We start from the raw sequence: 576716 nt of genomic DNA, 5'->3' as shown, positions 1-576716 counted from the left end.
GCCACTGCTCTTTGCCCTGGTGCTGGAGCCACTGGTAGCGTGGATTAGGTGAGAGCCAATGATACGGGGACTCAAGTGGAGGACCGCATCTCCCTATATGCGGATGATGTATTGTTGTATATGGCCTGCCCCAGGCGCTCTGTTAGACCTGTCAGCCCTAGGGTGGTCTTTCCCTATTTTTTCACTCTTGCCTTATTTTTCCCACCTACCTTTTGTAGGCCTTAGGTCTCTGGGCACCTTCCCATTGTTTCCCAATGTTAAGGTGCAGGTGGTCTCTTCCCCTAACATGGCTGCCACTGACCCCTGCTACTGCAGCACGGTCTTTGTAGACGCACTCTAGTAGCCAGGAGCTGGCTGGAACCCTTAAACAATGTTGCAATGCCAGCCTGCCCATAGCTAGAATGAGGGAAGCTCCTGGAACCTTCTAGAACAGGGGAGGTGACACCAACTGCCACTGCCAACTGCCAACTGTCACTATATAAGGAAAGGGAGGGAAACTTTCCAGTCAGAGTAGTTGGGGCATCACTGACCTGGGGGACCCTACGCAGGAGACTTAGGCGGTAGGGCCTAGTCAGGAACCTATACCACTGGGGGTGACAGGGTTTAGGCGCTGACCACCAAGCTGTGTGAGGAACACTGAACTAGCCCTCTGATCTGGCCCGGCAGGAGGGGAACCCAGGGACCACCTGAAGTGACCTGCTGTCAAGCCTTCAACTCAAACCCCCCCTCTCAAAAAACCAAGGAACTACAACCAAAGGGCGTCAGAACCAACAGGCGCCAAGAAGAAGCTTTCCTGCCCTAACCAGGAATCTTGGGGGATCAACCAGGTACTGGACTGCCTGCCAAGCGCTCTTCCCTCTCTGCGCCAACCCCCCCCTGACTGAACTGCCGGCCTGCCTCATCCGCACTGCTTTCCTGCTCTGCCTGAGCTGTTAGCCAGCCTAAACCTGAAGTGACTTGGGCTACCTGAGAAGTGCTCTCCCCCCCCCCCCCCCCTCAGCGCTAGAACGCTGACCTGCCTGATAGCTACGACTGCTATTTTGCCTGCATTATCTATCCAGCGCTCGTCAACTGTGCCTCCCCTCCCCCCCCGGGAAGAGCTGTGAGGCCAGAGCCCCTTTCTGTCACGAAGCGCTAGAGTTGAGACTGCCCCCTCAGCGCTGGAAAGGCTGAGCGCGCTGCGAAACTCACTGTCGCAGCCCGGCACTCCCTGGGCCAGTGCCGCCTTCATCACCCCCTCGGCGGCCCTCGGGACCAGGAGACGGCAGCCGCCACATTCCACAAGGCCGCTCCGGGCCCAAAGCCGTTGCCTCCCCTGTCACATGGTGGGGGGACGCCTGCCGCGTCACCAGCCGCGCCCCCTTGACCACTGCCGGCGGTCGATTGTGAGGCCTACACGCCCCCGCAGGCTGCTCTGCAACCGGCAGCTGCGGGCGCGCCTCCTCCCTGTCTCCTACGATTGGTCCTGGGCCCAGTGAGACTCTGTAGGCCTGGGACCCGGGGCAGATCCAGCAGCAGCACTCGAAGAGAGCGAGAGATCCACTCATGCTTGCTGCACCCGCGGGGCCTCGTGAAGCCCGGCTGCACCTCGTGACTGCCCCCCACAGTGCCAGACCACCGGAGAGCTCCCGAAGGAGCCTGAGCCCTCCTACACCAGTTGACCCACCGCAAGGGCCCCGGAGGGCCGAAGATAGAAGGTAACCCCCAGGGGAGGAGGGCGGAAGGCCGGAGAAGGCCCCGAGTTCGCCCCTCCCCCGGGGAACATCGTGGTTGGGCCCTGTTGGCCTTAGATGACTCTGGGAGGGGGAGAAGTTCCTGCAAGACTGCCAGGCCTCTGAACTGGGCCGAGACATTAGTTAACCCCTGCCTGGGTTCCAGTTGAATGCCAGCTAGTGTAGGCCCTGATGATTGGGTTATTGTGGTATAAGGAAGTGCGTTTGCTGAATACAGGGGTATCTGTGCCTTAATGAAATGCCCAGTTCTCTCGCCTAATGAGCTGATGCCCAATCTTCACTGGGATGTCCATTAATACCAAATGAAATGTTTTACTCCTACTTAATGGATGGTTAACTCTTGTCCAAGGCAAAGTTCCTGGATGCTTTTAGTCACTAAATGAGATGGTTACTTACATAAAGAAATGGTTATTGATGCTTGATGCAAGTGTAGCGGGGAACACTTACCGGCTGAAGGGGTGACCCCTGCTGTGGACTGGTGGGACTCTGACCGGACTGCCCCTCCCTCTTTTCCCTCAAACCAGGACGAGTGGAGATCAGACGACCAGTCGCTGTGGAAAGACCTTCCAGAGGAGCGTCAAGACGGGCCCTTTAACTGGGCGTATGTACAAGAGGAAGAAACACCCCCGAATGACGTGTATAGCGCTGGATTGGTACATAGCCAGGAAACCCTGAGGACGGCGTGTGACGTCAACGGGAGAGAGAGTTTTATGGAGAATCGAGTGTCGGGAGGAGAGGAAGAAGAAGCGCGGCAGGGAGAGGAGTCGAGTGAGGAAGAGCGTCCGAAGGAAGAAGCGGTAGGAGAAGGAGACAAGCTGCAGGAGGAAGTCCCTAAGCCAGGAGGCCACCGTCCCCGTGAATCACCCAGCCAAACTCACCAGGGAGTGTGGCTACACCAGGTACGGCAGCGCGTCTCAGGCTGGCTTGCGAGGAGGGGAGGTGCCTCGCAGGAGTGAGAAAGCGGGTTGCATAGTTGGCCGGTTGCAGCGCTTTGTAAATACGCTGCGTACATAGTTGGCCGGTTGCAGCATTCTGCTATTGCTCTGTGTGCCCTGCCCTAACTTATCCTGAGTCCCTACACCTTCTACCCCCCACGTTCTCCCTCACCTATTGTAACTAGCATTGTAAATACCGAATCACGGTGCCCTAAACACCCCCGGGGTCCACAGGTGAAATGCATAACAAGGTCAAAACCTAAACTGGTGCTCATTTCTCCCCATGCATGTCCCACGGTGGAGTAACCGATGAGGAGGAGTGGGCAGCTGAGGACCCCAAGAAAGAAGATAGAAGATCCCAAGCAGTCACAAGAGGAGTCAACCCGGCGATATTAGCCAGAGAAAGACTGTCCCAAAGAAAAAAGAAAACCTTCATAAAAATAAAACTCTACGTTCTGAGGAAATAGAAATTTTACGTGGCCAGTGTGTCCCCTACATGCACCCTATGTATGTACATATACCCCATGTATGTCCATGTCACCATGCAATTCCCTTCTCATGCCTGTAGTAATAATGCCCCTGCATTTCCGTCCAATGTTAGCATGTCAGTTACCAGGCCCTCCATGAAAGAAACGTTAATTCCGTACTGAGGCCTATGTTGCCAATGCATTTACATGGTGCACGTTTAAAAGTCGAGATGAACTCGTTTTTGTGGCTCAGCCGAGCCAGGACCCGAATTCAGGCTCCATGCCTCCTGACACTCTGAAAGCTGCAGTTTAGCTATGTATCCCTGACCTCTCACATACTTCCTGCTCAGCCGAGAGGTGCCCAGCTCGGCCTGCCAAGACAGTATTTTGCCTACAGTTATCTGCTCTGCTCCACAGAAACACATTCCTGCTTAATGAAAAGGGTAAACATATTCCGCCTGCAGAAGATAGGGCCTAGCCTTTCTGTCTCCATTCAAGTGATTTACAGAACCCGCATCCATAGAAAGCCCATGGCCCCCGCAATGCACAAAGAAATATATGCATACACTAGCATTTAGTGATGAGCAGCCTTTGCTCGAGCGACCTTTAAGTCAGATAATACATCCTCCAAACTCAAGATATCAGATAAACACCAGAAGTGCAGGTCGTCCTGACATCCAAGACTTCTCTACTAGCACGAAAGTCAGCTCCCCCCAGCTCCCCCCAGTTACACGTCAATTCAACGTCATGACCAAGTTTGCGCGCACAAGTAGGGTAAAGGTGCCTGCTGACCATGCAGACCCCCTCCATGTATCCACCCACCTATGACACATCTATGACTCATCAAGTGAACACCCTGGTGTACGCCTTCTTACACGCCCTTTTTCTCGACCATGTGCTCTTATCTCTCTTTCACTTGCTCCGCCTGGAGCGCTCCGCCTTCTCTATGCAAGTTAATGTATGTTTTAACTATAAATAATGCACTTTGTGAATAAAGATCAGATGACGATCCTTCCTGATCCCTAGTGGTGATGGAACCCGATTCTCCCTTAACTCGAGTTACTGAATTAAAGCCCTTTTGAATCGGACACCACGGACTCTGCTTCTCATTATATGCATGATCCTTGTTAATGTATAGAAATTCCGACAGGGTAATTATTTTATTTACCACATAATCTGGCGCCCGAACAGGGACAAGTCCCCTTCCCCACGCGCCGGAGATGTAGGTCCAGCCCCCTGCCCCCTTCTACAGCCGTGACGGACTTCAAGTGTACACGACAGCGGGACTTCCTGCCTACTCCCTCAGGCCCACGGAGGAGACGGAGACTGCGACCAGGCATCCACACGAGGCGGTGAGGATTGCGGACCATCCCAACCAGAGCCCAAGCCGAGAGAGCAAGGTCCGAGGTATCCCGAGGCCCACCTGTTCCGAGGCGCATGCGCAGCAGCAGTAGCAGCAGCAGTATCGAGTATTCCGAGGCCTTCAAGTTCTGCTTCCCGGTGAGTACCGTTATTGGGAACGCATAGAGACGGGTTCATTTATTTGAGCCCGGTAAAGACGTGTCTGGGTACACAGATACGGTAGAGACGTGTCCATTTCGGTGGACGCGGTAAAGTTGTGTCTCTTCACGAGACCGGTATGGTTGTACTGTTTTGCAGTACATAAAGTAAACAGTTTTCCAGGATCATGTTTTTTTTTCTATGTACTAGTTAGGATGTATCTGTTTTTAATGTTTTAATGTTGTAGTGTGAATGGTTGTTTTCAGTCTATTCTTGTGTATATTGTGTATTCGTTAAAGGTAGTTCCAACATGCCACTGTTTTCGAAATTACGTCAGATAGGGACCAGGAAAGGGATACTCGAAGAGTCAGTTCCCGTCCCGCCTAGAGACACACCTGGTCATTTTATGTACCAGAAACATGGGCTAGATGCCATACTGTTTTTAGACTTATGGGTAGATTACACGAAGGATCTAGAAGAGAAGTATAGATGGCCTGCCTCAGGAACATGGGATGCTGAATGCATCATGAAAGTAGAGGAAGCGCTATGGAAAAAGAAATCTAGACAGTCCCAGAAAGATGCCATTGAGTTATGGCGTAAAGAAGCGCATAGGAGAAAAGAGAAAGAATTCCACAAAGCAGAGAGAAATAAAGAGGCAGCAGAAATAGCCAGAGAAAAAGAACTAAAGGAAGAGGGGGAACGGGTCAAGGCAGAACAAGTAGATAGAGAAAGAAATGCCCTTATCAAAGGCATGTATCCCGTCCTCGCTGAAGGACTAGCTAAAGTGACCCCCTCAGAAGTACCTAGTAATTTGCCGCCACCACTAATACCGACTAAAGTACGTAGACATAAACAGACAGAAGCTGAGGCTTTTATTTCCTCCTATTTAGAGGAGCCCGCTCCGGATTATGTAAACGCAGTATTCCCTCCTCCTGTCCCTTCTGTCAAAAATCCTTTTTTTCCTCCGCCCCCAACACAGGATCAGCTTACACAACTGCGGCCTCCAGTGACCGTGAAAGACGACTTAGGCCAAGGGGCAGTGGGAGGGGGGCCCACAAACACGCCACAAACACCGCCAACAAACCGAACACTGCAAGAGTTAGGACTACAACGAACGCCACAAACGACATCATCACCCTATAAGCATAATGTAATGATTTCACATTGTATATACGATCCAGTACCAGGTATGGGTGCAATGCTCGTGTACTCACTACGACTAAGACGCGCTGCAGAGTATCTGATTACATTACCAGGCATGAAGGAAAAATTAGACAAAATATACGATTTCATTAGAACGGGGGAGGGACCCGAGAGTATAGAAGAGGCCATGGAACAAAGAAAGGTGGAGGTTCAACGCACAATTTTACGTTTTTTGATTAACTGTCTGATCAGGGAACAAGACCAGCCAGACAAAGGAGTAACTAGAGGTATGACTGATTGGAGTGACAACATAGCTGCCGGTAAACATGATACAGTGGGAAAGACAGAATGCATGTACAAGAAAATACGAAAAGAGATTCTAAACTTACACAGGAAAGAGTCTGACGAGAATGAGGATTCAGCATCAGACGATACTGAGCACGAAACAGAGGAAGTGGATAAAATGAATTACGTAGGCAAAGCACGGCAGTTTGACAGGCCCAAGTGCCTCGATTACCGCAAAAAGGGACCTCCTATCAAAGAAAGGTATTCTCTGGAACATCTATTCCAAGCTACTGAGAACGCACTGAAAAGACGAGTAGAGTGAGATAGACCCCACACTGTACACAAACAAGAATTAGCCCGGTCAGCCGTTCAATGGGTGTCTAACTCTAATATATATAATGGTGACGTAGTGGCTCAGACCTTCTTGAGCCTTCCCCAGAACGAACAGCGTTTAGCTGGTATTTACATGGTTCAACATCTGATCACGTTGTACGAGAGTCAATGTGCTGATCCCGGTCCCTTGTATAAATTACTGGACGATATACTTCTAGAGAGATGGATAGGCTTAGGCACCGAATTAATTAATGTCATTCTGGACCAACGACATAAGTACTTGACTTTTCTGACCACATGCATGATTCCTGCCCCACACCACGACAGAAAGGGCTTTCATATAGACAGACAGAACCCTCTACGAGAGGTACATCCCGTCGAAAAATGCAAACAATGAGCTTCAACGAGTATATGTTTACACACCCTTGACGAAAATAGAAATACTGGAAATGAAAAAGATGCTGCCCTGCCATGATAAAGACCCGGGGGGGTTCCACCGTGAATTAAAAGACATTCTCCACATAGGGGATTACACGTACGCTGACATCATTAAATTATTGAAAGTACTGTTACCTGCCGGCATTTACGAAAAGCTTAAAGAAAAGACTGGGAGGTGGGAGAGAAAAAGATAAATTGGACAGAATTGGAAACAGAGGATAAAGGCCGAGACCCTGGTGTTGGTCTTGGGGACAAAGCTAAAGAACTACCTGAACTCTTGATACAGGTCCTGCCAAGATTATTAGTTACTAAAAAGGAAGATTGGGATGCTATTTCAGCCTGTAAACAGAAACAAGACGAAGACACCAGTGATTTTTATTCTAGATTCGAGAAATGTTTTACTATTAATAGTGGCCTTAAGCCAAGTAGTGAATCATATCCACATCTTTTTGTGAGCAAACTAGTGGAAAATTCCTTACCCCCGATCAAGAATAGAGTACTGAAGGTTGAGAGTACCTGGCAAGCAAATAGCCCTTCCCAAATGTTGCAAATGTTACAATACCACCAGAACAGAATTAGAGAGGAACAGGAACATGAAAAGAGACGCATGAAAGATACGAAAATGAAAGTGCTAGTTGCACAATCAGTACCAGCTAATGGGAATAAAAAGGGCACGGCACCTGTTAAAGGGAACTGTAATTATTGCAAGAAACCAGGTCACTATGTAAATGAATGTGCTGTCCTGAAACACAATATAGCTACAGGCAAGACAAAAGAAAGACCACATCCTCCTAGACAGAATAGCACCCCATAAAACACGCAACCCCCACAGAACACACAAAAGACAGTAGCTCTACCCCAACCAGTAGCTGCCACACAACATGTCACGCAACAAATGTACCAGTACGCACAGTCAGACTATCCAGAATATCAACAGTACTCATGAAACAGCCTAGAGAGGGAGGTTGGCTTGCCCCTTACTGAAGTTCCTGTAGATCAAGAGGGTCCCTATGTACATAGTCGTGTATTGGGAAAAGACAGAAAATTTTTGATTGACACAGGGGCAAGCAGAACTACCATCAGTCATGACGAGGTTCCAGGGGCACCCCTCTCAGGCTCACAGAATATTTCCCTGGGATTTTCAGGAAAGCCTATTGTTAACGAAGTGTCAAAGCCAGTTTCCTTAGGAGTCGGTCCATTGTCCCGTACTACAGACTTGTTACTTACTAAGTCATGTCCAGAAAATTTGCTTGGTATAAAGACATTGAAAGAACTAGGAGCAGTTATTTGCTGTTCTCCGGAAGGAGTGCGATTGTTTTTACGTGATTTTAAAGGACATTATGTGTTGAAAGATTTTGATCCCAGACTCCAGAATGTACCACAGCATTTATGGGCACAAGGTCCGACTGACGTAGGTTACATGCACATTACGCCACACCGTGTCACTCTCAAACCAGGAGTAGTACTGCCACGAATCCGACAATACAAGTTACCACCTGATGCCGTAGTAGCATTACTGAAAATTGTTGACGAACTCATTGCACAAGGAGTGGTAGTAGAAACTGACTCAAATGTATGTAATTCACCTGTCATCCCTATTCTTAAACGAACAGACCCTAATGCACCACCTGTCTACAGACTAGTGATTGACCTCCGAGAACTGAACAAATGTATAATTCCCCAATACCCAGTGGTCCCAGACATTTCTTCATTACTGACTGCAATTGATTCCGAAGCGACGTTCTTCACTGTAATTGATCTAAAGAACGCCTTCTTCAGTGTCCCAATCCATCCAGAGAGCCAATACCTCTTCGGATTCTGTTTAAATGGAGGCAGCTTTAAATTTGCGAGAGCTCCTCAAGGTTTCACAGAAAGTCCTAGTATTTACAGCCAAGCATTGAAAAGACAACTAGACAGTATTCACATGCCTGCCAACACCGCACTGCTCCAATATGTAGACGATATCCTGATCACAGCACGAACAGAAATAGACTGCGAACATGCATCACTGACAGTCTTATACTTTCTGGCAGACAAGGGGCACAAAGTGTCCCCTTCGAAGTTGCAATTCTGTGCACAGCAAGTGGTGTACCTTGGACACTTGCTGTCCAAGATGGGTAGACAGCTGACACAAGACCGTATTCAGTTAATTGCCAATCTTTCACAGCCCAAGACACAAAAGGAAGTACGGGCCTTCATTGGTCTCACTTCTTACTGCAGACAATGGATTCCCCAGTATGCATATCTAGCCAAACCACTCATACAGCTAACAACACAGGAGGCAGCGTCTTCGACTGTCCTCCCTTGGACACAGGAACATACACTTGCATTTGAAGAATTGAAAAAAGCCTTATGTCAAGCACCAGTTTTAGCGACTCCTTGTTACAGCAAGCCTTTTACGCTTTTTGTCACTGAACGAGATGGAACAGCATTGTCTGTCCTTACACAAGACCAAGCAGGAAAACACAAGCCTTGTGCTTATTTTTCTAGTACATTGGATCCAGTGGCCCAGGCTCTGCCTGCGTGCCTGAAATCAGTTGCAGCAACAGCCCTAGCAATAAGACAGAGTGATTCCATAGTGTTAGGACACCCCCTGACAGTGCAGGTTCCACATTCCGTGGAAGTTCTCTTGAACAGGACACAGACACAACATCTGACCGTAGCGAGACTGACAGGATATGAACTGACATTATTTCAGCCACACATAGAGATCAGACGATGCAACATTTTGAACACTGCTACACTCTTGCCCTCAAGCACAGCAGACACTGCACCACATGACTGTGTGGAAGTAATTAATACAGTGACGAAGCCAAGACAAGACTTGACAGACATTGCATTGCCAGACCCTGACCTGACACTATATGTGGACGGTTCATGCATGAGAACAAGCACAGGAGAGTTAGTGGCTGCATATGCTGTGACCACTGACACTGCAGTCATAGAGACACAAAGAATAGATACATTGTCAGCACAAGCAGCAGAGCTCATCGCTCTGACACAAGCCTGTATACGAGCCAAGAACATGAAAGTAAACATATATACAGATTGACAGTACGCTTTCAGAGTCGTTCATGACTTCGGAGTGTTATGGCAGGAGAGAGGTTTCCTGACCTCTCATGGGGCCAAAATTCAGCATGGTCCCCTTATTCAGGCTCTGCTATAAGCAATACACTTGCCTACAGCCATAGCCATCATGAAATGCAAAGCACATACAAAAGCCACTGACACCATTTCACAGGGTAACGACCTGGCAGATCGAACAGCAAAACTTACAGCCCAGACTCCAACAGAGATTCCAACAGACACGACAAAGACAAAAGTACCATCACTGACAAACAGCATGACAGTCAGGGATCCCTCACAAGATGTTCTCGACATACAGACACATGCCACTCCAGACGAAATAAAGAAATGGACTGAACAAGGAGGGGTCCAGACTGACCAGGGTTGGATGACAAAAGGCAAAGCTACATGGTTTCTTCCTGACTCCATGGTTCAAGTCATCATAAACACAGCACATAGTCCAGCACACTTAGGAGAAAAGGCTATGCTAGACAGTTTACAGAATATTTGGTTCAACAAGCACCTGCGTGCAGCAGCAAAACAGAAAGTACGTACCTGCATGATCTGTTGCCAGTTCAATCCAGGCAAAGGCATTCCAGTGGAACAAGGTGGATTTCATCCTCCTGACCACCCTTTTGAAGTCCTCCAGATGGATTATATCCAGATGGACAGATGTAGGGGATACAAATATGTCCTAGTAGTTGTATGTGCACTATCTAGATGGACAGAAGCGTACCCAGTCCCAGATTACACTGCTGTGACCACTGCCAGGCAGTTGGTTCGTGAGTTTTTTCCACGTTATGGATTGCCCCGTGTCGTGTACTCAGATAACGGTCAGCCATTCTCCTCTGAATTAATGAAACAAGTATCTCTTCTGTTAGGGTACCAGTGGAAGTTCCATTGTGTACGACACCCAGAGGCCGCCGGACTTGTAGAGCGGCATAACCAAACACTTAAGACAAAATTAGCGAAAGTCTGTGCAGAAAAAGGCGTGGATTGGATGGTAGCCTTGCCGGTTGCCCTCTTTTACATGCGTATGGTAGCCCATTCCAGAACAGGACTGTCCCCTTACGAGGTGGTTTTTGGTAGACCGCCAAATATGTGGGGTACGCCTATGCCAAAGAAAATTACCGATGTTGACAGTAATATGCTGACAGATTACCTGGCTTCCTTGATGTCTGCACTCCTCTCTTGTCGTTCACAGGTTGCAGCCGCCTTCCCCGACAACACCCAAGTTAAAGAACACACCATCGTTCCTGGAGACATAGTTCAGGTCCGGAATTTTGATCGTTCAAGCCCTCTCGAGCCCCGCTGGCGAACACCGAAATTAGTGCTGCTTACCACGAGGACTGCCGTCAAGGTCGAGGGACGTAAGGGCTGGATTCATGCCCAACACATCAAGAAATTCCATGGACATACCGGAACTGTGATCGAAACTAAGGACTGCCCCGAAACCAGTGACTCAAAGCCCCCTTTGCTAGAAAAGACTCCGCAACAGGAGTATAGGTCAAAGTTACGGTCTAGTAAGTCAGACAGCGTTTAATTGTTTAAGTCCACCCTGTGGTGAATCGGTTAGACAGTTTCCTGACATGTATAAGATCGTAGACCAGAATAGCAGACAGAGAGATAAGAAAGAAAAATACTGCAAGACCTTACGCAGCAGATGTATAGTAACTCTGATTATTATGTTTCTTCTAAGTATATCGATTATATGTATCAGCTTGACGCTACATGTTTTCTTTCCTCCTATTGCTTCACATATGCATTCTTCCTTCAATGACACTATAGAGCACACATTCAGTGATCTGCCACCCCATGAACTGTCATATCGACTAGCACTACGCAACAATACTTTTATTCGAATGTTGCACCATTCTCATCAGGCCAGCAATGTAACGAATTGCTGGGTATGTGGCCGACTCCCACCTTATCAGAAAACGAAGGGAGTTCTGCCCCTCTTTCCTTTCCCGTTCTCGCACAATGGTTCGTGCGGAGCATGGTTTGCTTTAATGTTATCACAAGACAGAAAGTTCACAGATTCCCAGAGTGAATGGATCTGGGGAGATTTAAATAAAGTAATGAATGAGGCATGTTTCCCAGACGAAGATGGTCTTCCCCAGAGAAAAGGGACCGATCTAGAAAATGAAGTGTACGAACAAGGAAATGCTTCCCTTAATTTTATGATTCTGAATGTCCAGTCCGAGAAAAATACAGGTCCACCGTTCATAACAGTCTTACCAGTAAAAGGTGAATTATGCCTTAGAAAGAAAGGATCAGTGCATCTTGGACACAGTGATTGTAATACTGTAGTCGAGTTCAATGATAAAGGAAAGTCTACTTTCAAAGCTTCCCGCCATTCCTATTTCATTTGCGGTCAGACAGCCTATGTACGTCTGCCCTTAGACTGGAGTGGGACGTGTTATATAGCGTTCCTGCTACCACCCGTCTTTCTAGCCCCATCCCATTATCATCAAGATTCACGACTAGTACATGTTAGACACAAGAGGGAGACCGATTCCCCAGTTGTTGATCAGACTGAGACAGCTTTGGAGCAATATACAGATTTCAATAAAGGATTCTTTTTCCTCCGATTAGAACAACGCGATCAGTTGTACATTTTTCTTCATAGGTCCCGTCCAAAACAGTAAACTCATACGCAGGTTAACAAGAACTTTGGAAGCAGTAGTGAATGAGACTACTTCTGCTCTAGCTAACTTGACCGAGGAGCAGTCTGCTATGAGACTTGTTGTTCTTCAGAATCGCCTTGTTCTTGACGTCATCCTGGCAGATAGGGGCGGGGCTTGTAGAGTGATCGGCTCCAGTTGCTGCGTGTTTATTCCTAATAACGCACCATCCGTGTACGCAGCAATAACAAGACTCCATAAGATAGCTCACGAGATACACCAAAACCCAGGCACATGGACTTGGTCCGGTTGGCTCTGGAGTGTAATATCAGCATGGGATGGAAAGTGTTGTCATTCCTAGGGATGATACTGCTTATTATATTCAGTTGCTGTCTCTGTCTGCAATGTGGCCCAGCGATTTGCGGCTTGTGTGCCACTGCCTGTATTCCCCATCCACCTATACAAAAGAAAAAAGACGAGCAAATGATGCTGTATGATCAGATATATGGTATCATGAATATCGATGTGTCCTGAAGGGCACAGTAGGAGACAAGGAGGGAATGAGGAAATAGAAATTTTACGTGGCCAGTGTGTCCCCTACATGCACCCTATGTATGTACATATACCCCATGTATGTCCATGTCACCATGCAATTCCCTTCTCATGCCTGTAGTAATAATGCCCCTGCATCTCCGTCCAATGTTAGCATGTCAGTTACCAGGCCCTCCATGAAAGAAACGTTAATTCCGTACTGAGGCCTATGTTGCCATTGCATTTACATGGTGCACGTTTAAAAGTCGAGATGAACTCGTTTTTGTGGCTCAGCCGAGCCAGGACCCGAATTCAGGCTCCATGCCTCCTGACACTCTGAAAGCTGCAGTTTAGCTATGTATCCCTGACCTCTCACATACTTCCTGCTCAGCCGAGAGGTGCCCAGCTCGGCCTGCCAAGACAGTATTTTGCCTACAGTTATCTGCTCTGCTCCACAGAAACACATTCCTGCTTAATGAAAAGGGTAAACATATTCCGCCTGCAGAAGATAGGGCCTAGCCTTTCTGTCTCCATTCAAGTGATTTACAGAACCCGCATCCATAGAAGGCCCATGGCCCCCGCAATGCACAAAGAAATATATGCATACACTAGCATTTAGTGATGAGCAGCCTTTGCTCGAGCGACCTTTAAGTCAGATAATACATCCTCCAAACTCAAGATATCAGATAAACACCAGAAGTGCAGGTCGTCCTGACATCCAAGACTCCTCTACTAGCACGAAAGTCAGCTCCCCCCAGCTTCCCCCAGTTACACGTCAATTCCACGTCATGACCAAGTTTGCTCGCACAAGTAGGGTAAAGGTGCCTGCTGACCATGCAGACCCCCTCCATGTATCCACCCACCTATGACACATCTATGACTCATCAAGTGAACACCCACGTGTACGCCTTCTTACACGCCCTTTTTCTCGCCCATGTGCTCTTATCTCTCTTTCACTTGCTCCGCCTGGAGCGCTCCGCCTTCTCTATGCAAGTTAATGTATGTTTTAACTATAAATAATGCACTTTGTGAATAAAGATCAGATGACGATCCTTCCTGATCCCTAGTGGTGATGGAACCCGATTCTCCCTTAACTCGAGTTACTGAATTAAAACCCTTTTGAATCGGACACCACGGACTCTGCCTCTCATTATATGCATGATCCTTGTTAATGTATAGAAATTCCGACAGGGTAATTATTTTATTTACCACAGTTCCAAGATCTGGTCGCCGTGCCCTTACTTCACCTCCAACACCCCCGCAACAAGTGGTGTCAGAAGTGGGATTCTCCCCTGTCATCTCGTCACCAGAGATGGACCAACTAATACAACACATGATTAAATGGCAGGAGAAGCTGGAGTGGGCAGTCGAACGCCAGATGACCTCCGCACAAGAAGACCTAGAATTGTTTAAGAATGCCATGGCAGCCCAGATAGATGGCTTACAAAAAGCAATAAAAGAACCAGGAACACCTGATTTAGCAAACAGAAGAGCCCCAGTACCACACCCGTCTGGGATTGCCCTACAGAAATATACGCCCGGGGAAGATCCCGATGCCTTCCTGACCAACTTTGAAAGAGCGGCAAGGACTTGTGGTTGGCCGGAGGACAATTGGCCATTTTTTCTTGCCCCATTGGTAACAGGGGAGGCCCAGGCGGCCTATCAGGTGGCCAACAATAACGGGGTCACTCCTTATCAAGAGATCAAAACGATAATTCTGGACCATTTAGGACTTAATTCGGAAGCCTATATAGTCAGGTTCAGAAAAGAGAGTGGAACACCTGGAGAAAATCCCAAAACTTTGTATTTTCATTTGAAAGCTGCTGCAGATAAATGGATCAAACCAGAGCAAAAGAATAAACAAGAAATCATGGAATGTATATATTTGGAGAAGTTTATGGAGGCTCTTCCGTACGGGACTCAAAGGTGGCAAAGACAACATTCCGGTTTGACCCCAGCCCAAGCCATAGAAATGGCTGCTAACTATTCCAGAGCCCAACCAAGAACTTTTCAGTGGGACACCGAAAAACCCAAACAGACGCCAGGACAAAAAACTGAGAGAAAATACAAACCAATACATGAACTCATGAAGATCAGACCCACAGAAGTCAAGCTTCCCATAATGAAGGGGCCCCAGTGTTTCGATTGCGGGAAATGGAGCCAATTTGCGCGTTTATGTCCCCGACGAAAACAGACGGAAGAGCCAATGGAGGTTGGATATCTCCCCAAGACAGTGATGTATACCGCAGAAATGGGTCCCTCCTTTTACATACGTTTTTTGCTTAATAACAGACCTGTTAATGCACTGCTAGATTCAGGATGTAGGCAATCCGTTGTACAAAGATCATTGTTACGTCCCAAACCGCTCCTCCCTAATACTGAGGTACACATAAGGTGCGTCCATGGGGATGTCAAACCGTACCCCATAGCAAGAATCTCCATACACCCCGAAGGGAGAGTACCTTGTACAATGAGGGTAGGAGTAATAGAGTCTCTGCCAGAGGATCTTATCATAGGGGTAGACAATCCTGACTTCTTGTCCTTATTCCGAGCAGAGGTATGGGAGGGAAATAAAATGTCCAACCCCAAATCAGCCCTAATAACAGCAGAACCATGGGTCTTGGACCGAAACTTTAAGTTCGCCCAGTCTAACGATGCCACACTTTTTAATGCCTGGGAGTTGGCCCATCTAACCCAAAATAAACCTGAGACTCCATACTACAGATTCCTAATTATTAAATGAGCTATTGTATCGGGAGGGGAAAGAAGGAGAACCTAAGCAATTACTAGTTCCTACATCTTTTAGAGAACAGGTCCTCTTCTATGCCCACACTCATCAAACCGCAGGGCATCTGGGGTCAGAAAACACTATACAAAACATGCTCAAATGGTTTTACTGGCCTGGCATAAATAAGGAAGCCACCGACTATTGTAGAACCTGTGAGGTTTGCCAGAAAAAGAACCTATATAAACCCCCTGCAGTACCCCTACAACCTCTACCGATCATTAGCAACCCATTTGAAAGAGTGGGAATGGATATAATCGGGCCCCTACCCAAAACAGCTAAAGGGAATACATATGCTCTGGTGATTGTTGACAATACAACCAGGTTTCCGGAGGCCTTTGCACTCTGTGCACCTACCACCAAAAATATAGTTGACAAGTTTCTAGAACTCTTTTCAAGAGTGGGGTTTCCCAAAGAGATCTTAACAGATCAGGGAACCCACTTTGTTTCACGACTGATGAAAGAAGTGTGTACGATGTTAGGTCTAACTCAGATACGTACGTCTGCTTAGTATCCCCAGACAGATGGTCTGGTGGAACGTTACAACCGTACACTGAAAACCATATTAAGGAAAATGTTGGCTATAGAGCATGAAGATTGGGACTTACTGTTGCCTCTTGCTCTTTACGTACTGAGAGCTCAAGTCCAAAGTCGCACGGGATACTCTGCCTTTCAATTATTGTACAGAAGGCAGCCCCGGTAGCTCCTTGAGATTACAAGGGAAGCCTGGGAGAAAGAGGAAGTGAATGCCTCCAGAACCCTATTAGAATACACTCTGCAGTTGAAAAGTAAGTTAGGGAAACTAAGGGACCTAGCGCACTCTAACCTTGAAAGAAGTCAACAATGCCAAAAGCTCCATTATGATAAAGGGAAGAGATGGAGAAAATTGGTAGTAGGAGACTGGGCCCTAGTGTTGTTACCCTCTTCTACCCAGAAGTTTCAAAGTGAATGGATGGGTCCTTATCTAGTAATAGAGATGCTAGGCAATACCACCTATAGACTACAAATATCACCCACAAGAAAACAATGTTTTCATATAAACCTCCTGAAGAAATGGTTAGGTCCCATCCCAAAAAACAATCAGTTTGGGTTACCTACTGCACCAAAGACCAACACCCTGGAACAGCTACCTGTAAACAAAGAGCTGTCTCCACAAATGAAAATAGAGCCGACTACAATGTTACAACCCTTTGCGAAAATATTCTCAGACACTCCTGGGCGAACCACCTTAGTCGAGCATAAAATAGAGACCGAACCAGGAAAACATATTAAAATACGGCCATATAGAATACCAGAAGCCTGACGTCAGAATGTAAAAAGGGATGTACAAGAGATGTTGCGCCTGGGGGTCATACGTCCATCTTGGAGTAGCTGGTCTTCTCCTATTGTCATGGTTCCGGAGCCAGATGGATCCACCAGGTTTTGCATGGACTTTCGAGCCCTAAACGCAATATCATCTTTTGATGCTTACCCCATTCCCAGGGTGGATGAGTTGGTGGAAAGGATTGGGGAGGCACACTACATAACCACTCTGGACCTGACCAAACGCTATTGGCAGGTACCCCTTCGAGAAGATCGGTGTAAAACTGCCTTTGTCACTGACGAGGGCTTGTTTGAATTCAATGTGCTCCCTTTTGGGCTCCAGGGAGCCCCAGCTACTTTCCAACGTCTAATGAACGAAGTGTTGCAACCCTATAAAGACTTCTGCTCCGTCTATTTGGACGATATAGTCATTTTCAGCAACTCATGGCAGTAGCATTTACAACACTTCAGCGCAGTACTCCTAGCATTAGAGACAGCAGGGCTACATGTGAACGCCAAGAAGTCGAAAGCTGCCTGTTCCACGGTCAAATACTTGAGTTTTATGCTGGGGAATGGGGTTATTGCCCCTCAAGATGAAAAGGTGAAAGCTATTCTAGGTACTCGCTTCCCTACTACGAAGAAAGAGTTGCGTGCATTCCTCTGGTTAATAGGATACTACCGGAGATTTATCCCTAATTTTGCAGAAGCGGCCAGCCCTCTTACTAATCTTCTAAAGAAAAAGATACACCCTCACCACTTACTTCAACCCCCTGAAACATCAAAACAGGCCTTTGAGGAACTAAAAGAAGCTATTACTACTAGTCCCATTCTTATAGCACCCCATTTCAAAAACACCTTCTTTCTAGCTACAGATGCATCAAACACAGGAATAGGGGCTGTATTGTCACAGATAGGATCAGACAATCTTGAACACCCGATCCTTTTTATCAGTCGAAAGTTACACCCCAGAGAAATGAAATATCCAACAGTAGAACGAGAAGGTCTGGCCATAAGGTGGGCAGTAGAGAAACTCAAATACTATCTGGAAGGTAGAACCTTTGTTCTGTATACTGATCATGCTCCACTACAGTGGATGTACAGGAACAAGTCCCTCAACCCCCGTATAGTCAGGTGGTTTTTGTTTCTCCAGCCCCTTTCCTTTGTCGTGAAACACAAAAAAAGGAAAGAACATGGAAAAGCAGACTTTCTTTCTTGGTCTTGTTTTCTCCCTGATCGGGAGGAACCAATGGGGGGGGGAGTGTAGCGGGGAACACTTACCGGCTGAAGGGGTGACCCCTGCTGTGGACTGGTGGGACTCTGACCGGACTGCCCCTCCCTCTTTTCCCTCAAACCAGGACGAGTGGAGATCAGACGACCAGTTGCTGTGGAAAGACCTTCCAGAGGAGCGTCAAGACGGGCCCTTTAACTTGGAGTATGTACAGGAGGAAGACACACCCCGAAATGACGTGTACAGCGCAGGATTGGTACATATCCAGGAAACCCCGAGGCTGGCGTGTGACATCAACGGGAGAGCGAGTTTCATGGAGAATCGAGTGTCGGGAGGAGAGGAAGAAGAAGCGCGGCAGGGAGAGGAGTCGAGAGAGGAAGAGCATACAAAGGAAGAAGCGGTAGGAGAAGGAGACAAGCTGCAGGAGGAAGTCCCTGAACCAGGGGGCCACCATCCCCGTGAATCCCCCAGCCACACTTTGCCAGGGAGTGTGGCTTCACCAGGTACTGCACCGCGTCTCAGGCTGGCTTGGGAGGAGGGGAGGTGCCTCGCAGGAGTGAGAAAGCGGGCTGCATAGTTGGCCGGTTGCAGCGCTTTGCAAATACGCTGCGTACATATTTGGCAGGTTGTATCGTTCTGCTATTGCTCTGTGTGCCCTGCCCTAACATATCCTGAGTCCCTACACCTTCTACCCCCCACGTTCCCCCTCACCTATTGTAACTAGCATTGTAAATACAAGAATCACGGTGCCCTAAACACCCCCGGGGTCCCCAGGTGAAATGCATAACAAGGTCAAAACCTAAACTGGTGCTCATTTCTCCCCATGCATGTCCCATGGTGGAGTAACCGAGGAGGAGGAGTGGGCAGCTGAGGACCCCAAGAAAGAAGATACCAAGCAGTCACAAGAGGATTTAACCCAGCAATATTAGCCCGAGAAAGACCGTCCCAAAGAAAAAAGAAAACCTTCATAAAAACTACGTTCCAAGATCTTGTCTCCGTGCCCTTACTTCACCCCCACCACCCCCGCAACAGCAACGTTAATTGAATGTCTTTATAAAGAATTCCTTGCAGGTGCTGATTAGGAGCAAGGTTGTTGCCAAGCCCATGGTTATCTAATATTTAATATTCATTTATTTAAGTATTTATTGCCAAGTGATGAAACACATGTGCTTTTAAGGGAAACTAATAAGTTATTGCTACTGTGAATTTTTGATTGCCCTGATTCTAATCTTATATAAAAGCTTATTAATTTGAATCAAATGTAACTGGTGTGGTCTAAGTCCTTGCGTGCACTTATTGTCTCAGTGGATGCGTGTGCTGTGTAGTCGCTTAACACCTGAGCTTTTGGGTGCCTACCTGCTCGTACCAAGCTACCCTGGGAAACTGGTGACCCCAGTTCCTACATGCTCCATACTGATTATCCTAAATATCTGCACGCGTTTAGTGCTGGCATCAGGATACACCATAAACTGGTCCAAAATCTGTCTTATACGTACTACATAGCCCCCCACCGCAACTCCGTGAAAACTGCCTGCACCAGGTCATGGACAGCACATTTAAATATTTAGGCATATACATAACAGCCAATCCAGACGACTTCTTTACAAGAAATCTGATGCCTCCGTTAGAGCGCCTAAAGGGAGAAGCAGCACACTGGGGATCATTGCCGCTGACGCTGCTGGGAAAGGCAGTGCTTTTTAAAATGATGGCACTTCCTCGATTTCTGTATGCGTTGGAAAACACACCGCTCCCAGTAACTCCAAGCTACTTCAAAACGATAGCAGCCCAAGTTTCCAACCTGTTGTGGGGTAATAAACCGGCACACATAGAGCAGACACAATTTGACTCGTGGATGGTACAATGGTGGGATAGCACTCCCAAACATACAATTGTACTATTGGGCGGCGCAACTAAAGGTAATCAACCAGTGGATACATGCCCCACAGGTAGACCCTGCATATAAAGCAGGTTTTTATTCGGAACCGGAAATATGCTCTCTGCTCTTTACAACAAGGGGCAAACTCCTGCGCTAATAGGGCCCACAAAGCACACAGTCACCATATGGCATGCTGCACAGGCTAAAATGGGCTGGCAAGGGGTTATGACCCAACTCACTCCACTTTGGGACACTAAGCGGCTGGGAAGGCTCAGGAATAGCAAGGGCTTTGGGCAGTGGGACGCAATAGGCATATCCACGGTGGGGGATATGTGGACTAAGGGGGAAGTAGTTACATTTGTGCGTCTCCAGCAACAATATGAACTGGCACCCTCCGAAATCTTTCGATACATGCAGATAAAACACGCACTGACAGCGGCCATACCACCTGGTACTGAGGTACCTGAGGCCTCTCCCTTGGAAGACAGGTTACTGATAGACTGTATGCATAAGTGGGCTGCATCATTCACTTACCGGAAGTTAGTTAATAAACTTCCAGACCCCACAACGCCACTCAGGGATAAATGGTCCCGCAACGTCGGCGACCTTGATGACACAGAATGGCAGGAGGCATTGGCCTCACCCCGGGAGGTGGGCATACCCTCACGACTCAGACTAGTGCAGCTTAAAGTCCTCTATCGCACCTACTACACTAAGCCCACCCTGTGAAAGATGGGGAAAACATCACATCCATATTGCCTCAGGAGCTGTAGGGAGGAGGGTACTTTTTACCATACCATACAAAAATCTCTGACTACTGGAAAAAAGTAATGAGAGCAATATTGCAGACAGAGGGGGTGTCGTTGGTACCGGAGCCTAAGAGGTGTTTGTTAAATATATGAGAGCCAAATTACTTTCCTCATCTGGCCCAGGAGTGGGCCACGCTGGGGATAATGGTTGCTGAACGCAATATTGTGCAAAAGTGGTGGGCGGCAAAGGTGCTGTCTCTGGCCGCATGGTGCAAGGACATGGACAAGGCTATGGTGGCCGAGAGAACAGTGTTCATTAATCGTGGATGTCCCCGGTAATGGAGCAAGATATGGGGAGCGTGGAATAAATTCAGGGGAGACATTTGTGAACCACCGCCGGAACAGAGGGAGGAAATTTCCCTTTATTTTTTTGATTTCTTGGAGCAGTTTTTACTTTATTTTTTGTGTTTTGTTTTAGGTTTAAAGTATTTTATTGAAGCAGGGTGGGGTAGGACACAAGGGGGCAGGGAACAAATGAACCACAGGAACCGCACATCAGTTCGCATTATACAGCAAGTACAACAATGCAGTCACAATTTTGCAAGGGGCTCCATCCGACTCGGGAGCATAGCTTTCGCACCTGTGGGCACGTACAGACAACGAGGGGGGGAGGGGGAGGGGAGAAAGGGAGGGAGGGACGGGATGGGGGAAGGAAAGAAAGTCAGGAAGGGAGGGACAAAGGAGAGAACGAATGAAAGAAAAGTGGGGTAAGGAAAAAATGGGGGGGAAGGGAAGGGAAGAGAGGAAGGGGGGGGGTGAAGGGAGGAGAAACAACCCCGCTCCAAAAACCTACCCAACCAAACAAAACCCCCAACTACCGTATCCCAACCCACCCCCTGTACTGTGCCAATGTCTACAGTCTCCACTACTGCGAACTCTCCATGAATCTCTGCTATACAATACCGACCCCACCCAATCAAGCAGGCGGGTCTGGTGGCGGCGTCAGCCTCAACAACCGAAGGTATCTAGGGCAGGTGATCTCTCGAAACTCGGAACATAACAGGCAGTGAAAGGGCTCCCACAATTCCTCAAACGTATCAGTGTCCCCCAGAGCTACTAAGGACATCTTCTCCATTCCAAGAACGTGCCATAATCTGTGTAGCCAACCAACTACAGAGGGAAGTGTTGTGGTGCGCCAGTGTATGAGAATATTCTGCACCGCTGACCCCAGCGCAATCGCTATCTGTCTACCTCTCTTAGACCTAAGGGGGTACATCAGCCCATTCGGCAGCCCCAGCAGGACATAGGCCGGGAATCTAGGCAGTTCTATCCCAAAGCATTTGTCCACCTCGCCCAAGACCTCTTCCCAGTAAGGAGCCAGCAGGGGGCATTCCCATAGAATGTGTGTTAGTGTACCAGTGTTGCCACAGTTGCGCCAGCACGTCCCTGGTATTGCCCTGTCCATCTCGTGCAGTTTCTCCGGAGTACGGTACCAGTAGGTCGAGATTTTAGTGAAGGTCTCTGTAAGACCGTTGTGGTAAGCCGAATGGCGTGCGCGGAAGGAGATGTGTTCCCATTCTTTATGGCTCAGCTCGCGCCCGAGCTCTCGCTCCCAACGTTCCCAGACCGGGGTTGTGAATATGAAAGGAGAGGGGCTGCAGCATTCTATACAGGTCTGAAATCAGTTTAGCGTCCGACGTGCGAGTAATTAACCAATGCTCATACGCCGTAATTTCCCGGTGTGCCGCGTCGCGCACTTGGGGTTGTGATGCCCAGTGGCGCGCCTGCATGTATCGCATGCGCTCCGTTTCCGGGAGGCCATAATCCCGTCTCAAGTCCTGGAAGGAGACAACCCCCTCAGGGGAGTACAAGTGATACAGAGTGCAGCAGCGGGCCACCCGCCAGCGCTCATAGGCACCCGGTTCCATCCCAGGGCCAAAGTACGGGTTGCCAATGAGCGGCGTGAAGGGAGAGGGGAAGGTGGTTAGCTCGCATCTGGCAGCCACCGAGTCCCACGTCTGGAGCGGGACCCGCGTTACCAAGGACGCATAAAGATTGGGGGGGCGATGGGCCCGCCTCAAGAATGGCACTTCCTGCAGCGTCCTACCCGCCACCGCCTGATCCTGGAACAGCCAATGCTTATCAGACTCCCACCGGTTCCATTCAACGAGATAGCGGAGCTGAGCGGCCTGGAAATATTTCCGCAAGTCCGGTATCCCCAGCCCTCCGGATTCCGGTGACAGCATAGCGATGCCTCTCTTGATCCTCGGCCTGCGGCCCTGCCACACGAACCGTGCAATGGCAGTCTGAGTCTCCGCAAGCCACCCCGCGGGGGGCTGGAGCGGTAACGCTCTGAAGAGGTAAAGCACCTGAGGCAGGAGGGTCATCTTCACCGCGGCCACCCTACCCAGTAGCGACAGCGTGCCCTTATCCCACCGGCCCAGTTCCTCCCTGATTTTCGCGCCCAGAGCCGCGTAATTGGCCGTGACCATCTCCGGGAGGGAGGGCGCCAACAGGATCCCCAAGTACGGGATCCGGTCCCTGGACCAGCTCAGAGGGTAAAGCCTCTGCAGTTCCACCCTAGTGGCAGCAGTAAGCGAGATGTCCAGGGCGGCTGACTTACCCAGGTTCACCTTGAAACCCGCCACGTCAGCGAATAAGTTCAGTTCCTCCACACAGGCCGGCAGCGATCTCCGCGGGTCATCCAGCGTCAGAATGACATCATCCGCGTACAGGCTAATCGCATGACGGAACCCACCCATCTGGACGCCGATAATGTCAGGGTTCTGCCTAACCCTCTGGGCAAATGGCTCCATGTACAGGGCAAAGAGCAAGGGGGAGAGCGGGCACCCCTGTCTCGTGCCCCGCTCAATGGGGAAGGGTCGAGAGCTGCCGCCGTTCACCCGGACCACCGCAGATGGGAACCGGTAACAGTTGAAGATCAAATGACGGAACCTCTCCCCTATCCCGAATTTGCTCAGGACTTTTTCCAGGTAGGGCCAGTGCACCCTGTCAAAAGCCTTCTCCGCGTCGATGGACAGGAGCATCCTCTCCCCAGGGATCCTGGAAGCCTTCTCGAGAATGTGCGTCACCCTTTTCGTGTTATCTACCGTTTGCCTACCGGGCACGAAGCCCGCTTGGTCCGAGTCAACCATGCCGGGGAGGTGCAGCGCCAGGCGTGCGGCTAATATACTGGTGAACACCTTCAAATCAGTGTTCAGCAGCGAAATGGGACGGTAGTACCCACAAGCGGCCCTATCCTTGCCCGGCTTCGGAATCACTGAAACCGTGGCCTGGAGAAACTCGGGGGGGATAGCTCCCGGCTCTGCGAAGCAGTTAAAGAGGCGAGTCAGCAGAGGCGCCAGCTCCTGACAGAAGGTTTTGTAGAACAGCGGGATAAAGCCATCCGGACCCGGGGCCTAGCCCAGTTTGAGCCGGGATATCGCCGTGACCACCTCCTCGATACGTATGTCACGCTCCAGATACTGAGCCTGATCCTGTGTCAGCGACGGGAGCGGGACCGAGTCCAGATAGTCCACCTCAGCCTGGGCCGAAGGGGCCTCCCCGGAGTAGAGGTCAGCATAAAAGCCGCGAAAGACATCTGCTATCTGCTCATCGGTCGTGACTCTACCTCCGGCCGGGTCCAATAGCTCCTTCACTCGGTGCTGCTGGTGCTGCACCCTAAGTTTGTTAGCTAGGAGCCGCCCACACCGATCGCCCCCTGTGTAATATTTGTGTTTCAGGCGAAGCATCGCATACTCCGCCCGGTCCGTGTCGAGGGCCGCCAGGAGCTTCTGCGCCGCCTTCAGCTGTCTCCACACCCTGGGGGCCCCTGTCCTATGATGAACCTGCTCCAGCTCCCTCACCTGCCGGGTGAGCTCATCCCTCTTGAGTTGTCGGTCCCTATTCTCGGCCGAGGAAATCGCGATAAATTCGCCCCGGAGCACGGCCTTGAGGGCTGCCCACTGTGTCGCACGAGAAGTATCCCCATTATCGTTCACAGTCTGAAAAGCCAAAATGGCCGCCCGGATCTGATCCACCACCGACCGCCTGTGCAAAAGCGTGTCTCGGAGCCTCCAGACCCCTCTCGGCCGAGCCACCGGCGGAAGAGTGAAAACGCCCTCCACCGGAGCGTGGTCAGAAAGAGAGAGGACCCCCATGTCCGCACTCGAAGCCAAAAGGAGCATTGGGCCCGACACAAGGAGATGGTCTAAGCGCGCATAAGATCTATGGGCGTGTGAGAAATAAGAGTATGCGCGGGTGGTGGGGTGGAGGCGGCGCCACATGTCGTGCAAGTCCAGCTCCTCAAGTCGAGTTCGAATCGAGCCCGAAAGCTCACCCAACTGATGGCGCCGCTGCACAGACCTGTCCAGTGCCGCGTCGAAAACCAGGTTCAAATCACCCCCCAACACTATGTGCCTATCAGAGGTGGATGCAACGTCGTCCAAAGCCCTGTGCAAGAATTGATCCTGATGATCATTGGGGCAATAGACGGTGCCAACAGTCAGTGCCAATCCCCCCATCTTAATCTTGTATACTAGAAGTCTCCCTTTCTGTTCTGCTACCTTGCACACGACCTCCCCCCTGAACCCCCTAGAAAACAAGATGGCCACCCCCGCCGTCTTGGAGGTGCCAGAGGAGAACAGCTGCGTGGGGAACTTAGGGGTACGCATCCGCGAGCAATCCTTAGCCAGCAAATGGGTCTCCTGCAACAGGCAGATATCCGCTTGTGAGTTCTCCAGCAAGGATAACACTGCCCGCCGCTTAACCGGATTGTTCAGCCCTTTCACATTGATAGTAAGCACCTTAAGAGCCATCAAGGAGGGAGTTCAAGGAGCACACATCAAGAAGCAAAGCCCCGCAATCAAACACTGAAGGCACCATTCGAGGCCTCAAAACAGAGCAACTTTGAATCACCCACTGGCACAGTACAGTCCCCGTACCCCAACACCCCACAACTAGAAACCCCCCCCCTGCCCCTACACAACCAAATCTACACCACCCCCCGCTACTGGTCCCCCCTCTAGGTCCCAAAATCAAACCATCCGCCCGCCTGTCCCAACCCCATACCCCGCTTCCCAAGCTTTCCAAAAAAGACATTGTCCCAGTCCGGCCCGAAACGGGCAAGGCCGTGGTAAGTCAATCTTGTGGACGTCCAGCCACCAACACCAGCACTCGCCCTTCCTCCCAGCACACCCCCCGGATCCCCGCACCTGCAACAAGAATGAGCTAGAGTAGACTCCCCCCGGAGTGAGTTCAGGCCGTCAAGGCCACTTCGCCGTTCGTCGCCACTCTGGAGGCCTCCTGGATGGCAGCCGCCATGTCCGCCCGGATTGCGGGCGAGCCCGGACGCTCCGCCGGAGGAGAAGCCCCCCCCCCAGCTTGTCGCCATCCGTCACGAGTGCTGCGCCTCCGCCGTGGGGCCGGGGTATCTGTGTCCGATGCTGTGAGGCCCAACACCGCGCAGACATCCTGGAGGGACCGAAGCTGATGCAAGACACCGTTCCACCTAAAGATCAGACGGAAGGGGTGTCCCCAGGAGTACTGTGTCTCGTGCTCTCGGAGGAAGTCCGTGGCGATCTTGAAGGATTTCCTCTTCTGTAGCGTGACTGTGGATAAGTCCTGAAACAGGGTCACAGGGTGGTCCCGGAATCGGAAGGGTTGCTGCCCTCGTGCCTCACGGAGGATCCGCTCCTTCAAGGGAAAGTTCGGGAGGAAGGCCAGAATGTCCGGAGCGGGCGCCGTAGCTCTGCGGGGGCGACCCACCCGGTGTGCCCGGTCTATGCGAATCCGAAAGTCCTCCGACTCCCCCAGGATCGCCCGGAAGAGGGCCACCAGATATGCAGTCACGTCCTCACCCTCCTCACCAGACGGCACACCGCGGACCCGTATGTTGTTTCGCCTGGACCGATTTTCAAGGTCCTCGGCGTGGGCCTGTAACTCAATCTGTTGCTCCCGCAGCCGTAGGACTTCCTGCTGCAGATGGGTGATCTCCTCATCTCTGGAGTGACCCGCTTCTTCCACTGTGTTCACACGGTCCCCCAGGGAGTCCATCTCTCTCCTTACTTCGCGGACCTCCCCGGCCACCTCATTCTTGAGCGCTTGAAAGTCCTCCCGGAGGGAGCTAAACAGCGATTCGAGAAACGATCTCGTCACCGGGGGCTCTCTACCATCCGCCCCTCTGGTCGGCGCCGGGGAGGTCGCAGCAGGTTGGGCTCCTCCGCTGCGTAGGGAGCCCCGTCCCAGCATTTCCGGCAAGGTCCGGTCGCCCCGTCGCTGTCCCCTGGCATTTGACATTGTAGCTCAATAAAGGACGCTGAGGCTCACTGTCCAGCGAAGAAAGCAGCTATATGCCATCCGAGAGCAGCCCACACAGAGAGCACCGGGAGGCCCGGCCGAGCTTCACAAAATGGCCGCTCAGTCAAGTCGAGGGGCCAACGCCCAAGATGGAGATCCCCTCTCCTTCTCCGATCTGAGAGCCAAAAATCCGGCCAGTGGGCAGAGTCACAGTGCAACGTTCGCCGAGGTCCACGGCTTCAGGGAAAGATCTTCCCCGGGAGACTCGTTCTTCAGTCCCACACAGACAACCAGCCGAAGCGATCTCCTCCAGCGGGCCTCCTCAAGCCACGGGCTGGCGTAGTGGGCGATGCCGACTCCGCCTCCGCTCTGCACCTCCGCTCCGTTCCGCTCCGTACAGCCGCCGTCGGACAACTCCAAGCCGTTCGCGAAGCCGCTGCCTACTCCCACTCCAACAGCTCATGCACCGCTGCGGGCTTCACCTCCCGGAGGCCAGTCGCTCCGTCGCGCGCCGAGGGTCGGGAGACTCGCGGTCTCGGGCTCACACTCGGGCCGTTCAGCGGGGTCCGACCCAGGCCGCACCGGTCAGAATCTCATCCCCGACGGCGCAAACCAGGCTCAGCAGGCTCTCCACACCTCCACCGTAAGCACCAGGCGCAGTTGCCGCTTGATCCGGGGGGGAATCAGCGGTTACAAGCGGTGCAGGAATTCAGGGGTCCGGGAGCTCTCGGCAAGTGCGACCGCTCAGCCCGCCATCTTGGCCACGCCCCCTTGTGTTTTGTTTTAATGGTTTCCAATAACTGTGAAAAACTTCTGTGGATTTAATTTGAACATTGCATTTTTGGTGGGTTTCTTGCTTTTTATTTTTGATAGTTGTGGATTGGATTTTTGGAAAGTGGAGGTGGATCAAAAACGTCACCAACATAACTGTAAGTATGATTTGTTTGATTTATTTCTGAGTAGGAAATATTTTTTTTAAATATGTATATGTATTTTGCTTTTACTGCAATGTAATTGTTTTCTTTTGGATGTTTTAATTCGTGAGCTTCTTTGTTTATTTTTTAAATTGTATCGGTTTGGTTTTCCAATGAATATTTTTAAATAAATATTAGAATGGATTATTTTTATTATCAGTCTTATTGTGTACTTCATTTAGTATATTTTTGTGATAGACTTAATTATAAAAATAATCATTTAGGCCCTGATTACGACCTTGGCGGTTGGTCAGCCAGGACGCAGTGTCGTTAGTCGGGAGAATGCCGCCAAGCTGATGGAATCCTGATTTCCGCATTTGCAGTTAACAGCCTGTCTGGCGGTGTGCCGGCAGCGGTGTTGGTGCAGCGGCATGTTTCGGCTCACAGAGAGAGCCTGAAGTCAATGACGCCGCATTGCAGTGCCTGCACTATCGTGTTCACACTGTTGTCATGCACTACGTCATGCATGGCAAGGGTGTGCACGACTGCAGGCATGGAGGACACAACATGTGCCAATAGGCTAAAACACCCAGGGGCCCTGTTTTGGGACCCTTCCCTGCCTTTCCACAGACCTTTACATGAAAATGTTGACCTGCCGTATCCTCCACCATTGCAGGATCCAAGATCCTGGTGATGGCGGCGGTCTTGTGGTGGTCCGACCACCATGCTTGTAATCAGGAAGTCAGACCGCCAAGGAGACAGCAGTCAGACCACAACCAAAGCAGCAGTCTTGGGACCGACATACTCATAATCAGCTACATAGTACTTATTTAACCCGTTCCGTGCTCGTGACGGAACCACTCAGTCACGACCTACGGGCGCGCTGTGTTAATGACGGAGTGGTTCCGTCACGCCGCGGCCGCTCCGCTTACGCTGCATCAATTCTGCGTCTGCCCGGCTGAATGAATGAGTGGGCGGGGCCGTGACGGAACCACTCCGTCATGAGCACAGCTTGTCCGTGGCTCGTGACAGGGTGGTTCCGTCACAAGCATGGCGGCGCCGCATGACCCCCCCTCCACCCCAGCGCCACGGCAGAATTACCGTCGTGGCCAAGGGGTTAAAATTGGTATTATAGTGATGTTAGGTTTTTTTTTTTATTTTTTAAAACCTTTATTTTCAAATAGTGCACACAGCTATTCAGCCTTACATCCCGGAGGCTAGGCAGCAGATTGGAATGTAGTAAATCAGAGTGCAAGAAACAGTATGTCAGAACGAATGAAGGTTAAGTTTTTAGGTCTCGCGACCTATCGATGTGCGCAAGCGGAGCGAGAATTCAAGTGGCAAAAACATCCTGAAACCAAAGGGCTTTCAGCCCCGCGGTTTTCATGCAGTTCCCGTGTACATGCACGCGCATCGCATGCAAGCCCAGCCCAGTCCTCCCCTAGCAGCACTCCTCCCACACCAGCAACTCCCCCCTCCCACACCAGCACCTCCCCTCTCTCGCATTCACGCCATCAGGCTTCTCCTCCCCTAGCAGCACTCCTCCCACACCAGCAACTCCCCCCTCCCACACCAGCACCTCCCCTCTCTCGCATTCACGCCCACCCACCAGGCTCTCCCGCCCCCATCAGGCTCCCCTCCCAATCCGCCTGCCTCCCCTCGCGCATTCACGCCCCCCCACCAGGCTCTCCCGCCCCCATCCGGCTTCCCTCGTAATCTGCCTGCCTCCCCTCGCTCGCATTCCCTCCCCAGGCTCTCCCGCCTTGGAAAATAAACGTGTAAACTTTACTTTTTCTTCGGTGAACGGCACTGATTACCACTCATTTTCACTACTTAAAATGAAAATCTGTACCCCGCTCCTGTACACTGCGCCTGAGAAATAATTCCAGTTTCAAGCCAAGTCCATTAGTCATAGATCACTGTACGTCAAGGCCTCTAATATGCTTACAAAGAGCACAACACTGGTGTATAGGAGTGAAAGCGCCATTCGTAGGCTCTCCTGCCCCATCCGGCTTCCCTCCGGCCATTTGCCACACTCCTTGCCTCTGTCTTGCCTCCCCCTCCATTCTCCTCCCCTCGCTCGCATTCCCGCCCCCCACCAGGCTCTCCTGCCCCCATCCGGCTTCCCTCCGGCCACAGCCCTGGCACTCAGGTACACCCTAAGAAATGCATGAATCTATTTGCATTACTGTTTTTCCGGACAAATGTCTATATTCCAGCGAAAACATACCAAGTCTAAATCATAATGTACATCATAATTGTTGTTCTGCTGATCCATTAAAATAACTTATAATAGAAAGATACTCGCATTCATTTGTGCAATGCTTTTCATGATCAGCTGTGAAAGTCTTCTGCGATGCTATCTCACTGTGATACCATTAAATATTTTAGTCAGGACTCCAGTGCAAGCCAGACCCGTTGGCCTGGGCATCATCATTATTATTATTTAAGAGTGTTTTTTTTTTAATCATCCAGCTTTTATACCTCACTGGAGATAAAGATGCTAAATCCTACAGTGAAGAATACTCTTCTACCTTGTTGTGATCTGCCTCCGTTGTGCACTGCATATTTCTTAAGTGACTGGTGTGACTGGTGTGTCTGTTGATGCACATCTGTGGGCTGTCTGCTTGCAGTGTTCATGCTTACAGTGCTGCGGAAAATAAAGCTCGATTTTAAGAACAGTTAGTTAAAGCGTCTAAACCCGTTCCCAATATCCACTAAGCTGCAAAAACTAATTTTCTTTTACATAATTGTCTCGTTTGCTATTGTGGCGCAGATAGCCGTTTGCCGTTGACAGTTACGTTCCCAAGTGGATTTAAGAAGTAATTCGTGGCCCCAGGCTTACATTTGTTTTCCCCACACAACATTTCTGCAGGCACACCATTTTTTTCCCTCCTTGTTTTGTTTGAGGTCACCACAGGAGCCCACGGAGCTTCAAAGTGAGCGCTCTCACCTTCCGGATTGGTGTTGAGCCCTCCCCCACCCTCCGAGCACGAATGCAACGTTTCCCTCAACCCACCCTTCCCCGTGCATAGAGTGCGCAGCCATCCATGTCCTTACCTAGAAGAGGGGAAACTTTTAAGCCCTTTCTGTGGCATCATTGACTAGCTTGCAACACGCACTCATTAAGCTGGACAGGACGCTTTGCAATCAAACTTTTTTAGATGAATATTTATTTTATTGATAAAGTACCCTGAGCAAAGTTGTATTTCCTATCTATCACTCTATTACTGCATTTGCAGCTTTTATCTCTCCTCCTCTGCGAGCTTTCCAATCGTTCCTGCCCCCCCCCTCCCCCATTTAATTTGTTTCCTGTCTCTTCATTGCTTGCCCGTCCCCCAAACCCTGTGCCTTGCTACGGTTTTCAGACTGCCGATTCTGCTGTGAAACCACTGTTTTGCCCTGCCTGTGTTTATGCTGCATGAGTTGTTTCTAACCCTGCAACAACCTTAATTGCTGGGTGTTATATACAAGGGTATGGTCGGTGCTTAGGGGCTACATGTCTGTGGCCAGCTCACCATGATTAAAAAAAAAAATATTCATTAAAAGGGAAATCACCCACGCAAGCCCACTATCACCCAAGCAACACCACACTCACCCACGCAACGCCACTCACCCAAGCAACCCCACTCATCCACGCAACCCCACTCATCCACGCAACCCCACTCATCCACGCAACGCCACTCATCCACGCAACCCCACTCATCCACGCAACGCCACTCATCCATGCAACGCCACTCACACATGCAACGCCACTCACCCACGCAACGCCACTCACACACGCAACGCCACTCACCCACGCAACGCCACTCACACATGCAACGCCACTCACACATGCAACGCCACTCACACATGCAACGCCACTCACACACGCAACGCCACTCACACACGCAACGCCACTCACACACGCAACGCCAATCACACACGCAACGCCACTCACACACGCAACGCCACTCACACATGCAACGCCACTCACACATGCAATGCCACTCACACATGCAACGCCAGTCACACATGCAACGCCACTCACACACGCAACGCCACTCACACACGCAACGCCACTCACACACGCAACGCCACTCACACACGCAACGCCAATCACACACGCAACGCCACTCACACACGCAACGCCACTCACACATGCAACACCACTCACGTTGCCAATAGGTCTCGCAGTAGGAAAGTTGGAACCATTACAATTGCAAATAACAATGCCTTTTATTTTTTTTTCATTTTAAAAACATAAAGGGCTTTGTCATTTACAAAACCAATAGCTCCAACTTTCCTACTGCGAGACCTATTGGCAACGCCAGTGCTTGTTAAGTTTTTTGTCACAAAGGAGAAAGAAGGAAAGATACAGAAAGAGGCGCCGAAACGGGCGCTAAGAAAGAAGGCAATGAAACCAATGTACAGTGAGGCATAATCAAGGAGTCGGTTAAGCACCATGACCACAGTGATAATCAGTACAATAGAGATACTAAGAACGGTGGGAGAGGGAAACACAGGATAACAAAGATATCAAACCGTCAGTTGGAATCATAGGCTATGGGGACAAGTGTTCTTCCTGTGGAGCGGGTTCTGGAGGTACGCAAATGTCACCCCTGTACTCATTCCAAGCCCCCCATATTTTCTGCCATTTCTTGGGTTTACCCCTGGCGACATATACAGTCTTTTCCCGGAACATACACCAATCCATATTGGCCTTCCACTGTACCACCTTCGGGGCTGTTGTTGCTCCCCACATCTGTGCGATGTCCCATTTCGCAACTATGTTCCCAAGGTCACCCATTGGGTCTGGGCAATGTTATGATCAGTCGGGCCCCAGATATTCAAGAGGCATCTTCGGGCCTCCGCATGCACTTCCACCCCGGTCACCTCGCTCATAATCATGTGCACTCGCCTCCAATAGGAAGCTATCACATTGCATTCCCAAATGATGTGCATGAAGGTGGCGAGAGCACCACAACCACGCCTACAGAGGCCATCAGCAGAGTGTCCCATGTGTATAAGTCTGGGGCCAGTGACATAGACTCTGTGCAAGATCTTCAGCTGCACCAACCGAAGACAGGAGGAAATAGCGACCTCCTTGGGGGATGACACAGCACACTGCCAGTCTTCGTCGTCAATCTCTATCCCGTCCCGCACCCACTGATCTCTCACCCTCAGGAGGAGGTCTGTGCGAACATTGATCAGCTTCTTATATGTCAAGGAGATGGCACTGTCCGGCATGTGGCCATCCAGTACCCTATCCTCCAAGGGAGAACTGTCGGGAGTCACCTCACCCTCTGGCATGGCGGACAATAGTGCATGTCTCAGCTGAGCGTACCGGAAATATTCCGTCTCACCCAGCCGAAACTCTGTCTGTAGTTGGGCAAAAGACTTTACCTCCCCTCGCAACAGCATGTCCTCCACCCTGGAAATGCCAATCAAGTCCCACTTGTCAAAGCCTTTAGTGTGCCATAGTCTACCCAGTATGTCTGAATCAAAAAGTGGGGTCACCTTTGTAAGCCTGTCTTTCCACCCCTGTGCCTTTGTGATCGCTCTCCAGATGTGTACAGCAGTTTTCGTTGGTCCAGATATCCGCCTGTCAAGAGACCTCGTGTACAGTGCCCTATGATATTTCCCGCCACCCAGAAGCCACCGATCCATGGCGTACCCCGGATTATCCACTGGTCCATATAGGCCATGATTAATGGCTGCCAACTGGGAGGCCCAGTAGTATCTTCGCACGTCAGGCAGCACTATCCCCCCATCATACCACGGGAGCGTAAGCTTCGTGATAGCAATGCGGGCCGACCATCCCAAAGTAGGGCGCGTTGTAAGCTCTCAATCTCACCAAAGTATCGGGCCGGGACCGGGTCCTGAGTATTTTGCAGGGCGTAAAGGAATCTGGGCAAGGACATCATCTTGAACAGCGCCGCGCCCCCAAGAAGAGAAAGCGGAAGTTTACGCCATCCCTCCACGTCTCGCCGGAGGCGGAGAAGAGGGGGAAGCAAATTATTCTCATAGCGCGCTTTAGGGTCAGTGGAGATATAAATCCCCAAGTATTTGAATCCCCGTCTCGCCATCTGTATACCGCAGCCTCTCGGGAGGCGAGGCGTCCCCCCTTTCAGAACGTACAAATGCTACTTCGACCAGTTAATAACCAAGCCGGAGTACTGACCAAAAAGTCGTAGCACGTCGCAGGCCACAATGAGAGACTTGCAAGGGGAGGTGAGATACAGAAGGATGTCATCTGCATATAACGACACCCGGTCCTCGAAATCAGGGGACCATCGGATGCCATGTAAGTCAGGGTGGTTGCGTAGCCAGGCCGCCAATGGTTCGAGTGCAAGTGCAAACAAGAGGGGCGACAGAGGACAACCCTGTCTGGTGCCCCTCTGAAGAACAAAGGGTGCCGAAACTCGACCATTGACCGCTACATTCGCCAACGGACCGGCGTATAGAAGTTTGACCCACCCTACGAATTCCGGACCGAAGCCGAGCTTCGCCAACACTGCCCACAGGTAACTCCATTCAAGGGAGTCAAAAGCCATTGTGGCATCCAACGACACCAGGACAGCCGGCTCCTCAAGCATGTGGGCCCTAGCCAGGGCTCCGTGAAGTCTCAGAAGGTTAAGAGCAGTGTTGGGGTGTGGAATAAAGCCCGATTGGTCCGGGTGCACTAAGTCGCCGATGATGCCAATCAGTCGGTTGGCGAGCATTTTGGCCAGAATCTTAGGCTCCGCGTTTAACAGAGAAATGGGACGGTATGACCGGCACAAATCTCTTGGCTTCCCTTCCTTATGGATAACCACAATGGTGGCCAACCTCTGGTCATGGGGAAGCATGCCTGCCTCCCGCGCCTCCAGGAACATGTTCCGCAAGTGCGGGGAAACTACTTCCGGTTTGATTTTATAAAGTTCCACAGGAATACCATTGGGGCCAGGCGCCTTGCCAGACCGTAGGGAGCGAATGGCGAGGGCAACCTCGTCCGCCGTAATGTCCCTGTCCAGATCGTCACGATCTGCCTCCGACAGGCACGGGAGATCAATTTCTGCCAGGAGAGCGCACGAGTCGGCCTCAGACCAGTCCGAGACCGAAGAGTAAATGCCCCAAAAGTAGTCAGAGAACGACTCAACGATTGCCCTCGGGTCAGTGACCAGCAAGCCGTCATCCCCCAACACATCTGGGACTACTCGACTGGCTCTCTCCTTCTTATCAAGCCAAGCTAGGAGCTTGCCCGCCTTGTCACCGACGTCATAAATCCGACCCTGTTGTTCTCTACCCATGACGATAGCAGCGTCGGTGGCAAGATCGCGGTATTCCAATTGCTTAAGAGAGAGGGTGTGGAGCAGCTCGGGTATGGGGCCCGCCTCCAATTGAGAGTCCAACTCCAGGATCTCAGCCTCAATGCGCACCATGTCGGCGTCTCTGTTTCTGCGGACGTCCGCTATGAGGGCAAAGGCCTCACCTCGCAAGACCGCCTTAAACGCCTCCCATAAGGTGGCGGCTGATGTAACCGACCCAACATTCTCAGTGAAGTAGAGCTCAATAGCCTTGGCCAAGAGTCCACGCGTCTTTGGATTCCGAAAGTACCACGGGTTGACCACCACAGGCCGCTCGGCAACCACGATGTTGAAATCGAAGGACACCCACACCGGGGAATGGTCCGAGATGCCCCTCGCCAATAGGCGGGCCTCCGAGATCGCCAGCGCGTGGGCAGCCAAGGCAAGGACATAATCTATTCTCGAGAGGCTACCATGTGCTCCAGAATGAAACGAGTATTGGCTTTGGGTGGGATGCAGGAGTCTCCAGCAGTCGACCAACCCCATAGTATCAAGGAAATCGGGCAGCCACAATTGTGAACTACGGAGGTCTCTAGGCGGATGTCTGTCCAAGGTCCCGGAGCAGACCGAATTAAAGTCACCTCCCACAATAAGCAACCCCGCAGGCAGGTTCAAAATGGCGCTTCCAAGGTCCTGAAAAGTGTTGTTTTGCAGCCCCGGGGGAACATAAACCGAAACCAGAATCAAGGCATGCCCCTCCCACCGCCCTGCAACGGCAGCATACCGCCCCCTCTCGTCCACGGTAGTGGAGTCAATCTCGAAAGGGAGAGACGTGCGCACCATAACACCCGCCCCCCGGGACCCCGAAGAGAACCCTGAATGTGCCACCATCTTGAAACCTTTCCTATTGAGAGCCCGGCACGTATTCCCCACCAAGTGTGTCTCCTGTAACAGAACAACATCAGGTATATGTCTTTTGAACAGTTGCAATACTACCCCTCTCTTAATACGATCACCCAAGCCATTAACATTCCAACACAGGACTTTCAATTTCCTACACCCCATCGTTGTACCACAAGCCTTCACCGACCCCAAAAGACCCCACCAATGCATTAAACGAATCAGAGCATACAGTACATTGCCTAAGAGAAGGGAGAAAGAAACAAAGAAAACACACGAAACCAGCCCTCACACCACCCCCCACCCTGCACCCCTGCAGTAGACTAAACTACAAGAAGACCCTAGAGGAGAAAGGAGATCACGTAGTCCCCCCCCTGCCACCCTCCATGGAAGAAAAAGGATAGACCCAATAAAGTGCAACAGCTTGGCATTATGGGTCATAGTCAACAGGCACACCAACCGACAAAGTTAGTGTGATAAGTACTACTCCTGATGATGGAGGCCTCCAGAGGCACCTTCGGAATGTTCCTCCTGTTCCTCGCGTCGGTGCGGCAAAGTGTCCATCCAGTCACTCGCAGTCTCGGGCATGTCGAAAAACAGAGCGCGGCCATCACGTTCAATGCGCAGTTTAGCGGGAAACATCATGGAGTATTTCAGCCCCAAGTCTCTGAGGCGCCGCTTCACTCCAGCAAAACTTTTGCGCTGTCTCTGAACAGCCCTAGTAAAGTCCGGGTAAAAGTTAACATCCGCGTTCTGGAACTTGAGGGGCCCATGTCGCCTCGAAGCCTGGAGGATCGCATCTCGATCTCTAAAGTTGAATAGGCGGGCGATGATGGGTCTCGGTGCAACGCCCGCCTTCGGAGGACCACCCGGTATTCTATGGGCCCGCTCGACCGAAAAGAAGTGGCTGAGGCCCGCCGGGGCCAGATGAGTCTTGATCAGGTCCTCGACAAAGAGGTCGGCGGCCGAATCCTCCGCACCCTCCGGTACCCCAATAATGCGCACATTCTGCCACCTGGCACGTCCCTCAAAGTCCTCCAGCCGCCTTGAGAACAGGTCATTGACCGACCGCAGATTACGGACCTCCGTTTGCAGGTCCGAGACATCGGTCGTGAGACTGGCAGTTTTAATATCAAGCGATTTCACTCTATCGTTTGTTTTGCCAAGGTCGGCCCTAATCAAGTTGAGGTCGATCGCCAGGGTGTCCACTTTGTGCATCAGGACCTCGTGCTGTTTGTGCATCTCTGTTCTGATGCCAGCGATAGCCCCCATGATGTCATGGAGCGTGGGCTCCGACCCATCGGGCGAGCCCGCACGTAGAGAGTCTTTAGATTGAGCGGCAACAGTTGGCGAGGTCCTTTGCTGGGCGCACCGGTCGATCTTGTTGGTCTGAGGTTGGACCGTCTTCCTGCTGGCCCGGTTCGCCGTTCTATCAGAATCACCCCTGCCAGTCATGTTGGATCTAGGCAGAACAAAGGGTATTACTCCGGTGTCACTTCAAGCACTCAAGCGAGTGCGGAGCGTAGCCACCACAATTGTCCAGTCAGCACCAGGCCACTCCGCGACTACGTTCGCTCCGCCAGCCGAAACAGGAGGCGCTCACTCAGCATATCGATCATGCCCTGCGCCATCGCAGCCGTCGGCCATCTCCGGGACAATGGTGCGCCCCTGGCACCGGATTTCGACACGACGTAACTTCGTCAGGGAGTGTCGGATTCGGAAACGGAAAGTGGATCCCGTGTCCACGACCATTCGCCAATTAGAATCCACCACCGTGGATCAGGATTTCTTCCAGGATTTATGCGGAGGGTCGGAGGGTCTCCGGAGCTCCGAGCTTACGCGGCCATCTTGCTTGCCCGCGAAGCTCCTCCCCCCAGTGATGTTAGGTTTTGTTCCAGTTTAGTTGTTAATATATTGGTAGGTAGTTTATAATAGTGATTGAGCTATTATTTCCATGTAGTCTACTCCTTTGTTATTTACAAACAGGCTGACATTGAAGTGTTGTACTTCATACACATCTTTGGTTATTTTAGGTTTCATTTGGGTTACTCACTGTTCTATTCTTACTTTTTTGTAGATTTGTTAATTTTGACTTCTATGAATTTGCAGAGTGTTAATTGGGTTCTTCCTATTGTGGCTTGGAAGGCATTGTGCCATCCTTCCACTGTATTGTTGGTTTTGGTTTGTTGAGCCGTGGTGCTGTTGTAGACATTCCACCAAGGTATTTGAAAGTTGGCTTGGCGTCTGTGTCCAGAGAAGTGCAGTCTACCAACTCAAGTGTTTTCGAAGTAGTCCATTAGCTGACTTAGTTATTGGTAATTTCTTTGATAAAATTGGAATTATATTAGCATGTTGCAGTGGTTAGCTACATCTGTTACAGGTAAATGTGCTAGATCTATTAACTTTTTAATTTCAAAAGCAAACTGCAAAAAGCAAACTGGCAGTTTGTTGCATATTCTCAGTGCATATTCTCTAGTGCAGATGTTTGTACCTGTTTCCAAATTATTTTGTTGAAGTGGTAATGGCAGCTTTGCATGGTTGTGCATGTGACTAGTTTAGGTACTGATTGTATTATTGCCTATTCAAAATCTATCATCATTTTCTGTGGGGAGTAGGTGTACATTTTTTACTTTAATGTACTTTGATGTTGTTTAAATAAGTTGCAGTTTGTTTTTTAGGCAACGTTGCATAAATAAAGAGTATGTTAGTGTTATGATACCCACCATGTAAGATCAATACCTGTGTGACTGGTGGAGGGTAAATTTTAAAAGTTCCATTCATCATCCATAGTTCACATTGACTTTGTCTTAGGAGGTTATTTTCCGTTGTAAATATGATTATTTTTCTGACGCTATTAAGGTTGTCATGCAGGAGGAAGGGTTCTTAGTTATGTGCAGTGCTTAGGTGTTCTGGGATCTGTATGTCTTAAAATTTTCTAGGGGCAGTAGGGATTGACTTATGGCTTTTTAGTAGGTTACAGTAGTTGTTTTAAAGTAGGAATTGCTGGTAGCCGACCTGTAATGTGCTTGGATTCTTTAGGGAGTATGTCTCTTGGAAACTAGTGCTTACCTCTTTTAAATCTTGATGTAAGTGCCTTAATTCTGTCTCTAATATAATTGGGGTGTGGTTGTGTTCTCTTACGGTAATTACAATATATTTTCCATTTCAGCCCTCCATAACAACACTGGCATGATATTTAGTGCATTTTTAATTCACGTTCGCAGTGCTTGTGCTTTCCTGGCTCTATGTTTACCTCATGTATGAAAGCAATTGTTTGCGTTTCTGTGATGTGATATGCGGCTCTTTCTGGCATTCTGTATGAAAGTAGCATCATTTAAGAAGCATTGGAAATGCAATAGGTCTCGCATTAGGAAAGTTTGAGATATTGGTAGTGTAAATGACACTTTTTTTATTTATGTGTTGGTTTTGAAAGTAGCAAAACTAATAGCTTTGTCAGTTACAATGTCAATAGTTTTAACTTTTGCAAATGTGACACCTATAGCATTTGTAATGCAATGTGTGTTGTATTTACGTGACTTAGATGTATTGATATTACAAATAACAATGGCTTTTAATTTTGTAAATAATTAATACTTAAATAAAAGTTATTGTAATTTATAATGGCAATAGCTTAAACGTTTGTAAATAACTTTTGTGAAGATTATGTTCAGTGTATTTTATTGTGACGAAAATCCAAGAACATTGCATTTGCACCTAAACACACACAGAGCCACACACATATAGATGTGGTGGTGGTGGATCTGGGGGATATGGTGGTGGTGGATGTGGTGGTGGATGTGGTGGTGGTGATGGTGGATGTGGGGGTGGATGTGGTGGTGGTGGAGGTGGTGGATGTGGTGGTGATGTGGTGGATGTGGTGGTGATGTGGTGGATGTGGTGGTGGTGGATGTGGTGATGTGGTGGTGGTTGTGGATGTGGTGGTGGTGGTTGTGGATTTGGTGGTGGTGGATGCGGTGGAAGTGGTGGATGTGGTGGTGGTGGATGCGGTGGAAGTGGTGGATGCGGTGGAAGTGGATGCGGTGGTGGATGTGGTGGTGGATGCGGTGGATGTGGTGGTGGTGGAAGTGGTGGTGGTGGTGGATGCGGTGGTGGTGGAAGTGGTGGTGGATGTGGTGGTGGTGGATGTGGTGGTGGTGGTGGTGGATGTGGTGGTGGTGGATGTGGTGGTGGTGGATGTGGTGGTGGATGTGGCGGTGGATGTCATGGTGGATGTGGAGGTGATGGTGGATGTGGAGGTGATGGTGGATGTGGATGTGGTGGTGGATGTGATGGTGGATGTGATGGTGGATGTGGTGGTGATGGTGGATGTGATGGTGGACGTGATGGTGATGGTGGATGTGATGGTGGATGTGATGGTGGATGTGGTGGTGATGGTGGATGTGGTGGTGGATGCGGTGGATGTGGTGGTGGATGTGGTGGTGGATGTGGTGGATGCGATGGATGTGGTGGACGGGGTGGTGGTTGTATTGGATGTGGTGGTGGATGTAGTGGTGGTGGGTGTGGTGGTGGTGGTGGATGCGGTGGTGGTGGATGCGGTGGTGGTGGATGTGGTGGTGGTGGATGTCATGGTGGATGTGGAGGTGATGGTGGATGTGGTGGTGGTGGTGGAGGTGATGGTGGCTGTGGTGGTGGTGGTGGATGTGATGGTGGATGTGGTGATGATGGTGGATGTGGTAGTGGATGCGGTGGTGGTGGATGTGGTGGATGTGGTGGTGGATGCGGTGGTGGATGCGGTGGTGGTGGTGGATGCGGTGGTGGTGGTGGATGGGGTGGTGGATGTGGTGGTGGATGTGGTGGTGGATGTATTGGTGGTGGTGGTGGATGCGGTGGTGGTGGTGGATGCGGTGGTGGTGGAAGTGGTGGTGGATGTGGTGGTGGTGGTGGATGTGGCGGTGGTGGATGTGATGGTGGTGGATGTGGTGAATGTGGTGGTGGATGTGGCGGTTGATGTCATGGTGGATGTGGAGGTGATGGTGGATGTGGTGGTGGTTGTGGTGGATGTGGTGGTGGATGTAGTGGTGGTGGGAGTGGTGGTGGTGGTGGATGCGGTGGTGGTGATGGATGCGGTGGTGTTGGATGTGGTGGTGGTGGATGTGGCGGTGGATGTCATGGTTGATGTGGAGGTGATGGTGGATGTGGTGGTGGTGGTGGATGTGGTGGTGATGGTGGATGTGGTGGTGGATGCGGTGGTGGTGGTGGATGAGGTGGTGGTGGTGGTGGTGGATGGGGTGGTGGTGGATGGGGTGGTGGATGTAGTGGTGGTGGTGGTGGATGTGGTGGTGGAGGTGGATGTAGTGGTGGTGGAAGTGGTGGTGGATGTGGTGGTGGTGGATGTGGTGGTGCTGGTGGATGTGGCGGTGGTGGATGTGATGGTGGTGGATGTGGCGGTGGATGTTATGGTGGATGTGGAGGTGATGGTGGATGTGGTGGTGGATGTGGTGGTGGTGGTGGATGTGATGGTGGATGTGGTGGTGATGGTGGATGTGGTGGTGATGGTGGATGTGGTGGTGATGGTGGATGTGGTGGTGGATGCGGTGGCTGTGGTGGATGCGGTGGTGGCTGTGGTGGATGCGGTGGTGGATGCGGTGGTGGTGGTAGTGTTGGATGGGGTGGTGGTTGTAGTGGATGTGGTGGTGGATGTATGTTAGACGGACCGGGAGGGTCGGCCGAGATTACGGGGAGAGGTCTCCAGGGAGAGCCGTCTCCAACGACTGTACAGATAAGTAACTTCCCCCCCCACAGACGGACACCACACAAGATTGAAGGTTAACGAGACTTTATATGCACTTCTTAGGTTACGTTGATATAATACAAGGAGGTCTGGACTCAGGGGTCCCCTCGGTTCTGATCTCTGGTTGAGGAAAAGGGTAGCGGGACAGTCTTAGTTACCAATGAGTTCAATAGCTCTCAATCCTCGAGCTCGGTGTGGTTGCTGGTCGGGCCGTGGAGGAGCCAAGCAGGTCCCGAGATGGATGAAGGGTGGTCGGCGGGCCGTGGAGAAGCCAAGCAGGTCCCGATATGGATGAAGGATGGTCGACGGGCCGTGGAGAAGCCAAGCAGGTCCCGATGCAGATGACAGTTACAACGGTCCGCGGCCTCGCCAGCAGATCCGGACGACGGTGAAGGATGAAGGTTACGACGGCTGTGGCAGCGCCAACAGGCAGGATGATGGTGCACAGGACAGAGCTACGGCAGCGCCAGTAGTCCGTCCAGGATGAGTTCTTCTTTCGTCTCTCGACTCCAAGATACAACTGCCTTCCTGTTCTGGAGCTGCCCCAGTTATAGGGCTGGCGTGCTTTGATGTCCGGACCCTCGCACTTGGAGGTCGGGAGGTCCGGGATGAGGGAGTCCAGACACCCAGCAGGGGGGTGGAGCCAGCGCCCGGGGAGGCGATGGGCGAGCGGCACTTGGCGGGGGAGAGCCATCGGCACCTCTTTCTCCCATTGACTTGCCAAGTAGCCCGCTCACCTCCTGGGTGGAGGGTGGTGCCGGAATGTCTGAGGCCGGGCGAGGCCCGGGGTGGAGGTCGATCGGGGGCCAGGCGGCCTCGTGGCGAAGTGTCCAAGATGGCGGCCCGGGCTGGGCGCGTGGGTCGGCCGTGGATCGGACCCACGAGGTTATCATGCTCGAGGGCAGGTGTCCCTGAGGGGACGTAGGACGTGCAATGGTGGTGTGTGGTGCTTGTATGACTGGCTCGGGCTTGGTCGAGCCGGGGGAGAGTGGCCCGTCATGTGGCCTGTCCAACATGCGTCCCCCCCAGCTGAAGGCGGGGAGAGTTACCCATCCTCTTGGGGACTCTCTTCGTCGAGGCGGAAAAACCGGGACAGGCCATCCGCGTTGGCGTGGTCAGACCCAGGCCGGTGTTCAACGGTAAAGTCCATACCTTGCAAGGAGATGGACCAGCGTAGCAGTTTTGGGTTTTCCCCCCGCATATGCATCAACCACTGCAGGGGTCGGTGGTCAGTCTGCACCCGGAAGTGGGTGCCAAAAAGGTAGGGTCGGAGCTTCTTGAGGGCCCATACCACAGCGAAGGCTTCCCTCTCTATGGTGCTCCAGCGTTGCTCCCGTGGTAGGAGTCTCCGGCTGATGAAGGCCACCGGTTGATCAAGGCCTTCGGTGTTCACCTGGGACAGGACCGCCCCAATGCCCTGGTCGGAGGCATCCGTCTGGACGACGAACTCCCGGCTGTAGTCTGGGGCCTGGAGTACAGGAGCGGAACACATGGCGGCCTTTAGCTGTTCGAAGGCCGCTTGACACTCTGGGGTCCAGTTCACCTTCTTGGGCTGATTTTTCGACGTGAGTTCGGTGAGAGGCCCCACGATGGTACCATAGTCTTTCACGAACCTTCGGTAGTAGCCCGTGAGGCCCAGGAAGGCTCGCACCTCAGTTTGAGTGTTAGGGGGTTGCCAGTTCTGGATGGCAGCAATTTTCAGTTGAAGAGGGGCCACTAGACCGCTTCCCACTTGGTGTCCGAGGTAGGTTACTGACCCTTGTCCAATTTGACATTTGCTGGCCTTGATCGTGAGGCCAGCTCGCTGAAGGGCTTGCAACACTGCTTGGAGGTGGTGGAGGTGCTCGGTCCAGTGGTGGCTGTACACAGCGATGTCGTCCAGGTAGGCGGCGCTGAACTCTTCGAGCCCCGCCAGGACCTGATTGACGAGCCGTTGGAACGTCGCTGGGGCATTTTTCATGCCGAAGGGCATGACCGTGAAGTGATAGTGGCCATCGGGGGTGGAGAAGGCAGAACGTTCTTGTGCTCGGGGTGTGAGGCCGATCTGCCAATATCCTGCCGTTAGATCGAAGATGCTGAGGTAGCGGGCAGCGCCCATTCGGTCGACCAGTTCATCTGCCCGGGGGATGGGGTGTGCGTCCGTTCTGGTGACTTCATTCAGGCCCCGGTAGTCGACACAGAACCGGAGTTCGGGTGTGGTTCCGGGGGCGGCTGCTTTGGGGACCAGTACGACCGGGCTGGCCCATGGACTGTCGGAGGGCTCGATGACCCCGAGCGTGAGCATCTTAGTTACTTCCGCCTGGATGCAGGCCCGTACCCGATCAGGTACGCGGTAGGCCCGGTGGCGGATAGGAGGGCTGTCTCCGGTGTCCACATCGTGCACACACCAGGAAGTGACACCTGGGGTGAGGGAGAACAGGCTGGCAAACCGTGATAGGAGGGCTTGGCACTCTTGGCGTTGTTCCTGGGAGAGGGTCTCCGAGAGTCGGACCCCATCCACGGAGCCGTCTTGCTCCTGGGTCCGCAAGAGGTCAGGGAGAGGCTCGGAGTCGTCCTCAACCCCGTTGTCTGTGGCCATCAAGAGGCTGAGTTCTGTTCGTGCAAAGTGGGGTTTCAGTCTGTTGGTGTGGAGGACTCGGAGCGGATTCCGGGCGGACTCCATATCGATCAGATAGGTGGCGGGTCCCTTGCGCTCGATTACTTTGAAGGGTCCCGTCCATTTGTCTTGGAGAGCGCACGGTTCTGTGGGGGACATTACCCAGACCTGTTGCCCCGGCTCGAATTCAATAGATGAGGCGTTCTGGTCATACCATCTCTTCATGTCCTCTTGACTGGCCTCTAGGTTGGCTTTCGCTAGGTCTCTGAACCGCTGGGACTGGTTGCGGAGGGTGAGGAGGTATCGGAAGACATCTGGAGGACTCTTGGCCGGAGGCAACTCCCAGCCTTCTTTGATCAGGCTGAGTGGCCCCCGTACTGGGTGCCCATAGAGCAGCTCGAATGGGCTGAAGCCTAGGGACTTCTGTGGGACCTCCCGGTAGGCGAAGAGGAGGCACGGCAGCAGCACGTCCCACTGGCGACGGAGGGGTTCTTCCAATCCCCCGATCATCCCTTTTAGAGTGCGATTGAACCGCTCAACAAGTCCGTTTCCTTGGGGGTGATAGGGGGTCGTGAAGCGGTAGGTGACCCCACACTGTTGCCAGAGGGACTTCATGTATTTGGAAATAAAGTTCGTGCCTCTGTCACTGACGACTTCTCGGGGGAACCCCACACGGGAGAAGATCCCCATCAGGGCCCTGCCGACCACTGGGGCTGTGACGGTCCGGAGAGGAATAGCCTCAGGGTAGCGGGTGGCGTGGTCCACTAGTACTAGGATGAAGCGATGGCCTTGTCTTGTACGTGGGTCTAGGGGTCCCACAATGTCTATTCCGACCCTCTCAAATGGGGTCGTGACTACGGGAAAGGGTTGCAGGGGGGCCTTTAATTTGCGGCCGCTCTTCCCACTGGCTTGGCACGTGGGGCAAGATCGGCAATGCTGGTGCACATCGTTTCTCATTTTTGGCCAGAAGAAGTGGGTCACTAGGCGGCTGTAGGTTTTATCTTGTCCCAGGTGCCCTGCCAGGGGGACATCGTGGGCCAGATTTAGCAGGAAGTCTCTAAAGCGGAGTGGCACCACTAGTACTCGGTTGGCCCCCAGCTCGGCGATTCGTTGCTCGCTGTACAGTAGGTCATTGTCCCAGTAGACCCAATGAGTTCCGGAGGTATCCCCTGCGCTTTGGGCGAGCGCTTGTTGTCGGAGTCCCTCAAGGGAGGGACAGGTCTTCTGCTCCTGACGAAATTGTTCTTGTGTGGGCCCCCCTTCTTGAGCCCACTGGTCGAGATTAGCAAGGTCGGAAGGTTGAGCAGGTTCGAGGGGGATGCCCTGGTCGGGGGTCTCGGCGGGGGCGACCGGAGGCGGAGGCGCCGGCCATTCTGGTTCTTCCGGGTGATGGTTGGCACGGGCGGCCATAGACCGGGTGGTGACGCACGCCCAGTCTGGGACGCCCAACATCCCCAAGTGTTCTTTTCGCTCCACGGCTGCCCACGGGGAGCTTTCCAGGTCATTTCCGAGGAGGCAGTCCACGGGGGCGTCGTCTCGGACCGTTACTTTCAACATGCCGGAGACCCCTCCCCACTCAAAGAGGACGCAGGCCATCCGACACAGACTCTCCGAGTTGTCGGCTGATCGTACAGGGCAGAGAATGTTCGGTAGATATTGTTCTGGGGTCACCAGATGACAGCGGACGGCTGTCACACTGGCCCCGGTGTCTCGAAGGGCTTCGGCCCGTTGTCCATTGATGCTCACCCATTGGCTGTACTTCTGGGTGTTAGCGGGTAGGGGGACCCGCGGGACCATGTCTCTTCCCCCTAAGCACGCGAGAGTCATGGCGGCTGGCTCCCACCCTTGATACTCTTGCTCGTCTGTTTCTGGTTCCTCGGAGATCTGTTCTTCCCCTAGTGCCGCGGCGGCCACCTGGCGGGGTCTTGGGCTCGGATACTGCGGGCAGCTTGGGTCATTTGCATAGTGGCCTACTCGTTGGCATCGGTGACATGTAACATTGGCTCTGTATCCCGGTCGCGCCGGGGTGCTGCCCCGGTTGGCCGGGGGGGTGGTGCTGGTAGTGGGGGCGGCCGGAGTGTTGTCTCTTCCTCGTCCTTGGCCCCCTCCTCCTCCTCTGGATCGGTGGTGACCATTGTTGTTCCTGTTCTGCTCGTAGGACCCAATCCGGCCCACTCGGGTGATCTCCCACCGGTCAGCTTCGGCTGCGAGCTGCCGGGGATCGGTTAACTTGCTGTCGAGGAGGTGTTGGCGTAGTTCAATGAAGCAGTTGTTGGACAGATGCTCCCATACCATCAGATTGAACAACTGCTCGTAGGTCGTGACGTTGTTCCCTCTGATCCAGCCTTCGAAGGCTCGGCTGAAGTACGTTACATAGTCCACCCAAGTTGTACCTGGAATGCGTGTGCAGTCTCGGAACCTCTGACGGTACATCTCGGGCGTGAGGCCATAGCGAGTGAGGAGGGCCGCTTTCATATGGTCGTAGGAGGTCATCTGGTGGTCTGGGAGCTGTAACAGAGTATCGCGGCCCTCATTGAGGAATTTGCCCCATAGGCCGGCTCCCCAGTCGGCTCTATCGATCCGGTGCGCAGTCATCGCGATTTCATATGCCTTAAACCATTGCTGGATGTCGTCTTCTCGAAAATATTCTCGGACCACATCCTTGGGGATGTGCACTTTTTTGTCCGTGGTCCCGGGGGTGGACGGTCTGTCGGGCACCCCTAATTCTTTATTCTGTTTGCGCAGGTTGATCTCGGCTAGGTTCCGCTCGTGCTCGTACGTTAGCCTTTTTTCCTCGAGCTCCCTTTGCCTCTGTTTCTCCTCTCTTTCTTCTCGGAGGCGAAGGTGCTCTAAGTTTATTTTTTGCTCGGCCAATTTGAGTTCTATGTCCATCTTGAGTCGGGCCATTTCAAGTTCGTGTAGTCGGGCTTTTTCTCTTTCTTGGATCTCGTCTTGCGAGAGACCCGTTCTTTGCTCTTCAGGGGCCGTGTTGGTCTTTTTCGCGGTGCTTTGCTCCGGGGCTTCGACATCCCCGGTCTCTGCCCAAGATTCTAGGGCATGCTTAAAATCGTCCTTGGTACTTAGTCCGGTGGTAGCGATACCTAGTTCGATGCAGAACTGCTTTAGTTCACGATGGCTGTATTCCTCTAGCTTTTCCATTTGGAACTTCTCAGTTGATCCGCTCTCTTTAGTCGACATTGTTGTTCGTTGTGGGGTGAGCTACTCTCTGTACGTTATGCGGTGATTCGGATCGCGCCGCTGGCCACCAATGTTAGACGGACCGGGAGGGTCGGCCGAGATTACGGGGAGAGGTCTCCAGGGAGAGCCGTCTCCAACGACTGTACAGATAAGTAACTTCCCCCCCCACAGACGGACACCACACAAGATTGAAGGTTAACGAGACTTTATATGCACTTCTTAGGTTACGTTGATATAATACAAGGAGGTCTGGACTCAGGGGTCCCCTCGGTTCTGATCTCTGGTTGAGGAAAAGGGTAGCGGGACAGTCTTAGTTACCAATGAGTTCAATAGCTCTCAATCCTCGAGCTCGGTGTGGTTGCTGGTCGGGCCGTGGAGGAGCCAAGCAGGTCCCGAGATGGATGAAGGGTGGTCGGCGGGCCGTGGAGAAGCCAAGCAGGTCCCGATATGGATGAAGGATGGTCGACGGGCCGTGGAGAAGCCAAGCAGGTCCCGATGCAGATGACAGTTACAACGGTCCGCGGCCTCGCCAGCAGATCCGGACGACGGTGAAGGATGAAGGTTACGACGGCTGTGGCAGCGCCAACAGGCAGGATGATGGTGCACAGGACAGAGCTACGGCAGCGCCAGTAGTCCGTCCAGGATGAGTTCTTCTTTCGTCTCTCGACTCCAAGATACAACTGCCTTCCTGTTCTGGAGCTGCCCCAGTTATAGGGCTGGCGTGCTTTGATGTCCGGACCCTCGCACTTGGAGGTCGGGAGGTCCGGGATGAGGGAGTCCAGACACCCAGCAGGGGGGTGGAGCCAGCGCCCGGGGAGGCGATGGGCGAGCGGCACTTGGCGGGGGAGAGCCATCGGCACCTCTTTCTCCCATTGACTTGCCAAGTAGCCCGCTCACCTCCTGGGTGGAGGGTGGTGCCGGAATGTCTGAGGCCGGGCGAGGCCCGGGGTGGAGGTCGATCGGGGGCCAGGCGGCCTCGTGGCGAAGTGTCCAAGATGGCGGCCCGGGCTGGGCGCGTGGGTCGGCCGTGGATCGGACCCACGAGGTTATCATGCTCGAGGGCAGGTGTCCCTGAGGGGACGTAGGACGTGCAATGGTGGTGTGTGGTGCTTGTATGACTGGCTCGGGCTTGGTCGAGCCGGGGGAGAGTGGCCCGTCATGTGGCCTGTCCAACAATGTAGTGGTGATGGGTGTGGTGGTGGTGGTGGATGCGGTGGTGGTGGATGTGGTAGATGTCATGGTGGATGTGGAGGTGCTGGTGGATGTGGTGGTGGTGGATGCGGTGGTGATGGTGGATGTGGTGGTGGATGTGGTGGTGGATGCGGTGGTGGTGGATGCGGTGGATGTGGTGATGCGTGGAGCCGTACGACAAAGCTAAACACTAAAGACATACCTCCAGGAGATCTGTCACAGACATCTGTTTGTAACAGTTTCTACAAGTCTTAAACCCTGTGGGTTTAGGTGGGAACATGTTTTCTGGCACAAAGGAGGCATTTTATGCAAAAAGCCCATTAATAATGAAGAAAAAAGTTTGGGAGTGAGCTCCCCATCCGCGACCAACGTCACAGAAAAAAGGTACAGACATCAGCAAGAAGGGTGGTGCATATATGCATCTCCAATGTCACTTCAGCAGCAGGACAAAGTTGATGTAGAGGCTCACACCGCCACACTCTCGCAAAACATGAAAATTCTCAGGAGCCAGTCTGGCACCTGGGGGTATTCTGAATGTGGTGGTGGATGTGGCGGTGGATGTCATGGTGGATGTGGAGGTGATGGTGGATGTGGAGGTGATGGTGGATGTGGTGGTGGTGGTGGATGTGGTGGTGGTGGTGGATGTGGTGGTGGTGGTTGTGGTGGATGTGGTGGTGGATGTAGCGGTGGTGGGAGTGGTGGTGGTGGTGGATGCGGTGGTGGTGATGGATGCTGTGGTGGTGATGGATGCGGTGGTGTTGGATGTGGTGGCGGTGGATGTCATGGTGGATGTGGAGGTGATGGTGGATGTGGAGGTGATGGTGGATGTGGTGGTGGTGGTGAATGTGGTGGTGGTGAATGTGGTGGTGATGGTGGATGTGGTGGTGGATGCGGTGGTGGTGGTGGATGAGGTGGTGGTGGTGGTGGTGGATGGGGTGGTGGTGGATGGTGTGGTGGATGTAGTGGTGGTGGTGGTGGATGTGGTGGTGGGTGCAGTGGTGGTGGATGCGGTGGTGGTGGAAGTGGTGGTGGATGTGGTGGTGCTGGTGGATGTGGCGGTGGTGGATGTGATGGTGGTGGATGTGGCGGTGGATGTTATGGTGGATGTGGAGGTGAAGGTGGATGTGGAGGTGATGGTGGATGTGGTGGTGATTGTGGATGTGGTGGTGGATGCGGTGGTGGATGCGGTGGATGTGGTGGATGCGGTGGCTGTGGTGGATGCGGTGGTAGATGCGGTGGTGGTGGTAGTGTTGGATGGGGTGGTGGTTGTAGTGGATGTGGTGGTGGATGTAGTGGTGATGGGTGTGGTGGTGGTGGATGCGGTGGTGGTGGATGTGGTGGATGTCATGGTGGATGTGGAGGTGATGGTGGATGTGGTGATGGTGGATGTGGTGGTGATGGTGGATGTGGTGATGGATGCGGTGGTGGTGGATGCGGTGGATGTGGTGATGCGTGGAGCCGTACGACAAAGCTAAACACTAAAGACATACCTCCAGGAGATCTGTCACAGACATCTGTTTGTAACAGTTTCTACAAGTCTTAAACCCTGTGGGTTTAGGTGGGAACATGTTTTCTGGCACAAAGGAGGCATTTTATGCAAAAAGCCCATTAATAATGAAGAAAAAAGTTTGGGAGTGAGCTCCCCATCCGCGACCAACATCACAGAAAAAAGGTAAAGACATCAGCAAGAAGGGTGGTGCTTATATGCATCTCAAAACTCACTTCAGCAGCAGGACAAAGTTGATGTAGAGGCTCACACCGCCACACTCTCGCAAAACATGAAAATTCTCAGGAGCCAGTCTGGCACCTGGGGGTATTCTGAATGTGGTGGTGGATGTGGCGGTGGATGTCATGGTGGATGTGGAGGTGATGGTGGATGTGGAGGTGATGGTGGATGTGGTGGTGGTGGTGGATGGGGTGGTGGTTGTGGTGGATGTGGTGGTGGATGTAGTGGTGGTGGGAGTGGTGGTGGTGGTGGATGCGGTGGTGGTGATGGATGCGGTGGTGTTGGATGTGGTGGTGGTGGATGTGGCAGTGGATGTCATGGTGGATGTGGAGGTGATGGTGGATGTGGTGGTGGTGGTGGATGTGGTGGTGATGGTGGATGCGGTGGTGGATGCGGTGGTGGTGGTGGATGCGGTGGTGGTGGTGGTGGATGGGGTGGTGCTGGATGGGGTGGTGGATGTAGTGGTGGTGGTGGTGGATGTGGTGGTGGTGGTGGATGCAGTGGTGGTGGAAGTGGTGGTGGATGTGGTGGTGGTGGATGTGGTGGTGGTGAAAGTGGTGGTGGATGTGGTGGTGCTGGTGGATGTGGCGGTGGTGGATGTGATGGTGGTGGATGTGGCGGTGGATGTTATGGTGGATGTGGAGGTGATGGTAGATGTGGTGGTGGATGTGGTGTCATATGGATACTTCATTACATATATTGCGTTAAGTTAGCATGAGTGTATTACATGTTTAAACAGCCGTTTTGCCTTCGGCTTCAGTTTTGCACACGACACGTACTTGTTGTTGTAGCTTTCACCCTAGAAGCGGTGAGGTGTTTTATTTGAGAATAATATGTTATTCCTATGCTATCAGCTTTGCCTCGTACACTTGGTACAACTGTCTGCACACTGAGAGCTGCACACTCTAAGATTAACCTAACACAAGGTTGCTGGGAAGTCTGATCCTCGCACCACATTAGACATTAGACATAACACAGATAATGTTGATGCCAACATTTTGGGCTCTACGCGGGTTTAAGATAGAGTTACACGGAATGAACGCAGACACTTGATGCTGCGCATGGAGAGAGCTGGTAGCTGTTGATGTGAACTGCTCCTACTGACATTGAGAGGTATGGGGCCGCCCTGCTAAAGCCCGAATGAGACCTTCTTAGATATAAAATAATATACTAGATAGGGTGCGCGAAATATAGGTGATATCGATTCTATAGGTTTTGCATTATAACATGCTAGCACCTTTTGCTTACTATGGATTAGTGACTATGCTGCTAACTCTGATTTTTATAATCTGCATTTTGGTATTATACAAGATACTGCGTTTGAGAACTTTGCATTGAATAATAAATATTTCAAACTTGCACTTGTGTTCTTTGACTCCCAGTTTTGGTTTGAAATGATTATATAACGAAAGAGTGTTCATGTGTTCCACGACTCCTGAGGTATTCTAAAGATCATGTTCTGGTTTGTCTAAGACATGGTTCATTCCATAATGATCCATGAGACACTGTAGCTAGCTAGGTAAGGAGATTCCTGACACTGAGATGAGTTTTGGATCATCCTAACTCACTAAGGTTCTAGATCTCTATGCACAGTTCTGTGGGAGAACGGAAACCCTGCTACATGGCGCCCAACGGATTGGTTGGCCGTATTTCATGACACTCGAGTAGTATATCATTCAAACCTTAACACCTTCATTCCCGTTTCCGGTATACGGTGGTGTCGGAAAAACCTACCTATTTTTGAAATAGGTCTTTTCAAGCTTGAATTCTACTTTAAACGGTTTCTTTGAATTACTACCCAGTTGTGCTATAAATTGTTCTTTGTCTCTTTTCGCTTCCTTTGCTCCCATGGCCGTGGAAATTGCGCAGCATAGCCGCATCGCGGTTCGCGACCACTTGCGGACATACAATGTCCCTGTGGACGGCTTGGCTGTGGTTCTAGTGGTGAGTGCGGAACATGCGTACCCGTACGAATTATTTTATTCCTGGGTAACATTTCCGGCTGTGGACGCTAATTCGGGCGTCTTCCATTCATACACTGCCTCGGCAGTACCGGTGGCTTATGCTCCGTACAGGGCACTGGAAGTACCTATAGACGCTTGGCAGCACGGAGTTTGGTTTGGTGGCGCCCTACCCCATTCTTTGAACGCTACGAGGTTAGGTCCTTTGTCCATTCCGGGCACAAATTGGCCCGCCTTGGGTGGATTTACTCCTCATCCTAATCGCGCCACTTGTAACGTAGGTGACCTGAGGCGTCTTCATGAGGTCTCGGTTGGCGTGATTAGGGCGCTTGTTCATTACATTAGTCGTAATATTCAAGGCGCAGCTCCCGCAGGTGCGCAGCTTCGAGCAGAACAGGCTGGTTTGAAAATCAGTCCTGTCTTGGTGAATTCCGTTATGGGCAGAAAGCCAGATAGTACGGATGAATTTCCTTACTGGCTTGCCGAGAAATTCGACCAGTTAGAGGCTGTGTTTCCTAATACGACTCCGAGTGAAAAACACCGGATTCTTACGCTTAGTTACCGGAAGGAAATAGCCCCGGAACTTGCTGACTGTGAGACATGGGGTAAGACATTTGCAGCGGTTTACTCGAGGTGCTTTGGCACACCATCGGTTTCGAACCTGTCTGTGATCCTCAAACGTGTTCAGGATGATCACGGACCTGAGTCGGCGGTTGAGTTGGGTATGCGCCTGAACGGTTCATTTGAGACAGTTTGCGGTATTATCCTTGCCAATGTAAAAGGGGATGCAGTGAACTTTCAGGTGGCCAATGGTCTGGCGTTAGTACCCGATGCCGAGAAACCCCGTCAGCTGGCAAGAATTATTGTGGCGGCTTATAAAACGGTTGGCCGCAATTCTAAGGGTGCGAAGGTTTTTCTTGAAAAAGAAAAGAAGCAGCCCCAGGGGCAGTCTTCGGAAACAAGTAGACAGCCCAAGTCCAAAAAACAAACTTGGCCCAAAAAGCAGAATAAGGGTAAGCAACAACAACAACAGACACAGGTCTCTAGTCCGGCACCTTCACTACCTGCGCAGTCAGAGCGTGTTTATGAATTGCGCGATCGCGCTACGATTAAATCGCCTGAAAGATATCAGGCATCTGACCAACGCTCTCCTCGTTCCTTTCAGGACTCATCGGCTCCGTCAACCGGTGGTGGAGGGGGCGGCAGGGGCAGGGGTGGTCAGCAAGGACGTGGCCAGCCCCGCACGCGAAGTGAAGGGGACCAGCGGGACGACTCTACGCCAAAGAGACCGCAGTTTGCCAAGAAGAAAGTCGCTGCCTTAACGGCGCATCGATATGCCCCAGATAGTGAGAACGCGGCTTCGGAATCTGACGTGGGCTCTGACCTTGCTGGACAGCGCGGCGGAGATTACCATAGTGAGAGAGGCCCTCCGTCCACTGTTGAGGGTGACAGCGACTGACACTTATGTTGTAATCGAAACGGCTGATACACATGTTGCTCCCCCTGAAAGGCTTTTTGAAATTGTCCTGTTAATCGAAGGTGACATGCAGCGAACTGTAAAAGGGGTGTTTTGGGAAAATCTTTCAGATACGTATGACATTTTGCTTTCGGAGGCTGACTGGCCCCCACCTTTTGTTCTCGCAGCTCCGCGAGGGGAGGAGGTAATCCTCCCCAGTTTCGCGCACACTGTCTCGAGAGTGGAAGCGCTGCATTTTGCAGAAGAGTGGGCTCTGGCGCTTGCGCCGGCTGTGTACCGGAATCAGTGTGGCTGGGATAAATTGTCCCCTAGCCATGAGATTCCTTTACGGTCACAGCCTCAGCCACAACCCCAGTACCCCATACGACGTGAAGCTAAAGCTTCGGTCGCGGCTATCCTTGAACAATTGGAATATCAAGGTGTAATTGAAACATGTGTGTCACCAATGAATAATCCCCTTTTTACTGTTAACAAGCCGGACGGCTCTTATCGTCTAGTTTTGGATTACCGGCATTTGAACTCGCATTGCCGTAACTGTGCGGTACAGAATACTCACGGCTCTGCCCTAGTGAATAGTCTTGAGCGTAAACGGTTCAAAACCACGCTTGACATTTCCAATGGTTTTTATGCACATAGATTAGATGGTCTAAGTTCCCAATGGACCAGTTTTACGTGCGGCGGCGTACAAAAAATGTTTAAACGACTCCCAATCTATACTACTATTATAAAGAGAGAACTGTGTCCTTTGAGCCAGGTAAACTCGAAAAGTACACCACCAATCCAAACACCCAAGGCATCTTTGGAAACCTCAGGGCAAGCAGAAGGACATAGGCTATATAAAAATAAAAAATATACGTTCTTTAAAAAATTTAGGAATACAAAAAAGTAGTCCCTTGCAAGTAGCGCCGGTCGCAACGTGCGTGATGACATCAGGGAGCGCAGGGAGGAGCGGCGTTCAGGAGCTCATTCTGTCTCCCTGTGAATTGCTGAGCGGATCTACTTATAAATCCATGCCTTCATTTTGTGTTGCGGTGGGTGGGGGGCCTCTGACTGGGCTGGATTTGGTCATGTGTGGCTGCAACAGGTGGGGCAGCAGCATGCGTGTGTAACCTTTTTTAAATTCCGCCGCCACGTCGCCAGCCGCCTTATCATCAGGAAGCACACACGCACCGGAAATGGCAGTCCAGCACTATTATTTAAAGCCGGAGCGTGTCATGAAGTGTGCAGCACCAGATCTCGGGTAGGTATTTCTGCAATCAATGTCCCGTTTTATTGGCAGACACAACTTTTCTGAATAAAAAAGCAGACACTTTTCATGTAGCAGAGATGCTTTCTCCGCATCAGTGTTTAGTTACGGCAGTTCACTTCATGATTTAGAGTGACCCCAACTTTCACCCCTCGACGGTTGAGCTTTACCCGGAATCCCAGCAGGCCCCACATGTTGCAGACCTCACTCTACAACTTCTCCACATTGCCTGCTGTGCCCCGGAAACTTGCTCGGTTCAGAACTTCTGTCTCTGAGAGGGCGCACTCTATCCCTCACATACATTGTCACTGCTGCTGTGTCTCCCTTAATGAGGAGAGACCGCTTGACCAGATAGGATGTTTAGAGCTGTAAGGCAGCCAGGGAGCAGCTAACAGATTTGCAGCCATTGCCATGCCTTGCTGGCCAAGCCCTTTTTACTTTGCATTATAGGGGTTTTATTCCTTTAGCCCTTAGACATTGTTAAATGTATTCCGTGTGCATGCTCTCTCTTCCCTCTCCCGCTATTACACTCAGGTACGGCCCGGCTCATTTACTATCATTTCGCAGACCAGGCCCAGTAATATTTACAGAGTACACTGCGCTGTGGTATCTATGTCCATTCACAGATGATTATCTGTTGATTTCTATGCCCTGGTGGGGTGCTTGGAGGTGTGCTGGTTCTGGGTGCACGGATGCATATGTGTTTCATTGTAGTCCTGCATTGGTGCCCGCTTGACTGTTTGCACGCACATTAGGCAGCAGCACGTCTATGTGTAGATGTGGGCATTTTTGTTGTTGGTCTGTGTTCATGCATTAAATGCTTTCAACCATCCTGCTCCTCGCACAGGGTTACTATCCTCTTACACATTATTCCGCCCTCACGTGCCCCTCTATGTTTCACACAGGACGTTCCCTCCACTTCTCTCTGCCCGCCGCCTCCCTGCATTGACGTGGGCATTAGCACCGAGGGCACAGATGATAGGGTGCCTGTGCATAGCGCGCTAGCAGAGCAGATATGAAGCGATGACAGCACAGTCTACACAATAAGACGGAGCCAGCACAGCAGGGAGCAACCATTACAGAGGCCAGAGCTCGGAGCTTTGCTGAGTAACAGCAGCGCACATAGACATCACTCTAAGAGAGGATCTGTACATCACAGGCAGCAGCTGAGCATGACGGGCAAAAACATTAACGTAGGAAAGTAAAGTCACATACAGCATGCATGCAGAAATAAATGCACTAAGACCATTGCGTGTACACAGGACATACATGAAAAGAAACATAGACTCCCATGGACTCACAAATGAAATGGAGCCGTGTCTGTACACCGAGACAGCAAAGCAGCTGTAAATGCCACTTGCACCAATTCAACTCACAGGCAGGCACAAATTGGCAGCAGATGCAGGCACACATACAGTCTGCACCCGTAGAAATACTGCATACAAGCGCACATACATACACAAAAAGCGCCACCGACATTAGGGTGTTGTGGTGGGGGGAGAGAAAAACGATGGGTGAAACAATTTATTTTTTGCATTGTTGAGAGGAAGGGGTAAACTGCTAGAGACAGTAGAGAGAAATCAAGAGACAGACACAGAGAGTGAAAGAGGGTGCAAAGAAGAGAAAGGCAGACCTAAAGACATAGGGGTGTAGCTAGAGATAAAACGACAGAATACAGGCCTAGAAAGAGAGAAATACAGATACTTAGAGATAAAGTCAATGGAAAGCAAAGAGAAAAGAGACACAGAACGCGCCTGTAGACCACAATGTCATGCCTGGTGTGTAATGGAACTAAACTGGGTGTAATTGATAACATAAGAGAGAGAATAGATAGATAAATAATGCAAGAGAGATGAAGCAAAATTTAAAGAAAGATGTAGAGTCAGAATGAGAGAGAGGAGAGAGACAGAGAGTGTGTGGGAGACAGAAGTAATGGATTGTTAGAGAGAACGAGAGAGGGGGGTGAAACAGAGAGAGATGGAGCTAAGCAGAGCCAGAATGTGAGAGTGTGGCAGAAAGAAAGAGGGGTATAACAATTTGTTGAGCTAGAGCGAGAAGAAGAGGGACATGGGAAGTAAGACAGATAAAGGTCTGAGCATACATACAGTTATCTTCCATACTACTATTATAAAGAGAGAACTGTGTCCTTTGAGCCAGGTAAACTCGAAAAGTACACCACCAATCCAAACACCCAAGGCATATTTGGAAACCTCAGGGCAAGCAGAAGGACATAGGCTATATAAAAATAAAAAATATACGTTTGTTAAAAAATTTAGGAATAAAAAAAAAGTAGTCCCTTGCAAGTAGCGCCGGCCGCGACGTGCGTGATGACATCCGGAGCGCGGGGAGGAGCGGCGATCAGGAGCAAGAGGAGCTGCGGACAGGGGGGGAGGAGCGGCGAGCTGGGGACAAGCGGTGAGGAGCGCCGGAGCAGTGGAGTGGTAAACTCAGCAGCGCGGGGAGGAGTGGCGGCTGAGGTAAGTGATGCAGCCGCGGGTGCGCACTGAGGGACGGGCGTGGGCCATGAGTGCTCGCAAGCCTTTTACTCAAAGTCGGGACGTCGGGGGAAACAGCGGACAAGAGTCGCGGGTGCGCGCCGAGGGATGGGCGGCGGGACGGGCGGGGGCCATGAGTGCTCTGAAGCCTTTTCCTCAAAGTCGGGACGTCGGGGGGAACAGCGGACACGAGCGTGGGCAGAAGCGGCCAGGACCAACAAAACCGGAGCAAGGAAACACTGTAAGTACGCTCTGCTGCTCCCGGCCACTCTGCTGCGCCTCTCCTGCTGTGATGCTGCCCCCAGCCACCTTCTGCCCCGGGCAACGCCGGGGCGGGCTGCTAGTGGGATATAAGAATAGTCCTGGAGTGTTTTCCGCCCGCATTGTCTCTCTTTTGGAGCGTTTCGATCCAGTTGCATGTTCGTATGTGGATGATATTTATCTCACAGACGACGAGCTTTGGGTGCATCTGTGTCGAGTAAACAGCATAATTTGTAACTTTGCAGACATGGGTTACAAATTTAACTTTGCAAAATCACACATTGCGGAGTACACAGTGTTGTTTCTAGGTTATGAACTTAACCATGAAGGAAAGGGGTTGGCACCTCACTTCCTGGAGAAGTGTGCGCAGTTGCGCTCTCCGACAACGCTGAAAAAATTACAGTCTTTACTGGGTTTTTTGAATTTCGGGAGAACATACATTCCGGAATATGCCCAGCGTATCAAGCCTTTATATGCCTTGGTACAACCATCTTTTTCCAAATCATGCTGGCTGCCTGAGCATTCAGCCATTCTGCAGTCCTTGCAGGCTGATTTGCTAACTTCTGACTACTTACAGACTCGTGATAACCAGACCAACCTGGTGATAAGAATTATACCTGGGACGGTGGGTTTCACGTACCTGACTTTTAATGAAGGGGATACTGTACCTATTGCTTACAAGTCACACTTGTACACTTCGGCTGAACTGCGTTTTTCCACTGTGGAGAAAGTTTTAACGGCTGTGCAGATGGCAATTCTTAAGGAACGTGCCCTGTCGCAGGGAAAGCGCATGTTGGTTGTCACCCCGTGTCCAGCCTTGGAGGCGGTCACGAAAGCCAGTGTACCAAATTCTAAAGCTTTGCACCCTCGGTGGATTCAGTGGGCTACATCCTTGACATCTCAGGATGTCACGTTTATATTTGACGCCGCTTTACGGTCGCAGGAGTATTTACAGTATGAATTTGTTCATCCTGCTCCTTTAGCAATGAGACCGTTGGAGGATTTCCACTGTATCATTTACACGGATGGTTCGGCGCAGGTTGCGCATGGCTCTAAACATGCCTACGTTTCCGCTTGCGCCATTGTGGTCGGTGCCATGGTGAACGATGAGTTCAAGTCCAGTGTTGTGCACACGCAGACGCTAGGGGACTGCACCGCACAGTTGGCAGAGCTTCGTGCTCTTATGCTTGCATTGGAGTACGCTGATCCTTGTGTGACGACTTTAATCGTAAGTGATTCTTACTACTGTGTCCAGTCTTACAATGAGAACTTGTTTTTTTGGATTCAGAATGATTTTCGTGATTCCAAGGGTAGCACAATAAAACATAAAATGATCTGGGTCCGAGTGGCGGAACTTAAAGAGAAACTGCCGCTCGTGTTTGTGATTCATACTCTCGGCCACCAGCGCGTGGGAGTCCACGCTGTTGGCAACTCGCTTGCTGATGAAGCAGCGAAGTCAGCGGTATCAAAATACTTAGTTGCAGCGGTCACGAGGTCCAAAAGCAAAATAGATGATGACATCTTGGCGGCTGTTGCTGCCACAGCGAAGGGAGGTAAATATCCTGCGGGGTTCCCTTCGAAGTACACATACCACTTAAGTCCCGATAAGGTTCCTTATGTGAAAATTCCTGAAGTTGGAGAGCGTTTAGTTCCCAACTCGGATCGCAGAGCTTCTCTGATTACAGCGGCTCATGAAGGTGTGGCGTCTGCGCATGCGGGCGTCTCAGCCACTGTATCTCAGCTACAACAGAGGTTCTGGTGGCGGGGACTGTACAAACAGACGCGCGATTATGTCCTTATGTGTGACATTTGTCAGCAGATTAAGCCTTCTACTGCCGCGCGTCCGCCTCAGACACAGTTGTGCATCTCTAATAAACCGCTTGGTTGCGTTTATTTGGATCACTGCGGTCCTTTTTCTTCTGATACTGCTTGTAAATACATCTTAGTAGCAGTTGACTCATGCACACGCTTTGTGTGGGTATGGCCGCATCGAAGCGCTGATTTGCGAACTGTCATTAAGGATTTGCGTGTCTTTGTGGGAATCTTTGCTTGTGGTACTTTCCATTCGGACCAGGGTCCGGCTTTCGCCTCTAAGGCGTATAAGGATGCTATGGTTTCGTTGGGAGTACAGGTGAAGTTTTCAAGTCCCTACAGGCCTGAGGGCAATTCTGTAGTAGAGAGAATGAACCGCGACTTAAAGCAATCTTTGACAGCACGTGTTATAGGCACTGGTAGAAACTGGCTGACCCACCTCTATGGCGTGCAGCGTGCGCTTAATAATCTCCCTAGAAGGTCTCTGGGTGGGCGGACCCCATACGAAATGCTCTTTGGTATCAAGATGTACGTCCCTGACCTTGATGGTGCAGACTGCCAGGCCCAGGCCGCGGCCTTTGACGTAGATGAACATTGCAATGTTTTACAGGATCTACAAAAGACCAGAGACAGTCTTGCAAAGGAACACTTGCCCTCCACGTCGGATGATGCGTTGCAGATCCCGGTAGTTGGCTGGCTACCCCAAGTTGGAGAACTGGTTCGAGAGAAGATCGATAACAAGAAAGAGTTTGGTCCCTCATTTAGAACGCCGGTTCGAGTCCTTGGAGTGAAGGGCACAAGAACAGTCATTTTACCACCACTTCCAGGTCGTAAAGAAAACAGATTTATTTCTATTTGACAATGTCAAGATACACAGGGTGGCCGATTCTTCATAGTATGACACCGGCTACATCCTGTCCTTCCATGGTGAGGAACTCTGTGCTGGCTATTACATCTGGTGCAGATCAGGAGGTGTCCCTCGAGATGCCTGCTTTATCCAGTCCTTTATTAAATACAATTCCTCTTGCCAACCTTGATGAGCGGACATATGCAGATCCTGCTGATTTATCTATGTCTGATCTAAATGCTCGTTTGGCCAACCAGTCCAGATTCTCTTTTGACTCTGTTTCGGAACTTTCAAAGAAACCATCGACTATTGCAAAATATGCCACGTTATTTAAAAAACATTTTTTAATTCCCCCTTGGACCTACGTTTGGCTGATACTATTTTCATTTTATCTTTTTATGTCAATTGGTTTTGTGTTTTATTTTTTCCGCTTGATTGATGGCCATTATGTGAAAGAAAGAACAGGAATTCGGTACCTTAATGGAACATTGGCCCCTCTATCCTCCTCACATTCAGCATACAGGCTAAGGAGAGACTTGAAAACAGTACAAATTACTGCTTGGCCTGTCCTTGATGGGATTGTGTGGGATGCAGTTAGGTTTCAGATACATGGCCCCACAGAAGTTATTAATGTTCCTAATGTGCTTAGAGTAAACATGGGAGATGTGGTTAAGCAAAATATTCATTCTGATGACTGGGATCTTCAGGCTGTAGAAGCATTGTTCTCTGATTTAAAATATTATTCGGCCTTTGATGCTGAGGATTTGTACTTAGATTCTGTCAATTATGGTGATTTGTTTTGTTATCAACATTATGGGAATCATTTCTTACACAAGACAAGTTCCAGGAGGGTTCCTGTGAATTACACTCAGTGGGAACATTGCCCTGCTCCTTTGCAGGGGAGCTCAAGTACGTTTCTGGGAAAATACTCTTATTTTACAGACTTTAATCAGTCAAATCCTGAGTCGTTTTATTTTAAAATAAACCAGAAATTCATGCCCAAAGTCAGACTTACTGATACAAAATTGCTGTATTCAAAGTCTTTTCTAGAAAGGTTATCTGTAGATGGCTATGAGTTATGGAAGGATACTGTTGACCTTAAATCGGTTTGGGGTACCAAAGATTGGCAGGTACAAGGCACTGAGGCTTTGCATCGTGCATGTCTCATCCCGAATCACATGTTGTTTTTAAATTCAACTATTTCCCAAACAACATGTTTTGGATTGGCTACATCTAAAAAATTAAATACCCCTACTATCCCTGATTTGGAAGAATATTCCGGTTGGAGTAATTTCAGTACATCGTCCATCAGTGAGATACAAGCACTCTTGCAGAACTCCTCCTTTAATGTTTCCCATTTCGACCCGGAGGGGTGGCTCTTGTGGCAAAGAAGCTCTGATGCTTGCCAACGTCGTTTTTTGGGTTTGTCTGAAGGGTTTACGCACATCAGGCCAGATCCCAGGTTTGAAACAGATCACACTGTTACTACTTATTCAGTAGGAAAATTGTGTCAGAACTGGTTACAACATTCCACTTTGGCTGCAGTTAAACTGCATCTGTCCCAGTTGAATGAAAATATAGACCTAAATGATTTTATAAAAGGCCCAGCTAGGGGTAGATCTAAACGCTTTCTTTATGCTATATACAATGAGATTTGGAAATTTTCACAAGTTGAGGCAGCAAAACGCCTGAGAGCTATTGATCAAGCAAATTTGGAAAAAGTGCTTGCAGTGGTCGATAACAGTATTAACATGCTTTCGTCCAGAATTTACACATTGGATAATATTGTTTCTTCTGTTGTTGATATTGTACATGATGAAGTGTCCACGTTATACCATGGTCAAAATCAATTGCGTTCTGTAATGCAGTTTGCATGGACGCTACAGACTCTTAAGGCTGGTCGAGTTCCCTGGACCTCATTGAACGTTTCATCCCTTTTTGCACCTTTTAATCTTACTGAGAAACAGCGCATGCTTTCAATGCGTGATGCTTCATTTTCTATGCTACATATTGAAAAACTAGAGTCATTGCCTTTCTCTGTTGCTGAAACCACTACTGCCACATGGCTTATTCATGGATTAATTACATTACCATTCCCTTTATATAAATTTACTAACTGTATGCGTTATATTGCTATAGGACGATATGAACCGCTAGGCAATGCATTCCTACCATGTGGTGGTGGATGTGGTGGTGATGGTGGATGTGGTGGTGATGGTGGATGTGGTGGTGATGGTGGATGTGGTGGTGGATGCGGTGGATGTGGTGGTGGATGCGGTGGATGTGGTGGATGCGGTGGCTGTGGTGGATGCGGTGGTGGATGCGGTGGTGGTGGTAGTGTTGGATGGGGTGGTGGTTGTAGTGGATGTGGTGGTGGATGTAGTGGTGATGGGTGTGGTGGTGGTGGTGGATGCGGTGGTGGTGGATGTCATGGTGGATGTGGAGGTGATGGTGGATGTGGTGGTGGTGGATGTGATGGTGGATGTGGTGGTGATAGTGGATGTGGTGGTGGATGCGGTGGTGGTGGATGCGGTGGATGTGGTGATGCGTGGAGCCGTACGACAAAGCTAAACACTAAAGACATACCTCCAGGAGATCTGTCACAGACATCTGTTTGTAACAGTTTCTACAAGTCTTAAACCCTGTGGGTTTAGGTGGGAACATGTTTTCTGGCACAAAGGAGACATTTTATGCAAAAAGCCCATTAATAATGAAGAAAAAAGTTTGGGAGTGAGCTCCCCATCCGCGACCAACGTCACAGAAAAAAGGTACAGACATCAGCAAGAAGGGTGGTGCTTATATGCATCTCCAATGTCACTTCAGCAGCAGGACAAAGTTGATGTAGAGGCTCACACCGCCACACTCTCGCAAAACATGAAAATTCTCAGGAGCCAGTATGGCACCTGGGGGTATTCACAAGGTGAGGAGTGTGCGGTAGAAGTATCTTTCAGTCAGCCATACAAAAACAATTACTTGAAACTGAATTTTTTTTTGATTGTATAGTAAGAAAAAGTGTAGGATACGAAAAAAAATGCACTTCCTATATACCCACAAGGTAAAGTCCCGAACCGATCAACATAGGACTGGATTACGGATATGAAAAAGGCTCGAACTGGGACATTTACACACCTATGCTCATCATGCAAAGCCCCAGCCTCAGACACCTTGCATGTAAGAAGCAGACACACAGCTGATGCTACACTCGGCTGTGCCACTGGTCCGCAGGAGTAATCCCTTGCTAATGACCCCCTTCACGACAGGCACTGCCCTGAGCTACTGACAGGTTTGCACTCAAATACCACTCTGTGCTCGAGAGCTTCACGCTTTCCAGGAGTATGGGACTAACTCCTTCCCTTACTCGCTTTAGAGAGCATTTGCGATACAAATACCAGTATAATATATTGATTTCAGTGTTAATTTGATGTATTTGCCACTTTGATGTGGCACACAACAACACAAGATTAGCGCTGAACATTTCTTCAATTAGACTGGGAGCACCAAAGATGTATGAGTTAAAAGACTGTGTATAAAAAATATACAAATGCGAACAAAAATATAGGGCACGTCAATGCCCAAGAGAAAAACAGTAATTTCACATCACTCTTGTGAGGTTATTTAATTGTCGAATATCTAAAATCATAACAGTCCAAAACTATATTTTGAGTGCGAAAAAACAAAATCGTGATCTTTTGGCACACAGTTGAACAGGGGCCCCTGAAAGTTCAAGCTCAGGTAACCAGATGGGTTAACAATATGATTGCAGCTATGTGGAGGGCGAGTACTTATTTTTGTGGAAGCACACAATTTCTGCCCAATGAAACATGTACTCCTGACTCCCAACATGTGGATGGAGCACAGTCCTTCTCCTGGTGATTCTCACATAATTGTCTGGCGACAGCTGCTCTATCAAGCCAGACCATTAAAAACCTCCAGGTTAAAGGGACTTCCAGTTTAGGAGCTTCCCAGGTTAAAATCTTCTGTGATCACCAACCTTCCTTCTTAAGAGCCTTCCAGCTTAACAGCATCAACGATTACGAGCCTCCCGTGCTAATGTACAGCACTGATGCTGCTTGTATTTTAAGGCGAAAACGTAATTGGGAATAATACAACTCTACAGAACTGCATGTTCAGAATGCATTGGGAGGCTGGCACAAACATGTCAGCAGTTTGCGAATCACACCCTTGAAAACTAAGCAGTGTTCTTTCCTGTGTAATAGACTTGTGAATAAAAGACACACTCCGTAAAAGGTTAACTTAAAAAAGAAAAAAATGTATGAAATCTTCATTCTGAGTAGAAAGCTTGCAGATGTAAGTAATTGCATAGATTGTTCCTGCTTCGCTACTTTGGATGAGAGGTAAATGTTTATTGCTATGGTGTGAAAATTATCTGACACTACAGAATTTTTTTCCGGTGAAGGTGAGGGCAAACAGGGCAATTTTACCAGCATGGATGAAAGTTGAAAATTAAGTACTTCACAGCACCTAGCTGGAAAAAAATATCTTCATATCCTACTACAAATTTTTTGAAAGGGAGGCAAGAATGACACTTTAAAATTAAGCAGACATTTAACTTTCTAATCAGAGCTTTCCAGTCTCCATGATCCATGCACGAGTAGCTGTTCCTGTGAATATGTTTACCACAGGATTCTGGGACATCGAGCCCTGGTTACATAATGGGATAAAACAGGACTACAAATCCCAGGATGCAAAGCAAACACCTGCACTGGATGGGGTACTTGGGACTCTTGAGAGCTCAGTTTATTTGATCACATCTCATATTACTGTTTGCAATGCCTTGAGGAGAAAAACTTCATTCGCGAACTTATCTTTCCCTCAAGGGGCCGATCACAGGCAGCCGGTGGAATGGAAACCTGCTGAAGATTTAGTTAACTCTGCATTGCTATCTGTTTCAAAGTTACCCATGTATGTACGTATGTGAACCTATCCGCAAGGCAGTGGAGCAAGTCTTCCCTACATTTAGTGAGAAATGTGCCAAAGTCCAAAGAAGAGCTATGAAAAAAGTGATTTAGAGAAGAGTGATTTATAGAAAGTGCTTGTTTGCGAATTTACAGGAGTACATTGCAAAGGGAGCGGAGGAGGCGGATCGATAGAGCTCGCCCCTGTGGGATCTGAAAGAAAATATACGAGACAGGTACACCGTCTTGAATAAATGAGGTTTTCAGAACCCCTGAACCACGAGATAAAGAGGACCCGTGGTTTCAGGAGACAAGAGTGCGTTGTAAAGCATAAAACCATCACTGAGCAGGGACAATGACTGGACAGGAGTTTATTTAGTGTTGTTCGTTTTAGTGTGCGGAACAAGAGCTAATAGACGAACAAACTACAACATGGGAGGGATAGGGGATGTTTTCACGCATCCATGACTAACCGGGACAGAATCAGCACGAGGTCAGGGGAGGGGATGTGCAACAGTGTCGGCTAGCAGCCAGGCTTTACAAACGAGCAAGGAAGAGGCAGAAGATGCTCTGGACAGACCATGAAAGGATTCGCAAACATTATGCCTGGGGACTAGAATTGCTTCGCTGAACTGAGAGAACAGCACGCTTCCAGGATTGTCACATTGAGCACTCTGGAGGCTCTCGGCAAACCCGCAGCCACAACATCACCAGGCTAAAGACAAAGCAGCACAGAAAACAAGAAAAGTAAAAAAAAACAAGGAGAGACACGAGAGTGAAAGTACGATGAGAAATGCGACACGGCGGGCAGGGGAGGGGGCGGAGTGGGGAGAGCGGCATGAGGGTGTGAAGCAGCAGGGGCCTGAGACGCGGCCGCCTTTGATGTGGTAATGCGAGCCAAGCGGCTGGTGGCATTGTGCACGCGCTTTCACATGCACTGGAAGAAATTGCCTGGGAATCGCCTGATCTCGGTAAGCTCTGGTTAAGTGCCTATATATCGAGCTCCCGCTCTCAATGCGCATGCGCATTGAGATAGGTCGCTCGACCTAAAAAAATGAATAACTGTTTTCTAACTTTTACTTTGTTTGCTAATATAATTAAATAAATGCTTTAACATTTTTACTTTTTATACTTACAGATGTGGTGTTCCTTTGAGTTGCACTTGTTTTTCTATAAGCATGGGCGAATTTTGCGAATCTCGCGTTCGTGAATTTTGCGGATTTGCGAACTCACAATCCGCAAAATCCGCGAATTCTCGCGAATTTGCGGATTTTTTTTTTGTGTTCGCGCGGGTTTCTGCCAGTTACCGAGGGTTTTGTACAATTTCGCAAACGCAAACTTACCTGTCGGGGCGCAAAATTTGCGAACTTGTTGTTTCTACGTGTCCAGCCATTTTGGTACACTCTTCTTCATCACTGCCACCCTCTGTCACCACTGCCACTCTCTGACTACTCATGCCACCCTCTGGCCCACCCATGCCACCCTCTGTTTCATCACAGCACCCTCTGGTTGTCCAGTGTACATTATTGTGGCAAAGCAAAGCACACCTTCCCTGCCTCAAGTGACCTGAATTAATTTGGGGCTGATTAATGTGTCACAGAATATTTTTTTAGTTGGCACCTGCTTCCTTAGTGCTTCCTGATTAGTGATCTTTTGCACTTGCTAAGTGCTTTCATTGTTGCAAAATTAGTTACAACACCTGCCCTGCCCCAACTGACAATAATGAATTAGGGGCTGATTAATGTGTCACTGGATTTGAACTTCCAGCCTGGCTCCTGCTTGTCTCCCTTAGCTGTAATTCAGGACCTTTGTGGCATATGTGTAAGTATCCTGAGGGTCAGAGCAGGGTCACATAATAGTTGCAAGTAGGCAACTGAACTCTGGAGGGGCCCCTCAGGAAGCACTACAGGAAATGGCTACTAATGATGAGCTTGAACTTTTGAACCTGGTAAGTAGTTTCAGTTTTGCTAAGATCGTATTTCTGCAATTTAGCGCTTATTCGCGGGGCGCGAAGTTGAACTGGGAAGCCGCGAACTCACGCGAACAGTGCGAGCAAGCCATAAAATCCGCTGCTCGCGGATTTGCGGATTTTGCGGGAAATTCGCGAATCTCGCGGATTGCGAATTTACCGAAAATCCGCAAAATCCGCGAGCGGAACGGATTTTCCGCCCATACTTAGTTTTCTTCCATTCCTTTTTGATGTCCTCCGGATTTGAGTCAGGTGGCTTCCTTTTCCGTTGGTGAGAAAATGTTTGTTTTCAGTACATGTTAAAAATATAGGTTTGGTTAGATTTGGTAGGTGGTGGGGTTTTAGTTTTTTGATTAACCTATAGGAGTTGTGTTACTTTTACAACTGTGTTCATTTTACTTACTTTGAAAGTGTCTTTGTCCACATTTATGAGTGTGGAGTTAGATTTTTCATTGTGAAGTGTTTCGTGCTTCAAGCTGGGTCTGGTGGCTAAGTTGACTAATGCCTCCACTGTAGGAGCCTGTGTTTGACCTCAGGTTCAAATCCTGGTAGGTTCATCAGCCTTTCATCCTTCTGAGGTTGACACAATCAGTACCATTGAGTTGGGTAACAATAAACATCTATTATTCAGCGCCAAGATGCCATTCTGGGTGAACGTACGCTTTACAAATACACAAGTTAGGTTATGTTTTCGTTGAAGTGTTTCTTTAGCATCGAAGGATTAATACACATGATGAAAGAGAGTTCAGTAATTTATTTAGAAATTTGTATTTTAAAATGATGTCAGCTTACATTGTAGTTCATTTTATTTAATTTTAAATTTACTTTTCTGCCTTCTGGCTTTTCTTTATGCAGTACGTCAGAGTGTTGTTTTCTTGCAGTTTCTAAGATTTCCTGCATAGAATAGTGAGGTTTTGTGCTCTTTCTATAGTGTTTACTTCATTATGTTTTATTTTTAATGGTTATTGTGTTTCATGGTAAATTTATTAGCTATTTGTATGTAGTTAGAAATCTATTTACCAGGTATTACCTTTGTTGGTGGACTTTAATTAGTGTATCTGTTTTATTTTTAAGTATGTGCATTTGTTGAATTGTTGTTTTAATAATATATTTTAAATGTTACATTTTTTTTTTTTATTTTCATGTGTTTTGCAACATTTATTTTCTTGCACTAGTGTTTGTTTTTAAAAAAAAGTGTTTATTTATAATAGTAAATGTATGGTCATTACATAGGGTTGTCTATGTGAATAATATTAGGTTTGTTATTTTAATATTTATTTATTTGAAAAAATAGCTTATGATGCAAAATATAAATTTTTCCCTTATGTTTAGCAATATTATTATAGTCGATATTGTGTTTTGATTTTTTAAATATTTTGTATTTATTTGAATAGACAATATTTTGTGTTTTGATATTTGTGTTAAATTTAGATGTTTTTGACAGCGATATTATCATAAATATTTGTGTTATTAAAGGTTACATATAGGATGGCAATAGTTTTGTAATCAATATTATTTTGTCGACATTTTTGCGAGTCGATAATGTTTTCTACGATATTCTATCATTGAACCAATGCACAGCAAAGGGGGCAGGATCATGCTAGAAGTTAGGAAGGTATGCAGAAATGGGGGGAGGAGCAGGCTATGAGTAATGATGAATGTGTGTAGCAGTGAGGGCTAGAGAATACTAGGAGTAATGGTCAACATATGCAGGAATTCGGGCAGAAGCAATTTAGCATTAACACAACCCTGAAGCTGCGTATTAATGAAAGCAGGAGCATGCTGTGAGTGAAAGTGAAGGTGTGCAAGATTCAGAGCAGGAGCATGCGAGGGTATTGTTGAAGGTGTGCTGGAAACAGATAAGGAGCATGATAGGAGTAATAATGAAGGTGTGCATACATTTTGAAGGCACCGCGCTAGGAGAAATAGTAAATTAGTGTAGGAATTGTGGCAGGAGCATTCAAAGAGTAATTGCGACGGTGTGCAGGAAAAAGGACAAGAGCATGCTAGGAGTAATGGTAAAGGTGTGCAGGAATAAACACACGAGCATGCTAGGATTAATGGTAAAGGTGTGCAGGAAAAAGGACAAGAGCATGCTAGGAGTAATGGTAAAGGTGTGCAGGAATAAACACACGAGCATGCTAGGATTAATGGTAAAGGTGTGCAGGAAAAAGAACAAGAGCATGCTAGGAGTAATGGTAAAGGTGTGCAGGAAAAAGAACAAGAGCATGCTAGGATTAATGGTAAAGGTGTGCAGGAATAAACACACGAGCATGCTAGGAGTAATGGTAAAGGTGTGCAGGAATAAACACAAGAGCATGCTAGGATTAATGGTAAAGGTGTGCAGGAATAAACACACGAGCATGCTAGGAGTAATGGTAAAGGTGTGCAGGAATAAACACAAGAGCATGCTAGGATTAATGGTAAAGGTGTGCAGGAATAAACACACGAGCATGCTCGGGGTAATGTTGAAGGTGTGCAGGAATAAACACAAGAGCATGCTGGGATTAATGTTGAAGGTGTGCAGGAAAAAGGACAAGAGCATGCTAGGAGTAATGGTAAAGGTGTGCAGGAAAAACAACAAGAGCATGCTAGGAGTAATGGTGAAGGTGTGCAGGAATAAACACAAGAGCATGCTAGGATTAATGGTAAAGGTGTGCAGGAATAAACACACGAGCATGCTAGGAGTAATGTTAAAGGTGTGCAGGAATAAACACAAGAGCATGCTAGGAGTAATGTTAAAGGTGTGCAGGAATAAACACAAGAGCATGCTAGGAGTAATGGTGAAGGTGTGCAGGAAAAGGGACAAGAGCATGCTAGGAGTAATGGTGAAGGTGTGCAGGAATAAACACAAGAGCATGCTAGGATTAATGGTAAAGGTGTGCAGGAATAAACACACGAGCATGCTAGGAGTAATGGTGAAGGTGTGCAGGAATAAACACGAGAGCATGCTAGGAGTAATGGTAAAGGTGTGCAGGAATAAACACACGAGCATGCTAGGAGTAATGGTAAAGGTGTGCAGGAATAAACACAAGAGCATGCTAGGAGTAATGGTAAAGGTGTGCCGGAATAAACACAAGAGCATGCTAGGAGTAATGGTAAAGGTGTGCAGGAATAAACACAAGAGCATGCTAGGAGTAATGGTAAAGGTGTGCCGGAATAAACACAAGAGCATGCTAGGAGTAATGGTGAAGGTGTGCAGGAATAAACACGAGAGCATGCTAGGAGTAATGGTAAAGGTGTGCAGGAATAAACACACGAGCATGCTAGGAGTAATGGTGAAGGTGTGCAGGAATAAACACGAGAGCATGCTAGGAGTAATGGTAAAGGTGTGCAGGAATAAACACACGAGCATGCTAGGATTAATGGTAAAGGTGTGCAGGAATAAACACACGAGCATGCTAGGAGTAATGGTAAAGGTGTGCAGGAATAAACACAAGAGCATGCTAGGATTAATGGTAAAGGTGTGCAGGAAGAAACACAAGAGCATGCTAGGATTAATGGTAAAGGTGTGCAGGAATAAACACAAGAGCATGCTAGAAGTAATGGTGAAGGTGTGCAGGAATAAACACGAGAGCATGCTAGGAGTAATGGTAAAGGTGTGCAGGAAGAAACACAAGAGCATGCTAGGAGTAATGGTAAAGGTGTGCAGGAAGAAACACAAGAGCATGCTAGGATTAATGGTAAAGGTGTGCAGGAATAAACACAAGAGCATGCTAGGAGTAATGGTGAAGGTGTGCAGGAATAAACACGAGAGCATGCTAGGAGTAATGGTAAAGGTGTGCCGGAATAAACACAAGAGCATGCTAGGATTAATGGTAAAGGTGTGCAGGAATAAACACACGAGCATGCTAGGATTAATGGTAAAGGTGTGCAGGAATAAACACAAGAGCATGCTAGGAGTAATGGTAAAGGTGTGCAGGAAAAAGGACAAGAGCATGCTAGGAGTAATGGTAAAGGTGTGCAGCAATAAACACACGAGCATGCTAGGATTAATAGTAAAGGTGTGCAGGAATAAACACACGAGCATGCAAGGAGTAATGGTGAAGGTGTGCAGGAATAAACACAAGAGCATGCTGGGATTAATGGTGACGGTGTGCAGGAATAAACACAAGAGCATGCTAGGAGTAATGGTGACGGTGTGCAGGAATAAACACAAGAGCTTGCTAGGATTAATGGTAAAGGTGTGCAGGAATAAACACAAGAGCATGCTAGGAGTAATGGTAAAGGTGTGCAGGAATAAACACAAGAGCATGCTAGGAGTAATGGTAAAGGTGTGCAGGAATAAACACAAGAGCATGCTAGGATTAATGGTAAAGGTGTGCAGGAATAAACACAAGAGCATGCTAGGAGTAATGGTGAAGGTGTGCAGGAATAAACACACGAGCATGCTAGGAGTAATGGTAAAGGTGTGCAGGAAAAACAACAAGAGCATGCTAGGAGTAATGGTAAAGGTGTGCAGGAACAAACACAAGAGCATGCTAGGAGTAATGTTGAAGGTGTGCAGGAAAAAGGACAAGAGCATGCTAGGAGTAATGGTAAAGGTGTGCAGGAAAAACAACAAGAGCATGCTAGGAGTAATGTTAAAGGTGTGCAGGAATAAACACAAGAGCATGCTAGGAGTAATGGTAAAGGTGTGCAGGAATAAACACACGAGCATGCTAGGAGTAATGGTGAAGGTGTGCAGGAATAAACACGAGAGCATGCTAGGAGTAATGGTAAAGGTGTGCAGGAAGAAACACAAGAGCATGCTAGGATTAATGGTAAAGGTGTGCAGGAAGAAACACAAGAGCATGCTAGGATTAATGGTAAAGGTGTGCAGGAAAAAGGACAAGAGCATGCTAGGAGTAATGGTGAAGGTGTGCAGGAATAAACACAAGAGCATGCTAGGAGTAATGGTAAAGGTGTGCAGGAATAAACACACGAGCATGCTAGGAGTAATGGTGAAGGTGTGCAGGAATAAACACAAGAGCATGCTAGGAGTAATGGTAAAGGTGTGCAGGAAAAGGGACAAGAGCATGCTAGGAGTAATGGTAAAGGTGTGCAGGAATAAACACAAGAGCATGCTAGGAGTAATGGTAAAGGTGTGCAGGAATAAACACACGAGCATGCTAGGAGTAATGGTGAAGGTGTGCAGGAATAAACACGAGAGCATGCTAGGAGTAATGGTAAAGGTGTGCAGGAAGAAACACAAGAGCATGCTAGGATTAATGGTAAAGGTGTGCAGGAAGAAACACAAGAGCATGCTAGGATTAATGGTAAAGGTGTGCAGGAATAAACACAAGAGCATGCTAGGAGTAATGGTAAAGGTGTGCAGGAAAAAGGACAAGAGCATGCTAGGAGTAATGGTAAAGGTGTGCAGGAATAAACACACGAGCATGCTAGGATTAATGGTAAAGGTGTGCAGGAATAAACACACGAGCATGCAAGGAGTAATGGTGACGGTGTGCAGGAATAAACACAAGAGCTTGCTAGGATTAATGGTAAAGGTGTGCAGGAATAAACACAAGAGCATGCTAGGATTAATGGTAAAGGTGTGCAGGAATAAACACAAGAGCATGCTAGGAGTAATGGTAAAGGTGTGCAGGAATAAACACAAGAGCATGCTAGGAGTAATGGTAAAGGTGTGCAGGAATAAACACAAGAGCATGCTAGGAGTAATGGTAAAGGTGTGCAGGAATAAACACAAGAGCATGCTAGGAGTAATGGTGAAGGTGTGCAGGAATAAACACACGAGCATGCTAGGAGTAATGGTGAAGGTGTGCAGGAATAAACACAAGAGCATGCTAGGATTAATGGTAAAGGTGTGCAGGAAAAAGGACAAGAGCATGCTAGGAGTAATGGTGAAGGTGTGCAGGAATAAACACAAGAGCATGCTAGGAGTAATGGTAAAGGTGTGCAGGAAAAGGGACAAGAGCATGCTAGGAGTAATGGTAAAGGTGTGCAGGAATAAACACAAGAGCATGCTAGGAGTAATGGTAAAGGTGTGCAGGAATAAACACACGAGCATGCTAGGAGTAATGGTGAAGGTGTGCAGGAATAAACACGAGAGCATGCTAGGAGTAATGGTAAAGGTGTGCAGGAAGAAACACAAGAGCATGCTAGGATTAATGGTAAAGGTGTGCAGGAAGAAACACAAGAGCATGCTAGGATTAATGGTAAAGGTGTGCAGGAATAAACACAAGAGCATGCTAGGAGTAATGGTAAAGGTGTGCAGGAAAAAGGACAAGAGCATGCTAGGAGTAATGGTAAAGGTGTGCAGGAATAAACACACGAGCATGCTAGGATTAATGGTAAAGGTGTGCAGGAATAAACACACGAGCATGCAAGGAGTAATGGTGAAGGTGTGCAGGAATAAACACACGAGCATGCTAGGAGTAATGGTAAAGGTGTGCAGGAAAAACAACAAGAGCATGCTAGGAGTAATGGTAAAGGTGTGCAGGAACAAACACAAGAGCATGCTAGGAGTAATGTTGAAGGTGTGCAGGAAAAAGGACAAGAGCATGCTAGGAGTAATGGTAAAGGTGTGCAGGAAAAACAACAAGAGCATGCTAGGAGTAATGTTAAAGGTGTGCAGGAATAAACACAAGAGCATGCTAGGAGTAATGGTAAAGGTGTGCAGGAATAAACACACGAGCATGCTAGGAGTAATGGTGAAGGTGTGCAGGAATAAACACGAGAGCATGCTAGGAGTAATGGTAAAGGTGTGCAGGAAGAAACACAAGAGCATGCTAGGATTAATGGTAAAGGTGTGCAGGAAGAAACACAAGAGCATGCTAGGATTAATGGTAAAGGTGTGCAGGAAAAAGGACAAGAGCATGCTAGGAGTAATGGTGAAGGTGTGCAGGAATAAACACAAGAGCATGCTAGGAGTAATGGTAAAGGTGTGCAGGAATAAACACACGAGCATGCTAGGAGTAATGGTGAAGGTGTGCAGGAATAAACACGAGAGCATGCTAGGAGTAATGGTAAAGGTGTGCAGGAAAAGGGACAAGAGCATGCTAGGAGTAATGGTAAAGGTGTGCAGGAATAAACACAAGAGCATGCTAGGAGTAATGGTAAAGGTGTGCAGGAATAAACACACGAGCATGCTAGGAGTAATGGTGAAGGTGTGCAGGAATAAACACGAGAGCATGCTAGGAGTAATGGTAAAGGTGTGCAGGAAGAAACACAAGAGCATGCTAGGATTAATGGTAAAGGTGTGCAGGAAGAAACACAAGAACATGCTAGGATTAATGGTAAAGGTGTGCAGGAATAAACACAAGAGCATGCTAGGAGTAATGGTAAAGGTGTGCAGGAAAAAGGACAAGAGCATGCTAGGAGTAATGGTAAAGGTGTGCAGGAATAAACACACGAGCATGCTAGGATTAATGGTAAAGGTGTGCAGGAATAAACACACGAGCATGCAAGGAGTAATGGTGAAGGTGTGCAGGAATAAACACAAGAGCATGCTGGGATTAATGGTGACGGTGTGCAGGAATAAACACAAGAGCTTGCTAGGATTAATGGTAAAGGTGTGCAGGAATAAACACAAGAGCATGCTAGGATTAATGGTAAAGGTGTGCAGGAATAAACACAAGAGCATGCTAGGAGTAATGGTAAAGGTGTGCAGGAATAAACACAAGAGCATGCTAGGAGTAATGGTAAAGGTGTGCAGGAATAAACACAAGAGCATGCTAGGAGTAATGGTAAAGGTGTGCAGGAATAAACACAAGAGCATGCTAGGAGTAATGGTGAAGGTGTGCAGGAATAAACACACGAGCATGCTAGGAGTAATGGTGAAGGTGTGCAGGAATAAACACAAGAGCATGCTAGGATTAATGGTAAAGGTGTGCAGGAAAAAGGACAAGAGCATGCTAGGAGTAATGGTGAAGGTGTGCAGGAATAAACACAAGAGCATGCTAGGAGTAATGGTAAAGGTGTGCAGGAATAAACACAGGAGCATGCTAGGAGTAATGGTAAAGGTGTGCAGGAATAAACACAAGAGCATGCTAGGATTAATGGTAAAGGTGTGCAGGAATAAACACAAGAGCATGCTAGGAGTAATGGTGAAGGTGTGCAGGAATAAACACACGAGCATGCTAGGAGTAATGGTAAAGGTGTGCAGGTATAAACACAAGAGCATGCAAGGAGTAATGGTAAAGGTGTGCAGGAATAAACACAAGAGCATGCTAGGAGTAATGGTGAAGGCGTGCAGGAAAAAGGACAAGAGCATGCTAGGAGTAATGGTGAAGGTGTGCAGGAAACACAAGAGCATGCTAGGAGTAATGTTGAAGGTGTGCAGGAAAACACAAGAGCATGCTAGGAGTAATAGCGACGGTGTGCAGGAAAAAGGACAAGAGCATGCTAGGAGTAATGGTGAAGGTGTGCAGGAAACACAAGAGCATGCTAGGAGTAATGGTGAAGGTGTGCAGGAAAACACAAGAGCATGCTAGGAGTAATGGTAAAGGTGTGCCGGAATAAACACAAGAGCATGCTAGGAGTAATGGTAAAGGTGTGCCGGAATAAACACAAGAGCATGCTAGGATTAATGGTAAAGGTGTGCAGGAAAAAGGCCAAGAGCATGCTAGGAGTAATGGTGAAGGTGTGCAGGAATAAACACAAGAGCATGCTAGGAGTAATGGTAAAGGTGTGCCGGAATAAACACAAGAGCATGCTAGGATTAATGGTAAAGGTGTGCAGGAAAAAGGACAAGAGCATGCTAGGAGTAATGGTGAAGGTGTGCAGGAATAAACACACGAGCATGCTAGGATTAATGGTAAAGGTGTGCAGGAATAAACACACGAGCATGCAAGGAGTAATGGTGAAGGCTGTGCAGGAATAAACACAAGAGCATGCTTGGAGTAATGTTAACGGTGTGCAGGAATAAACACAAGAGCATGCTAGGAGTAATGGTGAAGGTGTACAGGAATAAACACAAGAGCATGCTAGGATTAATGGTAAAGGTGTACAGGAATAAACACAAGAGCATGCTAGGAGTAATGGTGAAGGTGTGCCGGAATAAACACAAGAGCATGCTAGGATTAATGGTAAAGGTGTGCAGGAAAAAGGACAAGAGCATGCCAGGAGTAATGGTGAAGGTGTGCAGGAATAAACACAAGAGCATGCTAGGAGTAATGGTAAAGGTGTGCAGGAATAAACACAAGAGCATGCTAGGAGTAATGGTAAAGGTGTGCAGGAATAAACACAAGAGCATGCTAGGATTAATGGTAAAGGTGTGCAGGAATAAAAACAAGAGCATGCTAGGAGTAATGGTAAAGGTGTGCAGGAATAAACACAAGAGCATGCTAGGATTAATGGTAAAGGTGTGCAGGAATAAACACAAGAGCATGCTAGGAGTAATGGTAAAGGTGTGCAGGAATAAACACAAGAGCATGCTAGGAGTAATGGTAAAGGTGTGCAGGAATAAACACACGAGCATGCTAGGAGTAATGGTGAAGGTGTGCAGGAATAAACACGAGAGCATGCTAGGAGTAATGGTAAAGGTGTGCAGGAAAAGGGACAAGAGCATGCTAGGAGTAATGGTAAAGGTGTGCAGGAATAAACACAAGAGCATGCTAGGAGTAATGGTAAAGGTGTGCAGGAATAAACACACGAGCATGCTAGGAGTAATGGTGAAGGTGTGCAGGAATAAACACGAGAGCATGCTAGGAGTAATGGTAAAGGTGTGCAGGAAGAAACACAAGAGCATGCTAGGATTAATGGTAAAGGTGTGCAGGAAGAAACACAAGAGCATGCTAGGATTAATGGTAAAGGTGTGCAGGAATAAACACAAGAGCATGCTAGGAGTAATGGTAAAGGTGTGCAGGAAAAAGGACAAGAGCATGCTAGGAGTAATGGTAAAGGTGTGCAGGAATAAACACACAAGCATGCTAGGATTAATGGTAAAGGTGTGCAGGAATAAACACACGAGCATGCAAGGAGTAATGGTGAAGGTGTGCAGGAATAAACACAAGAGCATGCTGGGATTAATGGTGACGGTGTGCAGGAATAAACACAAGAGCTTGCTAGGATTAATGGTAAAGGTGTGCAGGAATAAACACAAGAGCATGCTAGGATTAATGGTAAAGGTGTGCAGGAATAAACACAAGAGCATGCTAGGAGTAATGGTAAAGGTGTGCAGGAATAAACACAAGAGCATGCTAGGAGTAATGGTAAAGGTGTGCAGGAATAAACACAAGAGCATGCTAGGAGTAATGGTAAAGGTGTGCAGGAATAAACACAAGAGCATGCTAGGAGTAATGGTGAAGGTGTGCAGGAATAAACACACGAGCATGCTAGGAGTAATGGTGAAGGTGTGCAGGAATAAACACAAGAGCATGCTAGGATTAATGGTAAAGGTGTGCAGGAAAAAGGACAAGAGCATGCTAGGAGTAATGGTGAAGGTGTGCAGGAATAAACACAAGAGCATGCTAGGAGTAATGGTAAAGGTGTGCAGGAATAAACACAGGAGCATGCTAGGAGTAATGGTAAAGGTGTGCAGGAATAAACACAAGAGCATGCTAGGATTAATGGTAAAGGTGTGCAGGAATAAACACAAGAGCATGCTAGGAGTAATGGTGAAGGTGTGCAGGAATAAACACACGAGCATGCTAGGAGTAATGGTAAAGGTGTGCAGGTATAAACACAAGAGCATGCAAGGAGTAATGGTAAAGGTGTGCAGGAATAAACACAAGAGCATGCTAGGAGTAATGGTGAAGGCGTGCAGGAAAAAGGACAAGAGCATGCTAGGAGTAATGGTGAAGGTGTGCAGGAAACACAAGAGCATGCTAGGAGTAATGTTGAAGGTGTGCAGGAAAACACAAGAGCATGCTAGGAGTAATAGCGACGGTGTGCAGGAAAAAGGACAAGAGCATGCTAGGAGTAATGGTGAAGGTGTGCAGGAAACACAAGAGCATGCTAGGAGTAATGGTGAAGGTGTGCAGGAAAACACAAGAGCATGCTAGGAGTAATGGTAAAGGTGTGCCGGAATAAACACAAGAGCATGCTAGGAGTAATGGTAAAGGTGTGCCGGAATAAACACAAGAGCATGCTAGGATTAATGGTAAAGGTGTGCAGGAAAAAGGACAAGAGCATGCTAGGAGTAATGGTGAAGGTGTGCATGAATAAACACAAGAGCATGCTAGGAGTAATGGTAAAGGTGTGCCGGAATAAACACAAGAGCATGCTAGGATTAATGGTAAAGGTGTGCAGGAAAAAGGACAAGAGCATGCTAGGAGTAATGGTGAAGGTGTGCAGGAATAAACACACGAGCATGCTAGGATTAATGGTAAAGGTGTGCAGGAATAAACACACGAGCATGCAAGGAGTAATGGTGAAGGCTGTGCAGGAATAAACACAAGAGAATGCTTGGAGTAATGTTAACGGTGTGCAGGAATAAACACAAGAGCATGCTAGGAGTAATGGTGAAGGTGTGCAGGAATAAACACAAGAGCTTGCTAGGATTAATGGTAAAGGTGTACAGGAATAAACACAAGAGCATGCTAGGAGTAATGGTGAAGGTGTGCCGGAATAAACACAAGAGCATGCTAGGATTAATGGTAAAGGTGTGCAGGAATAAACACAAGAGCATGCTAGGAGTAATGGTAAAGGTGTGCCGGAATAAACACAAGAGCATGCTAGGATTAATGGTAAAGGTGTGCAGGAAAAAGGACAAGAGCATGCTAGGAGTAATGGTGAAGGTGTGCAGGAATAAACACAAGAGCATGCTAGGAGTAATGGTAAAGGTGTGCAGGAATAAACACAAGAGCATGCTAGGAGTAATGGTAAAGGTGTGCAGGAATAAACACAAGAGCATGCTAGGATTAATGGTAAAGGTGTGCAGGAATAAAAACAAGAGCATGCTAGGAGTAATGGTAAAGGTGTGCAGGAATAAACACAAGAGCATGCTAGGATTAATGGTAAAGGTGTGCAGGAATAAACACAAGAGCATGCTAGGAGTAATGGTAAAGGTGTGCAGGAATAAACACAAGAGCATGCTAGGAGTAATGGTGAAGGCGTGCAGGAAAAAGGACAAGAGCATGCTAGGAGTAATGGTGAAGGTGTGCAGGAATAAACACACGAGCATGCTAGGAGTAATGGTAAAGGTGTGCAGGTATAAACACAAGAGCATGCTAGGAGTAATGGTGAAGGTGTGCAGGAAAAAGGACAAGAGCATGCTAGGAGTAATGGTGAAGGTGTGCAGGAATAAACACACGAGCATGCTAGGAGTAATGGTAAAGGTGTGCAGGTATAAACACAAGAGCATGCTAGGAGTAATGGTGAAGGTGTGCAGGAATAAACACACGAGCATGCTAGGAGTAATGGTAAAGGTGTGCAGGTATAAACACAAGAGCATGCTAGGAGTAATGGTAAAGGTGTGCAGGAATAAACACAAGAGCATGCTAGGAGTAATGGTGAAGGTGTGCAGGAAAAAGGACAAGAGCATGCTAGGAGTAATGGTGAAGGTGTGCAGGAAACACAAGAGCATGCTAGGGGTAATGTTGAAGGTGTGCAGGAAAACACAAGAGCATGCTAGGAGTAATAGCGACTGTGTGCAGGAAAAAGGACAAGAGCATGCTAGGAGTAATGGTGAAGGTGTGCAGGAATTGGGGCAGCATAATTTAAAGTTTAACGGTTATATCCTAAAGCACTTGTAATAAGGTAGACAGGATCAATCAAATTCTTGACGGTGTACACATCCACCAAACCCTAAATCTTATAGGTTTTAGGCTTTTATGTCTAAACCTTTGCATCCAACCGTTTGTTGTGAACCTGGTAACCTTTACACAAACTACCTGAAAGAAATGTATCCTGCTTGTTTGTCACTCACAACCAAAACCAGGTGCCCTATTACAATGTCGGGTGGAGTTTCCTTCGCCTGACATCGTCTCGGTCAAGGGACCGACCGACACCCGGTCGGCGGTCCCGACCTACTAATTAGGATGCAACCCTATACTTTACAATAGGAGCATGTGTTCTGTCCGGAATGCATACTCTCATTGTAAAATAGGAGGTGCAGTTCATCGCTGCTCCCTATGGCTGACAGGACTCTAATACCCCTTGCATAAAGACTCATACAGATACCTTCCTTGACATTCCTGAAGCCACTGAGAGTGACATTATATCACTATTAAATAACATGAAAACTGTCTCCCCCCTTGATCTGCTCCCTGCCAGATTGACGACCAACCTGAGCATGATACTATGCCCAATCATCCATAAAATTTTGGATCTTTCTTTTAAAGAAGGAAAACTCCCTCAGCAATGGAAAGAGGCAGTAGTGAATCCTATACGTAAAAACTCAACCTCACCTTGGACGGAACTCTCAAATCTCCGCCCCATCTCTCTTCTGCCCCTCCTGAGCAAACTGGCTGAGAAACATGTCAACACCCATGTTTCCAGTTTCATAGAAGCGACAGGGGGCCTGGACCAATCACAATCTGGGTTCATGCCCAACTACAGCACCGAATCAGCACTCCTCTCCGTGACCGATAACATCAAAATGTCACAGGATAGAGGAGGTTCGATGATTCTGGTGCTGTTAGACCTGTCGGCCGCTTTTGATACTGTGTCTCACAAAATACTTCTGGGCCGTTTGCAGGGAGTGGGCATTGGAGGACAGGCCCTGTCCTGGTTAGAGATCTTCCTCTCCGGGCGATCACAATCTGTCAGCTTGGGCCCCTATCACTCCACCTCAAGGGTGCTCACGAAGGGGGTGCCACAGGGCTCATGCCTAAGCCCCACATTGTTTAATGTGTACGTGGCCCCCCTTGCTGAAATTGTGAGGAAGTATGGATTCACGCCGGTGTCCTACGCCGACGACACCCAACTTCTCTACCCTTTCCACTCCCTCAACTCTAATGTTAGGGAAAATTTTGCTGAAGGAATGAGGGCAGTTTCTAATTGGATGGCTTCCAACTGCCTCCAATGCAATGTCGGGAAGTCGGAGGTAATGCTCTTTGGGAAAGCTACTATACTCTGGTCCCCCGACTGGTGGCCTCTGGACCTAGGACCAGTGCCCTCCCCAAAATTGACTGTTAAAAACCTGGGTGTGAAGTTAGACCAAAATCTAACTTTAAAGGAGCACGCAAATGTGATCGCTGGAGCATGTTTCCGCACCATTGGCCTGCTGAGGCGAGTTTTTCCTCTCTTGTCTGATATGTATAGAAAGACTCTTGTACAGGCCCTGGTGATAAGTCGATTAGACTACTGTAACGGGCTCCTGATATTAGCCAATGAGGATGCCATAAACCGGCTACAGGTGGTCCAGAATACAGCGGCAAGACTGATTCTGAACGGTCCCACAAGAACCCCTTCCAGGCCCCTATTGAGAGAACTCCACTGGCTTCCAATACGGCAACGTATTAAGTTTAAAATCTGTTGTACCGTTCACAAGTGTCTTTTTGGAAATGGCCCCAAATACCTGGCCCAAAAGTTACAACTCTATAAACCAGATCGCTCTCTGCGTTCAAGCAATCAACTGCTATTAAAACCCCCACTTATTAAGAAGACCAGACAAGGCGGCCGCGCCCTTTCCCTCGTGGGGCCGACCCTGTGGAATAACTTGCCCTTTAGTCTCAGACAAATCTCCAACCATCTATCCTTCAGGAAAATGCTTAAAACTAACCTGTTCCTAGAAGAATAATTGGCCTTAGTTTATTTACTAAGACTTTAGCTCATCTGCAAAGGTACACCCTTCACTATCCTGGCGAGCAAAGCGCGGAGATACCCCGGTTGGGGTCGATTCTGGCGCGATATAAGAAACTAAATAAACTAAATAAATAAAATCTCAAGGTGCCTGCCATGGGGTGCAGGAATAAACTGGGGGGCACCTTAGGTGCCCCCACAGCATCCAACCAGAGAACGTGCACCCATGGGGGCACTGCTGGGGGCCCCCAAAGTGGAGTTCGGACAGCCTTTCTGTGTCCGAAACCCGACATCGTAATCCCAAATGGGAAAAGAACCGCCCTTGGGATTACTGCCAACATTACCACTGGTGGACGAGCTCTCCGAGCCTGTCGGAAGCCAGTCAGAATGACCGGTCAGATTCCTTTCGGACTGCCTCTATTGCAATGAGGCAGGCGGAAAGGAATCCGACCGGCAAATTACGATGCTGTCGGAAAAGGGTCCGACCGACAGTCGTGCCTTTTCCGACAGCATCGCAATCAGCCCCCAGGTCTCAGTGAAATATTTTTTAAAGAAACCAAAGTGTTACCTAAATGTTCTGGTGCAAAGGGCTCTGAAATTGAGTGGGTTTAGTCCACACTATAAGAAAGTGGAAAAATAAAAAACACCAGTTCAAGGACTATTGTGTCACACTTCACTTTCACAAGGTTCCTTGTATCAAACCTAATCTGTAAACAGTCCAGTGTTTCACACCCACGAGCACACAATGCTTGATATCACTCCTCATCTGCACATAATCATTGTACAGCACAGTTCATGGTTACACAACTCACCTGCACACAGATCAAAGCATTACATCTCATTTGCACACAGTCCATGGTATGACACAGTCCATATCACACCTAGTCTACACACTGTTGATTGTATCACAACTCATCTTCATACAGTCCACAGTATTACTCACAAACGCGCACAGTGGGTTTATATCACAGCACATCTTCTCTCAGTCCATAGTATCTCCACAAACACACAGTTTATCACCAATTATCAAACCACCTCTTATCACACCACTTTTGCAAAAGGTTAACACTGCTCCATGTTGGTGGTGTGGTTCACTATCACCTGAAGTAAGTTCAGCCTGCTGAATTACCTCACCTGTGCCTCCAGAAGTAAAAGGATGGGCCATGAAATTCTTAGGGAAAGGTTTTCTTGGTCTGAGGAGACTGTGCCCTTTTTTAATGGCCTGGGTATAGCTCTCAATTATATTTTGGTTAGGCTGCAGAGAGCAGTTTTTATTAAAACCTTTATTTTTTGCATTTCCCATAACAAAGAAAGGTAACATCCAGTGCATACTGTCCCTTGCAGTTTACATTTAGTATTCCTGCAAATGAAAGAAAAATCACTGCAAAGTAAACAATATCACGCATACCTGTCTCCAAACTAACCTGACTTGTACATTCATTAAGTCCACGCTTGGGGGCCACAACTCAGATATTCATACTTCCCGTACACCCTGATCTGAGTCAGAGTCTGAGGCCCCATATTCATTAAACTCATCCAGTATCAGCCTCCAGGCTGCCACCGCTTATCCAGAGCTGTGCTCCTTTCACTAGGCTCACCGTCTGGCAAGACCGCATCGTCGCCATCACGCCCCCTCACTGCTGTGTATCCTGACACTGTTCAAACACATTACGTATCTTCCATCATACGATGACCGCCAACTGCCTTGAAGGATTTCGCTACCAAGCGACCTGTGTTCCACAACTCGCTGCTTATTGGGCAAATTCCCTGCGTAAGCCTTTAACCTCAGCCCCAGCGACCTTACTTGGTCCTGGTACTAATCCTAGTACGGCTTTCCCTCTCAATCGAGGCGTAATAATTTCCCCAGGCAAATCAATTGTTTTTACAGTCCTGATGATGATCCTTAACTATTTGAGCAATGGATTGAAATGTCGACTTTTTTAAGTGGACATACATGTAACCATTGTGTATCAATTTGCATGCTGCACTCTGGAGAACACTGTTCCCTACTACAAGCACCTACTTTTTGTATTCCAATTATTGTTTTGATTGTAACAAAATAAAAATCCTGGTCCGGCTGGACAGGTTAAATATATAGTCCCTATTGTGTTCTATATCAAAAATTGTTTATATCTCTAATTAAGCTCAGGACCTCTGTTCAAGTCAAATAATCTACACCCATGGGCCTCTGCTACCTTTTGGGTCCCCCTTGTTTTTCAAAAAAACTTGAGCACAATCGCTGGATTGCAGGGGTTTGTTAAAACCTCCACAAAGCTCGTCTTACGGGGAGGGCCTTCCTAGTGCCCTATTACCTCAACTCTATTTCTGATCTATCTATACACTGAGAAATGTCAGCTCATGCACCTTTGTATACAGCAGATTATATTAAACAACTATGTTCAGGTCCCTCTCTCCTCTCTGATAACCCAAATGCACCCACCTCAACTGATCCTTCTCTACCTGAACAACTAGAGAAATTAAAGAAAAAACAAGTCCGACTTCAGTTAATGGTATTAATGTTAACGGACTATCTAAAGGCAGATGTTATCCCCCTAGGCCTACAAGTCCGAAACATACCAGGAATCTACAGATAACCCTAAATATACTGCTAACTTCAGGTACATTGGAACAACCTGCTCCCGGCATTGGCTAGCACTTGGCATAGACATAACAACGGAGACATTAAAATCCCTTGAACTCGAAATTGAAGATATATTGAAACAGAAAAACGACTCTGATCCTACCGCTGAATGTAAAAAATTATTAGAGCAGGTAGAGAAAACTGTATCGGACTTTTATCGGATTGAGCAAAATAAAAAAGCAAATAAAATCAAGAAAGATATCAAAGGATACAACATTGAGAACACCTACCCTTATCTCAAGAAAGATTTTTACACCAACAGGGTTTATTCCAGTCCCCAAAACAGTAGACCTTGGGGTCGCTATAACAGGTGCCAGAACCTAGTAGGTTTTTCTGACACGTCAGCGGAGTCCTCCGATAACTCAGATCCAGACGAAGGTGCCAGTAACTCGAGATGTGGTGGAGGAGCCCAGTCCCATTTTTTAGGCAGAGGCCAACAAAATACTCCACAGAGAGGCAGGGTAAAGTAACCACAAAGATGGGTCAACCCCCCAGGGGAGCGCAAAACACGGAACAACTTCTATCAGTGGTAGTTCCCAATGAGATCCCAGACATTGCAGACGTTGTCTCCCTCGAGCGCACAACAGAAATGATTCCCATTTTCAATCTTTCTAAGCATAATTTACTGAACCCTGAATTAGAACTCCTCAAAAAAGGTTTATCCTTTGTTCCAACAATTCGACCAAACTTTATGGAACTACAAACTGAGTTATTGAGATTCTTCAGGCTAATCCGCCTCAAAGCTTTTTTCCAATTACACCCGTCTCCCACCATCAACTCGAGTACACCTTTCCGTCCACCCTCCACGTTTTTGCCATCTGCTGGCATGATCCCCTCTGAAATTGTCACATTTGAAAAATTAGTACAAAAGGACCTTCAGAGCTTGGTAAAGAAAAAACTCTTCATTCCCTACAATATCTCCCGCCAAGAGAAGGATGCCATAAGTACTCTTAAAAATGAGCCTTCCTTAATAATAAAAAGTGCCGACAAGGGAGGTGGGATTGTCCTTCAGGACATTGATTCCTACAAAGAAGAAATCCTGCGCCAAGTAGCAAATACAGATCACTACCAAAGGCTACCAGGGAACCCCACCAAAGACATTCAGGAGACCATACTCAGACTAACGTCTGATGCTTGCACCGAAGGGTACTTGAGCAAAAAGGAGTTTATTTTCCTTAATGAAAAAACCCCACGTCTACCAGTTATATACACTCTCCCTAAAGTGCATAAAAACACCGATAATCCCCCAGGCAGACCAATTGTCTCTGCCTGTGGATCAGTTCTTTAACCACTGGGCGCTTTTGTGGATTTCTTCATCAAAGAGTTTGCACCAGGCACCTTATGTTATGTAAGAAACACTATGTCTATGATAAACCTAGTTGAGCACTGTCCCTATGATCCATCAATTAATACACTATGCACGATGGATGTAGAGTCGTTGTATACCAACATCCCCAATACAGCGGCTCTACTGGTCATTCAAAAAAGACTAGACTCTCGCCCACCCCCACACAGAATACCCACTCTCTTCATTCTACAACTACTCGAGCTATGCCTAACTAGGAACTTCTTCATCTTTGATAATGTCTATTATCAACAGATCAAGGGTACTTCCATGGGGGCAATTTTTGCCCCTAACCTAGCTATTCTTTTCATGGATGAACTCGAGACAAATTTGATTTTGTCAGAAGGTAACCCCTTCTATTCAGGGATTGGTCTGTGGCGTCGATATATTGACAACATTTTTCTAATATGGAACCTTGACACCAACGCATTAAACCAGTTCTTACACTGGCTTAATAATTATTGTGCAGATCTCAAATTCACACTTGCGCATGACAAAGCAGAAATAGCGTTCCTAGACCTCACAGTTTATCGTAATGAAGGTGAACTTCTCACACGCCTCTTCAGAAAGCCGACAGAGCGTAACACGTTCCTCAGCTATGACAGCAATCACCCTAGGGCACTAAAAGATTCCTTGCCTTATTCCCAATTCTTGCGGAAAAAAGGCGCAATTGTTCCTGCAAAACAGATTACTTCAGGGAGGCTAATATTCTTTCTGACAAACTTAAAAACCGTGGTTATCCGAGGAGGCTAGTAAAAACAGCGTCCAAAAGGGCGTGGTACTGCCCAAGAGAGGCCTTGTTGACACCCAAAGTACGTGGCAAATCAGAGAGGATAGCTTGCATCACTACTTTCTCGCCGGTGTCACACAAAATCAGGAAATCTATCCTAAAACATTGGCCCATAATTAATGCTGGCTCCATTAATCTAGAAAGACCCCTATTTGCTTTCCGCAAGAGTAAAAATCTTAAGGACCACTTGGTGAGAGCGGCTCTACCGGCTCCCACACCCAGATCTACCTTTGAGTCCAATTGGAATTTGCCACCGCTACTGGGACATAAAAAGTGCGGGGTTGTAATGTGTGTGGTTATGCAATTGTGACGCGCAATTTCAGTTACAATGATGTCACTGTCGAATTGAAATCTTTTTCCAATTGTAATACCAACAATGTTATCTACACAATATTGTGCCCTTGCCCCAAAATGTATGTAGGTCAGACGACTCAGAAAGCAAAAACCAGAATCTGCCAACATAGGAGTCGCATTAGGTGCAGGACTCCCAATGCACCATTGGTCGAACATTTTACTGAAAAGAATCACACCGAGGACGACATTCGCTGGACAATCTTAAAAGTAGTCAAATTGCCACAAAGGGGTGGTAACCTGGTTCAACTCCTGAATCGGGAGGAACTAAAAAGCATAATCCAATTTGACACCATACGGACCGGCCTGAACAGGAGTGAGGACTGGACTACCTTGCTCTAATCTGCAACACTCAAATGACCGCACCTGAATGAACATTTTGGATTACCGATGTGCCCTGGTTCCACTCTCTGGGCAGACATCAGAAACTGTTTACTTACCCCTGCCATAATCATCCCATTATGTAAATGTTTGTTCGGCCCTCCATGTGAACCTTAAGTTGTTTATAGAAGGTCACCAAAAGTTGTACTTTACCTGCGCCGTATTTTAAATGCACAATTCCTGTTTTTAAGATCCAGTCACCTCCGTAATTTACTACTCCAAGATGGCCCCCACAGTTGCATGCTCATGCTCCACCCACTCCCATAGACATGAGACCTATGTCTGTGGTCACATGACTGCCATTTTCATGGCTTATCCACAGAGCTGTGCTCCTTTCACTAGGCTCACCGGCTGGCAAGACCGTAAAAAAAAAAAGAGGGCTTATCCACAGAGCTGTGCTCCTTTCACTAGGCTCACCGGCTGGCAAGACCGCATCGTCGCCATCACGCCCCCTCACTGCTGTGTATCCTGACACTGTTCAAACACATTGCGTATCTTCCATCATATGAAGACCGCCAACTGCCTTGAAGGATTTCCCTACCAAGCGACCTGAGTTCCACAACTCGCTGCTTATTGGGCAAATTCCCTGCGTAAGCCTTTAACCTCAGCCCCAGCGACCTTACTTGGTCCTGGTACTAATTCTATTACGGCTTTCCGTCTCAATCAAGGCATAATAATTTCCCCAGGCAAATCAATTGTTTTTACAGTCCTGATGATGATCCTTAACTATTTGAGCAATGGATCGAAACGTCGACTTTTTTAAGTGGACATACATGTAACCATTGTGTATCAATTTGCATGCTCCACTCTGGAGAACACTGTTTACACGGATTTAAAAGTGTCCAGTTTGCTCTTTTTCCTTGCCTGTGAATTTTCTGCTCTAACTCTTGCTTCTATTTTCTGTCTCTCTCACTAGTATGGTACAGGATTGTGCCCTACTACAAGCACCTACTTTTTGTATTCCAATTTTTGTTTTGATTGTAACAAAATAAAAATCCTGGTCCGGCTGGACAGGTTAAATATATAGTCCCTATTGTGTTCTATATCAAAAATTGTTTATATCTCTAATTAAGCTCAGGACCTCTGTTCACGTCAAATAATCTACACCCATGGTCCTCCGCTACCTTTTGGGTCCCCCTTGTTTTTCAAAAAAAAAAAAGCCACCGCCTCAGCAGCAGGTTATTTGTCAGTGCGGGTGAGGGGTATATGCCGTTCCTCTGCAACCCCAACTCTAGGCCATCTCTAACCCACATGTCTACGCTCGGCACCCGGGATCCCATGCAACCTATGGCTACTCGCACCTGGGATCCCATGCAACCTATGGCTACTCGCACCCTGGATCCCATCCAACCTATGGCTACTCGCACCCTGGATCCCATCCAACCTGTGGCTACTCGCACCCAGGATCCCATCCAACCTATGGCTACTCGCACCCGGGATCCCATCCAACCTATGGCTACTCGCACCCGTGATCCCATCCAACCTATGGCAACTCACACTCGGGATCCCATCCAACCTGTGACTACTCACACCTGGGATCCCATCCAACCTATGGCTACTCGCACCCGTGATCCCATCCAACGTATGGCATTCGCACCCGGGATCCCATCCAACCTATGGCAACTCACACTCGGGATCCCATCCAACCTGTGGCTACTCACACCCTGGATCCCAACTAACCTATGGCTACTCGCACACGGGATCCCATCCAACCTATGGCTACTCGCACCCTGGATCCCATCCAACCTGTGGCTACTCGCACTCGGGATCCCATCCAACCTATGGCTACTCCCACCCGGGATCCCATCCAACCTATGGCTACTCGCACTCAGGATCCCATCCAACCTCTGGCTACTCGCACTCGGGATCCCATCCAACCTATGGCTACTCGCACCCAGGATCCCAACTAACCTATGGCTACTCGCACACGGGATCCCATCCAACCTATGGCTACTCGCACCCTGGATCCCATCCAACCTGTGGCTACTCGCACTCGGGATCCCATCCAACCTATGGCTACTCGCACCCGGGATCCCATCCAACCTATGGCTACTCGCACTCAGGATCCCATCCAACCTCTGGCTACTCGCACTCGGGATCCCATCCAACCTATGGCTACTCGCACCCAGGATCCCAACTAACCTATGGCTACTCGCACACGGGATCCCATCCAACCTATGGCTACTCGCACCCTGGATCCCATCCAACCTGTGGCTACTCGCACTCGGGATCCCATCCAACCTATGGCTACTCGCACCCGGGATCCCATCCAACCTATGGCTACTCGCACCCGGGATCCCATCCAACTTATGGCAACTATGTGCTTAGCCAGGAGCAGTGCGAGCTGCAGACATTGTACGAGGTCTTGCATCCCCTGGCCATCTTTACTATTCCCAATAGGTATGCCCCAAGTGTACAGGGGGTGCTGATACCCGTGGCCCCTCAGTACTAGGCACCACCTCACTTCAGAAGCCTTGTACCTCTGCACATTGCCAGACCAGATGCAAAAAGGTAGCATTCTCCTTTCCGACACGCATACATTTTACTACCCTATTGGGGTCTATTTTATGAAGCAGGGAAGGGGTCATATAGGTGAGGTGTAAAAAATTGTAATGTAATACCTTAAACCTGTTGTTACAGGAAACCGCCCTTACAAGGCAACATCCTGATCCGAATCCTCGAGGGGTGTCCCTAAGCCCACCTTCCATGCCGCTTTCCCCCGATAAGGTGCTTTTGGTCATATCTGCCTTGAGGGCCTATAGAAGAGTGTGTTGAGGTGTCTGCCCTCTCCCCATCTAATCAGGCTGCCCAGTATCTCAGAGGACAGTACAGCCGCCGGGTGGGAGCGCCACATCTCTTAAGCCGTGTTTTCTTGCTTTGCATAATGGAGGAAGTGTCCCTGCCCCAAATTAAAAGTGTCATGTGCCTCCTGGAAAGTGATGAAAACTTCTCCTGGGTATAGGTCACCTGCTAGGAGGCACCCCCTCCCTCCATCTGTCCATAGACGAATCCTACTCTATAGACCGAAAAGGCTCAATGTCCCAGAACTGCAACTCCCTGTCAAAGGTGGCCCTAGGTAGCACCTTCTTTACTACTGTATGCCATACCTGTGCTGTGTGCTGTACAAGGCAGAGAGCTGGCACATCGGGGCGCCCACCCCTTATCAGTAGGCGCGCCAGTGTATCCTCCCCAATCATGCCCTGCAGCTACCTCTTTTCCCAATGATCAGTTTCCATCAGCCATCGGGCTGCATGCTGTCAGTGTGCTGCGAAATAGTAAAGTTGCATGTGTGGGAGCAACAAACCTCCCATCTACATTCCTCTTTTTAGGAGCAACAAGGTTACCTGCTGTGCTTCCTCGCCCATACCAGAGAGATCAGCAAACTATCAAGTTGCCGGAAAAAAAGTCTGCTCTAACAGGGAACAGTTAGTTCTGGACCAGGTGTAAACATCACAGAAGAAAGACCATCTTAGCGATAGCCACCGGTCCCATACCTGACAAGGGTAGCGTTCTCTAGAACTCAATCGACCCGGTCCGGCCCCTAACACGGTATCCACATTCAGGCGCCGGCATCTTGTGCCTGACCATCAACGCCTGGTAACGAAAACTCTCCCATCGGGGCCCAAGTACGGTCACTGTTAGCAGGGCCGTTTCTAGGTGTTTTGCCACCTAGGCGAGAATTGAAAAATGCCGCCCCCCTCCCTTTTACTGCCATCACTCTCTCCCCCTGTCATCCATGCTAGAGATGCACACCCTCTACTGCCGGACCCTTCTATGTTACTCTCATTTACTATCAGGAAACACGATCACAACAGTCAGTCCTGAAAACGACCTCAACGAAAGGCCCAGGCCAGACCGTTACGGTAGCCATACACTCACAGAACTATGTACACGGATGCCCAATAGAGGCTTGTCTTTAAATATCACAGAGGCTTCAAGTGCACCTCGATTTTAAAACCAGGAACAACAAAAATAGTAGCTTGCATTGCTCACTCACCCAGTACCTGTCCTCAGTACCCCTCAGTGAACACAGTCTTCAATGCTCCCTCGGTCAGTACCTGCCCTTAGTACTCCTTAGTGTACACAGTCTTCAGGGTCACTTGGTCAGTACCTGTCCTCTGTACCCCTAACTCAACACAGTCTTCAATGCTCAATTGGTCTGTATCGGTCCTGAGAGACCCTCTGAGTACAAATTGTCAGTGCCAGTCCTTAATACCCCTCCTTATTCTCAGTGCCAGTCCTTGTGCGCCTCTCCTCCCACGGTTCTTTCTCTAAACCCCTCGCGTCTCCTTCTGCACGTTTCCCTCAGCTCTTCTCACGCCCCAGTTTGCAGTTGTTCCTCTGCACTTCTCCCCTCTCTCTCCCTTTGGTCCTCCTCTGCAACTCTCCTCTCTGAACTCCCCAGTCTTATCACCTCCTCTCCCAGGTCCTCTCTCCTCAAACTCAGCAGTGAATTGTTGCAGGACGAGCAGTGGGAGGGGAGAGAAGTTGGAAAAAAGGGGGAGGGTTGTTTGTTGTTTCTGGAACTAGACTGAGTGGTGTTGAGGAGCTGGTGTCATTGATTTATTCAGTGAGGCGTCTGTTGATGATTTCTCTAATGCACAGGCCACGAATGGCAGCAGTCTGCAGTTGGTGAGCACTGAAGGGTCCGGTGAGAGTTTCTTCAGCAATGAGCAGACAGTTGTGTGTTTCCAAGCATCTGGGAAGGTCGCGGAAGAGGTGGAGGCATTCAGAGTTGGTGTTACAATGGATCGGATAGTTTGCAGTCATCTGGAGTAGGCATGGTGAGGGCGGGGGACCGATGGAACCCAAGTAGATGGTTTCTTTTCTGGAGGTTAACATGTTACACAAGTTACTTACCTATGGTAATAATCTCTGGTGGATAGTCCGTGTTGTTGCGCTAGACTGTAGCGCTGCGCTGTGCCCCCCCTCCGCCTCCATTTTGTTTGTTGTTGTCCTCGTGTGCCCGCCCCGCCTCCCAGCTGTGACGCCCTCCCACAGTGTAGAAAGTGCGCTCCACTCCCTGCGTGCTTCGTGACTCGCTCCTCGCCTACCAGCTGAGTGGTCGCTCCCAGTGTCTCTCGCAGGCACCTGGTTTGCACGCGCTGCATTGAAGCTTTGTATTTAAATAAGCGCCTCTTCATTTGCCTGCATATCGCCTGCTGCATTAATTATTTATTCACTAGCGCTGCCTGTCTGAACTGCTTTGTGTCACTCCGCCTGCATTATTCACGATTCCGTAGCGCTGACTTGCCTGAGCTGCTCTTGCTGTGTAGTTTAATTGATCTGCTGGAGAATATTGCCGCTTTGACTAATTAGCGCTTCATTGTTCACTTCCACGCTGTTTTCATTCGTGTTGTTGCGCTAGACTGTAGCGCTGCGCTGTGCCCCCCCCTCCGCCTCCATTTTGTTTGTTGTTGTCCTCGTGTGCCCGCCCCGCCTCCCAGCTGTGACGCCCTCCCACAGTGTAGAAAGTGCGCTCCACTCCCTGCGTGCTTCGTGACTCGCTCCTCGCCTACCAGCTGAGTGGTCGCTCCCAGTGTCTCTCGCAGGCACCTGGTTTGCACGCGCTGCATTGAAGCTTTGTATTTAAATAAGCGCCTCTTCATTTGCCTGCATATCGCCTGCTGCATTAATTATTTATTCACTAGCGCTGCCTGTCTGAACTGCTTTGTGTCACTCCGCCTGCATTATTCACGATTCCGTAGCGCTGACTTGCCTGAGCTGCTCTTGCTGTGTAGTTTAATTGATCTGCTGGAGAATATTGCCGCTTTGACTAATTAGCGCTTCATTGTTCACTTCCACGCTGTTTTCATTCGTGTTGTTGCGCTAGACTGTAGCGCTGCGCTGTGCCCCCCCCTCCGCCTCCATTTTGTTTGTTGTTGTCCTCGTGTGCCCGCCCCGCCTCCCAGCTGTGACGCCCTCCCACAGTGTAGAAAGTGCGCTCCACTCCCTGCGTGCTTCGTGACTCGCTCCTCGCCTACCAGCTGAGTGGTCGCTCCCAGTGTCTCTCGCAGGCACCTGGTTTGCACGCGCTGCATTGAAGCTTTGTATTTAAATAAGCGCCTCTTCATTTGCCTGCATATCGCCTGCTGCATTAATTATTTATTCACTAGCGCTGCCTGTCTGAACTGCTTTGTGTCACTCCGCCTGCATTATTCACGATTCCGTAGCGCTGACTTGCCTGAGCTGCTCTTGCTGTGTAGTTTAATTGATCTGCTGGAGAATATTGCCGCTTTGACTAATTAGCGCTTCATTGTTCACTTCCACGCTGTTTTCATTCGTGTTGTTGCGCTAGACTGTAGCGCTGCGCTGTGCCCCCCCCTCCGCCTCCATTTTGTCTGTTGTTGTCCTCGTGTGCCCGCCCCGCCTCCCAGCTGTGACGCCCTCGCCCCTCCCCCTCCACTATCCACATATGACAGTAGTTCCCGCGCGCAATGTTCACGCGCAGCGTCCGCGCCCAATCCGCGCCGAAGGTGCGCCAAAGGTAAGCCCGTGTACGCCCGTCCGCGCCTGGACCGCGCCCAGTGCCAGACCCCCTGCCCCTCGCGCTCCCCAGCCCCCCCGCATTACCTATGATGCCGCCACCCTCCTAGCCCTTAACCCCGGTCGCGCCCCCAACTGCGTCCAAGCCGCTCCTGGACGCACCCATGGACCTTTCTCCTGCTTCTCCTGCAAATTCAGCGGCACCGACAACATCTCCGCTACGACCACACCACAGATTCCCGACCCCAACCACCTAGAATGCATCCTTCTCAACACCCGCTCGGTCCACAGACACGCCATTGACCTCTGGAACTTACTTGACACCATCTCTCCTGACGTCGCCTTCCTAACGGAAACATGGATGAACGCTTCCTCCGCCCCTGACATCGCCATCGCTATCCCTGAAGACTATAAGATCACACGCAAGGACCGCACCGACCACACAGGAGGTGGAATCGCTATCGTCCATAAGAAATCCATCCGCATCTCAACCAGCTCCGACACCAACCTCGCTAACTCCGAACACCTTCACTTCCAGATCCACATCGACCCCAAGACCACACTCAGAGGCACCCTCCTCTACAGACCACCAGGACCCCGCGCAAAATTCAGTGAAGACATCACGGACTTCGTCACTCCACACGCACTCCCCTCCAAAGACTACATGCTTCTGGGAGACCTCAACTTCCACCTTGAAAAGATCAACGACCGCAACACCGCCACCCTCTTAGACAACCTCGCCAACCTCGGACTTAAACAACTGGTCACTTCCCCCACCCACATCGCAGGTCACACTCTCGACCCCATCTTCACCTCCAGCAATCATGTCTCCTTCAGCCATACTACGGATCTCCTCTGGACTGACCACAGCTGCGTTCACTTCACCTACAACAAGCCGAAACCCATCATCCACCTCCAACCAACTCTACAAAGAAACTGGAACAAAATCACCACAGAGCAGATCTCCACATCACTCCTTCAATCCTCCCCAGCCCTCTCTTCTAACGCCAACGAAGCCGCCTCCAACCTCACCCTTTGGTTATCCAACACTGCCGACACGTTAGCACCTCTGAAAAAACGTCAACACAAACTTGGCATCAAAAAGGCCTCATGGTTCAACGACGACCTCAAGAAATCCAAGAAACTGTGCCGCTCCCTTGAAAAGGCCTGGAAAAAAGACCCATCCACCAGCAACAAGGTCGCCTTCAAAAGCGCCATCCGTACTCACCACCAACTGATCCGAAAAGCCAAGAAAACAGCATTCAAAGATCGACTTGACAACAACGCCCACAACAGCAAGGAACTTTTCAACATCGTCAAGGAATTTTCCAACCCCTCGGCCAACTCCAACGACATCACCCCCTCTCAAACCCTCTGCGATTCCCTAGCCTCTTTTTTCCACAACAAGATTGCTGACATCCACAACAGCTTCGACAACCAACCCGGAAGCCAACCCACCCTACCATCAGCTGACCACCCTCCCCCTGTTAACACCCTTAACGCCTGGAACCCTATCTCCACTGAGGACACCATCCGCCTGATGAATTCCATCCACTCAGGATCCCCCACAGACCCATGTCCTCACCACATCTTCAACAAAGCAGACTCCGTCATAGCACCGCACCTCCGAGACGTCATCAACTGCTCCTTCAACTCCGCTACCTTCCCAGAAGATTGGAAACACGCTGAACTCACCGCCCTTCTGAAAAAACCAACAGCAGACCCCACCGAACTCAAAAACTACCGCCCCATCTCGCTTCTTCCATTCCCGGCCAAAGTCATCGAGAAAGCTGTCAACAACCAGCTCGCCGCCTTCCTCGAAGCCAACAAATCACTCGACCCTTCACAATCTGGCTTCCGAGCCAAACACAGCACTGAGACCGCCCTCATCGCAGCAACAGACGACATTCGAACTCTACTGGACAATGGAGACACAGTCGCCCTCATCCTCCTCGACCTCTCTGCAGCCTTCGACACAGTCTGCCACAGCACCCTTTTACAACGCCTCAGAAACATCAGAATCCAAGGAAAGGCACTGGAATGGATCACCTCGTTCCTCACCGGAAGAACCCAAAGAGTCCGCCTCCCACCATTCAAGTCCGAGGCATCTGAAATCATCTGCGGCGTACCACAAGGATCATCACTCAGTCCCACCCTCTTCAACGTATACATGAGCCCCCTCGCGGCCATCGCCCGCCAACACAACCTCAACATCATCTCCTACGCGGATGACACTCAACTGATCCTTTCTCTCACCAATGACCCCAGTACCGCTAAAACTAACCTACACGAAGGAATGAAAGAAGTCGCCGATTGGATGAAACAAAGCCGTCTGAAACTGAACTCAGACAAAACAGAAGTCCTCATCTTAGGTAAATCCCCCTCTGCCTGGGACGACTCCTGGTGGCCGGAAGCCCTCGGAAATGCACCCATCCCGACAGACCACGCACGGAACCTTGGCGTCATCCTGGACTCTTCACTCTCAATGAACAGACAAGTCAGCGCCGTATCCTCTTCCTGCTTTAACATTCTTCGCATGCTCAGAAAAACTTTTCGCTGGATCCCCTCCGAAACAAGGAAAACAGTCACCCACGCTCTAGTCACGAGCCGACTGGACTACGGAAACACCCTCTACGCTGGTACCACCGCTAAACTCCAGAAGAAACTACAACAAATTCAAAACGCCTCAGCCAGGCTCATATTAGACATCCCACGCAACGAACACATCTCTGGTCACCTTAAAGACCTCCACTGGCTACCCGTCAATAAGAGGATCACTTTCCGACTCCTCACCCACGCACACAAATCACTCTACGACATCGGACCAGATTGCCTCAACTCTCGACTATCCTTCTACACCCCCTCCCGCCAACTTCGCTCTTCCAGCCAAGCCTTCGCCACTGTACCTCGCATCAACAAAACCACCATGGGAGGCAGATCCTTCTCATACCTGGCTGCCAAAACATGGAACTCACTTCCCGCCTACCTTCGCCTCACCCAGAATCACCTAGCGTTCAGAAAGCAGCTTAAAACGTGGATATTTGACAAATAATCCACCCCCCTTCCTAAGCGCCTTGAAACCCTCTGGGTATGTAGTGCGCTATATAAATGTTATGACTTGACTTGACTTGACTTGACTCACCTTAGAACACTTCCCAGACACCAGACTGGCTCAGGAAATTTTGTCTCTAGTATTACCCCTGCATTCCACTAAGTGGCACTGTGTGGCTCTGCACAGACTCCGTACCACCCCAGAAGTGACAGAGCAGCATAATGTCACCACCCATGTATGCTGATGTCCGTTTCTTACTTATCTATTTCCATGCCCTCAGACACCGAGTGTGGATAACTGGCAGTATCAATGTGCAGATTCCTAACTTGGGATCTTTTTCAATTGACTTTAAAAAGGGGCCACTCCACATAATAGGGAAGTAAATGGGCAGTGATGGATATGAAGTTAGAATGAGTACCTAGCAGGAAGAGCACTCAGAAAGGGAGGCAACTTACTCTTCTGATGGATATTTCTAACTGCAGATTCATCGTCTTGGAATAGATACCAAAGCAGCACTTCCCCAAGCGGAGGGCCCGAAGAATGGACTCAAACCATAATGTCCTTCCCAGCAGACCAGGCAGTCAAGCAAGTAGTGATTCATGAACGTATGCACCCACATCGCAGCCTGGCAGATGTCAAGGACAGCCACTCACACACCACCACTTCTGGCGGCAGATCAAAAAGTCACCAGCTCTCACTCAATCTCCACACATTGAGGTGTTGTGATAGGTTCGGTGGAGGAATTGCTGAAACGGAGGTCCTCCTGAAGCAGCACCCTAATCGGAGCTCATGCCTAGAAGCTCATGGTACCACAATTTCCTGGCCCAATCCAGAGCCGCTAAAATAACTTTGGCTTGGTCGTTCCTCATCTTTTTTCAGAACTGAGATAGGATGGGAGAAGCAGAGGCAGGAATGCATGTCATAGGAAGTGTTCTCATGGAAACTAATGTGCAAAACACTGCATGGATCAGAATGTTGGCGAATTACAAAAATCAACATCACCAAATGGTCAGACTTCCACACCAGCATCTTGAGAAGAATCTTGCACATTTTCAGGCTGCGAAACATTTACAAGCAGGATCTGTTCACCAGATGCAAGCAAGAGAGCACGGGCACTCATTATGAGAAGAGGCTGCAGATGGATTGGACACATCAACAGAAGAGAATAAGACTACATTACAAGAAACATTCTCCACTGGTGCACAAAAAGCAAACGGAAGAGAGTCGAGCCAAAGAGAACCTGGAAGCGAACTGTGGAAACAGAAATGAAGGCCCGGACTCACACCTGGGGCACATTACAGAAACCTGCTCAAAACAAACTGCAGTGGAGGTCCTTCTTTGTTGCTCTACAGAACAGGTAACAGTAGTAAGAAGACTATCATAATAGTAGTAAGTAGGACTATCATAATAGTAGTAAGTAGGACTATCATCATCTCTGGATGGTGGTAAGATTAGTCAGTCAGTAAGTCAGTCAGTCAGTCAAAAAAAAAAAAAAAAAAAAAAGATTATGGCACCTCCGATGGTGAATCTACCCAAGTAAAGGCACTGGATCAGTAAGGATCGATAGTGATTAAATGCTCTTTTGTAATTTCATACTGCAACAACAGTCAGGATCGGCAGAAGTTGGTTCAGTATCAGATATTTGAATCTGCACCTGTTCCTCCACTGGCACCAGTAACACCATCACCGAAAGAGGGACATGTGCAGGTTGTAGTGTAGCGGGAATTCCGTTCTACAGAACTGTGCAGCGAGATTCGGAACCTCAGTGAATTAGGATGGCCCAACACTCACCTCAGTACCAAAAATCCCCTTACCGAGCTAGCTACAGTGTCTCATTGGTCATAACAAACTCCCAATGTTTAGACAAACCAGAACATGAACTTAGATTACCTCAGGTATCGTGGAACACATGAACACTCTTTCGCCATATAATCATTTCAAACCAGAACGTGGAGTAAATGAGGACACGTGCATATTTGAAATATTTATTTACTAATGCAGGGTTCTCAAACGCAGTATCTTATATAATACAAGCAAACATATTATAAGCAACAAAGTTATCAGCATAGTTATCAGTCCATAAAAGGCGAATGGTGACAGCATACTAAGATGCTGTAATGAATAGGATTTAACAAAACCTATTTCTCACCCTCCCTATTTAGCATAGTATATTTATATCTATGAAGGTCTCATTTGGGTTTTAGCAGGGCGGGCGAATACCTCAAAATCTCAATGGTAGAGGATCACATCATCTTCCACCAGCTCTCTGCATGGGAAGCACCATCAAGTGTGTTACGTGTGTTTTCAGCAAAAGCCATATAAAACCCGCTTAGAGCCAGATTTTGGCAGCAGCATGTGTGTTATGTCTAGGAAGGTGCGAAGATCAGACCTCACAACAACCACTGTGTCGAGTTATCCTTGGAGACTTCAGCACTCACTGTGCAGACAGTGTACCAAGCAAAGCTGATATCAGAGCAATAACATATTATTTCTCAAGTAAATAACAACGCTCTTCTGGGTTGAAAGCTAAAATAACAATTATGTGTCGTGTGCAAAATGAAGCAAAAGGAAAAATGGCGTTCAAACATTTAATAAGCTCATGCTAACTTAACACAGTATATAGAAACAAAGTAGCTATATGGCACCCCCCCCAATGATCCGAGCACGGTCAAAACTAAGGTAAGGTAAGACCTGAATAGGGGCATAACATGAAAGCAGAGTTCAATAATAATGAGCGAAGGTAATTTTCAAAAGCAGATATGATGGCCGTACAGCGGCCAAATAAAAAAGGTCTAAACTTTTCAGTTCAAGGCCCACTTTCATATAAGACAAAAGGCATGGCGTGTAGAAAAAACTGTTTATACGCAAAAAGTACCCAAAAAAAAAAATGCAATCTGGAACGTGCAAATAGCAAAAGTTCCGAAGGCCTCTCAGGATAGGACTGAATATGCAAAATACGCAGCTATAGCCTCCAGCATGAAATCACTGTCATCATCCGAAAACAGTTCAGCCATCCAATCAAGTAGCAGGAAAGAACTTACGTGCTCCTCCAGCAATGGATCCTGTGGCATCATCAGAGGACAACAAGGTGGGTTCTCAAGAAAGCTCTGTGCCAAGAACTCATGCGCTGCCGCGAGTATGTCCCAATGACCCATTAGTCCATGTATTGCTGCTGTTAGACGGCGACCCGGAGGGTCGGCCGAGTACAGGGGGAGAGGCCTCCGGTGAGGGCCGTCTCCGGCGATCGTACAGACAAGTAACTTCCCCCCCCCCCCAAGGATGGACACCACACAAGGATGAGTTCAACACACTTTATATAAGAATCTTGCGGCAAGGTGATAAACGATACAGTGGGGTCAGGACACGAGGATCCTCCCAATTCTAGTCTCTGTAGGGGAAAGGAGTAGCGGGACAGTCTTAGTACCGGTCCGGTACAGGTGCGGCAAGAGGGAAGCTCACAATCCTCGTGCTTGGGGGTCCGCAAAGATGGGCTGCGGCAGCGCCAGCAGGCTAGGACGATGGTTCACAGCGAGGAGGGCCGCGGCAGCGCCAGCAGGCTACGAAGATGGAACGAGGAGATGAGGGCTGCGGCAGCGTCAGCAGGCTAGGACGATGGTTCACAGCGAGGAGGGCCGCGGCAGCGCCAGCAGGCTAGGACGATTGTTCACAACGAGGAGGGTCGCGGCAGCGCCAGCAGGCTACGAAGATGGTGCACAATGAGAAAGGCCGCGGCAGCGCCAGCAGGCCAAGACGATGGTTCACGTTGAAGAGGGCCGCGGCAGCGCCAGCAGGCTTCGGAGATGGTTCACAAGAAAGGGCCGCGGCAGCGCCAGCAGGCCTTCAAGGATGAATTCCTCACGGTGTCTCTCGACTCCAAGATAGAACTGCCTTCCTGCTCTGGAGCTGCCCCAGTTATAGGTCTGGTCTCCTTTGATGTCCGGACCCTCGCACTTGGAGGTCGGGAGGTCCGGGATGAGGGAGTCCAGACACCCAGCAGGGGGGTGGAGCCAGCGCCCGGGGAGGCCGGGGGCGATCGACACCTGGCGGAGGGGAGCCATTGACACTCCTTCTCCCATTGACCTGCCAAGTGGTCTCTTCACCCCCTGGGTGGATGGTGGTGCCTCGATGTCGGGGCCTGGCCAGGCCCAGGGTTGGGGTCGAGCCGAGGCCACGCGGCCTTGTTATGTGGTGTCCAAAGATGGCGGCTGGGCAGGGGCAGTGGTGCTGACGGGGGCCCGGGCCAGCCGATACTGGGGTGTTAAGGGGCAGGAGTTCCGTTGTGGACGGGTCGTGGGTTGCCCCGGCGGGTTGCCGGGATGGTTATTGTCGGGGATACAGGGAGAGCAGGGGTCCGGTCCCAGTCATGCGGGGAGGGAGCGGGCCTTCCCCGAGGCCTGTCCAACATGCGTCCCCCCCAGCTGAAGGCTGGGAGAGTCACCCATCCTCTTGAGTACTCTCCTCGCCGAGGCGGAAGAAGCGTGACAGGCCGTCTGCGTTGGCGTGGTCCTGGCCTGGACGATGCTCCACAGTGAAATCCATCCCTTGCAGGGAGATGGACCATCGCAATAGTTTTGGGTTCTCTCCCCGCATCTGCATCAGCCATTGCAGGGGTCTGTGATCTGTTTGCACTCGGAAGTGGGTACCGAAGAGATAGGGCCGGAGCTTCTTGAGGGCCCATACCACGGCGAAGGCCTCGTGCTCGATGGTGCTCCAGCGCTGTTCTCGGGCCAGCAGGCGTCGGCTGATGAAGGCCACTGGCTGATCGACTCCCTCGGTGTTGAGTTGAGAGAGGACGGCCCCAATGCCATGATCTGAGGCGTCCGTCTGCACTATGAATTCCCGGCTGTAGTCGGGGGCCTGGAGCACGGGGGCGGTGCACATGGCGGCCTTCAATTTCTCAAAGGCCGCTTGACAGTCCGGAGTCCAGTTGACTGTTTTGGGGTTTTTCTTGGATGTGAGTTCTGTGAGGGGCCCCACAATGCTGCCATAGTCCTTTACAAACCGCCGGTAGTACCCGGTGAGCCCCAGGAAGGCTCGGACCTCGGTTTGGGTGACAGGTGGTTGCCAGGCCTGGATGGCAGCGATCTTGAGCTGGGGGGGGGCCACCAGACCGCTCCCCACTTGGTGTCCCAGGTAGGTCACGGACCCTTGGCCAATCTGGCATTTGCTGGCTTTGATGGTGAGCCCGGCCTGCCGGAGGGCGTGCAGGACCTCCCGGAGGTGGTGGAGGTGGTCTGCCCAGTGGCGACTGTATACAGCAATGTCGTCTAGATAGGCGGCGCTGAATTCTTCAAGGCCCGCCAGTACCTGGTTCACAAGTCTCTGGAAGGTAGCTGGGGCGTTTTCCATGCCGAATGGCATCACCTTGAAGTGGTAGTGGCCATCCGGGGTAGAGAAGGCGGATCGCTCTTGGGCCCCGGGGGTGAGGCCGATCTGCCAGTAGCCCGCTGTTAGATCGAAGATGCTCAGGTAGCGGGCGGCCCCCATGGGGTCAATCAGCTCATCCGCCCGGGGGATGGGGTGAGCGTCGGTTCTGGTAACGGCGTTCAGGTCCCGATAGTCCACACAGAACCGGAGCTCGGGGGCAACGCCCAGGGCGGCAGCCTTGGGGACCAGTACGACTGGGCTGGCCCAGGGGCTGTCAGACGGCTCGATCACTCCTAGAGCCAGCATTTTGGAGACTTCGTTCTGGATGCAGGCGCGCACTCGATCCGGCACTCGGTACGCCCTGTGTCGAATAGGGAGGCTATCCCCGGTGTCCACGTCGTGAAGGCACCAGGGGGTGACCCCGGGGATGAGGGAAAACAGGTCTACGAATTGTAGCAGGAGATCTCGACAGTCTTGGCGTTGCTCTGGGGATAAGGCATCGGAGAGTCTGACCCCTTCCACTGAGCCGTCCTGCTCGAGTGTCCTCAGCAGGTCAGGAAGGGGCTCGGAGTCTTCTTCCGTCCCACTATCGGTAGCCATCAGGAGGCTGAGTTCTGAGCGTACGAAGTGGGGTTTGAGTCTGTTGGCGTGGAGGACCCGTAGGGGGTTCCGGGGTGACTCCATGTCGATCAGGTAGGTGACGGGACCCTTGCGCTCTATCACCTTGAAGGGCCCTGTCCATTTGTCCTGTAGGGCGCAGGGTTCAACCGGGGACATCACCCAGACTTGTTGTCCCGGCTCGAACTCGATGGAGGAGGCATGCTGATCATACCATCTCTTCATGTCCTCCTGACTGGCTTCAAGGTTGGCCTTGGCGAGTTCCCTGAATCACCGGGTCTGGTTGCGGAGGGTCAGGAGATACTTGTATACATCCGGAGGAGTCTTCTGGGGGGCCACCTCCCATCCTTCTTTGACCAGGCTGAGAGGACCCCGGACGGGGTGTCCATACAGGAGTTCGAATGGGCTGAAGCCCAGGGATTTCTGGGGGACTTCTCGGTAGGCGAACAGGAGGCACGGGAGCAGCACATCCCATTGGCGACGTAGTGGTTCTTCTAGGCCCATGATCATCCCCTTGAGGGTGCGGTTAAACCGCTCGACCAGTCCATTTCCTTGCGGGTGATAGGGGGTCGTGAATTTGTAGGTGACCCCGCACTGTTGCCAGAGAGACTTCATGTATTTAGAGATAAAGTTCGTGCCCCTGTCGCTGACGACTTCCCGGGGGAAGCCCACCCGAGAGAAGATCCCCATCAGGGCTCTGCCTACCACGGGCGCCGTCACGGTCCGAAGAGGGATGGCCTTGGGGTAGCGGGTGGCGTGGTCCACCAGGACCAGGATGAACCTGTGCCCTTGTGCTGTTCGGGGGTCCAGGGGCCCCACAATGTCTATTCCCACCCGTTCAAACGGGGTGGTGACGATGGGGAAAGGCTGCAGGGGTGCTTTGAGTTTTCGGCCGCTCTTCCTGCTGGCCTGGCAGGTTGGGCAGGCCCGGCAGTGGTTGGATACATCATTCCGCATTTTGGGCCAGTAGAAGTGGGTCACCAGGCGGCTGTACGTTTTGTCTTGCCCCAGGTGTCCGGCAAGGGGCACATCGTGTGCTAGGTTCAAGAGGAAGTCTCTGAAGCGGAGGGGAACCACCAGCACCCGGCTGGCCGCCAGCTCAGCAATCCTTTGCTCACTGTAGAGCAGGTCATTGTCCCAATAAATCCAGTGAGCCCCCGAGGTGTCTCCTGCGCTCTGGGCGAGGGCTTGCTGCCGGCGTCCCTCGAGGGAAGGACATGTTCTCTGCTCCTGTTGGAATTGTTCCTGGGTGGAGCCACCCTCTTGACGCCACTGGGCCAGTTCGGGAAGGTCCCGGAGCCGATCGAGTCCTTCTTCGCTGTGTTCTGGAGAACTGGCTTCCAGGGTGGCTCCCTCTTGGACGATCGGGGGAGGAGACTCTGGCCATTCGGGTTCTTCGGGACTGGGGATGGCGCGGGCGGCCATGGACCGGGTCGTTACGCAGACCCATTCAGGGAGGCCCAGCATCCCCAGGTGCTCTCTTCTCTCGACGGCTGACCAGGGAGAACTTTCGAGGTCGTTCCCCAGGAGGCAGTCCACGGGGGCATCATCGCGGACAGTCACTTTCCGCATTCCGGATACTCCTCCCCACTCGAAGGGGACGCAGGCCATCCGACATAGGCTTTCTGAGTTGTCGGCCGACCGTACGGGGCAAAGGATATTTGGCAAGATCTGGTCCGGGGTCACCAGATGGCAGCGGACTGCGGTCACACTGGCCCCGGTGTCGCGGAGGGCTTCAGCCCGGTGCCCTTTAATGTTGACCCACTGGCTGTACTTCTGCGTGTTGGCGTGAAGGGGTGCCCGCGGGATCAGGTCTCTCTCCCCTAGGCAGACCAGGGACATGGCGGCTGGTTCCCACTCGGGCTGGTCTGGCTCGTACTCTTCAGTGTCTTCTTGGGTTTGCTCTTCTCCCAGGGCGGCGGCAGCGACCTAGCGGGGCATAGGGCTCTGGTTCTTCGGGCAGTTGGGATCATCGGCGTAGTGGCCGGGTCGCTGGCATCGGTGGCAGGTAACGTTGGCGCGGAAACCTGGTCGCATCGGGAGGCTCCCCCTGCCGGCCGGGGGTGGGGTGTTGCTGGCGGGAGCCACCGGGACGGTGTCTCTGCCCCCGACCCTGGCCTCCTCCCCCCCCTCGGGGGCGATGGAGCCCTTGGGTGGCTCTGTTCTGTTCGCTGGGCCTGTTTCGGGGAACTCGGGTGCTTTCCCATCGGTCAGCCTCGACGGCGAGTTGCCGAGGTTCAGTCAGTTTACTGTCAAGGAGGTGCTGCCTGAGCTCGACGAAGCAGTTGTTAGAAAGGTGCTCCCATACAATAAGGTCAAAGAGTTGCTCGTAAGTGATCACCTTGCTGCCCTTGATCCACCCCTCGAAGGCTCGGCTAAAGAAGTTCACGTACTCCACCCAAGTCGTACCCGGGATCCATTTGCAGTCGCGGAACCTCTGGCGGTACATCTCGGGTGTGAGGAGGGAGGCTTTCATGTGGTCGTAGGATGTCATCTGATGGTCCGGGAGTTGCAGCAGGGCATCTCGCCCTTCGTTGACAAACCTCCCCCATAACCCGGCTCCCCAGTCGCTCCGGGGAATCCTGTGGGAGGTCATGGCTACTTCGTAGGCTTTGAACCATTGCTGGATATCATCGTTCCGGTAATATTCTCTGACGACATCCTTGGGGATGTGGACCTTGGGGTCCGTAGTGACAGGGGGGCTCGGGTGACCGGGGACCCCGAGATCTTTGTTCTGCCTCCGAATCTCTAGTTCCTTCAGGTTGCGCTCATGCTCGTAGGCTAGCTTTTTCTCTTCTAACTCTCTCTGCCTTTGTTTCTCTTCTCGCTCCTCTCGGAGCCGTAAGTGTTCCAAAGTTATTTTTTGTTCCGTCAATTTGAGTTCTCCATCTAAGCGAAGTCGAGCCAGTTCCAATTCGTGGAGCCTGCTCTTCTCTCGTTCTCGGTCCTCCTCTGGTGAGAGACCCGGTCTTCTTTCTTCTGTCGGCGCGGTGCTTGTTTCGGTTGTCTCGAGGCTTTGGTTTTGGGGTACAGCCATACCCGTCTCTGCCCAAGATTCCAGGGCATGTTTGAAGTCCTCTTTCGTGCTCAGTCCTGTGGTAGCAATGCCCAGTTCTATGCAGAATTGTTTTAGTTCTCTGTGGCTGTATTCTTCTAGTTTTTCCATCTGGAATTTTTCTGTTGTTCCGCTCTCTTTTGTTGTCATGGTGGTTGTGTGTCGTGGGGTGAGTTACTCTCTGTACGATTATGCGTTGGCTCGGATCGCGCCGCTGGCCACCAATGTTAGACGGCGACCCGGAGGGTCGGCCGAGTACAGGGGGAGAGGCCTCCGGTGAGGGCCGTCTCCGGCGATCGTACAGACAAGTAACTTCCCCCCCCCCCACAGATGGACAACACACAAGGATGAGTTCAACACACTTTATATAAGAATCTTGAGGCAAGGTGATAAATGATAAAGTGGGGTCAGGACACGAGGATCCTCCCAATTCTAGTCTCTGTAGGGGAAAGGAGTAGCGGGACAGTCTTAGTACCGGTCCGGTACAGGTGCGGCAAGAGGGAAGCTCACAATCCTCGAGCTTGGGGGTCCGCAAAGATGGGCCGCGGCAGCGCCAGCAGGCTAGGACGATGGTTCACAGCGAGGAGGGCCGCGGCAGCGCCAGCAGGCTAGGACGATTGTTCACAACGAGGAGGGCCGCGGCAGCGCTAGTAGGCTACGAAGATGGTGCACGATGAGAAAGGCCGCGGCAGCGCCAGCAGGCCAAGACGATGGTTCACATTGAAGAGGGCCGCGGCAGCGCCAGCAGGCTTCAGAGATGGTTCACAAGAAAGGGCCGCGGCAGCGCCAGCAGGCCTTCAAGGATGAGTTCCTCACGGTGTCTCTCGACTCCAAGATACAACTGCCTTCCTGCTCTGGAGCTGCCCCAGTTATCGGTCTGGTCTCCTTTGATGTCCGGACCCTCGCACTTGGAGGTCGGGAGGTCCGGGATGAGGGAGTCCAGACACCCAGCAGGGGGGTGAGGCCAGCGCCCGGGGAGGCCGGGGGCGATCGACACCTGGCGGAGGGGAGCCATTGACACTCCTTCTCCCATTGACCTGCCAAGTGGTCTCTTCACCCCCTGGGTGGATGGTGGTGCCTCGATGTCGGGGCCTGGCCAGGCCCAGGGTTGGGGTCGAGCCGAGGCCACGCGGCCTTGTTATGTGGTGTCCAAAGATGGCGGCTGGGCCGGGGCAGTGGTGCTGACGGGGGCCCGGGCCAGCAGATACTGGGGTGTTCAGGGGCTGGAGTTCCGTTGTGGACAGGTCGTGGGTTGCCCCGGCGGGTTGCCGGGATGGTTCTTGTCGGGGATACAGGGAGAGCAGGGGTCCGGTCCCCGTCATGCGGGGAGGGAGCGGGCCTTCCCCGAGGCCTGTCCAACAGCTGCCAAGGCCATAATCCTGTCGCCAGAACAAACCAACTCGTGAGCAACTACGGGGCTCATCAGATGATTAAAATCGACGTCAGGAGACACTGTCATGCAGAGACACAAATCAAGGGCCCAGTCGAAATCGCAGCTCAGGCATTGAAACACAGGCTGGACACATGTGAAATAGGAAAACCGAAACAATAATCCAAATGCCGTGCTTAAAGTCGCAAGTGGCAGTGTGCCATAATAATCAAGCATCCGGTTGCGAAATAGTGGCAGAAGGTGCTCCGCGGCTTCGAACGCAGGATGGGCATCCATGTTTAATAAAACAAAGTATCACCAAAACACCTGCAGCCAATGCTAGTAAAACAGGGAAGCCACCAAACAGGCTTGAAAATATAGAATGAAAGAAGGCAGGGACGACTCCAAATATTTTCTCAAATGAAGTCACGAGACCACTGCTAACTATTTAAAAAAAGTGTGCGAGGCCAGAAGTGGAGGAGGCATTAAAGATTTGATAAACCAGCTCGCTGAAATGTAACAGCAAATCAGGATTTAAAAGCGCCTGCACCTCTGTGCGCGTGGTAGCTATGTGAAGAACAAATGTTTCTCGGGCCGAACTCAGGGCCACCTCTTTTTGAGACAAAAGGGCTCTTATTCTACTCATACCATTGAACTCTGCCTTCAAGGTTGGGATGCGCGGCCAGATGGAAACATCTGAATTCCCATGTGTAGGAGGATACAGAATGTTTTTGCAACAGACAACACATTCTGGTACAGTTACCACATAAGCGATACCTTTAATTAGCCCATAACATTCCTCGTTATTCAACAGTAAATAACTACCGTTCGCCAGTAATGTGAAAGTTGGAACGATTGCGGGAACCGGAGTGCCTTTCAAAACACAGGCTAAATTAGGCCGGTCCTGATTGCAAGAACCATGCAACTGGATGTGCCTGCATATCAATGAATGGTCAGGAGACTCTGTGCATTCCTCCCCATTAAGATACACTTCTTTCTCGTCTTTCAGGCACCTATAAGTGAATAGAAGCGACCATGCCTCATGGAGGAATGAGCTACCCAATGGTTCATATCTCCCTATTGCAATATATCGCATACAATTAGTAAACTTGTACAAGGCAAATGGTAATGTGATTAAACCGTGGATAAGCCACGTTGCAGCAGTGGCTTCAGCTACAGAGAACGGTAAAGATTCCAACTTCTCAATGTGCAACATGGAAAAGGATGCATCACGCATTGAAAGCATGCGCTGTTCGTCTGTCAAATTAAATGGGGCAAAGAGGGAGGACACGTTCATGTAATTCCAAGGCACTCTACCAGCCTTAAGCGTCTGCAGGGTCCACGCAAATTGCATAATAGAACGCAATTGATTTTGACCATGGTATAACACAGACACTTCATCATGTACAATATCAACAACAGAAGATACAATATTATTCAACGTGTAAATGCGGGAAGAAAGCATGTTAATACTGTTATCAACAACTGCAAGCACCTTTTCCAAATTAGCTTGATCAATTGCCCTTAGGCGCTTAGCAGCCTAAACTTGTGAAGTTTTCCAGATTTCATTGTAAATCGCATAAATCCATCTTTTAGATCTACCACTAGCTAGGCCCTTTATGAAATCATTTAAATCCACATCATCAGTTAGCTTGGATAGATGTAATTTAACTGCAGCCAAAGTAGAATGCTGAAGCCAATTCTGACACAACTTGCCTACTGAGTAAGTGGTGACAGTATGGTCAGTATCAAAACGTGGATCAGGCCTGACCTGTGTAAAACCTTCAGCTAGACCCAGAAAGCGACGTTGGCAAGAATCAGAACTTCTGTGCCACAGCAGCCAACCCTTCGGATCCAAACTGGATATATTAAAGGATGAATTGTGCAACAGTGTTTGCAATTCTCGAATGGAAAACTGTGTAAAATTATTCCAACTGGAATATTCTTCCAAATCAGGGATAGTAGGGGTATTTAATTTTTTTGAAGTAGCCAATCCAAAGCATGTTGTCTGGAAAATGGTAGAATTTAAAAACAACATATGATTTGGGATGAGACATGCACGGTGCAAAGCCTCAACGCCTTGTACCTGCCAATTTTTAGAACCCCAAACCGATTTAAGGTCAATGGTTTCCTTCCATAACTCGTAGCCTTCTACAGCTAATTTGTCTAGAAAGGACTTCGAATACTACAATTTAGTATCAGTAAGTCTATCTTTGGACATGGACTTCTGTGTCATTTTAAAATAAAATGACTAAGGACTTGATTGATTAAAGTCGGTAAAATAACTGTACTTTCTCAAAAATGTACTAGAGCTGCCTTGTAATGGAGCTGGGCAATGTTCCCACTGTGTGTAATTTACAGTACCCCTTTTGGAACTCGTTTTATGCAGAAAATGGTTACCAATATGTTGAAAGCAAAATAATTCACCATAATTAGCAGACTCTGAATATAACTCTTCAGCATCAAAGGCAACATAATATTTCAAATCAGAGAATAATGATTCTACGGCCTGAATATCCCAATCATCAGAACGTATGTTTTGTTTCACCACATCCCCCATGTTCACTCTGAGCACATTAGAGACATTAACCACTTCAGTAGGGCCATGGATTTGAAATTTAACCGCATCCCACACAATCTCATCAAGAACAGGCCAAGCAGTGATGTTAACAAAATTCAAGTCTCTCTTCAGTCTGTGTGCTGAATGTGACGAGGAAAGGGGGGCCAAAGTTCCATTAAGATGCCGAATGCATGTTCTCTCCTCGACATAGTGTCCATCGATAAGGCGAAAAAAATAAAACACAAAACCAATTGACATAAAAAGGTAAATTGAAAAAAGTACCAGCCAAATATATGTCCAAGTGGGAATCAAAAAATGTTTTTTAAATAAAGATGCATAAACCGCACAAGGTAAGGGATTTTTCGAAGTCACTGAAACAGAGTCAAAGGAGAATCTTGATTCTGTGGCCAAACGTAATTGTAAATCAGGCATCGATAAATCAGCAGGATAGGTGTAATCTAGGTCATCAATGTTATTAACGGGAAAAGTACTTAATAAAGGATTGGAAACAGCAGGCATCTCGAGGGCCACTTCTGGCTCAGCATTAGAAGTAGTGGCCAAAAACGAATTTCTCACAATCGAAGGACAGGAGACCGCCGGTGTCATACTATGAAGAATCGGCCACCCTGTGTATCTTGACATTGTCAACTGAGATAAACCTGTTTTCCTTACGACCAGGAAGTGGTGGTAAAATGACTGTTCTTGTGCCCTTCACTCCAAGAACGGGAACCGGTGCTCGATAGGAAGGACCAAATTCTTTCTTGTTATCGATCTTCTCTCGAACCAGCTCTCCAACTTTGGGTAGCCAGCCAACTACCGGGATCTGCAACGCATAATCCGATGTGGAGGGCAAATGTTCCTTTGCAAGACTGTCTCTGGTCTTTTGTAGATCCTATAAAACATTGCAATGTTCATCTACGTCAAAGGCCGTGGCTTGGGCCACGCAGTCTAGACCGTCGAGGTCAGGGACATACATCTTGATACCAAAGAGCATTTCGTACGGGGTCCGCCCACCCAGAGACCTTCTAGGGAGATTATTAAGAGCACGCTGCACGCCATTGAGTTGGGCCAACCAGTTTCTGCCAGTGCCTATAACTCGTGCTGTCAAAGATTGCTTTAAGTCACGGTTCATTCGTTCCACTACACTATTACCCTCAGGTCTGTATGGAGACGAAAACTTGACTTGGACCCCCAACAAAATCATAGCATCCTTATACGCCTTAGAGGCGAAAGCCGGACCCTGATCCGAATGGAAGGTACCACAGGCAAAAATCCCTACAAAGACACGCAAATCTCTTATGACAGTCCGTGAATCAGCGCTGCGATAGGGCCAGACCCACACAAAGCGTGTGCATGAATCAACTGCTACTAAGATATACTTATACGCAGTATCAGAAGAAAAAGGACCGCAGTGAGCTAAATAAACGCAACCCAGTGGTTTATTAGATATGTACAACTGTGTCTGAGGCGGACGCGCAGCAGTCGAAGGCTTAATCTGCTGGCAAATGTCACATTGAAGGACATAATCGGGCGTCTGTTTGTACAGTCCCCGCCACCAGAAACGTTGTTGTAGCTGAGTTACAGTGGCCGAAACACCCGCATGCGCAGACGCCACACCTTCATGCGCCGCTGTAATCAACGTAGCCCTGCGATCCAGGTTGGGAATCAACCGTTCCCCAACTTCAGGAATTTTCACATAAGGAACCTTATCGGGACTTAAGTGGTATGTGTACAACGAAGGGAACCCCGTAGGATATTTACCTCCCTTCTCAGTGGCAGCTACAGCCGCCAAGATGTCATCATCTATTTTACTTTGGGACCGTGTAACTGCTGCAACTAAATATTTTGATACTGCTGATTTCGCCGCTTCATCAGCAAGCGAGTTACCGACAGCGTGAACTCCAACATGCTGATGACCGAGATTATGAATCACAAACACAAGTGGCAACTGCTCCTTAAGCTCAGCCACTCGGACCCAGATAATTTTATGTTTTATTGTGCTACCCTTGGAATCACGAAAGTCATTCTGAATCCAAAAGAACAAGTTCTCATTGTAAGACTGGACACAGTAGTAAGAATCACTTACAATCAAAGTTGTCACACTAGGATCAGCGAACTCCAAAGCGAGCATCAGAGCACGAAGCTCTGCTAACTGTGCGGTGCAGCCCCCTAGAGTCTGCGTGTGCACGACACTGGACTTGAACTCATCGTTCACCATGGCACCGACCAATATGGCGCATGCGGAAACGTAGGCATGTTTAGAGCCATGCGCAACCTGCGCCGAACCATCAGTGTAAATGATGCAATGGAAATCCTCCAGAGGTCGCATTGCTAAAGGAGCCGGATGAACGAATTCATACTGTAAGTACTCCTGCGACCGTAATGAGGCGTCAAAAATAAACGTGACATCCTAGGACGTCAAGGATGCAGCCCATTGAATCCACCGAGGGTGCAAAGCTTTGGAATTTGGTACACTGGCTTTCGTAACTGCCTCCAAGGCAGGACACGGGGTAACAACCAACATGCGTTTTCCCTGTGACAGGGCACGTTCCTTGAGAATTGCCATCTGCACCGCCGTTAAAACTTTCTCCACAGTGGAAAATCGCATTTCAGCCGAAGTGTACAAGTGTGACTTGTAAGCAATAGGTACTGTGTCTCCCTCATTAAAAGTTAGGTACGTGAAACCCACCGTCCCAGGGATAATTCTTATCACCAGGTTGGTCTGGTTATCACGAGTCAGTAAGAATTTAGAAGCGAGCAGATCAGCTTGCAAAGACTGTAGTATAGCTGAATGCTCAGGCAGCCAGCATGATTTGGTAAAAGATGGTTGTATCAAAGCATACAAAGGCTTGATACGCTGGGCATATTCCGGAATGTAAGTCCTCCCGAAATTGAAGAAGCCCAGTAAAGATTGTAATTTTTTCAGTGTCGTCGGAGCGCACAGTTGTGCGCATTTCTCCAGGAAGTGAAGAGCCAAACCATTTCCTTCATTGTTGAGCTCGTAGCCCAGAAACAACACTGTGTACTCTGCAATGTGCGATTTTGCAAAGTTAAACTTGTAACCCATATTTGCAAAGGTACAAATAATTCCGTTAACTCGACACAGATGCTCCCAAAGTTCGTCGTCTGTGAGATATATATCATCCACATACGAACAAGCATCCGGGTCGATTCTTTCCAAAAGAGAGACTATGCAGGCAGTAAAAATCCCAGGACTATTCTAATAGCCCATAGGCAAACGCAGAAATTGTTTTTAGACCCGCCGCAAGTAAAGGAGGTCCATTGGGAACTTAGACCATTCAATCTATGGGCATAAAAACCATTGGAAATGTCAAGCGTGGTTTTAAACCGCTTACGCACAAGACTATTTACTAGGGCAGAGCCGTGAGTATTCTGTACTGCACAGTTACGGCAATGCGAGTTTAAATGCCGGTAATCCAACACCAAACGATATGTTTACAGTAAAAAAGAGGGTTATTCATTGGTGACTCACATGTTTCAATTACATCGTGATATTCCAATTGTTCAAGGATTGCCGCGACGGAAGCCTTGGCTTCACGTCGTATGGGATATTGAGGTTGAAGCTGCGGCTGAGACAGTAAAGGAATTTTGTGGCTCGGGGACAATTTATCCCAACCACATTGATTGCGGTACACAGCCGGCGCTAGAGCCAGAGCCCACTCTTCTGCAAAATGCAACGCATCCTCTTTCGAGACTGTGTTCGCGAAACTGGGGAGGATAACCTCCTACCCTTGCGGAGCAGCGAGAGCAAAAGTTGGGGGCCAGTCAGCCTCCGAAAGTAAAATATCATATGTAGACAAAAGATTTTCCCAAAATACCCCTTTTATGGTTCGCTGTATATCACCTTCGATCAACAGGACAATTTCAAAAAGTCTATCAGGGGGAGCAACTCTTGTATCAGCTATCAGCTGTTTCGATCACAACATATATATCAGTCACTGTCACCTTCAGTAGTGGACGCAGGTCCTCTCTCACTATGGTAATCTCTGCCACACTGTCCAGCAAGGTCAGAGCCCATGTCAGATTCCGAAGCCGCGTTCTCACTATCTGTGGCATATCGATGCGCTGTCAAGGCCGCGACTTTCTTCTTGGCAGACTGCGGTCTCTTCGGTGTCGAGCTTTCCTGCCTTTCTGCACCGTTTTTCGGGCGGGGCTGGTCACATCCTTGTTGGCCACCCCGACCCCTGCCACCCCCTCCACCACCGGTCGTCGAGACCAATGAGTCCTGAAAGGAACGAGGAGAGCGTTGTTCAGAAGCCTGAAATCGATCAGGAGATTTAATCATCGCGCAAGTCATAAACAGGTTCAAATTGAGCAGGTAACAGAGACGCAGGACGAGAAACCTGTGTTTGTTGTTGTGGCTGTTGCTTTTCCTGTTTCTGTTTTTTAGGCCAATTCTGTTTCTTGGACTTGGGCTGAACTTCCGTTTACGAACTTGACCCTGGGGTTGCTTTTACCTCTTGACAGAAAAAGGCTTAAGACCCTTACTATTGCGACCCACGGTTTTATAAGCCTCCACAATAATTTTCGCTAACTGACGGGTTTCTCGGCATCGGGAAGCGCCGCCAACGCATTTGCAACCTGAAAGTTTTGCCTTTATGCCTTCGGGCTTAGTAGCACATTTATAAATCTCATTTCATTTCATTCATGGTATCAACAGCTGATAGGAACTTCTATGGACAATAGCACAGCCCCAGTGTATGCCAATATATTCATGAAAGCATATGAAAAACACAACATTTATGCAGACCCACGATGGATGAACAATTTTAAATTGTTTGTACGCTATATAGATGATATATTCATCATATGGAAAAGCACGGGACAACAACTAGAAGAAGCATTAATAAACCTGAACACTACGGATGAGAGAATTCAACGGACTTGGGAGTTGTCCTCAGATACAATTACCTTTCTAGATGTACGAGTGAACTTACGAAATGGCAGGATTGAAACTGAAATGTTTCGGAAAAGCACTGATAGGAATAATACCCTTCATTACTATAGCTTTCACCAAGAACCACTGAAACGAAATTTACCACTATCACAAATGATGCGAGTGAAGAGAATCACTTCTGATGAAAACAAGGCAAAAGAAAAAATCTCTGAAATGGGTTAAAGGTTTCAGGAAAGAGGTTACCCAGAAACATTGATCAAAGAGGCAGAACAAAAAGCTAACAATGTTTTAAGAAAGGATCTACTAAAAACCCGGAACAGACTACAAGAAAACAAAATAACGATAGTATCTAAATACTCTACAGCTAGCATGAATTTAAAAAAAATTATTCTCAGTCATTGGAACATTCTTAAAGCTGAACCGGATTTTAAAAACCCGTTTGATAATCCACCTACTTTTGCCTTCACAAGGAGTAAAAACTTTGGTGAACTATTGAAAAGAAAAATTGATCCACCAAAAACCTATCGAGGAACCCGCCCTTGCTTACAATGTGGGAACTGCAACAATATAATCAGAGGTAACTACCTAACTCACCCTATGAAAGGTCACAAAATAAGACTTAAAGTTAATGCCACCTGTGATACAGCGAACTTGATTTACATGTTGAAAGGCCCGTGTGGCAAGTTTTACGTTGGAAAATCGGAATGGAAGATCAAGACAAGGGTCACTGAGCACAAATCCAACATTAGAACTAGGAATGCCAAATCATCTATAGCTACTCATTTTATGGAAGCCCACCACAACATTTCTCAGCTACAATTTTTGGTACTTGAAGTCGTGGAGAAACATGAAGGAAGAGACAATAATCGCTTTCTATTACAGAGAGAAAACAGTTGGATGTACCTATTGAACTCTCAGAAACCTTTTGGACTCAATGATCGCACAGAGTTTATGTGCTATTTATAATCATATATACTGATAAGTGCCTTGTGGCAATATTGCCTTGTACCTGATGCGTGAAGACAGAAGGTCCTTCTGACACGCAAGTATCATTTTTGTTTTATGCATAGGAATTTATGTTTTGAATTCATGTTTGTGTATTATATATTTTTTCATTGAAACATATTTAGTTTCAGTTGATCAAAACTTTATTGTAACCGCATAACATTTACATTGTTACATTCCGCCATTAGTAGCGATAACACGCTATGATTGGCTGACTCCGAGTCACGTGATCGGCAGTTCAGCCAATCACGGCACTCCGTACATAACTTTGAGAGTATGACATTGCTACATTACGTTCAATTGGTATGATAAACTGGTTAGCAAGAATCATTCAGACACCGATCGAGCAAAAATTACGGAAGAGACGCTGCCGCGTTCTCGCAGTAAGTTGAAGGATTTTATCAGCATTACGATTGTGGATGACAATGTTAACTCTATACAGAGGTATCGTCTAACTTTGAGACACTTTATTTCCGCTCGCCAATTTTACCGCTTTTTACTACAATGTTTAGAACAACACGTAAGTGTTAACGTTTTTGTTTGCACTTCACTTTTCACAAATATGTCACGTTTGATACGCATGCCAAAGTCACCAATGGATTAGAGCATGTTTTTTTATCTCCATTTTTTTATATATATGTAAACATTTATTGAGCACACCATATTCAATATGATGCTATTCTGCTTTGCTTTTTAATCTTATGGTCCCCGAAGAAGGTCATCACTGCCCGAAATGCATTGGACTAAAGGATATGTTGTTATAAAAATCTAAAACGAACACGTGAGAATCATTCACAGACATACTTATGAATAAAATAAGTCTGACTAAGACTAAATGAGTACAAGCTTTATGATTGATAACTGTTAAAAAATCTGGAGGCTTCCAGATAATCTAGAGTGGAGCGCCAGGGGATGCTTCCATTGTTCCATTGGAATCACTACTACGATTATATCTACAGGCGCCACTGACAGGAGACGCCACCCAGGCAGCACCCTCAAACGTTTAAAAATCTTTTTGAACTTTTTGAACAATTTATCTTTAAACATTAAAGCTGTGCACTTCTCCTTTCCATGCCATTACAGCATTGACCATGACGGGACTGAGTTTCAAAACACCCTGTCCGGCCGGAAGTGCCGCACCCCCCGGGGCTCCACCCGGAAGATTACGGCCCATGTAATGCACTAAGGCTCTATTCACGGCAGTCGCGACTACATGTAGTCGACGAAGTTCAGCCAAGTTACAATTGCTGTGTAGAGGATGAGGAGTAAATCCAGCCAAAACAGGCCAACTTGCCCCTGGAATGGACAAAGGACCTAATCTCGGAGCGGTCAAAGAATGGGGTAGGGCGCCACCAAACCAAACTCGATGCTGCCAAACATCAATAGGAACTTCCCGTGCCCTGTATGGAGTATATTCATTCGGTACAGCCGTGGGAGTGTACGTGTGGAACACACCAGAATTCGCGTCCACCTCTGGAAATGTCACCCAAGAATAAAACAGTTTGTAAGGGTAAGCAGCATCCGCACTCACCACCATGATCACAGCCAAGCCTTCCAAAGGTACATTGTACATCCGCAAATGATCTCGCACCGCAATGCGACTATGCTGCGAAATGTCCACGGCAGACATGATAGCACAGGAAATACGAAAAACAAAGTAAACTTTGACCAGATCTCCACATCGCTTCTTCAAAACCCCCCTGCCTATTCATCGAACCCTAACCAAGCAGCCATCAACCTCACACAATGGCTAACCCACAGCGCCGACAACCTAGCACCCTTGAAAAAACGTCGAACCAGGGGGCGTTTTTGCTGCCTAGCTTGATTTAACGATGACCTTAAGAAATCCAAGAAACTCTGCCGTTCCCTTGAGAAAGCCTGGAAAAAAGACCCAAACACTAGCACTAGAGACGCCTTGAAAAACGCCACCCGTAAACACCACCAACTGATCCGGTCAGCCAAGAAATCCACATTCAAAGACCGACTAGACGACAACGCCCACAACAGCAAGGAACTATTCAACATCGTCAAAGAGTTTACCAACCCCATTGCCAACTCCAACGACATCACTCCCTCTCAAATCCTTTGCGACTCCCTAGCTTCATTCTTCCACAACAAAATCGCCGACATCCATAACAGCTTTGACAACCAACCCGGAGACCAACCCACCCAACCTACCTCCGAACCTAAACCCCCCTTGAACAACCTTTATGACTGGAACCCAATCTTCACTGAGGACACCATTCGCCTGATGAACTCCATCCACTCAGGATCCCCCACAGACCCATGACCCCACCACATCTTCAACAAAGCAGACTCCATCATCGCACCCCACCTCCGAGACGTCATCAACTGCTCACTCAACTCCGCCACCTTCCCGGAAAGCTGGAAACACGCAGAACTCAGCGCCCTTCTGAAAAAACCCACAGCAGACCCCACCGAACTCAAAAACTACCGCCCCATCTCGCTCCTACCATTCCCAGCCAAAGTCATTGAGAAAGCCGTCAACAACCAGCTCGCCGCCTTCCTCGAAACCAACAAATCCCTCGACTCCTCACAGTCCGGCTTCCGAGCCAAACAAAGCACCGAAACCGCCCTCATCGAAGCAACAGACGACATTCGAACACTACTGGACAACGGAGACACAGTCACCCTCATCCTCCTTGACCTCTCCGCAGCCTTCGACACAGTCTGTCATAGCACCATTATACAACGCCTCAACAACATCGGAATCCAAGGAAAAGCACTGGACTGGATCACCTCATCCTTGCCGGAAGAACTCAGAGAGTCCGCCTCCCACCGTTTAAGTCAGAGGCCACCGAAGTCATCTGCGGCGTGCCACAAGGATCATCACTCAGTCCTACCCTCTTCAACGTATACATGAGCCCCCTCGCGGCCATCGCACGCCAACACAACCTCAACATCATCTCCTACGCTGATGACACTCAACTGATCCTCTCACTCACCAAAGACCCTACCACCGCCAAAACTAACCTACATGAAGGGATGCAAGAAGTAGCCGAATGGATGAAGCACAGCCGTCTAAAACTGAACTCGGACAAGACAGAAGTCCTCATCTTAGGTACTTCCCCTTCCGCCTGGGACGACTCTTGGTGGCCAGCGGCCCTAGGAAAAGCACCCATCCCAACGGACCACGCACGGAACCTGGGCGCCATCCTGGACTCCTCACTCTCGATGACCAGACAAGTCAACGCCGTTTCATCATCATGCTTCAACATTCTTCGCATGCTCAAAAAAACATTTCGCTGGATCCCCACCGAAACTAGAAAAACGGTCACCCACGCACTGGTTACAAGCCGCCTGGACTACGGAAACGCCCTGTACGCCGGTACCACCGCAAAACTTCAGAAAAAACTCCAACGCATCCAAAACGCTTCAGCTAGACTCATACTAGACATTCCGCGCAAAGACCATATTTCCGGTCACCTGAAAGACCTCCACTGGCTCCCCGTCAATAAGAGGATAACGTTCCGCCTCCTCACCCACGCACACAAAGTCCTATACAAACTTGGACCCGAATGCCTCAACACGCGACTATCCTTTTACACCCCCTCCCGCCAGCTACGTTCTTCCAACCAAGCCCTCGCTGCTGTTCCACGCATCAACAAAACCACCATGGGGGGAAGATCCTTCTCCAACTTAGCGGCTAAAACCTGGAACTCCATTCCCATTCACCTCCGCCTTACTCAAAACCACCTAGCCTTCAGAAAACAGCTTAAAACCTGGATATTCGACAAGTAATTCTCCACCCTTCCTCTACCGCCTTGAGACCCTCTGCGTATGTAGTGCGCTATATAAATCACTTGACTTGACTTGACTTTGTAGCTCAACTGGGTAGTAATTCAAGGAAACCGTTTTAGTAAGATTCAAGCTTGAAAATACCTATTTCAAAAATAGGTAGGTTTGTTCCGACACCACCGTTTTCCGGAAATGACAGTGAAGGGGTTAAGTATTGAATGATATACTACTAGAGTGTCATGATATAAGGCCAACAACGTATGGGGGCCATGTAGCAGGAATTCCGTTCTCCTACAGAACTGTGCATAGAGATTCGGAACCTCAGTGAATTAGGATGGCCCAAAACTCACCTCAGTACCCAAAATCCCCTTACCGAGCTAGCTACAGTGTCTCATTGGTCATAACAAACTCCCAATGTTTAGACAAACCAGAACATGAACTTAGATTACCTCAGGTATCGTGGAACACATGAACACTCTTTCGCCATATAATAATTTCAAACCAGAACGTGGAGTAAATGAGGACACGTGCATATTTGAAATATTTATTTACTAATGCAGGGTTCTCAAACGCAGTATCTTCTATAATACAAGCAAACATATTATAAGCAACAAAGTTATCAGCATAGTTACTAGTCCATAAAAGGCGAACGGTGACAGCATAGTAAGATGCTGAAATGAATAGGATTTAACAAAACCTATTTCTCACCCTCCCTATTTAGCATAGTATATTTATATCTATGAAGGTCTCATTTGGGTTTTAGCAGGGCGGGCCCATACCTAAAAATCTCAGTGGCAGAGGATCACATCATCTTCCACCAGCTCTCTGCATGGGAAGCACCATCAAGTGTGTTACGTGTGTTTTCAGCAAAAGCAATATAAAACCCGCTTAGAGCCAGATTTTGGCAGCAGCATGTGTGTTATGTCTAGGAAGGTGCGAAGATCAGACCTCACAACAACACTGTGTCGAGTTATTCTTGGAGACTTCAGCACTCACTGTGCAGACAGTGTACCAAGCAAAGCTGATATCAGAGCAATAACATTATTTCTCAAGTAAATCATGACGCTCTTCTGGGTTGAAAGCTAAAATAACAATTATGTGTTGTGTGCAAACTGAAGCAAAAGGAAAAATGGCGTTAAACATTTAATAAGCTCATGCTAACTTAACACAGTATATAGAAACGAAGTAGCTATATGACAGTAGAGCCAGGGTGGAAGTCTGTAGAGAAGTTGGTAAGAGCCCTAACAGATTCAAGGGGGTCAGATGAGGCAGCGGATAGATCAACTGGCGGCAACCCGCAACCCAACTAGGGGCTGTGGTTCCTTGGGGCCCAAAGGCATGCCTTGAGAGCATGAACACCACCAAGTATTTGCAACATGGCCTTCTAAAAGCTATCCATTTGCTGCAATGGTGCAGATGGTCCGGGAAACACTGGGCACACGGATCAATCACTGAATCTGTTCCACAACTGTAGATTTGGAGGGCGATGGACTGTCGTTATGATGCCCTCTTACCTTCTCCTTGGATAAAGGGGTGGGCTAGAGTTCCGCTTGCCTTTTTTGTGCTTGAACTTAGATTTCAACTTACCGGAGGACTTTGACAACAAAGTTGACTTCTTGAGGGAACAGCCTTGTGAGTGAATCTGTGCTCTCAACTTGAGTAGGATGGCACTTACCACAATGCCAGAGATTACATCTGTTTGGCAATGTACCTTTCAACCTCTCAGTCTCTGATCACCTTAGGTGCATGAGGGCACACTTGCACCAAAACTTCGAGTCATGTCCTAAGCCCGAGCACCAGAGAGACACCTCATGTGGATTTGTGATCAACACTTGTCTTATACAGTTGCGGCACAGCTAAAAACCTGTAGTATTAGAATAGGACCTCGTTTCCTATCAATTTTTTTTACTGATATGTTAAAGGCTGACTAAATTGTGAGCTAAGCTTTGGATCTGTGTCATAAGGCGTAGAAAGAAAGCAACTGATGCCAACTCTCAGGGGTGGGGCTTACACGCAGCTCCATTCCTACGCTTTGTGGTACTTTGACGTCAATGTGGAACCTAGTGGTGTGCAGGAGCATTGCTAGAGAAAAGGGTTTCAGATCTAGAGAGGCACCTGAGAAGTATTCCAAGGGTACGCTAGGTAGGAGATTGTCCCCTTCACAGTCAGCATCCACATCTGCTGGGTATTAAAATGCAGAAATAGCTGACACAAGAATGTTAAATAAATAAACGCACAAAGATATAACTGTTATTATAGTTGCAAATTCAACTGCGATATTCCACCTTGCAGACCTGGGATCTAGCTCCAATCTAGAAAATCCTACTTTGTCCTTGTCCTCCGGGAGAAGAGAAGGCAAGCATTATTTCATTGTTTTACAGTACTATACCCAAGACCCTTTTCATTGTCTACCAGAGCATCTCCACAGGGTGAGGGTGCCCATGGCCAGATAAGGAAAATTTCTTTTAAATATATAGAGAGAGCGTGCATCTTTTATGAAGATGCCCCAGAAGTAGATTAAAAAGTTCTAAGTGTAGAAAAACACTTTGATACCCTGGTAATAAGGGAACATCTGTTCAAGATAGTCGGGTCCATGAGAATCGCCAAAAAAGAAAAGGTGGAGTACAAATAGTACTGACAAAAAGGGAATATGACTGAAAGGTATCCACCAAGCTGGAGCACAACAAAATTGACAAAACATTGCTGTTAACCTCCCACTCTCCTTTTATACTGTGGAAAGAACAAGAAATCCAATGGCCCGTTAGATTCTCATCTGCAGCCATCTCAACGGGACTGGAGGTGATTTGGAAGATCTGTCATGGAGATGAAGGAAACTAACACAGGTGCTTCAGACTTGCGTGAGCCGGAGACCTGTGAGTATTATCAGGAGAAAATAATGATTCGTTCTAACAAACAAGTTACTTACCTTTGATAATACTTTTTATGGTGGCTACTCTAACCCCAATTTGCTGACCTTATACATATTCCCCAGGTGTCAGACAGGATCTGGATTCTTTTTAAGCAGTACCCCTGTGAGCCATTAAGTGAAATTTTGCAGCTGTGCTCTAACACTCTGGATAGGCAGTTACATACCCAACTGCATATAAGCACTACTCATGAATGCGGAGCTTCGTTAATTTCTAAGCCGTCCATGCACCAGATGCAAAGCTCAACAGAAAATTGGCTTTGATCATTATGCAGAACGCTATGCTTGGGACATTTTTAGGCACAAGGGAGTCCAGTTTGCAGAACGGGAAGGAAGGGTTGGGAATCTGCAGTTAAATAGAGTATCTACCAGATATATAATTGTTGAAGAGAAGTAACTCGTTCTTCTAATAAATACGTCTTACAACAAATTCTTCACCTTTTGAATAAACACCAATGCACTACCTTCCAGGTGGTGGGTCAATGAGTAAGACAAAATCAAACAGTCCTGCAGAATAGAGCAGAGACCCTGAAGCACTCATCCCCCTGCAGAGCCACAATACCTCAGATTGAGCACAAGTGTAAATAAAGGGAAAAAAACAAGGTATAAAAGTGGTGAGCCTTAATGGGGAGGAGGGAGGGCCACTTGTGAATCTATGAAAGATATCAAAACTGGAGAAACAGTATACAGGCAACTTATTTTTGCTCCAGTATTTTATCGCTCATAGATTCACATGCTTAAATCAGACTAGAACGCAGTAACAAGGTAAGAATGGAGGTGGGTAAAGCAAACCATCCCACCATGATGTAATGCAGCAAGGAGAAACTAATTAGCATGCATTTACGACAAGACCTGAAAAGACATAATGTGTCAAAACCAGTAGTGAAGCCATCCAGATTTGGAGTACCCATTTGGAGTACCGGGTATTTTAGAACCCGGCGGTGCCAGGGAACACACCTGAAAACTCAGAGTCCTTCCTGTTTCAGACTACAGAAACACAGGGTCTTCTAGGTGAAGTCAAAGATCGTATTTATTGGCTGCAACCAGTAACAGATATCCTAGAAGTACAACAGCATGTATGTTCTCAGGAGACCACTCAAAATTACAAAACCAGACTTCTCCTTTTATACAAAATAATATGCTTCAGGCAAATATTCCTTATTTTACAGTTGACCATTCACATATTTTCATTACAAAGAAAAAGCAGAGTCATGATGACAAGTCCACATTTCAGTTCATCCAGCCCTTAACTGATTACCCGGCAAGGCCCAGTATTTTCATCAGATATCGACGGACCCCCAATAAAATCGGGCACCTTCTCCTCGTAAAACAAGTCATAAAGCCAGGAACAGGTGTGTGTAAGATTAGGCATGGTTTGTATGCGATGAAAGCTTTATGATATGTTGTGCCTTGATACAAATCTTGTTCGGCCACTGGGAAGAAGACCTGGCCGAACAGGTTTGGCTTCGGGCAGTGGAGTCAGCTTGCCCAGGTCACAGAGGAGTCAGCAAAGGTGTACGTGTCCTTCGGAATCGGTTTTGGCTTTAGTCATTTGGCTATGTGAGGGCAATCACAAAATGGATGCCATTTCACAAAATGGAACCCGAAGGTTCGGAGCGAAAACTCAGATTTCAGGGTGATTTCGTCACTCGAACATGACGGAAATGCTTGTGCATAGTACTCGAACCATTACCGGTCTGCTGATACCAAAATCGTCATGATACGAGAATGTTTATGACACGAGTCCAGAATTTTCAGTACCACAGACCCTCCTTTTGCCCTTAATTAGGCAATAACCTATACTCATGCTAATCTGAGTCCAGGCCTGTATTCATAAAGTCATTGAGATGTTGCTGTAGCATCATCCTATTACTTAGCTTGTTTCTTGATACAGGTTTCCTTACACACGATGTAGCACAGAGGCCACATATTGCAGGAGCACACTGTACACACAGACAGAACAGGAAAAGAATGGCTAAGACCATCCCAATGACTATCAGAATTTTCCATCCCCAGGCAGATATCAGTTCCCAGAACCACCCCATCAATGACCAGTCTCCTTCATCCACGTGAATGGATTCAGAGATCTTATGCAGTTTGGAGATGGCCTGATATACTGTTGGAGCGTTGTCTGGGATAAAGATGCAGCAACTTGATTGGATCACTTTACATACCCCACCTCGGTCTGCAAGTATGACATCTAAGGCGACCCTGCTCTGAAGAGTCATAAGGCGGTCCGACTGGAGCTCAGCAGTCAAATTACTAAGGGCACTGGCAGTTTCAACAATAGTGGATTCAACCACCCTCGTCAATTGGCGAATGTTCCTGCTGTTCACCATAGGCCGCCAAAACGGCAGAAAACCTTTTGCGAAGTCTCCAAATTCTTGTCCCGCAGTGTCGTCTTTACTCACGACACCTCTAACTGTCTTTTGCCTTATGGTAATCTGCCGCGGCCATGTAAGTGGGAGGCAACAGGAACGAAATGAAACATGTGCCCGAGAAGTCAGGGGGCAACCATGTATACGCTCTATCGTGGCAGATGAAGTAGGTACCCTTAGCTGCTAGGAATGAAGGGGAGGTCTGAGACGAAAAAACATACGTTTCAGTACAGACACTCTTCCCTAACTGAGCTCTGGAGTTCTTGCCATTTCCCTGCAGACATAGGTGACCCTGATGGGGTACAATCCAGATTGGGGAGGATCTCTTTGCTCGCCTGTTTTCACTCAAGGTATTTCCATACTCTGTTACGTTCCACCTACTGTAAGCCTGCAACTCATCTCGGGGAATCGTGTTATACGAGTCAATATCTCTGCTCATGTTTGTGATTCCCACCACTAATGCCTTGTTGCTCGAGTTACTTCTCGTGGAACGTGGGGGGTATGGTTCGATGGCAAATATGAACATCGTCTGGAATGCCCACAAAGAACTGTAGTAGCTGAATGGCAAGACAAAATATGGGAAACCTTTATCTGTCGTATGTGGCATAAGACCGCACACCCAACAATTAGTTGTGTTCATTACTAATTGGTGTTGGTGTAAAAGCTGAACGAATGAATTATTGACAAACTCCAATCTTCTAGCAGACTCGTGTTCAGGCAGGGGGTGAAAAACATGCGAGGAAACAGGAGAAGGAGGTGTGGGCTGTGTAGTGGGTGCGAATGTCACTTGAAAAGTGAATAAAACATATCCTATTAAAAACGTCATTACACCAAGCAACATGAAAATACAAAATATCAAAGATCTTTTCTTTGTCATCAATATACACATTTTATCTTTAAAGTTAATTCGTTTGGCAGGTCTCTCCATCTCGGAAAACTCCATCCTCTCTAATTTGCTGCCCGCGGTGGTAGGGTGTTTCTGCTAAAGAGTGCTTCTGTCAGTCCAGGGCAACTCCCTTAGACCGACCAGAACTGTTGACCTAACGTCTTCAGCTGCACTCCAAAGACTTGGGCAACAGCAACCCTAGCAGCAGAACCGGATGGCGGTTCGAAAAACAAAAAATGAGCAAGTTTCTCAGATGAGAGAGCTGCACAATCAAAAAGTAAAAAGAAATATTTTTATTTGTCCATAGTCATAGGTATCGGTCTCAAATTGTAACGGTCTCTTCCAGGTGCTGTCTGGTCTTGGAATAAGAGTTCAGGCTCTGTAGTGTTTAATCGAATTGACGGAGGCACAGCCTCTTGTAAAATATTGTCGCTTTCCTGTTCAGAAATTGTTCCTTTTACACGTGCATCACTAAAAGGTAGGAAACGAGGCACAGTCTCAGTTTCAGAGTCAGCGATCCCCTCCTGGACCCGCCTGTGGTACGGAAGAGGCAGTGGGACCTTCTTACAATGAATGCCGTGGATCCAGTGTTTCTTTCCTTCCACTCGAACAGCTGATCTTGTTGAGAGAAGGACTAGATGGGGGCCGGTCCAGCGGGGCTCATCATTCTTCGTCCACTGAAAATTCTTTATTAGCACATAGGATCGATAGGATGCCCTGGAGCTTCAGTAGCTTGAGGTAGAGCGTTGTGAACCTGTTGGTGTAAAACACGCAATTTAGCCGTCAATTCGTACAGGTAATCAAGCAGTACATGGTGTTCGATTTCGCTAAACCTGGCTGGCCTTGGCACTCCCCATATGTTGGCCGGGCGGCCGAACACAATTTCATAGGGACTGAGTCCCACTCTCGAGTGCACAGTCATTCTTGTTGATAGGAGTGCCACGGGCAGGGCATCAGGTCATTTAAGACCAGTGCTCGCTTGCATTTTGGCCAATTTGAGCTTCAAAGTGCCATTATAGAACTCTACTAGTCCAGCTGATTGGGGGTGATTTGCAGCGTGGAACTTTTGCTGAATGCCTAGCCCCTCACACACTTTCTTCATCACTCAACCCACAAATTCACTCCCATTATCACTCCAGACCATTCTCAGCATTCCAAATCTGGGGAAGAATTCTTTGACAAGGGCTTTAGCTGTGGAAAAGGCAGTATGTCCTTCAGGGGATATGCTTCTATCCATCTTGAAAAAGCGCAAACAACGACGAGTACATATTTCAGATTGTTGCACCTTTCCATGTGGATGAAATCTAGCTGCAAAACCTCGAACGGATACGTAGGAGGAGCAAAATGACCAGCTGGAGTTGGGGTTCCCCTACCAGGATTGTATTTCAGACACACCATATAGTTCTTGACTACATTCTCTGCACACTTAGGAATTCTAGTGTTCTGCCATACTGGAGCCAACAACTTGCAAATCCCTTTCACACTGATGTGTGCCATTCCATGAGCCATTGTCACCACTGCAAGCACATACGCATTGGGTAACAACCAACGCATACCAACGTCACCAACCCATCTTGCAGGGCCTGCAACATACATTCGACTCATTACATTCCTTGCAGTTTCTTTCGCAACTTCATCCGCAAACGCATTTCCGCGACCAACATCATCAGTAACCTTTTTGTGTGCACTGCATTTCACAATCGCAACTTGGAACGGCAAGGCCAGTGTCAGTCAGTCAGTCAGGATATCTTTATTCGACTTATTACAAGTCATACAAAGAAACATAGACAATAAACAATGAAACATAACATAGGATACATTTGCCCATACATACATAGCCCAGCATTTTCATAAAAGCATTAAAACTACAGATAAAAGTTAAATACTATACAAATGTTAAGACTATACAAATTCATTCATAAGAGACAAAAGTAATTCTGATAAAAAACCCTTAAAAATTTCTAAGGCGAGTTTTGACCGACAGCTTTTGCCCTAGCTGCGGCAACTAAAAAATTCGCGATGCAAAAGGTAGTGCGGGGATTTGACAAAAGCTGTAAATAAAGCAAGGCTGGACGAACCTGAGTGAAGCCCGCTTCTTTAAGGACAGGGAGTAGGTATTTTTTCCTCTGCTCATGAAAAAAGCTGCAAAACATGACGAAGTGCAGTGTGTCCTGCACCGAGAAGTCGTCGCATCTACAGGGTGGGGCTTCAACTGGCTTCTGCCATCCCTTATATGAACCAAGATGGTAGTGTATCAGGTTGAACCTGAACTTGGTTAGCAGAAACCTATGGTAGGGAACGGTTACAAAAATAAGATAAGGTGCAATTGAAGGGGCGCTAACCAAAAGGTTATGAGACCTAACTGATGGCTTCAATAATTCTGCAACCTCACGATGCGCTTCCTTCCTATCCATAAATGCCTTTTTTATGTGACCTATATCTTCAACCCTGATTTTGTCTGGGCATAGAAAGAGCTCAGGGCGGCCCAGGTCGGTAAAAGATTTAATTAGGTAGGCCATCCATGGGATACTACTATGTTTATCTAAAGATAAAACATCCTTCAAGATTGTATGGTTTAGTGGGAGGTCTTCGTTTAACCACAATTTCAACCATAGAATCAGGGGTGCTAAGCTCAGTAGATCTGACAAATACGGTAGGCCCACCTCTCGATGGATTGAGTAGGTTGGGGTAGACTGAGGTACAGATAGAAGGGATCTAATAAATCTGTTTTCCGCTCTCTGGATAGGGTCAAGATTAGCGTAGCCCCACAAAGGAGAACCGTAAAGTGCGATAGCCACTGGCTTGCTCTTATAGATCTTTAGAAGGGCTTCCATGGGCCGGGCTCCCAGCTTGCCTGCAAAACCAAGGATCGCTGAGGAGGATCTAATTACCGCCAACTTTTTGGCTCTTATCTGTGGTCCCCATGTTCCCTTTTGATCAAATAAAACACCCAAGTAGGGGAATGTCGTTACCATTGAGACGGGGACCCCACTACAAAAGAAAGATTTGTGCCTTTTTTTGGTGCACTCGCGCCCCATTACCATAGTGTGTGATTTTGATACATTCACCTTCAAATCCAAATTATTCATAAAAATGCCTAATGCGTCCAACAGAGTCTGGAGGCCAACACCAGTTCGAGCAATCAGCACGGCGTCGTCAGCGTACAGGAGTGCCGGAATTTGCACATCCCCTGTACGTGGGACGTCCGCATTCAGGCCTCGCAGATGTGCCCCCAAGCCGTTGATGTAGATTGTAAAAAGCGTGGGGGCTAAGATGCAGCCTTGACGTACCCCCTTTAAGGATTTAAATAATGGGGTACATCTACCATTGTTTGACACTCGGACTGCTGCGAAGAGCTCCTGATGCATAGTGGCCATGAACGAGACCAAGGCTTCTTCGATGCCCAGCTCCAACAGGATCACCCACAATTTTGATCTATCTACAAGATCGAACGCCGATGAAAGGTCCATAAAGGCAAGAAACACAGACCCCTCCTTGGCTACAGTATACTTGGAAATGAGGAGATGCAAGTTAGTACATTGTTCAATGGTACCCTTTCTCTCTCTAAAACCGTATTGCAAGTCAGATAGGCCTCCACGGTCCTCGATGTTCTCCCTCAGTCTGGCTAACAGAACTCTGCCCAATATTTTTATGGTCGAGTCCAGTAGGGATATGGGCCTGTAGAAAGCGGGGTCGTCCCTGCGCCCTTTGTTCTTGAAGATGGGGACGATCGTGGATATGGCCCATGAGGCAGGCGCCGGGTTGCCGTTCACTGCATTAAACAAATTTGCCATAACCTCGGCCCATAGCTTGGGAGAGAACATGAAGAAGTCAGCCGGGACTCCATCCGGACCAGGTGCCTTGTGTTTGGTGGTTGCCAGGAGTGCTTTTTCCACTTCTTGAGAGTTGAAGATAATGGGGTGTACGTTTTTACTAGACAGCTGACCCCTGTTTCTGCCTTCGTCATCATCTCCCCCATATACATTTTTGAAAAAGGACAACCATGTTTCGTCAGCGATCACACAGTCCATGGGTGCGTTGTTATCTTCCGCAAATAGGGGCTGCCTCAAGATCTCCCAAAATCTCCTACTGTCCTTTAGTACAGCCGCGGAAAGGAGATTATCCCAGGTTTCGCGTTTGATTGCGTCTTTGCGGTTTTTTGTGGCCGCTTTGTAGATCTTCCTTTTTCTAGAGATTTCAGCTCTATCCCTGGGTGGCAAGGCCAGTGACTCGAGAAGCTCATTCACCAACTGACCATGCTGGATCTTAGCACCATGCGAAGTCAGGAAACCACGTTCACGCCACAAACGTCCAAAACTATGAGCAACACCGAAGGCATACTGACTGTCAGTGTATACATTCACTCGTTTTCCTTTCGCCAACACGCACGCTCTTGTCAATGTGATCAGTTCTGCTGCTTGTGCTGAGTTATGTGGGATACGTGCAGTTTCAACAATCGTATGCAAAGTCGTAACAGCATATGCCGCAGTCGTATCACCGTTCGGTAACTTGAAACATGAACCATCAACCCACAAAGTACCATCACATTCTGGAAGAGGAGTGTCCTTGAGATCTATCCTTCCTTTTGTTTCTTCCTCAGTTCTAAAGAAACAGTCGTGCTGCTTTTCAGCATTCTCCGTCTCAACTGGTATCGGCAACAACGTAGCTGGGTTTAATGAGTTGCATCTTTTAATGTGGACATGACTTGCTAACAAGGTTAACTCATAACCTGACAATCGAGCACTGGTTAAGTGCTGTGTCTTGGTTCTATTTAACAAAGTGTCCACCGCATGTGGAACCATTACGATCAGCGTGTTATTCATCACTAACCCAGCAGACTGTCAGATAGAAACAGCTGCTGCCGCAGTGGCTCTCAAGCAACTCGGCAACGCCTTAGCTACCGGATCTAAAGTCGATGAAAAATACGCGCATGGACGCTGTTAGTCCCCAAAAGACTGTCAATACTGACAATGCACAACCTTCTTTCTCATGGACATACAATGTAAAGGGCTTACTGTAGTTGGAGGTACCCAACACAGGAGCCGAACACAATGCATCACGCAATTCGGAAAAACTTTTCTGACATTCTTCAGACCATGGGATGGGATTCTGTGTGTCTTTACAAGTCAATGCCACCAAAGGTTTGGCCAATAATGAGAAATTCGGTATCCATTGCCTACAATATGATGTAATGCCCAAGAACGCACTCACTTCTCTCTATGTCCTTGGCACACTCAGTTTTGCAATTGCCTGTATTCTTTCTGGGGTCAGTTTCCTTCCCTCCTTCGATAAGAGGTGACCTAGGTAGGTCACTTCTTGTCGACAATATTGCAACTTCGAGAGAGAGACTTTGTGATGCAAATCAGACAAATGACGCAACAACGACAAGGTAGCTTCTTTACAACTCTCCTCAGTATCCGCGGCAACTAACAAATCATCGACGTACTGAATAAGGGTAGCGCCGTCAGGTAAAACAATCGTATCAAGCTGTGTTTTCAAAGCTTGGCTATATATTGATGGACTTTCGCAGTAGCCTTGAGGAGTGCGTTTGAAGCGGAAGCTTCGGCCTCCTAAACTGAAACCAAACATATCCCTGCTCTCCTCGGCAATCGGGATGCTGAAGAAAGCATTCTTCAGGTCAATCACTGAGAACCAAGTGGCTGAAGCTGGAATCATAGTCAATAGGGCAGTGATATCAGGGACAACTGGAAACTGTGGCACAACGATCTTATTCACCTCTCTAAGATCAATCACAAACCTTTAAACAGGTGGTTGGGAAAGATCAGTGCGCTTCAAAACAGGCAGAACAGGACTATTACAAACGTTGCCTCTTGTCTCTTCAATCACATCTTTGTCAATCAGGTCATAGATGATCGCTAATAATGCCTTTTCACCTTTGCTAGATATTTTGTACTGGGGAATGCGCGGCATTCTAACATTGGCTTTCAATGTCACAACATATGGCAATATTTCCAAAAGACCCACATCATTAGGACCAGTAGCCCAAAGAATATCCGGAAGAGAAGACAATTCTGTCGGAAGTCTATCCTTCGACAAATACATTGGAGAAACCACTTTCTTACCCAGTGTAAGTTGTACTCCCGAAGGAGAACAGTACAAAGTCGCATATAATCTTTTTAATAGATCCAATCCCAACAAATTTTCGCCACAACCTGTTGTAAGAATAAGGGGTGCTTCCAATTCAGAAGGTCCAACAGAAAGAGACATAGGACTAGAAATCTGGTTCCTAACCAGGGCGCCAGAAAAACCTACTGAAACATTCATTTCGCCAGACAAAGGTGCGCCAGGGAGTTTTGAGTGCATAATAGAACTCTTTGTAGCACCAGTATCCAACAGAAAAGGCTCTGACACACCTGATGTAATCAACTCAACATAAGGTCCATTCTGATCTACTGGAACTGAAACAACTCCCTCTCTTTGTCCATGGCTGTTCTAGCAATCATTACCTTCCATATTCTCATCCTCTGCATAGTAGTCATCAGCATAGTACTGAGTCGCCCTACCAGATGCGTTATTCTGCTGGTCAAAGCTATTCATTGAATTCTGTGGCGGAAACGAACGTGCGTTTTGCGGGAACGCACCGCGTCCCCTACCTCTAGGCGTTTGTTGAACACCGCGACCTTGTACACCAGAAACGCCAATCGTACGCTGCAACAAAACCGAACAACTATTCTTAAAATGGCCCTCCTCTTTACAATACGCACACTGATTGGGTCCATACGGTAAACGCTGTTGAGAAGACTCGTTTCTTTGCGAGTTTCTCGAATATTGCTGATGCTGCTGATAATCGCGCTGATTATTACTACGGGGTGGATAAGCTTGTTGTAGAAGAACTTTAGTTTTTAATTCCTTAGTCTTTTTATCCGCTTTCTCTAACTCATCTTTGCGCCTATTTTAATAGTATTGGGCCGTAGCTAAAATCTGTGCTGACGTGGAAACAGCCCAAGCACTCTCGGAATCCTTCAACTTAGCACACAACTCGGGAAGTAAATTATGCACAAATTTGTCGACGAACAATCTCTGGCCACCTTCAGTAGCCATATCCTGACCGCTATGATCTACAAAAGTCTCTTCAAACCGCGTGAAAATGTCGGACACCGCTTCGTCTTTCTTCTGCTTACATGCAGACAACTTGTCCCAATTGACACGTAGTTCAGGCATTAGAGTCTTCATGTAAGTGATAATTCTACCAGGGAGTTCCGCTATTAAAGGCTCGGGTTTAGCACCACCAACTTGTCTGTTATCTACAGCAGCGATATTGACCCATGTATCACCTAACTCCTGATCGTGATCGGCGTGGCAAATCTTCCCCCATAAAGGCTGTGGAACCACGTTCCCGAACAACATGTCTATATCGGCTAAGTTCATAATGCATGAGCTTACAGTCTGTGATAATTCCTTATAATACCCTGCAGGATTTTTACGGGGGTCAGGTAACGTCTGTTTGAGAGCCAAAACCTCTGTTCGTTTCCATGGAACGTGTACCCAAACACGCTGAAAGTGAGCCGGTACAACTGGTGGATTATTACCCGGACCAGCGGCCACTTCATCCTTCCATACCGGCGGAACCTCTCTCATGGGATACTGTCGCGCCTTTTTCCTATCATCACGCCCAAATAGTGACCGAGAAGTTCCTTCCTCACTCCGATACGACAACAATGTCGCAACCGCCCTCTCAACATCGGGACCTACGATCATCCCCTCTGAAAATTCGAACCGCACACGGCACAACTTAGGCAGATCGTATTCCAGATCATTTTCCTTCAGATCCTCACAGAGAAAAGCACACATTTGCTCAAAAACATATCTCTGCTTCGCTGCTTCCCATTGACGGAAGGCTTTTGCAATAGACTGTACATCATATCTTATAGGATCGACAACCCATTTATGCGCCAAACAATTCAGTAATACTCTCTTGATAGTCAGGCAGCTGGCTCTGCAACTGTCTTCGTTCTGCGTTAGGAGTCGTACTAGGCGACCCAAAGAAAGGTGAGAGAAGACCAGTAACAGTGTTGGCCATTCTCTGTCGAACAGAAGGAGAAACTGACGGAAGGACAGGAGAAAAGACCGGGTGAGGCAAGGCAGAGGCGGAGGCAGTAGCAGAGGGAGTATTAGGAGAAGGAGTCAGGACAATAGGCAGAGTCGTAGAGAGCACAGGTGGAGCAGGTGTGCTCGGTGACCCTTGAGGAGGCTGCACCAGAAGATTAGGAGCCACCGCAAGTGGAGCTGGTGGCTGTGGCAGAACTAGGGGCTGTACGGCTGGGTGTTGTAACAAAAGGTTGCGGAGGTGCTGTAGCACTCCGTGCATAGGGGGATGGTGAATTTAATACGTGTGACATTAAAAGATCCCTCTCAGATTCTCGTGAATCTGGGTGGAGAGGTGGCAAGACTGGATAACATTTATCGATAGCCATTCTACGTTGCCTGTGCAACTGCTCGTTCGCCTGTTCCTCCTTGTTCTCTCTAAACTGCGTAGCGGCTTGCATTATCGAGATACCCCTTTCTCTCTTATTTTTCTTGGCTAATTACATTTCTTTCTGTTTGGCCTCCTTTCGCCATAAGCGGAAAGAGTCAAACATTGCCGGCCGGGCTTTCTTCTTAAAAAGTTTTACCTCTAGATTATCTAAAATCTCTGTGTCAAAACTACCATATTGGGGCCATTTTAAAACACCATCCTTTCTGGTGTATCGGATCCATACTTCGTTATAAGTGATAGGGGCTACGCCATGTTTCACATATTATTCATAGGTCTGAGTTCCAATCGGAGAAACCGCACAAGAGTCCTCCAACCGGGAATTCCTATTACAACCAAGACAAAACAAATTTCCAAGTCTGCTAAGACCAGGCATCTTCGCTCTCTAGTCTAGTTTCAAACTTCAAAGGATTATCGAATACGATAGTCTTGTGAATACACGAGTCCTTCGGCTTTGGCACTTGCAAGTTCCAAACAAAGTGAGCCCGAAGGATACCAAAAATTAAGAACCAAACTAAGGACTGGGAGACGCTCCACTTATACTTAACTGAGGTATCGATGACGTCACCAGAAGACTCGTCTATCGTTTCGCTCTACCAATCATCACGGGTCCAAAACAGGGCGATAGTCAGGGCAGCAGTCCTTCGTAGCCGTTGGGACGCGGGGAACCTCGCAGCAAAGACTTTCGGACCACGTCGACATACATGGGTCGATGAAGGGGTTGGCCGTCCTCCGGAATTTTCACACGAAGCTCCTCACGAACCTCACCAACATTGGGCGCTAACTGGAGTACCGGGTATTTTAGGTTTAAAGTATTTTATTGAAGCAGGGTAAGATAGGAAACAACAGGGCAAGAAAAAGATAAACCACAGGAGCCGCACATTCAATGCGTACAATACAGTAGATACAGCAAAGCAGTTACATCTCTTCAATAGGCACCATTCGACTCAGGAACACAGCTTGTGCGCCTGTGGTCACAAACAAATAACGGGGGAAGGGGGGGGGGGGAGGGGGGATGGAAAGAGGAATAGGGGGAGGGGAGAGGAAGAAAAAAGAAAGAGGGGGGGAAAGAAAAGGGGGGGGAAAGGGGAAGGGTGGGGAATCATCCCCGCTCCAAAAACCTACCTAACCATCAAAACCCCCCAAACTACCACACCCCAACCCACCCCCTGTACTGTGCCATAACCGTCTGCTTTCCCCTCATAGCGACCCACCAGTAATCCCCGCTATGCAAGGCCAACCCCGATCAATCAGACAGGCGGATCCGGTGGCGGCGTCAGCCGTAACAACCTAAGATATCTAGGACAGGTGATCTCCCGAAACTCAGAACACAACAGACTATGGAAGGGCGCCCACAGTTCCTCAAAAGCATCAGTATCCCCCAGGGCCACTAAGGACATCTTTTCCATGCCAAGGACATGCCACAATCTATGCAGCCAGCCGACAACAGTGGGGAGTGTGGTGGAGCGCCAGTGTATGAGAATGTTTTGCACCGCTGACCCCAGAGCAATCGCAATCTGTCTGCCCCTCCTAGACCTGAGGGGATACATCAACCCATTCGGTAAACCCAGTAAAACATAGGCAGGGAACCTCGGCAGCTCTATCTCAAAACATTTGTCCACCTCACCCAGGACCTCCTCCCAGTAAGAAGCCAAAAGGGGGCATTCCCACAGTATGTGTGTAAGCGTGCCATTATTGCCACAGTTGCGCCAGCATGTCCCTGGTATTGCCCTATCCATCTCATGTAACTTCTCCGGAGTGCGGTACCAGTAGGTCGAGATTTTGGTGAAGGTCTCCGTGAGCCCCGTGTGATAGGCCGAGTGGCGTGAGCGGTAGGAGATATGGTCCCATTCCGTGTGACTCAACACTCGTCCGAGCTCCCGTTCCCATCGCTCCCGACCGGGATTGTGAATATGAAAGGGGGGGGGCTGCAACATTTTATACAAATCTGAGATCAGTTTAGCGTCCGATGTGCGGGTGATTAACCAACGCTCGTACACCGTGATCTCCCGATCTGCCGTATCGCGCACTTGGGGTTGCAATGCCCAGTGGCGCGCCTGCATATATCTCATACGCTCCGCCTCTGGGAGGCCGTAGTCCCGCTGCAAGTCCTGGAAGGGGACGACCCCCTCAGGGCCGTATAGATGATACGAAGTGCAGCAGCGTGCCGCCCGCCAGCGATCGTAAGCACCGTGCTCCGTGCCGGGACCGAAGTCCGGATTGCCAATGAGCGGCGTAAAGGGAGAGGGAAAAGTGGTAAGCTCATTCCTAACAGCCACTGAGTCCCACGCCCGAAGCGGGACACGCGTCACGAAAGATGCGTAAAGGTTAGGGGGTCGATGAGCCCGCTTCAAGAATGGGACCTCCTGTAATGTCCTGCCCGCCACCGCTTGATCCTGGAACAGCCAGTGTTTGTCTGACTCCCACCGGCTCCATTCCACCAGATAGCGGAGTTGGGCGGCCTGGAAATATTTCCGTAAGTCCGGTATCCCCAGCCCCCCAGATTCGGGCGCCAGCGTCGCGATGCTCCTCTTGATCCGCGGTCTACGGCCCTGCCACACGAACCGTGCAATGGCCGCTTGGGTCTCCGCGAGCCACCCTGTGGGGGGCTGGAGCGGCAACGCCCTAAACAGGTATAGCACCTGAGGCAGGAGGGTCATCTTCACTGCGGCCACCCTACCTAGCAACGACAACGTGCCCTTATCCCACCGACCTAGTTCCTCTCTGATTTTCGTGCTCAAAGCCGCATAATTGGCCGTGACCATCGCCGGGAGGGAGGGCGCCAACAGGATCCCTAAATACGGAATCCGGTCCTTGGACCAGCTCAGAGGGTAAAGTCTCTGTAGTTCCGCTCTGGTGGCACTAGCGAGCGAAATGTCGAGGGCGGCTGATTTCCCGAGGTTCACCTTAAAGCCCGCCACCTCGGCAAAGAGGTCCAATTCTGCAATGCAAGCCGGCAGTGACCTCCGCGGGTCATCGAGCGTCAGAATGACGTCATCTGCGTACAGGCTAACCGCATGATGAAATTCGCCCATCTTGACTCCAACGATGTCGGGGTTCTGCCGAACCCTTTGAGCAAACGGCTCCATGTAAAGGGCAAAGAGCAAAGGAGACAGTGGGCACCCCTGTTGCGTACCCCGTTCTATGGCAAAGGGCCGGGAGCTACCTCCGTTCACTCGGACCACCGCGGACGGGGACCGGTAGCAGTTGAAAATCAGATGACGGAACTTCTCGCCTATCCCGAACTTGCCCAAGACCTTCTCTAGGTAGGGCCAGTGCACCCTGTCGAAAGCCTTCTACGCGTCTATGGAGAGGAGCATCCTTTCCCCGGGGATCCTGAGGCCTTCTCAAGAATATGAGTCACCCTCTTTGTGTTTCCACTGTTTGCCTGCCAGGCACGAAGCCCGCTTGATCCGAGTCAACCATGCCCGGGAGATGAAGTGCCAGGCGTGCTGCTAATATACTGGTGAACACTTTCAAGTCCGTGTTCAGCAACGAGATAGGACGGTAGGATCCACAGGCGGTCCTGTCCTTGCCCGGTTTCGGAATCACTGAGACCGTGGCCTGAAGAAATTCGGGGGGAATGGCACCCGGCTCCGCGAAGGTGTTGAAAAGGCGGGTCAGCAAAGGCGCCAGCTCCTGACAGAAGGTCTTATAAAACAGAGGGATAAAGCCATCCGGTCCCGGGGCCTTGCCCGGTTTGAGCCGGGATATCGCCGTGACCACCTCCTCGATACGGATTTCTCGTTCCAGATACTGAGCCTGATCCGGCGTTAACGACGGGAACGGTACCGACTCTAGATATTCCGCCTCCGCTTGGGCGGAGGGGGCCTCACCAGTGTAGAGGTCTGCGTAGAATCTACGGAAGACGTCCGCTATTTGCTCATCTGCCATGACAGAACCTCCGGTCGGGTCAGCCAGCTCCTTCACTCGGTGCTGTTGGTGCTGCACCCTAAGCTTGTTGGCCAAGAGCCGCCCGCATCTATCGCCGCCGGTGTAATACTTGTGCTTCAGACGAAGCATCGCGTACTCCGCCCGGTCCGTGTCCAGGGCCGCCAAGAGTTTCCTGGCAGCTTTCAGCTGTCTCCAGACCCTGGGGGCCCCCGTTCTATGATGAACCTGCTCCAGCTCCCGCACCTGCCGGGTGAGCTCATCCCTCTTGAGCTGTCGATCCTTGTTCTCCGCCGAGGAGATAGCTATGAATTCGCCCCGGAGCACAGCCTTCAGGGCCGCCCACTGCGTCGCGCGAGAGGTATCGTCATTATCATTCACGCGTTGGAAGTCCACAATGGCCGTGCGGATCTGGTCCACTGTCGACCGTCTGTGCAATAGCGTGTCCCGAAGCCGCCAGACCCCTCTCGGCCGAGCCACCGGGGGCAGATTGAAAGTACCCTCCTCCGGCGCGTGGTCGGAAAGAGAGAGGACCCCCATATCAGCGTTCGAGGCTAAAGCGAGCATCGGACCCGACACAAGTAGATGGTCCAGTCGCGCATAGGACTTGTGTGCATGTGAAAAGTAGGAGTACGCGCGGGTAGTGGGGTGGAGGTGGCGCCACATGTCATGCAAGTCCAGCTCCTCAAGTCGAGTGCGAATTGAGCCCGAGAGCTCACCCAACTGGTGGCGCCGCTGCACAGACCTGTCCATAGCCGCGTCGAAAACTAGATTCAAATCTCCCCCCAGCACTATATGCCTATCAGAGGTGGACGCTACATCTTCCAGTGCCCTGTGCAAAAATTGATCCTGGTGGTCATTGGGGCCGTAGATAGAGCCGACAGTCAGTACTAAACCCCCCACCCTGATCCTATATGCCAAAAGCCTCCCTTTCTGCTCCGCCACTTTGTGTAAGATCTCCCCCCTGAACCCCTTAGAGAACAGGAGCGCCACCCCTGCCGTTTTAGAGGCGCTAGAGGAGAAAAGCTGCGTAGGGAATTTGGGGGTACGCATTCTGGAACAATCTTTAGCCAGCAGATGGGTCTCTTGCAGCAGGTAAACATCGGCCTGGGAGTTCTCCAACAGAGACAATACCGCCCGCCTTTTAACCGGATTATTCAACCCTTTCACATTTAGAGTGACCACTTTAAGAGCCATCAAGGAGGGGAATCATTGGAGCACACACAGATAGGCAAAGCCCAGCAAGCAAACATAGAGGCCATCTCACGAAGCCTCAACGCACAGCAACCACGGATATCTCTATGGCACAGTACAATCCCCAGACCCCAACACCCCACAACTAGAAGAACCCCCCCCTCCCCTTGGAACCCCAAACGCTCGAATCCGTACCACCCCCAACTACCAACCCCCTCACTAGCCCCCAAACTCAGAACATCCCCCTGCCGTTCCCGTTCCCAAACTTTGCAAAGAAGACATTGTCCCAGTCCGGTCCGTATCGGACAAGGCCGTGGAAAGTCAGTCTAGTGGACGTCCAGCCACCACCTCCTGCACTCGCCATCCTGCCCCACCCTCCCCCAGAACCCCCGCACCTGCAATAAGAAAAGGCTAGTGCAGACTCCCCCCGGAGTAAATTCAGGCCGTCAGGGCCACTTCGCCAGTCGCCGCCACTCTGGAGCTGTCTCTGGAGGCCTCCTGGATGGCAGCCGCCATGTCCGCCCGAATCGTTGGTGATCCCGGTCGCTCCGGCGTTGGGGAGCGCCTTCCCCCCGCTTGCTGCCAGCCGTCTCGAGTGCTTCGCCTGCGGCGGGGCGCCGGGGTGTCCGTATCAGAGGCAGTGAGGCCCAACACCGCGCAAACGTCCTGGAGGGACCGGAGCTGGTGCAGTGTCCCGTTCCACCTAAAAATCAGGCGGAAAGGGTGTCCCCAAGAGTACTGCGTCCCCTGCTCCCGGAGGAAGTCCGTGGCGATTTTGAAGGATTTTCTCTTCTGCAGCGTGACTGTAGATAAATCCTGATACAGGGCCACCGGGTGGTCTCGGAATCGGAAAGGCTGCTGTCTCCGCGCCTCACGGAGGATCCGCTCCTTCAGGGGGAAGTCCGGCAAGAAGGCCAGGATGTCCGGGGGGGGGGTGCTGTGGCTCTGCGGGGGCAACCCACCCGGTGCGCCCTGTCGATGCGGACCTGAAAGTCTTCCGACTCCCCTAAAATTGCACGGAAGAGGCCCTCCAAGTATGCCGTCACGTTCTCACCCTCCTCGCCGGACGGAACGCCACGGACCCTGATGTTATTCCGCCTGGATCGATTTTCGAGGTCCTCGGCGTGGGCCTGCAGCTCAATCTGCTGTTCCCGCAGCCGCAGGACCTCCTGCTGCAGATGGGTGATCTCCTCGTCTCTGGAGTGACCAGCCTCCTCCACGGTGTTGACCCGCTCCCCCAGGGAGTCCACCTCTCTCCGTACCTCGCGGACCTCCCCGGCCACCTCTTGCTTCAACGTTTGAAAGTCCTCCCGCAAGGAGCTGAAGAGCGACTCGAGGAATGATCGTGTCACCGGGGGTTCTCCGCCTTCAGCGCCCCTGGTCGGGGCCGGGGAGGTCGTGGTGGGTTGATTCCCTCCGCTACGCAGGGCACCGCGCCCCAACATGTCCGGCAAAGTCCGATCACCCCTTCTTTGTCCCCTAGCGTTCGACATCTTGGCTGCACAGGAGGCGTCGGTGGACGACGCTCGACAAAAGAGATCAACAGGGCCAGAGCAGCTACACACCGGTCAGGGAACACCGCCACACAGAGATCCCGAGCAGGGCCGAGCAGCCGGGCCGGAGTCCACAAAATGGCCGCCCGTTACTATCAATAGGCCAACGCCCAAGGAGTGAGGCCTACCCTCGTCTCAAGTCCAGTGGCGAGAAACACAGCCGGAGGGCAAACTCGCGGGGCAGGGGCCGCCGGGGCCGGCAATCCTGGGGGAATATCTGCCCTGGGGGCACAACTCCACTCCTCCACAACCAGTGTCGGACCGTAGCGGCCTCACGGGGCGAGCACCCTCAAGCCTCGGACCTGCGTAGCAACTCGATGCCGGCTCCGCCTCCGTCTTTCTCCTCCGTGCAGCTCCGCTCTCATCAACCACCTTCGGTCAGCTCCGCTCGCGAAGTCCCCTTCGACTCCTACTCCGACACCACGGCACAGGTGCTTCAGCGGGCCATTCACAGGCGGCAGGGCACACCGTCAGGATCCCAGGCCCGGAGGTCTCGCGGCTCCCGGCTCACACACAGGCCGCCCAGCGGGCTCCGCCCCAAGCTGTTTCGGTCTGAATCGCACCTCCGAAGGGGCAATCAAGGCTCAACGATCGCTCCGCACCGCCACCGGGGTCTCCAGGCTCAATCACAGCATGATCCGGGGGGGAATCAGCGGTTACGAGCGGTGCAGGGTTTCAGGGGCCCGGGAGCTCTCGGCAAGTGCGACCTCTCAGCCCGCCATCTTGGCCACGCCCCCAGTACCGGGTATTTTAGAACCCGGCGGTGCCAGGGAACACACCTGAAAACTAAGAGTCCTTCCTGTTTCAGACTACAGAAACACAGGGTCTTCTAGGTGAGGTCAAAGATCGTATTTATTGGCTGCAACCAGTAACAGGTATCCTAGAAGTACAACAGCATGTATGTTCTCAGGAGACTACTCAAAATTACAAAACCAGACTTCTCCTTTTATACAAAATAATATGCTTCAGGCAAACATTCCTTATTTTACAGTTGACCATTCACATATTTTCATTACAAAGAAAAAGCAGAGTCATGATGACAAGTCCACATTTCAGTTCATCCAGCCCATAATTGATTACCCGGCAAGACCCAGTATTTTCATCAGATATCGACGGACCCCCAATAAAATCGGGCACCTCCTCCTCGTAAAACAAGTTATAAAGCAAAGAACAGGGACAGGTGTGTGTAAGATTAGGCATGGTTTGTGTGCGATGAAAGGTTTATGATATGTTGTGCCTTGATACAAATCTCGTTCGGCCACTGGGAAGAAGACCTGGCCGAACAGGTTTGGCTTCGGGCAGTGGAGTCAGCTTGCCCAGGTCACAGAGGAGTCATCAAAGGTGTACGTGTCCTTCTGACTCGGTTTTGGCTTTAGTCATTTGGCTATGTGAGGGCAATCACAAAATGGAGCCCGAATGTTCGGAACGAAAACTCCGATTTCAGGGTGATTTCGTCACTCGAACATGACGGAAATCCTTGTGCATAGTACTCGAACCATTACCGGTCTGCCGATACCAAAATCGTCATGATACGAGAATGTTTATGACACGAGTCCAGAATTTTCAGTACCACACATTGATGAAAAACCTGCATTAGCTGCCACGGACTTAGTTCCTACTCATGGCACTGTTTGTCAGTTCTGCTTAACCCCTTCAGTGCTCATGACGAGATCAGCTTGTCATGAGGCACGGTGCTCGTGTGCTCATGACGAGCTCACCCATTTCTATTATGGTCCAGCACAGCAGGGGAATATCTTAAGCAGCCAAGGTGTTAAGGAATCCACCCATTTGTTCTTTACCACTGCAACATGCTCCACCTTCAGGATGATATTGATGGCAATCAATCATTCCCCGATTTGCTGAGCTTCAGCTGACTATCTGCAATAGTGTTCCTCCTTTAAACATCGTTGGAGTGTTGTCTGTTCTCACCAAGACTGGAAAATTGCAGAGCATGGGAAGGAAAGCCTGGAGGCTTAGCAAAACTGCCTTTAGATCCAGCAGATGTGTGACGTTTCCTGAGCAGTCCATTTTCCATGAGCCTCCAAGCCTTGCAAATTAGCTCCAGAGCCTTCCAGGAAGGAAGGAGTCTGAGGTCATATCTGTGGGGCTGCACAGGAATGAATGAGAGATGGCTGTATTCATCCACCAAGACATCGCCAATCTCATCGTTGAGGTAATGGAAATAGTGTCCATAGAAGTGCCATGGTACTGGACCCACTGATCGTCTAATTCTTGCAACGGTCGCAGGCGAAGACAACAGTTTGGTATCAATGGGCTGCAAGATTACATCATCCCAAACACTGACGTGTACTTCTGGACAGAAGTGAACCAGCTTGCTGAGAAGGAAGCAGTTATTGACTTGAGGCAATGAATCCTCACCACTGCTCGGAAAGCCTTGAAGACCTTTGTATCCTGGATTGCCCCCAGAAAAACAGCTGCCCTGAAGGGTTTAGATATGATTTTCATCTGTTCAGCTTGAGGCCTAGAGTGCTGAATAGCCTCAGCCAGGCCCAAGATGATTTTCTTGCAGAGTGAGACGTGGGTCCTTTTTTGAGCCAGTTGTCCAGGTACGGTAATGCTTGCTGCCTTGTTCTCCGCAGGAAGGCCGCCACTGGGGGTATGCATTTGGTGAAGACCCTCTAGGCCGAACATAGTCCGAAAGGAAACCCTTTGAATTGGTAATAACACCCTGCCACCTCAAACAGCAGGAATTTTCTATGCTTCACGTGACTGGGAATAAGGAAATGCACATCTAGATGATCCAGCAACGCCATGTAATACCCAGTATCCACAAGCTGCAAGATCTCCTATGAGGAGAGCATCCTGAAAGGTTGTTTCTTGATGAATTTTGTTTAATAGCCTCAAGTCCATTCTTTTTGATGGGGAAGAAGTTGGAGTAGAACCCAGTGTTGCGTTGACAGATCAGGACTTCCTCCATCACATCCTTGGAGGGAAGAAAACAAATTTTCTCCTTGGGCATTGATAGAGGTTGATGCAATATTCGAAATGGTGGAAAATTAGGAGGCTTTTGAACAAATTCTAGGAGGTGACAGTGCTGGATTACCTCCAACACCCATTTACCGGAAGACATGCTCTTCCATCAACTGTAAAATTTGGAGAGGAGCTTTCCGAATTGAGGTGGGACGGAGGTAACTGGTGCCTGTGATGCATCACTGCCGCCTAGACATGTACTGTGACTTTCCTCCAGCCGGAAGACGTCTTCATTATCGTTGTCTAGCACAAGAGGACGCTGATGTCATCCTGTATGGCTGCTGGGATGTATATGGCAAGCAAAAACCTTGCTGGGAATAAGGCTGGTACCTATTTTGTTGGTATAGTAATCTGGATGTAAATTGTCCTCGCCCTTTGCCCCCTCAAAGGGACTGAAAGCATAATTTGTGTGCCGTGCCCATGGAGCAAGCAGTGTCAGATTTTATAGACTGCAAAGGATCATCCACACAATTCCCCCAAAAAGATTTTCTCTATCACATGGCAGGTCAAGGATCTTGGCCTGCACTTTTGGGTCGAACAATGTTGCCTTTTGCCAACATTGCTGACATAAAAACAGCGGCTCCTGCCATCTGGTGAAAGGCTATAGATGAAATGTCCATGTTCACATCAATGATCTGTGGGAGATAATCAAAAAATGCTGACATATCAGACCACATCTGATGGTCTTATCTCCCCCTTATATAGCCAGCGCATTAAACACCTAATCGATGTTGTTGCCATGGCTGAGAAACGCTTGACTATATTATCTAATCTTCTACCTTCCTTATATAGAGAGGCAGAGCAAGAATGTTGTTGTGCTGCCTGAAATTAACATTCAGGGTGCGGTTGACCTATAAGGCAAGTTGGTAGGTATGTAAGACGCTTTATACTTATTGTCCAGTTTCAGAACAGCAGCAGCCACTCAAGCCGGTGTCTCATTAGCTTCAACCCCTCTAGCCAGATGTACTCTATTATGGGGATGGATCTCACGAAGCGCCGAGCCAAATCTTTCTAGTCATAAAAGTTGCAATCAGTTTGTTAGGCCACAAGAGGCAAGTCAAAGCGCTTGGACGTTCGCGGAGCTTGTGAAAGCCTCAAATATCAGCTGGAGGAGAGTCCACTGGGGTAGGTGAAGCAGATAATGGCGATACGGTCCACCCATTCCAGGCGATACCCTGGTGCGTCATAAGGAATTTCACCTTCTTCAGGCTATTGATCCCCAACGCTAATGGAAACGGTATGATTAATAGTACACTCACTTTTGCTTTGGTCTTATAGGGCTCTTTGAAAGATACCGCCTCAAGAATGCACAAACGTTTCGGAGTAAGCTCTGTCGGGGCATTAGCCTCACAAAATCTTCTATAGTAATCATCAAGCGAAAATCAGTGACTAACGATATAGGGACAGTCTCAGTGCCCCCTTAGCTGACATGCTGTTCTTCAGGCTCATTGTAAGCGCAGTGTTCCTGAAAGGTGTCATTCTTGAGCTGCCTTCTGGTGCCTTTCCCGTAAAGAAAAGTCCCCTTATCGATATTGAGAAGCACTCTGATCGGCATCCTCATCATTGGTCTCGTGACACTTGATATTAAGTTGTGTAGGGCTGTATGCAGGGCCAAAGAGACCCACATCACCCGATTCCTGCATCTCCAGCAGGTTCTCTGGAGGTAACTGAGGCCCTTAGAAATGTCATGAGAAATAGGCGTTGGAATACCATAAGCATAGATTAAAGCAGTCTTTTACAGCAGTCAATGAGTGTGAGAAAGTGCCATCTTTTTTGCATTAATGTGCCCCCACTTTTTTTCTGACTGCTGATGTGCTTTGACTGAGTGTGCCCTTGGCTCCTGCCAACCAGGTACCCAGGGCCTTTGTTCCTTCCCTAAAACTGTGTTGAAACTAAAACCCAATTGGCATCTCTGGCCACCTGTCAGCCCCTAGTAAATGGTACTCAGGGCATGGTGACCAGAGAAGACCCCTAAGGACTGCAGCACTTATTGTGCCACCTTTAGGGGCCCTGTACCCTGGCACCCACACAGTCTTTGCAGGCTGAGTGCCTAAGTACAGAACTAAACAAAGAGTTGACATGGCACACATCCCTGTGTAAATAGAATATGGATCCTGTGACACAAGATACATTCCAACCTTGCACTCCTTTACTTTTTCATAGGTGATTAATCCACAAATTCAAATCACTTCATAATTTCATGTTTCGTTTATTGGTAACGAAGATTTTTTTGATTTCTTCAAATCTTTCCCATGAATATTTTACTTGATATTGAACAATTCATCATTTGCCCAATGCATTTCAAGCATATAGCCCTTCATCAGGGGACTTCTTTATATCTTTAATCTTTATCAGCGTTCTCTGTGTGCAAGAGTTTGCCAGAATTCGTCCTTTCCTCGCTACCGTCGGCGTGCGACGCTCAAAAAATCTTCGTTACCAATAAACAAAACATGAAATTATGAAGTGATTTGAATTTGTGGATTAATCACCGATGAAAAAGTAAAGGAGTGCAAGGTTGGAATGTATCTCGTGTCACAGGATCCATATTCTATTTTCACTATTATATCAATCCAGCAGCTCAGTAGGATTGCCATCCTATGCACCACCGAAATAGAGGAAAACTCACATAACCAAAACTGAGTACATACTTTTAGTGTGGCACCAAACTCCAATTGGTTAGAAACACATCCCTGTGTGCCATGCTCACAGACCCACTGCCCAGGCATACATCAGTCACCCCTCTAGCTGGTTCCCCTATGCCAGTGGTGTGGATACAGGTGCATGAGCCCTGTGCCCCTACAGTAAGTGCAGTGATGTCATTAAGAGTATATGGTGCTGGGAGGTCGACATTTCGGACTCCACAACACCATGAAGGCTACATTGGGGACAGACAAGTTTGGTATCAAACTTCTCAGCACATTAAATCCACACTGATGCCAGTGTGGGATTTAATGAAAAATGCACCACAGAGGAAATCTTAGAGATGCCCCCTGAAACCCAACCACAATCCACGTCTGCTGTGAGGCAACCTAGGCAGCCTCTCAGTCCAGACATGTTGCTGGGCCCCTAGGTGGAGAATCCCTCTGTAAGCTTCTCCAGACAATTTGCTGTACCCAGCAACTGGCCCCCACCAGTCTTGACCCCCACTCTGATGGGGAAAAACTATGCCAGGAGCCAGGAAGAGGGATGTGCCAGCCTGTGCCAACCCCACCCCTTAGGTGGGGGAGACCAGGTGAAGCACGACCCCGGGCTCCGGCCATCCTAAAGATGGGGAGCCCTGCCCAATCACAGCAAGGATCCTGCCCTCTCCCACAGGAGGGGAGCAGGCTAGGGGGTTTACCCACCTCAGGACATAAACCTATTGGTCCATGCCCTTGCCCTACCTGTAACGCCCCTAAATTCAGTATTTAGGGGCTCCTTGAACCTTTCTTCCTCAGATCCCGATAAGAAAAGAAGAAAGAAGATCAAGAAGAAGACGACCCACCGTGCAGCTGCTAACAGGACAATAACAACTGACTTGGCCCAAGCCTTACCGGCCTGTCAATCCTGGAACCTGCTCCTGCCTAATCCCAGCGACTCCTGCGGACAGCAACCTTGGGACACCCAGAGGACCTGCCTGCCTTGACCCTCTCGAAGATTGAACTCCCATCAGCAGAGGCTCTGCTGCAAAAACACCCCTGGTGCTAGCCAGGTAACTCCGGACCAGCCCACTCTGCACCCGCCGAGCCCGGCCCATACCAAAGTGATCCAGGACCACGAGGATGTCCCCCCGGCAGCTGGGACCTCCAGTGCCCAAAGACCCCCCCTCCCCCCAACTGAGGGTATGCTTTTCCGACACCCAAAGATACCACTGCACCCAGCGCCCTGCAACTCCCTACACCTTCCTTTGGGGTACCTACCTGTCCTCCAAGATCCCAACTTACTTCTCAAAGTGGTGGTCACCCCTGAAGAGTCTCCATCCCCGAGCCTGCAGCCTTTGTTCAGCTATTACCTGTCCCATTGAATAACAGAGCGCCGGACGGCTCAAAAGCACCCTGCACCCAGCCGCTCGAGCGCCCCTGGCCGTGCCACCTTAGCCCTATCCTACTTTCCCATTTGCCCTGAGCAAGTGACCAGGAGCCCAGGTCCCACAGCCGCGTGGCCTGCTGCCAGCAGCCACCAACCAGAGGCCTCCTACCCCTCATTGGATAACATTGGGCCTATCTACCTCTGCACCCGGCCGCCCCTGTGCCGCTGAGGGTGAATCAACTGTACCTACCCGACCCTAGGGGACCCCATAGTCTATGCCCAGAACCTTAACTTCACCAGCCAAGTACTCACCTGGAAACCGGTAACTCACTTACCTGCCATTGGATAACATTGACTGGCTTGACTCGAAAAATCTTCTCAGTGTGAAGTATTGGAAACTTAAAATATTCATATAAAATCATCAGAATTCCGAAGTACTCACCTGTGATCAGGGGAGAAGCCAGAACTGTACCTTGTCGCCCAGTACTGAACCTTAAAAGTTATCCTTACCAAGTTTACTAGTAATCTGTATTTTCTCCATAGTAATCCATGGTCTGCTCTTCTATGAAATTTCTTCCAAGTGTCTACTTTTGAAAACTTGAAATATTCTTTAAAAAAAACTCATACGAAATACTGAAAGAAAATTACTTACCTGTTTTAAGTTGAGACCCCAGTGCTGGACCTAGGAGCCCAGTACTGGATTACAAAAGTAACAAGATCGTACTTTGGGGGGCGTGGCCAACCGGGCAGCGAGATGGCCGCTCTATGAGTGAGCTCCGCCGGCTGCACACAATAATCCTTAATAATCCTGCTCCATGATCTCTAGGGGCCCTGTTCTGCACACTGGTCGACGGCGGACACCCAGCTGATCCTTCGTCTGAAATTTGAAGTGCGCCGAGAGACGAAGCTGTGGTCTTGAGCGATCTGGCCGGGTTGCGCGACCTCTGAGGCCCACTGCTGCGGAGCCTGCGCCGGGAGTCACTGTCAACTACAGCCCGGGGATCGGAAGGCCTCCTGGTGCCCACTGAGTGGAGTTGCGCAGGTCCCCATACGGACACGGCGCTTATCAGGACTACACCGGTGAGTCACCGCTACACCGGGGGGCGATTTGCAGCTCGGCTGGCCCTGCACGTGCGAGTGATCGGGTGCTGGGCTCCCGAAGGCGGATATCGGCGGCGGAGCCGCCATTTTACTTGGAAAATTGGTGCTCGGCGGGAGGCGGCACACGGACTCGGCCCGAGGGCCAGGGCCTGGGTTTAACCCCTACACTCGCCCAGAAAACAGTACAGGGCAGCCCTGTAGGGAAGAGCGTCTGCCTACTTGAGCCCCACACGCTAGAACACTGGGGCTTCTGCTGGAGTCTTAGATCTGCACGGCAAGGAACTGTGAGTAACTACATCGGCGGCACTATCCTAGCGCCTACGGCCACCCACTGGCTGGCGGGGTTCCTCTGATCCTCCACAGCGCTCTTGTGCATGCTGCTCCCGGGCGGCACCGGCGCGCTAAGTCTTTGGCGGACCCGCCATTTTGAGATAGCGCTGCGCGCTGGGTTGCCCTTTTGCTGCACTTCGGTCCTCCCTGCTAACCTGAGCCGCCCTACGAGACCACACGGACGTGAACAGTGCGAACTGTATGTGCTGTGCTCACTTGGCCCCCCAAGCTCGGCTAGTGCAAGTGGGTTGCCCTGTTGGACATTGCGGATAGGCCCACGCGGCCTTCCGAATTGGGCGCCCCGCTACGTGACACTCCTAGATCCAAGATGGGAGGGAAGAATGACGTGCGACAACCCAGGCTCAATTTTGAACAGAAGCGTCAGGCTAAGCAAAACGCGGCTGATCAGGATAAAGATGAGTCTTCCTCGCAAGGAGCTGCCGCAGACATGGACTTCGGTGCACTAATGATGGAAGTCAGATCGAGCCTGAAAAGCATAGACACCAAATTGGATGCCATGTCCTCGCAGTTGGAATCGGTTAAGACCAAGGTGGACGCCCACGAAACTAGGTTGGACTGCCTGGAAAATAGGCACACTGAGTGCTGTGAGTTCCAACAACACACCAAACAACACATCACCAAATTGAGAGGGAATTGGAGTCCCTGCGCGCTAAGACGGACGATTTAGAAGCACGTTCCCGGAGATCAAACATTCGCATCACGGGAATTCCGGAAACGGCGAACACTGGCAAGATGGAGGTGTTTGTGGCGGACCTCCTGCACGAACTCTTTGATCCGGACCTCTCACAGGTATTTACGGTCGAAAGGGCGCATAGATCGCTTGGAAAGAAGCCGCCGGTGGGCACACCGCCACAACCTATTCTTGCTAAACTTCTAAATTTCCAGGACAGAGACCTCATCCTACGCCTTGCTAGGGAGAAGGGTAAGATCACCCACAAAGGGAATAATATCTCCTTCTACCCTGACTTTACCCCCCTGGTTCAGGCTGCCCGAAAGGAATTCATGCCGGCCAAGAGACTGTTACTGGAAGCGGGGGTCCAATACTCGCTCTTGTATCCGGCAAAACTGAAGGTAGTGCATGAGGGCACCACGCACTTCTTTACAGATGCACAATCGGCGCTAAAGTTTGCAAAACACCTTTGCGGTCCCAGGGCGAGACGGAAATCGCCGAGATTGGGGGATGAATCTGAACAGCTCAGTGATAATGATTAAGTATGTTGTTGTTATGCACACTGTGATATCATCTATTTGAATCTCTCCCATTTTCCTTCAATGATCCGCTCCCCCCTGTACTTTCTGTTGCATTGCTTGCCTTGATTTGGATTGGGGGTGAGAACTGAGGGGCGGCACTATTACGTATGTGAAACTGCTGGTTCGCAATACATTCCCTATGTTCTGCTGGGATGGCGGTGATCGACCCTGCGACGGGGTAAGATTTTGAGTTGTGGAGGTTCCCATTTGAGTGCAGCCACCCTGCGTAAACAGGGGTGTATGCTGGGTGCACCACGCCCCCATGGGGTGTCTCCCACTGTTTCTGTTTCTAGTTTGCCAACGCACTATGCGTGTCTTTGAGAGGGATTTGTCACAACTTGATTGGGGGGTTGGTGAGGGGGGGGGGGGGGAGTTGGGGTGTTTGATAATTACTGAGAGTTGGTGCGAAAGAGGATGCTATATAACGAATACTATGTACGTGATATTGCTGTGCTTACACTGGGTTGGATTGTCCGGGGACACTGCGACAGGCAAGGGACCGGGCCTTGTGGATTTGAAAGAGATACGAAATGGGGGCGTTAAGTTGTGGACATGGAACATTAGGGGTCTTGGGGACTACAAAAAGGCTAGGCTGATGCATGGGATGCTTGTTAGACATAATGTGAATATATGTTTTATACAGGAGACGCACATCAACTCCACTCCTTCGCCTAGATTAAAACACTCTAGATGGTCACAAGTGTACTCTGCTATCTATTTCAACTACGCTAGAGGTGTGGCGATACTTATCCGCAGAGGCCTAGACTGGAGGGAACATGCCATTATACTAGATAAGGAGGGGAGATACGTCATTGCACATGGCTCACTACAAGGCAGGCCGCTGGTGCTAGCGGCTATTTACGGCCCGAATGTAGATGACCCAGAATTTTTTCGAAATGTTTGGGCTCAGATCATGCTGCTGGATTGCTCACAGATTGTTTTGGGGGGAGATTTCAATGTGGTACTTAATGATGAATAGGATCGCAGAGGCGCGGGCAGACCCACACATGCTAGAGCTCGCCAGGCGATTCTTGATGTAATGGATGAGGGTCTGTTGTCGGATGTGTGGAGATCGAGACATCCTGAGGACACTGCAGGAACATGCATAACGAGCCACCATGCGGCCTGGTCCCGCCTGGACTATTGGCTTGTGTCTCCTGACGTGGCATCGTGGGCGGTAGAGGTGGCCATACAGGCCAGATCACTCTCAGACCATGCCCCCTGCCTGCTGGAGTTGAGGGTACCCGATGCCCCTAAGAGAGCATTTTCCTGGCGCCTGCCCCCCCCCCCCATGCACTCACTGACTCTGCCTTCACTGAAGAAATTAGGACAGACATTGTGAAATACTTTGAAGAAAACGAGGGCTCGGCCTCCACCGAGGCTATAGTATGGGACGCATTCAAGGCAGTAATTCGATGCCAGTGTATCGCTAGACAGGCCGGGGTGTTGCGGGCTATACGTCATACTCTGACCCAGCTTGAACGAGGACCCCTCACCAGAATTAGCAGGCCAGATGAAATCCAAACTGATCACCTTTAACGAGGAAGCACAGCGGGAGGTTAAATTCCTGGGAAAACAGTCAGAGGCCCGCAGGTACGGGTAAGGGCAGAGGCCGAGCAGAACCCTGGCAAGACTGATTTCTCCTCGCTCACAATCACACTACATACACGCCATCAAGAACAGCGAGGGGACACTTGTTGTGGGTCAGGAAGCTGTGCTTGACACATTTGCCGAGTTTTACAAGTCCCTATACACCACTAGACAGCCCACGATCCCAGCTTCCCTGGAAAGCTTCCTAGACTCTTTTTTTTAAATATATTTTTATTGCAGAGTTATAAACCACAGGATACAATTAATCAGCCAGTTCACTCGTGACATCCCCCCGTTCAATAAAAAAACCCAAATCGTACACAGCCATTCAGCCCGCATCCCGGAGGCCGGGCGGCATATCACTCCATTCAATAGGAAAACATCACGGTGCACGTCCCATAGGGACCATGGTTGAAATATCGTTTTACGTATCTGCTTTTACCCCCCCACCCTCAACATCGCTCCCGTCAGCCATCCCAGTGGTAATCAGTGGTACCGCCCATGTCGGGACCTGCCCCAGGCGCTATGGTTCTGTCATGCCTGGCCGCTCCCCCCAGCCACTCCGCACTCCACACAGTACCCACCATCCTAGTAGATTCAAGGTGCCCTGGCGGGCTACCATCTAATGGCTTCCGACCCACCCCAAACTCCCATTAACCAACCCCCCCAAAGCCCCCCCCCCCCCTGGCAACTGCTATGGTGTATGCCTCGTCCTGTCGGGTTGGATGGATCCACTACAGTGCGGGTTATAATACTTTTGTGTTCGCCCCGCGGTGTCCACCGGCTTAATTCTCACCATCCTCATCCTCTACCAAAGAATCACGCAAGGCATGCACCACCAACTCCCATGCATGCGCCACATCCAATGCCTTCTCATTCCCCATCTTGACAGCCTGCTTCATCCGGAGCACACTCTCGCAGTCAGACCACCGCAGCAATTCATTCTTTCATCTACGCAGTGAGGGTCCCCCCCTGGACTTCCAATGCCACGATATTTCCCTCTGCGCCAATATCAGACCCAGGTCAATGAATTTGCTCGTCACCTTGGTGTGTTTGGTGTGCGGGAACCAGAGCAGCAGGCACGCCGCCATATCGAATTCCACCTCCCTATCAGTCACTTCGTTCAGGAGTTCCCCTACCTCCGCCCAATAGGCCCCCAAGTGCGAGCACCCCCAAAACAAATGATCCATGTCCGCTCCCAGAGACGAACACCGTGGGCATCGGGCATCCGGCACCTGGAAGTACCGTTGTAATTTATCAGGAGTTAAGTAGGCCCTATGAAGCACATAGAAATGTACTTGCTGAAAGCGCGCATTTCTCGTGCCCTTCCACGTGCGCCGCAGGATGTGGCCCCATGCCGTATCCGGTATGGGCCGGCCCGCGCTCTCCTCCCATTTAGTCTTGAGCCCTTGGAGCGGTTCCAGTACCTCATTCAGCATCCTATTATGGAGGCACGTCACAGCTTTGAACGTACCTGCCGCCATCACCACATACTGGCACGCCATAGTCGTTGTCGGTTCCATGAGCCTCCCTTTCCAGTGCTTCTGTATGGCAACCACCACCGCCGCGTGTAGGAGGAACCCCCCGTCGGGCAGCCCAAACTGGTCCCGGAGCGCTTCGAACGATGCCAAAGCCCCATCTATGTATAGGTCGCCTACTACCTGCAGTCCCGCCTCTTCCCAATCCAGCAATGGGGACCAATCTCCCCCGTGCGGCAAGGCCGTCAGCATGCCGATCGGGATCTCCGGTGCATAAGGCCACGTCGCCTTCGCTCTCCGAAGGCTCCTCTGCCAGCACAGCCGGAGCGTCCGCTCCTCCATGGTGAGGGCCCGGAACTCGAGCCTCTGTTGCATGATAATGTAGGACAGCACGTGGCGTTGTATCCCCCGATCCCGGTCCTCCTCTGGACCCCGAAACACCCTAGCCACGTTCTGTGTAAGGACCTGCAACTGCGCCGCTAGATAATACAGCTCGAAATCGGGCACAGCCATGCCCCCTTCTATCTTGGGGCGAAGTAGCGTGCTCAGGGCCACTCTACGGCGGCCATGCCCCCATAGGAAGCCAATAATCATTGACCTCAGGTCTCTAAAGACCCCCTGAGGAATCCAGACAGGCAGCGTCCGGAAATAATAGAGGAAGCGGGGGAGCGCCACCATTTTTAAAAGTGCGATCCTACCCAGAACCGTCAGCGGGAGGGTCGACCAGAAAGACAAGCTGCCCCTCAGTGCCCGGACACATCGACCAATGTTGCCCTCCAATAGGTCTGCAGTTGCGTGGTAGATGCGAACTCCCAGATAGGTGAAACAAGATGGTTCCCATACCACGCCCAAATCGCCGCCGGGGTCTGGCGATCCCGCTCGCAGCGGAAACACATAAGTCTTCGCCCAATTGACCTTAAGGCCCGACAGCCGGCCAAACTCCGACAACAGATCCATCGCTCCGTCCAATGCCCGCGTGGTGTCAGCGAGGTACAGGAGCAAGTCATCCGCATATAGCGATATATAATGCCACTGCCCGCCGCTGGCTATCCCAGCGTACCTGTCACCCGACCTCGCATGGACCGCCAAGGGTTCCATCGCCAGAGCAAACAATAGGGGGGACAGAGAACATCCCTGTCGCGTGCCCCTGCCCACCGGGTACGCCGCAGACACCAGGCCGCCCAAACGCACTCTCGCCGTCGCCGAGGTATATAAGACCCTCGTCCACCTGCGGAACCCCTCGCCCATGCCAAATCTCTCTAACACTCCATCCAGGAAAGACCATTCCAAGCTATCAAAGGCCTTCTCGATGTCTACGGACAGGACCGCCGGAGCTCCCTCCCCGTCCAAGATGGCGTCCATTATTCCCACTAGGCGGCGAATATTCAGCGCCGTGCTCCTCGTGGGTATAAACCCGGCCTGGTCCCTGTGTACCAAGCCCGTCATGTGTGGGGCCAGCCTGGTGGCTAGGATTCGGCTCAGAATCTTGTAATCCACCGTCAACATGGATAGCGGGCGATAGGACCTTACATCCGTTGCATCCCGGCCAGGCTTTAGGAGCGGTACAATCAAGGCCTCTCGCATGGACCCAGGCAATTCCCCAGCCTCAAAAGCTTCCGTATACACCACCAGCAGCCTGGGAGCCAAGCTGTCCACATACTGTTGATAAAATTCAATCGGCAGTCCGTCCACCCCGGGCGTTTTGTTACGGGCCATATGTTTGATGGCCACCCGTATTTCTGTGAGCGTGATCGGGCTACCCAGCTCCCTCGCGTCCTCCTCGTCCAGGACCGGAAGCTGCCTCTCCCCCAGGTATTCCGCAATGTCCTGAGCCCCCACTCCCAGCTGACTCTGGTACAATTCCTCATAATACCCACTAAAACGTTCCAATACCGCTGCCTGGGAGTACACCATCTCCCCCCGCGCATTACTAATGCTGAGGATCGGGCAGCCCCGAAGTTCCGGATTAGCTAGTCTGGCCAAGAGGGTGCCCACCTTGTCCCTTTCCGCATGTGCCCTGATGATATACTGCCTGTAGTCATAGCACCTTAAACGTTCCGTCTCGGTGGCAACCACTTCCTTCGCTTCCAATAACTGGGTCTGCAAATCTGGCCTAGCCGGCCTGCGGCGCTCCAAGTCCCTCAATGTCTCTTCCGCTTTCATGAGTGCGTTCAACACAGTCGTGCGAGCATTCGAAAACCTACCCAAACACACCCCTCTCACCACCACTTTCATTGCATCCCATTCAGTGGACCTACTCGTGGCCGTGCCCTCATTCACTCCGAAATAGCTATCAATGCCTTGCTGAACCGCGTCGCTGAACACAGAATCCTCAAGCGTCTCCGGCCGAAGCCGCCATGTTGGTATCACTGAGCACTCCCGCTGCCACTGAATGTGTACCAATAGGGGGTTATGATCTGAGATAGTCCTAGCCAGGTACTCCGCATGGGAAATCAATGGGGCTAGGGATCCATCGCAGAGCACCGAATCAATCCTGACATGCAGATCATGGAGAGCAGAGTAAAAGGAATAATCCCTGGCTTCCCTGTGCCGCTCCCTCCAGACATCCAGCAACCCCCATCTATCCTGCCCGTCCTTCCTGTGCGCGGCCAACCTGCGCACCGGGGAGTCCACCAGGGGGGGATGGGACCTATCCAGAGCCACATCCGTGATCGAATTGAAGTCCCCCCCTAACACTATCGGGCCCGCCAGGAAAGAGGCCAAGGACCCCGAGAGGCCATCAAAGTATCGAGCTTGATCAGTGTTCGGCGCATATACACAGCAGAAAACCACATCCCGTCCATATAACCTCCCCTCCACCGCCACAAACCGGCCATCTGGATCCACGACTCGATTCAGCACTTGAAAGGGTATCCCCGCCCTCACCCAGATCAACACCCCCCTGGCATACGCTGAGTAAGTGGTGCCGAACACCTGGCCCCGCAATCTTTTCTGCAAAGCAGCGCACTCTTTTTTGGTGAGATGAGTCTCCTGTAGCATAGCGATCTGAACCCCCCTGCGCACTAGGTATGCATGGACTTTGTGACGTTTCACCATAGTTCGCAGCCCCCGGACATTCCACGTCAGGCATTTCAAATTAGGTAATGTCCCCATTCCAGCTTCGTACAGTCCGATTCAAATAACGAAGGTTCATAGCCCCCCCAATGCAGTTGCCCCCCCCCCCCGAACATACCCAGAACAGAAAAACTCCCCAAACCCCACTCCCCAGGACAGAGCACTCAAACCCAATGTCCGCCCCCATCCAAACCTTGAACCAACTTCTCACACTCTTACCCTGTGGTCTCCACCACAGTCGGCCTTAAGGGCCCAAGGGGGGTGAGCTACCGCCGACCCCAGCTAGCGGAGCCTGCACCCCGCGCCTTCATCCCCTACTAAGCACACAGCCCCCCCACCCGGCATCCCGCCCTCCATCAACAGGATACCACCCTACCATGAAGTCTCGATCTAGTCCCAATACAGTTTCAGCCGCAAAATATGCCATCCGATGTCTGTGGGGTCACTATCGGCCCCTTCGAGCTTTCCGCCTCTGAGAGTTCCTCTCCCGTCCTGCTGCCTTCCCCGCCTGAGTCCGATTCAGCCAGTTCACTAGTCTGTTGCGACCCCGTAATGGCCGCCGTCGCTGCGAGTGCATCCCTCTTCTCCGCCGCCATTTGAGCCTCCCGTTTCTCCCGCTGGCGCCTGTTGTGGGATCTGATGCGCTGCGATTGCCTCACCCGGGGCTGCTTGGGTTGGTCTCGCCTACTTTTATGCGATCTGTCCGTCCCCGCTCTATACGACTCCAGCCATTGCCAAACGTCATCCGGAGTCTGAAAAAAGTGCGTAGTGCCATCCATTATGATCCGCAGCTTAGCCGGGTAGAGCAAAGAGTACTGGATGCCTTCCTCCCTGAGCTCCTTCTTCACCGCTAGGAACGATGCCCTGTTCTTCTGGACCGCTTGAGTGTAGTCCGGGAAGATCGTGACCTTACTGTTCTCCACCTCATAAGGGCCGACATCCTGGCCCGCTGGATGAGGAGATCCCGGTCCTTGTAGTGGAGGAGCCGCACCACCATCGGTCGGGGGGGGGGGCGGCCAAGCCCCGGCGGGCGAGCAGGTACCCGGTGAGCTCGCTCCAGAGTGAAAAAAGGAGTAAGCCCCTCCGGCGCTACCACAGTGCGGAACCAGTTCTCCATATAGGCCACCGCATCCTCCCCCTCAATCCGTTCCGGCAGGCCTACGACCCGCACGTTGTTCCGTCTATTGCGGCCTTCGGCATTCTCCGCCCGTCGCTCCAGCGAGTCCAACCGGGCCAATATGTCCGTGATCCTGTGCTCCGCGGTCACCACCGATGGCTTCAGGTCCAGCAACAGTTGGTCATGGTCCTTGACCCTATCCGCCAGCTTCGCGTGATCCGCGCGTAGCAGCCCCAGGCCCGTGGCCACTTGGGTGATGTCTTGGTGCAATGCCTCCTTGGTCGAGGTGATCGCATCGAGTATGGCATCCAAACGCCGGTTCAGCCGCTGTTCTTGGCCCAGCTCCGGGGAGGGAATCTCGCCCAGCCGAGTTGATGTTGCCGGGTCCCCCTCAGCGCGTTCCTCAGCCATCGGCCCTCCGGTCGCCGCCATTCCAGGGTGCTGCGTCACAGGTCCAGGAGCCCGTTTTGTGTCGGCGCTCGTAGTTCAGTGCCAGCCCCCTGGTACCGGGCAGTGCAATGTCGCCACCGATGCCCTCAGGAGCAATGACCAGCTTGATGAACTCCGTTCAGCTGACCCCCTCGGAAGCCTAGGGGGGGAAGGATGAGTCTTAGGGCGGCGGTCAGCGAGGGTCCCCAAGGTCCGGGCGGGGCAAGTCAGCGTCCCCTGGTCTCAGGACACAGCACCGCCGATCCTAGTGCCTCGATCAGCCGATCGCAGGATCTCTTGCCAGTCGGCGACAACTTGGCTCAGGGCTGAAGTTCGGGGCCGTCCGACCTCCTCGCCATTTTCTTCGCACCCTCGGCAACACCTCGGCCGCCTCTTCGACTCGGTCTCCTCGGGGCCAGCAGTCGCCCAGCGACTCTCCGATCGTGCCCGGCTGTCCCCTTACACTTCAGAGGGCAGGAGCGTCGTCTCCGGGTCGCCTAGGGTACCGAAAACAGGAGAATTAGCGGGATTCCGCGCGGAGCTGCGAGCTCACGCCGCCATCCCGATCGGCGTCCAAGCCACGCCCCCAAAGCTTCCTAGACTCCATTGCCATTGTTTGGTTCAATGATCTCCACCGCCGTTTTATGGATGTCCCTGTCACTGTCCAGGACATAACCCAGGTAATTAAGAGCATGCCTGCGAACAAAGCCCCGGGCCCGGATGGACTGACAATGGCTTTTTACAAGTCATATGCCGAAGAGCTAGCCCCCAAACTCCACTCTGTCTTTGCTGCGGCCCTGGAGTTGGAGTCCCTACCGGACTCGATGCGCGAGGCCTTAATCATAACCTTGCTGAAACCAGACAAAGACTGCCAGGTCCTCGACTCATACCGACCCCTTTCCCTGATAAATGTTGACGTTAAGATCTATGCAAAAATCATTGCGGACAGACTGCAGCCCTTGTTGCCGATGGTGGCACTTCCAGATCAGTCGGGGTTTATACCTGGCCGAGCCACGTCACACAATCTCAGGACAATATTTTCCATTTTGCACTACTTACATCCCTCCATACAGGCCGCAGTTATCTTCTTGGACGCCACTAAAGCGTTTGATTCGCTTGAATGGCCCTACCTATTCAGGATTCTTGGAAGGATGGGCTTCAGCCTAAACTTCATAAATTTGATCAGGTTGCTGTACGATGCACCCAGAGCACGAGTCAGCGTAAATGGGCTCATATCCCAGCCATTTGCCATATCTCGCGGGACCAGGCAGGGATGTCCTTTATCCCCGCTGCTCTTTGCTATAGCCATGGAGCCCCTTGCGGCCAGAGATCGACAGCATCATACTGCAAGAGGGATAGGCTTCAGTTCCCGAAGTTTGCTGACCTCCCTGTATGCGGATGACGTCACGCTGTACGTTATCAACCCTGATGTGAACTTGAACCCCCTGCTACAAGAATTTGTCCGCTTTGAGGGCCTGGCCGGTGTGTCCATCAACTGGTCCAAATCTGTCGCTTTTCCATTAACTGACACCACCCGGGAGTCACCATCTGACTACCACCTGTGCTGGGAAACAGACGCAGTCAAATACCTGGGGATTTGGATAAGCCGCGATATACAGGAGCTATGGACTCTGAATTTTGCCAGAGCAGTGGACTGGCTGGAGGGAAAGGTGGAAATCTGGAATAAACTCCCCCTGTCTCTAGTCGCGGCAATAGCACTAGCAAAGATGGTGGTCGTCCCCAAATTTTTGTACCCGTTTGTAAATATTCCGATTCCCTTGATGGCACACTTTCCTGCGCGTGTGCGGTCGCTACTGCTGGCGCTTGTATGGGCTGGTGGCAAAGCGAGAACATCTTGGGCGTTGCTAACACTCCCACTGCGTCAGGGCGGCCTGGGAGCTCCTGACATGAAACTGTACTCACTATGTGCGCAAGTGCAATTTTTGCACTTTTGGGCTTTTCCCACTCCCTACCAACCGCACGTTGCGGTGGCGTTGGCCGCAGTGGCCCCGTCGCCGCTGAGTGTAGCGCTATATGGCAAGGTGTCTCGTCCATCGAAAGACGTGGACACTGTAGACATGCTCCGCTGGTCATGGCGCGAACTGTGAAACAGGGCGAAACTTCCCCTGCTATACGCACCAGCCATTCCTCTACGAGGGAACCCAATGATGTCCTGCTTGCGTGATGGGGGTAGCGTTATTACACTTCGGGGGCAAACTCTACACACTTTTGCTGACCTCTACCCGAACGGTACCTTCAGGGAACTGGGTCTGCGCGCGGAGGGACAACCCGAGTCATTCTCGGACCTATTCCTGTATCATTTACTTAAGGAATCCTGTAAAGCACTGTGGCCTCAGTTCCCAGAGGAACCACCGCAGCTCCTTGCCCTTCAAAACTTACTTTCGAGACCCTCTCCTAAGAAGCTTGTGTCTCGGTTGTACAACTGCATGCAAGATCAATTCCCCATTACTGTGCCTTCTTCTATGCATGCCAGGAATGCTGACCTGGAGGCACCCCTGTCGGAGGAGCAGTGGGAGTTCTGCTGCAGACAACTTACGGCGTTATCGCCCAATTACAGGTTGAGGTTAGTGCACTTCAAATATTTACATAGGTACTATCGCACACCAATGTCGCTACATCGCATGGGTCTCAGAGATGATTCTACATGCTGGAAGTGCGGCTGCGAGAATGCATCTTTCTTGCATGTGGCATGGGGCTGCCCTAAACTAGAGGAGTATTGGTCCAGCACTTTCACTGCCATCAATCAAATACTGCACAGAACCGATTCGCCGTCCCCGCTCCTGGGACTGCTGGGATGTGTTCAGGACACATTACCCAAACATAGGAAGTTACATGCGTTACTGCTCCTTTATGCCAAGAGACAGGTGGCGGTGCACTGGGGTCGTCGAGCATTGCCTACATTTGATGCATGGGTAAAGGATGTGACATACGGCAACACACAGCTCGAGCGCTATTGGGAAACGATGCCCACCGCTTCTCGGCCTAGGGACATCTGGGAGCCTTTCGTGCAGTGGTCGCGGGAGCGCGCAGTCTCCCCTGACTATGCAATCGCCGACGGGAGAGGTCTCTGACGATATGGGTTGACATCCTTTGTAATGTAATTGTGATCTCCTGCAGTGATAAGATCTGAGCATGACTGTGCTCCATGGGTGCACATTGGGGGAGGCAGAGCCCTGCTTGTGTCTTTATGCCTGTGACTCTACATGCTTTGCTGTATCTCTCCCATGGCCTGGTGGCCCCCATGTGTGATTTTGCTCCCCCCCCTTCTTTCAAACTGTTATGGACTACCTGTCTGTCGTGGTTCCTGCGCATCTGCAGTGCGACACCTTGCCTGGAAGCACGAATCCTTCCGTTCCAGAGACACTATGCCCGTTTGATGCTCCTCCTCTGCACCAGAGTTGGTTTTGTTGTTGTTTTGGTGGGGGGGGGGTGAAAAAGGGTTTGAAGGCAATGGTTGATCCGCACTGTTGGCTCTTTGAACTGTAGTGCCTATATACCTGTACTGTTGCTTCGTTGCTTCCCTTCCTTCGATGGTACGTTATATGTCTATTAACCCCAAAAATGTAAGACACATTGATTTACTACTGTTGCACATGCTTACTGTCTACATATCTACACCATGAATAATGATAATGCACTGTACACTGTATGTTAGTATACCTTGACCATGGTACAATTTGTTCTAATAGTGGCCAGCCTCAGGGTTGTTGGCACGACGCTGTGTAACTCTATAAGTCTCCAATAAACGTCTTACACCAAAAAAAAAAAAAAAAACAAGATCGTACTTTACCTGCAACCTGAATTTTCTCCCATTGGATAACAGTGCCAGATTTCTCCTGAAAAGTTTCTAAGTGTGAACTTTTAAACAAAGCTTTATATTCCTGAAAAATCACTGCAATAACAAACGTTTTTACTAAATTGTTTTCAGCTTAGACCCCCGGGACTGAATCTAAGATCCAGCCCTGGAACTACCAAAGTAATCTACAAAGTAATCAACTGTGTTTATATTGGAAAACCCATTGAGCTCAATGCTAAATTGTGTGTAGAATTGTGTTGCCTACTGCAACCCCTGTACCTATTGTTTACAAAGTTTATTGCCTTTCTGCAAAGTACTTATCTGAGAACTCTTATATTGAGAACAGTATATTTTGATACCTGTTGATTCTAAAAATAAAACTATATCTTTGATATAAAAACAATTGGCCTGGAGTTCAGTCTGAGTGTGTGAAACCTTTTGCTGACTGAGTGTGTACAACAAATGCTTTACACTGTCCTCTGGTACTGCCTTACTGCTAGACCAAGCTACCACTTTAGAGAATAAAGTCACACCTGGCTTTAACCTCCGTTATACCTCTGGGGTGTGTGGACTCTACACACACTGTACCTTATTCTGGTCCAATATATATAGAGCCACTTTCTCACATTGGTGTATCAGCGGTGGGATACAAACTTGCATTTGTTGGACTACTTGGTTACCATCTGATCACACGACAGAACTCATAAATTGCCTTTAGAATTCTGAAATTGTTTTTTTCAAAAATACTAAAAGTCTGGTAGGGCCTTGCTTAAGTCCCATTAGAATTTTTGAAAAATAAAAGTAACTATAGGGTAGAGGGTTAGAACTTTCAGGTTAGATTGTCTCAACACCCTCCCGATCACTAGCCGCAAAGAAACCATCTATACCAGTTTCCGCAAATCTCTAAAGACCTGGTTGTTTAACCAGTAATGTCTCACCATGATTCCTCTGTATTCTGCTTGGCCCAGGCGCCGGGAAACCCTTTTTGGGTAGCTGTTGTGCCCTACGAATTCAATAAATAAATAATAATAAAATAACAGAACCCAGCTATTAGTGGAGATAATATGGACCTGGTTGAGGAGCTCAACCTCACACCTTACTTGCACTTGAATTTCAAGGAATTGAGGTCCTTATGCAAAATTAAAAATGTAGTCATGGGCCTGCATCCAACCAAACAAGGGCTCCAGGAGCTCCTGGCCGAGTATGCAAAAGGTCACCCCTCTTACTCTTAACAGGGTGACAACAGGATAGAGAAGGATGAAGATGATAAAACCACCCCCCCCCCCCCCTCTAGGTAGGTAGGGATCTCTGTACTCTTATCTCCAAGAGTCAACTTCTGGGAGCCTAGGGACCACACAGGTGAACTAGGCCCCAGAGGACACATTGGGGAGAGCCCCAATGAAGAGTACAACTTTTTAGCAAAGTTGGCCAAGAGATTAGACCTAGATCCAGACTCCTGGCTCTGGAGAAAGAAAGGAAAGAGATGGGCTTAGCCCCCCATCTCTGGTGGCAGCAATACCAATAATAAGGACAAAGAGCAATCTTATGATCCTAAAATCCCCAAAAGGGATTGTCCCTAAATTTGAGGAAGGTGATGATATCACCAAGTGGTTCACAGCCTATGAGAGGGCTTGTGACATCAAAAGACTGCTGAAACCTCTCTGGGGGCACTCCTGTGGGAACTGTTCTCTGGTAACTGCAGAGACAGGCCTCTGACCCTTTCTGGGCCAGATGCAGGGTCTTATGACCTCTGAAGAGTACAGAATTAGGTTCAGGGGGGCTCACAAAACCCAGACCCAATCATGGATAGATTTTGTGGACTACTCAGTGAAGACACTGGATGTTGGTTAACTGGACACAATGTGCATGATTTTACTGGACTTTATAATTTGTTCATGAAGAAACACATTTTGAGTAATTGCACAAATGAAAAGTTGCATCAGCATTTGGTAGACGTAGGTCTAATTTCTCCACAAGATTGGGAAAGAAGGCAGACCATTGGGTGAAGACTAGGGTGACAAGGACAGCCACTGGGGGTGACCAGAAGGTGGTTACAAAACCTCCCCAGGGGAAAGGTGGTGAGAATCTCAAAGATCAAAAGTTTGAGTCTTCCATGGGCCCCAAAAGCTTGTGCAGGTGGGTGGGTCCCAAACTACTCCCTATGTGCCTCAGCCCTATAGGGAGAGGAACTTTGATCCCAACAAGGCCTATAGTAACAACTGTAAAATGTTGGGACATATAACTGTAGACAAAAACGGCCCCTACAATAAAGCCCCTAAGGCACCCACTACAGCTACTCCAAGGACAGTGAATCTACAGATGGGATCAGAGGAGTACCCAGAGAAAATCTGGAAATACACTCAAGCTAGTCTTTCTCCTTGGGGGAAATGGAGTTTGCCACTCCACTGTAGCTGGTTGGCCACCCAAATGTAAAACATATTTGCAATACCCCTCTATTAATGAAATGAGAGTAGAAGCCCTGAGGGATACAGGTGCCAGTATCACTATGGTGAAGGAAATGCTGGTTTCCCCAGAGCGATACCCAGTCACCAATGCTGACAGCATTACCACCAGACGCCCTATGGCTATGGTGACAGTAGGTTGGGGGAGGTAACTGGCCTGAAACTGGTAGTGGTCTCTCCACAATTGCCAGCTGTCTGCTTGGAAATTACCTGGAAACCTCAGCCTGGGCTGAGGTTGAGCAAGTAACCCATGCAGCCATGCTGGGTATCCCTAGACTGGTGTGTGTGCGCAAACCAGAGCACAGAGCAAAGTAGGTTTGAAGCCTGACAGTAGGGCCCAACCAAGGGAAAAAGCCAGAAGATTGGCAACCAGCTTCTGCTTAGCAAGACTCACAGGACCCCTATCCTCAGGGAGAGGACTTAGAAACCCTAGAGGGAACTGAGCCAATGGAGCTTGAGCCTTACCAGGTTGGACTCCTGGGCCCAGGGGGGGCCACTAGGGAAGAGCTGTGCCAGTGTCAGCGAGACTGCCCCACTCTTGAAAGCCTGAAGCAGCAAGCTGTTTCAGAAGCACAGGGAGATGTTAGTGGTACCCACAGAGCTTATTGGGAAGAGGGATTACTGTATGCTGAGGCAAGAAACCCACATCCTGGAGCTACTAGGAGGGTGGTAGTGCCACAGAAGTACAGGGAGTTACTCCTAACTTTAGCTCAAGACATCCCCTTAGCTGGACATCTGGTGCAGACCAAAACCTGGGAAAGGCTAGTTAGCCACTTCTACTGGCCCCAAATGAACCAAAAGGTGAAGGAGTTTGTGAGCTCCTGCGTTACCCTCTGGCCATTGGCAAGACAGGTGGCAAACCAAAGGCCCCCCTGATACCACTACCAGTGGTGGGGGGACACCATTGAAAGGGAAGGTGTGGACATTGATGGTCCACTTGAACCTCTCACAGCCTCAGGGAACAAATTCATTCTAGTAGTAGTGGATCATGCTACTAGGTACCCTGAAGCAATTTCCCTCAGGGTTACTACAGCTCCTGCAGTAACCAAGGCCCTCCTGGGTATCGTCACCAGGGTAGGGTTCCCTAAGGAGGTGGTTTCAGACAGAGGTTCCAACTTCATGTCTGCTTACCTGAAACACATGTGAAAGGAGTGTGGTGTGCAGTACAAGTTTACTACCCCATACCACCCACAAACCAATGGCCTTGTCGAGAGATTCAACAAGACATTAAAAGGTATGATCATGAGACTCCCTGAAAAACTCAAAAAGAGATGGGATGTCCTGTTGCCATGCCTGCTTTTCGCTTACAGGGAAGTGCCACAGAAAGGAGTGGGGTTTTCACCCTTTGAACTTCTGTTTGGTCATCCTGTAAGGGGACCACTTTGTCTAGTGAAAGAGGGTTGGGAGAGGCCTCTCCAAGAACCCAAGCAAGACATTGTGGACTTGGCCTAAGGTCCCAAATGGCTGAGTACATGGACAAGGCATCCAAGAATCTTGAGGCCAGCCGGGAGCTTCAGAAGCACTGGCATGACCAAAAAGCTGCCATGGTTGAATTTCAACCTGGACAACAGGTGTGGGTTTTGGAGCCAGTGGCACCCAAGACTCTCCAAGACAAATTGAGTGGCCCTTACCCTATCCTGGAGAAAAAGAGGGAGGTCACTTACTTAGTGGACCTAGGCACCAGCAGGACACCCAAAAGGGTTATCCATGTGAACCGCCTTAAACTTTACAATGACAGGGCTGACCCCACCCTGCTGATGAGGACTGAAGAAGGAACAGGAAGCAGAGTGTGAACCGCTCCCTGACCTCCTCTCTTCCAGCCCAAAAGATGGGTCAGTGGATGGAGTGGTCTTTTCAGACACCCTCTCTCCCCAACAGCAGACTGACTGCAAGCAAGTCTTGCAACAGTTTGCTAGCATCTTTTCCTTGACCCCTGGTCTGACCAGCTAGTGTATCCATGTTGTGGACACTGGTGACAGTAACCCTGTCAAAAACAAAATCTATCAACAATCAGACCGAGTCAAGGAAAGCATCAGAGCTGAAATCAGCAAGATGCTGGAGCTAGTGGTGATTAAACCCGCAGAGAGCCCCAGGGCTAGCCCAGTGGTTCTGGTGCCCAAACCTCATCAACGGGGTGGAAAGAGAGAGCTGAGGTTCTGTGTGGACTACAGAGGACTCAACTCTTTCACCAAGAGAGATGCTCACCCCATTCCAAGAACAGATGAGTTGATAGACAAACTAGAGGCAGCCAAATTCCTCAGTACTTTTGACTTCAGGGTACTGGCAGATTGGCATGGCCCCAGGAGCCAAAGAGAAAACCGCATCCTCCACCCCTGATGGGCACTATCAGTTTACTGTAATGCCTTTTGGGTTAAAGAATCCCCTGCCACCTTTCAGAGGTTGGTGAACCAAGTCCTGACTGGATTGGAGTCCTTTAGTGCAGCTTATCTTGATGATATTGCTGTCTTTAGGTCCTCCTGGCAGGATCACCTGATCCACCTTGGGAAGGTTCTACAAGCCCTGCATTCTACAGGACTGACTATCAACGCATCCAAATGCCAGATAGGGCAGGGCACTGTGGTGTACTTGGGCCACCTTGATGGTGGAGGCCAGGTTCAACCCTTACAGCCCAAGATCCAGAGTATCATGGACTGGGCAGCTCCAACAACCCTGACCCAAGTCAGGGCATTCCCTGGCTTGATTGGATATTACAGGAAGTTTGTGAAGGGATATGGGTCCATTGTGACTCCCCTCACAGAACTCACATCCAATAAAATGCCCAAGAAAGTAAACTGGACTGTTTGCTTCTTTCAGGGTGTCAAAAGCCTTTTGGCAGCTATGTGCTCAGCACCCATTCTAAACGCACCAGACTACTCCAAGCAGTTCATAGTGCAGACTGATGCCTCAGAGCTGGGGATAGGAGCAGTCCTCTCCCAGATCAATGAGGAAGGCCAAGACCAACCTGTTGCTTTTATAAGCAGGAGGCTACTCCCCATAGAGCAGCGTTGGAGTGCCACTGAGAGGGAGGCCTTTGCTGTGGTTTGGTCCCTGAAGAAGTTGAGGCACTACTTGTTTGGAACTCACTTCATGGTTCAAACTGACCACAGATGGCTAATGCAGATGAAAGGGGAAAATACAAAACTATTGAGATGGTCCATCTCCCTACAGGGAATGGACTATGAAGTGGAAGATCGACCAGGGACTGCCCATGCCAATGCAGATGGACTTTCCAGGTTCTTCCACTTGGACAATGAAGACTCCCTAGAGCACGGTTAGACTCATCACCTTTCGTTCAGGAGGTGTGGTGGGGGGGGGGGGGGGGTGGGGGGGGGGGGGGAGAAGTACCATCTTTCTTGCATTAGTATGCCCCCACTTTTTTCTGACTGCTGATGTGCTTAGACTGAGTGTGCCCTGGGCTCCTGCCAACCAGGTACCCATTGCCTGTGTTCCTTCCCTAAAACTGTGTTCAAAACTAAAACCCAATTGGCATCTCTGGCCACCTGTCAGCCCCTAATAACAGGTACCCTAGGTACCCCGGGCATGGTGACCAGAGAAGACCCCTAAGGACTGCAGCACTTATTGTGCCACCTTAGGGGCCCTGTACCCTGGCACCCACACACTGCCTTTGCAGGCTGAGTGCCTAAGTACAGTACTAAACAAAGAGTCAACATGGCACACATCCCTGTGTTGATTAATTATGCTGTGTGGGGCGTCATTACACAACAAACCAAGCCACACAGCGAAAATGTCAAATTGCAGCTCCACACCATATGCTTGCGACTAGGGAGGGTTTTGGGTGTTGCTTTGTGGTTTAAAAATTGACTGTTATATGGGGAAGGTAACATTGTCACAGAAAAAGATGTCGGAATTAAAGTGTTCAGCAGTGTTTGACAGGTACGTGAAAATTAGCGATTGAGGTGTTTGTAAGATGCTATGAGCAAGAGGGTTGCAAAGAGGTTAATGTGTGAGAATAGGGGGAGTTTAAAGAATGGGAATGAGCAAGGTTCGATGCGCGTGAGGTTAGGAGAAGGTTAAGTTGGGCAGGTAATCATGACTGAGGGTGAATGCAGTGTGAGTGTGATGGATTTTCTGGCTGAATGGAGTATGCGTGCGGAGCGAAGTTTGAAAGGTTAAGGAAGAAGGGTGAGATTTGTGAGTTTCTAGTCGCAAGCATATGGTGTGGAGCGAAAGGATGAATGCAGTGTGAGTGAAGAGAGCAAGTTGGCATTCAGAGTATGAAAGTGAGGGACAGATGGAAAGACAGAGGATGATGGTTGACATAAAGGAGTGTTTAAGTTGAAAGGTGGTATTGTGAGAATAGGCGGGGAGATGGGATGGTTCACCCCATCGCCGCGGGGCTAATTCCCCTGCGGTGCGGGGGCCATGCGCGGCGCCGTGGTGCTGAGGAAGAGCTCTGCTCGTCATGCAGCACGGTGGCGCTAAGCTGATGACAAGCTGAGCTCATCATGGCCACGCTCGCTCAATGGAACACCCAGCACAGCGGGGTAATTACCCACACGTGGGCGTTCCACAGAGGCCATGACGAGCTCAGCTCGTCATCAGCACAGCGCCACCGTGCTGCATGACAAGCTGAGCTCATCATCAGCATGGAAAAGGTAAAATTATCGAGTGGGTGAGAAGGCATTTAATTAATTTCGACACTTGGGGAAGAAACTTTCATGATTGAATTAAAGATATTATTTTAATGACTATTGGTAACATGAATAACAGATTATTATATACGTTATAATTAGGACAATTAAGTAATGGTGATTTTTTGATATTTGCAGTTACCCCTGAAGAAGAGCTTGTGAAGCTTGAAATGCATTGGGTTATTAATAAAGAACACTTATGGTTGTATCATGCGTTTCTATCGTGTTCTTGAGAGGTCTGGATGGGCACATCTTGAGCATTTGAAGCTGGGAAAGCGCATGTTACCGTACATGTTGATTAAACTATGGAAAAGAATTTGTGAAAAAAACTGAGTAAAACTGAATAAGTGGAGTAAAAGTAATAAAGTACTTTGAAAATTAACGCAATTTGACATTTTCGCTGTGCAACTTGATTTGGGGTGTAATGACGCCCCACACATCCCCACCGGGGCAAGGCACAAGCACAGTCAGCACGCACACTTTGACGATTTCTGAAAAAATATGGATGAATTTGGACTACAACGGTGTGCATCATATCACCGTTTTGATGTACACATCCCTGTGTGCCATGCCCACAAACCTGGCATACATCAGTCACCCCTCTAGCTGGGTGCCATATGCCAGTGTGGGCACAGGTGCATGAGCCCTGTGCCCCTACAGTACCAGGGCCATTCCTGGGCACTGTAAGTGCAGTGATGTCATTAAGAGTATATGGTGCTGGGAGGTCGGCATTACGAACTCCACAAAACCATAATGGCTACACTGAAGACTGACAAGTTTGGTATCAAACTTCTCATCACATTAAATCCACACTGATGCCAATGTGGGGATTTCATGAAAAATGCACCACAGAGGGCATCTTAGAGATGCCCCCTGAAACCTAACCACAATCCACGTCTGGACGAGACGCTGCCACACAACAGACATGTTGTTGGACCCCTGGGTGGAGAGCCCCCCGCTCTCCTGGGCCTGCAACAATGCACATCCTGAGCGAGGTGCTAGGTCTCCTCCCCCAGGATGGGGGGGGGGACGCTTCAAAGGCCTGCCGCCTCTGTGAGCTTCTCCAGACCATTTGCTGTACCCAGCAACTGGCCCCACCAGTCCTGACCCCCACTCTGGCGGGAAAAACTGTCAGGAAGGGGGGTGTGCCAGCCTGTGCCAACCCCCAACCCCTCAGGTGGTGGGAACTAGGTGAAGCACGACCCCGGGCTCCGGCCATCTTGAAGATGGGGAGCCCTGCCCAATCACAGTTAGGCTCCTGCCCCACTCCCACAGGAGGAGCAGGCTAGGGGGTGTACCCACCCCAGGACAGGGACCTATTGGTCCTGGCCCTTGCCCTACCTGTAACTCCCCTAAACTCAGTATTTAGGGGCTCCCTGAACCGTCCTTCCTCAGATCCCGATAAGAAAAGAAGAGCAAGAAGACCCACCGCACAGCTTCTAACAGGACGACAACAACTGACTTGGCCCCAGCCCTACCGGCCTGTCGATCCTGGAACCTGCTCCTGCCTAACCCCGGCGACTCCTGCGTGCAGCAACCTTGGGACACCCAGAGGACCTGCCTGCCTTGACCCTCTCGAAGATGACTCCCATCAGCAGAGGCTCTGCTGCATCAACACCCCTGGTGCTAGCCAGGAAACTCCGGACCAGCCCACTCTGCACCCGTCGAGCCCGGCCCGTGCCAGAGTGATCCAAGACCACAAGGACGTCCCCCAGGCGGCTGGGACCTGAAGTCCAGTGCCCAAAGACCTTCCTCGACGACCCAGACGCCTGCAGACTCATAACCAGGGCCCCCTCTCCAACCACAACCAGCTGAGGGTAAGCACCTTCCTTTGGGGTACCTACCTGTGCTCAATGATCCCAACTTACCTCTCGAAGTGGTGGTCGCCCCTGAAGAGTCTCCGTTCCCGAGCCTGCAGCCTTTGTTAATTTATTACCTGTTCCATTGAATAACATTGAGCGCCCAATGGCTCAAAAGCACCCTGCACCCGAGCGCCGCTGGCCGTGCCACCTTTGCCCTATCTTACTTCCCCATTTGCCCTGAGCAAGTGACTAGGAGCCCAGCTGCCACAGCCGCGTGGCCTGCTAGCCAGCAGCCACCAACCGGAGGCCCCCTGCCCCTCATTGGATAACATTGGGCCTATCTACCTCTGCACCCGGCCGCCCCTGTGCCGCTGAGGGTGAATCAACTGTACCTACCCGACCCTGGGGGACCCCTGAGTCTATGCCCAGATCCTTAACTTCACCAGTCGAGTCGAGTACTCACCTGGAAACCGGTAACTTACTTACGCGGATAATGCTGACTGGCTTGACTCGTAAAATCTCCTAAGTGTGGAGTTCTGGAAACTTAAAATATTCATATTAAATCATCCGAATTATGAAGTACTCACCTGTGACCAGGGGAGAAGCCAGTACTGTACTTTGACACCCAGTACTGAACCGCAAAAGTAATCCTTACCGGGTTTACTAGTAATCTGAATTTTCTCCGTAGGAATACATGGTCTGCTTTTCTATGAAATTTCTTCTAAGTGTCTACTTTTGAAAACTTGAAATATTCTTTAAAAATCATACGAAATACTGAAACGAAATTACTTACATGTTTTAAGTTGGGACCCCAGTGCTGGACCTAGGAGCCCAGTACTGGATTACAAAAGTAATGAGATCGTACTTTACCTGCAACCTGAATTTTCTCCCATTGGATAACATTGCCAGATTTCTGCTGAAAAGTTTTAAAGTGTGAACTTTTAAAATAGCTTTATATTCCTGAAAAAATCACTGCAATAACTAAAACGTTTTTACTAAATTGTTTTCAGCTTAGACCCCAGGACGGAATCTAGGATCCAGTCCTGGAACTACCAAAGTGACCTACAAAGTAATCAACTGTGTTTATATAGGAAACCCATTGAGCTCAATGCTTAATTGTGTGTAGAATTGTGTTGCCTACTGCAACTCCTGTACCTATTGTTTACAAAGTTTATTGCCTTTCTGCAAAGTACTAGTCTGAGACCTCTCATAATGAGAACAGAATATTTTGATATCTGTTGGTTGTAAAAATAAAACAACCATATCTTTGATATAAAAACAATTGGCCTGGAGTTCAGTCTGAGTGTGTGAAACCTTTTACTGAACGAGTGTGTACAACAAATGCTTTTCACTGTCCTCTAGTACTGCCTTACTGCTCGACCAAGCTACCACTTTAGAGAGTACGGTCACACCAGGCTTTAACCTCTGTTATACCTTTGGGGTTTGTGGACTCTATACACACTGTACCTTATTCTGGTCCAGTATATATAGAGCCATTTTCTCACAATGAGGTCATTGACAGGCCTGCTGACTGGGTCATAGACGTTATCCCAGATGTAATCGTTGACACGAGTGGCTGGGGGCCACTATTGACGGACGACAAAGTCATCATCAGTATTTTCTTCTATGATGAACAAGTGGTAATCAGCGTACTAGTAGTCGGTGTGGTAGACGTCACCGTAGTCACTGGCACTAAAGTGATACCTGCGTCAACACTTTCCTCACTGACCACGCGACTGCCAATGGATCATTCGACAGATGGATTTTATTCACACTGTTCCTCGAAAGGTGTTACAGGAACAGGTGAAGAGGAAGTTCCTATGAGAGAGAGAAGGTTCCACAGGTTTCTTACTTTTAGAATTCTCAACACTGGTTTACTTGTGTGATTTTCCCCTCTTTGTGTCTCTATCAGATGTTGAAGAGCCCTAATTTTTATGTTTCTTTGTGGAAGAGGGTTAATTTTCTTCACACCAACACTCAGAGCTTTCTTCATTTGGAGCCAGAGAAGAAGCCTGGCTTTACGGTCTGAGGGTTTCGGTGCAAAAGATGCGACGGTACTTGCACTCTTTAGGCTTGTGGTAAGAGTAAAGGCAGTAGACATTCCTTGTGATGGTCATCAGAAAAGTCCTGATTTCCCAATGGATTTACAAGGCATGAACAGCCTTTTCTTTTTTTTTCATCCCTCCGACATGGCCAAAACAGGTAAATAATCACAAATAAATGTACCTCAGAAGCTGCTTAATGGTCCAGAAATAATTTGAAGAGCTGACAGATCAAAAGTTGAAAGAAGTAACACCGTGACTGAGCAGAGCTCAGGAAGAATCCCTAACATATGTAACATATGTTACCGTGGGACACCCACCATTACGACATGGAAGATTCAAGCATGTGAATCTATAAAAGATACAATACTGGAGAAATACTGGAGAAGAGGGGGTCCCCTGCTAACCCAACACTCACCACTGCAGGTCTTCTGCAGTCTCCTCTGAAATCTAGACTTGACCAGGGAGGTCTACCTGATGCTGTGCCCACTGGGACTTCAAATCCTACTGAATAGCCTGCATATTTATTTATCGAAAGTTTTCTATAGCACATACAAGTCCTAAGTGGGTATCAGAGCGCTTTACATACGAGTTACGGAAGACATTGGTAGATCGTTGTAGGAGAAAAGTAGAGATATATACACCAGTTACGAAATGACATATTAGAAGGAGACATTGAGGCCGTAGCAATGCCAGGTAGCGGATTAATTGGCTATACAAGACAGGAGACAAGGAGAAAAGCTTCTAGTTCAGTGCTCATCAGTAGAGCTTTCACTTCCCCTTTGAAGTGTTGAGGGAATCACTCTAGTTTCCTAAGTTAGGGAGTTCCAGATTCTCAGGGCAATACCAGAGAATGTAAAATTGTAGGCTTTCATTTTTTATTTCTTCAGCTTGAGCTCCTTGGGGAACAGCAGCCACCCGATAGTTCGAGCTTATTTGCCAGGTACTGACGAGTGTTGAAGTGTAGTGCTCTATGGGTCATACAAGCAATTTATAATTGAATGCTTGACTCAAACAAAAGCCAGCGGAGGGATTTCAGGGGCAGAGAAATGTGGTTAGTTTTCCTGGAAACAGTGAGGAGTCTAGTCGCAGCATTCAGTGATGCTCTGAGGTGGGGGGGGGGTGTAAATCTGAGTCTCAGTAGCCCGCACAGTCTGGCTTTGCCGTATTCTAGACTTTTTTTTTTACATTTCTTTATTGGCATTTAAGGAACTTACATCCAGCAACAGACACATCTGATATCTGCATACAATTATTAAAATTCTCAAACAAATCACAAGCACTTGTTACACAACAGTACAGTAGACATCTATCCGTTCCACTACACCACCTTGTATTTTACTGCTAGCATAATCAAATAGGAACCCAACTACCCAGTCTCAGTAGCCCGCACAGTCTGGCTTTGCCGTATTCTAGACTTTTTTTTTTACATTTCTTTATTGGCATTTAAGGAACTTACATCCAGCAACAGACACATCTGATATCTGCATACAATTATTAAAATTCTCAAACAAATCACAAGCACTTGTTACACAACAGTACAGTAGACATCTATCCGTTCCACTACACCACCTTGTATTTTACTGCTAGCATAATCAAATAGGAACCCAACTACCCAGAACTCACCCCCACCCAACCTCAAGTTGTCAGCGTCACTTTCCCTCATACATTATCCAAAGGTTTTTAGGTCTGGACACTCACTATATGGATACCGCAGCGTCTAGTGAGGTATAATGCGTCAATGTCAGTCATGTGGGGGATTTCATATAGGGAATGAGAACGTCGGAGCTTGCAGGTCTTTTATATCCGCCAGCATGGATGTCCATGCCTGCAGATCATCCTCCAATTTCTCATCGCGTCATTCTGACTGCTTCTGCTCCGCCAACTCACCCAAATCTTTCAACCACAGTTCAATCTTTAGAGGAGCAGTGCCCATCCACGATATAGCGATACATCGTTTGTCCAATGTTAACCCCAGCATCACAAACCTCCTGCTTAGTTTCTTTTGCTTCGGATCGGGCAAAAGACCCAGCAGCACCTCCAGTATACCTTTGGGCAGTGATCATCCAGTCGCCTCCTGTATTTTCTCCAGAACCGAGGTCCAGTACTGAGACAGCATGGGGCATGTCCACACCATGTGAATAAAGTCAGATGCAACAGCCCCGCATCTAGGGCAGCTATCAGGTCTGGTCAGGAAGGTTCTACTAAGTGTTTTGGGGGTGAGGTATGTCTGGGCCGTATTCTAGTCTTGAGATGACTAGCACTTGCACCGCAGATTTGAAGTCATCTTGGGGAAGGTAGGGTTTGAGTTCTCTTAGGATGCTCAGTTGGAAGTTCGCTCCTTTGGTAGATGCTCTGAAGTGATCTTGCATGTTTAGGTTCTTATCCAGCACAATTCCCAGTGATTTCGTTGAATCAATGTGTGGTGTGCAGTTAAGAGTGGAGAGGTTTTTCAGATATTTCTGAACAATGGGGGTTTGCCTTGGGGGTGAAATGAGGAGGAATTCGGTTTTAAGGGCGTTTGTGTGCTTGACCAATAGGACACAGGGGGCCATCAGTAAGATGTGTCATCAGTGAATTACAGGACAGAGGCTGAAACATCGGGATCATAACCTGAATGTGCTGACCTTCCCATTCTGGGGAGGTGAAGCGAAACTGAACAATGTCCAAAATAGCTCTGATAAAAAGGGGAAGCACCTGTGGATGAGTCAGGTGTGACTTTGGCACATTGCTAGTGAACCCATTGAAATGGATGTTTGCCGTAATCTGGAGGTGGGCAACTGCCTGTGGAAAAAAGTGTCCTATTGGTCCAGCACCGTCATCCACTTTCTAGGATTAAGGGCAGACAAGACCTGAGCATCTGGAATTTGTTCCTTCTGTAGATAGGAAATGAGGGGGGAAAAGGTCTAAAATAGGACAAAGGTCTCCATACTTCAGCATCTAAAGTAACTGGAGTAGCAACCAAAGCCTACTCCTAATGCCAGTACACACTATGGCTTCCTTGGCACATCCTGCTGCGCGAGGAACAAATGGTCTTCAGTCAGCCTTTCTGAGAGTGGTGAAAGGTGTGACGGGTGGCAAGGAACGGTAGGGTAACCCCACTGGGCAATCAGTAAGACTAACTTGTAGTTATCAACTGCAACCCTAGCAGAAAGTATCAGGTGCTGCCTCCGACAGAGTGGCCGTGATCACGAAAGGACCCACTAAAGAGGTTTTGAGGCTACAACATGGGAAGGGTTGGAAGCCTTGCTGCATGCTATCCTTGCTGTCCTCGTAGTCTGTGGATGCCGCAGTCTCAGCCATTAAATGGCAGGGCAGAGAGGCCCAAGGAGTCCTCATTGACCGCACCACCCTTAAGCAATTAATGGCAGAATCTGCTTTCTCACCAAAACTCTAACAGCAAATTGACAGCATGTCCAATAACGTGGATCGAATGTTCTTGGAGAAAACCATGGATGTCATCCCAGCATGTCTCCTGAGAGCCAACACTTGTGCAGACTGCTCTGCCTGGGCAATCCATGGTGTCCTAGCCACAGAAGGTGAATTCACTGCACTGCAACCATCTTGAAGAGCCTGCATGAAAAGGGGAGCAAGTCGTCAGGGACACTTAGCCAGACTTGTGCTACAGAGTCCCAAAAGCCATGGGAATGACACCCTCAGGGGCAGGTGGGATTAACTGAAAGTAGTGACAAACTGGTTTTGATGTGCTTTGATTCCTGTCTGGTTGTGGGGTGGGAAATGCACTGGGGTTGACTCTGTTCATAGAAGTCTGTACATCTAGGCTTTCCGGCGTGGGATGCTGAGTCGGCAAGTTCTGGTTACTCGGGGGTGGGTGGAAGCACCGTGCTATTTACAGGTTCACCGGAGGTTGGGCACATGATTTTTGTCCAAGCCCTGTGAATGGTGTCTGTAAGGTCTTCTTTGAAGAGAGGCACTGGCTCATTATTTGTTTACCTGGGCTGACATTTGTCTTCCCCTCCATTGTGGGTATCTGAAGGTCGAGAACCTCTGCTGCCCTTTGCACGACCATGGTGAAGGATGTACCTTACTTCCATGGCAGGGCCCAAAGAAGAAACTAGCCTACCGGAATCCTGATGGTCCTATTACCAATTGCCATCATTGTATGGTTGGGCAAATTTACCCCCAGCAACATAGGAATCGTTGTCCGCACCTGTTCTACATAAAGTATGGAGGTTTGAGCCCTTCCTGGTTTCAGAGTCTGAAAGGCTGAGCCCTAATGAGATCAGGGCACAGTCTGTCGAAGAAGCATGGACTAACAGTTGGAAAGCTCAATAGGTTACACTTAATCAAGGTTCCAGGGTCTGGCGTGGGACCAGGATTCGAGTTGGCATTGAAGCCAGTGTGGAACCTGTAGTGGGTCAAGCTGATGCAGAGGGCGGGGTCCTAAGTGGAGTTTCCCCTGGCTCTGGGGGGCATGCCAGAGGGAGCAGGTAACGTGCCAAAGAGCTGAAGAATAGCTGCACCAAATTCTTCAATTTGCTATGTTGTCACCAATGGCCCCGGAAATTCAAGTGGACTCAGAACAAGAGTCGGAATCCCCACCAAAGGGAAAAGGCTCCAGGAGCAAGACTGAAGTATGTTGACGAAGGTGCAGACTCTGCAGTCCATCAAGTTGCGTTTCGACCCTAGGTATCACAGGCAAACCTAGATTTTATGGGGGAGGAGGGGTGTCAGTCGCGGACATTTGCTTGCAACAGTCCCTACAAGGTTTAAACCCTGCAGTCCTGGAAGGTGATATTTTCTATTACATACTGGATTTTTTTTTTTTTATGTAAGTTCTATTGAAGAGATGAGGGGTAGTCCCTGGTCCGCATCTTGTGGTGCGGCAAGAAAGGACATCAGTCTGCACAAGTGGTGCCTAAAAGTGGTTCTGCTTGTCACTTCCATAGCGAACGGAAGCTTTTTCTTAGTTTACCCATGGATTCTGATAGTAATTAGTGTATGCTATTTTCGTACTGCAACTACAATTAATAAAAAATAATTATATATTAAAAAAACACTGACATGGGCCCCAAGCTGCCAACTCCCCCAACTGGCTGGCATGGTGAGAAAGAGGCCACAGCAAAGAGGTTGGTAATTGCTGACCCACAGTGAGTATGCAGCAAAGCACACAGCAGTACGGAAGAAACTTGGCTGGTGCCAAGCACCGATAAAGGCAGATCAGCTATAAAGGCAGATCAGCTATAAAGGCAGATCAGCTGTGAAGGCAGAGGTCGTTATACAGCCTGTAGCTGGTGACATGCAATGTTCTGTGTTGCAAACCTGGGCCACAAATCTGTAGTGTGCCTGCAAGATGCGAATGATATATAAAACACCTATAAAAACCATGGTTTGTCGGTCTTCCTTTCTCAATAATTCCCAAATTGACAGTACACTGCAATGGGACCAAAATATCAAAAGCTAAAAAAGGATATTGCCACCTCTTACAACCTACGGAGGTTGGTGAAGATTAGTTTAAGTGTTGCACACAATTCCCCAATATTAGTCTTGGAGGTTGGGGACACAGCACCTATCTCTCCCTGGCAGCTGGGTTGTCTAGTGGAACACAACTAGCCTTGCTGCTCTTCGCCGCACCTTCCTCAAGCTTATTTACGACTACATCTTCCTGCTTTGAACGTGAACGCCCCTCACCCTTCTGCCTTTCTCCTCCAACCCACATTACAAGCAGATATCACTTTACTGTCTACATTGGTCAGCTGTACTTTGTTGCCTAACTTTTTATCTCCGCTCCTTTCCACACAAGGAGTATCCAATATTGGTAAACTTCAAGGAATATTTAGACAGATGGTGTCAGCAGATACCCCACAGCAGCAGGAAATGGTCTAGTATCAGACAATGGACCAAAACATCAGGAAATCCATGGAAGTTACCAAATGAGAATTTATGGTACTTTCCTCCTCTCCATGGGATCCTGTTTTATTTCTGGTTGCATCAATCAATGCAGCATTCTTTTTTGTTTTTGGCTTCACTGCTAGCTTTAAAAAAGCCACTGAGACCGGCATGGAGACAGATATCACAGTCAGACGGCTCAGACAAGGATGTTGCGCTCTTGATTACCATAACAGGCTAAGGGGCAGCAGACCCTACAGTAGAGCAAGCTAAAAAGCATCAACTTAGTCAGCTGAAGCCCTAGGAAGGGGATCATACCTGTAAGAACGCCTGTAAAGTAGGAATTGGCTCAGAAGAGGACGAATTTGCACTCCTTTGCCACTCTTGTGTGAGAAGGGAAAGGGGCAGTATTCTTCTTTATGCTTTAAGAGATGCGAGGAGACCAGTTCCAGGAATGGAAGTGAGTCTGCTCCCTGGACTTTGCATCCCTGAAAGCGGACATCATTAACTTGGTCTCCCTCTCTTGGCTAGTATTAGGGTGCAGTTGTCATAGGGATCCATAAGTCACAGAAGCTAACCACAGGAGCAACAAGGTTTTAAATCACAAAGATTTGAGAAATTTGTCCAAAAATAAAAACCTTGACAAATCAATCTGCAGTAACAATAATTCAACAAACATACCATTAGAACATAAGTCAAGCAAGAATGCATGGCAAAGCTCACAGTTCCTCTATCGCGTCCCATAAACATCTCTATATTAGTAAGCAGAATTAATGGAGTCACATTTTTGAAAAAAGTATATTTTTAATACAGCAGCAATATATAGATGTTAGACATACTAGTTTAATGTTCTGCTTTAAACCAAACATTTGAAGTAATCCTCAGCTTGCAAGTATCTCAACTGAACTTGCTTTTGATATCTGGAAAATAGAAATCAGCCAATGAGGGTGAATGCGGGGAAAAACTGGCACGACTTAACCTCTCCTAGTGCTACTTAATTGCAAGAAAGACCTGGAAATTTCAAAAGGGAATGAGAATGCTCATTGTGGCCTTTACCTTAAATCCCCATTCCTCCAACATGCCAGGATAATTCAATACAAAAAACAAAGGTACTACTACAGTCTTGATTTAAAAGGAGCATCCAATACAGTAAGGCACTGGCAGATGCTTCATGCACCGTTTGTCAATTTAGTAACTGCAGATCCCTGCCATCATCTTCCTGCCCCTGGTGTCAAAGCAAGTACCCGGGTAGCTTGGTACTTCTGTTTTGGCGCCTAGCAAACCTATAGTTAAAATGGGGACCTATTCATGTTTCAAACTGGTGCCAAAATCCCCTACTATATCTGCTATGACTTTGCCAGTCTTTGCAGTCGCCATAAAACTATTTGATTTTTATTTTGTACTTTGCTGTTACAAATGAATGGTAAAGTGAACACTTACACAAGGGTAGATTTAGACTTTAAAGTGCCATAATTTCCTTGAATAAAATCTCAGTATGCCAGATAAGCTTTGAAAGGATGAGAGTAAGGTGTTGTTCCAGATCCATTTCTTTCTGTGTGACTCCGTTATCACAACAAACAGTCGAGCTCCAGACAGGCCAAGATGGAAACCTCAACTAGCTGAAAATTACCAACTGAAGACTAAGCAAAAATAACTATAAATAAGGATCACTTCTATACCTGTTGCAAAACATTACTCATCCCACAACTAAGTGGAATTATCTTTTTAAAGGCTGAAAATCTACACATTTGGTTGGCATTTTTCGCTTTCCTTCTACATTTTAATTTTGAGTTCAATGTCAGAATGAGTTATCTAGTACATGCTCACTGAGCAAGTACCTAATGTAAACAATGCAGGGCTCAGTGGGCCAGGCAGACCGCTGCAACACCACCAATCAGGGTTTTTTGGAATTGACTGCACAACTAGCAACTGCTATAGTTTTATCCATATAATCCCAAGGTAAAGCTCAAGAGAATCCAAGAGAGTTGAAACACAAGAGTTTCTAAACTAACATTAGTTTGGACCAGTATCCCATAATATGGGACAAATTAAAGCCAGTCAATTTCACATTCAAACAAATATCTGGATCAAAAATCCAAAGAAAAATCAATGCATAATCTTTAAATACAATCTTAATTTACAATCTTAAAATAATAAAAAAAAGTCATATTTTAAGGGACTGAAGGTGACTTCAAAAAAAATCAACAAGGCCTACTTAAACTGTGCAAATGATGAACACATTTTGAATATGCTTGATAGTCCAGCTCAAACGTGATTCACATCCCAGCCCATATCAGCAGAAAAACACCAGAGAACACTGAAAAAAAACTTGTAATACAAGGATTGTACATTATAATTCTCCATTTGAAGATCACAAGTTGTGGCAGGATAATTTGAATAAACCGTTTCTATCAATGGCTTTTTAAAATCAGTTGTCAATGGACGAAGAATAAGAACTGCTTTAGCAGCGTACCAAATAAAAATAGAGCTACAACAAGGGGTATCTAGAATGACGTGAACAAACTAACAGCATCTGGTGTCCACTGGTGAGTTGGAGAGCATTTCCTTCAAAGCATCAATAATCTGTGTCAGGCTGGATGGGTGAGGAATAGAAATATCTACTAGGGTAGATGCAACACTGCGCATGTAATTCTCAAGCAGGGAGTGGAGCTGCACAAATGAGGGAGCGTCATAGACCTGAGCAAACATCAGGCACAGGCGACTTGTTAAACAATAGACACCTGTTGTGGTCGGTTCTTGAAATCTGAATAATAAGCAAGCATGCATAAAACTTGCCTAGGAGTGGCTAAAGTGCTACTATGAAGACATCTCGGGTGACATTTCCAGAGCGATTTGAACCTATACTTTGACTAAGTATTGTCAACTAAACAATTTAGCTGTCAACTCTAGAACGGACCACAAACGCTCACATTTTCAAAGTTTACAATTCAAGCTATAACCTAGCCCCGGATTCACAGCCAAAACTGCAGGCAAAGCGTCCCTCTGTACCCATCATCCTTGATGAGGAAAACAAACGAGCCTCACTTTTACAGATGCACCAAAAACAGCAAAATAAATCAGAACACCTTAGAAAGAGATCAATTGTATAAAAAAACAATATTAATAAATAAATAAAAATAAGACCTTTGGGAGGAAGCTGACCTATTTGCTCGTTTTTGGGCTAAATTCTTCACACAAAGATTACGAATTTGAAGTAATAACAGGCTTTGATTACTTGCTTGATTCCATCGCTCTGAAACACCGAAAACGTGTCTAGTGATGTTATATAAATAAAAAAAGACTGGTCCAAAGGCTGCCAGATCCAATAACTTATTTTCCCGATGCCAGAAACTGAGGTTTCAGTGAAGTCAATAAATCTTCTCTGGGAAAAGAGACAATACTGCAGGAATCGGAAGACAATGTTGCCATGTGCTTGGAGGATTGACAGGTCAACCAGACAAAAAGGCTCATCCACCAATCAGGCCCCCGGCTTAGAGTAGGCAACAAAAGAACACAAGATCCACCAACTAAGCAAACTCAGTCTGTCAGCTATCTAGTTGAAGTAGAGGGCTGTAGATTTGCATCAAACAGAATTGCTCAAATGCCAACTGAATGCATTTCTAATAAACCCCAACCAATTAGCAAGAGGAAGTTGGAAAACAGAAACTAAGTAAGAATGGAAAATTAGGAAAGATTCCACACAGTGCAAAAGCACCCAAACATTAGACCACAGGCTGCTCTTTTAAAATGGAGAAAACAAAAGAGCTTCATATAAACTCATGGAGATTCAGGAGAACAAAGGAGACGTCAGGCAACAAATACAGGAAATTGTTAATGCACAGGAAAAAACAATCTAGGTATCTATTTAATTAAGTCAAAGTCTTTAAGCCATGAAGCAGAGGAGTTAGTTCCGCAGATGCAGATATTTCTAAGGAAGAACAGCTCTGGTCTATGAATATGAATGTGGATAACAGTCTGGCTTATCAGTTTGGATTTAGGTTAACAGGAAACCTCAAGAAAGTTAGCCATCATGGCAGAGAGAGGGGTCATATGGACCAAGCAAAAACGAACAGCAATGTAAACTAACAAAAAACGAACCTCGGCCTTTGGTAGGCATACCCTTTCTCCTAAATGTCGCAAGGGAAAGGCCATACGTCTGTGACCCAATGAAAGCTTAGGCTAACAAAGAGGAAACCCCATCACATTCTGGTTCTGTGGGAGGCCAAATCTGTGATAAAGGTTTTCTTGCAATACTTGCTCGGACAGTATGGCCAGAGAACTGCACATTATGATTGCGCAGATCCACAATCAAAACTGTGGATTCCAGAACCAAGGAGCTTTCATGGCCATTACTTAAAAGCCTTTAGCACCTTAAATCAGCAATCACTTTTTCCAGAAAACACCACTAACTCGCATGACAAACCTTAAAAACAGGATAACACCACCCCATTGGCCCCTAAGACCCTGCTGATTTATACAACACAGAAAAAGACAATAACTTGGGCAAACTATGTCCCTCGAAACACTTCCCTCCATTACGGCACAAAAAAGCAATCGCCCATCTTTCACAGATACCCTTTGTAAAACTTCTATCTGCATTTCTGCTCTGCAAAGCAACTCCGCCTCCATGCTACCCCTCGATCTCACAAAATGCACCTTCCCCTGCAGAAGTGTTCATACATGAACACACCCGCTATCACTTTTTCACCAACTTTACTTCTTGTACAACATTGTCAACCTACACTTACAATCTTTGTGCACATCTGAATATCAAATTAAAATCTGCAGTTCTGTGGCTTCAAAAACTTGGCGAAGCTGTCTGTGGTTGTAGTTGCAAGTTATTTAAGGCTTGAGTTGGGAGTGTAAAGTTTGATCTCTAGTTATCAACTGTATGTCCAGTGTATTAACATCTTTGTGCCCGTGGTTTTGTGCAGCAACCTGGAGGTGTGTGTAGTTTGTGTTCCAGTATTCAAATATTGAGGTTTGTGTGTAAGTTGTGCACAGAGCGGTGCTCTTATTTGCATCTGCCAAAGGAATTGTGTAGAGGTTGTGGATTTCATTCTTGTGTCTAAGGTTGTGGGAACAATGCACATCTGCACTGCTGTGTCCTTGGATCAAAGCACACTGAATTTGTATGTGAGGCACCAGGGTTGAGTGTAGGCTGTGTTCTGTACTCTGCATATTGCTGAATGGGTTTTTGCGTTTTGATATGAATTCGCATGACTGACTATGAATGAACAGTCACTGATGTATTTGCACTATTATCTATGTAGTCAATGATGTGTGAGAAATTGTGTAAGGGTTCAGGCATATATGCAAGTAGTGTGCGAGTATTTGTGCAACTGTTCAGTGCAGGCTGTGATACAATTGTATATTCACATGTCTAAGGGAAACACTTGTGCTAAACAAAGTGCAGGCTAATGTGAAATATAGGAACTGAAATAAAACAAGAAAAAAGTGAGGGGAAGCAGTTGAATGACTAACACCGCAATTTGAATCCAGTCCTTACGTCCCATGCCTCACCTCCTCCCCCAGGTAAATCTCAGAAGCATAGATTACAGAATAGAAGCAAAACAAGTCATTCTTATGGAATCAAGTCACTTAACCACTCATGTTAGAGTACCGCCTCAGATGTCAGAGAAGGGCGCAACTCATGCCAGGATACCAAAGAGGATCGATCCCGTGCCAGTGAAGAATGCGTAGATAACAGACCAGACTGCAGTAAGTGCCCAGCACACTGGTGCTCTTGAAATGTGTCATTTGTATGGAAGGTGGACTGCTAGGGGTATGGACGCGGTTTACATGGAAGAAACTACAGAAACAGAAAAGAATGCCTACTTTGCCTCCCTGGGCCCCTCCCCAGTTATTTTTCACCATCCCAGGTAGATAATCTAGAGCTTTAAATAACAACTAAATACAGAATATACCCCAAGAAAAACAAACATCTGTACAATGGAAATAAAAAAATAAGTAGATGCAGGTTGCCCCTTGCTAACTGAGCCAACAACCAGGCTCTAGAACGTGAACTTTGACAATGCCCACCAGGCGGAGGGTGTGCAGAAATCTCTTTCGAGACAGATGTCCATTCCTTCGAAGCTGCTGCCAACTCCTGTTCATTCGTAAGCCCCCTTGTTCACACCACAAGTCTACCTGGTGGCGGCCTGCCAAGCAAGCTGTGAACATGTTCTGAAGCCAGGCACAACCAGTGTAAAACGAGATGCAGCCAGGCAAGACTTGTGGATTTAGGAATAATACTGATTGTTAAACTCCTTTTAATACAATGGCAGACTGACAGGGTAGGGGGCAGGTGTGGTTTTCGTCTCATGTGCTCGTGTTGCCTGATGGCACATCGCATGCTCGCGAGCTCCTGCATGACTCTGTCCGACGGAGGACAATCTCATTCCAACAGGATCATGGGCAACCAAGCATCTCTGGCGACCTCTGGTCTGACGGCGGGGCTTGCTAGGACGACACAGTGACTGCCCCAATGCTTCCATTCCGTGCGTAGTGGAACTTGTTGAATGCATCTTCAAGTAAACAGGCCAGTCTATTCTGATCCGCCTGTGGGAAAAACAAGAGGGGCACGGTTATTATCATATACATAGCACTCAATGGGTTTCAGAGAACAGCACAATGTCAATGTGAAACCAACAACATCATGGATTGAATGCACAACTCTCCCAGAAATACTGGACCTAGGGGAGGGAATGGTGAACATAGGGGATACATCTGCCATTAAGGGGTATGCAGATGAAAAATACCAATAGCTCCACCAGTGTAGGGCCCACTGACAACAGGTCTTTTGTAACTTCATTTTACCTGGAAGTCACAGTCCTGACACCTTACGCTTGAAAAATACAACGGAATCAGCAAGACGCCACACATTACTAACCTGTAATAACTGGTTTAAGCTGGGAGTATCCAAACATCTAGAATTCCGATACAAAATCGGTCCCCAGACTTTCTGTAACATAAGAGTAATCTACATTCCCTCCCCTCCTTCGGATTTCTTTTGTCTCAAGCTTTAACCTGATAAACCTTTAAATCTAGTTACGCCCTTGTAAGTGCCAAAGGGGATGTGCGACTCCCTTTTGCTAGTGTCCTTGTGACGTTATTTGAGTCATAAATAGCCTTCATCGGTGCATGTCAGTTTCTCCCCTATTTTTTACGAGACGGATGGATGAGAATGACATATCGGGAGTTATATACATTTATATGTATAGATTAGGACCTTGTTAGGAGGATTTTTCTAGCAAGCAGTCCTTTGCAGGGTGTGTGTTTTGGTGCAGAACAAAGCGAAGAGTCAATATGGCACATATCCCTGTGTCAAAAAACAAGGTTGGTGGAGGGTCTAAGGGAAAAATTATTTAAAGACCAAAGGACAGACAAACCCCTTATTCACAGTATAACAATACAAAAGGACTGTCAATGGTCTGTACAACTAATGGGGGCAAAGAAAAATGTGACTGACTCTGTGTCTACCTATAAAGTGTGTACAACAAAAAGGAAATGAATCCCATCAGCCCACCCATATGGCAGAGCTTCATCATCTGGGATAGAACCAAAGATGGTTCGGTTAAGGAGCCACACACCTGTTGGAATTATGTGCTTCTCCAAACCCAAGGAACCACCAGTGATGGATCATACCAAAAGTCAAATCAGTTTGGAATGGTGTGGGATGTTAAATTGCAGTGAGAAAAAAGTGTGCAAAAAGAATCAAAAAGTGAGATGTAAAATTGGCGACCATGATTTAAGGAGAACTTTATTAGGGAAAATCATGGTGTCAATATTAAAATAAGTGAGACAGTTTGACACAATAACTGTCTATTAAGGATGTTATTTGGTCAACATGTTTCAGCCATTGTAGGAAAGTGTACTCGGCTTTCGTCAGGACCTCTTGAACAACACTGCAATTAAGCTTGACCTAAGCTTAGTGAGAAAAGCAAAAATTAACACAAATTAATGATACAAAACATCCTATCGTCCATTGGATTTTCCAGACGGGGGATGTCTGTTTCATAAGGTATTTAGGATTCTTTCCTAAAAAGGAGGATACACAACAAGGGACAACAAATAGGTAGAACACAGACACACATTTCTATTATTTTTGCGCCATATGTTTCTTTATGCCAATAGGTCATTCTTTTTGTTGTACACACTTTATAGGTAGACACAGAGTGTCACATTTTTCTTTGCCCCAATTAGTTGTACAGACAATTGACAGTCCTTTTGTATTGTTACACATCCCCGTGTGCCATGCCTACAAACCACTGCCCTGGCATAGATCAGTCACCCCTATAGCTGGGTGCACTATACCAGTGGGGAAGCTACAGGTGCATGCGCCCTGTACCCCTACAGTGTCTAAGTCCCTTCTTAGACATTGTAAGTGCAGTGCTGCCATTAAGAGTATATGGAGCTGGGGAGTTTGTCATTACGAACTACACAGCACCATAATGGCTACACTGAAAACTGATTAGATAGGTATCAAACCTCTCAGCACATTAAACCCATACTGATGGCAGTGTGGGATTTAATGAAAATTGCACTCAGAAACTAACCTACCATTAGTGTCCCACCACCAGAAATGTTTCTGGACCACTGGGTCGAGTGCTTGCTGCTCTTGGGGGGCCTGAAACAACGCAAATCCTGGGACAAGCTGCTAAGTCTCCTCCCCCAGGATGTACAGGGTCCACAAAGGGGCAGCTTCAAAGGCTTTCCGCCTTTGTGAGCTTTGCTTTCTAATGGCAGTTATTTTAAATAACCACGACTAATGCGGCTTACGGCAGGAGTCCCGTATATAGTAAGTTTCTCAACACGTTACATGTTGCAGCAATGTCCGGTTTCCACTCCCGCATGGGACTGTAGATAGTTCTCTTTGGACTTCCTTTCCAACTTTGAAAACAGATTTCAACAAGGTAAGCAGACTCAAAGCGCTATTGTTTCAACAAGAAGTCGCTCACACATCAGCTCGAGAGACCTTCGAAATACAGGTGGCGAGAACCACAAGTGAGATACACTCGCTGCTACACACGAGTCTCCCATTCCATTTTGGAGATTTAATACATCAAATATTTGATGCTTCTGATCCAGAGGGCTTGCCCACTTTTTTATTAAACTTGTGGGATCGGGGGCGTGGCCAAGATGGCGGGGTGAGCGGACGCTTCCTCCCGTAGCTCCTCCGGCCCAGCTCCGCTTGAGCCCCGATTTCTGCGCTTCTCTCCCCCCGCGGCTGCATCGCGGGTGAGAGGACTGTGCCGGAGTTCGTGGGGCACATTTTGGTGCCATTTTGGCTTCTGTGGCCCCGGGGGAAGTTCCCGAGAAGTTCATTCTGAGATCGCTCCGAGGAGTGGAGCCCGGGTCGCCCCGAGGAGAAGAGCTTGGAGGCGGAGCGTAGTGCGGCGCTGTCCGCACGCCTCGGCTGGCCCGAGTGCTGAACAGCGGAAAGCCTGTGATCCCGGGGGAGCGGACTAGACGGACTCCGCGGAGTGAGGTGGCTCCCTGGCCGGTGCCCTGGCGGAGGGCACCATTGCTGGACGACGGACCTTAGCCCTGCACCGGCGGTTCCCCCCCCTACCCAGGGCCTCGAAGGGTGACGACTTGCGAACTCCGCGCCTGGAGGCGCTGGATGGCGGAGTTCGAGCAGTGCCCGAGCCGGACAAATCAACTGGTGGTGGAGGAGGGCATTGGTTTCATGCTCTCCGGACCCGTTACCATTTGAGACTCGCCCATGGACTTGCTGGCCCGGGCTGCCTTCTTGGGTCCCACCCTCCCGCCATCTTGTCTTTGTGTGGCTGAGCCCAGTGATCCCTGCCCGCGTCCTTCTCGCACGGGAGCCTCGGCTGGTTCTGGCACCAACTCATCTGCTGCCCTTCCTGGGTGCACGAAGCAGGAGGCCTACACTTCGGACGTTGCTGCCTGTCCTACTGGCCCGGGGGCCGTCTTGCCCAGGCCCGGACCGCCATTTTGTCGCCTGTGACGCACTGCCCTTGTCTTCGGCGAAGGCCTCACATCTGGTGCCCACGAGCGGCGGAGCTCGCCTACAGCAACTGACCCTGGGCTTTGCCGAGCCCCAAGATGACTGGAAGACGAGGCGCAGCGCGAGGAGACCGCACTTTGCCGGAAATGCTCGGCAGGTCCCAGCAACTACGCGACAGGACGCAGCCGTCCCCGGGGGCCTCCCGGGCATCAACGGACGCAACTGTGGGCGAGCCGCCGGTCACGCGGTCCTTCATGGAGGACCTATTCAGCTCCCTCAAGGAGGACTTTCAAACTCTTAAGACCGAGGTGGCTGGAGAGGTCCGGGAGGTGCGCAGGGAGGTCGAGGGCCTGGGCGAGCGGGTCGATGCTGTGGAGACGGCGGCTCAACGCCGCGATGAGGAGATAACCCACCTCCAGCAGGATGTCCTCCGCCTCCGGGAGCAATGTGTTGAGCTCCAGGCCCACTCGGAGGACCTCGAGAACAGGTCCAGGCGGAACAACATCCGGGTGCGGGGTGTTTCATCCGCGGATGAAGGTGCGGACCTGGTGGCTTACCTGCAGGACCTGTTCCGCGACATCTTGGGGGAAGGAGCGGACTTCCCAATCCGCATTGACAGGGCACATAGGGTGGGCCGCCAACGCCAGTCATCGGCACCCCCGCCTGATATCCTGGCATTCTTGCCGGATTTCCCCCTAAAGGAGCGCATCATGACGGAGGCCCGCAGGAAGCAGCCACTGACCTTCCGAGATAGACCTGTGGCGCTCTATCAGGACCTGTCCGCCATCACACTACAGAAGCGCAGGTCCTTCCGCATCGCTACGGACTTTCTGCGAGAGCACGAGACAGCCTATTCCTGGGGTCACCCCTTCCGTCTTATCTTTCGATGGAATGGGGTGCTGCATCAGCTTCGCTCCTTACAGGATGTCTGCGGAGTGCTGGGTCTTACTGCTACGGAGGAGGAAGGGGCTACACCCGCATGGAGGCGCCCCGAGCGGCGGGGCCGACGGAGGTCGAGAAGGCGCCCATCGTCAGCACCGGCGAGTCGTCCAGACTCGCCCACCATCAGATCTGAAATGGCGGAGGCCCTGAGGACTGCGGCCAGGAACTTGCCTGAATCTACTGGTGTGGCCTTAACGGCCTAATTTTTCTCCGGGGGGAGAGGCTCTTAGCTTTGACGATGCTGGGCTGGGGGCTGGGGGGGCGAGGGGGGTGGTGTGTGGCTGGACGTCCACTTGACTGTTTTCTGCAGACTCGCCCATTTGGGCCGGACTGAGACTATGGGGTGTTGTTCTCTGCTTTTTGTTTTGGCTGGTTGCCATAAGGGGGTTTTGGGGGGGGTTTCACTGTTGGTTTGTTGTGGGGGGGGTCCCGTCCGAAATTGTCCAAACGTGTACGATGCCGCTTTTGGCCTTCCCTGCACCCCTACCCCGCGCGCCCCCTCCGCTGATCCCCCGCCTGCGGCATAGCGCGTTGTTTCCCCGGAGGCGATGCCACCCCTGAAAGTTGTGACCCTTAATGTTAAGGGTCTGAATAACCCCGTGAAACGTAGGGCGATCCTTTCCCTGTTGGAGGGGTCGCAGGCGGATATCTGCCTCCTGCAGGAGACCCATTTACTTTCCAGGGATTGCCATAGGTTGCGCTCTGCTAAGTTCCCCACGCAACTCTTTTCCTCTGCTGCGACTAAGACCGCTGGGGTGGCCATTCTCCTAGCCAGCTCCTTTAGGGGGGAGGTGTTGTATAAACATGCTGAGCAGAAGGGGAGACTTTTAGTGTATCGCATGCGCTTGGGTGGTGTTGCCTTTACGGTTGGTTCGGTTTACAGCCCAAACGACCACCAGGATCGTTTCCTGGAATCGGTGTTGGTGGACGTTACTGCCTCGCCCGATCGCCATATCATCTTGGGGGGAGACCTGAATATGGTCTTCGACTCCACTTTAGATAGGTCAGCCCAGCGCTTCCCGCAGACAGGGGAGCTTTCTAAGGCGGTACAGGACCAGATTGCGGAGTTGGACCTGCATGACCTCTGGCGCACCATGCACCCCACCGATAGGGACTACTCCTATTTCTCCCACGCACACCGCACTTATTCGCGGTTGGATTATCTTTTGGTGAGCGGCCCGCTTCGCTCGGCCGCCATGGCGGCGGACATCGGGGTCTTGTCCCTGTCCGATCATGCGCCGGTTTCCGGAGTCTTTGCGTGGCCGGCGGCCACCCCTTCCAGAGGGATGTGGCGGCTCCGAGACACGCTTCTCCATAAGAAATCGGTAGTGAAGCGGGTGGAGGAGGTCATCCAGGACTACTTGACCCACAATAACAACTCTGACACGTCCCTGGCTACGCAGTGGGCTGCTTTGAAAACAGTCGTCAGAGGAGAGTTTATCTCCATTTCCTCGGCGGAAAACAGGGAACGCCAGCGCAAGAGGGAGGAACTGACAGCGCAGGTTAGGGAGCTTGAGCAGGTCCACCGCCGTACGGGGGCTCCTCGTGTTTGGAAGCAACTGAAGGCGGCACGGAAACTCCTCTCTGCGTTGGATCTGGATCGGGCGGAGTACGCAGCGCTGCTCCTGAAACATGCCTTTTACACCGGCGGGGACAGGTGCGGTAAGCTCCTGGCCCATAGGCTCAGGGCCGCGCAGCAACGCAATGTGGTGAAGGAGCTGGTGGGAGTGGGTGGGATCCCGGTTTCCGGTGACGCGGAGGTGGCAGATACCTTTCGTTCCTTTTACGAGGCACTGTACGCTTCAGAGCCTTCCCCACCGGGAGAGGCTGAGGCCTATTTGGATTCCGTGACCCTCCCGGCCTTGGACCCCTCCCAGGCGGACCACCTGGAGAGGGACATTCACGTGGAGGAGGTCATCTCCGCGATCGCGCGGCTGAAGCATGGTAAAGCCCCGGGTCGGATGGCTACACGGCCTTGTTCTACAAGACCTTCTGTCCCACTGTTGCTCCTCTCCTGGCCCGCTTGTTCAATTCCTTCTCCGAACCGGGTGCCATTCCACCGGACCTCCTCTCGGCGACTGTGTCGGTTATCCCCAAGCCGGGGAAGGACCGGACCTTGTGCGGCTCGTACCGGCCCATTTCGCTCCTAAATGTGGACCTCAAGCTTTATACCGGAATCTTGGCGGCCAGACTGGGTCTACACCTACCAGGTTTGGTGGAGGCGGATCAGGCCGGTTTTGTACCCGGTAGGCAGACGGTCGACAACACGAAGAGGGTGACGCACGTGCTGGAAAAGGCCTCACGCGTCCCGGGGGAGCGGATGCTTCTATCGGTCGTCGCGGAGAAGGCCTTTGATAGGGTTCATTGGCCATATCTCGAGCTGGTTCTTGGGAAACTGGGGATCGGCGAGAAGTTCCGCACTATGGTCTTTAACTGCTACAGGCGACCGTCCGCGTCAGTGTGTGTCAATGGACACAGCTCCGGCAGCTTCGCCATTGAGCGAGGCACGAGACAGGGTTGCCCCCTCTCGCCGCTCCTCTTTGCCCTTTATATGGAGCCGTTTGCGCAGAGGATCCGCGACAACCCGGACGCTATTGGGGTGAAGATGGGGCAATACACACACACTGTCAGCTTATACGCGGACGATGTCTTGCTGACCCTAGATGACCCCAGGCGGTCACTCCCTGCCTGCGTCCAGGAGCTGAACGCTTTTGGCCGCGTCGCGGGCTTTAAAATGAACATGGCCAAGTCGGCTGCGCTGGATGTGTCGCTTTCTGCCGACACCAGGCGGGACCTTCAAAGTCTCTTCCCTATGCAGTGGTCCTCCTCCACGGTGGCTTACCTGGGCATTTTGCTTGCCCCCTCCCTGCCTGCTATGGTCGCAGCTAACTATTCCTCTCTGGGCAAAAAGATCAAGGAGGAACTCGGCCGATGGAACAAGGGCCTACTTTCGTGGCTAGGCCGTATTGCGGCGGTGAAGATGACAATACTACCCCAGATCCTGTATCTTTTTCGCGCTCTGCCTCTTCAGCCCCCCGTGGGTTGGATACGGCAGGCGCAGGCAGACATCTTCCGCTTTGTGTGGCAGGGCCGTAAACCTCGGATGAAGCGGGTCCTCTCCATGCTTGCCCCGGAGGTGGGAGGTCTCGGAGTCCCGGACCTCCGGAAGTACTTCCAGGCGGCGCAGCTCCGGTACCTGGTGGAGTGGAGCCGGTGGGAATCGGACAAACACTGGCTCTTTCAAGACCAGGCAGTTGCAGGCCGTACCCTCCAGGAGGTCCCGTTCCTGCGGCGCATCCATCGACCACCTAATCTCTACGCTTCCTTTATCACCCGGGTCCCGCTAAGAGTGTGGGACGCAGTGTGAGAGCTTCGGGAGCTCACCACTTTTCCATCGCCGTTCACTCCCATTGCTGGCAACCCGTACTTCACCCCGGGTCTGGAGCCGGGGGCCTTTTCCCACTGGGTGAGCGCGGGATATAGGGCGCTTTTCCAGATCTACGGGCCGGAGGGCGTGCTCCCCTTCCAGCAGCTCCGACAGGAGTTTGGCCTGACGGAGGGGGACAGACTGCGTTACATGCAAGTCCGCCACTGGGCTCTTCAACCCCCAGTGCGTGACGTCGCCGCCCGTTCGATTACGCCCTTTGAGCGATGGTTGGTAACCCGGGCCTCGGACGCCAAACTCATCACTGATTTGTATAAGTTTCTCCAACCCCAGTCGTTTCATTACCATAACCCAGGGAGGGAGCGATGGCACAGGGAACTGGGCAGGACCCTGAGCCACAAGGAGTGGGACAAGATTGCATATCGGGCGAGGCACTCTGCGTACCACACTGGGCTGACGGAAACCTTCACTAAAGTGTCCACCTATTGGTACTACACCCCGGAGCGGCTCTACGAGATGCGCAAAATAGGCGATAAGGGTTGCTGGCGCGGCTGCGGACAGGAGGGTACCCTCACGCACATTCTCTGGGAGTGCCCGGTGCTGTCGGCCTACTGGAAGGAAGTCTTAGATGAGGTGGACAGGCATTTTGAGATCGAGCTTCCGCGCTTCCCCGCGTATGTCTTGCTTGGCCTCCCCAATGATTTGATGTACCCGCTGAAATCCCGCAGGGGCAGGCAGATTGCGATTGCGCTAGGCTCCGCCGTCCAGAATATACTGGTACTTTGGCGCACCCCCACTGCCCCCTCTATCACTGGTTGGTTGCATAGGCTCTGGCAGGTACTGGGCATGGAGAAGATATCGCTAACGGTGGCTGGGAATGTTGACCAGATTGAGGAGCTCTGGCATCCCTTTTTGGCACTGCTGTCCACGGAATTTCGCGAGCTTACGTGTCCACGGTACCTGCGCCTCCTTAGGCTGACGCCGCCGGCGCCAGCGGCGGAGTGAATGTGCGGATTGGGGGCCGAGGGCTGGGGGTGGGAAGTGGAGTTATATGCTTCTAATGCTGACTTTCGGACGGGGATGTTGGGGTATTGTTTTCTCTTCTTTCTTTCCTTGCTTTTCTTTCTCCTTCCCTTCTGGGGTCGAGGGGCTGGTGGAACGGTATGCTTCTCTTTCACTGTGTCGCGGAGTGTTCTTTTGGCTTGACCTTGCCTAGGGAGTGGGGGCCTACAGGGGGATCGTACACAATGCCTTATTGCCTATGTCTTTGCCTTGTTACCCTCTGGGGCACCCTGTCTCCCTCTTTTCCTTCTGACTCGCTGCAACGTTTTGCTTCTTGTATTGTATGTTTACCTGACTTCCTGCTCCCCTCCCCGTGTTCTTTTTTATGCCTTAATAAAATACTTTAAACCTAAACTTGTGGGATCCAGCCTGGTTTCTTTCTTTCAGACTATTTTTGGAGTAACACCGGCCTTTATCCACTCTATTAATTCCAGCACCTTTGGAGGGTTTACCCTTATGCTCCTGTTGATTTGTGGCAAGATGGTTCTCCTCTCATTTCTTCGCAATGGGTGCTCGATCTGTGGTGCTGCCAAACCCGGTCCAGTTGCAACTAACTTGATCTGATGAGGCAGATTTTTGCTTCTATGCCAGTGACGTCCTTTGCCATGGACTATTGGCTGGCCCTCCGTTATGCCTACTTCAACTGCGTGCAACCTGTGTTCCACTGCCTCCGGTACCCTTTTCAATGGGCCCTGGATGACTGCCTCTCCAATACCACACACACTGCCCTGCGATCTGTTATTGGTACCTATGAAGGCCCATGACCAGGAATGTACCATGGGTAGGCATTTGTTGTGCGATCCTTTGCTTGGACCAACGGCAGACTGGAGTACCTGTGCCAGTGCGCAGGGCCTCATAGCTCAGTTTCATCGAAGTAGACACCGGTTGCCCTGAGATGCGCCTAACAGCCTCTGGATATGAGGAGCATGTGTGCTCTTTCGATCTTCTCAATTGGATGGCATACCTTTCTACAATGGAATGAACAGACAACATTCTGGAGTTCATGGCATTACACTTTTCTCGCAACTTTTTTTGTCTGTGAAGACTAATTATGAATGAATGGGCTTTTGAGTGCCCAATTGGCAAATTTTTATTTTTCTCTTCGAAATTTTTTATTTTGCAATGACTATTTTTATTTGGGGGGGGGGGGGGCTTCATATGTGTCCCAATTGGACTACGACTGAGATGCTTTGCCTCTAATTTTTGTCTTTGCATATGGCTAATGCCTTGGCCAAGGGGAGGGTGTCACGTTGGTCATAGCAACATTGTAGTTTTTCACTAAGTTAGCAGGAGCACATCGCAGCTTGCCTGCTGCTTTTGCGCACGTTACTACATGCATTTATTTTTGCAATATTTCAATGAAGAAATTCTTTATTTGGTTTTTTACAACCATAAAATAAAAAAATTACAATGCAAGTGGAGAAGTGTGGCTCAGGGGTTAGAGGCGGCAGACCCGGAAGCTGAGATCGGTCCTGGACCAGGGTTCAATTCCCCGCCTCGGCGGGTCTGGGGCTAAAAATTCCACGGACTCGATAATTCTCGCTCCGGTGCCTTCTCGACTCAGGGGTTCACACTCTGCGACTCTGGGCAATAGCTTGCTTAATCTCCACAACGGCCCCTCGCGGCGGGATGTCTGACTTTCACCTTGTGGATACCCTGCTGGGGCTATCACACAGGGGAATATCAGGACGGGTTCCCTAAGCAAGCGCCGGGACACCCCACTGCGGGTAGCTGTGCGCTATATAAGCTCAAAATACATACAAGTCAAAATACAATTTCACGTTAAAATACATCATATCTGGATATGTACTCCTTAATAACCATGTTCACAAGTTCACAATAAAGTGCATCATTATGTCTGGATATGTACAAGATTTTCCAACTCATTAGTAACCATATTCACAGGTTCAATGTCCGCTTTTTTAAGTCTGTCAATCAAGGTAAAAAAACTTTACCCCTCGACAAATTAAAATATTTTATGATCCCATTGAGGCAAGATGGCCGCCGTGGCTTTGTAGAGGATAGTCGCTAATTTCCTCTCTCTCGCCGGTGGTTTGGATGGACTGGATGGATCGGAATTGAGAAAACGGGGATGTGGGGCCTGGATGACTTTCTGACTCGTGTAACGGCAGGGGTGTTCAGTACCAGTTTGCTTAAAAACCTAGTGGTTAAAGTGGTTAAAGCAAAGGTAAATTTGCTCAGCCGTTTGACAAGAATAACAGAGTCATCCTATAAAACAGCCTGCAAAATGTCGCATCGAGGCAAGCCAGACAAGGAGAAGGATAAGACTGCATTGGCAATAGCATCAGCATCGGCTGGAACGATTAAAGGTTCGGCAAAGGAAGGCGCGATTCCCAAAGTGCTAACTGCAACTGCTGCCATGGCCAGAAAGCAGACGGAACAACTCAGCCGCTCCGCTAAGAGCGCGTTACTAAAGAAGAAGGAGAGACAAGAAAAGAAGATTGAAGCAAAGCCGGAGAAAACGGAGACCCGGGTTGCAGCCAGCAAGTTAGCGAAGGAGACTAACAGAGTCTGAAGGAAAACCCCATCGCGTACAGACAGTGCGCCAAGCAACCTTACCGGAGTCCTTCTCAGCTAAAGTGCTCCCACCGACTCAGCTACAGATCCCCGACCGGACTCTTCACGGAGAATCGAGTGGATTTCCTCCGGGAGAGCAAAGGGAAGCGGAGCTGCAGCGGCTGTCAGCGGAGCAGAGCGCAGACGTCGGAGAAGCAGCAGACCGCGAGGACGCCAGCGTCAGTATCCTGGTTGCTGGGCAACCGCTGAACGCTGCAGGAGAAGGTAGCCAGCAAACGCCATGGCTTGCAGCGGTGGAGAATCCAGGAGAGGAGGAAGGTCTGCAATCCGACCCGAAAGGTAATGTTTTGGAGAGGCTGGAAAGACAAAATAATTTCCAAATGCTTGACGCTTTGCTGAATGTGGAAATAGAGCTGGATAAAAAAGTCTCTAAGCACCTAAACCCGAGCTGGGGAAGCAGAGGAGAGTTACAAAACTTTGGGCAGGAACAGAGGGCTGACAAAGGAGGCATAGTTGACAGAACTATGAGGGGAGGCCCCCCTGAATTCTTCTCAGTAAATGAGGGCTCTGACTCCTCAGAGGCAAGTGAACTAGAAAATGATGATGAGGGGACTACCACGGACCAGTCTTCAGGCTCAGGTACAAGTAATGATTCCCGGAACCTAATGACAAGGAAGAAGAAAAAACCTGGGGCTAGAAGAGATGGTAAGGGGTCCAGAACCAGTATGAATAAAAAACTTTCATGGGACTACTCAGCTACATCGGAAACTTACCAAGAAAAAGACCAGATTGAGGGTGGAATGGAGGAAGGGGCAAAAAATCAAAACGTAACTCTGGAAATGTTATTCGGGACTTTAAAACAGATGCAAGCTGAGGCTAGAGTAGAAAGCCGAAGAGCAAAAAGAGACACAAAAAAAACTACAAGCCTCTATTAGAAAAGTAAATAGAAAGCAGGAAGAGGTTGAAGTAAGAGTAACACAAGTCGAGGAAAGGACTAGCAAAGCTGAAGACGAGATAACGGACTGGAAAACTTTTAAGATGGAGCAAGAAAAGGTAGTAGAAGACCTGCAATGAAAGTTAGAAGATTTTGAGAATCGCCAGAGGCGCAATAATGTAAGACTTTTGGGACTTGAGGAAGGACGGGAGGGGCAAGATCCTAGAGGGTATGTAATCAAAATCTTAACAGAAGCCTTCCCAGAATCAAAATGGCAGTGGGAGCTAGAGGTACAAAGGGCCCACAGATACCCTTTGTTTGTAAAAAGAAACCGGGGGGGGGGGGGGGCAGGAGAGCACCTTGCCAAGGGCAATGTTGGTCTTTTTAGGTAATTTCCTAGCGAGACAGGAAATAATTGATAAAGCAAGACCTGAATCTAGAAAGACTGCAGATGGAAACACATTTTTTGCCCGCCCAGATTTCTGCCATGTTACCGTCGAAAGAAGGTGGAAGCTAAGGCAGATGATAGTCCCTTTCCAAAAACAAGGAGCAGAAGCTTATTTATTGTTCCCCGCGAGATTGAAAGTCATTAAGAAAGGGTATACAAAGATGTTTACATCAGAAATAAAAGCAGGAGAATACCTCGCTGAGATTACAGAGTTGGACAAAAGAAAGGAAGGTGGAGCTAGAGGGCCTCAAAAAACCCCATCAGATAACCCACAAAAAAACCCATAGAAAGAAAATTAAGCTATAATTTGGTAAAGCATGGTTAAAATTGTGAAGAGAAATTTTTGAGGATTCAAGATGAGAGAGAGTAGCGACTCTACAGACTATAGGGGCCACACATAGGTCAGGATTGACCTATTTGCCTGTACCAAGGGAGGGGGAGGGGTTCCTTTGGGGTGGGATGCGGTGGGGAAAAGGGGGGGGGGGGGAGTAGGGGGTGGGGAGACTTGCACTTAGGTGGTGGGCACAAGCAGAATGCACAGATGAGAGTAGTGAACGACTTGGAAGATAAGCTAAATTATTATGTGGTAAAAAATGTATCTGTTAAGAAAATAACGAAGCAGTTTGAGAATCACAGGTATAGGTGTAAGCAGAAAATGGGAAAGAATAAGTACTACAATGACTTGTAGGATAGTCTCAATGAATATTTGTGGCTTAAACGAGTTGAACAAAAGGCTTAAAACAGCTGCCCTGCTAAAATCATTTAACCCCGATCTGGTGTGTCTTCAGGAAACGCATATCGAAGGAACAAAGGCGTATTTGCTAGAGCAGCTTGGCTTTAAGGTATTAGCAAAAACCAGTCAAACTACAAAGACGAGAGGAGTAGCTATCTTAGGTAAGCGGTTTGACATACAGGTTAAAAGAAAAAAGGAGGATCAGTGGGGGAGATGGGTCATAGCAGAACTAATATTTAGGGGAGAAATAATTACGGTTGTGTCGGTTTATGGTTCCACAGGGGATGACCCAGATATCTTTCAATATTTAGATATAGAACTGGCACAATGGCCAGAGCCTATCATATTATGTGGGGACTTAAACCTACATGATGAAGATAGTAGTTTTTTAGACCCAGCTAGGAAATACTCAGGGAGGAAAAAAAGGACATACAGAGCAGTTGCAGATATGGTAGCGCACAACTCGTTGGAAGATCCTTGGTTAAGATATCACCCCAATCTGGATGGGAGTACGTTTTTCTCAGCCCCACATCAGAGAATGGCTAGGTTAGATTATTTTCTAGTTTCGAGAGATTTAATGGATAGGGTTAGGATTGATAGGGAGCCTAGGATTATTTCAGACCATAAGAAATGCGTTACTTACCTGTAACAGCAGTTATCCAGTATTGGTGTCTTTCATAGATTCACATGCCTGAATCATTCCCCGTCGTCGGGAAGGGAGCCTCCGGTAAATAAAAAAGTAATGTCCATAGACATACATAGAGAGAAAGGGTCTAAGGGCCTCCCCTTAGTAGCCTTTCCTTGTCCTTATGTAAAAAGGACCAAACTCTCACAGTCAGCCAATCAGCTCCGACCTCCCTCTAGAACCTTCCTGGGAGGAGCCTCAGTCCCTCAGATTTTCGTACGCACCCAGCTAGGTTGGCATAATATAGTCCGAGAGGGAAGTGAGTCCTTCCAGGGGAGGCGGGAGGGTTGCATGTGAATCTATGAAAGACACCAATACTGGATAACTGCTGTTACAGGTAAGTAACGCATTTCTTATCCAGTATTAGGGGTGTCTTTCATAGATTCACATGCCTGAATCAGAATAGCTAGCAATCATAGTAGCACATTTGTTAAGTAGAGTTGCTCTGCCGTCATGTTAGATAATGCATATAATATCATACAACAAGGAGACAGCATAGATAGAACATCATCAGAGCAAGAATGTGCATACCTGGAAGGCGGGATGTAGGAAGGCTCACCTTACTGAAAGAGATGGCGAAGCACCGCCTGGCCCACTGCCGCATCCTTCTGGAGTTCGATATCCAGGCATTAGTGTCTTGAGAAAGTATGCGGTGACTTCCAGGTCGCCGCTCTGCAGATATCCAGGATCGGCACTCCAGCAAACAGTGCTGCTGACGTGGACATTGCCCTGGTGGAATGAGCAGAGACATGATCATTCAAAGGCCGGCCGGCCTTGTCGTGGCAGAATGAAATCGCAGAGGAGATCCATCTGGAGATGCTTTGCTTCGTGAGAGGCAAGCCCATTCGTGGTCTGCTGTATGCCACGAACAGTTGTGAAGATTTCCTGAGAGCCTTAGTCTTGTCCAGGTAGAACTTTAGGCATCTCATAAGGTCCAAAGAAGGCAGCGACCTCTCCGCTGCTGTAGAAGGGTTGGCAAAGAAGGACTTCAGGACTATTGGTTCGTTGAGATGAAAGTCCGAAGGTACCTTTGGAATGAACTTAGGGTTTGGTCGTAGTATCACCCTGTCATGTCTGAATTGCATATATGGTTCCTGAATGGACAAGGCTTGCAGCTCGCTAACCCTTCTGGCAGATGTTAGAGCGAGCAAGAGCGCCGTCTTCCATGAGATGTGTTTAAGAGATGCCCGATGAATGGGCTCAAACGGGTGACACATGAGTTGGTTAAGTACCAGATTAAGCTGCCATGTAGGAGGTACTTTCCGAGGCCTCGGAAAGGATCTGCATAGTCCCTTGAGGAATTGCTTGACTAGCCGACTTGACCACAGAAAAGGTCTTGTGACAGTCCTGGTGAACCTCGAGATAGCCGCCAGGTGAACTTTGATGGACGCATGCGCCAGTCCCGACTGAGCCAAATGCAGGAGGTATGGTAATATCTGTTCAGGGGTGATGGTGAGGGGCCGTAGGCCCTGGTCGGAACACCAAATGCAGAACCTCTTCCATTTGAGAGTGTAGGTTTTGTTCGTACTGTCTGCCCTTGCTTTGGCTAATACATCCCTGCAGTCTTGTGGGATATTCAGGCCACCGAACTCTCTGTGCTCAGGAGCCAGGCTGATAATTTGAGCGATTGGAGGTTCGGGTGCTGCACTTGCCCGTTGGACACCTTCAGGAGGTTCGGGTGTTTCAGGCGGATCGGTGATCTGATGGAGAGTCTAAGCAGATCCGAGAACCAGTGTTGCCTCGGCCAGAACGGGGCAATTAGGATCAGGGTACAGGGTTCCACCTTCATCTTCCTGAGGAGCTGTGGGATCATCGGGAATGGAGGAAAAGCGTATGCAAAGGCGTTGAACCATCCGATGGAAAATGCATTTCCTAGTGATCCTTGTTGGGGATGCCAACTTGCGTAGCTTGGGCATTTGGCGTTCCTCTTGGTGGCAAAGAGGTCGATGTTCGGGACTCCCCATTGAGAGAAGATGTGAGTCAGAGCGCTGTCTGAAAGTTCCCACTCGTGGGAGAGGGATTTTTGCCTGCTCAGGGCGTCCGCGATGGTATTGTCCTTTCCTGGGACATATTCCGCTTTGAGCGGGATTCCTTGCAGCACTAGCCAGTTCCAGATCTTTTGCGATTCGCGTGAGAGAGAGAGAGCGAACGCGTTCCCCCCTGTTTGTTGAGATAGTGCATCGTCGTGGTGTTGTCTGTCCTGACGAGCACCGGGGAGTTCTGGATGCGTGGCAAGAAGGCTTGGAGAGCCAGATACACGGCTCTTAGCTCCAAAAGGTTTATATGGAGCTATTGCTCCTGAGTGTCCCATTTGCCGCTGATCTGAAGGTCCTGGAGAACAGCGCCCCATCCCTCTAGGGAGGCGTCTGTTATCACCAGCGGTGATGCTGGAAGGAGAAACGGTAAGCCCACAGTTAGATTCTGGCGACGTTTCCACCATTGCAGAGCTGTGGACATTTTTGGTGTGATCCGAATAATGTCTTCGAAGGAACCAGTGCTTTGAGTCCATTGGCTCGTGAGTGCCTCCTGCAAGGGCCGCATTCTGAGTCTGCAGTGCGGGATGAGGAGTATGCAGGAAGACATCATCCCCAGGAGGGAGGTGTAAGTCCGAACTTTCAGGTGCGTTTTTGCTGCCACAGCCGTGGCCAGGGATAAGATCTTGTCTGTCCTCTCTTTCGAGGGGAAGGCTCTTGTGCACTCTGTGTCCAATGTGGCCCCTAGGAAGGTAATTTTCGTTGCAGGGACCATGCAGGATTTTTTGAGATTGAGCGTCAATCCCAGATTCTGAAAGAGATTGGTGCAGGCGTTGGAGGATGTGACTGCGTCTCCAGGTGAGGGTGCTTTCACCAGCCAGTCGTCTAGGTAGGGGAAGACCTGGTGGCCCAGTTGACGCAGGAAGGCTGCCACTGGCGCAAGGCATTTAGTGAAAATCCGCGGCGCGGACTTGAGGCCGAATGGCAGGACTTTGAACTGATAGTGACGGCCCGCCACCTCGAATCTCAGGAATTTCCGGTGATTTCTGAGGATGGGGATGTGGTAGTAGGCATCCTGGAGATCTAATGATGTCATGAAATCTCCTTTCTCTAGAATGCCCAGAATTTCTTGAATCGTCACCATCCTGAACGATTGGCTCCGTAGGAAGGTGTTGAGCGCCCGGAGATCCAGGATGGGCCTGCACTTGTTCTCTTTTTGCTGTACAAGAAAGAAGTGGGAGTAAAATCCTTTCCCCTGTGAGGATGCCGGTACCCTTTCGATTGCTCCTTTCCGTAGCATTGTCGAAAGCTCCTTGAGAAGCAGGTGCGGGTGTTTGTGTGTCCGTCTGCGTGGAGGGGTATTGGGAGGGATGGAGGTGAATTCGAGAGAATGGCCGAATCGAATAATTTGAAGAACCCACCGGTCCGTGGTGATGTACTGCCAATTGGTGAGGAAATGGGTCAGCTTTCCTCCAATTTGAAAGGATGGAGAGGGTGTTTGGACTGGCTGGAGTAGTCGGTCACTGGCGGCCGCCAGCGTCCCTCTTGGTATTTTTACCTCTGTAGCTAGATCTTCCAAACGAAGACTGGCGGCCTTGTTGTTGTTTGTTTTGGTATTGGCCTTTGTGATTGTATGAAAACGAGGACCTGTTCTGATAGGAGCCTCGATAGGAGGACTGACCTCTGGACCTGTTGCCCCGAAAGGACTGGTTTCTGGACTGCAGAGTGCCCAGTGCCCTTGCCGTGTCTGTGTCCTTCTTAATGGCCTGCAGTGCCTCGTCGATTTATTCTCCAAAGAGGTGCTGCCCGTCGAAGGGCATGTCCAGAAACTTTGCTTGTACTTCCTGGCGGAATGATGTCGCTCTCAGCCATCCTTGGCGTCGCAGGACTGCAGCTCTCGCGAGTTGACGGAAGCCTGTCATGGCTGCGTCGATAGCACAGTCAATGAGTTCCGCTGCAGAAGATTGACCTTCCACCAGGAGCGCTTTCACCTCACCCTGGACTGCGTCAGGTAGTTCCTTCACGTAAGGGGCAATGTCCTCCCAGAGCTGGCGATTGTAACGTCCCAACAAGGCAATGGAGTTGGCCACCTTGATGGACATGTCCGATGTGGATGTGAAACGTTTTCCAATCGTGTCAAGTTTCCTGCCCTCCTTGTCCGGGGGAGCGGACAGTGGTGAGGAAGGGTTGCGGGAGTGTTTCTGGGCCGCCTGCGTCACCACCGAGTCTGGTTTGGGGTGACCATTGAGGCAAGCCGCCGCAGTAAGTGGAGCTCTGTATTTCTTGTCTAGGCGTGGGACCACCGCCGGTACAGAAGCAGGTGTTGGCATTCATTTCTTTCCTTGTTCCCACAAAAATTCTATAATTGGAATAGCCTTTGCGGACTTTTGAGTCTGTTCCTTAAAGTCGTGCAAGAAACAGTCTGTTTCTGTTGATTCCACCGCCATGTGGAATCTCTTCACTGCTCTCTCCACAAGCTTGTGGAAGCCGGCAATGTCCACAGGCGGGGAGTCCGCTTGACGTGGTTGTGGTGAAGCTGGGGATGATGCTATATATTCATCCTCTTCATCCTGGTCTGAGTGGTCCGAGTGTACCTCCTGGACCTCTCCTTCCCCTAGTTCCTCCTCCTCCTCATCATCGTCCGAAGAGACCACCACCTGAGGCTGGATGTCATGGTGGGTTTGAGGGTGATGCGGAGTTTGTTGTGGTGCGGACACTGGTACTTGGACTGTAGGTGTCTGATTCCCCTTGTCCTCATGCGCATGACTCCTAGGCGCCTGACCGCCTCTGTCCGCCTCTGGAAAGCGTTGCTTGTAGTCTTGATGTAAATAATTAATTTACTCTCTTAATTTCTATGCAGGTAAGTACTTAATCAATAATAACTCAATCGAAATGAAGGAAAACAGAGTCCGTGGTGTAAGAGTTTCTAAGGGTTTTATTCCTCATAAAGGAATCAGGATATCATGTTCTGACCACCACACAGGATGTCAGAAGGGATAGATGAGCGCGCCGTCGTTTATTGACAATACATAGCTTATATACTTGATTTACATCATAATGTTCAATGTAAGAGGCGTAACAGCTGAGAGAAGACAAGATAACAGTATACACGTGGTGCTAGTACATCATCAAGAGGCGTAAACTAGGCGTGTGTGCTAGAAACGTCACTGATAGGTGACGCAAGTGGGTGGCACCAAGGGGTGGTGCTAACAGAATGTTGCAATGTCAGCGGAAATCGGAAGCTTGGATGCGCGCGCAGCTGCATGACGTGTGATAGACGGGGTGCAGGGGACTTGACATTTACACTGGCGGAAAGAGACAGAAGTCTGGCATGTCAGATCAACTTGTGCTTCTATCATATCCGATATCTGATGTTTAGGAACTAAGCTATCTGGGCAGAAAGGTCTCTAGAGCAGAAGCTATTCTATACTTGCTGTGAGTGCGTGTATAAGCGCCTGAGTGTCTGTATGAGAAGCGTGGGGGCATGGGGCCTTCCATGGAAGCATGGCAACAGAGGCTATGAATTACTTGCATAAAGACAGGTCGGCCCTTTAGCCCTGTAGCTGAGGAAGGATGTTTACTGAAGCTAGCAGGCCGGAATGTATCTTCGGGGAGGAAAACAGATAACTCGAAGGTTATAGTCAATCTTGGCAGGCAGCAGGCTGAGCTGAGCACGGAGGGCCGCGCTAGAAGTAAGTCAGAGTTCACGGGTACGGGGGCTGCTTGGGCAGAGGCCCTCGCAGTCAGAAGCCAGAAAAGAGGCTCGGTGGCAGAGATTCAGGGCCTACTTTCAGCCAGGCTGAAAAACGTAGGAGTACACTTCAAAAAGACGTTGGCATAGCATACTTAGGAACGGACCATCAAACCCATTCATGGTGGGTCTGAAAGAGGACAAGTTAACGTTGGACGCAAATGTATTTGCGTCTTCATAGCTGGTACAGGAGGGAAGTTACATGCACTTTTAACTCGTACATGGAGTCGGTGGGGTACTCGCTAGGGAACACAACATGACCATAAAATTTATATTACCTCATTCCCTCCTTGTTCCCTACGGACCCTTCATGATATATCGATCCTCATAAATCGATCAGTTTGTTCTTGTAACATTATATGTTCGTCTTTCTTTCTTTGACTGTTTGAGAGGCAACTGGAATGCTCAATGCAGGATGTGGCACACAGTCCACATATCGCTGGCCCACACTGCAGGCACAGGCAACAACTGAATACTATAACAAGGCCAATGCCTAGGAACGATAAGATCTTCCATCCCCAAGCTGTCAACGTAGTCCAGAACCAACCGGACCAAGTCCAGGTGCCTGGATTCTGATGTATCTGATTTGCAATTTTATGTAAACGGGTGATAGCTTGATAGACAGATGGTGCGTTTTGTGGAATGAAAACACAGCAACTTGACCCGATGACCTTACAGGCTCCACCTCTATCTGCCAAGATGACGTCAATCACAAGACGATTTTGAAGGACAACAGTCCGTATAGCAGACTGCTCCTCTGTTAGGTTACCTAGAGCGGAGGCAGTTTCGTTCACTACTGCTTCAAGTGTTCTCGTTAATCTGCGTATTAATTTACTGTTTTGGACAGGTCCTAGGAAGAAAAAGAATCCTTTATTGAAATCAGTGTACTGTTCCCATGCCGTTTCTGTGTAGTCGACAAGGGGAATATCTCTTTTGGGTCTATTCGGTGCTAGATTCGTATTTCTATGGTAATCAGGAGGAGCTAGGAAAACAGGTGGCAGAAGGAAGGCAATGTAACAGGTACCATCCCAATCTGGAGGCAAACGTATGTATGCGGTATGACCACAAACAAAGTAGGAATGACTGATAGCTTTAAAGGACGATTTACCATGGTCACTGAACTCGACCACAGTAGTGCATTTACTATGACCTACGTGTACTGAACCTTTCTTGCTAACACATAATTCACCTGTGACTGGTAGTACTAACATATGGGGCAGAACTGGAGCAGTTTCAGATTCAACAGTGAGGATCATAAGGCTAATTGTGTAATTACCTAATCCATATACTTCATTTTCTAGATCAGTTCCTATTCGAGTGGGAAGTCCTTCTTGATCAGGATAACAGACGTTGAGCAGGACTAAGTTCAAGTTTCCCCAAACCCAGCCCCCATCGAAAACAGCAATATCAGGATCTAAAGAATTAATTATTTTAAACCATGCTCCACAGGAGCCATTGTGAGTGAATGGGTACGGAAAGAGAGGCAGAGCTCCCTTGTAATTCTGGTAGGGAGGGAGTCGGCCACATATCCAACAGTCTGTAGCATTATTTGTCTGATGGGAATGGTGTAACATACTAATGAATGTATTGTTGCGCAGCGCAAGTCTGTAAGAGAGTTCATGTGCAGGAAGTTCACTAAAAGTGTGTTCAGCAGAGACATTGTAAGCAGATTGTTCACGCCTGAAAATAGGCCAGTACATAGGAAGCAGAATGCTGGCAATAATAATTAGAATACTCAGAATAAACATGATTATTAGTGTCACTATGCAGTGACTACGAAGTGATTTGCAATATGTTCTTCTCTTTTCCTCTCTCTCTCTAACTCGATCTAGGGGATACATGTCAGAAACTATTTAACCGATTCACCTAAGGGAGGACTTAAACAATTAAACTGTCTGACTTGCTAGATCGAAGCTTCATTCGGTAAAGTTCTTGAGGAGTCTTTTCTCTTTTAGGCACAGTAACGTCTTGTGCTTCAACACAGTCTTTGGTGGGGGTGGACGAGTCAGAGTCCTGTTTCAGTCCGTTTTTTAGTTCATTGCATAGTTTGATGTGACTCGTGTGGACCCACCCCTTTCTCCCCTCGATTTTCACGGCGGTCCTAGTGGTAAGCAGAACGGTCTTTGGAGACTTCCAGCGGGGCTCCAGCGGACTTTTCCGGTCGAAATTCCGGACGACTACCAGGTCACCTGGGCGGACCTCATGCGCCTTTACATCGGTGTTGTCAGGGAAGGCTGCGGCAACCTGTGAACGACATGATTGGAGTGCAGACATCAAGGAGGCAAGGTAATCTGTCAACATGTTACAATCAATATCAGTGATCTTTTTCGGAACGGGCGTCCCCCACATATTCGGCGGTCTGCCAAAGACCACTTCGTACGGGGATAGCCCTGATCTCGAGTGGGCGACCATCCTTATGTAGAATAGTGCCACGGGCAGGGCGACTATCCAGTCGACCCCTTTTTCCTGACAGATCTTGGCAAGACGGATTTTTAGTGTCTGATTATGCCTTTCTACAAGGCCAGCTGCTTCGGGATGTCGGACACAGTGGAACCTCCACTGATATCCTAGCAAGAGGGAAACTTGTCTCATCAGCTCGGACGAGAACGGCTGTCCGTTGTCTGAATACACGACACGGGGCAAACCGTACCGTGGGAAGAATTCACGAACCAACTGTCTGGCAGTGGTCGGAGCAGTGTAGTCTGGGACTGGGTATGCTTCGGTCCAGCGGGACAGAGCACAAACAATTACAAGGACATACTTAAATCCTCTACAGCTATTCATCTGGATATAATCCATCTGGAGGACTTCAAAAGGGTGATCGGGAGGATGAAATCCACCTTGCTCAACAGGGACGCTTTTACCTGGATTGAACTGACAACAGATCATGCAAGTACGCACTTTCTGTTTTGCTGCTGCTCGTAAGTGTTTGTTGTACCAGAGATTCTGTAAACTGTCTAACATGGCTTTCTCTCCAAGATGGGCAGGACTATGTGCTGTATTTATCATGACTTGAACCATTGAGTCGGGGAGAAACCATATAGATTTTCCCTTCGTCACCCAACCTTGATCTGTCTGAATCCCTCCTAGTTCAGTCCATTTCTTTATCTCCTCTGGAGTAGCATGTGTCTGGATATCAATTACATCTAGGGCGGGATCTCTAACTGCCATACACTGGGTCTGGACTATTGTCTTTGTCACATCAGTAGTCTGGGTGTAAGTCAATGCTGTATGTTTTGCTGTCTGGTCTGCCAGGTCGTTACCCTGGGAAACAGAATCTGTGACTTTAGTATGTGCCTTACACTTCATGACTGATATGCCCGAGGGCAAATGTATTGCTTCTAACAGTGCTTGAATGAGGGGGCCATGTTGTATCTTGGCCCCATGGGAAGTCAGAAAACCTCGTTCTTGCCAGAGGACTCCGAAGTCGTGTACAACTCCGAAGGCATAGCGGGAATCTGTGTATATGTTAACATTTCTGTTCTTGGCTAGAATACAGGCTCGAGTCAGAGCGATGAGCTCTGCTGCTTGAGCAGACAGGGTGTCAATACGATGTGTTTCTTTAATTTCAGTTTCAGTGGTCACGGCGTACGCGGCCACTAATTCTCCTGTACTTGTTCTCATGCATGAACCGTCCACATAAAGTGTCAGGTCTGGATTTGTCAATGGGACATCTGTTAAGTCTCGTCTAGGCTTAGTTACTGCATTAATTATTTCTATACAATCATGCGGAGCTGGATCTGTCATAACTGTAGGTAACAGTGTTGCGGGGTTCAGGATGCTGCAACGTCTGATTTCTATGTGTGGCTGGAATAGTGTTAATTCATAACCTGTCAGTCGTGCTATAGTTAAGTGTTGAGTCTGGGTTCTGTTTAACAAAACCTCTACAGAATGTGGTACTTGAACTGTTAACTGATGACCTAAAACAATTGAATCACTTTGTCTTATTGCTAACGCTGTTGCTGCTACTGACTTTAAGCACGCAGGGAGTGCTTGAGCTACTGAATCCAATGTACTAGAAAAATAAGCACAAGGCTTATGTGAACCTGCTTGATCTTGAGTGAGGACAGATAACGCTGTGCCATCACGTTCTGTAACAAAAAGTGTAAACGGTTTGCTGTAACATGGTGTCGCTAAAACTGGTGCTTGGCATAAAACTTTCTTTAATTCTTCAAAAGCTTGTGTGTGTTCCTGAGTCCAAGGGAGGACAGTCGAAGTCGCTGCCTCCTGTGTCGTTAACTGGATGAGTGGTTTAGCTAGAAATGCATACTGGGGAATCCATTGTCTGCAGTACGAGGTGAGGCCTATGAAGGCCCGCACTTCCTTTTGTGTCTTGGGTTGCGGCATGTTCACAATTAACTGAATGCGATCGGGAGTGAGCTGTCTCCCCACTTTGGACAGTAAGTGACCCAAGTACACAACTTGCTGAACACAGAATTGTAGCTTCGAAGGAGACACCTTGTGTCCCTTGTCGGCCAGGAAATGTAAAACTGTCAGTGATGCTTTTTCACATTCGGGCTCACTTCGTGCGGTGATCAGCAGATCATCGACGTATTGTAGTAAAGCGGTGTTAACTGGCATTTGAATACAATCTAGTTGTCTTTTCAGTGCTTGACTATAGATGCTGGGGCTTTCTGTGAATCCTTGAGGTGCGCGCGAAAATTTGAAACTGCGTCCATTTAAACAGAATCCGAAGAGATATTGGCTCTCGGGATCAATAGGCACGCTGAAGAAGGCGTTCTTGAGATCAATTACAGTAAAGAACGTTGCTTCTGAATCAATAGCAGTCAATAGAGATGATATATCGGGGACCACAGGATACTGTGGGATAATGCATTTATTCAATTCTCGAAGATCAATCACCAGCCGATATACTGGCGGTGCATTGGGATCAGTACGTTTAAGAATCGGAATGATGGGTGAGTTACAGATATTGGAGTCGGTCTCGACGACCACTCCTTGGGCAATGAGCTCTTCAATGATTTTCAGTAAAGCCGCTACAGCATCGGGTGGTAACTTGTATTGTCTGATTCTGGGTAATACAACACCTGCCTTGAGGGTAACGCGGTATGGTGTAATGTGCATACATCCTACATCAGTTGGGCCTTTTGCCCACAAGTAATCAGGTACATTTTTCAATCTGACGTCAAACTCACGAAGGACGTAATGACCCTTGAAATCCCGCAGAAAGAGTCTAACTCCCTCCGGGGAGCAGCATATTATAGCCCCTAGAGCCTTCAGTGTTTTAATTCCTAACAGATTTTCCGGACATGATTTTGTTAGTAACAGGTCTGTAACGCGTGATAATGGACCCACAGCCAGGGGAACTGGTTCTGAGACTTCATTTACAATAGGTTGTCCTGAAAAACCAAGGGAAACATTTTGTGAGCCTGAGAGGGGTGCCCCTGGAACTTCGTCATGACTTATTGTAGTGCGACTTGCCCCTGTGTCAATTAAAAACTTTCTATCTTTCCCCAATACTTGACTGTGTACATAAGGACCTTCTTGATCTACAGGAATCTCGATAAGAGGCAAGCCACCTTCCCTCTCTAGGCTGTTTCATGTATATCGGGAATATTCGGGGTAAGCAGACTGGGCATACTGGTACATCTGTTGTGAGACTTGCTGAGTTGCAGCAATGGGCTGTGGCTGTGGTACTGCTACGGTCTGTGCTGTCTGTGCGGATGCATGCATGGGCTGTGTATTCTGTGTAGACTGATGCTGGTTATGGTCTTGTCTAGGCGGATGCGGTCTCTCTTTAGTTTTACCTGTCGCTATGTTATGTTTCAGAACTGCACATTCGTGTACGTAGTGACCTGGCTGCTTGCAATAATTGCATGTCCCTTTAACAGGAGCTGCAGCGTGACTTGTCTGGGTCGTACCTTTCCTGTGACTGTCGGATGGGACCGTCTGGGCTACTAACATTTTCATTTTCGTGTCTTTCATGCGCTTCTGTTCCTGATCTTGTTCTTCCCTAATTCTATTCTGGTGATATTGTAACATTTGTAACATCTGGGATGGCGTATTTGCTTGCCATGTACTCTCGACTTTATACACTCTATTTTTAACTAACGGTAGGGAATTCTCGACTAACTTTGATACAAAAAGATGTGGGTACGACTCGCTACTTGGCTGGAGGCCACTATTGATAATAAAACATTTCTCGAATCTTGAATAAAAGTCGCTAGTATCTTCATCATGTTTCTGTTTACAGGACGAGATTGCATCCCAATCCTCCTTTCTAGTTGTCAATAATCTGGGCAGGACCTGTACTATTAAACCTGGTAATGCTTTAGTTTTGTCCCCAAGGCCTAACCCTGGAACCCGTTTCTTTTCTTCATCCTCTATTTCTGCCCAGGCAATCTTTGCGTCTCCCACCTCCCAGTCCTTTTCCTTTAATTTCTCGAATATACCCGTAGGCAATAATACTTTCAACATTTTCATGATATCATCATATGTGTAGTCCCCCATCAGTAACATGTCTTTGAGCTCTCTATGAAAACCTGCAGGGTCTTTATCATGGCACGGTACTAATTTCTTCATTTCTAACAGTTCTAATTTAGTTAGAGGCGTGTGTACATACACGCGTTTCAAAATTTTATCCTCACCCATAACAGGGTGCACTTCTCGCAAGGGGTTCTGACTTTCAATACCACCCCCGCACTGCATATGGTACATTTTCCTTTCTGGAGGTGGGGCGGGAACATATTCAGGACTTACAAAGGTGTCATATCTGCGTCGTTGTTCTAGAATTATTTGAACTAATTTAGTGCTTAGGCCTCTCCATCTATCCATCAGTAGTGCTTCTAGTGTCTCATGTAAGGGACCTGGATCGGAATAATGTTTTCTGTATTTGATGAGAAGGTGCTGAATCATATATACCCCTGCTAATTTCTGTTCGTCGGGGGAGAGGTTCAGAAATGTCTGTGCTACGGTGTCATCATTATATATGTCTGCATTTTCGGCCCATGATACCGCTGATCGGGCTAATTCTTGTTCATCCATAGAATTGAGTACATGGTACCCAACTCGATCTCGAAGCCGTTTATCAGTTTCCTGGAACTGATGTTCAGCAGAATTCGGATTCGTTAAGGCAGAGAAGAAAACTCTCTTGCTTTCTGGACGGATACCCTTCCTAAGATAAGTTCCCTTACCTACATATGCTATAGTGCTTGTAGTCGGTTCTAGTTCTTCAGATTCTTCTTCCTCCTCGGAGGGAGCCTTTTCTTTCTCTTTCTCGTGTACTGCTATCACTGCTTTCTTAATCTTTTTATACATGGCCTCTATGCAATTTTGTCTGTCATGTTTTCCATCGGCTATATTTTGACCCCACTTGTTCAATGCATCCAATTCACTCTGCTCTGTTCCGGGCCTGTCTCGTTCTCTTATTAGACAATTTATGAAAAATCGTAGTATCAGTGCTTGCATGGTAACTTTCTGTTTCTCCAGGGCATCCTTAATACTGTCGGGGTCCTTTCCCGTTTGAACGAACTCATATATTCTATCTAGGTGCTCCTTCATTCCTGCATAACATAACAAACTATCAGTAGCAGATCTTAACCGTAAAGACGCTAATATCATTAAGTCGTCCTGTCCAGGTTCTGGATCATATCTACAAACTGACATATTTTCTTTTAGTGCATCAAGACGGGATGAATTAGAAGAACGGGGGGATCTGTGCGTAAAAGGACTCTGCATACCTCTGAGATTTAATCTGTGAGTCGGTGGCGGGGTCTGGAGACCCGCGGTCGCACCTCCTGAAGCGGAAACTTGGGCATTATCTCTGTGTGTAGTCAGTATCTGAATTTGTCTTTTAGTAGGATCTGATTGAAGTGGTTTCGGCAGATCAGTTTTAGGTGAGGGAAGTGGCGGAGCTGGCGGAACGGGACTAGTCTTTTTCGGTGTCGGCTGAGAGTGATCTTGGGGGGCAGTACCACCCCCGGCCCTGTCAGTAGGCAGGGCACGAACAGGCAGATTGGTGTAAGCTGGCGCTACATCTTCGAGATATGAATTTAGGAATATGTCTTTAGTAGTCTTATGCATTACTTTAGTTGGAACTAATGGTGACGGCAAATTTTTCGGTATTTCTGAAATGGCGTCAGGGGTACCATCGGCCAAAAGATACATGTTGTTCACTTTGCCATTTAGGATACGATCTATTTGTTCTACTTTTACTCGAATTCCCTCAGTAACTAATTCGTTTTCTTGGGCCTTTTCTGATTCTTTAAGCCTGTCTTCTCTACGGAGTGCTCTATCAGCACGCTTACGTGATTCCTTACGCCAAAATTCTATGGCGTCTTTCTGAGATTGTCTAGCTTTCTTTTTCCGTAATATTTCTTCTACCTTTATGATGCACTCGGCATCCCATGTTCCGTTAACTGGCCATCGGTATCTTTCCTCTAGGTGCTTGGTATAATCTGTCCATAACTCTAGATACAAGATGGCGTCTATGCCATGCTTATTATACATGAAATTACCTGGAGTGTCCCTAGGGGGGATTGGAATCTCTTCCTCTAACATCCCTTTCCTAGTTCCTATCTGCTTTAATTTGTTAAAAAACGGCATTGTGCCTACTTGATACTGAAATGCTTGATCCTTTATACTTAATTTCGCCTGTAACTATTTAAACAAAAAAACACTATAATACACAAGAACAATCACATTCATACCACGACATTAATCACATGAAACATTTAAAGACATAGCTAACTTCCCCCTACTCTGAATGTACCGCTCAACGATACAGATACACTGCTGTAACAGTGCAGAAATTCGGAATACTTTATATACTGCTAAACAGTACAGATACACTGCCTAAAAACAGTGCAGACCGGACTTGCGTACCCAAACCCGTCTAGATACGACCCAGCAATGGTACTCACCGGGAAGCACGGAAAACAGAAGGCCTCGGAAAACTCGACTGGACTCGACTCGGAACTTCGGAAAACTTCGGAAAACTTCGGAAAACTTCGGAAAACTTCGGAAAACTGGTGGGCCTCTTCACACCTCGGACCTTGCTTCCTTCGGCTGGGCTCTGGTCGGGATCCTCCGCACTCCTCACCGCCTCGTCTGGGCACTGATCGCAGTCTTCGTCACCTCCGTGTGTCAGAGGGGGATGCAGGAAATCCTGCCAGTACACGTGTTGTCCGTCTAACTGATGGCAGGGGACACGGATTGCAACGCACCTTCCGGCGCGTGAGGTGGGGGAGGGGTCCCTGTTCGGGCGCCAAAATGATGTAAATAATTAATTTACTCTCTTAATTTCTATGCAGGTAAGTACTTAATCAATAATAACTCAATCGAAATGAAGGAAAACAGAGTCCGTGGTGTAAGAGTTTCTAAGGGTTTTATTCCTCATAAAGGAATCAGGATATCATGTTCTGACCACCACACAGGATGTCAGAAGGGATAGATGAGCGCGCCGTCGTTTATTGACAATACATAGCTTATATACTTGATTTACATCATAATGTTCAATGTAAGAGGCGTAACAGCTGAGAGAAGACAAGATAACAGTATACACGTGGTGCTAGTACATCATCAAGAGGCGTAAACTAGGCGTGTGTGCTAGAAACGTCACTGATAGGTGACGCAAGTGGGTGGCACCAAGGGGTGGTGCTAACAGAATGTTGCAATGTCAGCGGAAATCGGAAGCTTGGATGCGCGCGCAGCTGCATGACGTGTGATAGACGGGGTGCAGGGGACTTGACATTTACACTGGCGGAAAGAGACAGAAGTCTGGCATGTCAGATCAACTTGTGCTTCTATCATATCCGATATCTGATGTTTAGGAACTAAGCTATCTGGGCAGAAAGGTCTCTAGAGCAGAAGCTATTCTATACTTGCTGTGAGTGCGTGTATAAGCGCCTGAGTGTCTGTATGAGAAGCGTGGGGGCATGGGGCCTTCCATGGAAGCATGGCAACAGAGGCTATGAATTACTTGCATAAAGACAGGTCGGCCCTTTAGCCCTGTAGCTGAGGAAGGATGTTTACTGAAGCTAGCAGGCCGGAATGTATCTTCGGGGAGGAAAACAGATAACTCGAAGGTTATAGTCAATCTTGGCAGGCAGCAGGCTGAGCTGAGCACGGAGGGCCGCGCTAGAAGTAAGTCAGAGTTCACGGGTACGGGGGCTGCTTGGGCAGAGGCCCTCGCAGTCAGAAGCCAGAAAAGAGGCTCGGTGGCAGAGATTCAGGGCCTACTTTCAGCCAGGCTGAAAAACGTAGGAGTACACTTCAAAAAGACGTTGGCATAGCATACTTAGGAACGGACCATCAAACCCATTCATGGTGGGTCTGAAAGAGGACAAGTTAACGTTGGACGCAAATGTATTTGCGTCTTCATAGCTGGTACAGGAGGGAAGTTACATGCACTTTTAACTCGTACATGGAGTCGGTGGGGTACTCGCTAGGGAACACAACATGACCATAAAATTTATATTACCTCAGTCTTGTACAAGGAATCTTAAGTCATCAACAAGGGTCGCCGGTAAGCATATCATGGGGGTGACTTCCGTGCGGACACTAGTATGGACAGAGTGTTCCTGATAGGTGAAGTCTTCCTGTTCCTAATCAGTGCTTTGGCATTTTATGTTAAGGTCCGAGACAGAAGTAGCGGGATCCAGATGGTCATCCTCTTCGGATTCTTCGCTTTGGAAGATTTCCTGAGGTGGTTGCTTTTCCACCTTGCTCGGCGACGTCGTCTCCGGGGTAATTTGTGGTTTGTTCGGCTTGCCAGACTGCACATCAGAGCCTGTCGTCGTCGAGGGAACCGTCGACGGCGGTAGCATCAGGGTCGATACCTCTACCAGTTTCGATTTTTTCCATGGCTCCGGCAGTGCCCCCTTCGACGACGAGCGCTCGGTCGACGGTGTCGTCGTAGAGTCCTTCGTCGTCGTCGAGTCCTTCGTAGACGGGGTCATCGACGACGAGCCTTTCGTCGACGGAGTCGTCGACGAGGTCCTCGTCGACGGTGGAGTGGGCGATAGGATCTTGGTCGTCAACGACTGTGGAGTCGTCGTCTACGTCTTCGTCGACGGTGGGATCCTTTGTAGCGCCTTCGACGACGATGGGCTCGTGTATGACGGCGTCGTCGACGGTGTCGTCTTCGTTGTCGACATGGTCTTCGTCGTCGACGACGATTTTAGAAGAATAATAGAAGAAACAGGTCGACCTGAGGAGGAGGAGGACGTAGTCGTTGTCGTCGACGCTGAAGGCGACGACGCTGACGTGGTAGACACTGTGGTCGTGACTGAGGTAGTCCTCTGGGCTTGTCTAGAGGACTGAGCAGGCTTCTTAAAGGTTTTATCCTCCTTAGCAGACACTGAAGATGTCGCAGATCTCGCCTCTGAAGACTTTTTGTGGGTCTTCGTAGGAGGAGTGTCTGAGGGGCCAGGGGAAGCTTCCCTAGGCCTCTTTTTAGAGACAGCTGAGGTCCTGGAAACACTGCTCACAGAGGAGTCCAGATTGTCTCTGTCCTTAAGCCTGTCCAGCCAAATAAGAAGGCGACCTTCTCTATCTCTCACGGTCTTCTTTGGAAAAGACCTACAAATCTTGCATTTGTCTGAGACATGGTCCGGGTAAAGGCAATACAAGCACAGGTCGTGCTGATCATCCACATGGATTCTTTTCTTGCTACAGGAAGAGCAGGCCCTGAACAGGGCTTTCTTCTTCGAGTCAGACATGGAAGAAGCAGTGGAAAAAACACACTTACTGTCAAGACAGTGTAGTGCAGTAGTCCTTGAAGAGTTGAGGGTTTAGAGAACACTTTCCAAGAAAGTTTGATGAATTTTGAGTAATCCTGAGGAGAGCTCAGGCTGGAGACTCCCTAGCACAACGTGCGGTAGAAAATCTGAGGGACTGAGGCTCCTCCCAGGAAGGTTCTAGAGGGAGGTCGGAGCTGATTGGCTGACTGAGAGTTTGGTCCTTTTTACATAAGGACAAGGAAAGGCTACTAAGGGGAGGCCCTTAGACCCTTTCTCTCTATGTATGTCTATGGACATTACTTTTTTATTTACCGGAGGCTCCCGTCCCGACGACGGGGAATGATTCAGGCATGTGAATCTATGAAAGACACCCCTAATACTGGATAACCCGTTAGTTTTAACTGCAGAACTGGGACAAAGGAGAAATAAAGAGATAAGACAATGGACCTTTGACAGAGCTTTACTGCAGGATCAGTCTTACAGAGACAGAATGAATAGTTGGATTAAAGAATTCTGGGAGATGAACAGGGATTCTGCAGCACTAGGGATAGTGTGGGACGCTTTTAAAGTTGGTGTAAGAGGGGAAACACGGAGTTATGTTATTAAGATGCAAAGAAAGTCAAAGGTAGAAGCTGAACAAATTAAGAAATTAATCAGGGAAGAGGAGGATGCACTTATTTCAGCAATACTTACTCAATCACCCATTGACCAGATAATGTTGAAATTGATTGAACTTAAAAATGAAGCTTTGGATGGAATGGCGAAAACGACAGTGGAAAAATATATAGCGAATAAAGAGAAGGTGTATGAGCTTAGTGAGAGAGTAGGGCATATATTGGCAGTCCGAGCTAAGCAAAGGGAGGGGATCGCTGATATTAAGGAGATGAAAAACTCTCAGGGAGTCACAGTCAAGGACGCTGATCAGATTAGAGAAGTTTTTAAATCTTTCTACACGAAATTATATACCCAAGATGATCAGGAAAGGGATGAAGATATCAGCAATTATTTAAATGAACTAGAACCATCTGTCTTAACAGAAGAGGACAGAAATGGATTGGAAGAGGCAGTGCAGCTGAATGAATTAGTGGAGGCTTTGAGGGATTTACCATCTGGTAAGGCAGCTGGGCCGGATCAAATACCGGTAGAATTTTATAAAACCTTTCAACCATCCCTCCTGAATGAAATGTTCAATGTAATGTTGGCACAAGCGGGAAAGTCAGTTCCAGAATCATGGGGGGGGGGGGAGGGCAGACATTATTGTAATACCAAAGAAAGGCAAACCAACAGATGTTCCAGGGTCATATCGACCCATTACGTTAATGAAAGCAGACGTCAAGGTACTTTCTAAAATTTTGGCGAAAAGGCTATCTAGGGTAATTGAAGCGCTGGTAGTTCCATCACAGCATGGCTTTATACCGGGCAAGGGAACAACTCAGCATACTAGACAGGTAGTTATGGCATTCGATGTAGCAAACATTTTAAAAGACTCCATGGCTGCCCTTTTCTTGGATGCAGAGAAAGCATTCGACAGGGTATCCTGGAGGTATTTGTGGGAGGTTTTGAGATGGAATGGTATAGGACCAAGATATATAAAGGCTTTACAAACCCTATACATAAACCCGACGGCTAAGATAAGGGTTAATAGAGGTCAGTCTTCAGCAGTTAATATTCAGAGAGGTACTAGGCAGGGATGCCCTTCTTCCCCCCTTCTCTTAGCTTTATATCTTGACCCCTATATACGGAAACTGGAAAATAATGGTCAAATTCCTCCATTAATGTTAAATGGCTCCAGACTGAAAACGCTAGCATACGCAGACGACGTGGCTGTCCTCACGGCAAATCCTACAACTGCTATAAGTATAATTGAGGATGAAGCAGGGCGATTTGGTCAATTCTCAGGCTATAGTTTAAACAGCACTAAAACTCAGATCGTCAAAAATCAGTGGGTATTATGTACTGATGACAGAGTGGTGGGAGAGGCAACGTATCTAGGGGTGCGAATCACAGCAGATATTGATAAGATTGTTGAAAATAATATGGATCCCTTGATGGTTCAAGTCAAAAAGGATTTGGAAAAAATGAATAATCTACATCTGTCCCTGGTAGGATGTACTAACATTATTAAGATGATGATTTTGCCTAAATTTTTGTATTTCATTAGGGCCATACCTCTCTTGTTTGAAGCTAGTTGGTTCAATAGAATTGAGGCCCTATGTAACAGGTTCATCTGGGCACATGGTAAGACCCGAAGAACTTATAGATATATGACACTCCCCAGGGAAAAAGGGGGCTGGGGTGCACCAGATTTTCGTTTGTATTATATGGCCTCCGTTTTACAATGTATACAAGGTTTAATTGGGGGGAGTACGGAGGATATAAATGTAAATGTGCTGGACTTGTAAAGCGCACAGCTGCCCGTAAGCGTCCCGGCGCTTGCTTAGGGAACCCGTCCTGGTATTACCCTGTGAGAAACCACGGCAGGGTGTCCACAAGGTGAAAGCCAGGCATCCCGCCGCGAGGGGCCGTAGTGGAGATTAAGCAAGCTATTGCCCAGAGTCGCAGAGTGTGACCCCGTGAGTTGAGTAGGCACCAGAGCGAGAATTGTTGAGTCCGTGGAATTTTGAGCCCGAGACCCGCCGAGGCGGGGAATCGAACCCTGGTCCACGGTCGATCTCAGCTTCCGGGTCTGCCGCCTCTAACCACTGAGCCACGCTTCTCCATATAAGCATGCAAACCATGGCTAATGAATTATATGCTGTTGTACTTGGACCAAATGTTTACAATTGTTTTCTAAAATGTACAGACTTCAGTTATTTTAAGAGAACCAGGTTTAAGACAGTTATGGCAGCAGTTACGGTTTGGAATGCTTTTACAAAGAAAGTTAAGATGGGGAGGTTTAATAGATATGTATATCTGGTTAATAATAGATCGCTTCCAGCGGAAATATTTGCTGATCAAACGATGATGGAATGGGCAACAAAAGGGATTACGCAAATAGGTGACTTTTTTACTCAGGATGGCTTTAAACAGTTTTCAGAACTACGTGAGTCATACGCTATAGACAACAGGGGCTTCTTCAAGTACCTCCAGATTAGGAGTTTTTTAAAGAACAAAATAGGAGGCCCGGTAGGCTTTAGTAAAATAGAAATAATGGAGAAGATAAAGTTGATGGGAGATTGTTCAATTAGGTCCCTTTACGCAGCCCTGATCAAGGAAAAACAGGATGATTTAGAGAAATTTAGTCAGAAGTGGGCGGAAAAATTGGGGGTAGAAAGAAATTTGTTTCAGGACTCTTTAGATTTAGGATGTACAGTGCTGAGTGCAGCCCCGCTGCAGTCTCAGCACTATAAAACACTACTTTCTCTACTTTACTCCGGCTCGGATTGCAAAGTGGGGTGGGAATACAGGAATTAATTGCCCCCGCTGTAATGAATTGGAAGCAGACAGTATACACATTTTTGCAACATGTCCTCAGTTGCAGTCTCTGATCAGGGAGATTGAGGGGTTCCTAGCAAAGTCTTTGGACATTGGGATTCGTCTTACCCCATCTTGGATTATGTTAGGAGTGGCTGAGCAGGAGCAGTATACAGAATTTATGTTTGTCCTAATGGCAGTTTACAGATTAACAATTGCCAGGGCTTGGTTAGACAAAGATCCCCCAAAATTCCAAAACTGGTTGGCAAATACGTTATTTGCTCATAAGATAGAAGAAAATATATATGCTCGAAAAGGGAGGAGAGGAAGACGTTTGGGGAAAAGAATATGGGAGCCATTAAGTAAATGGAAAGAAAAGCAAAGGAGGTAATATTTGAGGGTATTAGGGAGAACTGGTCAATTTGTGGTTGCTGGTATAATGCATATATATATATATTTTTTTCTTTGTTTGTTTCTTATATATTGTATTAGATTCACTTACTGTGTAAAAGGTCTTAAACTCTCAAAGATATTGTGGTGGGACTCAACATCTGTATGGCATATTTTAAAGATTATATTTAGGAAAAATTAGTAATCAAGTAAAAATTTGTAATTGTAAATTGTCAAATACAACTTGTACAAGTAGAAAAGTGCTTATGGTTGAAAAATAAAAATAAAAACCTTTAAAAAAAAAAAAAAAAAAAAAAAAAAATATTTTATGATCTCCCCCCTCCCACCCCCCCACCCAGCGGGTAATAGTCTGCCTACAAGTACGAATATTAAGCTCTTTTAAAATTTGTTTTAAAAGCCTTCTTCTCGCTTCGCTGACTGTAGGACAGACACACATCACGTGGCATAGGGACTCCTTAAGGTATCCACATAGTCTACAAGTTGTGTTCTATTTCCCTTTCCAAATTGGTTGCAAATCCTTGGTTTCGTATATTCCAAACCGATACAGCATGCTCAGGTCTGCAAGGTCCAAGTTAAAAAGGCTGTGTATTGCAGATACTGTATGTAGTCCTCTACCAATTTCGGGGGATGGCCATTTACTTTTGACAAATGGTTGTTTAGGTCCACATGGTACAAGTTAAAAAGGCTTGGGGCCAAAACACACCCCTGTTTCAGGCCATTCTTTATATCGATCGTAGATGATGCTAGGCTACCATCTCCCAGCTTCAACCGGGCCCAGGTTTCACTATGGAGGGCTACTATGGAGTTAATTTGTTGTTGTGGTACACCCCATCCTTTCAATTTTGTCCATAGTTGTTCACGTGGGACTCTGTCGAAAGCAGATTTAAAATCTATATAACATACAAATAGAGCTGATTTCTTTAAAATTGTTCTTTCCGAAAGGAGTGCTATAGCTCCCAAGTTTGTGCTTGTACCCATTCCTAGCCTAAAACCGGTTTGATATTTGGGAATTATAGCTTTCTCTTCCATCCACTCCTGTACATGTAGTAATAAACAGGAAGCATAAAGTTTTGCATCAACATCCGGCAGGGCTATGAGCCTATAATTACTAGGCTCATTGCGATAAGTCGCCATTAGGTATATATAGTTGGGACCTAGTTATCATAGGAAATTCCGAACATTCTATTGGGAATAACTTTGGAGCAGAGTGAGGGATCTTCCTGTAATTTTCCTTAAATTTGCCCAGTTTCGGGGGGATTCGTCAAGCGGGGGCCAAGAAAAAAAGGGGGCCCCAAAACGGGTTTTCCCCATGTTAATTTCCATAGGCACATTCTGACAAGGCTACAGCTCGAACGGCTGAACGGAATTACACCAGATTTGGCAAAATGGTAGGGACTGGTATGCAGCAGTGCCTTTTGTATGTTTAGTGTAAATCCCTCCAGTAGTTCTTGAGAAAATTTGAATTTGACATTTTTCAAATGGCATTTTCTATGGGACCTTTAGGCACGGCTGCAGCCCGAACGGCTGAACGGAATTACACCAAACTTGGTAAAATGGTAGGGAAAGGTATGCAGTAGTGCCTTTTCTATATTTGGTGAAAATCTCTCCAGTAGTTGTTGAGAAAATTGATTTGAGCAAATTATCTGTATGCGCTCAACATTCTATTGGGAATAACTTTGGCGCTGATTGAGGAATCGGTGTGTAATTTTCCAGAATTTTGGCCAGCTCCGCTCCTTCCCTAAAAGTTTCGGGGGGATTAGTCAAGCGGGGGCCGAAAGGGGGGTCCCGAAACATGTTTTCCCCATGTTAATTTCCATAGGGACCTTTAGACACGGCTACAGCCCGAACGGCGAACGGAATTACACCAAACTTGGCAAAATGGTAGGGACAGGTATGCAGTAGTGCCTTTTCTATATTTGGTGAAAATCCCTCCAGTAGTTGTTGAGAAAATTGAATTTGAGCAAATTATATATCTATATGCGCTCACCGTACGCGTACCGTATGCGTACATGCGCGTACCCTTACGTGCACGAGCGAGTTTGATTGGTAGGCAGTCGACTGTCAACATTCCAAACTGTCCAAACTAGGAAGTGTTGGCCACCATCTTGTTTTTCAGGAGAACTGAGGCACAAGAGAGCCCAAAACAAGAGTGGAAAACACGAAAAGGGGGCAGTGTAGAGACCCCCCAACCCTCTAGCCCTTCTCAGGGGGTCCCAAAAGGACCCCAAGAGCAAAAAAAATAAAAATAAAAAAAAATCGCGGGGTACGCGCACGCGATCCTTCTGGGACCCCCTGAGAAGGGCTAGGGGGTCTCAACACTGCCCCCTTTTCGCGTTTTCCACTCTTCTTTTGTGCTTTCTTGTGCCTCACTTCTCCTGAGAAACAAGATGGCTGCTCAGGTGGTCCCAGAAGGATAATAACATATATAAACGTTATCCGCTAATAAAATTAGCATTTACAAAACCTTTGAAATGTATTGAAAAAAATACAGGTTTCACGTCTGATATAGTTCGGAATTCGCATTTAAAAAACATTGCAAATTCACTTAAAAAACCTTAGGTTTCAGGCCTTGTATAGTTAGGAATTCGCATTTAAAAAACATTGCAAATTCACTTAAAAAACCTTAGGATTCAGGCCTTATTTAGTTAGAAATTAGCATTTAAAAAAACATTGAAATTGCTCCCATATAGTTACTTGTACTAACTATATTTCGCGCACCCGCAATCCACTGCTGATGTCACATATTACATCATTCATGACATGGTCAGTGACATCACTGATGACATCTCAAATGACATCACTGATGATATCATTCATGTGATAATACGATGCACCTCCTCACACTCTAATATAACCTTTGATACACCCAGTGTTAAATACAGACTACCATTCTTGAAACCATTGACACACCAATACCAGTTACTACATACGCACTCACTGATTCCTAGGTCTACACACACATTCACTCATTCACCCATAGAATCACTCATACATACAGTCCCTCATCAATACAACACTATCATTTGCACTCATACAGACACTCACACACTGCCACTCATCCATGGAGTTACTCACACACCTTTATTGTGCACTTATAGAACAAGTCCTTGTTCTATAAGTGCACAATAAAGGATTTGTGCTGGATTTCCCTGGTGTGCCGTTTTCTGTGTCCAGCTATTGGAGGTGGATGGGAAGCAGGTTCTAATAGAGTGTGGCGGCTGCTACCACCAACGGCGTCAGCGTTGTGAGGCCGAGGATCGTTTTGGCAGCAACCTTGTGGAATAATATATATCTATATATATCTCTATCTCTATCTCTATATCTCTATCTATCTATATATCTCTATCTATCTATATATCTCTATCTATATATCTCTATCTATCTATATATCTCTATCTATCTATATATCTCTATCTCTATATATCTATATATCTCTATCTCTATATATCTCTATCTCTATCTATCTCTATATATCTCTATCTCTATATATCTCTATATATCTCTATCTCTATATATCTCTATCTCTATCTATCTCTATCTCTATATATCTCTATCTCTATATATCTCTATCTCTATATATCTATATATCTATATATATATATGAGCAAGGCTCCCCTGAGCCGAAACGTCATGCGGCTGAATTTGCATGAATAAAATTCCAGCACTTACTTGGTCTGTGTCCGTGCTGTCCTTTCCGAGGTGTGTATGTGTATGTATATATATATATATATATATATATATATATATATATATATATATATATATATATATATATATATATATATATATATATATATATATATATATATATTGAAATATGCTCCCTCTCCAAGAATTAATAATCTTGTTTTGAGAATACAAATAATTAAAGAGCGGAGTAAGAAAATTTGCCCAAAACTCTGCATCGTGTTTGAAGATTGTGTTTGGAAGCCCATTAGGCCCTGCATCTCCCTCAGTTTTCAACTTTATTACTTTTTAGTTGGTTGTCGTATTAAGGTGGTTAAGCCATTATGATTTGGTTCCTGTGATATGTCTTCAAGTTGAACCTTATCGTGGTGGACTAAGAAGTCTTCACGTTGTGTTATTTTGCAGGAAGCAGGGCTGATGTCAAATTTTGTACGCTTATCCTCCAGCAGGTTCCAAATTCATTAAAATTTCGTGGTTTGTATTATTGTATACATTTTGTATATGTTGTTCCCATATCTTCTTATTCCTGCTTTTTGGGACATTCCTGTTCCCATAGCAAACTTGTTTATTATGCCCCATAATTCCCAACTGTTAGGCAGTTTGCTGTCCCAGAGTAATTTTTCCCAGAGCTATTCCATACCGTTCCTTTTTTGCCACTCTACACCTTACACTGAAATTCTTCCTCAAGTCATTAATATTGCTGTTCGTTACTGGATTTCCAGATCTTATGGCCATAACTGCTTTTCTTGATTCCCTTGTAATTTCCCTTTTTTGGTAACGCAGCTGTATGTTAAACCATGATTCATAAATTCTACTTTGTGGACCTTGACTCCCGGGAGAACCGGAAATTTATTTAGAAGAAACTTTCCCAATTGTTCCCAAAAGACTTCTGGTGACTTGGTACACTGTGACCCGCCATCATTTATGTATTTATGCACAGCAACCATTATTTGTGAGACGTTCGTACTGCGCCAGTCTAATTTCTTCAGATTGGATGTTACTGGGATCTGTCAGTGCAGTTATTTTCTCTTTCTGAAACAGCTTTGCATTGATGGTCAAAACTTGCCGCAAATAGTAACTTTCCCGGCGCAATTGTATATAAAATGAATCAACTGTGATGTAAAGTTCATTGCTGACCATGGTATAGTAAATGGTTGATTGTTTCTTCCCACTTAGAAAGGTGATCCTGGCCGGTTGATCTCCCTTTATTTTATCGTTTAGAATGTATAATCCCAAGGTGTCCAAATCGTTTTTCAGCTCGTTAGCCTCCAACTCCTTTTGACACATTCTCTTGTTTGACTTGCTCCCTATTAGGTTGGAATTAAAATCACCTGTAATTACCATCTCATCATTTTGATGGCTTTTCTGCAAAACCTTGATTAGGTTAATCAGGTATACCAGTATTTCCTTTTTCGACTTTTTGCTCGGGTGGGTATATATGTTTAAAATCAGCAGCTGACAGGGCATTTTATTTCCAAAGTTGTTGCTTTCCAATTACGCAACCTGTATCCAGTTTTCATAAGTGTCAAGTTCTTCTGTTTGCCAATCTAAATTTTCTGTTACGTAAGTGGACAACCCACCCCTTGGGTGCCCATATTTATAAATTTGTTCTGCTGAAACATGAACTGTTCTGTGGGTTATAGACGTTGTTTCTGATTTGCACTGTATTGTCAGAGATCTCCCTGTCCTTCTGTAATACATTCACTTGTCCATCACTTGTTGTGCTTAATGTTTTATCAGCATTTTCACTTACTTCCGTGCTTATAAGATCTTGTAAGTTAGATGGAATTATTGGAAACTCGCAAACCTGTCCCTGTTTAGCTAGAGAAATTTTAAATTTGTTCCAATTTTTTCCCCTAAATTCACTTAAAATACCCAGAGATTTTTCTGAATTTTTTAATAACCGCCTGTCCGATTTAGTTTTGTTTTGATCTTCTTGTACTCTATCTTGAGATCTTACCATACTATGTTCATTTGAAATTCCTTCACAATTTGAAGATATAATTTATGAATTTAGTGAGGTTCCATTTACACCATCTTGTCTGTTGGTTACGTTTTTGTCAAACAGTGTCTTCAAGATGATGTCCTCATTGGCAAATTTTTATTTGTATCCTTTCGGCAGATCTTTGATTTTTCCTCGTTTTTGTTCCAAAGTGTTGTCTCTCACGGAAGCTTTAGAATTCACTGAGATGTCCTGCTTTTTAGGTTTCACCTAAGTGAAAGCCTGCGCACTGCGCAGGCTTTTCACGGAGGTGAAACCCTAATGAGAATAATATGTGGCTTTGGAATACGCCCTCTGTTCCATTGGCTAGCTCCATAAATGGAGGCTAGCCATTGGAACAGAGATCTGTCCGTCATGACCGGACCACATTCGTGGGCGTTCCCACGATTTCTTCCCTCTTCGCACCTCTGTGTGCGTCATCTCGGCGGTGGGCGTTTTTTTTTTGTTTGTTTAAGGTTTGTTTTCTTCATTCCAGGCCGACCGCCGCAAGTCCAGGTGAGTGCCCCTCCCCGCCCCCCCTCCCGCTGTCCGTGCCTTTCCCGCCCCCCTCGCTGTCCGTGTCCGCCCCCCTCCCGCTGTCTGTAGGTGCTTGTTATTTTTCGCATCAGCGGCATATTGGTTTCATTGTCCGTGTGCCCGTCCCCCCTCCCGCTGTCCGTGTGCCCGTCCCACCTCCCGCTGTCCATATGCCCGTCCACCCATTTAAAGCACTGGTGCCACTGCCAACTAATGATAGCTGCGCGCTTGAAACCATAAAACAAATAAAATGTTCTCTGCAGCAGTTCATCGGGTCGCTGAGTTATCACATTGTTAACCGCATAATTAAAACAATTATTGGCCAAGAAGAGAGCAGAAACACCGGTACAATGGAAGCTGGCCGTGGGTAGCGGTGTTACGCGTAGCAAGGGTGAGCCGGGCCCTAATCCAAGCAAGAAAAATACCCGCCCCCATCTCACTGTCTCCTAGTTTCATAGTAATAAGACAACACCAGCAGCTGATTGGGGTATATTGGGCCCCTGACACCCGTGGCCCTAGGTGCCATTGCGCCTGCTGCACTGTTGCTAGCTACGCCCCGAGCGTGGGAAAGTTTCAGACCCCCAAGGGCTGGCTGGGTAGGAAGGCGCCGGCTTTAGGACCCCATGGAGTCCGGTTCGCCAGGGTTGCACTGTGTTGACAGCAGCCAGGCTCGCGCACCGAGTATGGAGTCCCAGTTATGGCTGCGCAGTGTCTGCAGGGATCGCTCCACATACTAATCGCCAGAATGAGAGGATTAACCGGGGCGTCGAATATCGGAGGGTGACCCATGCAGCCGGAAGCCCCCGGGCAGCCAAGGATTAAAGGTAACGAGCGATTCTCATTTCCTGTCTCTTAATCTTTGCTTCGGATTTAGCAGCGTCATAAAATGCCTGTAAGCGCTGGTGGAGTCCCACGGCGAGAATGCACTTGAGGTTGTAATTCTTAACATACCTCAGAGGGACGATCGCCTACTGCCGAGATTTGTGTTGCCTGAAGAACTGCCTCGGGCTTTCAACCTTCCTAGGTTGATTAAAATCACCCTTCCAACGTTGATAAAAACATTGGCTTAACGACAGTTACTCCATGTCACTCAAGACGTATTTTCGATACGGAGGCTCTATATGTGACATTGTTACCAGTGGTATTGTTACTTTGCATGGTAGCGCAGTACTGAAGGTGACAGTTTACTTTTCAGCACACAGTGAGCTGCTGTTTACATACGCTGATCTTTCTGTCGGGTTTTACAGCACTGTGTTGCCTTGAGCGCTGCGAAGGTCTTCAGGTGGCATGTTGGCACTACATGAAATACTTATCACAAGGACGTTTCTTGGAACATAAATATTGACAGGACTGCATAACGCAATAACCTGGCATATGATGTCTTGACAACAGCACTGGTGTCTCTGAAAACGTGACACTGTTAACGCATTCCCATGGTCCCCTCCGAATACAAAGTGCCAGCGATGTACTATATGTTACTCTAGCCACGACAGATCCCCGGCTTGCTTTCCCCATAACGAGTCTGCTTTTCAGTTGATTTGGTGGGGAACATATAAAATATGTCATAACTGCGGGTTAGGGACCAATCTGCTGAATTTAGACATCAGGACCACGAGGTTGAAAAATCAACAAAAATGAAGTCAGTATCTTGTTTTGCCTGAAAATGTAAATGTATGTCCTTTCAAAAACAGCAGTGTGCATTCTACTGTGACAATTACATGCTCATTGCTGTTGCATGCTGGAGTGTGCAGGCTGATCTCACGGCACACACACCATGCTATTCTGTGCACACAGCTCATATTTGGCACGCTTCTGTTGCGATATACGTTCTCTAAGTAGCTATCCGCGGCTCCTTCTTGGAGCAAGGTCCATAATGCATCAAAATACCTAAAAAAGGCTCCTCTTGGGAACACGTTTCAATAACGCCCGTGCGGGTAACATTATTCCACCTCTTGAGCATGGAAGTAACATTTGTTTTTATTGTGAAAGAATGTAGAGATTGTCTGGTTTTACTTTAAAGGCCGTAGATAAATTCGCATATTCGGTTGAACGTTGGTATGTAACCTGCAGGATACCCTTTTAACCGGCGCCTATGTAGAATTCCCTGCTTACTTTGGTATGCCTCCATTGAAAGAATCTTTTATATCCACTCGTCGCCTCAAATTTGCCTTCTGTTTTAATGATCGCTTATGCTGATCTGTGCAGAATTTGTGGTCACAGACTTAATATTCGTGTGCAAGATCTATTAAGTAGGTGGTTGAGTTGGGGGGGTGGGGGGAGTCAATTAGAAATAGAGAGCTTCAGCGAGAGACCTGTTGGTAACATTTTCGAACCCCGTCGGCAGGGTTGCGAACAAATAGCATAAAATGACTCAGCGGGTAAGGGTTAATGCTCCTGCAGCTGGGAAGTGCACGGCACGCACGCCCCTGTCCTGATTGGGGTACTCCTCACTTTGATCTCATGGAACACCCTTTTGGACATTGTGGTATGGATAGTACTAGTGCCTTTAAGGGAGGATCTGCCATTAGTTGTTTACCATGCAAAGCAGATACACACTATATAAAGCAAGATCTATTCACAGTTAGTCTTTTTTAAATGCAATAATGTGTTTTTTATACTGCTTAGCGCTTTTTCTAATGTGTACTACTTTTAGGTTTCGCCTGGCGTCCGCTGCGCAGCAGCGTTTGTGCAGGCGAAATCTAATGTTAGAACAGTACTGGCTTTGTCCCACCTTCTCTTCCATTGGCTAGCTCCATAAATAGAGGCTAGCCATTGGAAGAGAGATCTGTCCGTCATTGCCAGAGCAGATTCGTAGGCGTTCCGGCGATTTTTACTTATCCCGTGGCCTCGTCCGCCTGGTGGACGGGGTGATGATGGGCATCTACGAGCCTCTGGTGTGTCACGGCAACTGGCCTCACCCAAAAGGAGCTGCCATTTTTTACTCGGTGTTCGCTGGTAAACAGATACGTCAGGGCGCGCGAGCCGTACCACAGGACCAGGGAGCGGGTCTTCCTAGGCTCTTTGCTTTACCTAAAGGCGCATTCTGTCCGTGGGGGACGCGCCTGGCTCCGGAACATGACTCCGTCCAGCTCCGGCTGCTGCCATTTTGTTGATCTAGCTGTTGTGCTCTGCCCTCGTCCCCGCCCCCCAAGTATGGGAGAGCCGAGCTCTGCAGGGGAACACGCAAGCGGCGCCTCTTTGAGAAGTGTAGAGCCCACGGCAGTTGATGCCCATTTGAAGTGGTTGAGGACACTGGACAAAGCTCCTTCGAGCCTAGCTAGAGCCCTCGTTGCGATCACATTGCGACAGTGGCCTTTCTGAGGGGGGTCGGAACATGCTGTAAGAGTGGTCTGGAGATCTACTTGGAGCGTTTCACAATTTGATGGATCCGATGTAAGCACACTGATTAAAAATTAGTCCTTGATATCGTTGGTGGCGTTCAGAGAGCATGCCCCCGCTAAGCGGTGAAGTTACGACAATACTCTCTGGACTGGGCAGAACGACGTACCACAGTTCCTGCGACTGCCGGTCAGCACAATGCAACGCTCATGCAGACATTGTTGGTCTTGTGATCGGAGCAGAAGAACTAACAAGGTCCTCCGCCCCCCCAACCCCCGGCTGAGGGTGGGTGATCCAAGGGCTGAAGATATGCCCAAGCATTTTGGAACCAGTGTGCACCCCCTCTTCCCACACACAATATGTAGCACTATACTGTCTGACGTTTACCAGCTGTTGCGATGTGCGTAGGGATCTGTAGCCGCATACTGCAGTCACAAGTCAACGACTCACTATTCCCAGAGTCAAAAGTGCGATTGTATAAAAGGTCCGAACTGGCTCAAGGTGTCACACCACTAGTGAGACCACTTGGCCACTGTTACTTTATCAAGTCAGTTAGGCTAGTGCAGGTTCCTGGGTACCAATGCTCATAGAAGGTATTCTGGGAGTTGTTTTCATTTGAGTGGCAGGCCGGATACCAATGTTTTGTTCAGAATAGCCAAGCACTGGAAACATGGCTGTGCTTGCTTCCCTGCCCCCTGGCTGTGCTTGCTTCCCTGCCCCCTGGCTGTGCTTGCTTCCCTGCCCCCTGGCTGTGCTTGCTCCCCCGCCCCCTGGTTCCCCTTCCCCTGGCTGTGCTTGCTCCCCTGCCACCTGGCTGTGCTTGCTTCCCTGCCCCCTCGCTGTGCTTGCTCTCCTGCCCCCTCGCTGTGCTTGCTCTCCTGAGTGTGTGTGTGGCTTTGGGTGGGTGTGTGTGGCGGTGGGTGTGTGGCTCTGGGTGGGTGTGTGTGGCTCTGGGTGGGTGTGTGTGGTTCTGGGTGTGGGTCTGTGTGTGGCTTTCTGTGTGTGGCTCTGTGTGTGTCTCTGTGTGTGTGTGTGGGGCTCTGTGGGTGTGTGGGTCTGTGTGTTGTGTGTGGGTCTGTGTGTTGTGAGTCGGTCTGTGTGTTTTTGTGTGGCGGTCTGTGTGTTTTTGTGTGGCGGTCTGTGTGTTTTTGTGTGGCATTTGCCAGAGATTAATCTATTGGCATTGTAAATGACAATGCCATTTATTTATCTGTTTTCAAAACCAACACAAATACAAATTTTGTCATTTACAATGCCAAAAGCTCAAACTTTTCAAAAGGCGAAACCATTGCATTGTAAATGCTTGTTTACTGTTATACACTATCACATTGTTTGACACCTTCATTTAAGCGTATTTTGCTTTTTTGTGTACATAAAGAAGAATCACTTTGAAGGGATTTATTAAAACTTACAATTGGATCTTGCAAATGAAACATAGATCCACATGAGACCCCGGGAGGGCCTTTATTGCTATGCTGGTTGGTTTTATGGCTGTAGAATTGTGAAAATATTGGATAGATTTGCTTCTTTTCTTGACCAGTTTGCTTACTCACATTAAGCCAGGCCTTACAAGCTCTTTTTCGTTGTCTTTTTGTTAATCCACCATTTGATAGACTAAGTGTAGAAATTAATTCCTGGTCGGTTTGCGCTTCCCCTGATAGATTTGATTACTTTATTTTGTTTTTCGTAACACTACCGTCATGTTGGGGGCAAAGTGTCATTACTTCGGCGCTTGCTTTGTCGTTCATCACATCTTTTCTTTCGGTCATAGCAGGGTGTTCCTTGTCTACCTTATTTTCTGTTGGCTTAACGACTTGGTATTTCTATTAATATTTCTGGAAGGGATGCCAATTTATCTATTATCTGGCTACATCCACAATTTGAGTTTGATAGGTATCCTCTGCTGGGAGCCTTATATTAGTTGTCCTTAGAGTAAAATACAGATAATATATCCAGTTTGGTGTTAATACCTGCGATATAAGTCGCGATCAAGGTTATTAGATCGATCTGAACGTCAAGTTTATCTGATTGAAAGTTTAAAACATCTATGGCTCGCTGTAAAGATCTTAATAAAGTATCACTCCATTTTACTGAGTGGGAGGATTGCGACAGGAATTCTGAAATTGAATCAATTCCACTCACTGAAGAGATTGTAATTGGGGGTGACTGGGTTGGTTGACTTCCCATAGGACTAGTGTTTAGCGTGATGTTTTTTCCTTCCTGCTGGTCCGAGCACACTAAATATTTTATAGGGGTGGAGGCTGCCCCTCCTTCCTCCCTAACTTGTGGGTCCGGAGGTGTGCCTGGACTCATTCCTGGATCTTGAATGTGTGCATCCTCATTTGGTTGTGTATTCAAGTCCAATGCCTGTATGAGGTCAGCATCATCTGATATAGAGGAAGAACTGATCCATTCATCGATTTGTACTTTGTCATTTTCTTTATCTCTAGCTACACTGGGGGTCTCCTATTTTCTTTAAATATTCTCCATGTTTCCTTTCTTTATTTTGACAGAACAGGTACTTAGGCTGGGTCTTGGGCAGATACACCTGGGCTGTAGTAGTTCTCAACCCTTTATTTGGGGGATCATCATCTCTGGCTGCCTCACGTTTAGCATCTTGGTTTACCTTGATTATATCATCCTCACTTTTATTTGTTTCATGGCTGGTCATCCTTATAAGTGAGGATCTTTCTCTTTCAGAACTAGGTTGTATTAATTTAATGTTGGAACTTAGGTATCCCGACGACTGGAGACTTCTTTTGTCCTGTGTTTTTGGTGTCATTGGACTCGGATAGCCTTGGGTTCCATCTGTGGCATACATTGTGGTCATTGGATCCTTTAGAAAATGGAATCTCTGGTTCTCGTTTTTCCTCCAAAATTAAAAAATGCTCTTTTTGGTGTCAAAACCAACTTTTCCTTTGTTATAATAAATTTTATTTCCTTCTCTCAATGTTTGAGGTAGAGTTTAAATCTGTTTTTGGCACTCTTTTTTGGTTTCCTCTTTAGTGTTGGTCGAATTTTTTCCTGATCTCATAATCCTTGATTGCTCTCGCAAACCCCTGATGAATCTGCACTCAGCAAAAAATTATTCCACTGATTCAAATTACCAACTTCCGAACTCACAAATCTGGCAGTGGGTAGGGGGAACAGGCTCAGCAGATAATAGATAACCCCCGAATCCCACAGCAGGGGTGCTCAGATTATTTGACACACTGTCCACCTGGATGGGCGCATGGGGAGCACACAACTGGTTAGTTCCCTACTTGCGCCAGGACGCCCCTTAGCTGGGGCAGCTGTGCGCAGTACAAATTCACGTAACATAACATAACTTTGGCTGAGGCAAAACAATGGTTATTAGAGTGTAGCAAAACAAGGTGCATTGATATTTTGAACAGCTTATTGCTTCCGAGGCTCACAGCTTTTTAAGCGGCAATTTGACGGCTCCCACGGCTCCTGGGGTGAGTCTTACCACACAAGGCCACGAGTCACAAGCCACAGGGAGACACACGCACACTGCTGCAATACCCACACGGCGGGCGGGCAGGCTGGCTCCAAACACAGCCGCTACCGCTGCCACAGCCTCTGCCGCCAGGAGGAACTTCTGCTCCAAACTACTACTGCTGCCACCCCTGTCCCATCGGTCCGCTGCCTCCGAGAGCAAAAGCAGGAGACCGGGACAGCAACAGCAACAGCAAAGGCAACAAGAAAGCAAGTTGGTGGCAGGAGGCGGCAGGGAGCAGTCCAGCAGACGGAAAACAGGACTTGCTTGAATGCGGTGGCTTTCAGCAGCGTTGATTGCCGCGATTCCACAGCCACTCTACACACTTGCCTGCTGGGCCAAAAACCCCACAAGTTCAATGGGAGTCTTAGTCAGTCAAAAGCTTAACCAGCGCTAGGGCGGCTTTTCCTATATACGCAGGTACGTGCCACGTTTCACTTTACCAATGTGCGGTTCCTACCGCATTAAGCACTTAGGATCTGGTGCCACTGGCAAGGGGGCTTCAACCCCAGTCTCTCGTCTCGGTGGCTGCGGCTCCGCGGCGTCTCCGGTGTTACGTTCATGGCCGGCTGGCCTGCCTGCTCACAACCTCTCTCAACTCCATGCTCCGTGCTACTCCTCTGCTCCTCGCAAAACGTGGAATGGAGTTTGGTACCATTTCAATGAATGCTTTCACATGAGAACTCATTGCTGGGTTCACTCTCTGCATGTTCCTTGGATTTTGACTGAGCATTATGTGCAAGGTCGAACAACAGTGCCCCTTGTTATTTTGTTCTGGCCAGTCCTTAGCTGTTAGACAAAACATACAGATGCAGCTGTTTGGACAGCGTACTTGGGTTTTTAGTAGGGTACACGGATAGGTGACAGACACTCGGAGAGGGACCTTTCCAGGGAGAAGAGCGAGACATCACCTATGATGTAGATCTACCATCTATAGACTAAGGTATGGGGTTTGCTGACAAAGTTTAGAGATCTTCTATTATATTTTCTCCATTGTCGTTCTATGATGACATCTCTCCATGATCTAAGGACTAGCTGTTATGCGGACTGTATTTATACTATGCATTTTCCTGCTTGTTGTGGCATGTATACTGCATGTTAGTTAAAATACATATTTTAAACTGTTGTGTGTTAGATCTTATTGTGGACATGACAAGAGTGCGAGCAAAAGGGTGTGCCTGGTTACCACGATTCCTGAGAGATCAGATTGTTGTATTCTTGGGTGTCTAATCACTTTTTTCTCTTGGAGTAAGTAGGAGAACAAGTGAGACCCTATAGTTCTGGTCCTATGGTGGTAGACAGACCCAGTCCATATACACCAAGGTCCCATACTCCTGGGCATAGTTCGGTATTTCTGCAGAATCCCTGCAAAAGCCTACAGCCTCAAAACAAGCTCTAGAGAACCAAATCAATTTTTCTTCCATTCTTCCACTAGGTCAAAAATCTCAGAAAAATCAATACTCTACAATATCTTAATTGCTGAAGTTGATCTTCTACACAGCCTACCGGGGAATCTCGAAAAGTTTACACTACAAAAACATGTCCTAGTGCGCACACTCAAATGGTTTAGAAAATTAGACTATTTGAAAAGGAAAATGCTACTTACCAGAATGCATCTGTTTTTGGCATGTAGAGCTGCAGAGTTGTACACTATGCATTGATCATCTGGTGTGGGGCTCGGATGCTTGCACTTTGTTGTTGTCTTGGAAGAGTCTTTTGTAGTCACGAGATAGAGGACTCCTCCCTTGGACGATAGTGCACATGGGCATCGACTCCATCCTTCGATTGTTTTTCGCCATGATGGGAAATGGAGTCAGTAAGTAGTAAGAGATGTTCATATGAATGTATCTAAGATAATACTGGAACAGGTACAGGTTCCGGGGAGGCCACAACTCTGCAGCTCTACATGCAAAGAACAGATGCATACTGGTAAGTAGCATTTTCCGTTCGAGGCATATGAGCTGCAGATTGTACAGCAGTGTCTCCACTAGCTGTGGTCACCTGTATCTGTTTCAGTAGTTTGAAAAAGTGTTTTAAGAATAGCCTGGCCTACAGAAGCTTGTTGCTTAGCCTGCACGTCAACACTATAGTGTTTCGTGAAGGTGTGTGGTGTAGACCATGTTTCTGCTTTACATAGGTCATCTACCGGAATGTTTCCTAAGAATGCCTTGGAAGCCCCTAGTTTGCATGTTGAACGAGCCCTAGGGGGAATTGTTAATTTGCGTTTTGGTAGCATATTTGAATACATTTTACTATCCACCTAGCGATCCCAGCTTTGGAGATGGGGTTACCCTTCTGAGGTGGGGAGAGGGCTACAAACCGTAGTTTTGTCTTTCGAAAGGGCTTAGTTCTGTCAATGTAATAAAGTAGCGCTCTTTTGACATCAAGTGTGTGAAGAGCTCTTTCTGCCACAGGGTCTGGGTTTTGGAAAAACACAGGTAACTCAAAGGATTGGTTAAGATGAAAAGCAGAGATGACTTGGGGAAGGAATTTTGGATTTGTTCTGAGAACCACTTTGTTACGATGTATTTGTAAGAATGGTTCTTGTATGGTTACAGCCTGGATCTCTCTTACCCTTCTGAGAGAGGTAATTGCGACAAGGAAAGCTACTTTCCATATGAGGTACTGAACTTCACATTTATTTGTAGGTTCAAATGGGGGACCCATGAGTCTTGTAAGAACAATGTTTAAATTCCCACCCGGAGAGGGTGGCAGTCTGGGAGAAATTATTCTTTTAAGGCACTCCATAAAGGCTTTAATTGTAGGTACTCTAAATAATGACAAGTGTCGTCTGTTTTGTAAATAAGCAGCAAGTGCCGCTAGATGTAATCGTATGGAGGAATATGCTAGATTACATCTTTGTAGGTGTACTAAATAGCAAAATATGTTCTGGATAGAAGCATTCAGCGGATCAATGTTATTGTTATTGCAGTATATGACAAATCTTTTCTATTTTGCTGCATAGCAAGCTCTAGTAGTAGGTCGTCTGGATTCTTTAATGATGTTCATACAGTCTGGCGGAAGGTTAAGATAACTGCACTCTAGGACTTTAGGAGCCAGACCACCAGATTCAGTCGACCTTGATCGGGGTGCCTTATATCTCCACGGTTCTGCGTTAGCAATGTGGTGGAGAAGCGTAGTTTTTGATGTAGAACTATTAAGAGTTCCAGCAGTGTTGTGAACCACTGTTGGTGTGCCCATGTGGCAGCCACCAAGATTATTTTGAGAGACTGTTGTCTGAGCTTGCGTATTCTAAGGGAATCCGTGGGAGTGGCGGAAAAGCGGGCGCAAACCTCCCTGACCAGTTCATCCATATCGCATTGCCTTTGGACAACGGGTGTGGAAATCTGGCGGCGAAGGTTGGGCATTTTGCATTTGCGTGTGTGGCAAACAGATCTGTCTGGTTGACCCCACCTTTCGAAAAATGGTTTAAGAAATTGGGGCTGAAGTTCCCATTCGTGCATATGCTTTGCCTGCCGACTTAGCAGATCCACAATCTGATTGTGAACTCCTGGAAGATGTACTGCCAGAAGGCATATGTTTTGTGGAATTGCCCATCTCCTAATGTTTTGTGCGAGCTGGGACAGCTGCAAAGAATGTGTGCCTCCTTGTTTTTTAATGCAATACATGGCTGTCATATTGTCCGTCCGGACTAGGACAGTCTTGTGCTGTAGACTTGGAATGACTTGAATGCTAGAAATATTGCTAGTAATTCTAGGGGATTGATGTGGAGCACTTGCTGTTGAGTGGCCCATTTGCCTTGAATTGCATGGTTTAGGAGATGGGCTCCCCAGCCGGTGAGTGATGCGTCTGCTGTTAGCACTATTTGTGGAACTGGCTCTAGGAACGGCCACCATTTGGACAGGTTTTGTATGTTTCACCACTGCAGAGAGCAATGTGTAAGGCTGACCACTAACACCAGATTTGTATGTTGTCCTTGAGCTTGGTTCCACAAACGTGCAAGGCATTCCTGTAAGGGGCGCATCTGAAGTCTTGCATGAGGTACGATAAGGATGCAAGAGGCCATCGTTCCAATGAGCTGCATGAATACCCTTGCTGGGAGGGAATGCTGCGGTTGAAATCTGCCAATTAGTGTTTGAATACTGGCTATCCTGGCTGGATTGGGATATGCTAAAGCTCTGGAGGTGTGTACTGTGGCCCCTAGATACTGACGCATGTGGGAGGGCTGAAGATTTGACTTGGGGTAGTTCAGTGTGAATCCCAAGTTGTGTAGCAGCTGGATGGTTTGAGAAGTGTGATGAACACACAGGATGAGTGACTTGGCTTTTATTAGCCAGTTGTCGAGATATGGAAAGACATGGATTTGTTGTCTTCTTAAGTGTGCTGCTACCACCGCAAGGCACTTTATGAACACACTGGGTGCGGTGGTCAACCCGAATGGAAGGACTTTGAAATTATAGTATTGTCCGTCCACTATGAACCTTTGATACTACCTGTGAGCAGAGTGTATAGGTATGTGGAAGTAGGTGACCTTGAGATCTAGTGTGGCAAGGAAGTAGCCTTGTTGCAGGAGTGAGAGGACTTGTTGGGGAGTGATCATATGAAAATGATCTGACTGTATATAGATATTGAGGGGTCTGAGGTAGAGTACTGGCCTTAGGGTGCCGTCCTTCTTGGGTATTAGAAAATACAGCGAATGAACCCCATGATGCTGTAAGGAAACTAGTTCTATTGCATGCTTTTGAAGCATTGAGAGAACCTCTTGTTTTAAGAGAGTGAGGTGTTCTGTGGACATTGGATGCTGTTTTGGTGGTATGGTGGGCGGGGTTGCTGTAAGTTCCAGGCAGTAACCATACTGGATAATTTGTCTTACCCACTTGTCTGTTGTGATGGAATTCCAGACAGGTAGGAACTGTGAAAGTCTTCCCCCGACCGGAGTGGAATGGTCTCAGGGGAGTGGAGGGAAGCCACTGTTTATTAGTGGGGGAGGCGCAAGTGTTGTTGCCTCGGCCTCTCCCTTTGTTATTATGTCCCCTATATCCGCCTCTAAAATATCCTCTGTTGGGGGATGTTTGTGTGGTATTTTTGTAGGAAGAGGAGGCAGTGTCTGTTGCAATGTTTCTAGATGCTTCTCTATAGAAGGAGTGACGAAAGAACCCATGTATGGATGGAGACTGCAATGCTCCCATGGATTTAGCAATCTGTGTCCTTTTTCATCTTCTCCAGAGTGGTGTCTACAGCTGGTCCAAAAAGTTGTTCTTGATTGAACGGCTGGTTGAGGATAGTGGTTTGTACCTCAAAGCCTGAAATGCGTAACCAGGGATGTTGTCGGAGTAGCACACCAGTGTTAATGGACCTAGAGGCTGTGTCTGCAGCGTGAAGGGCACACTTGATTGATGTTTGGGTTATTAATTTGCCCTCTTGAATTAAATAATTTGCCTGGGTTTTGTATTGATTAGGTAAATGCTGTGATAGGGCTCAAGACCTTCCATACCTAGCAAGTAATGCTTGGGCGTTGGCTATGCGCCAGTGATTAGCTGCTTGGGCAGCAACTCTCTTGCCAGAGGCATCGAACAACTTCTATTCCTTATCCAGAGGTGGTGCGTCACCAGAGGTTTGAGAGTTGGTGCGCTTCCTAGTGTTAGTTACCACTAGTGAGTCTAATGGTAGCTGCCCTTTGATGTAGGTGGGATCATCTGGGGCAGGTTTACATTTTTTGTCAATCCTGGGATTTAGAATTCTAGCTTTCACCGGGTCTTTGAATATTTCAGGGGCATGTGACCCCTTTTAGCATTGGCAGGGTTTGGACAGTTTTTTGGGACTGTTCGAAGGTGTCTAGAAGGAGGTCCTCTACAGGGTCTGAATGCATGTGAACACCATGGTAGACAGCAGCTCTATTTACAAGCTGACCAAAACCAATATGGTCATCTGGGGGAGATGGTTTTATTGGATATGGTGGGGGATCTATTGGGTCATCATATTCATCCCAATCGTACCGTGGTGTGTCCTGAGGGTCAGTGAAAGGTTAATTGTTGCCTCCCCCACCCTCTAAATTATTATTATTGTCATGTGGTGGTGGTGGTGAATGAGGTGGGAGGTTTGGAGGCTGTGAAGGCGAGACAGGCTTAGGAGGAAGAACAGGGTGAGGAGGAATAACCGGAGAAGAAGGTCTTGTAGGTGAAGAGGCATTGCAGGAGTGTCCAGCTTACTCTTGTTGTGTGGAATAGTAGCCACATGTCCTGTTTTGGGGTCTAAATTGATTTTTTTCTCCTTGGGATTAACAGGATCTGGTCGAAAAAGTTCTTCCTCTTTAGTGACCGCTTTTGATACAGACTTCTGTGGATCGAGCAGGGTTTGGATTTCTGCCCGAGGCCTTAGGATGTGGTTTGGGGTCCTTTGGCTTGGCTATGGAGCCGGAAATCTTTTTCTGTTCCGAAGATTTTGGTTTCGGATCAGAGTGTTTCGGCATGGAGGTGGTCGGTACAGACTTCTTTTTGGGAGTAGGTTGCTCTCCCGTCTTCGGTGCCGAAGGCGCCTGCGGGACACTGATATGCGGGTCGCTCGGTCTCGAGCAGCGCCGAAGAGCGGGGCTTCTGAAGGTTGTTTTCGGTCGCGACTGGGGCTAGCAGGCTAAGTCTTGACCAGGCCCTTCTTTTTTTGGGTGGAGATGGGGTTGGGGCAGTTGTACTCACTCGTTGACCAGGAGTGATGTGGTCGATCTGAGTCATCTGCTTCGGACACGATTTCCAGGTCCTCAGAATCTTCCTCCGGGACATCGTGGCCTTCATCGAAGATGTCCACTGGTGCCGGAGCTGCTCGCTGCGCCATGATGTGCAGTCGGTCCAGACAATCACGGATGGTTTTCTCGGATCGAAAAAGGGTGCAGGCCTGCCAATTGTTCTCGTGCTCAGGCGAGAGACACAAGTTACAGACCTTGTGATGGTCACTGTGTGGGAATTTCACTCGATACTGGGGGGATTTATTGAATGGAATCCTTTCTATGACCTGTAGGCCCGAACGGCATCGATAGGCCCAGCCTCCTGAGTCGACTACCGGAATAGAGTAGTTGAGATGCGCGAAGATCACATGATCAAAAACAATACAGTTGAGTTGTAGATAGTTTTTGGCGTCGAAAAGGTTTGGAAATACGGCACTAAACTGGAATGCAAAAGTTACATCCGAACCCGATGACGGTAAAAAACAATCGGAGGATGGAGTTGATGCATATGCACACTATCGTCCAAGGGAGCAGTCACCTATCTCAGACTCTTCCAAGACAACAACAAAGTGCAAGCATCCGAGCCCAACACCAGATGGCGATCTATGTATAGTGTACTATCTGCAGCTCATATGCCCCGAACACATACATTAGACTGGTATCATCAGATGAGATTAACAGAGGTTTCTTTCATGTGTAAAATATAAAAAGGGTTGAACCCATGAACAAAAGTGTCAAGTGTCGACAGGGTGAGACTGCACAAAATTGGGAGGGTGCCTGACCCCTGTTTGCGATGTGGATTTGAGAGGGGAGACTTCTTCCACACTATCTGGTCATGCCCGAACATCCAGGTTTTCTGGGGTAAAGTGCTCCGTGAATTGGGAGCGGTACTGGAGACCGACATTCAACCCGATCCTAAGTTGGTCCTATTAGGAATGACATACGATTTCGATGTGAGCCGCCCACAATTGATTTTCCAAGTGCTGGCCTTAGTGGTGGCCAGGAGGGATGTTGCCAGGAAGTGGGGAGCCCCAGACTGCCCGCGGCTAGAGGATTGGCGAGACGGCCTGGACAAGTATATGGCTGTAGAGAGGGTCACCTATAAAGCACGGGGATGCCCCAAAAAGTTTGGGAGAGTTTGGAGGAAATGGCGCCAATACCATGGGCTGGATGGCGGTCTCGGAGAATGCTGCTGTGCTAAGGATCTGGGGGATACGAGTGTCTTGGTTCGAAAGTGGTCACATTACATTTTTGGCCTACGAGACTACTGTGGAAACCGTCTGGACTGTGTTCTACATTTGTGAGCAGAGATTTGGGGTGCTGGGGGGGGTTCTGGGTTTGGAACTGTGGAGGAATAATGACGTGCCTGTTCTATTGTTTTGCACTGAAAATGCTAATAAAGATATTAAAAAAAAAAGTGTCAAGTGTCAGAAGTAGAGACTTCCATCAAGTAAGGAAAGGTAATGCTGTTGACTAGTTGCAATACAACTGAAACAAGCATTTGCAATGCAATAGGTCTCGCATTAAGAAAGTTTGAGCTATTTGTTTTGCAAATGACAAATTTTTTATTTATGTGTTGGTTTTGAAAATAGCGAAATTAATAGCTTTGTCATTTACAATGCCAATAGTTATAATGTTCGCAAATGTGACACCTATAGCATTTGTAATGCAACATGTTTTGAATTTACGTGAAGTAGATATATGGATATTACAAATAAGAATGGCTTTTAATTTTTTAAAATAATTAATACTTAAATAAAAGTGTCAGGCTTGTACTTGTCCTTTAGTGACGTAGGATAACCAATCTAGCAATGCCCAATGCATTTGCCAATCATCTTACATGTTTTGTTAGTGCAGGTAAAAATGAAACATCATGCAGCAGCGCCATGCAGGCAGGGGGCATTATAAAGCCAGTATTCGTCAAGTTTCGTTCCTACACATCTGTGTAGTTCTGTGTTTGGTGCTAAATATATGTGTGTGTGTACTTGTACATGTTTCAGAGGGCGTACTTGTACTTCTAGCTGTGAGTGTGTGTTGGGCCATGTGAACATATCTTAGGTTATGTTTATAAGTCTGAAACTGTGTTTACGTTTGTGTAGGGTGTTCGGTTGTCAGCATGTCTGTAGGCCTCTATCTGTCAAAGTGTGTGTGTATTTTACAGACTGTATAATGTCTCTGCATATCTATATAGGTGCATTCGCGTGGTTTTTAGGTGTCCGAAGATGGCTAACCGTTTATATCTGTGCCAGGCTTTTTGTAGGACTGTGGTTATGTGCTCGTAAATGTCTGTTGCGTTGCGCTGTGTCTGAGGCTATGCGTGCGTGTTAGTATTTGCGTGATGCTGTGTGTGCCAACCCTCACAGTATGACATATGGAGTACTTTCTGGTAGGCAGATCTCGGCGGATGAGACGAAAGACAGGCCACCTCCCTAAGACTGGCAGGGGTGACAGCTCTTTTCTTGGCTCTCAGCTCGACATGATGTACAGGACACGCTCTGCAGCTGACGCGGTGACAGATCCACTCGGAGGAGCCTGCCAGACGCCCACTGTCTTGAATTAATGCAGTGCGGAGAATAATGGCAAAAGGGAGCTCGTTCGAAAATTAGCCTTTCTCCCTCGCTCACACTTTAAATCCCTGCCTCTCCCTCCTTTTCTCTCAAATAATTGAGCGACTTGCGCCTATATGAATGCAGAGGTCACGTGCCCCAATGAGTCATTAAAATGGTAGTTTAATGGATTACTGAATGTGCTGCAGAACCCGGTGTTCTGTCTGGATGTAATTGGCCTGTATTTTGAATACTGGGTTTTTGTAATTTCGGGGTCAAAGACTCTTTGCATCTAACTTGTGGATCTGCAGAGATACTCCTCTGCACAACTTAAAAGGGGAACTTTGGACACTGTGCGTGAAGTCAGGAACCAGGCGCTTATATCCCGCCACTGATAGGAAACCATAAAATAGGAATTGCTCAGTGAGATAAACACCCGCAGCCGAGAACAGTACAACCAACAGATTACAGGTTAAAATAGCTCATGCGACTTAGCATTTGCCAGACAGAGGCCATAGACTAACACAAGCGGTCTTGGAAGTTTAATGCAAGTACTGTAAGGCAGTGCAAGCCTGTGAGAGAGCATATGTGTAAAAAAACCTACAGAGTTCACGTTCCATTTCTGGTGAAGCTGCAGCTGATATCTGTGTAACCTGCAACTAACATAGTACCATCATGGTGGCATAGCTTATGTTGCTACTGTGCATATGGAAAGGGCTGTGTCTCCCTGCAGGGGGCAGGTTCCACATTCTAAAAAGAAATGATTATAGAAAATCGTGGAATCTCTCCAAGCATTGAGATGTCGGTGTGCTTGCTACTCGCTGAAAAAGGGCTTCCACACCTCATCAGGGGTAGCAAGCGCTATATAAATGCAAACCTTTTTCCCTCTTCTATCCCTCCACTATCCTTTTCAATCCAAATAACAGACTAACATATCCACCACTCAAATTAATTTCATATTTCAGTGCACTAATTCACCACTATTCTTTTATGGGTTCCGGAGTAGCGTGCTACTAGCTGAAAAAGAGCTTCGACACCTCGTCAGGGGTAGTAAGCACTATATAAATGGAATTACAAAACAATACAATACAGGATTGCATGCACTCACGAAAGTGCTGCTGATACAAAAGGACGCAGACACTGGCACAGCTGACACCACTCTGGGAGGGGGTCATCATTACCAACTTCAGAATGGGTATCCTCCGAGGGTGATACCCCCTCACCTTTGCTAATGATACGTCCATATCTGTGTGACATTTTTTGAGGAAGAGATATGAGCTTGTGGGACATATGTAATTGTAGACAGCAAATCTGTACACTTCAAACAAGAGCGTTTTTTAACCCGGAGACTGGACTCAGAGCCTTTAGGTATCTAGAAAGTGTGAGCGAAATTCACGTAATTTTCATTCTTGCGATTTAGAGACATTTTAGTAAAGTTAAGTGTAATTACGCAAGAATAAAACCGGGGTGCACAATCCCGGGCGGAAGTCAGGCAGGCCGGGGGCGGGACGTCAAGACACACCGGAAGCCCAGGCAGGAGCCTACCCAGCACTGGGACGTGTGGGCAGGAGGAGAAGGGCGGCTGGCGCTAGCGGGGCTCCCGTGAGGTGAGAGCCCCGCACCGAAGGAAGAGACCGCCGCCGCCTGCAACGAGCCCTCGTATGGAGAGCTGGAGACGAGTACCGGTGAGTGGGGGACTTTGCTGAGCTGCAAGTGCGGGGGGCATGTCTGTGTGCGTGTGCAGCGGCGGGGGGCTCTGTATGTATGTGAGCGTGTGGGTGTGTTTAAAACAGGCCGATGACTGTGTGGGGGGGGGGAGGGTGTGTGTGTGTGTGAGCGAGTGTCTGTCTGTGTGTGTGTATGCGCATGCATGTGTGTATCTGTGCGAACTTCAAGAAATCGGAACCCGGTGATGTGCACGGTACGGGAATTGCTGAGAATGTGGACAGAGCCGACGTGCGCGTTCACGCAGGCAAATCCAGCAGCAGAAGCGCGTGCCACCCTCCTGTCCCTAATTCCCCCGAGACGGACGGCTATCCGTCTCTAGCTGGACGCATCCTTCGGATGCTACTCCAGCGAGACCTAAAAAGTGCAAGGCCCACATACTTCTGCAGCAACAAAGTATGACACCTCAATCAGTGGTAACCAAGGTCTGTAAAAAAGAAACCAGAGACTGCTTTTTACCTCTCCGATAAATCCTAGTTGAACTAGCTCTGCTGCCAACTCCTGAATGTTCTCATCTGAAAAATAGAAAGAGGAGAGGGAGTGGGTATTTGCAAAGCCTCAATGCAGCCAGAGGCAGTGTGAGCTAAAGCAGAAGTAATAGGACTAAGAACAATACTCACTAGGTAATAGATCACAGCTTAGGTGCCGGTTTAATTTATCTTCCAATTTCAACAATAACGTTATCTAAGAAAAAATGTAAAAAAGTGCAAAACATGAATTTCCATAACAAGTAAAGAAGTGGCACAGTCTCTTCCCAAGTACAGATATACTACTTAACAATATTTTAATTATATGTTTGTGCCATTGAAAACCACATGTAACCTTAATCCAAAATTGTGATAGAGGTAGCAGACTACTTCGGACCATCAGGACCCTTGCTCACTACAGCTATATTTTATTTTTATTTGTTTTACATTTTATGTAACTCTACCAGCTGCCATTGCACTTTACAGTGAAACAACTGAATAGACTAAGGTCTCAGTAATGCCTTGAAAAACTGTGGGGTACAGTCAATACCAATATCCATTATTGAGCACTGAAGCATTTGTAATAGCATAGAAAATGGACTTGGGTAATCAGATGATCGTTTAAATCTATGGCTGTGGCAGAGAGTGAAATGGGAAGACTGAGAAAGAGCATAAGACGTGAAAGAAGCTCTTGGGGTAGGTACAGGGGCAGTGGATAGAGGGCAGGTACAATAACAGGATGGGGTAAGATAGTACTGAAAGTCAATCAGTGTGCAAAATATTAGGTTCAATTGAAATCTTATGCCACCTGGTAGGGAGTTGAGGCCCGTGTGGTTTTGGGCACCACCACAAAGTGGTATTCTCAAATACTGCTGGATACTACAGCAGCTTCAAACACCAGGTGAAGGTAAGTTGGTGGCTAAACGATGTTAGTCATATGTGGGGAGAGTGCTGTAGCTCTGACTGATTTCACAGTAAAGTCAGACAGAATATCTTGGAGGACGTTTGGTTGTGACATCCAGGCTAGTGAACATTTATGCTAAGCTAAACCATTGCCCCCCACCAATACTGCCGCTGCAGCCTTAGCTTAGATCTACAGTATTATCTTCTTGACAAGGTCCTCTTAACTGCTAGCCTTTCTTTGCTCCAGATTATCCAACAAAGAGCGGATGGTCCTCATAATGGTCTTTTATGCAGTCAATATAGAAACTGAAAGCCTTTTTAGGGTAGAGCTGAAGGGTGAGGTGGAGTGAAAAATGTCAAGATTGGCCATCGTGGAAAGTTGTCACAACTTTCAGTAAGGTGGCGGCCTGGGTCTACAGCACTCATTTGTACCAGAAAAGGGTGGTATAGAGCAGCTGCACCAAGAGTGCCTGCAGTTCACTTCTGCAACATGCAGAGGTGATGGCAACCAGGAAAACTGTTTTGAGCATGAGTAGTTTCAGTGAGCAGCTGTGCATCGGCTCAAAAGATATGCACATCGCAAATGCAAACACTAAAATCAAGGTCCATTGTGGCATGACAAAAGGATTCAAGTGGAAACATGCAAGTCAGACCATTAAAAAAACACATAACAGGTTTAAATAGAGAGGGTTTATTGGATAAACACAAAGGCAGAAAGGGCAGGCAGGTAACCCTTAACTGTGCTCACTCCAAGGACTTTGAGCCAGCGGTAGAACAAAACCTTCAAAAGTTTGGCCTGCAGAGGGTCAGTATCACTAGTGATGCACCAGGTAACACATTTCTCCGAAAACCAAGTATAGATGGACTTTGTTAAAAAGCATCGGGCTTCAAGTATGACAGACTAATTCAGAGAGCAGATTGAATGCTTTTAAACTACAACACTCAAGTTTCACGCATGTAGGTGTAGGTTGCGGACATTCAAATGAAGGATCCTTCCTTGTTGCGGAGAGGAGATCTCTTAATGTGGTAGCTGTATTGGAGGCAAATACTCATGCTCAGAAGTTCTGTGTACCATCCACTCCTGTCTGGGGCCCAGTCCATCCTTAACTAGAGACAGGAGAGGCAGTGGTGGCAACATGTATGAGCCCTGTGTCCCACAGCAGAGTAAAAGACTTTCCTAGAGGACATGTTTTGTCACTGTGCCTTCTTGACAGTAGTGAACCGATCAAGCCAAGGCACACTCCACAGATGGAAGCTCCCCTATGCTATGTTGATTGGAGGCTTCACATGTGGTCTGCCAATCGGCATCTGCTCAGCTCGTATGCTTGGGTATTTATAGATACCCACAAATGGTTGGCAACAAGGAAGATATCCAGCTGGTCCAACTACCGCCAGAAGCATAGGGCCTCTTGGCACATAATGCAGGACCACACTCCACTCCGCTTCCTGCAGTAACACATTGTGAACCTGTGGTCCACGAGGACCTGTACTAGTCTCCCTTGAAGGATGAAAGGAAGGCTATTGGAGTCAGCAGGATAACTTGAAGCGCCAGAGGATTCCTGTGGAGACTTTGGATCTCTACTTCTTCTAGGTAACCTTCTCTCTCACAGCCCCCCCCCCCACCAGCAGTGGTGCATTAGTCACTACTACGGAGTCTGAGTGGGTGGTCTGCCACAATTCAGGTTGTGTCTGTCATCCACCACTTGAGATCCTGCACAGTCTCCAGTGAGATCTGAATGCAGTCTGGAAAACAGCGCTGCTGCGGAGTCCACTGGAATATACGATTCCACTGCAGAGCCTGCATAAGCCAACTATACATCAGACTGAGGTAGATGCAGGAAGCCACAAGATGAAGCCTCAGAGCCTCCAGACAGATGCAGACCTGCACCCGTAACACCGGGATCATAGCTCAAACGTGTCAGACTTGCTGCAAAAGTGAAAAAGCCCTGGCCAGCAGCCTCTAGGCCATCCGTAACAAAGGTAAACCTCTGCTTGGAGCTCAGGTAGGACTTTGGCTTATTGATGGAAAACTCGAAAGAGGTCAGCCCTTGGGTGGTTATCAGGAGGTGGCTCATGATGGACTACAGCAAGCCCGCCTTGAGCAGCCAGTCATGGAGGTTCAGGAACCATGTATTCCCAACCGCCTAAGGAGGGCAGCAAACTCCACCATCACTTTCATGCTAAGGGGCAGAAGTAGGGCCGAAGGGGATCACAGCAAACTGAAATATGCATTCTGCAAGTCCAGGGACACCATCTGGTCTCCTGGATCCAGAGCAGAAAGATCCTGAAAAATGGGGTGAGAATTTTGATTTTGTCTTCTTTCAAACAGGCATTCAGTAGACAAAGGTTCCCTACAGACTTAAGGTCTCTGTCCTTTAGTACGAGGAAATAGCACAGACAACACAACACATGCACACCCCTCCATATTTAGCACTCACTTTAAGTTACCCATGGCCAGCAGAGTACCGGTTTGCTGCAGCAAGACTGCCCAAGTCCCTCTGATCTGGGTGGAAAATGGGACAGGGAAGAAATGAAAGGCATGGCAGGGCATTGCCACTTTGGAAGATTTGCAAGACCCATCGGCCCGATGTGATGGAGCTCCAGTGAGGGAAGAAATATTGCATACTAACTCCACCTGCTGGGTGTGGGCTTGAGAGGGCATGTCAATGCAGCTTGATAGCCGCAGCAGCAGGGAGAGCATTGAAGGAGAGTTGGTGCAAACAACCTTGGCCGACACCATGATCTCTGGCCCCCAAAAGGAATGCACATGTTGGGAGGGCTGGTATATGCATGGTAGCCCCTTGATGCAACCTCTACATTTTCGGAATGAATCAATAAGTTTCAACTTTCTATCCATATGGTTAGTCATAAAAGCATTAGTGGGGACTATTGACAAGTGTATCACCAAACCTTCAGGAGTAGGATACCTTGTCAGCACATTGAGATCACTGTGGGCCAATCTCTATCTACTGGCCATAGGTGGATTGACGACAGACCCTGAGCAATGCTTAGATCAAGTGACCATTAGTGTGTCTAAGTGTCACTGAAGGGCAATAGTGACTCAGACGAGGGAGGGCCTGGACAAAGATTCATAAATGTCAACAGGAGGCAGATGTAAGCATTTCTGCTGCCCTTCTCAGTACTACTGTAAAAGAGATACTTTTGTTCAGTAGGTGGTCCTGGTGGCAAGCCCAACCCATTCACTGGAAATTAATCTAGCCGACGTGAATTCACAAAATCCAGATATAGCCCATTGTCTGTATTGTTGGAGGGGGAGCCAGTTTTCTAATCAAGAGTGTTCTGGGGACCATTCTGAAGAAAACAAGTTACTTACCTGTAACTTTGGTTCCCCAGTATTGGTAACTTTCATAGATTCCCATGCTTTTGTATCATTCCCAGTCGTCGGAATGGGAGCCTCGGTAACAAAAATACCATAGCAGTAGGTACAAAAGAGAAAGACTGATGCCCAAGTTTGGGCTCTTTTACAAAAAGAGGGTGATATGCTACAAAAGGGAATGAGGCCTAGGCCTTTTTCTTTCTTTTTTACCTAGTGCTATGGTATTTTTGTTACCGGTGTTACCGGGGCTCCCATTCAGACTACGGAGAATGATACAAAAGCATGGGAATCTATGAAAGTTCCAATACTGGGGCAATACCTTCAACTGCATCAGAGTCAAGTCTGAAGAAATAGGCCTTGGAATAAATCTAATGGGCCAGCTGAAACCAAGGAACAGCCAATCAGCAGCAGTCCTATTGGCACTCCGTATTGGCATTACTGCCCCTCTCGGCCTTGTTCCTTTTCTGGTGGGCCCCACACACGACAAGGGACATACCCTGGATCAGGTTTTTTCGTCGGTCCCTTTAGTGGATATTGAGCTTCTCCCGGTGCTTTGGACCGACCACAGGTTGGTCAGGTTCTCCATACTGGGGAGTGAGCAATTACCTAGTAGCGCCCCTAGACAGTATGGTTCTGCTTCGAGGGCACTGCACAGAGTGACTCCTGAGCTGCTAGCCTTTGCTTTTGTGGACCATCCGTGCCCCCTCTCTGGTGACTTGGAGCAGGACGTAGAGGCCATGCAGGTGTGGCTGTCGAAGAGGCTGAATGATTTAGCCCCCGCAATGGCCCCTCGGCCCACGGCTAAGCGGGTTTCTGCGCCGTGGTTCACTCGTAGCCAGTGTAAGGTGGCTGAGAGGGCATGGCGTCTTCAGTATGACGTGGAGGCCAGACTTGCCTACAGGATACCGGTCAAAGCCTACCATCGCGATATTCTCCGCGAGAAAAAGGAATATCTTGCCAGGAGGATAGAGGCTGCCTCCAATTCATGTAAGGAGATCTTTACTGTGGTGAGGGAGTTCACGGCCCCCAGACCCAACTTGCCTCAAATAGCGTCACCTGAGTCGTGGGTCTGTGATCTTGCCGAGTTCTTTACGGACAAGATTAAATCGATCCAGGACTCCTTTACAGAGAGGTCTGCTGAAGTGTCTTCTAGCATTGTGGCCGGACTAGTTCCATCGACCACTCGGGATGTTGTTCTGGCGGAGTTTCCCTTTGTCTCCACCGATGCTTCCCTTGCACTTCTGGCCAATCTTAAATCGGGTTCGCCATTAGACCCCTGTCCGGCCAAATTTCTGGCCAGGATGGCGCCTGTGGTCAACCCATTGGGTCCCGCAGTCCTGGAAAAGGGCTATGGTGATTCCCCTCCTTAAGAAGCCTGGGTTAGACGTTGAGGTTCTGGCCAACTATAGGCCGATCTCCCTCCTCCCGGCGTTGGCTAAAATCACGGAGAAGCAAGTGCATGGCGCTCTTTCTAGTTTTCTAGAATTGAATGACCTATTGCACCACTCGCAATCCGGTTTCCGTCCTAATTTAAGTACGGAGACAGCACTCCTGGAGGTGTCAGAGGTTATTATGGTGACTTTGGACTCAGGAGGCAACGCCATGCTTGTCATGCTTGATCTGTCGGCGGCCTTTGACACAGTTCCCCATGAGGCGCTTCTCGCCAGACTGACATCGGTCTGAGGGGGACGGTGTTCAAATGGTTTACATCTTTTCTTGAGGGTCGCCGACAAACGGTCTGGGCCTCCCCGAGCTCTGCTGAGATGCCGCCTTTGGGAGTCGGAGTTCCGCAGGGTTCTGTGTTGAGCCCGACTCTTTTTAACATCTTTATGACCCCTCTGGCGGCAGTGGTGGAGTCCTTTGGGGCCCAGATCGTGTCCTACGCGGATGACACTCAACTGCTCTTCACGTGTAGGAAAGATCAGGCTTTTGATGGAGAGAGCATTCGGGGCTGCTTAGGGATGGTCTTTAACTGGTTTCAGCGGAACAGCCTCAAAGCTAATTCCAACAAATCGGAGGTACTGTTCTTTGGCTGTGCCTCGGACCCTGAATGGCGGGCCTGGTGGCCAACGGATATGTGTCCCCCTGCTCAGGCATCTCAGGTGGCAAAAAAATCTGGGAGTTAAGATTGATAATAATCTGACCCTGAGATCACATTCTTGGTTTGACGGGCACTTGCTTTGGTATTCTGAAGATGCTCCAGAAGTTCTTACCTTTGCTCACAGAAGAGCATAGAAAGATTACTGTGCAAGCCTTAATAGGCTCCAGACTGGACTATGCCAACGTCCTATATTTAGGGCTTCCGGACTATCTTGTTCAGCGGCTGCAGGTTGTGCAGAACTCTGCGGCTCGTGCCATCTTCGGCCTCCATAGGCGAGTGAGAGTATCCGGGTTGGTGCAGTCGCTTCACTGGCTGCCCATCTGGAAGCGGATGATGTTTAAAGCGTTGACCCTGGCTCACAAAGCGCTTTCTGGCTCGGGAGCAAGGTACTTACAGCGCAGGCTCGTCTTTTATCGCCCGGTTCGATCTCTTCGGTCGGAATCTCCGTTCTTGGCCGTGGTCCCCCGAGTGAGGAAGGCCCGTACCGTGGGTCGCTCCTTTGGTTTTAGGGCCCCTCAGTTGTGGAACACCTTGCCTCTGGCCTTGCGGCGCACACCTAATCTGTTCCTGTTTAGGAAGAGCCTCAAGACCTGGCTTTTTAACCTTTAGGACGTCTTTCTTTCCCTTATCTGTCTCCGTCTTATGGTGTTATGTTTTTTACACTGAGCTGCCTAAATAAAGCGCCGGGACACTCTTACTGAGTAGCCGTGCGCTATAGAAATGAAATATAACATAACATAACTCCTGCCACTACCACCCCTTCCCCATGGCTTTCTGGGGCTTGAAGCCATGCCAGGAGCATCTGAAGGACTTGCAGCATGGCCTCCTTAAAAGCTGCCTTTTGGTGTGGGGTCAACGACAGACTGGAATTTTGAGTGATTCGGGACCAGTTGCAGGACTGAATTGGAGTCAGAACACCACCTGTAAGGTATGATTTTTTTGATTGATGCCTTCACACCTTTTTGCCTGATTTCAAGTGGCAGGAACATGTTGAGTCTTGCTCAGCTTTCTTGCACTTATGGCACATTTTCGATTTACTGGAAGACTTTAGGAGGGAACAGGACTTTGCAAAGGACTTGCTATTTGAAAGATATCACCAGCAGCCTGGAGTTTTCAGCTTGGTTTATGTTTTAACCGTAATCTCTTCCTATGTTCAAGGACATAGTTTTGGCCCGTGTTTCAGGATCGCCTTCAGGAGCACGAGGTACATTTATCACATGAGTGAGTAGGGACCGTAGCCCAAACTTACATCCCTTTGCAGGAGTGATGCATTTATGCATAGTCACTTACGGGGTGGAATGGTGTAAATGTTGAACCACAAAGTGCTACCAGTAATCATGTAGAAGCAATGCTAAAGAATTCTCCGGATTCAGTCAGGTGCATGAGGATTGTCTACAGGGCAGGACAAAAATGAAACTTACGGGGCACTGTCTGATGTCATACAAGGGATGGACTCTCCACCAAAAGGTGGTCAATGACACCCAAATAAAAAAATATATATATATTTAAAACCACAAATGTTTCTGGACCAAACCCCTAGATGGCGGGATAATAACTGCATGTGAATCCAAAAAAGAAATCATCCTGAAAAATCAGCAGTTCGAAGAGTCCATCGGAGAGATCGTAATGGGCATCAGATAGTTATTGGTCATATGTAAAGTTATTAGAGATTAGTCTATGGTCTGGGACACCAATTGCTTCTGTATCCTTTTTGTGTGGGGTAAATTGTCCTGAAATGCCTTACTATGGGGATGTATTTGTAAGTTGCTATCATATCGTGACAAAGGAATGAACATTATTTCTGATGACTGACTGGAATGGTGCGATCATGGAAGGCCAATGGTTTTTAGACTTTACTTATTTGGAGTGAAATTGGTTCGAAGATAAAATTAAGTTCAGACCATTCACTGGGTACTTAAGAAAGCAAGTTGTTTCCCTATTTCTCCTATTCATGGCAATGTTTTTCTCCAAAATCTGATTTTGTCATGTAGAATTTCAAGGTTTTGTCCACATACGGCATTGGCCTGGAATGGATGAGTTCTGAGGAAACATTTTAAGTTGTTTTTGCTATTTGGAATAATTTCTTAAGGTTATTAAGTGAATTGTAGATTTTCTTGACAATAGAGACTTAAGTTTATGACGCTTATTTTTTCCTAGCAGCCTTCAGTGCAGATAAAGAATTTTGAGTTTAGTCACATTTTCGTTTCCTTTCTAATTTCTAGAGTTTATCCTATCAAAAATTGGGCTTCACAGAAACATAGGTTGACAATTTGATGTTTCCCACATATGGTAGGGTGCTATTTTGTGGACTGCTTGCAATTGCTCTGCTGAGAGAAACCAATGAGGTGACAATTTCTATTCATAGGTTCGCTATGGTAGTTCAAGCAAATGCAAAACCTGCCAAATGAGACTGGCTTCAGAGCATTTTAGGGAATGTATCCCAGGTGGAGTGTGAAGGTTTATTAATTTGAGGTTTGGAGGATTAAGGGGATGATGGAATGAGCAGATCATTCTACTTCTATTGGCAGTCTCCTTTGACATTATCTTTATTTACTAGGTCTAGTATCTTGCCTTTGGTAGATGAATGCGGCTCACGGACTGTTTCATGCTATGGGTTTCTAGAACACTTTGGAGCAAGTGGAATGCTGTATTTTTGTGATTCTCTCCATTTAAACTGACTTCTACTAGGTTTTTGTTCAGTCAAGAGTCTAAATTTGTTAAGGAACGAATCATTTTTTGGTAGACGTTGAATGAATGAAAGAAAATCATGTCAATAGGAGAGGAGCTATGGGTCAGCTTTATTCAAATTAAATGTTTAATTATTTCACATGAGAATCTCGGTAGATTATTACTCTGTCTCCTTTAGTGAAGTTATTTCTATGGGTGTTTGTAACAGTAAATCCTACAGGAACAGCTACATTTCTCACTACTTGTGAGTAGTCATTTATCTAAGCTTCAATGAGTAATAGTAATTCCAACCTTTGTTACAAGATTAAGATAATAAGTGCATGATGTGCAACAGTTCTTTTGGGCTTATACGAGTATCTGGATCATGTTTTGGCAATGCGGTGTTTCAATCTCTTTAAGCATGGTCTTGGGTTCTTGGTTGGAAGGTGTTGTGTGATTAGCAGTAATGTCCTATTGTGATTCCTGGTATTGGGAATGGACAGGAAGCTAACAATGAGCCTTTTATGACAGAGCACAACCAATGTTCAGTTTGCAAGAGACACCTGGTGGCAAAGGTATAATTTGGCTTACTGTGGAAACCTTGAGGATAATGAATATGCTACTTACCAGTATGCATCTGTTCTTGGCATGTAGGGCTGCTAACATTCATATCTTAGCATTAGATTAGATCGCCGCCTAGTGTTGGGTCCGGATGATCGCACATTGTTGTCCTGGAAGAGTCTTCGAAGTATCCTGAGATAGGTGGCTCCTCCCCTGGACTACAGTGCGCATGGGCATCGGCTCCATCCCCAGATTGTTTTTCGCCATTGTGGCAGAAGATGGAGTGAAAAGTGTAAGTGATGTCCATGCTAATGATTGAATACAATAGTATATCTGCAGCTGCGACAGGCACCGGGGAGGAGGGTGGGCGATATGAATGTTAGCAGCCCTACATGCCAAGAACAGATGCATACTGGTAAGTAGCATATTCAGTTCGAGGCATGTGGGCTGCTAAATTCATATCTTAGCATAGAATATATAGCAGTCCCTCCATCAGCGGCGGTTGCCCGTGCCAGCTGCAGAAACCTGAAAAAGTGTTTTGAGAACAGCCTGTCCTACAGCAGCTTGCTGCTTGGAATGCACGTCAACACAGTAGTGTTTTGTAAAGGTATGTGGTGTAACCCACGTGGCTGCTCTGCAAATGTCCTCTAAAGGAATGTTTCCTAGGAAAGCCATGGATGCCCCCAATTTGCGTGTGGAGTGCGCCCTTGGGGGTATTGTTAAAGTGCGCTTGGCTTTGTGATAACAAATTTGGATGCACTTAACAATCCATCTGGCTATTCCTGCTTTGGAAATCGGGTTGCCTTTGTGTTGTGGTGAGAAGGCAACAAAAAGCTGTTTTGTTTTCCTAAAGTGTTGTGTCCTGTCTATGTAGTACATCAACGCCCTCCGTACGTCTAACGTATGGAGCATTCTTTCCGCCACCGTTTGTGGGTTTTGGAAGAATGCCGGCAAGTCTATAGTTTGGTTGAGATGAAACTGTGACACCACCTTTGGAAGGAATTTGGGGTTAGTACGTAGCACTACCCTATTTGGATGAATTTGAATGAATGGCTCTTGTATTGTGAGCGCTTGTAGCTCACTAACACGCCTCAGTGACGTAATAGCAATCAGGAAAGCTACTTTCCACGTCAGGAATTGTAGTTCACACGAGTGCAGTGGCTCAAATGGTGGTCCCATCAGTCTGGTGAGGACCACATTGAGGTTCCACACCGGAGCTGGCGGTGTTCTTGGGGGAATGACTCGTTTCAGACCTTCAAGGAAAGCTTTAATGGCAGGCACCCTGAAGACAGAGAGATGCTGCCTATTTTGAAGGTAAGCTGCGATGGCGGATAGATGTATCCGAATAGAAGTGAACGCTAGCTTGCACTTGTAAAGATGTAACAGATAGCAAATGATGTTAGGGATAGATGCATCTAGCGGGTTGATGTCATTGGCTGTACAGTAAATGACAAAACGCTTCCATTTTGCAGCATAGCATGCTCTGGTTGTTGGCTTCCTTGCCTCCTTGATGATGTCCATGCATTCAGGAGGTAGGTTGAGGTATCCAAACTCTAAGACTTCAGGAGCCAGATAGCCAGGTTGAGCTGTTGCGGATCTGGATGCTGAATTTCTCCATGGCTCTGCGTCAAAAGCCTGGGCGTGAGGCGCAGTCTTTGATGCGGTACCACTGAGAGTTCGAGGAACGTGGTGTACCAGGCCTGGCGCGCCCACGTTGGAGCAACTAGGATGAGTGTCATCGAGTGCTGCCTTAGTTTTTTTCGCCACCAGTGGTATCAGAGGTGTCGGCGGAAAAGCGTACGCAAATTTGCCTGACCAGTTCATCCATATCGCATTGCCCTGCGATTGCGGGTGTGGGAACCTGGCGGCGAAGCTTTGGCATTTTGCGTTCTCCCTTGTGGCGAACAGGTCTATCTCTGGATGACCCCACCTTCGGAAGTACGGCTGGAGTACTGATGGATGTATCTCCCACTCGTGCATTTGATGGCTGTATCTGCTGAGCAGATCCGCCATCTGATTGTCCTTCCCTGGGAGGTGCTCTGCCATGAGGAAGATGTTCTTCTGAATGGCCCACTTCCACATGCTCTGAGCCAGATGAGACAGCTGTGGTGAGTGGGTGCCCCCCTGCTTCTGGATGTAGTACATCGCGGTCATGTTGTCCGTCCGGACTAACACCACTTTGTTGCACAGATGTACAACGAAGGACTTGAGCGCCATGAAGATCGCCATCAGTTCTAGATAGTTGATGTGCATCTTCTGTTGCTGCGTCGTCCATAGTCCCTGCACTGTGAAATTGAGCAGATGAGCTCCCCATCCCTGGAGAGATGCGTCCGTTGTTAGGATAATCTGTGGCACTGGCTCCTGGAACAGTCGGCCCTTGCAAAGGTTGTGTGGAGTCCACCAATGCAGAGAGTCGTATGCCCGACTGGTAACCAACACTAGGTCTGTTAATTGTCCCTGAGCCTGTGTCCACTGATTTGCTAAGCACTCCTGGAGCGGGCGCATATGCAACCGTGCGTGAGGGACTATGAAGATGCAGGAGGCCATCATGCCTATCAACTGCATGAACACTCTCGCTGGAAGTGAGTGTTGTGGTCTGAACCTTTGGATTAGAGACTGCATGCTCTCTATCCTGACTTGGTTTGGTTGAGCTTTGGCCGTCAGGGTATTGATTGTGGCACCTAGAAACTGCCGGACATGTGCCGGCTGAAGATGCGACTTTGGGTAATTCAACGAGAAACCCAAGTCGTGAAGGAGGTGAATGGTAGTCGACATGTCTGCGGCGCACTGTTGTTCCGACTTGGCTTGAACGAGCCAGTCGTCCAGGTAGGGGTAGACATGGATGTTCTGCCTCCTGAGGTGCGCTGCCACTGTCGCCAGGCACTTGGTAAACACCCTTGGGGCCGTGGTGACTCCGAAGGGTAGGACCTTGAACTGATAATGCCTGCCTTGGATTGTGAACCTGAGGTATTTTCTGTGGGACGGGTGTAGTGGAATGTGGAAATAAGCATCCTTGAGGTCTAAGGTTGCCAAGAAGTCCCCTTGGTTTAACAAGGGAAGAATCTGTTGCAGTGTAAGCATATGGAAATGTTCTGACAGTATATACAGGTTGAGGGGACGGAGATCCAGAATTGGTCTGAGAGATCCGTCCTTCTTTGGAATAAGGAAGTACAGGGAATATACCCCCGTGCCTTCCTCCCCCACTGGCACGAGCTCGATTGCTCCTTTTTGCAGCATCACCATCACTTCCTGCTGCAATAAGTGCAAGTGCTCTGCGGACATCGGCCTTTGCCTTGGTGGAATGTTGGGTGGAGTGGATTTTAACTCGACAATAACCGTACTGGACAAGTTGTCGCACCCACCTGTCTGTGGTGATGTTGAACCAGACGGGCAGGAACTGCTGTAGTCTCCCCCCGACAGGTGTTAAGTGGTCGGGGGGCAGTGACAGAGCGTCACTGTTTGCTTGGGGTAGAGGAGCGTGAGTTGTTGTTCCCTCTGCCGCGTCCTCTGGTGCTGTTTCCTCTGTAGCCCCCCTTGTTCTGTTTGGGGTACGAGGATTGTGCTCCACCTCTAGAGAATTGTGACTGCTGACCCATTTGTCCTCTGGTGACTCCACGTGCACCTGAGCGACGAAAAGTATTGCCACGAAACTGTTGTGATTGAAGGGCCCCCATAGATTTGGCAGTTTCGGTGTCTTTTTTAATTTTTTCTAGGGTGGTGTCAACATCTGGACCAAACAGTCTATCAGGATTGACTGGTTGATTAAGTATGGTTGTCTGAATGTCAGGTTTAAACCCCGATATGCGGAGCCACGCCTGTCGTCTCAGCATGACGCTAGTGTTAATGGTCCTAGCGGCTGTGTCCGCGGCATCAAGTGCACACTTTATGGCTGCGTTGGAGATCAGTTGTCCTTCCTGTATAATCATTTTGGTGCCCTCTTGAAACTGTGGAGGCAGGTGTTGCACAATTTGCTCTAGGGTGTCGTAATGCGACCTATCATAACGTGCCAATAGTGCCTGTGTATTTGCAATACGCCAGAAATTGGCAGCCTGCGCAGCTACCCTTTTGCCTCCTGCCTCTAGCACCTTGGACTCTTTATCCGGGGGAGGAGCTTCACCCGTTGTTTGGGAGTTGGCCCTCTTTCGGGCATTTGCGACCACCAGGGAGTCAAGCGGCAACTGTCCCCGAATGTATGCAGGGTCTGCAGGTGCCGGTCTGTACTTTTTTTCAATACGTGGATTGACCACCCTCGCCCTGGTAGGCTCTTTAAAGATGTCCGCCGCATGCTTGAGGACCCCTTTGAGCATAGGCAGTGTTTTTACAGTTCTTTCAGAAACTGAAAAAGTGTCAAATAGAAAATCCTCTTCAACAGGGTCAGCATGCATGTCCACATCATGATTAGCAGCTGCCCTTTCAATGAGTGCATGGAAACCTGCAGAATCCTCTGTTGGGGATGCACGTGTACTGAAAGGCTGTGGGTCTTGTCCCACATTATGGGTGTCTTGGTCACCAAAGTCATCATATGAATCCGGCTGTGCATCTGGTTCATTGACTGGGAAAGTGTATTGGTCATCTTCACCATATCCCTCACCGTCAGAGGGGTCAGGAGACGGAGTTGGGCTCCCTCTTAGAGGGGACTGGATAGGTTCCATGAGGCCTGAGGCGTCCTGTGGATACTTTTTCTTCTTCAGGGGGATGACATAGGAGTCCACCGGCTGTGAAGTTATTTTCCTTTTGTAAAGGGTCAATTTGCCTGTATTAGCGTCGATAAAACACTCTGAATCCTCTTCTGAGTCGAGTACTCGACCTGAGGGTGCCCCTGCCGTTGAAGAATCCGACTTCTTTGGTGTCGGTATTGTTGAGAAGGCCTTCGGCGCCTCTTTTGGCGGCAGAAGGAAGAGGAGTTTACTGGCAGATTTGACCGGAACGTCTATCGCCTTCTGTGGCGATGGCGTCGGCGCCGACGAAGCAGCGGCTTTCTCCCTAATTCTTTGTAGTGAAGAAGCGACGAGGGACGTTTCATTCCCAGTGGCCTTTGGCACCGACGAGGAATCCTTGATCTTGCCATCGGATCCGACGTTCTGTTGGCCCTTCTGAGTCTTGGACGATGATGCTGCGTCCGCCGACCCAGAGGCCCTGGATCGATGCGCAGATGTGCCAGCCTTCGATCCGTGTGACTTCGACGGCTCCGTTTCTACCACGCGTCCGACCAACGTCCCAGTTGGAGTCGGAGCCGTGCCGCTGTCTTTGGCGGGCTTTGCCGGCGTCGCAGCGGTTGACCTGTGCGTTCCGCCCTTCTTAGAGGATCCCCCTTCTGGCACTGATTTCGACACTGTGGAATCGACAGATTTCTTCGATCTCTGTGGACCGGAGGTCGAGGGAGTCGATGAAGCAGCGTTCTTATTTGCTTTTGGTGGTACGGCCGCCATCTTAGGGACGCTGGAGTCCTTAAGTTTCAGTTTCGTTTCGGCCATTTTGGGTGTAATCGATACCGCAGGTTTCAGTTTCGGTTTCGATATCGTCTGTGCAGCAAGTATGTCCGTGGCCGGGCCTAAAGGCGGGGCCGTGGCTTGCGCGACGGGGTCTTGGGTAAGGCCGACAGGCGATCCCGTGACCCGTTCTGTATGTCCGTAAACTTCGGGGCATAGCTCATCCCCTGAGCTATCTTCCGCGGCCCCATAAACCTCTTCGACGTCCCCTACCTGGTCGACGTTTTCAAGGCCTTGATCCACGACTTCGTCGTCGTCTTCCGGATCCGCCTCGACCTCCGTCTCGGGCGGGGAGATTTGAAGAGGATGGCTCTGGTCCTCTTCTTCTTGCTCGTCGAAGATGTCGTCCGGTTCCGGGGCCGTTTGGTGGGCCTCAAGGCGCACCGCGCGCCGAATCTTGAGTGTCTTCTTGGACCTGAAACTTGCACAGGCCCTGCAGTTTTCTTCGTTATGGTCTGGTGAAAGGCATTTGTTACAGACCGGGTGCACGTCTATATGTGGGTATTTTGCCCCACAGAGCGGACAGAGCTTAAACGGACTCCGCTCCATGCTGGAAAAGTTGCTGTCGAGTCGCGATGAGAAGGCCTCGATGTCCGAAGAGCAAAACTCCGCTGATTCCGGCTCCGAGAGACGGAAGAACTCGAGACCGCACGCAAACAATACCGACGTAATAAATACAAGGCCTTTTGGCCGAATAAAGTTATGTTTTCTCGGTTCCGACAGAGAGACGTCGAGACCGCATCCGAACCCAATGGCGGAAAAAAACAATCTGGGGATGGAGCCGATGCCCATGCGCACTGTAGTCCAGGGGAGGAGCCACCTATCTCAGGATACTTCGAAGACTCTTCCAGGACAACAATGTGCGATCATCCGGACCCAACACTAGGCGGCGATCTAATCTAATGCTAAGATATGAATTTAGCAGCCCACATGCCTCGAACCTATATTATAGGTAACATTTTCTTGCAGTTACTCAAATTAATTTTATACTTATTTTACTGTATAGTTTGACATTTACCAATAGCTCAGAAAACAGCAAATAACCAACAAGTTCTGAGGTCTGAACTGTTGTACTGCAGGAGCTGCATAACCCGTGGACAGAGCAGAAATAGTGAAGTATCTTAATCCAAGTTTGGCTGGAACAAAACCACCACCGACCAACTCTTCACATCGTCCAACCAAAACCCTCCTGCCGCATCAGCGGACCCGAACCAAGCTGCCACCAAACTCATACAATGGATCACCCACTGCGCTGACGAATTAGCACCCCTGAAAAACCACCAGATCAAACAAGGTAACAAAAAGGCCCCCTGGTTCAACGACGACTTTAAGAAATCCAAGAAATTATGTCGCACTCTCGAAAAAACCCGGAGAAAAAACCCAACTACCGACAACCAAACCTCCTTCAAGAACGCCACCCGCAAACACCACCAATTGATCCTATCCACCAAGAAATCTGCATTCAAAGATCAACTCGACAAAAACGCCCATAACAGCAAAGAACTATTCAACATCGTCAAAGAATTTACCAACCCCACCGCCGGCACCAACGACATCACTCCCTCTCAAAACCTCTGCGACTCATTATCCTCTTTCTTCCACAACAAAATCGCCGACATTCATAATCGCTTTGAAAACCAGTCCGACGAACAGCCCACTCCACCCACCTCCGAACCAAAACAGCACTCTCACAACCTTCTCGCCTGGAACCCAATCACCACTGAAGATACCATCCGCCTGATGAACTCCATTCACTCAGGATCGCCAACCGACCCATGTCCCCACCACATATTCAACAAAGCAGACTCCATCATCGCACCCCATCTTCGCTATGTCATCAACTGTTCCTTCAACTCCGCTACCTTCCCTGAAAGCTGGAAACATGCTGAACTCAGCGCCCTTCTGAAAAAACCCACAGCAAACCCCTGTGAACTTAAGAACTACCGCCCCATTTAACTCCTCCCATTCCCTGCCAAAGTCATTGAGAAAGCCGTCAATCATCTCGCCGCCTTCTTGGAATCCAACAATTCCCTCGACCCTTCTCGGTCAGTCTTCCGCGCCAAACAGCACCGAAACCGCCCTCATCGCAGCTACAGACGACATCCGAACGCTACTGGACAACGGAGAAAGTTGCCCTCATCCTTCTCGACCTCTCTGCCGCCTTCGACACAGTATGCCACAGCACCCTCATTCAACGCCTCAAAAACATCGGAATACAAGGTAAAGCTTTGGACTGGATCATCTCGTTCCTCACAGGAAGAACCCAGAGAGTCCGCCTCCCCCCATTCAAGTCAGAGGCCACCGAAGTCATTTGTGGTGTACCACAAGAATCTTCACTCAGCCCCACCCTCTTCAACGTATACAGGAGTCCCCTCGCATCCATCCCGCGCCAACACAACCTCAACATCATCTCCTACGCAGACGACACCCAGCTGATCCTCTCCCTCACTAAAGACACAAACACAGGCACCAATAAGGAGGTCACCCACAGGCTCCAAATGGTTCAGAATTCGGCGGCTAAACTCATACTAAAGTGGCCCAGAAGATCATCAGCGACAGAAGCCCTTAAAACTCTACACTGGCTACCTATCATTAAAAGAATTCTATTCAAAATATTGCTCATCACCTTCAGAGCATTCCATCAACGTGGACCACTGTATCTGCGGAAAAAATTCACCAGATACCACCCAACTCGAATTCTCCGCTCGTCCAATGCCAATCTTCTGGCAGTTCAACCATTCAGGCTTAAGACTCGTGGAGGCAAGTCCTTTGCGATATTAGGTGCAAAAGCATGGAACACCCTCCCTCCCTGCATAAGAGCGCTGGACAAAGAAACAGAATTCAGGAAGCAACTAAAAACCTGGATCTTCACTCTTCCAGACACTATTGCCAGATCCCTAGTGTAAGATTTCTATCTTATCAGCTACACAAGTGGGCGCCAAGATGCTCTTTGGAGCGATAGTTGCGCGGTACAAATAAATCCTTACATTACATTACATTACATTACACCGCCAAAACCAATCTACACGAAGGAATGAAAGAAGTAGCCGAATGGATGAAGAACAGCCGTTTAAAACTAAACTCGGACAAAACTGAAGTCCTCATCCTAGGAGCATCCCCCTCTGCCTGGGACGACTCATGGTGGCCACCGGCCCTGGGTACAGCACCCATACCTACAGATCACGCTCGTAACCTTGGCTTCATCCTAGACTCCTCCCTCTCGATGACTAGACAAGTCAACGCCGTCTCATCTTCTTGCCTCAACATCCTACGCATGCTCAAAAAAATCTTCCGCTGGATCCCCACCGAAACAAGAAAGACAGTCACCCACGCACTGGTCACCAGCCGACTGGATTATGGAAATACCCTTTACGCCGGAACCACAGCCAAACTACAGAAAAAACTCCAACGCATCCAAAACGCCTCAGCCAGACTCATACTGGACATTCCCCGTCAGGCTCACATTTCCGGTCACCTGAAGGATCTCCACTGGCTCCCCGTCAACAAGAGAATAACGTTCCGCCTCCTCACCCACGGCCCTCTACGTCTTAGGACCCGAATGCCTCAACACACGACTGTCCTTCTACACTCCCACCCGCCAACTATGCTCATCCAATCAAGCCCTCGCCGCAATTCCACGCATCCACAGATCCACCATGGGAGGAAGATCCTTCTCCTACTTCGCAGCCAAAACCTGGAATTCCCTCCCCACTCACCTCCGACTTACACAAAACCACCTCTCCTTCAGAAAACAACTAAAAACCTGGCTATTCGATATGTAACGCACCCACCCTCCCTCGAGCGCCTTGAGACCCTCCCGGTGAGTAGTGCGCTATATAAATTCCTGAACTTGAACTAGAGTTCACCCAAGAGAAATTGGTGATGTGCCAATCAGATATGAAATGGCTTTTATTGAGCAATATCATGCATGCCGATCATATACAAGTAATTCACCATATGTATGTCAAGAAGTGGCCAAGACTGGTTATTTACCTGATCTTCCACGATGTCTAAAAGAGGTGTGCTTTTCAAGAGGGTAGGGAGTGGCAGCCTGCCCATTGGGGCAGGCTGCTGCTCAGTATGAAAGCCCTTCTGTTTTCAGTGCATATAACACTACCACAAGATCAGTGCTAGCAGAATAGCGTTCTATAGTATGGTGTTTACTCACTTTCTCATATGGAAATATGGATGTCTGGAGGCTTTAGGTCCCACTCATAAAACAATATTAGGAAATAGGCATAATCTAACAGCTGGAACTTAACAGACTCAGTGGTTCATGAACTGGAAGCCAGCGTACTTGGAAATACAGGTCTCAAAAAACCTACTCGCCCACTCGAAATTGACAGTAAAATGTTAGCAGGTTGAGCTATATTTAGCACATCCAAGTCCCATCTGGTGAGTAAACTTAGGCTGGAAAGGAAAGTGAATGAGCAATAAAGATGCCTTTAAATCTTGTTTTTATCTGGACACATTTGCTGTCTTTTCAAGGAAAGAGATCAAATGTCAGTTTGTCTTTCAAGTAATTGCTGCTTGGGAAATGATTATTTTCCTTTCTTACTAAAGTTAGAGGTTTTGTCAAGCGAGTTGTCTGAAGATGTCAGTTATCTTTCTCACTAATAATCAAAGGAGATAGAGAGGAATTAGAGTGGCTAGTTAGTGTCCCCTGGGATATGATGAGTAAACAAAGAACTAGCTCTGTTAGTGTCCTATGTGTCTGTATGGGAAACCATTTGGTTTTGTATGAAGGCCCCCACCCACAAACCTAGTTGGTGGCATGCTTCATCATCAGGCCCCACCCAAGGCACCAAGTGTGCATCAGGTGTGCTGCGACGCCAGGCTACTGCGGAGCGTGTTTCTGAAATGTGAGTGTGCTGTGCAGGTGTGTTGCGTGAGGTTTTAAAATACTGTCCTTGGGGTCCCAAAAGGTTTTTTATTAGTGGGCCCCAGGTAGGAGTTAAAAGCAAATGCTTAGGACGTGTATTGGTAGACTTATGGTCTCCCATGTCAAGTGTGGTCGACTAGTTTCAGCCAGGCCTTTTTATTAGTTCTCATTTCCTACGGAGCTCGCGACCGGATAACAGGTGTCCTTTGGGTCAGGAGACCATGCCAAGTAATTGAGGAGGCCGGCCCCCGCTCGTGGTACAGCCGCCAGTTATGCTGCCTTTGGCCATAACTTAGCGTGCATTTCCTTACCGCTAGTAGCATTAGGCCCCACCTCTTTCTCAGACATTACCGTACCTCCTTTCCTCCCCATTTTTAGAGTGCTAAAAAGGTCCCGGCCCTCCGGCGGAGATCCATGGATTTTGTCCTTTGTAGATAGGAGTAAGCACCACAACTGTATATAATGTGTTTTTTCTCACCGTAATGAATTACCGCATTTAGGTACTAGCACCAATACCGCCTAATAACGAAACCGGTCATTGCCACGTTCAGTCACAAGCGCCAACCACTGCCGCCTTATTCGCTCACACGTCTAGGCACCAGGCGCAGACCCACTTATGTACGTGGTTGATAAATTGTGTGTTTTTAAACATTATGTGTCTCCTGTTTGTCCTATTTTGTCTTTTTTGTATACCCCTACAGGTACAAACTGAGGAAATACCTCTCGCATATACCAGCACCTTAGCGCGTGCTTCACATACAGCGAGCTGACAAACATATAGACCCCTGTAAACCCCCACACATAATGGGTCCTGAAGAAAGCCAGTGTAATAAAGAGGCCTGGCTGAAACTAGTCGACCACACTAGACGTGGGAGACCATAAGTCTACCCCTACATGTCCTAAGCCTTTGCGTTTAACTCCTGCTTGGGGCCCACTAAAAAAGTAATCTTTTGGGACCCCAAGGACAGTATTTTAAAACCTCACACAACACACCTGCCCAGCACACTCACGTTTCAAAAATCCGCTCCGCAGTAGCCTGGTATCGCAGCACACCTGAGGCGCACTCGGTGCCTCGGGTGGGGCCCGATGATGAAGCATGCCACCAACTAGGTTGGTGGGCGAGGGCTTTCATACAAAACCAAATGGTTTCCCATACAGACACACAGTACACTAACAGAGCTAGTTCTTTCAGTTATCTTTCTCTAACACAACATTTACATAAATAGCCTGTAAATTATTTCACATTTCACAATATATCCGGAATTACGAAAGCGCTTTTTGTGATAAAGTGTGATGTAAACAAAGTTAAATAGGAGCACAACAAAACAGAACACTACTTTGTGATATGCAAATGACATATTTGCAGAAACTATTTCAAAACATTGTTTGTACATTATACACTTTCATCAGTAAAGCTGCATGTCTGATTGCAAATGACAATGTGCCACCACTTAATGCTTTAGTAATGTATTTATTAAAAGTGATAGTTTTTAAACATGATTTGAGAAACATTCTTGCCCTCGTCTGGATGAAAATGCGGTTAATGAACTATGAGGCAAGTCACGGGTCATGTGTATCCTATATGTGGCTAGATTTGTACTAAATATGGAAAGAAAGTGGAGTCTATTAAATCAAACAAAAGTTTTCTGAACAGCAGACAAGCTGACCTCGCAAATTTGAAGGTGCTCTTATGTGATAAGGAGTAGTTTCTGTCCTGTAACTCCAGTTCTGAAGTAGGGGTATCTGTTATAGTCCTAATCTAGTGAATAGTCCCGGAGCAATCAAAAATAATCTCTTAAATTGTCAAACAAAATGCAGAACTGCAAAGACACAAGAGAGAATTTAAAGACAGATAACGCAGCCTATATCCACAGGCTACACTGTCCAGTACTTAAACTAGAAATTCCCCCAAAAATCCACACAAACAGCACAGCCTGCCCAGTTTCCTCCACAGAGAAACTTACCTCTACCAGCAAAAGCCTCTGGAATGATAGAGAGAAAGGAATGGACAGACGAACAAGTTACTTACCTTCGGTAACGATATATCTGTAAGAAACATTAGTTAGTGTTAGATTCCTTACCTTACAATATCCCCAGGCGTCAGTCTGGATCCGGAAACTTTTGCCTAGCAGTACCCTTGCGCGTCGGTAGGCGTCGTCTGCAGGCGTCCCCTGCGGCTCCGCGTCAGTCGTTGGCGTCGTGCGCCGTGATGACGTCGCTGAAGTATATAGACGCCGCCTCCGCGCGCTGACGTCAGTTCTTTGTACACATCTTTTCCGCGCCAGAAGACGCAGAGCCATGAGAGAACCAACACTGGTGCCATTTGAAACTAGGGCCCTGAAAGGGATGACCTTAACCCTAGGTATCAGTTCGCAGAACGGGGAGGATGGGTGGGTTCGGTAAGGAATCTAACACTAACTAATGTTTCTTACAGATATATCGTTACCGAAGGTAAGTAACTTGTTCATCTGAAAGAAACACGTTAGTGTTAGATTCCTTACCTTAGAATAGATACCCCACCAATACCAACCCCGGTGGTGGGTCTGCGAACCAATACATTCCGACACCAGAAAGTCCTGGAGGACAGAACGGCCAAAGAAGCCATCCCTCCGGACTTGACTGTCCAGGCAGTAGTGCCTCGCAAAGGTGTGCAGCGAGGCCCACGTAGCCGCTTGGCAAATGTCCTGCAAGGGGACTCCCCGGCCCAGGGCAGTAGTAGCCGCCGTGGCCCGAGTGGAATGGGCCCTCAGCCCAACAGGAGGCTCCTTCCGAGCCAAAGAGTAGCACGCTTTGATGCAGAGAACGACCCACCGTGAGATGGTCCGTTTATGTACCGCCCGTCCCTTCTTCGCACCCACGTAGCCAACAAACAGTTGGTCATCCACCCGGAACTGGCGTGTGCGATCCATGTAAAATGAAAGCGCACGTTTTGGGTCCAGACGATGGAGCCGCTCTTCATCCTTTGAAGGATGCAGAGGCGGGAAGAAGGAAGGGAGGGTGATGGACTGCCCGATATAGAAAGCAGAAACTACTTTGGGCAGGAAAGAAGGTCTAGTCCTCAGAACCACCTTGTCAGGATGGATGGACAAGAAAGGAGGTTTGACAGAAAGAGCCTGGAGCTCACTCACCCTCCTGGCAGAGGTGATGGCAACCAGGAAAGCCGTCTTTAAAGTCAGGAGACGGAGAGGGCAAGAATGAAGGGGCTCAAAGGGAGCACACATTAAAAAGGTTAGAACCAGGTTCAAGTCCCACTGAGGCATCACAAACGGAACAGGTGGATACATGTGTGTGATGCCCTTCAAGAATCTCGTTACAATTGGGGACTTGAACAAAGAAGGCTGATCAGGAAGCCTAAGAAAGGCTGAAAGGGCAGAAAGGTAGACCTTGATAGTGCCCAGAGCAGAGCCCTGCTGGGCAAGAGAGAGAAGGAACAGAAGAACCTCGGAGAGAGGGGCAGAAAGAGGATCCACAGCCTTTGCTGCGCACCATGCCACAAACTTGTTCCACCGACAGGCGTATACCGATTTCGTGGAGGGACGCCTGGCTGCCAGAATTACATTACAGACTTCAGGAGGCAAGTCAAATGGCCTCAACTGCCGCCGCTCAATCTCCAAGCATGGAGGTGGAGACTGGACAGGTTCGGGTGGAGGACCGTCCCCTGTTGCTGCGACAGAAGGTCCTCCTGAAGGGGCAGGCGGATCGGGGGACCGACTGACATGCTGAGTAGCTCGGGATACCAGTACCTTCGAGCCCAGTCCGGAGCCACAAGAATAACTTGGGCCCGGTCGCGCCTGATCTTCTTCAGCACTCTGGGCAGAAGTGGTATAGGCGGAAAGGCGTATAACAGACCGCAACTCCACTCGCGCCGAAAGGCGTCGCCGTGCGAGTGCCGTCTTGGAAACTCCAACGCGCAGAACTGATGACCTTGCGCGTTCTCTTCTGTGGCGAATAGATCTAACCAAGGCTCTCCCCATTGCCGAAAGAGGCCTTGCGCCACGTCCGAGTTCAGACGCCATTCGTGATCCATCGAGCACCGACGGCTGAGTTCGTCCGCCCTGGCGTTCAGAGAACCTGCCAGGTGTTGAACCGTCAGAGTCACACCCTGACGTTCCAGCCACTGCCAGAGGCGCAGAGCCTCCTGGCAAAGGGTCCACGACCCCACCCCGCCTTGTTTGTTGCAGTACCACATGGCAGTGGTGTGGTGTGAACACCTGCACTACACTCCCGTTGACAAAGGGGAGGAATGCCTTCAGTGCTAGACGAATCGCCCGCAGCTCCAACAGATTTATATGGAGCCGGGACTCCGCCGGAGACCAGATGCCTCTGATCTCCGCCTCTCCCAAGTGGCCTCCCCAGCCCTGGAGGGACGCGTCCGTCACGACAACGTGCTCCGGTTGGGGAAGGGAGAGGGACTTGCCCCTGACCCAATCGCGGTCCGTAAGCCACCACTGCAGTTGTCTCGCAGTGCCCTCCGAGATCAAGACGTGGTCGGACAAGTTGCCCTGATGCTGGGCCCACTGAAACTTCAGGTCCCACTGCAGAGCCCGCATCCGCCACCGGGCGTGATGCACCAGAAGGATGCAGGAAGCCATCAGCCCCAGCAGCCGCAGCGTCAACCTGACCGAAACCCGGGATAGCGGCTGAAAGATGGGAATCAACGCCTGAATATCCCGGATCCGCCGTTCCGGAGGATAAACCCGAAACTGCGCCGAGTCCAGAACCGCTGCGATGAAAAGGAGCTATTGAGAGGGACACAGGTGTGATTTCGGCACATTGATGGAGAACCCCAGGCCGTGCAAGAGGTCTGCCGTCATCTGGAGGTGGTGGACGACTGTCTGGGGCGAGCCCGCCTTTAACAACCAGTCGTCTAGGTAGGGGAAGACTGAAACCCCTAACCTGCGCAGATGAGCTGCGACCACCGCCAACACCTTTGTGAACACCCGTGGGGCGCTTGTAAGGCCGAAGGGGAGCACGATAAACTGAAAGTGCTCCTGGCCTACCGTGAACCGCAGGTAACGCCGGTGGGCCGGCAGGACGGGGATGTGAAAATACGCATCCTGCAAGTCCAACGCTACCATCCAGTCTTGTGGGTCTAGAGCAGCCAAGACCTGAGCTAACGTCAACCTCTTGAACTTCTCCTTCCGGAGGAAGCCGTTGACGTTCCTTAGATCCAAGATAGGACGTAGGCCCCCTTTGTCCTTCTTGGGTACCAGAAAGTAGTGGGAATAGCAACCACGTCCTACTTCTGGCCCAGGAACGCGCTTGATGGCCCCCTTGGCCAAGAGGGCCGTAACTTCCTCCTGCAGAAGTTGCAAGTGGTCCCCCGACACACGGTGGTTCTGCGGTGGCATGGCTGGAGGAGTGGTCTCGAAGGGGAGGGAGTAGCCCCTTCGGACGATTTGCAGCACCCACCTGTCCGATGTGATCGTGCGCCAGCGGGCGTGGTGATGGCGAACCCTGCCACCCACTGGCGTCACGTGGGCCTGAAAGCACGGACTAGGAGGATTTTGAGGCAGATGCTGCGGGGGGAGATGTGGCCTGACCCCGCCGTTGACCCCGACCGCCTCCACGGCGGTTTCCACGGCCGCCACTGCGTTGAAGTGATTGCTGCGGTGCGTGGCTGGCAGCACGTGTGGGGCGCCCCTTCCGTGGCCACGAAAGGAGCGAAACGAACCCGTTTGCTGGCGCTGGGTCGAGAGACCCAAGGACTTTGCCGTGACCCTGGAGTCCTTGAAGCGTTCCAGCGCGTGGTCCGCCTTGTCACCAAACAGATGACAGCCATCGAACGGCATGTCCATCAAAGTATTCTGGACATCTGCCGAGAAGTTGGCGGATCTCAACCAGGCGTGGCGACGAATCGCCACCGTCGTGGACATCGCTCTGCCTAGAGAGTCGGTCGTATCAAGACCACATCGAATAGAATATCTAGCTGCATCTCGGCCCTCAGCTACAGCTTTGCCGAGTTTTGCCCGCACCTCCATGGGGCATTCTGGCAGCAGCTCCGCGACCGTATCCCACACAGAGTGGGTGTAGCGGCCCAAGAGGCAAGCGGTGTTGCAAGACCGCAGTCCTAAACTCAGGGACGAGAAGACCTTCTTGCCATATTGGTCATACCTCTTGGATTCCCGATCGGGCGGGGCCGACGGAAATGCGGTCTGGGAGGTAGAGGCCTGGATCACCAGACTCTCAGGGGTGGGGTGGGTGGACAGGAACTTGGGGTCGTCCGGACAAGGACGGTGGCGTCTGGCCACGTTCCGATCAACAGGCGCACCTGAAGAGGGCCTGGACCACGTGCCCAACAGAACGTCTGATAAGGCTTCGTTAAACGGCAGCAGAGGCTCCTGTGGGCATGACCGTGGTTTGAAGACCTCAGTGAGGATGTTAGGCCTCACGGCCGCGACGGGGAGCTCAAGGTTTAAGGCCTTGGCAGCCCTCATCAACACCACTGAATAGGCAGCTCCCTCCTCCGATGCCACGGAAGGAGGAGAGACAAAACCAGGGTTAGGAGAGTCATCCAAACCACTGGCGTCCCCCAAATCACCTGTCCAGTCCATGTCATACTGACACTCACGTGACAGAGGGTCCTCAGACCCCTCCCAGCCCTCACCGTACTCCACATCATCACCATAGTCGGTGTCAACCATGTAGGCCGGCTCCACGGGGTCGACAGGCCCCATCGGTGTCGAGCCCGGCGTCGAGCGTCCGGATTCGGTGAGGGTATGGGGACGGTGCCGCCCGGAGCCCCGGTGCCGGAGCCCCGGTGCCGGAGCCCCGGTGCCGGAGCCCCGGTGCCGCCCGAAGCCGGCACCGAGGAACCGGCGTCGGGGGCAACCCCGATGGAATCGGCGCCGGATTGGATGGACGTCCATCCGGCGTCGACCCTGAAGGCCCTAGCGGCGCCGGGATCGGCGCCGGTGTCTGAGCATCCGACGGCGTCGAGGTAGGGTCAGCTGAACCGCTAGGGCCCCCGGACGGGTTCACTGGGCCCGTAGGCGCCGTGGAACCCGCCGGAGGAGATAGGGCCCTCATGGCCACGAGGAACGCCTCTATCTCCTCAGGCATCGCACCTTGCCCAGGGACCTGAGGGTATGGGGCAGGCCGCGCCGGCGACTCTGGCGGAGCCGCGGGGTTGGGGTCACCCGAACCCCCGGCCGCATCGCGCGAGCGTCGGGGGGAGTCGGGGGTACGATGACAACGCCCCCGACTTCTTGTGTTTCTTACCTGATGAACTCGACGAGTGATGTCGACTTCCGGAGCGCCCGGCGCGGCTCCGCGACCGCTCCCTCGAACGCTCCCTCGAACGCTCCCTGGACCTCCGGCCGGACCGAGACCGTTCTCGATGCGGGCCGACAGCCGGAGCTTGAGTAGCTTGCGGGACCGCTCCCGCCTAGCTTTGTTAGTCAGAGCTCGGCAATCGACGCAGGAGTCGACGTCGTGGTCGGGGCCCAGGCACCGGAGACAGAGTCGGTGATGGTCCGTGACCGACATCGTGCGGTCACAACCGTCAATTTTTTGAAACCGGGCATCCTTACCAGGCACAAAGATAGAAATAACTAGTAATAACTTGGTCAAAAGACCGGGTACCGCTCTTCAGATCTGCGTCCACTGGCGCGGAAAAAAGAAGAACTGACGTCAGCGCGCGGAGGCGGCGTCTATATACTCCAGCGACGTCATCACGGCGCACTACGCCAACGACGGACGCGGAGCCGCAGGGGACGCCTGCAGACGCCTACCGACGCGCAAGGGTACTGCTACGCAAAAGTTTCCGGATCCAGACTGACGCCTGGGGATATTCTAAGGTAAGGAATCTAACACTAACGTGTTTCTTTCAGATAAGCCCCATAGGCTGCCATTATGTGGCTCAAACAGGATACTGTGCCTTTAAGAGAACTCTCCAGAACTTCTCCCAATATCCCAGAATGCACAGCAGGTCCCTTTTACTTTCAGTTCTTTTTGAAGGCGTAACATGCCAGACCTGTAGCATTCCTTACATGAATATCTTTGTTCACTGGGGAGGAGGGCGGGTGCTTCTGACTAACAGAGATACCCCTACTACAGAACTGGAGTAACAGGACAGAAACTTCTCCTTCTGTAGTAGGGGATCTCTGTGTATAGCCATAATCTAGTGAATAGAATGGCAAGCCCATCCCCACACCAAAGCGGCGGTGGAGAATGAAGAAATCACACCACTACTGTGCGAACAGATTTCGCAGCGAAGCCTGCCCAACCTGAGCGTCTGTCCTGGCATCAGTGTCCAGACAGTAATGCTTAGCAAAGGTATAATTAAACAACAGGGTATACTCAGACGTGAGTCCCTTGCTCATTGCACCATCAGGATTCAAGCAAGCCGGGCCGAAGACGGCTGAAATGCCAGAAACCGGTCCCCAGTAGCTTGTTTCCTTCCCAGTGAAAGAATTGGCTTGGTAGTTTGGTTTGCCCTGTTCCCATGATGCACTGGGCCAGGGACAGACTAATTTGCATATAGCCAGGTTCTGAGCTGGGATGGTGCAGTGAGCTAAAAAACGGTGTTGGATTAAGCCCTGATCTCTTGACTGGGTGAGAGTATTCTGCTTAATTCAGAAACTCTGTCCATCACCACCCCCTGTTGTTTAATTAGCAAAGGTATAAACCGACTTCCAAGTGACCGCCTTGCAGATTTCTGCAATTGGAACATTACGTAGCAAAGCAGTCGTGGCAGCTTTGCCCCTGGTGGAATGAGCCTTAGGTTTACCTCCTAAGGTCTTATTAGCCTTTTGGTAACAATTTTATACAGGACAATACAAATGGACTGTTTGGAGGTAGCAAGACCGGTCCGGACTGATCCATAGGTGATAAACAATTGGTCTGACCTACAAATATCTTTGGTTTTATCCAGATAAAATTTCAAGACCCTACTAACATCCAGGGAATGTAGAGACCTTTCCGCTGGAAATGAAGGATTCTGAAAAAACGTAGGCAAAGTTATGGTCTGGTTGACATGAAAATTTGAAATAACCTTGGGGAGAAATTTAGGGTGAGTGCGCATAACCTTCGCAGCATGAAATACAGTATAAGGTTCTTGACAACACAACGCCTGAATTTCACTCACCCTGCAGGCCGATGTGATGGCCACGAGGAACGCCGCCTTCCAGGACAGGTGCTGCAATAAAGCCTTATGAATAGGTTCAAAAGGCTTTTTCATCAATCTGGACAGCACCACATTCAATTCCCATGAAGGCGAAGGAAGCCGGACAGGAGGGAATACTTTCTTCAAGCCTTCCAAAAAGCCTTTGATCACAGGGATCTGGAAGAAGAAAGTCTGTGAAGGGCATTTCCTGTTGGCAGTCAGTGCAGCGAGTTGAACCTTAATGGAATGGAAATTAAGGCCAGACTGCGCCAAATGTAGAAGATAAGAAAGGATGACATCCTCCTTACACGTCGTAGGGTCATAGTTCTTGGACTTGCACCAGATGCAGAATCTCTTCCACTTGTAAGCATAGGAAGTCCTAGTGGAAGGTCGCTTAGACTCCTTCAGTATGTCCATACAATCTTCTGGTAGATTCAAATGGCCATGCCGCCAAACTCAAAGACGGGAGCTTCCGGTGCACCATCTGCCCCCCGAACTTCGTGAGAAGGTCCGGCCTGCACGGCAGCCGTATGTGAGGAAGGAGAGACCGGCGAAGCAGGTCCGTGAACCACCACTGGCTGGGCCATTCCGGGGCAATCAGTATCATCCGCGCCCTGGCCTGGGACAGCTTGATGAGCACCACCGGAATCAGGGGAATGGGTGGAAAAGCATACAGAAAACTGTTCGACCAGTCAATCCATAGGGCATTCCCCAACGTCCCCTGTTGGTAGGACCTGGATGTGAAGTCTCAGCATTTGCTGTTTTCGGCGGTGGCGAACAGATCTACGTCTGGAGTCCCCCACCTTGCGAAGACTTCTCCTAGTACTTTGTCGTTTATGACCCATTCGTGGTTTTCCTGAATCAGTCTGCTCAGTGCGTCCGCCTGAACATTCTGCACACCTGGCAGATGGGTAGCAGTAATCGTCAGTCCTATGGCCAGAAGCCAGTGCCAGATCGCCTGCGACAAAGTGCGAGATCTCGAGCCCCCCTGCCTGTTGAGGTAATATATCGTGGTCGTATTGTCCATCTGTACAAGCAGAGAGTTGGTCTGAAAAGACGGATGAAAGGCCTTCAGGGCCAAGTGAACAGCTCTGGGTTCCAGGAAATTGATGTGGCACGTGGACTCCGCCGGAGACCACGTCCCTTGAATCTGTAAGTCCCCAGAGTGCGCTCCCCAGCCGTGGAGAGACGCATCCGTCACAATCGTCTGTGTGGGAATGTCCTTGTGGAAGGCACCCCTCTGAGGAGATTCTCCGCTGAACACCATCACTTCAGAGACTGAAGAGCATGCAGAGACAGTCGTATCGTGTCGTCCCAAGAACCAGTCCTCTGATCCCGCTGATCCTCCAAGCACTCCTGCAGTGGTCTCATGTGCAGCCATGCGTGAGGAAGATACAAGAGGCCATCGACCCCAGTAGAGAAGACACCGTCCACGATGTTGTAGATGGAGCGGCCATAAGAGCCTGAGCCTTCTGAAGGAGTGATAACCGTCGCTCCTCCGAAGGAGACACGCTTGCTGACAGCGTATTGATGGAGGCTCCCAAGTACTGTATGCACTGGACCGGAGTAGGGACCGACTTGGACATGTTTATGTGAAATACCCCAGCTTGTTCAATAGAACGCACGTCTTCTGGAAGTGTGCTTGAGCTTTCGAGAAGGAGGCGGCCTTGATCAACCAGTCGTCCAGGTACGGGTAGACAACACCTTGTTCTTCTGCAGGTGTGCGGCTACTACTGCCTTGCACTTCGAGAACGTCCTGGGCGCAGACTTCAGCCCGAATGGCAGCACTGTGTATTGATAATGAATGGTGCCGACTTGAAACCGCAGGAACTTCCTGTGTTTCTGTGCAATGGGCACATGGAAGTACGCATCCTGTAGGTCTATAGCACAAAGCCAGTCTCCCTGTTGCAGCGGAGGGTAAATCTGCTGCAACGACCGCATGCAAAATCTCTCTGCGAACCCACTTGTTTGCTTGCCGCAAGTCCAGAATGGGCCTGAACTCTTTCTTGTCCTTCTTGCGAACCAGAAAGAACAGTGAGTACAGACCTCTTCCCCTTTGAGGCCGAGGTACGTCTTTTATCGCCCTTTTCCTTAAGAGGATGTCTGCCTCTGCCTGGAGCTCGCGCAGCTGAAACTGCGCACTCACCGGCGGAATAGCTGGAGGCGGGCTGGGGAACCGAAGACTATCCATTGCAAACAATATTCAGCACCCACTTGTCCGGAGTAATTTTTCTCCACTCTGCCAGAAAAAATTGAACGCTTCCCCCCACCGGAGTGGGTAACGGATGTAGGGGAAGTAATCGCTCAGGGCCGAGACCCAGCCGGGCCTTTGGTCGCTGCTGAGGACTGTTGGCCTCCTCTGCCCTTCTGGCGCTTCTGGAAGGGCTTCCGGAACTGCTGCTGTTGCTGTCCCGAAGTCTGCCCTCGCCCTGTGCCTGAAGCTCCGAACCGTCTCTGGAACGGGCGGTAATTCTTTTTCTTCTCAGGTTTCTCTAACTTGACAGTCGTCAGGGTTTCCGCTTCTGCTTTCATACGGGCCATTTAATCGTCCGCATGCTTGCCGAACAAGATTTCCCCTGAGAAAGGCAGGTTGGCCACCCGCTGTTGTGCCTCCGGCTTGAGTGAGGTGAGGCGATGCCAAGCGTGACAGCTTTGGTTGATGCCGTGGCAGTATCCATGCGCCGCCAGGATAGATACATCAGCAGCCGCGCTGATGATCTGGTTCAACACCATCATCCCCTCGTTTAATATCTCCAGAAAGTCCTCTTTCTTGTCACGAGGAAGGAGCTCAGCGTACTGCTGGAGGAACTCCCATAAGGCACGATCGTATCGCCCCAGCACTTGCAGCCTTCATAGTGGTAGATGCTGTGCCACAGACCTTTCTGCCCGCCGAGTCCAGCCAACCACTGTCCTTATCAGGCGGTACTGTGAAGGAGTGGTGGCATGCTGCTTCTTAGCCGCTGTCACAATGACGGAGTCTGGTGTTGGGTCCATTCGAAGAAAAGCCGGGTCAGATTCCGGAGCCCGGTATTTCTTGAGGAGCCTGGAGGGAGGTGCCTTTGTCACCGCCGGAGTGAGAAACAACTCCGTGGCAGGCTCTACCAATCCGGGTACCAACGGCAGCAGCGGTCGAGACAGATGCTTCTTGTGGAGCGTCTCGAAGATCGGACGTCGTAGGTGTTGGCACGTCACCGTGATCCTTAGCTTAGCCGCACCCCGCAAGAGCACTTCTTGGAAAGACGATATCGTCAACAGGCGACCCCCTCGTCCCTTTGGACTCCGACAGAGTTGGAGAATAATCTCTGATGGACGAACCCGTACAGGATCTTGGTCTGTGCCTCCTGTGGCGTCGTCTAGATCGAGATGACGACCGGCCACGGCTCCGCGATCTCCCTCTCCGGCTGGAGCGGGAGTGCGATCTTCTCAGCCTCTCCGCAGGCCTCGCAGGAGCAGGCGATGGCGGCCTGGCCGGGAGCCTCGCTGAGGTGTCCCCTTAGGTGGTGTTGGATAACGTGGCAACAAGGCCGTCCTGTGTGGAGGCACATTTGGAGGAACGGAGGGAAGAGGCGGTGGCGGAAGTTGAGGCGGTGGTGACTGACGAGGCGCCGGCCCACGAGGCGGTGGTGGAGGCGGGGTGGGGTTCCGCGGAGGCGGACCCTTCGGCAAAGGAGGAGGGGTAGGCGACCTAAGTTTAGTAGGTGTATACACCACTGTACACCGAGCCCGGTGAGTGTCTTCTTCCTTGGCGAACCAATCGGCGACCTCCTAGCGTCAGGACTCCTCCTGCGCTTCCTTAGTGTCAAAGAACGCCACCTCGACGCCGAGGAACGTCTTCTCGACGTCGACCCATGCATCAGCATGGGCAGATGAAGCATGCCCTGACCCACCTTGTGCCTTCTAACGTCTGTCCTCAAGGCCTTGGAGCCTGATCTTCATCCTCTCTTTCAGGGTCCTGGCAGAAAAGGTTTGGAAGATGTCACACTCCTCTGGACATGAGGAGGGAAGGCAGACTATGCACACTCCATGTGGGTCGGATTTGGCCTTCTTCCCATCCCACTCTGGGCAATTGTCAAATAAGCCAGGCATTTTGACAATACAGGTACCCACAGGGAAGAAAAAAGGCTTAGCACTTAATAAAAAGCACTACACACAAAAAGTGAAAAAACACCAAATAAACCCTTGAAAGGGAGAGCTAAATGCTCCAGTGTCCTGCTTCCAGGAGCCAGAAAAAAGAACTGAAAGTAAAAGGGACCTGCTGTGCATTCTGGGATACTGGGAGAAGTTCTGGAGAGTTCTCGTAAAGGCACAGTATCCTGTTTGAGCCAGATAATGGCAGCCTATGGGGCTTGTCTGTCCATTCGTTTCTCTCTATCATTCCAGAGGCTTTTGCTGGTAGAGGCAAGTTTCTCTGTGGAGGAAACTGGGCAGGCTGTGCTGTTCGTGTGGTTTTTTTTGTGGAATTTCTAGTTGAAGTACTGGACAGTGTAGCCTGTGGATATAGGCTGCATTATCTGTCGTTAAATTCTCTCTTAAGTGTCTATGAAGTTCTGCATTTTGTTTGACAATTTAAGAGATTATTTTTGATTGCTCCGGGGTCCACGCACATGGGCTGGACTATTCACTAGATTAGGACTACACACAGATCCCCTACTACAGAATTTAATTCATTGATCTGCCATTTTCTTAATTATTTGCCCATGATCACATTTGTAACCAGTTTAGGGGTCAAGAGCATTACAAATAGGTCGAGTAGATTATGAAGTAACTAGACTTGCAGGTTTAGTAAAATTTGTATGATATTTCAAGGCCTGAATTATACATGGCCTTGATCAGTTACAGGAGAGTAAATCTTAGGAAATCAGTGAGCTCTAGAATTCAAAAGTATGACATGAATGATTAGGCGAACAAAGCAAGACAGTCCGAAAACAGTCCATTAACCCTACAAGCCGCCCATATTAGACTATCCTCTCCTTAATCAAACTAAATACTCTGCATTAAGATCAATCATTTTATGTGATTGAGCTCTCTTCTAGGGGGCAACTTGACCACAGTCCAAAATTCCTAGAACAAACTAAAGCTTATCACAATTTCAGGATGTCAATTTAAGAGGTAGCAGCCTGTCTGAGTATAGTATGACCTTTCTGCCTGCATAAATAGTACATGCATCACAAAACGTTTTCTTACTACACCCTTTAGGTTCCACCCCACAGTAAAGCCTTTTAATGTCCATAAAAACATACATGATGCTTGGATCCCTCATCCACAGACTCGATATTACACTGCATCAGAACCACCTGAAAACAAAAAGAGACATTACAAGCTGCAGACACACTAGTGCTCAAACTATACAGGAGAAAGGTACCATACAACACATTATTTTAGTGATCTGGGATTAACATGCATTAAATCATACCGAATGGTTCAGAACACTATAGGAACCCTTAAGATTACTAGGTATGTGATAAAGTGCCTCTTTTGACATGATTAGACCTCACTTTTTCCCCTGGATTTCATGTGGTTTCGACTGTATTGCACACGGCCCCTGCCCACCAGATCTCTTGTGCCAATGCTTCTTTCCAAAAATATACCCACAAACGGTACTTCTGCCCCCATGTAAGTTCCTAGTAAATGGTAACCCCGGACCTAGGGCCAGTGAGCTAAAGAGGGTCACCTGGGACCCCCCTCACTAGGCTCATGCCACTGCCCTTCCAGCTTGGTTGCCCATGTGAGGTGAAAAATGACAGTCAACATGGCATCTTACCTGGGTGCCATACCAGCCAGCCCTCCTTGAAGGCCTTCCAGTCCTAGAGCAGGGTGCACTATACCACAGGTGAGGGCATATCTGCATGAGTAGATATGCCTCTACAATACTTAAGTCAATTCTTAAATATAGCAAGTGCCAGGGAAGCCATGAGGAGTACATAGGCCGGAAACTCGACAACTCTAGTTCCACAGCCCCATGATGGCTTCACTGAAACCAGGAGTGTATGGCACCAAACAACTCCTTGTAATAAATCCACACTGATGCCGGTGAGATTTATTACACCATGTACTCAGAGGGCATGGCAGAGGTGCCCCCTGAAAACCTACCAACACTGGTGTGGGCACTGACTGGCTTTAGGCAGGCTGCCACACACAGACATGTTTCTGGACCCTTGGGTGGAGAGCCTCTTCTCTCTGCGATGAGAAACAATGCACAACCGGGGCAGAGGTGTCTCACCTCCTACCCCCCAGGATGGGGCAGTGCTCTAAGGGGTAGCGTCAATGGCCTGCCGCCTTTGTAATGCGACCCCCAGCCTCTGCTAGCAGATGGTAAAACCCCTACTCTGTTTGGAAAAACCGGTGGGAAAAGTTAGGAAAACGAGGTGTGCCCACCTTTACTCCTCAGATGGAGTAGGCAAAGTTAAGCACACCTGTAAGTTCCCTTCATCTTGAAGAGGAGGGGACTCCTAATCAGGCACCAGTCCCTTAAAACACCCCAAAAATGATAGTATTAAGGAGGCTTCCCCAGTCCTAGAAGCCAGATCTGCGACAACCTAAGAAGAAAGAAGACATTGCTGAAGGGAAGACTGATGACTGCCTTGGCCCCAGCTCTACCGGCTTTTCTCCAGTTTGGATGAACCCACAACCTATCTTGCAGCCAGTGACCTCTAAAAACCCTGGGAGGACTGCAGCCTTCGAAGGAGACTCCAATCTCCTGAGGATAGCGGCCCTGTGCAGAAAAATCAAACTACAAAGACTTTGGATCCAGGTGGATTTGCGTTTCCTGCCCACTCTGCACGAGACACCCCTGGCCAGAGTGAGTGGCTCATCTATCCAGGGAATTCTCTCCAGCAATCTGGACCTCGAATCCAGAGTTGGCTGATCTTTCCAGGCCTCCAAGATGGCGCCTGCAGAGTGAATCCAGAGGCTCCCATTGACCGCAACCAGCTGCAGTAAGAAGACTGAAGTCTAAAGGTGCCTTTGCACCCGAAGCCCCGTGCCTTGGTGAGCTGAATAGACTCTCCCCCCCGCCCTTACAAGATCCTACATCTCTACCTACCTCTCCTGTCGTTGATCTCGCTCCCCAGCAACCTCCGGTGCTACGCATGCAGCCTGTGTGTCCAAGAAAGAATCCTCATCGGAAACCACGGTGTGAACCAACACTGAAATTGCACCGTGCAGCTGGTCGTGTATGTTTGATGCTGCTTTGTGGCGCCCCGTGTGCTCGTCCTAAACCCTAAAACTTGGCCCCTGCAACCAATCTACTTACCTGCAAACTGTGTGGTTCTAAGACCCCCCAGTCTCCATTGAAACGCATTAGGCTGAGCTCTGAACTGGACCTCTGCAGCCTGCTGCCCCTGTGCCGTTGGTGGTGCTGTTTTGTTACTCGCCTGATCCTTGCTGACCTTTGGTCCTGAAGACTAAGTGCAATACCTGTTTAACTGCAATATTGTTTCCTTATTGGAGGACATTGAACTGTTCGGAAATTGTTCTGTGGACTTTTTAAAGTGAAATTTATTTATATTTAAAAACGTACTTACCGGATTGTGAAGATCTTGATCTTAAAATATTGTGCAATAAATGTCTTATATTCCTCAGGGTAAGGACTATGGGTGCTCGCTCAGAATACCACTAAGAGCACTTTGGGTTGTACATTGAGCCCTGTACACTTCTGGGGAAACCCAGGACTGTGTGCACGTACTAACCACCTAATTGCATACCATATACAGAGCCTGCTTCCTACAAGGTGTCTGTATCAAAACTGCCAGATCGGTTTGTTTTGTGGAGTTTATTTTGTGCTATACAAATTATACCATTGCTTTGATATGCTTTCCGCCAACCAGCTACACTCCCATATAGAAAAGTGTAACCTAAAGAAACACTTCAATCAATCAATCACCACATTTGTATAGCGCGCTACTCACCCGGCAGGGTCTAAAGGCGCTTGGGGGAAGGGGTCTGCTATTGCTCGAACAGCCATGTCTTGAGTTGTCTCCTGAAAGCGAGATAGTCCTGGGTCAGCCGAAGATGGATGGGAAGGGAGCTCCATGTCTTGGCCGCAAGGTAGGAGAAGGATCTGCCACCAGTGGTGGCTCTTCGGATGCGTGGTACGGCGGCGAGGGCGAATGAATGAAACAGTTCTTGTAGATGCGCAGACTTAGCCCAATGGGCGTCAAGGCGCCTAAATCAAATGTAGAAACTAGAAAACTTACGAAGTCCTATTTACTCATGGGTAGGCCCTCTTAAAAAAGTAGGTTTTTAGAGCCTTTTTGAAAGACTCAATGGTCGGGAGCGTTTTTATTTCTGTGGGAATGGAGTTCCACAGCTGCGGAGCCACCACGGAAAAAGCTCTGGCGCCCCATCCGGCCAGTTTGAAACGAGGAACAACCAGTTGACAGAGTCCCGCAGATCGGAGGTTTCTTGTGGGGACGTAGCGCATAAGAAGAGATCCGATAGCACTAGCAGGACCATCCTTCAATGCTCTGTGGGTCAGACACAGAATTTTAAAGGCAATTCTGTGCTGCACCGGGAGCCAGTGAAGCTCCTTCCTGGCTAAGGTGGCAGAAGATGCTTTCGGAAGATCCAAAACAAAGCGTGCTGCAGCGTTCTGGAGAATCTGCAGACGATGTATCAGGCCTTTATTGGCTTCCATGTACAGGGAGTTGCAGTAATCCAGCCTTGAGCCAACCAGGGCTACTGCAACCTGTTTACGGGCCTGGGGGGATAGGTATCCGCGGATTTTATTGAGCGTCCTGATCACACCCCAGCAAGTGGCCACAGTCCTGTTGACTTGCAGGGACATAGAGAGCGAGGTGTCAAATAATACTCCAAGATTTCTGGCGGAAGGGGAGGGAGTGGGGCAGATGCCAAGAGAAGAAGGCCACCATTCACTCGACCACAGATTTTGACCCTTCCCAAAGATCAACACCTCCGTTTTTTCGCCGTTTAGTTTGAGGGAATTTATAGTCATTCAGTCTGCCACATACTGCATGCATACCCTGAAACTAGCGGCAACTGTACTAACAGAGGTGTGAGCTAGTGATACCATGATCTGGGTATCATCTGCGTAGGATACCAAGCGAGGCTTGTCGAACGTAGCTGGCGGGTGGGCGTGTAGAAAGTCAGGCGGTCGTTGAGGTACTTGGGGCCCAGGTCGTGGAGAGATTTGTGTGCGTCGGTGAGGAGCCTGAACGTGATCCTCTTGCTGACGGGGAGCCAGTGCAGGTCCTTCAGGTGGCCTGAGATGTGGCTGCGTCGGGGGATGTTCAGGATGAGTCGGGCGGAGGCGTTCTGGATGCGTTGTAGTCTTTTCTGTAGCTTGGCTGTGGTTCCGGCGTAGAGGGCGTTTCCGTAGTCCAGTCGGCTGGTGACGAGTGCCTGGGTGCCCGTCTTCCTGGTTTTGGTCGGGATCCATCGGAAGATCTTGCGAAGCATGCGTAGGGTGTTGAAGCATAAGGAGACTGCGTTGACTTGTCTGGTCATCGAGAGGGAGGAGTCCAGGATGAAGCCCAGGTTGCGTGCGTGGTCTGTTGGCTTGGGGGTGGCGCCCAGGGCGGGGGGTCACCAGGAGTCGTTCCAGGCAGAGGGCGATGGTCCCAGGACGAGGACTTCCGTCTTGTCTGAGTTCAGTTTCAGGCGGCTGTTCTTCATCCATTCGGCGACGTCTTTCATCCCTTCGTGTAGGCTCGTTCTGGCGGTGGCGGGGTCTCTGGTGAGGGAGAGGATCAGTTGGGTGTCGTCGGCATAGGAGATGATGTTGAGGTTGTGTTGGCCTGCGATGGCTGCAAGAGGTCTCATGTAGATGTTGAAGAGGGTGGGGCTGAGTGATGATCCTTGTGGTACTCCGCAGATGACTTTGGTGGCCTCGGATCGAAACGGGGGGAGGCGGACTCTGTGTTCTTCCGGTGAGGAATGAGATGATCCACTCCAGTGCCTTCTCTTGGATACCGATGTTGCTGAGGCGTTGAACTAGGGTGCGGTGGCAGACTGTGTCGAACGCTGCAGAGAGGTCCAGGAGGATGAGGGCCGCTGTTTCCCCGTTGTCGAGCAGGGTTCTGATGTCGTCGGTGGCTGCGGTGAGGGCGGTCTCGGTGCTGTGGTTGGCTCGAAAACCAGACTGCGAGGGGTCGAGGGATCCGTTCGTCTCGAGGAAGGCTGCAAGCTGTCTGTTGACGGTCTTCTCGATGACTTTGGCAGGGAAAGGGAGGAGCGAGATGGGGCAAAAGTTCTTGAGGTCGGTGGGGTCCGCTGTTGGTTTCGTCAGTAGGGCGCTGAGCTATGCGTGCTTCCAGCTCTCCGGGAAGGTGGCAGTGTTGGAGGCGTTGAGGTCCTGCAGTTGGGGTGCGATGATGGAGTCGGCCTTGTTGAAGACGTGGTGGGGGCAGGGGTCAGTCGGAGATCCGGAGTGGATGGTGTTCATCGTGCAGGCTGTGTCTCCGTGGTCCAGGTGCGGAGGGTGGTGGTGGAGGGCATTGGTTCGACGGTTGGGTGCGTTGATGGTGCACCGAAGCGGTTGTGGATGTCGGCGATCTTGCGGTGGAAGAACGAGGCGAGAGAGTCGTAAAGGTCTTGTGAAGGTGTGATGTCGTTGTTGCCGGTGCTGGGGTTGGAGAACTCCTTGGTAGTGCGGATAAGCTGGTGGTGCTTGCGGGTGGCGTTTTTGAGGGCGGTCATGTTGTCTGTGGTCTGATCGAGGAGCCAGGCTTTCTCGAGGGTGCAGCAGATTTTCTTGGAGTCCTTGAGTTAGTCGGTGAACCAGGAGGCTTTCTTGCTTCTGGGTCTGCTGGTAGGGTTCTTTAGTGGCTCGAGGTCGTCAGCGCAGTCGAACAGCCACTTTGTGAGGTTGCGTGCTGCTTCGGTGGGGTCCATTGTGCTGGCGGGTGGGTTCTGACTGAGGGAGGTGGTGATCTGTTCGGCGGTGATCTTGCTCCAGCTCCTGTGAGGAACCTGTTGCGGGTGGTGGTGGGTCGTGGTTCTTCTGAAGCTGAAGTGGACGCAGCTGTGGTCGGTCCAGTGAAGTCCTGTGGAGTGGCTGAAGGTGATGTGCTTGCTGGATGAGAAGACTGGATCAAGCGTGTGGCCGGCATAGTGGGTGGGGGTGTTGACCAGTTGCTTGAGTCCGAGGTTGGCGAGGTTGTCCAGCAGGGTGGTGATGTTGCGGTCGCTATTGTTCTCCAGGTGGAAGTTGAGGTCCCCGAGGAGGATGAAGCCAGGGGAGGGCGTGTGGGCTGATTAAGTCGGCGATGTCTTCGCTGAATTGTGTGCGGGGTTCTGGGGGTCTGTAGATGAGGGTGCCTCTGAGGGTGGTCTTCGGGTCGGTGTGGATCTGGAAGTGCCGGTGTTCGGCCGCCGTGAGGGTGTCGTCGGAGTTGGTCGTGATGCGGATGGTGTTCTTGTGGACGATGGCGATGCCTCCTCCAGTCTGGTTGACGTGGTCCCTCCGGGTGATCTTGTATCCGTCCGGAATGGCGATGGCGATGTCGGGCGCTGAGGAGGCATTCATCCAGGTTTCTGTCAGGAAGGCGACGTCTGGAGATGTGGTGTCGAGGAGGTTTCAGAGTTCCACGGCGTGCCTGTGGACGGAGCGGGTGTTGAGCAGGATGCACTTCAGGTGGTTACTGCTGGTGATCGTCTTGGCGGGTGCGGTGCAGGTCCAGATGCAGGAGAAGTTGCAGGATCGGCAGCAGAAGGGTCCGTGGGTGCGTCTCGCGGTGGCTCGGTAGCATCCGGGGGTTCGGCCGGTGTTGAGAGCGTTGTGTTGCGGTGTTGTAGGTCCGGCGGATGGGTTGGCCTCTGCGGGGGCCAGGGGTTCTGGCGCTGGGCGCGGGCCAGGCATGGACGGGCGCAGACGGGCTTGCCTTTGGCGCACTATCGGCGCTCCCGCTGCGCGTCCGCGTGGGCGACATAAGTGAGGAGCCGGGAGGGAGGAGCAGCTGGGTGGCGGGAGCGGGGCGGCGAATGGGCAGGAGGGGGGCGGGGCCGCCGGGAGTCAGCGGCGGGAAAAAGGAGGTCAGAGAGCAGCACAGTGACAGCTGGGTCGTCCTGGGAACGAGAATAAATGAAGAAAACAGAGGAGAAAGAAACGAAGGGCAAAATACACAGGCAGAAACACACAAGTAAAGGCAAAACGAGGCAGACGCTATACAAGGAAACGAGGGGCAAAATAAACAAGTCAAGGAAGAGACACACAAGTCAAGGCAAAACGAGGCAGACGCAGTGGTGTGGGGTCGACCTCGCCTGGGCACAGTTTTGTAGTCACAATGTTTCAAATATTAAAGATTTCATTAATTTTTTATATGAAACACTGTACTGTGTAGATGCAAAAACAAAATGCACCAAGACCGAAGGGTTAATCAAATCTGGGCTACACTTCTTGCTTACATACAGTGTCCCCACTGTGTACCCATCACAGGAGATCACCCTTTCTCAAATCCAACAGGTCATGCGGCAGCCTGAGGGACAATAAGTTAAGAGGGGCATCAAATTGGTAGACATGGTTTAAAAGCAGGTTGATTTCGGCGTTATCAATGACCTTTTCCAGGTATTCATAAATAAAGAAAGGTGTTGGGGGCGTGGCTAGCGACCAGGCAAGATGGCCGCAGCTTAGGAGAGCTCCGAGACCAGAGGAGCTTCCTGACGAAATCTGACCACTTATCCTGACCGCAACTGAACTGATGCTTCAGGTAAGGTTAACAGCACGGCGGACTATGGCTGCTGGGGGGGCGCTGATGGGGGTGGGGAGGGTCAGCTGTACAATTAACATTGGTAGCAGACCTGGGCGGACACTGCAGACAACTCTGTGAAGACAAAGGAGGTAGGAGATGTCGTACCTAAACAGCTATAATGAGACTAATTCCGAATGGGGGCTCACTGGGGCCAACGAGGTCTCACCCTCAGCGTTATGCAGGTTACAAGAGAATGTAAGCACTCTGCTAAGTTGGGGAGGTGGATAGTTTTGGATCCGCCGGGCAGGGAGGGGGGAAGGGGTTTTCAGTTATCCTATGTTTATGTGCATTTGTTCACAGGTTATGGTTAAGCAGTCTCTTCTAGGATCATTAGTATGCAGGCCTGGCACACAGGAGGCACATACAGGACACAGGTACACTGACAGCGGCTTCACTCCTGACATTACCCTCCACAGATACCATGCAGAGCACCCGACTGACGGGGGACGATCTCCAGGCACCTCGAATGGTCACCCCCCTTAACAGTGATATAACTGTTTTGGCCACAAAATTAAACGGGGTATAGTCCTGCAACATCTAAAGCGGAAGGCACCCACAGTGGTTCTGCTTCAAGAGACTCACTTAACAGGGCCGGCGTGTAAGGATCTCAACCGATGGGGTTTAAAATGTCCGCACATGCGGAGTTCTCCTCCAGATCCAGAGGAGTAGGTGTCTTGATACAAAAAAGCTCCCCACTAGTGGTCACCAGAACTTGGAGGGATGATCATGGGAGATTCGCAGCACTCGCCTGTCAATGGGAGGTTAGCAGCACTCGCCTGTCAATATGAGGGGCGCAGCTATAATATGGTTTCAGTATACATTCCACTGACACTTCACCAGGCAACACTTCATGATCTTAGTAAACTGATGTTAGACTTACCGGAGGGTGAATTAATCCTAGGTGGGGATCTGAATGCTGTTTGTGACACTACTGTCGACCGCTGCCCACCCAGAGACAGTAATAGACCCAGCCGACTCATTGGAGACTTTGAGGCCATAGGTTTGACCGACATATGGAGACTTAAACATCCCACGGAACAACAATACACATACTACTCAGCGGCACACAATATCCTTTCCCGTATAGATTACATCCTTACTCTGGCGATCTCCCCCGAGAACATCACAGCGATTGACCATCCAGCTAGGGCAATTTCAGATCACTCCCCGGTACAGCTTACTTACACTACTCACCGTCCGCGGCAACAGCGCATCTACCCATTATATCCCGGTTCCCTTTAGAATCATAAGATTGCAAAGGCCCTGGTAACAACCACAGACCTTTATTTTGCTGAAAACACAGGGTCAGTGGATTCCCCGTGTGTACTCTGGGAGGCATACGAATCGGTCATTAGGGGGCACGCAATCTCCACTATGACCTGACACAAGCGGGAACAAAAATTAATCATGGACAACTAGAAGAAAACAAGTTACTTACCTGTAACTTTAGTTCCCCAGTATTGGTAACTTTCATAGATTCCCATGCTTTGTATCATTCCCCGTCGTCGGAATGGGAGTCTCGGTAACAAAAATACCATAGCTGTAGGTACAAAAGACAAAGGAAAAAGGCCTAGGCCTCATTCCCTTTTGTAGCATATCACCCTCTTTGTGTAAAACAGACCAAACTTTGGCATCAGCCAATCAGAAGTGCCTCACCCCGTAGAACCTTCCTGAAGGAACCTCAGAGCCTCAGATTTTCGTAGCCGTTGTGTACTTACACACCATATCTGTTGTAGGCTGAGCTTTCCTCAGGGAGGCGGGTGGGCGCATGGGAATCTATGAAAGTTAACAATACTGGGGAACTAAAGTTACAGGTAAGTAACTTGTTTTCTTACCCCAGTATTGGAACTTTCATAGATTCCCATGCTTTGTATCAGAGTAGCAAGCAGTTGGCAAGATAATCTCATTTTGCATCATAAATTATAGCAATAGGCAACATGACATAAGATACAAAATGTGAAAGACGGAAGGTGGGAAAGAAAGGAAAGCTCACCATCAGTGGAAGAGGTTCCTCGGGACAGCCTGTCCTACTGCCGCATCATCTTGTTGCAGAGATTCCAAGCAGTAATGCTTGGTAAAGGTGTGAACGCTGCTCCAGGTAGCAGCTCTGCAAATGTCTTTAATCTGCACCCCAGCGAAGAGGGCTGTTGAAGAAGCCACAGATCTTGTGGAACCCGCTTTAGACCCGCAGGATTTCGCCAACTACAGGCCCATATCCCTTCTCCCTGGAAACAGCAAGATCGCAGAGAAGCTGGTAAATAAGCAATTATCGCTTTACCTAGAAAGCAACAACCTCTTAGCGGCCTACCAGACAGGATTCCGTCCAGGTCAGGGCACGGACATCGCCCTCCAAACAGCAGTGGAGAAGGCCAGAAGCATTCTGGACATGGGAGGATCAGTGGCAGTGATCCTCCTAGATCTCAGTGCGGCCTTCGACACTGTAGACCATCCCACCCTAATCCACCGACTGGGAGAGATCGGATTAAAGGGTACGGCCTTGAAATGGCTAGAATCCTTTTTAACTGGACGCTCCTTCCAGGTGCGGTTAAACGACAGCTGCTCATCCACCATCCCTCAGGTGTGGAGTACCACAGGGCTCATCTTTGAGCCCTACACTTTTCAACGTGTATATGGCCCCACTGGAGAAGAGGGTCAGCTCGTACGACGTGTCAGTTATCAACTACGCCGACGACACTCAGCTGGTCGTTACCCTTTCTCACCCTCACCACGCCCCATCCGATCTCCACAGCTGCCTTTCCGAAGTCCACCGATGGATGAATCTCTCCTCACTAAAATTGAACGGGTCCAAGACTGAGATCCTCCTGATGGGCCACAATGGGCCCTCTTTACCATCTCACCTTTGGCCTGGGTGCCTAGGGGACCCTCCCGCACCCAAGGAAGAGGTCAAGAGCCTTGGTGTGTGGATTGAGAAGGACATGAGTTTTAAAACCCAGGCTAAAAGAACCGCAGGGACATGCTTTGGGCTACTCAGAGCCTGCAGGAAGATCTTTCCCCTGCTCCCCGATACCGCAAGGAGGCTCCTCATTCAGGGTCTAATCCTGGCAAGATTAGACTACTGTAACGCTATATACCTGGGAGCCCCTGAAGCCACCCTGAACTCACTGCAGAAAGTCCAAAACGCTGCAGCCCGCCTACTTACGGGCACACCAGGAAGATCCTCCGCCAGGCCGGCCCTCAACTCTCTCCACTGGCTCCCAGTCAGAGAAAGGGTCGTTTTCAAGGCCCTCTGTCTGGCCCATAAAACCCTCAACAACAACGGTCCCCCACTTCTGAAAGAACTTTTAACCCCATACAAAGCAGAGAGAGATCTCCGGTCTAATGCAGAAAATCTCATTGCAGTCCCTAGAGTGAGAAAAGCCAAGACCGGTGGCCGTCGCTTCTCGGTTCACACGGCCAAACGATGGAACCATTTACCCCGAAAACTCAGGACAGAACCGAACTATCTCCAGTTCAGAAAAACCTTAAAGACCCTCCTTTTCCCGCAAATATAATTTCACTAGTTGGCTAAACCCCTGGAGAAGCAGATCAGCGCTGGGATGCTCTTCTGAGTTACTATGCGCTTTACAAAAACCATTAAATAAATTAAATAAATAAATAAATGTGCTCGGATCTTTCCAGTTAGAGGTTTTCCTGCAGCCTTGTGACAATGTAGAATGGCACTTGTGATCCATCTCGAAACACCCTGTTTGGATAGCGGAAGGCCCTTACCAGGACCTCCGAAGGCGACAAATAGTTGTGAAGATTTTCGAAAACCTTTAGTATGTTCTAAATAGAATTTCAAGCATCGTTGCACATCCAACGAATGCAATGCTCTTTCTGCTGGCGTAGAAGGTGGAGGGAAGAACGCCTTCAGAATGACCGGTTCATTCAAGTGGAAATCCGAGGGAACTTTAGCATGAACCTAGGATTAGTTCTCATGATCACAGTGTTTCTCTTGAATTGAAGGAAAGGTTCTTGGATGGTCAAAGCCTGTAATTCTGCAACACGCCTAGCCGACGTGAGAGCAAGGAGGAGAGCCAATTTCCACGAAAGATATTTCATGTCAGAACGATGGATTGGTTCAAATGGACCCTTCATGAGTTGAGAAAGTACTAGATTTAAATGCCATGTAGGAGGGGGCGGTCTCACCGGTGGATAGACCCTGAACAAGCCCTTAAGAAATTGCTTGATAATCCTGGAAGACCACAAGGAAGGACCGGATCCTGCCCTTCTGAACCTTGACAAAGCAGCCAAATGGACCTTAATTGATGAAGGGGCTAGTCCCGACTTAGCCAAGGACAGCAGATAAGGTAGGATCTGATGAGGCTTGGAATTGAAAGGATCAATGCTTTCTTTCTTACACCAGCAACAAAATCTTTTCCACTTAAGGCGGCAAGTCCTGTTCGTTGAAGGAGCCCTTGCCTGGGACAGAACCTCCTTAATCTCTCTTGATAAGGGCAGGTTCATAAACTTTCGCTGCTCAGGAGCCATGCAGTCAGGTGTAACGACTGGATCTGGGTGCCAAATTTGTCAGTCGGACATCGTGAGAAGATCCGGCAGAATCCTCAAAGGAAAGGGAGGAGCTATCGACAACAGATGGAGTTCCGTGTACCAGAACTGCCTCGGCCAAGCCGGGGCTATCAGGATCATCCTTGATTTTCCTGATAAGTCGTGGTATCAGAGGAATGGGAGGAAAAGCGTGGACAAATGTCCTCGACCATGCTATCGAAAGCGCACTCCCCAGTGAACCTTGATGGTGAAGTCTGCTTGCGTAAGACCGGCATTTTTTGTTGGTCGGAGTGGCAAAGAGATCGATCTCCGGTCTGCCCCACTGGCTGAAGATCTCTTCCAAAACTGTCTGATTCAATTCCCTCTCGTGGATGACTGAGGATGACCTGCTCAGCCTGTCGGCGTTTTCGTTTAGGATCCCTGATAAATGTTCTGCCTTCAGTGATATCCTCTAAAGGATCGCCCATTTCCAGATCTGTTGAGCTTCTTGCGACAAAGGACGAGATCTGGTTCCTCCTTCCTTGTTCAAATAGTGCATGGCCGTGATGTTGTCCGTCCTGATAAGCACTTGCGAACCTTCTAGGCGAGGAAGAAAAGCTTGCAGAGCCAGTCTTATCGCCCTTAGTTCTAAAAGGTTGATGTGGAGATTTTTCTCCTGGGGCGACCAATGCCCGCTGACATGTAGGTCTTGCATCACTGCTCCCCAACCCTCCAACGACGCGTCCGTTGTCACTACATGTGGGGACAGGTCACTTACGAAGGATAGACCTTGGGACAAGTTGTTTTGATCTGTCCACCATAAGGTTGCGTCTTTCATCCTCGGAGTGACTGTCACTAGGTCCTCGAATGAACCGTGGACCTGTTGCCACTGGTTGTCCAGTTCTTCCTGCAGAGGACGCATTCCGAGTCTGCAATGGGGAATCAGTGGAATGCACGATGAAATCACCCCCAGTAGGGATTTGTATTGGCGTACAGAAAGACACCTTCCTGCCCGTAAGTCCTGAGCCAAGGTCTGTAATTTTTCCCTCCTTTCCAGAGTAGGGAAGGCTCTTGAGAGGTTTGAATCCAAGAGGGCCCCCAGGAAGCGAGCCTTTTTTGACGGGACCAGAGAGGACTTCTCGTTGTTTAGAGTGAGGCCTAGATTCTGGAACAGATTTGTACAAGCTTGAACAGCCTCTAGCGCTGCCTCCCTGGACGGAGCTTTCAGCAACCAGTCGTCCAGGTAGGGGAAGACTTGGAAATGGTTCCTTCCGCAGGAAAGCTGCTACTGGCGCCAGCACCTTTGTAAAAATTCTCTGGGCTGAGCGGAGTCCAAAGGGTAAAACCCTGAATTGAAAATGGCTCTTGGCTACTGTGAATCGCAGAAACCTTCTGTGTGCTGGGTGGATCGGAACATGGAAATACGCATCCTCGAGATGGAGCGTGGCCATGAAATCTCCCGGAATGATGAGCTTCAAGATGTCCTGGAGAGAGACCATCTGGAAAGATAGGGAGAGGAGATAGGTGTTTAGCTCCCTGAGGTCTAAAATGGGGCGCCATTTTTCTAGCGTCTTCCTCACCAGGAAGAACCTGGAATAAAATCCTTGTCCCCTTTGGTTTGAGGGAACCGGCTCTATCGCTCCCTTCCGGAGCATCTGTTAAACTTCGAGCCGCAGGAGACGCTGGTGTTTCGACGGAATGGCTGCCGGTGGCTTGGGTGGAGGGACTTGCGTGAATTCCAAAGTATGCCCTTTCCGAATGATGTTGAGCACCCAACTGTCATATGTTATTTTGGACCAGTTTTGAAGGTATTTGGTGACCCTGCCTCCAACTGATGATTTCTTGAAGTAGGGTCCAGTAGGAAGAACCAGGAGGCCGCTATTGGCGCTTGGACGAGTCCCGTCCTCGTCCAGCCTGTTATCCCTTGTTGTAAGGCCTGGAGTAGATTGTCGCCTGGCCCTGGCGCTGTTGATAGGGCTGCCGGTATTGCTGAAAACCTGAGCCCGTGGAAGAGTAGCGCTGTTGTGTGAAGGACCCTCTAATAGGTACCACCTCTGCCTCTGGCTCCTTTAAAGGGAGACCTGCGGTATTGAAGGGTCCCTAAGGACCTGGTAGTCTCCGTATCCTTTATTTCTTGAAGGGTATCATTGATGAGTTTCCCAAACAATTCCTCACCATCAAAAGGAAGATCAAGGACCTTGTTCTGGATCTCAGGCCAGAACCAAGTCGCTTTGAGCCATCCTTGGCGGCGGCGGACTGCCACCCCAGCCAGGGATCGAAACGCTGTGGTTGCAATATCCATTGCACAGTCAATGATTTCCATTGAAGTCGCTTTTCCCTCATGCAGGATCTTCTTTGCTTCAGATGTTGACTCCGGAGGCAGCTGGTCAATGTACGGGGCAATATCGCACCAAAGCTGGCGGGGCGATATCGCACCAAGATCGCCAGGGCATTAGCGGCCCGTACTAGCAAACTCGCCATGGAAGAGAATCTCTTCCCCACCTTGTCCAATCTCCGCCCTTCTTTGTCCGGTGGAGCTGTTAGGGGAGCAGAGGGGTTACGGGATTTTCTCTGCGCTGCCTGCAAGATAACAGAATCTGGTCTTGGATGACCCGTCAAGGCTGCAGGACCCTCATCGGGTGCCTTGTATTTCTTGTCCAGACGCGGTGGCACAGGGACCACCGTCGCCGGGTTCTTCATGGCCTTAAGGCCCTCCTTCCACAAATGATCCACAATAGGGATGGACCTTGTCGATTTCCTAAAAGGCTCCTTGAAATCGTATAGAAAACAATCAGTAGTAACCTTAGGCATGGCCAATTTGCATCTGCCCGCTGCTCTCTCCATCAACTGATGAAAACCCCCGATGTCCGCTGGCGGGGAATCCGCCGGATCTGGGACTGGTGAAGCAGGATCCGCAATGATATATTAGTCATATTCAGTATTCGGAGTAGAGTCATGATCCGACTGCTGGTCCCCATCCGAGGAATCATGGACCTCTTGCAGCCCGGAGGAATCTTGTTGGAAGGATGTCTGAGGCGGAGGTGAAATTTGGGCCTGTAAAGATGGCGTCACTGGTGAGGGGGAAAATACTGCCGGTGTAGCTGATGCTGCCGGGACATGAAGTGGCCTATTCGCCCTAGATATATAGTCTTGCAGCATGTTATGCAAATCTTGGAGAAAAGAAGATGGCACCGTCACCATATCTTGGCCCGAATGATGTTGCGACTGGGCCGTTTGATGATGACCACTCTCCTCCTGGACGTATTCACCCTCAGAGTCCGTCTCCTGGCACTTGACCAGAAGTTGGGAGGGACTATTGGCATAACTGTAAGCGTCCTGGTCCTCATCCTCTGACTCCCCTTCTTGAAAAATCATAGTTGGTGGAAGGGGGATACACTCCTCGGAGAAGTCATTTCCGGCGTGATTCTCATCACAGAAATGGTAATCCTTTTCTCAGAGGATAATATCGTCGACGCCTTCGTCGGCAGAGTTTTCGTCGGCAGAGTTTTCCTAGTCGGCGAAATCTTCGTCGTCGTCGTCGTCATCTTAGTCGTCGGCGCATTCTCCGTCGACGTACCTGCCTTAGACATTACCTTAGTCGACGAAACTCCAGTCGACGCCACAGTCGACGATATCAACTTCGAAGCAGATTTTTTCGTCGACGGAACCTCCGCCGTCGACGTCTTAGAGCTCCTCTCAGAAGATTGAGAAGAAGGTTTTTTGAAGGCTGAGGCAGTCTTCTCACCTTTGAAGGCGTAACAGGTCCTACTTTCTCCTTTTCACTTCTGTGAGGAGATTTGCTGAGACCTAGGCTCTCAGACTCACTGGGGGTCTTTTTAGAGGCCTTAGAAGGTCTTTCCACAGAAGGGGAAGGAGAACTCCTACCTCTCTTCACTGACCTTCTTGATGAAGACATCGACGCTGCATCCTCACTGTCACTAGAGACAGTATCCTTCCTGGACTTCAGCTTCTGGAGCCATGTCAAGAGTCTACCCTCACGGTCCCGGAGGGTCTTGGTTGAGAAGGTGCGACAGATCTTGCAGTCAGCAGCCTGGTGGTCAGGATAGAGCCAATAGATGCATTTTTTGTGCCTATCCTCCACAAATAGCCTTTTCTTGCCACAGGTGGAACAAGGCTTGAAAAGGGCTTTTTTCTTCTCCATTTCACTCATCCTGGAAGGTAGCCAGTAATCCTGAAGAGAATCTAAAAGATTCTGAAGAAAATATCCAAAGTAATTCCTTAGAAAAGTAGAAGTTGAGCAGAGCTCACAGGAGACTCCGAAGCACAACGTGCGGTAGAAAATCTGAGGTTCCTTCAGGAAGGTTCTAAGGGGTGAGGCACTTCTGATTGGCTGATGCCAAAGTTTGGTCTCTTTTACACAAAGAGGGTGATATGCTACAAAAGGGAATGAGGCCTAGGCCTTTTTCCTTTGTCTTTTGTACCTACAGCTATGGTATTTTTGTTACTGAGACTCCCATTCCGACGACGGGGAATGATACAAAGCATGGGAATCTATGAAAGTTCCAATACTGGGGTAAGCAACAGCACTACAGGCGAGAGAGCGCACGCACTAGATCCCAATGAAACCACGGCGCATGCATTGACACTAGCGGGGCAGGAGTTTCGGGCATATGCCGAAGATGTGGTTAAAGCGAGACATGCGGGCACAATGCACAGAATATACGAATTAGGTGACAAAACAGGGAAAATGCTCGCATGGTTAAAAAAAGCAAGAAAGGGCGAGTAGGTGGATAGCACAACTGACACTTGTGGATGGTACACCGACCAATGACCCTCAGCTACTTGTCGAGGAGCTGGCAACATACTATGAAAGGGTTTACACTCCCCGCGCACAGGCGACACAGGAAGACTGTCGGCAGTTCCAGGCCGGTGTACCATTACCAACACTGCAGAAGGAGGATGTGGAAACGTTAGAAGCTGATCGATAGAAGAGGCGGGGAAAGCACTAGGGGCACTACACACGGGCAAAGCGATGGGGCCTAACGGGTTACCGGTGGAATTGTATAAAAAGGTAGCGAGCAAGGTCACCCCCCATTTGATCCACATGTACAACGACAGCCTAACGCAGGGAACTATGCCCCGGGATCAGAGACTAGCGACAATCGTAAACATACATAAACTGGGTAAGCCCCCGGAGCACCCCTCGTCTTACCGGCAAATATACTTGATTAATGTGGAGGCAAAGTTGCTGGCCAAAAGCTGGCGATACGTTTACAGCCTCATCTGGCGAGGCTGGTCCACCCAGACTAGACAGGCTTTATGCACGGCCGCAACACCTCCCTTAATCTGCGGCGCCTACACGGCGTGCTGGCCCTTACCCACCTCCTTCGCCAGGACGCAGCCACCCTCTCCTTGGACGAGACTATGGCTTTCGATCAGGTAGAGTGGCCATTTCGGTTTGCCGTCTTACGACCGATGGGTTTCAGCCCCAAGTTTTGTGGCTGGATCAGGCTTCTCTACACAGCACCCCTGGCACATGTGGTCGCCAATGGTCATATCGAGGGAGATTGCACTGGGCAGAGGGACGTGCCAGGGCTGCCAGCTCTCACCGCTCCTCTTTGCCTTGATCTTAGAACCATTGGCAGCCTGGACACCCACAACACAACTATTTCAAGGGATAACATGGGCGGCGGGCTGGGAAGACCGTATCTCCTTATACACCGATGACATACTGCTCTACATGACATCCCCGACAGACTCCCTGCAGGCCCTCCTGGATATACTTAAAATGTTTGGGGGGGAAATCCGGCTACACAATCAACTGGTCCAAATCACTGCTTTACCTACTGCACGGCCCGGCACCACCACTGCCCCCAGACTGTCCAGTTCAAATAGTGACTAGAGGATTCAAATACCTGGGAATTTACATTGCGCCTCAGGACACCACCTTTATTGCAGAAAACCTTCTGAAGCCACTACATAGACTGAAATCTGACGTTTCACAATGGCGATCTCTCCCGCTCACTCTGCTAGGTAGATCAGCGCTCTTCAAAATGTTAGCGCACTCCAGATTCCTTTACACACTACAGAACACTCCTTTCCCGGTCCCGCTCTCCTATTTTCAGGCCGTTAATGCCGAAGTGGCGGCTTTGTTGTGGGATGGACGTCCCGCTCGGATAGCACACCCCAAACTGACTCGCAGCTGGTATGATGGCGGTATAGCATTATCTAGCGTCAAATTGTATAACTGGGCGGCACACCTAGTGGTAATCAATCAGTGGATACACGCACCCCACGACGATCCGGCTTACCGACTAGATCGGGAGGTATTGCCAGCTGACTGCCTAATTAGAGCCTTATGCACCACTAAGACGCCAAGCACTAACTGGCCCCACTGCCCACACCATTCAAATACGCCCAGAAAGCACTGGGTTGGGAGGGAGTGCTTACGCTGGCTACTCCACTCTGGGAGACAAGACGTTTGGGCACATTAGCAAACACTTAAGGGTTCAGCACTGGGACCTCATAGGTATCACAAACATTGGGGACCTATGCGTTAGGGGAGAAATCCTATCCTTCGCTGCGCTCAAAGACAAATACGGCATGGCAGACACAGAGTTGTACCGCTACTCCCAAATCCGACACACACTCCAGTGTGCTATTCCCCCCGAAACTATGTTAGCAGACGCATCTCCCCTGGAGGACAGGCTCCTCACCGATCTGGATAAGCCATCTCACAAACGTACCGAAAACAGGTCAACAACCTCCCTGACCCCAATGTAGTGCTGCACAGCAAGTGGGAGGTAGAACTTGGGGACATGGATGACTGACTGGATGGAGGCACTTGCATCAGCCAGAGAGGCAGCGACCCCTTCCCATTTGCAATTGGTGCAGCTTAAAATCCTGCATCGGGTATATTACTCTCGCACCATGGTACACAAAATGGGGCGCGCGCCTGACCCACTTTGTCTAAGGGGATGCGGACAAACCAGCACTTACTACCATACACTGTGGGCCTGCCCCAAAATACAATCATATTGGGAACAAGTGCTGGAGCACATCTCGGAAGTGAGTCGGGTAGAAGTTCCTAGATGTTGTATTCAGAACATATGGCAATCTACAGATCTTAATGTGGCACAGAAAACATGGGCTATATTGGGTAGGGCCCTTGCAAAACGGAATGTAGCAAGGAACTGGGGCTCCAGGGTGACACCCTCACAATCGCAGTGGGAAAAGGATATGGACAGCGCAATGATAGCAGAGAAAGCGGTTTACACGCATAGGGGTTGCCCCAAAAAGTGGACGCGGATATGGGGGAGGTGGAATGAAGCCAGAGGGAACTTATGTGAACCGCCACGTACTGAGCCCACACCTGAAAACAGTCCATGAGAGAGGGGGCCCCTGGAAGGGCCAATGGAATTCACGATGCTGCGGGGAGTGGAGGGAGGAGGGTGGTGTGATGTGAGGGAAAATTACTGTAGGTGGGATGCCCTAGAACCTTAAATGTGAACGATACAGGGCCATTTATTCTTGACTACTGTAAATGGAGACTACTGTACTTGATTGAAATGAAAATTAAAACATTTTTTTTTTTAAAAAGAAAGGTGTTAATAGTGGAGATCTGACACCAGTTATAGTGTCATACCCTTTACATTATCCTATTGTTTAGTGGTTATCTCCAGTTAGCCTAGCAGGCATCAGATGGAGTGTGCATCAACACACATATATGACTAACTGGAATCAAATAATATGCGTAATTAAGCCAATCTGAAGACAATCAGATAGAGATGAATCTTGAAGATGCTCATGGCAAGCACTTCAGTCACAGAACATACTGAAACTTCATGAATAACACCCCGTTATGGGTGTTATGTAGACTCAGGAAATGACACAGGCAGAGCCACCTGCAGTTGCTGCATCCTTAAATAAGAGCAATAAATCATCATATAGTATTCTCTATTACTGTTCTTTCCGTAAACAAATCTGCACGGTGAGTGTATAGGAAGAGAGTCCAGCAGGTCTTAATTACTTTCACCTCGAGACTGAAACTGAAAAATACTGGTCTAAAATATCTTGCATTACATCTAGCAGTTATCTAAAATTTTGTGCCAATTCACCTTCCTGGTTTCTAACTCTGCAGGCTCAGGTGTGGGTGTCTTCACAGAAGGAGGAACAATGGGAGACTTCACAATTTCTTGCTGCGGCTGCTGATGTCTCGGCATTCCAAAGGCTGTCAGAGGGTAGATTCCATTCCTGTAAGGGAGAAATAATCCTTAAATCACCACTTCTCAAAGTCAATCAACTTTGCCAGTTTCACCACAACAGTGTAGTTATTACTGTAATGAAACCATCACATAAAACTGTTCTGATCCAGCACTAAAGATAATGTTACTTACCCTGTAAGCATCTGTTCAATGTATGTGGTGCTGTAGATGCACATGTTCTGCGTATTTCAGCCATCTAGTGTTGGACTCACTTGCTTTTCACCTAGGAAATCCATTGAGTGAAGTAGTCTTGGTGACTCTGTAGGAAGTTGGGCTTCTGTTGCAGTAACCCCACCCCCACTTTTTGCAAGAATACTGAGGCACTTTGACTAGATGTGCCCTGGGTCCCTGCCAATCAGGTTCCCAGGGCCTGTGTTCTTTCCCCAAAACTGTAGAGTGCACCCCCAATTGGCACCTCTCTGGCCAGATCAGTCCCTTGTAAAAGGTACCATGGATACAGAGGGCACTGTGGCCAGGGAAGGCTCTCAGGGATGCAGCAGTTATTGTGCCACTCTTAGAGGATATATATATATATATTCCAACAAATTGTCTCTTGCGGGGGGAGCAGCAGTTAGCTGGTGCCGGCGGCAGGTTTGGGACACCACACACACACGTGTGGGATTTAATGAAACATGCACACAGAGGGCATCTTAGAGATGCCCCCTGAAAAACGACCTACCACTTGTGTCGAGGCTGAGTGGCTGCTTTCAGCTGCCACCACCAGACAGGTTTCTGTACTCCTGGGTTGAGAGCCTGCTGCTCTCGGGGGCCTGAAACAATGCACATCCAGGGACGAGGTGCTAAGACTCCTCCCCCAGGATGGGCAGGGTCCACGAAGGGGAAGTTTCAAAGGTCTGACGCCTTTCTGAGCTTACCCATGTCTGTTGCTGCTTTCAGGAACTGGCCCCCACTGGTTCTGACCCCCACTTTGGGCAGGAGACCCTGCAGGAAAACTGAGGAAGGGAGGTGTGCCTCAGGTGGAGTAGACTAGGTTAAGCACAACTCAGACATCGCCATCTTGCAGATGGGGGGACCAAGCCAACCAGAGTGAGGCATATGCCCCCCTCCAACTGGAGGGTGGCGTAATAGGGGGTGTACCCATCCCAAGTAAGGGGCCAGTTGGTCCCAACCTTTACTTACCTGCAACGCCCCAAAATCTATTAATTAGGGGCACCCCAGAACCGTGCCTCCTCAGACAAAAAAACAAGAAGAAAAGAAGGACTGAACAGCTGTGCTGAAGCTAAAATGGAGGAGGACAACCACCGTCTTGGTCCCAGGCCTACCGGCCTGTCCCCACCTCAAACCTGCAGAAGCGAAACTCGTGTGTCCTGATGCCAGCAACATCAAGAACCCCAAGGACCTGCCCTGCCTTCCAAACCAAAGACTTTGTCTCCTGTGAACACCGGATTTGTTCACCCAGACGTCGACTCTGCTGAGTTCCGCGAGTCTTTACCCCTCTGCGACATATGACCACGCCCCGAGTTAGAGTGGCCCAACACCACAACGAGGTCTCCCCAGCGATCCAGACCAGACATCCAGTGATCCCTGACCTGCCTCAAGCCTCCAGCCGATGCCTGCAGTCTAAATCTGGAAGGTCCCCCAACCGTGACCAGGAACTGGTAAGAAGATCTGATCCTAAAAGGCACCCCCTGCACCAGACGCCCCACGGACTTTGGGTGGTCCAACTGACGGTGCCTAACCAACCCCCAGCATCCCAACTTACCTCTCCAAGTGGTGGTCGCGCCTAGAAGATCTTCGTTCCAGAACCTGCAGTGTGTTTGCAAACCGGAGACTACCCATTGAAAGCCACAGGGCGCCCAACGCCAAAACAGCGCTCTGCATCCGGCTGCCCCAGTGCTGCTGAGGGTGCACCTGAGCTTAAATCCATGAGGTTAGCTCCCACAACCCTGTGGCCTGCTCATAAGCAGCCACCAACTGGAGGCTTCCTATCCCCCACTGGATAACATTGGGCTGCTGCACTCTGCACCTGGTCGCCCTAGTGCCGCTGAGGGTGTAACAAGAGGGCATCCTTGACCCTGAGGCTACCCCCAGAACACCAACTCCCACAACTGAATACTTTTCTTTGACCCAATAACACGGACTGATTTTCTGTCAAAAGTTTCCAGGTGTGGATTTGGAAATCTATGAAAAGCTTTAAAACTCTAGCCAAAATAACCATAACGCTGTTACTTACCTGTTTACAGGAAAAGTCCCAATGCAGCATCCAGGTATACTGCACTGTGTAAGAAAAGTAATCTGTAAAGTAATCTACTTGACATTCTACTAAAAAGCCAATACAAAGCATATGAACAAATATTTCAAAGAATTGCATTACTAGTAGTTCTACTGTAATCAAACTAAAGTATATATACAATTGCAATCCAAACGGTTTAAAGACTGTATTATTACTGCAAAGTACTCATCACTTACCTGTGCCAGGCTTGCTTGGTTCTAGGAAATAAAATACCTAAAGGAAATTGCTACTTACCAGTATGCATCTGTCCTTGGCACGTAGAGCTGCAGAGTTGCACACAGTGCATTGATCGCCACCTAGTGTTGGGCCCGGATGATTGTAGTTTGTTGTCCTGAAAAGTTCTTTGGAAGTCACAAGGTAGGCGACTCCTTTGGACCACATTGCGCATGGGCATCGGCTCCATCCCCAGATTGTTTATCGCCATTAGGGAAATGGAGCTTTGCAAGAAAAAGGAAAGATGCCCATGTAATTTGTATCTAATTAAGATAATACTGGAACCGACAAGGGTAGCCGGGGAGGCAGGTGGGCGTGTGCAACTCTGCAGCTTTACATGCCAAGAACAGATGCATACTGGTAAGTAGAATTTCCCGTTCGAGGCATATGAGCTGCAGATTGCACACTTTGCATAGATTCTATAGCAGTACCCACTCTTAGCGGCGACCACCCCGATCTGTTGCAGTCGTTTGGAATAATGTTTTGAGAACAGCCTGGCCCACATTAGCTTGTTTTGTTTGCAAATCTACACAATAGTGTTTTGTGAATGTGTGCGGTGAAGACCATGTAGCTGCTCTGCAGATGTCATCTAGGGGAATGTTCCCTAAAAATGCCATTGAAGCCCCTATCTTTCTTGTAGAGTGGGCTTTAGGAGGAACAGATAGCGTACATTTAGCTTTGTGGTAACATCTGTATGCATTTGACAAGTCATCTAACTATCCCAGATTTTGAAATGGGATTACCTTTGTGTGGCGGTGAGAAAGAAAGTTTTTTTGCCTTACGAAAGGGTTGTGTCCTTTCTATGTAGTATAGCAATGCTCTTTTGACATCTAATGTAGGAAGAGCTCTTTCTGCTACGGACTGTGGTTGCGAGAAGAAAACGGGCAGTTCCACCGATTGAGATGGAATGGAGAAATTACTTTGGGCAGGAATTTCGGATTAGTACACAGAACTACCTTATTTTGATGCATTTGCAAGAAGGGTTCTTGAATGGTTAGTGCTTGTAGTTCACTAACTCTCCGCAGAGAAGTAATAGCTACTAGGCATGCAACTTTCCATGTTAAAAATTGTAATTCACATCTGTGTAAGGGTTCGAAGGGAGGTCCCATTAACCTTGTGAGAACAAAGTTTAAACTCCACACAGGTGAAGGTGGTACTCTGGGAGGAATTATTCTTTTAAGGCCTTCCATAAAGGCTTTAATGGCAGGCAATCTGAACAGAGATCGATGTGGTCTGTTTTGCAGATATGCTGCTATTGCAGCAAGATGTAATCTAATAGACGTATAGGCTAAGTTACATCTTTGGAGATGCAGTAAGTATCCTATGATCTGTTGAATAGACACATCTAGGGGATTAATATTGTTGTTGTGACAATAGATTACAAATCGTTTCCACTTGCCTGCGTAACATGCCCTAGTGGTTGGACGTTTAGCTTCTTTATTGACATTCATGCAGTCTGGAGGAAGGTTCAGATATCCAAATTCTAGGATTTCAGTAGCCAGATCGCTAGGTTGAGCTGAGCTGGGTCCGGGTGTCTGATCTCTCCACGGTTCTGTGTTAAGAGGTGGGGAGACAGGTGCAATTTCTGGTGCGGTACTACAGACAGTTGTAGCAGTGTGGTGTACCACGGTTGTCTGGCCCACGTTGGAGCAACTAGGATGAGGGTCAGAGAATGCTGCTGTAGTTTCCGTACTACTAGTGGCATGAGTGGTAGAGGTGGAAAAGCGTACGCAAATCTGTTTGACCAAATCATCCATATCGCATTGCCTTTGGACAGTGGGTGTGGATATCTGGCGGCGAAGCTTGGGCATTTTGCATTTTCATGGGTGGCAAATAGGTCTATTTGAGGTTGTCCCCACATCTGAAAGAATGCAGAACTTGCATATGAAGTTCCCACTCGTGGGTCTGTTGTGTTTGACGACTTAACAGGTCCGCTATCATATTTTGTACTCCCGGAACATGCTGGGCTAGAAGGAATATATTTGGAGGTATAGCCCACCTCTATATGTCCTGTGCTAGTTGAGTTGCAGGGAGTGTGTGCCTCCCTGCTTCTGTATGTAATACATTGCTGCCATGTTGTCTGTGCGGACTAACAGCTTTGTTTGATACTTGCTTCTGGAAAGCTTTTAGTGCTAGGAATATTGCTAGTAACTCCAGGTGATTGATATGGAGTAACTTTTGTTGTGGCGTCCACCTGCCTTGCATGGTGTGCTGCAGTAGGTGGGCTCCCCAGCAGGAGAGCGATGCGTCCGCAGTCAAGATTATCAGAGGAACTGGCTCTAGCAACGGTAGTCCCTTGGAAAGGTTTTTGGTGTTCCACCATTGCAGAGAGCGAGGAGTTCGACCGTCTACCAACACTAGGTCTGTTAAGTGACCTTGAGCCTGGTTCCATTGACGTGATAAGCACTCTTGTAGCGGATGCATTTGAAGTCTTGCATGGGGTACTATGAAGATGCAAGAGGCCATCATCCCTAGGAGTTGCATGAACACTCGTGCTGGGAGGGAGTGCTGTAGCTGAAACTTTGTTAGGAGAGTTTGCATGCTGGCTAGCCTTGCTGGAGTGGGATAAGCTAGCGCTGTTGAGGTGTTTGTGATTCAGAAAAGGGGGTGGCTTGTCTCCTTTCTGGTGAAGAATTGGCTTGGTAGTTTAGTCTGCCCTGTTCCCATGATGCACTGGGCCAGGGACAGACTGATTTGCATATAGCCAGGTTCTGAGCTGGGATGGTGCAGTGAGATAAATAATGGTGAAGGATCAAGCCCTGATCTTTGGACTGGGTACGAGTATTTTGCTTAATTCAGACACTCTGTTCATCACCACCCCCTTTTCTGAATCGTTGAGGTGTTTGTGACACCAAGGTACTGTTGTACTTTGGATGGTTGTAGATGACACTTGGTGTGGTTTATTGTGAACCCCAAGTTGTGGAGCAGTTGGATGGTGGCATGAGTGTTTTACGCATTGATTGTGTGAGCTGGCTTTTATGAGCCAGTCGTTGAGGTACGGGAAGACATGGATGTGCTGTCTTCGTAGATGCGCTACCACTACTGCTAAGCACTTGGTGAATACTCTTAGTGCTGTTGTGACTCCGAATGGGAGCACTTTGAATTGATACTGCTGCCCGTCTATTACAAATCAGATACTTCCTGTGAGCCTTGTGAATGGGAATGTGGAAGTATGCGTCCTTGAGATATAGAGTCGCAAGGAAGTCGTTTTGTAGCAGGAGCGGAAGGACTTGGAGTGTGACCATGTGAAAATGCTTGACTGTATGTATAGGATTAGCGGTCTGAGGTCTAAAATAGGCCTTCAAGAGCTGTGCTTTGAAATCAGAAAATATAGAGATTAAACCCCCTTGTTTTGTTTGGTGCAGAGGAACTGGTTCGATTGCACTCTTTTCTAGCAGAGATACTACTTCTTGCTTTTACAGTGCTAGATGTTCGTGACATTGGACGCTATTTGGGTGGTATGATTTGGGGGGGGGGGGGGGGTAGATGTTAGTTCTAGACAGTAACCTGACTGAATAATTTGTCGCACCCACCTGTCTGATGTGATGTTGATCCAGGCAGGCAGGCATTGTTGAAGTCTTCCCCCCCCACAGGAGTGGAAAGTTGGGCGGGAGGGGGGGGGGGGGGGGGGACGAGGGAGTTGAAGGGGAGGGGGGGGGGGGTGAAGGGGAGGAAAGTCATTGGGTAGGGGTAGAGGCAGAGCGGGAGGTGGTTTTTGCCTCTGCCTTTGCTGTTACCCCTGTAACCCCCTCTCTGTTAGCCCTTAGTGAATGTGGATTGTATAGGGGTTTCGTAGGAAGTGGAGGGATTTTGAGGAGTAGCCTCTTGTGTTGCCTCTGTATGATGGACGAAAAGAACGTCTGGGAGCTTGCTGCTGCAAGGCTCCCATAGACTTTGCTGTATCGGTGTCTTTTTTCATTTTTTCTAAACACACGTCAACATTTGGGCCAAATAAATGTGTCTCATCAAATAACTGATAAAGGGTGGAGTTTTGTACCTCAGGTTTGAAACCTGAAATACGTAGCCAAGCATGTCTATGTAGTAGGGTGCTAGTACCGATTGCCCTTGCGGCGGTATCTGCAGGGTCTAGGGCACAACGAATGGAAGTATTAGTAATATTTTTACCTTCCTGTATAAGTTCATTAGCCCTGTTTTTGTATTTGTCTGGAGGTGCTGTATTATGGACTCTGGTTCATAATGTGCCCTGTCATATCTTGCCAGCAACGCTTGGGTGTTGGCAATGCGCCAGATGTTAGCTGCTTGTGCCGCTGTTCGATGCCGGAAGTGTCAAGGAGCTTAGATTCTTTGCCTGGTGGTGAGGCCTCACCTGATGACTGGGAATTAGCACGTTTACGTGCATTAGACACTATTAAAAAAATCTAATTGTGCTGGACCTTTAATATAAACTGGATCCGCAGGGGCAGCTTTATATTTTTTCTCAATGCGAGGATTGAGGACCCTAGCCCCGACAGGATCCTTAAAAACCTCTGTTGCTTGCTTGATGACACCCTTAAGCATTGGCAAAATTTGCAGTAGACCTTTGTGTGTTATCAAAAGTGTCTAATAGGAAGTCCTCCTCCAACATCGGTGTGTAAGTCCACCCCATGATATTGTGCAGCCCTTTGGACTAGTAGGTTAAAACCTATAGAGTTCCTCTGGTGGGGAAGGTCTGGAAGGGTATACATCATCTTGTGGGACGTAAGGCACATCAAGGGTGTTGTAATCATCCCATGGATTAGGTGGCTGAGGGGGACTATTGGTCCCTGCTGGGTCATGTGCACCCCCACCTGTGTCATCAGAATTTGTGTCTACATCATCGTCTGGATTAGTAGATGGTGGAGGTGAATGATGTGGTGGAGGAGGTGTAGGAGGAGAAACAGTATGGGGAGGTGGTGGAGAAGGGACCCTTAAAGGAGAGGTTGCAATGTCTCTCTTCTTTGGAGAGGGAGGAGGTGCTGGCGTCTCAAGTGGTCTCTTCTTGGAGCTGAGAGTCAATTGTCCAGTTTTAGGATCCTTTACAAGAGTTTTCTGATTGGGATCCGGTGTAAAAAGTTCCTCTGAGTAGAGCAGATCCTTTGGCGTCGAAGGTTTCGGCTCCGTAGGTTTTTTCTGCACAGAGTTGGTAGCTGGCTTAGGAGTGTGCCCATTTGAAATGTCTTACAGAACTTGTTTTTTCGGTTCCGGGTGTTTTTTCGGCTCCGATGCGTGTGAATCTGGAGCTTTGGGCAATTTTTAAACTCGGCTCCAAGTGAGGTTTCGGCATCAATGAGCCGCTGCCAGTCTTTGGCGCTGTGTGCTTAGGTGTTGGAACAACGGTCAGCATGGTAGAGGAAGATGGCTTCTTCTTCGGTGTCGGTATAGGATTGGCACCGGGAATAGGCTGGCTCGAGCCAGAGCCACCTGAAGGCTTAATGGGCTTCTTTGCCGGGCCCAAAGGCGGGGCGTGGGAAGCAGAGTCTCGGTGTGCACCCGGGCCCGAAGGTGAGGGTGTGAGCGAAGTTTTTTTTGTGGGTGTCGAGGAAGGGTTGCGGTCGAGGGTCTTACTTACGACCCGTTGAGCTGGAGTGATGTCCTCAACTTCGGAGTCTTCGGCATCTGAGGATCCGATACTCTCCTCGGCGTACTGGTGTTCTGGCACGTCGACGCCCTCTTTGAAGAGGTTGTTGGGAATCGAAGCTGACAAACGAGCCATAGTTCTCCGAGCTAGTCGGTCCTGAATCATCTTCTTGGAGAGGGATGAGGCACACGCCGAACAGTCTTTGACCTCGTGCTCGGGTGAAAGGCAAAGGTTGCACATCTCATGTAGGTCGGTGTGGGGAAACTTCGACCCACATTGAGGACACTTCTTGAATGGCGTCCTGTCTATGAGCCAGAAAGTAAGGCCTAGGTAGGCCCGAAGGCCTTCTTCGACAACCGGAATCGAAGACTTCGAAGTGGGAGCACGATCGAAACAATACCGTCAAACTGGGTGAGGATTGCGCGCCGAAGGAAATTCGGTTCCAAACCGGAGCGCAGGAAAGAAAGACATCAAGCCCGATGGCGGAAAAAAACAATCTGTGGATGGAGCCGATGCCCATGCGCAATGTGGTCCAAAGGAGGAGTCACCTACCTCGTGACTTCCAAAGAACTTTTCAGGACAACAACAAACTGCAAACATCCGGGCCCAACACTAGGTGGCGATCTATGCACAGTGGGCAATCTGCAGCTCATATGCCTCAAACAGAATATTTTTTTACAAAACCCATTGGTATGAAGTTCAGTCTTTGAGTGTGTGTGTGATATCATTTGCAGATTGAGTGTGTACAACAAATGCTTAACAGTACCCTCTGATAAAGCCTTGCTGCTCGACCACACTACCACAAATCGAGAGTAAGGTGCTATCTACTTTTACCTCTGCCTACCTTTGGGGATCCATTGGACTGTGCACTCTATACCTCACGCTGGTATACCATATACAGAGCCAGCTTCTTACAACAGTGCACTTGGTACCCATGGTACCTTTTACAAGGGACTTACATGTGGCCAGAGAGGTGCCAATTGGGAAACACAGGCCCTGTGATCCTGATTGGCAGGGACACAGGGCACATCACGTCAAAGTGCATCAGAAATCTGGCAAAAAGTGGGGAGGCGGGGTGGGGGTACTGCAACAGAAACTTAGCTTCCTACAATGTAGGACTCTAGAATGAAAGCCATTGGGCAGACAGCTTTTATTACGTAAGTGTTTGAATAAAGCAGGCATTATCATGCCATTTTCTAATGGGAACTGAAAAAGCATGCTGGCTTATGCAGTGCAATTAAATAAACCAATACAATGAATGTATAAATCACTGTCAGTTACAATACAACATTTTCCATTAAATCATTCCAATTATGTTTTTGCACATTGTAGTGAGCCAAATCACGTTGTTGCTTTGTGGGAATGATTAGGACGGAATTCTAGTATACTGTAAAGTTGCACCTGACAGAGGGAACCTGTAGGGCACCCATCACCTTAGCGGTCTCCGGGCCCCTCTTGATTTTTTCAAGCATGGTGTCATCCTGTGGTACCAATAATTGTCCACAATTGTCTTGAAGTCAAACACTTCGAGCCAAGAATGGCACCACAGGATGACAGATGCTCACTTCCTTTTCTGATGGATCTGCTGCATACAAAGCAGACATAAGAGGTGCAGTCGAAATGGCCTTACTGTTCTACACATGCTCTTCACTCCCGCGTGCGATACTGGTCTGGGAGGTGTTGCAAGAGCCTCTCCCAGTGACCTCTACCACATCTAGAGAGGAGACCTACAGAATTGGCGATGTGCCAATGCATGACTGCACCTATTGCCCCTCTCATCCCTGCAGCATCTATCTGCTTGCTCTCCTTATCAAGAGGTGGAGCATCACAATGGGCGTGGATTAATGCCTATTCCTAGCAATAGTAACTACTAAATAGTCGGTGGGACACGACCTCGGATGCAGTGGTTGAGAAGGTGCTGGTTTGTATTTTTTCCTTGATGTGTGGTGTGACCATGCAAAATGTAACCAAGCCCTTTAAAATTTCAGGACTGATCATTCGGTCTTCGAAAGTATCTCCACCAAGAAGACATCTCCTTATGGTAGGCAGCCACACATTGGATAATGCTGTGGAATTCCATGGTGTCGTAGTACTGGGTAGCCCTGACTTGAAAGTGCTCAAGGTCTGGATCAGAGGGACTACACTGTAGTCCACCCAGGGATGTTCTGAGATACCAGGATAGATTAGGGCCAAGTCCTCAGTTGAAGAAAAAGGGCTACGACTGCCAGTATCAGAGTAAGACTCTCAGGACCCTTGAGGAGGTGGTTTGTCCTTAGACCTCTTAGGAGGCTAAAGGGGCACAGGAATGTCCAGAGTTCGGAGTCTACGACAAGCCTGCGTTTCTTGTTCTGAGACAGATCTTTCCTGTGTATGGGTGGAAGAGGCTCCTCTGCCTTTTGTCCAGCTCATGCTGCACCCTCGAGGCTAGGCCATTCCTGGACATCTAAAGCAGAGGGCCTTGAAGCAGACAGTGAATGTTTTGGTACCAGTGAATGTTTTAGCTTGGATGGCTGAGCTGAAAGACTGACTCTGGCCATTCAGGAATCAAGGCCCTGGAAAAGGCCTTTTTTGTGGCTCTGAGGAGCAGCTCCAATGTTGACCAGAGTTCGGCAGTGGCTTCAGCATCTGTTGAAAGTTCTATTACCTCAGTGCCTCATACTCCGAAGCGCAACTTGGAGCACTCTGCAGTCCGCCTACAGAAAGGCCTGGTCACTCGCCAATGAAGGACAGGAGGAATGGAATCGGCACAGATAACAGAACAGGAAAGAAGTCTTTGCGAGGGGGTGGAAAGCAACGTAGGCAGAAGCCACGACAGGAACTGACAAACTCGTCTAGACTGGCAGTGCACTAAATCACGTCTGAATCAGATGGCATAGAAAAAAAATCTAACAATAGAGTCAGTGCCCATACACATCCAAGACCAAAGGAGGAGTCACTGAGACTTCTTATTGCAATCACTAGATGATAGAAGTATGTAGAGCATGTGTATCTACAGCCACACGTTATGAACATATTATTCAACTAATTTCAAGTTACCATTCTTAAGCTTGTCAATTCTGCTACTCACTGGGGGCGAATGGTAGCCAGAGATCAAAATATTCTACCAATCATTCAATGCTACTTCAAGCAGGCATAGTGGTATTTGTTTAAAATTGTTAGTGTGTTTTAAAACCATGTCCAACAATCATTAGCTGAAAACTATCAGTGACAAAACCATAACCAGCGTGATTTACTCAAAAAGCAGAAGACTGAAAGATTGCCTTTCTATAGAGCCACTACACAGCTTTCAAACCTGTATGTAAACTTTACTCTTACCTCACATCTTCAAGAAACTTGTCCAGCTCCAGAGCAGGGGACTGAGAAAAGCTGCGACAGATAAAAAAAATATATATAAATAAAAATCACTAACTATGTACACAGCCCAGCATTTCCCCATGAACCAAAGACCAATATTTGGGAAGAAAGGAGCTCATTTAAATGTAATCTGTAATACAGGTTTTCTTAGGAACCATCAATTTTATTATAAAACAGCTTGCTTTGGTCTTTACTGTACAAAGACTTAGTCACCCGATTGGTGCGTACAGGGTTACACCTTTCTCACCTGTGTTAACTCAGTGCAACCAAAATTGATGCCCCCAGGTATCAAATTACTTGTTAAATTGATTTTAACTAAATAATCTAGTCAAACTCAATGTAACAGGTTGTGGTGTACCACCTTAACGAAGTTGCCACTTTGTTGCCTTTAGTCTTCTGTGTACTGAATGGTTGCACAAGGTGCCTGTCCCCAAGACAGCTTCTGCCCATTCGGGAAGAAATGCTAACAACTCGTAGGAAAGGAGACAATAGAAGTCTGTTTTGGAGAGGTTTTGGCTTCCTCCTGTAGGAAGCCACACAGGAGTTGGGCCAAAAAAGGAACTTTAAAAGAGCAGCCGCCTTTGAAGGGCAAATGGGTAATGCTTGGGTGAGGATCTGAAAACCAGTGCCAAACCGGTTTCTCGGCGCGTGTAGTCTAGTTGGTACCAACGCCCTGGATTGCATTAGCAATCTTTGGACAGCGAGATAGCGGTTCTGCAATATTTGAAGCGGAGAGAATAATGCATCTTGGGATAGCCAGTTGACACACTTCACTGGAACAGTTGACACTTCACTGGAAGAGGTCATCAGGACCAAGGGAACCTGGTAGTCAATTTGCTACCAATTGCATCCTATCCAGAGAGAACTTTCTGGGTATAAAAGGGCTCTAAGATCTCGAGTGGAGTGGAAGAAGGACTGAAGGACAGTCCTGCTCAAAGCACTAGGCAAAAATTCTTCTTGGAGACGGAAAAAGGTTGAACAAAGACAAAAAATGTATTCCTGACAGACTAAACTGGAAAAGTAGATTAAATAACGCCACAGTCTCTTCCAAGTTCCTATTCTTTCAAGCCTGAAAAGAACCATCTGGCAACTGCCCATCAAAGACAGTCTGAGACTGGAAGCCTCTAGACTTCTCCAACACACTGGGCACTCAACTCTTCATGTGATGTCCATCAGGCCCTGTTACCTCCATTGCATACACATTTAGATAGCAATTTAGTCCTTAGTGTGCGGCAATGTAGTTTTTAATGGGTAATTATTTTTTCATTAGTACACATTTCGGAAAAAAATCTAACTTTGTAGTCTTTAGAGGGTGTTCATTAACAATGAGCACACTAGTCTTTACACCCTTTTTGTAACGAAAGGGTGGAGGGGAGAAACTGGCTAATCTATAATGAACAGGTGATAAAGATCTCAGTCTTAATGGGCAAGAATAACGAGAGAGTATGCCCCTTAACATAGCTGAGGGTGGAGAAACCACAGTTCTAATAGGATATGGATAAGCAGAGACCGTGACATTCATGGAGAGAAGAGTAGGGAAGTACAATGGAACTTATGAACGGCAAAGACCCCAGTACTACTGGAAATAGTGAAGTGACCATGCGCCAAATGGAGAGATCATGGAAACCAAACTCCGCTATAATAGGAGCTGCCCGGAGATGGTGTGAGGGGGTATCAAGGTGTGGGAGGGCCTTGGAACTTATTGACAGATGGGTGTTTGGAGACAATAAAAGGCCAAAATGCTATTAATGCAGGTGAGGGGATTACAAAGACCACGGCCTTTAGAGGTATACAGACTGGCACTAGTGGGGAGTGCAGGAAGACCTACATGTGCAACAATGAAAAGGGACTGTGATGGAAGGAGACCCTGTCCCTAAGAAGGAGAGGAGGGAGAAAGGACAAGGTCATAACAAAGAACGAATAGTTTCTTACCGGTCGGTGTAGTTTTGCAGCTTGAAGATCTTTCTGGATTCACTATGCTGTGCATTATTCCGCGGTCTAGTGGTTGGGTCTGGAATCGTAGTATTTGTATTTGTATTTGTACTGGGTTTTATATCGCGCCAGCTCACCGACAGGTCTCAAAGCGCTACTAACCAAGTGCAGCAACAAGAAGCACGATGACTATAGAGAGATTCTAGGATGCCAGGTACTAGGAAGTAAATGCATCTTTGAAGAGTAGAGTCTTCAAAGACTTCCTGAAGTGGAGAAGGTTGGGCTCTCTACGAAGCACCTCCGGTAGCTTATTCCAGATTATCGGAGCCTGAACTGAAAAAGCTCTGCCTCCTTTGGTTGCCAGCTTAAAGCGTGGACAGGACAGCAGAAAGGAACCGGAGGATCGTAGGGCGCGCTTGGGTTTGTATAATTCAAGTCTCTCTTTTATATAGGCTGGCGCCTGTCCATGGATTGCTTTGTGACAGATGCACAAGCTCTTAAACTCAACTCTTTGCACCACAGGCAGCCAGTGAAGCCTGTAGAGCAAGGGGGAAGCATGGGTCCGCCTTGGCACACCAAATATCAGGCGTGCTGCGTCATTCAGAGTAACCTGAAGACGATTGGATAGGTTTTTTGGGAGGCCAAGATATAGCGCATTGCCATAATCAATTCTCGACACTATTGTAGCCGAGACAATGGTTCGCAGCATATTCCATGAGAGTAAGGGAACGAGCTTCCGCAATTTCCTGATTAGGTTGGTACAAGAACCAACTACAGCAGACACTTGGTTAGCCATCGAGAGTTCCTGATCAATCTTCATGCCGAGGCTCTTAACACTAGGACACGGTCTTGGAGTGGGTCAGAGTTCTTGTGGCCAAAACAGATCGTTCCAGGGAGAGGTCAAGGTTGAAACTACAAGAACCTCTGTTTTGTCTGGGTTGATTTTCAGTAAATTGGACGACATCCAATTCACTGTAAATCGCAGTATGTCTTGGGCCGTGGACTGAGCTGATGATGTATTATCGATACTCAGCAACAGCTGAGTATCGTCGGCATAATTAAAAACTTTACAGTTCATATTTGCCAGGGACTCTATCAATGGCTGCAGGTACAGATTGAATAGGAGTGGAGAGAGCGCGGAGCCCTGCGGGACTCCGCAAGATAAAACACCCTCACCGGAGACCTGATCTGCAACCTGGATTCTCTGCGTCCTCCCAGATAGAAAGGCTGTTAGCCATTCGAGGGCTCGCTCTCCTATCCCGAGCCGAGTCAGTCTGCCCAGGAGCAATGCATGGCTGACAGTATCAAACGCCGCTGAAAGGTCTAGTAATATCAGGGCGCATGGATTTTTACTGTCAGCCATGCATCTGAGCTCATCCAGTACAGACAACATTACCAATTCTGTACTATGGTGGGCCCGAAAGCCAGCCTGCCGCTCCTGGAGAAGATGGTGAGATTCCAGGAGGGATGACAGGGATTTTAGCACGTGCTGTTCCAACACTTTTGACAGAAATGGCAGCTGAGAAATAGGTCTGTAGTTCTTCAGGCTGGATGGATCTGCCCCGGGCTTTTTTAACAGGGGTCTGACGCGTGCCTCTTTAAAGGAGGTAGGTAATGCGCCAGTAGCTAGTGAGGTGTTTAGAAGGTGTAAGATCTGATCTTCTAGGATCGGGATTGCTAATCGGAGGATATCGGGTGGACACGGGTCAGCAGGTGAGCCTGACTTAATGGATGCCACTAGTTGTCTCAGGGTGGTAGGGTCAATTTCAGGGAAACTGGTAAAAATAAGATTTGGAGGATTTAGAGGGGGCCGTTGTTCGATGTGTGAGACTGGATTATCCTTCTTAATATCAGACAAGATAATCGCAACTTTTTCGAGGAAGTATCCCTGAAAGGTATCACAGTTGATCGAGATGTCATTCTTTTCCTCCTTCACACTTAGCTCTTTCAAGATTTGAAAGGTTTCTCTCTGAATATTTGTGGCATTGTTTATACGTGTCTCATAATAGTCCTTTTTAGCTAAGACGATAAGCTTTTTGTATGTTTGAAGCGACATTCTATATAGTTCCCTATCAGTGTCCTTTTTGGATTTCCTCCAACATCTTTCGAGGCAACGAAGTTTTCTTTTGTGTTCACGTAGGTTTTGGGTGAACCAAGGGGCTCCTTTCTCAACACCTTTTACTCTTTGAACCTTTTCGGGGGCTAACTCATCGATTGATTTCCTGAGAGTAGTTGTAATTGCATCATACATTGAGTCAAGGTCAGAGCCACCTTGAAAGACTATGGAAGTCTGTTTGTATTTGGGCAGAGTTTTGGCCAAGGTGTCAGAGTTTACTTTTTTCCATTGGCGTACCTTTTTGGTTTTTAAAGGGAGTTTAGCCTGGATATTATTTAGCGGAACGTCGTACAGTATTAAATGGTGATCCGACCAAATACAGGGTGTAATGCTTGCAATGGTCACCTTTGGCATAGAGGACCAGATAAGGTCGAGGATATGGCCTTTTTTGTGGGTAGGAGCTTCCACAAGTTGTACTAAACCAAAAGCGGTCATAGTAGTCTGTAGTTTCTGGGCTAGCGGATCTTGATCGCTTTTATCCCAGTGGATATTGAAATCCCCAGTTACCAGGATGTTTTTATAGCGTGTGCATAAATCTGATAGTATAGGAAGAAAAAGGTCGTTGAATTTTGAGGTGCTTTGGGGTGGGCAATACACTGTTAAGATGGTAAAACAGGAATTATTCATGGTGATTTTTATCCCTAGAATGTCGACGGTACTTATAGTCTCCGATAAGATTTTGGTTACCGTGAACTGCTTTTTAAAGATCGTTGCTACACCCCCACCTCGGGCCCCCTCTGGTCGGTTGTGCCAGATCATATCATATCATATCCACTAGGAAGGGCGGCGATGATATCCGGGGAGGAGGCATCGCTCAGCCAGGTTTCAGTAAGTGTCAGGAAGTCAATGGTCTCGTCCTGTAAAAGAGTATAGATTTCTAGATGATGTTTCTGCAATGACCTGGTATTAAGGGTAGCTAGCTTAAGGGGGGGTGAAGGGTGAGGAATCTTACCACTGGGTCTGTACAAAATGTTAAGTTCCTCCAAAGTGGCGTATATAGCAGGTGAAAGTGCATAGCTGCCGGATTGCAGTACTAGGAGATCCCCAGAGGAGTAGCTGGTGCGAGTACCAGAGTCCCTACGCCCTATGCCCGGTCGTGCGCGGACGGGCGCAGACGGGCAGGACTCTGGCACGACTCCGGCGCAAATCCGGCGCTCCCGCTGATCGCGTCCGCTGCGCGGAGTCATCTCTGCCCGTTTTTATGGCGCCTGAAATCGCGTCACAAATTGCTGCCTGACCTAAGATGGCCGCCAAAACCGGTACTCTGCTCTCGGCGTCGATACTCGGCCGAGAGCAGGTCCGATTCGGAAAGCAGGGGTTCAATTACTGTTTAGCGCAAGGGGGGTCAACAGGGGGGTCGCAAGCACCTATTACAGTCAGGTGCACAAAAATACAATTTTCCACAGTTTCAGTTCGTTAAAGACAAATTAAGATTTTAAAAATACTAGAGACCTCCCGGCTTCCGCCTCAGGAGGGTGAGAGATGCGTGCAGGTTAGAGATTACCGGCACTCTCCCTTCGCGTCCCTTTTATGGCGCCTGAAATCGCGTCACAAATTGCTGCCTGACCTAAGATGGCCGCCAAAACCGGTACTCTGCTCTAGTCTTTCCTCTGTTTTTTTTTAGCCCAGGTGGGCGTAGACGTCCCACCTTTTGGTGTCCTTCCATGACGTCGGCACGCTTCCTGCGGAAGCTCCCACCCTTGGGCGCCATCTCCGGATTCTTTTTTCCTCCTTTTGTGTTTTTGTGAATCCTTGGCAATGTTCAAGTAAGTTATTTAATCCGCTTTGTCGTTTAAGGTATCTGTTTCAGTATTGACCTTGTCTTTTACCACCTGATTCTCAGGCCTCACCTTTCTGGCGGAGGTGGGTGGGTTCGCTATGAATCCAGAAAGATCTTCAAGCTGAAAAACTACACCGACAGGTAAGAAACTATTAGTTTTGGCTGCGTAAATCTTTCTGGATTCACTATGCTGTGCATAGACTTTGTAGCGGTTTGTTACTTTTGTGGCGTCTGGGTGGAAGATGAGCGTTGGCTGTTGAATATATGTTGAAGCACTTTTTGTCCTACTGGTGCTTCCTTGTTCATTTGTATATCCACACAGTAGTGCTTAGTGAACGTGTGCAATGAAGCCCATGTTGCCGCCAGGCAAATGTCTTGAATGGGTGTGTTAGCCAGGAAGGCCATCGTAGCTCCCTTCTTCCTAGTTGAGTGGGCAGGTGCCCCCTCCACAAGCTTTTGGTCTGGTTGTTTGTGGCAGAATTGAATAGTTTGTGCGATCCATCGTGTGATGGTATTTGTTACTGGTCTACGCAGGAAACTGCTTGCGAAGGACACAAAGAACTGTTTTGTCTTCCTGTGTTCCTTTGTTTTTACCATGTAGTGCATTACTGCCCTTCTAGCGTCCAGATTGTGGAGTGCCCTCTCTGCGCTTGTGGTTGGTTTTTGAAAGAAACTTGGTATTTGAACTGTTTGGTTGATGTGAAACCTCGGCACCACCTTTGGCATGGAGTGTGGGTCCGTTCTCATCACCACCCTATCATTGTGAATTTGGATGTAGGGTTCTTGTAGCGTTAGCTCCTATAGTTCGCTCACCCTTCGCAGGGAGGTGATAGCCACCAAGAAGGCTGTTTTCATTGTTAGCATTTGCAGGGAAGCCTTCTGAATCTGTTCAAAAGGCGCCTTCATGAGCTCTGTCAGGACTAGATTAAGGTGCCTCGCTGGCATCCTCTTAGGCAGCGCGATCCTTTTTGCCCCTTCCATGAATCTCTTTACTATCTGTGACGTAAAGAAACTCTTGCCAGTCTCTTCTACTTGCTGCCAGGTGTACTCTCAGCGAGGAGGAGCTTAGCTTTGCCTTCAGCAGGTGCATGAGGTACCTTAGCACTGTTGACTCCCTTGTCATCTTTCTGTGTAGCTTCTTCTTGCTGCACCATTGTGTGAACCTTGTCCATTTTGCCAAATAGCACCTTTGTGTGCTAGGCCTCCTTGCCACTCGCAGTAACCGCAGGGTGCTCTCCGGTAACCTCAGGTGCGCAAACTATGTCTTCAGGAGCCATGCTGCTAGGCTGAGGCTCTCTGGTTCTGGGTGTAGTACCTCTCCGTTTTGCATGGACAGTAGGTATTTTCTTCTCCCGAACTTGTGGGGTGCACCTTGTGCCATTTCCGTTATCTGTGAGTACCAAGTCTGCCTGGCCCATTTTGGTGCCACCAGGATCAGAGTCATGTTGCTGGTCCTGCACTTGTTGAGTACTCTGTGGATCCGGGGTATCGGGGGGGAAAGCGTAAGCAAATGTCCTCGACCAGCTTATCCATAAGGCATTCCCCAGGGAGCCTTCCCCTGGTTACCTGGAGGCAAAGCTTTGGCATTTTGCATTCTGTGAAGTAGTGTGGCTCACTGGTTAGAGGCGGCAGACCCGAGAGCAGAGGACGGCCCGGGACCAGGGTTCGATTCCCGGCGCGGCAGGTTTCTGGACCAGGGTCAGCGGACTCGATAATTCTCTCGCCTCGGTGCCCACTCTGATCAGCGATCACACTCGGCAACTCTGGGCATTAGCTTGCCTCATCTTCACTAACGGCCCCACCAGACCGCCGGGGATGCCTGGTCTCACCCTGGAGTTGCCCATTAAGGGACCATCTCTCAGGGAAACCAGGAAGGGTTTCGCAGCGGTCGAAGCGCCTTGGGACCCTACGGGTAAGTAGTGCGCTATATAAATGCCTATACATTTACATTTACATTTACATTCTGGTGTGTTACAAATAGGTCTACAGTCTGTTTTCCCACCTTCTGAATAGCCTTAGCGTTTCCTGTGCATTGACCTCCAACTCGTGGGACGCGGATGTCTGTCTGCTGAGCCAGTCTGCCGCCACATTGTCTTTCCCTGGTAGGTGTATGGCTAGCAGGTCTACCTTTAGTGGGATGGCCCATCTCCAATATCTCCAGCGCTAGGTTCGATAGCTGCGGAGATTGCGTTCCTCCCCGCTTGATGTAGAACATAGTCGTAGTGTTGTCCGTCTGGAACAACACTCTCTTGCTGTACAATTTTATCTGGAAGGCTTTCAGGGCGAGGAACACGGTCTTCAGCTCTAGGTAATTGATGTGTTTGACCGCATCCACTGGAGTCCACAGACCCCTTACCCTGAGCTTGCTCATGTGCTCTCCCCATCCTTTCTGGGATTCCTCTGTGGTGATGGTCACCATTGGGGTCGGTGGTGTTAGAGGCTTTCCCTTTGTTACGTTCTCCATGTTCCGCCACGACATCTCCTCCTACACTGTGTGCGTTACAACTACTAGATCTTCCCAACTCCCTGTAGCTTGTGACCATTGTTCTTGCAGCCATTCTTAGAATGGTCTCATGTGGAGGCGTACATTTGGTACTAGATGTATGCATGAGGCCATCATGCCCATGACCTTGCTCGCTGTCCTCACTGTCAGAGCTCGCCCCTTCTGGTAGAGGCGCGTCTCCTTCAGTAGCACCTGTGTCCTCTTGTCGCTGGGGAACAACTTGCTCTGAATGGTGTTAATTTGAGCCCCATGGAAGACTTTCACTTGCTCTTGTTCCATAGAGGATTTCCCCCAGTGAATGGAGAAACCCAGGTCCATCAAAGTCTTAGTCACGTTATGGGCATGATCCTTGCATGTCCTGTGTGAATTTGTCTTTAATAGCCAGTCGACCAGGTAAGGGTATACATGTATCCCATGCCTTCTCAGGTGCGTTGTCACAGCTGCGAGGCACTTGGTGAAGACCCTTGGTGCGGATTTTAGTCCGAACGCTAGGGCTGGGAACTGGTAGTGATGTGTGTGGATGGTAAATCTGAGCAGATGTTTGTGCCGCCTGTTCATAGGGATGTGCAGGTAGGCGTCTGAGGTCTATGTTGGACATGAAATCTCCGTCCCCTATCTGGGGAATGACCTCCTGTAAAGACGTCATTTTGAACTTTTGTGTCCTTATGTATTTGTTCAAGAACCTGAGGTCCAGGATGGGTCTTAGTGTTTCATCCACTTTTGGTACCAGGAAGTAGGTGGAGTACACTCCCATATTCCTTTCTTGGTATGGTACTGGTTCGATGGCATCCCTTTAAAGCAGTTCCAGTTCTTTTCCTGACTGCGCTCTCTTTTTTGGTCTTTTGTTTGGCGGTGTCCTTTCCAGTTCTATACAGTATCCGAACTATATGATGTTCAGTATCCACTTGTTATCTTCTTCCAATCTCTGAAGAAGTGACTTAGCCTGCCCCCTACTAGTGTTACATGTTCCATGGTATTTGGTCTGTGTAACCCTGTGTTGGTCCTCTTGTGCTCCACCCTGGGAGGCGTTGTGCGGGTGGGCACAACTGTGTGACTGCGTCACTTAGAGGTGGATTGATGGCCTCCTCTTTTATTCTGGCCAGGTCAGTTTCCTCTCCCACGAAAGGAGTGGCACCTTTGCTGGTTGTGCCAGGTTTGTTTTTGGTGTCCCTGCTGTGCCCGGTTATCTCCCTGGTTGGACTGCTGGAAAGTCTGGTGCGACGTTCCTGACTGGTTCCCCCCCCCCCTTCCGTTTGGTCTCCGTGTAGGTGTACCCCTCTTAATTCCTCTGAATTGCAAGGCCCCCATGGACCTTGCAGTGTCGCTTTCCTTTTTGAGATGGGTGAGTTTTTCATTTACCGTCGCTCCAAACAGTGTCTCTCCATTGAATGGGGTGCTAAGAATGTTGTACTGAACCTCTTGTTTGAAACCTAAGATCCTGAGCCAGGCTTGCCTTCTTTCAGTTATTCCCAACATAATCAGCCTGCTGGATGTGTCTGCTCCATCCAAGGCTGTTTTGAGGCAAGCGTTCGCCACATTCTTCCCCTCCTCCACGAGGTGTGAGGCTCTATGTTGGTACTCTTGTGGGAGGTGCTTCGTCAGCTGCCCAATTTGGTCCAGGATTTGGTACTGGTGCCTATTCAGTAGGGCGTTTGAGTTCGCCATGTGCCAATGCATTGCTGCATTCCTCCCTATCTTTCTCCCAGTCAGGTCCATCCTCCTGCTTTCCTTGTCTGGTGGTGGCCCTGATGTCTGCACATTTGCCCTCTTCCTTGCGGTTGCTGTGATAATGGAGTCCGCCAGGATTGTCCCTCTGATGTACGGGGGATCTTTCGTGGAGTGTTTGTATTTCTTCTCAGTCCTCGGCGTAACGGACCTGCATGTCGCCGGTTCCTTGAACGCCTCCTTCCCCTGAGCCATGACACTTTCAAGCATTGGGAGATACTGGCTCCTGGTCTGCGTGGGGAGTAGGGTCTCCAATAGGAAGTCAGACATTTGTTTCTCTTCGTCAAGTTTTACTCCAAACGTTGTTGCCACGTTCTTGATCACCATATTGTACGCCCCAATGTCATCTGACGGCGAATGCCTCGAAGGTTACGTGTCTACGCCCTCTTCTGGACTTTGTGTCTAGGTCCTGCCATTCCAGGTCCTGAATCCCCGAGGATGCCGACCAGAGGATCGTTCTCTGGTCATAGTCACCATCCTCATCATAGTAGAAGTCGTTCATCCTCTTGATGTTCTAGAGTTTCGGGGCTTTTCTGCCGCCTAGAAATTCTCCTCCTCTTCTACTTAGACGATAAACGTTGGTGCTTTTGACGAATTCATGAACTGTTTGAGTCATTCGTCGAACTCCTTTCTTTGTAGGATGCTATCCATTTCAGCCTCGAGCCGTCTTTTCTTCCTTTCCAGTTCGACGGCTCGTTCGGCATCTGACTGTTCTGCTGGTCTCTTTGCAGTGTATTTCGGCACAGACGTCGAAATGGGCCTGGTTTCCTTTGTCGATGTCGAGGCGGCCTTTGGGGCCTTCTCTTTCTAAGTCGAACGTTCCTTTTCGGGGACGTGCTTTGATGACCGTGGCTTTTCGCCGGTCTTCGCTGCCTGGGAGTCCTTCTTGATCCGCTGGGCTCTCGGTCCTTGGATGCAGCTGCGGCCGACAGAGTTTTTGGCGCCAGTGCTCCCTTAGAGGATTTCGACTCAGTTTTTCAAGAGTCTGATTCAGACCTTCGCTGGTCTGTCGGGGCTTTCGGGGTAGACGACTCTCCTATCTCTTCAGAAGTTTTCTTCTCCGGCGACGTCTTCGTCGGTCGAGAGTCCCAGGTCTCGAAGGGACTGTGGTTGGCCCTTCCCCTGCATGGTGTAGTTGGCCCTTCTCGCTCTCTGACACGGAGAGTCTTCGGTGTGAAGGCAGGACAAGCGTTGCAGTTCTTGCTCTCGTGGTCGACCAGTAAGCAGAGGTTGTAAACCGGGTGCTGGTCCTTCTGCACGTACTTGTGGTGGCAGTTACGGCAGAATTTGAAAGGGGTGTTGTCCATTTCTCGCGCTCAGGGGGCCCCCCTGTATGCCCATTCTCCATTGGATGTCGACGTTCTTTTTCGTTGTCCCGGCTTCTATATGTTCTTACTCGTCGTCTTCAGTCTTTTCCTGCAAAACTGGACTCTTCTGCGTCTTTTCCAGTCCAAAACTCTGGAGCCTCTCGGGAACGATCCAGACCCAACGGCTGAAAAAAGAATCTGAAGATGGCACCCAAGGGTGGGAACTTCCGCAGGAAGAGTGCCAACGTCACGGAAGGACACCAAAAGGTGGGACGTCGACGCCCACCTGGGCAACAAAAAGAAAAAAAAACAAAGAAAAGACTACGATTCCGGATCCAACCACTAGACCGCGGAATAATGCACAGCATAGTGAATCCAGAAAGATTCACGCTGCAAAACCTTATATTCAGAAATGCACTGCATGAAAAACACACTTTTCAGAAACACCAGCAGCACTACAAAAAGCTCTACATTCAGCCTGGGGCTTTGAATCTGAAGCCTTACTTATCCCCCTCTTAACACCAAACTCCGGTATTTAATGATGGAAATTACTCACTGTTCACTTATTTTTGCAGTCCACTAACTGTGCTATATTTAGTGAAGACTTTGCATAATATACAACTTGTGCATAACTAACACTCAAAGGTGGCTTTAAACTGCACAAGTACCCTTCATCTCACTTATACACAGACAACCAACTTATGGACACACACTAGCTCCCACTTTCTGGTCAATGGTTAACCCTCAAGCAAGCATCCTACATACCCAGTGATCAAGGACCTCAACACCATTCCCTATAAATGACTTGTATAGCTTGACAAAAAGATCTCATGGCCAGACAACTCAACAATTACAATGGTCATGACTTAACTAAGCTTCTAATATTTGGTGTGCAGAAAAATGACCAAAATGGTACACACCTAATCACAATGATCTTTAAATGGGAAGCTCAGGCAAGAACAATGGTGTCCAATTGACTTTAGAGCTGTCTGTCAATCTTGCCAAAACATAACATGGGAAACAAAAGCACACTAGAGGTCCTACAAAGGCCTACATATGCCATGAACACTAACTATTCCAAAAGACGCTACAGAAGAGAGTAGAACATTAAACACTAGCTTAAACTCCTTGCAAGAGAGATACACATTTAGTTTGCTTTACTTCATGCCAATATTAACACCTTACAACAGATTTCGAGCACTTAAGCACTACAAATACTTATAAAGAGATTATGCAGCTGGTACAGAAATAATCAACTGGCACAACAGCAGTTTGATGGATCAAGAACTATTCTACCAAACTTTGATTTATCCTGCTGATTTAGCCTGTTGGTGAAATTAGTCATTAAAATCTGCTGAAAATCCAAACAGTGCAGTAAAGCTCGGAAGCATTAACGATCAATCTAATTCACATACAGTCATAATACACAAACCAATCTCTCAGATGATCCCCATCGTCACACCAACCCCTCCACACAAAAATAAAATAAGAAAGCAAACACTTACATCATGCGCACTCCTTCCCTGCCAGGATGCACAATTTCTGCTAGGACCGCACTCATGTCCAAGTTTTTGGTCATTTCTTCTAAGGCATTTTCTGGGATCATATCTAAACAAAGAAAGAAGGGTGTCAAAATAGCTGGTGCCTTTGGAAATCTTTGATGTGACTGTGATGCATACCTTAGACACAGGATTCACAACACCTTTGCCAATTGTAAGCACTCAAAACTCTTCACACTGGGAAAGCACCCACTGACCAAGAACAGAAACCTAGACAAGAGATCTTTGCAGCCACAATATTAAATTACTTCACTTCTTTACTAGCTTTGAATAACAGCTCAGGGCATATCCAAAATCTGCAGTACAAAGTTTCAGATTGGTATTATGAAGACACTAAAGCCGACAGGCTTCACCCACTGCCAGTCTACTCACGCTGATGACCCACAATGCAGTGGGCTGCTAATAACTTTAGAGAGGGCACTTCAAACAAGGCTTGATGGAAGAGCAGCTCTCTGGCTGTTGGGCGTTTGTTGGGATCAGTTTCCAAACACTTCTGAATAAACTCCTGAAAAGCAAGCATCCACACATTAATGTAAGCTTGTTTAAGGTTTATCGCTGCACCAACCAAATAACCTCATGGTATTCTGGGGACTGCCTCTCTCCCAAGAGCAGTAGAGGGTCTGCAGAGGTTGTCATACAGGTTTAATGACATCTTGTTTTTTAGACTACACTGTTGAAATGCCACATATTACCACATCTCTGATCTAAGCAATAACTCGTGCCAATAACGGGTAACTACTTTTGCGATGCACATGTCTTTAATGCGAACTATACGATGAACAAACAAAAGTATGTTTATGTAATTCATAAATACTCAATAAGGAGTTTATCAGCTTTTTGAGATTACATAGACCAGAGCACTTCTACAGTTTTCTTTTTGGTTAGTTTTTACTTCAATCACATTCAATATGGCAAACATCCAAGTTCTGTGGCACAACAGAACTGTCTCGATTTTATGACCTAGGATGGGTGCTCCAATCCCAGGTGATAAACTGCAACCACAAAGATGCATCTATTTTGCAAGTATTACAATCATGTTTGCAAAATGCCATACTAAAACACTGTATACCAGTTGTACTGTGATAACACATTTAGCAGATCATCAAGCCAAGGTGTCCTCTAGTTATGATGCAAAAAATCATTCAGCTATGTCACAAATGAAAAGTTAAATTAACAAAAATTAGCTTCTCTAACAAACATACCCCATATATTGGGACACTAGCTTTGTTAACCTTTTGACATTGCACATTTGACTGAATTGCCAAAAGTATGTCCATAACAAAATATCAAGAGAACATTTTAGTTAGGCTATGACGCAAAAATAAGAGAAGGCTGCTGCATCCTCAATTACATTGCGATGATTTATTACCTGGGCATGGCAAACAGCCATACTGCAGGCTCACGTTTAATAGTTGCTGAGTACAAGTCCTTTTCAAATGCCTGTTGGGCAGGCCAAAAGTTCATTCTAAATGTCTCAACGGGGAATGCTGCTGAGCACAAACTCTGGTCACATGCCTATAATCTACTGCCCACAGTCAGAGGTCGATCCCTGTGGGCTCAAGAGAAAGGGCTATTGACTGCATCGAAATGTCAAAGTATAAACAGGGCCAAATATAGAGAGTATGCTCAAGAAACAGTTCATTGATTATTAATATGCTCACCAGAAGTGTCTTTTAAAACTAAAACAAAAGAGATCCATGTACCTCCTTGTTTAGCCCTCATGAGCAAATATCCTTTCACTCTAGTGTTCAATCTTTCCAGATGACTTCAAGCAATGTGCAACTAGCAAAAAAGCTTCTGGTCTCATACTCACTCTTTGCAAGATATCTTCTAGTGACTGAATTGCATTGTTGATTGCCTCTTGGGGTACATATGAAGATTCTCCATTTCCCTGAATCTCCAGCACAGCCATCTAGTAGGACACAATCACAAAAACATCATGCTGGAGAGTTTTGGCCTAATCACACCCTCCTTTGCCCAGTGCTGGTCCATCTCCCACCCAAAATCATAGGGTTCACAGCTCATAGTATATACAGATATCTCACCTCCAGAGCACACATTCCAAAGGAGTAAATGTCCACTGCAGTCGTCACATTGGCAACCTCTGAAACAAAGGAAAATCTGGCTCAGCTCTCAACCTTCACCAACCATAAAGGCCACACCTACATAGGCTCTGAAGACTACGGATTGCGACGGGGAGCAGTAGGTTTAAGTCTAAGCTGCTATAGAGAATATGAATTATATTAAGTAATTTTTACTTTAAACTTAACTTCTAGCAAACCTTGTTTTGAAACAATAATATTCAAAAGTTGTAACTAAGCCACTGTATGCCCGACTAAAAAACTGACAATTCTAAGGAAATAGCAGGCAGATTCATAATCATTCTGTCTCTAAAGTTAATACGGGAAAACTACCCCTGGTATTTACATAGTGGCCTAGATCGTAACTATATATAGGATGGTAACACATTGGCTATTATAAATATAAGATTGTTCCAGACTATTCTATTTAATCAACTCATCTGTGGCCAGGACCAGGGCTTTTTGAAAGGTTTTCCATACAAGAAATCTTCCTATTAAGGGGCAAGCTTACCAATGCATTATTATTCCATCTCTGGATAACTAGTCTTGGACATCAGCATTCCAGGTGCTATGGTTCCCAGTTACTACAAAAAGTGCAATGGCTTTTTTCTGGAGTGTAGTTCATTTTCTTTGACCACAGCATTTTTTTGAAAGACTTTATACTGCTGTAGGCAGGAGTAAAAAATCATCCTTCTAAGTAAATCTTCTCAAACTAGAAGGCAAAGATTTGACTGGTTCTTTAGTCATAGTGCAAGTACAAATTAATACCTTGAATGAAATGTACTCCCAAAAAGTGCTTTCATTACACTAATTTATATTCCGCTTGCCATCCCATTTTGGAAAGAGATGTCCGTATTTGGGGGGGATCTAGGATTTCACTTGCTTGGTAAAACTTTTAAAGCATCAAGGATTTACTGCAACACTTTACCCTGTTAATGCAATTAGGGTTCACGAGTAAAGGTGGTATGGCAGAGGATAGTTAACTCACAATCTTCACATATTTTCATGAATGCCATTTGTCAATCAAAGTTAATACATGCAGTTTGGCATGCTCAATTAGATGTTAGGTTCTGGAACGCTCTACTGGACCACATCCAAGTAGAGAAATACCTTTATTTTTGGAGGACACTAAAATTGTTACTTAACAAAACGTACCTGCTGCTATTTATATTTCCCCGAGTAGACACCAGCAATAATTCACTGAACCGGTAAATCTGTACTTAAAATGCGTTCATACACTTTAAGTGCAACTTGAGTCAGGCTGAGTTCAAAGACTGCTTGATTTGATATTTTCTAGCCCTTCTACTTAATAAATCCACAGTATTACTTTGAATTTAGAATGTCGAGATTCAAGGGTGGTGGCTATGTTTTAAGAAGTTTCCTGACATGGAGAAAGCAGCACCGACTGTGCCCTTCAATTCATCAAAATCTGCATCTTTTAAATAGTAAACTCATACCAACTTTATGGTGCAGCAGTTTAGAGAAAGCTTGGTGAATACAAGTCACAAGAATAACACAACATGCAGACAACCAACAAAACCACTCTGCAACACGCAATGTCTAAGTCTGATGATTGGGTACCTGTAAAAAAACATACAGCTAATACTTGCGCAATATTAGTGTAATATGTTTAAACATATTTGCTACAAGTTATAACAGAAAAGTAGACAAAGCAGAGGAATTATTGACTGATAAAGGGTCCTAGTTGATCATTGTTAACATGCTGAAGGATGAGCAAGACACCAAGCGGCTGCAGACTCTTGCACCTGGCTCTGGGTTGGTAGACCAGGGGTGGAGTCATCAACAAATCAATGTTCTTTGAACACATGTACAGAATAATTGATGAAAAAGGTTTGTATATTTGCAGAGGTATCCATACTGCTGCAATACGTAATGTGAGCAGTAGATGTAGAACCGTCTTTTGCTATTAACAATATGTCATCAAGCGATTAGTTAGTACACAAAGTAGTGTTCTAAACCCACCTCCATACTCTGGTGCAAAGAAATGAAGGTTCTTCTGCTCCTCTCGGCAAGTCTTCACATGATTGTTTATTGTGTCAGGTGCCACTAAAAGAGAAAAACAGACTTCAGCATGTCAGGAAAAAGCAAAACGACAGCAAGGCCTATATATATTAAAAAAACTCCAAAGCAGCAGCTGAGAAATTTCATTCCAACAGCAGAAAGAGTGTCAATAAACATTACCCTCGGTAAAATGGAGCAATACAGCCCTAGTCAAGTATCCTTTCTGAGCCCCCATCTATACTAATGGTATATTCTTGAGTCAACCACCCCATGAACCTCTGCCACAAATCGTGAGTCAAAGGCAGTTGAAAGATGGACAATAATCCTCTAGGCACCTCAGAACACATCCCTAGCTAACAATCACCTACCCCCTTCTTTGGCATTCAGACAATGAGACGCCACCTAAAGTAATACTGAAGGGAGTACAATTCATGGACAACCAAAAAAATCATCACCTACCCAGGGAACAGGTAAAGTTAAATGTTCTTGAAGAATCTGCCTAAAACTGGGGAAAATAACCCCCCTCAAACATCTAGTTGCTTTACTGTGCAAAGGCCACATACAGCAGCCTCACACCCCCTTTCATGGCAGGCTGGGTGCAGGGCCTCGAAGAAGCTGGATGCAGTATATCATAAAAAAACCAAAGATTTGAAATTCAGTGAGGGCAGTTTATGATGCCTTAAACTAGGTTTAAAAAAAATGAAATGAAGTTAAAAACCACAGTTAAAGTAGAATTGTGGGGAGCTCTGTAATACATAAGTCATGCAATACACAAATCCTTCATTAAATACATTGCTTACAACCGGACTGTTTACACTAATGAGTAACTCTTAAAATATATTGTTTTGGCTTGAATGTTCTGTAATGAAGTTGTGCTTTTAAGTCATCTCATTGCAAGTGCTAATATTAATGTAATCTGACTTGAAAAATAATTTGATATTTGTAGCTACATTTATTACATTAAGGGAGCGATCATGAGCATTGCATCCAGTGGGACTGCTACAGTTCGCATGGCTTTTTTGCAAGTTATGGGTTGTGCTTTTTTTTAAAACCCCATTGATATTACAGATATCATTAACCAAAGCCTATTTGCTCATGATTAGGGACTTAGAATTTGTTTTCATTTCGGACAGGACATTTATGGAGAAAGTATGCTTCTCTTGTGTGCCTTGACCATCTTAAAAAGTTTCTTCCCTAAACCATGCACTCAAAATAAATCCTTGATTAGGGTTTTCTTTCGGTGGCCATGTTGCACAGGGAAAGCAGCTGAGGCACAATCTGAGAATTCAGCAGAAGTGTGGAGAGGGGAAGGATACAAAGTAGATGGATTAAATCTGATCTGAGTTTTAAGCCTTCCCTCCTTCCTGGCCTGTGAGAAAATGGACAACCATGTTGCCCAGAAGGAATCTTGCTGAAAAGATCAGCATATATGGCTTTCCTACTGCTCAGCAAGTCCTGGAGACATCATACCACTGAAAACTGTCCTACCAGTGGTTGCTAAATCTGCCCATGCAAGATGTGGTCTTGTGCTAAGAGGAGTGTTGTTACGGCAGCTGGAGTGTGTAATGTCCAAGTAGGCAGTGGTAGTGGCATCCCAGAGGGTGCTTAACAGTGAAACAAAGCATTGATGCTATGGCAGCCTTTTCAGTTGTGAAGAGGATGAATGCAAAAAGAAAAAAAGGGGGGGGGGACGGGGGTTAGGAGGCCAAGAAACTGGTGGGCCTACATAAAACCATAATGAAATAAGGAATAAAATACTGTAGTCTTGTCAAAAATAAACTAGATTCATGACTAAAAGAATATATAAAAGCATGTTTAATATGAAAAAATAGATTAAGGCAGATTAGTATTGGAATATGGAAATGGAAACCAAATTTCCTGAATGGCTCTGGCAATGTAAGTTTCTGGTGAGAAGTACCAAGAGAAAACTTTCGGGTTGGGGCACAATTTGTGAATAATCTAGGAGCATTCTCAATTGCAGAATATTAATGGCAAATCATCAGGCTACTGCTTCAGCAATTATGCTGCTATATGAGGGTGTTATTTGATAACCGCAACAAAGGTAATGAAATACAGAGATGCACACAGTCCTCATCAAACGCTGCTGAAGGTGATGCGGCAAATTGGAATAACAATGCTCTGCACTGGTTTCACAGTGGCAGATAGTTGAAATGAGCAGCAGAACATCAATAATAAGGACATGCTGATGAAACAGATATACAAGAAACAACGCTGTTAAAAAGATGCAGATAACATATTACACAAGAACTACCTCCAGACGAGAAACACCTCAGCCATGATTACAAAGAGCTACCAACAAATTTGCAAGATCTGTTCATAAAAATTCTACAAGATAATGACAATACTAATATGCAAAACTGTACAATTTGCTTTGCTATGAAGCTATGCTATCAACATCTGTTAAATGTATTCATTTTATAAACCTGAGATGAATGAAAGGCTGAGTGGAAATACAAAGCTCTTTACAAAGAATGCAGTAGTCCGAGTTATAAACAATGTCCAATATAGAGATGGATAGAACACAGTGAAACCGAGGAGGAATATGCCCCCATAGGTCCTTGCCAGAGTCCACAGAGCAAATTATGCAAAACATCTGCAAGGTCTCCTTTCATATTTTGAGTAAGCAAACATTATACCATAACCAAGCCTCATCAAATTTGGACAAAGTAGCAACAAGAAAGTTTTAACTCCTCCCCTGTAGGAAAAGATTAATTGTGAGGAGATGCCACTTTAAACCGAAGAATCCCTCTCAACAACAAAGTGTGGAGGCAAAGATTCTCAGTATCTGAGATAAAAGTTGGGTGCACAGCAGAAGAAGAGCAAGAGTCAATCAAGAAGAGACTTGGCCGTTCTTTGCCTTATAATACATTTCACACATGTGCAAGAACAACTGCAGGCTGAACATCTTGGTTAACTAGGCACTGGCGACAGAACTGTGCTTTCTGTTTAACTGTGTACACTAAACAGAGCAGTTCAAAGGAAAAGAGTACCCTTTGAAGGAGAACATTAAGAAGGCTATAGAACATTTTAAAAATTGAAGGAAAAGCCACATGGAACGCCACATGTGGCACAATGACAACAGTTGTTGAGGGGGAGTTTCTAAAGCCAAGCCTGGACTACAATCGGATTCAGAAACCGGTAGATTCAACAACAAAAATGAGCTACACTAAAGTGCATCACAAACTGCTAGGCACGAAGGGAGGCTGTTGTGACAGAAAAGACCCTGGCACTGCTCTGGAGACACTGCAGCAATGCCATTATTTATTTTCCCTGTTGAGGTAGTTTTTAAATTTTTTGTCCCACAATCATGACTTTTCGGCCTCCCTGTTAAAAGGGCAGGTATGCAGAAAGCAGTAGGTGCCCAAAGTGCACTCCTTTGAGGAAGTGTCTACAGCCCTCTCTACATTGGCCTTTTGGGACTGGCAGTGGTGGCAGTAGGGATGCCAGTGAATGGACAATTTGTTTTACCCGTCTCCATTTCTAGAGCATCTGCTGCTTAAACTGTCTTACTTGGCAGGGTTCTTTTACTCTCATCTATGTGGGTTGTGAATAAAAGGTATAGGTGCATTCTTTGTGTGGCACAGGAGCTTATGTTTATATTTGGCGGAGTACAGGAATTTTGGCTTGCGGGTGAAAGCGCAAGATGGAGGAGGGCAGTAAGCAAGGCTGCCTAGGTCCCTGTTGACCTGAAATAATTTTTCTTCACATTCTTCTACGTACAGGGTTAGACTAACCTGTGGGTGGGTGTGTGATTGTTTTCCCATTATGCATTAGCACGTAGTTCTCCCGCCAGAATACTTAGGCCCGCCTCCTCGTACGACCTCATCTGTGTCACAAAAGATTTGGCTTGATTGTCTGGATTCAATAGGCATGAATACATGGGCATGTAAAACAAGATCCGGAAGGGCTCCTAATGGCCCTCACCCAGCTATGCAGCTCCTGACTGGAGAAGCCTTGAGTTTTATTAATGCACCAGGGCTTACCAGTCAGCTCTGTGGCCAAGACCTGGTCTACCATGCCAACTGAAGTCTTCACACTGAATCAATGTAGTTAAGAAAATATCAAATTCAAGAGTTAAGGTGTGCCTGATGTCTGCCTTCATATCAGGCTGAAAGCACAAGTCATGATTCTGATTGGAGGCCATGTTGGACGGCCTGAAGACATCTGTGCCCTACCTGTTGGACTGCCAGTTTAAGAGATCCTCAGAAAGGAGTTCATTAACAGCTGTCTGAGGATATCTGGGAGCTGCGGTGAGGTTTGCACCACCCTCAGGAGAAGAGATTGTCCAGCTGCCAAGCATCAACAATGGTGACTATAGCAACTTGTGGTGAGCCAAACTGTATAAGATATTCAAGATCACATCAGGTTCTTCTCTAGACATGGAGTAGGTCTAAGATTTAGCTAGGTGAGGCTCTGCTTATTAAAATACACAGAAGGTGATGGGAGAAATGCTTTCAAGTAGCCTACACCACTGGAAGTCACTCTGGTTGGCATTTCAACCCATCATTTTTTGGACACCGTGCTACTGTAGACAGAGGCCTGCCTTATGCAAACCAATAAGGACTGTTCTACCCATGAGAACAGCCTAGCCTGAACGGATAGGCAAGGCCCCCTCCTGAAGGAACTGTGGCCCAAACCGGTCTCGGCGTCATTAGCCCTAATCAACGAGTTAAAGCTTGGATAGTGTAGTGAGCAAGGTACCTACCTCAAGGCATACCCTTGATCACTCACAGTACTACATTAAGTACACAAAAGTTGATGAACGAAAGCTTGCCAACTGTCTAAACCACTGGTAACTGCTGTTCTCAGCACTGCAAACTATGTGTGAATCAATTGTGCAGCTGCAGAGGAGTCAGCGTTTGAAACTCAGAGTTGTGCAGTGTCTTTGCTCCCAGCTCACATTCCTAGAGCTGCAAGAACTTCGGGAGCAGGAATAAAATAACTAATCTACGGTTGTTTAGATACCGCATGATTAATGTTTTATCACCTTTTACAATGAAAGCCTTTAACTGCACAGACCATTATCTGTTCGAGGCATGTGAGCTGTACATCACATGCTTTGCATATACTACATAGCAGTAAACTCCCAAAGCAGTGGCTAACCTGTATTAGTTGTAGTTTGAAACAGTTTTAAGTACTGCTTGGCCTACATTTGCCTGTTGTCTTGCTAACACATCTACACAATAGTGTTTGGTGAATGTGTGTGGTGCAGACCATGTTGCCGCCTTATAAATATAAGCTATGGAAATATTTCCAAGTTAAAAGGCAATAGTAGCCCCTATTTTGCAAGAAGAATGCGTTCTAGGTGGTACTAACAAAGTTCTCTTTGCTTTAACATAACACGTTTGAATAAATGTTACCATCTATCTTGCAATACCAGATTTAGATATGGGATTGCCATTTTTCCTTGAAGTCGATAGCTCCGTCCGGGGCTATCACGGCGTCATGAACAAACAAATCCAAACAGTTCTGGCTGACCTCAGCGTCGCGGGCCAGCTACGGTATCGGGAAGAACCGCAAACACTACCCTTTAGAAATGCAGGGCGTCGGGACCTCTTGCTGAGCTTCCGAAAGCATGGCGTCCGCAAGGGGTCTATTCCGTAGTTCAGTGCAGGAGTCGTCAGGGCTCTCGAAGTCACGCGCGTTGCAGATCGAATTCCTCTCTGTTGAAGTCAGAAGCGCTGGCGTCGGCAGGCGTCTGGTAATGCGGGGCGAAGTGCAGCAGTGCCGCATGCAGTGCCCTCAAGTCGCGGTGCGAGCAGCAACGGCTCGGTGCTGGCATCAGATGAGACCAGGGTCACAGTGCAAAGTAAATGCGGTGCTCGTCGTAGTGCTGGAAGGTCGCGGTTGTCTGGAATCGATGGTGCCGGAAGGTCAAAGTTGAGGGGCGGTGTGTTGTGTAACTTTACGAGCGGTGCCCACAGGTCGCGGTGCGAGCAGCAGCTCAGTGGCGGTGTCAGCGGTGAGTCCAGGGTTGCGGTGCGGCGTTGCAAGTGCCCTCTGCAGTGCCTTCAGTAAACTGAGTTGGCAGTGGTGTCAGACAGCGTCTGGTTGCTTTTTCTCCTGTTGCAGCACAAAAAAAACGCAGTCCCCAGTGCTGAGGGCAGAGGACCTTGAAGTCTTTGCTGTTCCTGAGACTTCTTGAACAGGGGGGCAAGCTCTTCCTCAAGCCCTTGGAGAAACTCACAAAAGTACATTGCAGAAAGTTCAGTCCAGTCGTTTCACTGTATAAGACAGAAGCAGCCACTGCAGGCCAACACATCAAAGTGGTAGTTGCTCCTCACAGCTTCTCCAGCTCTTCTTTTTGGCAGTCTTCTTGATCCTAGAGTTCTAAAGTTCAGGTGTCTGGCCCCCAATATTAATATCCCAAAATCCTTTGATCTCTTAGGCAGAGAATGTGTGTCCAGCCAGAACCAGTTCTGCTTTCTCTGGCAGGAGGTGGATATGGCATGGTCAGAGGCAGACCAGACCAGACCTTTTGAGGTGCAAGGAAATCTCCTCCCCCTTACCCAATTGCAGCCCAGGCCTATTCAGCCTTTTCCTGACCCGCCTAGACTATCTGGAGGCACTCCTGCTCTCCAGTCTTCGGTCATCCAAAACCCAGACAGGCAATCCACATTTCAGCAGAGGCACGCCTGATGACTGAACAAGAAAATAACTTTCTGAAAGTGGTATTTTCAAACACAGAATGTAAAAATCACCTTCACTAAAAGATGCATCTTTAGATTCTGAGTTCAGGCATACTAAACTTTTTTTTCTACCTAATTCCCTGGGCCAGTTATGTTTATAGGAAGTTATAAACAAACTCCCCTCTCTGTCCTTTGGAGAACTGGTAGCCTTGCAATAGCTAAAAACAAAATTAGCTGTAATTCGCTATCAGGACATGCCACACACACACACACACCAGGTCATGTCCTACCTTTCACATACATAGCACCCGGCCGAAAGGGGTACCTTGGGCCTACCTTAGGGGTGGCTGACATGTAAGAAAAGGGAAGGTGAGGGACTGGCAAGTGTGTGCACTGGCCAAGTCGACATGGCAGTTTCAAACTGCACGCAGACTCCGCAATGGCGGTCTGAGTTACCTTTTCAGGGCTAGTCACGTGGGTGGCACAATCAGTGCTGCAGGTCTAGTAGAATTTGATTCACAGGCCCTGGCACGCACAGTACACTTTACTAGGGACTAACAAGTAAATCAAATATCCAATCATGGAAACACCAATCCATAACACAATTTACCACAGGAGCACTTGGACTTTACCACTGATCAGCAGTGAGAAAAGTGCGCAGAAACACTACGACAGCAAAAGCAGTTAAAACCGGGAGGTCAGAAAGCAAAAACTCTTTGTTTTGTTATGCTAAGCTTTGTTTTGTTATGCTAAGCTTTGTTTTGTTATGCTATGTTGTGTTTTGTTATGCTATGTTGTGTTGTGTTTTGTTATGCTATGTTGTGTTTTGTTATGCTATGTTGTGTTTTGTTATGCTATGGTTTGTTGTGTTTTGCTATGGTTTGTTTTGTTATGCTCTGCTATGGTTTGTTTTGCTATGCTTTGTTTTGCTATGCTTTGTTTTGTTATGCTATGTTGTGTTATGCTATGTTGTGTTATGCTATGTTGTGTTATGCTATGTTGTGTTGTGTTTTGTTATGCTATGTTGTGTTTTGTTATGCTATGTTGTGTTTTGTTAGGCTATGGTTTGTTGTGTTTTGCTATGGTTTGTTTTGTTATGCTCTGCTATGTTTTGTTATGCTATGTTGTGTTTTGTTATGCTATGTTGTGTTTTGTTAGGCTATGGTTTGTTGTGTTTTGTTATGCTATGTTGTGTTTTGTTATGCTATGGTTTGTTGTGTTTTGTGATGCTATGGTTTGTTGTGTTTTGCTATGTTTTGTTTTGCTATGTTGTGTTGTGTTTTGTTATGCTCTGCTATGTTTTGTTATGCTATGTTGTGTTTTGTTATGCTATGTTGTGTTTTGTTATGCTATGTTGTGTTTTGTTAGGCTATGGTTTGTTGTGTTTTGCTATGGTTTGTTTTGTTATGCTCTGCTATGTTTTGTTATGCTATGTTGTGTTTTGTTATGCTATGGTTTGTTGTGTTTTGTTATGCTATGTTGTGTTTTGTGATGCTATGGTTTGTTGTGTTTTGTGATGCTATGGTTTGTTGTGTTTTGCTATGTTTTGTTTTGCTATGTTTTGTTTTGGTATGTTTTGTTTTGCTATGTTTTGTTTTGCTATGTTTTGTTTTGCTATGTTTTGTTTTGCTATGTTTTGTTTTGCTATGTTTTGTTTTGCTATGTTGTGTTTTGCTATGTTGTGTTTTGCTATGTTGTGTTTTGCTATGTTGTGTTGTGTTTTGTTATGCTATGTTGTGTTTTGTTATGCTATGTTGTGTTTTGTTAGGCTATGGTTTGTTGTGTTTTGCTATGGTTTGTTTTGTTATGCTCTGCTATGTTTTGTTATGCTATGTTGTGTTTTGTTATGCTATGGTTTGTTGTGTTTTGTTATGCTATGTTGTGTTTTGTTATGCTATGGTTTGTTGTGTTTTGTGATGCTATGGTTTGTTGTGTTTTGCTATGTTTTGTTTTGCTATGTTTTGTTTTGCTATGTTTTGTTTTGCTATGTTGTGTTGTGTTTTGCTATGCTATGTTGTGTTTTGTTATGCTATGTTGTGTTTTGTTATGCTATGTTGTGTTTTGTTATGCTATGTTGTGTTTTGTTATGCTATGTTGTGTTTTGTTAGGCTATGGTTTGTTGTGTTTTGCTATGCTTTGTTTTGTTATGCTCTGCTATGTTTTGTTATGCTATGTTGTGTTTTGCTATGTTGTGTTGTGTTTTGTTATGCTATGTTGTGTTTTGTTATGCTATGTTGTGTTTTGTTATGCTATGTTGTGTTTTGTTAGGTTATGGTTTGTTGTGTTTTGTTATGCTATGTTGTGTTTTGTTAGGCTATGGTTTGTTGTGTTTTGTTATGCTATGTTGTGTTTTGTTAGGCTATGGTTTGTTTTGTTATGCTCTGCTATGTTTTGTTATGCTATGTTGTGTTTTGCTATGTTGTGTTGTGTTTTGTTATGCTATGTTGTGTTTTGTTATGCTATGTTGTGTTTTGCTATGTTGTGTTGTGTTTTGTTATGCTATGTTGTGTTTTGTTATGCTATGTTGTGTTTTGTTATGCTATGTTGTGTTTTGTTAGGCTATGGTTTGTTGTGTTTTGTTATGCTATGTTGTGTTTTGTTATGCTATGGTTTGTTGTGTTTTGTTATGCTATGTTGTGTTTTGTTAGGCTATGGTTTGTTTTGTTATGCTCTGCTATGTTTTGTTATGCTATGTTGTGTTTTGCTATGTTGTGTTGTGTTTTGTTATGCTATGTTGTGTTTTGTTATGCTATGTTGTGTTTTGCTATGTTGTGTTGTGTTTTGTTATGCTATGTTGTGTTTTGTTATGCTATGTTGTGTTTTGTTATGCTATGTTGTGTTTTGTTAGGCTATGGTTTGTTGTGTTTTGTTATGCTATGTTGTGTTTTGTTATGCTATGGTTTGTTGTGTTTTGTGATGCTATGGTTTGTTGTGTTTTGCTATGTTTTGTTTTGCTATGTTGTGTTTTGTTAGGCTATGGTTTGTTGTGTTTTGTTATGCTATGTTGTGTTTTGTTATGCTATGGTTTGTTGTGTTTTGTGATGCTATGGTTTGTTGTGTTTTGCTATGTTTTGTTTTGCTATGTTGTGTTTTGTTAGGCTATGGTTTGTTGTGTTTTGTTATGCTATGTTGTGTTTTGTTATGCTATGGTTTGTTGTGTTTTGTGATGCTATGGTTTGTTGTGTTTTGCTATGTTTTGTTTTGCTATGTTGTGTTGTGTTTTGTTATGCTCTGCTATGTTTTGTTATGCTATGTTGTGTTTTGTTATGCTATGTTGTGTTGTGTTTTGTTATGCTATGTTGTGTTTTGTTAGGCTATGGTTTGTTGTGTTTTGTTATGCTAGGTTTGGTTTTGTTATGCTAGGTTTGGTTTTGTTATGCTAGGTTTGGTTTTGTTATGCTAGGTTTGGTTTTGTTATGCTAGGTTTGGTTTTGTTATGCTAGGTTTGGTTTTGTTATGCTAGGTTTGGTTTTGTTATGCTAGGTTTGGTTTTGTTATGCTAGGTTTGGTTTTGTTATGCTAGGTTTGGTTTTGTTATGCTAGGTTTGGTTTTGCTATCCTATGTTTTGTTATGCTATGCTGGTGAGGGTGAGTAGGGGGTCTGAGGGTGAGTAGGGGGTCTGAGGGTGAGTAGGGGGTCTGAGGGTGAGTAGGGGGTCTGAGGGTGAGTAGGGGGTCTGAGGGTGAGTAGGGGGTCTGAGGGCGAGTAGGGGGTCTGAGGGCGAGTAGGGGGTCTGAGGGCGAGTAGGGGGTCTGAGGGCGAGTAGGGGGTCTGAGGGCGAGTAGGGGGTCTGAGGGCGAGTAGGGGGTCTGAGGGCGAGTAGGGGGCCTGAGGGCGAGTAGGGGGCCTGAGGGCGAGTAGGGGGCCTGAGGGCGAGTAGGGGGCCTGAGGGCGAGTAGGGGGCCTGAGGGCGAGTAGGGGGCCTGAGGGCGAGTAGGGGGCCTGAGGGCGAGTAGGGGGCCTGAGGGCGAGTAGGGGGCCTGAGGGCGAGTAGGGGGCCTGAGGGCGAGTAGGGGGCCTGAGGGCGAGTAGGGGGCCTGAGGGCGAGTAGGGGGCCTGAGGGCGAGTAGGGGGCCTGAGGGCGAGTAGGGGGCCTGAGGGCGAGTAGGGGGCCTGAGGGCGAGTAGGGGGCCTGAGGGCGAGTAGGGGGCCTGAGGGCGAGTAGGGGGCCTGAGGGCGAGTAGGGGGCCTGAGGGCGAGTAGGGGGCCTGAGGGCGAGTAGGGGGCCTGAGGGCGAGTAGGGGGCCTGAGGGCGAGTAGGGGGCCTGAGGGCGAGTAGGGGGCCTGAGGGCGAGTAGGGGGCCTGAGGGCGAGTAGGGGGCCTGAGGGCGAGTAGGGGGCCTGAGGGCGAGTAGGGGGCCTGAGGGCGAGTAGGGGGCCTGAGGGCGAGTAGGGGGCCTGAGGGCGAGTAGGGGGCCTGAGGGCGAGTAGGGGGCCTGAGGGCGAGTAGGGGGCCTGAGGGCGAGTAGGGGGTCTGAGGGTGAGTAGGGGGTCTGAGGGCGAGTAGGGGGTCTGAGGGCGAGTAGGGGGTCTGAGGGGGTGTGAGGGTGAGGGGGTGTGGGTGAGGGGGTGTGGGTGAGGGGGTGTGGGTGAGGGGGTGTGGGTGAGGGGGTGTGGGTGAGGGGGTGTGGGTGAGGGGGTGTGGGTGAGGGGGTGTGGGTGAGGGGGTGTGTGGGTGAGGGGGTGAGGGGGTGTGTGGGGGTTGTGAGGGTGAGGGGGTCGTGAGGGTGAGGGTGGGTGTGAGGGGGTGTGAGGGATTGAGGGGGGCGAGGGTGTGTGAGGGGGTGTGAAGGTGTGTGAGGGGGGCGAGGGTGTGTGAGGGGGTGTGAGGGTGAGTGAGGGGGTGCGAGGGTGAGTGAGGGGGTGCGAGGGTGAGTGAGGGGGTGCGAGGGTGAGTGAGGGTGAGTGAGGGTGAGTGAGGGGGTGCGAGGGTGAGTGAGGGTGAGTGAGGGTGAGTGAGGGTGAGTGAGGGTGAGTGAGGGGGTGCGAGGGTGAGTGAGGGGGTGCGAGGGTGAGTGAGGGGGTGCGAGGGTGAGTGAGGGTGAGTGAGGGGGTGCGAGGGTGAGTGAGGGTGAGTGAGGGTGAGTGAGGGGGTGCGAGGGTGAGTGAGGGTGAGTGAGGGTGAGTGAGGGTGAGTGAGGGTGAGTGAGGGTGAGTGAGGGTGAGTGAGGGTGAGTGAGGGTGAGTGAGGGTGAGTGAGGGTGAGTGAGGGTGAGTGAGGGTGAGTGAGGGTGAGTGAGGGTGAGTGAGGGGGAGTGAAGGGTGAGTGAAGGGGTGCGAGGGTGAGTGAGGGGGTGTGAGGGTAAGGGTGTGTGAGGGTGAGGGGGTGAGGATGTGTGAGGGTGAGGGGGTGAGGAGGTGTGAGGGTGATGGGGGTGAGGAGGTGTGAGGGTTGTGAGGGGGAGAGGGTTGTGAGGGGGGAGAGGGTTGTGAGGGGGGAGAGGGTTGTGAGGGGGTGAGGGTTGTGAGGGGGTGAGGGTTGTGAGGGGGTGAGGGTGTGAGGGTGAGGGGGTGTGAGGGTGAGGGGGTGTGAGGGTGAGGGGGTGTGAGGGTGAGGGGGTGGGAGGGTGAGGGGGTGGGAGGGTGTGAGGGGGTGTGAGAGGGTGTGAGGGGGTGTGAGGGTTGAGGGGGGGTTGAGGGTGAGGGGGGTTGAGGGTGAGGGGGGTTGAGGGTGAGGGGGGTTGAGGGTGAGGGGGGTTGAGGGTGAGGGGGTGTGAGGGTGAGGGGGTGTGAGGGTGTGTGAGGGTGTGTGAGGGTGTGTGAGGGTGTGTGAGGGTGTGTGAGGGTGTGTGAGGGTGTGTGAGGGTGTGTGAGGGGATGTGAGGGGATGTGAGGGTGTGTGAGGGGATGTGAGGGTGAGAGGATGTGATGGTATGTGATGGTGAGGTGTGAGGGTGAGGGTGAGGGGTGTGAGGGGTGTGAGGGTTGGAGATGGAACACCACCTCCAGCAGAGGAGCCAAGATTCTGTATGATCAGCCTGACTCACTTACCTCACAAGCTGACTCGTGAGTTATAGAGTCTGAGAATGAGTGTTAATGAGAGTGAGGGGCAGAGGGGCTGGCACGGAGAGTGAGGGGCAGAGGGGCTGGCACGGAGAGTGAGGGGCAGAGGGGCTGGCACGGAGAGTGAGGGGCAGAGGGGCTGGCACGGAGAGTGAGGGGCAGAGGGGCTGGCACGGAGAGTGAGGGGCAGAGGGGCTGGCACGGAGAGTGAGGGGCAGAGGGGCTGGCACGGAGAGTGAGGGGCAGAGGGGCTGGCACGGAGAGTGAGGGGCAGAGGGGCTGGCACGGAGAGTGAGGGGCAGAGGGGCTGGCACGGAGAGTGAGGGGCAGAGGGGCTGGCACGGAGAGTGAGGCGGAAGCCAAGGTGGAGCGTGCCCATATGTCTAAGTGGCAGGAGAGAGTGCGGACAGAGGGAAAGGTAGGGCAGGGAATAACATCAGGATAGGTGGCAGGAGAGTGCAGCAGAGTGAAGGCTAGTGTAGAGAACAACATCAGGATAGGGGTCAGGAGGTGGCAGGAGAGTGCGGCAGAGTAAAGGCCAGGGTATGGAATAACATCAGGATAGGTGGCAGGACAGAGTGCAGCAGATTGAATGCCAGGGTAGGCAATAACATCAGGATAGGTGGCAGGAGAGTGCGGCAGAGTGAATGCCAGGGTATGGAATAACATCAGGACAGGTGGCAGGAGAGTTAAGGCCAGGGTATGGAGTAACATCAGGATAGGTGGCAGGAGGTGGCGGGAGAGTGCGGCAGAGTGAAGGCCAGGGTATGGAATAACATCAGGATAGGTGGCAGGAGGTGGCAAGAGTGCGGCTGAGTGAAGGCCAGGGTATGGAATAACATCAGGATAGGTGGCAGGAGGTGGCAGGAGAGTGCGGCAGAGTGAAGGCGAGGTGAAGCCACAATGTAGGTGGTGGAGGAAGTGAAAGAGGCTTCGGCTTGTACCAAGTATTTTAATCGCTTCTTGAGTAAAATGTCCTGAATGTTTTTTTTGCTCTGTATGTAAATAGGAGTAGATTCGCAAGAATAAAATATTTGATGTAAAGTGAGGTCATATGGTCTAGCATATGTAATATGTGGCTGAAGCGAGAACACAACATATACTGTGTCTGTGTCTAAACATAGAATAATAGAAAGTGAAAAAGAAAGCAGTTCAAATTAGACAACCTAGTAAGTATTTTACTGTAGAAAGTATACTGAGCAGAGGGTTATTATGTGAGGAAATAAGACCTGGGTTCATCGCAGTACTGCTTAGCAATCACCGTAGTCGAGGCACAGTAGAGCGACGCGTCTGGGCCGCAGCGGCTCCGGTGGGATGAAGGGTGGAGATGCTTCTCTTCCTGAGCTCAAGCAGAGGAGCAGGAGCAGGAGGCAGCCCTCTCATCTCTTAGGAGTAATAAAACATGGACGCAATGTAAGGGGAATGCAAGGACATGGCTCGGTGTCATTAGAGAGCCTGTGAAAGTCGTAAAATGCAGATCAAAGGAGCCTGGAAGAGCGAAATGTCTGGTGTGATTAACGGTGCTAGGAAGGTAGGAGAGATGTTCTCGAGTTCAGGGGGGATCGACCGAGGAGAATGTGGCGATCCTGATAGAAGCAAAGAGACCTCTTCTATATGCTTGGAAGACGCCACTTGCTTTTGGAGCACATGTCAAGTAGGAGAGGGATACTGAAGAGGGAAAAACTACCTCTAGGAGCCGCTTCTGTGCCTAAGCGAAATCAGGTGGTTATTAGCGGTTTAAGAACAAGGGACTCCTTCACCAACTTCTAATCAAGGACAAGCTGTCTTTTCAGGATAGATCTTTGATATACCCGTTTCCTACAACAGTTGGGGCTCTGGAAGTTCACATATATGTTTATACAACACACAATGTCATTTAGATACTAGTGTGGGAAAAACCGTCCTTCCATGCACAAACAAGTGAGTCAGGGCCTGGCGGCCAAAGTGAAGTGAATAATTAGGGGAGGAGAAATGCCAGAGGCCGGCCGAGCGCACGCTGGGGGAGCCTTTGAAGTTATGGGGAAGGAAGCCTGTGGGAGGCTGATGCAGGGGGGATTAGAAATGAGTCTTGCTAAAGATTTTTGCGCTGTAACGGTTTTTGGTGACAAAGTAATGTTTACAGCTACCTTGCCCTTGGAAAATGAAACCTCTCGTACTAAGAATCTCAAGAGGTAGTATAGGTGGGTATTTCTCAATGAGATTGCGTGACTGCATCTTCTAAATCAATGTTGGAGTGTAATTGATCGATAGAAGGCTGCCTTGCATAGTGTTTTGGTAAGTTTATCTACTCCATTACAAACAAATAAAAGATATTGCCCCTTCGCTCGAGTAAACTGTCCTTATCACACAAACTAAGATTGTAAACACTCCATACGAAAATCCACTATAAAAGTGAATAACGCTGCCTCAATGCGTTTATAAGCTTTAGATTAAGAGTGTAATACGGGAGCCCTAGTGAATACAAGACCCCGTTATTGTGGTTCCGATGCTTTGAGCTCAAGTGATGGATAAACTGCCAGTCACGCCCTGTGATCTTTGCATGCAGCCCCTGGAGAAGCCTGCTTGTGGGGACTGGGAGGAAGGGTGACGAGACGCAGGCCCTGCAGTGAATAATTATGGGAGGAGAGATGCTGGCCGGAGGCAGAGCGCACCATATGGAGAGGGAGGGGGTGGGCCGAGTGCAGGAGAAATGCTGCTGGCAGGGGGAAGGCTCGGGCAAGCTCGTGCATGAGGAGCTTGTCACGTGATTCTATTCTCGTGAACTGTTAGAAATCCGCATGTTAGAAATTTTCTGGTTTAGCAGTAATAGGTCTCTCTACGAGTCCTAAAAATGATACCCAGAAATATTTTGGACATAAGGTCCTCCAGAGCAGCCTATAAATTTACATTACAAAAGAGGAGAAAAGAATTGAAGGAAGCTGCCTGGGAAGCATTGTTAAAGGCTTGTTCCCTGAAAGATAATACTGCTTTTTCGAGGGCGGTAAATGCCCCTTTTTTTGTGGAGAGGAAATCTGATCTGGTAGAAATTGCTATAGAGGAGAATGTTTAGGTAAATCATTTTACTGAGTTATATAAAAGAGACGACTTGGTCAGATTAGAGAGTTTTTCATCCGACCATCTGACAAATGTAGAGTCGGTCTCTTTAAAATCTGTCCCATTGGAGGTAGTCTTCTCTATGGAAGAGGTAGAAATGACAATAGCTGAGAGCTCAAACAGTAAAGCCCCAGGACCAGATGGAATACCAATAGACATTTATAAGGATAATGTAGCCTTATGGGCACCGCTCCTGACCAACGTGCTTAAATAGCTGTAACATCACAGGTTTTCCATCTACGGCTATTTCTACAAGGAACGTAGCATTTTCATGTGGTATTGGCGCAGTGAGACAGTTCGCGAACAAACTGGGTGGTAGGCCCATGCGCAATTTGCTTGACATCTATAAAGCCAAATGCGTATCAACCGCTATTTATGGGGCAGGAATTTGAGGGGTTGCAGATTGCCAGGAAATTCAAGCAAAGGAAAATGCCTTCCTACGCTATCCGTTAGCCGTCCCCAAATCTACCTCCACTTATGCTTGTCATAAGGAACTTGCTGTGGTTTATATAGTCGACTTATTCAAGATGAGTCCTGTGCTGTTATGGCACAAGGTATGGACTTCAACTGCAACTGATTTAAATAGGGCGATCATTATGGACTTTATTAAACACGAGGGGTCTAGTAATATTCAGTGGCTTTCCTATGTCAAAAAATGTCTAACTAATATAGGACATTCAGAATTTTATGATCCACCATCCTCATTATCCTTAATTTCTAGTAAGGCATTGAAAGAATGTTTTGCCTTTCTTGAGGATCAACGTTGGTGCTCAGAGGGAAAGAAGTCGACTGATTCAACATCATTTATTGATCCAAGGACCAGGCTTACAGTCTTACTTGTCGCCAGAACAGTCTAGTTATACTAGAATGCTATTAGCTCGTCTGAGAACTGGTAGTTATTTCAGCTTGCTAACTTTTCCAACTACTGACTGGTCAAAAAGTTAAACCAAGTGCCCATGCGATGCTTCTTCTACGCAATCCACCATACACTATCTTATTTTGTAACTTTTATGTATGAGGAAGAAAGATATTTAATACCTCTGTTGAAAATCTGGGGTTTGAGGCAATGCATACCAGCTTTATTTAAGTTGCTTTTGCTACAAGATTAAATTACTATATGTGCTGTTTCTAAGTTCCTAAAATTCGCTATTAGATGCAGATCTACGCTTGCTTAAGTTTCTTTTTCTTGAATTTTAATTATGATGTCCCTAGTATGTGGTAGTTTATTCAAGTATAATCTATAGAAATTTAATGTAATTTCATCTATAGACTACATCCCAGTATGTTTTAATATACGTGGTATGTTCTCCGATTCATTTTTACATTTTTGTATGATGTGTTTTAATGTGCTTTTATGGTTTTTTTTTTAATTAAAATCGAATAAAGCATATTTGACTTGACAAGGTGTACCGACCGGATTTTTGGACCAGATGGGATCAGCCCCTAGGGGCCCCTCTAACCCAGCCGGAACGTAACCATCTCCCTCCTCAGGACCATCTATCCAGGCACCTGGGTACCTACCTGAGGATGGGGAACTCGCAATATACTAGCTCATTATCAGAAACACCACTAAATCTATAGGGATACTAAGAATACGCACTGATTACTAAGGATATCCATGCCCTACACCACACTCATACCTTATAGTCTCGCGACCACATGGGTCCAGACTAATCTACCCTGGGGCAGTTCTGATTATCTACCATTACACACCAACCTCAGTCAGTGTTCTCATTAACATGCCACAATCCTGTGGGTATAAACACATGGGTCTGCAGCCCCAGTGCTCTCATTTACACACGGTTCACAATCTGGCGAACCTACACACCCCTCTGTCTTAGGTGCTCTCATTTACACACGGTTCACAATCTGGCGAACCTCCACGCTGGTCTCCTCCCCAGCGCTCTCATTAACGCCACTTACCAATGACGACCACTTTCCTATGAATACCTTCAGCTCTGTCTCTCTATTCACCAAGGGTTTGCTACTACACTAATAGAAATTGGTCAATATGTATACACTTTATCCCTTAGTTGCAGGTCTCCTATCTCCGTAATTATTCACTATTACTCACCTGATCAGGGGTAACATCTGTTCAAACAGTAATACCTGACTAGGAAATAAGGTTACTAAGAAATGGGGTGAAATGGGGTGTTTTATTGTAACAATGATACAATACACATACATAAATCTATGAGGTCTCTATAACTAGCAGTAACTTTAACACACCGCTGAAAGAAAAGGATTAGACATACCATTTATCTGCGGGGTAACAGGAACTTTTAACACACCGCTGAAAGGGGAAAAGATTAGACATACAATAGCCTAGGGAATAAGAACAAGATTAAGGTGTAATTGTAAAGGGGGCTAGTTCAGACTACCTCACCTATTAGAAGGAAGATTTCTCTCTGACTCTGGTGGGATCAGGGCTCTCTCTGTCTCTCCCTCCGTCACCACATCACCACGCCTCTGGTTCAATTGCTCCAGCTGACAGCCTTCTTTGATGCTCTCTGCACTGCTCTCTCTCTCTTCATCTTCAGCAATCATCTGCCTTCTTTCTCCATTCCAGAACTGCACTCTATTCTGCAGCTCCAGCAGACATCCTGTTCTCTCCTCTGCAAGAACCACACAGCTCTGACTCCAAGCTGAACTGACCACACCTCCTCTCCTGCAGTTCGCTAATATGGAAGCTTGTCCTTTCATGGAAAGTTACGGCCAGTAACCTGCCGCCCACCAAATTCTTGTACCTCCCTGTACCAAGGACACGTTCCCAGCTGGCCAGCCTGATGTTGTGTCTTCGGAATGGAGAAAAATACAGTCTTTCGATAAGGGCCAGCCTGAGCCGGTTCTCTCCAAGCGAACAACAGCTTTAACTATAAACATTACCCTTACTCTGCAAGCCTCTCAGCTCTATCAAAATGGAGTCTCTCTAGTTCTGAGCCTTATAGGCCTAAGAAGGATGAAAAAACCCTTAGCTCTGTCAGAGTACCTACATAAACCATACCAATGTTTAATATAAAGTCAGGACCACAGGATCCACCCTCTACTATAAGCAAAAATAACAGGCCAAAGCCAATAGGCAATAGATGGCCTCTTCTAGGTCTGGAAGAAATGGCTTAAAAGGGCCAACATGAGCTAGGAATACATATCCTAGATGTGAGCAAGATTAAAGTCTATATCACTGCTAAATAGAGCCAAAAAGCCTGTCAAGACACAAGGTAAGCCTCTCCAGGGAGGAGGGTGGGTCGCATGTGAATCTATGAAAGATAACAATACTGGATAACTGAAGTTACAGGTAAGTAACTTGTTTTCTTATCCAGGATTGGGGTATCTTTCATAGATTCACATGCTTAGAATCAGAAATATGCATAGTGGACGGTGGGTATCATAAGAGATGTAAGAGATACCATGCCAAGACCAATGCAAAAGTCACAAAAATGTTTATCTTGTGTGAAAGAGCAAGCCATACTCATACATAATAATGGTCATATAGAGCATCACACTTTACAATATTAGTTACAATCCTTTCTTGCAATCAGGCTTACCTTATCTAAAAAGGTTTCAAAGTACTGCTTGTCCAACTGCCGATTCAGCTTCTGTTGCCAGATCAAAGCAATAATGCCTGGTGAAAGTGTGCACGCTCTTCCAGGTCGCAGCTCGGAAAATTTTGTCCAAGGACACACCAGCAAACAATGCCGTAGAAGAAGACATTGCCCTGGTAGAATGAGCTTTCGGTTTTCTTGATAATGGATGACCTGCTTTGCAATGACAACATTGAATAGCAGATGCAATCCACTTTGAGATGGTAGCTTTTGAGATAGCTGATCCTTTTTTGGGTCCCCCATACGAGAGAAATAACTGATCAGATTTCCTGAAGGACACAGTCCGAGATATGTAAATTTTTGGGCATCTCTTGACATCCAAAGTATACAATGACTTCTCCGCCGCAGAAGACTGATTGGGGAAGAAAGTCCGCAATACCACAGGTTCATTGAGATGAAATGAAGTTGGAACCTTAGGAATGAATGTAGGATTAGTTCGCAAAAGGACGTAATCATTAGTGAATTTCAAATATGGTTGCCGTATAGTGAACGCCTGTAACTCACTGACACTTCGAGAAGAGGTGAGTGCCAACAGGAACTCTGTTTTCCATGAGAGATATTTGAAATCAGCTTTATGAATGGGTTCAAATGGATGTTTCATGAGCTGTTGTAGAACCACATTTAGCTTCCATTCTGGGGGAGGAGCCTTAACAGGCGGGAAAGTCCTGAAAAGCCCCTTCAGGAACTGCTTAATGAGACGATTTGAACAAGGTGACCCCATTCCTGAAGACCTTCTGTATGCAGAAATAGCGGCTAAAAGCAATTTAACCGAGGCGAACCTTAGACCAGACTTAGAGAGTGACAACAGGTAAGGTAGCACCTTATCAGCGGAACATTCCAACGGATGTAGACTATTATTAGAGCACCAATGACAGAATCTCTTCCATTTCAGGGCATTGGTCCGCAATGTGGAAGGGGATCTTGCTCGGTTTAGAATGTCTCTGCATTCCTGAGGAATCTCTATGTCCTTGAAATCTGTGAGTCCAGGAACCAAGCATGGAGTTGCAGTTGAGCTGGGCAAGGGCGGAGAATCTGCCCCTCGCTCATTGATAGCAGATTGAGCTGTATCGGAAGGCGGAACGGCTTGCACTTGGAGAGAAGGAGAAGCTCCGTGAACCAGTGTTGACGCGGGGCCATTTCGGAGCAATTAGAATCATGCAACATGGTTTCTTTTTCGTTGTGTGCTAAACTCTGGGGATTAGAGGAAAGGGAGGGACTGTGTAAGCAAAGATTCCCGTCCGTCCACCTCATCATGAATGAGTTTCCCTTCTCTGGTTCCCAGCTTGCGAAGACAAGGCACTTCCTGTTGCTCTTGGTGACAAATAGATCCAGCTTCGGTTTGCCCCACTTCTGAAAGATGCTGTCCAGCACTGATTGATCCAGTTCCCACTCGTGGCAAGATTTCGTTGTTATGCTGAGACAGTCTGCCCAGGTGTTCTGTGCTCCTGGTAAATGTCCCACCTTGATTGTTATTGTTATTGTGTGCAAGAGAAGCCACTTCCATATGCTCTGAGCCTCTTGAGACAGAAGGTGAGACCTCGTACCACTCTGCTTGTTCAGGTAATGCATACAAGTGGTGTTGTCTGTTCTGATGAGAACTGTAGATCCTCGCAGTCTGGGAAGAAAAAATTGCAGGGCTAGTGCAATTGCCCGAAGATCCAGAAAATTGGTGTGCATCTTTGCCATCGATGAAGACCACTTTCCCCTTATACTGAGGTCTTGAAGGTGGGCCCCCCAACCTAGGAAAGCATCTGTGGTGATGATATAATCTAGAATTGTAGGTTGAAAAGTGAGCACTACGGAGACATTCTTGGAACTTCACCACCAAGAAAGCGTTTCTTTCATAACAGGAGACACTTGAACAATGTCGAACGACACGATATTTGGAGCCACTGGTTGTCCAGCTCCTCTTGAAGTGGCCTCATTCTTCTTAACCTTGCCTGAGGCACTAGCAGGATTGCGGACAATAAAATCCTCAGAAAAGATTTGATCATTCTCACTAAAGCAGACTTTCTTTTTATGTTTAAAGTATGTTTAATGTGCTGCACATACGGATCAAAGACATCATCATGCGTTATTCACTGGTTCGGCGTCAACATTCGGCCTACCCAGCACTGATACAGCTTTTAGTTACACAACAAAACAGTAACCATGAGGGATAGACTTGCATAGGTATGTGTATTTCAAGAACCATGGCCAGTCTTTCGAGTGCGAGGAACAGAGGCTCCTGAGGACTACAAGCGGAAAAGGAAAAACGCACAATTTCATTACGAGACAATTGCTGTGCAGGCCAGGTCCCTATAAAGCTACATAATAGTGTCCTCCTAAATGAAGAACCCTCAAACCTTGTACCCCAAACCCCGCCTCCCCCCGAACTATCCACCCACCACCCCAGTTCCAGGTCCAAATGTCATCCACGCAGGCACTATTGTCTAATTCGATGATTCTGTGATATTACAGTGCGGTAGCTGAAGGAGGCGCAAATATCTGGGACAGGTCACCTCCCTGAATTCTGTGGCCAAGAGCGTTAAAAAGGGCCACCATAGTTCCGGGTACTTATCTCCTTCTTCCCTAGCCACGAGACAGCTTTTCCATCCCCAAGACATTCCAAAGACGGTGCAACCAGCCCTGAAAGGTGGGGATGTGGGCAGTGCGCCAGTGAGTGAGAACATTCTGCAACGCAGAACCCAGGGCTATGGCTATGGCTATCAGTCTGCCCCGATGGGAGCGCAGCGGGTAGGTGATGGGATTGGGTGAGCCCAGCAACACGTAGGCGGGGAATCTCGGAAGTGTAGTGTCTAAGTGTAGATCCACCTCATCTAGTACTTGTTTCCAGTAACCCTGTAAATGAGGACAGTCCCATAGTAAATGTACCAGTGTACCCCTCCCTCCACAGCCCCGCCAACATAGTGCATCTCGTGTGTGATCCATCTCATTGAGCTTCTCCGGGGTATAGTACCAATATGTGGTGATTTTAGTGAGGGTGTCTTTTAGCCCCATGTGGTGTGCGGAGTGGCGAGCTCTATAGCAGATGCCCTCCCATTCCTTGTTACTCAACGTGCGGCCCAGATCTTTCCCATCGTGCTCTTCCTGAGTTGTGGATATGAGTGTATCTACCTAGCAACATGCGGTAAATGTCTGATATTAGTTTGCGGTCCGACTTCCGAGAGCAGCCAATGTTCGTATTCGCTGAGTCTGCGGTTCGCCCGTCCTTCGTGCTTGCATTGAGGGCCCAATGTCGCACCTGGAAGTAACGTAGGCACTCCTCCTCAGGCATATCGTATTCACGACGGAAGGCGTCAAAGGGAATGGCCCCCTCCGCTGCATACATGTGTGAAAGTACCCTACATCCCGCCGGAGCCCATCTCGCAAATGCCACCGTGTCCATACCAGGACCGAAGTCCGGGTTGTTCCGCAAAGGTGTCAGCGGGGAAGGGAAGGACGTCACACTCACCTGGTCCCACACCTCCAGAGGAGTCCTCGTAATGAACGAGGAGTAGAGATTGAGTGGTCGGTGTCGCTGCAGGAAGGGAACCTCCTGCAATGTGCGGCCTGCTACCGCCTGGTCCTGAAAGAGCCAGTGCTTTTCGGACTCCCATTTACTCCACTGTACCAACGTTCGCAGCTGCGCTGCTTGGTAGTACAGTAACAGGTCAGGGAGGCCCAATCCCCTGTTCTCAGGAGGCAACATCGCCAGGCGAAGTTTCATCCGCGGACGCCTGTTCCAGATGAACTGCGTCAGTTCAGATTGGGTCTGACGGATCCACCCCTCTGGGGGCCTCATAGGGATGGCTCGGAACACATAGAGGACCTGCGGTAGGATTGTCATTTTTATCGCTGCCACCCTGCCTAGCCACGACAACGGGAGGTGTCTCCATCTACCCAGCTCCGACCGGATCGTTTGCCGAAGTCTCGTGTAATTAAGGCGAACTGTGCGCTGTAGGGTAGCTGCCAGTTGGATACCGAGATACGGGACGACCTCAGACGTCCATGGGAAAGGAAAGAGCCCCTGTAGGTGCGCTATCGTAGATGCCTCCAGGGAGAGGTCGAGTGCCACGACTTACTGAGATTAACTTTAAATCCCGCTACCTCCGCGAAGGTGTCCAGAATGGCCACACAGGCTGGGAGCGACACTCGGGGGAGGACAATGATAACAGAAGATCATCCGCATACAGGCTGATGGTATGTTCGAAGGCGCCCATTTTGATTCCATGAACCTCGGGAGCGAGTCTTACTGCCTGAGCCAGGGGCTCAATGTAAAGGGCAAATAACAAGGGTGACAATGGACACCCCTGTCTAGCGCCCCGCTCTATGGAGAAGCGGGCGAGGAGCACCATTGACGCGGACCGTCGCTGAAGGCCGCGAGTAGCAAATCAAAACCCAAGTGCGGAAGTGGTTGCCCAATCCAGCCCTTACCAAGACCTGCTCCAGATACGGCCAATGGACACGGTCAAACGCCTTTTCCGCGTCAATTGCAAGCATCCTATATTCCCCTTCCGTGCGTGTAGCTTTTTCGATGAGGTGGAGCACCCTCTTTGTATTGTCTACAGTTTGCCGCTCAGAAATAAACCCGGCCTGATCCGGAACTATTAGTCTCGGCATCAGTGGGGCTAGTCATGCCGCCAGGATGCTTGTGTATAATTTCAAATCAATGTTGAGTAGCGAGATGGGTCGGTAAGCTTCACACCTCGAGTGATCCTTACCCGGTTTGGGGATTACGGAGATGGTGGCGTCCAGGAAGTCCTCCGATATCGCGCCCGGATCCGAAAAGGAGTGAAAGAGAGTGGTCAACAGCGGTACCACCTGTGCACAAAAGGTTTTATAAAAAATGGCCGTGAAGCCATCAGGCCCCGGGGCTTTTCCCAGCTTGAGCCTGGAAATGGCCGAAATAACTTCCTCGGGTCTGATGTTACTTTCAAGAGCCGCAGCTTGGTCCGGCGTGAGTATCGAGAGCCGGGTAGAATCAAGGAATGTTTCGCCCGCTGCGCGATCTAGTGTCGAACCTGTATATAGGGAGGCATAGAAATCGCCAAAGGCGGCCGCGATCTCTCCGTCGTCCGTAGCAAGGTTCCCCCCCCAACTTTCTAATTTCTTTCACCATGTGACATTGCCTTTTCTCTCCGAGCGCTCGTCCCAATAAGCGCCCGCACCTGTCCCCCCCTGTGTCGTACATGTGACGCACTTGCAGCGCCACAAATTCCGCCCTGTCTTGGTCGAGCGCGCTCAACTGTTTCCGTACTAATGTCAGTTGCCTCCATATCCTGGGTGCGCATGTCCTCTGGTGCATGCCCTCCAACTCCCTAACCTTCTGCGTCAGCTCGTCCCTTTTCTCCGCTCTCGCCCTATTTTCAGCCGAGGACAAGACTATGAACTCCTCTCTAAGTACTGCCTTTAAGGCTGCCCAGTGTGTCGTTGGGGAAGTGTCAGAGGTGGTGTTATGTAGCAAATACTCAGTGATCGCGTGTGCGATTTTCTCGGACACCTCCTTGCGTTGTAATAGTGTGTCTCCGAGTCGCCAGTATCGGGAGGGTCGCTGCACCGGAGGAAAAAGGAAAGTCGCCGAAATGGGAGCGTGATCAGAAAGAGTTGCCACCCCTATATCTACAGTGGACGTCAGAGCTTGGAGGGAAGCAGAGGCCAAAAAAAAATCCAATCTGGCGTAAGTGTGATGTGCGCTCGAGAAGTATGAATAAGCTCTAGTGCCCGGGTGGAAGCTGCGCCATAGGTCTACCATACCCAGTTCCCCCAGCCTCTTCAAACCTCCCTCGGACAAGGTCCCAGCCTGGGTAGTGCGCAGCGCCGACCTATCCAATGTGGTGTCTAGCACAAGGTTGAGGTCCCCCCCAGAAGGACATGCCTGTCCTCGGATGCCGCCACTACTCTAAGCGCGTTCTGAAGGAATTTCTCCTGACCCTCATTGGGGGCATAGACTGAGCAAACTGTGAAGTCCGACCCCCCCAGAGAGAAATGGTACGATAGCAACCTCCCCTTTATCTCTGCACCCTTCCGTAGCACCCTCCCTCGAAACTTGTGCCACTAGGATCGCAACCCCAGCTTTCTTGTTCGGGGCGGAGGAAAAGAACTGCTGCGGGAAGTTACGTGCCCTCATCCTGGAGCAGTCCTTCTGCAGTAAATGCGTCTCCTGTAGGAGACAAATGTCAGCTTGCGCATGTTCAAGGCAGGATAATACTGCTCTCCTTTTGATAGGATTGTTAAGCCCTCTCACATTCAGGGAAAGGATGCGTACTTCAGTGGGGACCATAGGTCGTTCTTATCCCCGCCTGCTCGGTGTTCTGGAGGCCAGCCCCAAAGTCTGTGCCTGCGCCCCAATATGGTTCCCCCCTGTATGGAATCGTGGCCGGACTCGGCCCGCTACATGGTAGTGAAATTTCGTGCCAGTGGCTCGTGGCAAACCCCCTAGGACCTGGAACCCCTCCCTCTCCCTCCCACAAAAAAGAAGACCCCAGTCTCTACCCCCCGTCCAACCCCAACAACAACACCACCCCCACCCTCCCACCCCCGCAAACACCCCAGAACTAGGAACTGAAAAAGATAGTGACAAAAAAGTACACCATTGTCCATCATCTCACAGATGACTGGTCACACTGCGTCCCGGGGGAAAGAAGGTCCAGTCTCTCATCCGTCCCTCCCCCATCGGCCCCCACAAGAGTATCTGAGACCCCAAGAATTGCTAACGTGGGGTGCATCAACCGCCCGGCTGTTGTGATAAGTTTGCAGACACTGCCTCCACTGCCGCCCTGCGACCATTCTTGATCTCTGTCTTCGGGGGTCGCTTGACGCGTCGTCGGCTCCGCTGTTGGCGCCATTGTGATGATGATTCTACCGCTCCTACCTGACAAGACGGCTGCTCGTCTTCCTCCATCAGCATATCTATACCCAGCACCTGACATGCTTCTTTGAGGGAGCGAAGCTGGTAAAGCTGTTGTCCAATTTAAACAATCCTGAACGGGTGTCCCCAGCTGTACGGTAAAGCCTGCTGCTGAAGATGGCTCGTGACCGGTTTGAAGCAGCGGCGTTTCTGGAGTGTAAGTGCTGAGAGATCCTGGTAGAGCGTCGGGGAGTGACCGCAGAAGGAGATGGGCTGTTTCTGCCTTGCCTTTTGAAGGATATCCTCCTTAGTGCGGAAATCTTGAACACAGACCAGAATGTCTGCGGGAAAAGACGACCCAGTACGCTGTGACCCGACCCTGTGCGCTCTATCAATCGGGAGGGCAGTGTCCTCCAGACGGTCCAGAATATGGTTGAAGAGCTCCCTGGTAAACTTGAAGAGGTCCTTATCCACATCCGAGTGAGCCACTCCTCGAATGCGCACGTTGTGTCATCTGGAGCGGTTTTCTAGATCCTCCAAGTGCGATTGCAGGTCTACCTGTTGATCGTGGAGGTGTATGATTTCCTGTTGTAGCGCCTCCGTTTCAGTGTCTCTGGTATCCTGCTTCGCCTCGAGATCCGCCACCCATTCTCCCACACCGTCCAGATCCATTCGCACTGCGCGTATCTCAGCTGCAAACTCCTTTTTGAGAGTGTGGAGGTCTTCCCGCAAAGTCGTAAAAAGGGACTCGAGAAAGGCCTTTGTGATGGGTTCCGCGCCTTCCGTGTCCCGTTTCGCACCAGCGGCCGGAACCTCCTTAGCTGTATTGGGCAATTGGGTTTTCGCGAACAAGTCTTTCACTGTCCGGTCCTTACGGACTTTCGTGCCCTGCGACATAGTGACTGGTCGGCGGTGGGCCCACTTCCAAGAGAGTCACTAGGCCCAGCAGTAGGGCGTGTGGGGGCAGCGCCAGCCACCGCGCCACGTGTCCACGGCCGTCTCACACTGCGCGGTAAAATGGCGCCCGACTAGGCCCTCTCCTCGGAGGACCGCGCCGGGGTGCGCTATCCTCCGTCAGGGGTCCACCCCTAGGATGTCCTCCGGCTCCAATGAGCCCTGTCCGTTCCGGGCAGGGACCGCTTCCCGTCTCACAGACCCCACTCCGGGGTTCTCAGTGATGGCTTCCGTTCGGCAGGCCCGCAGTAGCAACAGACGTGTCTCCGGCCTGCCGCCTCACGCAACTTTCAGGCGCGGGCCGGGCCTGCCGCGGACTCCCGAGACCTTGTGGGGGGCCTCAATGCACGAGTTCCCAACGCCAAGTCTCTAGTGTGGGCCCCCCCCCACTAGCGATCCTGGTCCTAGGTCCCGTCCTGCTTCGCTTCCCGCTAGGCCTCCATGCTCAGCGCGGGCGCACGCTCACCACCGCGGCACCCACCTCCACACTCCTGAAGTACGGAGTGTGTCTCCACCGACCACCACCTTCTCGCAATGGCGGCGGGTCTGCAGAAGCAATCGGGCCGTGAAGCCCCTGTTGCCTCGCGCCGTAAAAGGCGTGGGTCAGACCCGCCTGTGGCTCGCCGAGGTGGATGGGGCACGCCCGATCCCAGGCCTCCGACTCGGCTGCTGCGTCTCCGACTGCTCGCTCCGCCTCCAGCGCCGGCCGCGGGCCTAGGCCGCGCTTCGAGCCGACCGGTGGATCGCTACTCCGGCTGTCCCTGCGAGCCAGAAATAACCCAACTGGGCCCCCGTGGGTCAAGGACACCGGGCGAGCTGATGGGGTCGCTGAGAAGGGGCTCCGTGAGGCTGGAGCCCGTGCTGTAGAGGGCCGACGGCGGGAGCTCCGAAAAGTGAGTCTTCCTTCGCCGCCATCTTGGCCACGCCCCCCCGCCAGACTTTCTTTTTAGAAGTTCTGATGCCAGAGAGATAAGGCAAGATATCCTTTCTGCGGACAAGAATGCCTGGTCTTGAAGAGAGTGTCCAATTTCACTCCCAGGAATTGTGTTACTTGGGACGGATAAAGGCTTGACTTTTGGGCATTCAGTGATAGTCCCAGTGAGTGAAACACCTCCAGGCATTTTGTCGTTGCAAGAGATGCCTGGAGAAAGGATGGAGCCTTTATTAGCCAGTCGTCCAAATATGGGAACAATTGTATGCCTTGTAGCCTAAGTTGAGCTGCTACCGGTGTTAGAAATTTGGTAAAGACTCTTGGAGCCGAACGTAGGCCGAATGGAAGAACTCTGAACTGGAAATGTGCACCTGCCACAGTGAACCTCAGGAATTCGATGCTTGTGATTAATTGGGATAGGGAAATATGCATCCTGGAGGTCCAGGGTTGTCATGAAGTCTGCATTATCCAGAAGCTAAAGAATCTCCTGGAGTGTTACCATGCGAAAGGATTTTTTCTGAAGGTACTTGTTCAGCATCTGCAAATCTAAAATTGGCCTCCAATCCAGACTTTTTCTTAATCAGGAAAAAGCGAGAATAGAATCCTTTTTCTTTTTGAGAATGAGGGACTCTCTATTGCTCCTTTTGATAGCATAGCTTCCACTTCTTTCCTGAGAAGAGAGATGTGGAGGGCTCTTTTAGAGGTGGAAATTTGGTGAATTCCAGGGTGTGTCCAAATTTTATGATATCTAATACCCATTTGTCTTTGGTTATTTTCTTCCAATTGTGCAAACGCGGGGAAATTTTGGAAATTTTGAAAGCTGGGTCTGGTGCAGGTGCAAAAAGAATGTCACTACCTTCTGGCAGAACCTCTGCCTTGAGTCCGACGTCTCTTGCCTTGTTGTCTGTAGGCAGCCGCCGGAGGATTTTTGTAGCTTTGTTGCTGTTGATAATTGTACCCATAACGACCTTGGTTACCTTGCTGTTGATACTTTTGGTATCCTCCACGAAAGGAGTAGGATCCTCTGCCTCTTGCTCCACGAAAAGGTGTCTTCCTATACTGCAAAGCACCCAAAGATCTAGCTGTATCTGTGTCTTTCTTTATCTCTTGAAGAGCATCATCAATATGCTTGCCGAACAAGAGGTCACCATCGAAGGGCATATCAAGTATTTTTGTTTGGATTTCAGGTCGAAAATTTGTAGACTTAAGCCAGCCTTGTCTTAATGTAGCTGCTCGAGTGAGCTGACGAAATCCAAGCGATGATATATATCTACAGAGATATCTATGATCTCAGAAGCTGATCTTTCACCTTCCATCAGAATTTTCAGTGCTTTCATTTTCTTGTCTTCAGGTAAGTACTCTATGTATGGAGAGATGTCTGACCATAGCTGTCGGTCATATCTGCTTAAAATGGCCAAGCAGTTAGTCGCCCGAACCGTAGCACCTGCCATGGTTGTAAAACACTTACCTATGTTATCGAGGCGCCTTCCAGAGCTGGTATAGGAGTGGAAGGATTCCTAGATTTTCTCTGCGCTGCCTGAGAAATTACTGAATCCGGTTTAGGGTGACCTGAAAGGCAGCCAGGGGCATCATCCGGCGCCTTGTACTTTGTCAATCCGAGGCAGAATTGCAGGCATGGAAAATGGAGTCTTCATAATCTTTATCCCTTCTTCCCAAATGTGATCAATTATGGGAATGGAACGTGTGGACTTTCTGTTCAGGTCTTTAAAATCATACAAAAAACACTGTCTTTTGTACTGGCACGGTCAGGTGAAATCTTGTAGCTGCTCTCTCCATGATGGCGTGAAAACCTATGTCCTCAGGAGGAGAGTCTGCAGCTGGAGGAATAGGCGAAGCTGGATCTGGGATCAGATATTAGTCTTCTTCCTCCTCATGATACTTTATCCTGAGCTGGGAAGGGTCACGTGCCTGCCCATAAGGATCATCGTCATCCTCGGATTCCTCCAAATAATGGCTAGGAGGCAAGGGTGAAGTGTGTGACACATGATCACATTTTCTATTGAATGACAATTTAGAGCTCAAAACAGGTGTAAACTGTAAAGGCGCGGGTCTTGCACGCTTTAACGTAGCAGAAATCTACGTTGACCGACTCATATTCTGCTGATATAGATGTAACAATTGGCATGGACTACGTTGAAATCATAGTTGCTGCCGACGGAAAAGACAGTCGACGAGGTGGTAGTCTACGTCATGGTCGAAGTCGTTGTCAACGGTGGACACGCCGACGAGGGAATAATAATAAATCATAGTTGACGGTGAGGTAGTCGTCGACGGTAGGCTCGTCGACGACGGAAGGCTGGTCGTCGACGGGAGAATCTTAGTCGACAGCAGATGCATCGTCGACGGAATCTTAGACGGCGAAGCCTAGGTGAGAACTCTAGACGACGAAGGGGCACTCGTCGACGTCGCAGACAGAGACCTCGTCAACTGTATATTTTTCTTCAACGCTGAAGATCCACTCATAATCTGTGTTATTTTCTTGTTGAAGAAGATTTAGCCATTGATGGAGGGTCCTGAATAGGTTTAAGGCAGTTTTCTGAGAAACCTTTGCCTTATCTCTAGATTTTACCTCAGAAGAGACTTTTTTTGAGGAAGAGTGACCTACTTCAGGAGGAAGAAGTTTTTACGGTCTTACTGATTTTTTCAGGAGGATCTCCAGATCTATCTCTTCTTAGAGATTAGAGTGGACACTTGAGGACTCGTGCGGCCTTCACCTTCAGAAACTCCTTCAGATGCCTTCAAGTTCTCCAACCAAACCAGCAGACGTCCTTCTCTATCCTTCAAGGTTTCGGCAGGGAAGGTCCTACAAATCCTGCAGTCTTTAACCTTGTGTGCTGGGTAGAGGCAATAAATACACTCCTTATGTGGGTCCTCAAAGTGAAGTCTTTTCTTCCCACAGGAAGGACAGGCTTAAAACAAGCTTTTCTTAGAATCGGACATAATTTCTCCTCCGAAATAAAGTAACAAGGAAAAAACTGAGCAGAGCTCAGGGAGACTCCCTAACACACAAGGTGCGGTAGAAAACCTGAGGGATTGCCTCTCTGTGGGGATGGTTCTAGAGGGTGCTGCTGCCTGATTGGAAACCAGCCAAAGTTGTTTTTTTTTACAAAAAGACTGAGATAGGCTATTGTAGTGACTTTGCTATACACTGTAGCCTATGGTATAATGTTATTATGACTATAATGTATATGTTTTATTGTTCCGCGAGACTCCCACCTAGTCGGCGGGGATGATTCTAAGCAGGTGAATCTATGAAAGATACCCCAATACTGGATAACGGAGTCTGTGTCTTGTGGAGAATCAGTTGTTTAGTCCGGCCAAGGATCTGGTAAATGTGTAAATCAGTGCCACCTGTGTGAAAATTAGGTAGATGAGACTGAATCTGTGTAATCTGTAGTGGATCAAGCTGTGGTGGAGGAGGAGATGGAATGGAGTATGGAAAGGACTAGTGCCTACACTTTTTCTCCAGAGGAATGTGGCATGGGCTATCATGCTCAGAAAACTTGTGTTAGATGGTGGTTTAGCTTGGATATGCCCTGTCTCAGGGTGAATATACAGATTTTTCTGTTTTGGATCCAGTTTAGGAGGTACAGTGTCTAGGTTTGGGTCCGGTAGAGTTTTAGGCAAATCTTTGCTTTTCGACACCTAAGCTTTCGGAGTGGAGACTGAATGTGCTTTTGGTGCAGAGGGTTTCAACTCAAGTGATGTTTCTTGATTTTCGGTGTCGTAGGTTTAGTTCCGAAGAGTTCGGGAACCTATCTTGGATTTCGAGCTAGAAGATTTTGGCTCGGAAGTGAGCTTTGGCCGACTCGGTTCCCAGCCGGAAGGTTTTAGAGTTATGGTGCCAAGCCATGAGGCGGAGCGTTGGGAACCTCTTCTCTGTGCAGAGCTTAGCCTCGAGGCGGAGGTGGTGCCTAAGCCTTAGATTTCTCAGCGATGGTGGTTGGGGGTGGGGAGGGAGAGGGGTTTGTCGAGAAGGTGTCTTCGATACTCACATCCCCTTGTCCCTTCTGCAGATCATCGTCCTCTAGTAAGTCTGATCCTAAGTCAGAGGCCGCTGAAGCCATCTCCTCCTCTGCTGCAGATACTTCCTCTTGCTTGGAGCCTTCGCCGAAGAGGTCCGGTGTGACATCCAACTGCTGCCGCTGCATCTCAACGTTGAGCCCGACGATCACAAAGTTTTCTTCGACCTGAAGGTTCGGCACATGTTAGTATTGCTCTTTGTGCTCTGGGGACAAGCACAAATTACACACCAGATGAGTATGTACACGGATACTTCGAGTGGCAAAGGGGACAGAATTTAAATGGAGTCCGTTCCCCATTGACTAGCCGAACGGACGCGGATGGGTCGGAAGGCTGCCAGCAGATCTTCTGGTCAAAATGTCGAAGTTTCTTGAAATTCGAATCGAACCGCGTAAGGAGAAACTTGTTCGAACACAATACAGTAGAGGTAGAGAGAGTACGCACCAAGGGGGAACCAGAGGATAGACTCCTAAGCCGAGCGCAGCAATACCCGTCCGAACCCGATGGAGGAAAAAAACAACCTAACAATAGAGTCTATGCCCATGCACACAATGACCGAAAGGAGTCACCACCTACCTTGTGAATGGAAAGATTTCTTCAAACTAAAACAACTTGCAAACATCCGGCCCCAACAATAGATGGCAGGAGTACGCATAGCATGTGATCTACAGCTCACATGCCTTGAGCCTTTAGTACCAAGATGCCTTTGTTAAATACTTCCATGATGTCTTCACTGTAATCCCATGGCAGGTCTTTATTAATTTGTTGTGGAGGGAGTCCTAGAGACTCCCGTCATATCTGCCTAATAGAGCCATGAGGCTCACAGTTTTTATTGTAGTGACAGACGTGCGGCATGCTTCTTCAAACTGAGACAAGCTTCTTATTGTCCTGGTCTGAAAAATTAGAAGGCGAATGAGCAGTGGTATGGTATTTCTTAGCCGCTGAGATGATTGTGAATTTAGTTTGGAGGTGGGGATGATCCATTAGATGGGTTAGTGGATCCTGCTGAGATAGTTATGTTTTTTTCTTTTTAGTCTTGATGGAGCTGCTTTGCAGGACTTGGTATAAGAAAAAGTTCCACTGCTGACCTGGAACTAATGGGAGCATCTCATAGATGTCTTCTGGTGGAGGGTTGTTGCAGACAAGGGAACATTGTTTCCACCTCTGATGAAAACTTCCTCAAAAGTACGGACATCAATTGGAGAGATTCTTGCAGGAGATGAATCTGTCAAAGTTGGGAAATAGTCTTCTCTGATTGGAAGCTATGACCATGAAGAAAGTTAACATAAACATGGACGTCTGAGTCTTTAAGAACGTCTGGAGTGGGAGGTATGCCTAGAACATCTAGAAAGTCTTGAATGGCACGGCCTGGATCTTGATCTTGATCTCCTCCACTGAATAGTGACGGGTTCCGAGGATAGAGAAAGCTCACCCCCCATGGGCACAAGAGTGGAGGACAACTTGGTGGAGAAGGGTCTGCTTGTACTACTGGCAGGTGTTGCTGGAGGCGGCGGCAGTGGAGATTATGGCTGTGGTCCAGGAAAGGGTATATATTTGGTGTTCCCACTTGTGGTGACAAAAGCCTAGATAGAGCACAGGCTCTTGGAAACTGAGTCCAAGGTAGAAGATAGCTTCTGCACTATTGTTTTTCCTGAGGCCCTCTAGCTCTCCTTTACAGGAACAGAAGATTCCATGAACTTTGACATCAAGTTGTGCTTTAGCATTACAGATTTGCTTCATGTCGAAAGTCGCTGCCTCCTGTATACATGTAGGTACAGTATCTTAAGTGGACATCAGGCCTCGAAGGTACTGTTTTTCGCTGCGGTTTCTGTCAAACTCATGGGTCGGCTGAAGAGAAGTTTGGACACTGCTGCTGTTCCATCTCACCCACCCTGTTCTCCAAGAAGGCTAAAAAGTCACTCTTGAAAACAGAGGGGAAAGGGGAATTTGGAAAGACACTTCTCACTGCATAGCCCCCTTTTTTCGGCTTCATAGAGATTACTTTCATGCATTTGAATCTAAAAGAGAACATCTACTGTACAGTTTATGAACTGAGCTAGCTCACATTAAAATACTATGTATGATATTCCAAAGTTGCGTATACTCTGCAGACGTGTGCTTGTAAATAAAAATGGCTTGCCTGCAAATGTTAGTCTAATGTCTGCCTATACTGGGGTGTGATGTATGAATGCAGAACTTAATCTCTTAACTACCAGGAATATTGAGTGCAGTTTAGAATATGTTCAGAAAACCAAAGTATTGTTTCAAAGTCGGTAGAAGAAATAGAAGGAATGACTCCAAACAAAAGTATAACTTTAGATCAATGGAATTTGAAGAACCCGTCCAAGTCCATACTCGGACAGATGGTTGCACTCAAACAATAACTTCCACAGAAGAAATTCTACTATACCATAAAGACAATATTCCAAATAAAATTGTAGCAGAATTCGCTCTTCACAAATTGAGCAGACAAACAGCCATTGGGTAGCAAGGTTCTCCGGGATGAACAACTTGATTTACTACAGTTCAAAGACTGCCAACAAATTTTAGTTAACATTTGTTCTAATTTGGAACGAGACTCACTACACGCACACCATCCTGGTTTGGGAAAGATACAAACTCACCTTTTCAGCTTCCAACTTAGAAGCACAGAATAATACTTAAATCAGCATTCAATATTAATTACGTGTAATCAATATTCAAGATATAAATGTCCTAAATGACTAAATTTAAGGAACCATACCACGTGTCTAGGGCTATCTACCCTGAATGGTCCTAGAAACGAAACCTCTTGTACCGGACCAAAAGTAATTAGTACTGTGCTGATGTTACTCAAGTCTCTTGGGTTTCCATCTGGAGAAGTCATCAGAAATGGCATCTGGCAGAGGAAACACCCTCTCCTCTGATCTCCTTCGTCCCGAGTGTGATTTCTGCTGCCTTAGCTATTCTTCCTGTCCATAAAGGCACATTTTCTCACGATCCTTCAGGACGTTCCAGGCAAAACCACTGCAGCGTTTGCACTTGTCGGATATGTGTGAGTCCAGCAGGCAACACATACAAAGGTCATGGAGATTTGCTATTGACTTCTTTCTGCTACAAGCCCGGCAGTTCACAAAAAGATGCAATTTTTGTGAAGAAAACTACTTTTTACATTAAAAAAAGGACAGGAAAATGAAGATGCAGAGTGAAAGTGGTTTAAAGATATGAAAAGAAGCCAAAGTGAAACGGTCAAACAAGGCACCAGAATCCAGTCACCAGGAACCGGGAAAAAGAAATGAAGAAACTATAGGCTAGTAGACCCTAAAACCGCAGTGTTGTTTTTTTCACTGCAGACTATCTGACTACACTGCCTTTGTTTCTTCCCTTTATCTCCATAAAGGTTTGTGAATAAAGATTTTTTAAAGTAAATAAATGGGATTCACAAATATAGCCCGTTTTTATAGGCTGCTAAATTATTGATCTTCAAAGAAGGCGACCGCAAAACAAATTTTCTTGGAAAATAACAAGTTACTTACCTTTAGAATATCCCCAGGTACCCAACCAGATCTTAAAGATTTTTCAGCCCAGACCCGGTGCAAAAACAAGCGGTGTTTGGATACACGTCCAGAAGCGATGACTGGACCTGCATATAGGCATGTCAGTTTTTATTTCCGTGATATTGTTGGGTTGACATGCTCTGTTAATATAGTAGGCGTAGACACTAATTTCTAGGCAAATGTTTTTTTTATTTCAGTTTCTGTAAGCACGGTCAAAAATGTATCTAGTCTTCTCTTTTTCAGGTGCTGAAGGTCCCAGACCACCGCAGAGTAAGAAGATATGGAAACGGTAAGTGCTCACTTAGATATATTGGTTCCAATGAGAAGAGGATATGTGAGGGAATTAATCTGATTATAGTTCTAGCTAATCACCATGTGATTTATAACGAATACTAAAGAACTGAACTTGTGACCGCTACGTTCCACACCCGGTCAGAATACTTTTTTATATACATTTTAATGACACACAAAGAAAGAAAAAAATACAAGCAGTGCCTGTTCCTTAGCCTTGCAGGAAATGAAATCGCTTATATTACTAATAAAGGGGGAAAAAAAGCAGTGGGGAAACTCCAGTAGAAAAGTACTTCCACACCCTCTTTATAGACAGGAAAACCCTCTACTGCGAATATCCCGTCGTTGCCTGACTTTTGGTCTCCCGCTTCATCCCAGCAAGCGAGCACATACCTCGGCCAGCCAAGCTCCTCCTGGAACATGACTGGGCATCTTGCGTTGATGGTGGGCTCCCGACCCAGACTCTCCTGCAACTTCTTCCGCAGTCTTGTTCATCCACAGCACGACACAGGCAGTCTCAGTTACAGCTCCTTGCGTCTCAGTGAAGGTTTCGGGCTTGCTTCCTTCTCTGCATTTGTCGTCTGACATTTTACATTCCATGTTCTCAAGATGGGCCCAATCCTGATCCTCTCTCTCAGGGCAAAGTTCCAACCTTTCTCCTGCTGGTTCTAGTGTAGCTGTCTTAAAACTTCAAGACTCCGAGACAGACTGCAAAATGAAAAGTGCAGTTTGTGATGTATAGAGAGGAAAAAGGGCCAAGTGAATGAGTCGTTTACACCCTCTTCCTCGTCACAAGGTGCAACCCCAAGCGTTCCGATAATGGTTCCTTTCTTTCCGCACTTACGCGGATCAGGAGCTAGCTGCAATTTGTTTGCATCATAAGGCATGGACAAAGAAACCAAAGTCCAAAAACTATTCGTTTGTGTGCAGATCTCTAATTTGAGACCTTTTTAGATGGAAAAGAGTCCATTGCAACAAATGTAGTGGCAGGTGGGCAGGGAGGAATCTGTAGTTAGGGTATTCACCAGAAAAAGCATTACAGAAGGTTAAGAAACTGGTCTCTGATGGATACTCCTAACCACATTCCTCAACTTTAGAAGAGCTACTCAAGTAGTACTTTCCCCAGTGTCAAGAACATAGGAAGAGTGATGGATTGTCTGACGTGAACAGAAGTCACAACCTTCAGAAGAAAAGCCACCCTAGTTCTCCACGCAAACTCGTCTGTAAAGAAGGTGCCACTAGGTAGCTGGACTGACGAAGCTTGAAGTTCACTCGCATGACATGCTGATGTTATGAGGAGAAAAAATGCTTTCGGGGTCAGCTGCATTATGGCTCAAAAGGTGCACACAAGAAAAGGACCAAGTTAAAGCACCACTCATTACAAATGGTTTTAGAAAAACATTTAGAACAAACCTTTGAGAAAATATTTTAGGAAATTTAAACAAAGACAGCTTGCCCTGTACACAGAAAAAAGCCTGACAAGTAACGTTCAACAATGCCCAGTTCAAGTCCTTGTCATGCAAATGAGAGCACAAATAATAACAATAAGTCGGAGTTTGGCTTACAATGGGTCAGTGTTACAGGTGCAATACCTATCCACAGACTTGTCCCAGTGCCATGTGTCTTAGTTAGGCCCAGAGGCAATGCTGCCATTTTCACAATTTACATGTTTCCTAAGTTGCCTTCTCATTCGTACGATGACTTTTGACACACATTTGCTTGTGTGACAATGTAGGATTAGTTACTCTGAACCTACACTGCTTACAAATTCCACTCAGTAGGAACATTATCACGACACAAACATCACGTACGTACAAGTGCAAAAACAACAGTTGATGGACAGAATGCAGAACAATGTAATACATTCACCCCAGTACAGTGATCTGGGCCTAAATCCATCGTTTTTTGGCACTCCACATACGTACAAGGACTCAACACACATTGTGCAAATGTTATTTGTTTTCATCCATAAGGCAACACAGCTATCAAAAGATCATAACAATGTCATTCTGCCTAAAGCCTCGGCTCGAGAGCAAGGGTGCTTTTTGTTATAATGCATTTCAGGTTTTGGGCAGAGGAGCACTTGCTGTCATTCCAAGGTCACTACACACAGACATCTCATCCAGCAGCTTACTGATCCCTATGCGAGGGATTTCCAACTGGTGACCAAGAGGGGTCAAGTCAAGAGATTTATATAGCGCGCTACATACCCATAGGGTCTCAAGGCGCTAGAGGAAGGGTGGGGAATTACTTGTCGAATATCCAAGTTTTAAGTTGTTTTCTGAATGCTAGGTGGTTCTGAGTAAGGTTAAGGTGAGTGGGAAGTGAGTTCCAGGTTTTAGCTGCCAGGTAGGAGAAGGATCTACCTCCCATGGTGGTTTTGTTGATGCGAGGTACAGTGGCAAGGGCTTGGTTGGAGGATCGTAGTTGACGGGAGGGGGTGTAGAAGGACAGTCGTGTGTTGAGGCATTCGGGTCCAAGTTCGTAAAGTGCTTTGTGTGCGTGGGTTAGGAGGCGGAAGGTAATCCTCTTATTTACGGGGAGCCAGTGGAGGTTTTTCAGGTGACCAGAGATGTGTTCTTTACGCGGGATGTCTAGTATGAGCCTGGCTGAAGCGTTCTGGATGCGTTGGAGTTTTTTCCGGAGTTTTGCGGTGGTACCGGCGTATAGTGTGTTTCTGTAGTCCAGGCGGCTCGTAACCAGTGCGTGGGTGACCGTTTTTCTAGTTTTGCGGGGATCCAGCGAAATGTTTTTTTGAGCATGCGCAGAATGTTGAAGCAAGATGATGAAACGGCGTTGACTTGTCTGGTCATCGAGAGTGAGGAGTCCAAGATGACGCCCAGGTTCCGTGCGTGGTCCGTCACGATGGGTGCTTTTCTAAGGGCTTCTGGCCACCAAGAGTCATCCCAGGCGGAGGGGGAGGTGCCTAAGATGAGGACTTCTGTTTTGTCTGAGTTCAGTTTCAGACAGCTGTGCTTCATCCACTCGGCTACTACTTCTTTCATTCCTTCGTGTAAGTTGGTTTTGGCGGTGTTAGGGTCTTTGGTGAGTGATAGGGTCAGTTGAGTGTCATCCGCGTAGGAGATGATGTTGAGATTGTGTTGGCGAGCGATGGCCGCAAGGGGGCTCATGTATACGTTGAAGAGGGTGGGGCTGAGTGACGATCCTTGTGGCACGCCGCAGATGACTTCAGAGGCCTCTGACTTGAATGGTGGGAGGCGGACTCTCTGGGTTCTTCCGGTGAGGAACAAGGTGATCCATTCCAGTGCTTTTCCTTGGATTCCTACGTTTGAGGCGCTGTAGAAGGGTGCTATGGCAGACTGTGTCGAAGGCAGCGGAGAGGTCGAGGAAGATGAGGGCGACTGTCTTCATTGTCCAGTAGAGTTCGAATGTCGTCTGTTGCTGCGATAAGTGCGGTCTCAGTGCTGTGTTTGGCTCGGAAGCCGGACTGTGAGGGGGTCGATGGATTTGTTGGCTTCGAGGAAGGAGGAGAGTTGGTTGTTGACAGCTTTCTCGATGACTTTGGCCGGGAATGGAAGAAGCGAGATGGGGCAGTAGTTTTTGAGTTCGGTGGGGTCAGCTGTGGGTTTTTTCAGAAGGGCGCTGAGTTCTGCGTGTTTCCAGCTTTCCGGGAAGATGGCGGAGTTGAGGGAGCAGTTGATGACATCTCGGAGGTGTGGTGCTATGATGGAGTTTGCTTTGTTGAAGATGTGGTGAGGGCATGGATCAGTTGGGGATCCTGAGTGGATGGAGTTCATCAGGCAGATGGTCTCCTCAGTGGAGATTGGGTTCCAGTCATTAAGGATGTTCAAGGGGGATGAAGGTCCTGCAGAAGGTTGGGTGGGTTGGTCTTCGGGTCGGTTGTCGAAGCTGTTGTGGATGTCTGCGATTTTGATGTGGAAGAAGGAAGCTAGGGAGTCGCAGAGGGCTTGAGCGGGAGTGATGTCGTTGGAGTTGGCTGATGGGTTGGTAAATTCTTTGACGATGTTGAATAATTCCTTGCTGTTGTGGGCGTTATCTAGACGGTCTTTGAATGCGGCTTTCTTGGCAGCCCGGATTAGTTGGTGGTGTATGCGGGTGGCGTTTTTGAAGGCATCCCTGGTGCTGGTGTTTGGGTCTTTTTTCCAGGCCTTCTCGAGGGAGCGACAGTGTTTCTTCGATTTCTTAAGACCATCGTTGAACCAGGAGGCGTTTTTGCTGCCTGGTTTGCTTTGACATTTTTTTCAACGGTGCTAGGATGTCGGCGCTGTTGGATATCTATTGGGTGAGGTTAATGGCTGCTTGGTCGGGGTTTGAGGAGTGGACAGGGAGGTTTTGAAGAAGCGATGAGGAGATCTGGTCGATGGTGATTTTGTTCCAGTTTCTTCGCATGGTGGGTTGAGGATGGTTGTGGATTGTGGTCTTATTGTATGTGAAGTGAACGCAGCTGTGGTCCATCCAGTGAAGAGCTGTGGTGTGACTGAAGGAGACATGTTTGCTGGAAGTGAAGATAGGGTCGAGTGTGTGACCTGCAATATGGGTGGGGGTAGTGACCAGTTGTTTGAGTCCGAGGTTGGCAAGATTGTCCAGAAGGGTGGTGGCGCTGCGGTCGTTGTTCTTTTCCAGGTGAAAGTTGAGGTCTCCCAATAGAATGTAGTCCTCGGAGGGGAGGGCGTGTGGGGTGATGAAGTCAGTGATGTCGTCACTGAATTGTGCACAGGGTCCTGGAGGCCGGTAGAGGAGGGTGCCTCCGAGTGTGGTCTTGGGGTCGGTGTGGATCTGGAAGTGGAGGTGTTCGGCGCTGGCAAGGTTGACGTCGGAGCTGGTTGAGATGCGGATGGAGTTCTTATGGACGATAGCGATGCCTCCTCCTGTTTGCTCGATGCGGTCCTTACAGATGATCTTGTATCCTTCCGGGATGGCAATGGTGATGTCTGGGGCTGAAGAGGCATTCATCCATGTTTCTGTTAGGAAGGCGATGGGGATGGGGATGGGTCATCCGTTGGGGGATTCTTGACCGAACAAAAATACACCATAGGCACCTAGATAAGGGAGTGCATAATAGGAGTATAGTTTAATATGCTTGCATATAAACATTCTCTTAGCAAGATGGTGAACTGATCATTCTGTTCACTCTCCTTATATTGCTGATTAGTTTCATCTGCTTCGGTCTACTGCTTATTGCAGCACATTTATTTTATTCAAGGTTCACAATGGTTCAATAAAACTCCCTCTGTATTTCTTGTATATTTCTCTAAGAGAGCAAGAGTGACTGAGCGAAAAAGTCTTGGCGGCGAGGTAGGACAACTTTCCACCCGCTCGGTTACTGCGAGGGACAGTGGCCAGGGTGAGGTCGGCTGAACAGCGGTTTCTCTTGGGGGCATGGAAGGCGAGATGGTTGTGAAGGTTATTGTGATCCGATGTTGCCTTGAATGCGTGTGTGAGTAGTTTAAAAATTCTTCTTCTTTCGACTGGGAGCCAGTGGAGATCACAGATGTTGGGGGATGTCAAGATTAGTCTCACTGCAGCGTACTGGACAGTGTGGAGCTTGCGGAGAAGTTTTTGATTCCGGCGTAGAGGGCATTGCCGTAATCTAGTCTGCTGGTGATGAGGGCATGCATGATAGTTTTCCGGATTCGGAGGGGATCCATCTGAATGTCTTACGGATTATGCGGAGGGTGTTGAGGCAGACAGACAGAAGACAGAGGATACAGTGTTGATCTGGCGGTTCATAGTGAGCAATAAGTCCAATATGATGCCAAGGTTACGTGCACTCTGATTTTGACCTCTACACCAGGTTGCCCCTGTGCCTCTAGTGGTGTGGTTTTGGTACTCACCTGACCCCTCGCCGACTTTTGGCTTCGAAGACTGGTATTGTAACTGCAGTGTCAAGTCAAGTCAGAGAATTTGTATAGCGCACTACATACCCAGAGGGTCTCAAGGCGCTTAGGAATGGGAGGAGGATTACTTGTCAAATATCCATGTTTTAAGTTGCTTTCTGAATGCTAGGTGGTTCTGGGTAAGGCGAAGGTGAGCGGGGAGTGAGTTCCATGTTTTAGCAGCCAGGTATGAGAAGGATCTGCCTCCCACGGTGGTCTTGTTGATGCGAGGTACAGTGGCGAGGGCTTGGTTGGAAGAACGTAGTTGGCGGGAGGGGGTGTAGAAGGACAGTCGTGAGTTGAGGCATTCCGGTCCGATGTCGTAGAGTGATTTGTGTGCGTGGGTTAGCAGTCGGAAAGTGATTCTCTTATTGACGGGTAGCCAGTGGAGGTCTTTCAGATGACCAGAGATGTGTTCGTTGCGCGGGATGTCTAATATGATCCTGGCTGAGGCGTTTTGGATTAGTTGGAGTTTCTTCTGGAGTTTAGCGGTAGTACCTGCGTAGAGGGTGTTTCCGTAGTCCAGTCGGCTCGTGACCAGAGCATGGGTGACTGTTTTTCTGGTTTCGGTGGGGATCCAGCGAAATGTTTTTTTGAGCATGCGAAGAATGTTGAAGCAGGATGAGGATACGGCGCTGACTTGTCTGTTCATTGAGAGTGAAGAATCCAGGATGACGCCTAGGTTCCGTGCGTGGTCAGTCGGGATGGGTGCTTTTCCAAGGGCTTCCGGCCACCAAGAGTCGTCCCATGCAGAGGGGGATGTACCTAAGATGAGGACTTCTGTTTTGTCTGAGTTCAGTTTCAGACGGCTTTGTTTCATCCATTCGGCAACTTCTTTCATTCCTTCGTGTAGGTTAGTTTTGGCGGTGCTGGGGTCATTGGTGAGAGAAAGGATTAGTTGAGTGTCATCCGCGTAAGAGATGATGTTGAGGCTTTGTTGGCGGGCGATGGCCGCGAGGGGGCTCATGTATACGTTGAAGAGGGTGGGGCTGAGTGAGGATCCTTGTGGTACGCCACAGATGACTTCAGTAGCCTCGGACTTGAATGGTGGAAGGCGGACTCTCTGGGTTCTTCCGGTGAGGAACGAGGTGATCCATTCAAGTGCTTTACCTTGTATTCCGATGTTATTGAGGCGTTGTAAAAGGGTGCTGTGGCAGACTGTCGAATGCTGCAGAGAGGTCGAGGAGGATGAGGGCGACTGTGTCTCCATTGTCCAGTAGAGTTCGAATGTCGTCTGTTGCTGCGATGAGGGCGGTCTCAGTGCTGTGTTTTGCTCGGAAGCCAGATTGTGAGGAGTCGAGGGATTTGTTGGCTTCGAGGAAAGCGGCGAGCTGGTTGTTGACAGCTTTCTCGATGACTTTGGCCGGGAATGGAAGGAGCGAAATGGGGCGGTAATTTTTGAGTTCGGTGGGGTCCGCTGTGGGTTTTTTCAGAAGGGCGGTGAGTTCAGCGTGTTTCCAGTCTTCCGGGAAGGTGGCGAAGTTGAAGGAGCAGTTGATGACGTCTCGGAGGTGCGGTGCTATGACGGAGTCTGCTTTGTTGAAGATGTGGTGAGGACATGGGTCTGTGGGGGATCATGAGTGGATGGAATTCATCAGGCGGATGGTGTCCTCAGTGGAGATTGGGTTCCAGTCGTTAAGGGTGTTCACGGGGGGAGAATGTTCAGCAAATGGTTGGGTGCGTTGGTCTCCGGGTTGGTTGTCGAAGCTGTTGTGGATGTCTGCAATCTTGTTGTGGAAGAATGAGGCTAGGGAGTCGCAGAGGGCTTGAGAGGGGGTGATGTCGGAGTTGGACCAAAGGGATTGGAAAATTCCTTGACGATGTTGAAAAGTTCCTTGCTGTTGTGGGCGTTGTTGTCGAGTCGATCCTTGAATGCTGTTTTCTTGGCCTTTCGGATTAGTTGGTGGTGAGTGCGGGTGGCGTTTTTGAAGGCGTCCTTGGTGCTAGTGGTTGGGTCTTTTTTCCAGGCCTTTTCAAGGGAGCGGCAGAGTTTCTTGGACTTCTTAAGATCATCGTTGAACCATGAGGCCTTCTTGCTGCCAGGTTTGCTTTGACGTTTTTTCAGTGGAGCTAAGGTGTCGGCGGTGTTGGATAACCATAGGGTGAGGTAGGCAGTGCTTACCTATTTAACAGCAATATTGTTTTCCCCCATACGATAACATTGGACTGTGTTGAAAAAGTGACCATTTTACGAAGGCAGCAGTCCTCCCAGAGATTTCCTCCTGCAACCTCCGGTACCACGCCTGCAGCCTGTTTGCTGAAAAGAGAATTCCCACTGAAAAGCAATGGGCAATTTAATGACTTGCCTGCAAGCAGTGGGGCTCCATGCTCCCCGTCTCCATTGGAAAGCATTGGCCCGATGTTGGCGTTGGGTGCAGAGTGGGCAGGAGAAGTGGTTCCGCCAGGATCCGTAGTCATTGGAGTAGGTTTCTTCAGGACAAGTCCGCTGTCCACAGGAGACTGGAATCTTTTGCAATTTTTCAAAGTGAAAAGCATTTTTAACTTCAAACCTACTTACCCTATTATAAAGATCTTGGTCAAAATAAAATCCTAACTTTTTTTCTAAAAATTGGTCTGGCTCTCCTTCTTGAGTCGTGTGTCCATCATTGATCACTGTTGTGCAATTAATGTCTTCCACTCCTCTGTGTTAGTCCTAAGGCTGCTCGCCGGCACTACCACTAAAAAGAGCACATTGGGTTTTACATTGAGCCTTGTAAGCTTTTGCGGAACCTCTGGACTCTGTGCACGGTATTACCACCTAGTGGCAATATCCTATACAGAGCCAGCTTCCTGCAGACACTAACTGATGTCTGGCACAACTCCTAGGTGACACCAAGGGTTTTAAGATAAGCATGCCTGAACTACGTAATTTATTATCTGAACACTCTGGGGTGGTGACAACTTGGAGCTGGGAAGTTGTGCCTTGATTGGCTAAAAACCTCAACATTGTCTCAGGTGAAGCAACACTTCTACCTTCTATCTGATGACCTTGAACACAAGGAATGTTTGATAGGTCCTTAAAGAAGTGTCAAACACTTCTTATATGCAATAAACATCGAAATATGGAACGTTTCTCAGCAGGAGGCTGCTGAAAGACTGATTGAAATTGATAGGTCCAATTAGAAAAAGCTATAACCACCTTATACTCTAGAATATATTCTTTGAGAAAGAGTGTTGTCAGCAATAGACATACAACAAAGATTTGTCAGTATTACAACATGGCAGTCACAATTCAGGTCTATTTTTCTGCTGAGCTGAACCGTCCAAACATTACGTTCTGGCCACGTGTCGTGGTGACCTATTAATGCCACAAGTCGGTTTCCCGTTTACCACCTTACAAAACCGCAAATACCCATGGCAAGGTGAACTATGTTACACATAGAAATACTAGAAATTACCTTTCACAGTTTTGAAACACCATCCACTGACTGGAAAATCCACATGTCCTTGTCGTTTTCCACATTCCATTTTCAGTACTGCCTACAATAACACTAAGTGGGCAGATATGAAGTGTTGGGGAAGGGCTTGCACACTAGTATTGGGAACTACCTTTCAAATTTCGGTGTAGAAATAGGGAATCAGGTTTTTCCTCAGTGGTTCAGACAGCCAGAATACTTAAAGTGGATCCTTAGTCTGCAAGGATGTTTTACTTCACATGGCTTGTAATGCCTCCACGGCAAACTTATCTTGCTACCTGAAAGGTTCCTCAGCAGCCGTGATCAGTCTGACTTTCAAATTATGCTCTAATGGGAGTTATTTGAAGCTTAACGATCAGGGCTGATGTGGAATGAAACCTGTGATAGCCTACCTAGTGACACTTTCTTCCATAGTCACTTGTTGTACCCAAGTGCCGTTTCCACCTGTCAGTACAGAAAGGGCGGCAACCCTGTGGCTTTCACTAAATCTCTCAAACGTGCGGTTTGATATCCTGAGCAAAATGAAAGCCTTATTGTTTCAGAAAGATGTGCCTTAACATGTGCAAAAGAGATGTTTGATCTCAAAATTGCAAGATCCTTTTCGGAGATAGTCTCTACTCTGCACTAACTTCCCATTACATTTTAGAGAGCTGGTACACTGTATTTTTATTAGGTCTAATGCAGTGGTAGTAGCGCACTTTTTTTTAAACATAAGCTGTAAGTTGGTTAGCCCCTTCCGTACCATTGTTCGAGTCATTCCATCATTTTTGGAGGTCTTCCTCTGGTCTTGCTCCCGACTACTGGGACTGATTTTAATTTTTCTGCTCGGCAATGGACGACCCATTTTAAAAACGAATGGAACAGGCACCACCACATGTGCTGCTGTGCCGTGAACACATGGTACATTGTATGGTGCACCTTTGCTTCAGGAACAGAATGAACAATGGTTCCTATCATTTCAGCTCGTATGGCTACAAGGCGTGCAGCCGGTATTCTTCTAAGTACTTTCAAGTAATGCTTGGACTTGTGCTTAGGAACGCAATTGGTTAAGTCTTTGTACATAAATTTACTGGTGGACCCTTTTAAGGCGGTTTGTCTCGCTGTCCACTGCGTATGCCATTACTTCTGATCACATTTTACAATCCCTCCTAGGATGCGCCTACTAAATTAGATTTTAGTGCCGGTTTGGTAGACCTTCCATTGGCTGGGATCACTCACTAAGCGGCTGCTGTGGAAGCTGGATAGGTACACATTTGGTCCTAAACTGCTTCAATGTGTGCCTCTGGGATCCTAGTCTGTGGCTGCTGCGGACAAAAAAGTTTTGTCTAACACTCGGAACACAAACAATTCCGTTTGGTGGGAACTTTTCATTCGGCCTGATTTTAACATCTTACGTGGATTTAAAATATGGCTTTTATGTATTTATATTTTTAAATAATCATTTTCTCTGTGCTTCGGCTCTCAAACTGTAGGATTGTCTTTTTACATTTTTAAATACATTTTACACTCACCTTTGTATGCACATAGTGTGACACTTATCATAGCCTTCTTAATATTAGATAGCTTATTAGTCTACTTCTATCTGAGGAGTGGGTGTCGTGTGTCTTAGGTCCGGGGAGAAACGAAGCCATTTACACGTTTCGTAAGTTGCCTTCTCTTTTGCACAATGACTTGACGCACATTGGCGTGCGTGACAATGCAGGACTAGTTTCTCTGAAACGAATAGTTTCTTACCGGTCGGTGTAGTTTTGCAGCTTGAAGATCTTTCTGGATTCACTATGCTGTGCATTATTCTGCTGCCTAGTGGTTGGGTCCGAAATCGTAGTGTTTTCTTTCTTTTTTTGTAGCCCAGGTGGGCGTTGACGTTCCACCTTTTGGTGTACTTCCTGTGACGTAGGCACGCTTCCTGTGGAAGCTCCCACCTTTGGGCGCCATCTTCGGATTCTTTTTTCTTGTTTTTGTGTTCCGTTTGTGAATCATTTGGCAATGTTTTCTAGTTTTTCCTCCAAGTAAATGATTTTTCCGCTTTGTCTTTTAAGGTGTCTGTTTGTATATTGTCCTCTTTATTTCCACCTCCTTCTCCTGCCTCATCTTTTTGGCAGAGGTGGGTGGGTTCACTAGTGAATCCAGAAAGATCTTCAAGCTGCAAAACTACACTGACAGGTAAGAAACTATTAGTTTTGCAGCGTGAATCTTTCTGGATTCACTATGCTGTGCATAGACTTTGTAGCGGTTTGTTAGGTTTGTGGCGGCTGGGTGGAAGAGGAGCGTTGGTTGTTGAATATATGTTGCAGCACTTTCGGTCCTACTTGTGCTTCCTTGTTCATTTGTATATCCACACGGTAGTGCTTAGTGAACGTGTGCACTGAAGCCCATGTTGCCACCAGGCATATGTCTTGAATGGGTGTGTTTGCCAGGAAGGCTATTGTTGCTCCCTTTTTCCTGGTAGAGTGGGCTCGTGCCCCCTCTGCTAGTTCTTTGCCTGCCTGTTTGTGGCAGAATTGGATAGTTTGTGCGATCCATCGTGCGATGGTGCCTTTTGTTACTGGTCTACCCAGGAAACTGCTTGCAAAGGACACAAAGAACTGCTTTGTTATCCTGTGCTCCTTAGTTCTTTCCATGTAATGCATTATTGCTCCTCTAGCATTCAGAGTGTGCAGTGCCCTCTCTGCGCTTGTGGATGGTCTCTGAAAGAAGCTTGGTATTTGCACTGTCTGGTTCATGTGGAACCTGGACACCACCTTTGGCATAAAGTGTGGGTCATTTCTCATTACTACCCTATCATTATGTATTTGAATATAGCGTTCTTGCAGTGTTAGCGCTTGCAGCTCGCTTACCCTGCGCAGCGAGGTGATTGCCACCAGAAAGGCTGTCTTCATTGTTAGCATTTGTAGGGAGGCCTTATGGATGGGTTCAAAAGGCTCTCTGGCTCTGGGTGTAGTACTTCTCAGTTTTTCCATGGAGTGCAAGTCCTCTTTATTCCCGAACTTGCTGGTGGTCCCTGCGCCATTTCCATTATTTGTGAGTACCAGTTCTGCCTTGCCCACTGTGGTGCCACCAGGATCAGTGTCATGTTGGTGGTTCTGCACTTGTTGAGCACCCTGTGTATCAGTGGTAACGGGGGAAAACGTAGGCAAATGTTTTCGACCAGCTTATCCACAGGGCATTGCCCTGGGATCGTTCTCCTGGTTGCCTGGATGCGAAGTATCTGCATTTTGCATTCTGGTGTGTCGCAAATAGATCTATTGTCGGTGTCCCCAACCTCCTGAATAGCCTTTTCGTTTCCTGTGCATTGAGCTTCCACTCGTGGGATACTGAAGTCGGTCTGCTGAGCCAGTCTGCTTCCACATTATCCTTCCCTGGTAGGTGTATGGCTAGCAGGTCTATTTTGGAGTGGAATGGCCCATCTCCATATTTCCTGCGCTAGGTTGGATTATGCACCTGATTGCGTTCTTCCCGGTTTGTTGATGTAGAACATCGTTGTTGTGTTGTCTGTATCGACTCTCTCTGGTTATACAATGGTTTCAGGAATGCCTTCAGGGCGAGTAACACTGTCTTCAGTTCCAGGTAGTTGATGTGTCTGACAGCATCTGCTGGAGTCCACAGACACCTCACCTCGAGTTTGTTCATGTGTGTCCCCCATCCCATCTGGGATGCGTCTGTGGTGATTATCACCGTTGGGGTTGGTGGTGATAAAGGTTTCCCCTTGGTTATGTTTTCCCTGCTCCACCACGTAATCTCCTCCTGCAATGCGTGCGTTACAACCACTAGATCTTCCTGATTTCCTGTAGCTTGTGACCATTGTTGTTGCAGCCATTCCTGGATTGGTCTCATGTCGAGCCGTATATTGGGGACCAGGTGAATGCAGGACGCCATCATCCCCATGATCTTGCTCACTGTCCTAAATGTCAGAGCTCGCCTCTTCTGGTAGTGGAGTGTCTCCTTCAGCAGGGCTAGTGTTCTCTTGTCGCTGGGGAACACCTTGCGCTGTATGGTGTTGATCTGTGCACCCAGGAAGATCTTCACTTGCTCTGGTTCCATTGAGGATTTCCCCCAGTGTATGAAGAATCCCAGGTCGGTCAGTGTTACTGTGACCCGCTGTGCGTGTTCCTTGCATGTCCTGTGTGAACTTGCTTTTAATAGCCAGTCATCGAGGTAAGGGTATACATGAAAACCTTCCCTGCGGAGGTACGCTGCCACGGCTGCGAGAGATTTGGTGAAAACCCTTGGTGCGGATTTTAGTCCAAAGGCTAGGGCTGTGAACTGGTAGTGTTCTTTGTTGATGGTAAATCTTAGTAATGTTTGTGCTGCATGTTCATGGGAATGTGCAGGTAGGCATTTTTGAGGTCTATGGTGGACATGAAGTCTCTGTCCCTTATCTAAGGAATGACCTATTGAAGGGACGTCATTTTATACTTGTGTCTATGTATTTGTTTAGGAACCCTAGATCCAAGATGGGTCTTAGCTTTTCGTCCACGTTTGGTACTAGGAAATAGTTTGAGTACACCCCTCTTGTTCCTTTCTCTGAATCGAACTGGCTCGATGGCCTACTTTCGGAGGAGTTCTTGTGATTCCTCTAGGAGTAGAGCAAGTTCTTTTCCTGAATGCGCCTTCCTTTTTCGTTTTCTGTTGAGGTTTCTTTTCCAGTTCTAAGCAGTATCCAAACTGTATGATGTTGAGTATCCATTTGTCTGTAGTTATCTTCTTCCACTCCCTGAAGAAGTGTCTTAGCCTGCCTCCTACTGGTGTTACATGTTCGTCGATGTTTAGTTAGTGTAACCCCCTCTTTTTGACCTTGTTGTGCTCCACCCTCGGAGGGGTCGTGTGGGTGGACACACTTTGCGTGACGGAGTCACTTTGAGGTGGGTTGTTGGCCCCATCTTCTTGTTTGCCCTCGTCCATTCGCCCTCCCGCGAAAGGACTGGCCCCGAGGTTGGTACTGCCAGGTTTGCTTTTGCTGTCCCTGCTGCGATTGTCGCTTTGGTGTGCCTGCTGGAATGTCTGGTGTGACGTTCCTGGCTGGTTTCCTCCCCTTCCGTTTGGTCTCAGTGTCAGGGTACCCTTCTCATCCCTCTAAATTGTAAGGCCCCCATGGACCTTGCAGTTTCATTTTCTTTCTTGAGCTAGGTGAGTTTCTCATTCACCGGTGCCCCGAACAGTGTCTCTCCATTGAAAGGAGTGCTCAGAATGTTGTTCTGTACTTCCGGCTTGAAGCCTGAGATCCTGAGCCAGGCATGCCTTCTTTCTGGGATTCCTATCATCATAAGTCTGCTGGATGTGTTAGCCCCATGCAAGGCTGTTTTCAGGCAAACATTTGCTATATTTTTTCCTTCCTCCACCAGGTGTGATGCCCTTTACTGGTATTCATCAGGGAGGTGCTTGAGCAGTTGTCCCCTCTCGTCCCAATGCTGGTACTGGTGTCTGTTCAGCAGGGCATTGGAGTTTGCCATATGCCAATGTACCGCTGCATTTCGCTCTATTTTTCTCCCAGTTAGGTCCATCCTCCTACTTGGTCTGGTGGTGGGCCTGATGTTGTAGGGACGTTTGCCCTCTTCCTGGCTGTTGCCGCAATAATGGAGTCCGCCGTGACGGATCCCTGGATGTAGGGAGGATACTGAGAGGAGGGTTTGTATTTTTTCTCCGTCCTCGGTGTGACAGACCTGCAGGTCACTGGGTCTTTGAACGCCTCCGTCCCTTGGTCCATGACACTCGGGAGCATGGGGAGGAATTGACTTTGTTTGAGTGGGGAGCAGGGTCTTTAAGAGGAAACATGCCTTTGGTTTTTCTTCCTCCAGGTTGACTCCATAAGCCGATGCCGCGTTCCTGATGACCATGTTATATGCCCCAATGTCATCTGGTGGCGAAGGCCTCGAAGGATAAGTCTCCACGGGCTCTTCCGGGTTTTCAGAGTCGTGGTCCTGCCATTCGAGGTCCTGTGTCAGAGGATGCAGAGCCGAAAGTCGTTCGCTGGTCATGGTCGCCTTCCTCGTAGTATAGGCCCTCTTCCTCAAGGTGTTCCTGTGGCTCTGGAGTTTTCGGCGGTTCTTCGGGGTCAAACTGCTCTTCCTCTTCCATTTCGACGATAGTTGTCGGCGGTTTCGACGGAATCGTGAACCCCTTCAATTTCTCGTCGAACTTTCTTCCTTTGCAGGATGTTCTCCATTTCGGCCTCGAGCCTTCTCTTTTTCCTCTATCTCGGCAGCATGCTCGGCGTCGAGCGTTTCGGCCGATCTCTTCGACTTAGTCGTCGACGTCGAAGCGACCTTCGGGTCCTTCTCCTTCGAAGTAGTGGTCCTTTTCGGGGTTGTGCTTTTCGCCGGTCTTCGCCACCTGGGAGTCCTTTTCTAAGGATCCGCTGGGCTGTTTGTCCTTGGATGCAGCTGCGGCCAACGAGATTTTCGGCGCCAGTGCTCCCTTAGAGGACCTAGACTGTTTTTCGAGAGTCTGACTCTGGCTTTCGAGAGTGACTCGGGGGTTTAGGGGTTGGCGTCTCTCCTACCTCTTTAGATGCCTTCTTATTGGTCTCTACGACAGTGTAGTCCTCTGGTCCCTTGGCGATGTTGCCTTCTTCGTCGCTGGAGAGGCCCAGGTCCCGAAGCGACGGAGGTTGGCCTTTGCCTTGCATGGTGTAGTTGGCTCTCCTCTGTCTCTCTCTAACCCCGGAGTGTCTTCGGGGTGAAGGCGGAGCAGGCGTTGCAATCCTTGCTCTTGTGGTCTTGTGGCAGACAGGGTGCTGGTCCTTCTGCGCATATTTGTGGTGGCAGTTACGGCAGAATTTAAAAGGTGTTTTGTCCATTCCTGCGCTCAAGGGGCCCCCTGTGAGCGCATTCTCCGTTGGACGTCGAAGATCTCGAAGTGCTCCTCTTTAGTCGTCCTGGCTTGGTGAGCTCGTTCCTCGGTATCTTCTCCAACCTTTTCTGTGTAAATTTCGTCTTTTTCCTCTTTTCTCCAAAACCCAACGGCAGAAAAAAGAATCTAAAGATGGCGCCCAAAGGTGGGAGCTTCTGCAGGAAGCGTGCCGACGTCACAGGAAGTACACCAAAAGGTGGAACGTAGACGCCCACCTGGGCTACAAAAAAAAAAAAAGAAAGAAAAGACTAAGATTCCGGACCCAACCACTAGACCGCGGAATAAAGCACAGCATAGTGAATCCAGAAAGATTCACGCTGCAAAACTAGACTGCATACAAATTCCTGATGGCGGGAAGAAAACAATCTAACAATAGATTCAATGCTCATGCGCACTATTACACAGAGGAGTCACCTCACATCGGAACTCGAAAAACGTCTTCAAAGAAAAACAACTTGCACACATCCGGACCGAACACTAGATGGCAGGAGTAGGCAAAGCATGTGCATCTACAGCCACACATGCTTCGAACATATATTTTATAGAAGGACGTCTGGCTGCAAGAATGGCATCTGCTATTTTGAGCAGCAGCAGTCAACAGCATTAGATCTCTCGCCCAATCTCCACATATGGATGTGTAGACTGTAGAGGTCCAGTGAAACACCTTTTCCTGTTGCTGCTACAGCAGAGCTTGAAGGACAGATACTCATGCTTTCTAGGAGATCAAACCAGGGCTTGGCCGATTGTCGAAAGACGTCCTATGCCACTTCTGGGTACAACTGTTCTTTGCGATTTGCTAGGCGATATGCTCGGCTATTCAGCCAGGAGCATGTCGCAAAGGGATCTAGCACCAGTCCAACTGCACTCGAAAAGCCACTACTGCACTTCTTTTACAGTCTCCTGACACCTGGATGGAATCAGACAGGTTCCCTTGGTGCTAAACCCACTGAGACTTTATTTCACTGCAGAGCCCACAAGTGCTATCTGGCGTATTCAACAAGTAGTATGCAGAAGCCAAGGTGCCTCAGAGCCACTCTGAGGCCAGGAACCAAGGCTGAAACCTCGGGATCTCTGACTGAATACTCTGGGCTGATTGTACCAGAGGTATGGTTGAAACTGAAGCTGAAGGCTTTGATGAGGAGGAGCCTCTTTAATGGTCAGGTTTGACTTTGGTACGTTCATCAAGACAACGGACTGTGGCGAGCCAACCTTCAACTGCTAGTTGTTAAAGTAGGGGAAGAGAGGTATCCTCAACCTCGGAGGGTGAGCTGCAACCACAGCATTCACTTTTGCGATCACCAGAGGGATGCAACCAACGGTGAGCAGTCTCTTTTGACACCTGGACTGACTCGGACAAGTCTGGTTGGTGCTGAGCCCACTGTGACTTCAGATCCCACTCCAGAGCCTGCATGTGCCACCTAGAATGGTCCACAAGCATTATGCAGAAGGTCAAGAGGTCCAGAAGCCTAAGAAATCCCACAGAGACCCTGGTCAAGGGATGAAATATCGGTATTATAGACCGAATATCCTGGACTCGCTGAGGTGGAGGAAAGAGTCGAAAGAGCACTGTATCCAGCTGGGCTCAAATGAAGGAGAGCTACTGTGAATGGGTTTGGTGTGACTTCGGCACATTGAAGGAAAATACCAATGATGTCTACAGGTCAGCCGTCGTCTGAAGGTGGCTTACAACTGCTACAGATGGGCCAACCTTCAGGAGCAGTCGGCGATGTATGAGAATACAGCTATTTCCAACCTCTGCAGATCGTTAGCAGCCACCATCATCACCTTTGTGAACAACCAAAGGGCACTAGTAAGGCCAAAGGGGAGAACAGGGAACTGAGATTGGTCTTGGCTTCCCTGAAGCCGCTGATGGTGCCAGTGGAATTTCTGGATGGGATTGCGGTAATAGGAGTCCTCCAAATTGAAAGTCATCATCTAGTCTCCTGGATCTAGGGCAGACAGAACTTGAGCCAGGGTGAGCATTTTAAACTGGTTATTATAAAGGAAGGTGTTCAGAAAGCGAAGTTCTAAGATGGGGTGAAAGCCTCCATCCTTCTTTGTCGTCAGCAAATACTGGGAGTAACAACCATTCCCAAACACTGGTGCTGGCATCCTCTTGATCATTCCCTTTGCTAAGAAAGCCTGAACACTTCTACGGAGTATGGACAAGCGGTCCTCCAGAAGGTGCTGTGGTGCTAGAGGCATATCTGGGGTAAGTGACCGGCAATGTAGGGCGTAGCTGTTGCATGCTCTGGAGATCCAATTGATAAAACGTTATTCTCCTCTGTCCGTGGCTGTGATAGGTGATGCACCCTCCAAAGCAGCGATCCTGTACAGCAGTTAAATTGGTTTTGTTGTAGTTGCAGAGGGTGTTTCGAGTCTGTACGAGTAGGTTTCTGTTGCAGTAGCCCCCCCCCCCACTTTTTGCCAGACAACTGATGCACTTTGGCAGGGACCCAGGGCATATCAAGTCAATCAGGTTCCCAGGGCCTGTGTTCTTTCCCCAAAACTAACCCAATTGGCATCTCTAGCCACAGGTCAGCCCCTGGTAAATGGTACCACAGGTACCCAGGGCACTGTGACCAGGGAAGACCTCTAAGGGCTGCAGCACTTATTGTGCCACCCTTAGAGGCCCTGTACCTTTACACACACTGCCTTTGCAGGCTGCGTGTTTTGGTGCAGAGCAAAGTAAAGAGTCAACATGCCACACATCCTAGTGTGCCATGCCTACAACCCACTGCCCTGGCATAGATCAGTCACCCCTCTAGCTAGGTGCACTATACCAGTGGTGAGGGTACAGGTGCATGAGCCATGTACCCTTACAGTGTCTAGGTCACTTCTTAGACATTGTAAGTGCAGTGGTGCCATTAAGAGTATATGGTGCTGGGAGCTTGTCATTACGAACTCCCCTGTACCATTATGGCTACACTGAAAACGGAGCAGTTTGGTATCAAACTTTTTAGCACACTAAACCAACACTGATGCCAGTGTAGAATTTAATGATAAATGCACACAGAGGGCATCTTAGAGATGCCCCTGAAAACTAACCTACCACTAGAGTCCAGGCTGAGTGGCTCCTTTCAGCTGCCACCACCAGACATGTTTCTGGACCCCTAGGTAGAGAGCATTCTACTCTCTGGGGCCTGAAACAATGCACATCCTGGGACGAGGTGCCAAGCCTCCTCCCCCAGGATGGGCAGGGTTCATGACAGGGAAGTTTCAAAGGCTTGCCGCTTTTGTGAGCTTCCCCAGGCCACTTGCCGCTTTCAGCAACTGGTGCCCACTGGTTCTGACCCCCACTTTGGGCGGGAGAACCAGCGGGGAAAACAACTGAGTAAGAGGTGTGCCCACCTCTGCCAACTCCACCCCTCAGGTGGGGGAGGCGAGGTGATCACAACTCTCGGTCCCATCCAACCAGGGAAAGGCTTAAGCCCCCTTCCACTGAAGGGTGGCATAATAGAGGGTGTACCCACCCCAGGGAAGGGACCCATTGGTCCCAACCGTTTACCTATCTGTTACGCCCTTAAATCTAGTATTTAAGGGATCGCCTGAACCTTGCTTCCGCAGACAATTAGATACTACAAGAAGAAGAAGGACTGAACAGCCGCGCAGAAGCTAACAAGAGAAAGACGCCCACTGACTTGAACCCAGACCTAGACCTTGTCTCCACCTCAAACCTGCTCCTGAGGAATCCCAGTGTGTTCTGCAGCCAGCAACCTCGGAAACCCCGGAGGACCTGCCTGCCTTATACTACAAAGGCTGTCTCCCATGAACACTGGGTTTGTTAATCTGCAACCTCTGGCCCCGGCCAGAAACCACAAATTCGCACCACTCTGCACCCGCCGTCAACGGCCCGAGTGGGCAACCACCACAAGGAGGTCTCCCCAGAGATCGTGACCCGAGATCCAGCAACCCCCTACCTGCCTTAAGACACAAGCGGATACCAGCAGCCTAAATCCAGAAGGTCCCCCCCCCGACCAGGAGCTGGTGAGAAGCTCAGACCCCAAAAGGTACCCCTGCATCAGACACCCCACGGCCTTGGGTGGACAAACCGGCAGTGCCTAACCAACCCCAAATTTACCTCTCAAAGTGGTGGTCGCACCCAGAAGACCTTTGTCCCCAAGCCTGCAGTGCTTTTGCAACCGGAGACTCCCCATTGAAACCTACAGGGCTTCCAATGCCAAAACAGCACTCTGCACCCAGCCGCCCCAGTGCTGCTGAAGGTGCAAGTGAGGGTGCAAATTTTGTGCTGGCCTAAACCCCCATTTGCCATGAGCTTAAATCCAGGAGCTTAGCTCCCACAACTCAGTTGCCGGTTAGTCAGCAGCCACCAACCAGAGCTCCCCTATCCCCGGTTGGATAACATTGGGCCTCAGCACTCTGCATCCGGCCGCCCTAGTGATGAGGGTGTAACTAGAGTGCATCCTTGACCCTGGGGGAACCCCGAGTCTACCCCCAGAACCTCCTCCCACTAACAAATACTTAACTCAAAACCGATGACACTATTTTCCTCCATAGGATAACATTGACTGTTTTTCTGTGAAAAGTTTTTAAGTGAGGAGTTTGAAAACTTAAATTCTTTAAAATTATACTGCTGAACAAAACCGATTTTACTTACCCATGTACAGGAAATGTCCCAGAGTAGTATCCAGGTATACTACTCTGTGTAAGTCAAGTCATTTCAAAACTTACCTGTAATCTTACTGAAAATCCCATTCAAAGTATATGTACTGTATTCTGAAAAGCGTTGCATTATCAGTAACACTACTGTAATCAAATGTATTTTATTTTTATTTTTTTAATTTGTAGCGAGCACAGCTATTCCAGGGAGTGTCCCGGCGTGAGCCAGAGAAGCGGTTTAAAGTGGAGGGACACCTTAAAAGAGAAAGGTTGAGCTTTTTCTTAAAAATGACTAAATCTTGAATACTACGTAGGGCCAACGGGAGGGCATTCCAGGCGAGAGCAGCTTTTTGAACAGCGGAGTTCCTGCCAAGCCTTTGTCGGTTGAAGCAGACTGTCTGTGCTAACCTTTTTGAATTAGAGCGCAATTGTCGACCTGGAACATAAAAGGAAAATCTCCTCTGGAGATAAGTGGGCCCCCGGCCGTTAAGAGCGCTGTGGGCGATCGTCAGAATTTAACATTTTACTCGAGCCTCCACCCGCAGCCAATGCAGAGCGCGCAGATGAACGCACACGCTACTCCTGCTGGAGAGACCCAGCAGGAGTCTGGCAGCAGAGTTTTGCACTATCTGAAGTTTATTCAAAAGATAGCTCAGGATGCCAGCGTACAATGCATTGGCATAATCCAGGCGAGAGAGGATCAGAGCGCGAACAACAGTTTCCCTAGCAGCCTTAGGGAGAAGAGGAATAAACTTCCTTAATGTTTTCAAGATACCAAAACATGTTCACGCTAGCTTTTTAACCTGGACAGAGAAGGTCAGGTTCTCCTCAAACCATACCCCCAAATTATTAGCCCAGCCTGCTTTTGTACTAGGCAGGGGGGAGCCAGGCGGCCAAAGTTTCTCGTGGAAGTTAGCCGGGAATTTACGGTACAAGAGTATTTCTGATTTCTCCTAGTTACATTTAAGCTGTGCATGAGCCAGCCAATGAAAAACGGAAGACAGACAATGTTGGGCAGAGGAGACCGAATCGTCATCCTTGCCCGAGGTATTAATGATCCCATTAACTTCAGGATTGATGATATCAGCTGCTGAAGCCAAGTGTCTAGCCGCACAGGGGTCAATGGGCGAGCCAGATTTGAATCCTTTCAAGATTTTAAAGAGCAGGACAGATCTACAGGCAAGAAGGTTGGCAATGAATGGAGGGGGCCAGCTGCGGGCAAAAAGGAAGGAGGGACAGACTATGAACTGAGACAGGAAGAAAGGGACGTCTGAATGCCACCAATGTTATCAAGGAAGAACTTGGCAAGGGTGTTGCACCAAGAATCAGAGACTGGAGTGGAGAGTGCTTGAGCACTCTGTACCATAAAGCTCTGCACAATGGAAAACATTTCTTTAGCATTGTTATTAGCCTGCTAAATACGCGATGAAAAATAGCGCCCTTTTGCTAGAAGTATAGCAGTATAATAGTTCCGTTGTTTGATTTAGAGTGTGTATTTAGCATCAGAGCAGTAGCCGCTGGCCCTCCATGCTCTCTCCAGTATCTAAACATTCATGTTTCAGTACTTTGAGCTCTAGTGAAAGCCAGGTTTAGAGGGAGACTCCCTGGTAAAGTTAGGCCAACGTGGCCACTGCATCAGATCTACTCAGTAAAGCCCGACACACTCGCCAGAAGATCTTTCTGAAGAAGAGGCCGAGAACCAACCAAACGTACTATAAAACCGCAAAGGATCAATTTTGCTAAATGTTGGACGATGACATCGAGCTGGGGGACTTCCCAAAAAAAAGTGAATAGGGAAGTGATCTGACCACGAATCAGGACGGGGCTTGGCGACCTGGATAGGAAAATTCACGCAAATGGGGTCCAGGATGTGGCCCCCTTGGTGCGTGGGGTGACTGACCCATTGAGAAAGTACATTTACAATTGCAATCCAAACTGTGTTAGAATCTGTACATTTACTGTAAAGTAAATCTCTTACCTGTGCCAGGCTTGCTTGTTTTTAAGAAATAAAATAACTAAAAGAATATTTTTATACAAAAACAAGTAGTCTGAAGTTCAGTCTTTGAGTGTGGGAATTCATTTTCTGACTGAATGTATACAACAAATGCTTAACACTGTCCTCCAATACGGCCTTACTGCTCGACCACACTACCACAAATAGAGAGTGAGGTCCTATCTAACTTTACCTCTGCCTACCTTTTGGGTTCCACTGAACTCTATGCACACTATACTTCACTTTGGTATAGTATATACAGAGCCAGCTTCCTACAGAGTATGACTAAAAAGTTGCCTCTGGGTGCCTAGACATGGTCAGCCTGTTCCCCCAGCCTTTTTCCTTAAAAGGACTGGGAGATCTGTTGCTACTGGGGTACGTATTGGCGTTACCTCTGCAGGTATCCCTTGCCAAAGCCTTGAAAGGGGCAACGTTGCTGCGTTTGAATCAACCTTTGCTATAAACAGCCTAGAGCCAAAGGGCATGTCCATGTTGGACATTAGGGAAAAGCTGGTGGAGCCGAAGAACGAATCTGGTACTGACGGTCTCATCCACTTAGTCAGTGGCAAACAGACCCGAGCAAATAGAGTCATTTTAGTCTTGGTCATCCAAAATCAAATGCAACATTGATTGAATTTCATCTGGGACAGCTAGCAAATTGTCTGGCACCGTCCCACAACACACATGATTACTTGCCCAGGAGGCAACAAGTATTTACGGACCAGAGGGGGATGCTTGCGGAGGAGAACATTCATTGGGAGAATATCTCCATCTGTTTAGACTCTGCCTTTGGGGAGTGATGAGTAATACATTGCTGGGGGATAAGCTCTCTGGAGTAGGATGCTGGAAGAGAAAATCTGGATCTCTAGGAGCATGTCAGTGTCACCTCATCACCTGCCTATCCTCTGAGGGGCAAGATCTTAGTTTCACCCAGAAGCCCATCAGAACATCAGAACATCAGTTAGGCCCTTGTTTAAAGGAAATAGAAGAGTTTGGCTGGTTTGTCCAGGGTTGAGGAACTCTGCGACTATGTTAATTTTCACCAGAGTAATAGGTAAAGTAAGGTCAAAACCTCCATCGCCCTTTTGACCACTGTGGTGAAGGTGAAAGATTATTCCATTACCATAGCATGGGTCAGGGATTCAAGGTAACCAAGAAAGGGTGGGTCAAGATAACTGGTGGCGGGTGTGGCACTGGAATAAGCAGAGCTCGAGGAATGGGCAGGTCTCAAATCAAGGTCAAGGGGCACAGTTGGTATCTGGGATGGATCCGCTGACCATAACCTGACTGGATGCACCCTCAGATCCTTGGGCCAGAATGCTAACCAGATGGACCCAGTAGGGAACCAACAGTGGTGTTTAAGGCCTGTTTCAGCTCTTGAGATGTAGAGAGATCGCAGTTGGCCTGGTGAATTCGAGGCACATTTGGACCAGTTGTAGAATCTGTTTCGACATGGAGGACTAACTCCGCGGGCTCCACACGACTCCAAGTTGTGCGAGTTCTCATCTGGCAGAGATGCTCTACATGGACAATTCTACCCATTTCTACATCTTGTCATATTAGGTAATCTCCTTGCAAGTAGTCATCCTACTCTAAACTGCTTGGTAACAGTTAGGGTATTATCTTCTTGAGAGTGTCAAGGTTGTTTAAATTGCTTTGTAAATAGAACTCTGCTTATCTAGGCTTTTTGCTCCCACAGAAACCCATCTTCTATGTTTGGAGTAAGAGGCCTACATATTTCCATGGGTTTCTTGTTTGTGCCTTCTCTATTTTTCTTTAGTTCTCTAGACTTTGGTTCTTGGTTCTTTCATGACCAACAAATACCAGTTTTTTCTTCATTAAAACGGTTAATCTCTTCATCGAGAAACATTTTCACTTTAGTGTCTAAAGCCACTAAAGGCCTTTCTGTTACGACATCCTTAGACCTGCTTTTAGGTTGGAAAGTTTTTGGCAGGAAATGTTCCTTTCAGCGAGTTCGGCTCTGAAGCAGGTATTCAATACAAATTCTGCTTTGATGTTGTTTCGATGTATTTAGACACTTCCACACTAGTGTTGTGATGTTTTGACAAAGAAGGCACATTGGATTCATGATTTATGAACTCTCAACTGGGGAGAGTTTCTTCATAGAGAGTTACTCTTTAGTTTTGGATACTGTTTTTCTCAGCTCCGAACAGGAATCACCTTGAGGCACGGAGGACCTAGAGTCGTAAAGCTTTTCTGTATGATCTGGAAGTTGAACGATGACTTTCACATGGTGCATGTCGATTTGTTCACATCAGAGTCCAACTCCTCATCTTTCAGAAAGCCCATTCGAAAATCCAAGCTACATGTTTTTTGTTTGGAACATCTGCTTGTTTCGACATGTATTTTTAACCAAAGGCCTAACCTTTGTTTTTCCCTAATGAACAGTGTTTTGGGTTTCAAAGACGCACATACTAACCAACTTTCAGAGCTATGACCTCTAGATTAAACAAAGCATGCATAACGGATGGGGGTTCAACACAAATGATTAATGCCAGATAGACCCAGCCATTGGAATTCTGGATAGCATGTTTATCTAGCAGATGTTCATGCTGCAGAATAAAGTAGACTTGTTTAGCAACACCTAATTCTAATTACCTTCTTAAAGTAAAGGTGCACGTTCACACAGAGGACTGAGTTTTGGCAGATTTATTTCGTTTATCCAATGACGACAAAGTGAAATCGGAGTCGGTTATTTACCATAACAGGCTATTTATCCATTACAATTGTGAAGACTAGGTTGTCAGATATAGGTTAACGTAAAACCAGTGACTCTTAAGATGGTGTACATTCCTTTGCACACAAATGCAGCTGTATCCAAGCCATGCGTAATAAGAATCAACTTAAACAGTGTCGTCACAGGGTCAACTCCCCGCCCTCACCTAGGAGGCTTGGGGCTGGCTTTTCTGAACAGGCAGACCAGGTCACATGACAGATGCATCTTATGGAATGGAGAGCCATCAAGTTTAACCTATGCGAGGACTGAGAATGAGGACAGTGACATGGGACTTCTGCAGCACTAAAAGCTCCAGGCCACATGGTAGAAAAAGTGCTGTGCTTAGAGGCCAGCCTTTAAAAAAAGCCATTTTAAGTGTTTGTATCGGCCTGCAACACATACCCACAGTCCCAGGAGTGCCGAGGACTCTCCAGAGGTGTCGACTGACCCAGGTATTGTGTAGATCCTTTTGCATTTTGCACCTAGAACCACCACTAGCCCTGTGACATCCTGAAGGCCAAGACATCCTTTGATTTCAAAGTAGACATCCATATGAAGTACTAAACAATATACCTCTGCCATAAGAAATTGATAATCAAAATTCTTAGTGGCACCTCTGAAATTGACATGGGTGACTTGGACTAAGAACAGGTTGCAGGGAACGTATACTGGACGAATGTTTACGCACTGCTTTAGCTTTTGAAGCAACTACTTGAAAGAAAACCACACTTGCATCAAGGATGAATGAGGTGTGGTTGTCCAAAGCAACAACAAAAATCGGCGAGATCGAATCCTAGGACAAGTGGAAAGTGCTTTTTAAAAAAAAAAAAAAAAAAATGTTTTTACTCTGCAGCCTGCAAATTATGCAGAAATTAAGAGCACAGTGGAAACTGGCATTCCGGAAAGACTCATGGAAACACGTGACAATATGGGTGAAATAGACCTACAACAACTTTCCAACCGCCTCAGCTTAACAGAGTTTAAACTAAGAATGGGATTGTGCACAAGTGAGAATATGCATGGACTCAGCTCCTAAGGTTTCTGAGTTGGCTTTCCTAATGTTCTGATCTCCTCTTGTTTGGGAAAAGGCTTTGTCAATTTCAACTGCTGGGCATTAGGACCCAGGTGAATACGTAAACAGAATGTCAGTCAGTGAAGAATTATGCGAACAGAAAGCCACACAATTTGTATGCAACATCTACAAAATGGACTCTAAATATGGTGTCAGTCAACAGCACATATTCTACAGATGAAATCGAATTCAAATAGGCACAGCTGCACCAATGCACAACCACCTCTCCCCCGTACAAATTGCTACCAAAACTGCAAATCTCAACTCCACATCAAAAGGCAGATAGATGTAAGACCTATGTGCCTTTTTTTCTCTGGTCCTCTTTTCTTAACACATACACACCAATGCATACATACAGAGGCATGTACATATAAACGCACAAGACCTGAACGTCAGCCATGTGTTACTTGTGTCTCAAGGAAGAATTCCATATATTGGTAATCTAGGACTAAGGTTAAAATGCTAAGTAGGCCTTGCTACGTTCCCCTCTACACAGGAATCTACTCTTGGATGACTGCCCGACAAACGTTGTGCCGCTTCTGGATGCCTTCACCAAAAATGCAAGTTTTTGAGCAGGTCTGATGTCCAAACTGGTTGCCTCCATCGAAACTGAAGCCAGCTGTAAGCAATTGGTTTCCTTGACAATCTTCATCTGGTACCCAAGATCGGCTATAAAGAGAATCCACTGAATATACAAAGTCATTGTTTTTAACAAGCTCTAACCAATAAATGCACAAAACACATGCAAGCCTGGGCTGCTAAAGGGCTTTCCAAACAAGTTGTCTGCCCAACTGGTCTACAGGGTATAAGCAGTTAAAAGCGAGGAGCGGGACGGCCATGTAAATTTCCAACTATTTAACCCCCTCACTCTACCCCAGCTGAGCAACTGCAACAATGAAGGACAGCGTAACAAACATGAAGAGCAAAACATTCAGACATGGCAAACTGCTTTGTACATCTACTTACATGCAACACATCATGCAATGGCATAAATGTACTACTGTTACAAAATGAAAAGGGAGGGAAGTACAATGACTGGAACAGTGAACAGCGCACCATCTCTATAAGGCTTCTGCTGCTTAGCACAGGGATCGCATGGCGACAGAGACCAGTCTAGCAGCATATCTAGGTAAAGAGCCTTATAGCAAGGATACACTGTAGTGTGCATATACATAGTAAACAGTCACATTCGTCTGTGCTTGAATATTGGCTCACCATTAGCAAAAATCCTATGAAAGACTGTAGGCAACAGTGCAGCCGTAAGCAGGAAGTAAAACAAGATAGAGAGTCAATGAGTTGATGGAACAGCAAAGCAGTCACATTGGTGCATTCAGCTGGGGAGGAGGAGGGGGCATGACCACATCCACATAAACTAAGACAAATTAGAAGAACACAAAGTACTTCGATCAGATCAAGACCCTATACTATCTCTAGACAAATACTCCTCAAGCTGGCGGCACCACCACCTAATACTTTCTTCCAAATACCTCAGCACAGGGTCATAAAACTCAACCCAAACATCCCAATGTCAAGAAGTTTTAATGAGCTCAACTATGGGTGCATTACAATGTGCAATTTGAAAAGTATGCAATTTTTTAGTGATCTCTACCTAATACATCATTTGACAAACCAACTGCGGCAGAGAGCCAAATCCATCACAACTAAAGTCTTGGCCACAAGTCCAATAAACCACTAGTTCAGTCTTCTGTGACAATTCTTGCAGACTTCTTCCTAATTCTCATTAGGAACAAAACGTGCTGGCAGAGATGAAGCTCAAATATTTGACCACTTCCACCAAAAGCCTGGCAGGTTGCAAAAATGCACTCTACTTAGCCAACCACTCAAAGTAGCATAACAAAGGTTTACAATTCTGATTACATAGAAGTGCCCCTGCGTTCACACAAACAAATATTGTTTTTGCTGCCACTGAAAAAAACACACAACTTGCTCTTCATTCCATCAGGCAGCTGCAGTAGCACGGTCATCACTGCATTTTTATTTCTCTTATGGATCAACAACTAGGCAGGAACTCTGTTCTTGTAACAGGTACACAAGTGTAGATAACTAAACAAGGGTAAGGCTTCCAGGCACAAGGTACAATCTCAGTCTACTGTGAAAATGTTTTCATTAACTGTTCAACATTCATACATAATTGATTATTACAAAGCATTAAAGTCAAAATTGAGAAAATCATGCATTTAAATAATATTTTTGCCAAGGTAATGCCTACAGTGGCCTGTGCATGCCATATCTGAATTAAGAATAGATTACACAATGAAATTTGAAAGTAGTGAGATGTAGAACAATATGTGGAGGGTTAAGAGTTTTGGAATAAATGGACCAATTAAAATAGGATATAAATCATTTGTTCCGTCAGAAGCTTGAACATAAAGAAAAGCACCTTGTAATGCCTAAAAAATTAAAATATTGCATGATAAAAAGTGTCCATAGCAATCGCTGGGAGGGTAAAATGGGAGCATGGAATACACAGGTTACCACAGGATGATAGAGATTGCCTTATCTGAATCCGGAAAACATTTCTGCCACAAAGTTTAATACGTAGGGGGGTTGATTTTCAGGGCACACAAAATAATTTAACTGATGCCTAACAATGTAAAGTAAGAACCTCAAACTCACTCTACTATAAGCTAAACACAACTCCTGACAGCGCAGAAGAATCCAAGGAATAAGCAGTCTGGAACAAGAGATTATGTTCAGATGGCTCTGAAAGATGTGCTCCGATACAACAGAACAAAATAATATTTATTGAATCCACAAAAGATCTAGCAAGTATAGACTTTTTTAGAGAAGGAAGTTGAACGAGTTTTTGTAGTTGTGTAGTAATTCGCATCTGGGATCAAACCTTGATATTAACTTTGCCAAATAGTTTGCTCATCAGAAAGATCTAGATGAGGCCCTATTATTCTTTCAGGATTAGGAATGGAATGAAACATTTCATGTTTCACTATAAGCATTTCTGTTCCAGAATTAGGAGCTACTGACACTTCTTGATGGAGAATAAACAGGCATAAATACATTTATTTGGTTGCGAAAGAGGGTCATGTTGATTTCCAAATGGCGAAGGCACTCAAACAGTTCAGTTAGGAGTTATATGTGTAAGGTGAATAACAGCCAACTCAAGTTTCCTTTTAAAAGTAAAAGAGCAGCCAGTATTCATTGGGTACCAAACGCCCACAATCCATAAAGTAGCGACATGGTTTCCCCATTACAATTACAATCAATAAAGATTAAAAGTTTAAAAGAGTAGTTGGAACAGACAAGGTGGAAGCAAGTGGATAGAAATCAATAGACACTTCCTATGAGCCTGAGGCCTGCGAATACAGTCAAAAGACAATGCCCGCAGCCTACCTCTTTTTCAGAGCATCAGGGAATAGCACTGCTAAACTGTGACCTACAGAGCAATCCGCCCTGGACCTGAAAGTTCAGGCCTGCATGCTCCTGAAGAACCCAAGGGGAATTAAGGAAAGTCATGCAAAGAGTTGGAATGATACATAATGTACCTGTAATATTACTGTATGTTCAAGCCTCTGACAATCATAACCTTTAGATTAATTCCCAGTCATGAAGATGAACCTCAGATATACAAATTAAATTGGATTACAACAAATTTGTATTGCTATTTGCTTGTGCTGATCACCACAATACCATATCAATAATGGACTATAGCAGCAGGATCACATTTTAGGTTTAGGCACATCTAGCTCATTAATGTCCGGTATTTATAAATATATATTTATACATTAGTAAACTAAGAAAAAAAAGTTTGAAAACAGTAGTCCTCAGAGAAAAGTTACTGACTCTTTAAATTCAAGTTGTACGATGAGTGGGAGATAATTCATACTACTTTTCTCATCTTAGATCTGCAGCCAGCCTCCAATAAAAAAAGAGCTGGTGGGAACTGTTAACGAACATCCTTCTCCAGCAAGTGACACCCCCTCCACACTTTCATGGTGTGCCAAGGCCTACTAATGCTTAGCCCCACTAAATCAAAAAGGATGTGATGGTTCTGAACAAAGCTCCAAATCACAATCTCCCACAAATAGTCTGGTTACGGTATCTTCCTGTTCACCATTAATACCTGGAATGTGCTAGACTTGGGTCTATCAACTAATAAATCGCTCAACGCCAAAGATGTAGCAGAGTCCTGGACAACACCACTTCGATCGATAAGGACTACACAATCTGCTTGTTCCACATTTGGAGAGATGTATTTTCCTTTTCAATTGTAAAAAAAAAAAAAGCTAACTTGCTAGTCTATATCTTTTATATAATAATGAGATCGTCTAGGTGCACTTCCTAACCCTTAAGGGAAGAACTGGTCAAACACTACCTTCGTGGTGAGAATAGGGGAAGGGGGACGGAGGGGGTAACCACCTCCCACCCATGTCAAACTCTCAATTTGTATCTCCGAGAGAAGAGACTGTTCTGCATAGATTAACTGAAATGTCTGTCGTAGTCCCAGGCACCAGAGTCCTTTGAGACTGGAGACACACCAGCAGCATTCACTTATGTGGCTGAGCAGGAGTAATGAGAACAATGCATGATGAAATCAAGCTTAGAAAAGAAGCCACTAGACTAACTTGCGGTTATGTAAATCTGCCTGGCAAATATTGTCAGAGATGCGAGGCATGCCTCGCCCGTTAAGAGTCTGGCTTATCTGTAGTATCCAGAACTGCACTCAACTAACTATGCTGTTCAATAATCAACCTGCATATCCCCCAGTCCAAGTACAATACAAATGTGAGGAGGAGATTAGAGGTACTTTGCAGCGACCACTGTAAACACTCTTTCAAAAGGAGCCTGTAGCAGTCACATGCCCAGATAACGGTAGGGCGGAAGCCCCTACTACAAAAGATAAGACCATCACAACTACCAGACCGTTAATGAACCCCAGGCGTGAATTTTAATCTGAAAGCAAGTACCCTGAATTCGTAATGTAGGCAAAGGCCTACAAAATGAAGACACTACCTGCAAAACACCACAATGTAAAAATAAGGGTGTTTTTTTAGCTAACTTGATCAAGAATATCACCCTGGTTGAGGATGGTGGCCAACTCCAAGCCTACCATTTGTAACGTTTCCATCATAATGTAACCTGGAAGTGTAGATTCCCCCTCCATCTGAGAACATCATTTTGTAGCATGCAGCGCACATACTAGGCCCAATGGGAAGTGAGTATTTTGAATATGCTTTGCAGGCAGAGTATAGAGTGGTTTGGCAGAAGCATACACCAACAAAAATTGGAAAGACCCTATCAAGCAAACTCAGAACATTGGAACAGAGTCCTTTGGGGCGCAGTGGTTGCAGGGTTTAAAAAAAAATAATCACTGTTGGTGTTTTTACAGTAGCATAATAATTTGAAATGTTATGGCAGTTACCTTCCTAAGATCTGATAAAGGAAGGTGGTCACCTGAAATCAGCGCTTACTTCAACATATGAGCACAGCGGTAATCTCAGGTATTCCTGTAGAAGTTTTTGTCTTGTTGCCTGCCTGCCTGAAATTCCTTAACGGAATGGGGCAAAGTGCAAGAAACCGGTAAAAAAGCATTGAACATACAAGAGTCCCTAAGGAGTGGCCAGGGTCAATACTCAAAAGTGCTCCATTTCCCTCAGAAGCAGACAAATATGGCAAGAGCTACAATGCCGCACCGCTCTGGATTCTGCAGGCCGTGGACTCCAGGCAAAATGCTCCATTTCTTCAAGCTGAGAAACAAAATAAAGGTTTGTTCGCCGGAATCCGCTTCTCTACGTGCATTTTTTGTCCCAGAGGCTGCCGGCCAGGCTCTGCTGCACCCCGATCAGATTAGCATTGGAGAAAGAACTGATTTTAGAGTAGGAAAGTGAGACAATTTGCACAGATGTTTGACAGTGTACAAAGAGAGGCTACCATCTTTGAGGCATGAGCCTTTTAAGAAACAGATGTATAAATACACCACGAAGGAGATTGCGCCAAAACAGTTTCAAGCAGCTGGTGCTGAACTGGCCAATGTTAATCCTGATCTCACTAACCCCTTTGAAGAAAGGGGCTATTCTCAATGGTGTGGAGAATCCGGTTTAAGATGCAGCCAATAAAGTGGTGAACATTTTGGATGAAGCCTTTTTCTAGAATGTACTTTAGAAATTGTCTAGAAACAAGTAATTTTTGAAATTTCATTTTTGCATTTGGGAAGAAGTGAAAAGCATGTTGGCCCAATCACCTTTACAGTTCCCCGATCAGTCTCTTCAAGGTATCAAGCTACTCCCATAAGTATTGAGATTGTCCTCAGTGATCAGGAATAAATAACTATTGGAAGTCACAGATGTACAATCTCTCCAGAGATCGATTTCCAGAGGCAAGGTGTGAGGAAATTGGGTGTACTATATGGTGTGGTAGTGCGACCTCACCATGTAATACAGTTACCAACCCCTTTTAGGACTAGTAGGATTTGTCTGATGAACCTCTACCCAGTGCCAGAGCTGCACATGGTTGAGCTAGTCAGGTTTACACAAAAACAAGTGTAAAGTATTTAAACAGCGCCAAATCAATTAAAGACGAAATACACGAGACACTCAAGCAATCAGACCGCAATTTATAAAAATAGATTATATTTGTATGTAATTTTAGACAGCAATATGAAAAACATCCACTGGAGGGTTCTGGTTGATACGGAAATTACAAGGTATAGTAAATTAGCAATTTACCGCAAACAAGCAATGGCAAATTCAAATTTGACACTTAAAAACATTCAGGAAAAACGTTGGCAAATATCAATGCAGTTACATAGAGTTACTTTGGGCGACCTACTTCAGCAGTGCAAACACAAGGAGATGGATGGAGCGCTGTAACTTTTCAGACACTCACCCACAGATCAGGGTGGAATCCATCATCATTCTTTAGCTCACTTTGCCACCTCAGTTCAGACCCAGCTATATGCAAATCAGTCTTGACCCTATGCCTCATGGGAACAGTCCAGCTTAAACTGCCAAGCTTCTCTGAACCGGAAACAAGCATCCTGGGACCTGGCTTGGCAGTTCGGGATGGACTGTTCCCATGAGGCACAGGGTTAAGACTGATTTGCATATGGCCAAGTCTAAACTGGTGCGGCATGGTGAGCAAAAGACTGATGGATTTAGCCCAGATCTCTTGACTGGGTATCCATGTTTTAATTTGTTCTGCATTCCGTCCATCAATTGTCTGTGTTTTACTTACTCTAGCAGTGAGCCAGTCAGGTCCACAAAAACCTTTACATCTCCAAGGGAAGCAGTCTTCCATTCAGTTCCAGCATCAGTAGCTCCTTGCCATGGACTTCAATGGAGCAGCCCTGATGCAAGGGATACAGGATGCTCAAGATGCTCAAGATGCTTAAAAATGATGTGTGGTCGAAGGGGGTCCTCCTGGGGCTACTTCTCCATCCACAGCCTTGGTGAGGTGATCCTGGCCCCAAAGGATCGACATCCTTCTATGTCTTCAAGACTGACAGAAGTCCAGTCTCCTGAACAGCGGTATTCGCGATTTCCTTCTTTCAGCCGGTACCTTGCCTTCTAGGGGACCAGGCTGCACTCAAGACTATTTTCCCGGCCTCAGCGAACTCTTGTAAACTGAGCTTCAGGTCCTAGTCTCTGGTGCTGCACTGCTACGGTTGGTGGAGATCTGAAGATCCCGGGCTACCCTCCTGCCCCAGCAGGATTCTCAGCTGTTGTGGCCCTGTGCTATGAACAGGTCAGCTAACGGACCCTTGCCGTCTAGACTTTGGCAGGGCTCGGGAGGCTACTTCTCCAGGAGCAAGACACAACAGGCACAGTCCCTCATTAGTTAGACAGCAGGTTCAGTCCACACCACTGCAGCCAGTTTGCTGGTTCCACAGTGCAGCAGGACAGTACCTTTCCAGATAAGATACGAGTTAAGGGAGCCATGGATGCTCTTTTTATGTCCAGAAAATGTCCTTCCGGTAGTATGCCTTTGGTAGCCAGTGAGCTACCAGGGTCCCTCCCTTCTGATGACCACCTCCTGCAAAGGGTGGCACCTAGCTAACCCAAGATGCACTATTCTGCCCAATGACGAGACCCCTCTCGAGGCGTCCTGAGGTCCCTGGTCCAACCTAGAGATGGTGCTTCCACTGAGGCTACACACCCCGGTAAAACTTGTTTGACAACTGGTTTCCCCTCGTCCATCCCCCCCAGTGGCAGCCTGTCTGCCTAAACAATAGAGTAGACCCTCTCCCAAGTTTTACCCATTTGCCCTTCAAAGGCAGCTTATCCTTAGAAGTTAGTCTTTTGGGCTAGCAACTGTATGGCTTCCTGCCAGCTAAAGTAACACTGCTCTCCAACGCAGACTTCTATTGTCTCTTTTCTTTGGAGTCGTTTGCATGTCTCCCCCGGAGGGCAGAAAACAATCTCAGCGACAGGCCCCGTGTGCATCTGTAGACGGGCACAGGGTCTTTAAGAGAACACAGTGACAATGTTGTAAAAGCTGCACACTGCAACAAGTTACATTAATTCCAATGTAGGCAACAAGTCGGCCTAGATGTAAACAGCTTGTAACTCTACAGCCATTAGGATAACTAGCCTTTTTAAAAGTAAATACAACAATTGCAGGTTTTACTGTTGAAACTTATAAGAATACATGTTACAACACTTTTTAATGCCCATCACCCTGCCTTAGAGCAAGATATGCCTACCTTACAAATATTGTAAGGGGAGGACTTGGCTTTGCCTTTGCTTTAAATGGCAAAGCTGAGTTAAAACTGCTCTTCCAGTCTGCAACGGCAGACTGGAAGCCCTTTATGAAAAGGTCTGGCAACAGCACTTTCCAGCCAGGCTGCTGCTTTACGGGGCACTTATGCGGACATTTAAAACTATTACTTTTTATTTACTGCCTCAATATAAGCGCTTGGCATCTTGGAATAGTAAGTAAAATAAAAACCACCATCACAACCGCGATAAGCTGTAAGTACGTGCATGCATGTTGTCACATGGGGGTGTATATGTGATCATGTTGGGATATAGTAAACTAAGAACAGTGTTAGCTGAACAAAAGGTCTCTCTAGGGTACAGTTTGAGATGGGTCCATGCTCCAGACATGCTTTATCCAGGAAAGCCACCCACTCGGGTTAGGGAATCACCAGTTGTAAGAGTGGAACTTCGATGCTTCAATCTCTTGGAAGTCTCACAGAATCTAAACAGGTATCACTGCTTCCATGGCCTCCTTTCGGTTCTTTGGTAATCGTCTGTAGCTAAGGAAAGTGAATGAGTGGATGGTGGCTGAGAGCACCCAGGTGAGTCGCAAGCACATTCCAGCATCAGTTTTTTGTTACAAAGTTGTAGTTTTTTCCCAAGTCAGATGAAAGATGTTCTCGAGCTGATAAGAAACTCCGAGACATCTCCCACTGCTAAGGGAAACGTGGCTACTGGAGGTGCAGGAAACTAGTAAAGAATTAGAGGAGGGCACAGCTCTATTGAATTATGGGTGTGATATGAAGGCTTAGTAACTGCTTATTAGGTGAGAAAAGTTAATGGATTGATTATTTTCACTCTGATACACTGACTCGATGCACAGAAAAAGCAGCCATCCAACCAATCTGTGTTTCCCCCAAACACATGGAAGCCCAGCAGCACAGATCCAAGCAAAGGCTAATCCTTAAGGCAAGGAAAACGTCCATGAAGTGTTATAGGTAGACTGTCAAAAATGGAAGAAAAACGTTAACGGATTTGTAGGAGAGTAGGGTCTGCAATCTTATGGTCACCCCCGATTTTTGCTTTTTGCTTCACTGGTTTACGACTTTCCCTGGCTGTGGGCCTGCTAATCAGACCCACAGCCTAGCTGTGCTCTCTCTAAATTGACAACCATGTACCTTAGGTGCATATCTAATTGGATACTGAGTCACCTTATCAGTCCCTGTACAGTGTACCTTAGGTACCCAGGGCATAGGTGCACCCAGGACCTACCAGGGGCTTCAGCATGTATTACGCCACCCCTGGCTGGCCATCCAAATCTGACACAACTGGCTGATCAATCAGCTGGGGCAAGGTGGTGTACCCTTTGCTTCAGATATAGTATCCCTATATCTAACCCTAAAATGGACACATATCCTCCTATCAGTCACTCCTATGGTAGGCCTTATCAATCCTGAAGGCAGAGTGCTTGGAATTATGTGAGATGGTGCTCTAGCATGAGCCGAGCCTGTCTGCAGCTTTCGGAACCAAGTCCTTTAGCTGTTTCCATGATAACGCTATACCATATACTCTTAAGTGCATTATAATCCTCGCGGTTATTGCCAACTTTGGTATAGAATTATCAAAACATGTCGAGTAAGGTGTCATACGAATTGGAATACTACCCCCTCGCCTATTCTGGCGACGGGGGTAGCATTCCACCTTTCTAGAGGGACACGACATGTATGTAACTGTGAACCCTGGTTAAAGTTAACTCGAGCCTCAGCATCACAAAATGGATGCTGCCACCTTTTCTGAATAGTGACTCGCAAGCCGTCTGGCTGACCAAACTACTCACTGCCAACTTCTGCCACAGCTGAACCGCTACAGGAGTAGCCCCGCCTCCCGCCGCACGACTCCCGCTGGTTCAGGGAGACTGCCGCAGAGCGGAGAGCGGGGTCTGGGTAACTACATCCCCCAACAGGCACTGCACCAAGCACCATCAAGAAGCGCCAGGAGGCGCATAAAAGTAGCGCACAGCCTGCAGAGCGGGGGAAACCTTTTCTGAATAGTGACTCGCAAGCCGTCTGGCTGACCAAACTACTCACTGCCAACTTCTGCCACAGCCGAACCGCTACAGGAGTAGCCCCGCCTCCCGCCGCACGACTCCCGCTGGTTCAGGGAGACTGCCGCAGAGCGGAGAGCGGGGTCTGGGGAACTACATCCCCCAACAGGCACTGTGCCAAGCACCATCAAGAAGCGCCAGGAGGCGCATAAAAGTAGCGCACAGTCTCCCTCGCGGGACGCCGGGCGAAGCCCGGGCCAAGGGCGGGCCCGTTTCAGCCCGTTCCAGACTGTTCTAGGCTGGGCTGGGCCACCCCCCTTGGTTTTTACGCCCCAGACGCTGCCCTCATCTCTTAAAGGTATTGACTTGACATTTGTGTACTTTGGAACTAGACTTCGAACCTTTACCATAATGACCAGGGGTACCAGAAGCAAGACTGCTCTTAAAACTGCTTTGTTTACAGGTCCTATTGACCAATTCATTACAAAAACCACTGAGGCTATTAATCAAAATATTTCTTTATTAGAACGTAGGGTGTCCCAGGACCTTGCAATCGCCCGGAGATCCTCAATGGGCCTCATAGCAGCGGCCTTAACCCCACTGCCATCAGCTTCTCCTATCCCAATTCTAATACAGTCTGATGCAACAGCCCAAGTTCACTCCATCCTAAGTGCTGTTGATCTATCGGCTACCAACCTGTCATTGGAATCGACAGGGAATCTTGAGACTACCCTGGACCTTGAGCAGATTTTGTCTGAAGATTCTGTACAAGTAACTCGGCTCAAGGGGGTTAGAGAAGGTGCTGTTCCAAAACAGCTAGAACCCCAAAAAAAGGGGAACACCACCAAACACCATCATAACACCAATAAAAAGAAAGGGTCTATCGTACCACCACCTAAGAAAGCTCCATCCAGTAATAACTCTGCACCACCTGCCTCATCTAATCCACAATTTCCTACACTGGACAACGAACAAGAGGGCGGCCCCAGTCCGATTGACTGCGACACTCCACAGTTTTTTGCCAGATTTAGGGACTTATTAAAATACCATCTCCAACCTCTGGAACGGAGTATCATGTCAATTGAAAAGCAACTTGCCATACTCCTCGTTAAATTACCCAACCAGACCTGGGCGGGATCTGTTAAACCTGGGGGGGCCCCGGTAGTGGTCAATCCTGGGGTTATATCAGCCAACTCAGATAGACCGCCCGTTCCGTCCAAAGCTCAGACTAAAACTAAAACTAAAGAGCCATCAACCCCAATACTATCAGCTTTAAAAAATTGTGCAAAATCTAAGTCAAAAGCCAAATCTCCATCTCAGCCACCTTTATCTAGTCAGCAAAATTCTTCTCTTCCCCCCCCTGTAGTCCCACCAACAGCTGCCAACCACACCATGGCCAAGGTGTCCTCGCAGCCATCCCAAACTAAACCCCCGGTGCCCCTAAAATTAAATCCTTCAGAGGGCAAGAGGGAGCCTAGATCCAAACGCCCAGTTCATCTGTCACCTGAGGTCTCCCCATTTACGGTGATTCTAACAGGAGTACCTGAACTGACAGCAGGAACAGATGAACCATCTTGGTCCTTTTTGAATAAAATCCTTCAATGGCTTAGCATTAACAGGCCATTACAGCCCCCAAACACCAGTAGAATATCAGCTGTACGCAGAGTACCATGGGTGGGGGCGAGCCCTAAGAGTATTCAGGGGGACTGCGTCATTGTTACCTGCGAAGATGCGTCCACCGTGAATCATATCTGTTCGTGGCCAGATTTAGAGAAGAAAGGGGGAATCGACACTCAGACTCTTCTTTTTCTATCCTCCCGTATACAACGACCATCTCCCAATTCCACCTCCTAAGTGGGTCTTACCCCCAGAACAATTCTGGAATTATGGAGGTCCATGGTTGACCCAAAAGAGCAGGAATAGGGAATGGGTACCTCGTCCCTGGTATCCCAATAAAGGCCACTTTATGGGCGACGAGTGGCGAGGCATTCACACTAACAATAGATTTGACTGCCTTGAGATGGTTGACTGACTTCATGTTTCACCATCTCTATGCCAGTCTGACAATAGCCAGTTGGTGTTGGATGCACGTATGCAACTTGTCCACGCTAGCGATCATGCAGCCCCTTGTATGGATTATGTACCCCCCAGTGGACAAATGGCCATACGGGAGGGCCCTGTACAGGAAGGCAGCCCCACTGAACCTCTTCCTTCTAAATCTTACATATGTAACAACCAAACTCCCATTTGTAGCCCTGGTCCTACCGAGTTTACTGGCCTTACCCTCATTTCCTGGAATATTGCCGGAATTGCAGGGAAATTGGACACCCCCTTCTGGCCTAAGTTTATAGGGGAAGGATTTGATATAATCCTTCTTCAAGAAACTTGGTGCCAAGAGCAAATAAATATAGAAGGTTATTCATCTCACTGTCTCAACGCCACCAAATCCAGTTCAGGCAGGGCTAAGGGGGGTCTTTTGCTACTTCTGTCCAATAAGTTGTGTAACTGCAAAGTCAGAAGTAGCTCGACTGTGGGAACTCACAGCCAGGTAGTGAGGGTTGAATGTAGTAAGGGAAATGATTTGGTCCTTGTTAATTTTTATAACAATATCTTTGATGCCTCCAGAGGGAATATTTTATTTCCTCTGGAAAAGGAAATTGTAAGGGTTCTCAGCATCTCAAACAGAAGGGCAGACATCCTATGGGCAGGGGACTTTAATCTACAGCCATGTCATCTATCAAAAGGTAACCCCTGTGGCTTTGGAATAGATACGGTTAACCATAGGGGGGTGCGGGCGAGTATGAGGATTCCCTTCATTTCCCACATTGCCATTATGGTTCAATGTTAAACAAACTGTTAATTAAACTAGACCTACACCTGTTAAGTTGTAACAAAAATAGATTGAATGGCATCTGCCCTACCTTTACAGGGAGGGACGCTGGGACATTTATAGACCATATCCTGTTCTCCAGTACAGGAGACTTTCTAAACCTGTGCATCAGAGAGGAAAGTCTAAGTGATCACAACAGCATCTGCGTTACCCTACCGGGTCGAGGTGCAAAACTAGCGACTGGTGAAATCTGTTCTACCGATTTAGTCCCGATCAGACCAAATGGTCTGAGGATAAAATGGTCTGGAACCAGCTCCATGGCTAAACAGAGGGAGGTCATAATTAGTTGTAAAATTGAACTCCGTTATTGTTTAAAAAATGTCATCAACCCTGATATCCTGTTGTCACAATTTATCAAGATCAACACCATCATCGATGGTATTTTTACCAAGAAATCTCCATCTAACAGTTATAAAGCGGGGATGGTTTGATAAATCCTGTACAGCAGCCCTACGGGAACTGAAGAAAGCTTTAGGTATCAAACCCCGTGACAGCAACGGAATAAAACAATTAAGGGTTAACTATAAAATGGCAATTTCCAACAGGAAAAAGGTTTTACAAAGTGAAGCCTGGGATAAGCTAAAGGAAGCAACTGAGACCAAAAATAGTAAACTTTATTGGGAAACAATTAATAGCCCATTTCTAAACACTGATGGTATCCCGGAAATAACTTCCTACGTTGCACGTAATGACTGGATTATCCATTTTACTAATATTTTTAACCCAGAAGGGATACCCCTAACTGTATCAGCTACTGATGCTTCCTCCTGGATATCTCTACCTCTGGGAGTAACCCTGGAGGAGGGTCATGAAGGGCTCTCCAATAGCAAGGGGGGGAAGGCCCCCGACGGGGTACCCATTGATTTACTAAAAGCAGAACCAAACTTGTGGGCTCCTATTCTGGTGAGGACTTTTAACTGTGCAGCAGAAGGTAACATTCCTCCCTCCTGGGGCCAATCAGTTATTATTCCCCTATTCAAGAAAGGCAGCAAATCTGAGGCCTCCAATTATCGTCCGATCTCTTTGTTGGACGCCTCAGTAAAGGTCATGAGCAGAATTTTGCTCAAAAGACTAGAAACCTGGGCCACAGACATGAATATTTTAACAAAAGTGCAATATGGCTTCAGGAAAGGTAAGGGCACTTTGGAGCAATGTGTAAATTTGGACCTCATTATTAATAAATACACCTTAGCCAAAAAGGGCAACCTCTTTTTATGTTTTGCTGACCTGAGCAGCGCGTTCGATTTAGTTGACCACGCTATTCTCTGGCAGGTTTTGTTAGAGTCAGGGGCACCGAAGGAAATTGTTCACTTTTTGGCCAGGCTATACGAGAAACTATCCTGTAAGGTCCGTTATGGCACCCTAGGCAAATGCACGCCGTTTTTCAAAGTTTCTCGGGGTATTCGCCAGGGATGCGTACTGGCCCCTCTTTTGTTTTCCCTTTTTATTAACTGTATTGATCGCATCCTGGCCGATACCCCAGCAGATGCTCCCCTAATTGGAGGCAAACCTGTCCCAATCCTACTATACGCGGACGATGCTGTCCTTTTATCCCGCACTCAGATTGGGTTACAGCGACTCATCGATAGATTCATGCTGTTTATCCAAAACAGGAGGCTCCGCGTGAACAAATCCAAGACTTATATAATGTCGTGCGGGCAGTCTGCAAACAAACCGAAGCACAGCTTTTTCTTGGATAGCGGCAAGATGACACGTTAAATCATTTTGTTATTTGGGAATTACTTACACCAACGACGGGTCATGGACATCTGAGTTCGACAACATCAGGTTGAAAATGATGCGGACTACCAGTAGTATATTTCGATTTGCATCTAAGCTCGGATCGAGAAGTATCTCAGATATGATTAATATATACAATATACGCTGTGTTACTTCTGCATTGTACGGGGCGGGTGTGTGGGGTCATATTGAAGGCCCTTCGCTCCAAAAAGATGAGAACAAGTTTTTAAAGAGACTGTTATGTGTCCCCCCTTCTGCCTCTGTCCAACTTATTCATGATGAGGTAGGGATCGAGTTTATTTCTGACTTAGCAGCCGTTCGGCCACTCTTATTGTGGCGTTCTATTTGGGCTAAGCCAGAGACTCGATTCACTCAAGAGATTATTCTTGATTGTATAGGATTGGATTACTCATCATGCATCCAGTGGTTGAAATACATTCATTCCTGGTACAAAACTTTATTTGAAATTGATGTTTTCCTTGACCCCGAACTGGCGGTTGCAATCCCCAAAAAAGAAATCAAACAAACATTTTTAAATTTCAAAAAGAAAGGGCGAGACAAGGTGTATGGCAAGCTGGCCACCGTGAAGTTCTATAAGGAACTAAACTTAACCCCGGGGTTTCAAGCCTACCTTTCGAATGTTTCTCGCCCCTCCCATCAATTTGTACTAACCCGAGTCAGGCTGTGTATTGTACACCATCTTGTCGCATTCCCTAACCAGAAAATAAGATCCGAGACTCCCTGCCCGTGTGATAACACCTCACGCCAGAGCTGCTGTCATTTTGTACTTTTCTGTAAATTTTATCACTTTTAAAGGGTAAGTTATCTTAAACCCATCTTTTTAAAATACAATATTCGATCCTCAAAGAGCGCTCTAGAGTTACCATCTTCCCTAGAGAACGTGGATATCTGTTTCTTTGTTGCCACTTTTATATTGAAATGTACAGCTGCCAGGAAGAGCATAGTGCTGCTATAACTTCATATATTACTGTCTGTACATAAATGTCTAACAGTTTTTTGTATATTAATCTTGTAATATGCCCTTTGCATATAAATGTATGGTCTTTTAACTTATTCACACATGAAATCAACCTCCCCGTGTTTTCCGGAACCATATTGGAACATTGCTTTAAAATGTACAGCTGCCAGGAAAATCACTATGTGTGATAATTATATTTATTCCTGTCTGTACATGCATGATTTCCTTTTTTTAGCTTTCTAGCTCCATTTTATACTTTCAACCATGTATTGTTGCCCAGTGTATGTCAGAGTATGTTCCCTTCTGCCTTAATGAATTATTCCTGAGTTCATTTGAGTCACTTTGTTTAGAATAATTACGTGTGCAATGAATTGTTTTTAGATGTTTATGCTTGTATGATTTGTATTTCTCAAATCGAATAAAAGCTTATGACTTGACTTGGATGCTGCCACCACAGACACAAGTCTGACCTCCTGCTGCTGGGAGTCCTTCCGGCGAGGGAGGCTTGGACAAAGGGTTTCCTGCCTTGGGAGGTGCTAGCACCACCCCAGACAGGATTTTGTGTATTAGGTAGGACAGGGCTGAAAGGAATGAGACATGCCTGGGGCACACAAGGTGTCCCTGTGCATACTCCGGTCTAAACCAGTTCCTGGGGCACTCCAGCCCCAGAGCTGGCGCAAGACCGGACAAAGGATAGGTGGTGTAACCACCCCCCTTCCTGGTCCCACCCAGAGGAGGGACCTAGTCGTAGTACAGCCCCCTTTAGCCGGATAAAGGTAGGAGCTGGTCCCATTCCAATTAGATTATCCTGAACAACTTTACAAGAATAAACTCTGGACTTCGACGTTCTGCTCCACAGAAGACTGAAGAAATCTCCCTTGAGGGCAAGGAGTGTCCAGCCTGCACAAGCAGGCACCATCAGCGTCCAGCGGCTTCCCTTTGTCGTCTTCCTGCAAGGATCCAGACTTCTGAGCCCGACGAGAACCGGATCCCCAGACCTCTCCGACCTCTACCTACATCTGCAGCACAGTGAGATCCGTGGGAGCGACGAGACACGTGGGACCGGCCATCTTGAGAGAAGCAGCACTTCGCTCCAGCACGACTTCAGAGGCATCCTCGTCCAAGTGCTTGGGGACTGAGAAGCCCCGACCCCGAGCAGCTCCTGCACCGAAGACCAGCCCTCCAGCATCCACGAGATCTGCGTTGGGCCCTTCTGCCTGTTTGCTGCTCAACGTGTTGTCTGGTCACTTGCCGGCTGGCTAGTGACCTCCTAGACGACTAACTCCGAAATCTTCACTGCTGGTCTGGTTGCTCCAGACTGGCCCTTGCTCCCTTCTAAGAGGAGCACCACGGACCCCCCTGGCCCACTCCAGACGCCGTTTCCACTCACCGCGTGGGTTGTCTTTGCCAAGGCCTGTTGACTCCGAAGCCGACACAGCGAGCCTGCGTGGGACAGCACGTGCCTCCATCCTGGCCGTCGAAGACACCACCTGGTCCACGTGGCTGCAGAGACAAGCGTCCACCCTCACCTGATCGCGACGACGACATCTGGTTCCACTCCAGTCACTGGCTAGTGACTTTGAACATTGTCCCCTCTGCTTTCAGGTTCTTCTCTTCACTGATCCACCCTTGGATCACACAGGACATCTTCCTCCTGACCGCCTGCAGCATCTTTTTCTCCAGGCTCCATAGACTTCAACGCCGGAACCCGACACGACTTGGCACCTATGCCCCCGCAGCCCGTGGGTGAGGTAACACGAGCATTTTGGTGATCAAGGGTAGCTTGACTCTCCTAGTGTCAAGTTCCACATTCGTTTTAGTTCTACCTAGTCAGGATTGTCCGTACTCACCTTTTTCTTGAACTGTACTGTCCATAGACACTGTTACGCATCTCGCGTGTGAATTCACACTCTGCACACGCGTTCCGTGGGCCTCCTATTACCTACCTAGAGTTAGTATAGCGTGGTCCCAGCGATCCTACAGCCTCTGGACAGCTCCATTCCTATTATCGACTTTCACATTCCACTTACTTAGTATATGGTTTGTCGTGCCCCTAGGGCACCATTGTAAATTGTGCAAGTTGAACGTATTTTTCCTAAGAGATTGTCATGTGCTTAGCCCTCTGACCTCATAAAGAGTTCAGAGGTGTATGTTAGTTAATAAATACTTGTTTATTTTCATAACAACTTGTGTGGTGACCTTTCACTTGGTATTCAAGGGGTTATGTGTGGTAAAACAGCTGGCTTCACATGCCAAAAGAGTTTAGCCTAAGACTGCTTCGTCCATGCTACCACTAGGATAGCTGGTCTATAAGGTTGACTTACAACCAATCACCATAAGGGTTGTTTGGACTGATACAAGGTGATCACTATAACTAGTGAGCATCATATATCAGGCCAACTTCTCACAGGATTAAACTAGGGTAAGCTTTTATGGTGGAAGGAATCCTTCTGAATAGTTAGGAGGCAAGGACAATGGGAGGGCCGACTATCTGGCACTGGAAAGCTGCCAGAAGCCAAGTGTGCCTAAAATAAAGAACATTTGATGCATTAATGTATGCACCAAAACATTTGAAATCCCCTTTGCACCAGGCTGTAAGTGGGGATAGCCAGAGGGTGGACAGCGAGTGAGTACTTCCATAAATTCCAATGTTACCTAATTGGAACGAGAGATGGGGACAACTACCGGGCAGCAGATACAGAAATATTTAAGAAAAGAGCTTCTTCTATGGAGAATATACTACTTTTGAAACAAGTCGTGATTAAATAAATCAAAGGAAAAGTGTAAACTGAACCTCTCATATGTGAATATTCAATACACAAATTAAAAACAAAATCACGTCGAACGACTTCACTCATTCATGCAGAGAAACTTCAGCATGAAATGAACTAAGTCAAAGGATACAGGGAATAACTAGTATTACCGATCTGAGAAAAATAGTGTTACAAAGCATAGTTTGGTAAGAATTCTATTAGCAGATTCTTTATTCTGCTAGCAAAGTAAGAAACCTTCAGTTTATTGCACTAAGCACCAACACTAAAATTAGTTAAGAGGGAGTAGCCAGCGCAGGTACCCTGTAATCTTAGTGTGCTAGTAAGCACTGCTCTAGAGTCTGCTACTGCACATGGTATGCGCTGCTTTCTATCACACAAAAGCTTGATTGCCAGCTAAAATACACGCATATCTCAACACAAACTAACATTTACACAACTGTTGCAAAAGCAGTGAAATTACCACCATACCTGAAGTTTTACAATAAATGTTTACCCTTGCACTACATTGCCACACTTCTTACTATACCAAACTATAGAGAGCTACTGTGTGGAAAAACATTCAAGTCACCCAGATGAGAAGAACGCTAGAAGAAGTTCTTAGTTTAATTTGACTTGCTAGGCCACTGCACAGATGCAGAACACCTGCTCAAATTGGAGGAAAGGGGCTGCAGCGTCACAGTTTGCTGTTCCTTACCTGAACCAATTTTGATAAGCCCATTGTGCTGGATGAAGATTGTGTCGCACGTCAAGTTGCCATGGATGATCGGAGGGTCACAGGAATGCAGGTAGCTGTAAATCAATAGAGAAGATAAGCACAAGCAGTTGCCACCTCACCCCCTACATCAAGCTTCCGCAATATACATAAAGTAGGATCGGACTCTTTTGTACTCCAAAACATCAAGTGGATGAAGATGGCACATGTAACGTAATACGACACCTTAAAGACATGTTACTTCTTAAAGAGTGTGAAATCTGTAGCCTGAAATGACTGCTCCTCTAAATGTCAATGGAGCACAAGAGCCAGTTCTGATCCTACATGTAATCAAACAAACTGGACCGATATTTTCCTTAATACGTGGTCTGGAAAAGAGCATTAGGTTCAACAGCTTACATTTTAAATCCAAACCATGTTGATTTAGATCCTGAAATCGGTTGTCTGGGAGGTGGCATAATCAATCTGGATACAACATGAAAACAATAAGCAGGCTATTCATTATAATGTATACACACACAAATGCTACTAAATAATTTTGGCAATGGGCTGTACAATGACAGTTAAAGGTTTTAAAGTAGACACAGAGCAAAATCAATCTAAAGAAAAGTGGCAGTGCATCACAATAAAATTAAACTATCTGAAATACAAGCAAAAGATCTAGCGACATTAGTGTTACTGGAAAGGGATACAAAACGACCTACAGGTTATAAAGTGTCATCAACATTCTACCCGCTTGCCAAGTAATCTACAGGTTACTTGAATTTGTCCTCCGCTGTTTAAACTTTATAAAATAACATGGAAAGAATTATATTTTATGATTATCGAAAATTGGTCATACAACAAGATGGGGCATCATTTTCAGATTAGTACCATGGGACATTCTCTCAATGTAGGTCTAAGAACTTTATTGGCTTACAACCAGTTGTCCAAGGCACAAGGGACATCTCTTTTGGCAGACATAAAAGCTTAGGCGGCAGGGGGAGGGCAGAATTATGAGTAATTCTATAGAAGGGTCGGAATGGGGCTTTGTTGAGGGAGAATTAGAACAGAGCTATAACTGGGCAAAGGATTGTGGCAGAAATGGAATGTCGAACAGGATCGGAAGGCAAACAGACAGGCAGTGGGATGGTAAATGAATTGTGAAGGGAAGGAGCTAAACTGAGCCCAAGGACTGGTCAGCGAAGGCAGAGATTGGGTGGCAAAGGCTGGTGCATATTGACGTGTATAGTGAAGCAGAATATTGCATAGGAATAGGCTGCTGGGTGAAGATGAGGCTAGAAAGTAATGAGGAAACAGGGTAAAGAGCAGAAAGGATTCGTGGTTGGTTGAAAAACACAAGCCATGGAGAACCAGTGGAAAATAAGGGTGTAAAAAGGTGGCATGTATGCTGTAGGGAGAGGTAAGGGCGAAAAGAGTAAAAAAGGTAGAAGGGAGAAAGCCTTTGACAGAGGGACAGAAACCCCCAAGGCCAAATACAGGAGTAGTTTGTCACAGTTTGTGATAATGTGAGTTACCTAAGAGCAGAAAGGATTTGCGTACACCATCGTTTCCAAGCCTTTTCATTCATGGTTTTGTGGTTCTTCTTAGTCTTCTTCAAGAACTGTTTCAAACTACCAGATGACATGTACTCTGTGATGAAGATAACCTGAAAGGGAAAGACCATCACCACTAAGCTCATACTACCAAACAAAGCCTTCTTACCAACAGTATACACTCTTACATCCTAATAAATGTCCGCTCCAGAACTTTTTTTTTTTTTTTTTTAACTGCCATGTCAGTAGAAATCCTCCAAATTATTTTCTCCAACGATTCCATGACCCTTTTCAAAATGAAACAATTACATCTAAGAATACATATAGTAACACTTTATTCTAAAAAAAAGTCATGCTTCTCAAAAACCCAATGCAGACCAACAGAAGCAACAGTAGAAATGTGTGAATATGCATCTAGGATGTTCTGAACACAGCAAAACTCCACAGCAACCATTAAGTCAATCAATGATCCCAAGAGCTATACACTGCTTACGCATCCCCCACGCCAAGCAAGGTACAATTGCAAAAACAAAAACAATACAAGTGTCCATCCACATAAAAATAACCCCCAAACAAACATGGTGAGAATGCCTTCGCACAGTAAGAGGCATTTCAAAAACTGGCTTCAACTCTCCCACATGTACTCCACCGCCAGACGAAAGACCAAGTGAAGAAGAGAATTTTACTGAATAAGTTAACAAGTATTTTCTTGAAACTTTTGCCCATTAACCGTATAACTGAAGAGGAAGACCAGCTGATATCCTCTGCTCTACCTTCATATAGTGTGGAGGAAATCAACAAGTCATTAAAACATCAGAAGTATTTTCTTTTCAGAAATTAAACTCAAGGCAAGAGGAAAGAGCGTCCCACACCTCCAGTCTGATTTTTTTAGGTGGAGTCTGATCCAGCGCGCATACGCTGCTCTGCGAGGCTTTATGTAAGGGCTTCAAAAATCTGACAACACGCTTGTGTGTGTGTTTTTATTTTGGCCACAGGCTATTGGCATTTGCGTGCATCTCTTTAAGAAAGATAGCAAGTACTTTGGCAAAGGCGGGTGCATGGCCCGCCTTGGTCCGCCCGCGGTCTAATGCTTGCGGTTACCCGCACGGGCGCCATCTGATTCGAATTATCGTGCCCAGACGCATGCGCAATAATTCAAAACAGATGGCTCGCTGTGGCGCGCGCACACCACTCGCGTGCTTGTTTTAAACATCAAAAGCTCGGCGTGGTATTTACCGAAGAGCTGTATGAGAACCGCCAACACAAACTTGGTTCCTGCATTTTTTTTAATTAGAAATGGAATTCCAGGCGAAGCTGTGATGATATGTGGGTGTAGTTCGGATGAGGTCATCACCGAGGCACGTAATACGCCCAAGTGCAACGCGCTGTGGTCGTAACAGAGAAACGTCTCTTCCGTGATCTGTTCTTGTGTTTCGTGTAGAAAGTTGACTGCATGCTTCTATTTTTGGCTGATTCAGATGCAGGTAAGTCGGGCGAATCTTCCTTTGGTTAGTTAATCTTGGATTTTTTTTTTTAGTTTTATTGTATAGTTAATTAGAAGTCCTTGAAGCTGGCTGGAAACTTAATTAGGTCACGTTCAGTGCTTTTATAAAGAGTAGTGAGTGGGACTTTTATACATACATCTGGAATGAAAGATGACCGTCCTTTCGGTGATAGCTAAAAGAGTTGCTGCTCGTCTACATTGTTTTAGTTCCTTTGCTGGGTTTTGTACAGATAGCAGGCACTTGGGTTATACTTCGCACAGTAACAGTCAAGTAAGAGCCTGGTGTCCGTGGTGACATTAGTTGCATTGCATCATGTTTTCGGTGTGCTGAAAAGTGTTATAAATGGAAGTGTTTAAGGTTATGCCGAAATTACACGGGTGATGTGCAGCATTGGGTCTCCTCGTCATGGCTGTACCTTTATGAGGCAAAGAATATTGAGTACAACTGCTTAACAGCACCACCAGTGTAACAGAAATTATTTCGTAAGTCGGTTAACTCTCACCAATAACACATTTGTTGAAAAACACACCTAATGTAACCTTTTCTAAGTCGAGCTCGTCAACTAAAGAACTTTTTTCTGGTTTAAAAAAGAAACCCTGCATAACAGATGCAATCTGTTGTTTATTTAACCTAAGTGGACTACGACTCAGGGACGTCGTGATTTCAAACCCTAGGGTAGTAGCAGTATTTAGATGGCATAGATCTAACCTATCCCTAAAGCATAATCTCTCGATTGAATATAAACAGGACTCCGACGTCAGCGCCCACACTCCTTTTGGGGTATCAGCCCTCGTTTGAGCCATTAATTTGGCAGGCACTAGGCTCATGCACAAAAGTGGGATAGAGTTTATCAGGTGTGGGAACACTGACGGAGGGGAATTTGTGGAAACCCACAGATTTTAGAATTCTCACAGAAATGTAGAGAAAATGTGATTATTTTTGCCAAAGCTTGAGGTTTGAAGGGCTCCATGTGTCAGAAATGGTAAGGGGATCTAGGCAAGATAGACCACCCTGGGCAGCCCTCTGCTTCAGTTTTTCAAAAATGTCTGGGTTTGATAGGTTTCTCTGGGTGGCGGCTGAGTCAAAAATCCACAACTAACCACATAAAAATAAAAAATAAATGATTTCATTTTGATGGGGGAAAGGTCATAGCTCCAGGTCACGTTTTGGGGTGGTTTGTGCTGCAGCCGCTAGGCCCACACACACACAAGAAAATTTGTTATTATCAGTTAGATTTCTCTGCATTTTTGGCTTCCAACCATAAGCTAATGTTCAACAAACATTTTGTAAAATGCACTCCGAATCCCAGGGCAGTACAAGTTCAGAGGTGTACAAATAAACATCCACTGTTCCTTAACTCAGTATCTTGGGCACATTTCAGAAATACATAACTTCCTTCATACCCATTTTTCATTCATTATATTTTGCCATATGAATCGCTGCATCTTCTGCACACAAAAAACATATTTAAGCTGCAGCTCAGTTGTTGGCACCAGGTTGCATGTGTTTTTTGAAAACCTACAAACCCATTATATCTTTGACCAGAAGGGGCTGACTATGTAAAAATATATTGCTTCTGTACATCGTCCGTTGTGACAAACATTTAAGAAAAATTTCAACAATTGCTATTTTTCCTAAGTTACTTATTTTTCTTTTAAAAAAAATAGTTTATTTAGGAAAACATTCAATGATCTGCACAAAAGACCCAGTGCAGAGTTCAGATTTTTTTTTATAATTTTCATAAATATATAGCTTTCTGGGATCACTCCATGCATTGCACACCTGTTCGCACCACACACTTGAAGTAGGCTGAAACCACAAAGAATTCGGAAAAATTGACTGTTTAGAAAATACATATACTGGCTAAAAAATTACTTTCTTATACAGCTCTGCTAGATCCTATATGATAAAAAGATGGTGATACTACCACAGCAAACATTTTTTTAATGCTAATATCATAAAGAAAATGCATGTCCTTGCACGGCAGTTAAGTATTTCCCCCTCCCCCGTTTTTTTTTTTTTTAAGTAATATTTTGGCTATTTTCTCTGTTCTCTAGGGTAATCCACAAACCCGGGGTACCTTTCGTATCCCTAGGATGTTTGGAAAATGGGATACAAATTTGGCCTGGATACCTTAGATGGAAAAAATTATTTGGAGGCCTAAGAAGAAGGTGCCCCTGTTGTAAAGTGCCCTTTGTGGATGGTCATCCCAGACTTTTTGCTGCTAGATGCTGTGGTAATTTATCTGAAAGTGTGCTAGGCCTGCCAACAAGACCCCAGGACCAGTACACTTTCCCTTAAACGTACATTTGAACTGGTACACTTATAGGGCAAGTACTTTTACACCCCTGTAAGACCCTAGTATATGGTACCAGTGTAACCAGGGCAGGTATGTAAATGGGGCCCCAGGGCTGCAGCACTTTGTGTCACCTAGAGTGAACAGAGTGGAAGCAAAGGCTGCAGGCCTGTCGTGTCAATCCTGCACGAACAGCTTGCCTGTTGGAGTTGAAACCTGCATACACCATGTGTGACTGGGTCACCTCACTGCATTTAATATATGTCAGTCACCCCTAAGACAGGCCTTTTATAGCCCAGGAGGACGGGTGCATTATGTTATACGTGTGGAAATACATATGCAAGCATATATTGCCCTGTTGTCGCAATTTTTACGTAATTGTACAGCAAGTGACTGACCCTCCATAGGAGAACATGGGCTGGACACTTAACAACCCTAGACCTCCAGCTCAATAATGGAACGGTCGATTTCTTTTGTGGTACGGTGTCAAGCACCACACTTTTTAAACCCCGACACAATGGTGGTGTTGAGGTTTAACCAGCATGTACCCAAGTGGCACTTTAGACAGTGCCCACCAAGTTAAACCAGTGTTCTCGTGCCTTTCCGGGCTTTTTCGAGGGTTTGCCGCCGGGACAGTGATCTGACCTCATGCTAAGGAGTGTGTGCTACTCCCAGAGGTCAGAAATAAAGAGGTCTAATGAATGTAACTATCACGGCGGTGAGCCTCAAAGGCTTCACCAGCGTTGCTGGACAAAGGAACTGGTCTCCAATTCGAGGACAAAGCCTCTCCCTGCCCAAGGCACTGTTTTTCGTGGGCATGTAGGAATATTAGCTATTCAGGAGGCGTACAACTCCACAAGGCTGACCACACCTCTAGGTTGTTGCAGCGTAAGTGTACAGATGAGGATGGTTTTTGCTATCTTTAATTTAGTCCAAAAGGTAGGCTCTGACTAGTTTAGTGCATTAGACCCAGCAGGTATGGTCACTATCAGGATTGATTAGTGGCAGGACGTGATGCCCTTTGGTTACTAGTACTCACACCCACAAACATCCTCAAAATCCAGGAATTTAAATGCAACACCAGAAACTCAGATTAAACTTGATACCAAGAAGAGATCAGTTTCCACGACAAGGCAGGACTCTACTAATAAAGGCGTTCATAGTACTCTGACGGATTAGTCAAAGTTTAAGGCTAGGCATAGTGGGGTATCTAATCCCAGTTTGTTTCCTAGCCGTCATGGGTTGAAGGGTAACACATTAGGACTGAGCTCAGAAAAGTGCACAAGTAGTTAAACATCATTGAAAAAAAATAGTCACACAGTGACCAAATTGGTCTCTTACCCTGGCCTTGTTTTCTTTCACGTCTGCCCAATACTTGTGAAATTTAACAATATTGAGGTGCTCCAGTTGGATGAGATTGTCAAACACCGCTCTCACCTTCTCCTATAAAAAGTGGTGGAAACAACATCATGAAAGAATGAGATTACGGATATGGTTTGAATGGCTGACACAAAGCAACTACCTCTCAAACTACCCAGACACCCCTTACCCTCCTTGAGTGTACTGCATGTAACACTGACTCTACAGTTAAAGTATCCTCAGAACCATTCAACTGGAGGTGAAAAGAAAAAACATCTTCGGCATACTGACAAGAAATGAACTGTAGCAAAACTTTGGAACCTTCGCAACCAATTCCTGGATTAATTTATTCAAGGAAATCGCTTTCATACAAGGAGGCTGAATAACAAATATGACTTCTAAGCAGCTATATGGCCTGATAATACTTCTGATAAACTGTCCAGCACTTTTAGCTTTTCAATGTACTAAAGCAGCATTGCTTTAAAAACGTTCCAATGATGTTCAGAGGAATTGCAAGACTCTGCTCAACTACAGATGAGTGCATATAACACAATAGTCACATTTACAAAATTAATGTAGTGCATCTAGCTCGATCGACCCATCGATCTCCAGCTCGATCGACCGATATCCAGCTCGATCGACCCATCGATCTCCAGCTCGATCGACCCATCGATCTCCAGCTCGACCGACCGATCTCCAGCTCGATCGACCCATCGATCTCCAGCTCGATCGACCCATCGATCTCCAGCTCGACCGACCGATCTCCAGCTCGACCGACCGATCTCCAGCTCGACCGACCGATCTCCAGCTCGACCGACCGATCTCCAGCTCGACCGACCGATCTCCAGCTCGACCGACCGATCTCCAGCTCGACCGACCGATCTCCAGCTCGACCGACCGATCTCCAGCTCGACCGACCGATATCCAGCTCGACCGACATCCAGCTCGACCGACATCCAGCTCGACCGACCGATATCCAGCTCGACCGACCGATATCCAGCTCGACCGACCGATATCCAGCTCGACCGATCGATATCCAGCTCGACCGATCGATATCCAGCTCGACCGATCGATATCCAGCTCGACCGATCGATATCCAGCTCGACCGATCGATATCCAGCTCGACCGATCGATATCCAGCTCGATCGATATCCAGCTCGATCGATATCCACTTAAATTTTAATGGCGCACAGTTGCTGTAGCTCTGCTAGGGCAAAGTCAAAAACTTTTATTCACTGTGACAAATATCAAATACAGCCATGTTACCAAACTCATTGGGATAAAAATTTCATTTGAGGGTTTCTAACTCTTAAGAAACTCTACTCACAAATGACGAGATAACATAGTAATGCGCTGGCGATGAACAATCTTTTCGATTTCAGGTCATGCCCAAACAGTGGCATGAATAAGAATCATGCAACTAGCTCAATGCTAGCTTTTCTTTTTATCATCCTGCCCTTTTCACTTAAATTTTCCAATGTCATTTCGATCTAGGACGTGCATAATTGTAAAATAAAACTAAAATATACACCAAGTCCCTCCAATTTCGGTGTAAATAGCATCATTGAATATTTAAGTACCCTTTCTCTGTGAGAAATCTGGGATGCATCTGTGACTAGTAGGACTTACAATTTCAGATTTATGCCAGAGCAATCGTGTGTGCCATGAGATGCCTACATAATACATTTATTAGAGCTAATGAGACGGATCCCAGCAATAACCAGCACATTATTTTCAGGGTGGTATGGTACAGTTTCAGACATCGGATCGGACTGAACTTCACTCCCACAAACATTTCCTAGGAGATCTCAATTAATTGGACTAGAGTAAAATATTCTAGCTGAGAAGTGGGATGAGGAGAATGAGGAAGGTCCCTACTGCCTACAACTTATTCATTATCCCCTTCACTCACATACAGAAACATCCATCAAAAATGGGAACCCAAAATGACCTACAAGTCATGGCAAAAGCCACAAATGTTAAGTGTAGTGCATCTCCAATGTTTGTACAAGGCATGGAGAGCCACTGAAGAAATTAACCAGCAAACGCATGTTAAGACACCCTAGGAGGCAAGGGCTTAAAATGTATACCATGCGTAAAGGAGTGTTAGACTATTTATGAAAAAGTCTGGAAGTCGTTTTTCAGCACTTATGCTCTTACCGCGACATACTGCACTGTATGCACAGATCTGTGCAGCTACAGCGTACTGGGAATTGGTTCACCCATGCAAGAGGCTAGACTAATACTCTTACCAGGAAGCCAAGACATTTGTGGGTTGTCATTTATAGGAAGGTTGGAAGGGTCCAGTTTAGTACTATCATCACTGATAAAATACATATTGAAAAGGCAATATAGATTACAATTAGAAAACTGTTATAATTTGTCATAAAAAATGCAGGTAAATAGGTAGTATGGCTCATTCTTCGACCACCACATCAAATGTTCTCCAAAGAGTGCACGCGGGGCTTTGCCTAGGAAACGGTTAAAAATGTTATTCTCTATACATGCTAAAGTGGAGCAAAGCTAGATGGCCGTTACAGCTCATGAGTTACAATACTTTTACCCCGTAAAATAGAACTTAAAAAATTATATTTTGTTATGTCGTCACGTACTTTTTTTGGGGGGGGTTAACTGATGGAAAGGATACTAAAGAGTAAATGTGGAGGTTGATGAAATATGCCACCACTCTTAAGCCATCTAGTTTCAGAGTCTTGGTTCAACATAGGATACACATTAAAAGACAAACCGAATTAAACTCTCCAGGGGAAAAACAAGTAACAAAATTGCTTAATAATGCTTAGATGAAAACTTACCCTCATTGTAAAATCTGTTAAAAGAATGTGTGATGGATCAATTAAGGTTGCGTACCTTGTAATTTGCTCTCCAGGATCTTTTAGTCTGGGTTCAGACCTGCTTAACCAGTCTGTAACTATACAGGCTGGAGACAGAACTCTAGAAACTGATGAAGGGCAAACTGTCTTAAGGCTTAACGAGCAGCTGGGCAAGAATCTTTCAATTACACAGATTTTACCATAATATGCTCAAAAAAGAGGCAATGCAGTCCCAGTGTTTTGGAATACCTCAAATATATGCAATTTGCTTTGAATTGTGTGCCTGGTACACTAGTAACTTCATAGTTGGTCGGTTGATATGTTTATTTATAAAAAGCAGTGTTCATAAGACCTTGGTCTATTGGCACAGAGGACAACCAGAAGTGCACTACGGAGAGGAATAATGGCTTCGCGTGAGCTACCTGAAGAACATCCTGAGGCATTTCCTATAAGATAGATGTTTGATGCAGTGTCAATGACGATTGGTCCACATCTTAGATCACAGAAATCCAAAGTATTATTGACTGCAGCAAGCAGTTTTAATCCTTTGCTGCTGTAAAAGCAACCGATTTTCTAATGTATATAGAAGCAGGTTAAACCTACATGTTTACACATGTAATGCAGACCAAAATATGACCTGTAGGAAGAGGGCACAGTTTTCTACATAATGGACTTCTACCAAAGTTATACTTGGAAAATGATGCTAACTCTTAAAAAACGACGATAATCAACCTCAGATTAATATCACAATCATAGAAATATTTTGATTGATTGTCCATGGTCTTCATTTGATAGCTTTCACACATTCACTAAAACAACCAGCTGTTTCCTCAGGTTAGGATTAACCAGTGCTTGGGCAGCCTGTATTAGTATACTTCAAGTACTCATTGGAACAAGCATTTACAATGCAATAGGTCTCGCATTAGGAAAGTTTGAGCTATTGGTATTGTAAATGAATTTTTTTAATTCAGGTTTTGTTTTGTTTTTGAAAGTAACGAAATTAATAGCTTTGTCATTTACAATGCCAATAGTTATAACTTTCGCAAATGTGACACCTATAGCATTTGTAATGCAATATGTGTTGTATTTACGTGACTTACATGTATTGATATTACAAATAACCATGGTTTTTAATTTTTTATCAATAATACTTTAAAACGTTTTTGTAATTTATAACGGCAATAGCTTAAAGTTTTGTAAATAACTTTTGTGAAGATTATGTTCAGTGTATTTTATTGTGACAAAAATCAAAGAACAGAAGTGAAATCAGCCTTCTTCAGCCTCCAGCTCGACCAAGCAAAAAACCGTCCGAGAAAACTGTTTGAGCTAATCAGAACACAATCTAAGGAACAACCCCAACTACCCAGCACTGTGCGCGAAGCACCCTCCTGTGAAGACTTCGCTGCTTTCTTTATCCAAAAAACTGACAACATAAAGAGTGATCTCCTCATTGACGCAAGCCTTTACTCCAAACCCCACTGCATAGCACCCACTGAACCAAAAAACAATGCTACATGGTCATCCTTTGACACCTATTCTGAAGAAGAAATTGGCAAACTGCTCAGCACCTTGAAACCATCCAATCACCTCACGGACCCCCTCCCTGCTAACGCTGTCAAAGACTTCACCCCGTTGCTCCTTCCACTTTGGTCTAAAATTATCAACAGCTCACTCCAACAAGGAACCATCCCCGACTCCCTCAAAGTTGGACAAGTCACACCTTTACTAAAGGAACCTACAGCCGACCCATCTGATCTAAACAACTACCGTCCCATTACCAATATTCCCACTCTCGCCAAACTCCTGGAAAAATGCGCACAACTACAATTGACTAAACACATTGATCAGTTTGATCTCCTCAACTCATCAATCAGGCTTCCGAGCAGGACAGTACAGAAACTGCTATGACTCACATAATTGACGACGCCCTTCAAATCCTAGATCAAAATGATACCTGCCTCCTCATCCTTCTTTATCTCTCCTCAGCAATCGACACCGTTAAACATGAGAATTTACTCGAACTTTTAAACACAAGAATGGGTCTATCTGGGACTGTTCTCAAGTGGTTCACTTCCTTTCTACACAACAGGTCGCAGAAATTCAAGTGCAACAACCTGATGTCCTCGCCAATACCTGTATCGTTAGGCGTCCCCCAAGGATCCTCCCTATCCCCAACTTTGTTCAACCTAGTTATGGAACCTCTCACCACCTTGTTACAAGCATCCAATGTACTCTTTCACATGTACGCCGATGACACCCAACTATATCTCAAATTACAATCCCCCAAAGACATTGTACTCCTGAACTCAACGATCAGAAGCACCCAATCCTGGCTTGCCGATAATCATCTCAAACTCAATGCTCTGAAAACAGAGTTCCTTCTGATCTCACCTCCCGCGAAGATCTCTACCACTCAAACTTGGTTTAAACACCTAACTGCACTCAATGTCCAACCAACCATCGTGTTGTGTTTGGTTATGCTATGTTTGGTTATGCTATGTGATGTTGTGTTTGGTTATGCTATGTGATGTTGTGTTTGGTCATGCTATGTGATGTGTTGTTTGGTCATGCTATGTGATGTGTTGTTTGGTCATGCTATGTGATGTGTTGTTTGGTCATGCTATGTGATGTGTTGTTTGGTCATGCTATGTGATGTGTTGTTTGGTCATGCTATGTGATGTGTTGTTTGGTTATGCTATGTGATGTTGTGTTTGGTTATGCTATGTGATGTTGTGTTTGGTCATGCTATGTGATGTGTTGTTTGGTCATGCTATGTGATGTGTTGTTTGGTCATGCTATGTGATGTTGTGTTTGGTTATGCTATGTTATGTTGTGTTTGGTTATGCTATGTTATGTTGTGTTTGGTTATGCTACGTTTAGTTTTGCTGTGCTGTGTTTTGCTGTGCTGTGTTTTGCTGTGCTGTGTTTTGCTGTGCTGTGTTTTGCTGTGCTGTGTTTTGCTGTGCTGTGTTTTGCTGTGCTGTGTTTTGCTGTGCTGTGTTTTGCTGTGCTGTGTTTTGCTGTGCTGTGTTTTGCTGTGCTGTGTTTTGCTGTGCTGTGTTTTGCTGTGCTGTGTTTTGCTGTGCTGTGTTTTGCTGTGCTGTGTTTTGCTGTGCTGTGTTTTGCTGTGCTGTGTTTTGCTGTGCTGTGTTTTGCTGTGCTGTGTTTTGCTGTGCTGTGTTTTGCTGTGCTGTGTTTTGCTGTGTTTTGCTGTGCTGTGCTGTGTTTTGCTGTGCTGTGTTTTGCTGTGCTGTGTTTTGTTGTGCTGTGTTTTGTTGTGCTGTGTTTTGTTGTGCTGTGTTTTGTTGTGCTGTGTTTTGTTGTGCTGTGTTTTGTTGTGCTGTGTTTTGTTGTGCTGTGTTTTGTTGTGCTGTGTTTTGTTGTGCTGTGTTTTGTTGTGCTGTGTTGTGTTATGCTGGGTTGTGTTATGCTTTGTTTTGCTATATTTTGTTTGGATATGCTATGCGGGGATGGATGGATGGAGTGAGGGGGATGGATGGATGGAGTGAGGGGGATGGATGGATGGAGTGGGGGATTGATGGATGGATGGGGGATTGAAGGATGGATGGGGGATGGAAGGATGGATGGGGGATGGAAGGATGGATGGGGGATGGAAGGATGGAAGGATGGATAGGGGATGGAAGGATGGAAAGGGGATGGAAGGATGGAGTGGGGGGGATGGATGGAGTGGGGAAGCGGAAGGCAAGAAAAGACAAGAAAAATAAGGCAGAATAGATGCGTGCAAATAGCTATTTTTCCCCCTCAAACCTTGAGCCGAGCGGCGATTTTGAGAAGAAAAAAAGGTTATACACCTTAAATTCGACCGAAAACCCTAAGGGGAGCAGTAAATTATTTTTGGATTGCTCACACGATGCTACCTTCAGTAGAATTTTCTAGAAGATTTGCATAACGCTCCTTAAATTATTTTGAGCAACATTGCTCAACCAGATTCAAATCAGTATTCGTAATAATGAAACTGGATACAGCCTGCGGGTGGATGCAAACGAATTGCGGAAAATTGTATGTCTTTTGTAGTGGCTGTGATGTCTTCCCCAGCAGAGGGGCATTTGCTAAATGCAATTGTTACACTGTGGTCTCTAGGCAAGAATGTAATGGGGTGGGGGGTGGGGTGGAGGGGGCTGCGGAGTCACATGGTAATGCAGCAGTCTCCAGCAGGCCCTGTGAGCTACCCAACACAAGGACTTGATCTCAGGTGTGACTCCCCGTCGGTCATATGGGACAAACAATCATAACGTCTCGACCGCATAACAGCTGAAGAGCTTCGGATTTTGGGGGGGTGGGGGGGCGAGCGAGAAGAGAGAGGAAGAGGTAAGAGTCAGAGGGGAAGAGAGAAGGGAAAAGATAGAGAGAGAGATAAGAGAGGGAAGAGAGATGAGAGAGACAGAAGGGAAAAGAGAGATATGAGCTAAAGGAAACGGAGATGAGAGGGAGAGAGAGGTAAGAGCTAGACGGATGAGAGGGATATGAGCTAAAGGGAACAGAGATGAGGGAAGGGTAAGAGACAGAGGGGTAAAAGCTAGAGGGGGGGGAGAGAGAGAGAGAGAATGGAAATGAGAGGTACGAGCAAGAGGGAACAGAGATAAGAGCTAGAGAGAGGTTTTGTTGGATGAGATCAGATTGGAGTGACAAAGAGGACCCGAGAGTCTGTAGAATGCGCAGAGACGGTATTCACCGTGAAAGAGCAAACTCTGAACTTGTCTTGAGAGCAAGGGCAGTTTGCAGTGTTTAACATCAGCGGGGGAACAGGCAGCATAGTAGAGCCTGGTGGTTATTAGCTATCAGTCACTATTAAGAAAGGACACAAGAATGTCCTACCGTAACAATCAAGGGCACATTATGCAGATGTTAAGGCCGGTGTGCGTAGTCCAGGAGGTTGAACATCAGAGTGGCTGGGAGCCGCAGAAATATAATGAAGGCTCAACGACAAACTATCAAAGCATTACATACAATTTGCATGCACAGCAGAGCCGGGTTTGAGTAGCATGCCGCGCCACCGCCGAGTTAAGTGGAAAAGGCAAAATAATAAAAAGCTCTTGGCATTGCTGTGGGGAGGGAGGGAGGAGAAATGTGAGAACTGGGTGGAATAAAATAACAAGAACATTGCCGAAAGAAAAAAAAAAAGCGGCCGGGAAAGGATACCTTTGAAGTGGCTGTGAAAGTGAAAGCAATTGGGGGGGGGAGGAGAATTGAGTCCAGCGCGCACTGCGCACGCTGGGGAAGCCTGTGGGAGGGAGGCTAATGGCTTTCATGTGGGGAAAGGCGCGTGCTTGTGTTCATGTGAACTGTTTGAAATCCGCCCAATGGTTTAAGAACTTTTTTGCCTCCTAAAATTCTCGACTATCGACATTCCTTACGAATGGGAAAGGCGAGACCTAAAAAACTGTTTAATCAACCAAATAAAGCGCCACACAGTGCTATCTAAATCTGGCTCCCTCTCAGTTCGAGGATTTATTTATCATACTACAAATAAAATATGTAGGCCAGATATTAAGTGAGCAATAGACATCACAAGGAATGATATGGTCAACCCCCCCCCCCCCCCCGCCCCCCCAAAAAAACTGTACAAAGTATGAACTTTGCTTGGTAGACATTCTGCTGAAGCAAGACCCGTTCAAGCTGAACATCAGACACCCGCCAGGCCTATGCTATTCAAGAGATTGGCTCCAGCATCTTTCTGACGAGTATGCAGCCATCCTGGGCTCTGGAAGACTAGCAACAAATTGGTTATCAATTCTCATGTCCATTGTCACTGTGGTAATATTTATCCTGGTTTGGATCTTTGTCTATCTTTATGAGCAGGGACTGCTCATAAATATGGACAAACTGTTCGCTTTGCCTTTCATGCTGATGTAAAAATTAAGCTGACTGGTGTGTCAAGGTCTTGTGGAAAAATCTTCAAAATCTTACTTGCCATGTATTTATAGAACAAACAAGCCAGTACTTTGAAAACCATTGTTTTATGGACAGCCTAAATCCTCTCAACAGTATCCAGCTTGGAGTCATTTCCCACACGCAGTCACAGCAAAATCATGGGCTTTCAATCACCCACCTCCTGCATCTTGAAGTTCTTGCGCTCTGAGAACTGGACCTCGTTCCAAACCACCTCCACTCCCTCCTCCGTGTCCATAGCCAAGTAGGCGCTGTCGATGCCTGGAACATTGCGCTGGTTTACCTGAAAGAGAAGGGACCAGACATGAGCCTCACATATGCCATGGTAGGTCACACAAGCAACTTCTCTGTGCTTCCAACCATCGCACGCTCAAGACCGAAGCAAAAATTATATTCTTGCATAGTGCAGAAACATGGAGAAATAAGTAATGCCTGGAAAGAAGATGCTCTATGGAAACCAAATTAAATCACTTGCCAATGATGGCAAATGAAGATTCACGCAGCAGACACAAGTGTACAAGTACAAGAGAATTTCAGTAGAAAAAAAAGAGCAACTTTACCAGTATGTCTTGAAAATATTCATAAAAGACACTTAAAGAAAACTGTTTACTTCACAACTCAAATGTGCAATATAATAAGACAAGGGGCCACTGTTGAGAGGCAAATACACTAGCATCATTCTGAAGAACTGCTAAATATTCCATATCAGATACTGAGCACACTGAAAGGTCGAATAATTTGCTTCTTATTTTTTAAATTCATTTTTCTTACATTTCCTACTTAACATAAGGTCCAGTAAGAAATATCTAAAAAAAAGACTCTGGAAATTAAGAAAGTTATCTTTAGCAGGGTTAACGTAATAGGGGACAGCTAGAGTATGAACATCTGGCAGTGATGGATAATGTCGTACACTCCTCCCAGTTTATCTCCATGAACGTCAAAAGCGATAGAGGGAACATAACCTGGTAAAGACACCAATGCTACTATCAGGGCTGGCAGATTAGAATATTACATTCCATGTTTAACAAAGAATAGCAGTCCACATGGACCTTGAATGACTAAATTAGGGAAATGCTTTCAAAGAAAATCTGCAACAGTTTATGAACCACATTTTGCCACAGAATTTCACAAATTCCTATGCACAGATGATTTCTTATGTCAATGGTCTCATTTTTCTGTTTTTACAGATAACTGCAAACGGAGAGCAACGCGTATCCTCTCTGTAGTTATTTTTAAAAGTGGAAAAAGAAAGGAAATGTGGCTTCTTGTGAGGGACTCCATGCAGTCTTTCGTGAATTCCAGGCCATACGCGGAGCAGAAAGCATGGGGAGGTCAAAAACACAAAATGAGATTTCCTGAAATACGGGCATATGGCAACATATAGTTCTAGTATAGTGCTGATATTTATTTGCAGGTGCACTGTTTTATTATGTTTGGCTGCTTAAGTGCTAAAACACGACAGATAAAGTATGAATGCGTGTTTATCTGTTGAATAAAAGTGAAAATATACTATTTCACAACTTCATTTAGCCTCAAATCACAATAAAAATGGACAAATGCTAATAAGGCCAACTTATATATTTGGATAAATATAGATTAAAATGTTAAACATAAAATATCCATAAAACCGAGAGCCTTAAAGACGACGCAGACAGCACCAGCTGGCTGGTGAGGTATAATAACCGGTCTTGCTAAAAAACACTGGTGTGCAACAGCTTCACTTTCAGACAGCTCGCCTCATACATTCAGCCATCCACGGAGGATTTACTTCAACTATCAATAGCCTAGCAATCTCAAGCTCTGCTACGGTCTCATCTATGGAGATTTAACATTAACTGTAGATCAGAAAATTTGGAAACCTAGCGACACAGCGTGCATTTTCATCTTAACCAGAACGGAAAATGTATTGAAAACACTGGCCTTTTGAAACCCTTAAAGGTGCATGCCAGGCTTTCAGGGCATGACAGCATCATCAAATATCTTTGCCGGCTTTCCCAACAAGCTACTGACTGAACTCTTTCTATCAGGAGTGTTCCCTTCAAGTAGTCTGGATGCGAAGCACTCCAAAATGGGTTACAGCAGTATGTAGCGGTCTGTATAAAACCCCAGTAACTAAAGGAATCGGAATGGAAAGCGGCTTCCGATTTCACCGAGGCCAACCTGTGACCCAACAGCAGAGCTGGAACCCGGTGATTAAGTGTCAGCCACTGGATCCGCCATCCTCCCAGGTCAGCATTACCCTGCATTCAATTCTGGATACTCATCGTGGCAACAAACTCTACTGGTCCCATCAGGTCCTACATTCAGCAGCGACACCTCTATGACACAATAGTCCACGATCCAACCATGTACAGTGACACGCAGCGGTCCTCAAAGGATCAGTCCCTGATATAACAGTAGATTTTGTAAACAAACTCCTTGAGGCCCAATCATTTTCTCTAGTCTCTCAGCATCAATAAGTGTCACAATCAAAATTAGGGTATCATAATCGTCCTAGAAAAAGGAATTAGATTGTTTTTAAAACATAGAAAATACGTTTCAGCCAATTTCAAACCATTTCTAATAATCTCAGTAAATAATTCACCATTTAAATATCTAAGCAGAGAATGAAGGCTATTCTCCCGAAAAAAATATAAAACAATTTACAGAGTAGCACTCCACACAACCTTGTAAGTGCAAACGTCAGTGAAGGAGTCACTTCACGCAACGTGCTGCTTGATGCATCATTTTGCTTCCATTGCAACATGAGGGACCATTTACATTTCAAAACTACAACGTACCCCATTTTTTGGCCACATTAAATTGCCACACATGGATTCTAAACAATAACACTTCTTTTATCAAACGGTTGTACATAAAACGAGTGCATTTTATGTTACGAGAGCTAAATTCAAGCATAAAAATATACAGCCACCACTTTAACAAACAATAATTAAAGTTCCTTGCCTAATCAAAGTTTCTTGTATAAAAGAAACCAGCTGTACACATAACACGCATTGTCGAAGGACATAAGTCTTGCTTCAATGCAGAAACATAAGTAAATGCCAGGACATTTAAGCGAGACCTATGGACTCTGCCAAAACTAGTAGAACCCCTGTGGTACAGCCTACTTAGCTACTCTTTCAAAGCTTCTCTCTCGAATCTGCCTTTGATTAGCTCAGTTTCGCCCAACACCACCAGTGCCCATGACTAAAGTGGTTTAAGAATGTGCTGTATTAGGTAATTCAGAACTCCCAGTGAATAGCATAGGAATAGATGTGTGTGGAAGCAAAGAACTGTATAGTAATACTGGTGGATGTTGGATAGGTCAGGTGACCGTCACATTGTCAAGCTAGACCTAAAAATCCATGTAGGTTAAGGACTGCACCCTCCTCCCATCTGTGCTGTTATGAGAGAAAAAAAACAAATATCTAGTTATCTAAGGCACTTAAAAGCATTCCAATGTCGTGTTTCCCTGAAAGTTCAAACTTCAGTAGCTGGATAAACACAATGATCACATCTGCATGGAGCGCAAGTACTTTGAGAATGCACACAACCTCTGCTCAATCAAAACATGTACTCCTGACTTCCAGCATGTGGGTACAGAATTATCGGGCAACAGCTGCGCTAGCCGGCCAGGCCATGAAAATATGCATATAAGTAGCCTCTTCCAGTGTGATGTGACTTGTACCAGGCACTACCTCAAGCCTGGAGAGAAGTAGGAGAATAATTTGATTATGTAACATTTTAATAGTCTTAAAGAACTATTAATATCAACTGTAGAAATTCAGATATTTGTCTGAAAATAGCATGTTATTTAAATAAAGTTTCTGCAATCATGGTGTGAATTAACACTCATGCCAATGGCAAAATAATGAATGCCAGCTGTTGATCCTTTCCTCGAATACAAATTATGTAAAATTTATAAAATGTAATCCTGCTAAGAACGGATAGGCAGGTAGGGCTGAGCGAACTCGCCTGTCTGGTGGAGCAGGTAATGGAAAAGACTGGCCAGGCCTACCTGCCTTTGAGATAGAGTAGCCTCTTGTGAAATTGCAACATTTTCCTAAAGGTCAGAGCAGCTCGGTTATCTTGTAAAACCAACTAATGTATAGCTCTGAATGCCCTGAAGCAGTCAAATGAGAAAGAAAGCAATAGATGAATATAAAGTTAAATTTGAGGTTTCTAGGGGATTTTCGGGTAGGAAAATATTTGCCGATCCAGGCAAGCCATACCACCCTGAACTCACGCGGATGTCTAGTTTTCAGAATTGTGTGGGTATTGTAGGTTTTCCCAGATAGCAGCTGAGCGTGGGACCAAAAACGCAGGTGTCCCTCTTGCAAAACCAGGTTGTTTTCTCATAGATAGGAGACATCTGCGTTTTTGGTCCCGGGGTCGGCAGCCATCTAGGGAAACATACCAAACCCACACGTTTCTGATGGCTTGCCTGGATCCCCAAAGTTTTCCTACCCAGAATTCCCTGCAAACCTCAAATTTTGTTGAAATAAAATAATGTTTCTCAAATTTCTGTGTGGGAGAGTTGTTGGATCACCGGGCTGACACTAATTTCCTACCACCCAGCGTTCCCCCAGGGCTCCCTATAAAAATGCTCCTTCACATGTGTGGGTGGGCCAAGTACCCATGACAGGCCAGGGCCCTAAACGAATTGTGGAGACTACAAAATTACCAATCACAAAACAAACTATTTCTGCAAAGGGGAGGAAAATCACCCGAGCCAGAGTTATTGGCCCCAGGCGCAGCGGCCAGCTATGGAACCTACCAAACCCACCCATTTCTGAAAACTAGGCAGGGATGGCTTGCGTGGATCTGTCCCAGTTTCCCTACCAAGAATCCCTTGCAAACCACAAATTTTGCTGAAAAAAATAAAAATGTTCATGTGTGGGAAAGTTGTAGGAGCACTGGACTGACAAATTTCCTACCACCCAGCGTTCCTCCACGACTCACAATAAAAATGGTACCTCACTTGTGTGGGCGACAGGCAAGGGTCCTAAACGTATTGTGGAGACTTCAAAATTACCTATCAAAAAACGACCTGGGTTTTGGCCCCCAGGCTCAGCGGCCATCTTTAGAAACCTACCAAACCCACAAATTTCCCGAAAGCTAGACCCCTGGGGAACCCAGTGCGGTACAGCTTGCATGGATCCCACAATGCTGTCCTAGCCAGAACCCCCAGCAAACCTCAAATTTAGCTGGAAAAAAAAAATCACTTTCCACACTATTTTGCGAGAGATGACCGTGCGGGAACAAATGTCTCATCACCCATCATTCCCCTTGTTCTCTAGAGTAAAATGATACTCGTGTGGGAAGTTTAGGAAACTTTAGTTAAAATAAATCTTTGTTATGTTATGTTATGTTAGGTGAAACTTCTTAAGCGCACTAACACCAGAGGTTTCTTGGCGCTAAATCTTTAAACCTGAAATGAGTTCTGAAGTTCAGCCGAGCTGATTAAAGAGGAAAGAATCAGAAAAGAATACAGACGTACGTCTAGGGGCTACATTAAATACTTTTCTTTCATATATGCAGTAATTTAATTTCAGTATTTCCACTCAACAGGCCTACTGTATATGGACCGAGACCACCATCAAGCAGAGTATCCTTTAACAACCCAAATTAGCAGTATTCATTTTAAAGAAGTTGAAGGAAAAAATCGGTTGTCCTTCAGTGCACTATTGTGCAGGCAATGTTTTAAGCCGATGTTCATAGGATTGAATAGGTTTTCTAAAAGAATAGCCAAACGCAGTGTTAAACACGCAGAAAAGCCCTGTGGCAGAAGTGGGATTCATTTCAACTATGCCTCACAGCATTGGTGAGAAGGCAGCGAACGTGTGCATGTACTGACGACCCCGGTAGGTAAACCATGCACTAGCAGATTGAACGTGAGGAAGGAACCAAATCTAACAAGCTCATGGACGCCTCAGCAGAGACTCAGAGCTTCATGTGGAGGCAAAGCGAGCGGGGATGTGGCAATGGACATTAATATTTAACTAAGGAAAGAGCACATTTTAATTTATTTATGCGACTATTAAGAACTCGTTAGTTCAGATTTGCTAAGCACTACTTAACGTATCTGACACTGCAGAGTCATGGCACTACAGACCGACAACGGGAGGTAAGGGGAAATTCAAGAGATTGCAAGGTATGATGGCTGCCCGGACGTTCCAGGAGTGCTGCAAACGACTTGGGCTCTCACTCGAATTCAGTGTATGCACATTACGAACTTCTCAGCGATTGCTCACTTATCAGTGTAAAAGTGGCTGCAGACTCTCACATAGGATTAGTTGAAGATACGGACTTCCAGTCTCTTTGAAAGGGCAGAAGGTTAGGAATTTTCATACTAGCTTTTAAAAGAGAGCATATTCAGTTGCGTGTCAGTCTCCACAAAACAGAAGTACAAGCAGCGGTGAACAGAAGCAGAACAATTCGAGATGTGCATAAGGTCATTGTATTGACCCAATATGATGTGTGGACGCATCATCCAATGGGATGACAGTAACAAAGCGCGAACTAGACTCTGGCTTTCAGCTGCCGCCCCGCCCATAGAGCCTTCATGTTGAGTTGCATAGAATTAACGTGAACCTTCGGCAGAGCAGAATCGGGGATCCAGGAAGCAAAAGTGAGAATGCAGCTCGGTCTTCACGAGGACTCAAAGATAACAGTACACCGGTAAGGGTCAGGCACAAGTAACGGTAGAAGTGAGCCCCCTTGGAGAAGGCAGCATCTTTCCATAAAACGGAGTAAGGTCTTCACATGAAGGCAATGCTCAGAGTAGAATGCAAGGGTTTTTTGTAATTTAAATCAGCCAATTCTGGAGGGTTTGAATAATGTGGGACGGGATGGGGCGTTCAAAAAGGGATTTTTTTTAGGTGACGAACACCAAGCAGCCAGACATTCATTTGGAAAGCGTTCAGCAAATGGAAGGACACCGTGTTGGAGCAGAGTTAGGACTCACAAGGCCAAAGTTTCCCAAACTGTGGGCCCCGACCAGATTTTTGGTGGGTCACGAGAGTTCCAGCAATAAGTAAAGATGCATTAAAATCCTGTATTTATCTTTTCACATCTGCTGCGCTTCAAAGACAGAGGTCAAATGTCAGGCTATGTCGTTTGATAAATTGTTGCGTTTTTATTAACGTGGGGAATGGGACTTACAAACTCATCTCACTTTGCAGTCGGTCACAAGATGAGCTTTACTTTTCTTTCTCAGACTTGCTGGGGTACAGGGGTTTGCAAGGAAAAACAAGTAGCATGTTAATTTTGTAAAAACAAAACGTAAATGTCTGCAAGTGAAATGTATGCATTCATCAGTTAGGAAAGTAAAAGCTAAGCCCATTTTTGGGGGTAACGTAAGTGTGACAAACAAACAAATCAATACAAAAACAGAAGGGAGTGGGAAAAGGAGGAACAGATCTAAATTTTCTAATAGGGGACTATAAATTCTCCTATTTTTGTGGCGGAAGTCCACTGCAAAATTAATTAAACCTTATGGACGTCATCACTAACACAAGGGGACATGATTACATATTTTATTGCAATCAAACCAAAGTTTTTTCATCTTATTTCTTTTTTTCAAACAAACAAAAGATTCTAAAGGCAAATTTATGCACTATACACAAATATACACACCTATGTACACACCTATATACAATAAATACAGACGATGAACACATACACTTTCTACAAAAAAATCAATAAAGTAACAAAAAAAACACTTTTTTTCTTCTTCACCCTACAAAACAATATTACAGCAAAGGCTGAGTGCCCTCCTATTCAATCTAGGGGGTGCACAAGGAGGTAGTCTGACAACTGGTTAAACGCAAAAACTCACAGAACCTAAATCTCAAAGTGTGTCACATGGCATTAATTTCCAAAATTATTTCAAAATAAGGGCTCCTCCATATGGAAAGTGTTGACGATTTCGCATTTCGGCCTTCCAACAAGTCTGGCCTCTTCAGGATAGGGCGACAAATAACCTATAAATACATATAATACAATACATATATTTAAGAACACAACGTCGTATACTCTGTGCCCCACTTCACCTCGTTCCGTGTCCGTCACCATCCAATCACCAATATTGTTTAAATAAAGTCCAGAACACATAAGTGCACCCAGAAAGAGAAAGCGCTTCTCCACAGCCACCAGGAACCAATTCAATTGCATCGTAAAGGCGATCAAATCACAAACTCTGCGTTCATGTAGTAAGCGGCCAACACTACTTAGGGGGTGGCAAGCAAGTAGACAAAGAAAGGGACACTCCATGCAATGGCTAATCCGTGTAAAAAGAACATGCACATTTAAACCTAAGTCAAGCTACTTACTCCCAGAACTCAATTCAAGAGCGGTAAGCCACAGGTAGCTCACAGGGCGCCAACTACTTCTAAAAGATAACGCACAAACATTGGTAAGGATATATAGGGCCACCCAGGTATCATAACTGTTATTATGTGGAGACAAGCTTAAAAGTGCACCGTAATACACCCTTACACCCGAATTTCGTACCTTCTGTACAGCTATTTAATTCGCATCCAGATCGCGTTAGTCAATATCCCAGATGCCACTAGAAGAAATTATATATGTCACCAAAATACCATGTATTACGGGCTAAACTGCTCACAAATCAAGACACTTTAATTGGTGAATCACAAATTATAAACATTTACCGAAACCCGATGTCCACACATCATCACTTGTTTACAATGTAGTTTTATCAGTACACCTGGATGCCTGCGCACATTTAGGGGCCTTCTCACGCAGGCTCTGCATGACCACCTCACTGCTAGCACAACTAATGTGGACAGGAAGGGTCTCTGCTGTCAATCATCCAATGTGGGGTACCAGGGCCCGAAGAAGACACGAACCACTAGCAGCCACGCAGGTTACTGTGCGAGGGGGTGCCCAGGCCGGCCTCGGCACCGCACTGCCTTAGAGCTGCAGAGGGACAGGGTTAAACGGATTACAATATGCATTCACTGTTATGCGATTATAACGCACAAGTGGAGAGGACCCCCCCACAAGGGGCACTGGAGAGGACCCCCACAAGGGGCACACAGGGTACTCACTACTCGCTCTCAGACCACAAGTGCAGAGGCCCCCAACAAGGGGCACACGGGTTACTCACTCTCAGACCACAAGTGGAGAGGACCCCCCACAAGGGGCACTGGAGAGGACCCCCCACAAGGGGCACACAGGGTACTCACTCTCAGACCACAAGTGCAGAGGACCCCCACAAGGGGCACACGGGTTACTCACTCTCAGACCACAAGTGGAGAGGACCCCCCACAAGGGGCACACTGGGTACTCGCTATTTTTTTCTTCAAATAACTTTGTTGTTTTTTTATACAAAACCATAAAAGTTCATAATTAAAACATTAAGAGTTCGCAATTTAAAAATCCACGTTACACGTCAGCTAAAACAAATTGTCATCAATTCTCGTATAACTATTGCACTTTACATGAACCTTATTCCAGGGATTAATTTTATACAGGCTGAGGGTCCAGGCATTTCCTATATTTCATTGAACACTTTAAAAATCCAATCACAATAGGTATACAGTCAGGTTTTAACAATTGTAAATAAAATAAGGCGGGACGGACTTGAACAAAATTTAGCCTTTGCAAAAGAGGCTTAAGATAAAAAGCCCTGGGGAATTCTTAAAATTTACAAAAAATACAAAGTGCAGCAAATCCTGTGGAGACAAATTGTTGCGGCAACAGGTTGCTAACACTGTCCCTTTGTGACATCCCCTCGGGACTGCTAAAAGTAGGTGGAACAGGTTGAGCCGAACCGGATTAGTAAAAAACGCTTGTGTGAGTTAATGGCCAGAGCAAATAAGGTTCTACACTAGGCATAGTTTTAAGCATTATCTGAAGGCGTGCATTGGGCTTACACAGTTCCTTTTCCTCCCTTTCCAGTCTTTTTCGTGTGGTGAAGGACTGTTTAATGTACACAACAGCCTTCCTGGTAATTCCTGCCGGGTTTGAGAACAAATCCGGAAGTCCCTCCTTGCTAAAACTGGTCTTAAGATATTTCATCCAGGGGTTTTTGATCATATAATCCAGGCTCAATGCCTCTCTAAGAAGGCTATGGGTTAGACCAAGCTGTTTGTTGAGCCAGCATTGCAGCCAAAATAGGAGCGGTCGTAAGGGCAGTGAGTCACTAATGAATGGCGTGCCAGTTTCTTCGTGCACCACCATATTTGGGGTCCCCTGTGGGACACACAGAAGCGGTTTCAAAATTTTATTTTCAGCAACTTGAAGAACCTCTAGATTACAGTATACCCATAGCTCGCTACCATAGCTGGCTATCGCAATGCTCTTGGCACGGTATACTTACTGCATAGCAGCCACCGGTCTGTTACCCACCGGTCTGTTACCCAATCTTGAGGGAAAATCAAATAATGCTGCATTGGCCCTGGTAGCTTCTCCCTTTTTTCTGGCCAGCAAGGTGTTCCAATTTAGCGGATTATCGAAAAGAACATCAAAGAATGAAAAGGAGGTGCAAGTGGGTACCCTGTTCTCTTTTACCAAGAAGGGGTGGTGTTTTTTGCTCCTTTCCTCACCTGCATTACGTACGATTTTGTGTTATTTATGTGCAGGTCTCGGCTGATCATGAACTGGTGGAAGGCGTTTAGCAAAGTCTGAAGCCCTTTCGGGGTGGGGGCCAGGAGGACTGCGTCGTCCGCATACGGCAGGACGGGCAGTCCTCGCTGGCCCACGTACTCACTACTCACTCTCAGACCACAAGTGGAGAGGAACCCCACAAGGGGCACACGGGGTACTCACTACTCACTCTCAGACCACAAGTGGAGAGGACCCCCCACAAGGGGCACGCAGGGTACTCACTACTCACTCTCAGACCACAAGTGGAGAGGACCCCCAACAAAGGGCACACGGGGTACTCACTACTCACCCTCAGACCACAAGTGCAGAGGACCCCCCACAAGGGGCACACGGGGTACTCACTACTCACTTTCAGACCACAAGTGGAGAGGACCCCCCACAAGGGGCACACGGGGTACTCACTCTCAGACCACAAGTGGAGAGGACCTCCCAACAAGGGGCACACGGGGTACTCCCTCTCAGACCAAAAGTGCAGAGGACCCCCACAATGGGCACACAGGGTATTCACTACTCACTCTCCGACCACAAGTGGACAGAACCCTCAAGGAGCACACGAGGTACTCGCTCTCAGACCACAAGTGGAGAGGAACTCCACAAGGGGTACTTACTACTCGCTCTCAGACCACAAGTGGATAGAAACACACAGAAGGTGCACACACAGGGTACTCACTCTACTCGCTCTCAGACCATAAGTGGAGAGGAACCCCACAAGGGGCACACAGGCTACTCACTCTTAGACCACAAATGGACAGGACACCAACAAGGTGCGCATAGGTTACTCGCTCTACTCACTCTCAGACCACAACTGGGCAGAACACCCACAAGGTGCACTGTCTACTACAGAGGAAGAGAAGGCAGCCAATCAGACCCATTCATGCCTACTGAGGCCAATTTAGTTGGTGCTTACTGCAGTGCTAGCTAAGTGATTCCTGGGGTTTAAAAATGTACAAGGGTCATCCTTTGAGAAAGAATTTCTTTTTGGAACATGCTCACCACCTTTAGTGGCCTCAGAGCGGTTCAGATTCATTATGTCTGGGACAGGCGCAGCAGGTGGCAATGTCCTACGTATGCAAGAAGTAGAAGTCAATCTCCAGCAGGAAGGGAGCTTGCGGTTACATTTCAACAGCAGAATAGGATACGGATGGTGAAAAAGCATTAAAGAACCTGAGTCCAGAGAAGTCAATGTTGGTGATTGCAAGCTCAGTCACAAGCATCTGGCATTGAGCAGAGTATTCAGAGAACGTGGAAAGAAAAGGCTCATTGGCAAGTATAGACCAGTCTTACAGGTATAGGAGAGGCAGAACAATCAAATGAAATGGTTGACTTGCAGCTTGTGAAAATATACTACAAATCCAGCAGAGCAATGTACAAGACATGGAGCACCTGCATGGTCATGGCCAAAGAGTTTTGTGTATGTTGAGAACCTAGAAGACAATAGACTATTAATCAGGACGATCAAGGCTTCCAGACAACAATCACGGCAACTCACATCTTCATGGTGGGACAAAAGCCAGTTGCTCTAAAAGTGTCAGATCCTGGAACCACAACAGAAGACTGACTGGTTATGGTTTTACTTTCTCAGGATAAGGGCAAATGCAGAGTTATTAACTTCTGGTCCAGCAGGAGCCTCAGGCAATTGTAAACAGCATGTTGCAGAATGAGGGTGCTGTATGCGATTTTGAAGCAGAACGAAGGTGGGGTAATGCAATGAGACTTTATCCTTAACTGTGCCACAATGGACAGAGCCAGCATGGACAGAAGTGCATTCTGCAATCCCTGTGGTGGTATTAAACACACTGGGATTGTAGTCTTGAATGGGACTGTCTGTATCAATGTCTATTTTCAGATGAAGTTGCTAATGTATGGATTCAAATAGGCTCCAAATGTGTGCCTTGATTACAACAGAGTGCAATGTGAAGTCAAGGAACATGGCCAGGAAGATTGTGGGAGAGAAACCATAAGGGGAGGAGTAAACTGGATTAGCACAATTTCACTTAGGGACAGTACTTCCCAGATTGAAACGGAAAGAATTACACATTAAAAGCAACAGAGTTTAAATAAATAAAATCTCTAAAAATAGACCAGTTCCTCAGGTACATCCAGACTATCATCCAGACACTGATGAAAGGAGACTTAATGCACTGTTCCACGTAGATAGTGAATAATATTTTGTTTTGCAACATTTTTCTTATGCAGTATCATTTGAACATGAATTCTGCCCACACCTTGTGCCATCCAAGATGAAAAAAGAAAACCAGATATTGTTTGGCAGCATTACAGGGATTTAATTACAACAGCGTACACAGATATTTGCGCTCAACTGATATGAGGTTTAATTCTAGACATACTGGGTTACATTTTACAGTGCTTCATCTGAAGGCTATAGCAGCATTATCGTTCATTTTGAGGAATCCGGTTCTGGAGGAAATCGTGAAACGGCACTGGATTGCAGAAAAGAGTTCATAGCAAGGAGGACATGGGGCAGCCAAGTAAATATGCCACAGGACAAAGAATTGCAGATGTTCATGCATCAGTTATGGACACAATGTACAGTCCAAATGGAACGTCAGTGACATCTTTTTCTGCTGCTGCAGGAAAGGAGAGTCACTAGAACAAGAGGCACACTAAGGTCAAATGGCCACATGCCGAAGGAATTAGATTCACAACCCACTTTCTTTTACTTTGATTTAGAAGACTTAGGGAGCTACAATATTTACATCCAACCCCAAAGGGTAGAGAATGTTTTGGACTGACCCAGCTATCAGAAAGCAACTTCGTGTCTGGGAAAGACAGATTAAGAATTAGGAGATTTTAAAATGTATCCTTTCTTACATTCTCGTTTTATTAGTACTCCAAGATTAAAAATAAAAACAAAAAGCATTTGCAATGCAATAGGTCTCGCATTAGGAAAGTGTGAGCTATTGGTATTGTAAATGATTTTTTTTTTAATATGGTTTGCCTTTGAAAATATATAAATTAATAGCATTGTTATTCACAAAGCCAATAGCTTACACTTTCCTAATGAGAGTCCTATTGGCTTTGGCAATGCTTATCGGTAGCAAGCAAGAACAGTGATGTGGTGGTGCCCCCCCCCCCGAGCGACGTGGTGGTGCCCCCCCCCCCCCAGAGCGACGTGGTGGTGCCCCCCGCCCCCCAGAGCGACGTGGTGGTGCCCCCCAGCGACGGGGTGGTGCCCCCCAGCGACGGGGTGGTGTCCCCCAGCGACGGGGTGGTGTCCCCCAGCGACGGGGTGGTGTCCCCCAGCGACGGGGTGGTGTCCCCCAGCGACGGGGTGGTGTCCCCCAGCGACGGGGTGGTGTCCCCCAGCGATGTGGTGCAGCAGCACAGAGACTGAAGCTAAGAACACAGGGTTGAGTGCTACAAAGCGCGTTCAGTTCAAAGCACAGAATGATGGAGCCAGGAAAAAGCAAGGGAAACAGGAAAAAACAGGGAGAGTGTAAAATGATAGAGGCAGCGAGGGCTGGGGCTTGGACAGCAATCAAGTACGGGTCGAGAAGGCACTGAATGGGAGAACACAGAAAACACCCAGGACCAAGGAAGGAAGATGCAAGCACACGGGAGAGCAGGCGGGTGGGGCTACAAGGAAGGAAGATCCAAGCACACGATAAAGCAGGCGGATGGGGCTTGGACAGCAATCAAGTATGGGGTCGAGAAGGCACTGAATGGGAGAACACAGAAAACACGCAGGGCCAAGGAAGGAAGATGCAAGCACAAGGGAGAGCAGGCGTAGACAAGCTCTCGGCATTGTTGTGGCGGGGGGGGTGGGGGGGGGCAGGAGCGCATTCCTTTTAAGTCTGATGCGGGGGCGGGGAGCGGCAGCCTTTGAAGTCTGATTGGGGCGGTGGGAAGCGGCAGCCTTTGGAAATCTGATGCGAGGCACAGACAAATGGTGGCGTGTGACGTGGCATGAACTGTGTCTAATCCGCCGTTTTGGTAGACTGTTCTTTCCCCCTTACTATAACCTCGCCGGAGCAATGCGCAAGCGCATTGACTCAGGCGAGACCTACCAACCGTAGCCATAACACCTTTAAAAAGTGTTGTCCAACATTCTTCCTCCTTTACCTTTCTACATTCCTCTCTTTTCTTTTTCTATGTTTTCCTTAAAAAAAAAATGAGACTAGAATGAGGCACATTTGGTGCAAAAGCATTTTTCCATTTATATTAATGTACCTAAATCCAAAATAGTGGTGCACAACACTTTTGCACTTCTTAATATTTATGTAGTTTGTGGTTCTTCCTGGAACAAATGCTTTGGTCTTCTAGTAGTGATGATGTCATGGTACCTTATACTAAAAATTCAATTTAAATCCTGCAATCTCCTGAAGGAGTTGATAACAAATCCGATGACAGCATATAGAAACAAAAATAAGAAGGCAGTGTAGAGTACAAAACACATATCCCAATGTCTTCAAAACTGCAGTCCGCTACACAAACTACATGAGCGTATGACAACGTTGTCACGTTTTCAGTAGCTGAGCTAAATAAAATCAGAGCACAACCCTGAACAACTATTGCAACTGGTCTTAAAAGGCACCTATGTCCCTCAGTGCGAAAAGCATAAGCAGTGCAGTACAAATAAAAATCAATAGCGTACAATGTACCTTTAAAATGTTACGCACCAGCCTTAAAGGCACAGCGGCATGGAAGAAGGAGACTGAAACAGAAAAGTTTAAATCTACAAGAGGTCATGTCTGGAGGGGTTGATCTTCAGGCCTAAATAGATGCTTTTTTGGTGTCACCTGGCGCTCCAGCACGCATGCATTGCTCGCTCTGCGAGGGCTTCTTGGAATCAATACAGTTTCGGGTCAGCCCGTAATTTCTATTGGTGTGTGTCATTTTGAGTCATTAATTATGCTAAACGGAGTGTGATGATTGTACTGGAAGCTTTTTAGTCCCTCCTGGTTACCACCCTGTCCTCTTTTGGCCCCGCCCACCCGGACTGGATCTTTTACTTGCAGCGTGACAGGGTGGCTCTTAATTAGTCACTAAGCACTTTTTCTTGCTTTCAACTTGCGACCGCCATCTAGTCCAGCGATGAACGATCGGAGCCGCGGCACAGCGGAGTGGAAGAAGGTGGCGTTTCAGACTTTGCCCCGCAATGCAGTAGGGCGCCCAGTCCAACTTTCGGATTTCTCTATAAATAAGCAGAGCACACAAGCTGCTAATGTTTATAGCAGACGCCGCACAGCAGTTTTTCAAGGCAAGTCCACGTCACGCAAGCTCATGACTTGCCTTCACGTCACTGTAATGCTGTGCCCGATATTCCATCCCAGCCACATCCAAGCTGGAGGCAACGACGGACAGAGCGGGGCCCCTGACTGGAGCTGGTGCCGAGAGGTGTGAGGTCTAGTCCTCGTATTGCAATGATGCCCTATAAATCATGTATATACAGAGGATCTGACCACTGATAAGGGTATAGTAACATCCCATCAGTATGTATACATTTTGGTTGTTGCAGTAGCGAAGATTGTTTGTGAGTCCTGAAGAAAGCCAGGGAGAGTTATCCCATTGGCTGAAACATGTCGACCATAGATACCAGCAGTGAATGGTGACAACTGCGGTCTTTCTCCTGCACGGTTTTTAGGTAGGAACTGAATTTGAGAACATAAGAGGAATACCATTTTTTGCCTCACTTGCCTATCCCGTTTTAACTACACATTTCTTTTTTCTTGCACTGCACTTTTCTAAAAGGTATGATTTCCTTTTATCTTTTTTCCCTCTGGTAAGAACTCAAGAGGATACAACTCATTCATTATTACTCTTTGACTGAGGAGGAAAGAAGAAGAGTTGTTTGGAACCCCACATGATGACACTGGGCACTTCAAGTGAAATGATAGGATACCAATAATCCTGAATGGGTTCTCTTTTCACTTTCTATATGAATCTCTACTCTGCATCTTGACCTTTATTTGCACATAATACATTGGCACAAGTGGCTGCTTGTGACTCTAGAATTGAATCTAGTTATTTTGTTGTTTATAAACCACAGATTTTTCGGCTGTTATGTAACCCGATATTTTCTTAACAGACACAGCGTACAGCCACAGACTGGACTGCTGGCGAAAGGTTTTGTATGTTCATGTTCGGTAAAGTTCCCCTCTAACTTCTCTTCCTCGCGCTAGCGAGCAGAAGGCGTTCACTCACTTTACATGGTACCTTTATTAGGTTCCTCTTTTGCTTTTATCTGCAGACTAACTATTATTATTTATCATCAATTTTGGCTGTCCCTGCAATGTTTGGCATGAACAAAGCACTTTACCAGATATTCCAGCGTTTCCACCTTAGTATTAAGCATTTCCACCTTAGCTGCAAGTGTACGGTTTTGAATCTTAATGTTAGAAAGTCATCGCACATTTATTAGCGTACTTGTATGTAGATGGGGACAGCTTTATCAGTGTTTAGACACTTCCGTATCCATACTAATTATAGTAGAGCCTCTAGTCTAGGGCCACTTCATCTGTTTTTGGGCTTTTTTCCATTTATATCAACTCTAGTAGCCCTATCCCGTCCCCTACTTCGGTGTGTGTACCATCTCGGTGGTCTAAGCGCGTCAATTTTTGCCACTCCGTGCCAAACGTAATCGCCTATGATTCGTAATTGTATCCACCAGAGCGCAAGCCTCCTGGGACGACGAGGCTTTCATAAGTCGTGGGGGACGCTGCGTGCCCTTATTCAAGGTATGAATCCACAACAACTCCGCAAAACGCACCCAGGGGATAGAAGCCATACACAACTGTACAGCTGCTAATCTCACTGCCAACACTTACGCACTCCTTACTATTGTGACTGGAACACAAAACCATAAGGAATGCTAAAGCCTATGATCTCACTACAGGCACCCAAGCTCGGCTTGCTAACATGAAAAGTAAACAAAACCAAATGCGATGGCGGTATTTGTCCGAGAGCACACCGCCATTCAAAGGTAAATTGTATCTACTTTTTTATTTCCATCAGTGTCCTTTTTTAGGTTTCGCCTGTCGAAAGCTGCGCAAGCAGCGTTTCGCGCAGGCGAAATCTAATGTTAGAACAGTATGGGAGACTTGAACCCGCCCCTTCTTCCATTGGCTAGCTCCATAAATGGAGGCTAGCCATTGGAAGACATCGCTGTCAATCACTTTTTCCCGTTCATTAAGTCCCGCCCCTTGTTGCCGTGTGTCCCGGGCCGCGCTGTGATTGGCTGCCGGCCGGGACACCCCCGTGACGTCATTCCACGGGCCGCGCTGCGATTGGCTGCCGGCCCGGGACCAACAGTGGAGTGTACATTATTATGTAATTAATCTCTATATTACACAGCGTCCAAAATAGCACTAGAATTGTACGTCGGGGAAATCGGCACACAACTAGTGTACCAATTTAGGATCAAGAAGTAGGCCATGTGCCCCGCACAATGATGGCTCCATGCCCTGCTACCTCCGGTTCCGCACTTCGTGCATGAGGTTAGAGGTCCTTTACGTCGGCGCTGCGGGCAGTTGCCTGTAGTCTCAGCACGGCAGGCGGGGAGCGCCAAACTCAAAGCTGGAAATCCTTTGGAACCCGAGATTCTGCCGTGCAGAAGAGGGGACACCCAAAAAAGCCGCTCCCCGGAGAGTACCGGAGCCAGGGGAGCATGATCTGACAATGGCTGACCTCTTCAACCAGCTGGTGGCCACGCAGATAAAGTGCAAGGACTGTGAGGAGAGGTGGGATGAGAAATGGGGTGTCAATAGGGAGAACCCGGAAAATCTATAAGGGTGGTGTGAAGGGTTATATTGAGCGGATACATGCATACCTGTCAGCAAATAGTGAACGCCACAGTTGATTGACATTTGGGTAGTTTTCCATTTGACTTCTGTAGGTACTATAGTTTTGGTTGCCTTAATTGTATTTGTGTTGATGATTGTTACTCGTATAATTTTCTATATCGTTTTTATTGTTGCGCGCACCATAATATGATCAGCAAAGATGGGTTGTCAGGGTACAGTTATGTTATTAGTTGTACTTTGCATTTGGATTTTCACTCGGGAACTTCTATCAAATATAAACCATAGATTGTTCTTACAGTAGTGCGACTAGTCACTCAAACTTTTGTCTTAGAAGGTTGTGGCTTTGTTTTCTCGCAATCACTCGGTCCCATTTTGCAAATGAAAACCAATATGATACCTTGTATTTAGTTAAAGCGTTTTGCAGTACTCGTTCCATCTGAAAGGAAAAATTGCGAGTGGCCTATCCATTCTGAGAGCAAGTGTATGTTTAAGCAGCAGTATCCTTTATTTATGCCAGAATGTCTTACATTTGAAATGCAATTTAAAATTCAATTATGGGATAGAGTGGAAACTGATAAGGCGGAGAGGACCGCTTGAATCTTGACAAAAATTATGTCCCGAAAGCGCAATGCTTTTTAAGTCCAGTCAGAGTGAAGCATATCCAGAAATTATACTAACTTCCCCAGCCATAGTGGTCCTTCATGGGCACCAGCATGTTTGGGAACCAGTCGATTGTCAGGGAGGTAAGGGGTGTGAGGGGAAAGGGATACAATTAGAACGAGTAAAACTATATTCCTTGAAACAGAGGGGAGTAGTGAGAATGATCTCAATGGAACAAGAGGCAATGCATTGGAGCAGAGAAGAAGCTATAGTAAATATGCAAGCAGAGAGCATTGGAAGATTATAAGCATAGACAGACTAGGAGGAAAACCGACCATTTAGAGTGAGAAAAAAGAATGAAGTAAAGCATAAGCAGTAGAATGAAAGAAGAAAGGAAAGAGATAGTATGAGGAATATCAAAGGTACTGAAGGATAAACATAATATATGCATTACATTTCTACAGTAACAGTCCTCTTTAACCATAACTCAAATCTCCCGGATGTTGATACTTTCACCCAAACAGATTGCATATGCACTGTTTCAGTTTGTCTTGTGTCTTACAGCTTGTATCACGTCCTCTTCCATTGTCTATTGACTGTCAAGTTGTAGTCTAACTTCTCTTTCTGTGACCCTTCCTGGTGTTCACTATGGAAAATCTGTTCAGCCTATGGTTCAGTAGTCCTAGCTGCCCTAAGTGATGTCACATGAGCACCGTTTCATTTTTTGTCCTTTCCGACCGAAAGGAAAGTTGTTTTTAGGTCTCGCCTGTCGATGCGCATGCGCATCGAGCAAGCGAGACTATGGGGGCTCATCCACTCTTTATCCAACTTGCAAGGAATCGTGGCGATTCCTTGCAGTGCCCGTGACTTTTAAGCTCAATGCGCATGCGCATTGAGCTTAAAAGCGCGTGCACATCAGTTCCCTCAGCCGCACTCCAGGCCCCTGCTGCTTTCACACCCCCTCCCCGCTCCGCCCCCTCCCCTGCCCGCCGTCTGTTCGCCGTCTGTTCCCTCAGCCGTCTGTACCCTGCTGCTTAACACCCTCTCCCCCGCTCCGCCCCCTCCCCGCCATGTCGCATGCAATCGTTTCGTATTTTTGTACCACTTACTCCCAACCGGCTACTCTTCATCAAAGTGTTTTTTGGTTTAGGACTAGACCCAGGAGAAATTTTAATAATACTTACAACAAAGAGTATCCAGGAGTCACAACTCTGTTGTCATACTTTAGACTAACCACTATTTGACTAACAAACTAGATTGTGAGTTAAATGTAATAAGATATGTAAACACCATCTCGACACTCATATCTATGACATACAACCCAAGTAGGAAATTTTTCCATCAGTTGTCGTCCTGTGCCACCACTATTACATCATTTGGATACTCCTTACCCAGGAGTTAGTATGACGTCCGTCACCCTAATTAAAAGGTGAGGGCTATATGAGTTAGGAGGTGTTGGTAATAGTGTTGTTACTGGGTGGTGTCAGTATGGTATTGGTGTTTACAACTGAAGAAAAAGCAGTGCAAAGTGAAAATAAGTGTAGTGAGTAAAATTAGGTGGAACTGAGTAGAATGGATATTTTAATGATTTCTCTCAGACCCCTAAGCTTAAAAACAAGTGAATAGTGAGAAAACAAGTAGATTTAACATAATATCTACTCAGCAAGTGGTCAACATGTTTCTGCATATAGGTGGAAACTATCCTATGCTTTCATCAGGACCATGATATTGCTACTGCTGTATTATAAAGTGAGAAAGAATAAATGAAAAAAATATCACCTAATTTTCAGGTGTTGATTCTCCACCACAATCTAGAGTAGTCGTAATAGTGCGAAAAGAAAAAAGAGACACAGGCATGTTTATCACAGAATGCACTTCTCATTAGTGGTATTCTTGTGGTCATGTACATAAAGTTTAAATGACATGATAACACTCACCCAATTTCTGTAGGGATGGCGCCTCACCTCACCTGGCTGCAGCTCAGGTAAATAAGGAGCACCGCTCTGTTTAGCAAAAGACAATCATAGAAGCACTCAACTTTATGTACATGACCACAAGAATACCACTAATGAGAAGTGCATTCTGTGATAAACATGCCTGTGTCTCTTTTTTCTTTTCGCACTATTACGACTACTCTAGATTGTGGTGGAGAATCAACACCTGAAAATTAGGTGATATTTTTTTCATTTATTCTTTCTCACTTTATAATACAGCAGTAGCAATATCATGGTCCTGATGAAAGCATAGGATAGTTTCCACCTATATGCAGGAACATGTTGACCACTTGCTGAGTAGATATTATGTTAAATCTACTTGTTTTCTCACTATTCACTTGTTTTTAAGCTTAGGGGTCTGAGAGAAATCATTAAAATATCCATTCTACTCAGTTCCACCTAATTTTACTCACTACACTTATTTTCACTTTGCACTGCTTTTTCTTCAGTTGTAAACACCAATACCATACTGACACCACCCAGTAACAACACTATTACCAACACCTCCTAACTCATATAGCCCTCACCTTTTAATTAGGGTGACGGACGTCATACTAACTCCTGGGTAAGGAGTATCCAAATGATGTAATAGTGGTGGCACAGGACGACAACTGATGGAAAATTTTCCTACTTGGGTTGTATGTCATAGATATGAGTGTCGAGATGGTGTTTACATATCTTATTACATTTAACTCACAATCTAGTTTGTTAGTCAAATAGTGGTTAGTCTAAAGTATGACAACAGAGTTGTGACTCCTGGATACTCTTTGTTGTAAGTAGTTCTATTGGGGGCACGTGTCCAGTCTGGAGTCATTAAAGTAGCCCATGGACCCTCTTTTAGATAGTATGTGTTTGAAATTTTAATAATGTCAGTTATCGGAGTAAATTCCCGTTATTTTTTTGGGACAGAATAACTAAAAAGTAGCTTCCGCACACCCTTTCCCCTATTTTGCATCTGCCGCACCTCTGTGATGCGTCCACAACCATGCCCGTGTTCCTTTCGCCTGCCCCCTTGTTTCTATTGCATTGCAAATGATTTGATAGCCGAAGCAGCCACAAGCCTTTGTCTCTTTATTTACTAAATGACGGGTGCCAGGATTGCTTTAAAAGGAAAGATATTTCTATCATACTCACAGATTTAGGGGCCAATACCTTTTTGCAAATCTCTAAAAAGTAATACACAAGGAGCATCTGTGTTAGTTAACAGGCCACAAGGACATGTGAGCATACCTCCATATAATAAGAAGGCTCACAAGTTGTTGTTGTGCGTACACACCAGTATTTGCTTTTAATTAAAACATGGCTAGCATTTGGACCAAGCAGACCTCAGGATAATGGAAGGACGTAATATAAACCAGACAGCGGCCAATTAAAGGAAATAAGGATTTGTGGTACAGAAAAATGCTAAAGTTCCTGGTGAAGCTGAGGAGAGTAAGAGTACAAATCATGAGTAGGGTTGCTAACGGAGGAAATGAAATTACTTAACTGAAGTTCCTTTAAACGTGACCAGCAACTTCTGAGTTACAATATAACTGACTCAAAACAAGATTAATGCATTATTTAAGCATGCAGACTGTTTCCCTACTTGCGTCGAAGTGGAAAGTCCCCGACGATCTCTGTTCGATCTTTAGTCTGCTTTGCTTTCACTTTCTTTTAAGACAGTAAAGTTAGCATTTCCAGGAAAGGAAGGACACCCACGCGCAGTACATGTGAATGCCCTCACCCTCAACCCCTCACCCTCAACCCCTCACCCTCACCCACCCTCAACCCCTCACCCTCAAACCCTCACTCACCCTCTACCCCTCACCCTCACTCACCCTCACCCTCACTCACCCTCACCCTCACTCACCCTCACCCTCACTCACCCTCACCCTCACTCACCCTCACCCTCACTCACCCTCACCCTCACCCTCACCCTCACTCACCCTCACCCAACCCCTCACCCTCACCCAACCCCTCACCCTCACCCACCCTCAACCCCTCACCCTCACCCACCCTCAACCCCTCACCCTCACCCACCCTCAACCCCTCACCCTCACCCACCCTCAACCCCTCACCCTCACCCACCCTCAACCCCTCACCCTCACTCACCCTCACTCACCCTCACTCACCCTCACTCACCCTCACTCACCCTCACTCACCCTCACTCACCCTCACTCACCCTCACTCACCCTCACTCACCCTCACTCACCCTCACTCACCCACCCTCAACACCTCATCCTCACTCACCCTCAACACCTCATCCTCACTCACCCTCTCACCCTTACCCTCACTCACCCACCCTCAACACCTCATTCTCACTCACCCTCTCACCCTCACCCTCTCACCCTCAATCCCCCACCCTCAATCCCCCACCCTCAATCCCCCACCCTCAATCCCCCACCCTCAATCCCCCACCCTCAATCCCCCACCCTCAATCCCTCACCCTCAATCCCTCACCCTCAATCCCTCACCCACCCTCACCCTCACCCACCCTCAACCACTCACCCTCACTCACCCTCACCCACTCACCCTCACCCTCACTCCCTCACCCTCACCCACCCTCACTCACCCTCACCCTCACCCACCCTCACTCACCCTCACCCTCACTCACCCTCAACCCCTCACTCACCCTCACCCTCACTCACCCTCAACCCCTCACCCTCACCCTCACCCTCACTCACTCATCCTCACTCACCCTCAACCCCTCACTCTCACTCATCCTCACTCACCCTCAACCCCTCACCCTCACTCACCCTCACCCTCACCCACCCTCAACCCCTCACTCACCCTCAACCCCTCACCCACCCTCAACCCCTCAACCCCTCAACCCCTCACTCACCCTCACTCACCCTCACCCTCACTCCCTCACCCTCACTCCCTCACCCTCACCCTCACTCCCTCACCCTCAACCCCTCACCCTCACCCTCACCCTCACTCACCCTCACTCACCCACCCTCAACACCTCATCCTCACTCACCCTCTCACCCTCACTCACCCACCCTCAACACCTCATCCTCACTCACCCTCTCACCCTCACCTTCACTCACCCACCCTCAACACCTCATCCTCACTCACCCTCACCCTCACTCACCCTCACCCTCACTCACCCTCACCCTCAATCCCTCACCCTCAATCCCTCACCCTCAATCCCTCACCCTCACCCTCACTCACCCTCACCCTCAATCCCTCACCCACCCTCACCCTCAATCCCTCACCCTCAATCCCTCACCCACCCTCACCCTCAACCACTCACCCTCACCCTCACTCCCTCACCCACCCTCAAGCACCCTCAAGCACCCTCACCCACCCTCAACCCCTCACTCACCCTCACCCACCCTCACCCTCCCTCAAGCACCCTCACTCACCCTCACCCACCCTCAATCCCTCACCCTCACTCACCCTCACTCACCCTCACCCACCCTCAATCCCTCACCCTCACTCACCCTCAATCCCTCACCCACCCTCACCCTCACCCTCCCTCACCCTCAACCACTCACCCTCAATCCCTCACCCACCCTCACCCTCACCCTCCCTCACCCTCAACCACTCACCCTCAATCCCTCACCCACCCTCAACCACTCACCCTCAACCACTCACCCTCACTCACCCTCACCCACCCTCACCCACCCTCAACACCTCATCCTCACTCACCCTCTCACCCTCACTCACCCTCACCCTCACTCACCCTCACCCACCCTCACCCACCCTCAACACCTCATCCTCACTCACCCTCTCTCACCCACCCTCAACACCTCATCCTCACTCACCCTCTCTCACCCACCCTCAACACCTCATCCTCACTCACCCTCTCTCACCCACCCTCAACACCTCATCCTCACTCACCCTCTCACCCTCACCCTCACTCACCCACCCTCAACACCTCATCCTCACTCACCCTCACCCTCACCCTCACTCACCCTCACCCTCACCCTCACCCTCACTCACCCTCAATCCCTCACCCACCCTCACCCTCAATCCCTCACCCACCCTCACCCTCAATCCCTCACCCACCCTCACCCTCAATCCCTCACCCTCAATCCCTCACCCACCCTCAATCCCTCACCCTCACTCACCCTCAATCCCTCACCCACCCTCACCCTCACCCTCCCTCACCCTCAACCACTCACCCTCAATCCCTCACCCACCCTCACCCTCACCCTCCCTCACCCTCAACCACTCACCCTCAATCCCTCACCCACCCTCAACCACTCACCCTCAACCACTCACCCTCACTCACCCTCACCCACCCTCACCCACCCTCAACACCTCATCCTCACTCACCCTCTCACCCTCACTCACCCTCACCCTCACTCACCCTCACCCACCCTCACCCACCCTCAACACCTCATCCTCACTCACCCCTCTCTCACCCACCCCCCTCAACACCTCATCCTCACTCACCCTCTCTCACCCACCCTCAACACCTCATCCTCACTCACCCTCTCTCACCCACCCTCAACACCTCATCCTCACTCACCCTCTCACCCTCACCCTCACTCACCCACCCCTCAACACCTCATCCTCACTCACCCTCACCCTCAATCCCTCACCCACCCTCACCCTCAATCCCTCACCCACCCTCACCCTCAATCCCTCACCCACCCTCACCCTCAATCCCTCACCCTCAATCAAGCTTTTCTAGCTGACAGTTGAACTGTGCATGCGCTTAATGCACTGCAGGAACCGAGCTGCTGCTCGTTTTTAATATTGCCTCGTTTTTCATTTGTTTTATTCCTCATTTATTATCCCCTGTTTTTAATAGCGCTCGCTGCACCTGGCCCTTACTTGCATTTAACTTGGGACACCACCGCTGTTTGGCGGGTCCGCTTCCCGGCGCAGGTCCGTTTTCAGCGCCATCTTGGATGGGGATGGCTTAACACTCACGCTGATTGGCTGGTATCGCGCTCTAGTCGCCAGGAGGACGCTAGGCGGATACTTAAGAGAGGTAAACCCTCTGCTCTCTCTTTCTAGCTGACAGTTGAACTGTGCATGCGCTTAATGCACTGCAGGAACCGAGCTGCTGCTCGTTTTTAATATTGCCTCGTTTTTCATTTGTTTTATTCCTCATTTATTATCCCCTGTTTTTAATAGCGCTCGCTGCACCTGGCCCTTACTTGCATTTAACTTGGGACACCCACCGCTGTTTGGCGGGTCCGCTTCCCGGCGCAGGTCCGTTTTCAGCGCCATCTTGGATGGGGATGGCTTAACACTCACGCTGATTGGCTGGTATCGCGCTCTAGTCGCCAGGAGGACGCTAGGCGGATACTTAAGAGAGGTAAACCCTCTGCTCTCTCTTTCTAGCTGACAGTTGAACTGTGCATGCGCTTAATGCACTGCAGGAACCGAGCTGCTGCTCGTTTTTAATATTGCCTCGTTTTTCATTTGTTTTATTCCTCATTTATTATCCCCTGTTTTTAATAGCGCTCGCTGCACCTGGCCCTTACTTGCATTTAACTTGGGACACCCACCGCTGTTTGGCGGGTCCGCTTCCCGGCGCAGGTCCGTTTTCAGCGCCATCTTGGATGGGGATGGCTTAACACTCACGCTGATTGGCTGGTATCGCGCTCTAGTCGCCAGGAGGACGCTAGGCGGATACTTAAGAGAGTCATGCAGACGCGCAGCGGATACGCGCTGCGGGGACGCCAGACTGACGCCGGAGTTACGCCAGAGTTCAGCCCGTCTGCGCCCGTCCGCGCTGAGGACGCGCTGCAGGACGGGCTGGTCCCTGGGCTCTCCGTCGCTCATTCTCCCCCTCCACCAGAGAATCTCTACAATACCCTTTGTTCTCTGAGACCTCGTGCACTTTGCTGCCATCACCGGCTCAGACCTGAAGTTCTGAGCCGGGTTCGTTTTTGTCCCTCATGCAACAGCGCTTTTACTTGTCCTAGTCAATCCTCTATTCGTACCACCCCTCCCCAGCCCACCAGCCATATTCCTCAACCCAAACAGGGTTTTTTGGTCAATGCTCGTTCTCTGATTAAACATGGGATCGAATTTCATGACTTCGTTAGCTTGAGAAATCCAGATTGGGTTTTTGTTACAGAAACTTGGGCTTCTGAGTCCGCTGGTCATGATCTTCTCCTGGCTATACCTGAAGGTTACTCCTTTCTAAGGTTAGACAGAGAACGTTGTAGAGGAGGTGGAATAGCCATTCTTTTTAAATCTACTCTCTCCTGCACAATAAAACCCTTATCAGTCTCCACAGATCCTTTCGAAGCACTCTATTTCTGTATTACGCATACTCCGGTGAGCTCTTTCTCCGGCATACTGCTTTATAGACCCCCCGGGTCCAGAGTCAATTTTTGCCCAGAACTTTTTAGAATTTTAGAACCTTATTTTGGTAGGCCTCATTTTACCATTTTGGGCGACATTAATTTCCATTTAGAGGATTCTGCATCAAAAGACACCTCCTCCCTGCTTAATTCCTTGGAGGCTTGTGATCTTGTCCAACTTGTTCTCCACCCGACCCATCAGGCGGGGCACATCCTTGATGGGATCTTCTCCAACGATTCCAGACTTGAAGTCGGCTTACCAGTACCAATTACATGGTCAGATCACCTAGCAGTCCCGCTTTCTCTAGACATTCCTTGTCCTGATGTCACGGCTGACACTGGTAAAAAACAATCTAAAAGGAGCTTCAAAAATTTTACTAAGGAGGCACTTGCACCTTTTTTCCGCAACATCAGTATTTCAACTAAACAGAAGGTTGATGACTCGGCTCAAGATTTAACTGATGTCATTATCAAAGCTGCTGATGAGCTAGCCCCCCCTTCCCTGAAATTTGCAGCTAGACAGAAGCCATCTGCCCCTTGGTTTTCTGCCGATCTGAGGTTGCTCAGACAACAATGTAGACAGAAGGAACGTGGCTGGCGTAAATCTTGGGATTTAAAAGATAGAGAAGGTTACAAGAGTCTACTACGGGAGTATAGAAAGCGAATCATCAAGGAAAAACAGGACTATTTTTCCAACTTAACCTGTTCGTTAACATCCTCCAAAGAGCTTTTTAAAATTGTAGACTCCCTTTGCTCTCTTCAGGTTCCTGATCCAGTCGTTGCTTCCCAGGAGCTATGTGATGATATATCGAACTTTTTCTATAAAAAGATAGACGATATTTACATAGCCCTAAAGGCGCAGAGGAACTTACTCAGCTCGGAGGATTCCGTGCAAATCACACGATTGGAAGCTTGGAATGTAGACTCCCCTCCATCCCTTGAACACTTCCCGGCCCTTACGCTAGAAGATCTCAGTAGCTTGTTGGATAAAACTAAATCTTCATCCCCTCTTGACCCTCTGCCCCTCAAGGTACTTAAAAACTGCAGAGAGATAATTCTTCCCTCTATGCTTGAGGTAATGAATGGAGCTTTGGAACAGGGCATTTTTCCATCACTCTGGAAGAGAGCCATTGTAAAGCCGCTTCTGAAAAAGACCACTTTAGACCCTGGAGTGCTGAAAAATTTTAGACCCATCTCTCTGCTGCCAGCCCCTGCTAAGATGTTGGAGACCCACTTGAATCTCCATCTTTCGAACTTCCTCGACGCCTCTGGCTTCCTGGATGGGTCCCAACATGGCTTTAGAAAGCTACATAGCACGGAGTCTGCCTTGACAAAAGTCATGGATAACATCCGCAGAAAAGTAGATCTGGGTCTTACCACCGTACTGGTGCTGCTTGATCTTTCAGCAGCTTTCGACACCCTGTCTCCCCTGACTTTAACATCTAGGTTAAGGGAGGCAGGGGTAGTCGGACCAGCGCTCAGTCTCCTGAGCTCCTTTCTACAACACCGAGAGCAGCGTGTCATGCTAGGTGAATACCTCTCCCCTGCCAAGTCTTTGCAGTGTGGGGTGCCACAGGGGTCGGCATTGAGTCCGACCCTGTTCAACATCTATGTGGCCCCCCTTGCAAGACTTGTAAGATCTCAGGGGATGGAGGTAGTGTCGTATGCTGACGACACGCAGATTATGGTATCCCTGACCCACTCTGTCAGTGAAACTGCTTCTAACTTTAGGGCCTGCATGCAACTTGTTGCAGAGTGGATGGTTTCCAACTCCCTGAAGTTGAACGGGGACAAGACAGAGGTCCTGGTCTTTGGCAAGGACCAGGACATATGGTCAGATGACTGGTGGCCTCCTTCTTTAGGTAGCTGCCCTATACCTACCAAATCTGCTAGAAACCTAGGGGTCATCTTTGACACCCAGCTCTCCATGGAGTTACAGGTGAATAGAACGGTGGCGACCTGTTGGGGTGTCATCAAGACCCTGAAAAGGATTGTGCACTATCTGTCCCCACAGGCGCGGAAACAGGTGGTGATTGCCCTTGTTGGCTCAAGGCTCGATTACTGTAACGCAGTGTACGCCGGGGCCAACAAGGGCTTGCTCCAGCGTCTACAGGTCATACAGAACGCGGCAGCGCGGTTTGCTCTCGCTTTGCCCTGGTTATCTTCTATGACCCTAGCGAGGAAGAACCTCCACTGGCTCCCCATCCCGTCAAGGATTATTTTTAAACTCCTTTGCCTTACCTATAAGGCTCTAACTGCAGGCTCGGCTGATGCCCTTGGTTCATTACTTACCAGATATGTTCCGAGTAGATGTTTACGATCCAGCGAGCAACACCAACTGGTAATCCCCAGAGCCAAGAAGGCCAGATGGGGGTCCAAAGCTTTTTCCATATTGGCACCTCTTACGTGGAACTCACTCCCCCTCGAAATCAAACGACTTCCCTCCCTTGACCTCTTTAGGAAGTCATTGAAAACCTGGCTCTTTATTAAGGCATACCAGTAGGTTCTGTTTCTGTCTGCCATCAGCTTTATATTTTGGTTTAGGCGCCTTGACGCCCACTGGGCATAGCTGCGCGTTATAAATAATATTTCATTCATTCATTCATTCATTCATTCAATCCCTCACCCACCCTCACCCTCAATCCCTCACCCACCCTCACCCTCAATCCCTCACCCACCCTCACCCTCAATCCCTCACCCACCCTCACCCTCAATCCCTCACCCACCCTCACCCTCACCCACCCTCACCCTCACCCTCACCCACCCTCAATCCCTCACCCTCACTCACCCTCAACCCCTCACCCTCAACCCCTCACCCCCTCAACCCCTCACCCTCAACCCCTCACCCTCACCCTCAACCCCTCACCCTCACCCTCACTCACCCTCACCCTCACTCACCCTCACCCTCACTCACCCTCACTCACCCTCACCCTCACTCACCCTCACTCACCCTCACCCCCCCTCACTCACCCTCACTCACCCTCAACCTCACCCTCAACCCCTCACCCTCAACCCCACTCACCCTCAACCCCTCACCCTCAACCCCTCACCCTCAACCCCTCACCCTCAACCCCTCTCACCCTCAACCCCTCTCACCCTCAACCCCTCTCACCCTCAACCCCTCTCACCCTCACCCTCTCACCCTCACTCACCCTCACCCTCACTCACCCTCACCCTCACTCACCCTCACCCTCACTCACCCTCACCCTCACTCACCCTCACCCTCACTCACCCTCACCCTCACCCTCACTCACCCTCACTCACCCTCACCCTCACCCTCACTCACCCTCACTCACCCTCAACCCCTCACCCTCAACCTCAACCCCTCACCCTCAACCTCAACCCCTCACCCTCAACCTCACTCACCCTCAACCCCTCACCCTCACTCACCCTCAACCCCTCACCCTCAACCCCTCACTCAGCCTCACCCACCCTCAACCCCTCACCCTCACTCAACCCCTCACCCTCACTCCCTCACCCTCACTCACCCTCAACCCCTCACCCTCACTCACCCTCAACCCCTCACCCTCACTCACCCTCAACCCCTCACCCTCCCTCAACCCCTCACCCTCAACCCCTCACCCTCAACCTCACTCACCCTCACCCTCACTCACCCTCAACCCCTCAAACACCCTCACCCACCCTCAACCCCTCACTCAACCCCTCACCCTCACCCTCACTCACCCTCAACCCCTCACCCTCACTCACCCTCAACCCCTCACCCTCACTCATCCTCACTCACCCTCAACCCCTCACTCACCCTCAACCCCTCACTCACCCTCAACCCCTCACCCTCACTCACCCTCACCCACCCTCAACCCCTCACCCTCACTCACCCTCACTCACCCTCACTCACCCTCAACCCCTCACCCTCACTCGCCCTCAACCCCTCACCCTCACTCGCCCTCACTCACCCTCAACCCCTCACCCTCACTCACCCTCACCCACCCTCACCCTCACTCACCCTCAACCCCTCACCCTCACTCACCCTCACCCTCACTCACCCTCACTCACTCACCCTCACCCTCACTCACCCTCACCCTCACTCACCCTCAACCCCTCACTCACCCTCACCCACCCTCAACACCTCATCCTCACTCACCCTCACTCACCCTCAACCCCTCACTCATCCTCAACCCCTAACTCACCCTCAACCCCTCACTCACCCTCACTCACCCTCACCCACCCTCAACACCTCATCCTCACTCACCCTCACCCTCACTCACCCTCACCCTCAACCCCTCACCCTCACTCACCCTCACCCTCACTCACCCTCAACCCCTCACTCACCCTCAACCCCTCACCCTCACTCACCCTCACCCTCACTCACCCTCAACCCCTCACTCACCCTCAACCCCTCACTCACCCTCAACCCCTCACTCACCCTCAACCCCTCACTCAGCGCAACCACAGCATCTTCACTAAATATATTTAATAAACTTTAAGCTATTGGCAATATAAAATAAAATCCATTTTATTTACGTATTAATTATTAATTGTTTTTTAAAGCCATTGATTTTTTTTATATCAATACATATAAGTCACATAAGTCCCGTTAATACAAAACATGTTGCTTTACAAATGCTAGAGGTGTCACATTTACAAAAATTATAACTATTGGCTTTGTAAAGAAGAAAGCTATTAATTTAGCTATTTAGAAAAAACAACAAATAAATAAAAAACAAAAAAATAAATAACACCTATAGCTCAAACTTTACTACTGCGAGACCTATTGCATTTCCAATGCTTGTTTCCAATCTTTTTAGTGTGTTTTGGAATGCCAGCATCTTAGGCATTTCCGATTTAATTTGGTCTTGTTTTAAGGGTCCCTAACCTCATACAAAAAATGATTTCACATTTATGAGGGTTTAGCGAGGTTGAGAACTTAGTATGTTTTTGCAGGCTATGTAGTGGGCCGGCGAGTATAGTGCATATTTCATTGGTGAAAGTGAGCGGTGCCTGCTCCCACCAACAACGCCTGCTTCCATTAATGTGTTGTACAATAATGACCTGGCCAATTGTCCTTAAATTAGTGGCAGCTATAATAGAGTTTGGACAGCTGAGCACAGGACATGAAAAATCGTGCCCATAATTGATTAAATGACCAACAAACCCTTATTCTGTCCAGCCGTATGCAGGCAGTTTTCACCCCCCCTTACACCTCGGACATCGTCCTCTCCGGTCGGGAGTCCCCCAAGGCTCCTCACTGAGCCCCCTTCTATTTAATGTTTATTTTTCGCCCCTTTTTGACATCATCGCCCAAACCGGCATAAAGGCCACCTCCTATGCCGATGACATTCAACTTATGGTTTCATTTGCCAGTCCCACCCAAACCACTTTTGATCCTCTACTCTAAAAAACTATCTTCGTACGATTGCCCATTGGATGGATAACAACTTCCTAAGGCTCAATGCAGGAAAAACGGAGGTCCTCTTTTTTCACTAACAGTCTCCTCTAGACCCCTACATCTGGTGGGCTCTTGACCTTAGTGCTCCACCCCTGCCCTCAGACTCGGTAAAAAACCTAGGGGTTAGATGGGACTCCAACCTCTCAATGCAACATCAAGTACACACAGTCTCTGCAGCATGCTTTGCCAAGATCAGGATGGTGAAAAAGTTAATCAACTTCCTTCCCAACACTACCAGGAAGGCCTTAGTCCAGGCGTCGATCACCTCGCACTTGGACTACACTAACGGCTTGTATACTGGCCTGTCTGTAGGTCTGTGCCATCGACTTCAGACAGTCCAGAATGCTGCAGTACGACTGGTCGGGGGCATTCCCCCTCGCGAGCATATCTCGCCCCATCGTCGTAGCCTTCATTGGCTACCTATACATAAGAGAGTTGAATTCAAGGCACTGGTGCTGGCTCACCGTGCCTTGAGAGGCAAGGGCTCCGTACACCTTTCCACCTGCCTTACACCCTACAACAGTATTAGGAATCTTCGTTCTTCATCAAAAAATCTCCTTACTACTCCCAGATTTAAAAAAACTCGATCTGGCGGTAAAACCTTCCAAGTCTGCAAAGCTGCCCTTTGGAACAAATTGCCTAACTCCATCCAGATAATCCAGGAAGAACTACCTTTTCGGAAGGCGTTAAAGACCTACCTTTTCTGTTAATCACTCCCTTTTAAATAATCTTCCAAATTCAGCATAAGATCGCACAGGAGATCCGGGACACCCCGTTGGGGTATCTGTGCGCTATAACAAAACACACTAAATAAATAAATTCCTCTTTGCACGTCATCTATGCTGGAAAAGACCAATAAGAAACATGACATTTAATTACCACAGCTTTAATCCAAGTCTTGTCCTGCACAAGAGGTTTTATCACTTGAAAGGAGGTTATAACTACATATATACAATACCCATTTGCTGACCAAACCAGCGCTAATGTTGAACAAACCTGATCCAGTAAATAGAACTGAGGACTCCTCTTTAGATATCAACATAGTTAGTTGGAGATCAGAAAGTTGGCACTAAGCAGTAGATAAGTCAAGGGCGTTGTGAAATTAATGGGCAAACATCATCATCATTTGGGACAGCTAGATGGGTAGAGTAGGTAGTTTCAGCACTGTTGAATTGGGAAGCACTGAGAATCAAAATGTTGTGTTTTATTGTTTGAGTATACAAACTGGGAGCTTGGGTATCTGAGTATCTGAGCAGATTGTATCTTAAATGATTTTTATTTTAGGATGATTCAAAGAATTAAACCGATGAAGGGCCTTACTCTAGATCCTGTTACATCTGGCATCCTTGACGTGCTATTTCCCCCCCCCCCCCCCCCGCCCCCCTCCTCCGGGCACAAACCTTCCTTTTCAGGTTTCGGCCTAGCGATACACTGCGCAGCCGAAATGTAATGATTTGCAGTATGGGGGCTTAAACCCGGCCCTCTTCTACATGGTCTGGCTTCCTAAACGGAGGCCAGCCATTGGAGCAGAGGGGCGTCAATCCATTTCAGCCCAGTCCTTTTCGGAATCGGGGGCGCGTGTTTTGGTTTCTTTGGCCGTCACTCAACTAAACAATCCCCCGATTCCGAAAGGACGGGGCTGAAATGGTGGGTGTTTTGTGTTAGAACGTTAAGAGCCTGCATCATCTCAGTCTAAACACCTCCCGAGGGGCCAGAGCTTCGAGGTGTTAGATTTCCTGCTGTTCACGCCCCATCTTCATCTAAAACAGCGCGGATAAGCTAGGAGCCACACTGCTCCGTCATGAAATGCCATCTACTAAATCCTTTTCAGGAGTTCAGTTTTGTGATTTCACACATTCCCCTTCAAAGCAACTATTCATGTTTGCTTTCCATTTTATGCCACCCATCAGGAGCTCTTGGCACAGACGAGACTCCCCGTGCGGCTGCCCAGTTGAACGCCGACCTGTGGCCACAGAGCTGAGTGGCTGAGCCAGCTACAGTAGGCCATTGAGGTCCTAGGATATGGAACTAGTAGCCTGGTGGGTGTTTAGCCGACTGTTGGTGTTGGACCCCCCATTTGTGCTACAGCCGCCTATTGGCGGCTCTGAACACGGTCGCAACCCCGTGCCGTTGCCTTGAGACCGATGCCGCATTTACAATGCCAATAGCTCTAACTTTGGCAAAGTTAGAGACCGTTGCATTGTAAATGCTTGTTCATAGGCATGCATATTAAAATAAGCACGGTCAAAAACTCGTATCCCTGCTTGCCATTAACAGCGAGGCACTTTTGTGGGTACTGCCACTTAAAAGCTGTGTCCTGTGCCTCAGTTTATGCCATAACCATACTGCCAGAGCTTAAGGAGTTAGGTCCCGGGACGTGGGGGTGGCTGGACCCTCTCAAAACAATAAATATACAACTTGCTCCCCTCACACTTCTTAGTTGCTTGATAATACGAGTACATAAATCAGGACTATTTCTGATTATGTAGGTTTATTTAGTTTCACCCTTTACTTTTCAATTTCAAATACAAAAAGATTTTTCATTGCATGTTTGAGAAACACACGATACATGTAACACTTAATAACAAATATGAAAAACCATGAATGACAACACAATTTCAGAAACATTAAATTCAACAAAAATGAAACACATTGCACATTTTTAAGTATTGCCGCATTTGTTCAAATATTCAAATTTGAAACAACAATGCCGGTATCAAAAATACTCCTTTTCATAAGATCATTCAAGGACAAAGAGTCTGAAAGAGGGCTAAATGGATACAAATCAATGAGTCCAAATCTCAGTAAATCCTGTTTGTTTTGTAGCCTTCTTTATGCCGACGCGTTTCGAACCCGTTAATTGAATGAACGGGGTCTCATCAGGGCCTTGTCACTTGTATATCTATATATTATGTGCAAAAAGAGAGAACACCTTAGTTCTGTTGTTCTGACCCATTTCGCTTCACTTCACCTCTGCCTTTAAACAAATTTGTACCTGTAACTTTGCGTGTAGCCGGATTCAAAAGGTTCAACAACCTTCTAGCTCTGTAACTTTCTCTGGGAACTCTGTGAAAATAGTTGTGACTATTTAGAAATATGGAAACTGTGTGGTGATCTCCCTAACTCATGAACGGTGCTTCCAATTCATACCTGTTTGTAGCACCGCTGCTCCTAAAGTGTGTCTTCGTCTCCACCTTATTTTCTGTCATCTGTTTTTACTTCTGGGAATTCGATATATGGCTTGTGCTCCCTATTTACAAAAAGTCGGGGTTAATTATAAAATACATTTTTGGGCGTGCTTATTTTTGACGTTTGTGGATGTTGAAGATCGATTTACCTTCAAGGGAAGCGTCCCTCGGCAGGCGTGAGTCTGCTATCTTGGCGTTGCGGTTCCGATTTTCTTCAATCTGATGAAAAAACGGGGATTTGAATCACTATGTTGCGCTCGCGTGGCATATATTTAATTTCTGACCATGGCTCCTACCTTTAGTCATAAAAACGAAGAGCTCGGCGTTGAAGCTTCTAGCAGTCTTCAGCGCTCAGTCGTTCTGCGCTTCCGCGTTCCAGCCGGCATTCAGTGGAAACAGCCATCTTACTGCCGGCGTCATAAGCAGCTTTCGGTAACACAGTCCTTGAATAGTGCTTCGTGTGAGCCAGCTTCATAATGGATTGTCTGCACAAGAGCCCAGATTTTTAAATCACTTTGGCAAGTAATTTTCATGCTAGGCGGCACCCCAAATAATTCGAACTACACGTCCCACAATTCCTGGACTGTGTTACCGAAAGCTGCTTATGACGCCGGCAGTAAAATGGCTGTTTCCACTGAATGCCGGCTGGAACGCGGAAGCGCAGAACGAATGAGCGCTGAAGACTGCTAGAAGCTTCAACGCCGAGCTCTTCGTTTTTATGACTAAAGGTAGGAGCCATGGTCAGAAATGAAATATATGCCACACAAACGCGAGCGCAACATAGAGTGATTCAATTCCCCGTTTTTTCATCAGATTGAAGAAAAACGGAACCGCAACGCCAAGAGAGCAGACTCACGCCTGCCGAGGGACGCTTCCCTTGAAGGTAGATCGATCTTTAACATCCACAAACGTCAAAAATAAGCACGCCCAAAAATGTATTTTATAAATAACCCCGACTTTTTGTAAATAGGGAGCACAAGCCATATATCAAATTCCCAGAAGTAAAAACAGATGACAGAAAATAAGGTGGAGACGAAGACAAACTTTAGGAGCAGCGGTGCTACAAACAGGTATGAATTGGAAGCACCGTTCATGAGTTAGGGAGATCACCACACAGTTTCCATATTTCTAAATAGTCATAACTATTTTCACAGAGTTCCCAGAGAAAGTTACAGAGCTAGAAGGCTGTTGAACCTTTTGAATCCGGCTACACGCAAAGTTGCAGGTACAAATTGCTTTAAAGGCAGAGGTGAAGTGAAGCGAAATGGGTCAGAACAACAGAACTAAGGTGTTGTTCTCTCTTTTTAGGTCGAGCAGACGTACGCTCAATGCGTGAGCATTGAGCGTGTCTGCTACAGACCTAATGTCGCCCGTATTCAGGAGACTGGACACGACTCAGACGCGCGCTTTTGCAGTGTCGGATTTGACCGCGGGAGCGCGCGTCTGAGCCGCGCTTGCGCAGAGTAACTAGTACTCACAGCCTCTGCTCACACACAGCCAGCCCCCACCCCTCTGCATGCACGCATACACACAGGCGCGCGCGCACACACACACACACGCTGCCGCCCCCCACCCACCCCCCTGCATACACACAGACACGCCAGCACGGAGCCCCACTCACCGGACACATCCAGCCCCCACCCGTCTGCATGCACGCACACAGGCACGCGCGCGCACACACACACACACACACATACACACGCTGCAGCTCCACTCACCGGGACTTCTAATCCGCAGGACTCTTCCGACGTTAACGGGCACAGGGACACCGGCACTCCGCTCCTTGGCTTCCCGGGCGGACGCCGGCTGCACGCAGGGCTCTCCTCTCTGCACCGGAGCCATGCGCCAGCCACTGCAGCCTGCCTCCTGGAAAGCTCCGGTCGCGTGTCCGGCCCCGCCCCCGTCCCAACAAAGGTTGCCTGGCTTCCTGTTGAAGCCGGGCTGCTGCGGTGAGTTTGCTTTTTAACCCTTTCCTGTCTGTAGACACGTCACCCTGGGCACCGCGTCAGCACATAGGACTTCGATATGTGTAAAAGTTGTGTTTTATTTTATTCGCCCGCTTTTCTGTGCTGACACTTCCTTGTTTCCCTGCGCTGCAGAGACCCGGGGGAGCCCCTCGTCCGGGTGACTTGCATTTTGAATGGGGAATGTCATGGCGCTTCGCGTGTCATTCATTATCTCTGTCCCCGCCTCAGAACAGTTTCTGCTGGCGTTGATATTCATGCAGTCTCACAGCTGGGTATTCTCACGTTTCAAGTCATGGAGAATTTGCGTAATTTATTGGCTGAAACTTGTTTGTTTTGTGGCTTCATGTGTCTGGAATTCCTGCGTTGGTGTGGGACACTAGCGTCCCTCTGAGTCTTGTTAACTGTTCCGGTTTGCAGTTCATGACATTTGACCCCAGGCCGCTCTTACATGCTTCCTTTCCACTCCAGGTGCAACAGGCATCCTTTTACCCTGCTGCTGCCAGAAACAAGGTGGGCGCACATAGATCCATCCCTGGTTCTTCAGATTCCCTGCTGTCTGGTTCTATTCAAGGGAGTGTATTTGAACTCAGTGACTGAGCACAGCTATGTACAAGCAGACTTGCACAACCAGTCAGCACCTTCTGTGTGTGTGTGTGTGGTTGGAAGCTCTTTTGCTCTCTTTTCTTCACCGGTAGAGATGTGGCTGTTGAGCCGGAGGATGATGTAACACTTACACAATGAAAAGAGTCTAGCTAAACCTTTATTCCGGCGCTTAATTTGTAAAATAATATATGCATAAAAGTGCCGGAGCTCAGTTTTCTCGGGAGTTAACCACAGATTCTACTGAATGCTGGGATTGTTGAATACTGAGGCTGCCTTGTTTTGATTCCACCTCATCAACTTTTCTTACACCACTTTACTCTTCCTCTCTTATACCTCACTTTCCAGGTTCTTTTTCTTACCCCTGCTGCTTTAGTACCAGTTTTCTTATCCTTTCTTCCTTTTTAGCCTTTCTCTGTTGTGCTCTACACCAAAGTCAGATGACGAAAAATAATTCTTGGACCTTAAAAATAAGTACTGGTGCCCACTACCTGCACTACATGCCCATCCCTGTCTGTTTTTAAATCTGAAACACTCAGCTGTGTTGTGTTGGAGGCAATAGGCTTTTGCAGTAACATCAAGATCTCTGTTGTGACACTAGGTGTGGAACCGGAGAACTACACTGCCAGCTTCTCGTAGTCACCCTCACACCCTCACTCACCCTCACACCCCCCTCACCCTCACAACCCTCACACACCCTCACATCACCCCACCCTCTCACATCCTCGCACCCTCACCCTCACACCATCAAACCCTCACTCACCCTCACACCATCATACACTCACCCTCACACAATCAAAGCCTCACTCATCCTCACACACCCTCACACCTCCTCGGCCACACACCCTCACTCACCCCCCTTCACCCTCCCTCACTCACCCTCACACACCCCCTCACACACCCCCTCACCCTCACACCCCCCTCACACCCCCCTCACACCCCCCCTCACCCTCACACACCCCTTCACCCCCACACACACCCCTTCACCCTCACACACACACACACCCTCACCCCCTCTCACCCTCACCCACCCTCACCCACCCTCACTCACCCTCACTCACCCTCACCCTCACACCCCCTCTCACCCTCAAACACCCTCTCACATCCTCACCCCGCATCACTCATTCGCCACCACAACATCAATCTGTGCAACCATTCAACAACTACTTCAAATATGTTCTCTCAATATTTCAAGCTTTATTACAAATGTAACAAAAACATGTTAATATTTCACTTCTGTTCTAGGAGTTTTGTAACAATAAAAGACACAGAACATAATCTTCACAAGTTATTTACAAAACTTTAAGCTATTACCATTATAAATTATAATACCTTTTATTTAAGTATTAATTATGTAAAAAAAAAATGAAAAGCCATTGTTATTTGTAATATCAATACATGTAAGTCACGTAAATACAACACATATTGCATTACAAGTGCACTATGTGTCACATTTGCAAAAATTATAACTAGTGGCATTGTAAATGACAAAGCTATTAATTTCGCTATTTTCAAAAACAAAACCTAACTAAAAAAATTTGTCATTTACAATTCCAATAGCTCAAACTTTCCTAATGCGAGACCTATTGCATTGCAAATGCTTGTTTCTTTTTGCACATAATATATAGATATACAAGTGACAAGGCCCTGATGAGACCCCGTTCATTCAATTAACGGGTTCGAAACGCGTCGGCATAAAGAAGGCTACAAAACAAACAGGATTTACTGCGATTTGGACTCATTGATTTGTATCCATTTAGCCCTCTTTCAGACTCTTTGTCCTTGAATGATCTTATGAAAAGGAGTATTTTTGATACCGGCATTGTTGTTTCAAATTTGAATATTTGAACAAATGCGGCAATACTTAAAAATGTGCAATGTGTTGTTTCATTTTTGTTGAATTTGATCTTTCTGAAATTATCGTGTTGTCATTCATGGTTTTTCATATTTGTTATTAAGTGTTACATGTTTCGTGTGTTTCTCAAACATGCAATGAAAAATCTTTTTGTATTTGAAATTGAAAAGTAAAGGGTGAAACTAAATAAACCTACATAATCAGAAATAGTCCTGATTTATGTACTCGTATTATCAAGCAACTAAGAAGTGTGAGGGGAGCAAGTTGTATAACCATACTGCCAGCTTTTGCCTTATTCCCACTTTTCACTACTTGTCCTGCAAAGCCGGCCCTCCTTGCTGTCTAAACCCCTAAAACCAGTTTCTGGATATCACTTTTTTAATTTGACCCCACTCAGCTGCACCAGGTTGTGTGTTGCTCCCCCCACATCTCCAAGTCCCGCCTTTTTGGTCTGGCATTAGCCAAGCCAGTTTAATATCAGTAAAATTGCAAATATGTACCTACTTGGAGGGGATTTCAGTCAGCCATCTTCATCCATTGATCTGTTGCTGTGTGATTCACATTTCATCTGTCCACTATCGCAACACAGCATGGACAGTAATCAGTCCTCTTCATCCATTGGCTAACTTCACTTTGAATTACGGCATTCGGTCATTTAACAAGGAGCACATCGGGGGCGTGGCCAAGATGGGGGAGTGAACGGACGTGTTCCTCCTGAGCTCCCGCCTAGGCCCTGAATTCACGCCTTTCTCCCCCCTAATCGGCCCGGAGGTCCGGGTGCGATCAGGAGAGCGTAGGAGCGCAGCTGTGTGGTGCTCCGATTCCTTTGCCGGTCGCGGAGTCGGGTGCGGTGAACCCGACTGCTGGTGCCCCGAGCAGCGGTGGCGGAGCGGCCCCGCCTGGAGGCCCGGCTGTTGGTAACGCAGACCCTGGGGGCTGCGGAGGAAGATCTACTGCGACTGAGTCGCCCGCAGGGGGACCGAAGGTGCCGGTGGCCCAGGACCGAGGTGGGCTGAGCGGTCCGTAGATGGTGCGGCAGGCTCCGGACACGCCCCCAGGGCTAATTGAGGCCGCGGCTGCGGCCGGGCTGGGAGAAGACACAGGCCGGGACCACTGGTGAGGCTGCACGGGCGCAACAGCAGGCACTGGCGGAAGCTCAGAAGGGGCGTGGAGGAACTTTGGCGACCCGCTGGCGCAGTGTGCCTGGACTTCAAGATCGCTAACCGGCTCCCCGGTGGTGTGGGAGGCTCGGTCCCGGCCCGGGAACTACGCGAGGCCGCGGCTGCGGCCTAGCAGAGGACACCCGACGGCGGAGGGCGCCAGTGAGGCAGCGCCAGTGGAGTAGCGGGCCCTGTCGGGCTGATCACCAGCGATCGGCGGCCTGCCCCGAGAACTGCAGTGGTCCTGGTCGGGGGTAACGAGGCCGGATTGTGGTAGAGCCGGGCCCCAGGCGTTCATTCCCCCCGCGATCTGGCAGAAGCGCCCCGGGGTGACGAGGGGAGTACAGAGCGACCAGGGGCATTGCGGATAGCCCGCAAGAAGAGCCAGAGCTTGCGGAGCACAACACCGGCATGGAGCTGGCACCGCTGCGACACTGGGCCTAAGGACCAAGCCTGAACAGGGGCGCTGCCCAGGAGAGCGGTGCGGAGCTGGGACAGGCCCCTCTCGAGTGGTCGGCTGCCGGTAGCGGAGGATCCTCGGCGCCCTGCGGATCGCTCCTGGGGGCCAGAGTGGTGCAGGTTGGAGCATTGGAGTCGGGCTGCTTGGAGCCAGGCCCTGGACAGAGCTTTCCCCTCTCCCCACGAATTCGACGGACGAGGTGAGGTGCGGGCTGGGTGAGTGCAGTGGGAAGCGGAGCCCCCAGAGGAGCTACAGACTTCCCTAAGTAGAGCGCAAAGTTGGCGATATACCGCACCAGGGTGGCCTGGGGTACGCGACAGCACCTGATACCCGGTGCACAACAGGGAAGGAGGAGTGTCCTGGGGACAGCAACTGAGTGGCACTGGGCTCCCAATGAGTGGACGAATGCCGGGGGCCCGACCTTAAGTCACGGAAGCCATCAGGGACAGGCCTACGTAGCGGAAGCTCTCGAGGGCTCACGCCAGGGATCACAGCCTGATCGGGGAACGGATTGGCCGGGGCCTGCTATAGTTTACTCACGAGCTGCGGAGCAGAGAGGAAGATGGCTGGGCAGAAGGGCGGCAAAGGCAGCAACCGCACGCTCACGGAAATGCTCAATAAACCACCAAGCAAAGGGGACAAGACCTCAACGCAGTCGGGAGGCGCATGCAGATCTCAAGGGGGGAGCAGCGGAGAACCCCCGGTCACCAGATCTTTTTTAGAATCCCTCTTCGGGACACTGAGAGACGACTTCCAAGAGTTGAAAAAGGAAGTGGCAGGAGAAGTGCGAGAACTGCGCAGAGAGGTGGATGGACTCGGAGAGAGGGTGGAAGCGGTTGAGAGCTCAACGCAAAGACAGGACGAGGAGATTACGCACTTGCAGCAGGAGGTACTCCGCCTCAGGGACCAACACAGACCTTCAACTGCATAATGAGGATCTGGAAAACAGATCAAGACGGAACATTAGAGTCCGGGGAGTGCCGTCCACAGAAGAGACCTCAGGCATAGTGGCCTATCTGGAGGAACTGTTCCGCACTGTCCTTGGCGAACCTGCGGATTTCCCCGTCAAGATAGATAGAGCTCACAGAGTAGGCCCGCAACGGCGTGCAACTGGGCCTCCACCGGATGTATTGGCTTTCCTTCCTGACTTCCCGCTGAAAGAGCAGATTATGTACGAAGCGAGGAAGAAACAGACGATAGCATTTAGAGGTCATCAAGTCGCTCTGTATCAAGACCTCGCTGCGACCACGCTCCAGAAGCGCAGGGTATTCAAGATTGCAACGGACTTCCTGAGGCAACACGACACGCCCTACTCCTGGGGGCACCCTTTTCGCCTCATATTCCGATGGAATGGAGAGTCGCACCAGCTGCGGTCTCTTCAAGATGTCTGCGAAGTACTAGGGATCACAGCAGAGGAAGAGGAATCGTCCACGCCACAGAGGAGGAGGAATTCTACTGATGGAGGCTGGCGGAGAGTCTCGAGACACAGGACAGAGAGCCTCACAGAGACCGGCTTCTCCCACAATCAGATCTGGGATGGAGGACGCGATTCGAACAGCAGCCGAGTCCTCGGCGGTTGAGGGAGAAGTGGCGCTAACCGCATAACATGTCTCCGGGGGGAGATTGACAATGCATTACTGATGGAGCTGGCTTTGGGGGGTGGGGGGGGTGGGCGCGGGAAGGGTGCTGGTGGCAAGTCGCCCACGAAGGTAATTCACCACAGACTTGTCCGAGAGGGGCAGGCCTGGGACTAATTGGACTACAACGTTTGGTAAGGATGGGTTGGAAGGTTCAAGTTGGGGTTGGGGGGGGGGGGGACTGCGGGGATCCGGGAGTTGGGGTTCGGGGGCCTTGGGATCCGGGTGGGGGGAGTTCGGGGAAGCTCTGTCCGGTGCTGCTGTTATGGTCGCTCAGCTTAGCCAGACCTCATGTCCCGATCCGAAGGCAGGATTGGCACTTGCTGCTTTTGCTCGTCAGGTGCTGGAAGGTTGCATTAATCTGGTATGGCAGGATTGAAAGCAGTGACTTTGAATGTGAAAGGGCTAAACAATCCCACGAAACGTAGGGCGGTTCTCTCCTTGTTAGAAGCCTCACAGGCAGACATTTGTCTGCTGCAAGAAACGCACTTGCTGGTTGGTGACTGTCATAGGTTACGGTCCCGTTCCTTCCCCACACAGTTCTTTTCCTCCAACACCACTAAAACGGCAGGAGTGGCTATATTGGTCTCTAATTCCTTTAGAGGTGAGGTGCTACACAAATTAGCTGAGCAAAAGGGGAGACTGCTGGCGTACAGATTTAAGTTGGGGCCTTTGCAATTCACGGTGGGGTCGGTTTACTGCCCAAATGAGCGTCAGGAACATTTCCTCCACAATACATTGATGGATGTCACAGCATCTCCCGACAGGCATCTCATTCTGGGGGGGGACCTGAACCTGGTGTTGGATTCCTCACTAGATAGATCAGCGCAGCGCTTTCCACAGACCGGGGAATTGTCGTCCACTATGAAAACACATTTAGCTGACCTCGATATGCACGATCTTTGGAGAGGATTTCACCCCACAGATAGGGACTATTCTTATTTCTCACACGCACATAAAACATATGCACGGCTGGATTATCTGCAAGTCTCTGGCCCGGTTCGGAACATGGCCACTGCCACTGAGGTGGGGGTCATCTCCCTATCAGATCACGCACCGGTCTCGGGGACCTTCCTGCCCCCGTCGACCCCGGTTCAGCGCGGAGTCTGGCGTCTGCGAGACACCCTTCTACACAAAAAAGTAGTGGTGCAGCGTATCACTGAGGCAGTGACTGAATTTCAACTGCATAACTCTAACCCCGACACCACATTGGCGACTCAATGGGGAGCGCTTAAGGCGGTTCTAAGGGGAGAATTCATAACAATATTGGCAGCCGAAAATAAGGATAGGAAAGTTAAACGGGAAGAACTCACGCACAAGGTCAGGGAATTAGAGCAGGTGCATCGACGAACGGGGGCTCCTAGAATTTGGAAACAGCTAAATGCGGCGAGGAAACTCCTGTCGTCTCTGGACCTAGACAGAGCTGAATATGCGGCTCTTCGTCTGAAACACGCATATTACACGGGAGGGGATCACTGTGGCAGGTTATTAGCAGCTAAGCTCAGAATCGCACACCAATGCCGTCGAGTCAAAGAACTTGCGGTGCCAGGTGAGCGCACAGTCACAGAAGACGTCGAAATAGCCGAAGCCTTGACAGTTCTACTCTAAGCTCTATGCGGAGGACGGCGTGACGACTGGGGACCCTGATGAATATCTGGACTCAGTGACTCTCCCGTCCCTAGCTCAAATACAGACTGACTACCTAGATCGAGAGATTAGGATAGAAGAGGTTATTACGGCGATCGCTAGGCTGAAACTCGGGAAGGCTCCGAAACCAGATGGATACACCACCCTCTTCTATAGGACGTTTTGCACTACCTTGGCTCCAATACTGACCAAGCTGTTTAACTCTTTCGACTGCCCCGGTGCTATCCCACCGGATCTTCTGCACGCCACGGTATCAGTCATACCGAAACCAGGGAAGGACAAGGCTCAGTGTGGCTCGTACAGGCCGATTTCCCTCCTAAATGTTGACCTTAAAATCTACACGGGGATCCTGGCTGCGAGGCTGGCACAGTATCTCCCTGGGCTGATTGAACCGGACCAGTCCGGCTTTGTACCAGGCAGGCAAACGGTGGATAATATCAAGCGGTTGGTGCACGTACTGGAGAAAGCTTCACGGATCCCTGGGGAAAGGATGCTCCTCTCGGTCGACGCCGAGAAAGCGTTTGACCGGGTGCACTGGCCGTATCTTGAGCGGGTGATGGCTCGAATGGGCATAGGGGAGAAATTTAGGTGCATGGTCTTTAATTGTTATAAGTTCCCGTCGGCGACGGTGCGCGTCAATGGCTGTGGGTCGAAGCGCTTTTATATTGAACGCGGCACGAGGCAGGGATGCCCGCTATCTCCTCTACTCTTCGCTGTCTATATGGAGCCTTTTGCCCAGAGAGTGAGAAAATCCAGATGCTACGGGAGTGCGGATGGGGGGGTTATACCCACACGGTCAGCTTACATGCAGACGATGTCATTTTTGCGCTAGATGATCCGCAGAGGGCTTTACCCGCGTGTATGGGAGAGCTCGGGGTATTCGCGAGAACGGCCGGGTTTAAGATGAATCTGGGAAAATCCACGGCATTAGATATCTCCCTGACACCTGGGACGAGACGAGATTTGCAGAGGCGTTACCCACTAAGATGGTCACGGGAACACGTGCCTTATTTAGGTATCCTGCTGGCTCCCACACGGTCAGCGATGGTGGCGGTTAATTACGAGACGTTAGGAAAGAAGGTGAAAGAGGAACTGGGGAGGTGGAATAAGGGGACAATATCGTGGCTAGGCAGGATAGCGGCGCTGAAGATGACAGTGCTACCACAGATCCTATATCTCTTCCGGGCACTTCCGCTGCAGCCCCCTAAGGGCTGGAGACGGATGATGCAGACTGCTCTATCCCAATTCGTCTGGCAAGGCCGTAAACCCCGAATGAAGAGAGCATTGACGACTCTAGCACCGGAGGCGGGTGGACTGGGAGTCCCTGACCTTCACAAATACTTCCAGGCGTCACAGTTGAGGTACTTGGTGGAATGGAGCAGATGGGAGTCGGACAAGCACTGGCTCTTCCAGGATCAGGCAGTGGCGGGCCGGCCATTGCAGGAAATACCATTCCTGCGCAGACAACACAGACCCCCAAATCTCTACGCCTCCTATGTTACTAGGGTGCCGCTGAGGGTGTGGGATGCCACTAGTGAACTATTAGAGCTTACCTCGTTCCCTTCTCCGTTCACTCCTATTGTGAACAATCCGGACTTCACGCCAGGGATGGAACCGGGTGCCTTTGCGCACTGGCGTGAGAAAGGCTGCAGAGCGGTTTTTCATGTGTACGGGAGGGATGGGATCCTCCCCTTTGAGGACCTTAAAGAGAGTTACCAGCTGGCCGAGGCGGATAGGATGCGATATTGGCAAGTCAGACATTGGGCACTACAACCACAGGTGCGGGACGCGGCGGACAGGGACCTGCTCCCTTATGAGCGATGGATGGCGACGCGTACATCGGATGCAAAACTCATATCGGATCTGTATAAAATGCTACAGCCTCCACCCACACACATATATAATCCTGGTAGGGAGAGATGGAACAGGGAACTGGGGAGAACGCTCAGCCACAAGGAATGGAACAAATCTCATACCGCGCGCAACATTCTGCATATCATGTGGGGCTCACAGAAACCTTCACCAAGGTGTCAACGTACTGGTATCGCACTCGTTTGCACGAAATGAACAGGCTCATAGACACTACATGTTGGCGCGCTTGTGGGCACATTGGGACACTGACGCATGTCTTATGGGACTGCCCGCTGATACAGGACTACTGGAAGGAAGTGATCGATGAAATTGATAAATGTTTTGGGATAGAGTTACCTCGTTTCCCGGCCTAAACGTTACTGGACTTGCCTAATGCCTTAATGTTCCCATTGAAATCCCGGAGAGGGAGACACATAGCCATCGCTTCGGGCTCAGCTGTGCAGAACATTCTAATACACTGGCGCACTTCCACTGTTCCCTCGGTCACGGGTTGGCTGCACAGGCTGTGGCACGTACTGGGCATGGAGAAAATTTCGCTTACACTGGCTGGGGAGGTCGACCAATTCACTGAGTTGTGGCAACCATTCCATACTTTACTAGCTACTGAATTCAGGGAGCTTACGTGCCCCAGATACCTGAGACTCCTTAGGCTTACACCGCCGATCACTTGAACGGCCAGTAGGGAGCGGGAGGGTCGGGTACGCATGTTGGGTAAATAACAGGAGAGGACTTGTGAGTTTCTGAGATCTTCTTTGCAGAACACCGGACGGGGAGTTAGGGGGTGGGGGAAAGGGTGGGCATGAGGGACTGTTGGGGTAGTTTGTTACATTAAATATGAGGTACAGAGGGATTGTTATTTGCTTTCTGATCGACATTCGAATGCAATGCTCGAGGACGCCGCCCAGGGCGGCTCTTACCTAGCAAAGACTGTAGTACTCTGTAGGTGGCGGTGAGCTCTGGAGAAAGCATTGATTTTTCACGCTAGGAACTGTCTATTATCGCCTAATTTTTTTCTTCTTGTTTTACATTGCTGTACCACTGTACTTCCTTAATAAAATACTTAAACCTAACAAGGAGCACATCCACACACCAAGTAGTTCCCTTAAGTGCAGAGGACTACTGTGACAATGTGTGTGTGTTTACACAAAAAAACACATTTTTGTTCGTCAGTTTTGGTTTGCATTTGTATGGTCTCGCTTTTGGGACCTTATAAGTATTTAGTTATACAGCACAATATCCTTAGTGCAACAATATCTACTGTTGCATGGCTAAACACTTATAAAGTATGAAAGGAGGGACCTATTGCATTGAAAATGCTTGTTTGGAGGGGGTCGGGAGAGGTTGAATCAATGTTCACACTATTTCCACAAAGACAGAGGATCAAATTATTCTATTACTAAAATTCTGCATGTGTATTGCTTTCAATCCTGGCTTATTCCTCCATGTTATGTTATGTTATGTTATGTAGTTTTTATTAGGCGCGCAAATGCTCCAGCTAAGGAGCGTCTTGGCGCCAGACAAGGCAGTTACACAACACAACTAAATAAAACAGCACAAAACACACTAACTAAGGGAATAAGAATGTTTTTAAGGCGCGACGAAAAGAGAGCACATCGCTCATGGCGCGGATTGCAGGGGGTAAGGAATTCCACAGAGCAGCGGCCCGCACTCGAAAAGAGCGACCACCGGCCCTGCTTCGCTTAAAGCGCGGTACCACGGCCAATTCGAGATCTAACGATCTTAAGGGTCGTGCCGGAATATAATTGGCCATGAGGGTCGTGAGGATCGTTGCCGGGGACCCCTTCAAGATCTTATGGGCGACGCAGAGGACCTTAAACTGAATCCGCTGCGCCACCGGGAGCCAGTGCAGTGCACGAATGGTGCTGGAGGTGGGACAGAATCTTGGAAGACCCACCACCGCTCTCGCAGCTGCATTCTGGATCCGCTGCAGGCGCCCTATCTCAGCTACATTCAACCCGGCCAACAAAGAACTAGCATAATCCAATCTAGAGATGACGGTCGCTTGGATCATGAGTTGCCGGGTGGGGGCGAAGAACTTTAGCACCGGACGGAGCCCACGCAAGATGCCGAAGCAGCAGGCAGCCGTGCGTTTGGTGTGGCATGCAAACGTAAGGGAAGGGTCCAACCAGACTCCGAGGTTTTTAAGCTCGGCGACTGGGATGGGAGCGGGACCCAACTCCTCCGGCCACCATCTCTCTCCCCACAGTTCCGGTCGCCTACCAAATACCATCACCTCGGTCTTACTAGCGTTAAGCTGGAGACAATTAAGCGTCATCCACCTAGCGACCGCCCTCAGTCCTTGTTGAAACCTAGGAGCGTCAACCTCCGCATCCCCGCTGATCGTGACCGCTAGCTGGGTGTCATCGGCATATGACACCATGGTCATACCCCATAGTTTGACAACCTCAGCTAGCGGCCTTACGTACAGATTGAACAGCGTAGGACTCAGCGAGGAGCCTTGGGGGACGCCCAGGTTCAACGGATGGAATTTTGACTGAAAGGGTGGGACGGTCACGCTGAAGGCCCGGTTTGATAAGAATGACCGGAACCAGTCGAGCGCAATGCCGGAGACACCAGCATCCTCTAGACGCTGCAGAAGGATAGGGTGCGAGACGGTGTCAAAGGCAGCGCTTAGATCTAATAGCACCAGCGCTGCCGTTTGTCCCGCGTCAAGCACGGAGCGGAGGTGCTCTACCATGTAAAGCAGAGCCGTCTCCGTGCTGTGACCTGCCCTAAACCCATTCTGCGTAGCGTCGAGTATGTCAGCTCGACGAAGATGTTCCGAGAGAGCGGCATTTACGTGTGCCTCCATCACCTTAGCCGGCCACGGCAAGAGTGAAATAGGCCGATAGCTCTCCGGCTTGCTTCCATCCAGGCTAGGTTTCTTCAGGATCGGCCGAACCATGGCTCGCTTCCACTTAAGTGGAACGACGCCAGATGTCAAAGACGCATTGACCAAGGAACAAAGCGGAGAGATGTCATGTGCCGCCAAGTCCTTGAACACTTCGGGGCAAAGTGGATCCTCAGGGGACCCAGATTTCACTTTGCGAGCCAAAGTGCCTAGGCTATCTGGATTTAACAAAGGTAGGGAACACAACCCCTCAGATGGTGGAGGCTTGGATGATGTCATCGCCGCGGGAACGACCACGGGGAAGCCTCGGTAGATAGCGTTCACCTTTTCCAGAAAAAACTCTGCCAACTTTTCACAGTGCTCCAGAGAGCTCTGATGTGATGTTATAACCTTTTTGGCGGTGAGGTCTTTCAATACCTTAAAGATAGCCTTTGCTGGGTTCGAACTATTCCTGAATTGTGTCGCATAAAAAGCGGCACGGGTTCTACACACCGCCCGATGGTACACTTTCACTGTAGCCTGATATAAGACTTTCTTAGAGCTGGAGTAGGCTTTGCGCCAGGCCCGCTCTGCGCGCCTGCAAGACACCTTCAGGGCTCGCAGGGAGTCGTCGTACCAAGGGCTGGCCTTGCCAGGACCAGTTCTACGGGTCACCAAGGGGATGAGGGTATCCAGGGCCCTGGAGACCCAATCGGTGAACCTGTCGTAGATCTGATCCGGAGGGCCTGAGACGTCAAGCGGGTCCGCTGATAAGAGATGGAAAAACTCATCTAGCTTAAGTTTGTTCCAGCGTCTTCTTGGAACAGAACACACCATTGGCTTAGATGGACTAGCCACGATGGGGCAGTGGAACTGTATCAAATAATGATCAGTCCACGCCAAAGGTGTGTAGCTGGTGACACAGACTTCCGTCAGATTGGTAAAAAACGGGTCAAGGGTGTGACCCCCTGAGTGTGTGGGCTGCGTCACCAACTGAGTAAGCTGTAACGCCTCAAGGTCGGCCAGGAAACTGGCGACTGAGGGGCTGCTGTAGTTGTTAAAATGCAGATTTAGATCTCCAATGATGGTAAAATTGGAGCACCCCGTAACCAAGTTACTAACAGCCTCGGGTAGCGCTGCTCTGAAGGTTACTTCACTCCCCGGGGGCCGATAAATTACCAGTCCCGACAGGGTGAAGTTAGATGAAATAGCAACCTTAAACAGAGCGCTTTCGCACCCCGAAATCTTTTGCCCATGCCATGTGGTAGGGTAACAGGACTTGACGGCAAGAGCAATACCCCCGCCTCTTGAGGTCCTGTTCAAGGTGAATACCGAGTATTCCGGCGGGAAGGCCAGGTTGACAATGGCCGTGTCAGCATCCTGCAGCCAGGTCTCTGTAACACAAAATAGGTCAGGCAACTCCCCGCCTAGCAGATCATTGATGTCGAGATGGTGCTTGACAAGCGACCTAGCATTAAGGTTCCAAATGCTAATACCTGGCATCGGGCATAGAGGCACGCGAGGTGTTTCCCTGCAGCTCCTGCTTACAGGGGCAGACAGCGCAAAGCATCCGCAGCCACACGATAAGGGGCCGCTTAAGGGATCCACCCTGGGTGTAAGGCAGGGTGGTAGCGACCCTTCAAGGGCAACCAGACTATCTCTGGTATAGCACCGCATGATGTAGAGTAGACCAACCAGGAGGGGGGCCAGAGTCCAGCCACGTCCAGCGCGTCCTGTCGCGGACGGGCGCAGACGGGCAGGACTCTGGCACGACTCCGGCATGCGACGGCGTCCCAGCTGCGCGTTCCATTCTCATTCCACTTCAGTTGTCACACCTTTCATCCAGGTAGACAGCGTCTCCAATACAGTGGAAGGTGATGTGAAGACCGAGCAAAGGAGCACCGGGCTAATTTATTCTGTACAGGCTGAACGTCATCAGATCTAGCCAACTATGTCATTTATTCTACTACTGCCTATGTCTATTGCAATAAAATACAAAGCATGCAAATGGTTAGCAAGAAAAACTGATCACATGGCAAAAGAACTTCCAGCCGCCTAAGAGGTCTCTAAGTTTCTATAAAAGAAACTCATATTCAAATGTCCAAATCAGTGTGTCAACCAAACGACTTCTTATGTCAACTATTCTCTTTGAAAGTCATTCTATAGCAGGTAATACTGTTCAGCATCAGTGCATACACTGGGAACGGTGCGAAAAAAGGTATTTACTTCTTACTTGTAATCTCTTACTTGTAATGGTGTGGATACGCAAGCTGTGCACTGCACACCAGCTAGAGTTGGGTTCGGAACATTACATTTGTTTTCCTTGCAGACCTGCTTTCAGTTTGGTGCCGCGAACCACTTATGTCTTTACGAAACACTAAAACACCCAACAAATCTGCAACACTTTGCCACTACTCGTGTACCACTCGAATATGTGCAAGTCTGTCTGTGCTTGGTAGTCTCTGCAAATGCATTAACCATTAGTGTTAAGATGCAAGGAAATAAACGGATGGCAAACAATAGATCAAACCCCGGACTTTAAATTATTGTTCAGTAATAAAGTATCACTCTAGCGGGCAGTGCAAAAAGGGTCGATCATCCCTTTGGTGAAATAGTTTAGAACCCTTAAGGTCTGTGCATGTAGTTATGCTATGGTTCTCGTGGATCAGTCCAGTCAATAAAAGTCTGTCAGATTCAAGACATGAGGGGAAAATACACAAGCATTTGCAATGCAACAGTCTCGCATTACTAAAAGTTTGAGCTATTGGCGTCAATATCTCAAACTTTTAGTAAAGCAAGAGCTTTGGCACTGGAAATCAATTGCGTCACTCGCACTTTAGCTGTAAATATCTTAACCTAAAGTGCGGGTGCCGCTATTGGTTCAAAAGTAAAGAAATAGTTAAACTTTTTTTCTATTACTACACTTTTGAAGCAATCACGGCACCTGCGCTTTAGTTTAAGATATTAACAGCAAAAGCGTGGGTGCTGCCATTATAATAAAAAAAGTAAAGAAAATAAAAAGGCATGTGACCACTTAAGCAATTGCAGCCAGATGAAAGGCGCAGCCGCCATTATTACAGCCAAGGCGTGTCGCGCTGGATAAATACAAAATAAATTTAAAAAAGTGTTGCAGGAAAGCATGTCCTGCCTGCAACAGCAGGCAGGACAAAGGTAATTAATAAAATAGTGCTCCGAGGCTACATTTAAAACGTACTGAGTAACAACCAATGTAACGGGGGATGTCCTCATGAGAGGTTACAAGAAGAGAAACGGTGGTACTAAGCAGGGACTACTAAACCTATTGATCAACTAAAAATCCGCCATTTGAAAAAGACAGACAGGAGTCAATTAAAAAGATGGGTGGTAAGTGGGCAGAGCTTCATGCCCATATCCTGAATAAGAGACAGTGCAAGCGATGCCTAGGCAGGACCTAAAAAAGGACTGTTCCTTTTGTAGCCCCTTATTTGTCTTTGGGGGTATACAATGGAGGGAAGCAAAAACAGAAGAAGTTATGATTTGCGCTGAGGTATCCTTAACGCTAGGCTACAATGTATGTGAGCTAATGGACATGAAAATTGAGAAACCACATCAGAGGAAACCAAATCATAGAAAATCAATTTTAAGAAAATACTAAAAAAGGGGAAAAAAATAATGGAAAGATTTTAAAGTAAAAATAATTTGCAGGAAAAATTCTAAATTACATTTAACTGGACTGGAGTTTAGGACTAGTGAGGAATTTCTGGGTTCGTGGGTAATGTTTAGGGGTAATCAGGGATTTTTTGGGTCAGGAATTGGTGGAGATTAGGGGTGGGGAGAAGTTTTTTTTTAAAGGGTGGAGTTTGGTTTTTATGGTTCATGGATGAGTGGAGTTTGGAGTTCAGGGATGGGTAGAAGTTAGAGGTGGTGAAGAGTTTTTAAAGGTACAGGATTGGGTGGAGTGTAGGATGGTGAAAGGTTTTAAGGATTCAGAGAGGAGTCTATTTTAGCTTTAGAAAGGATTTTTTTAGGGTTTAAAGAGGAGTAGAGTAGTGGTGGTGAGGAGTTTTTAGGGGGTAATGGATGGGTGGAGTTTAAGGGCATGAAGGTTTTTTGTTTTTTTAACCGTTCAGGGATGGATGGAGTTTGAGTGAGGGGTTTTAAGGGGTGAGGGATGAGTTGGGTTTAGGTGTGCAATGGGGTTTTTAAGGTTCAGAAAAGGGTTGAGTTTATGGGTAATGAGGGGTTTTACGGTTCAGGAATGGAGTGTAGGGGGTAGAAAAGTATTTTAGGGTTCAGGTATGAATGTAGTTTAAGAGTACAGTGAGGTGGTTAGATTTCTCAAATGGGTAGAGTTTAGGGATAAAAAGGTCTTAAGCTTCAGGATGGATACAGTTAAGGTGTGGTGAGAAGATTTGAGGGGGCAAGAATTGATGGTGTTTAGCAAATTGAAGAAATCCAAACGATCAACAAATCCATGCAAACCTTACCAAGGCTCTAAAGTTTATCAAGAGACTACTCCCCAGGCACAAACTGAAAAGGCAGCTACTAGGTGCACACAGACACATATCTATGAGGCCACAAACAGAGGGGTTGGCTGCACCCCTGGGTCATGCCACTTGCTGCTTCACCTAAATAGATATCTGCCCACATGGTCTATCATTGTAGCTCTATAGCTTCTGCCATGTACTGTCCTATAACTAAGTTCAGTGTGAGGTACACACATGGAAATTTTACAGGGATGGAAGCATATGCTTTTATTAGAATGCTTTAGATAGGATAGGCTGGGCGGTGGTGTGAAGCAGCAATACCAGGCATGCCCTAATGTGCAATGCACATGATCTGGGTTTTTTCCATTGTTAGTCTTTGTTTTCCATGGCACACATGCTGCTCAGTTTGGAGGGCAGGGGCATGTTCAGAATTAGGCAATACCACTACTGTAAATGTCCATCCAGGTTGTTTGCACCAAAGTGCCCAGCAGTGGGGTGAGACTCACTCGGACTCTTCAACCTTTGACGCTACACCACCACCCCGAACAAAAGGTAGCTAGAAAGGAAAATATGAAAATCTGCCACCACAGTAAGAGACAGATCTGACACAGCTTGAGGCTACGCTCGTGCAGACTGAGCAGGGATCGGCCGAAAGTGGAGATGGGAGCGAATTAGAGTCCAGGGCAGAACATGAGCAGTTGCTAGAAAGGCTGCGATGCCTCAACTATGCGGCCCACTCGGTTCGCACGCATAGCAAGGTTTGAAAACCTGGCAAGCTTTTGACATGGTTGATCAGCCGGGAAGACCGAACGAAGCCGGTAACGGCGGTAAGTGACGGCCGAGGTGGCATATTATACATATTATACACACAAAACGAGATACATGACGCCTTTACAAGTCAGTCAGTCAGTCAGTCGGACAGCTTTATTCGACAATTGTCATAAAAGCAATACATTAAAACAATTCATGCAATACTCATACAGCGCTATACTGCTCCCAGCTGCGAAACCCCCTGCCAGATACTGCTGATTATCTCGCACGCATTCCCCTACTGTCATTGAGGGAAAACCAGCGCGGGGACCTGGTGGCACCAATAACGCCTGAGGAGCTTAGAGTGGTCATAGCTGCGCTTTCCAATGGCAAATTCCCGGGTCCGGATGGATTGTCGGCGGAATTTTATAAGGCTTACCCGGATCTGCTGATCCCAGAACTGATCCGAATGTATGAAGCAGCAATAGAGGACTCCTCCCTCCCTCCCACACTCAATGAAGCCACCCTTATCTCCATCCTCATACCAGGCAGAGATAGCAAACAATTAGGCTCATACCGGCCTCTTGCTCTCCTAAATACCGACAAAATATTGACATCCACTTTAGCGCAGAGACTAGCCCCCTTCACCCCTACACTAGAACACACCGATCAGAATGGTTTTGGGCCCACGAGAAGCACCTCCCATAATATCCGCCGACTGTTCAGAGTGCAGGAGTATGCGGTACAACAATGGCCAAAGTCAGGGTGCCTAGTGCTGGACCTGGAGAAAGCCTTCGATTCGGTGGAGTGGCCTTACCTCAGAGCGGTCTTGCAGAAATATGAGCTGGGAGATAACTTCATTGCTATGGTTCACCTACTGTATCAAACGCCCACAATGCAGGTCCGCACCGGCGGCCTCTTGTCCGATGCCATCAGAGTTTGGAGAGGTACCAGACAGGGTTCCCCCTGACGCCACTGCTCTTCTCGCTAGCCATAGAGCCGCTGGCAGAACTACTGCGAGGGCAAAGTGCAGATTGGGGTATCCCCCTGGTGAACGGTATCCACACGGTCTCCCTATATGCAGACGACCTGCTTCTATACATTAAAGACTTCACTCAAGTACAGCTAACGGACGCCTTTTGTACCTTCCCAGACCATTCAGGACTCCAGGTTAACTGGGGTAAATCTGGGGTGTATTCCTTCAGCCTGGATCTGCCGGAGTGTGAGGTGCGACTAGGCGGAGTACAACTAGCCTGGCACACCTCTACATTCAAATACTTGGGTAACCATGTTTACCGATCGCCGGCAGATGTGCTGGAGGGTAACCTGGTCAGAGCCATCTCCTCCCTACAAGCGCAAATAACGTTTTGGAAAACGCTCCCCCTGAATGTCCCCAGCCGAGTAACCCTGACGAAAATGATTGTGCTACCAAGGCTACTATACTATTACTCCAACATGCCAGGCTTTGTTCCAAACCGCATCTTCCGAGAATTAGAATCCATGATCAGAGCTCTATCTGGAACGCTGGTAGACCCAGAGGGGCGCTGACGAAACTATATGCACCGGTAGCCGCGGGAGGCCTAGCGGTTCCCAACCAGGAATTACACAACCTGGCTGCGCAACTGCAGTGGGTGGTTGGATGGCTGAGTGGGAAGTGCCTGACTGACACCACCTCTGATACCACAACCCTAACCTATACGCAGGCGCTTACGCTGTTTCATCCCCTAGCCAAACTCCCTCTCCCAACACAATTACACCTTGCGGTAGCCCACAAGGGCTATACACGTAGCTTGCGGCTCACACGGACGGTGACGCCCTATGCCCCCGCACTCCCACTGCTAGGAACTCCTAGAGACGGAGGAGCAATCACCACGCTCATGCTGGAAAGATGGGTGCAGGCCAGGATAGAAACAATGGCTGAGCTGTACGCAGATGGTGCTCTGCTCTCATTTGATAGATTAGCAGAGACCACTGACCTGCCAGCGGGGCAATTTCTATTACACACATCATTGATGCGCACGTACGTTAAGGCTTGGGGAGACATGGCCGAGGAACCGCAGACTCATTTATTAATGCAATTTCTGCACGTTATGGGGAATGGGTCGCATGTGATCCACTAGTTAGTGCAAGCACTGTTTTTGCACACGACCTGCACCCTCCATCCACTTAGAAATGGGCAGGGGACAATGGCAGAGACTGGACAGACAAGGAATGGGAAAGGATACTAGAAGGGCCCACCAACATTCCACGCAACTCGCGTTTCAAAATCATTCAATTTTACATCATAAACAGAGCATACTTATCAGCGGATAAAATCAATCAATACTTTGCAATGGACACGTCAATATGCCCGAGATGCTTCATAGTGAATGCAAACCTCCTACATATGCTCTGGAACTGCCCTAGACTGTCGACATACTGGCACAACATTACATCACTGTTAGTGCAGGGGGGCCGCGATGAGCTACCACATACATGGGAGGCATGTTTGTTAGGCTTATTTAAAAGATCAAAACACAACAAAGTAAATGCCAGGTTTAGGGATATAGGGTTAGTCACCGCCAAGAGGCTCATCACCAAACACTGGAAAGGTACAGACCCACCGCACATTCAACATTGGCGCACCTCCTTTAATAATTGGGCGGTAGCCGAGGGTGCTACTCTACGCAGAGAAGAGACGACGGGACTCAGAGCCATTCCAATAGCACAGCCCTGGGATGACATTTTAAAATCCTTTCACCAGGCATGCCTCGAACAGGGAATTACATAGACTATTAACACACAAGACACCACCAGACTGATAGGCGACGGGAAGAACAACGCACCTGAAAGGGGAACTCTGACCCCGGTAGCCAGAGACAAGATATGCCCAAGGAACATGGGGGCTGACCATACGACGTACATGAGCGGACCTGCCTCGTCCCCATACACACGAAACCGGATGCCAAAATTCCATGCGGTACACACTCATGCTATGCGCATTCACCTCCACCATGTGACCTCAACGCCTGGAAGCAATAATACACACCTAACAACACGTATGAACACTTAATTCGCCCACGCACCTTATAGAAAATCCCCAGACTAAAGTTCTTTTTTTTTTTTACTTCCCCCCTCTCCCTTTTCTTTTTATTGAGATCCCTTTCACTGTCGAACTATACATTTGTTCTCCCCCCCCCCCAGTTGACCGAGTTAATGATGTACCGACAAGTTCTTTAGCGAACACGTTAGTTAAAATGTTTAGAACAAAATGGTATCTTTCGATCCGCAGTACTTGCATCTGCATTTGAGGGGCTACTCCACATAAAGGGTCCCTTAGGCACGATATATGAACAGCGGAACAGTCACATAAGTAAGAGGGTGGGCCCTACCGGATACATCCGCAGAACCGGAGCCATAACTACGATTAACCCAGGGGACAATACATCATTTGTCGCCATAATGGGTGCACGATTGCACCACGTAGCGGACCACGGTTTCATGACGGGAACCGCACGCTCTATTACTGAGCACTATTATATCACCAGCTGATAGCCCATTACTCTGTAGAGATGGGAAGCACTTTTCTGTTGCACGTGAAGTGAGGAAATGTTATTTGTCTTAAGTATCTCTGTTCCCCCTCCCGCACAAATGGTTGTGGTAAGAGACATATGTAAAATCTAATGTTATTGCTGTGCATGATCATTATTGGGACTTGGAGGGATCAACTATGGTCATCCTCGATGTATTGCACTGTATTGTGATAATAAACTGAAACTTCAATAAACATATTCAAACAAAAAAAGAAGCTGCTGCTCTCTGTAACTACATGTTAACATACAATAACGCATTTGCATGTCGCGCAGCCAAAGGGCACCCACGCGTACACATCCCGCCGAAACTGGTGTTTGTGCTAGGCGCAGCCATATTTCATGAAAAACCTCGGCCTCGCGCGCCTCTGCAGGCATATCTTTTGAATTATTGCAGCCGAGAGAAGATGCGCTGACAGGGAGAGAGCTCCATGAAATGGATTTAAAAAAAAGCAGTGGTGCACAAGCGCCCAGCATATGTCTTCAATTATCTTCCGCCGTGATGCCGAGATAATTGAAGATATATGGCCTTCTGGTGCACGTAACAGACACCAATGGGGCATAGGCGGAACTACTCGACCGCCTATGGCCTATTGTGTGTTCTGTTTCTAAACGACATGCACGCGAAAACCAATTGCATTGCAGATAGCAAAAAAAAAAAACACAAAAATTCATGAGCAGCCTGGAATTCGTAGGTACGTTTTTCGGAGCCCTGAGAATAGGACTCTGGCCATGCCCACTGCTAAAGCAGTGGGACGGTAGACCAGAGACCTAAAAACATCATTTACAACACCAATTGCTCTAACTTTCACAAATGCGAGACTGCATTGGAAATGCTTGTTCATTCTTGTGTTGAAACGTTTTTAGTGCGATTCCCAAGCAGTGGTGTCTCTTAATGTTGAGTGCAACAAGTTGAATCCACTAAATAGGAAATATACACTAGTGTGGTCCCAGAGAACATATACTGCTTTTGTGGTTGTTCTTCTCCAAATACTCCATCAACTGCGCCAATCTATTGGCCAATAGCTTGCCATATATCTTATTGTGTATAATTAATAGCAATAAGGGTCTAAACGGCGAGAACAGTTCTGGGCCTCTACCAGACTTAAGCGGAGCTATAATTGTGACCTCATGCTCCAGTTCGAAAGTTTGCAGTTCATCCTCCTACTTGAAACTAGAATCCAAACATTCCTTTCATAAAACACTATAGCGAGACAGTCAGGTCACGAAGATGTGCTGCTTGAGACCAACTAAATTGCTAGTTTAATCTCACCCGGATAGATGGGTGCGCTAAGGATTGCAGAAAGGTTCCCTCTTACCACATGGTTATGTTATTTAAATATTCAGATATGGGCTGTGGTGTAGGCGCTCTTCCGGTGTATAATTTGGTGCAGTAATGTGCAAATGTGTTTAGGTTGTCCTGTACATTGAATAAAATGGCCCACCTTTGAGTTTTAATAGGACATATATTAGCTTGCTGTCTTGATGTTTGATGTTTGTTGGTTTTTGTATAGCGCACATACACTCCATGGAGCATCTTGGCGCTGCTGATTTCACTGCAAAGATGAAATATTTGGGGATGGTAGCTGAGCTATAGATGTCCTTAGATTAGAGTCTTACATTTTGCATCAGATAATCCGTAAATCCATGTTTTTAGAAGTTTTTTATAGATTTTTTCTGATGGTGATGCTCTAAGTTTAGCTGGAAGGGCATTCCAGGCCTTGGCGCCTAGGACTGCTAGGGATTTGCCACCCTTGGTGGTCAGTCGAAACTTGGGTATGGTCATTAGATTAGCAGTGGCTGATCTAAGTTCCCTATTTGGGAGGTATCTGTGAAATTTGGTTGACAGATATTTGGGTCCGCATTTATGAAAGCCTCTGTATGTGATCAGAAGGACTTTGAATAGTATCCGTTTTTGGATGGGGAGCCAGTGCAACGCATTCAGAGCAGCTGATGCGGATGATCTCCTAGGCCATCTTAAGACAAGCCGGGCCGCCGCATTTTGAATCATTTGCAGTTTGTGCAGGGTAGATTTAGCTGCTCCTGCGTACAAACTGTTGCAGTAATCGATTCTCGATGTTATGAGAGCGATTGCAACCGTACGGTGGGCGGCCAGTGGGAGGTAGTCAAAAAATTTTCTGAGGCCCTTGATTATGTTGAAACAGATACCGGCCACTTCTTTGGATTGCTGTTTAAAGGACAGCATATCGTCAAATTTTATACCTAAGTTGCGTGTGGCACTGATGGTATTGGGAGGGGCTTCTGCGTCTGATGGCCAGCATGTAAGAGGGGAAAAGATGTTATTTTTCCCGAAGGGCAGGATCTCTGTTTTCGCAGAGTTGCACTTTAGATGGTTATTGTGCATCCATCCAAAAGTCGCAGTTAGGCAGTCTTTCAGTATCTGTTCAGCCTTTCCTGTATCTTCATCTAAGACCAGGACCAATTGGGTATCGTCTGCATATGCAACCGTGGTTACATTATGCGTGGCAATTAGGTTGATCAGGGGTGCCATGTACAGATTGAACAAGGTTGGGCTCAAGCTAGAGCCCTGGGGCACCCCTGACCTAACCTCCTTCTCCTCTGAGTAGAAGTGTCCCAATTTGGTTATTTGTTTTCTGTGGAGCAGAAAATTTGTGAACCATTTCAACACGGTGCCCCCAATGCCTGCCTCAGCTAGGCGATGTAGTAATATGGTGTGGGACACCGTGTCGAATGCTGCAGATAAATCCAGGAGAATCAGGACTGCCTTCTTCCCCTGGTCAAGAGCCGCTCTAATGGTTTCTGTCGTTGACAGGAGTGCTGTTTCTGTAGAGTGATTGGCTCTGAAACCTGCCTGGTTTGGGTGTAATATATTGTTTGTTTCCAGAAATGATGAGAGTTGTTTATTTACCAGGGTTTCGGCACATTTACATAACGCTGGGAGTTGTGAGATGGGTCTCAGATTAGTTAAGACGGATGGATCGTGTAGTGGTTTTTTTTGTAGGGGTTTTACTATCGCCGTCTTCCATGTGCTGGGGATTTCCCCCGACTGGAGTGAGGCGTTTATGATGGAATTAATCATGGGGTTGACCTCACTTGATTTCATGGACTAGTGCCGGAGGGCAGGGATCCAGTGGTGATCCTGATTTAATTTTTGACATAGTATGGGATGTCTCATGCAGATCGATTGTAGTAAAAGAATTCTATCTAATTTTATCTGGGCTGGTTTCTACAGCTGGATTGTCAGTGTTTTCAATCACTTCAGGAAAGTGTTTTATGATGTTAACTATTTTTTGTTCAAAATAATCTGCGATTTCATTGCAGAAACTCTGTGATGGAGGTATTTCCTGTGACAAAAACCCTGGATCTCGGAAACTCTTTACCACATGAAAGATCTCTTTTTGGTTATTCTGAGATGTATCTATTTTGTTAGTGAAATAGTTTATTTTATTTTGTTTGATTTGAGCATGATATTTTCGTCTGGCTGTTTTATACTTGTCTTGGTCCTCTTTTTTATAATATTTACGCCATGTACGTTCTAGCTTGCGTACTGCGCGTAGTGTCTCTTTGAGGTCTTTAGTATACCAGGGGGCAGAGACTTTCCGTTGTTTAGGTTTTGATTTGGTTGCTCCTCCCGAGGTTATTTTCTCCCCTATTTTTCTCATCCATTTTTCATAGTTGAGATTATCCGAAAACACATTCTCAGTGGTCAGAGGTTTGTTTTCTTTAACCCATATGGGTAGATCCGGATGTTCGATTATTTTTGTCCAACAGGGAGTTGGTTTCTGAGGTCTGGGTCCATTTGGTTGGGTTCTGTTGGCTTCCCTTGTTGTAAGGTGAAATGGTATAAAGCTATGGTCAGTCCACGTCTGAAGCAAAGGGGTAGATACCTTGATAGTCTCAAGGTTAGAGCAGACACAGTCTAAGGTATGGCCAGCTATATGTGTGGGAGCTTTCGTGAGAATCTTAAGTCCAAGCACCTGCATGATATCTTTAAAGCATTGTGCATTTGGGTCTGTCATATTATCAAGGTGAATGTTTATGTCTCCCAGTAGTGTGAAATTAGCTGCTTTAAGCGTCAAAGCAGTAATTACCTCCCCCATGCTATTCAGAAAATTGTCCATTGGTCCTGGGGGGCGGTAGATTAGTGCTCCAGAGAACATGAAGGAGTCATGGGCCTGTATATTGAAGGCTAAACTTTCTGCACCTTTAATATCCTGTAACTCGGAGATGCTGCATGTGAGTGTCTCACGGTGTATTATAGCAATTCCCCCTCCTCTATGTATCGGTCTGTCGAGTCTTTGTATGTTATAACCAGGTGGTAGTGCGCAGGTAATATCAGGATTTGACCATTCTCTTAACCATGTTTCTGTGATCATAAGGCAATCCAGATTGTTCTCTGCGAGTAGGTCATATATGTGCAGGGCATTTTTGCACATGGATCGTGCATTTATTAGTCCACCTGTAATAGTTTTATATATACTTTTAGGGGAGGTCTTAACATAAGGTTGTAATGTGAGTTTACACTTCATACATGTAATAGGTCCTTGCCATTTAGCAACCTCTATGAAATGGTTGCATTGTTTAGAGGTGTGATTAAGAGACAGAAGTTTATCTCTGGTTACCTGTTCAGATGGCATTTTGAGCAGGTACAGCAGCCCCCAGCCCGTCCTTAGCGCGGACGGGCGCAGACGGGCTGGACTTTGGCTCGACTTCGGCGCGCTTCCGGCGCGCCCGCTGATCGCGTCCGCTGCGCGGAGGGATCACCGTATGCTTTTATACACGAGGCTGGGAAGTCTAGAGCGCTGGGGCAGTGACTACGCCCAATATGTCTGCCAAGAATGCTGCCTCTCACTCAGCACCTTAGTCGGCTGGGTTTGGGGCAATTCTAGTGTGTTTGGCTGTCTGAGTACAGCGTTTTTCAAAGGACAGTGCTCCTGGTGAATTTACAAGCACATGTAGCGGCGCAAATTATATTTTTAAAAATAAAACTAACACTTTTAAAAACGGGCAAACAATTCTAAATAAAAGCGTTTTGCAGCTCAATGCTCAATGCTCAATGCTAACCCCCGGCTTCCGCCTCAGGGGAGTGAAGTTGCAGTGGATCTTGGCCGTTAACAGTATTTGCACCAAGGATTTATCAGGTCTATTGCTCTTTCCAAAGTTCCTGGTCTACATCTATTTACCCAAAAAATGCACCGTATGAGCTCATATCCCTTTAAATCCTAAGTATACAGCTGTGTTCCTCTACTTTTCATTCATTATGTGCTTGCGCAAATTCACTCAATAATAGTTTAAGGGTCTACAGTCAGTCTCTTAGTATTTTTAATATCACAACCTCTTTAGCTACGCAAGCACCTCAAATGTACACTTTCAATTTTTCCCAAACTATAGCGTTTTAGACAGACATTGATCCTATATTAAACGCAAATAAAACAACATTATAGGGCTCATCTGACAGGGATCGCTTGCAGAACCTTCATGTTTTGCACTGTAGTGAGAGTTGAGAGAAATCGACATTTTAAAATGCAGTAATACCAATGAGTGGTCTGAGTGGGTTAACGGAAGGGTCTCGGTTGTATCCACATGGGAGGGGGAGTCAGTGTGATGTCAGCCGTTAGATTCTGGGGCAGAAGCCTGCCCTATTGAGTAATGTGTATTGCCAAGTATTAGGATGCTGTGTACGACTGCCTGTGTTCTTCAGCCCATGTTATTTGTTGTAATAGCTAGTGAGGCACATAAGGGGAGTTGTGGGGGCGGGCAAGAGTGTTCTTCGATCTGTCTTGTCCATATCCAGTATTTGATTGAAATCACCTACAAATGTGATATTTGTCATATGCAGTGTGTTACAAGTGCTTTGAGTGTCTATAAAAAATTGCTGCGTCTATAGTAGGGCCACAGAGGTTTACTAAGCTTAACTCCACATCGTTTAGTCTCCTGTTTACTAAAATATATCTTCCTTGTTCAGCTGAAATGCTCAACACGGTCTGAAAGTTAAGATAACTTAGAATGCGTTACTACACCTTTTGATTTTGATGTGTGGAATGAATGGCACCTTTGAGTGCCTCATTAGGTTACAAATCTAGTTTGTGCATTGGGACCTGGGTGGGTCTCGACTATCATTATTATGTATATTATACGGGGTTCTCTCTCATCTTTTGTGATTAAAGGCCACAGACATTCCAGTCTGCATTTTTATTTGGTGTTGTGAAAATAAGACTAGCAAACTGAGATTTGCTTGTGGGTTTGTGTCCGAGCTTTCGGATGCAATTTGCATTGAACGATTAAAAGCATCATATCAATCAATCCCCGTTTTCCCTCCTATCCCACCTGCTCATACTGAACCCAATCGTCGACTCCTTGCTCATAACTGCAAGTGTATAAGCTATAGGCTCATAGGCTTGTGTGCTTTATGCCTAATCGAAGTCAGAGGCATGTCAAAAACCATGGAACGCAACTTTATTGTGCCCGGCCATTTATACAACCAGTACATATTGTGCTCTAGGTCTCTGCAATCTGATCTTTAACTGGCCTTACTAAAGTGTCTGTCCTGCACCTTTTAGTTTGTGAATCTGTCAAAGCAAGTTGTCAGGTCTAACATAGCTGATGAAGAGAAAGGGGGAAAAAATATGTATCTAGTTCAGATTGCTACTTGGCTTTCAGGCTCATTATTCAGCAATGGAGGTGGCTGATGTGGAACTCAATCAGCCATAGAATTTGCACCCCATTGAGTGAGACCCTGGTTTTGGAAATTGTGGGTGTATGGAGTCTCGAGTGCCCCAGCTACTGCATGCACGTCCAAGCATTACACTGGATAAGAAAATGAATCTCCAGTTTACGCAGTCTTTTTACCTCAGCTAAATTCTTCGTTGCTTTCTTGATAGCGGGAGTGAAGTCAGAGTAGGAGGCTATGTTGGCTCCCTCGTACTGAATATTTCCTTTGCTCCTAGCCACCATCTTTTTTGCTATAGTTAAGCACTGGTCTGGGTGCTTTCTCTGGAGTTTGTTTAAAGGTGTAATGCTCTGTGTGTCCCTCTATTGAGAAGACCCGTCTACTGTGGCCAAAGATTGCTACCAACATTTGCTCTAGGATAAATCCAATTCAAGTTTATGGTAGGCCAAGGAAGCAAATGTTATTGCACCTTGAGCCCCCTTCAAGTCCTAGTTATTGGTATTGGTGGCTTGTAAGGATTTTTCAGGGTCATTATTTTCTTTCTCGCATAGCCACGTTCATCCTCTTCTTGTTTTTCAAATGGTATCTTCTCTGGTTTGGGAAAGTTATTCCCTATGAGATCCAGTTGAGTTGTTTCCATGCAGCAGTTTGAAAAGGGCCTTCAGGCACGGGCAACTGGGCCTGTTCAAATCTGGTTTTCTGGCCGAAAGTACTGAATGGGGAAGTGCTTTTATACTGGGGAAAAAGAGGGAGATCATTACTATGTCCGTTTCTGCTGGCTGCCCACTGATGTGTTATTCTCAGATGTTTCTGTGGAGCCTCACTGCACTGCTATTTTCCCCAGCTATCCAACCTGTGCTCGCAGGGCCATGCTCCCTGGGTCCAGTCTATATTGGAGCCTAATCACCAGCCACTCAGAGCCAGAGCATGCAATGACCCAGGGGCCTGATGAGGATAGGTTTAGACCGACGGACCCTACACTAGGGAGTTTGAAGTAGTGCAAGCTGCAATAAACGGGCCTGCTAGAGGTTCACACTGAGCTGAGACTGGACCACCCTTGGTACTCTTCATTGAGTCGCAAGCCCAAGCAATAGGTATAGGATGCACAATGAAACGCGGAAAACAGTCAGCAGTACTACAGAGGTCTACACCCCAAAAAAAAATAAAGGGTGGAACAGAAACGGATTTGGAGCCATGGGATTTAAAAACAAAAAAAAGGAAGAAACAGGGGCAGGAAAAGATGAAGGTCCGAGGAGGATGAAGACAAGACTCACTTGGTTGGAAATTAAGTGACACAAACTGACGCTAAGAATGGTGAAACTAGATTATACAATTGCAACACATGACATGAAGGTCGACTTGAAAAATGAGTGCGTGAGAAGAGATTTCAAAAAGTTAATTTAAAAGACAATGTAGCATGTGCAGTGATATCAGAGACCTTTATTTACTGCTTGAGAAATAAAAGAACTGGACAGTAATCCAGATCAGAGTTCTTGGATAGGCAAAGGAGAGGACTGGTTAAATTAAATGATGAATGGGAAATTCAGGAACTTAACAGAGAAACAACCATTCTTCACTATAGGCATTACTGAATCAAGGTATCATTAAAAGGGCAGTCCGAACGAGCAGTGGGATTCTACTCTAATGATGAGATTCCATGATGAGCACAAGAGATCCGGACTATCAAAGGACAATCTGGAGCAGAAGTCTGAACACGATACAGTGTATTTCTTTGCAAACCGTCCCATAACTGATGGAGAGTAATTTGATATTTAAACAATGATTGCTGGAGAGGAGATGGATGATTGACCATGCCAGCTGGCTGGCAGTCTCTGGAGAGATGAATAATTTCTTCTTTTGAGGCACAGAACAGAGGTTTTGATGGAGTCGGTGCTAGTCTAAAAAAGACAAATGATTGAGGCAGTAAGAGCAAAAGGGACTTAGACTCCTTCTTTTCAGTCTCTCAGTAGTGCCAAGAGACCTTGAAAGGGCAAAAACATAACAGACAGAAGACTATGCAAGATATGAGAAAGTCATGACACTGGCTTTATGCTGCAACTGTTAGCCAAAAGAGTTCCATTAGTCGACCTTTAGCTAGCCAAAGTTTATCGGCTGATAATTCATAACATGGTTTGTTTTAATAACTTAATTTTATTAGTGTTAAATACTTTACTCCTACCACTTTCATACACTCATAATTAACAGACATCACTGCTATCCTGTTCAGGGTACTCAATTTAACCAACCTAAAAGGATGAACGCCTGATATGGCCTGCCTAGTATTCAAACTCATGACCTATCAAAAATTGCTTATTGTCATATCTCTCTGCCTTTTCTAAGGCATATCTGCCTTGGAAAAGCGGCAAGGACAGAAAAAGGCTTTAATGTTCCCAACTGAATCCAAACCCATCTACTTTTCAATAAGGGACAGCCATTATGGAACCTCGTTATATAACTTTCATTAGTCAGTATGCTAGACTGAACAACATTACTAAAGAGAAGGGGGTGCTCTCGGAACTCCAGTACGGTTTCCGTGAGAAACGGGGCACAATTGACCAGTGCCTGAATTTACATATGCTGGTTAGCAAATATACCGTGGCAAAAGAGGGTCACTTATACCTTGCATTTATGGACCTTTCTTCGGCCTTTGACTTGGTCAATAGGAGCAAGTTATGGGCCATTTTAGCTGGGATAGGGTTTGATCCTCCTCTTATAGACTTCTTGGCGGCCCTTCATGAAGACTCATCAGCATCCATCAGAATAACTCAGGAAGGCAACACCAACAGACCCTTTAAATCCAGAAGAGGAGTGAGGCAAGGCTGCATTTTAGCCCCTCTCTTGTTCACCCTATACATCAACTCTTTGGATAGAGCACTGGAGGGGTCCACACTTGACATCCCGTATGTGGGGGGATCCGCAGTGCCTGTTCTGCTTTACGCAGACGATGCGGTCCTCCTTGCCCGCACGGGAGTGGGGCTACAAAAACTTCTGGTTGGCTTTGGTGATTTTATGGCGAAGCTCGACCTCCTGATTAATAACGAAAAATCTCATGTTATGGTGGCCGGGAGGCGGCAAAGGCCGAAAAAATTAAAAAGTTTTAGTTGTTGTGGTGAGGGGGTTTCAAGGGTACAGGTCTTTACTTATCTGGGTGTGATCTTTGAGGAGAAGGGCTCATGGAAACCGCAGGTGTGTGCCAAGTCACTTGCTGTAACCCGTTCAACCTCAGCCCTGCTAAGATTTGCAAAGCGACTAGGCTCACGTCCAATGGAGGCACTATTGAAAGTGTACAAAACAAAATGCCTTTCCATAGCTACCTATGGCTCAGCGCTGTGGGGTTACCACTCAACCGGTGATTTGCAGATTGTGGAAAATCAGTTTCTTAGAACGCTACTAAGTGTTCCACAATCCACCCCAGTTTTTTCCTTACACACAGAGTTAGGCTTGGGCTACATTACTGATCAGCTTCTCTTGGAACCATTGGTGTGTTGGGCCAAAACCTGGCTGAATAATGAAATTAGGACTAACCACATTATTCTTAGGGATTGCATGGCGCTGGATAGTGTTCTAAAGATCCCGTGGCTGGCTTATGTCAAGGGCGCCTTGGAAAGTCTTGGTAGGCCCAATCTTTTTAGCCACCCTAATACAATTTGCAAGGGGAACGTGAAATGGATTAAGGATAATTTCCTGAGGAGGGCAGCGTTAAAGCGGGAGAGTGAGGAGCTGACTAAACCCAGAGCCAGAGCAAACTTCCTCCTCTTGACTACACCCTCGATTGAACCCCATCTAACAATTGTAAGCCGTCCATACCATCGACACCTTCTTGTTAGATTTAGGTTCAACATCATACAGTATTCACTGAGAGTCTTCCCTGTATGGGGGGTGCCAGATGAGTCAATTCCTTGTAGCTGCGATAACTTCTCAGAGCAGTCCCTTATACATTTTGTAATGTTTTGTGAGCACTTTAAGAAGAGTAGAAAATTATACTTGGTCCCTATCTTAAGGGAAGCAGGCTTTATGCAGGTGCGCCCAGCGTTACTTCATTCACAGTTACTAGGGAGTACCAAGATAATCTTCAGGGTTGCTAGCTTTCTGGTCGCAGCTATGCGCACAAAAACCAGGAAGCTATCCCCGAAGGACTTGGAAGGGCGCCCTCATTACACTGCAGACTTAGCTAATATTTTTTAAATTAACTATTCTTCCTATGACTTCACTGCGAATATATTGCTTTTGTATTAACATCTAAACTATTGACCGGACCTACATATCACTTTGATTGATTTTTTAACTGTTTTAACCATATGAAATATACGATATGTAAAATAATTTTTTTAACAATTGTTTTTTTATAAATTGCACTGTATTGTTGCTTTTAACTAATCGAATAAAGCTGGCTTTTGACTTTGACTAGTCAGTATGCTAATTTAACATTCCCTCTCATCTCAGATATAAATAGACCGACATGAGAAACTTAGTTAGAGAAAGGTTTTTTCTATTACACTGCCTGCCCTTATAAAATTAACTAAATGCAAAACAGTTTTTTATTAACACAAAAAGCTTGATCTGAGCATTCTACTGACATTTAACAACACCAAGAGCCAGGTGAGACGTCTACTTTAAAATATCAATGAATCTGCCTTGACAACTCAAGAGCAATTGGGAAATCAAAAATATAACGTAGATTAATGCCATGGACCCTTTTACTGAGAGGCCCAACTAAGATTTAGTGCTCCTAATTTAGATAACCTCCATACAAGCCACGGTTTCATCTGATTAAGAACATCACATGCTGCAATGAACGCATCAACAAGCGACATATCACAATGTGAATTGATACTACAGTACACCCTAGGCTTAATGGGCATGGTTTCAGTAGGCGCACCTGCCAGACATTATGCATAACCACCAAAGTAACACAAAAAATAATGAAGCCCCAACAGTTAACTGACCTCTTCACGTCTCTTCTGCCAACGTCCACAAGGAGACTCCTCCAAAATTTCAGACTCGTCTTCACTCTCCTCTTCCTCCTCTTCAGGGGGAGGAGCAGGGGCAGAGGAGGCAGTCACCGGGGGAGACATGGAAGCCACAGTAGGCATTGCTGACAAAGACTCCAACTTGGGGTCAGAGCCGGTGCTGGGGGTAGTCCCGACTTCTCCTTCTGACATCTTATTCCACCGGGCCAAGGAAGAGACGGACGCAGCACCTTAATTACAAAAGGAAAACCACAATTAACAGCAAGAAGACACTCCACAAGTAACTCCCCAAACTCCTTCATTCCAATGGATAATGGTGCAGCCATCCAAAGAGTACGATGGGCTGTGCTTGAAGGACTGACTGTGTTCTATTTACATTGTCATTCAGAGTAGAATATGCCAATTTAATTAATCTACAAGGAAATCTTGAGTGGCCTGGGGAGAAAGGAGTACGCTGACAGTTATCTTGCCCAGCAGACTTACCAAAAGTTCACAAATAACTGGCTTCTGTTAAAGAGTACTTCTACTACTAATGGAAAAAAAAGGGAAATTGCCAAAATTAGCAATTTAAAAAGAAGTGTCCTACATAGGAGCCTAAGCAAAGCTCTAAAGAGTATGATGGCTGCAGCAGTAAGAATAAATTCAGAGCCAATGTGTAGCCTCATAACAGAGGGTGAGGGTTCGCTCGATTCCAAGTTCGTCAGTAACCCAAGCTGATAGGTAGGTGCTCAGGCTCTTAAACCCAGCCTGCGAGTCATGCAATGTTGCAAGTGTCATCCAGTCTAAGAATGAGCAAGGGAGATGAAATCAAACTGTACCAAAGAGCAGTTATGCTTCTCAACACAAAAGTATATAACAATCTTCATCACCATTCCATTTTGAGATGGTGGGTGTTCGATATTTCTATAGCACAAAAATAGCCAAAACGGTAGAGCACTGCGCAAAGTCAAAGACAATCATGAACTCAATGAGTGATAGGAGAGGTATCTGGTCTGTTGCTGCATTGTGCTATGGCGGCGAGTCTTCAACTCTTTCCTAAATTAGAGTGGCTTTGGGGCGGTCCTGGTGGAGAACAGTTAATCGGGGCTGCACACCACTATCCAATGGATGCACAAAAGTAAACAAGCACTGGCGTTGCCAATAGGTCTCGCAGTAGGAAAGTTGGAGCTATTGGTTTTGTAAATGACAAAGCCCTTTATGTTTTTAAAATGAAAACAAAAATAAAAGGCATTGTTATTTGCAATTGTAATAGCTCCAACTTTCCTACTGCGAGACCTATTGGCAACGTCAGTGCACGACAGATGTAAATTTATTAAAATGCGGAGTTTGCATCCGAATTAGGGTTTTAGCGGTGGTAGGAATGCATCACGTCTACAAGCCATAGTGCTTTATTTTGTTTCTTGGAGGGGGGAGGCAAGACAGAGGCAAGGAGTGTGGCAAATGGCCGGAGGGAATCCGGATGGGGGCGGGAGAGCCTGGTGGGGGGGTGGGAATGCGAGCGAGGGGAGGAGAACGGAGGGGGAGGCAAGACGGCAGTGAGTGCTGCCGAAAAGCTCATTAGCGAAAGGTAACTACTGTGGAGGGACCGGTTCTGGCACGGGGTTCAGGGCTGTGCTCCCCCGTGCAGTGATTACACAGTGGAGAGAGCGTGTCAGCACGGGGCAGAAGACAGTGCTGTTCTAATGACCCTTGCAGTGTTTCCAGCACAGTCTATTACAGTGTGGAGGGTCCGTGCTCTCTCGAGGCTGTGCTCCTGTGTGCAGCTTGTTACAGTGTGGAGGGTCCGTGCTCTCTCTGGGCTGTGCTCCTGTGTGCACCGTGTTACAGTGTGGAGGGTCCGTGCTCTCTCGGGGCTGTGCTCCTGTGTCCAGCTTGTTCCAGTGTGGAGGGTCCGTGCTCTCGGGGCTGTGCTCCTGTGTGCAGCTTGTTACAGTGTGGAGGGTCCGTGCTCTCGGGGCTGTGCTCCTGTGTGCAGCTTGTTACAGTGTGGAGGGTCCGTGCTCTCTCGAGGCTGTGCTCCAGTGTGCAGCGTGTTACAGTGTGGAGGGTCCATGCTCTCTAGGGGCTGTGCTCCTGTGTGCAGCTTGTTACAGTGTGGAGGATCCGTGCTCTCTCGGGGCTGTGCTCCAGTGTGCAGCTTGTTACAGTGTGGAGGGTCGTGCTCTCGGGGGGGCCTCTGGGCTGTGCTCCCCTGTGCAGCTTGTTACAGTGTGGAGGGTCGGTGCTCTCACTGGGTCCTGGGCTGTGCTCACATGTGCAGCACTCCTCTGTGCAGTGCTCACTTGTGCAGTCTATTACAGTGTAGAGGATCCGTGTTCTCGGGGGCTCTGGGCTGTGCTCCCGTGTGCAGCATGCCTCCCCCTTCCTTTCTGTATTCAGACTTCTGGAAGTTCCAGACTCTTTCTCTTGAAACCCTCTCTCCTCATTATCAACCAGGCAGATATGTTTGGCTCACACGATCCATATCTGCACGTCCCCAGGCCCTTCTTCTGCGGTCACTGTGACGAGGCAAGGGCGCCGTGGACGCAAATGGAAGCCAATATGTCGGGCCTTCACCCCTGGAAGGGTTGTGAAAAAACAGTCAGTAATGAGAGTAAAGCGGTCCTTCACAGCCACATGCGCCGGTGCCACTGCACCTGCTGCACTATTGACAGCCACGTACCTGTGGCAGCGGCCTGTCCTCTCTCCAGTCTGGGCCAGGGTGGAGGGCTCTGACACAGTGCTGCGCCTTCAGCACAGCTGTAGACCTGTCCGGCGACCCCCCACCCTCCTGCTGGCTGCCCTTCACCCCCTAGATCTGGGGTTCAGTACCGACCTGGAACCTGTTTACCTGACAGTGATCATAGCCCCCACCTTGCATCGGAGAAGAAACAGGGACAGGCCCCTGGAGGGCAGGCAGGGTAGAAGCTTCTGAGCTGGGGCGGGGGCAGTTAGTTGTATGTGAGAAACCAGCTCCAACAACAAGGGCAGGCAGGGTAGAAGCTTCTGAGCTGGGGCGGGGGCATTTAGTTGTATGTGAGAAACCAGCTCCAACAACAAGGCACCGACAACACAGGAGGAGCTCGAAGGTCTATCAAGATACAGCCCAAAAGACACAAGCATTGGCAATGCACTCGGTCTCGCCTTTGGGACCCAATCAGTATGTCGTCAGTAAAGGCTGTGCTTGCGGGGAGAGAGAGGGAAGGTGCTGGTGTGGGAGGAGTGCTGCTACGGCCTGGGGGAAGCTGGCTGGGGAGGGGGAGGAGAAATGCAAGTTTATGGCCCAAAAGCGCGTGCTTGTGGCCACGTGAACTTAATGAAAACCGCAGCAAAAAGCCCGTGGTTTCACAAGGATTTTGAGCACTTTAATTCTCGCTCCCATTATGCGCTTGCGCGCATTGTAGGTCGCGAGACCTAAAAACTACCACCAGACTGCCAGTGCCACCATTACGCCATGGGTGGACACTACTTCTCAGGACCAATAAATTAAAACAACTATATCATGGATGCCCACAATGTGAAGTCAGGAGGGCTTTAGGCATTTGGGGAGCGGTCAGGCGTGAGTGGTGGGCTTGTGAGCAGTGGAGACTGTAAAATACAAATGTGAACTTGAACAAAAATGATAATGTGTAGTTATCTTATACAGGTCATCAGTGTTAGCAAATAACAAGAATACGAGCGCCTACTGCAGAAGTCATGAAATTAACTGATCCAGTGCATTTGGTGACAGCTGTGTGTAATGCACAAATTTGACACAGGAGGACAGTGCTACTAAGCATGAATAGGGGGGGGAATCATCATGCCCAATAACATTCCAACCCCTAACAGTAGCTGGTCCAAAACATTCTTATGTTCACTCAACAGTATGGAACCATCTTCAACTAAGGAAAAGACAGATGATGCTGAAAGTCAGCACCTTGAAATGATGTGCCTCTCTGTCTTTATCATCTCTGGTATTCGGATGTGGATAATTTTTCTAGTTTTGTGCGCACCTGTTCGAAGCCTGTGGATGAGAGAATCTCGGCTATTGGAAATTTTGAGTATGTGTATCAGAGATGAGAAGCATGTATCTGCCATCAGGGGCGATACAAAGTCAGCACTGATATCTTGTGAAAGGCCATAAGTAGGGTCTTTGGTCATCACTGGTGCTGGGCTGTTGGAAATACTGGTAACTTGACAGCACTGGCATTTGGTCACCAACTAGTCTACCATGGCATCCATCCTAGAGATGGATGGATGGAGTGCTGAAACATTTCACTCACCCCAAGTCACAGATCTGGGTTGAATCCATTATCGTCCTTTAGCTCATTTCGCCACCCCAATTTGGACCCAGCCATGTGCTAATCAGTCTTGACAATGTGCTTCAAAGGAACAGTCCAGCCCGAACTGCCAGGCCAGGTCCTTCATGGACCGGAAACAAGCATTCTGGGACTGGTTTCGGGGTAACACCCCTCATCATCCAGGCTAGCTTGAATCCAGTGGCAACGTAAGCAAGGGACCCACGCCTGGGCATACCCTGCCAACTTAGGGCAAACAAAGCAGACACAAGGAGCTGATGGACGGAGTGCTTAAACTTTTCAGACACTCATCCCAGTCACAGATCTGGGTTGAATCCATCATCGTTCTTTAGCTCAGAGAGGTTGTTTTTTGCAGGGGGCAGGGTCAGTGATGGATAAGGTGATGCAAGAGTGCTCAGATATTACTCTTGGTTCAATAGAAGTCTGGTCGATTCTATTTATGACATTTCTAGATATCAGAAGGTAATCAATGCGAGAGTAAGAATTATGGTGGTACGAGTAGAAAGTATAATCCCTTTCTGTTAGGTTCTGTGTTCTCCATGTGTCAATCAAGTTGAATAGCGTAAATAGGTTTCTGAAAGCTGTGTGTGATTTATTGGGTCGGAAGTGGCAGTGTGAGTTTCTATCTAGCGCAGGGTCTAAATGTAGATTGAAATCCCCAGCAAATATGAGAGTGACTGAGTCAGGAACTGACTTGAGTTGATTTGAGAGTTCCTCCCTAAAACCAGGGTAGTCTTTGCTGTGTGCGTAAATATTGGAGACATAGAATTCCGGATTGTGTTTGACCAACTTCGAAATTTCCCATCTACCCAGAGTTTCAGATGTGCTAGAAACACGGTTAATGTTTGCTTCCTTTGAGATGGGTGTTAGAACACCGGTTTTCTGTCCCATGGCTGCAGAACCTGTCACGCCAGAGTATAGGTTATTAAGTGATTTGAAAAGAGTGGAATCGATCTTTGTTTCTTGCAAGAGAGTGATGTCACTTTTCTGTTTGTATATGTAGTCAAGAATGTTCCTTCTTTCGACAGGTTGATTGATACCCTTTACATTCAAGGATATTATTTTAATATTCTGCTGCGTCAAGGTCATCATGAGTGTTAGTCAATCGGTCCATCCGTACAGAATAGTCCCTTAGGGGATATAGATTTGCAAGTTTTCAGTAGACTGGTAAATGGAATAGTAAGACTGGGTAGTGTGTGTAGGTTCGTCTGGGTATGTAGGTTTCGCTTGGGTAGTGTCAACAGCCTATTTAGTGGTATCTGTTAAACAGGTATAGGCAGATAAATATTGTGAGGCATGTCATACGAATAGTGTTGTAAAGATGTAGTCTGCCTACTAGTAGTATGCTAGTAAATTGTAGTTGTAAAAATGATGTACATTTTAGGAGTTATCAGTCTTCCCTTAGTAAAGCTGGTTGTATGAGTGATTAAACTATTGTTTGCTAAAAAGACAATAATAAGGATAATAAACACCAAAAACAGATAATGTCTATTAAGCAAAACCCACCTCACTCCCCCTCCGATGTGTGGATAATACGGCCAGGCTAATTGGTTTTGTTATGGTGGCCACGCGGATCGGACTGTTCAGATTGGACTTAGAAGCAAAGATTCCAGATAGTACGAAATCAAATAAAACAGAGCAAGGAGACCACCAGTGAAGAGTACAGATTAAAGGCAGCATCAGTATATTTTAGTGGTATGGTAAAGTAGATGTCGGAACATCTCCTAGGTCTGAACTGGGGTGGCTTGGTGAGCAAAATAACGATGGATTAAACCAATATCTGTGACTGAGGATGAATGTTTTTCCATTGTGCAACATTCCGTCCATCATCTTGTGTATTTTTCAGAACGTCTCTTAGGTATCAGACCTGTCAAATAATACGACCTATGAATTCTAAATATCTCACAGGCATCATTAATAAAACATTTGGGAGGCAACAGTGGTGCCGCTGGAGAAAGATCAGGACTGAAGTGTTACCTTCATAGACAAACTGAGTTAATGTATGGGTGACGAACTTGCTGAGTTGTGATTTGAGGTGTCCATTAGTGAGTCTTCCTTTTTGTTGATGAATTTCTTCAAAGAGATGTGATCAGTGAACATACGTGGAGTCCCTTGGACTAAAAATCAATATTTTTCTGGTCCTGCAAATAATAACTGATAATTCATGGCTTTAAGTCTTGGGCTGAGGGCTAGGAAGCCTTTCCTCTTTTCCACTGTCTCTTTGCAGAAGTCCGGAGATGTGAAGATTTTGTTACCTTTCCACAGCATGCGATGATCCTTCCTCATGAAAGATAAGTTCCACATGTTGAAAGCGAAGTGGTTTGCAAAACGATAGGTCTTGGTTTTTTTTGGTACAGTAGCTTCCTAGTCGGCACACTGTGGGCCCTATCAAGTTCCAGGGGTTTGTTAAATACTAGATTTGTGGCTTGTGTTAACCATTTCTCCAAAAAGGTGACTCATGATTCAGCTGAATCATCTTCTTCCCCTTCCGGTATTCCAAAGATCCGAAGGTTTCCACATCTATTTCTGTACTCCAATTACGCAAGTTGTTTGGTAAGCGAGTTTGTGGTTATACTGATTGTTTGGAGGTATTTACTCATTTCAGTAGCCGAATCCCCCAGGTGGCTGATCCTACTTTCTGCTTCTGCAATTCTGGAGTTGGTTTCCCTGATGTCTTGTGGGATTACAGAAATTTCGTTTTTCATGGTTTTCTTTCTTTGACTTGGCTATGTTACCATTCAAGGTCATGTCACCCTCTTCCTTTGAATGAATGATTATTCCTTCCTTGGTACTGGTCCTTTAAATAACTTTCTCCTTCCTCATTGGGCCCAAAGTCACCATGTGATAGGGGGTGTTCCTATATCTAACTTACCTAAAGCAAGTTTGAGTTGCTTGGCTTTGAAGATACTAGTTTCTGGATTCCTTGTTGGATTGGATCGCTGTTTCCCGCCATCTCCAAACTTTCCTGTATTCCTCTTGATGCACGGCCGCTGCTGTGTGCATTGCCATGCCCAAAACTGCAGGAGCAGTTTTCCTTGTTATCACGGTACTCTGCTGCAACAAATACCACAGGAGTGGTTAACTTTGTTATTGCCATTTTTTGGTGTCCGACTGCCGTCATGAACACCACTGTGCCCAATACTGCAGGATCACCACCCAGGTGAGCTCGAGTATAATAATAACCAATATTGACACGTTTTCTTGCTGCAGCAGCTACTAACTTCCGAACTGACTAGTGAATGGAAAGCGATGTGTAGAGGAAATTATGTTCGGATTATCTTCCGGTTTTGCGTGGGCATTAGGAAGCGTTCGCCGTCTTAGAGTTAGGCATGCAGTCAGGTATAGTATGTATTTACTCCGGTCAATTAGGACCAATATGGCACAGGTAGTTGACATTTTCTTGCTGCAGTAGCGGTTAATTATAACTTGATGGAAAGCGATGTACAGGGCAAATAATCATCCCGATTTCGTGCAGGCATTAGCGAGTGGCTGCGATCCTAGAGTTAGGCATGCAGTCAAGTATAGTATGTTTTTAAATTCCAAACTGACCCAGCACCCGAGAAAATTTTATTCTTGTGTATGAGAAATATAGTGCAAGTAATATTTAGCAATGGAAACTAATTTCATAAACAGAAAAGACTTCCCAAACAAAATTATTAATTAGTCAGATGTCTTGATTGTAGTCAATTCAAATTCTTTATTTACACAGTTATCCTCCTTATTCTTACTTTATAAAAACACCACACAATTGCTTTGTCGCCAACGCGTTTCATCCTTCATGGGACTTCTTCAGGGCTAATAACGTTATTTTTTCCAATGTGGTTGACCAGTGTGGCTCCAAGCCTATTATACCAGCAATGTCCCTCTGGCACTAGTTTCCTAAAGACTGGACTACTGCAATGCACTGTATGTGGGTATTAATAAGAGCCTTATCCATCGCTTGCAGATAGTCCAGAATGCGGCGGCTAAAATGGTCCTTAATCTTCCCAGGCTTTCCTCAGCCTCCTTGGCCAGAAGAAACCTGCATTGGTTGCCCTTCCAGTCCAGGATCTCTTTTAAGATCTCCTGTCTCGCTCATGGGGCTTTGTACGACACTGGCCCTGAGGGTATCAGGTCCCTCCTCCACTCCTACTCCACCAGTAGAGTTCTCCGCTCATCCAATAAAAATCTTCTTGTGGTTCCTAGATTCACTAAAGCGACATGGGGAGGTAGAGCTGTCTCTACGTTGGCACCAACGCTATGGAACTCGCTCCCCCTTGAACTTGCAGGGCAACCCTTCGTTGTGCTGTTTCGTAAAGCATTAAAAACCTGTTTTTTTTGTTGAGGCATATCCGTAATGGTACATAAGGAGAATTACAGATTGGATGACCTGTTTGGCACCTTGATGCCCTTGGGCTAAGTTGCGCGGTATAAGATTCCCTTCATTCAATGTCGATGGATGAGGTGTGTTAAATATCAAATAAGAGCTTATAATCGTTCTTCACACGGGTAAAGTATCTCCGTATTAGTTTGCCCAGTCCTTGTAAATTTCAACTCTCTCTAAATGGTGAATATCGCAATGAGGCATTCTCTGGATATACGAAATAGCACATTGTGTCTCCACAATGTAAAGAAGAAAATAAAAAGCACTTGCCTGCCTTTTGCACAAAGGTAAAGTTGAAACGTTTTCCACTGGTTGAACTCAGAAGACTGTATTGCCACCTTAGGGCAGGGATCAGTTGAGGTAGCTACAGCAATGTGACTAAGGAGGATCACTGAGTGACAGGCAGTGGTAGCTGTTCACTCCACATACTTGTCTGTGCTAGATTTGCAAAATGGTCAGGCATAGTTGGACAAGGGTGGTGAGACAGAATCCAATGGGTCATTGCACCCTAGTTGGGAATTTACAGTGAATTAGTACCTCTTACTGGAGGACGCGTTTTACGATTCTAAGTGGAGGATGTGGCGCAGTCCTCACAAATAGTAAGATTTTGTTCATAAGGAGAGTTCCATTTAATGGGTAAGACTTCCCTTTTGACCTGGTAATATAGTTTCAGTGTCTGCAAGCATGTGGCTGGCAAGAGCAACCGCCTTCCATTTATCTTTCTTGCAATTTTACACGAGGACAGCATCAAGGCCAATGAGGCTGGTATCAACAATCAATTCGGAGTCTTTGAAGGGGCTGCAGTCTGTAGAGTGGAAGCTTCCTTCAGGTCAAACTCCTTGAAGGGGTCTACTTTAAAACAATCTCAAAATTGCAAGTATCCATAAAATTGCACTTCTTTTTGAGGAACTCACACTCGTGGAGTGCGATACCTATGTCGGACAGTGTTGTAGGATGGCCCTCAGGCGCTTGTGGTGTTTCAAGATGGTGCATACATAGACTAGAATGTCATCCCTAATATTTACAATGCAATTCAGGCTGGTCAGAACCTCCTTGATGGTGTTCTGAAAAACTTCAGCTGCTAAAGAGAGTCCCATGTTCAGCCATTTATATCTATGAAAATCTATATGAGCTTGGAGAACAATTTGGCTCCACTGATTACAGCAATCAGGTCATCAATCAGGAGGGTTTGGCGGAGATCTCTTTGTATCTCTCGGTTAGGCAATATCACATCAACACAGAAGCAGAATTCTCTGGCTGCCCAGGCTAACTGGCAATGATCATAGGAGAACAGAGACCATTACTATTACTCCTACCTCTTAGAGCTTTTGAAGCTCTGCTTCCACTGCAGAGGTAAGATGAAAGGATACACCTGTGGTGGAGAGGGGTGGGCTTTAGTGTGGTGTCAATGTGTAGTACCACTAGGGAAGGGCGGCCTTTAAAAGGAATGTGGTTAGTCATTCAGGAAACTATGTACCCCTCATAGTTGCATGACTTGAACCTGATACAATTCACTTAAGTCTGCAGCAGTCCACTGTGGTGTGCTCCTGGCTTTGTTACCTCAACCTGAAGTGGCCAAGATGGGAACCCATGAATCAAAAAGTGTAAACATTTTCTGAGTATCCATAACATTTGATCGGTAAAAGGAGAAGCGGGGGGTGAGCCATGAAGCCAACAGAAGCTGCAATTAAATGACACAGTTTTCGCATACTCGAAAGACATCACAGAAGTTACAGAGCATTCTCCAACAGAGGTGAACCCTTGATAGACAACACAAATTGGATGATATTTACAAAGCATTATGTTTATTTACAAACCTAATAAAAGTGACCCTTTGGAGTAGCACTAGCAGGATTCGAAGATCATACTTATTTCTTTATATAATTTATTATATACTGAAAGTCCGATTCACGCCGTGCATTGGCCGCCCCTCTTCAATTAGACCAAAATATGAAAATTGGAACCCATCATTCATTTCTCAAATGCAGACCACAAAGTGTTTGGGTTACAGGCTCGGGAGCAATGGTACCAAATATCCTAAGAGAGGCTGCTTCATACAATATATTGAGGCAAAAATGTATTTCTATGTGTGAAACCCCCATATACGGATACCTACACCTCCTGAACCTCCAGCAGAGCATGAGCAACAAACGGGAGGTGTCAATTAATTCCATCTGTCACTATGAAAGTTAGTACTACAATTCAATCTTGTGCTCAAACTATTGCTGCAAGACAGAGGATTAAGGAATGAACCCAAGACCTCAATTATGTTATTGTAAAAAGAAATAAGGGGACCTGTGAGGCGCAGGTCAATCCAAGGTCATCCCAGAGATTAATTTTAAGGATCCCTCCAACACAGATGCCAGTTGTTGAAGTCAAGATTAGCTGGCAAACTGTACAGATTGAAAGCCGGCAGGTTGGTGGTGGGAAAGGTTAAAGCTCTCAAACATGTAACAATCAATAGGTGAACAATGCCAGTGAAAGACAGCGTTGTACAACCAAAATTAGAGATATTTTGACTGTGGACTGCTGTTTCTGAACCTCACATCAGTTTCAATTGTATCAGGTACCTTGTGCAACAAGCCCTTGCACCAGCCGTCAGGTGATGCCTCTAAGTCAGATCCTAAGCAAATACAGGAGTTGGGCGTGTGTCAGGAGATGAAGTCGAAGAAGCCAGTATTTAGTTTTTTTAATTAATCTTTATTTTCAATCAGTAAGTTCTCACAGAATTGGTGTTTTTACAGCCAGCCAACGCGTTTCGTTCTCATGGTGAGAACTTCCTCGGTCTCAGTATTCAAGTATCTTTTCTTTGAAGTTAAAAGAGATACGTTGAGAATAATCGCACTCCACAGGTATAATGGGTGTAGCCTAGGTCCAATGTGACCTTGTTCATTCTGGCAGGAGAATTTCGAATCTAACTTATTACTGAAGACGACCGAGGTCCTGTGATATCCGAATTGCTTACAGAGAAAATAGCCTGGAACACACACTTGACTAAAGGATCGCTTCTTCATTTTCGACACGAGAAGTCACATTGGACCTAGGTTACATTGCACCCATTATACCTGTGAAGAAGTATTTAAGATTATGATTTTTTTTTTATTTGAAAATTAAGATCTTATTTCGAGCCTCCACTGTGATCCTTGAACTGCTAGTTTGTGGAGCCCACATCAAAAATCAGGACGTCTGCTCCTTGATTTTATTTTACTGAAAAGGAGCCACCAAGAGCTTTTCATCCCGATGCTGTACACCATGAAATTAGTTCAGCTACCCACCCCTTTGTTAAGCATAATCTTCATCCACATACAACTAACATCATTGTGCTCAGTCGAAGTTTGTACACACCTAGCCATTCTCTACATACCCACCTGCCCTTCACAACAGGCGTGCCTTCAACATCCTCGGCCCCAGCCACAATCGGCACCTACTCAACAACTCACAACAAACTCACACCAAAACTGAAGACTCAGCAAAATTATTTGCACCTTAATCACATGACATATGGTCACCTCCCTCAACGCTTGCTAAGCATGCCACAAATCTTTGCTGAAACTGTGCATACCATCAACCGCCATGTGCAGCAAACCATTGGGTTTGTGTTACACATAACCTCATCAGCGCTACCACGTTGAAGCACACTGTCAATAGGGGAAGGTGGATTGAGGACACGAGGACCTGAATCCCACCAGAACTCTAGAATGTGAACGTACAGACTAAGAAGGAGAGATGGGGTTGGGAGGACAGGCAAAAGTAATTTTTACATTTTTAGCCCAATCATCTACTAAAACACAGGTCCCTGGGGGTGTGCAGCCCGGCAGAGGAAGCAGTTGTGGCCAAAGCACTAACTAAGCTATAATGCCACCTCTCAAAGTGAGGTACCGTGCCACTCTTCATATCACTCCAAATGCATTCTAACAGCTCAAAACCATTCAGTTTAATCCCCCATGATGAAGATAAGCGCTGAATGCCAGGAAGCTGCACGGTTGACTAGAAAACAAACAATTAGATTGATAACCATCTTAAGTGCCCTCCCACATAGCCATGGTTACAGAACAGACTGCTTTAATTCAGTAAAAATATAGTATTTTCAAGCAGTAAGGTCAACCGCTAGATGATTGTATGTCACAACTATGTGCAGACTAAAAGAACAAGCATTGAAAATGCAATAGGTCTCGCATTATAAAATTAGGAGCTATTGGTCTTGTAAATGATTTTTTTTTGTGTTGATTTTTGAAATAGCTAAATTGATAGCTTTGTCATTCACAACGCCAATAGTTATAACTTTTGTGAATGTGACACCTATCGCATTTGGAATGCAACATGTTTTATATTTACGTGACTTTGATGGCAGCTCTTGTTGTTATACTGATATGGTGTTAGGACTATTGCACTCCTAAGTTATTAAAATTTCAAAGTCTGGTCTTTGACATTAGATTGGTGCTATCCGGTAATCCTTTAGGGACTGTAGGACCAAGTAAAATGCTGAGTAGCGCTATCCCAGGCGTGGGTAGCGACACCGGATGCACACAGTGAAAGAAATTTTCAGCGAGGTAAGTTCTGCATTTGAAGTGAATTTATTATAAATCAAATTATTTTGGCTTCATTCAAAATGTTGTATTCACATGTTGAAATAGATACATCAATCTTCATTTGTTAATTAGTTCAAACACGATTCCCCATGAATTCCCAATGCATTTCGGGCGCTGGGGCCCTTCATCAGGGGATTTAATGGTACTGTTGACAAAAAGAAAAGGTGATACACATATATTAATACGCTATCTAGTATGCGAACGTGCATATGCAAAACATTTCCAAAACATTTCATACAATGTCCCTAGAGCATTAATCTGATCATGCGAGACATAAATCTGAATGGTAACCCGGTTTAAATAAATATAGTACACGTGTAACCCCTGGGCATTTATCGAGAGTGAGTGGAAGTCAATACACACAATATGTCGAGTTAGCGGGTTCGCAAATAACAGCAATGGTTTGTGACCGTAAACTGACAAGGGACCTGATTCGTGAACTGAAAGTAGAGACGAGTGAAGGTCAAACAACGGAGTAAACTATCAACATAGACATTAGTCTAAAGGGGTTAAAAAACATCGGGCGCCAGATCTATAGGGCTGGTCTCAACCCCGGTACATTGAAAAAGGGGTAAACAAAGTGAAAAACGATAGATTCAAACGTTCGAGATCCGAAAGGGTACCGACAACAATGTATCCCAAATGGCGGTGACTTACCAGTATCAGTGCGGAGCACTGGCTACAATATCACTCTCCGTGTGTAGTCGGCGGGATGGAATGCGGAAGTACCGTGTGTATTTTTAACGTGAAACTAACGTGTGACGTATGCGATCATGTGATCGACGGGGGTGAAAGACAGACTACTCGGGGTCAGAAATGTCCGTGTACTGAGAATGAAAGACTCGTAAACCAAGGGTAAAAGAGTGACAACAAGCGCAGCTATACTTGGCCAATGAAGCACGAGTGCTGTAAATGTTCTTCTATAAAAACACCGTTCATAATGTTAGAAATATTAATGAGCAAATGTACACAATTGATTGTGAGCATCACGATAGAAAATGTAGAAAAAATAATAACAGTCAAAATGAAATACACATGTCAATTGTACAGATTGGAAACTAATACTGTGATGCAATAAGGCGTGTCTTCTTATAAGAAGCAATGAAAGTCAATCCGATCATTTAATCCTTTCGGATGGGTCGTAGTGAGACGGTCTATCCAGTATATTTCTCGTCTCAATAGGTACTGGCTGTTGTCTCTACCCGGTAGAATACTGGGTTGTTCCAACACTAGGAATCGTAGTTGGCTGGGGGTGTGATTGTGAAGTTCAAAATGTGCTGCCAACGGAGTTTTGGAGTTCCTGGTACGAATGTTACTCTTGTGTTCAGTCAACCTGGTTTTTATCTTTCGCTCGGTCTTGCCAACATAGGCCAAGCCGCACGGGCATTTTAGCATGTAAATTACGTTGCGACTGTCACAGGTGGCAGATACTTTTAATTTGATCACTGTTCCTTGGCTAGGATGTCTGACTTGATTCCCTTTGATGATGGCATTGCAATTACCACAGTTGTGGCATGGCAATGTACCTTTGTAAACTGTGGTTTTTCTTTCAGTTTTGGTGTTCAGTATCTCTTTGATGTTTCTGGATCGCTGGTATGCAAACCTGGGTGGACTAGAGAAAATACCCTTGAAATCTTCTTCAAGAGCAAGTAATGGCCAGTGTTTAAGAATGATTTTTTTGATCTGATAACTTTCAGTTGAATATTTAGAAATAAATGCTGTTCTCTCTTGTTGAGTGATGATGGTCTTTTCTTTCAATAATGTAGTTCTGGGAATAACAGATGCCTTAGTTTTTGCTTCCTCGAGGATTGCCGTGGGGTAACCTCGCTTCTGAAATTTGTCAATGAGTTTGGGGAAATTTTCCTTGTAAATTTGTTCAGATGAAGATATTCTCTTGACTCTTAATAGCTGAGAGTACGGAAGGTGTTGTTTTAAGGATGGTTGGCGAAACCTTTGAAAATGTAACAAATTGTTTCTGTCCGTAGCTTTGGTAAAGATTGTCGTTTCCAATTGCCCCTGTTTGTTTTCAATCATTACATCCAAAAAAGATATTTTGTCCTCCTGTATGTTGTGGGTAAATTGGATTCTTTCATTTACCTCATTCAAGTTTTTGATGGCATTTATCAGGCTTTCCTTTGTTCCTTTCCACAAAATGAAAATATCATCTATATATCTTTTATATAGAATTAAGTTGGAACCAAGGAGAAAAATTATCTCAAAGACAACCCATCAGTGCCGTACATATACATGATCCCCAAGGTTCATAAACATCCCACCCACCCACCCTGTCGGCCCATTGTTTCAACGGTCAATTCCATTCACGAACCGGTAGGAAGATATCTTGATAAACACCTGCAACCCATTGTACAAAAAATGTCCACATACATCAAGGACACTACGAATTTTCTGAACATTTTGAAGGAAGAGGTATTGATAAACACCAATGAAATATTACTCTGTACGATTGACGTACAATCCCTGTACACTTCTATTCCGCACAACTTAGGAACAGAAGCAGTGGCATACTTTTTGGTAACATCTGATATGGAGGTAAATTTCACCATATTCCTCATGGAGTTACTTAACTTCACCTTATACCACAGTTACTTCCAATGGAACGATGAGTACTATATCCAATCTTCCGGTACCGCCATGGGAAATTGCGCCGCACCGGCGTACGCGAATCTTTTTATGTACAGGTACGAACTTGACCACATTTTGAGCAACCACTTATGGACTGACAACTTAATTCTATATAAAAGATATATAGATGATATTTTCATTTTGTGGAAAGGAACAAAGGAAAGCCTGATAAATGCCATCAAAAACTTGAATGAGGTAAATGAAAGAATCCAATTTACCCACAACATACAGGAGGACAAAATATCTTTTTTGGATGTAATGATTGAAAACAAACAGGGGCAATTGGAAACGACAATCTTTACCAAAGCTACGGACAGAAACAATTTGTTACATTTTCAAAGCTTTCACCAACCATCCTTAAAACAACACCTTCCGTACTCTCAGCTATTAAGAGTCAAGAGAATATCTTCATCTGAACAAATTTACAAGGAAAATTTCCCCAAACTCATTGACAAATTTCAGAAGCGAGGTTACCCCACGGCAATCCTCGAGGAAGCAAAAACTAAGGCATCTGTTATTCCCAGAACTACATTATTGAAAGAAAAGACCATCATCACTCAACAAGAGAGAACAGCATTTATTTCTAAATATTCAACTGAAAGTTATCAGATCAAAAAAATCATTCTTAAACACTGGCCATTACTTGCTCTTGAAGAAGATTTCAAGGGTATTTTCTCTAGTCCACCCAGGTTTGCATACCAGCGATCCAGAAACATCAAAGAGATACTGAACACCAAAACTGAAAGAAAAACCACAGTTTACAAAGGTACATTGCCATGCCACAACTGTGGTAATTGCAATGCCATCATCAAAGGGAATCAAGTCAGACATCCTAGCCAAGGAACAGTGATCAAATTAAAAGTATCTGCCACCTGTGACAGTCGCAACGTAATTTACATGCTAAAATGCCCGTGCGGCTTGGCCTATGTTGGCAAGACCGAGCGAAAGATAAAAACCAGGTTGACTGAACACAAGAGTAACATTCGTACCAGGAACTCCAAAACTCCGTTGGCAGCACATTTTGAACTTCACAATCACACCCCCAGCCAACTACGATTCCTAGTGTTGGAACAACCCAGTATTCTACCGGGTAGAGACAACAGCCAGTACCTATTGAGACGAGAAATATACTGGATAGACCGTCTCACTACGACCCATCCGAAAGGATTAAATGATCGGATTGACTTTCATTGCTTCTTATAAGAAGACACGCCTTATTGCATCACAGTATTAGTTTCCAATCTGTACAATTGACATGTGTATTTCATTTTGACTGTTATTATTTTTTCTACATTTTCTATCGTGATGCTCACAATCAATTGTGTACATTTGCTCATTAATATTTCTAACATTATGAACGGTGTTTTTATAGAAGAACATTTACAGCACTCGTGCTTCATTGGCCAAGTATAGCTGCGCTTGTTGTCACTCTTTTACCCTTGGTTTACGAGTCTTTCATTCTCAGTACACGGACATTTCTGACCCCGAGTAGTCTGTCTTTCACCCCCGTCGATCACATGATCGCATACGTCACACGTTAGTTTCACGTTAAAAATACACACGGTACTTCCGCATTCCATCCCGCCGACTACACACGGAGAGTGATATTGTAGCCAGTGCTCCGCACTGATACTGGTAAGTCACCGCCATTTGGGATACATTGTTGTCGGTACCCTATCGGATCTCGAACGTTAGAATCTATCGTTTTTCACTTTGTTTACCCCTTTTTCAATGTACCGGGGTTGAGACCAGCCCTATAGATCTGGCGCCCGATGTTTTTTAACCCCTTTAGACTAATGTCTATGTTGATAGTTTACTCCGTTGTTTGACCTTCACTCGTCTCTACTTTCAGTTCACGAATCAGGTCCCTTGTCAGTTTACGGTCACAAACCATTGCTGTTATTTGCGAACCCGCTAACTCGACATATTGTGTGTATTGACTTCCACTCACTCTCGATAAATGCCCAGGGGTTACACGTGTACTATATTTATTTAAACCGGGTTACCATTCAGATTTATGTCTCGCATGATCAGATTAATGCTCTAGGGACATTGTATGAAATGTTTTGGAAATGTTTTGCATATGCACGTTCGCATACTAGATAGCGTATTAATATATGTGTATCACCTTTTCTTTTTGTCAACAGTACCATTAAATCCCCTGATGAAGGGCCCCAGCGCCCGAAATGCATTGGGAATTCATGGGGAATCGTGTTTGAACTAATTAACAAATGAAGATTGATGTATCTATTTCAACATGTGAATACAACATTTTGAATGAAGCCAAAATAATTTGATTTATAATAAATTCACTTCAAATGCAGAACTTACCTCGCTGAAAATTTCTTTCACTGTGTGCATCCGGTGTCGCTACCCACGCCTGGGATAGCGCTACTCAGCACAGCTCTTGTTGTTATGCCACATCTCTAGAGAGCAGGAGAGTGCAGCAGGGGAGAGAAGCACAGCCCTGCAAGCTGAGCGTCCTCCCATCGCACACCCATCTGTGGCTTGAGGGGGTGTGAGGGTGAGGGGGTGTGAGGGTGAGGGGGTGTGAGGGTGAGGGGGTGTGAGGGTGAGGGGGTGTGAGGGTGAGGGGGTGTGAGGGTGAGGGGGTGTGGGTGAGGGGGTGTGAGGGTGTGAGGGTGTGAGGGTGTGGTGATGGTGAGTGATGGGGTGTGAGGCAGAGTGTGTGTGACGGTGTGAGGGTGTGTGAGGGGGAGTTAGGGAGTGTGAGGGTGTGTGAGTGGGTGAGTCAGAGTTAGGGGGTGTGAGGGTGACTGAGGGCGAATGAGGGTGAGGGGATGAGGGTAAGGGTGTGTGAGGGTGAGGGGTGTTGATGGAGAGAGGTTGCAAGGCTGAGGGTGGGTGAGTGTGTGTGAGGGTGTGTGAGGATGAGGGTGTGAGGTGTAGTGAGTGAGATTGTTTTGAGGGGGTGAGGATGTGAGGGGAGCTAGAGAGTGAGGGTGTGTGAGGGTGAGGGTGAGTGATGGCGTGTTAGGCTGAGGGTGTGTGAGGGTGAGTGAGTGAGGGTGAGTGAGTGAGGGTGAGTGAGTGAGGGGGTGTGAGGGGATGGGTGTGTTACGGTGGGTGAGGGTGTGTGAGTGAGGGAGTCGGAGGGTGTGTGAGTGGGTGAGGGTGTGTGAGTGAGGGAGGGAGTCGGAGGGTGTGTGAGTGGGTGAGGGTGAGAGTTAGGGTGTGTGAGGGTGAGGGTGTGTGACTGAGGGTGTGTGAGGGTATGAGGATGTGGGTGAGGGGTGTTGATGGTGAGAGGGTGCGAGGGTGCGAGGGTGAGGGGGTGAGGGTGTGAGGTGTAGTGAGTGTGAGAGGGTTGTGAGGGTTGTGAGGGGGGGTGTGAGGGGGTGTGAGGGGGTGTGAGGGTGAGGGGGTGTGAGGGTGAGGGGGTGTGAGGGTGAGGGGGTGTGAGGGTGAGGGGGTGTGAGGGTGAGGGGGTGTGAGGGTGAGGGGGTGTGAGGGTGAGGGGGTGTGAGGGTGAGGGGGTGTGAGGGTGAGGGGGTGTGAGGGTGAGGGGGTGTGAGGGTGTGTGAGGGTGTGTGAGGGTGTGTGAGGGTGTGTGAGGGGGTGTGAGGGTGTGTGAGGGGGTGTGAGGGGGTGTGAGGGGGTGTGAGGGGGTGTGAGGGGGTGTGAGGGGGTGTGAGGGGGTGTGAGGGGGTTTGAGGTTGAGTGCGTGTGATGGTGTGTGAGGGTGTGTGAGGGTGAGGGTGGGTGAGGGTGGGTGAGGGGGTGGGAGGTTGTGGGTGTGTAACGGTGTGTGAGGGTGATGTTGTGTGAGGGTGATTGAGGGTGTGTGAAGGTGTGTGAGAGTTAGGGGGTGTGAGGGTGAGGGTGAGGCGTATGTTTATAAGTAATTTAAATGTGTCTTTTTTTTAATATGTGTTGTATTAAATAAAATGTGATAGAGCTTCCCTTTTGAATTGTCCTGCCTTATGTGTATGTTTTTATGTAATTAAACTGTGTGTGTGTGTTTTAATATGTGTAGTGTTATGTGTGTGTTTTGTGTCTGTGGACTCCCGTATTAAATGTATTAATTTTAAAATGGCCGACGCAATGCGTCACCTTGACGCTACCTACGTCAGCGTTCTAGTTTTTTTTGTGTTGTCACTGTTTACTTTTGATTGACGTTTATTTGTAGCCAATCGGAGCGCTAAGTTTTTGACGTAGCGTTCAGATTTGCTTACGTCGACGTTGGAAGTCCCCAGAAGATCGAGAATCGTGGTGCACGGAAGGCGTGTGCTTGTTCGTGTGCTGGTGCTGCGTCGTTTGACAGGTAAGATTTAATTTCTAAGTTATTTTTTATCTAATTTAATGTAGTATTTGTAGTATGTATAAATTAATTAATGTTTATGAGTGTATGAGTGTATTTATATAAATAGTGACATTTTTTGTTAGCGATTGTACTATTTGTTATTTATTTATTTAAAGAAAATGTAAATCATTTTTTAACGTTGATATGTAATGTATATGTTAGCGACAACTCTAATTTCATGTTTTTGTAGCTGTTTGTTATTTGACGTACATGAACTTTTTTTGAACTTCTAAGGGCTATTTCGTTTCGAGTATATGTATGTATGCGGTTTACTTTCTTTTTTTTTGAATACTTAAATGCATTGTTTAGATTTCTTTTGTTACTTTGAGTGGAATAATTTGTTGTAGTTTTGGAAGAATTGCAATTAGGCTGTGAAGTCTCGTGCTTTTGTGATTACGCACTTTGTGTTTTTGATTTTTTCTGGCATTGTTTAATGGTTTATTTTCCCTTACGTTAGTAAGTGCTTTATGTTGTGAATTTGTTTCCTTTAGCTCGCTTTGTCCACTTTTAAATTGTTGTATTATTTGCTGTGTATTCAGATGTTTGCCTATTTTGTGTGCATTTATGATCTTTGTGAAAGAAATGTTTTATTTTACAATCCCTTTCTTCATTTTTGTGTATTAATTGCTGCACTGTCCTTGCGTTGCATTAAGTTTTAATTTTTGAATAGCTACAAGTGTGTAATCCGATTTTTACGTATTAAAATAAATGTTGCCTAATGCAATTTATGTGTGGAGTTGGAGGGTGGAGTTGTAGTTGGAGAGTAGAGTTGTAGGGTGGTATTGTAGTTATAGGGTGTAGTTGGAGGGTGGACTTGGACGGTGTGAGGGTGAGGGTGAGTGGATGTGAGTGTTTGGGGGTTTGAGGGTGTGTGATGGTGTGTGAGAGTGATTGAGGGTGACTGTTTTAGTATGAGCGAGGGTGTGAGTGTGTGTGTGAGGATGAGGGGGTGAGGGTAAATGTTGCCTAACGCTATTTATGTGTGGAGTTGGAGGGTGGAGTTGTAGTTGGAGGGTAGAGTTGTAGTGTGGTATTGTAGTTTTAGGGTGTAGTTGGAGGGTGGATGGACTTGGACGGTGTGAGGGTGAGTGGATGCGAGTGTCTGGGGGTTTGAGGTTGTGAGTGAGGCTGGGCGAGTGATGGTGTGTGAGGGTATGAGTGTGATTGAGGGTGTGAGGTTGTGAGGGTGTTAGGGTGTGATGTAGGGTGAGGATGAGTGAGGGTGTGTGAGGGTGTGAGTGGTTGTGATGATGCCTATAAGTGATCATTTTTTCTCCTTGAATATTGTACACTTCAAATGTATTAATGTTGTGAAGCGTTGTTTTCGAAGCTAATCAAGACCTATGTAATGTTGATTGATGCTGTTAACGTTGAATTAAAAAATAAACACATCAGTAACGTTTTTTATATAATGCATGTAAAAAGTTACCTTTTTTGGTAAGGTACACATCAATTCGCACTGCAAAAGCTTGGCTTGCATTAACATAGACGCGCAGTGATTTTGTCTGTGTTTGCTCATTAGAGACAATGTTTACCTCCTTTTAAATTTGCGACTACGGATGCGCATTAATTGTGGCAAAGTATAAGTATGAAGCCACCTTTAAAAATTGTATTGTTTTTGTTGTGTAGTTTGAGTGGAATACTTTATTGTATTTATGGAAGAATTGCAATTAGGATGTGAGGTCTCGTGCTCGTGATAACGCACTTTCTTTGTTTTGTGGATTCTTTCCACCATTGTTTAATGGTTTATTTATTTCCCCTTACTTTAGTAACTGCTTTATGTTGTGAATTTGTGTCCTTTAGATGTCTTTGTCCCCTTTTAAATTGGTGTATTACTCGCTGTGTATTCAGATGTTTCCCTATTTTGTTTTGGTTTATTTTTTTCGTAAAAAATGTTATATTTAACAATCCTTTTCTGCATTTTTCTGCATTTTTTTGTATTAATTGGTGCATTAAGTTTTCATTTTTGAATACCTACAAGTGTGTAATCCGATGTTTAGTTATTGAATTAAATGTTGCCTAATGCTATTTACGTTTGGAGTTGGAGGGTGGATTAGTAGTTGGAGGGTGGAGTAGTAGTTGGAGGGTGGAGTAGTAGGGTGGAGTTGGACGGCGTGAGTGTGAGGGTGAGTGGATGTGAGGGTCAGGGGGTGTGAGGGTGTGTGATGGTGTGTAAGGGCGAGTGAGGGTGACTGAGTATGAGTGAGGGTGTGAGGGGTTGAGGGCGTCTGAAGATGAGGGGGTGAGGGTAATGGGGTGTGAGTGCGTGTGATGCTAGGTGTGGGTGAGTGAGGGTGAGTGAGGGTGAGTGTTGTGAGGGTGTGAGTGTGTGAAGGTGAGTGAGGGTGTGCGAGTTTTACGGTTGAGTGTGTGACTGTGGGTGAGGGTGGGTGAGGGGGAGATGTTGAGTGATGGTGTATGAGGGTGAGGGTGTTGAGGGTGTGTTGGTGAGTGATGGTGTGTGAGGGTGTGAGGGAGTTTGAGGATGAGTGAGGGTGTGTGAGGCTGAGGGTGAGGGTGAGGGTGGGTGAGGGTGTGAGTGGGTGTGAGTGAGAGTTGTTGTGATGATGCCTATAAGTGTTTATTTTTTCTCCATGAATATTGTACACTTCAAATGTATTAATGTTGTGAAGCGTTGTTTCTAAAGCCAAGAGACCTGTGTAATGTTGATTGATGCTGTTAGCGCTGAATCCAAAAACAAAGACATCAGTAATTTTTTTTATATTGTCCATGTAAAAAGTTTTTTTTTTTTTGTAAGGTACACATCAAGCCGCACTGCAAAAGCTTTGCTTGCATTAACATAGATGCGCAGTCATTTTGGAGGGTGGAGTTGTAGGGTGGATTTGGAGGGTGGACTTGGACGGTGTGAGTGTGAGGGTGAGTGGATGTGAGGGTCAGGGGGTGTGAGGGTGTGTGATGGTGTGTGAGGGTGAGTGAGGGTGACGGTGTGAGTATGAGTGTGGGTGTAAGGGTGATGGGGTGAGAGTGTGTGAAGATGAGGGGGTGAGGGTAATAGGATGTGAGAGTGTGTGATGATAGGTGTGGGTGAGTGAAGGTGAGAGTTTGAGGGTTAGTGAGGGTGAGTGTTGTGAGGGTGTGAAGGTGAGTGAGTAAGGTACACATCAATTTGCACTGCAAAAGCTTCGCTTGCATTAACATAGATGTGCAGTCATATTGGAGGGTGGAGTTGTAGGGTGGAGTTGGACGGTGTGATTGTGAGTGGATGTGAGGGTCCGGGGGTGTGTGAGGGTGAGTGAGGGTGACGGTGCGAGTATGAGTGAGGGTGGAGTTGGACGGTGTGAGGGTGAGTGGATGTGAGGGTCAGGGGGTGTGAGGGTGTGTGAGGGTGACGGTGTGAGTAAGAGTGAGGGTGTGAGGGTTTTGAGGGTGAAGGGGTGAGGGTGTGTGAACATGAGGGGGTGAGGCTAATGGGGGGTTGGACTTGGACGGTGTAAGTGTGAGTGGATGTGAGGGTCAGGGGGTGTGTGGGTGTGTGAGGGTGAGTGAGGGTGAGTGAGGGTGACGGAGTGAGTATGAGTGAGGGTGTGAGGGTGGTGAGGGTGAAGGGGTGAGGGTGTGTGAGGGTGAAGGGGTGAGGGTGTGTGAGGGTGAAGGGGTGAGGGTGTGTGAACATGAGGGGGTGAGGCTAATGGGGTGTGAGAGAGTGACAGGTGTGGGTGAGTGAGGGTGAGAGTTTGAGGGTGAGTGAGGGTGTGCGAGTTTGAAGGTTGAGTGTGTGACTGTGGGTGAGGGTGTGTGAGGGCGGTGAGGGTGTTGAGTGTGTGAATGCATCTGGGGAGGGGGAGGAGAAATGGGAGCCTGGCTGTGTGCGTGGAGAGAGAGGGGAGTTGCTTGCGGCTGGGGGCTGTGGAACAGATGGCGAAGGCTGGCGAATTGAGTTGTGCATGCTCGCTTGGAGTCGTTGATTTTTGCAAGTTGCAGCCCGTTCCTTTCTGCTGCTACTCCGTTTGTATCGAGTGCCGAGGCTGCATAGTTAAGACCAGGGCTTCAAACTGAGCCTGCAAAGGGAAGCCGCATTGAAAGCCCCCTCAGCCCCCCACCCCATCAAGGCACACGAAACAGATAGAGGGCTGCCATTGTATTTTGATTTTGTTGGGCTCACCAGCATTTGAACGCTGCCGTTCACTACCACACATCTAGGGTAGTGTATTTTTTGTTTTCGGTACAAGGCTAATTAATGTGTGTTAGTTAATACAAATTCTTTTAAGAACATGATGCTTCCAACATGTTTTAGTATTCAATGCGAAGATGTGAAATGCGGGTTTAAGACGAGACACGGCCGTGAAACTGCAGGGAGAGAGAGGGGAGGTGCTGGCGGCTGGGGAGGAGAAATGAGAGCCTGGCTGTGTGCAGGGAGAGAGAGGGGAGGTGCTGGCGTCTGGGGTGGGGGAGGAGAATTGCAAGCCTGGCTGTGTCCGGGGAGAGACAGGGGAGGTGCTGGCGGCTGGGGAACAGATGTCGAAGGCTGCCGAATTTTGTTTAAAAAATAGTCTGTTTCAGTGTGTAAAAAATTAGTTGTGCAGGTTTAATGGTTTAAGACGAGACACGGCCGTGAAACTGCAGGGAGAGAGAGGGGAGGAGCTGGTGGCTGGGGAGGGGGAGGAGAAATGCCAGCCTGGCTGTGGAGAAATGCCAGCCTGGCTATGTGCGGGGAGAGAGAGGGGAGGTGCTGGCGGCTGGGGGTGGGGATAGCCGTGGGAGGGAGCCTTGTCGCTTTCATGTGCACGCGCTTTTAATGTCAATGCGCTTGCGCATTGAGCTTCAATTTGACGGGCACTGCAAGGAATCGCCATGGAATCTAAAGTTGGTTAAAGTCTGTTTAAGCGCCCATAGTCTCGCAAGCTCAATGTGCATGCGCATTGACAGGCGAGACCTAAAAAGTATTGCTGCTAATAGAACATTGTCCAAATAAAGTATTTTAAAAATAAGCTGTAGAACAGCAGATTAATACAGATGGTATTTGGCTTCACATAATCAAAACCTATAATGTACGATTTCAAAAAGCACGATAGAGGCAATAACCTGAAGGCAACGTTACATATTGTTAATATTGTGGGATTTTAAAGGCATTAACAATAAGTATGGAAATGTTTTATAAGTAAATATTTTACAAAAAAAATGTTTTAATGGTATTTCAAGAGTAATGCTTCTATGTTGTGTATAGTATGATGCATGTTCCTGTGTGCCACCGCCAGACATAACAAGAACTTTACTGCAAGCTTCCTTTCACTCCATGATGTGTGTTTCAACAGGTTCTAAAGGTATAAGGCAACAGATATTCTGGGTACATCCGTCTGCAGCGCTGGGACACCCCCGTTGGGGGTAGCCGTGCGCATAATAATAATAATAATAGCTACCTAGCGTAACGCAACTGCCAACATACATCCCTGAAATACAGTCATAATAATGAATTTGGGAACAAACTCTTTTTACTTAGAACTCAACTGCAACCAAAATACGAACAAGGTTGGTCTACGGAGTTTCAAAAACATATCTACCACCAATGGGAATGCATTACGTCACCCGGGGCGCAGCCAATCAGCCCTGCAACCATACAACTTCATATACTTAAAGCTGTTAAGCAAATATCATTATAATCATACAGGATACTCACTCTAAACATAGACAAATAAGGTGACATGACAGGTTGCCATTTTCTACATCAAGGAGATTACCAAACTCTACAATAGCAAATGTCTCAGTTCGTGCATATGGAGCTGGAGTTTGGGGCCATGTTTCTCCTGGGAAGTTACAGGTAGCCAAAAATAGTTTTTTTATGTAAGATCCTAGCTATACCAAAAACCACTTCAAGTCTCATTAAGAACTGGGCATTAGTTTTGTGGAGGACCAAATTAATGTTGCCCCACTATTACTGTGGTTAAAGTTATGGCATAATCCCAGGGCAGAATTTTCCAGGCAGGTGTTAAATACTGTCTTAGTCTAGATAATATATTTGCCAGCCCATGGCTGACTTGCGTCAAAGATACCTTTCCAACCTGAGACTTAGACATCCAATTGATAAGCCAGAAAGCATTAGTCCCAAATGTAAAGAAATAGTCAAACAACGTTTTGAATCACAGAGAGGACACGAGACTAGGAATATCACTTAACATGCATTCAGTTACTATGTACCTGGAAATTGTTACAACCATAAGTTTAGACACTACCTTATCCTGGATTGTTAGACCAGAACACAAGTTTTACTTTAGTTAACACTGAAAACAATGCACTTTTTAGCAGCCTTTCGTTTAGTTGGCACGTGGTTTAATTTGCTTCCATGTTGCCCATATGAGGTATATCTGCCCAATCAACTGCAAAATTAATTATTTTGTTCCCTGTTTAATATTGTTAGGAGGCGTTTCTTACAGCACATTAATGCACAAGTATTTTACTTCGTACAAAGAGGGATTCGTACATTTACTACGTCTGTCTTCATTTGAAAATTGCACTGCTGTCTTGAGCTATATTGTTGCTGCTATTAAGTTAAGGAAAACACTTTTTTTAACATTTTTGAAGGCAGTATAGTGAGGACACCTGCTTTAACGGGGCGTAGACTAGATTTGTTCTAAACCTGCATTTTAAATGTTTTTATTTATGTACTTTTATGGCTTTTTCGAATCGCCGGAATAAAGATTTTATGATTGACCTGCAATTTTGAACAGTAAAAAACGATTTTTGCAGCAAATGACAATAGCTCTACAGCCGAACCATCACACGAGGGCACAGGTGTTGGAATTCCTCAAAGGTCCAATCGTCTAATTAAAACTAGCCCAGCAGCAGCGAGAATGATGAGACGTGTAAGCTAACAATAACCGGCTCCGTATTCTCTCTAACACAAGTGTGGTTTTCCAGCTTGTCATCGCGGATTGTGCGCCAAGAGAGAAAGGAGGAGACTGAGCCTCGGGCATTTGCCACTCCTAAACCCTCTCCAAACTTTAGAACCACGCAGCGCAGCCCACGGTCTTTACTCAAACCTCCCAAGCCAAGAGTGACAGAGCAAAGATAAAACAATAGACTGAGTTCTCCCCAGAAAAGAAAAATGTGCCAGCGGTTTCACTTTATGCTGACATACCTTAGTCATTCGCTGCAGGGGAGTGACTCACTGTGACTGTGCCAACACACCCACAACTTTCTATGTATAAAAATGTGGTGACATCACAGCTGAACAAAATGGCTTATGTGGTACTTGGTAGAGATACTCTTTACAACCCTCCATTCAAGACAGAATTACTACCGGTGTCGTGATCCGAGGTGAGGGGCGCTAGGCCCTCATGACGCAGCAAGCACACAATGAGGCAGACACCGACACAGTGGTAACAGATGGGTGAATGGGCCCCAGAGCACGAGCGCTCGGCCCCTTTATTGGCCAGTGTCACATGACCTGTGACGCCTGGTGGTGGGTGGGTGTTAGGTGTGCAGTTACAGAAAGAACTGAGACACTAGACCGTGTCTTACGTTACTACATCCCTCCCAACCTTAGTTAAGCAAATTACCCTAACTAGAGTTCAACCTGCGGGGAAAAACAACAGTTCAAACAAAACCTATGATTTACACGACGATTCCCACGTGGTGGTCTTTACTGCTGGTTCAGTTGATTGCTGGCAATGTCTTTTCTTTTGCCTTGGCAGACTTGCAGCTTGTAAGTGGGCTTTACAGTCTCTCTCGCTCTGTTTCACATCCTGTGAACGTGCAGAAGTATAAATATACGTTGAGTCCCAAGTGTGTTACTTTTCGCTGGACCGTCCTGTTCAAAGTGCTTGGTTGAAACTGGTGTCTGTTCCTGACTGGACTTTCCGCTGCAGGTTATCCCTCTCACGGATACCCCTCTCTCGTGGGTGTCCCCTCTCACTGGACGACCCGGAGGCCTTTCTGCCAGGTTTCCACTGGACCGGTGTGCATGCCGCCTTGCCTCTTCAAACATGTTGAAGGTCGTCGCTACGGGTCATCTTCTCCGTGTCCGAGTTCCACCTGAAAGGGTGTTGTTGGCACTGGTTCAGTCGTGTGCGACCTTCGGTCTTCCAGGATCTTCAGCGTGAGCTTCAACAGTCCGTCTCTCGTGTGGGACCCGCTGCCACCGGTGTCCCTGAGGCCTCTGCCCCTGGATTTCCGCGGCCCTTTCGTCCGTTCCATCCCAGAGGTGGGTGTTGCCAACAGACTGGCGTGCTCTCTTCTGTCCTTCCATGGATGACTGTCGAGTTCGCATGTGGATGCTTCCTTCCAGTGATGTTACTTGTCCCGGTCGTGCTTGTGGACTGTCGTGCACCTCTCACGTTCTCCTCGGTGTTTCCCCTTTTGAGTGTCGTGGTGTTTTGGTCCACACTCCTCTTGGTTATCCTCCATTCTCTTGTCGTCCTGTCGTCGTGTTTCTGACCTCTTTTCCTTTTCTTCTCTTCGGTGGTGGCAAACGTGCCACTCAGACCTCTTCTCCTTTCTCCTTCTTTGGTGACGTCATGCCACTCAGACTTCTTCTCCTTTCTCCATCTTCTTCGCAACGCGGTCTGGTCACCTTGCTGTTACATCTTCCTAACCAGACTGCTCCAGGCAGCGTGCACTCCACCTGCTTCCATCCGGTCCTGTCCTGGTTCACGGACACTGTCTTCTCTCGTCAGTCTGTGACTGGACCGGGCGTTGCGATCTTCTCTCTCTCTTTAGACGTTACATGTTGAATTGTGGTTGTCGAAGTTCGTTAGTCGCTGATCGTGGACTGTGTCTTGGTGTTCGAACTTCTTGGACCTCTGCCGGTCCACTCTGCCGATGCTGGCAGGCTATCTTCGGTCCTCTTGTGGGATACTTGCTGTGTTACGGTTTGTTGACCCTTGCTTCGGTCACCTCCTTTTGCGACCGCCGGTGAGTCAGCTTTTGGTGCAGCCATCTGGCTGGCCGGCTTCTTGAGTGTGGCACGTGTGTGACTGTCTGTGTTCTTTGTGCAATCGTCTGAGGGATCGGTTTTCTCCTTCTCTGCGACCAGACGGGGTGGTCTTCTGCGTGAGTCCTCACGCTTCGCTGTTTTCAATTGGGTCACTCTTCGCTCCGCGCTCTTCCTGTGCTGCATTTCTGTGCGGAGGGTTACGCCGCCACTCCAAGCTTCTTCGTGTTAGGTCAGCTCCCCGTTACGTCACGGGTGTGCTTGCTTTTCTTCTTGGACCTTGGAGCAGTGTTGACGGTCGTCGCGCTTCCTCCCTGTGTCGTACTTGCTTGCTGGGGAGTCTTGGGACCTCTGTTCTGTTCCCGTGGTGACGGAACTGCAGTTCCTTCCCTGCTGTTGCAACGACAACCTGTGGCCATCAGGTGCCGCTCCGCTGGCAGTTGGTCTCTGCTTGTCCCCTGCGCGTCAGGTGGTCTGCGCTTCTGTTCTGTCTCCTGCTTCTGGTCACTGCTTGTGAGCGTCAGTCCTTGCGCTCTCCTTCGTGCGTGTAGTTACCTCACTCCTTCTCCTGGTGCATTAATTCTGGTGCTCTTGCGTGCTTGGCGTATTTTGCCTTTCTGGCGCGTTCCTGCGCCGTCTTGTGCTGTCCTGATGCGCTTGGCACTTGCTGGCGTCAACAGCTGCTGTGCTGTCCACTCGCATGCACACTGTGCATTCTGTGAGTCCTTGTTGGGGTGGATGCAGTTTGTTCACTTTTATACTTGGCAGTCCTTTGGCTGTGGGTTGCACGTAGCTGTCCCTGTTGTGCCTTCACGTGCTCCTGACGCTTCTGCTGGGCAGTCCTTGCAGTGCCTTAGGTGCAAACTTTGTGTCCTCCTTGCTGTCTGTGCAGCTCTTTCCGGTACGACTCCTGTCTGCAGATTGCAGCAGCCTAGAATTGTCCCAGAGCTTCCTCAGTGCACTCTCGGCACTCTGCTCTTCCCTGCTGTTCTGTACCTAATCGGCGGGTGCACTTTCGTGAGATAGCCACTAGGTGGCAGCATTGTCTCTTTTCCCGTGCCGTCTCCGGCTCCTTTCTTCTTTCCGAGTCATTATGAGGCCTTCTCACTCCTGCTTTAGGGATGCCGGTACAGACTTCTCGTGACCTCGGCTGGCCCGTCTTACTCTCCCCTGGGCACAGGCGCTCACAGCAAGGTAGGCGCTTTCCTTCCCTTTATTTTTCGAGTGTGTCCATTTGTTTGGGAGGTACTGCTCCTTTTCATTGCGGGTGGCTCCGCTTTTGAATTGCTCGCATGCCCGCAGCTCTCCACACTCTGCAGGTGTTTCTCACACCGTTCATTCACCCCTCTCCCGGTAGCAGCTCCTTCCTTCACACGCTGCCCGGGGCGGGGGAGGGGTAGCGCTGCTATCGCTTGTCCGTGTGCGAGGTGGGCACTCGCTGCAGTCAGCCCCTCCTGCTGCGGGCGCTTCCTCCTGGTGCCATTGTCCCCGCCGCCTCCCTTCACACACGCTGCGGGGACAGGACGCTTCGGGCAGGCCGCGGGTAGGCTCCGCTGGTCCTGTTGAATGTCCAGACCACGTTGCGAGGGGGGTCAGGAGGCGGGTAGCTACTCCGCTCGAAACGCTGCGCCCTGGGGCACCCCTTTACGCTTGGCGGCCCTCTTCTGCCACGCGGGTAGGCTCCGCAGTGGTCTCCTCAGTTCACTCACGCCGCCGCCGCAGCCTTTCACCACACACGCTGCGCGGCGAGGACAGGGGACGCTTCAGGCAGGCCGCGGGCGGGCTCCGCTGGCCTTCTTGCACTCGGGGCACACTGCGCGTAGGCTTACCTTCGGCCACAGGGCCACTCTTGCCACGCGGGTGGGCTCTGCGTTGGTCACCTCACGGTGGGGCTCAGTCGCGGCCCAGTTTTTAGCCGCTGCAGGTGGGATCCGCGCAGCCCTCTATTTATCCCACGCAGGGGGAGCAGCTCACGATGTGCTCATGAGGTGCGTGGTCGGCTCCCGGTCACCTCCTCGGTCTTGTCGGCCCGGGGCTTGGCTCACGCCCCGCGGGTCTCACGGAAGGCAGGCGCCGATCCTGTGGGGGGAAGGGGGGGGGGCGCGACGTCGCCTCACAGCTCTCTCCTCTTCCCCCACGATGGTTTCAATTAGCTGTGGCACGCTGGGCACAGCTCCGCCTCGTCGCCATTGTCGTGATCCGAGGTGAGGGGCGCTAGGCCCTCATGACGCAGCAAGCACACAATGAGGCAGACACCGACACAGTGGTAACAGATGGGTGAATGGGCCCCAGAGCACGAGCGCTCGGCCCCTTTATTGGCCAGTGTCACATGACCTGTGACGCCTGGTGGTGGGTGGGTGTTAGGTGTGCAGTTACAGAAAGAACTGAGACACTAGACCGTGTCTTACGTTACTACAACCGGAGAAACTGTGTTTAAACTTGAAACCACTAACAAAGCAGACACTCAGTCTCGCCGTGTGGTCTGCCTCTCCTTCAGAGTACAGTGGAGAGCAGGACTATCCTACTTATCAGAACCACCGAGACAAGCCGACTCCTGGTGATCAAGCATCCACCCATCCAATCATTCCAACTGGCATTAGTGCAACACGACGCATTTCTGAAAGCGTCAGGTTTACATCAAAGTCAAGACCCCCTTTCTGGTGTAGGAGACATGGCTAGAGTAGGCACGACCCCACCACTTCACCTTCTCTGCCAAGCAGGGAGAGGGTCACGTATCAATTTAAGACGGGAAGAGGAGTGCCTCCCTCAAAGGCCCGCTAAATGAGCGTACAGAAACTTCAAGACATGGGCCTTCCCTACAAAGACGGCTTGGCACAAAGTTAAAGATATACAGACCCATCTTACAAACCACGAAAATGCCAAATACTCTCGGAGCATGAAAGGGTATGCAAATGGTTGCCTTGAACTGCACAGACATGGTCGTTACACTATTAGAACGAATAGAACAGCAGCTGGACTATCAAACGTACAGATTAGTACACCCACAGAGATGCCCTCTCAAGGGTCCCTTCTTTGAGGACTGCCAATGATATAGCATCACAGATGGGCATAGTTCTCTTCCTCTTGGTGTCCAGGGACCCTCCCAGAGCGTCATTAAAGTCTGACAAGTCGGCTTTCACAAATTCGTTCACCACCACAGAATCACACACAGAGCTACACTGTCAGCCCCAACTTACTAAGCCTGGCTCAGCCCCCAGACATAGCTGCTCCTGGACGGGGAAGCCTACCTGTTCCTCACCTCCCCCCTAGACCTGTTCCATCAGCTCCTCCTGTCCTCTCATCAGCTCGTCTACGGCCTTTACTGGGCCCCCATCCAGCCGGCCCCTTACAGCCGTGCCTCAGTCATACCTCGTCATAACGCCCCATAGTTCCCTTTCCCCTACTCCCACCATAGGCTGCCTCGGCCCCGCCCCACGAAGGACTTCCTTCAGACTCCTGTTGAAACCCCTCCGCCGGGCTCCTGGTCCCCCCTCCTGGCCTCTCGGGATGTCAGCGCCCCCAGACCCGTCTATGCTCCTCCCTCGCCGCCAGCCTGTCTTCTCAGAGGCCCACCGCCACACTGACCGGTGCTTCCTCTCGGAGCCCTCTCCCAGATACACTTCACAGGCCCCTTCCCATTGGCCTCTCACCGCCCACCCCGCCTTCCTTCCTCTCACGTCCCCCGGGCACCCCGCAATGCCTCAACGCAGCGCAGCCTCCCCACCATCCCCGCACCTCACCTGGGCCGCCGGCGGGCTCGTGCGACCTCAGTCCCCAGGGAGCTCCGGCGCACACACCGCAGGCCTCAAAACGAGCTCCGGCACCGGGCTCAGCAGCGGCACGACTGGCCCAGAGCGCGACGCCAGCAGCAAATCCACCAATCACAAGCGCCGAGCGCCCGCTGACGCACCGCCATGCGCGTCCACGTCACACAACCCGTCAGTGCGCAGGAGCGCGCGAGCTACACTGGATGATGTGCTTCCTTCCGATGGTTACGTTTCCCATTGGGGGCTTGGCTTCCATCAGCTGGCGTGGCGTCATCATCAGCTGAACTTGGCCGAGGCTCCCCAATGAAGTCCATGACGTCGGCGACAGTCAAATGGAGCTGTGGCGCGCGCCTCGAAATGATACACAAAATACCATGGGGCTTATTGACAGGCCCCATGCCCAGTTGGCACGTCACTTTTAATATGGAAAAAAGGTATATATATAAGGTTTTATACCCGAACAAAGATTAAAAAAAAGCCCTGTTGTTTGCTATCACAATTTCTCTTTCATGTGACTAAAGATTTCAAATAAACCAAATTGAATGTTAACCCTTGTATGTCAGATCAGCTATTAAATTGCACCAAAATAAATTACTCCTCACAAATTCCCCATTGCCTTCTCCGAAATCCAGTTTACCAAACGTCTATGCATATTATTTGTTTACCATATTTTCATTTACTGCTGGAAATCAGAAAAAGGCTTACGACCAGGTGACAGATCGGTATTTGATGTAAGGTAACTCAAAGGGTTAATTCTTTTGTTGTGGAGATCGTTGTGTTACATGCAGGTCAGAAGTGGTATTAGTAGTGGAACTAGTAGCGCACTGATTTAGGTACCCATATTAAACATGCAAGGTATACGTTTAAAACCTTCCAGGTGTTATCACAAATTTTCATTATTCTAAGATTGATGAAAAGCTTCCTTTGGGTAGTAATAAGTGTTGTGTAGATGGTTATGACCATCTCACAGATTGTTGCCCTGTTTTGCTTGCATTAGAGCACATGCACTTTAACACACTAACCATTAGTAAAGTGCCTGTGCTCACCCTTTTAATGTGGTCAAATTGACATACTACTAATTGGTATATTTACCTTGCATGTAAGTCCTAGTATAGGGTACCAAATGTACCCAGGGCCTGAAAGTTCAATGCCACTCATGGACTGCAGCACCTATTGTGTGATAGACTATTGTGGCTCTGCATTCATGGCTTCAGGCCTACCACTGTAGCCTGTCTGTAACAGTTTAAAACTTACACTGCAACCTGTCAGAATAAACCCATTTAAAAGGTAAAAACCTCTCTTTGAAATATAAATAGGTCACCCCTATATGAGCCTTGCTGCCCACAAGGTAGGAGTCATAGTATTTAAAAGTGATACATGCAGAACAATTAATATTACTATGTCCCTACAGTGGTAAGGCCCTAAAAGCAATTTTCACTATGGCAGAGCTGGCTGTCCAAATTAGAAAACAAGACTACAGATTAAAATACTAATACTATAACTCTGGAATGGGACAAACTAGAAAGATTATGAAACAACATTTTTTAATCGATATTAAAAATCCAATTCAATGGTGAAGTGGGATTTTCATTAAATATTAAGGGGTTAATGTTTTAGAAAATTACCTCTTCCTGATTAAAGTTAATTGAAACTAATTTGCATTTGTCCTCCAACTTCCCCCAGCCCGTAATTAGAAGATGTGGAAAATCTATAAAATGCCTCATAGGAGCAAACAGTGCGGTGACCTGAATTGGCAAGGATGACTCCACTGAACTTCCTAGAATATGCAGGTGGTGGACACTGGTCAGCCTCTATGTTACTACAGTGTCAAATCCTGCTGGAGTGTCAAATCCCGCTTGCCAGGTCTGCTGGGTTTGCACATAACACTGGTGGCACACTTGAAAGATAAAGAGCAGGATGACAAGACTGTTCTTGTGTAGACTGTCGGGCTGTTGGAAACCCCTGCTTTTGTCCTTCTACCAGATTTCCATCTCTGGGTTTATTGGAGGTACAGTAGCTGCTTCATACTAGGTTTTAGTGTTAGATGTGGGAACACACTAGGATTACTATAGTAGGCTCCCCAAACACACACACCCTGCCCTCAGATCCCAAAGTTTAGTGTGGATGAAGACTTCCATAATCTTGAAAATGCCCTGACACATGGCATTTTGGGCTGGTTTGCAGTAAGGCAAACAGGAATGGCTGCAAAAGTTGGTAGGGTTACTCCTGGAAACCTTTACGCCACTAGTCAGAGAGGAGCCAGGAGTAATTCCCATCCCAACGTTAGTGCAGAGAATCAACATGGAACTCCCCGACATCCACTGTAGAACACATGCGGAAGATCAAAAGAAGCCTGAATCTGCTGTGTGTGTCCTATGATGAGCCTTGATGGAATGGACCTGCTCCCTCTTGTTCCCAGGACAACAAAGTGGGTTCCAAGCATCAGTTGGCTGACATCCTGTGTGGCAGGCAAAAGGGAGACAACAAGCTGCAAGAGGCCTTTTCTTGGAAGTACCCAGCTCACCAGTGGCAACAAGGGCTGGACTGGACCCTGCTGAGGGTCTCTGCCTGACATCCTGTGGGTCTCTAAGTGCCTCTCCTGAGGTCCCGTGGGGCTTTAGAAGTGTACTTTTGTGGTAAGTTGGACTTATAAGACTTAGCACCATATGTAGAAGGCCAAATACTGGTCGGTAAAGCCGAAAATCTGTAAATTTTGGCTTTACCGACCGGCATTTGGCCCTGTGCGATGTAAGTATTACCGAATGCCATTGGTAATAACGAATAAGTAAATATTTACCGATTCCTTATTTACAGATCGGTGAACACCGAAACAAACAATACCGAATCGGTAAATAACAAATCCTTAAAAATCCCAAATTGCGATGTAGCAAAAATCGGTAATACCGAATTTGACCAAATTCGGTATTAACGATTCGTTATTTACCACTGATCCAAAGCAGGTGGTAATCAGGTGCAGGGCTTAAAAAGAGCCTCAAAATGCAACAGTGGGAACACAATGGCGGGCCTCTACCTTATAGCAAGGCGGCTACGTTTGACAGCAGCAGGAGTGAGGATTTTGAGACGGGAAGAACGGGTGTACAGACTGCGCGTCACATTGTTCCAATTGACTGAACCTGAAATCCATGAGATGTACAGGCTGCACCCACACACCATCCTTGACCTGATATGGGACCTGAAACCATATCTTGAGCATCATACACCAAGAGCGCACGCAATACCCACCTATGTCCAGGTACTCTGTTGCCTGCACCTCCTGGCATCAGGAAGCTACCAGGGTGTGATAGCCGCAGTAGGTGGAATGTCACAGAGCTGCCTATCCAGATTTTCAACACCTTCATAGACACCATGATGGACCGAATGCATAATTACATAACCCCTTCCCCAGTACACAGGCGGAGCTGCAGAAAACCAAGCTGGATTTCTACCAAATGGCGCAGTTCCCACACGTCATTGGCTGCGTCGACGGTACCCTCATACCAATCTGCCCACCTGCAGCAACAGAATACATTTATCGCAACAGCAAATCCACTCACTCCATAAATGTGCAGGTGATATGTGATGCAAAATTCATCATAACTGACACTGTGGCAAAATTCCCAGGGAGTACCCACGACTCGTACATATTCAGGAACAGTGGTATCCATACACGTCTGGCTGCTGGTGAATTTGGCAAATGATACCTACTAGGTAAATCAATGTCATACACCCTGAGGTATTCCTTGGCTCAACCTATTGGTGACACAAATTAATGGCACTTTCTTTTGCATTTAGGTGGCAGCGCATATGCCCTTCGGTCCTATCTACTCACACCATACCTCAACCCAACCACACCAAGGGAGAGGAGATACAATGTGGCACATAAGAGCACACGCAACGGAAGCAGTGTCCATAAAGACATGGGTTACATCACCCATCTAATGATTGCCAAATAGCAGTTGGCCCTATTTTCTGCGCCCACGCGCTGCATGTGCACGTTCTCTGGCCACACCGTCTGTAGTTTCAGATTGATGCTGGGCAGTGCTGTGGCGTTCGCTGCGCCTCCTGCCCTCGGTGGGAGAGGGCGTAATGCTACCACGGCTGGTAGCCTCCTCACTGTCCCCCCACCTTCCATTGTGGCCGCCTTCACGTTCTGCAGCAGTTCTAATGCAGAGGTCATCGAGACCATGCCGCTGGCCACGTCCCTGCTACAATGCGCCATCTCCTCCTGCATGGCGATAGGCCTGCGACACATGAGGGAGGTAGCAGTGGCCAGCCGGTTCACTGCCTTGGTATAGGCCTGGAGTCTCTGTCTCTCCCTGCGCCTAAAATTACGGTCCTGCTCCAACTGGCTGCATAGGTTGTCTACAGGGGTTGCAATTCCCATCATTCCCTCACACATGTTGTCGCCCATTAAACTAATGCCCTTTTCGATCCTGCATATGTGTTTGTTCATGTGGGCCACCTCTCTGTTCAATGTACGCATCTCCCTCCATTGCAGGCGCTGGACCTTGAGCATGTTGCCTTACAGTCCAGCAAAGACACTTTCTTCATGTTCGGAGCCTTGAGGACTGTCTGACCTTGCCCTGTGGCGTCTTGATGAAATGTGGACACCCTCAGATGGAGTACCAGCCCTCACTATGTTGCCCTCCTCATGGACTGGAGACTGTTGACCCCCTGTGCCCTCCTCCTCCGACTCCTCCAACTGCTGGAGGGTGGCCACGGCATGCCTCCTGCCTGACTGCGGTGGTGGTGGTGGTGATTGTTGCAGTGCTGATTGTGCATGAGGAGATGGCGGCGTTCCCTGGCGCTGTGGTGATGTCGGTGATGGAGTAGTTAGTGGTGGTGGTGGTTGTGCGGAGCTTGTGTGCCCTGCAGGCACTCTCCTTCATCATGTTGCCTCCCCTCTGGCCTGGCTGTCTTTGTTCTGCTCCCCTCTGCAGCACTGCGAGATGTCTCGCCTGTAATGACAGAATGTAGATGTACTCACTTATCTGGCTGCATTTGATTGCATTAAACATCATGTCTAATGATCACAGTGACTGTCCTGAGCTTGCCAATTACTTTCACATGCTATTGTTTTCCCTGGGACTGCATCTCCCACAATGCATAGCAGGTAATGAGTAAGACATGAAGTGGAGTGGGAGCCCCTATGCCACTATGGGGATTGGGGTTGGGGAGGGGGTAGCACAGCATGCTGGGCATGCATCTTACCTTGTTTCCTTGCTGCTCTGGCAGAGCTGTCTCCGTCTCCCACACCACTCACACTCTCTGGCTGGAGGGTGGTCTCTACCATCAGTTCCAGTGGTGTTGGTGCAGGTGCTTTGTTCTTCCCTCCGCCAGTTTTGCCAGCCTGCCTCTGCCTCTCAGCCATCCTTGCCTTCGCCGTCTTCCTGAGGTTGTACCACCTCTTCTTTATGTCCTCAATGGACCGCTGGGTGACACCAATTGCATTGATCTTGCTCTGTATCCCACTCCAGATCTGTCTCTTCTGAGACTCGGGCACATGGAAAGACTGCTTCCCAAATAGCTTGTCGTGGTCCTGACTCACATCCTGTATCAGCACCTCCAGCTCCTTCTCACTGAACTTCCTCTTCCTTTTCCTTTCAGTTGCCTCCTTCTCTTCCTCCTGGCTTGCCATTTCAGAAGTTTTTTTGTTTTTTTCTGTAGCTGTGAGCTGTGAGGATATGTAGCTCCTGGCTCCTCAGCTCACCTGCCTGCCTCAGCTCCAGGTTCAGTGCAGCTGCCTGTGTGTGGCCACTTCCTGTTTGGGAGGTATTTGGATGACACAGGATTGGCTGAATCATCAAATTACGAATTTTTGAATTACCTAATCTGTATTTTTTACCGATTGTTAGCGAATTGGTAAATTTCAACGATTTTTTACCTACATCGCTTTTTCCGATTCCTTAATACCGAATCGGTAATATTCGGTATTAAGGAATCAGTATTTATGGTTTACCTACATATGGCCCTAAGTCTAAGATCTTTGAGCAGGACAAATCTGGTTGGTGTATCCAACCCGCTCTCCATCGTGCTCCACCTCAGATTAATGGACTACAGCAACCATTGATTATCATTGGCACTCAGTGCTTTTTTGGGGCTATTTCTACTTAAAACTTTTAAACATCATATGTTCATTTCCCCTTATTGGATTTTTCTGTCATTTTATTCCATCTTACTCTATTTTTCTAATTTGGTTTGTTGATTTTTATTGTTTTGCATTTTGACTTGAATTGTTTTTGGTAGTGCATAAATCCTTTAGGGATCACTGAATAATATTGATGTCAAAAATATAGAACTACCATAATATCGAGTAAAAAATATAGAATGCCAAAATATCAACTTCCTATCTCCAAATAGGTAAGTACAAAAATATCAAATCAAAAATATCGATGTAAAAAATATAGTTAGTCAAAATATAGAATTTTTTTTAAATGCTTTAAAGTAATTAAAAATGAATGAAATTATAAATATAATTAACTTTAACATACTTAAAATACTTAATTAACTGGCTTGGCCACGTCTGATCTCCTCTCCTACTACCAAGCATCGCATCTGCTTGTTCTTAACGATTGGTGGTATGGGGATAGGAGTGATCCGGCATATGCCCTGGAAAGGCATCTTATGGGTGACCATACGCTCCACACAGTTCTATACTCGGCGCGTATACGCCGTGGGTTGCCATCGGTGACAAGGGTGGTCTATGCAGTGTGGCGACAGTCCTTGCGCCGCATGGGCTGGTGGGGCAAGTTGACGGCGGAAACACCGCTGTGGCACAACGGTCTGCTTCCAGAGCTGGCGACTCTGGCTGGGTTCGAGGGTTGGGAGACTATTGGGATTACTCAACTGGGTCACGTCGTGTCCGGCGCAACCCTCAAGTCCTTTGCAGACCTCCGAGTGGAATTCCAAATGCCTCAGTCCCAGTTTTTCCGTTACCTACAGCTGCGACATGCCCTCGCCCCAAGCATTGCCGGCCTTGACTCCCTTCCGGAGTTTAGCCCAATTGAGGCGAAAGTCTTTATGGGCGACCTGGGAGACAAGAAGGTTTCCAGGATCTACCAGACTCTGGTTATTCACTGCTCGTCTACTCTCAGCTCCCTCCGGGAAGCCTGGGAAGTGGACGTGGGCACCCTGGACGAGGACGACTGGAGAGAGGCCCTGGAGTCTCCCCGTGGCACCGCTATCGCGGTTCGGCTCCGTCTCATACAATTCAAGTATCTACATCGTGCCTATTACACACGTGAACGACTGTGGAGGGCTGGTTTGATTGAGTCATCGGAGTGCCTGCGATGTGGGGAAGTGCCTGGCACCTTGTTGCACACAGTATGGTCATGTGGTCGCCTGGCTGGCTTCTGGAGGGGTGTATGGAATTGCCTGGCTGAGGTCCTGGGCTGGGATCTTCCCCGTACCCACCGGCTGGGCCTGCTGCACGTCATGGACGGGGTTGGGGGCAACATCTATAAACGTCACCTATTGCTTCTGGGCCTGGTGGTGGCTAAGCGCGACTTGGCTCGGGCCTGGAAATCTGTGAGGGCCCCCCCCCTGTCGGCATGGAAGGCGGGACTGGACTATTTTATGGGTCTTGAGAAACCAATTTTTGAGGCGCGGGGCTGCCCGCGCAAGCACTTCAAGATCTGGAAGCGGTGGGCTGACTATCGTGGCCTATCCTTGGAACCCCCAGCGGAACCGGAGGAGGACATTTGATCGCAGCGCTGTCTCTGGCCCTAAAGGCACATCCCAGGTTGCTTCATGCCTGCTTCTCTTATATGAACCATCTCTGTGTTGCCTCTGTACATGTGTGGAAAGGGGGGGGGGGATAGTGGGTACGGGTGGGGGTGTAGTTGGGGTTGGGATGGGTAGTTGGGATTTTAAAGCTGAGCTTCATTGATACTTGCTTAGTATTTCTTGTGTATGTGATCCATACATTGATCTTGATGTGGTGACCTTGGTGTGGGAAGGTGCCTCATGCTTGTCATTCTTTTGCTCAATAAACTTGGTTGTGAAAAAAAAAAAATACTTAATTAACTTTAAAATTAATAAATAATTAATGTAAGTTAAAAAAAATACATATTGATTTATTAATACATATATATATATGAACGTAATATTAATAACAAATATAAAATATTTTGACCGTAGGAATGCGGAAAGGGTAACATTTACTATTACCACTCCAGTGAGTGCAACAGTAGAGAAAGCGTTGGATAGCATAGGGGTAAAAATTATTATTCACACTCCAGTGAGTGCAACAGTAGGGAAAGCGTTGGATAGCGGGAGGGTAACAATTACTAATCCCACTCCAGTGAGTGCAACAGTAGGGAAAGAGTTGGATAGCGTAGAGGTCAAAATTGCTATTCTCACTCCAGTGAGTGCAACAGTAGGGAAAGTAAATACTTCATATATTAATTAAAAAAATATATATATTATTACCAATTAAAAATGTATTTAAAAATAATTACCAATTTAATATAATAATTAATCAATTAAAAATACAAATAAAAAATATTTATTAAAAATCATTACCTATTAATACAAATTAATGACTAATTTACAATTAATTAATTAACAATTAAAAAATAATTAACAATTAATTAAAAATAAATACCAATAAATTATTTAAAATTTTAAATAATTACAATTAAATTACTTCCCACCCTATTACCCTATAAACCCACAACCGGCTACAGTAAATAAATTAACTAAATTAACATAATTATCAATTAATCAATAAATAAAAATTAGGCACCAATTAACATTGAATTATAATTTAATCAATTACTAATTAAAAATTCATTAACAATTAATTCAAGATAAATACCAATATATAAATTAAAACATTTAATCAATTATAATTAAATTACTTCCCACCCTATTCCCCTATAAACCCACAACCCGCTACAGAATTAAATTACGCAAAAATTAAATACCATAAAATTCATTACTTAAAAAAATTATAAAATAAATTTACCCTTTTCACACATATACTAACATAAAAAACACTTAATAAAATTAGATATTATTGAAAAATCGATATATTTAACATCTATATTATATACTTCGATATTTTGACTTTCTATATTCATGTAAATCAATATTAACTCACGTACCTCAAAATCGATATTTTTGTAGTCTATATTCTGTCCATTCGATATTTTGTCCATTACATTCAATATTTTTGTTATCTATATTCTGTCCATTCGATATTCTGTCCATTCTATATTTTTTACTTGATATTAGTGCAATTCTATATTTTTTACTCGATAGTTTGAGCATATACCATCCTTTACACATTGCCCTAAGTTAAGCTTGTCCGTTCCGTGCCATAGCTACCAGGAGATTGAGCTCAGGTTAATTTAGTGTTTTGGGAGGTTCACCCTGACAAGGGTTGTGATTATTACTTGCAATGAGTAGTTAACCATCCCAATGAATAATCACATTTCTTACAGTTAATATACATGTAATTGCACACATATACTCCCATGTTTGGGGATACATTCTGAACTTTGTGCAAACTCCTGTTTGTGCAGGGATTGGACTTCTGAGCACTTGAAAGCATAACTGCCAAGATTTCAGATTGCTTGTGAGTGACATTTTTATGTTTTCAGAATGTTTTTGTGTGGCATTTAAATGCCTTTTGAGTGACACTTTATTAAAAAAAAAGTAGCTATGTTAACATAACAAGACACATTTTTGAACTGAACTTCTAGAATGAGAGGCTCTAGAAATGGTATGAAAACAGCTGTATTTCTCATGGAGTACCTGTACACCAGTCACAAAATGCATAGCTTACTACCACCCTGCAGGGTGTTGACTTGTTTTGCAGAAGCATTGCTTAATAGCAAGGCAAGAATCGTACAGTGATAATCTGTTCCCATCTAAAAGTAACCCCTGCCTTCTAATGTGTGATACTTCCAGCGACTGCTGTCTTTTTACACAAGAGCATGTTGCATTCTGGAGCTTGTAGTTTTGTTTTTAATGCAGGTTATTGGCTTAAATATTCACTGAAAGTGTATGACAGGCCAACAGACTCAATCCAGCAGTTTGTGGGCAGATTTTGCGTGGATTGTTTCTGAAAGTTTTACACCAATGTAGTTATCAATGGCTTAGCAGGTGCAGTTGCCCAGTGGCCTGGGGGTCTACTAAATTCTAATTATTCTTGTATTTTTCTATCCAAACATCAATCAAGAGTCATTGTTTTCTGCTACACCAGTGTCCATGGCGCCAATGGATTTTTATAACTGGTAAGTGTAACCAGGGCTTTACAAGCTCAGAATTATTTTTTATTATTATTATAAATAGGTACAGCATGTGGTTGCACACGCTGAGTCAATAATTCAAAAATCACCTTTATGGTATACCTCTGAAGGTAGACATTATATGGTTTTGTTTGCTTGTTTTTTGTCATATACGAGTTGTATAATTTTGGACATGATTGAGGGCTAAAAATAATGCTACTTAATGCTTTAAATAGTTTAACTTGTATCCTTTATATATATATATTTATTTAACCTCAGGCAACAGAACAGCTGTTCTGATTTTTTACAGAACTGCTATTGTATTCTTTCTTATAGCCCCTCCACGTCAGAAACAATTCAACTGCATACCATTATAGCAGCGTTTCGCAAATATGCACTATCAGCAGTGGCGTAATGCAAAGTGATTGGACTACAGTTCTGCAGTTTCATAGCACCATAATACAGGTTTCGTTATGTTATGTGTATTTGTAAAGCGCACTATCCTCCATGAGGATATCCTGGCGCTGAGCAGGTGTGTGTGCCTAGCCCTGCCTATGGTACATCGGTTAATTGAAAAGCCACGGCTTCAGCTTCTTGAGAAGTTCAGGAAGAGAGGCGGGGGCTCTGATGTGGAGTGTGAGGCTGTTCCACACCGAAGGAGCAATGTAAGAAAACACATGTCCTCTTGATCTGGTTCTGCGTATGCATTGGATGTTTGCCTGTGTGAGTCCTGTGGAGTGGAGGTGTCTGGGTGGTTGGTGGAAGGAGATGTGACTGTTCAGGTGGGTGCTAGGGAGGGGGGTTAAGTTGTGTAGAGCATTGAATATGCGTGTGAGCAGTCTGAAATGAGCACGTTTGTCTATCTGGAGCCAGTGACGATCCCTGAGGTGTGGTGTGATGCGAGTTCTCTGTGGGTGGTTGAGGACGAATCTGATCACTGAGTTCTGGAAGGTTCGTACTCTTCTAGTGAGTTGCTTGGTGATCCCTGTGTAGAAGGTGTTCATGCCAGGGCTGCATTGGAGCTACTGGGCATTTTTGTTTTATGCTTGTAAGGGGGCTAGTTTCACATCAAGTAGGGACCATTTTTATTTCCGGGAATCATCTGTCCGCATTCCTGCTTTCAGCGTTTGTAATTAAACAATACATAAAAGTGGTTTTAAAGCTCAAACAAGGGTCCATCCTAGCCCTAAAAGACCCAAACATGCAAAACACATGTCTGTATTTTGCGAGTGATAGTACCCCCCTGAAGAGTTTATGAAAATAGGAAGAAAGCGGGAAGTGAGGCGCCTCTGTGTACAGATAGATGAAATAGGGAAATACAGAGGTCACTTCGGTAAACAGCCATAACAACACAGGCATTACCGCGCGCTGCTATTACAACGCTGCTTTTACAACGCAAGTCGTTACAACGACTTGCGCTGGAGGGTGCCGTTAGATAGGGAATAGTTTATTTTCTATTCCAACACCTTCCCTACTGTAACGTGGGCTGGAGTTGGAATAGAAAATTAAACTATTCCGCTAGCCAGCGCTTACAGCGCAAGTCGTTGTAACGACTTGCGTTGTAAAAACAGCGTTGTAATGGCACGCGGGGTAAAAGCCCGCGTTGTAATGCCATACAACCGTCACTTCCTGTGCAGACGGATAATGGGAAAGATTATGAGATTTGAGATATCAACAGTACTTTTATCAATAATGTCATTTTAGGTGTTACGAGTGATGTTATGTATGAAGTCATGAGCCGTGCATGGTAAGGGTGCGAGCTATGGCTACTGCATCTAACCATAACTGTCAAATTTCAGGGGGATTTTCAGTTTTATTTCATATTAATTACTGTACATTAACTGTGTATTTGCAGGTAAATCTCAGAGTTTTTGTTTTTTTAAATTAAACCTACATTTATGTATTATAAACAAACCTAACAATAGTTTCACTTTTATTGTGTTTCTTTCAGTGAACAAAAGGAGATGGGAGGCTGCTTGCAATAAATCTAAACACTGGCAATAGTTCGGGTAGGACTCCAAGCTACCATTATTTTGCTCACCATGCTACCTCAGTGTGGACCCAGCTATATGCAAATCAGTCTGGACCCTGCTCCTCATGGGAACAGTCCAGCCTGAACTGCCAAGCCACGCCCTCCCTGAACCAGAACAAAAGCAACCCAGGACCAGTTTTACCCTAGTTATGGGCTCATCAGCCGGGCACAGTGTAGTGAGACTCAATGGAGGCAAAGCTAGTTAGTCCAATTGGAGTTTATTCTGCTCAGGAGAAACACAGCGACAAGAGGCAGAAACAGCAATGAACTGCCAAACTCCCAACATTCTAGTACAGAGCATGGAACTTACAGTGAGACCAAGTTCTACCTACAGGTGCCTAAGAGGCACAACACAGAGAATACTACATTATCCTCTTTTCTATAAAACAAAAGATAAAACAAACAAGGAGAAGGAGAAAAGAAAAGAAAGAAACACAGGTAAGAAAAGAAAGAACAATAGGTAAGAAAAGAAAGAACATTTGTAGAAGCAAAAGAGTAACCATGCGGCATAGAATTAGTAGTGGCAAAAGAGTTACCTGAACCTGGCAGGAATCCTACAGACTCTAAGACTCCTGCGAAGCTCTGGCACAAAAGTTACATCATTATTACTACCATTCCCGTTATTGGAAACAGAACTAGAACTACCGCCAATAGAACCAGAACCTGAACAAAGCGAAGAGTTATTGGAGATAATATCATCTCTACCGACCTTAACAACTTTACAAACATTCCACCAATTCTTGTTACACACCCGCACTGCATTTCCGCAAACCTTATCAACCACTAAAGGCTCTGAAAATTTGCTCCTTCCCTTGGTGACATGAACAGGATTTTTGATGCGAATAACATCACCAAGACAAATATCATGAGGAACAGATTTTTTCCTCGCATCAAAATAATTCTTTTGTCTTTTCTGAGCTGCAGTAACATTGTCCCTCACAAAACCATCTATGCCATCCATCACATTCATCTTCACCCATTTAGACATCCAACCTGGACAGATTTTCGTAGAAGGTTTCCTTCCCCTTAAAAGCTCAAAAGGAGAAACTCCAGTAGAGGAATGTGCAGTAGTACGGTAAAACCACAACATGGAACGCACAGCATTCTCAACAACACACTTGCTGGCAATGGCCCACTGCATACAGTTATTGAGCACACGATTCATCCTTTCAACAAGGCCATTGGCCTGTGGGTGATAAAACAAGCTCTTCTTATGAGTGACACCACCCTGTTTAAGAAAACATTCAAACTCTGAACTGACGAACTGCACACAATTGTCAGTCATGACAACTGAAGGAAAACCCTCCCTCAAGAAAATGTCTTTCAAAAATAAAATGATGTTTGAAGAAGAAGGCTCGCTGATAAAACGAATCTCCGGCCATTTGGAGTAGTAATCAATGGCAACGATAGCAAAACGAGAAGAGGGGGGTAGAAGATAGAAAGGGCCAACTAAAACAACACTAATCCTCTCCCACGCCCTCTCCGGAAATTCAATAGGTTCCAAGGGGGGAGTCCTTACCTTGTGACTTTTGTCGGAAGACTTGCAAATAACACAATTATCAATCAAGGCATCAACACAAACATCCATTTGTGGCCACCAAAACACATCCCTCAACCTTCGTTTCATGAAAGTTTTCCCTAAGTGCCCTTCATGTGCACCATCAACAAGACGTTTCCTCAGACTCACAGGAGGAACAAGCCTTCCACAACGCAAAAGAATTCCATCCTCAACAGTGAGCTCTTCAGCAACCTTAACAAAAGTTTGGAAATGTACAGAGACATTTTTTTCTCTGGGCCAACCAGATTTCACGTAATTAACAACTTGAACAAGGACTTCATCCTTTTTCAACTCCTCTTTCCACTCACCCTCATTGATTGCACACATACCTTCAAGATCCAAAGCAGCAACAAAACAATCCTCAAGGTCATCTTCCTTTTCAAGGTCACAATCATTCCCTGTTATAGGAAAACGTGAGAAATAATCTGCCCTGACATTTTTAGAACCAGGCAGATAAACGATGTTGAAGTCATACTGCAGTAACTTTGTGGACAACCTGGCAATCCTAGTAGTATGCTCTTTAATCTTCTCCCCAGACAAAATTGAGACCAAGGGATTATGATCCGTACGGATCACAAAATGACTACCCCATAGAAAAGGGTTGAACTTCCTGACCGCCCACCAGCAAGCCAAAAGCTCCTTCTCAATAACAGAGAAATTAACCTCAGCACCACGCAACACTCTTGAAGCATAAGCTATGGTATTGTCAGTTTGCCCATTCTTCTGAGTGAGCACAGCCCCAAGGCCAAACCCACTCGCGTCCACAGTCACAACACATTCTTTGTTGGGATCAAAAGGTTTGAGCACACTATCACCTACCAACTGTAGTTTGATCCATTGGAAAACCTCCTGACAGTTCTTATCCCAATTAAAAGGCACATTCTTCTTAAGCATGTTGGTAAGAGGATGAACTTTAGATGCATAATCTTTGATAAATCTGGAGTAAAACTCACTGAGCCCAATGAAAGACTTCAAACCAGATTTATCGACAGGAGGCGAAGCATCCACAATGGCTTTTACCAAACCAGGTCGTGGTTCCACCCCATCATGTGAGACCACATGTCCCAGAAATTCAATTTTTTCCTTTAGGAAGACACATTTTTCACTCTTGAGTACAACACCTTTATCCTGCATAATTTCCAAAACTTGATTCAAAGAACAATCATGATCCTCTTTGTTTCCGCCAAAAACCAAAACATCATCCTGGAAGACAATTACCTCAGGAGTATCCTTAAACATTTGACTCATTAGCCTTTGGAAAACCGCTGCCGCGGATGCAATACCGAACAGAATCCTGCAGTATTGAAAACTTCCAAAAGGAGAGACAAATGCAGTCAAATGTCTAGAGGATTGACTCAAAACCACCTGGTGGTAAGCGGACGCTAAATCCAACTTAGTGAACCACCTTGCACCTCTAGTAAGAGACAACAAATCCGTAATCTTTGGCAAGGGGTGAGAGTCAATCCAGATGTTTTTATTGAGACTGCGCAAGTCTACACAGACGCGCAAATCACCATTCCTTTTCCTGGCGACAACAAGAGGAGATAACCACAAGGACGACTCTATAGGTTCTATCACCCCTTTCTTGCACAACCCAATCAACTCCTTTTCCAAACCATCCCTTACGCTGAAAGGCACACTCCTGACCTTATGCTTAACAGGAATGGCCCCATCTTTCACTCTTATCTCGTGGTTGAAACCTTTAATCATCCCAAGACTGTTCCCAAAGACAGAGGGAAACTTGAGAATAAGCTTCTCAACGTATTCATTAGACTCTACAACTGCTAACTTTTCATTATAATCACAGGATTCATTAATGCTAATCTGTTCTTTAGTACCGGGTCTAAGGGTCATTTTGAACAACCCCTGGTGAAACCACCCCAAAATGTTCAACCCTTTTATGGACACATATATTTTTCCAAAAATTTTCCTTCCTCTGAACTGAATGATATCCTCAAAAAAACCAAGAAGAGCTATCCTGCGTCCCTCATAGGAAACAGGAGCTCTATCCGGTGGCTGGAGCTTCCTTTCAGGCCAAGTTTCATCAAACAGTTCTTGGGTGATCATTGTTACTTTAGCACCAGAGTCTACTAATAAAGAAACAACTTTGTCACCAACGCCGAAGTCTTCATAAGGGTCAACACATTCTGAAGGGTCCCCAGTGATGACACCATCATCTCTTACGACCACAACCATGTCCCTTAGATCGTCTTGGATACTGCTGATAGAATCGGAGTTCCTTCCGGTGCTCTCATAAAATTCGGTGTCATTTCCCACTACATTGACATTGCTCTGTCCTTGAGATTTATAGGAAGAAGTTGAGTTTCCTTGCTTGGACACTTGACACATTTTTGCAAAATGACCAAACTTTCCACAGTTCCGACATGTAGAGTTTCTTGCAGGACAAAACTTGTTGTTCTTGTTATGTGAAGGGTTACCACACCTGTAACAAATGTCGGACCTGGAGAAAGCATTCCTTTCAAAGCGTTGTGAATTTGAAAGATTGTTTTTCTCAAAACGTTGTTGACCAAGAGTCACTTTATTATCCTTGACCTCCTTAGTTCTAACTATGGAGATAGCCTCTTCACACTTCTTCACAAGTTCCTTCACTTCCTTTTTAGACAACTCTATACTCTTGGCCATGCGGATAGTCTCTTCAAGCGTTGGGTTGCCCAACGTGAGTAGTTTTTGTTGAATAGACTTGTCAGAACATTTACAAACATATTGATCTCTAATCAATTGTTCTCTAAAACCTTCAAATTCGCACTCTGCACTCAGCTGCCTTAAACTAGAGACATACGTCTCGACATCCTCCCCAGGTAGCTGTTCTCTTTTGAAGAATTTGTGCCTAATTACAACAAGACTAGGCTTAACATCAAATCTTAATTCTAGTCTCAATCTGGTTTTGGTGTATTCGTCTACATCTTCTTCTGCGTTGTTCCTGGTCAAAGGGGGTAGATGTTTGTAGATTTCCCTCCCTTCAAAACCTAGGGAATGCAATAATAAACATTTTTTTCTCTCTGCGCGATATCTTGATGCGCCTATTGCACCTAAATATGTCTCGAATGCATCGAACCATTTTTTTCAGACTATGGGTGGATTCCCTGGGGCCTCAAGAAACGGAGGAGGCGGTGAAACTGACTGCATGCTGAGTAAAAGGTCTCTTTTTTTTTCTAAGAAGAACAGTTAGTTGGGAACTTCATTTACTTGCCTTGTCGCTGACTACAATTTAGTTTAAACACACTCCTTTTATTGAATTCACAGTGTCTGTTTTTTTTTTATAGCACCAGCGTGGAAAAATTGATAAACAACAGTGAAGTTTGTTTTAATGAAAACTGAAAAGTGAACACTGTAAATAGCGTGGGCTACGCTTTATTAGTGCCTCAATTGTTGCACCTTCAGGACGTAGGCAGGATGCGCCGTGTAAACTGACAGGATTGACGGTATGGAGAAAGAATTATTGTGTTACTAAGGTAACACAAACAAATGGCAGTCAAATGCGTCAGTAACGTGCAGCGCGCTGCCAACCACACGACAGGGTCTTACGAAGAGAGTTTTCTGCCAACCGCAGACACGCGCTTGCTGTGTTGCCAAGGTAACGTAAACAAAATGGCACACGCATGCGTCAGTGGCCTCGAGAGCCTCTGCGCGCAGTTACTTTTCCTTCGGCAGACACGCGCTGATGACAAACGGCAGACACGCGCTGATGACACACGCGCTGAAGATGACGTTAATTCCAGGATAAAACGAAAGTCTTTTTTTATCTTTAAAATTAAAATGCCACAAGCGCGCAAGGAACAAAGCGGAGGACTTATCTTTTGGTTATCAGCGTCTGCCCCATGATTGCAGTCCTGAAAACGGTCGTTGTTCGCATTCCCACGAAGCTGAACTGAAAGGAAGTCGAGGTAAGGCTGGTTCTTTTACTTTCTCCTGAGCATCGTCGCCATCAATTTTGTAGTGAGACTCAATGGAGGCAAAGCTAGTTAGTCCAATTGGAGTTTATTCTGCTCAGGAGAAACACAGCGACAAGAGGCAGAAACAGCAATGAACTGCCAAACTCCCAACATTCTAGTATAGAGCATGGAACTTACAGTGAGACCAAGTTCTACCTACAGGTGCCTAAGAGGCACAACACAGAGAATACTGCACACAGCTTGGTTCCAGTGAGCACAGGACCCGTGTCTGGGTTGCTTGAGTTCTGGGCAAGAGTGTCTAGAAGCCATATAGTGTCTCTTCTAACCTGCTGCTCAGTACGACTACAAATCAGTATGTCATCGACATATTGCAACAGTGTGCCGTCACACTGTAAATTTGAGAAATCATGTTTGACCACTCTGTGAAGAATTCTAGGGGACTTACAATACCCTTGAGGTAAACAACAGGACAAATACTGAGTCACGCGATAGGAAAAAACTATCAAATAATGTGGATGGAGAGGGATGCTAAAAAAAGGCATTCTTCAGATCAATAATGGAAAAATACTTAGCATCCTGAGAAATGTTTTTCATAATGATGGAGGGGTCAGGAACAACTGAAAATTCTAGTACCACTAAATCGTTCAGGGGCGCACGCCATGAACCATATGCCAAGTATTACTCATGGACTTCTTAACCAGGTAAATGAAGGTGTTACAAGGAGACACTCCAGGGTAAATTACTCCGTCCGCTAGCAACACCTGTATAGTAGGTATGATGCCCTTGTCTGCTTCTTTAGACAGAGGATACTGCCTCACTCTAGGTAAGATAGCACCGTCCTTTAACGTAATTCTGAATGGTGTAGCTGTACGGGGAGACCCATTAGTCCACAAGGTGTCTTATACTTGGGACAGATCTGCTTCCTTAATGCTTCCTTGACAGAATCAAAAGCTCTACCTGGTGTGGGCATCCTTATTTCTAATACTGTCCTCAATGGTATGTCATTTGAAACACCACAACTGTTTTCTTGGAATCATCACAAAACAGTTGCTCATCCAATATCCCACCTAACCATTTTTCCCGGCTCAGTGAAGATAACACAAGCTCTTAAGACATGAGTATGGTCACAGGCTATTCGAGCGCCATAGGTTGGTGTCACCTCTAAAACCTCTATTTGCAATATTAATTATGCATTAAAAATCCAACAGCCTTGCCCTGGTGGCCGAAAAAGGAATTCTTTAGGTAACTGAACTTCCTTTCCCAGTAACTCTGGTGTCTCTGCAATGATTGTATACATTGCTGTAGTGAATGCTTCCATTTCAGCAGGCTGTGCTCCAACGTGATCTTCAGCAGAGGGATCTACTGTTGCTGCCATGATCCTCTAAGATTAAATTCCAGGACTAGAACAAATCATGGTACCATCAGATTCAAAATGAATAGTCATATTCAACTTTGCCATAAAATCTATTCCTAACAAATTCACTGGAGCAGCTCGAGAAAACAGTAAACAGCCATCAATGTACCTCCCTCCCACTTCCATCTCCACTGGTTTAGTAAAAGGAACCCATATTGCTTCCCCAGGGAATCATTGTGTGTTCATTGATCTCTTAGAAATCAGAAGGTCTCCCTCTCTAATGCAGGATCTAGTTGCTCCGGTATCTTTGGGGAATGTATACCTTTTGTCATTGATAGCTACTGTCACAGTGGCTTCCTCATCTGGGCTGTGAGTCTCTGACATTACTGGACATATGGAAATACTCTGTGGGCACCTTGATTGTGTATATCCTCCAATAGAATTCATATGAAAAGTGTTCCCTCCTCTCACAATTATACCTCCCTGTCCCCTTTGAGGCGGAGTCACCATTGGGGGTGTTTGGTACTTTTGCTGAGACAGCACCTGTTGTGCTTGAGGCATTACTTGTGGTTGCATATTTTGTGATGGCGTCTGAGGCATATATATGACTTGTGGATTTGACTGTGGCTGTACTGGTATGTTTCCTGGCTAATTGTAAACTCCTACCCTTCCATTTTGCTCATCCCATCTCTTAGTTCTGCAGTCTCTAATAAAATGCCCATACCTCTTACAATAATGATAAACTTGATCCATCCTCTAAGGACCTATTCAACCTTTTCCTATTCATCTTTGTCTTCCTCTACTATATACCTGTGTCCTTACATTGTCCTGTTGTTGTGGGTACTGTTGTTTAGTGGTCCCTGGGGCCGATCCCACCAACATTGCAGTCATCTGAGTGGCGGCTGCTGCTACAGCTCCTTTCAATGCTCCTTTCTTTGCCAACTTTTGGTGTACACATTTGGCTGCTGCTCTATCTGTCACCTCCTGTTTGTTCCTTTCTTTCTCCTGCTTCTTCTTGCAAAAATGAATTACGTGCACTTGAATCTCTGTCCAGGGCTTTGCTTTTAATGGCATAATTTTATCTAGGCTATCCTGAACGAATGTCTGACTAATTATCGACAGACAGAATATCGATATACAAAAATATCGCAACACAAATATCGAGGGACAAAATATCGGGATGCTATCTTTAAAAAGGTAAGTACCAAAATATCGGAAAAAAAATATTGAACGTAAAAAATATCGTTTTTTGTACAATATCGTTATATTTTAATTAAATAAAAATATTATATTAACAAAATAATAATTATGAATGTAATAAACATGTTTAAAAATATAATATATTATGAAATATTAACAATTACTGTAAAAAAAAGAATGATTATTAAATATATAATACACAGTATATTTTTCAATAACTTATAAATATATAAAAATATAATAATATAAATATAAATGTATATACATACAATAGTAATATAAATCACAATTAATAACAACATCAAATTACAAAAAAAATACATACATTAAATATATATAAATAATTTTATAAACATAATTTAATTTTATAAATAACAATTAATAACAACATAAAAGTAATAATAATAAAATTATAAACATAGATAGCGTATGAGTACAAATTACTATTCCAACTCCAGAGAGCGCAACAGTAGGGAAAGTGTTGGATAGCGTAGGGGTTAAAAATACTATTCCCACTCCAGAGAGTGCAACAGTAGAGAAAGTGTTGGATAGCGTAGGGGTAAAAATTACTATTTCCACTCCAGAGAGTGCAACAGTAAGGAAAGTGGTGAATAGCGTAGGGGTAAAAATTACTATTCCCACTCCAAAGAGTGCAACAGTAGGGAAAGTGTTGGATAGTGTAGGGGTAAAAATTACTATTCCCACTCCAGAGAGTGCAACACTATGGAAAGTGTTGGATAGCGTAGAGGTAAAAATTACTATTCCAACTCCAGAGAGTGCAACAGTAGGGAAAGTGTTGGATAGCGTAGGGGTAAAAATTACTATTCCCACTCCAGAGAGTGCAACAGTAGGGAAAGTGTTGGATAGCGTAGGGGTAAAAATTACTATTCCCACTCCAGAGAGTGCAACAGTAGGGAAAGTGTTGGATAGCGTAAGGGTAAAAATTACTATTCCCACTCCAGAGAGTGCAACAGTAGGGAAAGTGTTGGATAGCGTAGGGGTAAAAATTACTATTCCCACTCCAGAGAGTGCAACAGTAGGGAAAGTGGTGGATAGCGTAGGGGTAAAAATTACTATTCCCACTCCAAAGAGTGCAACAGTAGGGAAAGTGTTGGATAGCGTAGGGGTAGAAATTACTATTCCCACTCCAGACAGTGCAACAGTATGAAAAGTGTTGTATAGCTTAGGGGTAAAAATTACTATTCCAACTCCAGAGAGTGCAACAGTAGGGAAAGTGTTGGATAGCGTAGGGGTAAAAATTACTATTCCCACTCCAGAGAGTGCAACAGTAGGGAAAGAGTTGGATAGCGTAGGAGTTAAAATAACATACTTATAAATAAAAAATTACATTTATTAATCAAAAAATAAACTATTACATAAATAATTACCAATTAATTAAAAATAATTACCAATTAATAAAAACGATTTAATATTTCCTACAAATTAATACTTAATTTAACATAATTAAATTACTTCCCACCCTATTTCCCTATAAACTCACAACCCACTACAGAACATATTTAACAATTAATCAATATTTATTGATTAATCAATTATTTAAAATTAATTACCTATTAATTAAAATTATTTAATAACTCCTACTAATTAATACTTAATTTTACATAATTAAATTACTTCCCACCCTATTCTCCTATAAACCCACAACCCGCTACATAACAAATTTATCAATTAATCTATTAATGAAAAATTATTACCAATTAATTAAAATTAATTACCAATTAATTACATTTCATTATTCATTCCTACTAATTAATACTTATTTTAACATAATTAAATTACTTCCCACCCTATTCCCCTATAAACCCACAACCCGCTACATAACATATTTATCAATTAATCTATTAATTAAAAATTAATACTAATTAATTAAAATTAATTACCAATTAATTCAAATTAATTATTAATTCCTACTAATTAATACTTATTTTAACATAATTAAATTACTTCCTACCCTTTTCCCCTATAAACCCACAACCTGCTACTGGACTAAAATGCTAAATTTAATTAAATTACATAAATAAATACTTAAAAACATATTATATACATTATAATATACAAAAAAATTATTAGAAAATCGATATTAGTAACATCGAAATTATTTACATCGATATTACTACACATCAATATATTTAACTTCGATATTACTGATATCGATATTAAATAGTGTCAATATTACTTACCTTCGATATTGTGTTACATCGATATTTAAACTTCGATATAATTGTATATCGATATTTAAATTTCGATATTATGTCTGTGTTCCATCCTGAACATCAGAGGGTAACCTTTTTTTTCACTTCATTATAAAGCAATACAACATTTCCTTTTGTTACTTCCCAACAGTGACCTACTTCTTGGGTCTATTTTTTTCCTCCTATTAAGGAACTATGCAGGATCCTGATTTGGCTGCATTGATTGAGCCATGAGAGATCCAATATCTCGCCTATCAAGATGCATTTTTCTCAGCTGATCCCAAACCACTGTTCTAACCAAATTAAATGGAGACCTATCATATCTAGTCTTGGTGAGGGTAACGTTTCTCACTCCAGCTTTTTGAAAAACAGTGTCTGTTTAATCTCCTATAAGAGAGCTAAGCAGACTCTTTATATCCCCTACTGCCACAGTGATACCTGCAGTTTTTTTTTACAAAAGCTCTAAGCCATTTCCCTGCTCCTTCTTTAAGCAGCGCCAACAATTTCCTAAGATTTTCCTTAGGAGGAGAGGAGTTGGCCTAACGGCTAGGGCGGTCGATCTCGAATCTGGGGAACTGGGTTTGAGTCTCGGTAATGACACTGAACATCCTGTGATTCTGGGCAAATCACTTAATCTCCCCGTGCCTAACAAAAATGAAAGTGTGTCCTCATGTAATGCAACTGGTGCTATGTAAAGCGCTCTGATACCCGATTCGGGTCAAGTTCGCTCAATATATAAAAAAAAAAAATGTAGTGCCAATCCTCCCATAGCCTCACAATATCCCATCCTGGGGTCAGACTGGCCATGTGTTCCCTGAAACGGCAACCGCTCAAGCTCTGTCGCTCGAGTTTTCCTAAATCTAGAAAATATATCCTGTTCTCCTTCTCTAATATCAATATGATTAGGCAATCCCCTTGATCTCTTAGTGCGATCCAAATCAATAAGGGGTCTTTCTTGAATATCTATATCATTGGTAGGGTGCCTAGCCTTTGGGGGTAAATCATTTCACCCATACTATCTACATGCTCAATTATTGACTCTATTCTATTTGTTATTCTCCCAAAACGTCCCTGAATCTGTCCTGAAAGGTCATTATGGTATTCCTCACTTCCCTTGCATCTATCCTACTCTCATTTCGCAATAGCTATTCTTGAACAATTTCTGGTGAGACTACTACGTTTCTCTTCTCCCTCTGCCGGTGGTAAACTACTCTCAGTCCCATTTCTTTCTTGAGATACTGCCCGTCGCGCCATATCTACAGCCCTATCCAAATAGTCACTCCATCTACCTTTCCTGTTATGTCTCTTTTCGGCAACAAATGCGATGTTGATAAAACATGTGACTGATCATCACTGTCTCCTGGACTTTGTGCTCTACTTCTAGCCTCCTGGGGAGAGGCTGGATCTAAATGTAGTATAAATTGTGCTTCTAGTTGTCCTCAGAACTGGGGTTCACCTACCCTTACTTGCTGCCTAAGTGTACTTGTATGTTTTGGCTTTGATATTTGTGGGGCAACATTAGGGGTTACCTTTTGAGATTGTGAAGGGAGTCTCAATGTTGGGGTTCTCAAGTCCCTCTGTAGCTTCCTGTAGCTGCACCAGCTGATAGATACTAGGTTCCCTGGGAGAGGTACTCATAGGACCATGTGGGGGTGGGGGAATCAATCAACCAATCAATCAGAGTACTTGTAAAGCGCGCTAGTTACTCGTGAGGGTCCCAAGGGGCTTAGGGGAGGGGGTGCTGCTACTGCTCGAAGAGTCAGGTCTTGAGGAGTCTTCTGAAGGCGAGTAGGTCTTGGATCTGTGTCAGCGTTCACCAATGAGAGCCCAGAAACAACTTGTTGGAATGCTTCCCAATAGGGGTTTATTTCTTGCAATTAACAAAATTAAAGAAAAGGTGTCCGGCTAATTGTCCAAAGTTCGGGACAGTATCCGGAAGTTGAGGCCTCTTGCGATCCGCTCCTTGATGAGGGACGTCCTTGAGTCACTCAAAGAAAACAAAAGACAAGCACTGATATTAGTGCAACGTTTGTGGACCCGAACAAAAAGGGAAGGGAAGTGCAGGAAGTATCACCAGCGTCAGGAAGGCTATGTGGATTGGGGCTATCCGTCACCAGGGGGAAAAAGGAAGGCACACAACAAAACACACGCCCAGCCGTCTCCAGAAGTCATGGACTGGGCGTGGTGCGAGGCTTGTGAGGTAGAGCGGATGTCGGTGCACCCACCCCACACCCGAGTCCCCACAACTGGTCACGCACCTGTTGTAGCCACGACCCTCCTGGGCCGTGGCGGGGCGCAGCGTCCTCCTCCTCAATTAAGGTGGCCTCCTTCGGTAGACAATGATCCTCCTATGAGGCAGGCTCCATTCAGCGTCCTCGTGGGCTGGGCTGGAAGCGGCTTCTCCCTTCCGGAATTGGACGCCTCCCTGCGCGTCATCCGGTTAGATATCCGCCTCGGAGAAGGGTTCGTCCCGCCTCCAGGGGTCGGATCCGGGTTCCTCTGCTTCTTCTTAAAAGGGCCAGCTGTAGTTTCGCTCCAGCCCCGATTCCGGCTCTTCTCACTCTACAGCTATCGGTGGCTGCGGTTGGAAAGAGAGTGTACTTGATGGAAGGGCTTCATGTCTTGGGTCCGGGGGTCTCGACTCCCGACAGTCTGCCGTATGTGGGTAGGGAGGGTGTTCCAGGTCTTGGCGGCGAGGTAGGAGAAGGATCTGCCACTGGAGGTCGTTCGTTGGATGCGGGGGACAGCGGCGAGGACGAGGCTGGCAGAGGGGAGCGGTGCGGAGTGGTGTGGTGGGGGTGTGGAAGCTGTGTATGCTGTTCAGATAGGCTGGTCCGGCGTTGTGAAGTGCTTTGTGTGCGTGGGTGAGGAGCTTGAAGGTGATCCTCTTGTCGACGGGGAGCCAGTGTTGGTCTCTTAGGTGGGGGGTGATGTGGCTGCAGCAGGGGACGTTGACGATCAGTCAGGCGGAGGCGTTTTGGATGCGTTGTAGTTGTCATAGGTGTTTGGCTGGGATTCCTGCGTAGAGTTCGTTGCCTTAGTCCAGTCTGCTGCTGACGAGGGCCTGTGTCACCGTTCTTCTTGTTTCGGTCGGGATCCACTTGTAGATCCTGCAGAGCATGCGGAGGGTGTTGTAGCAGGAGGAGGAGACAGTTGGACCAGGAGGTCAGGCGGTTGGCGCTGGTGGTGTTCTCAGGGAAGGTGGAGTCTGGCGTAGACGGGGCGGTCGTGGTGTTGAAGCTGTCGTGGATGTCAGCGATCTTGCGGTGGGAGATTATGGCTAGTGAGTCGCTCAGTTCTTGTGAGGGCGGGATGTCGGCGCTGGGGTTGGTGAGTTCCTTTACAATGCTGAAGAGCTCTTTGCTGTTGTGTGCGTTGTTATCCAAACGGTCTTTGAAGGAGGATCTCTTGGTGGTGTTTGCGGGTGGCGTCCTTGTGGGCTGCATGGTTGTCCGGTGTGCGTCCATGAAGCCATGTCTTCTCCAGTTTCAGGCATGCGCATTTAGAGGTCTGGAGCTTGTCGGTGAACCAGGTGGCTCTATTGTTGGCGTGGCTGTTGGAGAGTTTCTTGAGCGTGGCGAGGGTGTTGGCACAGTCATTGATCCACTGTCTGAGGTTTCGGGCTGCGGCGTCTGGGTTGGTGGGGTCGGTGGGTGGGTTCTTGGCGAGGGAGGTAATCAGCTGGTCTTCAGTGACTTTGCTCCAGCAGCGGCAAGGCAGCTGTTGGGTGCGGTGGTGCGTGGTTGGTTTCTTGAAGGTGAAATGGATGCAGCGTTGGTCGGTCCAGTGGAGTTCGGTGGTGTGGTCGAAGGCGACGTGGGAGCCTGTGGAGAAGACGGGATCCAGCGCGTGGCTGGCGGCGTGGGTGGGTGCGGTGATGAGTTGTCTGAGGCCCAGGTTGGCGAGGTTGGCGATCAGGATGGCGGAGTTGGCGTCGCTGTTGTTCTGGAGGTGGAAGTTCAGGTCCCCGAGGAGGATGTAGTCAAAACCAAGGCAAGGAACAGTCTGGCCCTTCAGATAAATACACACGCTCTATAAAGAGTCCTATAATAGAATCAGCAGGAATAAGCTTATTGTTGTTCTCAAGGTGGAAATTCAGGTCCCCGAGGAGGATGTAGTCCATGGAGGAGAGTGCGTGGGTGCTGGTGAGGTTGGCGATAGAGTCGCTGAACTGAGCCCGGGGTCCGGGGGGTCTGTAGATGAGTGTTCCTCTGAGGGTGGTGTTGGGGTCGGTGTGGATCCAGAAGTGCAGGTGTTCAGCGGTGTTGAGGGTGTCGTCTGCGTGGGTGGTGACCTTGAGGGTGGACTTGTGGACGATGGCTATTCCTCCTCCGATTCCGTTGGCGCAGTCCCTGCGGGTGATCTTATAGCCGTCCGGCGCCGAGCAATTGTCCCACCAGGTTTTGGTCAGGAAGGGCACGTCTGGGGCGGAGGTGTCCAGCAGATCCCAGAGCTCGACAGCGTGTTTGCGTCCAGAGCGGGTGTTGAGGAGTATGCAGCGGAGTTGGTTGGGTCCAGTCCTTGGAGGTTTGGTGGCTCTGTCGCAGGTGAAGCTGCAGATGTGGCAGGAGAAGGGTCCGTTTCGAGGCGGCCTGGAAGCAGGTGTGGTTTCAGCCGGCATTGAGTGCGTGGAGGGTGCTGGCGTCGTAGTGGATTCTGGTGTTGTGGCATTCGCTGGGTCGAGGGGCTACCTGAGCAATAAACCTGAGCAATAAACATCAACGATGTAGATTCAAGAGAAAATGGTATTAAGGAATTAATCAAAACACATTTATTTTCAGCCAGAGTACAATTAGTTACCCTGCTAGTTCCAATTCTTGTTTATGACAAATTCATTACAACTCTTATATGTACGTTTCAAGTGACGGGAAAAAACACAATATGAATACTACATATGAAGTTATCAAATATATACAATGTACACATCTTTACACACAGAATTGGGTCACACTCATATGTATGATACATTACATATCTACAATATATACAACATATATAATATAAAACATATACAAATATCAAAAAACTAATGAATCAATAATCAGTTCCCCTACTGCGAACAAAACAAACAGAGTGTACACTCTTGATTCAGAGTAATACACTACATGGAAGTCCCTATGGCGCCTGAGGAAAAACACCTCATAGATTATGCTTCATTTCTTTCTCACAACTCTAAGTAGTGGGACTCCTTTGTAAATGACGATGCTGGCGCGGTTGCGTTTCAGCCAGAGGTTCCTTATGGCTTCATCAGGACAGGGAATTCAGTATTTCTACAACAGCAATAATAAATAATATATTCTGTATCTCATCGCTCTTGACCAATTATGAAAAAACACAAAAATAACAACAACTCACCCTTCAGTGACCATGCAGTGCCAGGGGTCCAGGCACGGATGGGCGCGGCGCGCCAGCGGCGCGCCCGCTGCGCGCGCCCGCTGCACGCGTCCGCTGCACGGCTGCTTCTCGGCCTGCATATGAGGTGGCTTGGGAGGGAGGAGCAGCTGGGAGGTGGGAGCGGGGAGACGAATGGGTGTGCGGCAGGGGGGGGCAGGGGGAATTGGTGCACAGGGCAGAGGGGAGGGAAAAACCCAGGAAACAAGGAGGCTGGAACCAGGCAGTCAGGTGACGAGCAGAAGCGTGGGGGTGACCAGCCTGCAAGCAGGGTCAAAGGTCACAAAAAAAGCACAGAAAGGTCACAAAAAACGGGGGGAAACGAGTGGCACAGAGGCAGAAAGGTCACAAAAACAGGGGGAAACGAGTGGCATAGAGGCACAAAGGGGAACAGAGGCAAGAAAATCAAGTACAATTAAAGGAGCAGAACTCAAGAAAAACGAGTGCAATCAGGGGAGCAGAGGCAAGAAAAACTAGTGCAATCAAGGGAGCAGAAGGCAAGAAAAATGGCAGGGCCGGACTGACTAACGGGCGTTTTGAAATGCTACCGAGCTGGAGGCTGATTTCACTGTGGTGGGGGCTGATTTCGTTGATGGAGACCTGTGTGTGCTTTGAAATAAACAAAGCAAAACGAATTTCGTTCCGCACACGCAGGTCCCCATCAACAAAATCCGCCCCCAGCACAGCAGCATTCCAAAACGCCCGGTAGCCAGTCTGGACCTGAAAAACGGGTACAATCAGGGGAGCAGAAGGCAAGAAAACGGGCACAAATCAGGGGCAACGTGGGGGAGCAGAAGGCACGAAAAATGAGTACAAATCAGGGGAGCAGAAGGCAAGAAAATGAGCACAATCAGGGAACAGAAGGTAAGAGAACGGGCACAGATAAGAATGCAGGCACAGGGGGTAGACAGGCAACAGCGGTCACAGACACCAGAAGACAGAATGGACAGTACAGGGAAGACAGACAGACAGCGACAGTGATACAAACCTAAGGTCTACCACTGGCCACCAGGGATGAGGCGCTGGTGGTAGCCTGTAGGTGGAGGAGGGCCTTCACTTCTACAGCAGCGGCAGCTGGGGCAGGGTCAGGACACACAGACGGAGCTGTGTGGTGGGGGAGCGACCTACCAGCAAGGGAACAGACAGAGTCCTAGGGGTACCAACTTTTGAGAAGTCCTAAGACTTCTCACCAAAAACGCACCATAAAGCTAAAGTGGCTTCTCGCTTCTGTAATTCGGCTCCTGCATATTTACTTCTAAGATGCATACTAATATGCCCTGATATTTGGTCATCAAATGTCCCTTCTTTTGGACAGGGATATGTATGTTTCTGAGTAGCTTTAATTTTATTAATTGGTCAAACATTACTCTTATTTAAAGCTTCCACAAACCATTAAAAACAGGACAAATCATAAACTTTTGTCTTTTTACTACTTATGCGATACACATTAAACTATTGTTAAGCACATTATACAGCATTACACCACAACATCATACTGTGGTCTTATTGCATCCATACACACATATGTACTCACCATCAGCATAAGAAATGTGAACACTTCGACTTCAACTACTTAATCAACTTCTAAATGTTAATCAGCATTATTCTACTGTAAATGGTAAATGCTACTGGTAACCCTTGGTCAATTCCCGCCACGCTCAGAGAGGATAATTTGTTCAAACAATGGGTCATTAGACCATGGAATGACTACTGGACATTAGGTCCGGGATATTAATTAGAGTGTTTGATGACATCAGCTTTCTAGCTGTCCCTCTATGTCAAGCATTGGAACACATATTAGCAGCTTCCAATTTCAAATTACCCACATTGACCACTTCCAACCTTATATTGGGAATAACAGGTTAACCACTTATGTAGTGTCTTTCCTGATACTGTGCAACACATGTACTCAGTATTGCATGCAATACCCTTGAGTTGATTATAACCTTATATCTTGTTGTCTCTTATTTCTACATATGTGTTTACCATTGCTAAGGGAAACAAGTAATACAGTATATTCAAAAACTTAGACTGTAGTCCACATTATCCTTGCCTTTAAAAGAAGGCAGACCTCGGATCCTGCCCAACCCCTGTGCACAGGCAGAACTTCAATGAACACGATGTCTGCTTACCTCATCAAAAGTGCACAATAATCTATGCAGCAGGGTGGGGTGGCCTCACGGTGTCAGCAGTCAGGTGGGGCAAGTACAACTCCTGGGCTAGAGTACCAACTGTTGGAGGGTGACTTAAAATCTTTAAAAAATGAAAAAAGACAGACTCTTCTTTGACAATGTAAAGTCAGCTCTTTACTACTGTTGTGACAGGAAAATCGATCCTCCTCACACAGGCAGGCATTCGGTCTCAATTTGCTGCCCCTCAGGCAGCTCCTTTTTTACACAGTTTAACAATGGGGTAACAAAAGTAAATCTTCAAAATAGTTAAATGTTAATACATGCTGATTGTAGGAATCATGAGGTCACCTGCGACCCTTGACCGTAGCCTAATTCAGTACATATGCTTTATTGCAGTTTCCAACAATGCTTAACACACTTCCCATGCTTCACTGTTGAATGGATGTATATTTGTAGTAAATACAATTCCAGTGGCATGTGTGCTTTATCATTGTGCACCTAAGACCTCTGTGTGTTCTTTGGTTAATTGGATTACATACTCCTATTATCTAATCAAGCTACAATCTACTTGGAAACACAAAATGTGTGCTGGTGAGTCAGTGTGCTGAAGCAATAAATTCCTTTAAGGTTGTTAAATGCCAGTTGGCCTTTAACTGCAACTCTTTCAAGTTATTTATTCTATTAAGTCCTCAAGTGAACTCTTCACCTCTCTCTTGTCAGCATGATATTTTTGGCCTAAACTGTTCTTTCACTATGTACTGCTATGAAACGCTTTCTGCTGGTGTCAGTTATTGAGCTATGTTTTCATATTTCACATTTACTACAACGTCAGACCCATTTCCTTTACATTTCCAATGTGAAAATTGTACGGTATTAACTTTAGGAATTGGAAGTGTTTTCAAATATGTATGAGGAGCAAAACTCATGAATGTTGTTTGTTGGTCAGCCTCATTAAAAAAAGATCTGTTTAGGATATAAACATGCAGGAAACAACATATAAGCCCTTTTAATTTGCCAGGACAGTGCGCCCAACACAGTTTTATCTTGGATACTATCTTACTAATATTTAAAGCCCAATTCCATAAATGATTCAAGAAACTCTGGATAATAAAGGCCCTTGGTCAGGTAATTTACATTTTCTTAAATTTTCTAAGCTTCTATAGATAATTATATACCTCTGGGTCAGACTTATTTGTATCATGATTTAAATTGGGTGAAACACCTTTGGAATGCTTTAGAATTGTCATTTAATGGCACCTGGCAGTGTTCCCAATGTGTGTATTATATGTTTGATGAAGATGAGAACTAAATGATCAATGAATTTAGTGATGACCATAATAATGGAAACAATAACTACTTATAATTGTCAGCATGGAGGTAAAGGCCTTCATTGTTCAATGGAGCAAATTAATTAAGAACATCCATAAGTTATTTAACTATGAGGATGGTCTAAGAACTTACAAAAGGAACTGGTGTTATAATGTCATCCAATGATCGGTGCAGAATATATGGTATTTGAATCACTTCTGGAGGGCCTACAATTTGTTACAGTGATCTTTCCTAAAGAACACTATAAGGTAATGCATTTGCAGAGAGGTTTTCATCATGATATCATTTTTAGCTCTATGCGAGGAAAAATGTGGTTGCACCTCCCACTTTAGAGGAAATGGTGTGAGACCATTACCGGTAGAAAATGACCATTCATCATTATTAAAATAATAATAATCAACATTACAAGCCACATCAGAATTGGTGAGATTGCAGCAAACTTTTAAATGGGTAACCATGGTAGACAAATATACTTACGAACACAAGAGAACCACATGTCGATTCCCATCAAACTGCACAGCCATGTTTCAAACGAATCCAATGAATTAAATCATGAAATTCTACGCTTATACCACAGTTTAGTTCATCATTAATCCTTTTTACTCCTTGTGTTCGTATCATTATTGCAGCGCAATAGGACAGAGCGCAGAGGAAGCTAGCACGCCCAGCAGGTCTAATTACAAGAGTACGTTAAGCGAAGTTGACTAAGAGCATCTGATTATATAGGTGTGCAACTCACCACCTTGCACCTACAGACAAATATACCTACCACAACCCCGGCAAAAGATAAGGAACCATCTACAGCCCAAATGATTTAAGATGTTGGCGTTTCCAAGAGAGATTGAAGAAAAACTGTTCTTTTTATTTCAGGTTTAGGTGGTTAAACTTTTGGCAATGCAATTTCTTGCATCTGATATAGTTGATGTAGATTCATTTAATTGAGTAACTGATGTAGATGTATTTGCTGGCTGTGGTGCTGGATAGTTTATAGCAATCGTGACTGATATTGTAGCGGGTTCAACTGTCGAAGAGGATGCTTGTAGTGCATCTGGATCAATACTTGAATTTAGTTTCAAAGCTGGAAACTCAGCAGACTCCGAAGTCCCTTGGGATAGACCAATGATCACAACTTGGCTGATCTCTTTTCAAGGTAAATTCAGACTCAGGTGAGGACATACTGGTCTAATCTATAGCAGTTTGGCATTGTTGGCAGGCTGTTGAAAAGAATGGACCAGATGATGCTTTTTTATCGGATCGATCAACACCTTCTTGTTTCTCTTCACACCAAGCTGGGGTGGCAGGATTATGCTGCTAGTGCGCACAAACACATTGGCACAGGTGGTCTGTAGGGCAGGCCAAAAGCTTACCTATCTGCAATCCATTCCTGGAGTAGTGGTCCCATTTTTGGGACCCACCTATCAACAGCAGTTTTGTCTCCAGTGGATTTTCTCTAACAGTTTATTATGTTGGACTCAACCAGATGGATCAGTCTTTGACTCCACCTTTTGAGAGAGCTTAAAGTTCGGCACATATATTTGATAGGATGTTTGGTCACTGAGTATTCCTCAAGGCAAGTTATTGAGCACTTGCTCTGTCTTAAACAATCCCAAATCCAATACTGTAGCATGTCAGGACTTAAGTGGGCTATTGGTTCACTCAAAGATTTTATTTGATTCCAGATGAAAGGGGTATGAGTATAGCAGTCGTTCTGCCAGAGCAGACATAGCATCCATAAATGCCTTTTTGGTGAATACAAGACTATTGTCTGCATGAAAGGTAAGAAATACTGCTGTTACTAGTATGTGCTGCGAGCCTCTTATGACATTTGGGAAAAATAAATGTTAATATTACAAATATCATAATTGGGGTTTTTAATTATAATTTATATTAAAATGTATTTTTTATGTTTTATAATTAAAATTGGTGTTATACCATTTTTAATTTTAAGATTGTAAATTTTGGATTACGATTTAATTTTTTCTTTTATGGTTTGAAATTTAGGAATGGTGGTACATATGTTAAAAATTATAATAATCATTTGAGATGTCATCAGTGCTGTCATCAGTGAGGTCACCAAGCATATCATGAGTGATGTAATATGTGAGGTCATAAGTAGTGCATTGCAGGGGCATAAGTTATAGTTAACTCAGGTAACTATAACTGCTGAATTTTAATGTTTTGTATGAGTGAAATCTGAGCCTAACTATAACGTACTGTAACCTTTGCTTTTTTCAGTGAATTTCTAAGGTTTTTTAATTCTTTTCCCCAACTATGTCCCTGTAGCCCAGAGGTCTTCAATCTGTGGGGCGCGACCCCTAGGGGGGTCATGGAGTCCTTGGAAGGGGGTCGCAGATTCTGTCAGAGTGCAGTTCCTGGCTTGGGCTGATCGAGGGTGCTCACAGTGGAGGCCTAATTCATACCGAGGTGTGAAAAACATCAAAACCTCATTAACAAGTAAAAGGTCTTTTAAAGACCTGCCAAGTACTCGGGTGTGGCTGTGTGTGTCCCTGAAGCCGTTTCAAGCTAGGGGAGGAGGGGAAGTGGGATGGGGGCTGAGGGGGGCTGGGGGAGCAGGCTGTAGTGTAGCCCTTTGAGGTCAATGGATATTGCGTGCCTGGAGCTGTGGGTCCCGTGACACGTCCCCCGCCCCCAGCAGGGAGGCACAGAGATGCCCTCCCCTGATCGGGAAAGAAGGAAGAAGACGCAAAGAGATACTGACCCCCCATGAGAGAGGCACAGAAAAGGTGGGTGGATGAATGATGGTTGGATGGATGGATGTAAGGATGAAGGATGGATGGATGTGTGAAAAGGTGGGTGGATGAATGGATGGATGAAAGGGTGGATGGATGGATGAAAGGATGGATGGATGAAAGGGTGGATGGATGGAAGGATGAAAGGGTGGATGGATGGAAGGATGAAAGGGTAGATGGATAAAGGATGTATGGATGGATAAAAGGTTGCATGGATGAATGATGAATGATGGATGTATGTATGTGTGAAAAGACGGGTGGATGAATGATGGGTGAATGGATGTATGGGTGGATGGGTAAAGGATGGATGTATGGATGGAAGGATGAAAGGGTGGATGGATGAAGGATGGATGGATGGATGTAAGGATGAAAGGGTGGATAGGTGAAGGATAGATGGATGAAGGATAGATGTATGGATGTAAGGATGAAAGGGTGGATGGAAGAAGGATGGAAGGATGAAAGGGTGGACGGATGTATGGATGGATAAAAGGTTGCATGGATGAATGATGCATGGATGGATGTGTGAAAAGGTGGGGGGATGAATGATGGGTGGATGGATGAAAGGGTGGGTGGATGGATGTATGGATGAAAGGGTGGATGGATGAAGGATGGATGTATGGCTGGGAGGATGGGAGGATGAGAGGGTGGATGGATGTATGGATGGATAAAAGGTTGCATGGATGAATGATGGATGGATGTGTGAAAAGGTGGGTGGATGAATGATGGGTGGATGGATGGAAGGGAGGGTGGATGTATGGATGGAAAGATGAAAGGGTGGATGGATGGATAGATGAAAGGATGAAAGGATGGATGGATGTGTGAAAGTGTGGGTGGATGAATGATGGATGGATGTGATGAGGTCTAACAGGCGGCACAGCAGTGAGTAGAGGGAGCTATTGTGCATTGCTGAACGACGCACCTGCACTGAGGACCATTGCACCGGGGGAGTGGTTGGTGGGGTGTGTCTGGACCCATCCTTGAGTGAGTGGTTACCAACAGAGGATACTCTTTGGCTGGAGCTGGGGATTAATCTACCCGCGGGACATCCATGCTGAGGGAAATTTGAGTGGAACGGAGTCCCCACCATGAAACACTCTAGAACAGAAGGGCACACACGGTCGTCGTGGCACCATGGGGCGCCCTAGAGCAAAGCCAGCGGATGCAGCGTCTAGTGAGGACACGCATCTCATGCCTAGCAATGACCCCTCAAACAGTTCTGATAATGAATTGGGGCCCCCCACGGGGACTAATCAACATGCAGCCAAACTGGATTTAATCTTGAAAGAAATAAGAGACTCCCGTGTAGCGATTGAAGCACAGATGGGGACTCAATCCACCAATTTAAACTTGCTACAAGCGGACCATAAAAAGCTAACGGATAACGTGAAATCAAATAAGCTGGCCTTGGATGATTTGATCCTGCAACAAAGCATGCATACCTCTCAACTTGAACAATTCCAACGGCAGTTAAAGGGCTTACAAGACAGCGCGGATGATTCGGAAGGGAGGTCCCGACGCAACAACGTTCGTATCCTCGGAATTCCGGAGCGCAGCGAGGGGTCTAACCCCACCCAGTTCATGGAAAAATGGATATGAGACCATGTGGCAAAGGAGGGACTGACGGACCTCTACACTGTGGAAAGAGCGCACCGGGTGCCGCCAAGGCCACCTCAGCCGGGAGCACCGCCAAGACCTCTGATTGCGCGTATCCTGAATTATAAAGACCGTGACATGATCCTACGGGCTGCCAGTGAGAACGCCCCTATACGGTTCGAGAACAAAACGATTTCCCTGTACCCAGATTTCACTCTAGCAGTACAGAAAGCCAGAGCCACCTTTCAGGAGGTCAAGAGGAACTTACGAACACCATATCTGAAATACGCCTTACTTTTCCCGGCCCGCCTAAAGGTTAATTATGGACAAAAATCTATTTTTTTCCGACAACCCTGAAGAGGTGGGAGACTGGTTGGAGATAACATTTACGTCAACAACCTCGCAGACATCACTTCCGTCAAGCCAAATGCGCAACCCTCTTCTGCAACGGGATGCCGAGGTCAACAAGACGGAGAACAGACGTCCCATGGAAGCAAATGACGCTGGCCCCTCTCCGGAACAAATTACGAACAGTCAAAGAGAGGCTCTCCTGACGGCGGCGGCACTGGCTGTATACGATGCCCAAACAGCAATGACTTTGACGCAGTCCTCAGATGCGGCTACGATCCGCTCCAACTCTGAGGCTAGCCTGACATTGTTCCCCTCAATCACTGCACAGATTGCCAGCGAATACTAGAACTGTAACTTTGAGGTGGTCGGAAGTGGTAATGTATATGACATTCTGCATTATATTTTTCCAGATGATGGTCATGTCTAGACGGTCTAGTTATTACTATCTGTAAGGGGAAATGTATTGATATACTAAGATCATTCATAGGATGTGCAACGCACAGGTTGTATGGTCTTGGGCAGTTGTTGCCTCCCCCCCCTGGCAACTGCACTATGGCATTTTTGATTTAAAGTCCAAGTTGGACTTTTATTTTCAGTTTGGTCCTCTACTGTTAATTGGGGGAACCTATTATTGGGGTGTTTAGTTAGTTGTACATGCTCGGCCTTCCCAAATAGGATACCTGATAGGAGTAGTATTTCACATGCTCTGTTGCGAATGTACTCCATGCCCTCAGATGGCGTCACGTAACAGATATACCTACTGCACCTGGAATGTGCGAGGCATGGGATCAGTCCACAAGAGACATTATATATTGGCGCAACTGAATAGAAGAAAAATTAATATAGCTTTACTGCAGGAAACTCACCTTAGGCATGATGAGGCACTTAAATTGCATAGGAAATGGAGGGAACAATTGTTTTTCATGACCTATTCAGCATTCGCACGGGGGGCAGCGATCTGGGTTCGAAATAATACTCAATTTAGACTAATAGAGCAAAAAGTGGACCTAAACGGCAGATATGTGTTGATTCATGGTTTATTGGATGGGGCTAAGCATGAGCGGATTTTGCGGATTGGCAATCCGCGAATTTTGCGGATTTGCGGATTCGCAATCCGCAAAATCCGCGAATTCCCGCGAATTTGCGGATTTTTTTTTTTTTTGTGTTCGCCCGTGTTTCTGCCAGTTCGCGAGGGTTTTTACAATTTCGCAATTTGCGAACTTACCTGTCGGGTCGCAAGTTTTGCGAACTTGTTGTTTCTACGTGTCCAGCCTGTTTGGGACACTCTTCTTCATCACTGCCACTCTCTGTCACCACTGCCACTCTCTGACTACTCATGCCACCCTCTGGCCCACCCATGCCACCCTCTGTTTCATCACTACACCCTCTGGTTGTCCAGTGTACATTATTTTCGGCAAAGCAAAGCACACCTTCCCTGCCTCAAGTGACCTGAATTAATTTGGGGCTGATTAATGTGTCACAGAATATTTTTTTAGCTGGCACCTGCTTCCTTAGTGCGCCCTGATTAGTGATCTTTTGCACTTGCTAAGTGCTTTCATTGTTGCAAAATTAGTTACAACACCTGCCCTGCCCCAACTGACAATAATGAATTAGGGGCTGATTAATGGATTTTAACTTCCAGCCTGGCTCCTGCTTGTCTCCCTTAGCTGTAATTCAGGACCTTTGTGGCATATGTGTAACTATTCTGAGGTTCAGAGCAGGGTCACATAATAGTTTCAACTGGCAACTGAACTCTGGAGGGGCCCCTCAGGAAGCACTACAGGAAATGGCTACTAATGATGTGCCTGAACTTTTGAACCTGGTAAGTAGTTACTTTCAGTTTTGCCAAGATCGTATTTCTGCAATTTTGCACTTATTCGCGGGGCGCGAACTCACGCGAACAGTGCGAGCAGTGCGAGCAAAATCCGCTGCTCGCGGATTTGCGGATTTTGCGGGAAATTCGCTAATCTCGCGGATTGCGGATTTCCCGAAAATCCGCAAAATCCGCGAGCGGAACGGATTTTCCGCCCACGCCTAGATGGGGCACATATAGTACTTGGGAGTATATAAGCCCCGAACACTGACCAGGATAGATATCTGGAGACCCTTAGCGTGGCATTAACTGACTGGTCTGATTATCATTGGGTGAAAGGGGGTGACTTCAACGCAGTATTAGACATCGATCTGGACAGGTCACACAATGTAAAAAACAGGCAGAAGCACTCAAGGGATGGGCAGAGGGATGGGAACTGCATGATGCTTGGCGTGCGCTAAACCAGAGCCATAAAGAATATTCCTTTTATTCCCCACCCCACCGTCTACATACACGCATAGATAGATTTTTCTGCTCCGGGGCTCTGCTTGATTCTGTCAATGGCGTGCTCCACATAGGGAAGACTTTATCGGACCACAGCCCGGTAGAGTTAACACTCCAATGGGGCAAAATCCCAACCAAGATACCGACTTGGAGGTTACAACCCCTATTATTGGAGGACCAAGTCTACCGTAGTGCTTTATCCGCTGCTATTGTTAATTATTTTACCGAAAACAAAGGGTCTGCTAGTACGTTTCAGATGGAATGGGACGCCTTCAAAACAGTTATAAGGGGAGTGGTAATTAGCACGAAGGCGGGAGTCCACCTCGCCCTCATAGACCGGATTGAGGAGGTCGAGGGTAGATTGGCCACACTAGAAGGGGAGGCTGCTGGGACAGAAGTGCAACAGTCACAGCTACAGGAGGTCAATATTCAATATGCGGAACTTCAAGAGATACACAGAAACAACATGTACAGGCAGACAGAGCTGGGCCCCTACTGGTTAAAACGCTCCCCCCGACCCCTATATTGGAGATTCAGATTGGGGAGGGTAATATAGTTAATACACAACTGGACATTAACACTGCATTTAGGGACTATTATGAACACTTATACAGACAGCCAGTAGGCAATAACGATGTGGACTTTGAACCCTTCTTTGACGGTTTGCAAACCCCACAGTTGATACAGCTACACAGTAAGGAACTGGCACAACAGGTGACGGGTACAGAAATAAGACAGGCCATTAAAGCTCTACCGCGCAATAAAACACTTGGCAATGACGGCCTACCCGTTGAATTTTATGCTGTATATGCTGACTTGTTGGTACCTCATTTACAGTGTCTGTATCATGAGTCACTGAAAACAGGTATGCTTCCATCCACTACATTACAAGCAACTGTGGTTTCACTTCTGAAGCCCGGAAGAGACGGTTCCGACATATCGGGATATAGGCCTTTATCATTATTAAACTCAGACTATAAAATCTTAAACAAATTATTAGCCAACAGACTCTGTCATTTATTCCGAAATTGATACACACTGTGTAACGCGGTGGAGAAGGAGACAGGAAGACGGTATGGAAGTTCAAAAGAATCAAATGATTTATTGGTCGAAGTTCTGGTAAACGACAAATGAAAGAAAGAATGTCCTTTAGGAGTTCACACTCTCTTCCTTCAGAGAGTAGGGAGTTAATCTTGGAGGTTCCGTTTCCTTCACACAGCAGGCCTTGGTTCCTCGTTCCGGGTTGTATAAGCCGGGCCACACACATAAAAGAAAAGAAAGACTCGGTAAGGAGGGCGTTCATTTAACTAAAATATTAACGGGGAAAAGGAGTGAGGGACTGACACCCTACCGTCACAGTGAGACACGCTATCAGTTTGAAGTGAGTTACGTGTGGCTGAGCTCCCCACTAGTCGGACTGCCCGCCCCTCTCTCCCACCTTCCCCTTATCCCACACGCATACATGCCAACATTTCAAAAGAGCAAAGAGGGAGATTAAAAAAAAATCGGGAGAATGGGGCCTTGAATCGGGTTACTGGCATGTATGGGCTTTGGAAGTGTGCTGCTTCAGGATTTGACATTTGAAACACAAATGCACGTTTTTTCATACCTTTCAGAAGCATGGAGCGGAATGGCAGGCAGAGAGAGGGTGATGCAAGTGTTGTGCACTGGCCTGGCAGGTTGCTGGCAGTGCATGCTCCCGCTCCCGCACCCCGTGTGACAGCCCGGGCTAAAACAGCTTCCTGTGCACACACACAGCAGCCCACCTCCCCCCTCAATACTTCACGGGTCTTTAAAAGACCATTCCCTTGTTAATGACGCTTTGTTGGTTTTTCACCCCTTCTAGAGCCCCTGCATGGCTACTCTGACTGTTGCTGGAAGAATTAGCACTTTACACAATACCAAGCTGAAACCCAGAGGAATCGGGTTCTTGCTTGTAGAAATCGGGAGGCGAGAGACTAGCCTTGAAATCGGTAGTCTCACGCCTGAATCGGGAGGGTTGGCATGTCTGCACACGGCCCCCAGGTGGCCCCGTACCTTCAGAAGCCACGAACTTCCTTGGCCATGGCTGGCTCTGGCGTAGTTCCGGAAGGGGTCCGGTTCCTTCTTTTCCTCACTTGGGGATGGTGCCTCTTCGTCCTGCTGGGCTCCTGGCTTCCTCCAGGTGTAGGTTCCTGGCTCCTTGAGTCCCGGTGCAATGAAGAAGGTTTCCACTCCTCTCTCTGTTCGCCAGGACACCGTTACCCCGTGACCAGGGGCTCGAGAGCTCTCTCTGCAGCTCGTATCCGGCTCTTTGAAGTAGTCGTGGTCAGCTGACAGGGTCACGTGATCCGACGCGGAAGCCAAGGGTGAAGAGAAATTAAAGGGCCAGTGCATCCCGCTCAGTCCGGTAGAAGGCTGGAAACAAAGAAGGGGATAAGGCAACAGGTAAGGGGGTAGTTGATCTGTTCCTATAGCGGAGGAATCCACAGCTGGCTCCTCGTCACACACTGACCAATGCGGATTTGTACCTGGTAGTAGTATGGTGCTTAATATTAGACAATTGCACCAAATTATGACCAGTACTATAGCCGAAAACAAGAAAGAGGGTTGCATTTCGCCTTGATTTACGGCAGGCATTTGACTCACTGCATTGGTATTATATGCTTTATACCCTCTCTAGGTTTGGTATACCAGGGAAATATATTAAATTGGTGCGATTACTGTATACGAACCCTACGGCGCGTGCCCGTACAGGACAACATATCTCCCGGCAGTACAGCGTGGCTAGTGGCACTAGACAGGGATGCCCTCTATCACCATTACTGTTTATTTTGGCACTGGAACCCCTTTTGCATTGACTCCGCTCACTAATGGGATACAAAGGAATACAAAGAGGTTGCACAACACATATTGTTTCTGCTTATGCAGACGACCTCATCCTTTATATACGTGATATGGATATGGAATTTGAGCCTCTAGCCTTGACCTTTGCTCTTTTTCAGGATTTAACTGGCCTCACGATAAATTCCACCAAATCTTATGCCTATTTTTTGCTGAGCATACACGCACCGGACAGTTAACCTTTGGACACTGAAAATTTAGTATAGGGATACAACAGATCTGTTAGATGGCAATCTAACTCATGCGGTAACTGCTCTAAAGCCCCAAGTTAAGTTTTGGATCTCGCTGCCCCTATCGGTGGCAGGGCGGGTTGCCATAACTAAAATGGTGCTCCTACCGAGACTGCTGTATTATTCCACTAATCTACCTATACTTGTAACAACAGAGATTTTTAAATTGTAGAACTCCCTAGTAATAGCATTGATTTGGGGCGCGGGGGGGGGTAGACGCATTGGCCTAATGAAACTACAACTGAGTACAAATCAGTGAGGGCTGGGGGTGCCAGACCTGAAGGCGTACTGCTACGATGGCCAGCTGTAGTGGCTGGCGGGTCGCAATCTGCAGGAATTAAATATGCCGAGATGAGACTGGGAATGAGGAGAAGTAAATAAGTTCTTATTGCCCAGAGCCAAGATACCAACATCGACACCCCACCTATTAAAAATAGCACTAACATATTGGAGAGGCGCACTAAGATACACAAAACAGGCATTACCATATGCTCCTACCATTCTGTAGCTAGGTATCCCCACACAGTCATGTGTAGTTACTAATTGAAACCTAACTACCTGGACAGACACGGGGATTACTACAATAGGGGCGTTCTTCTCGGAGGGTACCTTTATGCCACACGAGGCCTTTGTACGGGAGCATGGAGCTTCAGATAGACTGTTTCCACTACATGCCAGCATGTCTAGATTCGTTTGTGACAACTGGGCTCAAGGGGGTAATGAAACTGGTACACACGCGCTACTTACTATGCAATATCTAATGGCACACGGGGCACACTTGACAAATTGGCTATACCAGGGAATAGGTACAGTAGCAGCGATATCATTGCAGCCACTTCGTGTTGATCCAGCGCTCCTATAGAAAAACTGTCTCACAAACGCTACCTAACACCTCAATACTCACCATTATTTATGAAAACCTTATACAGGCCCATAACATCAATGAGACAATTATTGAGCAGCTGAATCAAGTGATTTGATTTATATTCTATTCACATAATATTTATACTAAAATGTACAATAGCAGTTTATCCTTCATTATCATGATATAAAATGATTTTTAACTAAAATCAAACCACTATGGTGATGGATCAACTAATGGAAACTAGACCATGAATTAACAAGACCAGCTTGTCATTTAAAATCTAATTTTATTAACTTTATTATTCATAAGAAAGAGCATTTTACTCTTAAAAAATCCTTATTTCATAAGCAATAACGAAAGCAGCATTTTAATAAGGAAGTGAAAATTAGAACTGACATTTCAAAGTTAGCTCAGAAACATGAAGATTTAGCAAATAACGGTTTCCATTCCCTGAATCTATTTTCCCTGTCTCAATCTGTCTTTACCTAAAAAGGAATAAATAATTAAGATCTGCTGTCCTTACATGCGCCAAAGGTCCATCAGCATAACACACCATTCAGGAATCGGAAAGTAAGAGTTTTTTTCTCTACCCATGGTGTCATAATTTATACCTTTTTCTCTAGCTAAACTTTCTACATTTTACCTTCTTTCATAAAAATCCAAGCCTTTCATTGGCTGTTCCGTGTCAGTCCATGATAAAAGTTATTAGGTCATTCGACTCCTGACCACAATCCGGGTTTCATATAAGGCCCATTGTCTTTCGCTTCCACATCCTCGATTTCCTCAAGAAAAATACTTTTTTCTCGAGCCTAGGACATCTACTTCCTAACCTTGGCAGGAATAAAAAAATGCTGTCCTTGGCTGCCTCCGTGAACACGCTCACCACGACAAAGAAGTCGTTCCTTGTTTCATAAAGACTTTGCAGCAAGATTCTTCACAGCTGCGCATGTGCATGAAAATCCCTCTGGACAAGCTTTCGTGTCAGCAGCTCTGTCAGCCATATTTCTGCACCAACTTTTAGGCCTTACCTTGGAAACTTTTATTAAACAAACACGAGACATCAATTAATTAAAGAATTGAGACCCATTCTGTTGCCCTCCCCCCTTGCTAATTAACCCTGTTAATTATGTTACCTAGCTTAAGCTTGAATATGCATCTTTATATTCACCTGTCCTTTTCGAATGTCAGGAACTCCAAAAGCTTTTATCACAAAAGACATAACATAAGCACATAAGATAAGCACATGCCGTTAAATTAAACTGCCGCATTTAATACTGACAAAGACAATAGACAAGGTTAGTTTATTAATTTTTCTTTGCGTTTGCAACAAAAAAAGCACATTAGTCTCGCGTGTACTTTCATAAATGAATTTTTTAAAACTAAGTTGATTAATGGTTTCACCACAAGCTTATTAGTCTGTTTACTTTTTATTAGGAGAGATTAACTTTGCAAGTTTGAACAAAATTTTATTCATTTCCTTGCTCCATCAACTCCCTCATCTGGTGATTTCAAAATCACCAAACAATACCCGAAATTTTATAATATTTCAACTCTTGAACATGTTTTGGACTTTCTTAATATTAGTGTTTCTAAACTTTTGACTCATCTGTTTTTCTGCAATTCTCGTATTGAGTTCTTCGAACCTCTTCTAATTCTATTTCCTTTTCTTTTTCATCTCTTAGCTTATAAATTCTTTTCTTTTCTGTTACATATTTTCTTCTCTTGTGTAGCATGCAACTAATTTTTAACAAAAGTATCACTATAGCTATTATTACTAAAGGGAAAATTATTTTACCTATAATTGAACTACCAATATCTTGAAACCAGTGTTTGATTGCTGAAAATCTTATGCTCAAGCGTTCTGAAAAACTCTCATCTTCTAAGGGTTCTATTTCTGTATGTAATTCAGTAATGTTCTTAATATACATCTCTATATGCTGGCTTTTGTCAGGTATGTATGTGCAACAGTGTTGAACATGTAAAATTCCACAAACTCCTCCTTCTTTTGCCAGCAGGATATCTAATGCAAGACGATCCTGCAATACCATGGTTCTCATGGCAACAAGTTTGGTATTCACTAATTGAAAACCACTTGCATTGTCTGTTGACAATCTGTCAACAATTGTGGACATTTTTCTAATCTTACTTGCATTCAGGGTAATTCCCATATAGGTACTAACGCACCAAATATGTCTCCCAAAATTTCTGAAAAACTTTCTCTCCTGAATCTGTTCAGATGGTTGCTAATTTCAAATGAACCTTCTGCATTTCAGTCTACATGAAAAATTTTCGGAAAAACGAAAACTACGTAGCACGTTCCATACCAGTGGTCTGGAAGGCTGTAGTAAGCTTTGTTCCCACAAATAAAATAAATTCCAGGAAAAATTGGATCTTTGCCTCCTTTAAATCCCCAACCCCCTATAATTTGATAAGTATCTTCACATTGACTTGCACCTACGAAATAATTATTGTATAAAGTATTGTCTCTCCTTATACAAAATTTTCTACTAACAGGTTTATCTATATGAATCGCAACATATAAATTTCTACCATTGAGCTTCTCATCTTCAATCTGCCAAAATTTTGACTTAGTCTTTTTCGACATTTCATTTCGCTTGTAAATTGCACTTCTCTCTTCCACCATATTTAAGAATGTTTTCTCTTCTGTTCTCAATTTACATGTTAGATTATTTCTATAAGCATACTCATAAGTAAGTTCACTAGTCGTTAGGAAAAATTCCCTCATCTGTTTAGCCGGTCTCACTTTATTCAGGTTATTTACAACCTTTAAATTTGCAAAAATGTCGTCAAAATCGGAATAATAATATTCCAGTTGACCAGTTTTATAAAACCAACTTGTTATTACACTACTTGTTATACCATAAGTAAGAGGAAGCATGTTATATTTTACTCCTTCAGACACAGAAGTAGGTAATTTCACACATACATAGCAATCTTTTGCATTCATCACATTAACATATTCAGATAAAAGTCTTGAAAAGGTATTACTAGAAAAATCTCCAATAGATCTATCTTGATGAATCTCTAGTTTATGTACAATAATTCTATTAGTGGAGGGAGGAGCCAAGATGGCGATCGGGGCAGACGTGTAAGCCCTCGGCTCCGCCAGCCCTTGAGCCCCGCATTGATATCCTGTCTATTATCCTGGTGCATTTTGACGGTGGCGTGTTCTGGAGGTTGCGCTGATTCTGTCCGCGTTTTCCCGGGATCTCTACCTGCCCGGTGACTGGAGTTACCTACGAGGTCGTCCCGCGGCTCTGGCCCCAGCTTGAGCCGCTGTGCACCGCCGGACCGGGAGGGACGAAGGGCGGCCGTGCTGAGTGGTTGGTGCCGGCGGCTGGGAAGTGCCGTCTCCTGCCTAGATACGGACCGGACTACATCGCCCTGCTGTGATTTTTCGAACATTGTGCCTGCTGCACGACCGCGAGGAAGGGATATGCGGTGTGTTTGGCTTCTTTGTGCAGTACTGGAGGCGTGCTGCCTAGCCTCCATTGCCGTCTTTGCCCGTCACCGGCGAGCAGATCCTGTTGTGCCCCGACCTCATAGCTGAGCCACGTATGCTTCCAGCAAAAGACGGCCGACTGCAGCTCGCTTTGCAAGATCAGTGGCTCGGACTGCAGCTTCTTACTGCCGCACCCGCCCCAGCTTCATCGTTGGATTGCTAACAAGATGGAGGTGCTCCGCGACTCCCAATGTGGGGAAGATCGTCTACCCTCGTCCCGCGACCGCCGGAATCGGACTGAGCTGGGGCACGGATCCCGGGAACCCTCTCACGATTCCGAGACGGAGGTTCCACATTTCACTCCTACCTACGGAACCGTCCTCGCTGCCCTTTGGGACCTGCGATCTGCGCTGGAACTTGGCTCCCGCACACTGGGTGAGAAACTCGACGACATTTTACTTGAACTGGGGCGGGAACGGAGGGTCGGTTCTCGGCAACGCATGGACTTGCCTTCTCTGCCGGCTGATGGGACTACAATGTCTGCACATGTTTCTAACGATGAGGGGGCAGCTACTGACAGTACTGGCGCACGCAGTCTGCCATCCACCGGCACTACTCCTGTTACTTTGTTTCCCCTTCCTCCAAGGACTGCAACTTTGTTTCGTTTACCACTGCATCGTATTTGGGTGCCATCTGTGTGGCCTCCATCCCTCATGTCTAACGCTTCTCGGAGGCCTCCGTTCTCTAGATTGTGCAAAGTGTGCCATCGGACTATCCTGGAGTCACTCCTCATTGGGGATGACGGATTTCGTGAGGACTGGAGACGTCCATTTTGTGATCACGAGCCCTCCTTCTCCTACCCGGGGCCATTTTGTTTCATCGTTTTAGAGGGGGTCGGCTTTCCTCGGAGGTTACGTTTTGGGGGCCATCCCAAATCGGGCCAGGGCTAGGTGCCTATCCTTGCAGTTATGACTCACTGGCAGACGGAGACTGGGATTAGACTGTTTTGTAACTGATTCAGACGCACCATAAGTGATGACTCTCCCCACTTGGAGCTGTGGCTATGCCTAGTGGGATTCTGACGTTCGGGACAGGGCTGATGATTCTTCCCTCGCTGGTACTGACTGTCTGCCTGGTTGTGACCCCGGACTGAAACACTTGTGGATGCATTGATTACGTATTATATGCGATTATCACCCATTTCAGATTGTATTCCTGTTCTGCGCGCTGGCCTCTTCTCCATTTCAAGCCGCAATAATTGTGTTTTATCATTTTCGTTTCTTC

The 576716-nt window shown here is 47.5% G+C and overlaps 1 protein-coding gene across 1 annotated transcript; it reads right to left on the bottom strand.

The window, feature by feature from the left end:
* Positions 1 to 180268: 180268 nt before the first annotated feature.
* NRBP1 (nuclear receptor binding protein 1) lies at positions 180269 to 529702 on the bottom strand. The gene is made up of 17 exons (XM_086928169.1): positions 529596 to 529702; positions 496749 to 497002; positions 426654 to 426776; positions 417735 to 417836; positions 412575 to 412705; positions 411040 to 411134; positions 328729 to 328812; positions 326710 to 326768; positions 326478 to 326576; positions 325037 to 325169; positions 324611 to 324713; positions 311704 to 311754; positions 300218 to 300353; positions 280185 to 280238; positions 246052 to 246115; positions 245891 to 245946; positions 180269 to 186045 (listed from the first exon to the last, which is right to left on the bottom strand). Exons 2-17 carry the CDS (start codon positions 496962 to 496964, stop codon positions 185947 to 185949), a joined length of 1605 nt encoding a protein of 534 aa, XP_086784295.1. The 5' UTR covers positions 496965 to 497002; positions 529596 to 529702; the 3' UTR covers positions 180269 to 185946.
* Between the last annotated feature and the right edge of the window lie 47014 nt (positions 529703 to 576716).

The sequence above is a fragment of the Lissotriton vulgaris genome, chromosome 6 (assembly GCF_964263255.1).
Source record: "Lissotriton vulgaris chromosome 6, aLisVul1.2, whole genome shotgun sequence".
Taxonomy (NCBI): domain Eukaryota; kingdom Metazoa; phylum Chordata; class Amphibia; order Caudata; family Salamandridae; genus Lissotriton; species Lissotriton vulgaris.
This window is presented reverse-complemented; position numbering and strand designations above follow the sequence as displayed.

What these genes read in the sequence shown, in the direction of transcription:
- NRBP1 (XM_086928169.1), bottom strand. Translation starts at nt 496,964, where the DNA reads ATGTCAGAAGGAGAAGTCGGGACTACCCCCAGCACCGGCTCTGACCCC. An exon ending in AAGTTTCTTGAAGATGTGAG is followed by an intron (nt 300,354 to 311,703) that starts GTAAGAGTAAAG and finishes TCTCCCTTACAG; the next exon opens with GAATGGAATCTACCCTCTGA. An exon ending in CAGAGTTAGAAACCAGGAAG is followed by an intron (nt 280,239 to 300,217) that starts GTGAATTGGCAC and finishes TTTTGTTTTCAG; the next exon opens with GTGGTTCTGATGCAGTGTAA.